General features: G+C 39.2%; 3 protein-coding genes, 1 long non-coding RNA gene and 1 pseudogene across 8 annotated transcripts; 3 read left to right on the top strand and 2 right to left on the bottom strand.

Annotated features, from left to right (window-relative positions):
- Positions 1-3381: 3381 nt before the first annotated feature.
- Positions 3382-10592, top strand: LOC135319201 (putative ankyrin repeat domain-containing protein 19). The gene is made up of 6 exons (XM_064478458.1): positions 3382-3671; positions 4347-4461; positions 4624-4797; positions 8122-8228; positions 9541-9678; positions 10194-10592. Exons 1-6 carry the CDS (start codon positions 3457-3459, stop codon positions 10273-10275), a joined length of 831 nt encoding a protein of 276 aa, XP_064334528.1. The 5' UTR covers positions 3382-3456; the 3' UTR covers positions 10276-10592.
- A 521-nt stretch (positions 10593-11113) lies between these two features.
- On the top strand, positions 11114-57011 carry LOC116150815 (putative coiled-coil domain-containing protein 144B). 5 transcript variants are annotated; one of them, XM_064478454.1, is made up of 26 exons: positions 11116-11211; positions 13296-13448; positions 14063-14114; positions 14494-14563; positions 17233-17293; positions 17378-17565; positions 18827-18956; positions 19360-19421; positions 21933-22026; positions 24451-24479; positions 24669-24741; positions 26569-26823; positions 28429-28499; positions 29729-30379; positions 32474-32625; positions 33119-33289; positions 35660-35693; positions 35978-36119; positions 38281-38491; positions 39673-39856; positions 40717-40854; positions 42307-42819; positions 44261-44413; positions 50795-51157; positions 51738-51933; positions 53525-57011. In XM_064478454.1, exons 2-24 carry the CDS (start codon positions 13418-13420, stop codon positions 50900-50902), a joined length of 3573 nt encoding a protein of 1190 aa, XP_064334524.1. In that variant the 5' UTR covers positions 11116-11211; positions 13296-13417; the 3' UTR covers positions 50903-51157; positions 51738-51933; positions 53525-57011. The 5 variants fall into 5 exon arrangements, with proteins under 5 accessions (XP_064334526.1, XP_064334524.1, XP_064334525.1 ...); XM_064478455.1 differs by having other exon boundaries at positions 28426-28499; positions 33122-33289; XM_064478453.1 differs by having other exon boundaries at positions 28426-28499.
- A 48165-nt stretch (positions 57012-105176) lies between these two features.
- Positions 105177-403196, top strand: LOC105106002 (uncharacterized). The gene is made up of 5 exons (XM_064478775.1): positions 105177-105180; positions 105560-105846; positions 400149-400275; positions 400497-400673; positions 401261-403196. The coding sequence occupies exons 1-5, from the start codon at positions 105177-105179 to the stop codon at positions 401317-401319; spliced, it is 654 nt and encodes a 217-aa protein (XP_064334845.1). The 3' UTR covers positions 401320-403196.
- Positions 403197-404150: 954 nt separating this feature from the next.
- LOC135319199 (uncharacterized) lies at positions 404151-449223 on the bottom strand. The gene is made up of 3 exons (XR_010377659.1): positions 449033-449223; positions 406135-406246; positions 404151-404930 (listed from the first exon to the last, which is right to left on the bottom strand). It is a non-coding gene; the product is annotated as an uncharacterized LOC135319199 (long non-coding RNA).
- Positions 413589-417315, bottom strand: LOC135319252 (death-inducer obliterator 1-like; annotated as a pseudogene).
- Positions 449224-467105: the final 17882 nt, after the last annotated feature.

Raw genomic sequence — 467105 nt, 5'->3', positions numbered from 1 at the left:
ACAAGACTGAATACATAAAATGTGCTGAGAAAATTCCTAAACTGGTATCAAAAAGAAAGTTTTCCACAAACACACTACTCCTGTATCTCAATCCTTCACTTTGATGACTTTACGCTCATTTAGTCATCTCTTTTTTTAACAGTCACTTTTAGTAAACATTTGCTTGTTTTTGAGAAACTGTCTTGAGGGAGCTCAGCTGTTGGATTTAGAAGAAAATCAAAGCTTCTGTTATAAATATGTTCTCAGAATACAAGTACTATAATACTAGTATATTACAAAGTACTCTATTCAAAGAAAACTGTGTTTAAGATTTAAAGGAAAGTATGATGACAGTGATTCAAAAAATTAATGATAACAGCAAGAGGTAAAAATTACATTAAGAGAAAACAAATGAAGATTTTAAAATTGAAACATTCAATAACTAAAATTAAAAACTCACTGTTGGGACTCAACAACACATTAGAGGTGGCAGAAGGAACAATTAGTAAAGTTGAAAACAGGTCAAAAGAGATTATCCAGTCTGACAGACAGCAAAAAATTAAGATAGTTTCTCGTAGAACTGTGGTACACCAGTAAGCATGGCAACACACACAAACCTGGCAGACCAGAAGAGAGAGAGAAATACAAAAAAAAAAAAATTAGAAGACATAATGCCTGAAAACTTTTTAAATTCAAAGAAAACATTAATCTGCACACCTAAGTTCAACAAACATTACAGAGAACAAACATAAGAGATTCACAACTAGACAGCACAGACAGTTGAAAGACAAGGAGAAAATCTTAAAAGCAACGAGCAAAAGAATTCATTCTGTGCAGCAAACCATGAGATTAGCAACTGACTCCTTATCAGACACGTTACAGAACTCCTTTAAGGCCTCGTATTAGTAAATAGTAAAGCAAGTGTACGTATTTTGTGGCCTTCATTTAGGATAGATAAATACCACTTTTCTGGTGTTCAGTCAACACCAAAAATGCCTTACTTTATTGGTCTTTGGAACCAAGTGTATGTAAGAAGTCTGGCTTGCCTGGATCTGGATGTGAGCCAAAGCTTGAAGAAATACAGACAAGGGTTAAGTGAGAATACCAAGGTTGGTAACCTGAAGAAAATCATACACACAATTTGGCTGAAAATGTAGCTGGTGAGCCAGAGTACCAGAGCATGGAAGAAATAGGCAGGCAGAAACCTAGTTCAGTGATCAGATGAATGCAGATCACCTGGAAAGACTTGGGAGTAGCATAAATGGCCCATGAATAGATATTTTTTTCACTAAAGCATGATGCACAGCACAGCATGTACATAAGCTGACTCGTTTCAGTTATCAGAGCTGTAGTGACAACACAAGGACCTACTCCTTTAACAGTAAATAAAGGGGAATCTACCTACAAGACTGGAGTATCAGCACAATGTACAGAAGAATAGGAGGGCAAAATACATATAATTTTCAAAAGACTGGGATGTGCTACAGTGTTATTAAATATCATGGAAAAGCTAAGAAGTGTGAACTATCTTTACAGGGTCACTATCAAGAAAGCGGTCAAAGTACTAGGAAAATAATCCATAATTTAAAGAGAAAGTTTTGAGAATGTTGAGAGTAGTGAGCAAATGTATACCAAGAGTAGGGCAGGAACATGAGAGGGCAGGCCCAGGAGAGGGCAGGTACAGGAGAAGTCCTATTAGACTTCCAAGAGATGACGTTGAGGGGCAGTGGGTATTTGAGTCTGGAATACAGGAGGGAGGTCTGGATTGGAAATGGCAGTTTGGAAGTTAGCAACTTGTAGAGAATACATAAAGCCCTAAGGCTGTTGGGGCGGCAGCAGAAAGTAGTAGATGCCAGAAGACTGAGCCTCAGGGGTGCTGTGTGCCAGCACTCAGGGGCTGGGACTGAGAAGACCGGCCAGGGCCCTGGGAGGAAACCAGAGCAGCCTGAGACCCGGGAAGCCCCGTGAGGAAAGGGCTTGAGGAAGTTGGGGAGAGCAGCGGTGGGGAGAGCAGCGGTGGGAAGTGTGGCTGCCGGGCCGTGCGAGGAGAGGACAGAGCTCCCCGTGCAGTCAGCCCCTGGTGGGTGGTGGGTGACCCTGTCGTGAGCAGTTGCAGTGAGTGGACACGCTTGCTTGGTTGGAAAATGAGAGAAATCAGAGGAAGCGAATGGGAACAGCTCCTTTGCAGGGGCAGGAGGCGTGTGTGCCTGAGAGCAGAGAGATGGGGCCGCAGCTGGAGGGTGAACGCATCATTGTTTCTGAAGATGAGGGAAATAACAGTGTATGCTAATAGAAAAGATAGGTTAAAAGGGTAAATTAGTAACACCACATTCACTTAGGTCAGGGGAGTTGCAGGTGAGGGCAGGTGTGGGCACAGAAATGCCCCTGAGAGAGTCAGCTTCAAAACACTTGCCAGGTCCAGTCCACTCAAAACCAGCTCCCAGGAGTGTCAGCCACTTAGGAACTCTACCGCCCCCTGCAGTTTTGATCCTGGCAGGGCCAGAAGCCATAATTAGCCAGCTGAGGGAGGAAGGATGGAGTTAGGCAGGAAGAGGAGGCCTGCCCTGCCTTCCACCCCTCCTGCAAGTGGTCAGCCAGCAGCATGGCCTCACTGAGTAACTGACGTGGTGTTTCCATAGTTACTTGATTAAAAAGTTCTCAAATGTTATACCATGCTCCCAAATAAACCTTGGATTGATTCAAGATTTAATTGGTGGAAATAAAAGCAAAAAATAAAATAAAGTGAAGAAAGCGTGTAAACATAAGGCTGAGCCACAGAGCAGGGTCAGCAGGCATGCGGAAACACGTTTTCATTTCGTCTGGAGAGGTGTATTGGTTTCTGAAGTTTGTACTTAATGATACATATTGCCACAGTGTCTGAAACCATGAAAACAGCTTTCTGCTGTTTGCATCTGCTAAATTCCCTGGAGACTGGCTGGGGCCCAGAGGGATGGGGAAAGGAATAAACTGAGGGATAAGGAGATTTAGAGATTTTTGGTGGGGAGCTCTCTGGGGGACTAGGCCTTCAGCATCCTGTGGTTCCACCCCACTCTAACCACAGTTGCATACAAACATGCCTTTCTCAGGGGCAAACCTCACTTCTGGAAATGTCCCAAAACACTCAGCCACCTAGCACCAACATTTGAAGGGAATCCAAAGTGGCCCACAGGCAATTGCAGAGATTTGAAATGCGTTAGGCTCCCACATGCACACTGGGCACACTGGGCACACTGGGCCTCCGGGCCTCTGTGCGCACTCACGGGGACACTGGCTCTGGAGGGACAGTTGAGGGACAGTTGAGGGTCAGTGCTGTTGCTAGGCTACGACTGTTCCGGACTAAACATTCCAAGCCGTTGAGCTTTGCAGCCAAGGTGTGGCAGCGAGACCTCTGTGGCTTTTCTGTAGCGCCAGCGCTGAGATCGGGAGGCGGCAAGAGGCCAGGAGGGAAGTGAGCGGTGTTGGAAGGCGATAAGCCAGATGAAGAAGAGACTCGCTAACTTAGTGAGCTGGGTGGGCTTCAGCACCCATCAGAGAGCACGCAGGGATCGTGAGAAGCCCGTGCCTGGGTATCATGTCGATGTGAGAGAGCTGAAGAAGTTCCACAGAGCCGCATATTTAGGTGACAGGTGTACAGTGGAGGAGCTGCTGACATATAAGAGAAATGTCGTAGACAGCAGAGACAGGAAGAACAGGTAACAGCGGTGAGGCGGGGCGGGGCGGGCCTGGGAGGAGCTGCCAACTATGGTTGTAAGACATGAATTTTAAATTGCCTTCCCATGTCAGAGATGTTGAAGTGTGAGACAATGAGCATGTTAGAATCATAGAAGTACAGTGTTCTTTCTCATCCTTGCAGCAGTAAAGTAGATATACGATCATTTTACTTAATTGAAATGTTGTCTTTGTAAAATAGTAACGGTAACAGTTATAATATTACCTAACAATTATTGAGCTATTATTTTGTGCAAGGAACTGCCAGACATTTTGTATAGCTTTTCATTTAAGCATCACAGTGGGGTCCTGTAAGATAGCTACTACTTCATGCCCATTTTGTTGATGAGGAAATTGAGGCACAGACAGGCTAAGTGAGAGCTAATAAGTGACAGTGTTAAAGTAGAAGTGAGACCCAAGTTGAGCTGAATCTCAACGGCATGCCCTTTCTATTCAAACAGGTAGTTCTTCCATTAATGTGGTGAGTAGTAAGAGCTAATAAATATTGTTCTTTCCCCATAGAAAGAACTAAGATAAGACTAAATGTTAGTTTTAAAGGGGTATGAATAGCATGCTGTTGAATGTTTACAATTACATGAGTAACTGTATCTTCGAAGTAGTACGCTCTAATTTCCTAAAAAGTCCTCTCATGTTCGCAGGACTGCCCTACACTTAGCCTGCGCCAGCGGCCAGTCACCAGTGGTGGATCTCCTTACACAGTGGTGGTGTGATCTGAATGCTCGTGACAAGGAAGGCAAGACAGCTCTCATCAAGGTGTGTAGCAGCCAACCGTGTCCATGTGAGATGGATTTGATTTAATTACTTAGAATAAAAATGAATTTATCTGTTTTAAATATAACGAATTGCTGGGACTTGAGGAATGTTAACTTGGAATGCCTAGCACTTACAGTCTGTTTCTTGGTGTGATACCAACAGGCTGTACAATGCCGGAAAGAAGTGTGTGTCACTATCCTGCTGAAACGGGGTGCTGACCCAAATCTTGCGGACGACTGTCAGAACACTGCTCTGCATTACGCCGTCTTGGCTGGAAATACATCAATTGCAGCAGAGCTGCTCCGCTATGATGCAAATATTGAGGCGATAAACAAGGTATAGCTCAACTGACTTTATTTACAAGATATTTGAAATACAGGGTCTTTTCTAGCTACAGGTGTTTTATTTATAGTAATATGTATACTGAATACAATACATCAGGCCCTGTTATCATGGAGCCAACTCCAAAGCCAAGGCCAGAGGCTAGAGGTAGTGCCCGCAGAAAGGGCAGAGCTCTGTCTCCCAGCCACACTTGTACCCCAGAAGGAACAGCTTCCCATTAGGAAGTGCCTGGGAGTGGGTGGTAGGCTCAGAGCCTACAGAAGATGAAGGCTTGCGGGGAGTGAAGTGATGGCAAGGGCGGGCTGCCTGCCTGGGGATGGGTGGGAGGAGGAAGGAACCCAGTACCCAGCAGGGGGAGCTGGGTGACTGCACCTGGGCAGGGGAGGCAGCAAGCCACAGGCCCTGAGCACCCCAGGATCCCAGGTTCTAGAACCTGGGCAAGTGAGGTCAGGTCATGTTTGACAGCCAGCAGGGGCATTCATTTGTGCTGGTGGCCACATGGCCCTCCGTGTACACCTTCACCTTGGGGTCTTCCATGCTCAGCCTGGTGTAGCTCCCCTGTGGGGCTGTGGCTGTAGGTGGGGAGCAAGTGATGGCGAGACTGGTCCTCCTGCTTTTTCTCCTGGCTCTCCCCTGAAGATTTTGATTGAATAAATGTACTCAGGTCTAGACGCAGGTATTTCAAAATACTTCCCCGAGATTCTGATACAACCCTTGGTTAAGAACTATTGAATGGATACGTGTAATGCATGTAAATTCACAGATCTCAAAAATAAGACATCTCTGGAAGAGCGGGGGTTTGATAGATGCTGCTTCTTTCAGTGCTCTCCTTTGCAGCCATGTTAGCCTGACTTTTACCCGTCTCTTCCTTTGTGACTGAGGAGTTTATTGGCAATATTACTGGCAGTATCTATTGCCTTGAAGAATAGCTCCTTTTCCTTTCTAACCACTGATCATTCAGTGGCACTCAGACAGTCTTAGAAACTTGCTTGTGGTGAGTGATTCAATAAGTAGAGTCGGATCCTTTAAAGATTTTGCACCTTTTGTTCCCATCCAGGTCATTAGGTCAGCAGGGTTTTTCTGATTGCAGTAATAGGAAATCATGAGCCTTCTTTTGGTTAAAGCTGTGTGACGGACTCTTGCAACCTATCTGTTAGATTCACTGAGCCCTAGCATAATCAAGATGACAGTTTTTTTTAAATTAAAGTCTAATTGATTTACAGTGTTGTGATAGTTGCTGGTGTACAGCAAAGTGATTCAGTTATACATATATATATATTCTTATTCAGTTATATATATATATTCTTATTCAGTTATATATATTCTTATTCAGTTATATATACATTCTTAGATAGATATGTATGTACACACACACACACACATTCTTTTCCATTATGGTTTATTACAGGATATTGAGTATAGTTCCCTGTGGTATATACAGTAGGACCTTGTTGTTGATTTATTTTATATGTAGTAATTTGTATCTGCTAGTCCAAAACTGCTAATTTATTCCTCTCCCACCCCCTTTCCCCTTTGGTAACCATCAGTTTGTTTTCTATGTCTGTGAGTCTATTTCTGTTTTGTAAATAAGTTCATTTGTATCGTATTTTAGAATCCACATATTAAGTGATATCCTATGGGATTTCTCTTTCACTTTCTGACTTACCTCACTCAGTATGATAATGTCTAGGTCCTTCCATGTTGCTGCAAATGGCATTCTTTCATTCTTTTTTATGGCTGAGTTGTATTGCATTATATATAAGTATACCGTGCAAGATGGCAGTTTTAAACATCAAGACCCATGACATTAGTAACAAATTGGAATTGTTCTAATAATTTAGTTTCAGCCATCTCATGAATTAATTATCCATTTGATTAACAATTGGGGAGAATTAGATACAGGTAGGTTGTAGTTGTAGTAGGCATTGGAAAAATTCTTGAAGCAGGTGTTATGAGCCTTTCTAAAAATGTATTTATCTTACAATATTTTTTTTAATTGAGGTATAGTTGATGTACTATATTATATGTTACAGGTATATAGCTGAGTGTTTCACAAATTTTTAAGGGCTATGCTCCACTTATGGTTATTATAAACTATTGGCTCTTCTCCCCAGGTTGTGCAATACATCCTTGTACCTTATTTTATGCCTGATTGTTTATACCTCTTAATCCTTAATCCTAATTATCCATTTGATTAACAATCAGGAAGAATTCGATACAGATAGATTGTAGTTTTAGTAGGCATTGGAAAAATTCTTGAAGTGGGTATTATGAGTCTTAATCACAATTTTTATTACATGTTAGGGCCCAGTGTTTTTGTGTGTAAGACATATGATTCTAAAGAAAGGCAAGGTTTTATATACAAATACTTGATTTATACCCAACTGTTTGGAAACACAGCAAACATAAAAACACAAGTGGGCTATAGACTAAACATGCCTGGGTATGTTCAGTTTGTCTCCACACATTGAGTCAACATTTAAAATTTAGGAGACTTGTGCAGAAATCTACACTTCAGAACTTCTCCTAAAGAATCAAATCTGGTCCCCCTTGAGCCCAGGCCTATGTGGTCTGCTGTGCAGAGGTGGTCCCTTCTCGGTGGGGCGTGTGTTCTCCAGTTTGCTGTCCTCACTTGTGACCTTCCCTTACTCAGGCCACCTGTGTTGCCTCTGTAAGCATTTGAATTTCCAATTCCTGTTGTATATTTTGATAAATATTTCAAGATTTTAAAGACAGTCTATATTAATTTATAGTCTACTTCATATTTTATAATAATCCCTTAAGAGTGGGATGGAATTTTTCTAATTAGAATTTTTAAGTTGGTTTCAGAAAAACTTTTTCTTTACATGCAAATAATCATATTCCCACTGGAATGTCTGCAAGCTTTATGAGATTAGTCATAGTTGTAATTGGATAGGTTATGCATGTTGCAGACAGTATGGTATCTTTCTCCTCAGCGTGGCTCCTTAGAAATGTAGTTGATTCAGTAGCTAAATGGTTCTCTCTGGAGCAGTGTTTAGAGTGTCGGGAGTAGTAGTTGAGCAGTAAGGTAACTAGAGAATGCCTGACACACGCTGCAATAGAAGCGAAGGTTCTTGGAACCAGCAAATGTCTGAAGTGAGTTTCAGAGAATGAAACTTTGGAAGAGGTCCAGGAGGAACCTTTTAAAGAGAAGGAGCACAGAGGGGTGAGGAGGAAGGGGCTACTTTTTATTTACTTTATAGTGTATGTTTAAGTTCAGAGACTTAAGTTTTTAAATTCAGTTTTGAAATTTATATGTAATTTTGTACATTGTCAACTGTTTTTACTATTTTACAGTATAACTTGACACCATTTTTACTCGCCGTCAGGAAGAACAAAGAAGAAATGGTCAAATTTTTGATAGCGAACGGGGCAAATGTACATGCAGTCGACAAGCTGCAAAGGTACAATAGTTTGTTCTCTCTCTCTCTCTCTTTTTCTAATCTTAATGTTGTTCTAGAGTAGTAACAGCCAATCAGAAAGGTTAACCTAATAAGAAGAGGATTAACTTAGAATCAACACATCATCAGTTAGGTAGAAAAGCAATTATTCTGCCTGGTGTGACAAAGAACAGTATGCAGCAGGATTCATCTTCCTTTATGATAGCGACTGATGTCATTTGCATCCTGATTGTTTTGGTCATACGATCTTACAATAGTTCAGGGGTTTCATTTTAGTTTTATTAGTATGGACTCTAATTTTAATTTACCTTATGAGACAGTGTTGAGTTTCTTCATTCTTTTATAATTTGTTTTAACCTCTTCTTGGTACATATTTTTTTCTTAAAAGACGCATATTAAACAAAGAGGAGTTTGTTTTGTCTTTTGGATGACTCTGCTTTAAATTACTTTCTTTGAAGGATACTGATGTTATTAGGTTATCACTGAGTGAGTATCACTACGAGAGTAACTATTACCAGATACTGTGGGCTCATCAGTTTTTATCCTTTTTCATTTCTAGTACATTTTGATGTTTTTATTTTTAATTGATGATGGTAGGAGGAAGAGAAATAGCTTTAATTATTGAATAAACATTCCCTTTAAAGAAGACAAGTCATTGGTGGATGATAAAGAGGAAAGAGCTGGGCTTTAGAGTCAGACGAGGTTGAATTCCCAGCTCTCCTGCTGGTCAGGTGTGTCATGTCCCTGGGGGACATGACTTATTACCAACCAATATGTTTCCTGACACGTAAAGGAGGGTCGTAGTACATCCTTCAAGGGTGGTTGTGCCTAAGAAAGACCATACGTAGACTATTCAGGTTAGTGCTGGGCACATGCTTCTCAGCGTGATTAACTGCAGCCATGACTCTTTTTATTGACATTTTTATTCATATTACTGTTTTCAGCCTGCAAAGAGCTTCTCCTTACCTGACCTCTAGCTGATTTTAAAGTATTGTATTTCAGACGGGGGAAGAAATGGGGAATCCTTTATTTAAATCTTTACCTACTTCAGATAATGACCTCAGCATCCTTTCTTGTCCTTCAGAGGACTTTAAATTAGCAACTTCTACTATGTGCTACCCAAGTAGGACAGGAGGCTTCTTTTTTGTCCCTCCGTTTTGGCCTTGGAGGTAATTTGCAAAGATGAGCACTCGAGCATGTACATGGTCAGTTCTCCAGGGGTGGGCAGGATATTAACTTGGTAAAATAGATCAAACTAACTGTTTAAGTTAAGCTAACTAAGTTCCTAAGAGTGAAGTTGTCTCTTTTATTTTAGATCAGCACTGATGCTTGCTGTACGTCATGACTCACCGGACGTAGTCAAGCTGCTTCTTCAGAGACGTGTTAATGCCGATCTGCTAGATGTACACGGACAGTCTGCTGAACGATATGCGTGTTCTAATGGTTTTAAACAGTAAGTGTTTACATTAAAGTACCAGTTATCTCTAAACTGAGGTTGGAAATGATCTAACTGTGACTTGTTATGTGACAGGTGAGAATTCCTAGTTGGGAGCAGGCACTTTGGGGATGGCAGTGAGACCCTCCACATCATCAGCTGGAAACCAGCAAAAAGCCAGACTAGTGAGATGGAGCAGTGGGCACAGGGTTCTTTATCTCAGAGTTTGTAAGATGTTTATCCTTAGGGTCCTGCTGTTCTCCATTTCATTCCAGTGTAGCCCCAATGCATGGGGTACAAATAATGTCACATATCTGATTTTTCTAACTAGTTGTTTGGGTCTTGAAATGTTTAGTAGAGCAGAAAATCCTGCATTTTCCTTTGGGGACTTTCTTGTATAATCTTCCTCTTGAATTTTCCAAGAACCTGAGGAATTCCCTAAGGCCACAGTGACAATCCTCTCCCACAAGGCATCGGGGCAGGGCGAGGGCATTCTAATCGTTCTCTTGTTTCCCTTGATTCTGTTGCTGCAGCGTTGGTACTAAAACTGGTTTTAACAGGATCTCCTCGGCAGCTGGGTCTGGGGTCTGGATGTTGCTCTCTAAAGACCTTTAACAAAATTTTAAAAGAAGAAAAGGAAAAAGAAACTGGTCCTGCAGTCGGGTCATGATTGACCTCTGCTCCCGGGATGCCTGTGCTGATCCAGTTTCCGCGGTCTTCGTGGCGATGGACACGTAAACTTCAGAGTGACAGCTTGTTTAGTTCTCATACATATGCTTGTATGAGGTCATATATTTATAAATAAGTTTAACTACAAGTTAGATAGTAGCTGAGGTGCCCTGAAGTATAAACCACGAAGAACAGCTAATCACCGTAATTTGTAACATTTTCTGAAAACTGCCACATTTAAATGTTACACCTATGAAAAAAACACACCTTGGGTTTTATTTGGGATTCTCCAATAGTTCCAGCATTAAAGTTCAAGAACAAATTATTCCATTCTTCCAGTATTTCTCTGAGCATCTGGGGGATACATTATCTCATTAAATCTTCATAATACTCTTATGAGTATTAATAACTAACTGCCTTACAGTAAGATCCCAGTTTTATAAAGGAAGACTTTGAGCTGAAGAGAAGCACCTTGTCCAGGAACAAATAGCTGTTGGTTATAGAGCTGGGACTTCTGAGTTCGAGATACTTTCCGTATGTCAGGCTCGCTCTAGTTAACTTGCTGAGCTGTAGTGCCCTCAGTTCATGACTACTTCACCTTACTTTTTTTTCTTTTTTAATTATACATCTTAAATTTAAAAGTGTAGATTGTACAAATTTGAATATATGGGACAATTGAAGTTTTGATACTGCCTGTGATATTGTCTGAAATAACCTAAGAATTTAATATACTTGGTAATTGTTTTTCATATTACTATTCAAGTAGTAATACTTATTTATCACATTTTTTTATACATAGCCTTTCCCAGCTGATTGTCGACTACAGAGACGGAAAGATTCCAGATACTCCCCCTCAAAATAGCGACCCAGGACAGAGTTCTGGTAATAAGTTACTCTTGTTGGGCCCACCGTAGATAAAGAAAGTAAGGTTGAGGAAGTTTTGATAATGAAAGAGCAGTGAAAAAGGCCATTGTGTAAATTTTGTGTATGTTTTCATTTTTTTAATTAATTTTTTCTTAATGGTCTAGTATTCAGAATTATGTAAGAAGTTAATTGTAGGTAATTTAAAATCTGAGACAATATTGTCTGAAAAGAAATTCATTTATTTAATCATGGCCCCTGAAGTCCCATATTATATCTTTGTGTAAGTAAGAAAAATAGGTTTTTAACTTTGTTGGACATTTCCTGTAACAGTATAACAAGTCGGCCTTGTTACAGAGCTGGCTCTTTAATTCTTACAGCAAATGGATTACATTGGGTAAATGAATGCTAGTTATTGCATAGTGATTAGTCTCACTAAAAAGTGATTGTCTTTGAAACTGGGAGCTCAGCAATACCTTCCTGGTGCTGTAAACAAATGGCCAACAATTAGAACTGCACAGCTGGGCCAGTGTGCAGCATACTAGTAAGAGGTTGTTTTTTAAAGGTACCTAGTGATAGGGCAGAAGTCAGGAAAGCAGTGCCTTGTTGAGAAGCACTGGTTACTTTTCACATCATTACACCAACAAGGGCTCTCTCTCACCAATTTCATTCCTCAGAAGTGCAAACAGAATGAGATATATTGCCTTCATGAGAGTCAGATGTTTTCTTCTTTTTGGGGGATACTTGTCATGAAACTATATTTTGTTAGAACAAGATTTTCTATTGCCATTAGTTAAAGGATTGTCATAATAAATACTCAGCACAACTCAGGACTCAACAAATTGTAAAAAAAAAAAAAAGCACAGAAGTGCTTCACTTAAAAAAAAAAAAAAAAAAAGACTGTGTTGCCTAGATGTGACCCCTAGCGTGCTGTTCAGTCTGAACTGTATGAGGGCACCTTTAACTTAGTACACCTTGATCAAGCAAAGAAATTCTGTTGTAGGAAATACAAAGATGGAAAAGACAGAGTTTTGGTCTTCAAGGTGCTCATAACACAATAGAGTTGTCCCTGGTTAATGTCTGTATATTTTTTAAACAGGATTTTCAAAGAAAACATTCCTATCTGTGAATTCATCCACTTAACAGATGACTATCAAGTGTCTTTTAGGTACTAAGCAGCACTGTGACGTTACAGAATGCAAACAGGTCAAAAGCACAGTTCCTGGCCTCCAGGAGCTTGTTGCTGTCATCCTCATTTTTATGATTGGCTTTACTTTATTCTGTGCTTACTGTGTCCCAGAGCCTACTAGGACTTTGTAACTGTCTTTATGTATGTTTTATTGGTACTTAATAGGTACCAAATACTTTTAAGTCCATGGTAAGGCAAGAAGTTTTTTAAAAATGGGTAGGATGTTAGGTAAGCCACGCAGAGCGAGTAGAAGTTTGCCAGGGAAGGAGGCAGAAGGGCAGTGTTTGGTGGGTGGAACATCTTTGAAGATTACATTTGGCAGAAAGGACAGCGGTGCAAAGGCTAAGATGTGCCAGTGAACTTTGCAGGATCTGTGAGTTTCATTTTGTTGGTGCAGAAAGGATGCTGTAGGAATGGTTGGGAACGAGGTGACTACCTAGCTCAGGCATGCTTCTGAAAGCTTTTCTAGTACTATAGAAAGGAGTAGGTCTGCTGTAGACCTTGGGAAATTTGTCAGAATGCTTTTAGCTGCCAATAATAATAGGAGCCCTAAGTAACAGTGGCTACAGCAACAGGAGTCAGGATTGTTTAGAAGGTTCGGTGATGTCATCAGGATCCCAGATGCTGTCCCTCCTTCAGCTGTGAGGCTGCTGGTGTTTGATGTTGCCCTTCCTGGTCTGCTGATTAGCAGCAGCTCCAAGCATCATCTTCTCACATGACAATATCCGCAGGCGAGGAGGGCTGCTTCTCTCTGCATGTTTTCTGTTAACTAGGAAGAAAACAGAGGCGCTTCCGGTAGACTTCCCCTAGCATCTTATGGGCTGGGCTACATCACATGCTCATTCCTAAAGCAGCCACTGGGGAAAGAAATGCAGTTACTGTGATGACCTTAAAACAATCATTTCTCTTTTTGCAGCTAAGGAGAGTTTACCTTCTTCGCATGCTGGGGCAGAAAATATCCAAGAAAAGTTGCAATTGCCCAGCAAGGACAATGAAGAAGAAGTGGCTGTCGATTTGGGAACCAGCAATGGCAGCTGCATGGATTCAGTGAAGAATGTTGAGCAGAAGAGTAAGAAGATTCGATTTGAGTCTTAGGGTTTCCTGTTATGACATAAAGCGGGGATGCACAAGCTTTTTCTATAAAGGGCCAGAGAGTCAATATTTTAGGCCATGTGATGTCTGTCACGTCCACTCATGTCTGCCATTGCAGTGTGAAAGCAGCCCCAGACCGTATGTGAGCGAATAGGGATGACCGTGCCCAGATAACACGAGGTTGACAAAGCCAAATGGCAGGGTGGGTTTGTCCCATGGGTATCATCCAGAAATACCATGCTATGTAAGCTTGACATTGTCAGTTTATGATACTGATTCTACTAATGGTTATCATTCTTTTGTGAGTCTCTTAAAGTTTGGTTGGTATTTTGGTCCTTGTAAACAGCAGTTCACTTTAAAATATCAAATTTGGATAAACACCCTTTTTTTTTTTTGATAAATATAAAGGAGGGGAAGTGGTTTTTATGCATTAATTACCTACCAGGAGTATAATCAGTATTCACTCAAGTGTGTAGTCTCCAGGTGTGGTCCCAAAGGAATGCTTTTTAACAAAACATTGGTTTTATACTTTTAATATTCTGTATTTTTCTGTTGCTCATATAAACTGTATTTTACTTTCTTCTTTAATAGAGAGTTTAGTGATTAAGGTTGCACCGAGGTTTGAAGACATCTCTGTAAGCCGGTAGGATTTTATGGATTTTTAAAAATTACATGTTGACTAAGGGAACACAGAGAAAAGAAACAAGGCTTGTTGAGTGTCCTACTCTGCGTTTGACACTGTTTTATGTACTTGGCATTTGTTACCTCATACAGTCACCACAACAGCTTTGCAGAGTAGCTGTGCTGTTATAGCTTACTTCTAGTTAATTAGGCAACTGTAATTTAAGGAGGTTGACTAGTTGACCCATGATTCCATGGTTAACAAGTAGTTGACCTGTGACTTAACCATCAGGCAGCCTGGCTCCCAAATCTGCTTTCTTATCCCTCAGCATAGACTTTTGTGACTTGTTTGTTTAAAGAAATGAACTCACTCATTTTTGATGTGTATTTTTGCTCCAAAGTATTTCACCGAAACATGATGTTGATGATTCACGGCCTCCATCAGATGATGACTTAGATCTTGCTCCCAAGGTAAAGTGTTCTCTTGTGAAATTAATTTTTCTGCTCTGAATTTAGTTTTGTGTAGTATTTACTCTTAAAACTTAGCAGTGTTCTGCCTATCATTGTTTTATGTTTGTATGAGAAAGTTGGTCAGAGTAAACCATTTTATAAAAATGTGGCAGGGTTTTTTTCTTTCTTTCTTTCTTTCTTTTTTTTTTTTTTTACTTTGGTAAATACTGAAGATGAGGCTGAAGCAAAATGGACTAGAAAATAGATCACGACCGGAAAATTGTACTGTGAAAAGGCTTCCCACAACAGAGGAAGTGTGAAGCTTGGCCAAGGATAAGGATTCTTTGACTTAAACCACACTGACGGCACTTGTATAATACTCGTGCCTCAGGGACATCTTCAGTGCACACAGCCACTTACTGTGATAATCATGGCCTCTTCCTGAGGCCTTTCAGTTCCAAAACTACGTAGCATGTATCTTTTTCCCCCCCTTGGACACTTTTTATTTTGATATCAGAGAGTTGTGTGGAAAGAGAGTTTTTTTTTTTTTTTTAACTTTATTTCTATCTCTGGTTCTGCATTAAGACTAAAATAATAGTTGACATTCTAGAAATTTAGAAATTAAAATTCTGTTCCTCAAAATCCATATTATAAAGAAATTCCTCTGTGTTTTCTAAATTATCCCATTATGAGTATATTCAAAACTCTGCATCTAACTGAAGAATACATGTTTTCCCTAAAATAACAGCCAGCTTTAAAAGTAGACTCTTAATATCAACCATATGATGGAACCTATTTCAGAATTCTTTTGTATTACAGTTTTAAAAAGTATGTCCAGTCCTCATGTCCCATTCTAAAATTTCAAGTTTCAGACATTTTGTAGTATAGTTATTTACATATTTATCTTATAGCCCCTGCATCAGTATACACCGCTAGAGATTAGGGAACGTAATTGTGCATTTCCTGGAGCACCTAGAGTAAGGTCTTAAATGTAAGAAGCATTTTAGTATTTTTTGAATGTGAATGCATGAAGAGACATGGAATTCTGCATCATGCTGCAGGTAATATAACATGCACACTCTATCATAATGAAATCTATTTGATGATACAGGTAATATAATATGCGTACTATGTCATAGTGAAATCTATTTGAATTCTAAAAATATGACAAATTTCTATTCCCTTTGTTTAGGTTGTAAAAGTTCAGTTGTTATGAGAGGAAATATGTCATAAATGCCGAGGAAATAGATAAGAAGTATATGATAATTAGGAAAAGGTTACAGTCTGTTTTTCAGTATCCATCAACTGTGAGCTTAGAATTTGAGATGAAAACTTTTTAACCTTCTTTTAGCCCCCTCTGATGTTCCATTAAAGATATCTTTTCAAGCTATATATTATCCTTAGAATCCTGATTACCAGTTCTTTGTCTAGGTGGAAAGCTGATGTGTTAGGAACTTTCTAAAATCTATTTTTCTCTCTCTCTAGTAATAATTGGCAGAGTTCAGGTAGTGAGAGATGACCATGTTCAATTGAGTGACTTACAGTGACAAGATTTAACTCTTACTTATAGTAGTATTTACAAACAAACGGTTGTAGAGTAATACAGGTCAGTGTTATTGGGGATATACTATGAACAAAGGCCTTTGTTTTATATATATGGTTTGTACATCATATATTTTGATATTTTATAAAGTTTGCTGAAGAATAATATATATACTTGCATATATAACTTACATATTTTTATATATATAATAAAAAGGTAAAACAGAGGCTTTCACTCATCGTATATCCCTAACAATACTGATACATCCCTGATCTATTATATATAAATGCTGAAATATATATATTTCTCCACATGCCTTGTTATACTTACATTTTCCTTTTTTTCTTGCCCTAAGTTTGTACTGGACTAGTCATGTCTCATTTTTTCTTTTCTTCCTCCTCCCCACTTTTTTTTTTTTTTAATGGTTTGCCCCAAACCTAATATTTCTTTGCAGAAAACACTTCTTCAGTGTCTGTTCTTTCAGTCCATCTCACTCTGCCTCTGTGAGCATATTTAGTGACAGCTTTCTGTTTACTCTGTGTGTGGCTTTCACTCATGAGTCATTGCCCCTCAGAATTACTTTTGTTTTTATTCCTCTTTCTTAGAAGTAGCTGAATTTGAACAATCATTTGTCTTCAGCTTTTTGGCGAATGGAATAGAAGTAGCTTATCCTGTTTGCTGTTCTAACTCATCCAAATAAGATACTGCTAAAAAGTAAACTCTCATATTTCCCCCATGAGAGATCATTCACACATATATAAGTCATGCAAGCACATTTCAAAATATAACAATTATTTTAAATTTCTTAATGTTAGTTTTTTCAATAGGACTCTAAACTATCAGGGATAAGTTTTTGTTCTAGATCATTTTGGTCAAGAATGTCATTTAATGGATACCATAGTGTTTGTATAATAATCAATGAGGGGTAAAGAAAGTAACATTTTGGGACCCCTGAGGTCATCTCTCATAATCCTCACCCCATGAGAAGATGTAGGTTGGTAAATGACAGGCCCAGGACTTGAATCCATATCTGAATGACTCCGAAGCCAGTGCTCTTTGTGTTAGATCATCTAGGAATGCGGAATGTTATAATTACTTTATTCAATTTTGTATTTCTTGTTCTTAAAGCTGTTATTTTCTTCTCTAGAAAGTCCGGCATCCAAGATTCGCAAAGCTAATTCAGGCCTGGGGAGAACCCGTGATAAACAGTAAGTTATTTGAAGACTGTCTTTTTGTGTTTTCACTGGTGAGAAATTATAGATAATTTCATCTACCATACCTTGTCGCTACAGCAGAGGCAAAAGATGGTGTTTTGAAACCAGGAACTAGCACCTTCTTTGAGGACAATAATTCTAATAATGAAAATGAAGATGCAGTTAGAACCTTTTCCCAACCATCAAGTGAAGTTTCAGGCTTTTCTCATCCTGCCTCCCCAGCACCGGAACCTCTCACGTCTTCAGCAGTCCTTGGTGTTACAGAGGTAAGTCGTTTTGTTTTTAACTTTTCCTTCCTGTGCTTTTTCACTTACCGTCCCCCTGATTCTCATGGGGATGAAAAGGATCCTACAGAGGAATGGAAGTGCTCAAGATCACAATAGAAATCAGTGTGATAACAAGAGAGGTACACGTGCAGGACTGAGATTTGTAAAGGTTGGTGGCATAAACAGTTCTCAAATATGCCATTAAGAAAAGAAAGAATAAGAAAGCAACTGGAAAGAACAGCTGGATGAATATGAAGATGGGCAGGGGTACAAAGGGGAAGGATTCATCTAATAAGGACAAGATGAATGAGTGTCAAAATGAGAGAGATTATTATACAAACACAGCAGAAATAGTGGGGTTAAGTGAGAGCAGGAACTCTATAGTACAAATTATGATAGAAATTACCTCAAATTCAAATTAAGAGAGGGAAAAGTCAGGTCATGGAAAAAAGTGCTCAGACTCTTCTGAAGGACATATAGCTGATTTTATGAACAACAGAAAGAAAATTTGATCCTCACCTTTTTTCTTTTTGGTTATAGAAGTTTGTTTTTTAATTCAAATATAGTTGATGTACAGTATTGTATGAGTTACAAGTGTGCAGTAAAGTGATTTGGTTAGACATATATATGCATATACCTAATTCTTTTTCTTTCTTTTCCATTGTAGTTGTTTGTGAGATATTGAATATAGTTCCCTATGGAAGTTAGTTTTAACTTGAAGTTATTTCTTTTTTTAGAAGTCCTCACATTTAAATTGATGAAGTGATGTCTTATATTTAATCTAGCAAATTTTGTCTCTCCATTCCATCCCCAGTAACTGTTCTAGTTTTCCATGTGACTTATCATGCTGTTTCACACCTCGACCTTTGGCTCAGGCTGCCCTTTTTAGAACCATCTTCACGTCTGCTCTCTGCACTGGGTCTGTCTTTTAAGACACAGTCTGGTCTTCCCAGCATTCCCTGAGCTATTGACATGCAGCAAGTCTCTTCTCTCCTTTGTGCCCTTACTGTATCTGTTCACTGCAGGTGTAGAGCTGCTGAATGATACTTGTCTGTGTTGATTCATTTTCATGTGTCTCTATCTCCCCTAGAATATAGAGCAGAATCTGTCTTTTATGTATATTGCCAGCTTCTCCCAAGATAATGCCTATGATCTGATGGATACAGTAAATATATGTTCTCTCCCTGACTGAATGACCAAGTGTAGGAATATGATGTTTTCTGAAGTTGGGTTTTTGTTACATTTTGTTTTGTTTTTATAGGAAGAAGCAACAAAGCCGAAAACTGGGGGAAAAGAGAATGGCACTCGGACTATTAACAGTGTTCTAAAGGAGCAAGCAGATCATAGCAAATTGATTCCTGTTGATGGAGCACACAAAAGGGACAGAGGTGGTAAGTCAGTGAGCATCTATGGATTTTCTTCTCTGCTTAAAAGCTAATGTGGTTGGAGGGGGGAGGGTATAGCTCAGTGGGAGAGCGCATGCCCAGCATGCACGAGGTCCTGGGTTCAATTCCCAGTACCGCCATTTAAAAAAAAAGCTAGTGTAAAAAATGTAAAGTGTGTAGATCCAAATATGATGTCCATTTCTTCTCAAGTGTTTTTCTTTTGCCGTCTTCTTTCATAAATATCCCAACTATGACCAAGTTTTCTTCCAGAAAATGCTTCAACCCTCTGAAATTCTTTTCTGCCACTTTAATTTATTGACATATTCATGAATCGAGATAGACATATATATATATTTAACTTACTAGCAGTATGTGTTCTCATTAATGTATCTGTGACTGCATTTTGTAGACGCAACTTCAGCATTGGGATTAGAAGAAAAGGAAGATGTCGAATCACCCTTGGATTCTGAGGTGCTGCCTTCTAGTATTATTTTCAAATATAAGCATTGCGTGATGTTAAAACATAAATGGAGGGATGTTTTGACTTCACTTTCTCACTTTTGCATTTTCCCAGCCAAATTTTTTCCTCATTTTAACCCACACTTAGTAAATTCATTCCATGCTACATGTCATGCCACTGCAGAGTGCACTTCTGTTAATTTTCCAGACTCACCTAATGAAACCGGTGTATGTAGTGCAAAAGCCAAGGCTTGGAAGTCACAGGGAATCGGTTTGTGTTCTGAAGTTACCTTTTCTAAAAACTAAAGAAAATAAATCTTGGTCAGCCTGTGACCAGATGTTTGTTTCTTCGTGATAAGTGAATGTGTAAAACTCTTAGTGAGATTCAGAGAGAAAGAGGTTGTACAAAAAAAAGAAAACAAAAAAAACCCCACAAAAAAACGGTGTTTTTGTTTGTTTAACCACTTTGTTCTTGAAAAGACAGTGCCTGTGAGTTGAAAGTACCATTATATTTGGATTGTCAAGTAGATCTGCAATGAACATTTCAGGATAAGCAAAAGCATGGAGAATAGTAATAAATACGTGGGGTTAAAATACCAGCAGTTTGGTTTAGTGATGTTTTAATGAGGACAGCCCATTTTGGGTAGGGAAAATAGTGTGCACTGAGTACCTTTATGGCGACTGAACGTGAAGGAAGCTAAGTGCAGGGTACTGATGACCTATTCCAAGGTGATAGCCGTGGAAGGAGGTAAGAAGAGCCTGAACTCTTGGATCTCAGCAGCTCCTGCCTAGTGGCACAGCACTGTATCTGAAGTCAGCAGACGTAGCATCCTGGTTCTGACCCACTGTGGGATCTTGGAAAAACTTGTCTGACTTATTTGAATGTCAGTGACCTCATTCAGAAACATGGTACTGATACCTACCTCTCAGGTTATGTGTCATGAACAAAAATGTGGTAACAAGTGTGAAAACACATTGTCAACTGTAAAGGGTGCTATAGAAATGTAAGACAGAATGATCACAGTGGCCACTAGTGACCTAGTGAAATGCTGAGGACACTTTTTTAAAATCTGAAGGACAGTAAAATGGGAAAGTTAGAGCAGGCATGGGGATTTCTCATTTGGGGTATGTTGAGTGTTGGTAGAGTATTATCGGACATCTCCGATAGGTATATAGTGCTTTGGTACTTGAAGGCCTCTGGGGTTTTAGATGTTTTGACCTTAAATAAATTCCTGTTCCTGAACACCAGCTATGCACCAGGCAGTTAGACACTGAATGTCGCAGTTGAGGGGTTAGGCTGTAGTGGCAGGAACAGAAGAACAAGTAAACAGGAACCCTTTATCAGGGACAGTAAGTCCTTCATATAAGGAACGTGGAGAGCGTTAGTTTAGACAACAGTGGGGGAGTTTGTAGTTAGGACGAGGGTGGAGTAAGGGTGGAACTTAGGTAGTCAGAAAAGAGCTGAGTGTGACCAGAGCTGCCAGGTGATGGACAGGAAGGAGCCAGTCACACGAAGGTCCCGGGGAGGGATGTTCTGGACAGAGAGATCAGCGGGTCACATCTGCTCATCACCATACTCCAGCATCTTGGAGTGACCAGGAAGCAGCAAGTGGGTAACCGTCCTTAGAATCACTTTTATTATTGTTGTGTGTAGAAAAGAGAATGTGCATCATAAGGGCCTGGCACATGCGGGTGGTCACTAAGCAGTGTTCTTATTCTTCCCTAAGTAAAGTAAAGCTTATGGTACTTTTTTGAAGAGCTGCATAGCTACATTTAAAATTTTTCTGCTGTTAATTTAAACAAATGTTTTTCTTTCTACTTTGGTACTTTATTCAACTATTTTCCCTATCAATAAAAGTTTTATCAAATAATAGATTCTGCTAAGCCTTTGTTTACTGAAATGTAGCAGTTTCCACAGTGTTCTGTTAATACTCAACATGACAGACTCTAAGGCTTCTTTTCATGCCATGTATGTTATTTCAATACTATTAACAGTATCTGTACTAAGAAACATTTTAAACTTATAGCACACTTACTAAAGAATATATTTAAATATGTATATTTTTAATTTTATTTTTTATTGAAGTGTAGTCAGTTTATAATGTTACTTTCAAGTGTACTGCAAAGCAATTCAGTTATACATATAAAAATACATATTTTTTTAAAACATCCTCTTCTTTTGTCGAGGAATGCAAAATGGAATTAGGTGTTTTGAAGTTAATTCTTTGTTGAAATCTGCATGTCAGTATTTTGTCTGTGAAAATATTTGCTCTAGCTTTCCATGCTCAGTTTACAGAGTCAAAAGCCAACTGAAGATAAAAGATAGACTTGATCTAAAGAGTGTGTATGAAATTTTCTATTTAAGTGTTTGGGTTTCCAGGATATGCTTATTTTGTTTTTAAGTGTAATTGCTTTTAAAGTAGGAAATTAAAATAATAATAATAAGGTAGGAAATGCAGGTATTTTCTTAGAAAGGGATCAGGAAATCTTTATGCAACTCATTATTAATATTAATTTTAACAGAGTATCTCCGAGATTGAACTACCGAACTGTGTCGATCATTTATCTGGAGCTGCAGGTCTAGGAGGAAAAAATTCATTAAATGGACAAATAGAAAGTAAGTACTGTATTTTATTAAAAAAAAAAGTCATTTTACAGAATGTTGATTTAAAACATGGATTTGGATCTATTCTCTCAGCCAAAGAAAATCACCTGTTGAACATATAGTGAGAAAAAAGAGGAGAAGAGGAAGTAAATTGTATATCTTACCAGGTGTCAGCAACAGGTTAAACTAGAATGCTGTTTAAGGAGCTCAGTTGTTAGCTTTCTTTCAAGATGCTCTGTGACCTGAGGACAGGCAGGAAACCAGGAGGAGGGAAGGAGGGAGTGAAGAATGAGAGGTAGAGAGGAGGGGAGTGAATGAAGGAAAAGGAGGGGGCGGTCCCTGGCAGGAGGTGGTAATGTAGAATAGTTCTTTAGGAGAAAGAAGACAAGAGTGTTTGAAATGAGACGGGTATGAAGTGAGCTGCTTCCAGCACCAAAGCTTGTCCGGGAGGCACAGCAGAACGTTCCACTCCCCCGTCCCCCTGACATTTAGGAAGGCAGCGAGGACTGTGGTACCTGATCACGCAGAGCCGGGTGTGGCTGCCGGTGAGCACAGGCATGTGGGGTCAGCTGTCAATGTCTGGACCTTCGTGTCATGCAGCATGTTACTGCTTTATAGGATGGTGTCTCATAGGCCAACAGAAGAGTGGGAAAGAGGAAGAGAGCAGGGTGCGTTCTGGGGAGGTCAGGGGAGCTGGAGCCTGGTAAAGAGTCCACTGAAAAGTCTGCAGCTCCTGATGCAGCTTTTGGGGAAGTGTTACAGTGAGACGTGTGCAGCTGGATTTCAGAGAGATCGGTTAAGTCCGAGTGCTATAGAAGCAGACTTGGTATAGACCGGAGCTTCTCAAATTTTAGTCACCTGGGGACCCAGTGAAAAGTGCACATTCTGAGCAGTGGGTCTGCATTTCTAACAAGCTCTCAGGTGATGCCCTCGTTGCTGGTCTTCAGATCACGCTCAAAGGGTAGACTTGTGTTTAGGGGAATCTGGAAGAAGAGCCACTGGGGAGTTAAAGACAACAGCAACAAGGAAAAGCATGATTTTGTTTTTCTTTCTGAGCACGTTCATAGCCAGAGGGAGGCAAAGAGTTGAAGTAGAAACTAGAGATGTAAGCTACTGCTGCTAAGCAGAGAGGAAAAAGAAGTGGTGGGGATCGTCTGTCAGAAGAATAGAAAAGGGGAAGATTTAAGACCACAGATGTAGAGGTACCTTTGAAGAAGAAAGTGAAAGGAAGGAAGGAGGAAAAAAAGGCAGCAGGTAGGTAATTTTGGAATTGAGGAGGAAACTTGAGAGAACTCCTTTTCGATGGCGTCACTGTATTTGCACTGAAGGTAGGTTAGATCATTGCCACTCCAGAGAATACTGGAAACAGGAGGGGGCCTAGAATTGGGGTAAACCACAGCCTCTCCTCCTATCAGGCTTCAAAGGTAAATGTTGTATTGGTATTTGTTATTCCAATGAGATTAACTTGAATATGAAGCATTGACTGTGCTTTTTGTTTGTTTAAGGATAGCTAATTTTTTGATAAGATAGTTGTTTCACAAAAATCCTTGTAAACATTAGCCTGATTTACCAAACCAAACTACTTTTGGAAACAAAAGAAATTAACAGGGTTCATTCCATAAATGCTGAAGTTGTTGTTTTCAGTGAATACTGCACAGGTTTTGAAATATAAAAGACTTTTAATATTTAATAGTCCTTTGGCAATTAAAATTTTTTTTGATCGCCAGATTTCAATATTGAAAACTCAGTATACATTCTTTCTTGCATGAGTGGATCAAGAAACTTTGATGGCTAGAGGATCCAAGAAATGTAGGCATACCAATAGCCCATGTGGGTATGGGAAAAATATTTTTATGAACTATTATTCTACAAGTGTGTATCCAAGCCGATCAATTCATAACATTTTCTCTGATGAGAAGTGAATTGCACATTCAAATGAACTGCCATCACAACTGTGGACTTCCTAAATTACAGGGCGAATTGAAGAGCATGATAAGTACTTGTAGTCTAATGGTGTCAGTCGCATTAAAGATGTGCTGTGGCATTTTACGGTCAGCTTTCACATTTGTCTTCTTGGAGCCGTGATTTGTTCCTCTGATTAGAGATCGCTTTTCTCCTCCTCAGGCAGCAAGTTCACACTGGTATACGTACACGTTTCTATTTTATAAATAAGTCACTTGAAACATAATCGTACTTTTGAAATCTTAACTGCATGTTTTGTTAAACCTATATTCCCGTTCTTTATTGAGTATCTATAATGGATTCATGTTTCTGTCTTGTTGCTGTCCTAACTGCCCCTGAAAAACAAAACACCGAAACCTAACATGTTCATTTCCAAAGCAAGCATGAGGATTGCACTCAGTACTAACTCTGCGTGAATGGGTAGTTGGCTTTCATATTTACTATAATTGATTATGTGTCCCTTTTTTCTTTTAGATTCTACTGAAAAATATCCTCACTTGAAGGTAAGAACTTTTATACTTTTATCTTGATTTTTTTTTTTAATTTAGTAAGGGTACTGGGAATTTAGCTTAGGACCTCATGCACTGCTAAGCAGGCACTCTACCACTGAGCTAGACCCTCCCCCCTTGAATGATTACTACAGATTGTATCAAATGTACATTATTAATCGGTGTATTTCAAAAACCATTCAGCCTGCAGTTGGAGTGAAAGATTCTGTTCCTAAGAAAACAGGAGAAATGAAGAATTTACAAACATTCAAATCAGGTAAATTCTGCAATACAAATTTAACTCTGAAAAGAAGTACAGTCTTCTTATTGGTAATTCCTTTTATTTCTTCAAATTTAATTGAAAGATGACATAAATAAGGCAGATGTTATTATTGGTATCCATGTTTGAAAAATATATATAAGCATAAGAAATAGATTTTTAAAATGTCAGCTTTGACTTGGATGTTTCTGTTGAGGTTGGGAGACACTAAAGTGCTCAGCTTGGAGTCCCTATACTTTTCAGGGATTCTGAGAGATTGATTATTAGGTTCTAAGATTTTTCCAGAGTTTTAAAATGCTTAATTGAATTTTGACCTTTACGTAGAGTAAAGCTTCCCTTGCTAACATGTCAGTCATATTTCACTTTAATTATTTTATTTAGTGCTATCACATTGATGATATTTATTTATTTCTGTATTTATTAATGAAGGTCCTAGGGATTGAACCCAGAACCTTGTGCATGCTAAGCATGTGCTCTACCACTGAGCTATTTCCCTAGCCCAAAGGTCTTAAGCCAACTGGATGTTTTGATTAGCGCTCTCTCTCTCTCTCTCTCTCTCTCTCTCTCTCTCTCTCTCTCTCTCTCTCTCTCTCTCTCTCTCTGTGTGTGTGTGTGTGTGTGTGTGTGTGGTGTCTTTGATTATTAAAAATGATGGAAGTAATTAGTCCTACCTTAATGTTTGGTAGATATGATATTTTAAAACAATAATCCTAAAAGCTTTTGGGTTTAGGGTATTTTTTATACTATTAAAAATTATTGAGAATTCTGAAGAACTTTTAAGTGGGTTGTATCTATTGATGTTTAGTATATTAGAAAATAAAACTGAAAGATTTAAAAAACAAGCACACACAAACATTCCGTTAGCCATTAGAGCTATGATGTTATCACATGTCATGTATCTGGAAACCTCCACTGCACACTTAACAGAGAATGAGAATGAAAATGGCATTCAGTACTATTGTGAAAATAGTTTTGACCTCCTGGACTCCCTAGATGGAGGGAACATGGGGCTTCAGGGCTTCTCAGATGACACTTGAGAAGTGCTGTTTTAAACAGGGTTCATGGATGTGAAATAATAAAGGGGCCCTTGTGATGATGTGGGCTTTAAAGTTCACTTCTACATTTCTTGCCTTTTTTTCTTTAACTTGTCTTAAAAAGTTTGAATCTGACAACTTAATTCTTTTTAAAAAAGGAAAACATTTTTGTTAGATATTTCCTGTCTCATGGCACTCTGTACTCTTTGGATCTAGCTTGTACGTAGATTTACCCTATTTTTATATGGAAAAAATTAGTCACTCAAGGCTATCCTTTCTTACATAAATTTATGATGTTTATCCAAGGCTTAAGGTAAGAATTCTGAAGATATTGGTACATTGAGGAAAGACTGTCTCATTGTAATTTATGTAGTACCATTCAGTAAAAGTTTTCTTAAAGCCCACGTCTCTAGGCCTCAATACTGTCATGCATATTTAAACATCCAGTATATGGCTCATTAGACATACATTTTGTTAATGAAAAAATTCATATGTTGAAGAATCATAATTCATAAAGCTCTTACAGAATATAGACTGTTTTATAGAGAGTGATGAGTGAATCCAAATTAGCAGTACTAGAAAATTAAAGGTAGAAAAAAGAGAGACAGTGGTTCCCTATATGAACGGCAATGACATGTAAAGTACAACCAGCTGGGAAGGAGCAGTGTGTTTGGGGGAGAGGAGGGCGTGGGGCTGCGGACGTGGGGCTGCTGCTCTGGGAAGAGAATTCATAAAAGTTAGTCATTTGTATTGTTGTTCACATTCTAATAAGTGGAAACTTTGTTTTCAGGTTCTTCAGACTGGGTTTCTACTAGTTTGAGCCTCAATAATGAGGCTGGTCAAAGAGCCGAGCATTTGAAAGTTGATAAACGTCCGTTGGTATCACGATCAGTGACCGCAAACCAGTCAGCACCCACAGAACTGAGGCAGACGGCCCTGGTAGATAAAGACCGGATGAATATTGGAGCTGTGTCTGTGTCAGAACATGCAGCGCTCCGTGGCCTGTGTGAGTCACAGCTGCCAGAGAACAGAAGCCGCAAAGAAGGTAATAAAGCAGCATAGAGAACTAGCCATAGTCTACCTGTGCGTGGCTTCACCATACTCTGACTTTGCAGAAATCATTTTGTGGCAGGATCTCCTTTGTGTTTACTCCTTTTATGCAACCTACAACCAGACAATACCTTTTGGCATGACATTTATGTTCATTCTCTGACCATAGCAACATATTAAATAGCAAAGAGAATTAGGTGAAAGTAAGTTCGTTCAGAATAGTATTTAGCATGCTCCTGAGAGCAGGTAGGAGGGTGATGTCTAGAGCTTTGTGACTAGTTGGGAAACCTAGGTGGCCATCCAAAGATTCCCTTCTCAAAGTATGGTTTCTTAGCTTTATTTTTATCTAGCTCTGAATTTATAAATATTTGTTATAGCTATATTCAGTGTAACTGAAAAAGCACCTCTGCAACTAAATATCAAAGTATTTCTAGTATATTCTCTGCCTTTTTGTATTTTAGAAGTGGCTTTCCCAGCGGTAGTGGCAGTCATTGGGAATTTGCTACACAGGACCTCCTTCTTAACTGTGTCCACACAGTATATCATCTTGTTTTATTATTTTTAATGGATTGATGGGTCGAAAAGGATATTGGATTTTAAGGAGTGCTTTGTCACTTAAAAATAATATATGGAATATCAATTCTGATTCTTCTAGGATACCCAGTCTGTTGATTAACCACATCTAATATGTATTCTACTTTATATACCAATGAATTTATTGCCTTAATCAGTGATATAATCAGAGCTGTAGTAATAAGTCATACAATATTTTTTCTGCTCCTATAGTTTTATCTTTTCTTTCCTTACCTGCAGAATTAATGTTGTATTTACAAAAGATTCTCAGTTATCTCCTATAGTAGTGACTACAAGCTCTAAACTCAAAGTTTTTCTAATAAATACTGTTTATACACAGATACTTTTAAGAGTTTGTCCTCTACAGCATGGGAGCAAAGAGGATAGACATGTAAAGAAATAGTTTACAGTTCAGCTGGTGAAGACACACTAGAAAAATCTGTGAAGTACCAAGGTAGCTCCAAGGGAAGAGATCCCTGTGTCTGCGTGGAAAGACAGCTGCAATCCAGGAGGACTTCACAGAGCAGGCTGAGTCTTCAAAGAGGAAAAGGAATCTGTCAGAACAATAGAGGGAAACATTTCAGATTAAGGAAAGATAAAGGCATAAAAAGTAACAGTAATTTTGGAAACCATGAATAACATTGCTCTTGAAGCCTGGTATGTTGTTAAAAAGGTACTGTTAGGAGGTAGAGAATAGAGTCTATCGTGACTTTGTATATTCCTACTGTATTTTTAAATTTTGTTTTATTTCTCTTTGTCTTGTTCATGTCTGGTGAATCAATTTGTGAGTGAAACTTTGAGATGTTTGTATGCCTTTAATCTGGTAACATCTAGTATTTCCCAAATAGTTTGTTGAAGTTTTAGATAATTAGAAGTATTTCTTAAAGAAGTAAATATCCAGCTAAAGATTAAGCTTAATTTCAACTGTCAATTGATGAAATGTTTTTTCTGTTTTTATAAAGATGGTGCCTTTTATCTAGCTGTTCTAAGTAGTGAATTTTAACTAAGTATATTCATTTTTCAGCAGACCTAGACTTACAAAGGGCATCTGAGGAAGAGCAAGAAAGACTTGATGCGAGTGAAAATAACCACTCACAGGTATGTAAAAATGTAAATTTAAATTTCTTGTTTAATACTGTTTTCTGTGGTTTAATAACGCAGTTCAAAAGAAATTGCCTTTCAAACTAGACTTTTAGAGTCAATAAATAATTACTTAATATTTAGTTTTTAATAGCATTTTATCTAATTACAAATGTTAAAGTATTGTTAGGATCTATAATAATTTATAGTTAAACTTTATCCTTGGAATTGAGGCAAAAAACCTTCCTGAATATGGTTTACTTCTTCCATCTTTATAACTTCCTCACATGATGAAGGTGATATCAAATATTAAATCATGTGATATAAGCAGTTGAAATTGTAAATAATATAGCAGTGATGGCCACCGAGTTAGTTTCATGTAAGGAACAGTCATTCCCAGTGGTCCAAAATTTGCAGTTTCAAATTGCAAGTCATTAATGCCAGGATGAAAGATTCTTCTGTCTTGTGATCTCTATGTAATCGATTTCAGAATCTACAATCAGGGAGAGAACAGGGGTCATAGAGTCAACCCAGCTGCCTAGTAAGAGAATCAAACCTTCCACGATTGGACCTTTGCTGTTAGGGAAGAAACAAAACCTTTCTAATTTATTTCATTTCAGGGTAGGAAATCAGTAAATATTATTAAAAATTCTTTTATTCACTCTCACTAGTGAATGTTAGAGTATAATATAACTCAGTGGATGCAGAGAATACGTATTGAGATAGATCACTATCATAGTATATCATTTGCATTAAAATTCAGGAATTTGTTCCTCTTTCTGATGTTAATTGATTTTGGCACCTAATAATTTACAGTTTGCTTATTGTCCAGTTACTAGTCCTTTAAAAAAAATCTTTACGTGCACTGCAGGGGCTCACTATTTAAGGTATGAGAGGTGAAATATTTTTTAGTGAGGAAATCTTTGTAATGTTAAAAATCTAATCTCTGATTCTTGGTAGATTTAACATGTGTGAATTGTTTAGTTCAAACAAACAGTGACAAAGTTAGGTTTCTGAGTTCCTATTTTTCTCCTGTTTCAAGGCTAAGGCAAGTTATGTTTCACTTCTCAGTTTGTGACTAGCCAAACATAGATTAAGAAGTTTGTTAAATTTTAATTGTTTTCTAATTTTTCTTTATCCGTACTTGACTACTTAAGGATAAATGTGTTTTACAAGCATGTAGTGTGAAAGAAAAGAAATCTGAAGATCAAATCACGCAGATTAATCTTTCACTTGTGCATCTGCAGAAAATGCCTAGAGAACCAGAAATGAATAAGGAACATGACAGAAAGGACATACCTGTGTCTTCAAAACGTTCTTGTGTGGAGAAGCATGAGGACATGTGGGTCAAACAAGGCAAATTCGACTGGAAAAATAATTCAGAATTTATCACAAAGAAGTCAAATCAGAAAATCAGTAAAATCCATGAAAAAGGCAAAATTACTTTTCATCGTAAGGTAGTGTCACTACATGACAACTGTGAACTACGTGGTGACTTAAAGGAACTACCTTCCAACGTGATAGATAATATATTTGATTTTGAGGAAGTAGATGCACCTGGAGCCTCTGTCTCTATAGGATTCCAGGCAGTCTCTGAACACAAAGAGCCCAGTCTTGAAAATGTTTTTCCATTTTATTCCAAGTCTGAGTCAAGAAAGTATGGTTGCCAGTCATCTTCAAAACTTTATTTAAATGAAAATAAGTTGGATGAAAATGGTAAGCCAGACACTGAACACGTTTTTAACAAAACTGAGGAGAGTTTTTGTAATGATAGAGAAAATGAAGTACGGAACCGAGTTCCATTTAAAGTGAAAGAAGACCAAGAATTTGCTACGAAAAGAAAACCGAAAAGGAACCAAAATACTCACTGGAAATCAGACATTGGACATGCACCTCAGGTAAGTGATCCAAAAAGCCTTTTTGGTTTGTGGCTTGCCCGCTCCAGTGAGAAGAAACACATGATTCAAATAAAAAGTCATGATATGCCTGCTGTTTCAATTACTTGTAAGAAAACCAAACCAATACAAGACCAGCTCCAGAAGCCATCGCTTGCAGATAACTGTGGTGCTGATAAGTCTAAAAACATGGACCCTGAATTAGGAAATGTGAGTTCTTCTCCATCAAATGGTAACAGAACATCCAAAGTATATCTAAAAGAGTTACAGCAAGGTATGCAAAGGTTTAAGAATGAGGTAGGCATGTTACAAGTAGAATTCCTGGGTTTGGAAAAAGAAAATTCAGCTTCAGAAAGAGGTAGAGGTTCCTTTGCTGCTACTCTGTTTTTTCTCTTTATCAATAATCTCCTCCATTCTGATCCATATTTGATCTTATTTTCCACTCTATGAAAATAGCCTATGTATAAAACGGGGTCATCTAAATATGTAATTGTGTAGAAACAGACTATTTCTGCCATCTAAATAACAGGAACTCAGGAAAGTATTTTCCTGGGTTTTGTTCCTTAACCAACCTAAGTCTCTGTGCCAGTCTTTCATATGAAGTGGGAAAGTAATTCAGCTGTGTGCCACGTGACCTGAGCCGGAATAAACGCAAGTGAAATGGCTTAGGAAATATAATAAGCTCAAGGTTGTGTTTTTTTTTTTTTTTGTATGTTTTTTTGTTTTAATCTGTTGGCTTAAATGTAAGTTGCACTTCCATAGAATGGGAAGGAAGCAGTGACTGAGAGAAGGGATATAAGCACAAGGTCTCACTAAACTGATCCGTGTATTGTGCGTTAGTGAGTGCGGGCTTATCTGTCTTACTGATCACTGGACACTTAGAATTCCATCATGGCCACTTTGAGATATTCTTAAGAAGAAATACATGTGCTCCCACATGTTCTTGAATCACCACTTTCGGGTGTTTCTGTTGAGTCACTTACAGTATATTATTTAATAAAATGTAGTAAGTTTTGACATGTATGATTTTATTATATAGGTAGTATGAACCCTCAGCAAAAAAAAATTCAGTATTTCTCTCCAAAAGAGAAAACTTGAGTTGTGAGATGCACTGAATGATTTTTTTTAGTTCTAGTAATAGATTTTTAAAATGTGTGTGTTCTTTTGTGTGAGGTGCAAAGAATGTTAAGGATAGAGCTCTGAAGGTGTTCTCCTGTAATAGAAAAAGGAGATGAGCCCTGCCCCCAGCTTTGCCAAAGTCACACTTTTAACTTATCTGATCAATTTGATGAATTTATTTGGTAGCTTATTAGATTCAGTGTTAGAGAATTGTATCATCTCTCTTGACACTGTAAAATGCTCAGGAATACTGCTTTAGGGAATTTGGACAAATCAGTTAACCTTTCTTGGTTGTGTTCCCATTGTCAGTAAACAGTGGGGCTAAAGTAGATCACTCATTACTCCTATGCCGTCTAGCTATAAAATGGTCATGGTTATTAAATGTGAAATTGGGAAGCATTATTCCTTTTGCAGAATTCCACACTAACTGGCAATTCATCAGTTTCACTCTGCTCCTTTCAGTAAACTTGGGTTTATATATTTTATTAAACACCACTTTTTTGATACCCCAGGATCCAAATGAAAGAAGAATTTTAAAAAGTAGTGGGGAAAGGATAGCTTTAGCACAGAAAGAAGAATGTTTCCTTTCTGTTACTGAAGCACCAAGGTGTGACATCTTCTAAATCTGGCTGGTTAATGTAAAATCTAGGTGGTAAAGACAGAAGAGGACAAATTTTATGTCTTTGTCTTTCTATTTCTCTGTCTCTGCCATTCACATGGGGAAGAGTGGATGTAAGAGCACAACATTCAGAAAGTCCTTTTTGAAATTTTAGAAATTGTTTCTTTTCCTCAAACAGAAAGAAGCAGAATTTACAAACACTTCAATGACTTGAAATGATAAAAATTAAAATAAGCACAAAAATATTTTAATCAATTGAAATCAGGGCAAAGTCTGAGTCAAATGATAAAATGAATGAAAACAAAGTGTTTCTAATGAATAAAGTAATAATTACCCTTTGTATCAAACTTTCACTAAAGGTTGAAGTAGAAGAGAACAGGAACAAAAGTGAACTGAAAGGGTCAGAAACCATGTGTGGTGGCAGTTACCATGAAGGATTAACTCGGCAGAGGAAGAGGGGAAAAAGTGATGACCGGCAGTTTCCTGCTCTGCAGAAAGGAGATTCTGATAGGTAAGCCTAGATCAGTATTCAGCAGTAGGTAATTATTATTTTCCTAGATATTGTTCAGCATTTCTTCCCAGGCTCATCTCTCCACTTGCTTCCATGTATTTTGTACTCTTCCTTCCAGGTTCCCAGGACACACCTAAATGCCTTGTGCCTAATCTTTGTGCTCACATTCTAATCTCTTAAGTAGAATAATTTCCTCCTGTCTCTTTTGCTCATGACCTCCTGTTTATTTCCCTGTTCTGTAAAGCCTTCCTTATGCTCACTTTACTTTCATATGTCAGCTCTTGCATATCACATTGTATCATAATTGTTTATCTGTCTTTGAAGCAAGAATTTGTGTTTCCTTGCATACGGTTGGCACTTGTTAACCATTTTGTGAATTAATAAATGACTGAAGATGGGTAAGAGTTGGAGTTTTACAAAAATTGGGTTTTTTTTTAAATTTATCAGTAGAACTATTTTTTAAAAATTGGCTTTTTTATGGATTGTTTTAAAGTAGCTGTCCTGGCTTGCATATGAAGGAAGTAAAGAAGAATGAAAGTGGAAAACGGACATTAAAAGCATCTGTGACTTCACATGTATTGGAGAAGACTGCCTCACTGGCTGGTGGTCTCCTACGCATGAATGAGAACAGCAGCTTAAGTGAAGGAGGTCAAGGTTGTGGCAGGTAAAATCTACAAATTCTTTATTTGTAGGTGAAGACGTATTAGCAGTGATTACCTTCTCTGGAAATAGAACAGCAGCATATAGTGCAAAGGCCAAGGCAAGAGAATTCTCAACTGTGTGGGAGGAACAGTGCCGAAAGGCTAACATGAGGACAAGTGCCTTTGACCGGAAGTAGTTTCAGTACTACGTCCCCAAGGAAGCCGGGCTGTAGTGAGTCGGTGTGAACAGCCCCTCAGAGGACATTCCCTGGGAAGGCAGGAGAGGACTGGGTGATAAGTGAAGGGGAACGTGGGGCTCGTGGGGGTTCCCTTTCTTTTTTTAATGATGAGACGGTAGATTGTAGAGCATGTCTCTTTGCTGTTGGATGCGATTCCATAGAAGACGTGTTTTTCAATTTAACTTTGCATTTCTGATATTAGAAAGTGTATTGATTGTACTATGTTATCTTTAAGATATTGTAGTAAACTATTCATGTATGGTTTTGTTGTAAGGGCTTATTCGTTAGTTTTGAAGCGTAATATTCTTACACAATTGAATATGCAGATAATGACTTTAAAGTTACACCATTGTCCATAGATTTTTTAAAAACTGTATACTCATAATGAGTATACAGACACTTAGGCCATACTGAATAGGGTTTAATCATTCCTTGATGATTCTAGATTTTATAGTGTCCTTGACAGTATCACCATGAGTGGCTATGGTTTTGTATGCTATTGTAAAATATCAGATTATATTAACTTAATATTTGTTTAGGTTCCAGGAAGAAGGGGAAGATTTTGTTTATATACAATAGAATAATAAACTATTAACAATCTATCAGAGATGATTACTTTTGGATTACTAAGTTCTAAATTTAAAAAGCCATCATGGTCCATAAGGACCTGTCAAATGCATGAACAAACAGCTGAATGGATAATGAATGCCCGCTGATTAATGTCTTTAGCGAAAGCAAATCTTTATTAAAAGTAGATTTCCAGTATTGCCTAGGTCTAAAGTCTTTGTATTTTTAAAAAATAGGTGTTAAGATTCAGAAATTATTATTATTATTATTTTCACTTTTTTTATTGAGTCATAGTCGTTTTGCAGTGTTGTGTCAAATTCCAGTGTAGAGCACAATTTTTCAGTTATACATGAACATACATATATTCATTGTCACATTTTTTTTGCTGTGAGCTTCCATAAGATCTTATATATATTTTGCTGTGCTATACAGTATAATCTTGTTTATCTATTCCACATTTTGAAATCCCAGTCTGTCCCTTCCCACCCTCCACCCCCTTGGCAACCACAAGTTTGCATTCTATGTCTATAAGTCTGTTCCTGTTTTGTATTTATGTTTTGTTTTTGTTTTTAGATTCGACATATGAGTGATCTCATATGGTTTTTTTCTTTCTCTTTCTGGCTTACTTCACTTAGAATGACATTCTCCAGGAGCATCCATGTTGCTGCAAATGGCGTTATGTTGTCGGGTTTTATGGCTGAATAGTATTATTCCATTGTATAAATATACCACCTCTTCTTTATCCAGTCATCTGTTGATGGACATTTAGGCTGTTTCCATGTCTTGGCTATTGTAAATAGTGCTGCTGTGAACATTGGGGTGCAGGTGTCATTTTGAAGTAGGGTTCCTTCTGGACATATGCCCCAGAAATTATTTATAATTATGCCTAGACATAGAATAATAATAGAGATTCATTTACTACATTAGTTAAAAATACTTAAAAATAAATATTACTTTCTTAGCATATTGTGAAATGCAAGTATTGAAGCCAGATTGCCTGGGTTGGAATTCTGGGCAGACATAGGGGCTTCGACAAATGACTTAGCCTTTCTGTGCCTCATTTTCTTCCTGGGTAAAGTACCTAATGTATTACCTACCTCCCAGGATTGTTGTGAGGATTAAAATGTCTTTAAGACATGTAAAGTGCTAATAATAATGCATAGCGGTTACATAGTAAGTCCTCAAAAAAGCTAATACCATGGTTATTAGAAAAGGGTTTCTTTCATATAAGGACTTCAGTAATACTTTCCAAACAGGTTTTATTGCCATAAAAGCCAGTTTTTATTGAAAAAGACAACAAGAAGAAAATCCTGGTGTATTTTTTCCTACCAAATAATACAAGTAATGTTATGTTTTTCCTTTTCCTCTGCTTGTCCCCTTGATTTAAATTTAATACTTTGTCAATAATATAATTGACATACTTTCTTTGTCCTTTAATGTTACTGTTTCCACTGTTTGTTTAATCCCTTTTATTGAAAATTAATTATCAAGGCAAAGATTTTATATAAAAAATAATAGATTTACATATTTCTTGTATTTTCAATATTTAGTATTTGGCTTAAATGAATTGCTTTTTTCTTTTTTCAGGTCTTCAAAGAAAATGTCTACTAAAAAGGACAAGGTATAGTAAAATACTACTTATAAAAATATTTCCCTATGGTAAAAATAATTCATAAATGATAAAAGAGTGGAAAAACAGAAAATCCTCCTTTGTTGTAGAGACATTTACTTAAAAATAATTTAGAAACACTATTGATAAAGTTAGCCTTTTGACAAAAGTCAGTTCTTTCGAGAAGTGTCTGTGTTTTTGCTCTCATAAAAAGATGGATATTTATCACCTCTGTACACTAAGCATATTTTATAACTATGTTGGAGACACTGTGAAATAGCATTATTTATTTGTAGGTCAAAGAGCAGATTAATTCTGTGGACGACCTCGATGACTTAACTCTGTCACCGGAAACAGCTTCTGAGGATCGCAAGTCGCTTTACCCTAATTGTAAGAATACCCTGAGGCTAATCGAAGAACTTGGCCCGGACAGTAAAGGTAGGACCCCTGTATGACTACACAGCCTTTTTAAGTATCTCGTGGTAAAGTGTGCACACCTAGTACTGCCCCAGGGAGCACGGCTACGTTACAGTCCGCTGCGTCTCAGAAACCTGCTTTGTGTCAAAGCAGAATCAGACGTGTTGTGCGCTGCCAGCCAGGGGCTGTGACCGTTCCCACTCCCTGTGCTTTCTGTTGACTCTGCTGCTCCTACACCTTCACCCAAGGTCAGGTTATCACTGCTTCCCTCCTAGAATGCTGAAATCACCTCAGGACTTTCTTCTATGCTGTCCGCCTCCTGGAACGTTGGTCTACACCGCAACCATGATTACTAGATAGTTTTTAAAATTCAGATCTTTGTTACCCCCTTGCTTAAAATCCAGCTACTGCTTCTCACAGCTCCATAGTTAAAGGCCACAGTCCTCTGGCTTCATCTTGTTTCATTTTATTACCCTTCTTTCCACATGAATTTTAGAATCAGCTTGTCAATGTAAAAAAAAAAAAAAAAAAAAAAAGGCTGCTAGTGTCCTGGAAATTAGACGTAGATTATGTTGAATCTGTAGATTAATTTGGGGAGAACTGACTTCTTAACCATACGGAATTTTTAACCCCGAACAAAGTTTATTTCTCCGTTTAGGTCTTCCTTGATTTTCTCAGTAATATTTTAGAGTTTTTAGTGTCTGGGTCTTTCCATCTTTTATGAGCTTACCTGTATTTCTTATTTTTCAGTGCGGTTATAAGTAGTGTATTTTTATTTATTTGTTTGTTTTAAAATAATGTATTTTAAATTTTAGTTTCTAATGAGAGAAATACTGTTGATTTCTGTATACTGACTCTGTGCCCTCCAACCTGACTGAACCCATTTATTAGTTCTAGTAGCCTTTTTATGGATTCTCTCAGATTTTCTACGTAACCAAAGATGGTCAAGCTTTTTCTTCTTTAAACTACTGTCTTACTAAAGACAGTTCACGTTTAAGACTTGCAGCCAATAAATACATTCTCTGTCACAGCTAATCAGCTCTGTCACTGTTGCAACAAGAGTAGCCATAGACAATACACAAGTTAATGGACATGGCTGTATTTCAGTAAAACTTTATTTACCAAAGCAAGCAACCCGGCCCACAGGTTGGAGTTAGCTGACTCGCACCATGTAATCATATTCCCCGCTGATTAGCACAGTCTTACCTCTTCATTTCCCATCTAGATGTCTTTTGGTTTTTCATTTTGCCTGATTGCACTGGCTTCAGTATAGTGCTGAATCGAAGGAGTAAGAGAAGCCATTCCTGTCCGGTTCCTCACCTTCTGGGAAAAGCATTCCGTTTCTCACCATTGCATATGGTGTCAGCTGTAGGGTTAGCACAGATCTTTGTCATAGTGAAGACGTTCCCTTGGTTCCTAGTTTGCTGGAAGTTTTTATCAGGAATCGATATGGAGGTTTGGCAGGTGCCTCTTTTTATCCACTGACATGATCATATGGTTTCTTTTTTAGTTTGTTAATATGATGAATAACATTGATTTTTACGTGTTAAAACAGCCCTGCATTCTTGGGATACAGCCCACTTGGTCGTGATGAATTTTCCTGTATTGTTGGATTTAATTTGCTAATGTTCTGTTTAGAATTTTTACCTCCATTTTCATGACATTGGTTTTCTTTCTTGTAATATCTTTGTCTGGTTTTGGATTCAGGGTAATGTTAGTTTTATAGAATGAGGACATATTTCTTCCTCTTCGTTTTTTGAGGAGAATTTGTGTAGAGTTGGTATTAAATTTTCCTAAAATACTTGGTAGAATTCACCAGTGTAACCATTGGGACTGGGATTTTCTTTGTCATAAGGTCTTTAAATAGGACTTCTGCTTTGGTTTTTAAGATATAGGGCTTTTTAGCTTATTTGTTCTTTCTTAATTGAGCTTTTGTAAATTCTCTCTCTGAAGGAATTTTACCCACTTCATCTGAATTGTCAGATTTACTTGCATAATGTTCATAATGTTACTTTGTCATTCTTTTAATATCTGCAGAGCTTAGAAGAATGTCTTCCATGTTATAGATGCTCAATATCCATTTGTTCAATATATGGATGAATGAATGTGAAAATGCACAGTCCCTTGTACACAAAAATTATTCATATATTTTGTTTCTATTTTTGTTTTCTTCCTAATGCAGATTCTGATAGGTTATTGAAGATTCAGGATCCAGTTCATTCATTCAGATCAATAGAACTGAAAGAATCTGACTCTGCACTACTTAGAGGAAAAATTAAAGAAATGGAAAATAAGGTGAACTGGCTACAAACAGAGCTGTTGAAAACAAGAGAAGAAACATCACAGTTAAAGCTTCAAAATGTGGAGTGGGAACGAGAGCTCTGCAGTATGAGGTACTGAATTTCTTGGTCTTAAAAAATATTTGAACTCTTTATATTTACTTTAATACTGTAGGTATGTAGGAGAAGTCTTAAAATTGCTAACTTACCTTTTGGGATTTTACAGGGGAGAAAATTTCATTAATATTGTGGAATATGAGACTCTTGGAAATAACACAGCCATACACACACACACACACACACACACATACACACACTACATTCTATATTTCTTTAAAAAAAATCTTTGATCCTTATCTCTCAATTGTCCTCCAGAAAGTTTATATTACTTTACATTCCCACTTGCAGAATTATGAAATGACCATTTTTCTCAAGGCAGAAACTGTAAAAAAAATTTATGCAGTTTGATTCTTAACATATGAATGGTTGGACTAAAAAGTAAAGTGGAGAGTTATTACTGGTTAGTTTTTTCAGCATCTCTCTCATACAGAGATAAGATTAGTTCAAAGGTCTATGCTGAAAGCACGGATTACTCTTAATTTCTTAATTACTTAATAGGGATCCTGCCTTGTACCAAAAGGGATTTAAAAATGATTTACTAAATAAATAATATTCAACAAGGTAAGTTCAAAGTGCTGCAAAAGAAGAAACATAAAGTGTAGGGCATCAGGGAGTAGACTCCCCAGCCTCGCCTTGGATTATGCTAATTACCGGGTCTGTGTTCTGGAAAAGTCGTCTGCGGATGTTACCTTCCCCTGGAGATCATGTAGGAGTCCCTGTAATATCTCATGAAGTTGAAATTTTATTTCTCATGAACTTATAAACCTGTTTCTAAATAGCAACTTCTCTTTTAATTAATAACTAAATTCTCTGTCCTAATGAAGGAGTAATTTATGACTATGTGGGAAAAAAGGGTAATTTTCAATTCAAACCTTACTGAATAATTGCAAAATTTCTTCCCTACACTATTGACCAGAGTTACTCTTGACTGAAACTCAGTAGCATTATGTGTTTTCATTGCTACTTTTCAAATATATATATATACACATAAGTCTATCATTCTGAAGAGATTGAAGTGAGGAATTTAAAATGTGAGACTTAGAAATGGAAAAAAAAAAATTGAGAACATAGAAATTCCATTAGGGTAATAAATCAGCATGTGAAGAACCAGATCATAAAACGAACTTTTTATTTTCTAACAAAATAAATTTTAAGGTAAGCATATTTCACTGCAGATTCACATTAGAACAAGAAACAAAGAAGAAGAGAAATGCTTATATATTATATGAAAAAACAAAGGATGACTTGAAAAGAAAAGAGAAACAATACAATGAGCAAGTTTACCTGAAACAACAACTTGAAATCACTGCCCGAGCACTAGAATGCAAAGTGAAGAGCATATGGAATAAAGCAAATCAGGTAAATTTGTCTTTCGTGAAAATTTCATATCTCTAACACTGTTTCATCAATATTCTTTATAATATTCTTTTGAATTAATCTGTATTTTCATTTAAAACAAGTAAGAGTTATCTCATCCTAAATATGAACTATGACATTTAGAGCTTAACTTACTAATTTCTTGGTGTTCTTGGCATCTAATAGATGCTCTGTGTCTTTTCTGAATGAAGGAGTGGAAGTCAAATTGAGCTTAATTATTAACATAAGGATTGACGGTTTTGGTCCATTCAACAAAGTAACAAGTCTAATTCAAATCCATGAGTTAATTTTGGCTTTTTGAAGTTAAAATCCAGGCTGAATTGCCTTGAGATTGTGATGGAATTGGTTAAATGCCTTATAAAGAAATTTTCTTTCACTGGGATTTCAAAATTTGTAGATACTGACAGGCATATGCAGAATAGATAAACAAGATTATACTGTATATAGCACAGGGAAATGTACACAAGATCTTGTGGTAGCTCACAACAAAAAAAGTCACAATGAATATATATATGTTCATGTACAACTGAAAAATTGTGCTCTACACTGGAATTTGACACAACATTGTAAAATGACTACAACTCAATTTAAAAAGTGTTAAAAAAAAAAAAAAACCTTTTTCTTTCATGATACTACATCCCTTGAGTTTTTGCTCTGTGATAAATTTAGCTGTCATATATATTAGAATTTGAGTTATTTATGTGCATTAAAGATCCCTGTGTTTAAAAAGGCTACTTCTTTTTAACAGTTTAAAAAAATTTTTTTTAAAGATTCCCCTCCTAAGCTTTTTTTGACTTTTTTTCATGGTATAAAACCCAAAACCTAATGAAATATGTCTCCAGGTTTTAGAAGAGCAAAATGACGCTCAGAGACAACTTTCTCGAGAGCAGAATGCCAGAGTAATACAAGATGAAATCCTGGCCCATCATCTTTCCCAACAAAAGGAGGCAGAAAAGGCTAATAAGAAAATGAATGCTGAGGTATTTCCTTTAGTCATCTTCAAACGTGTGTGTGTATGAATTTGTATACTTAGATAGTTTAAAAACCAATACTATAGGTACAGAAAGTATAGAGGGTTTTAAAAGCCTATATATGTAAATATATTTTCTGGGGGTTTCATTTCTGGTCCATTGGATAAAGCAATATTGTGAATTCAAATCCATTTGCCTGCAACAGTGACATAGTGACATTCACAATGGCCTCATTCAAGGAGAGGCTGTTCATATTTCCCGTAGGAATTGATGAACTTTCCATTATCTCAAAACTGTTGCTACTAACAGTAGGCATTCTAGTTTCTGGCAGTGATCTGACTCCTTTGATAGACAAATGGAGAGGTTACTTTATCATTTCCACTGATGGTAAGGAGGAAAAAGTATAGCCAGTTCAGAAACCGTAGTTTGGCGTAGTTTGGGTGTCATTCTCCTACGTGAGATAAAAAGTAACACTCTGCTCCATGTGGTATCTGATTTCAGTACAAGGAGCTTTTGAATATAGTGACAGACATGCCATAATCTATAGTGATAATTTATTGATCAGTATTTTATTTTTAATAAAACAGCTCACTGTATTTCCCTACTATTTCACATCCATCACTGTTATAAACACCATGAGGAAGAAATAAAAATTATTGCAGAAGCAAATAGTCTCCTGATTTTCTAAGAAGAGCTCTGTAAATTTGACCTTCTTTACCTTTAGTGTATTCACCATTAGGGACATAGAAGGTTCTCTTGTGTTTATATATTTATCCTACAGAAGTGGCTTTGGTTTGGTGTAAGAGTCAGAGAGTCAGAAGCCCTGGGGGAAACCCTGCAGCTTGCTTGTGTTTTTAACCCTTTATTCCAGAATTGTCACAGCTAACTGAGTTAACTCATGTTTGTAGACGTACTTAGTACAGTGCTTAGATTTATCACTTATCTGTAGATGTAATTCTTATAATTCGGTCTAAAAATGTTAGAAAGGGAGAATATTCATGGAATATTTTCAGGAAAAAATTTTTTAGGAAATTTAAGCTGTCCAAATATATACAGAGCTAAGGCTCTTACTTTGGGGGTAGCTGTAAAGGTTAGATGTCAGATATAATTTTTAAGTGTTTTCAGATTTATTCATTTCTTATTTTAAGCCTTTTGGGTTTGTTGTATTTCAGAGAAAGAAAGGCCTTCCCAGTTCTGAGCTTCGTAAACATCCTTTTGTGGTTTCTTTTTTACTTTCATGGATTCAGTATCTTTAATTAAATTTTTGAACTTTTGGGGATTTCTGCTTGTTTAAAGTTTGAGATTTGTATCCACCTTAAGTTCTTCCAGTTGGATACCCAGTTATTGCAAACTTTTTGTTGTATAAACTTAGAGATTAGTCTTTCACTTCAAAGGAAATTATGATATGTCAGTTTATTGAGTACAGTTCAAAGAGTAAGAGATGAGGGGTTTCACTTACAGGACACAATGGATTTTGAGCTGTCTGACCCAGAAGATAACAGCGAGGTGCTTCCTCAGCAACTTCCTGAAGCTGGAAGTCAATTCCGTGGCCAAGAAATTGAGCTCCATCCCAGGACATATGCTTTTAGACCAACGACGTTGGTATTAGAATGTGTGCATAGAGACCGAGGCCAAGCCCAGTGTTCAAAGAAGGAAACTGAATCGTTGTCTCAGAGAAAACAAGGGAAAGTCAACAAATACATTGTAAAGCAGGCATTCTTGGAGGAGAGAGTATGTGAACTAGAAAGTGAAAACATGTTGCTTCGACAGCAACTGGAAGTTGCTCAAAATAAGGCCAAAAGCAAAAAGACAATACTTAATATCCCAGAGCCGTTTCTGGATCACATGGGAAAACTTGAAGCCATGAGCAAACGAGTTCTGATGCTGGAGGAAGGAAACAGGGAATTAGTCAATGAATACAAATGTTTAAAGGACAGACTGTATCAGCATGTAACTGACAGAGCAGAAATGAAAGTAAGTACCCAGAAAGGGAAGTAATTTTCAGAGTTCCTCAAAGAAAATTCAAAGAGGTATCTGATGGAAGCTGAATGTTGAAACTAGTTGAATATAAGAAATGTGTGGGCTATAAATATATACACTGTAAAGCAGCCTGAAAGCATATCTTGTATCCAGCAAACAAAAATTAGACCTGAGAGGTGCTTTACTTTGAGTAAAGATGCCGTGTCACCTGAACTTCTAAGAGATTAAGCTGTAAGTTGTTGATAGGTACAGACAGGTCTTAGTAATTTACTCTTATAGTGCCCAAGTCATTTTAATCGTTCTGTCACCACATTTTAGTATCGTGATGAAGCAGATAAATGAAATGCTCAGACCTAAAATGAGTATTTTTGAAATTAAGATTCAATTGTGTGAACAAATAAAAAAAAGAGAGAGAAAAGATTCAATTGTGTGGATTACCTTGACAGTCAAATCCAGATTTCCCAGATGAACTGATGTGTAAATGCTGTATCTTGCAGTACTTTTCATTCAGTTGCTTTTCATATATTTTTAGTTGATATTTTATTTTTATTCATGTCAATTGGAATTAAATTTAGAGATATTTGCATCTCAAATCATGCATTGTCATGACCTCCACTCCTTAAAGGCATCTACTTTTCATTCAGTCATAATTTGGGACAAATGTAAATTTTAGCCAAACTGTGTTTGACTTAGTCTCCCCTGTTCTATTTATAATTTACTTTGAATATTTTTTCAAATAATGTGCTCACAATTCTCATTTCAAGGCTCAGTTAGTCATTTGGATCTAAGTTTGTCCAGTCCAGAGGGACTGGAGCACTCTGTGATGTACGAGTTTGGCATTGGGGTCCCCTTTTCAGACTGAGGAGGAGCAGCCAGAGTCTTGAGTGGCAGGAAGGGAATGAGTGGGAGGGGTGGGGGAGCTGTAGGACCTGCAGTCCAGGAGGCAAGGGATGCCAGGTTGTCTCAGGTCCCCAAAGGCCATTGGAATAACCTCATTTTTATTGTGAGATAGGAGTCTATTGGAAGAATTTAAACACCAGATTGAATATGTGAAGAACTCTGAACTTAAGCCTCTAATGAGAAAGAGGGAGAATGTTCCACAGTGTGGAATTTACCACCACTCATCCCACCCACACACCTGTTTCTGTTTGAGACTTCAGTGGGGGTAAAGCTTGGCCATTTCCTGGGGGGTCAGGGAATGGCTGGTGGGGCTGCATCCATTGTCTAAGTTAACTTACTGTCAATAAGGCAGGAGGGTCATGCCTTCTGTGTCTTTAATGAAATTGGGTAAACAGGAATGTGTACCTATGAGGAAAAGAAGGTGAATTGATGTCTGTGGGGATAGTTCTCAAAGTCCATATGTTGGAGTTACATATTATTAATGTAACTTAATGATAAGGTGACTTAAAAATCAGTAACAGAGTTATCTCTTTAGGCCTGTATGAGACAGCTTCAACAAGAGCTGACTGACACCCAAAAGAAAGTGTCCATGTTGGAAGCTTCCCTGGAGGTGACAGCACATCATCAGACTAATTCAGAAAATGAGAGACAGGATTCAGAGAGGAAATCACATCAAGCTGCGAGCCCAGTATGTATGAAATTCAGCACGTCGGTCGTGAATGTGCAGCGCAGAGTGTTGCAGGACGCTAGCTTTTCAGGGACAGCTTTCTTTTGTATCTTCATTATAATTACACTTTTATTATCTTTATGATGTACTTTTTTCTTAAACTTTGACTTTCATTCTGCCATTTCTTTATATGTTGTTTTCTTATAATATTTACCCTTAGAGAATTTGAGAGTTACACATCTTTCCTCACGGAAGTTAACTTTTTTTCCTATTAAACAGTATTTTTTAGTGATCTCTCACCACAATAAGGCAAGCTAGATAAAATCAGAGGATAATGTTTCATGGCATGTTCCAGAAAATTGTCATGTCGCATCTTCACTTTTGTGAATGGATATAGAATCTGTGTGTATTTATTTCATGGATTTCAGAGTAACTTGTGCAGAAAGGTCATTATACAAACCAGTTGGAGTTAGGTATCGCCTTCATTTTCTCTTCATTTTACGTATGTTGTCAAAGCATGGAGAAGTTCAGATCATGAATGTACACCCAAAATAGAGAATTAAGAAAATTGTCTAGATCCTGCTTTTAGATTTTTTTTTAACTTTATTGAGATATAATTCACATATGATAGGGGGGATTGCATAACTCAAGTGGTAGAGTGCATGCTTAGCGTACACAAGGTCCTGGGTTCGATCCCCTGTACGTCCTCTAAAAATAAATAAGGAAAACCTAATTGCTTCCCTCCACCAAAAAAAATAAATAAATAAAAATAAAATTCACGTATCGTGTAATTCACCCATTTAGGATGCATAGTTAGTATCTCCTAGTATATTCAGAGATGTGCAGCTGTCACCACAATCAATTTTAGAACATTCCCATCACCCCAAAAAGAAAGCCTGCATCCCTTGGCCATCACCCCCAGCCCCCCGTCCCCATCAGCCCCCGGCAGCCACCAGGCTGACTTGTGTCTCTATAGATGTGCCTGTTCTGGGTGTTTCACATGAGTGGAATCACATGCTGTGTGGTCCTTCATGATTAGCTTTTTTCATTTGACAAAACGTCTTCAAGGTTCATCCACGTTACAGCGTTTGTCAGTATTTCCATTTCTGTTTATTGTCGAACAGTACTCGGTTGTGGGGCTAAACCGTTTATCCATCCACCAGTTGATGGACCTTTGGGTTGCCTCTGCTTTTTGGCTCTTGTTAATGATGCTGCTGTGAACATTTCTGTGCAAGTTTTGGTGTAAACATGTTTTCATTTCTTTGGGGAACAGACTTAAGAATGGAAATGCTGTCATATGGGTCATATGGTAACTGTGTTTTACCTTTTGAGGAGCTGCCATACTGTTTTCCAGAGTGGGTGCACCATTTAACATTTTTATCCAAAGTGTGTAATTCTCCCAATTTCTATGCATTTCTGTCAGCACTGGTCATTAGCTCTCCTGGTAGGTGTGAACTGGCATCTCATTGTGGTTTTGGTTTGCATTTTTCTGATGACTGAGAATGTTGGGGATCTTTTCATGTGCTTATCCATTTGTGTATCTTCTTTGAAGACCTGTCTGTTCAGGTTTTTGCCCATTTTAGAATTGGATTGTCTTTTTATGATTGAATTGTAAGAGTTCTTTTTGTATCCTGGGTGCAAGTCTTTGATCAGATGTAGGATTTTCAGGTGTTTTCTCCTGCTCAGCAGCTTGCCTTCTTACCTTCTTGATGTTGTCTTTTGAAGAGTAGAAGCTTTTAACATTGATGAAGTTCAGTTAGTCTACTTCTGTCTTTTACTGTCCTACCTAAGAAACAAGTGCCAGGTCCAGTCATGAAGACACACACCTGTGTTCTCTTCTAAGAATTTTGTAGTTTCAGCTCTTTCATTTTGAGTTAGTTTTATATATATTGTATGAGGTAGAGGTCGAATTTTGTTCTTTTGCATGTGGATATCCAGTTGTCCCAGTACCATTTGTTGAAAAGACTATTATTGTCTCATTCAGTTATTTGACACTAGTATTGAAAATCAATTGACCGTAAATGTGAGGGTTTGTTTTAGATTCTCAGTGGTGATGCATTCATCTATGTCTGTCCTATGCCAGTACCAATTCATACGTTATGAGAACTGTTTCCGAGTCATCTTGCGTATTACCAGTTGTTTCACATAGTAATAAAAAGTCAGTGTCGTGGGATGTCTGTAACTACTTCTGTGGAGATTTGCTGCTTCCTGAAGGGGCCTGTGGCCAGCTTATGCCTTGCTGACTCTGTGACATGACAGAAAGTAGGCTTTCAAAGATGAAGTCCATTCCTCCCCCCCATTCAGACCTTTAGTTTCTCACCCAGTGCCTCCCACTTCACTCCAGTTTCCATCAAATCATGGTCACGGGATCTGCTGACTTAGCCTGCAATATACTTCATTATGTTGCACTCATTATAATTCATAGACTCGTCCATAGATTTCACTATCTAGAGGCAATAGATTAAGCGTGGAGAAGATTAATTCAACCTTCCTCTTTGGAAGCCTCTGTAATCCATCATCTCACGGTTCATGATGAAGTCCTCTTTTGGCTTGGTTCGTGTGTGTAACACTGGTGCCGATCTTGTTCTTGGTGTAGATCCTGCATTCTCAGCTCCCTGTGTCTACCTCCTTTTACTTAAAAAGAGAGATGCCTAGCTGTGTTCTATAGCTTAATGCGTAATTAATGAAATAAATATTTCATCCCATCCAAGGAAAATTTTTAAGAGTACAGCTGTTAAATACTAGATAATATTCAATCAGTTTGTCAGAAACAGATAACAGATCAGTAATTTGAATTTCAAAAGTTCAAAGCCAGTCTGTGTGATATGGAGAAGCATTGTGCTACAACATAAAGCTGAGACAGTCTTACCTTCCCTTACCAACAAGCTTTTAAGTAAGGTAAAGGAAAAATTGTATTTAATTTAAATACTGCCAAAGGACACTACATTTATGGTTCCATAATATTTTATTTTCTCTCTGAGGAAAGGAAAGTGAAGAGTGAGTGCTAGATTAATAAGTTCTCAAAGCTGCCTGTCTCTTAGAAGATCAGTTAATTGAAATGAGGTAAAAAGGCTGATTTTGGTAAACTATTTCTGGTTGTTCTTCAGTTATTAGACTTCAAATCCTATGTCTCCTTGCTTACCCGTCTTCCTTATCCTCAAAGTTGAGGGGAAATTGTGAAATACATGCCTATGTGTAAGAAGCTGTAATTGGAGGGAACTCTGAAGTACCTTCCTTCTCACTAGTTCTTAGGTCTTTCTTTCAGCTATCTGCTACTTCTCATCAGCACTTTGTCATTAATAAGTTAATCTCAACATTTGTTACTTTCCACTTTATAGGAGACCAATTTCTCCTATATTCAAGTTACATTTCTTATTATCTTTTTTCACCCACTTTTCTGTTTATCTGTTTTTGCTTAACAAACTCCCCAAAGTTCAGTGGCTTAAATAGGCATTTATTTTGTTCACAACCTGCGCTTAGGAAAAGTGTGGCCAAGACAGCCGGCCCCTGTTCCTCTCAGCTTCAGGTGGGGCAGCTGGAAGGCGGGGGCTGGAATCGCTTGAAGGTTCATCCATTGATGTCTGGTGGTTGATGTTGGTGGTGGGCTGTGGCTTTGGTGGGGCAGGCAGGCGGGCCACCTCCCCTGGAACACCTAAGCTGTCTTTGTGGCCTGAGCTTGCCCTCATGAGCCTGGGTTCCAGGGTTAAGAGCGAGGCAGAAGCTGAACTGCCTTTTCAAACCTGCCCTGCAGTTCCCTCGGTGCCCCTTTCACCGTTTGCTGTTCTTTAGGAGCAGGGCACTTAAGGTTGGCCCATAGTCTACCTTTTTTATGGAATTAATTTTGAAAATTTATGGAGACATTCAAAAACCAGCATAATTACTCATTAGCCACAATGTTTTCTTACTGCTTCCATGTGAGAAATACACTTATCCCCACTCAGTCCCCCAGCAGGTCTCGGTCGCTGTGGTGTTAGGCTCAGGCTCCAGTCCAGGGTCTGACTTTACCATCTTCACCAGATTCAGGTGGGGTGAGGTTCCTGGGCGTGGTTTCTGGAGTACAGCCTCTTGGGTACACTCCTCTCAGTGCTGAGGCTTGAGGATAAGGAGACACGGGTTATTTACCGCCACACACCCGACATTCTGCTGAACTGCTAAGGACTCCCTCACTCACAGATGGAAGATGGGAGGCACACTGGCCCGTAACAGTTCTGAAACGCAGCCTGATGCTCGCCCTTTGATTAGGACTTAGTCCCAACCCTGGGAGGGGTTCTCCTTCGCTGCCCTCTCTGAGCTCTTTGTTCTGTCCCTTTCATGAGCAGTGACCTGTGTTTGCAGCTGAGTAGTTCTCTCAAGCCAGCTTCCTCCTTGTAGACCTTCTAAGAAAAACCCAAAGGCCTCTTCCCGTTTTGCACTGTCTGTCTCTTTCAGTCCAAGCTAGCAAGCAGTGTTTTTGCTACCACAGTTCTCCTTAAAACTGAGTTTCCTGTGAATTTTACTGGGGTTCATGCCATTGGAAAAGCTACTCTCACGTCTTTTTGAGATAAAGTCTTCACCTTGGGCTTTCTGTGAAGCTGTTGTGGGACCATGCCTTTAAAATTCTTATGCTTTTAAGATCTTTAAAGGAATTTGAGGCAGCACCTTAAATCTTTCCAAGGTCTTAACAAAGTCTTGGCTTCATCTTTAGACTGTTTTCCTGGCAGCACCCTAGATTGGATCTTAGCCCGGAAGCCATTTCTCTGCTTACCCATTATGTGACAGTTGGGCACATGGAGATGCTTTAAATAGGATACAGATACTTGAACCCAGTGAGTCCTAGTTCCTTTATATTTAATAATCTTTTTGTTTGTTTTAGCTTATTTCTCTGGTCAATTTTACTTTCAGCTGTTAGGTGGCAAGAGTCCCGTTTCCTCCGGCTTCAGTGTCATTTTCTTCCCTGGCCTAGAAGCCTTCACTCTCAGCCCTTCAAGGGCCCTCAGGCTTCCACTCACAGTCTCGTGGACACTTTGGATTTTCACTCCTACTCTTCTCTACATCTGTTCAGGTTTCACCTACCTCCAGGTTCAAAGGCATCCCCACATTTTGGGTTCTTTTTTAATGGCTGTGCCCCATTTTTAATATCAATATCTGTGCCAGTTATTTATTGCTAATAATTTATATAATAAACTGCCTCAAAGCCTGGTGACTCAGAACAGCATTTGCTTGGTTCACAAACCCGTGTTTAGACAAGGCTCAGTGGAGCCAGCTCATTTCTTCTCCACTTGGCATCAAGCGGGCACTAGAATAATCTAAAGGCTTGTTCCTGCTCACACCTGGAAGTTGGAGCTGGCTTTGGTTAAGGACACTCCCTGGGGTCATCAGCTGGGACAGCTGCATGTACAAAGACTCAGTAGGTGGCCTGGGCTTCACAACGTGGTGGCTGGGTTCTAAGGGTGAGCATTCCTATGGAGTGAAAGTCGGAAGCTATTTAGCCTTAGAAATCACACAGCAGTGCCCCCACATTCTGTCCCCTAGAAACCAGTTGACTGAGGCCAGTACATACTTCAGGGGAGGGAATTTCATAGGGGAAGTGTCAAGGAATTTGTAGAGATGTTTTACAACCACCACCTCCGCCTGCCTTGTCTTAGCAAATAATCCTTCTATCTGAAGGAAAGTGGTTCTTCCCAAGTCCGTGTCACTGAAATTCCAGCAAGTTGTTTTGTTTGTTTTTGTTGAGTATGTTCCCTTGTTTTGCGGAGAGCCACAAAGGATTACAAGAATTAAGGCTTTTTTGTTTGTTTGTTTGTTTGTTTGTTTGTTTAGAAAAATGTATGGATCACCTTACTAAACCACTACAGTTGGAGATGGATTTCTCCTTAACCCTGCGAATCATTCATTGCTCCTTGGAATGCAATTCAAACTAGCATAAAATATTTGTAGTTCAGAGAAAGGCTTATGGCATTAGAACCCATATTTGTGAGATGTATTAATTGCATTTTTTTCACAGTCTTGTTTTGGGAGACATTTATTAATCCAGCCCTAAGTAACTCAATATGATCTCCCTAAAATTAAAAACCATGGAGAGTTAAGACTTGGGGGAGGAAGGGGTAAGAGACTTTCCACTAAGAGGTGCCTTATAGTCACCTTTTTATGTAGGAAAGACATGAAACAATTACAGAAAAATAAGAGTGTAAAATCAAGCACAAATGTATAACAAAGATGACAACAGTGAACAGTATATTTTCGTGACTCATGGTGGTTTGAACTTCTTTCTTGATTTTCTGGGTAATTTGAGTTTCTCCATTCCACAAGGCAGATACCATTTTATTGTAACTGAATTTATTTCAACCTTTGATGCTGGGTTAGAGTTAGGCTGTTCTTGGTCTGCTAACCTCATTACCAAACAGTGTTATCTTCTTCATGCAGAATGCTGATCCTCCAACAAAAGTGGAATCTACATCTTCAGTACTTCTCCATCTGAGTGCAGAAACTCAACTTTTTCTAAAGGAGTTATTATCTATGAAAGAATTGTAAAAGAAATGTGACACACTAGAGGAGAAGAAGAAGTTGGAAGAAGAAGTAGTAAACCTCAGACGTCACCTAGAAATGAACACAGTGGAACACAGTCCAGTAGAGCAGTACAAACGGGAGACTGAAGAGTGAGCAAGACGGGATGTAGCAGAAAAATGGAAAGAACTCAGTCAAGTCGTGCAGTACAACCGGGAGACTGAAGCGAGAGCAAGACAGGATGTACCACAAAAATTGAAAGAAATCAGCCAGTTTGTACAGGTGAAGCGTTGATCTGTAACGTGCTCTAACTCACTTTGCTGAGAATTAGATTTCAGATGTGTACATTTTGTCTTTCCTCAGCTTCCCATATAGCAGTTTGTTTTGTAGATTTCTGGAAGGAAGGCCGCATTTGTTACTCCCTTTAAATAATTCAGTTTCCATCATTACTATCATTAGATTGATCTTCCAGAACAATTGTCACTAGAGAATCATTTTAATTTACACCGATTGGTGTAAATCAAGACTACTAGGAGGAAAAGTATATATTGTGATGGAAATACTGTGCCACACTCTTGGATTACTCTTAGGTTGTATTGTTCAAGTTTTAAAATTTTAAATTGATCCTATCATTCTTTAAACTATCACATTACACGAGTACTAATATAAGAGTGATTCAACTTTAAATTCGTAATTCAGATTTAATTCACTTGACATTGATGATAAGTATTTTAAAGTTCAGCTTTTCTTCAAACTTAAAATTGCTCTCTGAATCACTGACTGAAAACTAAAAGGAACAAATATACTGTAATTACTCAGGTTATAAGTATTTTTAAAATTGTATCCTTTTAATTTGCTCTAGGCACAAGCAGCATCTCAAGAAAACTCATTAAGAGAGTATAAATGTGCTTCAGTAAGTCAAATGGAATACAAAGTTAAAGATCTGGAAACTGAACTGAAAAGTTTTACTTTTCTAATGAAAAAGAATTGGAAAAATACAGACAACTGTACCTGGAAGAGCTAGAAAATAGAATGTCATTGGCAAGTCAACTAAACTCGTAAGTGAAAACGTAGCATTATAGAAAATAATCTAGGTCATTAATTTGCCTCTTAGGCATAATTTTTATTGAGCCAAGTGCATGAGGTGAGTAGCAAGTGAGAGCTAACTAGATAGTGTAATTTTGGGAAATGGTGTTAGTAAATGAACTCTCCTTAAAATGTCAGTCCAGGGCAGTTTGCATCTCACTGCCTTTTGTTGCTTTTACATGACTTTATTTTTTGTATTTGCATATATTTAACCTGATCTAGTCTTTAAGCTAGGGGTTTTGCAAACTTTGTAATTTAGACAGCCATATTATCACAAAATTTCTAGCTGGAATTCCCAGAAATAGAAATGTTAATGAGTTTAAAATTAACTGTGTTTTGGAAGAGTACAACTTAAAGCCAAGGGGCCCCATTCTGGTGTTTGGTGAATTTACTTTCTTGATTGTGATATTTGGTGTCACCACTAGTGGGCACCGTGAGACGAAGTACTGTATCCTTCTAAGTTTGTCTCCGCTACGTAAAGGCATGCTTGGGAAAGGGGGAAATTAACATGGGGTGAAGGGCAGTACAGTGGTTCACAAAGTGGCTAAAAAGAATATGGTGGCCTGCCCGAGGGGGTGTGTGGAAGACAGAAAGGGCAGGGCCCACCTCCGGTGCCTGAATAACAGTGTTATAAGCTACAGGTCTCTCCGCTATCCAAAAGTAGAGTGTTCCTATGAAAGTTGTCGGTGTAAAGCAAAGAGGCAGTTACCTTAGGACACAACTTGCTGGTGGGTGCATAAAAGAAATATGCATAAAGCACAGGTGCTCACAGACACAGTCCAAAGCTGTGGCGGCGTGATGCCGGGATACTGAGTGTGGTTCTGGGGAAGGAGCTCGGTGGGGCCCCTCTCGCTACTCGGGGTGCTCGTTGCCCCTCTGATGGCTTGGGCTAAGACAAGCACCCAGTGCTATTCTGGCTTTTTGCTTTCTTTTCATAAAAGTGAAAATGCGCTTGAGATTTTTTTAGTTATGGAAAACAGGTGTTGATGTAGGCCTCTGGTAAAAGCAAAGTAACAAAGTGAGCTTTGGGAAATTGGGGGACACTTGAAATTGCCCCTGGCGCTGTCGTAGTTCTTTCCCACCGTGGGCTGTGCCACCTGGTGCCCCCCTAGAGGTGGTGGCTCTAAACTGTTCCTCAGTGCTACATGCTTAATTTCTCCCAGGTAATGAGTGAAATGTGTATATAAGGGGGGTGAAAGCAAATGCTTGAAAGTGGCTTTGAGGGATGGTTTATTTTTTATTTCTAAACTGGTTTACTGAGGGTGAGTATGTCTAGATGCAGCCAGTGCAGAAGGCAGCGGGGATCCTCTGTGGGGGCGTCTCCATCTCTGACTCTCCCCACTTTGAAGTACTTGTTAGTTAACGGCCCCCCCAGGCCCGAACATCCTTCTTTAGGACAGTTTTAAACTGTAATTGTTTACAGTAGGTCTGCGCTGATGTATTTTTTGGTGTCAAAACACAGTTTAATGGGACAATCTGTTTACTATTACAGCAACTTTAAAAATACACATCACTTAGGGAGAAAATGAAATGAATGAAATGTGTGTTTTGCAATCCCCGCAGGGCTAATGAGAGGCTGGCAGAGATGAACACTAAACTGCAGCTGGAGAAACAGCACAAGAGTTCTTTCCTCGGCTTTGTTCCTGCAAGGCCTGTTGACGGACCGCCTTCTGCTGAAAGTTCTACTACTAGTGTAGAGCCCAAAAGGAATGTTACTCGAAGAAGGAACTTCAGGAATTTTTCAGACCCTTCAACTAGCACGGGCGGTCACTTGTTCACGATTAGTTATATTATCTTTTTTCCCTTGGGTTTCAGATTTCTGATATAATTCTTGTTTTTAATTTGATGAAATTCTGAGTTGTTTATTTGACTTCTGCACACTAAGTAAAAGCCATAATTAATTGTGCTAATAAAGAAAGGAGACAGAAACTTTATAGTTTTTTAAAGTCCCTGGACTTGTAATTTTCAAGATACCTGTCATTAACTTTATTCAATCAATGCAACTAAACTGACAAATTTTAAATTTCTTCAAAAGCTCCATTTTAAATTCTATTTTAGAAATTAAGTATTATTGCCTAATAACTAGAGATACACTTTCCAATGTTTGGCTTAGTTTCTGATTGATTTCGGCTTGGCATTGGTTCACAGTATTTTCAAGTTTGCCTGCACCCCAGTTTTTCTGCCCCTAAGCATAAGTAAATGATTGGCATCGAGATACTTAACCACATACAGGTGTTTTTTATTTAAAGGGATCCAAGATAAATTCTTTTTATGAATTCAATAAACTTGTAACACTAAAAACATTAAGTTCTGTTTTTAAGTTTAAAATTTTTATCATTTTCTTCTGTAAGAGTACATCCTTAATTGCTATTTTACTTATAGCATTGTTATTTTAATTGTTATAAAATGTCTTACTGAGCAGTTGTAGAACATTTCTAAATATGTAGTCAAGTATAGCAAGTATTTAAAATTTTAAAATGAAGTTCGCTTATGTCTCTGCCTTGCCCTCACCTGTAGGAATACCGAGGTGGCAACAATAGGGAGTCTTTAAATTACAACCAGTTTTCATTGTGTATCGTTGTTAAAATAGCCATTTAAAGCGGTGCGCATTGGCTTATGGTTTGATGGTGTTTTCATGATCTTCTTGATGTAGAGAAAGGTAGCACAGGCCCTTGTTAAGTGAGGCCCCAACCTGTTTCTTCTCACTTGGCTTCATGTCATAATAAATCGAAGAAGAAAAAAGCTCAGGTTTCGTAGACAGTGTTGTGGGTAAATCGAGTCTAAGTGCTTCAGAGTCATGAAACCAGACTGCGTGGTGTTAAAAAAAAACGCATGGCTAACACTTCTGTCAGCGGCTAAGCATGATGCAAACTCGAAATGTTTTCATTAGTTGTCACCAAAAAATCGCCAGTGTGTCATTTACAGGATGATGGTGAGTGTGAGTGCAAAAGCAATGCGAGAGAAAGCTCCTGAGGACAGTTCCTTCCTTTAATGTTTTTGGAGGAAAGAGGTGTCTATTTTTTAGTACTTGTAAGTACACTGGAAAATAACTTATTTTAAACTCAGTGTTGTACTTCCAAGGCACACGTAGTTCTTCTGTGGGGCCGTGGGGCCAAATCACGCTAGATTTAGCAGGGAGATTAACAAGCCCCGCTCTGTCCGGGTGCAGAGACCCGGCTTCCTCAGCACTACAGGGTGCTTCACAGGAGCTATTGTACAGTTACTGTTTACAGATTTCTTAGTCAGACTTAGAGAAAGAAGGTGCCTTCTGGAATTGCTAGGGATGTAATTATTTCTGCTGGGAAAACATAAAGTAATGCTATGAGAGGTGTGAACATACTGTCATTTTAATGACAGGAAGGGATGGGTTTTGCATGGGGCTTAACAAAACAACAGACTTGCACAGCTTTTCAGCTATGGTTCTAGAAAGCAAAATGTTCAAAACGACATTGGGATTGACTTTAACATTCTCCTTTATTTGCAAGGTTTTAACATTTTGGTCTGTTCCTACTGTGAAGTTCCAGCTTGCTCCACATTTTTTTCTAGCTTGACAGAAGTGTTGTTCTAAGTCTGTGATTTCAGTCGCGCTGGTTGTCGAAGCAAGCTTTTTCCAGTTCGTAACACTTGGGTTTATTGCCTCTCTTACTGCTGCATGAAGTATAGCCTTGTCCCTTGACATCGTTGTAGTGGTAACAGATGGACCCCTTATCTGTTTTGCTAATTTTTACCCTCAGATTTCACATTCTAGTTTATTTCTGGGATGTTTTGTCCTACATGTCAGAAGCAATTTTACAGTTTTACTCAATTGTGTTACTTAACTTTATTACTATAAAATACAAAAAGTTAAAATTAGCCTGAGCAGATACATCGCTGTTAGATTTTCTTGCACATAGAATTTTTTCTGAGAACTGAAAACTTAAAAATTGATTCCAGACAATATTATAACAGGCAAAATCTCTCTGTTTTAAAGACTTTTTTATGTTCAAGAGTTTTTAAGTATTGGTGTGCCTAACATGAAGCATGGCCAAAATAGTTAATAAATGTCCTTCAAATCTATTTGAAATAGGAAGACTAAATTTTACACTGATTGATTTTGGACTTTTGGTGTATTACACTTTGAAACGTTTTCTAATGATTTATTTAAATAATTTTTAAATTTCTCAAATGTCCATTCAGTGTAGCAGCCCTTTTTCTAAATGGGATTATACCAATGCACCAGAGCTAAAACGATTAATATTCCTAAGACTTTAACTTTTTACATGACACAGCACTGCGTCTCAGCAGTATCTTGGTCACGTTTCTTTTAAAAGTAGGCTTCCAAGGCAGGGCACATCCACTCAGAATTTTAATTCTAATCAAACTATCACAGTAGTTAAGCTCACTTCTCATAAGGTGGAGACAGAGTTTAGTAACCTTGTTTCTGGTATCAGTTCTCTACTCTGAGGACTCCCTCCTGCCCTCATTTCATTTTGTCTGAATGGACAAATGAGGAAGCACGTTATCTTTTGAAAGACGATCACTCAACTTCTTCCAGTTCTTTTTCTTTCATTCACTTTTTTTTCTGGACTTAATTTTTTAGCTCCTTGATCAACAAATTCTTTCTCATTTCTTTCCTCTGCAGCAAAATACATGTATTTAATAGTTACAAACTGACAAGTGTCATTTCCTTCATACGTTAACCTATTTACAACAGGATAATGAATGAGAGTGGTTAAATGCCTTGGTTTTATTACATTTCTGGAATTGTACTTATTTTTATAACATTTAAAGTAAGAATGATACCAAGTTTGAACTTAAAAGTATCAATAATCTGAAAATATATTCACTTCGGAAATGAACGTGTGTGTATACGTGTTGGCAAGTGTGTTTTTATCAAATTGATCTCAGAAAGAGAGGGCAGCATTATCTTCCAGCCTGTGACCTCAGTTTTGACCTCAATCCTGCAGTGTCCCCAGTGGGACCTTCCATTTCTATGGGACATAGTCTGCGAACTGCCAGTTATGAGAGAATCCTCCTAATTAAAAATCATTAGAATTAAATCTTGCTGATACATTGTCTTCCTGTGTATGATTTTCTCACCTTTCTGTGTTTTTGTTAAATGGAAAAGTTTAAGTAAAACTGCAGGTGCCTTCTCCTTATTAATGTTGGACTTCAGACCACTTCCACCATCTGGACATGGGGGTCCTCACCTAGAAATAAACATAAAGGTCCCAGAAGTACCTATTTAGGAAAATAGCTTTGCAGAGGAAAAGATAGTAATCTCACATTCAACTCATGTAAAAGTGTGATCTACATTTTGCATAGTGTTTATTAATGGTTATATGAATTTATTTCAGTAAAGGCTTTTCCCTTCATCTGCTAGGCGTTTTTCACTTCACTGGCACTGTTGTCACGTTGTTGATGGCATAAGGCCTCTCTAGAATGCTCTTGTCAGACAATGTTATGGAAAACAGGCTCTGAAAATATTGGCAAACGGTAGCCAAAAATCTTGTCTTTGCACCTAACATTTACAAAGTCCTGGGCTCTCGTGTCGCTGTTATCACCACAGTGTTTATTATGTTCATGTACTATTTTAGACCCTGTTTAGTGAGCGGGTGACTTTTATAAGAAAGATTTTTAAAAGAACACTCTAGATGGGGACACTTGAAGTCTGAAGTGTCCCCACACATTTCATAATTAAATACGTAGCTAATTAAGTCAAGTTTCAAAAAGTTGGCCCTAGTTTCTAGAATGGAAACAAAGTTACAGTTAAAGAATTAGGTATTGTTTTCCTTGTTTCTAACTCTAGGAAGTTGTGAATCAGAAACCAACTTTGAAAACTGGCACTAGCCTCTCCTTTTCTTTTCTTCAAGCAGGTTTTCTGACAAATATTTTAGTCATCTACAGAGAGCAAAATACATTTAACTTGTTTGCAGTAGAATTTTCGCTTGACATTATAACAGAACCCCTTTCTTCATTTTGTGTATCTACGATTCTGTACTAAAAACATTAGCATAGAACAGACCTTAAAATCTTAGTTTTCTAAAAGTGCAGGAATGGAAAGCTCATTTTAAGGAAAAATCCATTAACGTTAAAAAAACTAAACTTTTATAAAGGGTAATTTTTCTAAGAACGACAACGTAATGCATTCAGTGTGAAACATGAATTGTTGAAACTCTTTGTGCTCATAAGATCGGGCATCGCCCTGTAAAATTATGTGTACGCGACAGGGCAGTATTTATTGTGCTTTTCATCAAGTGAATCTAAATAGCCTTACATATGTATGTTCTCTATTATCTAAAATCAAAGTAAGTAGCAATTTATTTCATTCATGTGATTATTTTTCTGTTTAAGCAATCCCCAAGTTAGGTCAAGTCTCTAAAAGTAGTATTTAAAGGCCACATCTCATAAGCTAGCTGTCATTCCTATAATAGTGTTTCTTGTTTAACTTAAACATTAAAAATAATATTTGACTCATTTCAGATGCAGAAGAAGTCGATGATTTATATAGCTACAGAATTAAAAGAAGGTATGTTGCCAACATTTCTGAATTAACGTTAGACATTGATTTCCGAACTACACTGTAAACAGTAAATGGCACCTCTTTCTATTGTTTGAATAACAGATACTATGTTAAATGTTTTTCTTACACATATCGAATGAAAAATGTGAAAGCTTAATTTCATTCATAATGATAAATATACTTATTCCTCATGATCCATAGCTTTAAAAAAAATCTCAAGAAGTCTGTTTTCTCTATTTCTGGCTGTGCCCTTCCTCTCCTGCTGTCCCCGTGGGCCTGTCACACGCTCACGGACCTGTTCTCATAAAGCATGGAGGTCATCAGCTCGAGTTTCTGGTAGTGACTGAGGCCAAAAACCGAGACTAAAGCAAACACAGTTCATGTAGCTGTCACCTGGTGGATGACAATTAAATTTCCTATCATTCTCTTTGTCACTGGTTAACCTTTTGCCCTCAGGAAAAATTCCAACTTCCTTAGCTTGGAAGAAAAACACCCACATCGATCTGGCTCTTGCCAAATCTTCAGCCGTATCTCTTTACTCCCCTGCTCTGCCCCTGTGCTCCAGAGGCTGGTCCGACTGCGTCCAGCTCCTCGGGTGCCCTTCCTGCCTCCGCTCTTTGTGTTTGCTTCTTGCCTCTCCCTCCCACACTTTCTTCTCCTCCTTCAGGTATCTGCTTACATATCACAGCCATCAAAGAGCAGACAGTATTGACACAAAGCTGGACGTCCCTTTTGAGTGTTCCAACTGTGCCCTCTTTTATACCTGACATGGCATTTATGTCTCTGTACCGAAATTGCCTGTTCATCTAGTTTTCCAGTTTATGGTACAAGATCTTTCAGGGTGGACTCTGTCATCTTCATCTTGTGAGTCCAGTGCTTGTCACAGTCCCTTAGCTCATGGTTGCTGAGTAAATGAATGAAGAATGAGAAAACCAGGCGCGCTGATCCTTAGCCACAAGAGCAGTTAATTCAACATGCAACCATGGGCAAAGTCTAGAGTAGTAATCTTGTATTTTGTGTTGTAATCGTATATAGGTATTTTTCTTTCGTCTTAAAACTTAGAAAAGTGTCAGCTTTTCTTAAAAAGTAAACTGACATTTAGTTACCTATGAAGTATTTTAAGTAAAGAATCTAATTCTTTCATTTTCTTTCCAGCTACTACTGAACTTCAACCAGTCCTACAGACTCTTCGTAGGCTCGATGGACGAGTGAAGTCTAAGTCAAGGTCTGGTTTCAAAAGCATGTCAAGAATATGTGGAGATTTTGAAGAAAGAGTGTATGATCTACAAGATAAATAGTAAACATTTACCTGCTGGGCTGTTTGCCTAACATTTTAGTTATTTCCCGTTAAGATATTGACAGTGTTTATTAAAGGAAAATCCTTCTGTATTATATGTGCATGATTAAAATTTATGCAGTATTTTAAATCACGTTTTTCTGCATCTCATTAACTTTTCAGCAAATTTTGGGAATAAAACCCAGCAGTTTGGAGTCTTACATACTCAAACCGAGCCCGGATGCCAGCTGTTTAAACAACAGCCAACCACCCAGCAAACTTATCGTTGATATTGAGCAGTGTTGATTGATAGCTTTTTTGAATTTTCCAGTGTTAATCACTGTCTATAGACCTAAAGATTTAGACAGACAGCGTTTGGATCTGCTGTGGCTGTTTCAATGTTCTGATGGATCACAACAATCGTTACAGTGCCATCAGACTTTCTGTATTTTACCTTAAACACTGATTCACAGATATTTACTCATGGAGAAACGAAATCTGCCTCAGGCTTTTCATTTTCTCTACTTACTTTTTGGAAACAGTCTTAAAATTAGAGACATGTTCCAAGCACCAGACGCAAACGGACGTTGTCACAAACCTGCCATCTCCCCCATACATTCTCCTAAGGCGTTATCTATCTTTCCTAAATGTCACTTGTTCTTCCATAAGTGCCTTTCTCTCCCCTCTCACCAAGAAGTCATTTGTTTTTCAGAAAATGCCTTTCTCCTTTTCCTGTCACTTATTAAATTGTATATAAGCCCCCAATTCTAGCCACCCCTCAAATCACACTTCTTTGTGAACTCTTGCATGTATTCATGCGTAATTTTCTTCTCACAGTAATCTGCTTTAGTCAATTTAATTTGCAGGTTCCCAATCACTGAACATAAGCCAGTGAAGGAAATATTCTCCTTCTCAACAATTTCCAGGAGCTAAAGTTTTAATAACTCCTACTTACATCCTTTATTCCCTTTTCCGTCCTTTCAGTGTGCTTACTTGGCAAAACTCCCGACTACACAACAAACTGATTCTCATTCTTCCCCCTTACGTCCCCCCAGGCATCTAAGTGCTGCTGAAGAAAGTCACGCGCTGCCCGGCGGTCCTGCTACTTTTATTTAGTTAATTTGCATCTTCTTCCTTCTCAGTGATGATTTCCAATTCCCCTCTGTAAACATCTCCCTGTTTCTTCCCTCTCACGTGAGCCAGACAGTCTTACTTCTGACGACAAACTTCCTGAAGGATCTGCCTGCTTCCCCACCAGCAGTCTGTCCCCACCCACTCTGGTGTGTCTTCCCCTTCCTCCATCCCCACGCAGCGAGTCAGTGATGACCCCCACGTCTAAAAGTGACACATTTCTGGCCCTTGTCTAACTGAACTCGTTTCTCCGGGCATTCCATGTAACCGACTTCTAACTGACCACTGCCTACAGCATCCTCTTTAGTCTTTAGCTGAAGGTGATGTTGAAGGTGAGGGCTTCAGCCTTCTTGGTGAGTTCACTCCGTTTACCCTGGCTGTCTCCCATGGGTATACACAGGAAGTATACGTGTTTTTCAATTTTTGTTTATTTTCCTCCTGTTAGTCTGCCTCATGTCAGGTTAATTCTTAGACCAGCCAGATGAGCCTAGAAAGATGGAGGAACGCTCCCCGCCCCCACCCCAGCTCAAGCCTGAGCACAGGTAGCTGCGCTCATTTACAGCTGGCGTGGGCGCTGCCTCGCCTGCAGAGAAGAGATCGATGGCAAACTGCGCTATTCCTACAGCACTAGCCAGTGAGCTGAAGCTCACCTGAATGTCCTCCAGGCTGAGGTGGGGTCACTGCTCCCGGCAGCAGAAGACTGCCTTTGTGAAAGGAAAATAAAAATGGAGTCTGCATTGCTCGAGAGGGCTCACTAAGGAGGTGTGACTTATGCACATCTCAGCCCACACAGAATCTGGCCCTGTGAGCATTTGTTGCCCTAATGAAGTCATCCGGAACACCTGCCAGAAACTTGAGATACTTACTAAGCCCCTACCCTAAAATAACCTGTGATTCCTTAAGGACACGTGTCTCCTGACTGGCTCACATCAGTGTCAGTCACAGTCTTCATCAGGCAACTTTTGACAACCTCTTGGCTTTTTGCCTTTACAAGCCCCTGACTCCCGTCCTTGAAACACTCAGTTTTACCCAAATCTGTGTCTCACAAGTTGCAATTTATTTCTTCCAGTTTTATTGAGGTATAATTGACCTACAGCACTGTATTATAAGTTGAAGGCATACAGCATAATGATTTAATTTATATATATCATGAGATGATGACTGCAATGTACTTTGCTGTAACTATTAACATAACTATACCCCTGTCACTGTTATACAGTAAGATGATTACTTAGGGTTCTCCAAGGGAGAAATGAAAATAATAGAGTACCTATATCTCTGTCTGTCTGTCTGTCTTTCTAGCTTTCTATCATGGCTGAAATCCGTAGGGTGGGCCTGCAGCCTGGAAATTCAGGTAAGAGTTAACATTGCAGTCTTGAGTCTGCATCCCAAGGGACGATAGTCTGGCGACTCAGATTGGGTTTCCATGCTTCAGCCATGAAAAGAATTCCCTCCAGTTTGGGGAACCTCAGTCTTTGCTCTGAAGGCCTTCAGCTGTTTGGATGAGGCCCGTCAACATTATGGAGGGTAATCAGCATTATTCAAAGTCACTGATTTAAATGCTAATCACACCTGAAATATACGTTCACAGAAACATCTACACTGGTGTTTGACCAAGCAACTGGGCATCATAATCTAGTCAAGAGATATTTATCAGGAGTTGGAGAGGTTTGTTCTAAAGGGATATAAAGCTTCATTCCAGAAGGAAGTAATTTGCTCAGCACAGTTCTAGGTCACCCCTGGGCTCCTGATAATCATGAAGTCATATCTGATTTCCCAGCCTGTGACTCTTTGTGTCCAGCAGGTGGCACCAAATGACCAGTCATAGCTCAGATGCACAGGCTCGTCTTTGGGAACAGGTGCAATGTATTTATGTATGGCCAGCATCTTAAACAAAGCACTCATGTTGTCTGCGACTCTTCTTCTCCCTTGTACTGAGACGTGTGGATCAAAATGAGAAGTTCACAGGCAAATGGTTGTCTCTCCTGGAATGTGGTGATATTGTGGAATAATGAAAATGTTAAGTCAAACACAGAGACAGCCCAGTAAAATGGCACCTAAACACAGGTGTGGGGAACTCGTGTGTGTGTGTGTGTGTGTGTGAACTTGTGCTTCTGAGAAAGATTAAACAGGAGTGGAAGTGATGAAAAATACTTCAAAAAATGGTAAAGAAAATAGTGTAGAAAAACCTGTAAAGGGAATAAAGTTGGAGAAGACGAAACAGAGAGAGAAAAGCCAACTCGAGTGTGCATGAGACTGGGCTATGTGGATAAAGTGTTAACACGGGAACCCCTGGAGAAAGGATCCATGCGTCCTGATTACAGAAGACCTGAGTTCCAAATGAAGATCATGTAAGTGGAGGATTAGGAAAAAAGACACCAAACCATCTGCAACCAATTCAATGGAATCCTTTATTTTAAGGGACTCTTAACTTCATGCTCACAAAGACCAGGAACTTTACACATTACACACAGCATGTGTTCCAGGAGGCAGGGTTGAAGCTGCAGGCACTGAAAAAGGAACCTCCCTACTATGGAGAAGGAGACAGAAAACCGCAAGGGTGGGGTGGAATAGTAGACCTATTGGGTTCACTTCTTTGTTAAGCTGTTAAGATCTCCCTAGTTAGAGGGAGGGCATAGCTCAAGTGGTAGAGTGCATGCTTAGCATGCGTGAGGTCCTGGGTTCAATCCCCAGTACCTGCTCTAAAAGAAATAAATAAATAAACATAATTACCACCCGCACCACCCAAAATAAAAAAAAATTCCCTAATTAAAAGCAAAAGTCTTTTTTTCTTTTAATCTGCTAATCTTCTTTTTTTCCATCTGCTAAGGTGGAGGCTGTGAGGAGGGGGTTTATTGCTTGCTGCTGCATTGAGGGACCTGTCACTCTGTATAGAAGCTGCTTCCAGAGCAGGACAATCCCCATCGTAATTGAAGGAATGGAAGGTAGCTTGAGCTTAAGTATTAACATAATGATTGATGGTTTTGGTCCATTCAACAAAGTAATAGTCTTAATTCAAATCCATGTGTTAACTTTGGCTTTTGTAGCTTAAAGTACAGGCTAAATTGCCTTGAGACTGTGATGGAACTGGTTAAATGCTTTATAACGAAGTTTTCTTTCATGAAAATACGTCCCCCTCTGTTTTTGCTCTGTGATAACTTTAGCTGTCATTTAAATTAGAATTTGAGTTATTTATGTGCGATAAAGATCCTTGTGCTTAAAAAGGCTGTGTCTTTTTTTTTTTTAACACTTTTTTGATTTTTTAAAAAAAGTTTCCCCTTCTAAGCTTTTTTTTTTTTTTGACTTTTTTTCATCATATAAAACCCAAAACCTAATGAAATATGTCTCCCGGTTTTAGAGGAGCAAAAAGATGCTCAGAGACAACTTTCTCAAGAGCAGAATGCCAGAGTAATACAAGATGAAATCCTGGCCCATCATCTTTCCCAACAAAAGGAGGCAGAAAATGCTAATAAGAAAATGAATGCTGAGGTATTTTCTTTAGTCATTTTCAATCGTGTGTGTATGAATTTGTATACTTACATAGTTTTAAAACCAATACTATAGGTACAGAAAGTATAGAGAGTTTTAAAAGCCTATATATGTAACTATATTTTCTGGGGGTTTCATTTCTGGTCCATTGGATAAAGCAATATTGTGAATTCAAATCCATTTGCCTGCAACAGTGACATAGTGACATTCACAATGGCCTCATCCAAGGAGAGGCTGTTCATATTTTCCATAGGAATTGATGAACTTTCCATTATCTCAAAACTGTTCCTAATAATGGCGAGCATTCTAGTTTCTGGCAGTGATCTGACTCCATTGATACACGAATGGACACGTTACTTTATCATTTTCACTGATGGTAAGGAGGAAAAAGTATAGCCAGTTCAGAAACCGTGGTTTGGGTGTCATTCTCCTATGTGAGATAAAAAGTAACGCTCTGCTCTATGTGCTATCTGATTTCAGTACAAGGAGCTTTAGAATATAGTGACAGGCATGCCATAATCTATACTTAGTGATAATTTATTGATCAGTATTTTACTTTTAATAAAACAGTTCACAGTATTTCCCTGCTATTCACATCCCACATCATGTCTCCAAACACACATATCCCGAAGCCGTGTCATCTTCCCAAGCCCACATCATCTAACTAGGGCCAATCATCTCCCCAAGCCCCCATCATCTCCCCAAGCCCAATCATCTCCCCAAGCTCACATCTCCGAAAACGCACATCATTTCCCCGAGCCTGCATCATTTCCCAAGCCGGCATCTTGTAGCCGAGCCCGCATCATGATCCTACGTCGGCGTACTATCTGCGAGTCTGCATCATTTACGCATGCCCGTGTCATCTCCCGGAGCCGCTTTATCTCCCCAAGCAAACATCTACCCAAACCAACATAGTCTCCCCAAGCCCAATTAGTCTCACCAAGACCACATCATCTCCCCAAGCCCGCATCATATCCCCAAGCCCGCAACGATTCCCCATGCCCACATCATGTTTCCAGGCCCACATGTCCCCAAGCCGACCTCACCACCCTAAGCCCGCATCATGTCCCAAACACAAATCATCTCCCCAAGACCGCATGATCTCCTGAAACGCAATCATCTCCATAAACCAACATCATCTCCCCAACCCCGTATCATCTCCCCAAAGCCAATAATTTCCCCAAGCCCGCATCATCTCCCCAAGACTACATCATGTCCCCAAGCCCGCATCATCTCGCCAAGGCCACATCATCTCCCCAAGCCCTCATCGACTCCCAAAGCCCGCATCATGTTTCCAGGCCCGCATGTACCTAACCTGACCTCACTACCTTAAGCCCGCATCATGTCCCAAACACAAATCACCTCCCCAAGCCCGCATGATCTCCCAAGAACTCGTCATCTCCCAAAGCCTGCATCATCTCCCTGAGCCCACAGCATATCTGCAAGACCGCTTCATCACCCCATGTCAAAGTCATCTCCCTAAGCCCACTCATCTCCCCAAGCTCAATCATCTCCCCAAGCTCGCATCATCTCCCCAAGACAAAATCTCCCAAAAGGCACATTATCTCCCCAAGCCCGCATCATTTCCCAAGCCAGCATCATCCAGCCGAGCCTGTGTCATGTCCCCAAACTGGCGTAATATCTCCAAGTCTGCATCATTTACACAGACCCACATCTTCTCCCCAAGCCAACATGATCTCCCCAAGCTCACATCATCTCCCTGAGCCCACATAGTATCCCCGAGCCCGCATCATCTCCCCAAGCCCGCATCGACTCCCCGAGCCCAATAATCTCCCCAAGCCCGCATCATCTCCCTAAGCCCAATCATCTCCCCAAGCCCAGATCATCTCCCCAAGCCCGCACCGAATCTCCGAGCCCGCATCATGTTTCCAGGCCACATGTCCCCAAGCCGACCTCACCACACTAAGGCCGCATCATGTCCCCAAGCACAAATCATCCCCACAAGCCCGCATGAGCTCCCAAGCCCACGTCTTCTCCCAAAGCCTGCATCATCTCCCTGAGCCCACAGCATATCTGCAAGACCACTTCATCACCCCAAGCCCGAGTCATCTCCCACAGTCCAATCATCTCCCCAAGCCCGCATCATCTCCCCATGTTCACATCAACTCCCTAAGCCCAGTCATCTCCCCAAACCCGCATCATCTCCCAAAGCCTGCATCATCTCCCTAAGCCCAATCAGATCCCCAAGCCCTCATCATTTCCATGAGCACACGTCATATCCCCGAGCCGGTGTCATGTCCTCGAGCCCATGTCATGTCCCAGAGCCGAACCATAACAGGGAGCCCACATATCTCCACAGCCCAGGACATATCTCTGAGCCCGCATCATCTCCTCGAGCCAACATCTCCCCAAGCCAACATAATCTCCCCAAGTCTGAATCATTTCTCCAAGCCCACATCTTTTCAAACCCACATCTTCCAAGCCCACATTAGCTCGCCAACTCCACGTCATCTCCCTGAACCTGTGTTGTGTCCCCGAACCGGTGTCATGTCCCAGAGCACGAGTCATGTCAGAGAGGCCACATCATGTCCACAAGCCCCAAAAATGTCTGCGAGCCTGTGTCATCTCCCCGACTCACTGTCATGTCCCCAAGCCTGCATCATGTCCTTAAGCTGACATATCCCCAAGACCACATTATCTCCCCAAGCCCTCGTCAAGTTTCCAGGCCCACATTTCCCCAAGCTGACCTCAACAACCTAAGCCACGTTCATCTCCCCAAGCCTGCATTATCTCCCCAAGCCCAATGATCTAACCAACCCCGCATCATCTCCCCAAGCCCACATCATCTCCCCAAGCTCACATCTCCGAAAACGCACATCATTTCCCCGAGCCTGCATCATTTCCCAAGCCGGCATCTTGTAGCTGAGCCCGCATCATGATCCTACGTCGGCGTACTATCTGCGAGTCTGCATCATTTACGCATGCCCGTGTCATCTCCCGGAGCCGCTTTATCTCCCCAAGCAAACATCTACCGAAACCAACATAGTCTCCCCAAGCCCAATTAGTCTCACCAAGACCACATCATCTCCCCAAGCCCGCATCATATCCCCAAGCCCGCAACGACTCCCCATGCCCACATCATGTTTCCAGGCCCACATGTCCCCAAGCCGACCTCACCAACCTAAGCCCGCATCATGTCCCAAACACAAATCATCTCCCCAAGCCCGCATGATCTCCCAAGCCCACGTCATCTCCCAAAGCCTGCATCATCTCCCTGAGCCCACAGCATATCTGCAAGACCGCTTCATCACCCCATGCCAGAGTCATCTCCCTAAGCCCACTCATCTCCCCAAGCCTAATCTTCCCCCCAAGCTCGCATCATCTCCCCAAGACAAAATCTCCCAAAAGGCACATTATCTCCCCAAGCCCGTATCATTTCCCAAGCCAGCATCATCCAGCCGAGCCTGTGTCATGTCCCCAAGCTGGCGTAATATCTGCAAGTCTGCATCATTTACACAGACCCACATCTTCTCCGCAAGCCAACATGATCTCCCCAAGCTCACATCATCTCCCTGAGCCCACATAGTATCCCCGAGCCCGCATCATCTCCCCAAGCCCGCACCGAATCCCCGAGCCCGCATCATGTTTCCAGGCCACATGTCCCCAAGCCGACCTCACCACACTAAGGCCGCATCATGTCCCCAAGCACAAATCATCCCCACAAGCCCGCATGAGCTCCCAAGCCCACGTCTTCTCCCAAAGCCTGCATCATCTCCCTGACCTCACAGCATATCTGCAAGACCACTTCATCACCACAAGCCCGAGTCATCTCCCACAGTTCAATCATCTCCCCAAGCCCACATCATCTCCCCAAGCCTAAATCATCTCTCCAAGCCCACATCTATCGAAACCAAAATATTCCTAAGCCCACATCAGCTCTCCAAGTCCACGTCACCTCCCTGAACCTGTGTTGTGTCCCCGAGCTGGCGTCATATTCCAGAGGCCGTATCGTGACAATGAGCCCACATCATGTCCACAAGCCCGATAATGTCTGCGAGCCCACGTCATCTCCCGAGCCTGTGTGATGTCCCCAAGACCACATATCCTCAAGCCCGCATCATCTCCCAACGCCCAATCATCTCCCTAGCCCACATCATCTCCCGAAGCGTAATCATCTCCGCAAGCCCGCATCATATCCCAAGCCTGCATCATCTCCCCAAGCCTAATCATCTCCCCAAGCCCAATCATCTCCCCAAACCCGCATCATTTCCCAAGCCTGCATCATCCAGCCGAGCCTTTGTCATGTCGCCAAGCCAGCGTAATATCTGCAAGTCCGCATCATTTACACAGACCCACATCATCTCCCCAAGCCAACATGATCTACCCGAGCTCACATCGTCTCACCGAGTCCACATAGTCTCCCCAAGCCCGCATCATCTCCCCAAGCCCGCATCGACTCCCCGAGCCCAATACTCTCCCCAAGCCCGCATCATCTCCCTAAGCCCAATCATCTCCCCAAGCCCAGATCATCTCCCCAAGCCCGCACCGAATCTCCGAGCCCGCATCATGTTTCCAGGCCCACATATACCTAACCCGACCTCACTACATTAAGCCTGCATCATGTCCCCAATAACAAATCATCTCCCCCAGTCTGCATGACGTCCCAAGTCCACATCATCTACGACAGCCTGCATCATCTCCCTGAGCCCACAGCATGTCTGGAAAACCGCTTCGTCACCCCAAGCCCGAGTCATCTCCCACAGTCCAATCATCTCCCCAAGCCCACATAATGTCTCCAACCCACATCTCCCCAAGCCAGCATCATCTCCCCAAATCCGCACCGAATCCCCTAGCCCGCATTATGTTTCCAGGCCACATGTCCCCAAGCCGACCTCACCACACTAAGGCCGCATCATGTCCCCAAGCACAAATCATCCCCACAAGCCCGCATGAGCTCCCAAGCCCACGTCTTCTCCCAAAGCCTGCATCATCTCCCTGAGCCCACAGCATATCTGCAAGACCACTTCATCACCCCAAGCCCGAGTCATCTCCCACAGTCCAATCATCTCCCCAAGCCCGCATCATCTCCCCATGTTCACATCAACTCCCTAAGCCCAGTCATCTCCCCAAACCCGCATCATCTCCCAAAGCCTGCATCATCTCCCTAAGCCCAATCAGATCCCCAAGCCCCCATCATTTCCATTAGCACACGTCATATCCCCGAGCCGGTGTCATGTCCTCTAGCACATGTCATGTCCCAGAGCCGAACCATATCAGGGAGCCCACATATCTCCACAGCCCAGGACATATCTCTGAGCCCGCATCATCTCCTCGAGCCAACATCTCCCCAAGCCAACATAATCTCCCCAAGTCTGAATCATTTCTCCAAGCCCACATCTTTCCAAACCCACATCTTCCAAGCCCACATTAGCTCGCCAACTCCACGTCATCTCCCTGAACCTGTGTTGTGTCCCCGAACCGGTGTCATGTCCCAGAGCACGAGTCATGTCAGAGAGGCCACATCATGTCCACAAGCCCCAAAAATGTCTGCGAGCCTGTGTCATCTCCCCGACTCACTGTCATGTCCCCAAGCCTGCATCATGTCCTTAAGCTGACATATCCCCAAGACCACATTATCTCCCCAAGCCCTCGTCAAGTTTCCAGGCCCACATTTCCCCAAGCTGACCTCACCAACCTAAGCCACGTTCATCTCCCCAAGCCTGCATTATCTCCCCAAGCCCAATGATCTAACCAACCCCGCATCATCTCCCCAAGCCCACATCATCTCCCCAAGCTCACATCTCCGAAAACGCACATCATTTCCCCGAGCCTGCATCATTTCCCAAGCCGGCATCTTGTAGCTGAGCCCGCATCATGATCCTACGTCGGCGTACTATCTGCGAGTCTGCATCATTTACGCATGCCCGTGTCATCTCCCGGAGCCGCTTTATCTCCCCAAGCAAACATCTACCCAAACCAACATAGTCTCCCCAAGCCCAATTAGTCTCACCAAGACCACATCATCTCCCCAAGCCCGCATCATATCCCCAAGCCCGCAACGACTCCCCATGCCCACATCATGTTTCCAGGCCCACATGTCCCCAAGCCGACCTCACCAACCTAAGCCCGCATCATGTCCCAAACACAAATCATCTCCCCAAGCCCGCATGATCTCCCAAGCCCACGTCATCTCCCAAAGCCTGCATCATCTCCCTGAGCCCACAGCATATCTGCAAGACCGCTTCATCACCCCATGCCAGAGTCATCTCCCTAAGCCCACTCATCTCCCCAAGCCCAATCTTCCCCCCAAGCTCGCATCATCTCCCCAAGACAAAATCTCCCAAAAGGCACATTATCTCCCCAAGCCCGTATCATTTCCCAAGCCAGCATCATCCAGCCGAGCCTGTGTCATGTCCCCAAGCTGGCGTAATATCTGCAAGTCTGCATCATTTACACAGACCCACATCTTCTCCGCAAGCCAACATGATCTCCCCAAGCTCACATCATCTCCCTGAGCCCACATAGTATCCCCGAGCCCGCATCATCTCCCCAAGCCCGCACCGAATCCCCGAGCCCGCATCATGTTTCCAGGCCACATGTCCCCAAGCCGACCTCACCACACTAAGGCCGCATCATGTCCCCAAGCACAAATCATCCCCACAAGCCCGCATGAGCTCCCAAGCCCACGTCTTCTCCCAAAGCCTGCATCATCTCCCTGACCTCACAGCATATCTGCAAGACCACTTCATCACCACAAGCCCGAGTCATCTCCCACAGTTCAATCATCTCCCCAAGCCCACATCATCTCCCCAAGCCTAAATCATCTCTCCAAGCCCACATCTATCGAAACCAAAATATTCCTAAGCCCACATCAGCTCTCCAAGTCCACGTCACCTCCCTGAACCTGTGTTGTGTCCCCGAGCTGGCGTCATATTCCAGAGGCCGTATCGTGACAATGAGCCCACATCATGTCCACAAGCCCGATAATGTCTGCGAGCCCACGTCATCTCCCGAGCCTGTGTGATGTCCCCAAGACCACATATCCTCAAGCCCGCATCATCTCCCAACGCCCAATCATCTCCCTAGCCCACATCATCTCCCGAAGCGTAATCATCTCCGCAAGCCCGCATCATATCCCAAGCCTGCATCATCTCCCCAAGCCTAATCATCTCCCCAAGCCCAATCATCTCCCCAAACCCGCATCATTTCCCAAGCCTGCATCATCCAGCCGAGCCTTTGTCATGTCGCCAAGCCAGCGTAATATCTGCAAGTCCGCATCATTTACACAGACCCACATCATCTCCCCAAGCCAACATGATCTACCCGAGCTCACATCGTCTCACCGAGTCCACATAGTCTCCCCAAGCCCGCATCATCTCCCCAAGCCCGCATCGACTCCCCGAGCCCAATACTCTCCCCAAGCCCGCATCATCTCCCTAAGCCCAATCATCTCCCCAAGCCCAGATCATCTCCCCAAGCCCGCACCGAATCTCCGAGCCCGCATCATGTTTCCAGGCCCACATATACCTAACCCGACCTCACTACATTAAGCCTGCATCATGTCCCCAATAACAAATCATCTCCCCCAGTCTGCATGACGTCCCAAGTCCACATCATCTACGACAGCCTGCATCATCTCCCTGAGCCCACAGCATGTCTGGAAAACCGCTTCGTCACCCCAAGCCCGAGTCATCTCCCACAGTCCAATCATCTCCCCAAGCACACATAATGTCTCCAACCCACATCTCCCCAAGCCAGCATCATCTCCCCAAATCCGCACCGAATCCCCTAGCCCGCATTATGTTTCCAGGCCACATGTCCCCAAGCCGACCTCACCACACTAAGGCCGCATCATGTCCCCAAGCACAAATCATCCCCACAAGCCCGCATGAGCTCCCAAGCCCACGTCTTCTCCCAAAGCCTGCATCATCTCCCTGAGCCCACAGCATATCTGCAAGACCACTTCATCACCCCAAGCCCGAGTCATCTCCCACAGTCCAATCATCTCCCCAAGCCCGCATCATCTCCCCATGTTCACATCAACTCCCTAAGCCCAGTCATCTCCCCAAACCCGCATCATCTCCCAAAGCCTGCATCATCTCCCTAAGCCCAATCAGATCCCCAAGCCCCCATCATTTCCATTAGCACACGTCATATCCCCGAGCCGGTGTCATGTCCTCTAGCACATGTCATGTCCCAGAGCCGAACCATATCAGGGAGCCCACATATCTCCACAGCCCAGGACATATCTCTTAGCCCGCATCATCTCCTCGAGCCAACATCTCCCCAAGCCAACATAATCTCCCCAAGTCTGAATCATTTCTCCAAGCCCACATCTTTCCAAACCCACATCTTCCAAGCCCACATTAGCTCGCCAACTCCACGTCATCTCCCTGAACCTGTGTTGTGTCCCCGAACCGGTGTCATGTCCCAGAGCACGAGTCATGTCAGAGAGGCCACATCATGTCCACAAGCCCCAAAAATGTCTGCGAGCCTGTGTCATCTCCCCGAGTCACTGTCATGTCCCCAAGCCTGCATCATGTCCTTAAGCTGACATATCCCCAAGACCACATTATCTCCCCAAGCCCTCGTCAAGTTTCCAGGCCCACATTTCCCCAAGCTGACCTCACCAACCTAAGCCACGTTCATCTCCCCAAGCCTGCATTATCTCCCCAAGCCCAATGATCTAACCAACCCCGCATCATCTCCCCAAGCCCACATCATCTCCCCAAGCTCACATCTCCGAAAACGCACATCATTTCCCCGAGCCTGCATCATTTCCCAAGCCGGCATCTTGTAGCTGAGCCCGCATCATGATCCTACGTCGGCGTACTATCTGCGAGTCTGCATCATTTACGCATGCCCGTGTCATCTCCCGGAGCCGCTTTATCTCCCCAAGCAAACATCTACCCAAACCAACATAGTCTCCCCAAGCCCAATTAGTCTCACCAAGACCACATCATCTCCCCAAGCCCGCATCATATCCCCAAGCCCGCAACGACTCCCCATGCCCACATCATGTTTCCAGGCCCACATGTCCCCAAGCCGACCTCACAAACCTAAGCCCGCATCATGTCCCAAACACAAATCATCTCCCCAAGCCCGCATGATCTCCCAAGCCCACGTCATCTCCCAAAGCCTGCATCATCTCCCTGAGCCCACAGCATATCTGCAAGACCGCTTCATCACCCCATGCCAGAGTCATCTCCCTAAGCCCACTCATCTCCCCAAGCCCAATCTTCCCCCCAAGCTCGCATCATCTCCCCAAGACAAAATCTCCCAAAAGGCACATTATCTCCCCAAGCCCGTATCATTTCCCAAGCCAGCATCATCCAGCCGAGCCTGTGTCATGTCCCCAAGCTGGCGTAATATCTGCAAGTCTGCATCATTTACACAGACCCACATCTTCTCCGCAAGCCAACATGATCTCCCCAAGCTCACATCATCTCCCTGAGCCCACATAGTATCCCCGAGCCCGCATCATCTCCCCAAGCCCGCACCGAATCCCCGAGCCCGCATCATGTTTCCAGGCCACATGTCCCCAAGCCGACCTCACCACACTAAGGCCGCATCATGTCCCCAAGCACAAATCATCCCCACAAGCCCGCATGAGCTCCCAAGCCCACGTCTTCTCCCAAAGCCTGCATCATCTCCCTGACCTCACAGCATATCTGCAAGACCACTTCATCACCACAAGCCCGAGTCATCTCCCACAGTTCAATCATCTCCCCAAGCCCACATCATCTCCCCAAGCCTAAATCATCTCTCCAAGCCCACATCTATCGAAACCAAAATATTCCTAAGCCCACATCAGCTCTCCAAGTCCACGTCACCTCCCTGAACCTGTGTTGTGTCCCCGAGCTGGCGTCATATTCCAGAGGCCGTATCGTGACAATGAGCCCACATCATGTCTACAAGCCCGATAATGTCTGCGAGCCCACGTCATCTCCCGAGCCTGTGTGATGTCCCCAAGACCACATATCATCAAGCCCGCATCATCTCCCAACGCCCAATCATCTCCCTAGCCCACATCATCTCCCGAAGCGTAATCATCTCCGCAAGCCCGCATCATATCCCAAGCCTGCATCATCTCCCCAAGCCTAATCATCTCCCCAAGCCCAATCATCTCCCCAAACCCGCATCATTTCCCAAGCCTGCATCATCCAGCCGAGCCTTTGTCATGTCGCCAAGCCAGCGTAATATCTGCAAGTCCGCATCATTTACACAGACCCACATCATCTCCCCAAGCCAACATGATCTACCCGAGCTCACATCGTCTCACCGAGTCCACATAGTCTCCCCAAGCCCGCATCATCTCCCCAAGCCCGCATCGACTCCCCGAGCCCAATACTCTCCCCAAGCCCGCATCATCTCCCTAAGCCCAATCATCTCCCCAAGCCCAGATCATCTCCCCAAGCCCGCACCGAATCTCCGAGCCCGCATCATGTTTCCAGGCCACATGTCCCCAAGCCGACCTCACCACACTAAGGCCGCATCATGTCCCCAAGCACAAATCATCCCCACAAGCCCGCATGAGCTCCCAAGCCCACGTCTTCTCCCAAAGCCTGCATCATCTCCCTGAGCCCACAGCATATCTGCAAGACCACTTCATCACCCCAAGCCCGAGTCATCTCCCACAGTCCAATCATCTCCCCAAGCCCGCATCATCTCCCCATGTTCACATCAACTCCCTAAGCCCAGTCATCTCCCCAAACCCGCATCATCTCCCAAAGCCTGCATCATCTCCCTAAGCCCAATCAGATCCCCAAGCCCCCATCATTTCCATGAGCACACGTCATATCCGCGAGCCGGTGTCATGTCCTCGAGCCCATGTCATGTCCCAGAGCCGAACCATAACAGGGAGCCCACATATCTCCACAGCCCAGGACATATCTCTGAGCCCGCATCATCTCCTCGAGCCAACATCTCCCCAAGCCAACATAATCTTCCCAAGTCTGAATCATTTCTCCAAGCCCACATCTTTCCAAACCCACATCTTCCAAGCCCACATTAGCTCGCCAACTCCACGTCATCTCCCTGAACCTGTGTTGTGTCCCCGAACCGGTGTCATGTCCCAGAGCACGAGTCATGTCAGAGAGGCCACATCATGTCCACAAGCCCCAAAAATGTCTGCGAGCCTGTGTCATCACCCCGAGTCACTGTCATGTCCCCAAGCCTGCATCATGTCCTTAAGCTGACATATCCCCAAGACCACATTATCTCCCCAAGCCCTCGTCAAGTTTCCAGGCCCACATTTCCCCAAGCTGACCTCACCAACCTAAGCCACGTTCATCTCCCCAAGCCTGCATTATCTCCCCAAGCCCAATGATCTAACCAACCCCGCATCATCTCCCCAAGCCCACATCATCTCCCCAAGCTCACATCTCCGAAAACGCACATCATTTCCCCGAGCCTGCATCATTTCCCAAGCCGGCATCTTGTAGCCGAGCCCGCATCATGATCCTACGTCGGCGTACTATCTGCGAGTCTGCATCATTTACGCATGCCCGTGTCATCTCCCGGAGCCGCTTTATCTCCCCAAGCAAACATCTACCCAAACCAACATAGTCTCCCCAAGCCCAATTAGTCTCACCAAGACCACATCATCTCCCCAAGCCCGCATCATATCCCCAAGCCCGCAACGACTCCCCATGCCCACATCATGTTTCCAGGCCCACATGTCCCCAAGCCGACCTCACCAACCTAAGCCCGCATCATGTCCCAAACACAAATCATCTCCCCAAGCCCGCATGATCTCCCAAGCCCACGTCATCTCCCAAAGCCTGCATCATCTCCCTGAGCCCACAGCATATCTGCAAGACCGCTCATCACCCCATGCCAGAGTCACCTCCCTAAGCCCACTCATCTCCCCAAGCCCAATCATCTCCCCAAGCTCGCATCATCTCCCCAAGACAAAATCTCCCAAAAGGCACATTATCTCCACAAGCCCGCATCATTTCCCAAGCCAGCATCATCCAGCCGAGCCTGTGTCATGTCCCCAAGCTGGCGTAATATCTGCAAGTCTGCATCATTTACACAGACCCACATCTTCTCCGCAAGCCAACATGATCTCCCCAAGCTCACATCATCTCCCTGAGCCCACATAGTATCCCCGAGCCTGCATCATCTCCCTGACCTCACAGCATATCTGCAAGACCACTTCATCACCACAAGCCCGAGTCATCTCCCACAGTCCAATCATCTCCCCAAGCCCACATCATCTCCCCAAGTCTGAATCAGCTCTCCAAGCCCACATCTATCGAAACCAAAATATTCCTAAACCCACATCAGCTCTCCAAGTCCAAGTCACCTCCCTGAACCTGTGTTGTGTCCCCGAGCTGGCGTCATATTCCAGAGGCCGTATCGTGACAATGAGCCCACAACATGTCCACAAGCCCGATAATGTCTGCGAGCCCACGTCATCTCCCGAGCCTGTGTGATGTCCCCAAGACCACATATCCTCAAGCCCGCATCATCTCCCAAAGCCCAATAATCTCCGCAAGCCCGCATCAGCTCCTGAAGCGCAATCATCTCCCCAAGCCCACATCATCTCCTGAAGCACAATCATCTCCATAAACCAACATCATCTCCCCAACCCCGTATCATCTCCCCAAAGCCAATAATTTCCCCAAGCCCGCATCATCTCCCCAAGACTACATCATGTCCCCAAGCCCGCATCATCTCGCCAAGCCCACATCAACTCCCCAAGCCCTCATCGAATCCCAAAGCCCGCATCATGTTTCCAGGCCCACATATACCTAACCCGACCTCACTACATTAAGCCTGCATCATGTCCCCAATAACAAATCATCTCCCCCAGTCTGCATGACATCCCAAGTCCACATCATCTACGACAGCCTGCATCATCTCCCTGAGACCACAGCATGTCTGCAAGACCGCTTCGTCACCCCAAGCCCGAGTCATCTCCCACAGTCCAATCATCTCCCCAAGCCCACATCATGTCTCCAACCTACATCTCCCCAAGCCAGCATCATCTCCCCAAGCCCGCATCGACTCCCCGAGCCCAAAACTCTCCCCAAGCCCGCATCATCTCCCTAAGACCAATCATCTCCCCAAGCCCACATCATCTCCCCAAGCCCGCACCGAATCCCCGAGCCCGCATCATGTTTCCAGGCCACATGTCCCCAAGCCGACCTCACCACACTAAGGCCGCATCATTTCCCCAAGCACAAATCATCCCCACAAGCCCGCATGAGCTCCCAAGCCCACGTCTTCTCCCAAAGCCTGCATCATCTCCCTGACCTCACAGCATATCTGCAAGACCACTTCATCACCACAAGCCCGAGTCATCTCCCACAGTTCAATCATCTCCCCAAGCCCACATTATCTCCCCAAGCCTGAATCATCTCTCCAAGCCCACATCTATCGAAACCAAAATATTCCTAAGCCCACATCAGCTCTCCAAGTCCACGTCACCTCCCTGAACCTGTGTTGTGTCCCCGAGCTGGCGTCATATTCCAGAGGCCGTATCGTGACAATGAGCCCACATCATGTCCACAAGCCCGATAATGTCTGCGAGCCCACGTCATCTCCCGAGCCTGTGTGATGTCCCCAAGACCACATATCCTCAAGCCCGCATCATCTCCCAACGCCCAATCATCTCCCTAGCCCACATCATCTCCCGAAGCGTAATCATCTCCACAAGCCCGCATCATATCCCAAGCCTGCATCATCTCCCCAAGCCTAATCATCTCCCCAAGCCCAATCATCTCCCCAAACCCGCATCATTTCCCAAGCCTGCATCATCCAGCCGAGCCTTTGTCATGTCGCCAAGCCAGCGTAATATCTGCAAGTCCGCATCATTTACACAGACCCACATCATCTCCCCAAGCCAACATGATCTACCCGAGCTCACATCGTCTCACCGAGTCCACATAGTCTCCCCAAGCCCGCTTCATCTCCCCAAGCCCGCATCGACTCCCCGAGCCCAATAATCTCCCCAAGCCCGAATCATCTCCCTAAGCCCAATCATCTCCCCAAGCCCAGATCATCTCCCCAAGCCCGCACTGAATCTCCGAGCCCGCATCATGTTTCCAGGCCACATGTCCCCAAGCCGACCTCACCACACTAAGGCCGCATCATGTCCCCAAGCACAAATCATCCCCACAAGCCCGCATGAGCTCCCAAGCCCACGTCTTCTCCCAAAGCCTGCATCATCTCCCTGAGCCCACAGCATATCTGCAAGACCACTTCATCACCCCAAGCCCGAGTCATCTCCCACAGTCCAATCATCTCCCCAAGCCCGCATCATCTCCCCATGTTCACATCAACTCCCTAAGCCCAGTCATCTCCCCAAACCCGCATCATCTCCCAAAGCCTGCATCATCTCCCTAAGCCCAATCAGATCCCCAAGCCCCCATCATTTCCATGAGCACACGTCATATCCCCGAGCCGGTGTCATGTCCTCGAGCCCATGTCATGTCCCAGAGCCGAACCATAACAGGGAGCCCACATATCTCCACAGCCCAGGACATATCTCTGAGCCCGCATCATCTCCTCGAGCCAACATCTCCCCAAGCCAACATAATCTTCCCAAGTCTGAATCATTTCTCCAAGCCCACATCTTTCCAAACCCACATCTTCCAAGCCCACATTAGCTCGCCAACTCCACGTCATCTCCCTGAACCTGTGTTGTGTCCCCGAACCGGTGTCATGTCCCAGAGCACGAGTCATGTCAGAGAGGCCACATCATGTCCACAAGCCCCAAAAATGTCTGCGAGCCTGTGTCATCACCCCGAGTCACTGTCATGTCCCCAAGCCTGCATCATGTCCTTAAGCTGACATATCCCCAAGACCACATTATCTCCCCAAGCCCTCGTCAAGTTTCCAGGCCCACATTTCCCCAAGCTGACCTCACCAACCTAAGCCACGTTCATCTCCCCAAGCCTGCATTATCTCCCCAAGCCCAATGATCTAACCAACCCCGCATCATCTCCCCAAGCCCACATCATCTCCCCAAGCTCACATCTCCGAAAACGCACATCATTTCCCCGAGCCTGCATCATTTCCCAAGCCGGCATCTTGTAGCCGAGCCCGCATCATGATCCTACGTCGGCGTACTATCTGCGAGTCTGCATCATTTACGCATGCCTGTGTCATCTCCCGGAGCCGCTTTATCTCCCCAAGCAAACATCTACCCAAACCAACATAGTCTCCCCAAGCCCAATTAGTCTCACCAAGACCACATCATCTCCCCAAGCCCGCATCATATCCCCAAGCCCGCAACGACTCCCCATGCCCACATCATGTTTCCAGGCCCACATGTCCCCAAGCCGACCTCACCAACCTAAGCCCGCATCATGTCCCAAACACAAATCATCTCCCCAAGCCCGCATGATCTCCCAAGCCCACGTCATCTCCCAAAGCCTGCATCATCTCCCTGAGCCCACAGCATATCTGCAAGACCGCTCATCACCCCATGCCAGAGTCACCTCCCTAAGCCCACTCATCTCCCCAAGCCCAATCATCTCCCCAAGCTCGCATCATCTCCCCAAGACAAAATCTCCCAAAAGGCACATTATCTCCCCAAGCCCGCATCATTTCCCAAGCCAGCATCATCCAGCCGAGCCTGTGTCATGTCCCCAAGCTGGCGTAATATCTGCAAGTCTGCATCATTTACACAGACCCACATCTTCTCCGCAAGCCAACATGATCTCCCCAAGCTCACATCATCTCCCTGAGCCCACATAGTATCCCCGAGCCTGCATCATCTCCCTGACCTCACAGCATATCTGCAAGACCACTTCATCACCACAAGCCCGAGTCATCTCCCACAGTCCAATCATCTCCCCAAGCCCACATCATCTCCCCAAGTCTGAATCAGCTCTCCAAGCCCACATCTATCGAAACCAAAATATTCCTAAACCCACATCAGCTCTCCAAGTCCAAGTCACCTCCCTGAACCTGTGTTGTGTCCCCGAGCTGGCGTCATATTCCAGAGGCCGTATCGTGACAATGAGCCCACATCATGTCCACAAGCCCGATAATGTCTGCGAGCCCACGTCATCTCCCGAGCCTGTGTGATGTCCCCAAGACCACATATCCTCAAGCCCGCATCATCTCCCAAAGCCCAATAATCTCCGCAAGCCCGCATCATCTCCCTAAGCCCAATCATCTCCCCAAGCCCACATCAGCTCCTGAAGCGCAATCATCTCCCCAAGCCCACATCATCTCCTGAAGCACAATCATCTCCATAAACCAACATCATCTCCCCAACCCCGTATCATCTCCCCAAAGCCAATAATTTCCCCAAGCCTGCATCATCTCCCCAAGACTACATCATGTCCCCAAGCCCGCATCATCTCGCCAAGCCCACATCAACTCCCCAAGCCCTCATCGACTCCCAAAGCCCGCATCATGTTTCCAGGCCCACATATACCTAACCCGACCTCACTACATTAAGCCTGCATCATGTCCTCAATAACAAATCATCTCCCCCAGTCTGCATGACGTCCCAAGTCCACATCATCTACGACAGCCTGCATCATCTCCCTGAGCCCACAGCATGTCTGGAAAACCGCTTCGTCACCCCAAGCCCGAGTCATCTCCCACAGTCCAATCATCTCCCGAAGCCCACATAATGTCTCCAACCCACATCTCCCCAAGCCAGCATCATCTCCCCAAGTCCGCACCGACTCCCCTAGCCCGCATTATGTTTCCAGGCCACATGTCCCCAAGCCGACCTCACCACACTAAGGCCGCATCATGTCCCCAAGCACAAATCATCCCCACAAGCCCGCATGAGCTCCCAAGCCCACGTCTTCTCCCAAAGCCTGCATCATCTCCCTGAGCCCACAGCATATCTGCAAGACCACTTCATCACCCCAAGCCCGAGTCATCTCCCACAGTCCAATCATCTCCCCAAGCCCGCATCATCTCCCCATGTTCACATCAACTCCCTAAGCCCAGTCATCTCCCCAAACCCGCATCATCTCCCAAAGCCTGCATCATCTCCCTAAGCCCAATCAGATCCCCAAGCCCCCATCATTTCCATTAGCACACGTCATATCCCCGAGCCGGTGTCATGTCCTCGAGCCCATGTCATGTCCCAGAGCCGAACCATAACAGGGAGCCCACATATCTCCACAGCCCAGGACATATCTCTGAGCCCGCATCATCTCCTCGAGCCAACATCTCCCCAAGCCAACATAATCTCCCCAAGTCTGAATCATTTCTCCAAGCCCACATCTTTTCAAACCCACATCTTCCAAGCCCACATTAGCTCGCCAACTCCACGTCATCTCCCTGAACCTGTGTTGTGTCCCCGAACCGGTGTCATGTCCCAGAGCACGAGTCATGTCAGAGAGGCCACATCATGTCCACAAGCCCCAAAAATGTCTGCGAGCCTGTGTCATCTCCCCGAGTCACTGTCATGTCCCCAAGCCTGCATCATGTCCTTAAGCTGACATATCCCCAAGACCACATTATCTCCCCAAGCCCTCGTCAAGTTTCCAGGCCCACATTTCCCCAAGCTGACCTCACCAACCTAAGCCACGTTCATCTCCCCAAGCCTGCATTATCTCCCCAAGCCCAATGATCTAACCAACCCCGCATCATCTCCCCAAGCCCACATCATCTCCCCAAGCTCACATCTCCGAAAACGCACATCATTTCCCCGAGCCTGCATCATTTCCCAAGCCGGCATCTTGTAGTCGAGCCCGCATCATGATCCTACGTCGGCGTACTATCTGCGAGTCTGCATCATTTACGCATGCCCGTGTCATCTCCCGGAGCCGCTTTATCTCCCCAAGCAAACATCTACCCAAACCAACATAGTCTCCCCAAGCCCAATTAGTCTCACAAAGACCACATCATCTCCCCAAGCCCACATCATATCCCCAAGCCCGCAACGACTCCCCATGCCCACATCATGTTTCCAGGCCAACATGTCCCCAAGCCGACCTCACCAACCTAAGCCCGCATCATGTCCCAAACACAAATCATCTCCCCAAGCCCGCATGATCTCCCAAGCCCACGTCATCTCCCAAAGCCTGCATCATCTCCCTGAGCCCACAGCATATCTGCAAGACCGCTTCATCACCCCATGCCAGAGTCATCTCCCTAAGCCCACTCATCTCCCCAAGCCCAATCTTCCCCCCAAGCTCGCATCATCTCCCCAAGACAAAATCTCCCAAAAGGCACATTATCTCCCCAAGCCCGTATCATTTCCCAAGCCAGCATCATCCAGCCGAGCCTGTGTCATGTCCCCAAGCTGGCGTAATATCTGCAAGTCTGCATCATTTACACAGACCCACATCTTATCCGCAAGCCAACATGATCTCCCCAAGCTCACATCATCTCCCTGAGCCCACATAGTATCCCCGAGCCCGCATCATCTCCCCAAGCCCGCACCGAATCCCTGAGCCCGCATCATGTTTCCAGGACACATGTCCTCAAGCCGACCTCACCACACTAAGGCCGCATCATGTCCCCAAGCACAAATCATCCCCACAAGCCCGCATGAGCTCCCAAGCCCACGTCTTCTCCCAAAGCCTGCATCATCTCCCTGACCTCACAGCATATCTGCAAGACCACTTCATCACCACAAGCCCGAGTCATCTCCCACAGTTCAATCATCTCCCCAAGCCCACATCATCTCCCCAAGCCTGAATCATCTCTCCAAGCCCACATCTATCGAAACCAAAATATTCCTAAGCCCACATCAGCTCTCCAAGTCCACGTCACCTCCCTGAACCTGTGTTGTGTCCCCGAGCTGGCGTCATATTCCAGAGGCCGTATCGTGACAATGAGCCCACATCATGTCCACAAGCCCGATAATGTCTGCGAGCCCACGTCATCTCCCGAGCCTGTGTGATGTCCCCAAGACCACATATCCTCAAGCCCGCATCATCTCCCAACGCCCAATCATCTCCCTAGCCCACATCATCTCCCGAAGCGTAATCATCTCCGCAAGCCCGCATCATATCCCAAGCCTGCATCATCTCCCCAAGCCTAATCATCTCCCCAAGCCCAATCATCTCCCCAAACCCGCATCATTTCCCAAGCCTGCATCATCCAGCCGAGCCTTTGTCATGTCGCCAAGCCAGCGTAATATCTGCAAGTCCGCATCATTTACACAGACCCACATCATCTCCCCAAGCCAACATGATCTACCCGAGCTCACATCGTCTCACCGAGTCCACATAGTCTCCCCAAGCCCGCATCATCTCCCCAAGCCCGCATCGACTCCCCGAGCCCAATAATCTCCCCAAGCCCGCATCATCTCCCTAAGCCCAATCATCTCCCCAAGCCCAGATCATCTCCCCAAGCCCGCACTGAATCTCCGAGCCCGCATCATGTTTCCAGGCCACATGTCCCCAAGCCGACCTCACCACACTAAGGCCGCATCATGTCCCCAAGCACAAATCATCCCCACAAGCCCGCATGAGCTCCCAAGCCCACGTCTTCTCCCAAAGCCTGCATCATCTCCCTGAGCCCACAGCATATCTGCAAGACCACTTCATCACCCCAAGCCCGAGTCATCTCCCACAGTCCAATCATCTCCCCAAGCCCGCATCATCTCCCCATGTTCACATCAACTCCCTAAGCCCAGTCATCTCCCCAAACCCGCATCATCTCCCAAAGCCTGCATCATCTCCCTAAGCCCAATCAGATCCCCAAGCCCCCATCATTTCCATGAGCACACGTCATATCCGCGAGCCGGTGTCATGTCCTCGAGCCCATGTCATGTCCCAGAGCCGAACCATAACAGGGAGCCCACATATCTCCACAGCCCAGGACATATCTCTGAGCCCGCATCATCTCCTTGAGCCAACATCTCCCCAAGCCAACATAATCTTCCCAAGTCTGAATCATTTCTCCAAGCCCACATCTTTCCAAACCCACATCTTCCAAGCCCACATTAGCTCGCCAACTCCACGTCATCTCCCTGAACCTGTGTTGTGTCCCCGAACCGGTGTCATGTCCCAGAGCACGAGTCATGTCAGAGAGGCCACATCATGTCCACAAGCCCCAAAAATGTCTGCGAGCCTGTGTCATCTCCCCGAGTCACTGTCATGTCCCCAAGCCTGCATCATGTCCTTAAGCTGACATATCCCCAAGACCACATTATCTCCCCAAGCCCTCGTCAAGTTTCCAGGCCCACATTTCCCCAAGCTGACCTCACCAACCTAAGCCACGTTCATCTCCCCAAGCCTGCATTATCTCCCCAAGCCCAATGATCTAACCAACCCCGCATCATCTCCCCAAGCCCACATCATCTCCCCAAGCTCACATCTCCGAAAACGCACATCATTTCCCCGAGCCTGCATCATTTCCCAAGCCGGCATCTTGTAGCCGAGCCCGCATCATGATCCTACGTCGGCGTACTATCTGCGAGTCTGCATCATTTACGCATGCCCGTGTCATCTCCCGGAGCCGCTTTATCTCCCCAAGCAAACATCTACCCAAACCAACATAGTCTCCCCAAGCCCAATTAGTCTCACCAAGACCACATCATCTCCCCAAGCCCGCATCATATCCCCAAGCCCGCAACGACTCCCCATGCCCACATCATGTTTCCAGGCCCACATGTCCCCAAGCCGACCTCACCAACCTAAGCCCGCATCATGTCCCAAACACAAATCATCTCCCCAAGCCCGCATGATCTCCCAAGCCCACGTCATCTCCCAAAGCCTGCATCATCTCCCTGAGCCCACAGCATATCTGCAAGACCGCTCATCACCCCATGCCAGAGTCACCTCCCTAAGCCCACTCATCTCCCCAAGCCCAATCATCTCCCCAAGCTCGCATCATCTCCCCAAGACAAAATCTCCCAAAAGGCACATTATCTCCCCAAGCCCGCATCATTTCCCAAGCCAGCATCATCCAGCCGAGCCTGTGTCATGTCCCCAAGCTGGCGTAATATCTGCAAGTCTGCATCATTTACACAGACCCACATCTTCTCCGCAAGCCAACATGATCTCCCCAAGCTCACATCATCTCCCTGAGCCCACATAGTATCCCCGAGCCTGCATCATCTCCCTGACCTCACAGCATATCTGCAAGACCACTTCATCACCACAAGCCCGAGTCATCTCCCACAGTCCAATCATCTCCCCAAGCCCACATCATCTCCCCAAGTCTGAATCAGCTCTCCAAGCCCACATCTATCGAAACCAAAATATTCCTAAACCCACATCAGCTCTCCAAGTCCAAGTCACCTCCCTGAACCTGTGTTGTGTCCCCGAGCTGGCGTCATATTCCAGAGGCCGTATCGTGACAATGAGCCCACAACATGTCCACAAGCCCGATAATGTCTGCGAGCCCACGTCATCTCCCGAGCCTGTGTGATGTCCCCAAGACCACATATCCTCAAGCCCGCATCATCTCCCAAAGCCCAATAATCTCCGCAAGCCCGCATCATCTCCCTAAGCCCAATCATCTCCCCAAGCCCACATCAGCTCCTGAAGCACAATCATCTCCATAAACCAACATCATCTCCCCAACCCCATATCATCTCCCCAAAGCCAATAATTTCCCCAAGCCCGCATCATCTCCCCAAGACTACATCATGTCCCCAAGCCCGCATCATCTCGCCAAGCCCACATCAACTCCCCAAGCCCTCATCGACTCCCAAAGCCCGCATCATGTTTCCAGGCCCACGTATACCTAACCCGACCTCACTACATTAAGCCTGCATCATGTCCCCAATAACAAATCATCTCCCCCAGTCTGCATGACGTCCCAAGTCCACATCATCTACGACAGCCTGCATCATCTCCCTGAGCCCACAGCATGTCTGGAAAACCGCTTCGTCACCCCAAGCCCGAGTCATCTCCCACAGTCCAATCATCTCCCGAAGCCCACATAATGTCTCCAACCCACATCTCCCCAAGCCAGCATCATCTCCCCAAGTCCGCACCGAATCCCCTAGCCCGCGTTATGTTTCCAGGCCACATGTCCCCAAGCCGACCTCACCACACTAAGGCCGCATCATGTCCCCAAGCACAAATCATCCCCACAAGCCCGCATGAGCTCCCAAGCCCACGTCTTCTCCCAAAGCCTGCATCATCTCCCTGAGCCCACAGCATATCTGCAAGACCACTTCATCACCCCAAGCCCGAGTCATCTCCCACAGTCCAATCATCTCCCCAAGCCCGCATCATCTCCCCATGTTCACATCAACTCCCTAAGCCCAGTCATCTCCCCAAACCCGCATCATCTCCCAAAGCCTGCATCATCTCCCTAAGCCCAATCAGATCCCCAAGCCCCCATCATTTCCATTAGCACACGTCATATCCCCGAGCCGGTGTCATGTCCTCGAGCCCATGTCATGTCCCAGAGCCGAACCATAACAGGGAGCCCACATATCTCCACAGCCCAGGACATATCTCTGAGCCCGCATCATCTCCTCGAGCCAACATCTCCCCAAGCCAACATAATCTCCCCAAGTCTGAATCATTTCTCCAAGCCCACATCTTTTCAAACCCACATCTTCCAAGCCCACATTAGCTCGCCAACTCCACGTCATCTCCCTGAACCTGTGTTGTGTCCCCGAACCGGTGTCATGTCCCAGAGCACGAGTCATGTCAGAGAGGCCACATCATGTCCACAAGCCCCAAAAATGTCTGCGAGCCTGTGTCATCTCCCCGAGTCACTGTCATGTCCCCAAGCCTGCATCATGTCCTTAAGCTGACATATCCCCAAGACCACATTATCTCCCCAAGCCCTCGTCAAGTTTCCAGGCCCACATTTCCCCAAGCTGACCTCACCAACCTAAGCCACGTTCATCTCCCCAAGCCTGCATTATCTCCCCAAGCCCAATGATCTAACCAACCCCGCATCATCTCCCCAAGCCCACATCATCTCCCCAAGCTCACATCTCCGAAAACGCACATCATTTCCCCGAGCCTGCATCATTTCCCAAGCCGGCATCTTGTAGCCGAGCCCGCATCATGATCCTACGTCGGCGTACTATCTGCGAGTCTGCATCATTTACGCATGCCCGTGTCATCTCCCGGAGCCGCTTTATCTCCCCAAGCAAACATCTACCCAAACCAACATAGTCTCCCCAAGCCCAATTAGTCTCACAAAGACCACATCATCTCCCCAAGCCCACATCATATCCCCAAGCCCGCAACGACTCCCCATGCCCACATCATGTTTCCAGGCCCACATGTCCCCAAGCCGACCTCACCAACCTAAGCCCGCATCATGTCCCAAACACAAATCATCTCCCCAAGCCCGCATGATCTCCCAAGCCCACGTCATCTCCCAAAGCCTGCATCATCTCCCTGAGCCCACAGCATATCTGCAAGACCGCTTCATCACCCCATGCCAGAGTCATCTCCCTAAGCCCACTCATCTCCCCAAGCCCAATCTTCCCCCCAAGCTCGCATCATCTCCCCAAGACAAAATCTCCCAAAAGGCACATTATCTCCCCAAGCCCGTATCATTTCCCAAGCCAGCATCATCCAGCCGAGCCTGTGTCATGTCCCCAAGCTGGCGTAATATCTGCAAGTCTGCATCATTTACACAGACCCACATCTTATCCGCAAGCCAACATGATCTCCCCAAGCTCACATCATCTCCCTGAGCCCACATAGTATCCCCGAGCCCGCATCATCTCCCCAAGCCCGCACCGAATCCCTGAGCCCGCATCATGTTTCCAGGACACATGTCCTCAAGCCGACCTCACCACACTAAGGCCGCATCATGTCCCCAAGCACAAATCATCCCCACAAGCCCGCATGAGCTCCCAAGCCCACGTCTTCTCCCAAAGCCTGCATCATCTCCCTGACCTCACAGCATATCTGCAAGACCACTTCATCACCACAAGCCCGAGTCATCTCCCACAGTTCAATCATCTCCCCAAGCCCACATCATCTCCCCAAGCCTGAATCATCTCTCCAAGCCCACATCTATCGAAACCAAAATATTCCTAAGCCCACATCAGCTCTCCAAGTCCACGTCACCTCCCTGAACCTGTGTTGTGTCCCCGAGCTGGCGTCATATTCCAGAGGCCGTATCGTGACAATGAGCCCACATCATGTCCACAAGCCCGATAATGTCTGCGAGCCCACGTCATCTCCCGAGCCTGTGTGATGTCCCCAAGACCACATATCCTCAAGCCCGCATCATCTCCCAACGCCCAATCATCTCCCTAGCCCACATCATCTCCCGAAGCGTAATCATCTCCGCAAGCCCGCATCATATCCCAAGCCTGCATCATCTCCCCAAGCCTAATCATCTCCCCAAGCCCAATCATCTCCCCAAACCCGCATCATTTCCCAAGCCTGCATCATCCAGCCGAGCCTTTGTCATGTCGCCAAGCCAGCGTAATATCTGCAAGTCCGCATCATTTACACAGACCCACATCATCTCCCCAAGCCAACATGATCTACCCGAGCTCACATCGTCTCACCGAGTCCACATAGTCTCCCCAAGCCCGCATCATCTCCCCAAGCCCGCATCGACTCCCCGAGCCCAATAATCTCCCCAAGCCCGCATCATCTCCCTAAGCCCAATCATCTCCCCAAGCCCAGATCATCTCCCCAAGCCCGCACCGAATCTCCGAGCCCGCATCATGTTTCCAGGCCACATGTCCCCAAGCCGACCTCACCACACTAAGGCCGCATCATGTCCCCAAGCACAAATCATCCCCACAAGCCCGCATGAGCTCCCAAGCCCACGTCTTCTCCCAAAGCCTGCATCATCTCCCTGAGCCCACAGCATATCTGCAAAACCAATTCATCACCCCAAGCCCGAGTCATCTCCCACAGTCCAATCATCTCCCCAAGCCCGCATCATCTCCCCATGTTCACATCAACTCCCTAAGCCCAGTCATCTCCCCAAACCCGCATCATCTCCCAAAGCCTGCATCATCTCCCTAAGCCCAATCAGATCCCCAAGCCCCCATCATTTCCATGAGCACACGTCATATCCGCGAGCCGGTGTCATGTCCTCGAGCCCATGTCATGTCCCAGAGCCGAACCATAACAGGGAGCCCACATATCTCCACAGCCCAGGACATATCTCTGAGCCCGCATCATCTCCTTGAGCCAACATCTCCCCAAGCCAACATAATCTTCCCAAGTCTGAATCATTTCTCCAAGCCCACATCTTTCCAAACCCACATCTTCCAAGCCCACATTAGCTCGCCAACTCCACGTCATCTCCCTGAACCTGTGTTGTGTCCCCGAACCGGTGTCATGTCCCAGAGCACGAGTCATGTCAGAGAGGCCACATCATGTCCACAAGCCCCAAAAATGTCTGCGAGCCTGTGTCATCTCCCCGAGTCACTGTCATGTCCCCAAGCCTGCATCATGTCCTTAAGCTGACATATCCCCAAGACCACATTATCTCCCCAAGCCCTCGTCAAGTTTCCAGGCCCACATTTCCCCAAGCTGACCTCACCAACCTAAGCCACGTTCATCTCCCCAAGCCTGCATTATCTCCCCAAGCCCAATGATCTAACCAACCCCGCATCATCTCCCCAAGCCCACATCATCTCCCCAAGCTCACATCTCCGAAAACGCACATCATTTCCCCGAGCCTGCATCATTTCCCAAGCCGGCATCTTGTAGCCGAGCCCGCATCATGATCCTACGTCGGCGTACTATCTGCGAGTCTGCATCATTTACGCATGCCCGTGTCATCTCCCGGAGCCGCTTTATCTCCCCAAGCAAACATCTACCCAAACCAACATAGTCTCCCCAAGCCCAATTAGTCTCACCAAGACCACATCATCTCCCCAAGCCCGCATCATATCCCCAAGCCCGCAACGACTCCCCATGCCCACATCATGTTTCCAGGCCCACATGTCCCCAAGCCGACCTCACCAACCTAAGCCCGCATCATGTCCCAAACACAAATCATCTCCCCAAGCCCGCATGATCTCCCAAGCCCACGTCATCTCCCAAAGCCTGCATCATCTCCCTGAGCCCACAGCATATCTGCAAGACCGCTCATCACCTCATGCCAGAGTCACCTCCCTAAGCCCACTCATCTCCCCAAGCCCAATCATCTCCCCAAGCTCGCATCATCTCCCCAAGACAAAATCTCCCAAAAGGCACATTATCTCCACAAGCCCGCATCATTTCCCAAGCCAGCATCATCCAGCCGAGCCTGTGTCATGTCCCCAAGCTGGCGTAATATCTGCAAGTCTGCATCATTTACACAGACCCACATCTTCTCCGCAAGCCAACATGATCTCCCCAAGCTCACATCATCTCCCTGAGCCCACATAGTATCCCCGAGCCTGCATCATCTCCCTGACCTCACAGCATATCTGCAAGACCACTTCATCACCACAAGCCCGAGTCATCTCCCACAGTCCAATCATCTCCCCAAGCCCACATCATCTCCCCAAGCCTCAATCAGCTCTCCAAGCCCACATCTATCGAAACCAAAATATTCCTAAACCCACATCAGCTCTCCAAGTCCAAGTCACCTCCCTGAACCTGTGTTGTGTCCCCGAGCTGGCGTCATATTCCAGAGGCCGTATCGTGACAATGAGCCCGCAACATGTCCACAAGCCCGATAATGTCTGCGAGCCCACGTCATCTCCCGAGCCTGTGTGATGTCCCCAAGACCACATATCCTCAAGCCCGCATCATCTCCCAAAGCCCAATAATCTCCGCAAGCCCGCATCATCTCCCTAAGCCCAATCATCTCCCCAAGCCCACATCAGCTCCTGAAGCACAATCATCTCCATAAACCAACATCATCTCCCCAACCCCGTATCATCTCCCCAAAGCCAATAATTTCCCCAAGCCCGCATCATCTCCCCAAGACTACATCATGTCCCCAAGCCCGCATCATCTCGCCAAGCCCACATCAACTCCCCAAGCCCTCATCGACTCCCAAAGCCCGCATCATGTTTCCAGGCCCACATATACCTAACCCGACCTCACTACATTAAGCCTGCATCATGTCCCCAATAACAAATCATCTCCCCCAGTCTGCATGACGTCCCAAGTCCACATCATCTACGACAGCCTGCATCATCTCCCTGAGCCCACAGCATGTCTGGAAAACCGCTTCGTCACCCCAAGCCCGAGTCATCTCCCACAGTCCAATCATCTCCCCAAGCCCACATAATGTCTCCAACCCACATCTCCCCAAGCCAGCATCATCTCCCCAAGCCCGCATCGACTCCCCGAGCCCAATAATCTCCCCAAGCCCGCATCATCTCCCTAAGCCCAATAATCTCCCCAAGCCCGCATCATCTCCCTAAGCCCAATCATCTCCCCAAGCCCACATCATCTCCCCAAGCCCGCACCGAATCCCCGAGCCCGCATCATGTTTCCAGGCCACATGTCCCCAAGCCGACCTCACCACACTAAGGCCGCATCATGTCCCCAAACACAAATCATCCCCACAAGCCCGCATGAGCTCCCAAGCCCACGTCTTCTCCCAAAGCCTGCATCATCTCCCTGACCTCACAGCATATCTGCAAGACCACTTCATCACCACAAGCCCGAGTCATCTCCCACAGTTCAATCATCTCCCCAAGCCCACATCATCTCCCCAAGCCTGAATCATCTCTCCAAGCCCACATCTATCGAAACCAAAATATTCCTAAGCCCACATCAGCTCTCCAAGTCCACGTCACCTCCCTGAACCTGTGTTGTGTCCCCGAGCTGGCGTCATATTCCAGAGGCCGTATCGTGACAATGAGCCCACATCATGTCCACAAGCCCGATAATGTCTGCGAGCCCACGTCATCTCCCGAGCCTGTGTGATGTCCCCAAGACCACATATCCTCAAGCCCGCATCATCTCCCAACGCCCAATCATCTCCCTAGCCCACATCATCTCCCGAAGCGTAATCATCTCCACAAGCCCGCATCATATCCCAAGCCTGCATCATCTCCCCAAGCCTAATCATCTCCCCAAGCCCAATCATCTCCCCAAACCCGCATCATTTCCCAAGCCTGCATCATCCAGCCGAGCCTTTGTCATGTCGCCAAGCCAGCGTAATATCTGCAAGTCCGCATCATTTACACAGACCCACATCATCTCCCCAAGCCAACATGATCTACCCGAGCTCACATCGTCTCACCGAGTCCACATAGTCTCCCCAAGCCCGCATCATCTCCCCAAGCCCGCATCGACTCCCCGAGCCCAATAATCTCCCCAAGCCCGCATCATCTCCCTAAGCCCAATCATCTCCCCAAGCCCAGATCATCTCCCCAAGCCCGCACCGAATCTCCGAGCCCGCATCATGTTTCCAGGCCACATGTCCCCAAGCCGACCTCACCACACTAAGGCCGCATCATGTCCCCAAGCACAAATCATCCCCACAAGCCCGCATGAGCTCCCAAGCCCACGTCTTCTCCCAAAGCCTGCATCATCTCCCTGAGCCCACAGCATATCTGCAAGACCACTTCATCACCCCAAGCCCGAGTCATCTCCCACAGTCCAATCATCTCCCCAAGCCCGCATCATCTCCCCATGTTCACATCAACTCCCTAAGCCCAGTCATCTCCCCAAACCCGCATCATCTCCCAAAGCCTGCATCATCTCCCTAAGCCCAATCAGATCCCCAAGCCCCCATCATTTCCATGAGCACACGTCATATCCGCGAGCCGGTGTCATGTCCTCGAGCCCATGTCATGTCCCAGAGCCGAACCATAACAGGGAGCCCACATATCTCCACAGCCCAGGACATATCTCTGAGCCCGCATCATCTCCTCGAGCCAACATCTCCCCAAGCCAACATAATCTCCCCAAGTCTGAATCATTTCTCCAAGCCCACATCTTTCCAAACCCACATCTTCCAAGCCCACATTAGCTCGCCAACTCCACGTCATCTCCCTGAACCTGTGTTGTGTCCCCGAACCGGTGTCATGTCCCAGAGCACGAGTCATGTCAGAGAGGCCACATCATGTCCACAAGCCCCAAAAATGTCTGCGAGCCTGTGTCATCACCCCGAGTCACTGTCATGTCCCCAAGCCTGCATCATGTCCTTAAGCTGACATATCCCCAAGACCACATTATCTCCCCAAGCCCTCGTCAAGTTTCCAGGCCCACATTTCCCCAAGCTGACCTCACCAACCTAAGCCACGTTCATCTCCCCAAGCCTGCATTATCTCCCCAAGCCCAATGATCTAACCAACCCCGCATCATCTCCCCAAGCCCACATCATCTCCCCAAGCTCACATCTCCGAAAACGCACATCATTTCCCCGAGCCTGCATCATTTCCCAAGCCGGCATCTTGTAGCCGAGCCCGCATCATGATCCTACGTCGGCGTACTATCTGCGAGTCTGCATCATTTACGCATGCCCGTGTCATCTCCCGGAGCCGCTTTATCTCCCCAAGCAAACATCTACCCAAACCAACATAGTCTCCCCAAGCCCAATTAGTCTCACCAAGACCACATCATCTCCCCAAGCCCGCATCATATCCCCAAGCCCGCAACGACTCCCCATGCCCACATCATGTTTCCAGGCCCACATGTCCCCAAGCCGACCTCACCAACCTAAGCCCGCATCATGTCCCAAACACAAATCATCTCCCCAAGCCCGCATGATCTCCCAAGCCCACGTCATCTCCCAAAGCCTGCATCATCTCCCTGAGCCCACAGCATATCTGCAAGACCGCTCATCACCCCATGCCAGAGTCACCTCCCTAAGCCCACTCATCTCCCCAAACCCAACCATCTCCCCAAGCTCGCATCATCTCCCCAAGACAAAATCTCCCAAAAGGCACATTATCTCCCCAAGCCCGCATCATTTCCCAAGCCAGCATCATCCAGCCGAGCCTGTGTCATGTCCCCAAGCTGGCGTAATAACTGCAAGTCTGCATCATTTACACAGACCCACATCTTCTCCGCAAGCCAACATGATCTCCCCAAGCTCACATCATCTCCCTGAGCACACATAGTATCCCCGAGCCTGCATCATCTCCCTGACCTCACAGCATATCTGCAAGACCACTTCATCACCACAAGCCCGAGTCATCTCCCACAGTCCAATCATCTCCCCAAGCCCACATCATCTCCCCAAGTCTGAATCAGCTCTCCAAGCCCACATCTATCGAAACCAAAATATTCCTAAGCCCACATCAGCTCTCCAAGTCCAAGTCACCTCCCTGAACCTGTGTTGTGTCCCCGAGCTGGCGTCATATTCCAGAGGCCGTATCGTGACAATGAGCCCACATCATGTCCACAAGCCCGATAATGTCTGCGAGCCCACGTCATCTCCCGAGCCTGTGTGATGTCCCCAAGACCACATATCCTCAAGCCCGCATCATCTCCCAAAGCCCAATAATCTCCGCAAGCCCGCATCATCTCCCCAAGCCCACATCATCTCCTGAAGCACAATCATCTCCATAAACCAACATCATCTCCCCAACCCCGTATCATCTCCCCAAAGCCAATAATTTCCCCAAGCCCGCATCATCTCCCCAAGACTACATCATGTCCCCAAGCCTGCATCATCTCGCCAAGCCCACATCAACTCCCCAAGCCCTCATCGACTCCCAATGCCCGCATCATGTTTCCAGGCCCAAATATACCTAATCCGACCTCACTACCTTAAGCCTGCATCATGTCCCCAATAACAAATCATCTCCCCCAGTCTGCATGACGTCCGAAGTCCACGTCATCTACGACAGCCTGCATCATCTCCCTGAGCCCACAGCATGTCTGCAAGACCGCTTCGTCACCCCAAGCCCGAGTCATCTCCCACAGTCCAATCATCTCCCCAAGCCCACATCATGTCTCCAACCCACATCTCCCCAAGCCAGCATCATCTCCCCAAGCCCAATCATCTCCCCAAGCCCACATCATGTCTCCAACCCACATCTCCCCAAGCCAGCATCATCTCCCCAAGCCCGCATCGACTCCCCGAGCCCAATAATCTCCCCAAGCCCGCATCATCTCCCTAAGCCCAATCATCTCCCCAAGCCCGCATCATCTCCCCATGTTCACATCAACTCCCTAAGCCCAGTCATCTCCCCAAACCCGCATCATATCCCAAAGCCTGCATCATCTCCCTAAGCCCAATCAGATCCCCAAGCCCCCATCATTTCCATGAGCACACGTCATATCCCCGAGCCGGTGTCATGTCCTCGAGCCCATGTCATGTCCCAGAGCCGAACCATATCAGGTAGCCCACATATCTCCACAGCCCAGGACATATCTCTGAGCCCGCATCATCTCCTCGAGCCAACATCTCCCCAAGCCAACATAATCTTCCCAAGTCTGAATCATTTCTCCAAGCCCACATCTTTCCAAACCCACATCTTCCAAGCCCACATTAGCTCGCCAACTCCACGTCATCTCCCTGAACCTGTGTTGTGTCCCCGAACCGGTGTCATGTCCCAGAGCACGAGTCATGTCAGAGAGGCCACATCATGTCCACAAGCCCCAAAAATGTCTGCGAGCCTGTGTCATCTCCCCGAGTCACTGTCATGTCCCCAAGCCTGCATCATGTCCTTAAGCTGACATATAACCAAGACCACATTATCTCCCCAAGCCCTCGTCAAGTTTCCAGGCCCACATTTCCCCAAGCTGACCTCACCAACCTAAGCCACGTTCATCTCCCCAAGCCTGCATTATCTCCCCAAGCCCAATGATCTAACCAACCCCGCATCATCTCCCCAAGCCCACATCATCTCCCCAAGCTCACATCTCCGAAAACGCACATCATTTCCCCGAGCCTGCATCATTTCCCAAGCTGGCATCTTGTAGCCGAGCCCGCATCATGATCCTACGTCGGCGTACTATCTGCGAGTCTGCATCATTTACGCATGCCCGTGTCATCTCCCGGAGCCGCTTTATCTCCCCAAGCAAACATCTACCCAAACCAACATAGTCTCCCCAAGCCCAATTAGTCTCACCAAGACCACATCATCTCCCCAAGCCCGCATCATATCCCCAAGCCCGCAACGACTCCCCATGCCCACATCATGTTTCCAGGCCCACATGTCCCCAAGCCGACCTCACCACACTAAGGCCGCATCATGTCCCCAAGCACAAATCATCCCCACAAGCCCGCATGAGCTCCCAAGCCCACGTCTTCTCCCAAAGCCTGCATCATCTCCCTGAGCCCACAGCATATCTGCAAGACCGCTTCATCACCCCATGCCAGAGTCATCTCCCTAAGCCCACTCATCTCCCCAAGCCCAATCATCCCCCCAAGCTCGCATCATCTCCCCAAGACAAAATCTCCCAAAAGGCACATTATCTCCCCAAGCTCGTATCATTTCCCAAGCCAGCATCATCCAGCCGAGCCTGTGTCATGTCCCCAAGCTGGCGTAATATCTGCAAGTCTGCATCATTTACACAGACCCACATCTTCTCCGCAAGCCAACATGATCTCCCGAAGCTCACATCATCTCCCTGAGCCCACATAGTATCCCCGAGCCCGCATCATCTCCCCAAGCCCGCACCGAATCCCCGAGCCCGCATCATGTTTCCAGGACACATGTCCCCAAGCAGACCTCACCACACTAAGGCCGCATCATGTCCCCAAGCACAAATCATCCCCCCAAGCCCGCATGAGCTCCCAAGCCCACGTCTTCTCCCAAAGCCTGCATCATCTCCCTGACCTCACAGCATATCTGCAAGACCACTTCATCACCACAAGCCCGAGTCATCTCCCACAGTCCAATCATCTCCCCAAGCCCACATCATCTCCCCAAGTCTGAATCATCTCTCCAAGCCCACATCTATCGAAACCAAAATATTCCTAAGCCCACATCAGCTCTCCAAGTCCACGTCACCTCCCTGAACCTGTGTTGTGTCCCCGAGCTGGCGTCATATTCCAGAGGCCGTATCGTGACAATGAGCCCACATCATGTCCACAAGCCCGATAATGTCTGCGAGCCCAGGTCATCTCCCGAGCCTGTGTGATGTCCCCAAGACCACATATCCTCAAGCCCGCATCATCTCCCAACGCCCAATCAAGTCCCTAGCCCACATCATCTCCCGAAGCGTAATCATCTCCGCAAGCCCGCATCATATCCCAAGCCTGCATCATCTCCCCAAGCCTAATCATCTCCCCAAGCCCAATCATCTCCCCAAACCCGCATCATTTCCCAAGCCTGCATCATCCAGCCGAGCCTTTGTCATGTCGCCAAGCCAGCGTAATATCTGCAAGTCCGCATCATTTACACAGACCCACATCATCTCCCCAAGCCAACATAATCTACCCGACCTCACATCGTCTCACCGAGTCCACATAGTCTCCCCAAGCCCGCATCATCTCCCCAAGCCCGCATCGACTCCCCGAGCCCAATAATCTCCCGAAGCCCGCATCATCTCCCTAAGCCCAATAATCTCCCCAAGCCAGCATCATCTCCCTAAGCCCAATCATCTCCCCAAGCCCACATCATCTCCCAAGCCCGCACCGAATCCCCGAGCCCGCATCATGTTTCCAGGCCACATGTCCCCAATCCGACCTCACCACACTAAGGCCGCATCATGTCCCCAAGCACAAATCATCCCCACAAGCCCGCATGAGCTCCCAAGCCCACGTCTTCTCCCAAAGCCTGCATCATCTCCCTGACCTCACAGCATATCTGCAAGACCACTTCATCACCCCAAGCCCAAGTCATCTCCCACAGTCCAATCATCTCCCCAAGCCCGCATCATCACCCCAAAGCCAATAATTTCCCCAAGCCCGCATCATCTCCCCAAGACTACATCGTGTCCCCAAGCCCGCATCATCTCGCCAAGCCCACATCATCTCCCCAAGCCCTCATCGACTCCCAAAGCCCGCATCATGTTTCCAGGCCCACATGTACCTAACCCGACCTCACTACCTTAAGCCTGCATCATGTCCCCAGTAACAAATCATCTCCCCCAGTCTGCATGATGTCCCAAGTCCACATCATCTACGACAGCCTGCATCATCTCCCTGAGCCCACAGCATGTCTGCAAGACCGCTTCGTCACCCCAAGCCCGAGTCATCTCCCACAGTCCAATCATCTCCCCAAGCCCACATCATGTCTCCAACCCACATCTCCCCAAGCCCGCATCATCTCCCCAAGCCCGCATCGACTCCCCAAGCCCAATAATCTCCCCAAGCCCTCATCATCTCCCTAAGCCCAATCATCTCCCCAAGCCCACATCATCTCCCCAAGCCCGCACCGAATCCCCGAGCCCGCATCATGTTTCCAGGCCACATGTCCCCAAGCCGACCTCACCACACTAAGGCCGCATCTTGTCCCCAAGCACAAATCATCCCCACAAGCCCGCATGAGCTCCCAAGCCCACGTCTTCTCCCAAAGCCTGCATCATCTCCCTGAGCCCACAGCATATCTGCAAGACCACTTCATCACCCCAAGCCCGAGTCATCTCCCACAGTCCAATCATCTCCCCAAGCCCGCATCATCTCCCCAAGTCCACATCAACTCCCTAAGCCCAGTCATCTCCCCAAACCCGCATCATCTCCCAAAGCCTGCATCATCTTCCTAAGCCCAATCATCTCCCTGAGCACCCATCATTTCCATGAGCACACGTCATATCCCCGAGCCAGTGTCATGTCCTCGAACCCGTGTCATGTCCCAGAGCCTACGCCATATCAGGGAGCCCACATATCTCCACGAGCCCAGGACATCTCTCTGAGCCCGCGTCATCTCCACAAGCCAAAATCTCCCCAAGCGAACATAATCTCTCCAAGTCTGAATCATCTCTCCAAGCCCACATCATTTCAAACCCACATCTTCTCAAGCCCACAGCAGCTCTCCAAGTCCACGTCATCTCCCCGAGCCTGTGTCATGTCCCCAAACCGGCATCAAGTCCCTAAGCTGACATATCCCCAAGACCACATTATCTCCGCAAGCCCTCATCGTGTTTCCAGGCCCACATTTCCCCAAGCTGACCTCATCACCCTAAGCCCGCTTCATGTCCCCAAGCCAGCATCATCTCACCAAGCCCGCATCATCTTGCCAAGCCGGCATCACCTCCCCAAGCCCACATCATCTCCCTATGCCCAATCGTCTCCCAAACCCCGCATCATCTCCCCAAGCCCACATCTCCCCGAACCCGCATCATGTCCCCAAGCCCACATCATCTCCCCAAGCCCACATCTCCCAAAAGGAACATCAATTCCTCAAGCCTGAATCATTCCCCAAGCCCGCATCTTCTAGCTGAGCCCGCATCATGATCCCAAGTCGGCGTAGTATCTGCAAGTCTGCATCATTTACAGACGCCCGTGTCATCTCCCGGAGCTGCATCATCTCCCCAAGCCCACATTATCTCCCCAAGCAAACATCTCCCCAAGCCCACATAGTCTCCCCAAGCCCACATAATCTCCCCAAGCCAACATTATCTCACCAAGCCAACATCTCCCAAAAGGCACATCATTTCCCCAAGCCTGCATCAAATCCCAAGCCCGCATCATCTCCCCATGCCCGCATCATCTCCCCAAGCCCGCATCATTTCCCTAAGGCCAATCATCTCCCAAGCCCAAATCTCCCAAAAGGCACATTATCTCCCCAAGCCTGCATCATTTCCCAAGGATGTATCATCTAGCCGAGCCTGTGTCATGTCTCCAAGCCGGCGTATTATCTGCACACCCACATCATTTACAGAGGCCTGCATCATCTCCCCAAGCCCACATCATCTCCCCAAGCCCACGTCATCTCCCTGAACCAGTGTCATGTCCTCGATCCCACGTTATGTCAGCTAGCCCAAGTCATGTCTGCGAGCCTGTAAAATGTCTGCAAGCCCGCGTCATCTCCTCGAGCCCCCATCATCTCCATGAGCCCGCGTCATGTCCCCGAGCCGATGCCATATCAGGGAGCCCACATCATCTCCACAAGCCGGGGTCATCTCCCTGAGCCCGCGTCATCTCCCCGAGCCAACATCTCCCCAAGCGAACATCATCTCCCCAAATCTGAATCATCTCTCCAAGCCCACATCTTTCCAAACCCACATCTTCCCAAGCCCACATCAGCTCTCCAAGTCCACGTCATCTCCCTGAACCTGTGTTGTGTCCCCAAACCGGTGTCATGTACCAGAGCACGTGTCATGTCAGTGAGGCCACATCATGTCCACAAGCCCCAAAAATATCGGTGAGCCCGCATCATCTCCCCGAGCCTGTGTCATGTCCCCAAACCGGCATCAAGTCCCTAAGCTGACATATCCCCAAGACCACATTATCTCCGCAAGCCCTCATCGTGTTTCCAGGCCCACATTTCCCCAAGCTGACCTCACCACCCTAAGCCCGCTTCATGTCCCCAAGCCAGCATCATCTCACCAAGCCCGCATCATCTTGCCAAGCCGGCATCACCTCCCCAAGCCCACATCATCTCCCTATGCCCAATCGTCTCCCAAACCCCGCATCATCTCCCCAAGCCCAATCATCTCCCCAAGCCCAATCATCTCCCCAAGACTGCATCATCTCCCCAAGCCCGCATCATCTCCCCCAGCCCAATCATCTCCCCAAGACCAATCATCTCCCCAAGCCCAATCATCTCCCCAAGACCGCATCATCTCCCCAAGCCCAATCATCTCCCCAAGCCCAATCATCTCCCAAAGCCCGAATCATCTCCCCAAGCCCAATCATCTCCCCAAGCCCGCATCATCTCCCCAAGCCCGCATCATCTCCCCAAGACCGCATCATCTCCCCAAGCCCACATCATCTCCCGAAGCCCGCATCATCTCCCTAAGCCCAATCATCTCCCCAAGCCCAAATTTCCCAAAAGGCACCTTATCTCCCCAATCCCGCATCATTTCCCAAGCCCGCATCATCTAGCCGAGCCTGTGTCATGTCCCCAAGCCGGCGTAATAGCTGAAAGCCCACATCATTTACACAGGCCTGCATCATCTCACCAAGCCAACATGATCTCCCGAAGCTCACATTATCTCCCCGAGCCCAGTCTCCCCAAGCTGGCATCATCTCCCCAAGCCCGCATCACCTCCCCAAGCCGGCATCATGTTTCCAGGCCCACATGTCCCCAACCTGACCTCACCACCCTAACTCCGCTTCATTTCCCCAAGCCCACATCTCCCCAAGCCCGCATCATGTCCCCAAGCCCACATCATCTCCCCAAGTCCACATCTCCCAAAAGGCACATCAATTCCCCAAGCCTGCATCATTTCCAAAACCCGCATCTTCTAGCCGAGCCCGCATCATGATCCCAAGTCAGCGTAGTGTCTGCGAGTCTGCATCATTTATGCATGCCCGTGTCATCTCCCAGAGCCGCATCATCTCCCCAAGCCCGCATTATCTCCCCAAGCAAACATCTCCCCAAGCCCACATCATGTTTGTAGGCCCACAGGTCCCCAAGCCAACCTCACCACCCCAAGCCTGCTTCATCTCAAGCCCACATCCTCTCTGCAAGCACAAATCATCTCCCAAGCCCGCTTTATGTCCCCAAGCCCCTTTCATCTCCCAAAGCCCGTGTCATCTCCCTAAGAGCACGTCATGTCTCCAACCCACATCTCCCCAGCCCACATCTCCCCAGCCCATGTCTCCACAAGCCCACGTTCTCTCTGAACCCGATAAAAACATTTATACAAAGCACATACTCCGACTGAGAGTTTCTCAAACCATGTCCCACTGTGACAAATGGCACAATTTATGAGCTCCCTTAATGATGGTTTAAACTTGTAAGTAAATAGCATAACTAAAACCAGATCAACGCAGGAGGCAAAGCCCCCATAATCCCCCCATACATCCTCACCTACTCCTTGGAGAAGTCTCCGCATCGTGTGATTTGACCTCCCCTGCAAACCTGTGGAGTAAGCTGAAGCTATGTTATTTCCACATCTCAGAAGAAGAGCAGGAACACATTATTTGAGCCGAGGGACCCACCACCAGGGCACTGCAGGCGAGTAGGACCTGGTTTGTAAGTTCCTGGCCCCGCCTACTGGGGTTTCTAAAAATTGAAGTTGAGTCGTATGGGGTTGAAGGAAGGAATCTCCCCCACTAAAATTATGAGGTCAATATGAGATGTCTTCTGGAAACACCTTTTTACTTTTAAAATAAAAAAAAATTCCTACACTGGCTTTTTTCTTGCATTCTTTATTTCTCACAAACAATTCAGGTCAATGAAGGAACATGAGTGTTAACATTTTCTACTCGGTATATGTGAAAAACATCCTTTTCAAGAGAAAAGAATTAATCCTTTGTGTTCATAGCCAGCAATCAAGTTAAGTCTAGGAATCTGAGAATCAATTACATTAAAGTAGTGCCTTTTTCTTCCCCCAAACAATGATTAGGAGGAAAATCTGTAAGCAGGGTTGTTTGAGCAGGTCAAGCAGCGGAGACTCACTGTGATGACCGCACCCACGGAAGCTTCGGAAACCCCTTCCTCGGGGAGTGTAGGAGCTGAATCATTGTGCTGGTTCCTGAGAACCCGCCAAGGCGGTGAGCTCCAAATCCAAAGGTGATCTCGCGGGGATCTGCGGCCCCTGCTGAGGGGCAGAGTCATGTCCTTGGACTCGGTGTGGGGCTCCTGTGCTCTCCTGCTGAGTGCGGCCTGTCCTCGCTGGGGCTGCCACGGGCCCCAGTTCTCACCGCTGAGTTCACCCCAACGCACAGCCCCTGAAGTGAGCCTCCTAGAGGTCCCTGCGACAAACGTGAATGTGCAGGGGAGGGGAGGGAGAAGGAAAAGTGGGCAAAAGAGGAGGGTAGAAGTATGTTGATGATAGAAAAAAAAAATACGGAGTTAAGAGTGGAACAAAATTTTCCAACACCAACATGGGAAAGTGTCAGAGCAGAGGACGTATCTCTGAAGCTGAAGCTTTTCATTCACTGGATTTAATTGCACAGCCTCTCAAAGAGATTTTAGGAAACCCGACTTCATAGAGAAACTAGCGTTCTTGTGACTTATTCCATTGTTTATAAGGAGGAAGAGTAATGAACAGCGTCGAATAGTAATACGACAGTGACGGGTGACGGTGATACTGAGCTCTTGCTACGTGCTGGGTGTGATGCCAGACACTTTCCCCGCATCCCCTGTCCCATGTAATCCCTACAGCGATCACAAACTGGGCATGATTACCCCCACTTTAGAGACAGAATAAATAGCATCCCCGGGAGTCAGGCCCTGGCTGGCCGGACCCCAAAGGGCACTGTTTGCTCTCCGCATTTACACTTCTCAAGCTGCTGTGCAGGCGGCCGGGAGCAGGTGTGCAGGGGCTGTGCTGTAACGTAGGGCACCTTCCTGAAGTGGCAGTTTTCCCTGAGGGTTTGGTGAAAAGATTTTGGATTTTTTTCTGATGAGTATTAAACATTTCATTCAAAGATTTTAAAGTTAAAAAAAGGTACACAAATACAGATTACATTATACCAAGACAGTATTCTACGTGACAAAAATCAAAATAAAAAAATTAAAAAGTAAATACACAGGTACTAAACACGCATAACACCCGATACCCACTTCAGGCTGCATACACGCAAAGTGCCCTGACCACATACACGCTCATGCGAGAGAAAGTTTTTCTTAGAACACAATTCCAACCATTCTGACTGTCAACTGTCTTAGTCCCCGGTGAGTAATTTGAGAAAACTTCTATGTAATATAAAAAGAATTTGCAACGGCACATAAAGACTACCAAAAACAATACAATTAAAAACATATTTGTAACGCAATTCTGTTTAAAACACTGACATAAATTAAAATACATAGTAAATGTTATTAGTTTAAAAAAAGATTGAAAAACAAAAGGCCACTGTGAATACTGGTTAAAACCTCATCACAGATAAATGCCCATCATTTGTAACATTATGGACAGAAAATTGATGGGTTTTTTTTTTTTTTTTTGAGAACATATCTAACTTGAAAATGTCATTCATTCAAAATTTATTTAAAATTGTAGATGAGATAGTAACTCGCTGTCTACCCCTTTGCAAAATGTCTTATCCCGAACACTCTAGTTTCTCAAAATGAGGCCCAGGTTGGTCAGGTCCCGGTGCCCCTGTAAAACCTCCAACAAAGCAAAGGTTATTTTCTATTCTGCAACTTGTTATCTTTATAGGAGTGCAGAATGTCAATATCCTTAAAGGTCAGAGCCCTGAGACTAGGCTCTCTGGTACATTTCAGGCTAAAGGCAACATTGTTTTACACAAAGTGCAGAGCTGGCAAGACTAAGCCCAGAAAACAGGGCACAGGATTAAAGGAAAAGAAACAGATCTCATGGAGTTAGATTTGTTCTTCTCTGCTACAGTGCCTTTTGGTGAGAGGTAAAGGGATGTTTCTGGGCAGGTCCTCCTCTGCCCCAGGCTGGGGTTCAGGCAGGAGCCCTGCCAGGTTCACCATGACTGTGGACCTGAGCTCCCGCAGAGAAAGTACTAATTACTGGTGATTAAAATTACCTGTCAAATCCGTTTAATTGCCTGTAAACTATACCAACGTTGGGGGGGTACGAAACGTCTCATTGGCTGGCCAATGGTCAGTCTCCCCATATGCAAAGGACCAGTGTCATGGCAGGCTCCAAGGTGGCCTGGCCAGCACAGCTGCCTGCTTTGCTCTCCAGACTTGGCTTCCTAATGTGGACACTTTCAAAGCTCCAGCCCCTCTTCCTCTGCCCTGGCGTTAATGGACAGGGTCCCCGTACCCACCTGGGCAGAGTCCAGGCCATGCGCACAGCCTACCCGCCTGCTTGTCCATACCCCAAGCTCAGCTGCACCCCCGCCACCGGTCCACAAGCCCAGCGCCTCCACCCTAGGGGTCCCGATCACCATCAGGGATATCAACAACGGATGGCCCACAGGCCAGTGGCCGGCAGCCCTGAACGACCCTGACCCGCTGGCTCAGATGAGGCACAGAGCAGAGTGCAGGAATTGGAACCGCCTCCAGCCCCACCCGCCGCACCCTGTAGCCTTGGACACTAGCTGTGTGGCCAGACACTAGACCAGGCCAGATCCCCAGCTCCTGGCAGTCGCCATGGAGACCGGAGCACAGACTTCCCCGCCCCACCCAGGGCGTGATGGGTGAGGGGGTCAGCTGGGGGTAGTGGTGCACTTGGAGTGAGGGGGGATCACGCGGTGAGGGGCCGCTCCCAGTGGAACAGACCCGGCTGAGGGGTGAGGGGGACCATTTCGGGATGTTGCGGTGGGGGTCCTGCGGTGAGGCATGAGGGGTGAGCGGTGTGAGGGCGGGAACCTCGGTGTGAGGAGGAGCCCCATTTTGGAGGTCCTGTCAGAGACTGGGCCTGGCTGGGGCTAGAGGGACAGCAACGGGGTGGGAAGGGGAGGCGAGCTGGGGGAGCGGGGCTAGAGGATGTTGCCTGGCCCAGGGCCGGCGGTGGTGCTGGTTGGGTGCCAGGACCAGTCAGTGGCGGGATGCAGACTTTGCGGTGCGTGGGGTGAGCCCGCCCCGCCCCCCACCCCGCCGCTCCGCGCCGCTCCGCCCCGCCCCGCCGCCCCGCCGCCCCGCCGCCCCGCCGGGCATCAGTCGCCGGGCCGCACACAGCAGGAGCCCCAGCCCGAGCGTCCGCGCTGCGGGCGGGAGGAGGAGAGGCGCGGACGCCGGAACCCGCCCAGAGCGTGTGGAAGCTGGGCCTGAGCCAGGTGCTCCTGGACCAGGTCCCTGAGGAGGAACGCGGCCTGGGGTCTGCGCCGCTGCTTGCCGTCGCCTCTGCTGCTGTCGCCGGGCAGGTAAGGGGGCGCTGGTGGGGCGCGCAGGTCGGGGAGCCGGCGGGTGAGGCCCGGGCCGCGCAGCTCCTTAGGGCCCTGAGGCGGGTGCCGGGCGCCGCCCTGGTTCGCGGTGCCCCTCCCCCACATTGGTAGTCCCTGAACCCCGTGTCTTCGCTGCCGGTTATACCCGGCTTTGAGAAAGCGCGTGCAGCTCCGGGAGGTGGGAGGGCGCTGGACGTCCAGGGAGCAGCTCCGACCGGCCTTCAGGCCATGGACAGCTCTTGGGAGGCAGATGCGTTGCGGTCACGGGGCCGCAGGGGGCGCCGCGGTGGGATGGGGGCTGCCCCGTGCAAGCCCCTGGATTTGTTCCCTATTCACCCGTGGCCTGGACTAGGGCGGCCTCTGCTTCCGCATATTCGCGGGGCGCACGTCTGGCGGTCAGCCTGCCCCTGGGAGGCAGACGCGGTGCTGTCAGGGTGCGGGGCCCGCGGCATCGGAGGCGGCGGTGGGGAGAGGGGTCTGCCTCTGTGATCCTGTGGGTTTGCTCCCATCTCCCCTGCGTCCTGTCCTGGGTGCGGCCTCTGCTTCCCCAGGTTCGCGGGACGCAGGTGACAGGTCAGTCTGCTCCTGGGAGGCGGGCGCGGTGCGGCCAGTGTGCGGGGGCGGGGGCGGCGACAGCGGGAAATGGGAGCAAATCCCCGCGCTCGCTCAGAGCAGCCCCAATCCCGCCAATGCTTCCGCAGCCCCCTGACGGCGCAGCGCCCGCCTTCCAGGAGCAGGATGACCTGTCACCTGAGTCCTGAGAACCTGGGTAGCACAGGACGAGCCCAGGGCAGGCTGCGGAGGAGTTAGAAGCAAATCCACAGGCTCGCATAGGCAGATCCCTAAACCCGCCGCCGCCGCCTCTGACCGCATGGCGCCCGCGTCCTGGGAGCAGGCTGACCTGGGGACGTGCCTGGGGCAGCAGAGGCCGCCCCCAGGCCCTGCCGCGGGGATGACGGGGAGAAATCGACCAGCTCACCAGGGGCAGCTCCCCTCTTCTCGCCGCTGCCCCAGGTTCGCAGGACACTTGTTTCCAGGTCAGTGGGCTCCCGGGAGGCAGGCGCGGTGTGTTCAGGGGGTGGCTGCGGGGAGGGGTGCTGCCCCAGGAGGAGCAGGTGGACTTGCTCCCGTCTTCCCCCAGGCCTATCCTGGGAGCGGCCTCCGCCTCTGCCTCGCAGGACCCACGTCTTCATGGCAGTCTGCTCCTGGGAGGAGGGTGCAGCGCGGTCAGGGGGCAGCGTCAGCGGCAGACAGGGACTTTAGGAGGACTGGGCTCTGGCCTAGGGTAACAGCTCTCCTTTCTAATCTTGCTTCCGTCAGTTGGTGGCTGTAGCCGCTTTTCCTTTAGAGGTTATGACCAGATACTGAACGTAGATTTCTATGCTATACAGAAGCCACTGTATGTAAAATCTGTTTTTACATACAGTGGCTAGCACTTGTAAATCTCAAACTCCCAAATTTATCCCTTCTCATCCCCTTTCCCTGGTAACCATAAGATTGTTTACTAAGTCTGCAAGTATGTTTCTGTTTTGTAGATGAGTTCATAGTGTCTTTTTTTTAGATTGCGCATATGAGTGATATCAAATGGTATTTTTCTTCCTGTTTCTGACTCACTTCACTTAGAATAACAATCTCTAGATCAAACCATGTTGCTGCAAATGGCATTATTTTATCCTTTTTATGGCAGAGTAGTATTCCATGGTATAAATATACCACCTCTTCTTTATCCAGTCATCTGTTGATGGACATTTAGGCTGTTTCCATGTCTTGGCTATTGTAAATAGTGCTGCTATGAACATTGGGGTGCAGGTGTCATTTTGAAGTAGGGCTTATTTTATTTTTTTAAATGTAGGACTTATTTTTAAATTAATGTATTCTAAGACATTTTTATTAATTTGATTTTTACAATTAAGTTTTCATTACAGAATTTATATTGGTGTAAAAAGAAGACATATATCTCACTTTTTGTTTTTCTCTCTGATTACTGAGTCATCACAAATTATTAAACTATCTTGAGTCCCTCTCAGATGTATAATATTACTTTCCTATTTGTGGGAAGTTGATGAACAGATTTAATTGAGCAAGACTCTGGTAAATATACCCAAAATCTTGTCAAACATTTGTCCAGGACAAAGTCATTTTGTCACAATGTATAGCTTCCAAAAAGAAAGAAAGAAAGAACAACTGCAAGTGTAGACTATTTACAAAGCAAAGGATAAAAGCTGTGCTGTTCAGAGTCCTTATCGGTAACCAATTACCCAGTTTAACTAATTTAGGCAGAAAAACCGAGCTGCAAGAGTGACTCTAAATGAGATCTCTGTTTTCTACCTTAGGAAACTACCAAAATGGGAGTATAGTGTCCAAAAACATCACAAATGTCATATTGATTAGTTAATTTGATCCTCACCATAAATCTGTGAAATAGGCACCCATCATAATACTGTCCCCACGTTACAGAAGAAGGCATGCCAGCCCAGAGAGGAGGTGTGGAATTTACATTCTATTATCTTTCAGCTTGATAGTCCGTGCTTTTCCATTTAATCCTCACTAGTCAATAAGTAAGTTAGCTATTCTGATGTTATAGGTAGGGTAATTGGGTCTTAAAAGTGGTTATGTGACTTTCTCATGGTCATAATGCTAGTAAATTACAGAATAAAGATTAAAACCTACGTTTCTTGCCTCTGTGGCCAGTATTCTTTCCAATACACTAGGTTGTCTTTGTAAAAGTACATGACCATAAACCAGATAAGTGAATTATCCCGATGCCAGCTTATACCTGAAAAGCTGTGATTAGATCACTTATTAATTTAGATGCCAGCATATGGATGTAAAAGTACTTGTCCATGTTGTATAATCAATGGGAAGTTAAATGTATGCATAGTTAATGTTATTGCTATTTATAGAATATCAAATGATGGCAATATTAAAACAGTATTGTCTTGCTTTTATAATTCTAGTATAAGGAAACCCCTCTTGATGAGTTAACAATTGGGGAATTGCTATACTGAGTTATACAGTGAACTGCCAGCTCTTTGGTGCTGTGCATCAACACATGTGAGCGCTGACTACACTGTTGTCTTATTCAGGGATTTAAAGATATAGTACACACTTAGTAGAAGTTAGTATATTTTAGTGTACGGGGGAGCTTCAAGGTTAAGGTTAGAGAAAAGCATTTCTAAACTCTATACCAGAACATTTTGATGTGCCTCCTAGTGAAGAATCACTTTTAAAGTTTTTTAAAATGCTTGCTTAGCTTACTCTGAGCAAATTCAGTTTGTAAAAAAAAAAAGTCAGTTCAGAGCCTGTCTATGAAAAGTGAATCTTCTCTCCTTCAGAAGCCTCTTTTGTCTTCTTCCTGCTCACTTTACATTAACATCTATTCAATCTAAAAAATGTGAATTTTTAAGATGATTTTTTTATGCACCTTTGAAATTATGAAATTTGATGAACGGTCTTCTGACATTTTCACAAACATTAGAATTGTTGTGGTTTCCATATTTATTCATGTTTATTCCGTTTCTTATACTGATAGATACAGCAGACTCCCACAATCTCCAAGTGCAACCCAAACTCTCATGTGTTACGTTCCAGCATGGTTCTTTGAAGTCCTCATGAAATAGTCCAGTAACCACTCTTATGCCTCTGTCACTTCTCTCCTCTTCTCCTTGGTTTTCCTCTTCTAAGAGTGTTTTTGCTAGAGCATCTCCATGGTCTTGAACTCCTCAATGCCTTAACTTTTGCGATATTCTACTATCCTATAGCCACCAAGTGATATATTGCTGCTGCTTCTGGAAACTGCTCTCAGTATCTTCTTGCTCTAATGCCATTACTGGCTCATGTGGATATCTTGGTGGAGGCTGAAACCTGTAATAATACAAACCTATTCAGCGTCTAGTGACCAAGTATGGGAATTTACTCTTTTTGATTGACCACACTGTGAAACAGGACTATTAGAACATTACCACATTGGACCTTAATTTCTCAGATACTTGCTTAGACCCTAATATCAGAGACCTTGCATTTTTCTCTGGAACACAGTATCATTGGCCTCACCTGGTCCAACATACGAACTGAATCAGAATCTACCTTTTAACAAGTTCCTCAGGTAATTCACATTCATGTTAAAATTTGAGAATCTATGTCTTAGGTTTGGTTAAAACGCACATCTTTTAATTGTTACTGTGGTTTCTCTCTCTCACCCCAATAAATCACAATGGAGCAGGTCAAGAATGCATTCATTCCTTTTTTTCAGACTCAACTCTGTGTGTTCAGAAGGAGGACTTCTCTATAAGAAGCCAACTTTGTTACAAAGTTAAGTTTGCTTGTTTCTACCCCTTTGTCCTGGAAACGGCTTAGCTCTTGATGCGGACAGATTTCTGCTAAGCTGCCCCTCCAGCTGCTCAAACACACTTAAACCTGACTGTACCTTCATGGTGGATTCTGATCCAAAATGAGAACAACTTACTCCATTTCTATCATGTGTCATTTCTTCTCAAGGGTCTTTCATGAGAGGACTGAACTGTCGCAGTGTGAGTCTGTTTTTCTATTGCATTTAATTTAGCGTTGTCTGGTACGGGAGCTTTATCAGCTCTGCAGAAAAATTTGACAAAAGCAGATAAGAGAAGTTAAAGGTTAGACAATAGTGTTTTGAAAATCTATGCCAGAGCAATCTACTGTGCCTCTTAGATTGAGAATCATTTAAGTTTACTAAATAGCTTGTTTGGCTTACTTTAGGAAACTGTGGGTCATAAACTTAAAAAAGTTCTTAGAAACAGAAAGCTTTATTAATGCCGTCTGCCGGTCTGACAGGTTAATTTGTTAACATTTCTTATTATAATACACTGTATATATACCATTCTGTTTCTGTGCCACATTTAAGGAAGATTTTCTTGGGCTCTTTATTTAAGTCTACAATTCATTTTGCATAGTTTTGTACGTTAGCAGCTAACACTAAGGGCTTGGATTTTTAAAAATTGGTAATATTTCTTTATTAAACCATTAAATGACAAGATCTAATGGTGAATCTAATATTACTGTAGTTTTTTGAAATTATTTTTAGAGACTTTAAAGTTTACAGAAAATTAAGAATTTGGAGCACTCAATAATCCTAATGCTCTATCAAATATAGTATGTGGTGATTTGTTGCATCTAGTTCCACTTATGATTTGTCGCCTCTACTTCCTCTAGAATGACACTGAACTAGTTTCCTCAATACCAGCATGATAGACTGAATAAAAGCAGTAGACATAAGCTGTCTATCTTTAACAAATATCACAGATTTGTAGGGCAGTTTAGAAAGGGGCTCAAAGATGCAATTTTAATCATTACTCTTTTCGTAATCGTAGGTACTGTGAGCTGTGGTAGTTTGGTCACTTCTAAACGTGATAGAGTATTCATAAGTCTTTTTCTTAGTTTACACCCAGAAACATTCTCTACAAGGAAGAAAATTGGCAAATACATATGGGTGTGCAACTAAAACATTGTATTAGTAGCTGGGTATTTGTGTATAGGTTGATGTGGGAGTGCCTCAGATGTGTGACCAGTGTACTTAAGAAAAATGCAGTCATAAAAGAACAGTGGAAAATGTAGTCCAACATAAACAACAACATTAAGCTAATCAGGGGACAGTATGATTGATAAAATCGCAATGAAGTCATAACAATAATTATAATAATTTAGCATTATGTGCCAGGAATTTTGCATGCATTATAACATTTTGATATCACACAGCCCTACAAGGTAGGTATTAGTATCCTCTATTTATGAATGAGGAAACCAAAGATTAGAGTTCGTGACTGAACTAAGATCACCCAGGAAGTATACTGTAGAGCCAGGATTATAAACCTAGGTCGAGGGTACTCCAGGACCTGGGTTCTCAGACACTTTTAAAAGCAATAGACTTGATAGAGGTTGTTTGGTGAGTTGTAGAAATGTGGAGTCATACAAAGGTTTAGGATACTCGCCATGATCATGTGTTTCTTTGGTTGTGTTTTCTGGTTTTGTTTATGACTGCTCTCTTTCCCCCATACACTTAGAAGATAATAAGTTCATTTAGCAAATAAGTTCATCCTACATACTTTTTAATTGGTTGTGTATGCATTTAATGTCAATGTGGACTTCTGGTTCATGGGGTATTTTCAAGAGAAATATTTTTCCTTTATTCACTGTCTGCACTAGAGTTCAGTCTATTTACAACATTTTACAACTCTGCAAAATCACCTAAATTTGAAAGTAAACAAAACTACTACCTTTGAAATAGGTCATTCATAACATTTATGTTCCCTTGTACTTCATCCCTTCGGAGTTTAAGTAGGTAAGAGGTTGGAAGTGACCAACCTTAACTAACAATGATCAGCTGTATTTTCTTAGGAAAAAATGGGTATTATGTTTACCCCTTGGAATTGCATTAAAATGATTACAATTTATTAATATTTCATTTAAGACACACATAAACCTCCAGTACAAATAATTTTTATAGTTGGATACAATATTGGAGGTTCTGAAGATTGTGGGTGGCTATCACAACTCAGAATGCAAATAGTGATTTATTTTTCTTTTTTAGGATTATCCATTTCATATGAGATCTGTATGGATAAAATATTTTCATACAGTTTATTGAAAATATTTAATCACTTTAGGATTCTAGAACATTATTTCAAGGATAGTGCTTTGAGCCTTTAATGTTGAGAACACTGTTTTATCACACTTCACTGAAGTTGGAAAAATATCGTGATGAATCTAGTTTATATTTTCATGCTTTAAATTCATAAATATTGCCAAGTTCATAATTCAGTTAAAGTCTGGAGTGTGTATTCAACAATTTTAAATGTGCTGATTTTGCCATTAGCATTAAACAGCTCTTCTCCATTTCCACTAAGAATAAGATCAGAAAGAACAAACTACACTTGCAGAATGAAGGGTATAGACTAATGTTAGCAAAATCCTCCTGTCAGCTTGGTGAGATACTAGACCATGTTATGAAGGGAGTTGTTCGTCATCTATGCTAGAGATTTGAAAGAAGTCAGTGGTGTTTCTGGGAATACATTAGGTACATTAGTTTCCAATTCAAAACAAAAAGAAGAGTATAATAATTTCTGAAGTTTCTTTCAGCCCTATAATTTTATGCACATTTTATTATAATAAACAACTTGCTTAATTGCAGTATGTCATCATCAGAAGTGGGAAATGTTGTATATCAGGACAGTAAATGCGTTAAGCTACATAGCTATTTGAATATGCCAACACTGGGTAATTAAGAAGCCACTTTGAGGAAGGAATGTTCAACTCCAGATCTATAATCCCAACTTCCTACTGGGCACTTTTACCAAAATACATGCATGTCTTACAAGCACCTCAAAACCTCAAGAAGCCTTTCAGTACCAAAATTATTTCTAATATTCTCAAATCAGTTGTTCATCCTGAGTCAATGTTTTCCCCACCAGTGCAATAAGCCTAAGAGAGTACGGTGATTCATACATGACATCATCCCATCATCTCTTCTCTTATCCTCATCCCCAATTTTTCAATTATTCTATAAACCCTACCTCAGAAATATGTCAAATCAGTCGCTTCCTCTTCATCTCCAGTGGTACTGCTTTATTTCAGCAGCACATTATATTTCCCCTGGAATATTACTGCATTAGTTTCCAAGCACCTCTTCCTGCTTCCAGTCTCACCTCTTCAAGTTAATTCTCCACATTGCTTCTAAAAAATTACTTTTCAAATATATGAATTTTGTTGTCTTTTCGGTTGCTTAAAATCTGGCAGTGGCTCCCACTTGGATGTGTAGGGTAAAGGTAAAAATTCTAATTATGAGTTAAAAAAAAAACAAACCCTCTCTTCTTGGTTTAGCCCTTGGCTGTATCTCTTGCCTCATCTCCCACCACTTCTCCGGAAAAAGTTCACTCACTCTGTGAGAACAACTCATGTTCTTTCACGTAGTCTGTTTGTATCGTATTTCTTCTGAAGGAATGTTCTTCCTTGCGAAGTCCACCTAATTTTCAAATATAATCTCTATTGTAACAAATGTTCCGCACTCCTTTTTTATGCTTACATGGACCCTTGGTAACTGCCCTTATTACAGTGCATACTGCGTCATGTTGCCCTAATTACTTGCCTGTCTTTCTCACAATCTGAACTGCATCGGGCATAGAGACAGTCAGTATATTGGTTGTTGGGTATCTTCAGTGTTTTGATAGGTCTAGCACATAGTTGAGGTTTAATATGTTTATTAATGTTATTATATATCAAGTAGAATTTGTCCAGGACTTGGAAGGGGTTAAACTTCTTGTACTCTCGGATTCATATAGTTCCTCAGCTTTCTTTTTTTCATGTGAATATTTGCCCTTGCACAAATCGTCAACTGGAAGAACAAATTGACCCAATTGTAGCAAGAATTCCAAAAGTAAAGCCATAAATCAGGTTAGTTTCTCCCATGCAGTGCTTGGCTCTGGGTTTAAACATAACTACTGAAGACTTGTCTATCTGAGCACTGCAAGCTGAGCTGTGAACTTTCCTGGGAGAACTTGTCAAAAATTTTAAGTTGAAAATATTTTAGAATGTTTGGAGACAAATAGAGAATTAAAGTCTCTTAGAATACTAAGTTGAGTAAATTCTTCAGGGCTTAATTTTTAGGTATTTTTAATTTTGCTTTAGATTTTTTCAGCTTTATTGGGGTGTATTTGATAAATAAAACTGTAATATATGTATAATATATAGTGTACAACATGATGATTTGATATACATATACTTTCATTCCCACCATTGAATTAAGAAATACATCACCTCACATAGTTACCATTTTTTTGTGATGAGAAAACTTAACTTCTACTCTTTCAGCAAATTTCAATTATACAATACAGTAATGTCAACTGTAGTCACCATGTTAGATTTTCAGACCTGTTCATCATAAAATTTAAAGTTTGTACCTGTTACCAGCCTCTCCTTATTTCTCCCAGCCCCCAGCCCCTGGCAACTCACTAAGTTTATGAGTTTGACTTTTTTTCTTTTTTGAGATTGCACATGTAAGTGATTCTATGCACTGTTTGTATTTCTTTGTCCTTTTTTTTTCACTTAGCATAATGCCCATCAGGTTCACCCATGTCTTTGCAAATGACAGGATTTCCTTCTTTTTTTTTTAAGGCTGAATAATATTCTATTGTATATATATTTCACTTTTTTTTATACATTCATCCACTGATGGGCACTTAGGATGCTTCCATATCTTAGCTATTGTAAACAATGCTGCAATGAACATGGGAGTGCAGATGTCTCTTTGAGATGATGGTTTTGTTTCTTTTGGATATATACTTAAAAGTGGGATTGCTAGATCCTATGATAGTTGTATTTTTAATTTTTTGAGGACCTCCATACTGTTTTCCATCGCAGCAGTATCCTTTTACATTATTGTACAAGGGTTCCATTTATCCACATCCTTACCAGCATTTAGCTTGTCTTTTCAATGCTAGTGGACATTAAGAGGTGTAAGGTGATATTGTGGTTTTGATTTGCATTTCCCTGATGATTAGTGATATTGAGCACCTTTTCCTGTACCTGTTGGCTAATTGTATATCTTTGGAAAAAATGTCTATTCAGGTCCTTTGTCTATTTTTAAATTGATCTTTTTTCCTTTTTCTATTCTTTTTTTTTCTCTCTTTTTCTTCTTTTTACTGTTGGGTTGTGTGAATACTTTGGATATTTTGGATATTAACTTCTTAGTAGATATGTGGTTTACAAATACTTTCTCCCATTCCATAGGTTGCCTTTTTATGTTGCTGATGGTTTCTTTTGCTATTCAAAAGCTTTTTTGTTTGATTAGTCTCATTTGTTTGCTTTTGCTTTTGTTACCTTTGTTTTTGGTGTCAAATCCAAAATATCATTGCCAGACTGAGATGAAGGAATTTACCTCCTATGTTTTCTTCTAGGAGTTTTATGGTTTCAGGTTGTATGTTCAAGTCTATAATCCATTTTGAGTTGATTTTTATGAGTAGTGTAAGACAGGGGTCCAGTTTCACCCTTTTGTATGTAGCTATCCAGTTTTCCCAACATCATTTGTTGAAGAGACCATCCTTTCCCCATTGTATATTCTTAATAATTAATACATTTCTTAATATAAATTAATGTAATTAAATTATATAGTTAACTCCTGAACTAATGGCCCATGGCCTAAAAAAAATAAACTGTCCGAAGTCAGATCTCACCAAAATAAGAACTATAAACACATTTGAAAAAAGTGATTCATGGAGTAATTGTGGAAATTAATTATGCTTATTTCCAAAAAGTGCATTTTTCACTCTGATAGTGGAAAAGGATTTTGAAATTCTGATAGGTTAATAAACCATATGAGATCATTTGGACTTTTTTGTAGCAATTCTGTAGTTGTCCTATGAATTTCCCTTATTGAAAACAACAACTAAATAAACCAAAACCAAACAAACAAAACAACTAAGTGTACTTAATTTTACTGAAGCATTGCACTTCTGATAGATTATCTTTTATTAGTGCCTGTTGGCTCACGTTCAGTGGTGAGCTGCTGGCTACGTCAGGAAGCAGTCTATTCCTCTTGACTTTCATAAAATGTTTCCTCACACTGAATTGTCATTTCTCTCAGATTCACTCTCTGCAGCTTCACAGAGTAAATAATTCCTTCTCTTCTATGGTAGTCAAATTATTCGAAAATGGAGATTACAGCATCCCCTGAGTTTCTCCACTGTAAACACTGTAGGGTTTCAAACTTTCTCACAATGTTGGTTGACTGCTTCTGGAAATACTTGTTTTTAAAAAATGGTGCTAAGAATTGCATAGACTACTGCAGGTATGACCTGACTGTCTAGTGGTGGGACTGTTTGCAACTTATGATCTGGATATTTTATATGTGACTGAAGCTTAATTTTTCAATCAATATTTGGTAATTGTGTGAAAATTTCAGAAGAAATATTTGAATTGAACTTGATTTATGTATGGAAATGTACATCAGTTTCACTCATTTAGTTCCTATTTGAAGTTCTTTCACATTCTCTTACAGAATTTGTCCTTAAATCTGAAAGTAATTACTTTCCACTGTTGCAAGTTCTGACTGTTTTAATCTGCTTCGTAAGCTCACTTTAAAACTCCATACCCTTTTTTTGATGAACCTCCCCTCCCCATTTTACCAGTGTTCAAGATATTTGTAGATAGTTTTTGAAGTTTTCCCGCTGAGTCAGCACCTTGTGAAAACTTTCCCATTATGGTATCAACAACCTGTAAAGGAGTAAATAACTAAAGAAGCTTAAGTAAAGAAGAATTTAAATGTCCAATAACAGCAAGCAAATAGCTGCGACACAAAGAAACATTATGAGAAGAGAATTTTACTTTCTTAATTGAAGAGTGAGAAGTAGCCTTGTAGGTTGAAAAAAATTGTCATGAGGCAGTTTAATTTTTAAGCAGAACCATGTACCTGATTTAATAATTAAATTTTAAAAATATAATACCTACTCTTGCATCTGTCACAGAAAATATTCTATGAGTCTTTGTACTGCCTTTGTTATTTCAATTTTGACGATAAAGTTTCTGGCAAATTTCTATCCATCAAACACCTCCTACTTGTTCAGGGATATTGTTTTATGTGAAAATCTGAACTGTCTATAAAAAAAATAGCCCAATGTTTGATGATTTGATTTACAAAACTATTTGCTATATACTTTCACTTGCTTTTTTTAAAAGTAAGAAATAAATAAAGGAAAATTCTATGCTTCTAGTTGCACATTTGTGACACAAAAGCAAGGAGTACCTACATGAAGTCTCCATTCATCAGTATTCATACTGATTATTGTTAGCTCTATTTAGACTCTGGGTCAATTTTTCTAAATTCTAAGAATATAGTGAACAGAGAAGGCAGATTTGCTGTTAATTGAAAAGTATCTTTGTAAACATTTCAGTAATGAAAATATAAAAAGAGTAACGTCTACTTTTATTGAAGTATGTTATTAAAAATGCCTTGCCCTATTTGTAACTTGCCTTGTGCCTTCTATATTATACTTTGATTTTTTTTCAAGTTCATTAACACATTAGTGGGAAATTGAATTTAAAGACCATGTTTTTCACACAGTACTTTTCATTACTTTCCTGGCAGTTCTGAAATGAAATGTCAACTTTAGTAATGCTAAAAAAAAAATCAAAACATGTTACTTTTTTCTCCCAGTACATTATTGGAGGACTTTTATCTTTATTTTTCTTTAATTGACATGTGACAAATCTGTTTATCACAGGCATTTTCTGTTACATGGGAAAATTGTTAACCTGTGGGAGTGACAGATGATTTTGAGAATGTAACTTTAATCGTCACTTCTTTTGTCACCAGGTGTGAAGACCTCATTAGATAATGGTGGTGCTTTTTGTGACATTTCAATCTTCTGTCAACTTTTCTATGATAACTTCTTATATCAAGTAATTCAAGCTTATTAACTGCATATGTTTATATAAGTAAGTAAAATCTTCTCCTAAAAGAAAGCTTTTGCAATTACATTCCAACTTTTCATTGAAACTGGGGTTTTACTGTATTGCTCTCTCTCCCAAATGTTTATAAGATTTACTTCACCTTTTCCCAGGATCAAAATCTTTTCTGGTAAATTCTTTTTGAAACAGTAAATACTGCCTTGATTTCTGTATTGTTGATTTTCACCAGCAAGTCTTACAAGTTTGTGGATACCTTGCTTACAGTTGGCCGAAGAATGGTAAATTATGACAGCATACGCAAGTCAAAAAAACAATCCTTTTGTGTGCACGGGTTGGAAATGAATTTTGGTTTTACTTTGGATTTTTAGTCAGTCCATTTTCACCACTTCTCTCAATTCCTTATCCTTTTCCAAAACACACACATTGAAGTATCCATGATTATGGTCTTTCTCAAATTGGAACTTGTTTACACTTACAGATTCTCCTCTTTCTAGGAATAAGTAGTTTTCATAGCACAGAGTGAATATACTGTTAGTAATTTTAAAATGTTTAAGTGGTCTGGTTAAACTTTTAAAGGAGACAGTTAAACGCAAATAATTTCTAGTACTAAATTTTTATGCAGTAGAGAAGTGAGCTCTGGATGGATAAAACAGTAATCCTTCTATTTAACCAGAATCAAAATAATGTAAATGTAAATTAACCTGAATTTTATGTTCTCTTTCAGAAGAAGAAATTTAGGTAAAGGGAAAAATTTTGCCGAATATTTTGGGGTCAATTAATATTCACTTCAACATTACTTAAACCTTTTACAACCCCAGAACTCTACCATCAACTGAAAATTGAGTTTTTACTTCCAAAGTGAAAGCAGAGAGCTTGATCTTGTGCTGAATGGCTGCCAAATGTTTGGGGGTACTTAATGAAATAGCTGTAGGTTGAGATTCTTTTTAAAAAATTGTTATTTTTTTTATTGAAGTATAGTTGATTTACAATGTTTTAGGTACACAGCAAAGTGATTCAGTTATATATATATATATATTTTTTTCTTTTCAGCTTCTTTTCCATTATAGGTTATTGTAAGATATTGAATATATTTCCCTGTGTTGTATAGTAGGTTCTTGTTTATTTATTTTATATATAGTAGTTTGTATCTGTTAATCCCAAATAACTGATTTATCCCTCCTCACTTCCCCTTTGGTAACCATAACTTTGTTCTCTATGTCTGTGAGTCAGTTTCTATTTTGTAAATAAGTTTGTGTCATTTTTTTTAGATTCCACATAAGTGATATCATATGATATTTGTCTTTGTCTGACTTACTTCACTTAGTATGATAATCTCTAATTCCATCCATGTTGCTGCAAATAGCATTATTTCATTCTTTTATATGGCTGAGTAGTATTCCATTACGTATATATATCACAGTTTCATCCAGTCATCTGTTGATGGACATTTAGGTTGCTTCCATGTCTTGGCTATTGTAAATAGTGCTGCTATCAACATTGGGGTGCATGTGTTTTCTAATTATATTCTCTGGATATATGCCCAGAAGTGGGATTGCTGTATCATATGGTAATTCTATTTTTAGTTTTTTAAGGAAACTCCACACAGTTCTCCACAGTGGCTGAACCAATTTACACTCCCACCAACAGTGTAGGAGGGTTCCCTTTTTTCCACACTCACTTCAGCATTTATTACTTGTAGACTTCTTGATGATGGCCATTCTGACTGGTGTGAGGTGGTACTTCATTGTGGTTTTGATTTGCATTTCTCTATTAGTGCTGTTGAGCATCTTCTCATGTGCCTGTTGGCCATCTGTATGCCTTTGGAAAAATTTCTATTTAGGGCTTCTGCCCATTTTTTGATTGGAGTGTTTGGTTTTTTAATTTTGAGTGTATGAGTTGTTTGTATATTTAGGATATTAACCCCTTGTCAGTTGCATGGATTGCAAATATCTTCTCCCATTCCATAGATTGTCTTTTTGTTTTGTTTATGGTTTCCTTTGCTGTGCAAAAGCTTTTAAGCTTGATTAGGTCCCATTTGTTTATTTTTGCTTTTGTTTCCATTACTCTAGGAGATGGATCCAAAAAATATTTCTGCAATTTATGTCAAAGGGTGTCCTGCCTATGTTTTTCACTTAAGAGTTTTATAGTATCTGGTCTTACATTTAGGTCTTTCATCCATTTGGAATTTATTTTTGTATATGGTGTTAGAGAATGTTCTAATTTCATTCTTTTACATGTAGCTGTTCAGTTTTCCCAGGACTACTTATTAAAGAGACTGTCTTTTCTCCATTGTATATTTTTGCCTCCTTTGTTGTAGATTAATTGACCATAAGGGCCAGTACCATACCATTTAGATTACTGTAGCTTTGTAGTATAGTCTGAAGTCATGGGGCATAATTCCTCCAGCTCTGTTCTTCATTCTCAGGATTGTTTTGGCTATTGGGTGTCTTTTGTGCTTCTACACAAATTTTAAAAATTTTGTTTCAGTTCTGTGAAAAATGCCATCGATAACTTGATAGAGATTGTATTGAATGTGTAGATTGGGTAGCCTGATATTATTTATGGAGATCAGGAAAGCCATAAAATGCGATCTGAAATATGGGTATTGGTTTCCAATAGGTAGAAAGGGAAGAGGAAGGCATTCCAATTGAGTGTAATGGTACAAATGGGCTGGCTGACAAAATGCAATGATAGAATTAGGATATTGGTTTGGCTAGAACAAAGGATTGCTATATTAAAGCAAAGAACAGGTGTATAGGAATATTGTATAGGCACATTCATGTTGTGCTCCAGAAACATTAATCTTGTAGCATTGTATGTGATGAACTAGAGGTTAGGAATGAAGACAGATGGATCATTCAGTTAGAACATTCTGTGTTCTGTGAACATATGACAATATCCAGGAATTGGTTGGTAAGAAGCTCTGGCAATTTAAAGGATGATATGGAACTGCTGATGACCTGAAAACTGGTTCTGAAAACCAAGGTAGACGGAAACAAAAATATTCAGCGTTCCATGTCCAAGTGATTGTGTGCTATACTTTTGAGGCAGCATGATATGGTGGTTAAGAATGTGGACTCTACATTTGAAGTGCCCAAGTTCAACCTTTTCCTGTGTCAGTATCCTCAACTGTAAACTGTAGTTTATGGAAAGAACTACCTTATAAAATCCTTGTGAAGATGAAGTGAATTAATATGTATTATGTACCTAGCAGGAAATCTTAATAAAAAGGGTGATTGGCAAAATTATTGAATCATTGACAGAAATCAGGAAGTCCTACAAAACCCTTAACCATGTATCTGCTAGGTGGAAATGTGATCCAGCATATTTCAGAAAGATTTATATCTATAAGGCCCAGAAGTTTTATTCAGTTGTCTACTAATCAGAAATTAATTCAGAGCACCCTGTTTTCTTAGCATTCCAGTAAAATTAAGGTAGCTGCCTTGATCCATAAATCATGCTTCCTGTGGCATCATAAGTGTCCCTGCACCATACTGAGAAGTAGCTGTAAATACCCACACCTAACCTTTATGAGTGAAGGACACTTATAGACAAAAACAATTCCAAGGCAATGTGCCATGTTCTGAATCAGGGTTGGCATATATGACTCTAGGAAGGCAATTTTCTTCTGTTTATGTGAGGCCTGTTAATATTATTGCAGTTTATTTGCCTGTAGAGTAAATTTACATTGCCAAAAGATAACTTTGACACTTTCATTTGTACCGACACAGCCAATGAATATACAATTTTTTGTTCTGCATCACCTAGTCTCCTTGATGCAAAGTCGCTTAGTAAAGGAGATACTTTTTTTCTCAATCAATTCTCTGTCTGCAAACAAACATCCACTAAGCCAGTGGGAGTTTTCCTGCACTCACAAGAGATATACACCCACCGGGTTTTTACAATGCGGCATGCTTTGCAAGGAAGTTGGTAAAAATTAAGAAGAAATTTAGGGGCTGCCTAAATACCCATGTCTTCCTGTCTAGATATCAGGATGACTGCTGCTGAAGATTTTTCTCCTTTCGCACATCAGTAATTCATTTCACACATAAAAGCAAAACATGCATAGAAGAACTTTTTGAGAAACTTGGGTTGAGTCCAGTTTTTCACAGTGGTGTTACAAATATAAATTTTTGCTTACTCCTCTCCTGCTTCTATAAATTAAAACAAGATTTAGGAAATATTAGAACCAAGACTAGTTTTCAAAACCAGAATCTTTCATTTAGATAATCAGAGCTACATATGAATGTAAAATATGAAAAAGGCTATAAATAAGAGAAACCAGTAGTATGGCCTGAGTTACACAATCCTGAAGACTCTAGCTATTTTCATGTAGTGTTTTGTCCTGAATACACCTAACTCTCTTATTACATGAGGGAGTCTTCCTTGGCATTTCATGATGAATAAAATGTCAATCGAAAGTCTTAGAAAACTCACACATCCATCCAGAAGCATACAGACATTACTTGTCAAGTTTGAGAATTAACTAATGACAGCCATTTTGGTGAGTTAAGTTTATTCTAAGAGACTGCTACTCTGGATAGGATATGCCTTGAGAGTCTGGACCATTGTTGGTGTTTCCATTTCAGACTACATCTATCCTCAACTTTATCTATGAAAGTAATTATGTAAGCTAGTGCATTAAGTAAAACCCATTGTCTTCTTGTGGATATAGGGATTTTGTGGTGGTTATTTGTGGTTAACATAAGGAAATATTCTATTTACAATTTTAGATGATAAAAATTTAGAGGAAAAAGTATTCAAATAATGGAAAGGGTTTAGCAATGTTGTATTGTACCTTGCTGGTTTGCTGCCGGTTTGCTTAACACTTAACAAGAATGTCTTTTAAGGCGCTCTCAGGACTTCCATTACAGCATCTGTGCTTTGGTAGAGATGGAATGTCTGACTATGGGACATAACTCTGCAATTATTTAGGTATGCACATGGAGCTTTCCATTATTAAAAATGATAATAGTTGATTCACCAAGCCATGAAGTTAGGTATGCACACCAGTCTTCCAACATCAAGTGGAAGTGAAATATGTAGTCACTTTCAAGTTGGTCCTCAAATCACAGTTTGCAGAAGTAGGTTACTTTCATTCCAGTAGCACTTAACTCTTCCTGGCTGCCACTTCTCCCTCAATCCATTTCTATGTCCTCATGAGGAGATCGCCATGATCATCTGGCCTAAGAGGGAAAAAACCCCTCACTTTCGATTTATAGAAGGTTCTGCTGTCAGACAGTATGCTATCACAAGACAGAAGTGGATTACTGTCATGTTACAGCCCCATTCAGGGGGTATCCCCAAAGGGTAATGGGAAAGGACTATTCGCCATGTAGGCAGAGCTCCAAGCTCCAGTTTTTATCTAGAGGTCAGTTTGCCTGAAGGGCAAAATGGCCTAAAGAATGGATCTACACTAATCCATGGACAATAGCTATTAGAATGACCAGATGGTCATGGGCTTAACAGGAACAAGGTTAAAGGATTGATAATAAGAGGTTTAGGAAAGAGAAATTTGGATGGACCTCTCAGAATGGTCTGAATTGTGTGTATATTTGTGACTTGAATGAATTCTTCCTAAAAGGCACTTACTGCAGAGGTGGTCTTCAATAATCAAGCAGACAAAATAGCCCATATAGTAGATGTCAGTCAACTTCTATCTCTAGCAATCGTGACGTTATTCAAAAGAACCCATGAAAAAATGGTTCTGGCGGCGGGGATGGAGATTATGCATGTGCTCAGCTATATAGACTTTCCCTCCCCAAGATATTTGTATCATCACTGTGTGTTCACAGTCAGTCTATAACAGTGATCAATCCTGAGCCCCCTCTATACCTTGGAGGATCTGTCAGCTACCTTCCATTATGGGGGGGGTTGTAGACAGAGGGGTGTCTTCATTGAAGGATATTTTGGATATGGATTTTCCTTCAGTGTTAGCCATGCTTCTGCCAGCATCACTGTCCATGAGCTTAGTGCATACCCTGGTCACTATCAGGCATGATTTTATGGTGAAAGCATCTGTGCCAATGGGCTAACATTCCCAAGATCCCCTCCTTGTATCTTATCACTCAGAATCTTATTCTCAAATCTGTCTCTAGCTCCAGTTCTAGTTTTCACACCCACTTTCCATTTTCCTGTCTTTATGTTTTGGCACCCATGTTTCCATCCGCCTTTGCTATCTTTATTCCTTATCAAATTTGCTACATCTTTTGAGACCCACCCCAATCATCACACTTGCTTCTTTGATTCCTTGTATCCAGTAGGTACTCAGTAAATATTTATTAAATTTAACTGTGCCAATAACAAAGAGCTTTGTAATAATGCATAGGTCAGTAAGAAGTGAATGAAGACAACAAAATGTTGCCTTAGTGTAAATAGTTCAACTAATATGTGTTATATGGATATATATATAAAATAATCTGGAAAAGAGATGGCCACCCTTTCTTGATTTCATTCACCAAAAATTGTAGGGAAGCATGAAGAAGTGGTAATATAAGCCTGTCTTTATTAAAATGACTAAGAAAATATGTGCAGAAGGCATTTGAGAACAGTTTTTTTCCAAGCTGCAGACAATGCCATGGAGTTGAAAGGATGCATTTTATTCCAAAATTTGAGTCAAAATATCTACTCCATGAATATTCAGAAAACATATGTCTATTCCCTTGGTCATACGAGAAGTTTAATAGACAATGTGCAGGTTCTATGTTCCAGCAAAATTAGAGTTAGAAGGATTTTTGTTTCTGTTTCCATTATCTAGGGCTGGAAATCAAGGGTGTGATATAGAATAAATGAACTTTCTTACTACTTTGGCCTTTGATTTCTGATATCTTAATCATTTCTTCTGTGAATCACCAGGGTTCACAAAAACTTAAGGATAGATGTTTTTGTTCTTGAATTGAACGTAAGTAGAAAGCTTTGAACATCAGAACTTAGTCAAAAATAAAAAATTAAGCTGTCTATAGAATAAAAACCATACGCTTATTAGTAGTACACATTACGATGACAGCTTTCTTCAAATATGTCAGAACTCACTCATACTCTCTTTGCTTTATGGAGTATCTGAAAGCAACTTGATTCAGTCACATGAAATTTGTCCAACCAGCATACAGCTTCAGCTTAGCAGAAAGTGAATCCCTTCTAAATATATAAGCATGACTATTGGATATTATTTGATGAATGGGGAAATATGAATGGTGTTTAGCTCTATCATAGATGCGTTTCAGCTGAATGGCCTATGGAAAGAATATGTCTGAAGTTAGTTTCGAGGTGCTGATGAAGCATTCATTAGACTGGGTAAATGACATCCAGTTTCCATAGAATTGTAAAAAAGAAAACCATGATCCAGAGGCGATCACCCACATTTATGATTCATATCGTTTCCTAAATGTAGGATTTTGTTTAAGCAGAAGGGCAGAAAAATAATGATGTAATATACATTTGCTACTTAGCTGCAAGGGGATGGACATTTTCAAGACAATTCAACTTTGTTGGCCTCTCAGCCAGATTAGTTAGTGATTTGCACTGTTCTTATTATCTGTAAATTGACTGGCACAAACACATATTGCATTAGCTGAGATTCCTCATTGACATCTATTGCATTAAATGGTAAATAATTGCTTCTGTATATAGGTTGGAGTAAAGGTGTTCTGGGGAAAATTTGTTGCTATTTGTGCTATCAATCAGAAAGTATAACTGAATCAGATACTCATTTGAAAGGTTTTATTGAGCAAGCTGAGATTCAAATCACTGTCTTAGAAGTTATCTCAGATTTAACATTAATTTTTTAATGGTGCTTACTTTTTTGGCCATAATGCTTCATCGTTATTATATGCCTAGGATGAACTTTTCTTATGCATACAGTACAATGAGAAATGTAATGAAGATTCAGTACCATAAAATATGCTTTAAGGAAAAGTAGGGTATGCACATTTTATTAACCATATTGTTGGTCCAGATAGCCTAAATTTAGGATAGTGGGTTGGATTTTCACATGGCCAGTTGTAAGCTTATCTGTGCCTGTTCAGTTCACTATTTAGATCATAGGACTAGTGAAATATCATGGTTTTAATTTCTACCTTTCTCTTTCCTCATTCTTTATCACCATTATTAATTTGAAACTCTGGCTAGCTCCCTTAAAAGGAGGTAACAAGGACAATTGAGCAAAAAATTTTGGTAAGATAAGTACAAATCATTTACTGCTCCTGGAAAACAGGTCCAAGGGCATACCCAGAAAGAATGGGTCACTGGCGTTTTCTTTGTGTCTTAGGTATGAGAAAGAACAGTATTAGGTGACATCATAGATGCACAACTTCTCTTTATCAGGTTTCTAGAATTTAAAAATAAATTACACTTTGCCATTTATTTTTCATTTCAATCTTTTAAAAAGTATAATCACTTCCCTTCATCTTTTTCCCCTTCACTTATTTTTATGCTTCTGGTGCTTGATAGTTTCTCTGATAAATTTGACACAAAGCTTCGTGATTTGCTCTCATGATTTTTCCTCATTCTCTTGCAATTGCTTAACACTTTAAATGCTGCTAGGCTGCTTCATTATATATTTTGTCATTTTCTGCTTCAAAATTTTCTGAATGTTTTAGGGATTAGAATCCATGTTCTCTGGGGGAGGATAAGAGACCTCAGTTTCAGAGCTTCCTGGGAAGGCAGAACCTGAGTCCCTCATCACAGGTTTTTCCATAAAGGGCCTACACCCCTACCTGTCTAAGGCTAGTCCAGTTCTCCCTAGCTGTCCTACCCCTTTCTCTACTTTGTCACTTCTCTTTGCCACATCCCCAAATTTACCTCAGTCCCTGCCTGTCCCTTCCTCTGTTCAAAATTCTGAGACATATTTGATTTTTACTAACACCTTTGTAACTGCTTTTGTGAGAATTTAATAACTTTTCATGCCCTAACTGACTGCTAGATTATTTTTCTCTCAGGATTTGCTGTCTCTCACACTCATGCTTGTGGAACAGTGAATTTCAACAAAATGTTATGATAGTAAAATCAAAAGAAGTTAAGATTCTGAAATGACTTCTCACCCCACAAATTAGTTGTTAGTGTGACACCAAACATGGCATATTTGCTCCTAATAAGAACAAATTTGCATTCTGGGTTGTTATATTTCAACAAATGTTTGTGTGTGTCAAAAAAAGGCACTGATTTAAAAACAAAACCTATTCACTGTCAACTCACTAGATGCACAGAGCCAATTAAAATGACTTTTACAAGTGCCTTAAAATGTGTACCTGTTATTCTTCCCATGTGCATAGGAGGATGAGAATATGGATTTTTAGCCAAATTAAAATAGGATATATCAGTGGCACAGTAGTGGTGGTTTGGGAATGAGTCGAAAAAGGAATTAATGTAGCACATGGTTATTGGATACTCAGAATTAAAACTTATCATTAAATACCAGTTGAATATATTTGAAGTGTTCCATCATCGTCTCAGATAAAAGGAGTGAAGAGTTCAATGGCTTATAAAAATTTTATTAGAATTTAGTAAATAATGATAAAATGCTAGTAGCAACAGCAGCAAGTATTTTGTGACCTGACATTCATACTGTGTGCTGAGACTCTTGTTCTAAACATTAGCTACAATTTTTGCCTAGGAGGCCCTTGATAACACTAATGAGGATGTAATTGTTTTAAAAGTAACTCAGCTCTATCTTTTCTCAAATCCTAAATGTAAAATAATTTCTAAATTTAATATTCTTAAATATTATAATAGCTATCTTTGCTAATTTGTCATGTACCAACTATGGAGGTATAAAGGCAATCGTGGTGAAGTGATGAATGAAAATGCAAAGATCTAAGCAAAGATAAATAAACAACAGATTTTACAGATGCTAGAGAAGAAATGCATTGTCAATCAAATAAGTCTATACATTAGAAATTATGTTTAAAATTTTAGGGCATGTAAATAGCTCTTCAGTTATTTTTAAATCATAGAGTTCAGAAAGATTTGAATGATTTTAAGAAATCCTACATGCTACTCAGCATTTTACTTTATTTCTTGTATTCATCAGTCTGTTTTACTCTTTGGTTTTTTTGTTGAAATAGATTTAGAATGTGTTAATTTCTGATATACAGCATAGTGATTCAGTTATACATATACACATACATAAATTCCTTTTCATATTCTTTTTCATTATAGGTTATTACAAGGTATTTAATATAGTTCTCTGTGCTATAAAGTAGGACCTTGTTTATCTATTTTATAGATAGTAGTGTATATCTGCAAATCTTATACTCTCAGTTTATCCACCCGCTCCCATTCTCTTTCCCCCCTGGTAACCATAAATTTGTTTCCTGTGTCTGTGAGTCCGTCTCTGTTTTGTAAGTTCATTTGCATCCTTTTTTTTATTGAGTTATAGTCAGTTTACAATGTTGTGCCAATTTCTTGTGTACAGCACAATTCTTCAGTCATACATGAATATACATATATTCATTTTCATATTCTTTTTCACTGTGATCTACTATAAGATATTGAATATATTTCCCTGTGCTATACAGTATAAACTTGTTTATCTATTTTATATATACCTGTCAGTATCTGCAAATCTCAAACTCCCAGTTTATCCCTTCCCACCCCCCTCTCCCATGGCAACCACAAGTCTGTATTCTATGTCTGTGGGTCTGTTTCTGTTTTACATTTGCATCCTTTTTTCATTCTTTGAAATAGACAGTATTCTTTGGATAGTGTTTTTATTTCTCCCTTTTAAAAAACAGCTTTGCTGAGATATAATTCACATGTCATATACTGCATCCATTTAAACAGTACAAGTCAATGTTTTTTCCAGTATATTCACAAAGTCATGCAACCATTATCATAATCAATTTTAGAATCTTTTCATCACTGTAAAAAGAAACCCCATACCCTTCAGCCATCATCCTGTCATCCCATTTATAAGTCATTCTCATATCAAAGCAATGGCTAAAGTAGTGTCTATCTACATTTACCTATTTTGGACATCTAGTCAATATATTGTTTTTTGTGACTGGCTTCTTGTACTTAGCACACTGTTTCATCAAGATTCATCTATTTTGCGGCACATATCAGAACTGCATTTCTTTTTATGGCTGGATAATATTTGATTATGTGATTATAGCATATTTTGTTTATGCATTGATCATTTGATGGACATTTAGTTTTTCACTTTTTGGCTCTTATAAATAATGTTAATATGAACGTTTGTGTACAAGTTTATGTGTGGAGGTATGTTTTCATTTCTCTTGGGTGCATACCTAGGAGTGGAATTGATGGGTTATATGATATCTCTGTTTAATCTTAAAAGAATGGCCAGACTGCTTTCCAATATGGTTGCCTCATTTTATTTCCCATCAGTCCTCCATATTCTCTTCAACGCTCATTATTTTTCTTTCTTTTTTTTTAATTACAGACATCCTCATGTCTCTGAAGTGGTATCAATATTGTGGTTTTGATTTGCCTACCCTGATGACTAATAATGTTGAGCATCTTTTCATGTAATTATTGGTCTTTTCTATATTTTCTTTGGATAAACATCTATTCATTTCTTTTATCCATTTTTAAGTTGGTTACTTGTGTTTTTATTTTTGAGTTGAAATCATTCTTTATATATTATGGACAGTAGACCCTTATCAGATATATGATTTGTTAAGACCCATTTCCTCCTAAACTGTTGAGAAGTACAAATGAAACTCCTTTCATAAACGTTAACCCCTCATTGCAGGTGGCACTAGCACCCAGCCTGGCATTTGGCTGCTTCCTGTGTAAGTCACAAGTAGACACTATTGACTTCTAAACATACACTAGGGAGTTTTCTTTATTATAGATTCTATTTCACTTCTAGTAATTAGTCTGTTCAAATTATCCATTTTTCTTGATTCAGTTTTGGTGGACTGTATGTTTCTAGAAACTTGTCCATTTCTTCTAGGTTGTCCAATTTGTTGGCATGTAATTGTTCATAGTATCTCTTATTTTTTTTTTTTTTGTATTTCTGTGTTATCAGTTGTAATTTCTCCTCTTTCATTTCTTGTTTTGTTTATTTGTGTCCCCTCTCATTTCTTCTTGGTGAGCCTGGCCAGAGGTTTGCCGATTTTTTTTTATTCTTTCAAAAAAACGAGCCCTTGATTTTATTGATTTTTCTCTATTGTTTTTTTCTCTATTTTATTTACTTCCTCCCTGATCTTTATTATTTCATTCCTTGTGCTGACTTTGTTTTGTTTGTTGTTCCTTTTCTAATTCTTTTAGGTGGTAGGTTAGGTTGTTTATTTGAGATTTTTCTTGTTTTTTGAGGAAATCCTATATTGCTATGACCGTCTCTCTTAAGACTGCTTTTACTGTATCCCATAGATTTTGTGTGGTTGTGTTTTCATTGTCATTTGTCTCAAGTTATATTTTAATTTTCTCTTTGATTTAATCGTTGACCTGTGGTTTTTTAGTAGCATGCTGTTTAGTTCACATGTTCATTTTTTTCTCATTTCCCTTTCTGTGGTTGATTTCTAGTTTTATGTCGTTGTGGTCAGAAAAGATGCTTGAAATAATTTCTATCCTGCTACTACTTGTTTTGTGTTTGAATTTGTGACTTATCCTAGAGAATGTTCCATGTGCACTTGAAAAGAATGTATATTCAGGGTTTTTTTTTTTTTGATGTAATGTCCTAAAAATATCAATTAACTCCAATTGTTCTATTGTGTCATTTAGTATCTCCATTGTCTTACTGATTTTCTATCTGAAAGATCTGTCCATTGATGTTAGTGGGGTGTTAAAAGTCTCCTACTATGATTATGGCCTTTGTTTCAAAGTCTATTTTGTCTGATATGGGTATTGCTACTCCCACTTTCTTGCTATTTCCATTTGCATGAAATATCTTAAACATATGCTAGAAAACAGAGAGTTATTCACAGTATTGCTATCACATACAAAGGATTTCTGATAATTTTAATTTTGAAACATACTGAACTTCTTTTGAACTTTTATATTCATGAATATCATGAAGTAATTGCAAATTGATGATTTTGAAAACTATGTGAAGGTTTTTGAAGGTTTCGGTAAGCTAGAACATAAGACTGACTGGAAACAATTTGGTTGGCTGCCAACTCATACTGAGTGATTATGGAGACAAAACAAAACACACATACACACAAACTTACACACAAATAGACCATAGACATCTCATCACAAACAGTGCCAACTGTATTAGCCTTACTAGTTCAAAAACTGTTTTAAACAGATGGAAGTAATGCTTGGGAAAAAAGGGGTCTCTGGTTAAAAAACCAGAGGTTTTTGTTTTTAATGTATCAAAATATTATACTTCTATTAGCTAATTTTTAGTAAGAACAGGAATTCCTAGATCCATATTGATTTTGTGGCTGTCTATATTAATTATTCATAATATAGCTAGAGATAAACAGGAAAACCTGGTGTTTTATTTCGGCTTCCATTCCACCCCACTGCCCAAAGCTCTGGCTTGAGTCCCTATGACATCTTCCTTGGGTGATTGCTTGGCCTTTTCATGTGTAGCCAGCATTATTCTGTCAGAACCAAGCTAGGCATTTCAAAAAATTAATCACAAGTTCAGAGAGAAAACCCCAGGAGATTTTGTCTCCTCAAGACATCTCTTTCACCTGAATTAGTCTCTAGTGTAATCATTGCAAATTTTTTAAAAATCCAAAATCTTCTGAGTCTAACTGATAATTTTTGCAACAAGAGAATCTACAGATTAAGTACTGGGATCTGAATTTATATGATTTCATTTTTCCAAAGGAAGTCAACATATTCCAATAAAGTCATTTTGTCTGGCTAATTAAAATGTCTCTCTCATTATTGTTTCTTTATCTGGAGTAAAACCAAAATATTTCAGAATGTGAATATGACTTTGCATACTAACAACCATATCAGGTAAAATTTTTGAGACATTCCTCTCAATATAGCATAAATGTTATGAAATAATTTCCACATTTGAATTTTGATTATCAAAATCTGTTTTAAGTTATTAATACCTTCCTCAAATATTTCTTTGCCATGATGTAGTACTGATGATTTTGAAATTATACACAGGGCACAATATAAAATAAAATAACTACAACACACTTAAAATTTAGAAACAGAACGATTTGGGTTTTCTTTGCAGTGGGAGGGGATTCAGATTATATACTATATCTAGATAAAGTAAAGCATTAGACAATAGATTTAGGAGAATATAGCTATTCTTGTTTGTTAGAGGGGAAACTGTGACCTACCATAAATGTCCACCCATTCATTCATTTATGTGAGCCAGCAAAAGTAAGCAATGCCATAGAAATCCCAAGACATTTGGACAGTATATTTTGAAAGTGTGTAGTGTAGGATACCAAAGTTCTTATAGAATGAGATTTACCTTAGTAATACAACTAAATGAAGATTAATTTTCCTATTTTGGTATATTGATATTGATATAACAATGTGTACTGTGTAATGTGAACTATCTAATTTTCTAAACTGATTTTTAAAGACCAAAAATTTTGGCTTAGTTTTCCAGTACCAAATAAAATAGCACAATGCCATATTAATCTCCCATAAATATCAAAATGATAAAATTCATTCTTATAGATTATTGGTCCATGAGTTTGATCATGGTGATGAATGTGTGTGTGTTTGTGTGCATGTGTGAGGGCAAAGGTTGTGAGAGAGAGAGACAGAGATGGGGGAAAAAACACAGAGACTGGTGCTATTCTTTAACAGTGCATTTGTAAATTCTAGCTATTTTTTGCAGACGACTTTTCCACATATATGAAAAAAAGAAAAATAAAACCTGCTCAGGTCTTGAGACCAATTATCACCAGACCTTTGATTTTTCTTTCTGACTTTTCATATGTGCTATTCTGTTGGTAACCATCTTTAAACTGGAAACAGCAATGATGTGTAAGGCCTTGCAGTTAAAAACATCTTAAGAAAGTATACCTTTGATGCAAATAATTGTTTAAAAATAATAAATTGTGACTCTGGCAGTATCCATACATTTCTGTTGCATATTCCGAAATGAGGTCCTGGGTAACTCAAATTCCTTATTCTACAAAGTATACTTCAGATCACACAACATATATAAACTTTTTGTTTTTCTGCTTTAAATTAATTTTACTTGTAGCCTGTTTTCATTTCATCTGCCAGGCTAGGAATGAATAAAGACAGAATTTGTTGTCCCACCACACAGTCTTGGACACAGTTATGTCAAAATCAATCTGATCATGTGATCTACTACATATTAGGGCTATTTTATTTGGCTTGTTAAGTGGAAGAATTAGATAAATGCCTTACTAATAATTTCCTAAAATCAATAATCTGACTTCATAGTACTATTTTACAGGAAAGCTCTCTTTGATATGAAGTTGTAGTTTACTTGGAATGAATGAACATCTCCTCATTATCTAACTGATTCTTCCAATTGCAAGGTTGCATCTATTCAATTATACTAAATCCTCTGAGAACTACTGGTCCATATAGCAGTCCCATGTACATATCAATTAGTCTTTCCTCCTTGCCCAATTAGAGTGTTCTGTCAATTAGATTATTATCAACATTATGCACAACATTGGTTGTTATGGGAACATATGTCCCCAGTAAGGAGGTCCAGAAGAAAGCTATTTCAATGTTCACTACTAGTCATAGGCTGCAATTATCAGTCCAAGGAAAATAATGTCCAATTTTAAAAGGCTGCAATTGAGAACACCATGGGAAATGCTGAATTCTCTGTACTATTTGCCTAGCGCTACATGGTACTGCTCTCTGCCAATTCATATAATTATTGGCATTACCTTTTTCTTCTGTAGCCAACAACCCTGTTAAATACATTCCATTTGAATAATTTTGGCTCTCTCACAGTTCATCAAACCTTGCTGCCTGCATTTCCTGTGAGTGGTAATTTTAATTGACTTTCTTAGCTTTCAGTTTACTCAAAATGAAATCAAGGACAGACCTGTTAACATTTCAAAACTCAGCATGGGTGGTACGTAGGCTTTCCCAGGGAAGCATTTGTGGTCTGATGAGTCAACACAAATTCACAATTCAATCTCCAAAAATGTTCAAATCAGAGACAAAATGGAGTTCAACGAATTTGCACAAGCTCTCTACCACTAAATTCTATGGATTACTTTTTAATCCTTCCTGATTAGTCATAATTCAAGTTTATCCAATTCAATGAGTATGCCTTGAGTTTTTGTGTTGAATGAGATATACATCTTTCTGAAAGAAATAATTACACTCCTAGAAAATAGTTTTCTATTCTTCCATTGCTAGGCAATATACAACTATCACTAACAGCAAGTGCTCAAGTGAATAGGCTGTATTTGAAAGCCTTTTACAACAATGCAAGGATAAAATATTTGTACATAGAATAACGGAAAAAGTAGGAAACTAGGAATCAGGCCTAATCATCAGCCACATGATTTTCACATGTAAATTAGTGTCAGTGGGCTTCAGTTTCCCCAGATGTCTAACTCAGAGAGTGATTGTTAACTAATTTTACACGTTTACTTGAAAAAAAACTCACCATGGATACAGAAGGTTACATCATAGACTACCATTTCAGAATAACTATGACTTCAGGTTTATCTATGGGGACTATGGTATTATATTACATATAGAAATATAAGTGAAAAAAGCCAAGCACTACCACCTTGCTTATTCATCAGTTGAGTGTGGTACTGCCTTGTGAACTGATCTTGTTTTTCCTCTCTTGCTTTTGTCTAATGCCTTCTTACATTTTAACTCACCTCATTGGAACCCGATGGGAATAATTCTTACCTCATGGGGATAATTCTTGTCTGGATGGCACATCAAATTTTAATAAATACATATGAGTTACTACTATAATCCATTCAGAACTAGAAAATGCATTAGCTGCATAAGGCATACAGATCTAAAAATTTTGAGAATCCTCCAAGGATGAATTATTTCCAATGGACCTGAAGTAGTTGCCTCAATCAAAACTCAACTCCAATTTCTTATTTACCATTTCGGTACAGGCTCATCTTGTTTAGGTGTTTAGAGCATTTCCAGATAATCATTTTCAACTGGGCAGGACAATGTGATATACTGTCAAGAGCTAAGGATACTAAAGATTGGAATAAATGAGCAACAAGGTCAATGAAATGCCTACTATTTCAAGCCATTATAGCCAAAATCATATGAATTCAGATTTGAGTGGAAAAGAGGGAGAAAATTCTTTAATCTTACATTCCCAGGAAATGAATTTACCAGGACTAACTGTGTTTGGGGTTTAGTGTATTAAAACCATTCTAATAAACTAGAGTTTTCAATTAAGAGTGATGGAGATTCCAAGATATAAACTCCACTTAGTGTATCCAAAAATATTTTAAGCATCTCTTGGGAAGTAATAATCCTCTTTTTGCATGTTGCAATAACAAGATGCTTTTGCAGATTATCTACTAAAATCTTGAAGGCATAAATTCAGACTCAGGTGAATTAGTTTAAAATGGCCTATGCTTAGGAAAATGATTCCTTTTTGTCACATTTTCTATGGATGTGTCTGCTCCAATTTTCTTGTTCTCTCTTGTAGGGAGAAGTTTTAGGATTGTATCTCTTCTCTCAATCCCACAAAACCAGGCTAGGTGTTGAAAGCCTCCCGTTTTTTTTTTCCCTAGGTAGTGCCCTAAAGTGTTCAAGGTTGTGTGCCTTCTTCCAATCTTGCAGAGTTGAACTGACTGCTGATATCAGTGTGCTTTCTTGGGGGGGGGTTGTGCTCCCCCTCTGCAGAGCTTGCACTCACTCTCTGTGGAGGTTTGTGCACACTGAATGCAGAGGCTATGTGCTGTCCCAGGGCACACAGAGTGCTAGGGACACATGCCAGCCAATTATGGGGGTGGTGGTGGCAGGTGAGGTGTCCCATGGGGTATAGGAGGGTCTCTTCTTGGTGGGGTCTATCAGCCAGTTAGTAAAATTTGTGGTTGATATTTGTCTTTAGTTTTTAGTAAATTTGCTATGATGTGTTTGGTGTGTTTTCCTTTGGGTGTTTCCTGTTTGAAATTTGCTCTGGATCTGAAATCTGCAGATTTATGTCTTTTGTTCAAGTTGAGAAGTTTTATGTCATTAGTCTATTTTTTTCAGTTTCTACCCTTTATCTTATCCTTATATGACATTGATGACATAATTTCAAATATCAGTAAGATTGCTGTATAATCTAAGCCTTTTTCTTTAGCCTCTATCTACCATACACTTAATTGCAAAATAATTTGAGGAAAAAATACACTGAGAATTCAGGGATCACCTCAATGTGTTTCTCTCTGGGATGTGATCTCTCAAGTTCTAGTTTTATTTTTCTCTGATGTCTTCATATAGCCAATTATGTATTTATTCCACCTTCATAGTGTTTCTTTGCAAGAGAGTTAATTTGACACTAGCTGTCCTAACACAGGAGAAAGCCAAGCACTTCAGCTATGAATTTATAAGCTCCCAGAACCTTAATTTTTTCAATCCACTTTAAAAGATGGTGAGAAAAATTGAATGAAGCAATCATTTCATTTACCATCAAAGATACACAGTATAGGGGAATATGCCTTGCTCATTTCTGTATCAGAAACTAACTATCTCATAGATTATGGTTTAATAATTATTTGTGGCATAAATCTATGAATAAATGAGAAAACTAGCAAGTGTTTCCATTTAGTAAGTAGCCTAAGGGAAGTCGGACTGAAGATTGTTAATGGAATAATATGTTTCCTGAAAATTTTGTGAGTTCTAAATTAGTTAACTGCTAAATAACGTAATAAGTTGTAGACCGGGGGCCAGAAAACTCAGTTTCTCTCTCTGTAATCTTAGGAAGATCACTTGATCTTTTTTAAAGGGAATTTTTGGACAGCCAGTTCTCAAAACTAACTTTCTATAATACTATATGTTTTATCCCATTACTAAGAAGAGAATTACCATGAATTAGATACAATGGTGACAACAGCCATATAAATTAATAGGATAGGGACTTTTTCTCTCTTCTTTTTCATTCTCAGGGAATGTCTACATACATACAGACATTGTATACATGCAATTTTAACCCAATGATCACTCTTCATATCCACAGTATGTTCTTGCATTCAGAAAAGATACAGTATCTTCAGTTTAAGGATTCACCAGTTAGCTCTAAAGCTAAAAATAAAGTAAAAATGAACGTTGTATTTTAACAATCTTTCCTCTACCTTTGGGCTTTTTGCTGTACCTGGGGACTAAAAGAAAGAGTTAAAGTTTTTCTTCGTTACTTCTAAGTTTCAGCAATAGCTTTACTTTAGTGAGGCATGTATTAGGAGATAACAGAGATAAACCTTTTTCTTCTTTTAAAAGAATAACAACAGCAGCACTAGATACACTAAAAAATCTTATTCAAGTCTCAAATTTAAATAAATAAAAGTGTCTCTAGACTGAGTGGGACACATTCTTCCAACAAGGAGGATCCTTTCTTAACACTTCTGCATTCCCAGGAATGTACTGCTTCTGAGACATACGGCATGTCTCCATGAGTTTCTCCAAAAGCATATCATCAGTTTGAAGCAAAATTGAATTTCTGTCATGCTGTTCTGTCTGTGAGAATCAGCTAGTCTAAAACATAAAAATCAATGTGCTCTAACTTAAGCTGGGAGAACGTGACACCATCAGCAGAGAGTAAGACACAAAAAGAAGATTCAGTAAATACCTGACTATCCTGGACTTCTCCCAAGAATGACTGAGCCTAAAGTTTGCCAAGTATACTTGAAGTTTTAATGTGATCACTTTTGCTGAAGTCACATTTTGCCAAGCAGATAGACTCTGCACTTGGGCTATGGTGCTGGCTGTGCACTAGAAGATTATCTCAAGCTGGTGAGAGAATTGAATTCTTGACTGCCTAAGAGATTTTGTTCAAAAAGTTAACTCAGCTAAGTCAGAGCTTTCTTCAAAATTTTACTCTTGTCCTGGGTTTGACTAATTCTTTTAAGAGACAGCATTGAAGGAAACATGAAGCATTGCATTTACCTCTTCATTTGTGGATAGTAGCAAATAATAATTATCAACATGAAACAAAATGTGTTTTAACCAATTTTTTTTCAGATAAAGAGAAGAAAATCCAGTTCTTCCTTAATGAACAAAAATAAACCAAGCTACTTAGAAAGAGTAAAGCATTTCTATGCCTTGTAAGCCTCCTTTATTCTGGGCTCCATTATTTGTAAATTTGATGTCATTACTTACCTAGGTGCTCACAAAATTGGGATCTATCTCTTTAAATTCATCACTTTTGAACTGCTTGAGTTGCCAATCCACTTCCTTAAATCAGTCCTTAGGACAAAGACATTTAACTCTACTTTTTATGTTCTTTCATATGAATGGACTCAGTCAAAACAAACAACAATCAAGTAAAAACAAAACAAACAAAAAACTTCTATCCTCACAGTGCCAAGCCTAGTCATGGAGATTATTTTTCTCTTTTTTTTTTGCTTTCTTTTTTTTTTTTTAAACCTCTGAACCTTGGTTTAATCCATTGCAAACCCAACCCTATATTAATTATCTATTTCTGTGTAACATATTATTCCAAAATTTAAAGCTTAAAACAACAAATGTTAAATACCTAAGTTTGTGTCAAGAATCTGGGTGTCACTTAGCTGGATGCCTCTGGCTCAAGGTCTCTGATGAGGCTGTAAGCAAGCTATTGGCCAGATTGTGGTTGGCTCAACTGGGGGAGGATCTACTCCCAAGTTCACATATGTGGCTGTTGGCAGGTCTCAATTACTCACTGGCTGTTGGCTGGAGGTATTAGTTCTTGCCTTGTAGACGTGAGCCTTCTCACAGCAAGAAAGATAACTTCCCACAGAACAAGTGTGGGTGTCCAAGATGGAAGACATAGTTTCATAGTAACTTAATCTTGGAAGTGTCCTGCCATCACATCTGCTGTATTATGTTCATCAGAAATGAGTCAATACATCTAGCACACACTCAACGGGAAGGTATTACAAAAGGCTGTGAATTCCAGAAGATGGGGATCATAAGGGGCCATTGTAAAGCCTGCCCATCACAATTCTCCTATCATTAGGCATCACTCATCCTTCTATGGCCTTGACAAATGCTTCAAGGCTCATCTTAGACCTCTCTTTCTCTTTGAAGCCATTCCCAGATTTATTGAATATTTTTTTTTGCCTCCTCAGAACTCCAGCAGAACTTATGGTTGGTACTTATCTGGATATCTAGCATGTATTACCCAAAATTATAGCTAGCCTTTCAGATCTGCTTGTCTCATTATCTCACTCAGAATGTAAGCTCCTGGAGAGCATATAGCATCTCCAGTTCATCTTATACCATTCTACCTCAACGTTCAGATCAATGCTTTTCACTTAGCTCTTATTTAGTAGGTGCCTGTTTTTGTGGCTAAACCTTTAAAAACTGCCACAGGGACCTGAGAGGTACACTGAACTAGAATTCAATAATTTCTAAATTGCCACTAACATAGCACTTTGAGCTCTTCCAATAAATCCATAGAGCAGTAAGCATTCATCTTATATAATACAACAATGAATACAATCTAAGTTAGAAAAGACAGTGATTTTTAAAAAGATACAGGAGCTTCTCAGAAGCTGCTTCTGTAACATCTGTCACTTTAAACTCTAAGCACTTTAACAGTTTTAAGTTCTGGCAGAATAATATAAAGGAGACATACAAAAAGTATCCTCTTTCAAAAGGAGCCCCTAACCTGAATTCAGACCATGCTGGCTGTAGCTCGTGAGTTATCAAATGCTTGGAGATAGTTAAGCTTAGATCACTCATTCTTGAAAGCCCGGATTTTCACAGAAGTCAAAAATTGAAAGCCACTATAAGGCAGTTTCTTCTGGAAGACCCTGCTCTCAAAATCTCTGTGGTTTGTAGCATCAAATGACTCAGAGGTCATGTTTGGGGCACAGAAGTGATATCCATCCTTTTTCGATACCATTGCCCTTTAGCCCCTCTTGTCCCTTTTTCTGCTAAATGTACTGCAGTTTCATCCAAATAAACCCGTTCAGAATTTTGAAGTTGTACTGTTTGAAAACCAGACTTCAGGTTCTGGAGGTAAATGGAAGAAAGGAGGTGATCAAAGAGATCATGCACACTTAAACACACACACACACACACACACACACACACACACACAGAGAGTTAAAGCTGTTAGCATTTGAGAAAATGGCATTTGTCATATTCTTCCACAAAATTCTTTGACCTAGCAACCAGAAAAAGTAAGCAATATTAACCCACTTTTAAAGAGAGTGGGATAAAAGTGTATGCGCTTTAGTATAGGCTTGTTCTTAGTCAATGTATTTGCAGAATGACAGTTCTCCGAAAGGACTCTAGAGAACAGAAGTAATGGGAAGTGAGATCTTCCTGGATTTAGGTCCAACAGAAACCAAGACAAAACACAATTAATCACGTGGAGGATGTTGTTTAAACTTCAGTTAGATGATTGCTTTCCTCTAATATTTGGGGTGACCTGCTTCACTTAAGCAAATAACCCTTTTTTGTGTGTGCTAGGGCACAAAATGACTAGGTCTCCTAGGGTGCAAACTGCTTCAGAAAATCTGTTCCACTAAGTACTGATTAACCTAAGAGGGCTATCAAATTTTAAAATAGAAACAACAGCAAATTTTATTTTTAACCATATACCCGACTAAATAACACTCTACATGACAACATAGAAAGACAACTTTTGTCATGGAAAGTGGACCATTATACTTTTCCTATACAAAGCATTTCTGGTATTCAAATTGCCTTCCCATACTTATTTTAACCATATCACTTTATTGTTGAAGGACTAAATGAAAAAAGTATTTATCTATTCAAAAATTCATATTTATTTGTATAATAATGGAGGTATGAACGTCAAGTAGAGTTTGTTTTAAATAATATAGTGTAGTATACACAAACAAAGAGAAGACTAACATGGAAGTGCCCAGAATAATTGAGTATACTCTGTTGGGAATCTCTGAGTCAGAATCCACAAAGCAAAAACTGCTGCTTCCAATGAAAAATAACAATTCTCCCTGCTTCCAATTCCTCACTGCTATAACAATTTCAGCACACAAAACAAAAATCTTCACTGCACCCATGAATCCTCATGGTTTCCTAACTCTCCTTCTCTTTTTACCCGAGCTCCCTCCTTCACTCTCTATTTTTGTCATACATAGAATCTTTCAAGACCCAGCTCAGCTACCACCTTTTTCATGAAACCCTTAATGAGCTTATTAGCTGAAAGGACTTCTTCATTTTACCCATTTCCATAGCATTTTATTTCTACTTGTCTCATGATGCTTATCCTCTTTTATTGTGCATCGGAAATTATTATAAATATATATATATAAATAGATTCCTCTATTATATTCTAGCAAGTAAGCTTCTCTAAGGGGTGGTCCTGTGTCTCATGGACCTTTTTGTTTTCTCTCTCATGTCTATCACATAGGCAAGCATACAGTAGACTTTTAATAAGTATTTTCAAGAGAAAATGTTCAACCACATGGATGATACAACAAGCAATGGTGCCTTATGACTTTTTAAAAAATGGCATATTTTCTATCTTAGAATGACCAGATGCGATACTGTCAAAACATAATATTTCCAAACTTACAGAATTTTAGGGTTTGGAGATCCAGCTCTGTTATTTTCCAAATGCAGAACCTCAGGTCCTGAAAGGAGAGGTCATTGGCTTAGGGTCAAAAAGCTAGTTAGTAAATATCCAATAGTAGACTTCTGAGATGCTGGTACTGGTGCTGTAATGTCAGCCTGCAATGCTTCTCTCAGGAGTTGTTCCTTTTCCTCCACACAAGACTATCATTTCATTATAGTCATTTTTTTTTTAACACTCTTCCTTTTTATTCAGGTCTTTGACAAAGCCACAGTTAATGCAAGAAAAAAGTGGAAAAATTTATAGTGTTGATATTCACTGTTACTAAAAGCTGAACACTGGGATATCGAGGACTGGAGAAATTAATCAGAAGGGAATGGATAATGTGCTGAAGAGATTTGCATCTTAATCCACGGATTAACATTTGTCGTGTTTATGTAGATGATTTGAAAGAAGTCTAAAAGCTACAAGATCTATTAAAAAAAAAAACTGTTTCATACTGGAGGTAAAAAGGGACGACAGGCTCTGAAGGACAATATAGTGATTGGACATTTTTCTACTTTGATAATGGAATGAATTGAATGTCACAAAATTTACTGCCCTATGTAGAAGAGGAGTTTTGACATAATTATGCAATCTTGACTGTAGTAAGTGGGTTGGTATTAGATACAAGGGCCCAGAGACATCTGGACTTACTGAAGAATAGCCTAATGTGCCCAGGTGCTGAGTACCCACTGAATGGAGATGTATCTCCTTAGACTGGAACCAGTACAAATTGTTGCTAAATATATTTTCAAACTTTTATTTTAAAAATTTGATAAATCTTTTACACCACATTACACAGTTGGGGGATGGTAGGACTGCATCCAGTAGAGATGACAAAGTGTGTTGAAAGAATATAAATAATTAGAGATATTATTAATTAACTGAGTTATCAAAACCAACTTCTTGAGAGTCCTAAAAGTATAATGTGTGCATAATCCTACATCATCCCTTGGGAGAAAGAGATAGATGTCCTTTACTCATCTTTGCTGATCTTTGTGATTACTTTTCACAAACTCAGTGTCTCTTTTTTTGTTTCTCCTGTAAGGAATCAGTTAGTTTTTTTAATTAGCAGGGTTTTTTTGGTTGTTGTTGTGTGTTTTTGTGTGTGTGTGTGTGTGTGTGTGTTTTAGCTAGCTCCCTCCAGGTTTCATCAATAACATGAATTTCTTTACTACAGTAGAGATCACTAACTATTGCTACGTCTTTTATTTGGAAATATCGAGGCCTTTTACCTCTTGTATCTTTGCTTACCCTTTTTTGGGCTTTTCTTACTTCACAGAATCTGTTTCCAAGATTTTGACTTTCTTTGGCGTCCCATTCCTAAAACTCTGGATAGGTTGGTGTTTTTCAGAATGTAAAATATTTGGAGAACTTCATTCATCATTGTAGCACAATGCAGAGAATTGCTAGAAATTAAATTCTCTATGGAAATATGACTAGAGTAACTCAACATCTTCAAAAGCTCCAATCATTTTGGAGGAATCACTAACCGTGAAAGCAGAGATCACGTTGTCTTATTCTTTAATACCCACACTAGAATTCTTGCTATCTCAAGGCAGTAGAGAAGGTTTCAAATCTTGATAAATGTTCTCACCCAAACATACAAATTTCATTAGGATAAAATTGTGAATTTCTCTATACAGGATTTGAAATATGACTCAGTTGAATTTGGCTCTGTAATGAAAATGCACCAGCAGAACATTTAAGGTCTATTCTCATAGCAAATGTCAAGTATATAATACAGTATTGTTAAAAATAATCATCATGCTGTAAATCAGATTCCAGAACTTACCCATTTTAAAACAGGGAGTTTGCACCCTTGACCAACATCTCCCCATGCAGCTTCTCATTATAATTGTAGGGCTATTTGTTGTGGAGTTTACCATGGTTCTTGGAGGAGGAGGATGGGACTACAGCAAATGAAAATCCACAAAGCACTCTCTTCTTGAATAAACACTCCCTTGATATTTCCAAGTTTTGGTTAACTTTCAGAGTTCTAGAAAATTGATTTGAAAACTTTTGCTAATATTCTAATATCTTTTACTGAGGAGAAAATGTTTTGAAAGGTTTTCCTCTGCCGTTCTTGTTGACATCATTCAAAGATTCATATTTTTCACTATGGATGTAGAATTGATATGTTTTTTTTTTTTTCATTTTCACTTAGTTCAGTGTATTTTTTTTTTTTCTACGAGACTTTCTCTTTGACTCATACATTCTTTAGAGATGTGTTGTGTAGTTTCCTAGTGTTTGGAGATTTTCCTCTTTCTGTTTTTGATATCCAGTTTGATTTCATTGTGGTTAGAGTGTACACTCTGTTTGATTTCAGCTCTTTTAAATATATTGAGGTTTGTTTTATGGCCCATTCTATCTTGTTATATGTTCTCTGGGGACCTGAAAACTTTATTTGCTCTGCCATTATTTGGTAGATTATTGGCTCATTGCTATTGGGTTTGTCACTGTTTCTTAGCCTTTACCATGGACAAAACTGGTCTACAGAATTTTTGTTTGATCCCTTTACCTTACATCTTTATTTTTCCCATGCCAAGAATCTCATTTCTCAATGATAAAGAGGATGACAGAATTAAATATCCCTCATTTGTTTTATACCATAATATCCATACTCCAGTCTCAGAAAACAATACTAACATTATTATTTACAGTATAATTACTGAATATAATTTAAGATTTGTGTTGCAGTTATATTCTTCCTTAGGTTTTATCTCATTAGGGATATTTAATCATATTACTGTTTTAATGTCACTTCATTTAATGTTTTAATGTACTTTACTGTGTTGTTAGGGCACCAATAGGGTAAAAATATAGTTTCTTTTAAAAAATGTTTCTATGGGTTTTTAAATTTGGGGGGGGGTTTATAACTATATGCAATGTTATGTGGTTCTAAAATCAAATACAGAAAACAAGATATTCTTAAGAAGACTACCTTTTATTTCTTCCCCTTTGTCTTATTTTCTCCCACCTCCTATCAGTAACCATTTAAAAGTGTATGGTATATCCTTCCATTGTATGTTTAATATGAGTATAGTATATTTTAAGTATTTAGGATTGTTTGCTTTTAATTTGTATCTTGATAGCAATATCCTTACATAATACTGTTCCATCCTATTTTGGGCTATAGAATATTAATTCCCTACTATGAACAATTTTAGAATTAGCTAATAATCTCTTCTTTCTCGTTTCTTTTCACTAGAATTTAAATTACAGTCACATCATTTTATTCATGGTCAAAACTATATGGGAACAACAAGTTTATTATAATTCTCAGTTTTTTGTAAGCTCTGTCCATTGTCTCCCTCTTTCTTTACAGTTGTACTGTATCTAAATCGTTAGACCATATAGTCACTGTATACCACATTCTATACTTTCACAATTTTATTCCGTCTTAGTTAAATGGTAAAAATAAATTTAAAGCTCACCACCAGTCTGTATGTGGATGTCTATCCATTCATAAGCTACACATGATAGTTCCGCCTAGCAGTTTGTCTGTAGGCTTCATAAATTGAAAAATCAGTTTGATTAGATATCAAATCCTTGGTTTAATTTTTTTTGAGTACATTAAGTATATTACTCCTTTCTCCCTTTTGATATTTGACACTGCTCTTGAAATGGCTGATGATAACTTGATTTGACTTAGTAATTTTGCCCAGATGGATATTTTTCTTGCTGCTTTAACATAAAATATTTTTTACTAGTAAATGTCTCAAGGTTGGCTGTTTTAACTCAGTTTTCCCAGAAACATGATGTGCCCTTTCAATACATAGTTCCAAGACTCTGTTTTTATTTTTAAAGGAAAGTTTTATTGAGTTACAATTTATAATATCTGTGATGTTCCATTCTAGTTTTTTAAAGAAGAATTTCTATTACATAAATGCTGGGTTATCTTAGTCTTCATTCTGTATCCAATGAGTCTATTATTTTATGGCACAGAGGAGTAATTATCTAACGATATCAACTAGGAGAAATCAAGCCAAAAATAAATCCATGCTCTAACACAAGTGTTTTGGATTTGCTGCTCAGAAACCTTAAAACATTTTAAGTCTTTACTTCATTTGGTAAAGTTTCCTTATTCTTCTAGCAATAATCTACTGTAGCTTTCTTTTAACATTTTAAAAGCATAGTATAATTTGTTAGAAAGGCCATCCTCCACTTACTTTGTCTGAACCTTTTGTCCTTATCCTTACTGTCTCTAACCTTGTCACTTTGCTTCTACTCTAAAAATTATTCTTAATGTTAAGTTTTGTCTTTGAGGTTGGCATTAGCTGGTTGTTTTCTAGAGTTCGTAAGATCTAGACTGTTATAGTAACTTCAGATCTCACCAAGGACCCTTTGCTTTATATGTAGATTGGAGTGTACAAAAATCCTTCCCAGTTTCCATACCTGTTCTCAAATTTGCCCATCACTCTATCCAGTGCTGGTGAGAACCTGTTAGTGATTGGAAGTTCCCCTCCTCTTGTGCCTGTCATATGCTCTGTTGCTTATCCACACTTTTATTTTACTGTATTAATACTATGTAGACCTTGTACCTATAGGTGGTCTGCCCCTAACCACTCATTTTTGGGTATTTGTTGAATAGTTTTAAGCCTAGTTTTGTGGTAGATGGTATTCATAGGTTTAAATTTTTCCTACCCTATTTATTCTGACACCATCATTATCTTCCATACTTTTCCAGGGACTAAAGTTAGTGCCTCTACCTCTGCTTGGGGAATAGCCCCAGTGGATTATCTTTTTTCTTCTGCTAATGAAGCAGTTTTCCTTGATTGACTATTGTAAAATATTATTTTATAATTCAGTAGAAAAACTATGATTCCTTGTTTAAATCTGTCTTCAAATACTCTATGTTCTAGAATAATGAATTTCAAAATGTTTTGATACACACACACACACACACACACACACAGAGAAACAAAAAGTTTTACTCTGGTCATGATATAACAAAAACATAATGGCTCAAGGGTAATTTGGAAATGAGCTTATATCTTGCTAAAACTGTTGGTGAAGAAACTGTTTTCCCTATGTGGATTAAATAATTAAACAGTAAACATCTAGTAGCAATACCTTGTTGGAAAAGAATAAACCCAGCCCTTTTGTTGAATAACAATTTTCCTAACTGGGGAGAAACTGGTCATCATATGCACTGTGAAGCCACACCTCTCTCATCACTGTATTTTGATAAGTTATATGGAGCAAAAAGTCAATTTCTACAACAGCCAAATAAACAGGAGAGTTACTTAACTTACAAGGTGAGAGTCAAGGACCAGTTAAAAGGGGAGAAAAAGTCTATAGTAGTCAAAGGACTTGTGTCAGTAGCAGAAGAAATGTTGTAATACTTTCAATATCTCAATGAGATGCAATCAGAGATGCAACTCTAACTCAGGAATAGAGCTACATCCTGGAAAAGTCAATATAAAATCAGGATGATTTCTTCAATAGTTTAGAAATAGAGCCAGTGTTACATTGAACCAGGAATTGCCAGCCATTAAAGTTACCAACTTTTACATATATGTTTGCTTTTCTTTTAAAACACTCTAAATCTTCATCTACATTTGGGCAAATTAAGAAACATGTAAGTAACCAACAGAAGAACAATTAAAATGGTTTCTTCTGGGGAGTAAGGAACTGTTACTCTTTACTATAAGCCCTTTATATGTGAGTAAACATATGAAATACTTTGAGACAACATTATAAAAATAATGTAAATCTTAATCAAAACTGTGTGATACTCCCTAACAGATAATTATTAGTGCTTAATTTATTTTTAGGTTTGACTGAATACAGCTCTAGTTCAATAGAGAAATCATGAGTCTCTGGGAAAATGTGATATAATCTCTTTGATTTAGTTACCTAAAATTTATTTGAAATTTTCTATTTAAGCCATATTATCATTGCCACCCACATGCCATCTGGTGGCACATCTCCAGATGGCACATAGGAAGTAATAAGCCTCTAAAATTTTGCCCTATAAATCCTAACCAAGAAAGTGCTTATAAAGAGCTTCATATTACTGAATGATGAGGCAGAATTTTCTGTCTTTTAGGAAGCATTTTAATTTTAGCTAATTAAACAATAGTAATAATAAAACTTGCACTTCTACTCAGTATTATTTGACTGAAATTTTGGGTCTTCTAGGAAAACAACTAGATTCCATGTGGACAAAATTCACCCTCCCAACTTCAATTCCTGTTTTTGGTCGACATCCCAAATATAAGAGTTGGTAGGATTATATTGTTATATCATACCTTGTTAGCCATGAAAGTTGCTGCAGAAAGTTGCCTCTGTTTTATGTAAACACTTAGAGCAGTGGCTCTGAGCTTGGTTGTACATTAGAATTCCCTGAGGTGCTATGAAAAATCCAGATGCCAAACCACACACCACACAGATAATACAAGACTCTGAGAGTATGAATGAGGCACCTGAATTTTTTTAAGCTTTCCAGATATTAACAATGTGCAGCCAAGTTTGAGAAACACTGTCTTGGACAATTATGTTTGTTTACCCTAAAACTATATACTCATGGGGGTAAGTACTTGAAGAATTTTAAAAATATAAAAAATACATTGGAAATAACTCAAGTAGCTCATATTTTGGGGATTGGAACAAAGAAAAAAACAAGAGACATATACTTTGGTGGTGTATTGAGATATAAAACAAGGTAAAAAACCAAACTTTTTATGTTGGTAAGAGCTAATGTTATTTTCTAAGCAGTGTTAGACATCCAGTCCTAAAAACAATATATAGCCAAAAGGATATGAATAATATAAGCTATGTAATACAAATGGGAGAAATGAACCTCTTTCATAGGAAGAATAAGTTTCATAAGGACCTAATAGTAGTTCTTAAATTGAGCGCAACAAGCCATTTTTAACATACAATTTAAAAAAAATAGGAAAAATATACTATTCATATGTTATGTTTTCCCCAAGCACTGCTATAGTGTTGATTTATTTATTTTTTCATAATGCATTGTTCATATATTTCTTCATGTGTAAACTTTGGCTTAAATTTGACATGATTTCAAATAATTCTATTTGACGTTTTTATGTATTATTATTATTTTTAATTCTTATTTACTTTTTAAAGATATCATTTGCCAGTTAGATATAGACTTTGGTATAAAAACAGCGTAGTTGTTGATTACCACAACAACTAAAAAAACACAAGATATTTTTCTTTTAAACTTACCTCGCCATGTTTTCATTACCTCTTTTTAGGACCTTACAGTCTAGGCAGAAAATAACAGCACTTATGTTTCAATTTGTGCTGCAAGTTTTGCACCTGTTATATATTTACATGATTTATATATAATTTCATTTGAAATTAAAATGTTATTCACTCAATAAAGATTAGAAGATGCTTCATATGATACCATCATCTCGGAAAGTCTTTTCTTAAGGCCAACTTTAATAACATTTAGAAAATGAAACTTAATTTCCAAATATCAAAATAAGAGTCATTTTCACGTGAAACATTTTGATGGGTTTATATATTTATATATTGATAATAGTTTGCTCTTTTAAAATCATATATATGTATATATATCCCATGCTATATAAAAAGGAAAAAGAAATTAGAAGATGGGTACATTAATTAAAAGTTTTAATTTTTTAGTCCAACATAATATTCCAATTGTACTTTTGTCACATCTTGAAAAGAACCATAAATAGTAACATCACCATTCCTGAATTTGACCTCCATTTTTCTATTTAAGTGTTTTGAAAAGATTATTTCCCTTTCACTTGATGTTCAAAAAATCACACAGACTAATTTGGAAAAATCAAAGACAGAAGAACAATCTTGATTTAAATGAAACAAAAATGTGATATATCTATATAATGGAATATTATTTGGCAATGAACAAGAATGAAGTACTAATACATGCTCCAACATGGATGAACCTTAACCATCATGCTAAGTTAAAGAAATCAGTCACAAAAGATACCATATTATATGATCCAATTTATATGAAATGTCCAGAAGGGGCAAATCTATATGTAGAGAAGGTAGATTAGTGGTTATCTAGGACTGAGGGCTTGTTGCAAGAGATGCGATGTGACTGTTTCTTTTGGGGGTGTTTAAAGTGTTCGAAAATTAGGCTGTAGTGATGGTTGCACAGCTGTGTAAATAAATTTAAGAAACAGTGAATTATACACTTTAAATGGATGAATTTTATGGTATGTAAATTAAATTGTAAAGCTTTTTTTAAAAGGGTAAATTCTGGATCATGTGAAAAGGCTGGTTTGAGGTTAATTCTTCTTATGAAATAACCTACTTACATAGACTGTCAGACAGACCCATCTTCTATCAATAGTGCTGAAGTGAATAATGTGGGAAAGCAAAATACATTACAAGCATCCTACAAAAAAATCTGACAAATTCAGACAAAATTCTGGCAGGGCTACTGTTGTGATGTGAGATAGAACAGCCAAATACATGAGATACTAGATGTAAAGCATCTTGCACAGTGCCTGGTACACTAATAGTGTGCTTAATAAATGAGTTACTTCTACCATCATCATTATACTCATCACCAGCATCACAAAATTTATAATAGGAAGCATATGGACACATAGACTTTGTTTCACATCTTGAAGTTATACTCAGTTGAGTGTAAATGTAATATTGGTGTCCTGTATCATCTGGTGTCAGCTATCACAATTACAGATAGTAGCTCTGGGAAAAGTAGTAATCTCTCCTGGGCTTACCTTTAAAATTCAATCCAAATAAATGAGGGCAAATCTCATTCTATTTGCACATGGTTGAGAAAATTTACATTTCTTTTAAAAGGTAGAAATCATATTATTGATTATGGAAATCAACATTAGTGTAGCTTTCTCTTTCACAGCCAGTATTCCAATAAAACTTCAAGAGGAATAATGACATAGAAAGAAATTTTAAATCATAGAGGTAAACTTTTTATTTTGGGAAACTGTAGTCTGGAATTTTGTGACATTATTTTAATAAATAGTCTGAATTCTATGTATTAGGTTTAGTAAGGTGAAAACACTCATTGTGTGTATGTAGAAATTATATAAAGCTAGTGCCATCCCTAGTTATCTTAGGAAATAGAAATTAATGAACCACACTATTATGGAGATGAAAATAAGTGGCAAGATTTTTTTTAAGTAAAGTAATGCAGTCATAGTTTGATTTAATTCAAAAGCTTAACATTTCCCCACCAAAAGTCAGAATTTTCAATGGTACTTTTAATGGTCTACTTGTGTACTCTGGGGTTTGGGAGCAGAAAGCTCTGTAAGGAACATTAATTATGTTACTGAAAAAAGTTAATTGAAAGGTCATTTAATTTTACCTGCCTTCTGTCAATATTGAATATTCATATGAGTACTTGATATTCTGAATTTTCTGTTAATGTTGAACACCTTGTAAGAGAACTTATTCTATGGGACAATATTTTCATACGGAGAGTTCTGTATCCTCTTTCAGCAACTTTTTCCAGGATCTATCTGCCACTAGTATCACATCAAATTCTCTTCTAAACCTGCTGCACTATTTCAGATAATTGGTCCCACCATTTTTTCAGTCACCCAGTCTTGATATTTCAGTTACTTTTAACTCTTCTCACTAGCTGTCAAATTTAGCTGAGAAAGAAAGGACATAGCTTGAAGGGGTAATAGGGAAACCAGAAGAATTATTTTCTCTTATGCTTGGCGGGATTTGCATAATCAGTGATTATTTCATTTTTTTTTTTTTTTACTTTTCAGAAACACCTTCTTGATAAAGGGAAGGGTATTAGTATCTATTTGTTTAAAACATGTTGGCTATTATTCTGTAGATGAGTAACATGCAGAAGTACACATCCATCCGTGACTCACTGGCTGGGGGAATAGTGTCCCCAGTCAAATATTGTCTGAAGATGCCATTTCTGGTATGAAAAGGAAGCAACAAGACAGGGTAAAAGAGCCCTGCTCCACGTCCATAGTAGCCAAAATCATTTCCTAGCAGCCAATGAAACACAGTTGTGTTTTTCTCAGAAAGCCAGGAAATAATAATGTTTTTCTGACAGTTAATGTAAGGTTAATTTTAGAAGTGGAGCTTCAACTATTTACTAAAAGAGACCAAACACATCAAAATGGAAGCCAGCTTCAGAAATGTTTAGATATGTGCCTGAATGGCTCATATTCTTACTTAGCTTGCATGGCTTAACATTGGGTAGCAGCCAGTAGAGAGAGGCTGCAACACTTGAGGACCTGCACAAATTGAGAGCCGTTCAAGTTTCAATGTGACTTCAAAATGAGTCATTGTTTTAACTTTCAAGTAAGACACATTTATCTTTTTCAGATACAATTCTGAAATCATGGTTAGTGAGGAAGAGAGTACATCAATATTGAACAGATTATTCTCTGTAACTCTTTGCTCCTTTCGTTATTTTTATATTCAGTCATGTCTTAGACTTGGTCACTTAATAGTCATCATGCTGTTTGTTACATCCCCAGTACCTATTTATCTTATAACTGGATGTTTGTACCTTTTGACCACCTTCATCCAATTCCCCTACACCCTGCCTCTGGTAACCACGAATTTGATCTCTTTTCCTATGAGGTTTTTATCTTTTTTAAACATTCCACATATAAGTGAGATCATACAATCTTTGTCTTTCTCTGTCTGACTTATTTCAGTTAACATACGGCCCTCAAAGTCCATCTGTGCTGTCCCAAATGGCAAAATTTCCTTCTTTTTCATGGCTGGAATAATATATGTATACATACCACATACACACACACACACACGCCCCACAGCTTCTTTATTAATCTGTCCATGGACACTTAGGTTGTTTCCATGTCTTGGCTATTGTAAATAGTGCTGCTATGCACATGAGGGTGCTAATACCTTTTGAATACAGTGATTTATTTTTCTTCCGGTATACCCAGAAGTGGGATTGCTGGATGTATGGTCGGGCCACTTAAGATGACTGTTCTCTTTCTCTTTCTACATCCGCTGCTCAACTAGTCCCTGCTTCACCTACACCCTACTTACGTGAACATGCTTGCCTCCTGCCCCAGCTAGTGATTGTTTTAGTCCTTAGGCCAAAACAGCTCCATTTGCTAGTTTACTAAAGGGAAACAACTGACCTCGTGATAGTCGTTAACCCGAAGTGCTGTGAGGCACATAGCCCAGCTGGTTTCACTGGTAAATGATGAGCCAACGTGATGTCAATTACCCCTATAAATGGTAGCCGCCTCCCCACCCCCCTTCCGCCCGAGTAGCGTAGGTTTGCTGCCGTGTCCTGTCGTGTTCTGTCGGCTGTCTGCTGTACACAGTGGGAGCGTCACTCCAGGAACTTTTGCTTCAAACATGTAAGATCCCCTCTCCGATAAACCGTTTATGTCTCTGTCGCCATCTCCGGGCTCTTTGCTGGGTTTCCAGGCTGGGCAACTACAAGGCTTGCAGGCCTGGGGGGTACAGCCCAACAGTCGGTGAGCCAGCCAAGAGGCCGGGGAAACTCCCAGAGCGCCGAGATGTTGAGAAATAAGGACGGGAAATGAAAAGTTGAAGGGGTAATCTCGAAGTGGCCACCACTAGCATGTGGCGAGGCGGCGTGGGGGGGGGGGGCTGTGGCAGCTAGCCACCGTGAGCTTTGTCTTTCTCCTTCATTATATTGCTATTCTGTTAACCGCAGAGTCTCCTTCCAGTTTAAAAGTAGCAGCCTGGCTCTAGGCGCTTTCTCTGGTCTGGAGGCTGGGTAGTTACAAGGCTCGCAGATCTTGGGGGTACAGCCCAAAGCCGGATCAAATGGTAGTTCTATTTTTAATTTTTTGAGGAAACTCTATGCTGTTTTTCATAGTGGCTGTACCAGTTGACATTCTCACCAACAGTGCACAAGGGTTCCGTTTTCTCCATCTCCTCACCGACATTTATTTGTTGTCTTTTCATGATACCTATTCTAACAGGTGTGAGGTGATGGTCCATCATAGTTTTGATTTACATTTGCCTGATTACTGATGTTAAACACCTTTTCATGTACTTGTTAACTATTTGTTGTCTTTGAAGAAATATCTATTCAAGTCCTCAGACCATGTTTTAATTGAATTACTTATTATTTTGCTATTGAATTAAGGGTGCCTTATAAATTTTAGATCTGAATCCCTTATCAGATATAAGGCTTGCAAACATTTCCCCCTTTTCATTTTGTTTCTTTTGCTGTGCAGAAGCTTTTTAGTTTGATGTTGTCTCACTGATGTTTTTGCTCTTGTTGCTTGTGCTTTTCGTGTCACATAAAAAAAAAAAAATCATTGCCAAGACCGATGTAAAGGGCCTTTTTCCTTGTTTTCTTCTAGGAGTTTATGGTTTTAGGTCTTAAGTGTAAGCCCTTAATCCATTTTGAGTTAATTTTTGAGTGGTGTAAGATAAAGGTCCAATTTTTTCTTTTGCATGTTAATACCCAGTTTTCCCAGCATCATTTATGGAAGAGATTGTCCTTTCCCCATTAAGTATTCTTCACTCACTTGTCAAATATTAACTGACCATACATGTGAGGGTTTATTTCTGGGCCCTAATTCTGTTCCATTCGTCATTGTGTCTATTTTTACGCCAGTGCATATTATTTTGATTACTATAGATTTGTACTATAGTTTGAAGTCCAGAACTGGGAGCCCTCTGGTTTTGTTCTTTGTCAAGATCACTGTGGTTATTTGGGGTCTTCTGTAGTTCCATGCAAACTTTAGGATGGTTTTTTCTATCCATGAAAAAGGCTATTGGAATGCTGATAGGAATTGCATTCAAGCTATAGATGGCTTTGGGTAGTATGGACATTTTAACAGTTAAGTCTTCTGATCCATGAATATAGGGTGTCTTTCCATTTATTTGTGTGTTCAACTTCTTTTATCAAAGTTGTATAGTTTTTAGTATATAGATCTTTTACTCTCTTGGTTATATATGAGGTTTATTGTGTTGCATATCTTAATTTTATATATTGCTACTTGCCTAATTTCTTTTATTGTTTATAATTTTCCATTGATTCTTTTGGAAAGATTTTCAGTTGTAGAATCATATCATCTGCAAATACAGATAGTTTTACCTCATCTAGATTTATACTTATAATTGCTTTCTTGTACCCAAGTTTACTGGCTAATGTATATAATGCGATGTTAGTAGTGGAGACACGAGCATGCTTTGGAAGGTAAGTCTGTGACATTTACTAATTGAGAAATATGCTGGTTTTGGGGCTGATGATTGTATGTATGAAAGTATCCATAGATTTCTATTTAATTTAATGTTTTAAAAAATTAATGGTTGCTGATTTTAGTGTAATGCATTTTAGGCATCTTATAAAGATGGTGAATTTTTCTTAGTTCTATTAATATGATAATTGTGTTCATTTGCTCTTTATTTTGAAACACCATTGCATACTCAAATAAAACCTAATTAGTTATATAATCTCAAATAACTTGTCATTTTTTAATGTGCTGCTAGATTCTGTTTGCTATTGTTTTATGTACAATTTTTGCATTCAGTATTTACAAGTGATACCAGTGATACAATATTTATAAGTGAAATGTAACTTTCATTTGGATGTCAATGTTCTACTTGCTATATAAAAATAATTTGGACATTTTCTTTTTATATGCTTTGTAATAATTTTGGAAACACTGAGGTTAAATGATAAACAGATCTTTAATGGTTTTTTTAGAATTCCCTTGGTAAGATTATATATATATAGTGCTATATATATATATATTATATATATATATATATATATAATATATATAGTGCTTTTTCACAGGTGAATTCTTTATGACTATCTCTATTATTTTTTTTCTTATGGGAAACAGCCTGTTTACCATTTTTATTCTGACTGCAGTCAAATTCTGTAAACTATACCTCCTAGGGAATGTTTCTAGATTTTAAAATTGAATTGCATACATTTGTGTGAAATAGTCTCATTTAAAACAATTGGTGGTTCTTTTCCACTTGTCATTTCTGGTTATGTGTATTTGTGGTTCCTTTCCCCCTTTTCATTAGGTTAGTAACATATCATTAAGTTTTTTTCCAATGAACCAGATTTTTTATTCATTTATGATTTCTATAGTTTTCTATTTTCTAGCTCATTAATATCTGATTTTAATTTTTCCTTAATTGTTTTTTCTTAATTTTTTAGTTGAGTAGTTCATTTATTTTGATTTTTCAATTTTGTTGATAGAGATATTTAATTCCATATCTGCTTTTGGTAACTGCTTTTGCTATATTCCATTATTTGTAAGAATTTCTCTAATTTTTGGAATTCATAACTGTTTTATGTACACTTGAAAAAAAAAGATAACATTCTTTATTATCCGGGGAACGAGAGCTATCTACCTGTACAATATTGATTACATCATTATCAATTGTCGACTTAGCATTATGAAATATTTCTTTGTCTCTGTTAGTGCTTTTCAATCTGAATTCTACCTTGTTAGATATCAAGATCTTGCCTCTTGCTCTTTATATTCACTTGTTTGGTATGAAAGTATCTTTTTATTTTTAACCTTTTGAATCTCTTTATATTAGTTTTGTCTTTGTATAAAGTATAGATTTGTATTCTGCTTCTTCAGTCTAAAAATGTTTTCCTTTTAATCTGTGAGTCATGACTGTATTATGTGTAATATATTTAGTGTCATTTCTGTTCTCTATCAAACTCTGTATCTAAAGTTTCTTTCTATGAGATCTTTCTCTTTCTCATACTAATGTTGCTGTTTGGGAAGATTTTACTTTTTGTTTGGATAATTGCTATATATTCTTACTATCCTTAATCTCTTTCTTTTAAGGTGCTTTCTATTTGTTCTTACCATAAGCGTGACTAAAAATAGCGACGAATCTTTTTTTTTTCCTTTCCTTTCCCCAGTCATCTAAATTGAAGCTATATTCCTGTACCCCCAATAAAAATATATTAACCAGCTTATTCTACTTACCATTGATTTCCCTCCTTCTCACTATCATTTTTGATAGTTGCAATATATTGTCATTAGAACCCATATCACTTACATGTATTCCCTCATCCTCATTCCTATTATTTATTCTTAGTGATATAGTTAAATATATTTAGTGCTCGCAAGCATTTCAACATTTCCTTGATAGTGTGAAGCTCATTCCTCAGTAGATTATTCAGAAAGAGCGTATATGTACTGTATTCCTGAATATTGCCAGTTTACAGTAATTTGTTTGCAGTCTGTGTTCCACATGTTCTTTGAGTTTCTTAAATGACTTTAGGAATGCCTGGCTTAAAGCATTGCAGTCAAAAACTCTGATGCTAATCTGGTGTTTAAAACTGTTTTGCTTGGTGATTTTACCTGTATTCCCAAAATGTTTTTTAATATATAAAACTTTTGCTCAAATATATCTTTACATTGGTCATCTAGCAGTGATTTTTCTTAGGTACAGTTAACTTTCAAATATTCTTTAATTTCAGAAAAGTATTCTTGACTATGTTTTTTAATATTTGTAGGGTTCCATTGTGGTTTTATTCTTCTAGCCCTCTTTTTGCATATCTACCTTATTTTCTTTGTTTTCATTATCTATCACTTTCTCTCATTTATTAAAGTTCTCTTTCTTAATATATGTTTGACTTGCCTTTGCTTTTACTTTGTTTTCTAGTTCATTTACTATATTTTAATTCTGTCTGTTCACCTTTGTGTTCTTCATAGTTTTTCTCAATTTACCATTTTTTCCTATTTATAATTCTTACCTGAGCTCTGTCAGCTCAAGTTGCCAAACCGTCTTACTTATTAAATTTTCTCATTCTCGTTTGTCTTGTTCTGCTATAACTAATATTATTTCATAATTGCAATTAGCTTGTTTTGAAATAATAGGATAAGTTAGATTTTCGTTGGCTTTGTGTGTGTGTGCATGTGTATATGCACATATTTTCTGATGTGTCATCATTTTCTGTAGTATGATTTTGGACCATTAATTTTTTTTTTCTTATTTCTTTGTATTGATTTCAAGCACCCTCCTTTTCTCTTTTTATGCTTCAGTGAGATGAAGTTCCCTGTACATTTTAAGCTTCAGGGACTTGAGGTGGGCTCTTCTAGCTTCATTGTCCTAGGACTTCTATTTTATTATAAAGTAATAAAAAAAAAATGCCCTCTCACTGCATGCACATCTTCGGTACTATACATTGCCTGTACTTTTAGTCCTTTCCCTCATTAGCATCTGAATATTCCCTCTTCTTACTCCAAGTGTTCTTACCCCAATACATCTGTATTCTGCTCTCAGCAGTTTCTTTTTAGTATATGGTTACAGTCTTCTAGAAAAGTTCTTTCACTGGACATTTCCAAACCCTGAGAGCTCAGGATACCCTAGCATCCTTTATGGTTTCCTTATATCCTTTGGCAAGTTGGAGACTGTATAGGTCCTTCCCAGTTTCATCTGTTCTCAACATTGCCTTCAGAGTGTTCCACCTTGAATGGAGAAGGCTCCTTTGGAGAGTGAGCTTTTTTTTTTCTTTCTGATTTCTGTGTTTCCCAGCGTTTGAAATTGCCAAGTGTCCTCTGTATTGTCTCCCATGCAGCTTCTCACTCCCATCCAACTGCTAGTCCTTCATGATCTTTCTGTTCTAAATGATTTAGTCTCTAACTCATATCCTGGGCTTTGATGTGCTACCTTGTTACCTGGATTTGCTGTCTGTGAGTTACTGTTATTGTCAGCATATTTCCTGTGTGTGTGTGTGTGTTGTGTATTTGTGTTTGTAAATTTAGGCAGAGTCCAAAATCATGATGCCACCACTACCTCCAGTATCTATATGTCCTGCCTGGTCATAATATACTTGATGATTTTGAATTGTGAATTTATGATCAATGTAAATTTACCTATGGAAATCCTGGAAACGCTGGTTTGAGGGTCTGTTTCTTTGTAAATGTGTACTAGATTCAGAGAGATACCTTAGTTTAGTGCCAATGAACGATCAAGTTAAATTAATTTCTCAGTTTATGTTTTCTTGGATCATGCAGCTATCATAAAATAAAACCAGAACAAGATACAGGCATAGTCAGGTCTGTTGAGAGACTGTACTCTCAGGAAGCTTTTATCTATTCAGAGCCACACCTATCTTCACTGTTGTTTTCCTTTGCCATCAGGTGGATTTTTTTCCCCCAGTCTACTCATTCATAGAGTATTGAGTTATGTCAGGTTTTTTGAGGGTGAGGAAGTTCTTTTGCAATGTTCTACACTGTATTGGCTCAAAGTTATGCCACCTATGGCTAGGTGGCTGATTCTTAAAATAGAAGCCTCTTATTTAAGGAGATTGGCAAATACTTCTAGGCCCTAGTAGGCTAAGCTTCAGAGTTCCATTTTGTTGTCCAGCTCTCTTCAGTTTTAATCCCTGGGAATTTTCCTTACTTTCCTATGAGCTCAGCTATGTATTGATTTGAAAATATATTTATTAGATTTGATCCATCATTTCTGCATTTTTGAGATTGTTAGGGCTGTATGTCAAAATATGTAGTTAATCATATTGCTGGAGATAGGTCTTGATTCATAGTTCTACCAAACTAATTTGTACCCTCATTACTCTCACCTAGACAATTATGAGATCCTGCTTTCTCCCATTTCAGTCTCCAGTCTTTTCCACACAGCATTTCAGTCCTACAAATCAATGCATGCTTTTTATAAATCACTGCAGTAATCATGTCTTCTAAAAATTTAATTAGATGCCTATTGCTTTAGTCTGATATTCAAACTTATCTACTGTCTGGTCCTAATCCACCTTTGCTCTCTAGTCTCTTTACTTTTTGTATTCTTTGCAATCCAGCCAAACTCAATTGCTTACAGTTTCTGAGGTATAACAGCTTTTATTCCAATGTTATTTAGTCCACTCTGCTTTCTCTTTATGTAAATTTCTATGTTTCTAAATCCCTTTGGAGTGCCAACGTGATATGGTCGATCAGAAGGACTGGAGTGAAACATACATGAGTTCATTTCCTAGCTCTGCTGCATCCTATCTGTGTGGTCTCAACCTCGTTTTTTAAATCTGTGGAATAGGGAAAGCATTTTTTAGTTATATGGAAGAATTGCTGGGAAGGTGAAATGAGGAAACATATGTAAACATATTCTGTAAACTGAAAGTTACTATAAAATTATAAATATTTGCTTTTGTTTGCCCTTACTCATTCTGTAAGATCAAGTTCAGCTGCCACATACTTCCTGAAACCTTCCTTGAGTCCTCTCTAATACAGTCAGCACTTTATCAGTATTTAATATGTTACTTTGTATTGTCAATTGTCCCCATCTCTTATATTCCAAGTTAGAATGTGGATTTTTCAAGGACAGAGACCATGTCTGACTCCCCTTACCCCTTCCTAAATATTGCAGGTGCTCAGTAAATATTATTTGAAATACTAAGTTCTCAAATACATTAATTTAGGGTAGGTATAAATGTGCCAACAAGGGACTTTAGATAAAGCATTTCTCGACTAAAATTATTTATAGGTATTGACTCCCTTCTTAAAAATAATCTGTTTCTCTATTTTTTTAAAACTAGTACTTGTGATAAGGTTTCTTCCAGATCCTTTGGTATAGCAGATGTGGCACTTTGATTTGTTCAGTACCTGTTTCATCTCTTGGGGTATCCTTCTAAATGGCAGATGCTGGCAAGCTAAAAGTTACAGTTCTAAAATCCCTTGTAGCTAAGGTTAGATTTCTACCAATCAGGCATTTACCCAACACTTACATTCATAACTACAGTAAATGTTAGGAGAGACGCTAATATAAGAGACATCTATTTTGCTGAAATAGATCTGGGGAGTACTGTGTAGTTAGTTCTGCATCCAACAGTAGTGTTAGTAGCTCTCTGATGTCCATATTGTATGTAGCTCAGGGGGTATGGTACTTCTATGCAGCACTTTTAACAATGGCTTCTTAATTTCCCCGATTGCTGATTGTGGTGTAAATAGCAGCCCCTGAGGAGGGACAGTTCTGTGTTGTACTGGGAGTCATTACTGGTTCCCAGTCCAAATCTTGCTCACTTAGCCCTTCTAATGATTTTGTAAGCGCACAATTTCCTGTATTAAAAATATTTCTGTTCAAAAATAGCCAGAGTGATTTGTTTCCTATATGGATACATCTTACAACCATTTCTGAAGTTCTGCATCATTAATTATGTCCCATAGGTAAAAACATCACAAGCATCCTAATTTCAGTATACTAAGAATTTAGTTTTTTCCGTATTTCAAGTTGCATTTTCCAAAAACAGTGTATCTGTTATCTAGAATGGCCTCAACTGCATAGTGTGAGAACTCCTACATATAAATCTTTTTTACTTAAGGTTTATTGCCTTGCATAATCTTGATTATTCTAATATTGTTAATGTAATAAAAGCATCCAGGGGAGGATCAGGAAAAAATAAACAGTTACAAAAATATTCAAAATAACCACTATAAAATGAAGAAGATATAGATAGGTAGACAAAAATAAAGAATTTGGTGATTATCCTCATTTGATTATGGCTAGCCTGTTGGTGACCTTCCACTTCTTTCACAAAGTGGTTCTTTTAAATGTTGAAGAGTTTGCCACAACAAGACACATACCTAAAGCTATTTGTTTACTGTTTGGGTCATTTATGTCAAAGATAAAAGGGGTCATGACCAGAATGTCAGTCTGTGCACAGAATCTTTTTTGAGCATCTGATGCTTTGCACATGAAACTTCATGCTCAATTAGTCATGCAACAGTATGTACAAAATCCTGTTGCAAATTGCACTCAACTGCTTTAATAGCTCTTTTGGAAACAATTTCCAATTATTTTCATGTAAGACTTCACCTTGCACCATGCCAAGAGGCATTCTTAGAAATTTTCTCTCAGCAAAATTGCCAGTAGTTTTGCAGGACAAGGGGAGCATGCATCAATTTTCTCTGAGGGGAGGACCAAACATGCAAGTGTGCAGGCTAGGCAGAACAGAACTTAATGAGTTAAATTCTTTTTCAAGAGAGCTTACTTTTTATGCCTTTACAAGAGCCTTAATAATCACAGGCAAATAAACTCATTCAAAATCCTTGACAAAAAGAATGCCACAATAGCTCAAAATGGATTGATGAAATGTTTGAAAGCCTTTTATTAGAATTCTGCAAATTGGGAACACTTTTGTGAGCAAACCTTCCAAAGCAAGAATGTTTCATTTGACTGCCAGAATAAGAACAACAGCGTTCACGTCATTCTGTGTACAGTCACAGAGAGATGCCTTTTGATAATCTGTAAGCCGTATAGTAAGTAGCTCTGCTTATTTTATCTTTGATTCTTGCATTTAGCCCTGATTGGGCCTTGCTCTGATCTAGTCAAACTAGCTCTTAAATAGAAAGTTATTACTACGCTGTCCAGTTTTCCTATCTCTCAGACACATCTAGTATTGTTATCTTCCATGCAACCCCCTGGTAGCTTACTACACAGGAATCTGACAAACCTGCATAAAAATCCAGCTTTTGCCACCTAACTGGATGATTTGCGGCAGGTTATGAATGTACTCTGAGCTTCAGTTTCCCTTACTATAAAGTAATAATAAAAGCACTAATTCCACTGGATTGTTTTGTAGATTAAATGAGGGTAAATTCTATAAAACACCTAGCATGCTGAATGGCATTGTAGTAAAGGCGAATGTTAGTTTTCTTTTTCTTTTCCTCTTTTCCATAGGCATGGGCTTCAGTCTATGATGTATGATTAGCTATAAGTCTTTGGGGGTGCTAGTTGGAGATATTTGTTATATGGTGTAAATTTATAAGATGAAGCAACTTTATTCATGATCAGGTGGTTGAACCCTTGAACCAAGGAAGCTAATTACCAGAAAGATGTGTCATGTACAAACCTTAGTGCATAAGGTGGAATTTTCTAAGAATGCCATTACTTTCAATACTTTCAAATGAAGACAAAGAATCTCTAAGTGTGAATCTATCAACTATTGTGGCAGCAAATAATTCTCAATCCAAAAATTCATTTAATGACGATAAAATTTTAGTAAGTGTGTGCAGAGAGCACTTTCTCTTAAATCAGTTTTTTTTTTTTTTGGTCGCTTTCTTTTCCAATATTTCTAGCTCAGGTGCTAAGAAATATTTATTAAAGATAGTCCAAAGTTTAAAATCACCTCAGTAGGTGTTACAAATTATACCTTCAACTGTAATAAAGAAGAGATTTGATCACAAATCACTTCTCTGAAACACGTTTTTATGGGTTCTAAACTAATGAAGTCAGAAAGTCTCATCATCTCCAGAAATCCACAGAGGAGGGAAAAACTTCTTCAAAGACAAAACAGTTCTTTACAAGTTTTTAAAACCTCACACTTAACCATATTAGAGTGACTTGACCAGATGAAGTAGTTAAGTGGAGAAAACCCAGAACTGGGAAATTAAAAGGATTGCATTCTATATCCAAGGTAGTAAACTCATATGCCCACAGGGGTCAGTAAAATAATGTAAATGAGTGAGCTGGGCCAAATGCATGGTCTCAATTAATGATGAAACAAGACAGTATATCTAATGGGATGGCAGTTGCTTGGCTCCAACCGGTTGTTGCAGTGTAAGAATTTGAGTCCAGCATTTCCATATGATCCAATTTTTAAGAAAACACGGACATCCAGGTGTTTATATAAATTCTCCCAATTTTTACATGTTGTCAAACAAGTCAAATCTTACAACTATCTGGAACCAAACAAAACATATCTTCTGGGTTGGGCACTGTATGACCATAGCTCTTGTCCTGTTTTATCATCAGTTGGTTGTGTGATCCTTCACAAGTCATCTAAGTACTATGTGTCGCAGTTTTCTTATTTTCCATATGTGGTAGATAAGGGACAGGCGAACGATGGCCTGTTTTGTGAATAAAGTTTTACTGGAACACAGCCACACTCATTTGTTGACTTATTGTCTGTGGCTGCTTTATGTGATAACAACAAATTTGAGTAGTTGTGACAGAGATCATGTCAGACCAGGCCAAACAAATTTAATATCTAGCCCCTTATGGAAACATTTTGCTGACCCTGGGGGTAGATTATTTGTTCTTTATGTGTTAAAAGTGTTGCTGGAAGTGAAAGTAGCAAGTTCTAAATAAGTACTCACATGTGACTATTCCTCAAAAAGAAAGATTATGAAAATTAACAGTAGATTGCATATTGTCCCCAGTCATTTGACTCTTCCTGGGTCCACACTCTTTACCATGTAACTTCGCAGTCCCTTGCCACTGCGCTCAGGCATGTGGCTTGCCTTGGCTAACTGGATATTAGCACATGAGACACGAGCAGAGGCCCACAATAGGCAGATGAGTTGGTGCCCACACCTTTCTAGTATTATCATCACTAGGAGAATTTCCAGGGCTAAATTTTAGAGGGTAGTCAAACTTTCTGGGACAGATAACCAATATTTCAGGTTTTGCAGGGACAGATAACCAATATTTCAGGTTTTGCAGGCCATACAGTTCTGTTGCTACTACTTAAAACTGCTATCATAGTGTAAAAACAACTATATCACGGTAACCCCTATATTGGAGGATAAGAGACATGAGGAGCAGAGCTGAATCACCTGTGTAACCTGGCTGAGACAGCAGACCAGTCCGCTCACCCACAGATGTATGAGCAAACCCAGAACAGATGAGCAGATTGGCCTAGTCCGATCTTGGGTACACAAACAACAAGTGCTTATTATTTGCCAGTGGGATCTTGAAGTTGCTGGCTACACAGCAAAAGCCAACTGATTCAGTGATTTATGAAACCAAGTCCCCCTAAAAACAAGTTCCCCTGCTGAATTTATGATTAACTTCTCTATCCAAAGCTTTATTCCCATTCTTGACCCATCCTTGTTCCCCTTAGAATTGAGGAATATCAAAGTAAAGGGGGGACTGAAACTGAGCAGGACCTTTTGGGGCCTTCCTGGGTACAAAAGCTCCTCTGCCACCTGTTTCTTGTTTTTTGAAAAAAAGCTTTAGTCTCCTAGGCCTTTCCTGAATCCCAAAGAGCAGACTTCAGTAGTTACTAATTAGAGAAGTGAGGGAATGCAGAAACAAAGGAAAAGCAGTCGAGTAAGAAAAGTAATGATGGCTTAAACAATAGTTCAGGGATAAAACAGAATCGCAGGACTCCTAGTTCCTCCTGAAGGATATACACAAAAATCTGACACATATCTTTGAGTTGTCTGGCAGGAACTAAGATATTCCCCACCCAGGTGGAGGACGGTGATTGACTGTGTGATGATCACAAGCCTGTAGACCCCAGACTGATTGGAACTGGTCAGTTGATGACTAAGATTCCAGAAACATCACCTTGACCACCAACCAATCAGAAGAAAGTCCACACACTGATTATGTACCCTGCAACACCCACCCCTAATGTTGCCTTTAAAAACCCTTCCTTGGAAGCCATCAGGGAGTTTAGTTCTTTTGAGCACTAGCCTCCCACTCACCTTGCTTGGTGCCCTGCAATAAATGCCGTACTTTCACTACAACCCAGTGTCAGTAGACTGGCTTTGCTGTGTGTCAGGCAAGTGTACTTGAGTTCAGTTTGGTAATAATTACATTATTAAATTGTCATCTAAAGTAGGAGAAACTCCTGTGTAAGGAGTTTGATAAAACTCAAACACACACAGTTTCAATGGAACTAAATAGTATTTACAGATTATCTTGTATTTACACTAATAAGAGTAATTAAAATTTAGATTGCTTACTACTGTGGGTGAAGCACTCTGCTAAGCTTCATATGTAATAGTAATCACTAATCCTCAAAACTGTCTTGTGACATAGATTTGTAGAATTATCTACATTTTCCACGTGAGGAGATGAAGGCTTATCAAGTAGAACCTGGCTAAGGTTGTAGATATGTGTGTATCAGAACTAAATCTACCTACAGATTTCTTAAATTCCAAATGACTGGACACACTATAGATCCCTGAAAAATCAGATAATATTTCTCAATTCAATGTTCATCATTTATAATTTCCTTCCAGTATAATGTTTTAAATTATCTTTTAAGTAGATGAAGTGTTTGTAAACATCTTGATAGGGGAAAATCCTATTAAAACACAACCAGCATTTTCTACCTTCCAGGATGAATCTCAGGCATGAGTGAAAACTGAATAGATTTTCACTAGGAGTCTAGAATCCTGTCATCAATAGAAGAGCTTTTGATGAATCTGTGCCGAAATCTGATCTGATCTTCTGTTGAAAACTAATAGGTCAGCTTCAATTCATATAGTTGAGTAAATTTTCTGTCATACAAATAGCATCATTACCATATATTTTTAAAGTATATCTAGTACTTGTATACTTGTATTCTTATCTTCCAGCCACGTATGAAAAAGTCTCAGTTATCTCCCTTAGTCTGGTCTCCTTGGCCTTAGGAGATAAAACAAAACAAAAGCACTGCTGCAATGATCAAGAACAACAAATAAATTAAGGAGTAATTAAGTCTTAAGCCCTTGATTAGAGCAAAATTTAAATAGTGAAAATAATAAAGACTAAAAATGTAGCAAATGATATTAAGTTACTGCAGCTAGCTTTACTTTTTTTTTTCTTTATCTGGCCTCTGAACCTGAACTCAGTTTCTGATGTGAGTGTGGCTAGTTTTAAATATACACGTTTTCACATGCCCAAAGAATTTTACTAAATTGTGATTTGAGTCTACAGTTCAGTTATTTGACCTTGAGCAAATCACTTAACCTCCCTGAGTCTGAATCTCTTAATCTGTAAAATTAGAGATGATTTAATAATACCTATTTTTTTTTAGATTTTTTTGCTATAAAAATTAAAATGCAGAGGGATGCAGAGTGCCAAGTAGAGTCAGTGCCTGCCACATAGAGGAAAGTTATTCATTAGTTGTTTGTTTTCAGCAACAGAATTAGATTCAACAATGATAGTGTAGTGGGGAGGGTGTAGCTCAAGTGGTAGAGTGCTTGCTTAGCATGCATGAGGTCCTGGGTTCAATCCCCAGTATTGCCTCTAAAAATAAACAAACCTAGTTACTTCCCCCTACCAAAATAAGATAATTAAATAATACAATAATAAATAAAACATAAAGCACTTTAAAAGTTTTTTAAAAAAAGATAGTGTAGCCATTTAACCTTTATTTACATAGCATTAATAAGTACTTCAAGTGAAATAATAATTAAATATATGATTTTTGTGAGTGATATATATAGATTAATTGTGCATTTGATTATATTCCCTTGTGCACAGGGTGTGAGGAGTCAAGTAGACATTATGTTTACACAGGGCATTGACTCCAATCATAAATTCATAAACTTATTTTGGTATAAATAAAAGTGTTTTTAGAAACAAATGAAACTTATGACTCATTTGATCTCTCTCCGGAACAGTAAATTATTTGCTATCTGGTTAAAATATCTAAGGAATCACTGTAGTGAAGTAATACTCTACAAAACAAACTGATACTTTAAAGATACACAAAATACTTTCAATGAAATTGACTTGATACAATTAAGACAATAAACCGGTTAATATTTGTTACCTAATGACCACATAATAGGGAGGCAGTGTATAGTGAAGTGTTCTGGAAAAAATCCAGAACATTTTGACCATCAAATATGAATCTAGTTCACCACTTACTAGCTGAGTGATCTTGGGCAAGTTTTTAAATCCATAGGTTCCTGATTTCCATGAACTGAAAATCACTTTTCATTCATTTATTTAACAAATGTTGATTGAGAAGCACTGTATGATACACAATGCAGAGAAAACGTGGATAAAGTTGACAAAGTATATGTATCTTTCTATCTATCTAATCTATCTCATACCTTCCTCAAAAAGCTTTTAGCACAGTGTCTGGTACTTACTTTGCTCAAGAAATGGTTTTATTCTTATTAAACTACCTGCTACTAGTTGGAAGTTGTTGACAACCTCAAGGGCCAGTTTTGTGTAAAGAGGTTAAAATGGTCTGTTTGCGTGAAGTACGTAACAATAAAGCATGCCCCACGCAGTGGTGGGGCACTCTGAATCACTTATTTTCAGCACATAACAGTGAAAGCTGCACTGCATATGTTCTGCTGCTACTTATTCAAAGATGGCAACACTCAAAGCATTTGAATCAGCCACATCAGTACCATGTGCTTTGTAGAGAAGCTTCAATATGAGACCATACCTGTCAACCACCCCCATCCCCAACAACCTCTCAGTTGCTGCAGAATTTTTTTATGGAATGACAAGAACATTTGATGACAAGTTCCAATAAGAGCAAAATGATATTGTTTTCTTCTAAGTATATCTTCTGCCTAGCTGTACTGTGGTATCATTCCATCAAGCTGTTTCTTTAAAAATAAGTTTTCTACTTGAGAAAATGGGATGTTACTATATCCCTGATATCTGATTAATATATCTATGCATATTAAATATAATTAATATCTGTATTATCTATCCTGATGGTATGATGGGAAGCAAAATCAAATCCAGCCTGTGGTTAATTGAGATCTGAAGAATGAGTGGGCAGCATTTGAGTTGGAGGAAGGACAGAGGCAAAAGGAGAGAACAACTTGTACAGATGTTCACCATGGCTAGAGTGGGAGGAAGGAAGACCAGCAGGACATAAGATTTTGAGAGGCAGGCAAGTGCCAAATCACACACGGCCCTATATGGGGAGCCACTGAATGGGTTTTATGTGCGGCATGACATGATGTAACTTTCATGTCCTATCTTACCTTTTCCTATCAGAATGGTTTTACTTTTAAATATGTTAAACCTTTTTGTTAAACCATTTTTTCACTGTTATCAGTATTATCTCTGTCAACCACAAAATGGGCCTTTTCCCCTTTGTCTTCTAGTGTTCCTCTGTACACTTGGTTCTAAAATCTACCTGACATAAATTACTTCTGATAAGTATCAGTAGTTACTAAATCCTGTGGTTACTGATAAACATTATTTTTCTTAGCTATAAAAACATTGATCTTTTCGTTCCTTTCCTCACTGTGTATCAGGGCATTAAAGGTTCTACCCAAGGTGCAAGAGGCTTCTTAGGAAAAGCACTCATGCAGAATTAAATGATAATTAAGAAATGAACATTTATTATACAATATTCTTTAATGCTGCCAACTTCCTTTTCATGTATTGCTTTTTAAACTAAATTGACCATTTTATGTATTTCTCTTCCTAGTTCAGCAAAAATTTTATATAGTGATTTCCAGAGTTCCTGTCTCTACTCTTCTCTTCTAGTTCTTTTTCCTTCTTGAAGCTGTGAAGCATAGTCTTGTTCTCTACCACCCAGTGATCACTTGTTTTCCAGGACTCATTTCTCTGTGTTGGTCAAGCTACATCCTTCCTCTGTACAGCTCTAGAGCCATCTCCTCTGAGCTTCCAATGGCAGAAATCCACCCCACTAGAATGAACTCACAAATATTTCTATCCATTCTTTGCTGAGGGTAAAGGCTTTCATCTGATACCTCAAGTAGAGTCAACAGGAGGCTAGATATATACACCACACTTGCTATATTTTCCTTTAAGATTTTCTTATGCATTATTTTCATCTTTAAGATGGTTTCTTTAGAAGCCTTTGATTTGCACAGTTTTAACTTGGTGGTGTTTTGTTTTCTTTATATAGTTTTTTCAACTTATAATAAATGAAAGTATGTAGTTTCTTGATGGGGAATAAAATTGGGGAAAGAGATTGGTATCAGTATACATACAGGAGGAAGGAGATATCCACTGACACTTGTATATTCAGTGTTTAAAAGTGGTAATGACAGGAACAGTACCCATCTTAATTACAAAGTAATAGAATTGGATTGTCAAAGAAAGGAATTTTTATAAGTCCCCTTTTTGTGCTGTGCTTCTGGAAACTTTCCCTTCAATAAGACTCACTCTCTTTGCCTTTACCTTATTCCCTTAAACCTCTACTGGGTTACTGAAATAGGATACTCTTGGAACTGAGGTAGTTAATATCTGATAATGTTGTAATCAATTGAACAAGTCCCTGATAATGTGTCAATATCGGGCAATTAGTTCAATGTGTTAGCTTATAAGAGATGAATAAAAGGAAAAAGTTAGGTTTACTGACAAAATAGGTAAAGTGACATTTATGGTCAAAACAGCCTTTCAGGTGCCTTATAATTTCTAGCATGTGTCATGGCATGCACAAATAGAAGGTTGGATTTTATGTACTCTTTATCCATAGGAAAAAGGAAAGGAAAAAGTTGGACTTATTTTCATAAATTAGATAAGATGGTAAAGATGAAAATTATCTCAAAGGAAGGAAGAACATATGCTTTTAAAATAAGAAGTAGAAAAGAATAGCTAGTGACCAGAGAAATAGGTACATCTTCAGCTAGCCATTGTTATCTTCTAGTGTTCAGCCAAGAGTCAGAACATTAAAGTTTAGAGTGGAAAACCATTGATTCTTTTCAGTGAAAAACTAATCTCTACTTTTTCGGTCCACACAATAGTAATTTTCCTGTGTATGTTTAAATTTTAATGAACTTTCCCAATATTTACATTAAAGGCATATTTAAAAGGTACATATTTAATGCACATTTTAATTTCATTCTATCTGGCAAATATACAAAAGCTCCCGAAAATGAAAAGTAGATCAACATCATAGAAGAGCTAGTTCTCAAAGTATGGTCTGGAAGTCTGACTTTGTAGATAGAGGAACATAGTATTTTGTACTCAAAAGTTATATTAGGCAAAATATATGAAAATGCAGAAAAGGAATTAATTCAAGGAATTCCCATTTGTCGCTCTCACTTTCCTCCAATTAATTCCCAAATTAATAGTGCAAAATTAAGGTTTTTATTACTTCTTAATAATCTGGTAAGTGAACCTCAGGATAACCTGGCAAACTTACATTGTAGATACACTGAGACTGAAACACAAAAGTGCATTTTACAACGTTCTGTTCTTTAATGAGGCACTGTTGTGTCAAATGTGATCTAGTTCTGTCTCTTCTGCTGGTCCCTGAGGGAGTGAAGCAGAACTGCTGCAGAGGAGCTAGTGTTATTGTAACTTAAAATGATGGCCAAACTTTAGGAAAGGTAAGTGAAGGTATCAAATAGAAAGCAAGATGAGGGTAGCAAGAGAAATAGAGAAGAGGAATGAGAGAATGGGAGGGAGATTATATATTTTATATATGTGTGTATATATATATATATTTTTTTTATTTATATATATGTATATGTATTCTCTGTTGTTATCAAGCAGATCTCCCAGAACTTCATCTCCTACATACGCTGGGATTCTGCCCTTTCTCCTACTGGACCAGACAGCTTCTTTACTCCTAAGTTTTTTCTGTAGCTTACCTGCCTAGACATCTGGTAGCCCCAGTTCCCACATTCACTTTATGGTAACCTGACTGTGCAGCCTTGTACCTACCCTTCTGGACCCATAATGTCCTCTATTCCTGCTACTTTAAAAGGTCTGGTATTTTATTTGACAAAGGGACTCCTTGTGAGCATTTTAGTCTTTCAAAGACAAAAAGTTTAAAAAAATTTGACAAGGCCCAGCACCTTTTAGGGTGATCAGCATATAAACTAAAATCTGTGTTCTCATTACTTGACACATTTGCCAAGCTTTCAACATTTTAAGATAAAAAAGTTAAAATTAACTTTGAAGGTGTTTGGGAATAAAAGATCTGCCCCTGAGCTAATGCTGAAAGAGAATGAAATAACTACAAGTATCTTAAAATTAATAATGAGAAAGTTTGGCAATGTTTTAAAGAACTATTAAAACAAGACTCCTACAGCGTACATCTATAGAAATATGTGACAGGATTTGAAGCAGCTTAGCAGAGACTAATATACTCATATTAAACTCTTTAAGTAGGATTTTTTTTGTTTTGCAAATCAGCTTAATTGCCATAGGAAAGAAGCAAAAAAAAAAAAAAAAAAAAAAAAAAAAAAACAAACCACAACTTGTATATCAAAGTATTTAATTCACATGGTCACACAAGGACACCATTTATGATTGCTCTGCTCTCTAAGAAACTAGAATATTTTCTCTAATTTTAACATGGATTCAACAAGGCAATGTGGCCAGTTTTTCCTGCATAGATGATCCATTTTTTGAAAAGAAGGGTAATAAAAAGGAAACTACAGTCTTTGGAAAGATTTTGTGCTGAGTAAATATCTCTCCCATTCTTATAATAAGTTCTCATTGATAGTTGATAAAATTTGTTGTGTTTGGGAAGGAGATAAGCACTACTTTTTATTACATGTAAGTATTTCAGCAAGTACAAATGAGAGTATAGTGCTTCAACTATTTATATACTTGGGGTAGGTTTAGGGTTGTTGGCTTTGTCAAATAGAAATATGAAGTACCAGTTAAATTTCGATTTCAGAAGAACAACAAACAATTTTTAGTATGTATCCCAAACACTGCATGGGATATAATTATATTAATTTTTTTTTCATTTTTTAATCTGAAAAATCCAAATCTGATTGGGCATCCTGTATTTTATCTTGCAACCCTACACAGGTTCCCCTAAAGCCTAAAATTTTGTTTGTTACCTATGTGTTTATTTCTTCAAATAAATCTAGCTGTTTTATTCATGAGTTCCTTTGCTTTTTATTTCTCTGCATGTGACTTTCTTCCTTCTGGATGGGGCTGAGTTTTCTTTACCTGAAATAAGAATCTTCTGGGCTCAATGGTAGAAATTGAGTCTGTGCTAGAATATGCATGGTTCGGTTTTATGTTTGTCAACTGAAAAAACACACAATGTGAGAGCTATGAGTTAAATTTTATTTGGGGCAAAATAAGGACTATTGCCTGGGAGACAGCCTCCCAGATAGCTCTGAGGAACTGCTCCGAAGAGGTGGGGAGGAAGGTCAATTTATATGTGATCTTAGTGAAGAAGGTTAATCCTTCACTAAAATTGTATGTGTGCAGTTAAGCACACATTTTGGGAGGCTTGCTGCTAGTCAGGAGGAACAGATGTCTCCATTAATGATTTTTGTGCTTTTCTAGATATAACAGGATGCAAGAAATTGGATTCATAAAATCTTTTCCTGAAAACGTGTGAAGCCCTGTTCTGCCAGTCATTCCCAGAGCACAGAGTGCCTTAATCCTGATCTCTACCCGCAACTCCTTTCAGGGTGTGTTGAAAGTCAGTGACTGCAGTAGCGTGTGACCTAATCCTTAAAGAGGCAGATGGCAAATGACAGTTTTTATTTGGCAGTGTCCCTTCGTGGTCATAAACTCGACCTTGTTTCGAGAGACATTTCATAACCATTTTGTCCCATGGTGCTATGAATGCTCATTCCTAGGTCAAGTAAGGATTTTGTTGATAAGCCACTCTATGTATTATTACTGGACTAGGCCTTATTAACAGTAGCTAAAAGTCTCTGGATCACCTATCTTTTCTAGTCTGTTATGGTCCAGGAAAATACTCCTTGTTGTTTCTTCCCATATCCAGAGTTACACTATTACAATCATTGACCTCATATAGAACTATACATCTGGTTAATGACTTCAAATCACCTAGTCATCATTTTATTAAAGGCTCAGTCACCCATTTGGTAATGCAAGAAGCAATCTTGTGAAGTGGGCAGAATATAAGTAATATAGCTAATAGTATTAGGTCATAAGTAAGAATTTAAGGCAAGAACTTTCATTAGGTGCAGCCCAGTATATCCCCAGGTCCTCTGACTTAGTCTGTTCCTTACCAATTATTATCTTTAAGGGAGATAGTATATTGGCACTCATACACTATTCACAAGGCACCCAGCCTGATTTTCTAGTGTCATTAAGGCTGATTATCCTTAGTATGGTTTGATTGTTCCCAACATAAGGTGGGAGAACTTTAAATTTAAGTAATTGTAGCCTGGTGTTAGCCATATAAATCCATCCCACAACCAAGGGAGGTTATATTCTTTGGCTAAAATTTTCCTTGTTGCTCTGATTGAGCTTGAGTAACTTCAAAAGGAAATTCATATTTATTGCTAGGGTCAGAGCAGGTATTAAGTGGCCAGGTGAGAGGATTCCCACCTAGTGATATCCCACCTTGTGGCCTGAACAAAACTATAGTGTCTTTTTTCTAAAATAATTTCTTAAGGGCCTTCCAATTAGAGCCTTGTAGTGGAGAACTCCACCAAGGTAACCCAGAGGTACTGGATATAGGTAGTTGACCACAAATCTAACAGTTGGATTAACTTTAACTCTGCATAAGATTGTGAAATAATTTGGTTCATAAGCAAAGGTATGAGCAATTATCAAAGTAACTGGCATCTTGGGCCAGCAGTCTATTTCAGATGTCATCTTCTCATCCTGGTCTGCTGGTTTCTTCTTTGCTTGAGCATTGTTTAAAGGTGATTTTGAGGTAAGAAATCCTCTCAATAGACCATTCCAGTGCAGGGGCCCTTTCTAATATTGGTCCAAGAGTCAACCCCCTTCAGTTTCACCGTACATGAACTAGCTAACAGTACCTGATAAGGGTCCTTCCATCTAGGTTGAGATTGTTCTTTAAATTATCTCTTTTACAGTATGCATAATCTCCTGGTTGCAGGTCATGGGGCATCTGATCTTTATCCAAAGATAGATTACTGAGATAAGTTTCAGAAACAAACTCAGAGTGTCCTTTTAATAATTCAGTTAAACTTTACAATAATATAACAACAAGGATTTGTCTAGGAAGTGAGTCTTAGGCACTAAATATAGATAGCGATTAACAAAACTAGAGTTTAATATTCACTGAAACATAATCTCTCATTTCTACTAAATATAGCCAATTTAAAGACTGATTTGTTTGCAGAGAAGTCTGGCTTCAATAAACTTGGCCTGATGATTTATGTAAGTGTAATTGATCTTACGGGCTCTTTTAAATTTGCTTTACTGGAACTTTTTAAAAGAAATCTTAGACTGAATTTTTAAAAGGCCTTTCAAAGCCTCTGAAGCCATGCCAAAGGCTTTTCATAGATTTTGCCTGTGGTATCTATAGATTTGGGTGAATTCCTCCCTTTTTGAGGTCTCCAAAATACCTTGAGATTCATGCACCTGTTAGGAGATGGTCTTCCTACTTTACCTAATAAAGCTGTTGAGAACCTTAGAGTTTCCAATCTCTGGAGGGAACAGGTAGAGAGAAAAGATAAATGGTTTAATTCTGATTACAAAGGTATCATTTACCAGATTGTTGTAAGTAATAATTAGCTTGAGGGGAAATATTTCCTCATATCTGGAAAACACAGATTACAAGTCAGTAATGTTTCAGGCAGAGCCCATAAAATTTATAACCACATTCACCAGTTCAGTTAGTCCTGTGTAATCCTTTTTGTTAAGTTTTATGAAGCCATCAGGCTTTCCATTAGAATTTTTAAAATTCTTACATACTTCAGCAGTATAATCTGAAATTTATCAGAAACCTGTACTTGTCAAAAAGTCTTTCCTAGGACTCTTCTTGAAGAGCAACTGTTTTTCCAAAAGCATCAGGAGTAAAACAGTAACTCTATGAATGATGAAAGACCTAAGCAGACATGATTAAAGAACTGGCTACAATGCAATTGACAAAGAAACTTGATTACTGCTGTAACATACAAGATTTTAAGATAATAACTAGAATTATGACTGATAACATCTTACCAGATTTTTAGGAATTTCAATATAATTTCTAGAATATCTATATTGATAACATTTACTCATACAGTATAACCTAGGAAGACTTATTACTCATTTAACAATGCTGCCTATGTAATTTAACTTACCAAGAGAACCTATTTAGTTTAATATCTCTCTCTGGGATGTTTAAGGGGCTCTTTGAAGCATACCAAAGTTAGCTAGAGGTCAAAGGAACTTCATTAGAATTTGATTTGGGAAGTTGGGCAGAAATATCAAAAAGGTTTTAAAACACTTGGTCAGATAGGAACATAGGTCACTGTGAAACAATACTTACCTAACCAAAGTGACAAAAAATTTCAAAGGTAAATACAGAACAGATAACAGATTTTGTTTCTTTACCTTTTAAGGTATTGAAAGCAGATCAACATTTTAAGAAAACTTTGCCCTCTTCACAGAGAGAAGAACCAAATTCAAGTTTTATACCAGCTTACTTTTAAAATTCACTTACCCAAGTTTATTCTAAACTTAATCAATCCTGACCATTCACAAAACTCTTCTCAGGGTTCCTTTTCCACAAACCCTCCATTAGTTTGAGTATATATAATAGTTGGTCCCTTATTTTTTTCCCATCTAGAAACAACCAGGTCTAAATAAATGCAATTCCACTTCGCATACCTTCTTTTACTCAAAACACACATCCTAATTTGCCACTGTACACTGAAATGTTTCCCTCATTATTTCTAGGAGCTTTAATTACATATTTAAATTAGAATCTTCAACTCATAAAAACCTTAATTTCTAGTGAAAACTAGGAAGTAAGCAATTATGACTTGTATTTTGCATTAGCATTCTATAGATTGAAAACATAAATACCAATAATTTCTAAAAACATGTGCTTTCATACAGAAAATATCCCAGTGTGGCATCAAACATATTTATTAATAGTCCTAAATATCTTTAGTTTTTCTGTAAAAGGAAGCAAATGTTCAGTAATTAAGATTTCAGCATCTTATTTTATTTGGGAATGACTTAGCTATTCAATAAACTTCCATCGTTTAATTTAGTACAGATCTAAAATTTTAAGCTACCAAATATCTGGAGAAATTATTTTAAAGTAGACATTCCTAAAACATAATATTCCTAAAGAGTTCACCCAAAAACTCTTACCTCATTTACATTTAATTTATTTTTAAAAATTTTATCATATCAAGTTATTTTTCTTGCTGACAAATTTGCAACAGATATAATAAGATCTTATTTGACTTCTAGTAAACCTGGGTACAATAAAAATGTTATGCTTAATATTGATGACTCTAAAGACATGTCTATATTAATTAAATCAACAAACTTTAACTAACTTTAATACCAGGTATTAATTTAATATTGAATATTTCCCAGTTCTTGCAAACCTGAAATTCATTCTGGCCAGTTTCCTTTTATATTTCTGAGAATTTATATAAGTGCTTACTTTCTTTTAAGCCAATTAAATAGAGCTCATTTACAAATTAATCTTGATAATACCATCCAAAGGTAAAGACACATGGACATACAGACAGACACAGATCTTATAGCTTCCTTTTAAAACTTAGTCATGAATCAGGTATTACAACATAAAACTCACTAGTTTATAAATAACACTTGGAATATATTAAATTTTACAAGGTCTCCCCCCTTTTTTTAGTCTCAGGAATTAGAGATGGTATAGATAGATGTTCCTGAGAATCCTGGTCTCAAGGCACAGGGAGAGAAAAGCAAGTTCTTGTAGAAGGACTTGTTCCCTTAGGGTTAGAATTCTGAAAAGATGTTTTATCAAACCAGCTTTCTCTAACAGCTGCATACACAGTGAAAGAGCCCATATTGGCCATTTTCAGGGCAAACTTTTTCTTTAATTCTCAATTAAGTAAGTACTTGTACGTATAAGTTTTATATGTACGTAAACCTGGCTGGGGTATTAGAAGGAAGCTGGCTTTCTGACACCCTTTGTTTCTTTGAGAGATTCTATTTACCATTTTAAAGTTGAATTTGTTGGGGGTAAATTTAATAATGAAATTGTGTGGTGGGCCCATGTGCTGCTTGTGAGTTTAACTCCTCTAGGCATCACCCTAGAGTTGTTTTAGTCCTCTTATGTGGCTTGGTTTCTCCCTTTGGTGGTCTAAGACCACTATGGGTGGTTGGATCATTGAATGGCCAATTCTTATACTTGACCCCTGGATGAGCAAGTCTTTTAATTAATGAGTGGGTTTCCCTACAGGAAAACTGAATGGTATGAGGAATCTGACTCCACCACTCCCATAAATTTCTCAGTTACCTGAGAAAGCTGTAACCGACTGGGAGGAGTCTTGTCCCTCTCTTGAAAGCAGAACTCTCATGTAATATCCTCACTTTTATCCCAACAAATTCTATTAAGGCAGCTGAATTGAGGAAAGGCATCGATCACCCTCTTACCTAACCACTAAGCCCAGACCACTCAATAACTTTCAACTGAGCAAACCCCAGTGTCTTTCAACCAGCCTTCTTCCCCCATTATCTTTCATCTGGATAGGTACTTTCCCAGTATCTTTCAACTGGTCCCCCCCCCCCCAGTATCTTTCAACTGGGTAGGAATTCCCTCAGTTTTTTTCAGCTAGCCCCTCCCCAGTATCTTTCAGTTGGGTGGGCACCCCCCAGTATCTTTCAACTCTGGAGCCAGGTACATGTTACACACCATCAAATAAAACTGAGGATCATCAACCAATGTGGGAGATCTGAGAACTAGAAGGGACTCACCCAAATTCATCTGGACACTGAGGAGGCAAATGGGCACAAAGGCCTCTGCTGGTTCTAATTTCCTCATAGAGTTCAGGCAAAGGAGAGAAAGTCTCCTCTTGCTCCCTTTGTTGGTTGCCAAAATTGTCCACTGGTAAAGAAATGCACTATGTGAGAGTTGTGAGTTAAGTTTTATTGGGGGGAAAATGAAGACTATAGCCCAGGAGACAGCCTCTTAGATAATTCTGAGGAACTGCTCCAGAGAGGCAAGGGAGGAGGTCAGTGTATATGTAATGTTAGTGAAGGGGGAATATGTGCAATCAAGTATACATTTTGGCAGAAGGTTGCTGCTAGTCAGGAGGAGCAAATGTCTCTGTTAATGATTTTAATGCTTTTCTAGATATAAGAATATGCAAGAAATTTTGCTCATAAAATCTGAAAATAACTATGTAAAGGTCTGTTCTGCCAGTTTTTCCCAGAGCACAGAGTGCCTCATTCCTGATCTCTGCCCTGAACTCTTTCCAGGGTGTGTGGAAGGTCAGCAAGTACAGTGGCTGGTGACTTAATCCTTGTAGCGGTGGATGGCATGTTACAATTTTTAGTTGGCACCTTCTCTACATATAGATTTTAAAGCATCCATTAAGTTGGAAATCAAAATATTTCTGACTTCTAGCTGGATCCAAATTATATTCAATTTTCTATATATGTGTGTGCATATCATTTACTGTATAGTTCATATACATATCAGGTGGTGGTTTCTACTACACTGTTTGCTTAAGAACTAAGGTGATCCAAAGTGATTCATTTGTTTTTATTACATTAGATGCTTACCTTGGCTTCTTGGACAATGGAGATTAGAGCCAGGAATACTGAAAAAAAAAAAAAAAAAAAAAAAAAAAAAAAACCACCTTTGAGGCTTAGGCACACAATACCTGCTTAAGCATGAAGCTAGACAGGGACAACAGACATCCTCCCCTGTGGACTCTACCATGAATCTAGCACCTACAACAAGCTGCAGAGGTTTGCTGATAGGGAGGGGAGAGAGTATGAAGAGTGAGCCACTCTGCACCAGGTGTGCAGACATGGTTGGACTCTTAGGATTGAGAACTCAGAGAAAAATACCAATTTGCCAAACATGCCTCCAATTCAGGCAGAGTCAGTGACACATCTGCCTATAAAAAGTTATTATCTTTGTCAAGCAAAACTTAACTTACAATCAAAAGAAAGTATTGGGCACTCTTAGCTTTTAAAAATCAGTTAGTAAATGAAAGCAGCAAGAAGATGATAATATAACCCCAATTGTTTTAAGACCATGGTTACTTTGAACTCCTGTTTGATAAAGTTAATTTGTACATTAGAACCTACAAAATGGAGGCTGCCCAGTGGCCTGGCCCACGTCACAAACGTAAACTAAGTCAGCCTACACGTATGGGAAGCCCCTGTCAAGAAAACTTAACGTACTCCAAACACAATCCTCCAACTCAGCTTAAGCTGGCTCACATTATCCAAGAAAACAGGACTCACTAGCCTTACCGGGAAATCCCTGACCACCTAGCCAATCATGCCCTGTTTCCATGTTGCTGCTTCTAATGTTCTGTAAAACTCGATCTTGCCCAAATCCCTCAGCAGGAGTGCTCCAGTACGTGTGAGGCACTGTCATCTCCCAATCCATGGATTTTTTTCCCCCTAAGTAAAGGGTATCAAGCTCATTACTAAACTGTATTATTCTGTCATTTGATATATTTGTCCCTTTCCATATTGGAATGGCTCCAGACAATTTGAGGATCCAGCTAAGGAGAAGTAATACAGAAAGTGACATACTTAGTTTGGTTTTAGTGGGATATGTTTGTGTTTGCCCATCCTTCTGGTGACAAGTTATTGCTAGTTGTCCCAGTGTAGGAAGGCCCTGATGAATTCTCCTGCTCATCCTGCCACCCAACCATCGTGACAGGAAAGTACAGGGACAGAGATTATTTCACCCAGCACCAGAAGGACATAGATAATGGAGTCCCAACAAAAGCTAGTGTGCAGAAAAGTCTCTTTCCTCTTACAACTCATATAGAAGAGAAACGATACAGCTATTCCAAATTTGACAAGAATTTACAGTGTAATATGGAATATTAAATAACAACTTTTGAAGTTTAAGGAAGATTTTCTAATTATCAATAACAAAAGTAAAATTTGAACAACTATCCTAAAGGAGAGAAAAGCCAAAAAGATGGAACAGAAATCATAGATAGATATATTTGACAAACACTAAAGGAAATTTTCTTCTTTGTTTTATTTATATTCAAAATTGAAAAGGAAATAAAGGCATTCTCAGATAAAGAAAAACAAAAAATTCATTGCTAGCTAACCTGCCTTAGAAGAAATACTGAAGGAAGTTCTTCAGGCTGAGAGCCCATGTTCCCAGACACTCATTCAAATCCACATGAAAAAACAAAAAGTGTTAAGGGAAATTATGCAATTACAAAAGACGGTATAAATGGATTGGCACATCAGCAGGATGGGAAGACAAGGAGACTCTAGGCCCTTGCTTCAGCATAGAAACACTACATAAGCAAATAAAAATGGAAAAATAACTTTCTGGTAGGTCTGGAAATCAGAGCTATAGCAAACAAGTGAAAGTCCAGTCAAGGGAAAAACTTAAACCTGGTAAGAATCTTTTTCTTTTTGGTTCTTTTATTTTCTATATATGAAGTCCCAACCAGTAGGGTTCTTAAGAAGGGATTACAAATTCAGAAAGTTTGAAATTTCTCGAGTTACTTAGCTACATAGGTTGAATACCATACACTACCAATAACAACTTGTAATGCTTTTTCTTGAAAAATTACCTTGATGTAGACAAAGTCAATCTTTGGTAAATTATGTACAGGTGGTTTATCATCAGAGCTCCCCACTTAGATTTCCTGTACAGTCCTCAGCAAAACTGGATGATTGATTTTTCTCCTTGCATTTTAGACTTTTGATATCCTCATTCTTTGTTTCATCCTCTTCTTGCTTCCCCATTAAATCCCAAAGAACTATTAAACTAAAACTTGTAGGCATCCTGGTATTATGAGAGAAATTATTTGGGGTCAAATTGATTATTTCTTAGAAATGAAGGTGTAGCATTGCAAATGAATAAGTAATGATAGAAATGAAGGGAAGGAGGGAAGGATAGAGGAAGGAAGAAAGGCAAAAGGAAAGGTAAGGAGAATGATCATGAATGTGTAGGGATTAGCCAACATGTTCTTTATATTTAATACAGTTATATATGGTAAGAAAGGGGACAGGGCTCTCACTGCTATAAACTCAGAAGAGAGGGCTGCCTTCAGCATGGGACAGAGCCAGCAATGACTGTGACTCATATTTATTCATCCATCAATTCATATAAATTTTCTCAGTATCTATTATGGATCAAACATTGCAGTAGATCCTGGGAACACATAATTGAAGATAAAATTCTTGCCTACATAAATTTCTATGTTTTTATTAGAAAATGTGAATAATAGAAGAGAAATGTAATGGACTAGAGAAGCATGTGATTGAAATGTTGGGGAAGAATTTAAGGTTACGGGCATGCTTTCTCGAAATCTGTGAGGAAAGATTAAATTTTTCTGGTGATTTTCCAGTGAAAGGTCATATTATTCAATTTTAACTAAACCTTACCAAAGTTGATTTTATGTTGAAAGAATTTCTGAACTCTGTCTTTACAGATTTACTTTTCTGTGTTCAACCCCAAGTGTCATGGAGCAATGAAAACCCACAGATTATTCTGAAATTTAAATGGGGAAAACAATTTTATTAACTTGATCTTTTTGCTCAGATTTTTGGGTACCATATTCAGCTGTTCTTTTCATTTATGTTCCTTCAAGCTGTATCTACTTCACTTACTGGGCTGAATGGATTGTGTAGACAGCCATGGGCAGAATAACAGGCTTTTGAAAATTTAGAAAGACAAATGTATTGTAAATATGAGAACTTTGTCTTCTGATATCTTTGTTCAAGCTTTGTATATGAAGAGAATTGTTAATAAACGTTGTCCAATAGTTGGAAATAAGGCAAAAGGAAAAGAGAAGGATGTTCTTTCAATATCATATGGAGGCATTTTTTTCAGCTTCACTCAAGAATTATTTAAGTTTATGTACTTTGACTCACTACTTACTTATTGGTTCAAGGACCCAGAGTTAGTGAAATTACACTTTAATGTGCAAATTTATTTTCTGATAGAGATGTAAATAATTCCCCTTTAATAGAAAATAAACCTCCACAGTTTATTTTTATTAACTTTGAACGACATTGACTACTTTTGTTTTTAACCTAACAATTGTATTCTAGGCTTCTTTTATTAACATCACAGAGGAGGAAAAAATTTTCCTTGACCCTCTCAGGGTCCTTGGCTTGTTCTGAAAATTAAACTGATGAGGACTAATTCATAGGAGAAAAGCATAGAAGGTTATTTAATGCAAGTTTTGCCTGACATGGGAGCCTTCGTAAAGAAACGATGACCCAAAGAAATAGATGTGAGTATTTTTTATGCTAGGCTTGATGAAGAGTGGGCAGTTGTGGAGGAATGTGATTGGTTAGGGAGTATGAGGTGAATGTACTAAACTGGGGGAAACTTAGCAAGGCCTGTCTGCTAGAATTCTTCTTGGTGTCCCTTTGCCTTTGGAGATGGGGATGCTCCTTCCTTTCAGGTAGAGGGAGAGCATGAGGATTGTAGGATCTGTTTCGGAGGAGATGGGCAGGACTGGGGAGGGATCTGGGGAAGGTCTTCCTGCTTCTGCTGTCTTCTCAAACTCCTTCAGCTTAAAATATCACAATATGCCGAGCTGCCGTATTTTGGGGGCTGTGTGTTCTTAACCCCATCCACTTAACTTTTATATTTAGCTCTCCAGATTCTCTTGGAATCAGTTTACCATCTTACTGGTTCCCACATCAATGAGTGCTTTGAATAAACGTTTGACATGTGTTAATTTTATACGTGTATGATTTTGTTTTTAAACTTTTGACAGTTCTACTTTGTCAGAAAATAAGGGAGAAAAAAACCACATTGTTTCAAAAAGCTGTCCCGTAAAATTATTTTGTTAAAGAACTTTACTTGCTCTAGAATGTGGCTACTGTGTCAAATCTGCATGTTCATATCTCAAGAAGGAATGAAATTTAATTTTTCTCCTGGCTTGTATGATGAGCTGCAAGTAGGTAGATGTATTACACAGAAGCGCATCAGAGGAAAACCACTCTTTGCCATGCTGATGTCAACAAAAGTGATTTACATTTGCCTCAAAGGTTAATGATGCTATACTAAACTCTTCTATTTTATAGGTGTTAGACTTGATTATTCTACTCTCTCTAAACTTAAGTTCCAATGAGTTGTATTATGAAACAGATTTATAAGAATTAAATGCTTCAATTTTAATAAAAACACAAGCAATCAAATGCAACGGTAAACACATGCTACATTATCATAAAATGAAACAATGATAAGAAAAACATGAGATGTTTTCAAATGCTGATATTTCATTAGATTTTTTTCCATAACACCAACTTTGTTCCTACTACTGAGAATGAAAAGAAAAAATGCTATTGCCTAAAATATATATAATAAATTGATCTTAAAAATTACCAGTTAACTAGCTATGTTGTAACTGCCATGTTTTCATTCAAAATAATAGGGTGATATCAAGTCTTTTATACCAGAAGCTAGCAAATTGATATTTAATATGCATCTTAAGTTACCACTTTTTGAGGTCATTTTTTAAATTGTAGAAATGGTTTAAGTGGCTGACTGAGGGATAAAAGCCTGACATCAATACAAATAACTCCTTACTGTTTAAATGTTACTTATTTGGCAAGAGAAGCAGACAATTAACGTTTATAAAACAGGAAAGAAATTCAAACTAAAGAGGAAAATCACTGCCATTTACTCAGTATTCGTGAAGTTGAGGGGAAATATGGTGTCACAGTATATAAATGTGAGGCCATGTCTTTTTTGTCCAACTATATTATGCAAAAGTACAGCCATCATAATTTGTATAATCAGAATGAAGTATGTCATCAAAGCAAGAAATCCTATAACTAACTGGTCATGATATCCACTTATGTAGCCTGCAGTGTCTGTCGGTAAATGAGACTTGATGATAATAGACTTTTTAATGTTGTAGCATTTAATTAGAACTACCAATAAAATGATCCACTGGAGACAGGAAAAGAGCAGCGTTTCCCATATAACTCAAATGGTTGTAGTCATTTTTAAAGTTTCATTTTCTCATTTAAAAATAATCTATGGTAGTTTAGGAAATAGACCCTTTGCTTTAAAAGATGACAACACTGATATTACTCCTTAAGGTGAATACCCCTAAATGATAATAACTTAAAAACATTTAGATTTTTGCCAACAGTATACATCTGTACCCGTATACTCCATGTTTATGCTAAGGCAATGTAGAGGTGGACAAAATTTCCCTTCTAGGTTTTTTGGCTGGTCTAATAATTAAATTGATAAAAATCAGGTTAACAGGAAAAATCAAACAAGTTTAATAACACTTATACCTCCTGTATACATGGGAGACCCAAGAAAACTGAGTAACTCCCTGAAATAGCTGAAGCCATCACCATAAACACCATCTTCAGCTAAAGAATAAAAGAAGTTGAGAGTAGGAAATCCGTTAGGAGAGGTGACCAGGAAAAGTACAGTAAATAAGGGTAAGGTTGTCAGGCAGATTTAAGTTGTGGCCTTCTCTGTTGATAAGAGTTTCTAAAGTTGTAGAGTCATCCTTCTCTTCCTAGTACACAGAGGGAGACATCCTGTCAAACAGAGATTTCCCTTATAAATGTTAATGTTTCTTATAAAACAGTAACCTCTACTCAGTTTTCACAGATTCTCTCATGTCTGCTGTTCTTCAGCTTAAAATAATCAGTATACCAAAGAGGAACATTTTGAGGTGGTAAAATCTGTTCCCCTTAAGGAATTTTCCTGTATTTCCTAATTGATTAAATTCTACCACTTCATTTTGAATTTATTGCTTTTTAGCCTGGTGAGAAATCTATACTAATTGAGTATCAAGATAATATTGAAATCTCTTCCCTCCTACTTACACTTATATATTTTTAGGATGACACTTTTTTTTGTTTTTTTAATTATATTTTTATTTTTTCACTTTTATTGAGATATAATTGGCATACAGCTCTGGATAAGTTTAAGATGTACTGCATGACGACTTGACATACACATATTGTGAAATGATTGCCACAGTAAATTTACGTCCCCAGTACTTACTTATTTTATAACTGAAAGTTTGTACCTTTTGACCATCTTCTTTCACTATTCGACCCCCACATCTTGGCTCTTTCTGGTAACCACAAATCTGATCGGTTTTTCTGTGAGTGTTTTGTTTTTGTTTTTTTATTCTTTTAGGTTGCAAGGTATGGTTTTAAATCAGTCCTTTTTTTTAAAAAAATGAAGTATAGTTGACATATTGTATTATGTTCCTTTCAGGTTTAAAACATAGTGATCCAACAATCAAATACATGAAATGATCACCACTACAAGTCCAGTAGCAATCTGTCACTACAAAATTATTAGTGTTATTGACTATATTTCTTATGCTCTATATTATATCCCCATGACATTTATTTTATAACTAGAAGTATGTATCTCTTAATCCCCTCTGCCTATTATACCTAACCCCTTATCCGCCTTCCCCTCTGGTAACCACCAATTTGCTCTCCATATAATAAATGTTTCCATTTTGTTTTGTTTTGTTTGTTTTGTTTTTTTAGTTTCCACATGTAGTTGAGATCATATAGTATTTGTCTTTCTATGCCTAACTTATTTCATTTAACATAATAATTCTATAGGTCCATCCATGTTGTCTCAAATGACACGATTTCATTTTTTTTGGTGTCTGAGTAATATTGCTTTGTGTCTGTGTGTACATGTGTGTATACATATATATATATAGTGTGTGTGTGTGTGTGTATACACACACCTCATCTTCTTTATTCATTTATCAATGGACATTTAGGTTGCTTCTATAACTTGGCTTTCTTAAATAATACTGCAGTGGGCAGAGAGGTACATATATCTTTTCAAATCAGTGATTTTTATTTCTTTAGGTGAATACCCAGAAGTGGAATTGCTGGATGGTATAGTAGTTCAATTTTTTTTTTTTTTGAGGAAAAAAACTTCCTATTTTTCATACTGGTGGCAACAATTTACATTTCCACCAATAGTGCATTCCCACATCCTCACCAACACTTGTTATTGTCTTTTTGTTGATAGCCATTCTGACAAGTGTGAGGTGGTATCTCATTGTGGTTTTGATTTGCATTTCTTTGATAACTGGTGATATTGAGCATCTTTTCATGTATCTAAGGGCCATCTGTATGTGTTCTTTGTAGAAATGTATATTCAGGTCCTCTTACTATTGCTTAACTGGATTTTTTTAATATTGACTTTTGTGACTTCTTTATATAATTTGGATATTAACCCTTATCAGATACATCACTTACAAATATTTTCTGCCATTCAATAAATTGCCTTTTTATTGTATTGATGGTTTCCTTTGCTGTGCAAAAGCTTTTTAGTTTGTTGTAGTCCCATTTATTTATTGTTGTTCTTGCCTGAGGAGACAGTTTCAAAAAAGTAACACTGAGACTGGTGTCAGAGTGTACTGCGTGTTTCTCCTTCTAAGAGTTTATGATTTCAGGTCTTACATTTAAGTCTTTAGTTGATTTTGAGTTTATTTTTATATATAGTGTAAGGAAATGGTCATTTAATTTTTTTGTAGGTAGCAGTCCAGTTTTCCTAACACCATTTATTAGAAGCTATCCCCCCCACCCATTGTATAATCTTGTCTCTTTTGTCAAAGACTAATTGACCATATAAGTGTGAATTTATTTCTGGGCTTTCTATTCTGTTCCATTGATCTATGTGTCTGTTTTTATGCCAGTGCCTTACTAATTTTATTAGTACAACTTTGTAGTACAGTTTAAAATCAGGGAACATGATACATCCAGGTTTGTTCTTTCTCAGGATTTCCTTGGCTATTCAGGGCCTTTTGTAGTTGCATTCAAACTTCTGATTATTTTTTCCAGTTCTGCGAAAAATGCTATTGGTACTTTGGTAAGGATTGCACTGAATCTGTAGATTACTTTGGGTAGTATGATCATTTTAACAATGTTAATTCTGGTGCATGAACATAGTATATCTTTTCATTGATTTTTATCTTCTTTAGTTTCTTTCACTGGAGTCTTATAGTTTTTAGAGTACAGGTCTTTCACCTTCTGGGTTAAATTTATTCCCATGTTTTATTCATTTTGATGCCATTCTAAGTAGGATTGTTTTCTTTATATCTCTTTCTGATAGGTCCTTTGTGTGTGTAGAAATGCTACAGATTTCTGTATATAATTTTGTATCTTGCAAATTTTCTGAATTCATTTATTCTAATAATTGGTAGCATCTATAGGGTTTTCTATATGTTAATATCAAATCATCTGCAAACAGTGACAGTTTTATTTCTCCCCTTCCAATTTTGATGCATTTTCTTTCTTTTTCTTATTTAACTTCTGATACTATGTTGAATAAAAATGGCCAAAGTGGGCATCCTTGTCTTGTTTCTGATCTTAGAGGAAGTGCTTTCAGCTATCACCACTGAGTATGATGTTAGCTGTGAGTTTGTCTTGTAGTCTTTATTATATTGAGGTATGTTCCCTCTGTGCCCATTTTGTTGAGAGTTTTTATCATAAATGGATGTTGAATTTTGTCAAAAGCTTTCTCTGTACCTATTGAAATGATCGTATAATTTTTACCCTTCATCTTGTTAATGTGGTGTATCACATTGACTTGCAGATACTGAACCTTCATTGTATCTCTGGAATAAATCCCACTTGATTATAGTGTATGATCCTTTGTATTGTTGAATTCAGTTTGCTAGTATATGGTTGATGATTGCTGCATCTATGTTCATCAGGAATATTGGTCTATACTTTCTTTTTTTTTTTTTAACATTTTTTATTGATGTATAATCATTTTACAATGTTGTGTCAAATTCCAGTGTTCAGCACAATCCCTCAGCCATTCATGGACATATACACACTCATTGTCGCACTTTTTTCTCTGTGAGCTATCATAACATTTTGTGTATATTTCCCTGTGCTATACAGTGTAGTCTATTCTACAATTTTGAAATCCCAGTCTATCCCTTCCCACCCTCCACCCCCCTGGTAACCACAAGTCTGTATTCTCTGTCTGTGAGTCTATTTCTGTCCTTTATTTACGCTTTGTTTTTGTTTGTTTGTTTGTTTTTGTTTTTGTTTTTTAGATGGTCTATACTTTCTTTTATGTGTGTAGTGTCTTTGTCTGGTTTTGCTATCAGGGTGATGCTGGCCTTTAAGAATGAATTTGGAAGTATTACTTTCTCTTCAGTTTTTTTGAAATAGTTTGAGAAAGATAGGTATTAAGTCTTCTTTAAATGTTTGGTAGAATTCACCAGTCAAGCTGTCTGGTTCTAGACTTTTGTATGTTGGGAGTTTTTGATGACTAATTCAATTTCATTACTAGTAATTGGTCTGTTCAGAATTTGTACATCTTCCTGATTCAGTCTTGGAAGATTGTATTTTGCTGGGAATTCATTCATTTCTTCTAAGCTGTACAATTTGGTGGTATATAGTTTTTCATAGCAATCTCATGGTATTTTGTATTTCTGTGGTTTGGTTATAACTTCCCTTTTATTTCTAATTATATTACTTTAGGCCCTCTCTTTTTTTCTTGATGAGTCTGGCTAAAGGTTTGTCATTTTTTTTTTTTATCGTTTCAAAGAACGAACTCTTAATTTCATCAGTCTTTCTATTGTTTTTTAGTTTCTATTTCATTTATTTCTGCTTTGATCTTTATTATTTTCTTCCTTCTACTAAGTTTGGGTTTTGCTTATTCTTTTTCTAGTTCCTTTAAATATACATTTAGATGGTTTACTTGTGATTTTTTTTCTCGTTTCTTGAGATAGGCCTGTATTGCTATAAACTTGTGTCTTAGAACTTCCTTTGCTATGCCTCATAGATTTTAGAACACTGTATTTCCATTTTCATTTGTCTCAAGGTATTTTTTGATTTCTTCAACAATCCATTGGTTGTTTAGTAGCATGTTGTATAGACTTCATTGTGTCTGTGTTTTTATCTGATTTTTTTCTTTAGTTGATTTTGTCTCATACTGTTGTGGTCAGAAAGAATGCTTGATAGGATTCCAGTCTTCTTAAGTATATTCAGATTTGCTTTGTGGCATAATATATAATCTATCCTGGAGAATGTTTCATGTGCACTTGAAAAGTGCATTTGATGTTTTGGGGTGGAATGTCCTGTATATATCTATTAAGTACATTTGCATGAAAATCCTTTTCTATCCTCTTACTTTTAGTCTGTATCTTTAGATCTGAAGTGAGTCTTTTAAGGCAGCATATATATGGGCCTTTTTTTTTTTAATCCACTCAGCCACTCTGTGTTTTTTAATTGGAGCATTTATCCCATTTACTGTTAAAGCAGTTATTGGTAGGTAAGTACTTATTGCCATTTTTTAAATTATTTTTTGGTTATTTTTGTTGTTCTTTTCTGTCCTTTCTGCTTGTCTTGCTCTCTTCCCTTGTGCTTTGATGACTTTCTAGTGTTATGTTTGTGTTCCTTTCCTGTTGTTTTTTTGATGAATCTACTATCAGTTTTTGGTTTGTTATACCATGAGGTTTTAATATAATTGTGTATATAGCAGTTTATGTTCATGGTTGCTAAAATTTGAGTGTGTTATGAAAGCATTATGTATTTAGTTGCCCATCCCCCATGTTTTATGTTTTTGATATCATCTTTTACATCTTTTATTTTGTGTATATCTTACTAATTATTGCAAGTATCTATGATTTAGTCTTTTAACCTTAATACTAGTTATAAAGTTGATCTTTAGTATATTATTGCCTTAACAGTGAGATTTTTTTCTTTCATAATATTCATATTTATAATTATGGTCTTTCCTTTTCTGTATAAAGAAGTACCTTTAACATTTCCTATGAGGTCAGTTTAGCAGTGATAAACTCCTTAGCTTCTGCTTGTCTCAGAAACTCTTTATCTCTCCTTCAATTCTGAATGATATCCTTGCCAGATAGAATATTCTTGGCTGTAAGTTTTTTCCTTTCACTGCTTGAACATGTTGTGCTAATCGCTTCCAGCCTGTAAAGTTTCTGCTGAAAAGTCAGCTGATAGTGTTATTGGGGCTCCCCTATATGTAACTAGTTGTTGTCTTGCTGCTTTTAAGATTCTCTCTTTAACTTCTGGCATTTTAATTCTAATGTGTCTTAGTGTGGGTCTCTTTGGGTTTATCTCATTTGAGATGCTCTGCACTTCTCAGACTTAGAGGTCTGTTTCACCAGCTTAGGAAAGGTTTTGGCCATTATGTCTTCAAATAGTTTCTCTCTCCCTCTCGTGCTTATGGTACCCTTATAATGCAAATGTTTGTATGCTTGATGTTGTCCAAGAGGTTCCTTAAACTATTCTTACTTTTTTGGTTTCCTTTTTCTTTTTGCTGTTCAAATTAAGGGAACCTATTAGCCTGTCTTCTAGATTGCTGATCCTTTTCCTGTGTCATCTAGTCTACTGTTCATTCTCCAGTATAATTTCTTTTCCATTATTGTATTCTTCAGCTCTGATTGGTTCTTTTTAGAAGTAGGACTGGAGGGGTAGAGGGCTGCTTTGGAGGGGCTCTGCTTCTGGCCAAGAACAGCTACTTGTTCTGGTGAAGTAGGGGGAGCCACTTTGGAGGAGGCCCAATTGTTGGGTCTGCAGGTGAACCCAGATCAGTTTGAGTGGTGCTAATTGGTAAGAAGGGGAGAGTCAGAAATGATGCCTGCCAATGCTGGGCCAGCTAGGTAGAAAGTGAGACACAAACAAAAGAACTGACACCTACCACCTCTTTACTCATAGGAATTTCCAACAGATTCTTGCCCCTTGGGCACACTCTAAATTTAGTCAATGAATCTCCTTCATATATGACTCAGGTGCTTTTCAGACTGCTGCCTCTGAGCTGGGACATGGCTGAGTGAGGTTTTGCATCTGGGCTTTAAGAGCAGAATCTTAGTTTCCTGCAGCCCTTTCAGCTCATGTGAGATGCTCCATGGGTTTTCAAAACCAGGCATTATGGGAGTTTATCTTCCTGGTGCAGTTTATCTGGGCCAGTGAGCCCAAGGTGAGGTTTGGAACCCTCAGTTCAGGGGAACTTCTGAAGCTGTGGTATCCCTTCTGCCTGTGGGTTGTAGTGCCATGAGTGTGGGGCCTCGCCAGACTGCATCTCCACCCCTCCTACCTATCTCATAGATTTTCGATTTCTTCTTTAGTTGTAAAAATCTTTCCTGCTAGTCTTCAGGTCACTCTCAGAAATAGTCTGTCTATATGTAGTTGTAACTTTGGTGTGTTCATGGGAGGAGGAGAGCCCAGGATCTTTCTTCTCTACCATCTTGTCTCACCCTTTTGAGTATGACACTTTAAATTTATCTTTAAAATTTCAAGTAAAGTTTTCACTCTTTCTCACCTCTCTATTTAAACAGTTTGATATCTCAAATTGCTTTTTATAACCATTAAGGAAAAATTCATTTTGCACACTCCAATAAAAATTGGAATTTCCCAGCAAGGCTGTCTTATTCTACAGTGTCACTTTTCATCACCGGCAAACATTGGAGTAATTCAAGTTATAATTATAATTTGTTCCTCAAGCCCCACACTGAGATATTCTGCCTGCTTGAATAAAGCTATTCCATGACCATTTACCCAGCTGTAGTTGTCATTGTAGATATGGTACCTATGAATAGAAAAACATTATTCATTCATTAAAATCACTCCTTTTACTTCATTATCATCCCATACATATGCCATCACACGATTTTTAAAGACATTCAAAATGCTAATGATAGCTTTTACTAACAAGCACTTTGAGTATGTTAAGTAGCTTGCAGTTCCCATCCCATCAAAAAAGCAAAGCAACAAAAAGTAACACATTGAAAATATTTTTTCGGTTCCACTATTAAAAATACCAGTTAGTTCTAAGGTGATACAAGTATTCTAAAAACTAGGAGGAGACAACTGATCTGGCCTAGAGAAAAATAATATTCATGATAAAACTTTTTTAACTCTCCAAAAATAAACTTTAGGAGATTTCCAAAGATATACAGTGTATTTATTCCCTTTCTTGAATTTCCCATTTCAGAATAACAAAATTTGTCCTAATGTAATTTTAAAGCATTAGAATATAGCTGATATTTCTTGATACACAAATGCATTAAATATCAACATAGCTTTTTCTACCTAGAATTAAGACCCCTACCCTGAATAAGTCTCCTGTGAGTCTATCTGTAGCCCCTCCCCACAAATGAACCATATTTAATGTAAAAAAGATGCAATACTAATTATCTTTAGGGAAAATGTTATTGTTAGAATATTTTAAGATGCAATAGAATCTGATGCCTGTGATTGTAGACTTCAAAAAACCTGTTTTTTCTTTAACTGGGGTAGTTGGGTATTTGAAAACTCAGTATTAACATTTTGTTTCTATTTCAACTCCTTAAGGGAATTATTTAAAACAACATAAAAGTATTTGGTAGAGCCTCTAATGCTACTTTTCACAGTCTCATATAATATAAAAAACTAAAATGAAGAAAAAATTTCCTTTAGTGTCATCCATGATATTTATGATTTCTGTTCCATCTTTTTGGCTTTTCTCTCTTTTAAGATAGTTGTTCAAATTTTATTTTTGTTATTGATAATTAGAAAATCTTCCTTAAACTTCAAAAGTTGTTATTTAATATTCCATATTACACTGTAAATTCTTGTCAAATTTGGAATAGCTGTATCGTTTCTCTTCTATATGAGTTGTAAGAGGAAAGAGACTTTTCTGCACACTAGCTTTTGTTGGGACTCCATTATCTATGTCCTTCTGGTGCTGGGTGAAATAATCTCTGTCCCTGTACTTTCCTGTCACGATGGTTGGGTGGCAGGATGAGCAGGAGAATTCATCAGGGCCTTCCTACACTGGGACAACTAGCAATAACTTGTCACCAGAAGGATGGGCAAACACAAACATATCCCACTAAAACCAAACTAAGTATGTCACTTTCTGTATTACTTCTCCTTAGCTGGATCCTCAAATTATCTGGAGCCATTCCAATATGGAAAGGGACAAATATATCAAATGACAGAATAATACAGTTTAGTAATGAGCTTGATACCCTTTACTTAGGGGGAAAAAAAATCCATGGATTGGGAGATGACAGTGCCTCACACATACTGGAGCACTCCTGTTGAGGGATTTTGGGCAAGATCGAGTTTTACAGAACATTAGAAGCAGCAACATGGAAACAGGGCATGATTGGGTAGGTGGTCAGGGATTTCCCGGTAAGGCTAGTGAGTCCTGTTTTCTTGGATAATGTGAGCCAGCTTAAGCTGAGTTGAAGGATTGTGATTGGAGTACGTTAAGTTTTCTTGACAGGGGCTTCCCATACGTGTAGGCTGACTTAGTTTACGTTTGTGACGTGGGCCAGGCCACTGGGCAGCCTCCATTTTGTAGGTTCTAATGTACAAATTAACTTTATCAAACAGGAGTTCAAAGTAACCATGGTCTTAAAACAATTGGGGTTATATTATCATCTTCTTGCTGCTTTCATTTACTAACTGATTTTTAAAAGCTAAGAGTGCCCAACACCTTCTTTTGATTGTAAGTTTTGCTTGTCAAAGATAAAACTTTTTATAGGCCACTGCTTCATAGTTGGATTTTCTTTGGTTGGGTGGAAGATATGTCAGAGACTGGTTTCCATTTTATGTTCTTCTGCTCATTTCCATCTTAAATTTTCAATTCTGATGGGTGATTACTAGAACAATATTTCCTACTTAGGTTTTTACTTGAGTGTTGCTGTTCAAATTATATATTTGTTACTGCATATCAAACTGTGGTACCTCATTTTGTACAAAAATTATCTTTCAACTTTAGGACAAACTGCCCATTTTGATGAGGCCTCTGAGAGCAGCCTTTTCTAGGTAAAGGGAATCAAAGTACCATCAATAGTGAAAAAATGAGCTTCAGACAATTGTATGATTGGATAAGTTAGATATCATAGGACTTAAAAACTTATAATTTAATTTAAAGTTTTATTTTGCTTTATAATTGCTTACCAAGTTATCTGGGAAAATGATTTCCAGACAATGATTTTCTGACAATGATTTTTATCAACCATAAAGTATAAAGGTTTGTTCCTGTCTCCCACATAGGTATACCATAGTTCCCAATCAAATAAAAAGCTGAGTGCAATGACAAAAATTGTCTAATTGACCAAACTCTACTCAGGCTCCTCTGAGCTTTTTTTCAACTAGACCTCAACTTTTGGAGTTCTGTGTTCATGTTTGCATTGTCAAGTTTTAGAAAGAATCCTAAGTCAGTTTAATCAGAATCCTTTATCCTCCATATTTGATCACTCTTGATACCAGTCTGGTTCCTTATCTTCTACCATCTCCTCACTGATGTCTAATCACCTTGCCCTGCCTTCAGCAAGAATCCCTTTAGGTCTGTTTAGCTGGAATCTTCCCTTATCCATGATGTTTCCTCTCAGTAATTTTTCATCCAGTGACCACACCTTTTTCCTTGGCTATAATTTCCCATTTTTTTCTTGTATTCAGAGTTGAGCCCAATCTCTCTCCTCCACTGTAAGATCCCTACACCTATCACAATAGTCCACCTTTGAATAAAGTCCTCCTTGTTGTCTTTAGCAAGTATCATGAAAAATTTTGTCTTTAACACCAGCACAATAGAAAAGAAATGAGATTTCGTGGGCATTTGGAGTAAAGACAGTAAAAAAAAAAAACCCACACATATAACAAGGGATCTAAAAAGAATTTTCCCAACCAAGGAAAATGCTGCTTATTTAAGGCTTTTTCTTCTATAATGAAGTGTTCATTCTCTATTCTCGACTTTTCTACACACACTGAGGAGATTACCAAAATTACTGTTCTAATCACTGTTCTCTTTAATGGAATTGAAGAGTAGACTTTAGCCTCTTAATTTCTGCCAGGTTTGAAATTGCTTGAATCAAACATTGATTCAGGAGGTTTAATGTAAAGATGTTGAATCAGTTTCAGAACTGAAATCTAGATTTAACATCATAAAACTAGGAGTATGTTTAAGTACATTTTTTTTCTAGCATATAAGTGCCAGGGGATATTGCAAGCTTGGGTATGTTCCTCATGACTATTAAATTTAAGAATAAATTAAGTAATTACCAGATTGCTGGGAGAAATGTTTCTCATAAAATCTCTATGACATCATTTTTGTGTATTTCAAAGACTATGTTTGTTTCAGAATGCATCATTAGGATTTCTGGGCCTGAATTTTTTTTTAAGATAATCTGATTAGGTTAGCATAAAAATAGAACAAACATTCAATGAATCATAATACTTATATAGAGTTATAGAAATGGTGCTTCAACTCTAGTAACTTCCAGTGCATTATCTTACATTTGGCTATTACATTGAAATGAAATGATACTCATTTCTGAAGTTCTAGAGAAGACATCACAGTTCAAAACATTGTAAATGATCTTTTGTCTACTTTTTCTGATTACAAAAATGATACATGCTGATTATGACAATTCAACTTAAAACAATGGAGTAATATATAAGGCAAAAAATGAAAGTGATCTGTAATTTTCACCCCAAATAAACAGTTAAAATAGTATTTCAAACTCTGGTCAATAGAGATAAGCAGACAAGCTTAGGTAGGGAATTTTTTTAAATTAAAACTTTCTTGTTGAGGCTACCTTTGAAACAACTGTAGCATGGAGAAAACACAAGCTGCTTTTTTTTTTTTTTTAATAGCCGTACTTTTTATTATTTATTTATTTATTTATTTATTTATTTAACCTTTTTTTTAAACAAGCTTCTTGAACAAATCAAAGTCAAAATTTGTTTTTTAGATAGCACATTAAAATACGTTTTGTTATTCGATGAATTTCTACCTTTGTAAATGCTTCTTGTGTTATGAATATATCAATATTGAGAAATTGTTTACCATGGATGGCATTCTCTTTAAGCATTAAAATTTTGCATAAGACAACACCTAGAATGTACTTTCATTGTCATATGATTTTTCAACATAGTGTAGTGATTTTCTAAGGGAAATTTCAGTTATAGCAAAAGTAGAATTTAGCAAAATGTCTGGATCTTGAGAATCATGGGGCTCTATTTGGAGTTGTTTTATAACTAGCTTCACCTTTCTCTGGCTCCATTTCCTCATTTTCTAGATGATAAAATTATTGTCTGCCATGGGCAGTTTATAAGAATGCTGTAAGTACAAAATGAGTAATAGATAAGAAAGTGTTTTGAAATGATTTTAAGAAAAGTGAGCAACCAAAAGTCCTTCTTTCATTTTAATTGTCATATTGATGGTTACCTTAGTTACCTGGATCAAACATTCTAATTGCTAATCTCATTATGTGAATCTAAAAAGTTACAGCAAATATCCTTTGAGTGCAAGAACTAGTACTTTTCTTCAACATGCAAACCACTATAAGATGTAGAATAAACACAAGATCTCAAGGACCAGCAGACTTTGAGTTGAGTATATGCTCTACCACTTAATAATTATATGACCTTGGACAGTTCACATTACCAACGGGGGTCTTGATTGCCTCATCTTTAAAAATGAGGATAATAACCCCCCTTCCAAACTACCTCAAAGGAGTATTAGAAGGTGTAAATGAAGTAACGTATGTAAAAGTGTATTGTGATCTTTAAAGTGCCATGGCAATAAAAGGTATTATAATCACTGTAACCTGACTAGAATGCACATCAGTACTGAAGTCAGAGAAGGGGAGAAGGGGCATTCTGAATGAAGGCAGAAAATAAATTCACTCTGGTGAGAAAATCTCACACCCTTGCTTTGGCAATTTAGTGGAAACAGCAGCAACTTGCCTGAAAGAACAGATTGCTGCTGGCAATTCCCAAACTCACCAATAGTTATTGGAGAGGCATGGACACTAATAAACTATTTGGATTTTTCCCCCCAGGTTTAAAGTGAAGAATGGATTCAGAATCCTTTTCTGGATTAATGATGTTATGGTTCCTATGTGTCTGTGTAGCAAATACGTAAATAGCAACTGCCTAGTGACATTTCTACTGGATGTTTTATAGACTTCTCAAGATTGAAGGTCTGAAATAGAACTTTTCATTTCCTTTTTTTTTTTTTTATTCAGTGTGAGTTCACCATGTGTTTTCTTTTAGCACACTGGATTTACAGTTTCACTGTAATTTGGCTTCCTTTTCTACTCTTGAGAAGTAAAAATTATATCTTCCTCCATATCTTTTATTCCCTATTGTCTTTTTGTGCTCCACATCTGAATAAGGTCTCCTGGGATATATCTTCCAGTTTACAGACTCCCTCCTCACCTGAGTCAAATCTGATATTTATCCTAAGAACCATTATTTTATATTATTACATTTAATTATAGATTCTATTTTTACTTCTACCACCTGCTTGACTAATTTTTGTAGCCTCTTACTCAATCACATTTTCAAAAATTTTAAAAATTCTTTTATCAAATATACAACATTTATATATTGAACCTGAGGATCCTAATATCTGAAGACATTGTGGTTCCAATCTGCTATCTCTTGTTTCTGCTGACTCTTGGTCATAGTGTCCTGTTCTCATTTTTACATTTCTGTGTTGTTTCATTTTGCATGTTCTGTGCAATTAGTGATTTTTCCTTGGAAATACATCCACTGTCACTTGTTGGGGCATGAGTGAACATAGATTTCTCCAGTTAATTTTTAGGGCTGCTTCTGATGGGGTTATGCTTTTGTCAGCAATACTAGTCATAGAGAACTTTAATTCTAGAAGTGAATTGGTTTTGGACCAGCCAGTTCTTGATAAAAACTCATGTATGGCTAGCTTATGGTTATTTATGTACTTCTTTATGGAATTTACCCCTCCTTGAAGATTATTGAGTAAACAGGTTTTTGTTTCCAATCTTCTTTCTCTCTCCTCTAGACTAGATTATTTTTATTAATCTATCAAATTTACTGACTCTCTCATATGTTACTTTTGACTTGCTGTTAAGCCCCTGTATTGAAGTTTTATGTTGATTACTGTATTTTTAGGTTTAATATTCTCCACTTGATTCTTTGTAATAGTTTCTATTCTTGGTTAACATTTCCTGTATCTCATATACTGTGAGCATGTTTTTTATGTGCTTGAATGCAGTTATAATAGCTGTTTTAAAATCTTTCTTTGATAATTAAAATTTCTGGTTGTCTTGGTGTTAGTATTCTTTGATTATCTTTTCTTTTGAATGAGGATCATGTTTTCCTGTTTCATCATATGTCTAGTCATTTTTTGTTGTATCCTGTACTCTATGGTTGATACATTATTGAGAATGCTGGATTTTATTTTCTTTCCTCTGAAAAGTACTGATTTTTGTTTTCTTAGGTAAATGGTTGATTTGTCTGAAATCAAAACCTAACCTCAGAAATATTAGTTGAATTCATCCAGCTTTAGGTTCACTGCTTGAACTCTGTCCTATGTATTCATGGTTAAAAAGTCAGCCAGAGATTAGCTTGACCTTGTACACAAAATTAGAGCTTCCTATATATGGTTTTCTCCATTATGGGACTTCCTCCTTCACTTTTGAGCTGCTGTGATTGTCCCAGACCTTGTTTTCTGGTTATTTAATCCAGTAAAACTGTCAGGTTTCTATCTGCATTTTAGTCTCCCAGTACTAAAATTGGGACTTTTCTTCAGGCTGAAAGCCATGCAAAATGGGATACTCACCCATTACTATTTCCTCCATCCTGCTGTCAACCCCCATCACCTTTCTTCTGTGTTCACTTGCCAATGTCTTCAAGTAGTTTTTTAAAAAATATATTTTCCAGTGCTTGTAGCTTTTAAAAAATTTTCAGGATGGTTAGTCTGATGTATACTATTTAGCCATTCTCAGAGGTACAACATAGAGCTTAAATTTTAATGTTTGGCCAGTTTATTTCTAAACCTGTCTGAATGGTTTTATTCCTTTGGGGGACAAGCTTTATTTGGGGGTCTTATATCACTCTCTGATTTGAGTGGGCCCTGAGATGTACAACCTGTCTCTTAAACTCCATGAGGTTATGAAAACTGAAGTTCAAGTTCATCATATTTGGAAGACTCCCCTCATGTATAAGCTTATTTCCATACTTCGTTCATCTTTTTTAGTTTCTTATGCTCCTTAATTTTTTGACTAATTTTTTTACTGTGTAGCCCTTACTTCCTCATCAATACATGAAGAAAAGAATTAATTCAGCATTTTTGATTTCTATGAGTTGAAAAGCCAGTCAACTTATCTAGTTCACCAGTCTATTGGAAGAGTGTGTCTGAGGTTTTAAGTAGTAAATCAAGTCATATGAACTGATCATTGAACTCTGAAAACCCTCCAATAATTTCTGATAACATTTAGAATAAAAATATTTTAATATCTTATAGAATCTTGTCAGATCTAGCTTTAGACTTCCTCTCTGATACCATCTTGCATCACCTTCCCACTCAGTTCCAGTCAGAGAATTTCTTTCAGCTCTTTGAACATGATACTGTCTCTCCCTTCTCAAGTCCTTTCTAAGTGCTATTTTCTTCTGCTTGGAGCCGTTCTCTTTTTCACCCTCCATTCTAGTCATCTTTTAGTTCTCTGCTTATTTGTAACCTTATCCAGGAATTTTTCCTTGGCCTTTTGGACCAATAAGGGACCCTGGCTTCTGTTATTTTCTCCACCACTTCTGCTTTTGTAAGACACATCACCTTATTCAGGTTATGTCTAACCTGCTGTACTCCATGGAGATAATAACCATGTCTTTCCTTCACCACCATTCTCCAGTGTCTAATACAATGCTTGATGGAGAAGAGGTGTTCAAAAATATTTGCTGAAATTACTTTGAATCAGTCACAGAAGAATTGTGTAAATCTGGGGGCATGGAGAGTTTCTAAACCTTTTGGTATAAGAGCAGGACCTTGGACATTGGTGAAATTACCAAAGTAATGTGGCCTAAAACTCCCAGCAGGCTGGCAGTTCTCCCCATTCTTGTTGATTGTGCACATTCCCTTGTCTCAAGCTTCCTAAAATTTATTTTATCATGTCACTCATTCAAGAGCCTACTGTGTTCCTATCCTTTCTTATTTAGTCTTAACTCCACATTTTGGCATTCGATTCTATCTATAATCTTAAATTTTACCTATACAAATCTGTCTGCTACTACTAATTCCCAATACATTCAAAACAATATCAATTATATCATTCTCTTGTCTTGTTTTTGCACATTATATTCTGTTCTTCAACTCATGTCATGCCTCATAGTAAGGATTCTGGATTCTGTGAAGATACTTTTCTGCCTTCTTTCAATTCTCAATCCTATCTCTTTCACGGGACCAGCATAGATGCTAAGTACAGAGATAATACGGTATAGTACTTAATAACATTTTCTCTGTAATTTGCCAGATGTGTATAACCTTGTAAAATTAGATTTCTGTGCCTCAATTTCCTTATTTGCAGAATTGAGATAATAATAGATTCTAATGTCTTTGAATTCACCTCATGAGTTAATATATAAATACATAGAATAGGGCTTGGTTTATAGTAGCACGTAAGTATGTTTAAGTTATGATTAACTCCCCTGTGAAAACTCCCAAGTCCATTCATTTATTCTGTCTCCCAGTTTGTATGGTGAGCTTTTTTTGTGCCAGACCCTTCACTAAGCATTGACTATAAAGCACTGTCTCTTACCTCAGGAAACTAAAAGAAATAAGATATAAAAAGAACCATATGGAAGTTTTATACTGAAAAAAGTAACATTTTAAGTAAAATTTTAAAAAAAATCACTAGGCAACTGAAGAGTAGGTTACGTATTACAGAATAAAAGACCAGTAACCATGAAGACATAGTGATGGAAACTAAGTGGAAGCATAGAAAAATACTGAGAAGAAAAGAAGGGCAATCTCAGTGGCCTGGGGGGCAGTATTAAGCTACTTAACCTAAATGTAATTGAAATAAAAAGGAGAGAAATGTGTACAGAAAAACAATTTTTGAAAAATTCTCACAAATTTTTCATATTTGAGGAAAACTGTAAACCTACACATCCAAGAACATCAACAAAACCAAAAAAAAAAAAAAAACCTCAAACAGGACAAAAAAAAAACCGTGCACGTTAAAATCCAATTGCTGTACACTCAGTGAGAAAGAAATCTGAAAAGAAGCCAGAATAAAGAGAGATACATAGAGAAAAAAATTAGAAAAAAGCCAGCATCTTTATCAGAAATTAAAGAGGCATAAAAATGTTACAGCACAATTAAATTACCAAAGGACAGATATTAAGGTAAAATTAAAATGCTACATCCAACAAAAATACCTTTCAAAATTGAAGTGAAATATGATTTCAGGAAAAAAACAAATGCTTAGAGAATTCATCAAAGGTAGATATTTAATTACAATAACAAGGAATTTTTTCAGGTTCTAAGAAATTGATAGAACTTTGGTTTCACTAGTTTGGTTACTGACATGTAAACAACTTAGAAGTTGTCATACCCATCCTTTCAAGAAAAAGATGAGCAAACAGAAAATTAAAATTACTTGGATTCAGCAAAGAATTGGACTTGCAAGAGCAAATCACCACTCTGAAATCTGAAGACCCAGGCAAATGGCAAATACAAAAAAATCTCAATTGAGATCAGCTTACCTGAAGCAGAAGCCTCTAGAGCCATAAACTGATAGAAACAGTAAGTGGCAATTTTGATGAGTTACAGGAGGCTGAGTATGGACTAGTATGAGAATAAGAAAATCTTGGGGACCACAGTCTTAGGGAATCTCTCTACTTTCATTGGCTTTACTTCCAAATACCCAACCAGTCTATCACAGTAAAAATCTGAGAAAGAACTTCCCACAGCTGTGGCAGGGGGAGGTAAATATTAATCATAATGAAATATTCCCAGAGCACTCACTATAAAAAGTCCTACACTCCAAGGGAAAAAAAAAACTTTATTGGAGCCTTATCCACATGGAGGGAAGAAAATTCCAGCTACCTTAGCCTTTTTAATCTTACTGTCTCACCTAATGGGGGAGAAAAAAAAGCTGTACCACTGGAGAACCACCTGTGAAGGTCATAGGCAAGAAATAGACCCATCAAAAGACTGAAATTTAATCATAATTATGTAGAATACTTCCACTCTGCCACATTTTACCACCACACCAACTGGGTCCCAGTATAAAAATAGTAGATTATAACCAAAGGATATTCTTTAAAATGTCCCTCATTTGGGATTTATCTGATGTTTTTCTAATGATTAAGCCAGGGTTGTGTGTTACAGAAAGATGACCAAAGAGGTAAAGTGCCATTTTCATTACAGTTGGCCCACCATATCCACAGGTCCTACATCTGTGGATTCAGCCACCTACAGATTGAGAATATTTGGGAAAAAAAAATTCCTGAAAGCAAAACTTGAATTTGCCCCATGACAGCAACTAGTTACTTAGCATTTATATTGTATTTACAACTATTTACATGGCATTTACATTGCGTTGGTCAATCTAGAGATGACTTAATATGCTGTAAAATATGCATAGATTATATGCAAATATGCCATTTTAGGTAAGGGACTTGAGCATCCTCAGATTTTGGAAGCTGTGGGCGGGGGTAGGCTGAGGGGGTGGTAGTCCTGGAACCAATCCCTTGCAGGTACCCAGGGATAACTGTACATCATATCAAGGGTTATCAACATGATTTATCACTGTTGATACAAACCTTGATCTCCTAGCTGAGGCTGTTTGTCAGGTCTCTCCACTGCAAAACTACTCTTTTTCCTTCCTGTCCATTCTAGACTACTTTGAAAGAAGCCACTATGCTTCTTCTACCCTACACTTATGGAGTGGTAAGTTATGCTTCACCTTCTTGAAGGCAGACTATCTGCATAAATTATTTGGTTTTCCTCTACATGGAAAATTTGTCTCTTTTCTGCCATATATTTATTTGTTCAAAAATTCACGTATACCAGTGTGGACTCGTGGATATTTATTTTATACTTTGAGCTATAATACACTAACATTATTTATTTTGTTTCTCAAGTTGTTTGAGCTGTGCACAACTTGTTTCAGTCGACTCTGTGTCCCTTTAACATATCCCCATTATTGTATATGTGTGTTTGTTATTTTTTTTCAATTTCTTTTTTCTTTTCTTTCCTTCTTAAAAAATAATTTTTAAAGAGATAAGCACAGAATCCTCTGCAGCATGGAGCAGGGGCACCAAATTCAAATCAGAAGAAGGGTCGAGAATTGAATTGTTAAGAAAAGACTTGTTACAAAGAATTGTGGAAGAAAAAAACTACACAAAGTAGTTCTTTGTGAATGTGGCCTATAGTGAGGAGAAAAGAGAGGAAAGAGATAAACTTGGAGAGATTGGAATGTACATAAATGATCATAAATGTTATCATAAACTTATCATGACTGGATCTTTGACCCATTAGTCTTACTTGTCAGTTGGAGCGTTTTGAGAGAAATTATTAGCAACTTACTGCTATCAAGTTATGATGGAAGACATGCCCTTGGCTCTGATACAGTATTCATCTTTTTCTCTTTTTCCTCAAATATTAATTAACTTCCTAATATGTGTTAAGTCACATAGTAGATGATAGATAAGCAATAAATAAGGTCTGGTCCCTGTTTTCAAGGAATTCACATTTTACTGGGGTGCACAGCCAAGCAAACAGGCAATTATAATCAAGAGTGAGAAGAACTGAGGCAGAGGCAAGTGCAAGATGCAGAGGTAGAGAACCCAGCTGTATATGTGCATTATTGTAAAGGCTGGAGAGGGCATGGTTCAGAAGCAGCTTTACAGAGGTTCCAACAATGCAGAGACCTGATAAAAGCCAGGTGAAGGGATCAGGGAGAGTAAGGGAAATCCAAGCTCTGAAAAAATACGTGTGGGCTGGCCCATCTTCATGTCTCTCTCTGCTACATACTGATCTGGTTTAATGTCTGAGCTACTCATTTGGGATTGGGTCATAATTTTTCTCATACAGCCTTATTTTGTTTAGGATGACAATGTTAATTTTGTCTTCCTAGTGAATGTACAAACCCCTTGCAATCAGAGAAAATGCCCTGCAGTTTTTCCTGTTACAATAGTGAGCAGCATTGAATAGGAAAAAAAATTATTGCATTAATTTACTGAATTAATTGGTCAATATTTCCTCTTTTGTTTAGTCAAGGATAGGTTATTTTCTAAAGCAAGTACACTTCCCCCTCTCCTTCCACCTCTCCCACTTCCTCTCTCTCCCCTTTCCTTCCCTGTCTTCCTTTCTCCTTTCTCTCTCTCCCCGCCACACATGCACACACACACACATCCCAAAAAGAGGTGGTTTAAACTTTTCAGTCTCTTAGATTTCTTTAATCTTTTTTTTGTTTGCACTCTTCTAAAACAATTGCATAACACCTACATTCTTTTCCAAATACAGAATCCTAAACAAAATGGTTACAGGGTCCATAGTAAGGATTTAGTCAATGCCAAGTATAGACAGAATATTACTTACTGGGTTTCATATACTGCTATCATTATGTTCCATCATCATATTCTTAAATTCTGTAAATGATACATTCCATACTCTTTTTATTGGTTTTTTATTGAAGTACAGTTGATGTACACCTATAACATATAATATTGTACAACATAGTGATTCATAATTTTTAAGGTTATACTCCATTTATAGTTATTACAAAATACTGACTATATTCACTGTATTGTACAATATATTCTTATAGTTTATTTATTTAATACATAATGGTTTGTACCTCTTAATTCCATTTGCTTATCTTGCCTCTCTACCTTCCCTCTCTCCCCTGATAACCACTGGTCTGTTTTCTATATCTGTGGGTATATATCTTTCATGTTATATTCATTAGTTTATTTCTTTAGATTCCATGTATATGTGATATCATACAGTGTATGTCTTTCTCTGACTTACTTCACTTAGCATAATACCCATCAAGTCCATCTGTGTTGTTCCAAATGGCAAAATTTTGTGTGTTTTTTTTTTTATGGCTGAGTAGTATTCAATTGTGTATATATACCACATCTTTATCCATTCATCTATTGGACACTTAGGTTGCTTCCATATTTTGGCAATTATAAATAATGCTGCTATAAACATGGGGAGCATATATCTTTTCAAATTAGTGTTTTTGTTTTTTCAGATATATACCAGAGTGGAATTGCTGGATCATATGGTAGTTCTATTTTTACATTTTTGAAAAACCTCCACACTGTTTTCCACAGTGGCTGCATCAATTTACATTCCCACCAACACTGTATAAGGGTTCCCTTTTCTCCATATTCTTGGCAACATTTGTTATCTGACTTCTTTCCAGTGATAGTTATTTTGACAGATCTGAGTTGATGTCTCGTTTTGATTTGCATTTCCCTGATGATTAGCCATGTTGAGCATCTTTCCATTTGCCCATTAGCTATCTGAATTTTTCTCTTCGGAAAAGTGTCCATTCCATTTTTCTGCCCCTGTATTAATTGGATTGTTAACTTTTTGGCATTGAGTTGTGTGAGCTGTTTATACATGCTGGATATTAACTGCTTATCGGTCATATTTGCAAGTATTTTCTCCCACACAGTAGGTGGTCTTTCAACTTGTAGATCATTTCCCTTGCTGTGCAAAGTTTTTAAGTTTAATTAAGTCCCATTTGTTTATTTTTACATTTATTTCCTTTGCTTCAGGAGACAGATCCAAAACAATACCACTACAACTTATGTCCAAGAGTGTTCTGCCTATGTTTTCTTTGGGAGATTTATGGTTTCTGGTGTTATCTTTAGGTCTTTAATCCATTTTGAGCTTACTTTTGTATATGGTGTTAGAGAATGTTCTAATTCTATTCTTTTACGTGTAGCTGTCCAGCTTTCCCAGAATCACTTATTGAAGAGATTTTCTTTTTCTCCACTGTATATTCTTTCTTCCTCTGTCATAGATTACTTGAGCATAGGTCCATGGCTTTATTTCTGGGCTCTCGTTGTGTTCCATTGATATGTGTGTTTCTGTGCCAGTACTGTACTGTTTTGATTACTCTAGTTTTGTAGCACAGTCTGAAGTCAGGGAGTGTGATTCCTCCTACTCTGTTCTTTCTCTATATTGTTTTGGCTACTCAGGATCTTTTGTGTTTCCATAATTTGAAATTATTTGTTCCAGTTCTGTGAAAATGACTTTGGTATTTTGATAAGGATTGCACTGAATCTGTAGATTGTCTTGGGTGATATGTTCATTTTAACAATATTGATTCTTCCAATCCAAAAACACCATATATCCTTCCATTGGTTTGTGTCATCTTCAGTTATTTTCATCAGCATCTTACAGTTTTCTGAGTATGGGTCTTTTACCTCCTTAGGTGGGTTTACTCCTAGGTATGTCGTTATTTTTGATACGATGGCAAACAGGATTATTTTATTTCTCTTTATGATAGTTCATTGTTAGTGTATAGAAATGCAACAGATTTCTGTATATTAATTTTGTATCCTGCAACTTTACCAAATTCAATGATGAGCTCTAGTATTTTTTTGGTGGCATCTTTAGGATTTTCTATGAAGAGTATCACGTCATCTGCAAACAGTGACAGTTCTATTTCTTCCTTTCCAATGTGGATTACTTTTATTTCTTTTCTGATTGTTATGGCTAAGACTCCTAATACTATGCTGAGTAAAAGTGACAAGAGTGGGCATCCTTGTCTTGTTCTTGACCTTAGAGGAAATATTTTCAGCTTTTCACCATTGAGTATGATGTTAGCTGTTGGTTTGTCATAAATGGCCTTTATTATGTTGAGGTATATTCCCTCTATGCTCACTTTCTGGAGAGTTTTTATTATTAATGCATGTTTAATTTTGTCAAAAGTTTTTCTGCATCTATTGAGGTAATCATAAAGTATTTATTCTTCAATTTGTTAATGAGCTGTATCACATTGATTGATTTTGTAGATACTGAAAATGCCTTGCATCCCTTGGATAATCCCATTTGATCATGGTGTATGATCCTTTTAATTATTGTTGGAGTCAGTTTGCTAACGTTTTGTTGAGGATTCTTGCAGCTATGTTCATGAGTGACATTGGACTGCATTTTACTTTTTTTGTGATATCTTTGTCTGGTTTTGATGTCAGGGTGATGCTGGCCTCATAGAATAAGTTCAGAAGTATTCCTTCCTCTGCAATTTTTTGGAATAATTTCAGAAGGATGGGTGTTAACTCTTCTCTAAATATTTGGTAGAATTCACCTGTGAAGCCATTTGGTCCTGTACTTTCATTTATTGGGAGTTTTAAAATTACTTATTCAATTTCAGAACTGGTAATTGGTCTCTTCATAGTTTCTATTTCTTCCTGGTTCAATCTTGGGAAATTGTACTCTTCTAAGATGTGTCCATTTCTTCTAAGTTGTCCATTTTCTTGCTGTAGAGTTGCTCATAGTAGTCTCTTATGATCCCTTGTATTTCTATGGTGTTGGTTATAACTTCTCCTTTTTTGTTTCTGATTTTATTGATTTATTCCTCTTTTTTTTTCTTAATGAGTCTGGCTAAAAGTCTACCAGTGTGCATTTATCTTTTCAAAGAACCAGCTTTTAGTTTCATTGATCTTTTCTATTTTTTGGTCTCTGTTTCATTTATTTATGTTCTGATCTTTATTATTTCTTTCTTTATAATAAACTTTGGTTGTATTTGTTCTTTTTTCACTTCCCATAGGTGTAAGGCTAAGTTGTTTATTTGAGATTTTTCTTGTTTCCTTTCTTGTTACCCTGAGGTAAGGTTGTATTGGTATAAACTTCCCCCAGAGCTGCTTTTGCTGCATCCCATAGATTTTGAATCATTGTATTTTCATTTTCATTTTATCCAGGTAGTTTTTGATTTCCTCTTTAATTTCTTCAGTGATTCATTGGTTGTTTAGTATCATATTGTTTAGCCTCCGCATTTTTGTGGTTTTTTGCAGTTTTTTTTCTTGCAGTTGATTTCTAGTCTCAGTGTTGTGGTTGGTAAAGATGCTTGATATGAGTTCACTTTTCTTAAATTTACTGAGGCTTGTTTTGTGGCCAAGCATGTGATCTATACTGGAGAATATTACATGTGCACTTGAAAAGAATGTGTATTGTTCTGCTTTTGGATGGAATGTTCTGTAAATATCTATTAAGTTCATCTAGTATAATATCTCCTTTAAGGCTACTGTTTCCTTGTTGATTTTCTGTCCGGATGATCTGTCCATTGAATGAGGTGGGGTGTTTAAGTCCCCTACTATTATTCTGTTACTGTTGATTTTTCCCTTTATGTCCCTTAATATTTGCTATATGTGTTTAGGTCCTCCTATGTTGGATGCATATATATTTACAATTGTTATAACTTCTTGGATTGATCCCTTGATCAACATAGTGACCTTCTTTGTCTTTTGTAACAGTCTTTATTTCAAAGTCTATTTTGTCTGATATAAGTACTTCTACCCTGGCTTTCTTTTGATTTCCATTTCCATGGAATATCTTTTTCCACCCTGTCACTAAGTCTTTGTGTGTCTTTAAACGAAGTGAGTCTCTTGTAGGCAGCATATATAGGGATTTTTTTTTAAGTATCCGTTCAGCCACTCTATCTTTTTGGAGCATTTAGTCCACTTACATATTTCTAAGTAATTATTGATACATATGCATATTGCCATTTTGTTTGTTTTTTGGGGGGTTATTTATGTAAGCCTTTTTCATTCCTTTCTTTCTCATTTGTTCTCTTCTCTTGTGATTTGTTAACTATCTTTAGTGTTATGTTTGGATTCCTTTGTCATCTTGTGTATATCTAGTATAGATTTTTGGTTTGTAGTTACCATAAGGTTTATACATAGGAATGTATCTATCAATCTACACATACATATGCATACAATGTGTGCATAATTAAGTTGCTGACTTCTTATTTCAAATGCATTTTAACAACCCTAGATTTATACTCTCCTCCCTTCATAATTGTTTTTTACCTTATATTTTACATAAACTTGTTTTGTATATCCCTTAACCACTTATTGTGGATATAGATGATTTTTACTACTTTTGTCTTTTAACCTTTCTTCCAGCTTTGTGTGTGAGATGATTTCTTACCCTTTGCAGTGTGTTTGCCTTTACTAATAAACTTTTATTTAATAATTTTCATGAGTCTACTTTTGGCCTTTTTTTCACTTAGAGAAGTTCTTTTAACATTTCTTGTAAAGCTGATTTGATGGTACTGAACTCTTTTATCTTTTGCCTGTCTATGAAGGCTTTGATCTCTCCATCAAATATGAATGAGAACCTTGCTAGGTAGAGTACTCTTGGTTGTAGGTTTTTCCCTATCATCACTATAAATATATCATGCCACTCCCTTCTGGCCTGCAGAGTTTCTGCTGAAAAGTCAGCTGATAGCCTTATGGGAGTTACTTTGTATTTTATTTGTTGCTTTTCCATTTTTACTTTTAATATTCTCTCTTAATCTTTATTTTTTTTTTTTATCATTTTAATTACCATGTGTCTTGATGTGTTCCTCTTTGGGTTAATCCTATATGGGATTCTCTGTGCTTCCTGAACTTGGGTGTCTTGTTTCCTTTCCCATGTTAGGGAAGTTTTCAGCTATTATGTCTTCAAATATGTTCTCTGCCCCTTTTTTTTTCTCTCTTCTACTTCTGGAACTCCCATAATGCAAGTATTAGTGCATTTGATGTTGTCCCAAAGGTCTTTTACACTGTCTTCATTTCTCTTTATTTTTTTTTTCTTTTTTCTGTTTGGTGTCAGTTATTTCCACTAGTCTGTCTTACAGCTCACTGATCTGTTTCTCTGTATCATTTAGTCTGCTGTTAATTCCTTCTAGTGTATTTTTAATTTTAATTATTATATTCACCTCTGGTTGCTTTTTTGTGTGTGTTTTCTAACTCTTTGTTAAAACTTCTACCTTCTTGCTCTGTGCATCATTTTTCTTCTGAGTTCTTTTATCATCTTTATGATAACTACCCTAAACCCTTTCTCAGTTACATTGCTTGTCTCCATTTCACTTAGTTCTTTTTCTAGGGTTTTCTCTTTTCCTTCAGCTGGAATGTGCTCCTCTGTTGCCTCATTTTGCCTAAGTTGCTATTTGTATTAAGTGTATCTGGTAGGTTAGCTAATGTTTCTCAATCTTAGAGAAGCAGCCCTCTGTAGGAGACGTATGCATCCCAGCAGTGCACTCCCCTCTCATCATCCAAACTATATGCTATAGGGGTTCCCCCTATAAGGGCTCTGTGTGTTCTTCTGTTTTGGCAGGTTGACTCTGTAGGCAGTCTGGTAGGCTTGGTTGTCCTCCAGTGAGGTTGGTTGCCTGGTCGTGTCTTGAGTGGAGGCTGCCAGCTGCCGGCTGCTGGTTGGTGGGGTCAGGTCATGAGATGGCTGACTGCAGAACCTCAGGGGGCCCAGGGGCTAGTGTTGGCTCACTGGTGGGTTGAGTCAGGGTCCAGGAGACTCTGGGGCTGTTGCCACCCACTAGTGGGTGAAGCCAGGTCCTGGGTTTGTGTTGGCCTACTGGAAGGCATAGCTGGATTCAGAGTCTGGTTACAGGGCCCAGGGTTCCCAGACTTGATGTCAGATCTCTGGTTCAGGGGGCACAATTCCTAACACAGTTGGATACAACGACCAGGGTGTCCTGAAGCTTCTGTTAGGCTGCTAATGGGCAGGGCCAGGGCCCATCTGGTCCCAGGGCATGCTCTGGCCTGCTGGTGGGCAGGTTGCAGGATTGTGGTTTTCCTGGATCTGGTATCTACCCCCTGGTGGTTCAAACTGGTACATAGGTCAGAGCTGACTTCCTGAATGGGAGGGTCAGGGCTCAGGTGATTCTGGGGCTAGTGCTTCCCCACTGGTAGGTGGAGCTGGATTCTGGGCCAGGGCAGGGCTGGGTCCTGAGGCTAATAAGCTAGAGGGAGGATTCCACGATGGTGCTTGCCAGCACTGGTGTCCATGTGGCAGAAGGAGCTCCCAAGAATAGTTGCTGCCAGTGTCTGTCCCCAGGTGAGCTGCAGTTGCTTCCTGACTTTCTGAGGGACTCTCCAGTGTCAGCAGGTAGGTCTGACACAGGCTCCTATCAACTTACTGCTTCTGCCCTAGGTCCTGGACCATGCAAAATTTTGCGTTTGCCCTCTAAGAGTGAAGTCTCTATTTCCCCCAGTCCCTTGGGACTCTTGAAAGTAAGCCCTGCTGGCCTTCCAAGATAACCATTCTGTGGACTTATGTTTCTAGTGAAGGACCCCTGTGCTGAGGAGCCTGACATAGGGCTCAGATCTCTCAGTCCTTTGGGAGTAATGTAATTATTCTCTAGTTTGTGGGTTGCCCAACTCCTGTGTATGGAACTTGGCTATATTGTGAGTCCACCTCTCCTATCCATCTCATTGTGATTCTTTCTTTATGTCTTTAATTGTAGAAGATGTTTTCTGGTAGGATCTGGTCTTTTTCACTGATGGTGGTTCTGCAAATCGTTGTGATTTTCATGTGCCCATAAGAGGAGATGAGCTCAGTGTCTTTCTACTCTGCCATCTTGGCTGATCTTCCCATACATTTCATATTCAAGTCATTTTCTTTCTAATGTTTATTTTGTCTCTTTTTAATGCTAATATGTAAAAATTCTGATTAATGCCTAGCACATAGTGTATAGTATATCATGATAGCCATTATTATTATTCTCAACATCATCTTTCTCTCAAGCCATTTTCTAATATAATTTTTACTTCTATTTAATTGTGTTTTTGTTACAGCATTTGATGACCTTAAACTTTCCTTTAACAACCTTCTTGTATTTAATGAATCAGTTTGAAATGTTACCTTGAATGTGTAAGTCATCCCAGTAATGGAACCAGAGAGCTGGAAGAGAGTTTCAACATTTACAGATAGGGAAACAAACATAGAAAAGTTTAATTTTCTTAAAGCCACACACCTTTTTAGTACTGTCAAAGAGCCTTAAGCCAAAGAAATAAAGTACTAAATATTAGTAACGTGTTTTGGAGGGCAGCAAAATCTTACCAGAATCTCTGAAACACAATAACTACCTACTCTAATGACTGGAATTAGAGAAAAATATGGGAAAGATTAAGTAATATGGAAACATTAAAATGGTGTTTGCAGCCATATAATGATTCTTTCTTCCCTTTCTGTAAGTAATATCAATTTGATATAGAGGGAAATAAAATGTACCTGATGTTATTTGTTCCTTGTGAAGCCCTATTGCTCATTATTCAGCATTTTGTGCCCCTGTAGGCATATTCAAATTGATAGCATAATGACTTTTTCCACTATTATCCCAAGTACTGAAGTTAAGCTAACAGGTCTACAATTTTCCAGGATCATCCTTTTAGTAAAATTGGGCATTGTACCCTATTTCCGACTGCTGGAACTTCTGTTGTGAGCAACTTCCTCAAAATAGCTACAAAGAGCTTTGCAATAACATGCACCATTGCCTTTAGAATCCTTCGTCGCTGATCATTAGGGCCTGCTGATTTAAATGGCATCCAGAGTTTTCAAGTTATCTCCAATTACTTCCATCCTTAACTTATTTTGTCTCAGAGCAGTGTCTCATAGGCAGTTATCTAACTACTTAAGATATAAGAGAAAGAAAAAAAAAATAAACCTAAAAGCATTTCTAAGGAACTGATTACAATTTAATTTTTGAAACCCATTGTATTTTCAGATTTCTTCATTTTCTTGTCTCAAAAAATTCATTTCTATAAGGAGTTCTTTTTTATTAACTGAAATTATTGCTCCAGAACCCAAAGAGAAAGGAATAATATATATTCTCTTAAGTGAATGGCCTTCAGATAGGTTATTAATTCCATCCTTCTTCCATTTGGCATAAGTAAATTGTTATATGACTCATCTGATACAATGAATGTAGTTCTGGGTAACAGAATATTGGTTAAAACAAAAACAAAAAAAAAACACTGCTTTCCAACTATGCAACAAGTCACTTTAGCTCCAAGGATACAAAATGTCTCTTTAGCGGTTGCAGGAAATTTCTTGATGTTATACTAACAATGGGTGAGCTTTCCTACTGCTCTTTGAATCCAATTATATCTTAAGTGATCAGTTTTAATTGTGTCTTCCAATTTTCAAAATGTTTCCATTATGATCACATAGGAAATAAAATCATTCTCTATTTTGTAATCAGATCTGACTATCTATGAAACTTCAAGGCATCTAAATAACACTTATTATCCTCACCACCAAAAGAAAAAATTTCAATTGTAACTCCAACCAGGGAATATTTGGATGAGATAATTAAATGTTATAAAGTTAGCAATGAAATTGACAATGAGCAATAAAATGGATTTTTAATTATTTCTAGCAAAAAGATATAGTAAGTACCACACCATAAGCTAGTATAAGTGCATAACTCTGCAGGATTATTTAAGATTTTTTTCTGACTATGCAAAAGCCTTGGCTATGAAAATATAAATTAAAATTAGAAATATTTGGATTATATCTTCACACAGTAATCAGTAATATGGTAGTAAAATTTTCTGTAAAAGATGGCACACCAAATTAAATTACAAAGAGTTCATAATAAACAAAAATATTCCATCTTAATATTCTGACCTGGATCATTAATTTGGTATATAACTGTAAGGGAAAGCTCTGCAAGTTCAGGTTGACAGACTGCGCAAACTCTTCCTTGGAATGGCCAATGGAAAGGAAGAAATGATTTAGCAATTTGAAGGTGGTGCAACTTAGCCTTCTAATATGGTGAGTCACAGTCCGTGTCTTAGTCAGTTCAGGCTGCTATAATAAAGTAGCACAGACTAGGTGGCTTATAAATAACAAATATATTTCTCACAATTCTGGAGGCCCTGAAGTCTGAGATCAGAGTGCCAGCATGGTTGAGTTCAGGTGAGAATACTCTTCTGGGTTGCAGACTGACTTGTACCCTCACATGGTGAAAAGAGAGCTGGCTACCTTTGTGGGATTTTCTTACAAGGGCACTAATCCCATTCATGAGGGCTTCACTCTCATTAGTTAATTACCTCCACAAAGGTCCAAATACTATCACTTTGAGATAAAGATTTCAACATATGAATTTGAGAGGTGGGAACACAATGTTCAGTGCATTGAAATCCACATTTTTAGGCTTTAATTTTATAATTACAAAGCCCATTGTAATTATTTCTCATCACTTTGACCAGGAAGATTTGCATGATGATCCAGAGCTGAAATAGTTCTTGTCTTTATGTTTATAACATGATTGTTAGTTTCTTCTACTATCTGAAATAGAATTTATTTTATTAATAATCCTTATTTGAATATGAACTACTAAAAGATAAATGGTAATTCAGTTAATTTTATTTTTAGTATAAACAGCTTCAGGGTTTAATATATGTCTTAATATTTCATTCAAAAAACTAAAATGCCATTACATGTAAAATATTTTTTAACATTTTTTATTGATTTATAATCATTTTACAATGTTGTGTCAAGTTCCAGTGTTCAGCATAATTTTTCAGTCATACATGGACATACACACACTCATTGTCACATTTTTTTCTCTGTGAGCTACCATAACATTTTGTGTATATTTCCCTGTGCTATACAATATAATCTTGTTTATCTATTCTACAATTTTGAAAATACAGGACAGAAATAGACTCATAGACAGAGAATACAGACTTGTGGTTGCCAGGGGGGTGGAGGGTGGGAAGGGATAGACTGGGATTTCATGTATAATATTTTAATTGAAATCAATACACTTTCCATTATTCATGATTTCTTGAACACTGTACCATCTCACCCACTCAACTATTAACCAATTATAAATTTGAAAATGTATTTTAATTATTATAAACTGCCTGAAAATGTAATAAAATTACTATGTTATATCACTAGAATTATGAATAATATCCTCTAGATAAACAAATGAAGGGAATTGCCTCACTTTGGTATTTTTATTAGATTTCTCTTGGGATATATAGAATGATTGTCCTATGGCTTCTAAAATAGTGAAGAAGTAAACCTCAAAATATTTCATGTGTAGCAGAAGAACAGAGTATAGTGGCATTATATATGTAATTGATGTATATTACATGGTATATAACATACATATAACTGATATATATATACATGTCAGTTATATGAATGTACAGAGAGCTATAATTCAACTAATTTGTAAAAGGGGATAATAACTCTTTTATTTGTGGTCATCTCACAAATAATGATTAATGTGAAATATCTTAAACTCCAGGTAAGTTTCCTATGGCTCAAATTTGTGTTTAGTTCCTTTTCCTAAGAACTTTTCCTTAGGAAGTATATTCCAAGAAATATCAAGGGTTACAAAATCCAAAAAAATGGAAAAGTTCTGGAAACTAGAGTCCTACATAAGCCAGTTTGGGAAAAGCTGTTATAAGGAAATGATAGACTTGATGTTAAAGTTTAATGAGACCTCTGAGACCATTAAGACTAATACATATATTTTACAGATAAGGAGATAGTCCCATGAGAGATAACATCTCTCTCCAGCACAGAGGCACATAGTGGCTACATAAATATTGTCAGACGAATGAATGGGTGAATAAACAATAAGGCAAGGGTTAGAACTCACGGTTCATGTTGCTCTGTCTATTGAACTTTTCAAAGGACTTACCTTATTTTCTCCTAAGGACAGTGTAATCTGCTCACTAGGGCCTTCTATAAAAGGAGTTATTAGCTATGTAGCCTTGGGCACATATTCTTTTTTGAGAATCAGGATAATACCTCTCTCACAGGGTTATTCATCAGTATTATTTGAGATGTCATGCATGAGGAAATGCTTACTACACAGTGCACATGAGGATTTGGTAAATGTTAGTATATCTTCATTTCCTTGGTAATAGTCTCTACAAAAATGATAGTGTGTGATAGCATCCCATTTGGTAAAAATACTTTATATATCATTAAGATTATAACATAGCATAAAGAGCATAAATTGTAAGTATACAGCTTGCTGAATTTTAACAAGCTGAACAAACCTGGGTAATCAATACCTAGGTTAATAAGCAGAACCCCAGAAGACATCCCCATGCCCCCTTCCAGTGACTACTTCTCAGAGTTATTTTATATCAATAAAATCATGTAGTAAATACTATTCTGTGTTTGACTTTTTTCCCCTCAACATTGTTTATGAGATACATCCACATTTTATGTAGTTGTAGAGCATTCTTTGTTTTCTAATGTTTGTAACAATTTATACTCCTACCAGCAGTGCGTGAAAGTTTCAACTTTATATTGAAGCTAAAATTATAGCCTTGGATTTAAAATAGAGTAACAAAATACAAAGCACATGAATTAAAGGTGGCAGCTATTAAGGAGAGAACACTGAAATGACTGGTTTCTTGGGTTCTAGCATAGGATATTCCAGCAACACTCTAGGTGATCTTGGAAAAAACTTAGAGCACAAATTTAACATCTGTGATTCAGGCATTGGATATGACTCTTCTTTTTAGAAAAATGAATAACTCATATATAACTCATATGTATATATATATATATATATAAAATTACATACATGTATATAATTTTAAGGTTGGAAGTCACAGAGCCCCTAATGCATAATGGGGGTGGTGATTGAAACTCATCATATTTTGGCTAAGAATATCTGAACTAAGGGACAAAATAGCCAAGTAGAAAGATCCTGGGCTCACCTCCTCCTATGCACATGCCAAAATTACAACTACATACAGAGAAATTAATTTTGATAATGAATGACCTGAAGACTAGCAAAAAAGATTTTTCACAACTAAAGATAAAGAAGAAAAGCCACACTGAGATGGATAGGAGGGGTAAAAACGTGGTCTGGCCAGGACATCTCTCCTGGAAAGAAGAGAGAGAAAGGGACAGAAAACCTATTTGAAGAAATACTGGCTGAAAGCTTTCTTAACCTGGTACAGGAAACAGATATCTAAATCCAGGAAGTGCAGAGAGTCCCAAACAAGATGAACCCAAAGAGACCTACACCTAGACACATTATAATTAAAATGTCAGAAGTTAAAGATAGAGAATCTTAAAAGCAGCAAGAGAAAAACAACTATTAACATACAGAGGAGCACTCGTAAGACCATCATCTGACTTTTCAGCAGAAACTTTATAGGACAGAAGCAAGTAGCATGACATGTTCAAAGTACTGAAAGGAAAAAAAAACTTATAACAAAGAGTAATTATCATTCAGAATTGAAGGAGAGATAAACAGTTCTATAGGGAAGCAAAAGCTAAAGGAGCTTATTTATCACCATTAAACTGACTTCACAAGAAATGTTAAAGGGACCTCTTTAAACAGAAAAGGTATAAGTAGAAATATTAAAAATTATGAAAGAAAAAAATCTCATCAGTAAAGTAAAAAATGTAGTATAGGTGGTGGATTATCCAACTATAGAGCTAGTATGAACATTAACAGGCAAAACTAGTAAACTTATATATAGCTACAGTAATTAGTTAAGGGATGCATGAAATAAAAAGATGTAAAAAATGACATCAAAAGCATAAAATATTGTGGGGGGAGTGAAAATGTACTGCTTTTAGAATGCTCTCAGATGTAGATAACCATATAACTTGCAACTTAAAATAGACTGCTATTTACTCAGATTGTTATGTAAGAATCTCATGGTAACCACAAAAAAAAAGCTATAATGGATACACATAACATAAAGAGATAAGGAATACAAACATAATAGTAAAGAAAGTCACCATAAGAGATTACTATGAAAAAGTATACACCATCAAATTGGACAGCTTAGACAAAATGGATAAATTTGTAGAAATATACAATCTTCCAAGACTGAATCAGGAAGAAATAGAAAATCTGATCAGGTTAATTACTGGTGATAAGATTGAATCAGTAATCAAAAAGCCCCCAACAAACAAAAGTCTAGGACCAGATGGCTTCATGAGTAAATTCTAGCAAACATTTAAAAAAGACTTAATACTTGTTCTTCTCAAACTATTCAAAAAAATTGAAGAGGAAGAAATTCTTTCAAAATCATTCTATAAGTGCAGTTTTACCTGATATCAAAACCAGACAAAGATACTACAAAAAAAAAGAGAAAATTACAGGCCAATATCTCTGATGAATATAAATGCAAAAATTCTCAACAAAATGTTAGCAAACTCAATTCAATAATACATTAAAAGGATCATACACCATGATAAAGTGGGATTTATTCCTGGGGTACAAGGATGGTTTAAAATTTGTAATATGATACACCACATAACAAACTGGAGAATGAAAACCATATGATCATCTCAATAGATGTAGAATAAGCTTTAGACAAAATTCAACATCCACTTATGATAAAAACTGTCAGCAAAGTGGGCAGAGAGGGAACATAACCTCAACACAGTGAAGGCCATGTATCACAAATCCACAGCTAACATTATGCTCAAAGCCAAAAATCTGAAAGCATTCCCCTTTAAGATCAGGATCACGACGAGGATGTCCACTCTTGCCACTTTTATTCAACATTGTTTTGGAAGTCCTAGCCACAGCAATTAGATGATAAAAAGAAATTAAAGACATCCATATTGGAAAGGAAGAAGTAAAACTCAGTATTTGCGGATGACAGGATACTATATACAGAAAACTCTATAGACTAGCAAAAAAAAAAAAAAAAAACCTATATTAAATTCAGAAAGATTGCAGGATACAAAATTAGTATAAATAAATCTGTAGCATTTTGTACACTAATAACAATTAGAAAGAGAAATTAAGAAAAAAAATGTCACATACCATGGCATCAAAAAGAATAAATACCTAGGAATAAATTTGAGGTGAAAGACCTGTACTCTGAAAATAACAAGACATTGGTGAAAGAAATTGACGATGACACAAATCAATGTAAAGATATACGAACATCACAATTAAAAAATGAGCAGAGGACCTGTATAGGTATTTCTCCAAAGAGGACATACAGATGGCCAACAGACATGAAAAGATGCTCAAAATCACTAATTATCAGGGAAAAGCAGGTAAAAACCACAGTGAATAACCACCTCACACTTGTCAGAACTGCTGTCATCAAAAAGACAACAAATAACAAATGTTGGTGAGGATTTGAAGAAAAGGGACCTCTTGTACACTGTTGGTGGGAATGTAAATTGGTGCCTTCACTATGGAAAATGTTTTGATGAACCTTCACAGTATAGAGGTTAATTTAAAAAATTAAAAATGAAAGTACTATGATCCAGCAATTCCACTTCTGGGTATTTACATGAAGAAAACAAAACAGTAATTTGAAAAGATATATATGCATCCCTATGTTCATTGCAACATGATTTACAATAGCCAAGAACAAGGAAGCAACCTATTCATTGATATTTGGATAAAGAAGATGGGTATTATGCTAAGTGAAATAAGTCAGACAGAGAAAGACAACAAAGTAAGATCTCACTTATATATGGAATCTAAAAATAAAACAAATGAAACAGACATAAAGAGAGCAAACTAGTGGTTTCCAGAGAGGAGGGGAGTGGAGGGTTGGGTGAAATAGGTGAAGGGAATTAAGAGATACAAACTTCCAGTTATAAAATAAATAAGTCATGGGATATAATATACAGCATATGGAACATAATCAATAATACTGTAGTAATTCTGTATAGTGAAAGATAGTTACTAGACTTGTCATGGTGATTATTTCGTAATATATTTAGTTGTCCTACCACTGTGTTGTACAGCTTAAACTAATATAATATTGGAAGTCAACTATACTTCAATAATAATAAAAAATGAATAAAAATACCTGAATAATATATTTGAAGTCTCTTCCAGTGGCAACAACAATAACAGGTATTTAAAGCCAATATGTCAACTATTATTTAAGGTTATATTTCAAACATATATCTGCTATAAATTATTTCCAAGGTAAATTGTAACTAATGGTGCCAACAGAGATAAGTATTCCAAATTTGCCATCATTAAAAAAGAATCTACTTAAATCATACTAAAGAGATGTTTGTGAAATCACTAAAAACCAATGGATAAAAACCTGAAACATAGATACTACTGTACTATTGTTACTGGATATCAATTTATGCTATCACGTCAGTAAGTTTTGAGGGCATGGAAATAACCAGGCTTTTAAAAACTTTTAATATTGTTTTTTTGAAGGATAAATTTGATATTGTTTCAAAAGAAGGAAATTTTAATATTCTTTAAGTGAATGTTACTGGGTATGTCTAGAGAAGTCCCTTATAATATATTCAATAGAAAAGTTTTTTCTAATTACAGTATTGTCCTTTGTTTATTATATACTTTATTATGCAAATATTACTTTTATGAAATCATCTCTAAGTTTTTCAATCTAATGTAAGTGGGATAATTTGAAAAGCAATCAGAGGTCTTATTGCACAAAATCTTCCAATACAGTCCTTATATTATTGTCAGCATTTGTCACTCTTTAAGGACTTTACTTGCACATCAAGAGGATGAAAACATTAAAGGCAATATGTTAGCTAACCATCACATGAGCCAGGATTCATTTGTCTGGTCACCTCATTATCATCCATCCTAATGTTGGCAGACAACAGATCTATAGAGGAAAGGGATGATGAATGGAAAAATACCAAAGGGGATAAAGTTTGGGATCATAAAATATGAAACTCATCTAGAAGGTTACTGTTGATATGGGTTGATTATCTACAGAGGAAACAAGTAGGGTAGGGTACAGAGAATCCTGAAAAGAGATGTGATTTCCAAATTGCTGAGTGGAATAAACTCATTTTAAACAAACACCCAAAAGGAGAACTATATCCTGCTTTTCCAGAACAGTAAGAGTATTCTGAATCATTATTTCTAGAGTTCAGAAATTGTGTATTGCAAGTATCCCCTTGCCCTGTAGTGTTTAATAATATAATAGATAACTCTAGGTAGGTGTTGTCTTACCTGGGAGCAGGTGGCTGGACTATTTGAACTCAACCAATACCCTTCCAGCAGCAGGACTCTAATATATTTTGCTCCTGGGACACAGAATAAACATTGTGCACCTGGAAATGACAGCAAAACGGCTAAGACTGCCAATACTTGCTTTCAAAATAGAAATCTGTAAAGAATAATGACTCAGACTCCCATCATCTTCAAAGAATCAACCCTGGAAGTCAGTAGGAGCCAAAAAATAGTTTTATATACGTTTATGAAAAAAAACCTCATCATTCATTTACAACCAAGGGAATTTACAAAGCATTAAATTGTCATGTTTTCTCTCATATAGCTTCTTAATAAAATATGCATTTATTTATTTTATTGAAGTATAGTCAGTTTATAATGTGTCAATTTTTGGTGTACAGCATAATTGTTCATACATATACATATATTTATTCATTTTCATATTCTTTTGTATTATATAGCTTTTGATGATGAAGACACACTGAAATTTTCAAAAGTGGATAACTTGCTATAGATTTTTAAACACTTAAAAATACAAGCTTAACTAAATAGGTAAATGGGCAAGTGGAATAAATATTAAATATAATGTAAATAAAAATCTGAGATTGAACATTTGATGTCTAAAGGATTAATAATCATTCTATTTTGGCACAATATGTAGTATATGTGTATCTGAGGATTATAAATATGATACATATATGTACTATACATATAGGAACAAAGACTTAATTTGGCCTCAAACTGAATCTCCAATCTTAAACATTACTATATCTGTTCTTACTATTCCTCTTGTTCCAGCCAAACTGGTCAATAACTATATTTTAGAACACGTACTATCTTCTGATCTATGCTTTTGTTCACATTTTGTTCTCAGTGTAAGATGCTTTCCCTCTAGGATTCCCCCATACAGATACTAAACTGTCTTATTTCCTGCTGGTTTACATATTAGTTTCTTCTAAATATTTCTTTCCATTTCAGTAAACATTTATTGAGAACCTACTTTGTATTGGGTAATTTCTAAAGTTCTAGAGATACATTGAAAAAAAAAAGTGTTTTTTTTTTTTTACCATGATGGAAACTACAGTTTAGTGAGAAAGACAGACTAGAAAAACATGAAAATAAAATTAGAAACACGTTCTAAGAAGGGAAAAAACTAGGTGCAATAGGAGAGAGCAATTTTGTGAGATACTTTAGATGACCAGGAGAAGCCCCTGAAATATGAATAGGCAGTAACCAAGTGAAATGTAAAGGGAAGACTAGGTAGATGTAGTTGTATGTGCAAACTTCCCAAAGTGGGAATGTGCTACATGAATTTGGACAAAAGCAATAGAAAGGCCACTGTGACTAGAGTATAGTGAGGAGAAAAGTGGCACAAGATGAGGTTTGACAGATGGACAACCATTGTCATAAAAAATCTTATATGTCATGGTAAGTGTTTTACTGACCAGAGTAATAATATCAAGAGATGTGTCAGATATTGTTGTAGGTGTTTTACTTGTATCATCACTTTGAATCCCCATGAAGACCTTGTGAGATAGGTACTATCAATACTCTCACTTTAAAGATAAAAAAAGTGAGGGACACTGAGTTTGACTTGCTCATAGTTACTAGTAAGTAGTAGAGACAGGATTCAAACTCAAGTGGTCTGGCCCTAGGACCAGAGCTCTTTATCTCTCAGTAAGCATGATAGCAAGCAACAGGATTTTAAACAGGAGGCTTATGTATTGAGATATACAGGGGTTTTTTTTTGTTGTTGTTGTCTTTTGTTTTTTAGCAGAGGCACTGGGAATTGAGCCCAGGACCTCGTACATGCTAAGCATGCGCTCTACCACTGAGCTATACCCATTCTCCCCACCCATCCCACTGAGATTTACAGGTTTTAAAAATAATTCTGGTGGAATTGGGAAGAACTACTTGAAAGTGAGCAAAAGGGGAAGGGGGGAAAATATTAGGAGGCTATCAATTACAACAGTCTAAGTGAGAAAGGGCAGTGCCTTAGCTCCTGGTAGAAAGAAAAATGAATAGATAAAAATATTTTTTCAATATGTAGTTAAATGGGTGGGATTTGGTAATGTACTGGATATGGGGAGGAGAGAGTGCAGTCAATGTGATGTATCTGAGATATGGTCCTTTTGCAGACATCACAATATCCTTAGTTTGCTTGCAGTTATAATTAAACTCAGTTGGTCATTCTTTACACGGTAACTGTGAAGCAGACTTTTTTTCCCCTGGACAATGGATGTTTTTAGTAATTTATTTCCCCCAATGTCTGTGGTGTAAAACCTAATGTAGCAAATTTAATTTATCAGGATTTCATTCTTTACACCAATAATATTAAATATAAAACAATACAAGAACCCTTCCTCATCTCCAATGTCATTAGTAACCTTAGATCATTAGAATCATAAGGCTTAACACCTGAAGAACATCAATTGCCTCATCCTGATCTTTAAGAGTTTCACACTGGATACTTGGTAACTGTTATGCATTGTGGAATTATCTGCTATCCTTTGACCACTACGAATGTTAAATAGGATTTTGTATTTTGTGGCAAAAAGCTCACCACATTTACCATGTAATTTCCAGAGTAAGAGTCAGTGGTCTGTATTTCCCTGTGCTATACAGTATAATCTTGTTTACCTATTCTACAATATACACAAAACGTTATGGTAGCTCACAGAGAAAAAAATGTGACAATGAGTGTGTATATGTCCATATATGACTGAAAAATTGTGCTGAACACTGGAATTTGACACAACATTGTAACGATTATAAATCAATAAAAAAATGTTAAAAAAAAGAGTCAGTGGTCAATAGATGGGGTAGAGTAAGACATTATCCTTTCCAACTTGATTCTAGATATTGAATGTAAAAAGTCACCATATACATGTGGAGATGTCACATGTTCTCTACACTCCTGGGTCTCTATAGGATCACATATTAGTGATTATCAGTTAATATGTAGGAGAGCAGTGGTCTGTCACTTGATTTCTCAGCATCCTTTTATAGAACAATATTATATGATATAATAGAATTATGCTTTTTTGTACTGTTTACAGTATCAGAGTTTGCTTTAGTTTCTCCTTTGATCCTCTGCTCATTCAAAATCTGGCTCTGTTTTTTGTTGATGGGAGAATGGGCAAAATAGGTGAAGGGAATTAAGAGATACGAACTTACAGTTATAAATAGCTGAAGGGATGTAATATATAGCATAAAAACATGGTCAATACTACTGTAATAACTTTTTATAGTAACAGATGATGATCATTTCATAATGTATTATAAAGATCATTTTGTAATGTATTTAAATGTGGGATCACTATATTGTATACCTGAAATTAACATAATATTTTGTGTTAACTATATTTCAATTAGAAAAAAATCTGACTCAGTATCGTGCCCTTGTAATCTGTGGCATTTTATGCTCCTTGGTTTTCCGAAAGCTTATATACGTATATGTATGCATATAGATGGATATGAATGCTGAGAAATGTTTTAGTTCATCTGAAAAATCACTATTGTTTTAAAATTTTAGTATAACTTTCTCTGAAGATCAGGATTTTGATCACTACAGTAAATATCTGTCACTGGCTTTGAGGGAGTTTGCGCTATATACAGTGTAAGACAGTTGGAAGCCTCTCTATTGAACTGTCACTATTTTCAGGAACTGAAATTCTCCCTGAATGTGTGCCATATTTATAAAATGTTATTGAGAGTGAATAGTACAAATGGATAAGCAATATGTGTGAAAAGTAACTTATTCATCCATCTGCCTATTGCATTCACATCTTGAGGAGGTTATTTTACCTAATAGGAAATTAATTCATTTTTACTTATATAATCAGGCCTCTCCAGTGCCTATCGGATAAAATTCAACCTCTTCAACATGATGGTCAATGTCCAGACACAAGGTGGGACTCCTACTTCTCCAGCCTTAACTTCCACTTTTCCTGTATATGAAACCTCTTCTTCAATTAAGCCAGGCTCTTGTTGACCCCTGATATTAAATATATATATACACACACATAATAAATATATACATAAATATAACTTACTATATGCCTAGAATATTTTCTTTTTGTTCATAATACTGGCCAGACTTATAAAGCCAATAAATATTTATTCAATTATTCACTCACTGAGTAACTGAAAACTACCTGCTATGTATATGATTATGAATGAGATACCCAGATAAATAAATTATAAGATTTTAAAAATAAAATTCTTGTTTATTTTTTTCTGACATGTTAGAAATAGTATTCAGGGACTCAAAAATAAATATTGTGGGTTTTTCCTCTTTTCTTAGATGATTTCACATTTAAAGAATTTTTGAAAAGATAGACTCCTAATGTGTGTACTGTGACCCCAGAGTAATTCTATTTTGGGGAAGAAACTATGATTAGCATACATCCAGAGGTGGCTGAGTTAGGAACTAGTTAAAAGACCTCAAACTGATGTTTATTTTGAGAATAGCATGGAATCCAAAAGCACAATGGTCAAGAACAGAAATTCTCAATCATTCCTATTAATTTCTGAAGTATCTGAGTAATGTCTTACCAAAAACCTGACATCTACCAGTGGCACTACCAACTGTGAACAGTGAAGCCAAATACATGAAAATAGTTATTCCATATTGAATATATCATAGATTACTCATTCTTTACTCATATTACTCATAATAACCTCTAAAGGCATGGCTTCATATTGTGTGGCCTGTTTTTTTTTTAAATAAATCTTTTATTTTGAGTTCACTGTAGATTTGTGTGAAATTGTAAAAAATAATATAGATTCCATGTACCTTTATCCAGTTTCTCCAATCATAACATCTCACAAAACTATAGGATAATAACAAAGATATTGACATTTGTATAATCCACCTATCTTATTCAGCTTTCCTCAGTTTTACTTGTACTCATTTGTGTGTATATATTTGTGTTCGGTTGTATGCAATTTTTTCACATATATTACTTCCTTAATTCACGTATAGTGATTGTGATATTTATACATGTTGTTGCAAGTTCATTATTTTTCATTGCTATACAATGTCCAGATATAAATATCTATAATTTATCTATTTTACTATTGATGAGATATCATACTTATTTGAAGTTTTATTCTATTACCAAGAATATGGTTATAGATATTTCTTATCCATTTCTTTTGGTGCACATGTGTGTTTCCATTGGGTATATACCTAGGAACCAATTTGCTACTCATAAGATACATGTTCAGCTTTAGTAGGCACTGCCAAGAGTAGTGTATAGGATTCTTATAGCTGTCTATACTATGACAGTTGGTAATGTCAGTATTGAAAATGAGAGCCATTTTGGATGCTATGTACCATTACCTCACTGTAATTTTAATTTGCATTTGCCTTAGGACTAATGAGATTAAACATCTTTGTATACATTTATTGGACATTTGGATATTCTCTTTTATGAGTATTGTCCTTCCTTTTCTTATTGGTTAGTAGGAATCCTTTATGCATGATTTTATAGAATGTTTTAAGTCTTTCTTGTCTTCAGTTTTGAGAAACTATGAAGTATCTTGTGTTTTTTTTTTCCTACTTAAAATCAACTTCCAATTACTATTATTTAGTATAATAACTTACAGTGTGAAAGTGAATGTAATGTATTCAATTACTTTTTAAAAATGAATATTAGTAGAAAACAAACTTTAAAACAAAACATGGACTCTCTGGTTTTATATGCATGTAATTGTCACCTGGGCACCTTTTTCAAAATATTCTGGAAAAGGAAATGACAAGTGAATTTTTCCTTTATATTGATCCTATTGAGTTATATTCTGTTCACTAAAAGTTTGTGATAATAAATTTAACTTAATTGGTTTATCAGTTTCACAACATGCCTGTGTATATAACATTAAATTATAAAGAAATGTCATTCTTTTTAGAATCATCCAATTACATACAGTTTTATTTAATTCAACATTCTTTATATCAATCAGGTAGTATTGTATGATCTCCTTTAGATCTTGAAAGTCATAAATCTAACTTAGAATCTGCTATATAGACATTTGTTTAAGTCAGAGGCCCAATTCTACATTTAGGTAAAATGAAGCCCTAGAACATTTCATTACCTACAGTGAATATTGTTAAACAGACCTGTGAGGAAGTATTCTGTGTCACTCTATGTATGTTACTTTTCTTACTCAGATGACCCATTTTGTTTGCACTCATCTGTGTCCATGCGCATGTATAGCTCTAGACAATTTTATCTCGTGTAGATCTGTATATCCACTACCATAGTCAAGACATAGAACAGTTCTGACATCACAAGGATCCTTTGTGTTGTCCTTTTATAACCATGCCAACCTTCCTATGGCCACCCATGCCTAATCCCTGGTAATCAATTTTCTGTCTCCGTAATTTTGATATTTCAAGACTGTTATATAAATGGAATCATGTAGTATGTAGCTTTTTGAGTTTTTTTTCACTCAGCATAATATCCTTCAAGTTGATTCAAGTTGTGTTCATCAATAGTTTATCCCTTTGATTTATAAGTAGTATTCCTTAGTAAGAATGAACCACAGTTTATCCATTCTCCTACTGAAAGATATCGAGGCTTCTTCCAGTTTGTGGCTATTGAAAATAAAACTTCAATGAACATTCACTTATATTCTTTTGTGTGAACTAAGTTTTCATTTCTTTGGGCTAAGAAACTACTGCCCAATCCAAGGTCATGATTTATTCCTATGTTTTTTCCCTCAGTGTTTTTTACTCTTACCTCTTACATTTAGGTCTATAATCTATTTTGAGTTAATATTTATATATAATATGGGGCAAATATCCAAATTCATGTCTTTGCATATAGATATACAATTGTCCTAGCACCATTTTTCAATGATTCTTTTGCCATTGAATTTTCTCGGCACCCTTGTCAAATACTATTGACCATAATATAAGGATTTACTTCTGGGCTCTAGGTTATGTACGTTTAATCTTTTGTCTGTTTCTGTGGTAGTGCTAAACTGACTTGATTATAGCTCTGTAGGAGGTTTTGAAATCAGAAATCTTAAAATTTCCAACCGTATTCTCTTTCAAGAACGTTTTGGCTGTTTTGGATCCTTTGAGTTTCCATATCAATTTTAGGATCATCTTGTCAATTTCTACAAAGAAGCCAGTTGGGATTCTAATGTGTATTCCATTGACTTTGTAGATGAATTGGGGGAGTATTGCCATCTTAACAAAATTAAATCTTGCAGTCCATAAACACTTGATATCTTTACATTTACTTAGATTCTCCTTAACTACTTCTAACATTTTTTGGTACTTTTCATTGTACAAGTCTTGTATTTCTTTTGTTAAACTTATTCCTAAGTATTTGTATTTTTGATGCTATTTGAATGAATTATTTCCTTAATTTTTGATATTTCATTGCTAGTATATAGAAATACAACTAATTTTATATATTGGTTATATATATCCTTCCAACTTGCTGAAATTGTTTTTAGATATGGCTAGAACTTCAATCCAGTGTTGAACAGAAGTGGCAAGAACAGACATCCCTGTTTTGTTCCTGATATTACTGACAAAGTTTTGAGTCTTTTATAATTAAGTATGATGCTAATTGTAGATTTTCTGTAGTTGCCCTTTTATCAGGTTTAGAATGTTCCCTTCTGTTTATAGTTTCTGAGTGTTTTTTGGAGCATGCAAGGGTTTTGAATTTCAGATAAATAATCGGTTGTTAATTTTACTGAAGATGATTTGTGATGTCACTTTGCTCTTGCTGCTTTCAGGATTCTCTTTGTCTTTGTTTTTCAACAGTTTGATTATGATGTGTCTATTTGTGTGTCACTTTGAGTTTATCTTTCTTGGAGTTTATTGAGCTTCTTGGATGTATGTATAAATGTTATTAATCAAAGTTGGGATTTTGGGGGTCTTTATTTCTTGAAATAGTCTTTTTGCCTCTTCATTTCTTCTCCTAGGAATCTACTTATATGTATGTTGGTGGGCTTGATGATTTGCCACAGGTTTCTGAGTCTCTGTTTACTTTTCAACATTATTTTTCTTTCTGTTCCACAAGCTAGATAATCTTTATTAATGTATATTCAAGTTCGTTGCTAATTTATTCTGCCAGCTCAAGTCTAAAGTTGAGTCCCTCTTGTAAATTATTTTATTTCAGTTTTTATACTTAAAATTCTACAGTTTCTACTTTTAAAGTAATTTTATTATATGTATGATAAGGTTCTAGTAAACAATATATGAAAATCTCTTACAAATTATTAATAAAAAGACAAATAATACTAAGAGAGTAAATTTTAAAAGTTCTCATCACTCCAAAAAATTGGTAACTATGTAAGGTGATGAATGCATTAACTAATCTTATTATGGTAATCATTTTGAAATAAATACATTAATCAAATTATTACATCATATACATTCAATGTACACACTTTTATATAGTAATTATATCTCAACAAAATGAAGAAAAAAAGAAAAGAACTCGTTCATTTAATTTTACAAACTCAGCAATAATAACTGTACATGTATCTTTCCCAAAAAAAACATATTATCTCTGTGCACTTGTATATGTGTATAAATAATGTTTTGCCACATAGAGTTTTTATTATATATATTTTACTTACTGGAACTACACTGATGAATGCTTAGCATGATTACATATTTTTGTACTATAAGCAGTACTATATTTCAATATCTTTGTACATTCATCTTTGCATACTTTTGAAATTGTCCTTTCAATGTAATTATCCATTTATGATCAATTTTAGAAGTAGTATTGTTCAGCCAATGAATCTATATAATTTTCATACATACTGCCAAAATGTTCTACAGCAAGATCAAATCAATTTACACTCTAACCAGCACTGAATGACATTGTCTGCTTCCTCATCCTTTCACCAATATACTGGGTGAATGGTGATAACATATTCTGCATTAATTCACATTTATTGATTAGTAATGAAATCAAACAAGTTTATAGCTTTTAAAAATCTATATATTTTAACAAATTGTCTATACATGCGCTTTGTACATTTTCCTTCTGAGTGTTTTTCTCTCTTGGATTTGTAATATCATAATAGATTTTCACATATACAATATGGAACAGCTTTGCCATATGCAAATTTCCCAGATAGTAATTTGCATTTAAATTCTGCTTATTTTCATCTTTGGGTGTACAGCATATAGCTGCTTAACATGTTCATATAATGTAAGCTATTCATCTTTTTTTTTTTTTCATTTCTACTTCCAATTTTATTAAGATATAATTGAGATACAGGACTGTATAAGTTTAAGGTGTACAGCATAATGATTTGACTTACTTAAATCATAAAGTGATCACCACAAGTTTAGTGAATATCACCATCTCATATAGATACAAAATTAAAGAAAAAGTTTTTTCCTTGTGATGGTAATTCATAGGATTTACTCTCAACTTTCACATAAAACATACACCAATGTTAGTTTTATATTAATCATATTGTACATAACATCCCTGGTACTGATTTATCTTATAATTGGAAGTTTATAATATTTGACTATTTTCATCTAGTTCCCTATTCCCCCCACCACCACCTCTGGTAACCACAAGTCTGATCTTTCTGTATGAGTCTGTTTGTTTTTGAAGTATAGTTGACGTACAACATTCTGTAAGTTTCTGGTACACAATATCAAAATTTGATACTTCTATACACTATGAAATTATCACAATAATAAGTCTAGACTATATTCCCCATGCTGTACATTTCATCCCTGTGACTCATTTATTTTGTAACTGGGAGTTTTTACCTCTTAATCTCCCTCACCTATTTCTCTCCCCACCCCTCATCCCTCTGGCAACAGTTTGTTCTCTGTACCTAGGACTTGTTTTGTTATGTTTGTATGTTTTCATTTTGTTATGTTTGTTCATTTGTTGTGTTTTTAAGACTCCACACATAAGTGAAATCATATAGTATTTGTCTTTCTCTGACTTATTTTACATAGCATAAAACCTTATAGATTCATCCATGTTGTCACATGGGCAAGATTTCATTCTCTCTCATGGCTGAGTAATATTCCATTGCGTATCTGTACCATATCTTTATCCATTCATCTACTGATGGGCATGTAGGTTGCTTCCATATCTTGGCTATTATGAAAAACACTGCAATGAACACAGGGGTGCATGTATCTTCAAATTGGTGGTTTTTGCTTTCTTCCAATAAAGACCCAAGTATAGAATTGCTGGATCATATGGTAGTTCTATTTTTAATTTCTTGAGGAATCTCCATGCTGTTTTCCATAATGGCTGTATCAATTTACACTCCCCCTCAACAGTGCACAAGTGTTTCTTTTTCTCTGCATCCTCATCAATACTTGTTACTTGTTGTCTTTTTGATAATAACCATTCTGACAGATATGAGGTCATATCTCACTGTTGTTTTGATTTGCATTTCCCTGATGATTAGTGATGTTGAACATCTTTTCATGTGCTCTTTGGCCAACTGTGTGTCTTCTTTGGAAAAATGTCTATTCAGATCCTCTGCCCATTTTTAGTCACATTGTTGGATTTTGGGAGGTTTTTGTTTGTTTGTTTGTTTGTTGATAGTTGTAGGAGTTCTTTGTATGTTTTGAATATTAACCCCTTTTCAGACATATCATTTGCAAATACCTTCTCCCATTCATTAGGTGGCATTTTTGTTTTGTTGATGGTTTTCCTTCCTGTGTAAAGGCTTATGGTTTGATATAGTCCCATTTGTTTATTTTTGCTTTTGTTGCCCATGTCTAAAGAGACATATCAAAAAACAAATACTGCTAAGATTGATGTCAAAGAGGGTACTGCCTATGTTTTCTTCTAGGGATTTTATGGTTTCATATCTTACATTTAAGTCTTTAATTCATTTTCATTATATTTTTGTATGTGGTATGAGAAAGAAATCCAGTTTGATTCTTTTGCCTGTAGCTTTCCAGTTTTCTTACCATAATTTATTGAAAAGGTTATCTTTTCCCCATTGTATATTCTGCCTCCTTTATCATAGATTAATTGACCATATAAGTGTGAGTTTATTTCTGCTCTTTTTATTCTATTCCAGTGATCTATGTGTCTTGTTTTTGTGCCAGTGCCAGACTGTTTTTATTACTGTAGTTTTGTAGTATAATCAGAACCAAGGAGCATGATATCTCCAGATTTGTTCTTTTTTCTCAAGATTACTTTGGCTTTTGGGGATCTTTTGTGTTTTCACACATATTTTAGAACTTTTTGTTCTAGTTCTGTAAAAAAAAAAATGCCATTGGTTTTTTGATAGGGATTGCATTGAATCTGTAGATTCTCTTGGGTAGTATTAATTAATTCATTCAATCCATGAGCAGGGTATATCTTTCCATTTGTTTGTGTCATCTGCAAATTCTTTCATCAGTGTCCTATAGTTTTCCAAGTACAGGTCTTTTATCTCCTTAGTTAGGTTTATTCCTAGATATTTTATTCTTTTTCAATGCAATTGTAATTGGGATTGTTTCCTTAATTTCTCTTTTTGTCAGTTTGTTGTTAGAGAATCAAAATGCAACAGATTTCTCTGTATATTAATTTTGTATTCTGTATATTTATTGAATTCATTTACTAGTTTTATGGGTTTTTGGTGGTGTCTTTAGGACTTTCTATATATATCATGTCATTTGCAAACAGTGGCAGTTTTACTTTTTCCTTTCCAACATGGATTCCTTCTATTTCTTCTTCTTGACTGATTGTGGTGGCTAGGACTTTCAATACTATGTTAAATAAAAGTGGTAAAAATGAGCATCCTTGTCTTGATCCTGATCTTAGTGGAAATGCTTTCAGTTTTTCACCACTGAGGATGATGTGAGCTATGGGCTTGTTTTTTATGCCCTTTATTATGTTGAGGTTTAGTTCTTCTATACTCACTTTGTTGAGAGTTTTTATCATAAATAGATGTTGAATTTTTGTCAAAAGCTTTTTCTGCATCTATTGAAATGATCATGTTTTAATTGTTTTTAATGTTTTTTTCCTTTTATAGTATGTTTTGAAAGTCTGTCACTAATTTTTATTATTCCTAAAAATATTTCCTGACTCTTTTGTCATTTTTAGTTTCAAATGAACATAATTATTTTAAGTGTTTATGATGTCCTTTAGTAAAATTGTTGAGTCTTGCACATTATTTAATTAATTTTATCTCTAGGTACTTTCCTTTGTGCATTTATGTTTAATGTGAAGGAAATCTCTTTTTTTTTTAATTTTATAACTATTTCTGATGTAAAGAAAAGTTTTTGATTTTTCATATTTAATTTATATAAAGTACTTAAAGAAATTAATTTAAAAATCTCTTTTATTTGACTCTTGTGTTTTATATGTAGTCATTATCTGCAACTTACGGTAACTGATAGTTATAACTCTTATATATTTATTTATTTACTTAACTGTATTGCATTGATAAGAATCTCCAATGTATATTTTCATATAATAATCAAGGTGTTATTGTAGCCCATTATCTTTTTTTTTCCTTCCCTTAAAGTGGAGAAACCATAGTATTTTTTAAACAAGATATTGTTTGTTTTATGTTTAGAATACATGTTTTTATCATGTCAGGAATTCTTCTTTTAGCTTCTAATTTGTTAAAAATTTAATTTTTTTTGACTAAGAGTGGATTTGGAATTTATCAAATAGGTTTTTAGTATCTTTTACTATTAATATGTGGCTTTTATTCTATGATCTAATGTAATTCATTATATTGAATTAGGCTTCCTAATATTTTTCCATTCTTTCAATTATTTTCTAAGGAGTCTTGAAGAGTTTTAAACGTGCCTTTCAAATTCATCATAAACTTTAAGGATTGCAAAAGGATAACCTTGACTTAAAAACATACTGTGTGGGGGAGGGTATAGCTCAAGTGATAAAGCGCATGCATGAGGTCCTGGGTTCAATCCCTAGTACCTCCATCAAAAAACTAAATAAATAAATAAATAAATAAATTACCTCCTCCCGCAAAAAAAATTTTTTTTTAAAAAAACCTAATTACCTCCCAAACAAAAAAATAAACATACTGTGGAACAGCAGATATGCAAATATGATTGCCTTTCTATTTTACAGAAATGCATAATCAGGATATTTGCTGGGTGAGGTTGATCTGTAAAAGGCAAGAGGAAAGCTGGAATATAATGCCATTTCCTTTACCTTTAAAGAAATGCTCTGTTAAAGTATTTTTACTCATTTAGATGTTGCTGTAAAAGTGGTCTTAGAAATTTGCATGCATAGTTTTATGTCTGTCTATGCCCATCTATGTGGATATTATATACACTATTATTTTTTGTCTCTTAAAACAAATTTTCTCTTATCCTCCAGCCTATCAGTGTTGCTATCCGACTGATTCCCAGTCTCACTGAAACTTTTTAAGCTTTCCTAGGTCACATGTCTCTATTTATCTTGTTGAATGGCTGTTTGTACTTCTTTTCCCTAGTATTAGAAAATAAGAGAAGCTAAAAATCAATAGAAGTGACTGTATTGAACACAATGAAGGTTTATGTGGGTATATGAGACTCTGTCACTTACCATAGACTCAATTCCTTTCAACTCTGTCCTGCTCTAGTCTGTCAATCAGATCCTCAGCCCTTAGCTCCTTTATTCTTTTGTAATAAGTTAATTGAGATAAAATAATTAAATGATTCAGTTAGCTTTCTAAGCCTTATCCAGGCACCATGATTATCTCCATTTTTAGTTTACTCAGTGAATTTCTTAAGTGTTCTTAAGAAAGTTTGCTTACAAGTTATTTTATAAGGAAACTGACTAAGCATCATGACATGTAATATATTATTAGAACATAAATTTGTTGCTTTTTTCACCCTAGATTTTTTGTAACTGTCGACTTTAATGATATTTTATGAACCCCACCTAGCAAAGTAAATGATTATTAGTGTGGCAAATCATTCAAAAGGACTAAGTTTCAATGTGATATTTATAATCATCTATGCGTTTTCTTAATTCAAAATAGTGCTTTCTGTTCATGTATTAAGAGCTCCAATTATAAATTATTAGTCACAAAATATAATTTAGAAATAGACCCAACATATGTTAATATACATCAATATCACATTTGTAAAGCAAAAAAATTGTAAAGACAACAGAAGAAAAAAATGCATTAATATATATTTTATGAGCTTTTAAATCTACCTGTATGTAATATATGCTATAATACTATAATCCAACCAAATAATTACTCAAACTTAAATTTTAGGCCTTTTTTTTTCTATTTTTCTATGTTATGCATTTAGAACTTCAAGTACAACAGAAATAATAAATCACTATGTAGATAGCAATTAATGTTCCGTTCTCATGTTTTCCAAGACTGTTAAGCAATACTAGACTAAATTGAATCGTAATATTTTTGATACCTTCTTATATTGTAATTGATTTTGTTAACAAAGCATCAATAACATAATGTTTGTTTGGTTAATGGCAATGTGCATCAGAGTTGAAAAACATTCTTGTAGGGTGACCTTGCTTAAATCTGACTTTAGTTTGAAAAAATTGAGAGCAACCTGGAAGCAGATTTATATGGTACTTTTGTCAGTAGTGGAGACAATTGTTTTGTTGCTGTTATTCTTAACATCTGCGGTGTAAAAAGAGTAATTTAAATTCAAACACACTCTTCTACATCTTATTTGTCTTGACAGAGATTAGTTCTGCATTTAATTACTTCATATCAAAGAACAATCATAGGAATTAAATCTGCAACATCAATATCAATTACTTTTTAAGAGTTAGCTAGAATACTAAATAAATGGAAGTCATTTATAATAGCATTTCCATTGGTTTTTCCAAAGAATGGACATAGAGCAATATGAATATAAATAAGCAAAGTATTTTTCACTCATTGTTCCTAATAATTCCATATTTCTTCTAGAAGTTTAGCTCTTTAGTGTTTTTCACATTGTTTTGTGATTCACTTGCATTAGAATCACTTAAGGTATCCATTAAGAGAAAGATTTCTGGGTTCTATCTCAGAGGGACTAAGTCAGAATCTCTAGGTGTGGGCCTGGGAATATGCACTTTCCATTTCCCAGAATGATTCTGAGACTCAGTAAAGTTACGAACCACTGTCTTAAGAGTAAGGATTTAGAAAATATCTTCTTGACACATCCACATCATTTATATGCTAATGGCTACAAAAGCTGTATCTGTGCTAGTCTCCTACAACATCTCTTCTGAGAACCACATCTTTATATACCCCTACTTATCTCATATAACTGAGACACAGTGTCACAAAGTGATCTCTTTATCTCTCCACCTGACTCACAACACAGAAACATACACCTCCTTCTCCCTTGACCTGTGCTCCTTCTTCTGAAGTCTAATGCCAACCAACTGTTACAGGGAAGAGTAGAATAGAAGTCACCTTGGTTTTTAGTCACCTGAAAAAAATGAATTTCTAACGGGAGACAGAGCGTGTTATGAACAGAGGGCTTTATTAGTGTAGTAAAAAGGTAGTAAAATATGGTACACCTCTGAGAATTGGAGGCAGGCCAATCAAGAGAGGAAAAATGGCACCTCTCCTTTGTTTTTCCTGTTCTTTTGTCCTGGCTTAGGGGTGTTTTCGTGATTGATTGATTTACAGCTCAGATTCTTTGAGAGCTCTGGTTACAGCTCAGATTCTTTGTGTGCTCGGGCTGACTGACAGCTCACGTTCCTTGTGTTCAGGCATGCTCACCTTCTTCTACATATGTTTTTACCCATGATGCACACAGAGAAACCTATGGGAGGGGGCTAAAACTGTAATGTTAATTACATTATAATGAGCATTGGGTCAAGTTAAGCCAGGTCCTTCTCTCTATTGCACAGCTACAGTGTTAGATTCTAGCCAGCTTCTTTGCTGGCTCTCATTTAGAGAAAGTAAAAGTTTTTGGAGCCCCTTATCTTGAGTGCAGGCATACTGTTATGTTCTGGGCTGCTCCCTCCCCGTTTCTCTCCCCCTGCCCAGTGCTCATTTCTATCTAACTGCCTAACACAACCACCACAGCATTATGTCATCCACAATGACTTAATCACCAAGTCCTGTCAATTCTATCTTTTTAATATTTTAATCCATCCACTTCTCTCTTGTTGAATAATATCAACATCTTCATTGATTTCCCTACTTCTTCTTAGTTCCTCTCCAGAATTTTCTCCAAGCAACAGCAAAAGTAATCCTTCTAAAATACAAATATAGTCATGAAACTTCCCTGCTTAAATTCCCCCCCACACACATTGGTCCCCTGTAAGCGTAAAGATAAAAGTCCACATTTATTAAATTCTCATAACTGCTCATATTCTTCATGATATGATTACTGTCTTTCTATTTGTATCACCATTCCTCCTTCTCCCCATTGGCACATTTTGTTTTAGTTTTACAGAACTAACAATTTTCATTTTTAGGAATAAGTTATACTTTCTCTTTCCTCTATGGCACGTATCAAGTCATTATGAAAATTTCCAATTATTTATTTTTTCTCCTGTAAACTCAGTTTGTACACCTCTCTACCCCCAGTGTCAAGAACAGTTCCTAGTACATAGTATAAGCTCAAAAATTCTTCTGAATGAGTAGATAAATAATGAGTAACCCAATATATATGTCAGTAATATGTAATATAATAATAGCATTTAAACACACAGGCTCTGGAAACATTCAGTTAAACTCTGGCTTTGCTACTTAAGTGCCTCCAAAAATTTACATAAATTTCTCTGTGTTAGGTCACTAATCTTTCAAGTAGTTATAATAATAGGATCTATCCCTTAAGATTTTCATGAAGATTAAATGAGAAAATACATATAAAGTTGTTAGAAAAGTGCCAAGCTCACAGAAGGTGTTCAATAAATATCAACTACAATTTTTACTTCTTTCATGCTTCAAGAATTATTCCCCACCTCTAAGATAATTCATCATTTTATCCCTTTCAATTTTTTCCCTCTGCTCTCAGCCATCATCTTGTAAGAGTCATATTTGTTTTAGTTTAACTGTAATGGGTGTCTCTCCATACCCTCTATCACTTTAGAGGTTCTTCTCTGGATCTTCCCTTGCTGACACTGTTAGGTGTGATGAGCAGAATTTTAAACAATATTCTTGCTGAGTTGATACAGTCAAAAGAAAAATATGTTTAGTTTCTATAGAGTTTCCTGATAATATGCAATACTTTTCTTGTCTTGGTAACCATATCAACACTTTGGGGTAATATCTTCAGGGAACAGTGTATCAGAACATCAAGATTGTAATAATTTCTTGGAGGCATAATTGGTAGCTCTAAACCCACATCTCAAATCCTGTGCTTGAATAATCATTTTGCTGACAACAGAAAGACTTACTTGTTACTTATTTTAAAGAAAATTAATAAATGGTTCAACCTTGGGTCAGACTTATACCAAAACAGTATTATTTCTCACTTGGTCAGTTCATAGAAATATTTGTTAGGCCACGAAGTAAGTTTTAGAAGATGAGGAAATGGAAATCTTATATAAATTTGTATACAAAATTTGTAAGATTTTGTAAGATTTGAATTCTTATTTTACTTTGGCTATTTCAGACTGTAGATTATCATTTCAGATAATTCCAAAAGAATGGTTTCCTAAGTAAATAATATACTTTTTAAAAAAAGTTTTGCAGCAATAATATGAATAAAAAGATTTAAGGAAAGTTTTTATTTTTCCAATAGAAATCAAATCATCAGCATTTTAGACATGGAAAAGATGTCAGAAGTTATCTATCCTAATTCACAGACATATGGAAACATCACCAAAAATTATATATGACTTAGCTGATATCACACAGCTGGACAAGTGTCAAGATAAAACTTACGTGTGCTGACTCTCAATTTATTGTTTTTATTAAACAACAATACTAATCAAATTAGTTTATTATAATAGGAAATATTTATAATTAGAAAACAACAATGACAGAATTGACATGGAGGGGAGAATTATATAATATAATTATCCCTCCTGGTCATTTTAACTTATAATAAAAGAATTTTATAATGAGGTAGAAAAGTTTATATCTTAAGAACTTTAGTGGACACAAAACAATACCCATATACCTTGAAAAGTTGTACTTAAACTGATCTTTTACTGAGGAGGGCAAACATTTATGTGTAGGGGCAATAAATAAAATTAAATTTGAAATTTTAGAAGGAGGTTTGTTCTTTAAATAAATCTTATAAGATGCTGTAAATAACGATTATCTTAAAAAATGAGCAACCACAGTATAAATGTGTATCTATTAAAGCTGAGCATTTTCATTAGAATCAATGAGGATTCAAAAACAAGCAGTTTCCTAGACCCCCATCTTGGACCACATCTCAGAACTGCAAAATCTGAATCTATGGGGGCAGGGCCTGGGATTGCATTTTATGGTTACCACACATGCCCCCTACCACCTTTATTCTCTTGCAGTATAAAATTTGAAGGTTACTAAATTAGTTTAAGAAACACTTACATTCATATTTAAAAATTGAGTGAAGTGATGTCAGCATCATGGTGATATAAGATGTTCCTCCTTTTTATCCCCATTTTAAAACAATGAAATAGACATCCATCCATGAAGAAAAGCACCTTTGTGGGTGTTGTAGGATCTAGCACTATATGCCAAAGACCCTAGAGGAGTCTTGTTCACCTGTGCATCCAGTAATAGGCAGACCACAGTATTGACTGCAGAACCGGCAAAGCCAGTGAACCTACCCAGACTTCTCTCATCATGGTTAGGAAAATATCAGAGAGTGCTGACCTGGGCAGATACCCATACAGGAGAAATAATTTGCAGAAGTCCTGCCTTCCCAATGAGAGATTCCAGCATGTGATTGGAACTAGTATGTATATGAATTCGGTCACAGAGGAGACAGCAGTAAGAGAAACTTTCCCAACACCTGTACCCAAGGAAACATTGCATACTGCCAGTTTATCCAGAAGCAGTGACTTCTCTCACAGGGAAAAGGATAACAGTGAGTTGTACAGGTTATGGCTGGAAAAACCCATTTATCTCCAACAGTACCCAAAATACTAAGGTGGGACCTCCATGACTAGGAGGAGGGGTGAGTTTGGAAAAAGGCAGGTAAGAATTTCAAAGGGCATTAAAGGGATTGCATTCAGCATGAAGTCCACCAAGGAGCCTCTGGGAGTACTACATCCATGAATCTCCCTACTAGGTCCACAGGCACCTATGAAGCTCTGAGCACTAAACGTACACTCCCCAACTTATTAACTGGCTCTTTGTGCATGCTCTGTGTACAGTGGTGAGAGAGTGCTCCAGTAGATAGTGAGCACATTCAGAGATCAGGTATGGTCTGATCAGGTATGGGGCAAGGGAGAAACCACAAGCTTGAGCTATAGTGAAAGCTTCTGGAAAACAAAAGGGAAGTTTCTACTAGCCAACCCAGTGAGTTATAAGAATCAGAGGAGGACATAAAAGCTTAACAATTCTGTTACAAAAGGGAACAAGAAAAGTGGAGCAGGTGTACCCATACAAAGTTGGGGAAAACTCCAGATAGTAATGACATCATTGAAAAGAATACATCACCTGCAGGCAATTAGGAAAGATTTCTGCTACTTCAAATGTGAAAGCATTTATGCAAATCTTAAAGGAACATGAAAAAAATCAAGGAAGCATACCATCACAAGAAGAAATAACTATTCTCCGATAACTGAGTTAAAAGGCATGGAATTTTGTGATTTAGGTAACTGGTAAAGAATTCAAAATAGTTGTGTTGAAGAAATTTAATGAGGTACAAGAAATAAACAATTCAAAGGAACCTCAAAAAACATGAAAAAATGAAATTTTAACAAAGAAATAGAAATCATAAAGAAAAGAACCAAACAAAAATTCTGGAGCTGAACAACTCAATGAATAAAATGGAAAATGCGATAGAGAGTGTTTGTAGTAGAGTAGAGGAAATGGAAGATGGAATAAGAGTTAGAGGATAGGAATTTTGAAATAGCCCAGTTAAAGGAGAAAATTTTTTAAATGAAAAAGAGGGGAGAAAGCCTACGTGATCTATGGAAATTTATCAAAGAACAAATATTAGAATAATTGGGATTGTAGAAGAGAGAAGAAAGGAATAGAAAATTTAAAGAAATAATGGCTGAGAACTTCTTAAACCTGTGGAGAGAATTGGACATCCAAATTCATGAGACTAATAGATCACCCCATTATCTCAATGCAAAAATAACTTCTCCATTACACAGTATAATTAAATTGTCAAAAATTAATGACAAAGAAAGAATTCTAAAAGCAGCCAGGGGAAATAAGATTGAAGCCCAAAAGAAGTACCCAATAGGCTATCAGCAGTTTTCTCAGTAGAAATTATACAGGCTAGGAGAGAGTGGAATAAATATTCAAAGTGTTGAAGGAAAAAAATTGTAGCCAAACACACTCTGTCCAGCAAAGTTATCTTTCATATATGAAGGGGAAATAAAGACTTTCTTAGACAAGCAAAAGCTGAGGGAGTTCATTACCACTAGAACTGCCTTACAAGAGATGATGAATGGAATTATTCAAGGTGAAATTAAAAGATGCTAGGCAGTGGCATGAAAACATCCAAAAGTATATAACACACTGGTAAAGGTAAATGTACAGCCAGAATTAGAAAACTCAAAGTCTGTAATAGGATAGTTTGTTAACCACTTAATCATACTATAAAGGTCAAAGGGAAAGAGTATTACAAATAAATATAGCTACTATAATATGTTAATAAATACACAATATAAAAAGTAAATAATGGCATCAAAATATAAATGAGAGGAGTAAAAGTTTGAAACCACTGTAGATGATTTTATTTAAGTTGATATCAGCTTAAAATGGACTGTTTTATCTATGAGATATCTTATGTAAGCCTCATGGTGATCATAAAGCAAAAAAAAAAAAAACAAAAAAAACTGGAGCAAATGCACAAAAGATGAAGAAAGGGAAAACAGAGCACATACCACTATGGGAAATCACCAATTTACAAAGGTAGGCAGAAACAGAACAAAAAAGAAAAAATAGAAATACAAAACAACCAAAAAACAATCAGATGGTATTAGTAAGTCCTCATATATCAATAATAATTCTAAGTGTAAAGTGGTTAAATTCACCAATCAAAAGGGATAGAGTGGCTGAGTGGATTAAAAAAAAAAAAAGACCCAACTGTATGCTGCCTGTGAGAGATGCAATTTAGTTTTAAGGACATATGTAGGCACAAAATGAAGGGATGGAAGATATTTTACATCAGTAGAAACAAATGGAAGTGAGGATAGATATGCTTCTATCAGACAAAATAGACTTTAAGCCAAAAATGGTAACAAGAGACAAAGAAGGTCATTATAGAATGATGGAAGAGTCCATTCATCAAGAAGATATAATAATCATAAATGTATATGCACTCAAAATTGGAGAGCCTAAATGTATTAAACAAATACTAACAGATCTGAAGGGAGAAATAGATGACAATACAGTAATAGCAGGGGACTTTAATACCCTACTTTGAGCAATGGTAGATCATCCAGACGGAAAATCAACAAAGAAGCAAGGAACTTGAACCATACGTTAGAACAAGTGGACCTAACAGATATTTATAGAATGCCCATCCAACAGAAGCACATGATCCTCTCAAATGCATATGGATTAACCACATAATAGGACACAGAACAAGTCTTAGCAAATTTAAGATATTGAAATAATACCAAGTATCTTTTCTGACCACGATGATATGAAGCTAGGAATCAACAAGAGGAAAGCTATAAAATCTACAAATATGTGGATATTAAACAACACACTCCTAAACAACCAGTGGGTTAAAGAAGTAAAAAGTTAGACCAAAAAATTATCAAAACAAATGAAATGAAACACAACATACCCTATGTGATACTGCAAAAGCAGTTCTAAGAGGGAAATTTATAGTGATTAATACATATGTTAAAAAATAGATCTTAAATTAACAACCAAACTTTACACCCAAGGAATTAGAAAAAGGAGAACTGAGTCCAAAGTTAGTAGAAGGAAGAAAATAACAAAGATCAGAGCAAATGAAATAGAGACCAGAGAAACAATAGAACAAATCAATGAAACTGGTTTTTCAAAGAGCTAGTTTTTCAAAAAGACAAACAAAATTGACAAACTTTAAGCTAGACTAAGAGAGAAGACTCAAATAGAATCAGATATGAGACTGATACTACAGAACTGATACTACAGAAATACATAGGATCGTAAGAGACTACTGTGACTTATTATATGCCAACAAATTGGATAACCTAGAAGAGATGCATAAATTCCTAGAAATATACAACCTACCAAGACTGAATCAGGAAGAAATAAAAAATTTGAAAGACCAAAAATGAGTAAGGAAATTGAATCAGTAATCAAAAACTTCCCAATGCAGAAAAGCCTAGGACCAGATGGCGTCACTTGTGAATTCTATCAAATATTCAAAGAACAATTAATGTCAGTCCTTCTCAAACCCTTCCAAAAATTTAAAGGGAGAGAACACTCTCAAACACAATTTATGAGGAACAAAGTTGGAACTAGAAGATAAATAATTCCGGGAAAACCACTGTACAGCATAGTGTATTAATCAACAGTACTGTACTCTAAACTTTGAAGTTGCTAAGATCTGAATTGTTTCCACCACAAAAAATGATAATTATATGATATGATAGTAGTGTTAGCTTACACGACAGTGGTAATCATAGGTATGATATATAAGTGTATCAAATCAGTGTGTTATACACCTTAAACTTATACAGTGTTCCTGTTTATGTTCACTTATATTTTGGGTGACTTTCTTAGACTAACTCTTCAAAGTCTGTATTTTTGCATGTGTGGCTAGTGAAATCTCTGTTAACTTCATGGTTATCTAATAATTGGACAGACATGTCCTTAAATGGTTTGAAACAATAACTATCTGACCATTTGCTATGTGGCTCCCTGTATGCAAGTGTTGGGGCATCTTTTAGATTCCCAGGCATGCACCTTACTCCTCTCTCTTAGCCTTCACTTAATTGCTTGTGAAGAGCTTCAACATAGCCAGAGGTGAGAGATTAGGGCCTTTTCATGTTTTCCTTGGGTTTGTGCACAGCCCAACATATGTGCATGATCTTCTAGAGTCCCAAAAATATTTTGGACTTTTTCAAAGCCCCCAGTGGTCATTTCACTACCCGTGTTTTCTTTTAATTTTTTTCACATGCTCTTATTTGACGTAGTTATTATCACCATTTAAGGCAGCTGTGATGTGAAATAATTGTCTTTGATATTTTTTAACGCATGCTCTCAGGGAAAGGGCTGTTTGCACTGAGAAAACTTTGAGTCAGGTAAGAAAAATATGACTTCTATAAAAGGGAGTCCCAGTGAGCTGACACACAGGTAATAGTGACATTGTACTCTAGGAATGGGGCCTATCTGGGAGGTCCAAACCCAGTATTCTCTTTTTAGTGGATTCTAGGTTGCTGATTTTCACATATACAATAATTTCAAGGCTGTTAGTTTTCAAAACTACTATAGAACTGGGGAAGGTGGAAAAGGGCATTTTAAAATGCCACGAAATTCACCATTTTTATCAAGATCCAGCCATTTTTCTTGTAGAAACACACCTTGGATGGATGTAAACCTGTAGTTTTCATAATTCTTGATTTTTTTTTCATTCTATATGGCTTATTTCATCTTTTTTTTCAATTAAAGTACAGTCAGTTGTAATGTGTCAATTTCTGGTGTGCAGCACAATGTCCCAGTCATGCATATACATACAAATATTTTCATATTCTTTTTAATTAAAGGTTATTACAAGATACTGGATATAGTTCCCTGTGCTATACAAAAGAAACTTTTTTTAAAACTATTTTTAAACATAGTGGTTAACATTTTATAGACTCCACATACAAGTGATATTATATGGTATTTTTCTTTCTCTTTCTGGCTTACTTAGAATGACAATCTCTAGGTCCATCCATGTTGCTGCAAATGGCATTAGTTTATTCTTTTTTTACGACAGAGTAGTATTCCATTGTATAAATATACCACTACTTCTTTATCCAGTCATCTGTCAACGGACCTTTAGGTTGTTTCCATGTCTTGGCTATTGTATAAAATGCTTTATGAACATTGGGGTGCATGTATCTTTTTGAATTAGAGTTCCCTCTGGATAGATGCCCAGGAGTGGGATTGCTGGATCATATGATAAGTCTATTTTTAGTTTTTTGAGGACTCTCCTTACTGTTTTCCATAATGGCTGCACTAAACTACATTCCCACCAACAGTGTAGGAGGGTTCCCTGTTCTCCACACCCTCTCCAACATTTATTGTTTGTGGACTTTTTAATGATGGATATTCTGAACAGTTTGAGGTGATACCTCATTGTAGTTTTGATTTGCATTTCTCTGATAATTAGCGATGTTGAGCATTTTTTCATGTGCCTATTGGTCATTTGTATGTCTTCATTGGAGAATTGCTTGTTTAGTTCTTCTGCCCATTTCTAGATTGTGTTGTTAGGGTTTTTTTGTTGTTGTTGTTGTTGTTGTTATTAAGTAGTATGAGCTGTTTATGTATTCTGGAAATAAAATCTTTATCAGTCTGCAAATATTTTCTCCCATTCTGTAAGTTGTAATTTTGTTTTGTTTATGGTTTCCTTTGCTGTGCAAAAGCTTGTAAGTTTAATTAGGTCCCATTTGTTAATTTTTGCTTTTATTTCTATCACCTAGGTAGAGTGCCCTAGTAGAACATTGCTAAGATTTATGTCAGATAATGTTTTGCCTATGTTTTCTTCTAGGAGGTTTACTGTGTCTTGTCTTACATTTAAGTCTTTAAGTCATTTTGAATTTCTTTTTGTGCATGGTGTGAGGGAGTGTTCTAACTTCATTGATTTACATACTGCTGTCCAGTTTTCCCAACACCACTTGTTGAAGAAATTGTCTTCTCCATTGTATATTGTATATTCTTGCCTCCTTTGTCAAAGATTAATTGACCATAGGTCTGTGGATTTATTTCTGGTCTCTATTCTGTTCCATTAATCCGTATGTCTGTTTTTATGCCAATACTATGCTATTTTGATTACTGTAGCTTTGTGGTATTGTCTGAAGCCTGGGAAGGTTATTCCTCCGGGTTCATTCTTTTTCTGTAATATTGCTTTGGCAATTCTGGGTCTTTTGTGATTCCACATAAATTTTAGGATTATTTGTCCTAGTTCTGTGAAAAATGTTCTGGGTAATTTGATAGGGATTACATTAAACGTGCAAATTGCCTTGGGCAGTATGGCCATTTTAAAAATGTTGATTATTCCAATCCAAGAGCATGGGGTGTCTTTCCATTTCTTTAAATCATTTTTAATTTCCTTAATCAATGTTTTGTAGTTCTCCATGTATAAATATTTCACCTCCTTGGTCAGATTTATTCCTAAGTATTTTATTGTTTTGGATGTGATTTTAAAAGGGATTGTTTCTTTACTTTCTTTTCCTGCTATTTCATTGTTACTGTAAAGAAAGGCAATTGATTTCTGTATGTTAATCTTGTATCCTGCTACCTTGCTGGATTCTTTTATCAGCTTTAGTATTTTTGTGTGTGGAACTTTTAGGGTTTTCTATATATAATATCATGTCATCCACATATAGTGACAGAATTCTTGATTTTGACAATTATTACCTGTGTCTTCATTGCTTTTATGGATGAGCAGTTTCTCAGAAGTCCCTATTTCCCCATCCTGGGGATGGGGCATGCTTGGTTATTTTTGGTGAGCCCATTTGGTGAAATTTTAATTTCTCTGATAACTTTCAGTTCTAAAAGTCATATTTTATCTTTTTAATATTTTTCTTACATTTCTCTTCTGAGACTTTCTTTCTACCCCTTTCAATACTCTTCCCTTTACTTTAAAAAGCATGGTTATAATAGGTACTATAAAGTGTTTCTTGGATAATTACAACATGTGGGTCATCTCAGGGTTAATGTCTGTTGATTGTTTTCCCTTGAGAATTTGACAGAAATTCCTGGTCTTTGTATATTGAACAACTTTTAATTGTCTCTTGGGCATTTTAATATTATAAGATTCTAGGTCTTTAAAAAATCCTATTGAGATTTTTTTAAAGTGTCGCTTGAGCCAGTTAGGTTTCGGCTACATGTTTCAACTTGCCTTATTTGGCTGTGGTTCTAATGTAAGTTCAGTTTCCAAAGCTTTAGCAGCATTATTTGGATCTGCCCACTGTGCACCACCCAGGACCAGTCTGAGACTTTTGGTATGCTCTACAGGGTCATATTTGATGCATATACAATTTAGATATGAGTCCAGAATTCATTGGCAAATTTATGGGATCCCATTTTCAAGTTCCCTTTTCTTCCTGATCTCCCTCATATTCTCCATCTCACAAAGTCCTGTTACTTATTTATCTCACTAGAAAGCCAGAGTGTTTTTCTCTCTGCTTTATCACAAACTTTTCTATCTGGCTCTGTTTCTAGGGCCACATGGCAGGAGGGTAGAGAAAGAGAGACAAAATAAGAAACAGGGTTTTCCCACACAATCTTTGGGCCATAGTTCTGATAATAGAGAAGGATTTTCCGTCCTCAGAGCTTCAGGTGCCTTCTTGCCTATTGCTGCGCCACTGTCATAGGGCTGTAGCACCAGGAATGGGGCTTGCTTGCAGGCCAGACCAGAAAAGGAAAAATATAGAAGCTATTTGCCACTCTTTCTGTCCCTTAGGCATCCTCCTTCCCCTGAGTCAGACCAGAAAGAGAGGACTTCCCTTTAACTTCCACCTGTACTTGGTCCAATTCTGGGAATAGGCTGTATTGGAGTCTAAGGACCTACAGAATTTTTAAAAAACTCACAACTCAGTGCCAGATTGCTCATTCTTCCAGTTCTGATTTCCCTAGTTCCTTCTTGCTACCACTTACTTTTCAGATGCCCCAGATGGCCGCTCCATTTAATCTGTCCAGGAATTTTAGTTGCTTTTCAGTAGGGGGAGCCAGTGTGAAGTCTGTTCACTCCATCTTAACAGGAAGTGACACTCTTATGTTTTAAACACTGGAAATCATATTATTCCCATTTCTATTATTAGATATTAATATTATGCTTTTAATTCTTTTAAGCTTATCATAGAAAAAATTGTGATGAACTTACAATGACCGTATAAATAGTCTTGATAACAAACAAATTAAGAAATAAAAATCTCCAAAACAGAAAATCCTTTCCATAAAGGAGGATTGAAAGCTTATTTTCAGGAACATTTGTATTCAGAGGTTAAAATATGGAATAAGTTCTTCTACTCTCTGTTTTATGTTATCAGTAAGCCTACCCACAATACACCTCTCCTTTGAAATTCAGAGTAATTACTAAGAACAGTGAGTTTTGTTGTGATTTGAAAAACTGGTCAAATAAGGCTTATCCTTAAATCTCCCAAGTAATCTCAGACATTCAAGACACATATGAAGAAATCCCCAGTGTAGCTTCTGGTAGCTGTAATACCAATAATGTGAGCTTTATACACAAGATCACTAGTTAAAACCTAAATTTCTCGTTTGTGTAACACTATAAATAAGCATTATAGTCTTGGGGGAAATTCTAGGAAGCTTTCACACCCCTCAGTAAAGACAAAGTAAGCCAAATGCAAATGATGCTCAAAGACACTGACTTTATGCAAGTTCACTTTGAATTACTATCTAGATCAGTTCTTATCTGTTTGAGGGTCAGGGACCTTTTTGAAAATCATAAGAAACCGAGGTCCACCTCCCCAGAAAAGTGTGTGTGTATAATATTGTACATACATTTTTTGCAGTTTCACATACTCCTAAAGCCTGGATTAAGAACCCTTGGCCTAGAAATAAGTGATGAGTAATTTTGTATTTTCAGCCCCTCTCTCTTGAGTTCCAGATTTTTATTTTCAATTATCTATGGGAAAACTCTGCCTATGTATACTGGAGTCACCTCAAACTGAACTGTCATACCAAGCTTGCCACTTTACATCACCATTTTTCTTTTCTCAATTAATGTATTCACCATCCACCTAGTCACCAAAACTAAAACCTAGGAGTCATCTCAGAACCTCCTCTCTTACATCTCACAGCCAAAGCTCACGCAGTGCATTGTACTTTCTGAGTGCAGCTTCAATCTGTTCCCTCACAGATTGCTGAGACCTCACGGAAGCCTTCATTACATTCTACCTGATCTCGTATAGAGGGCTCTTAAGTTGGCTTTCTGCCTCAATTCTTCCATAGTCATAATATCCTTCACACTATTGCCAATTATATTTCTAAAACATGAATTTGAATATTGCATTCCCCTTCTGCTGCCTAAAGCAGTGATTTCTAGAAATAAAATAAAATATAAATCAGCAGACTCCTGTTTGTTTCTCGAGTGAGATGTCTTCTGGAAGTGCAATATATCAAACAGAAAAATGGGATAAACTTTGTACAAAATATTATTTCCCAAACTTGCCACGTTATGACTCTCCCTATGTGTGGAGAGCCTGTTTAACGCTTATCAGAGATACACTTCAGTCTTACCTAGGCATAATTTCTATGGGCTGAACATAGGAATCCATATTGTTTGTAAGTACCAAGTGATTTTCATAAATAGGCAAGTTTGCAAAACACTGATTGAGTTAGGCATCAAATCTAAGTGATTTAGTGGGGAGAGTATAGCTCAAGTGGTAGAGTACATGTTTAGTATGCATGAGACCCTGGGTTCAATCCCCAGTACCCTCCATAAATAAATAAACCTAATTACCTAAGTGATTTAAAATGACACAAAATGGGACATCACAATTTGACCCCAATTTATTTTTCTAACCTTCTTTCTTTCATGCAGCATTTGCTCCAATCACATCACACTATTCACAATTCTTTGAATTTGCCACAACCCTTTTGGTCAGTGCATATCCGGTTTCCTATTTCCAGAATGTGTTTCCTCATCTTACCCACCTGTTGCCTGTCTTCCTGTCCTTGAAGAACCAAAGCAAAGGTCAGCTTCTCTGTGAAACAGTCCCTGATTCTTTCTTTATAGAACTTAGCACATTATATATCACAGCTTCTACCATCAGTTTGATGACAAGTACTATGTCTGATCTCTATTTGTGTCTTTAACACATGGCACAATATCTAATACATAATAACCACTCAGTAAACATGTTTTTAATATTGAATTCATAAGTTCATAAATCAATAAATGAATCAATTCATGAATAAGTGAACAACCTAGGATAGCAAATATCATACTTAGAAAAGGGAATATGATTATTTGCCAAAAGTAAAACATTGGATTTATATAATTTTGACCACAATTTACTTTAAAATACTTCGATATAAATCATGTAATGAAAATATGGGTGTGGATCAACATTAATGTATAAACCAGATGCAGTTAGTTAACATCTGGAGTACTCCTTTAAGGGATCCACATTCTTGTGGATAGTTTCATTCCAAGGATATGTTTCAAGTTTTTCAAGTATTTCTATGTAAATGTACAATGTAGGGTTCTTTAATTAGCATAAGAAATAAGTTTTTATTGATGATATTCGAATAGTTCAAAATTTTAGCTGGCCAGAAAGTTGTACAGGAACCTCCACCCTTGTGTACAAGGATCTGGAAGTCTCAGCCAACTAACAACTTCAAAGAAACTCACTAACCTAAGACACTGGACCACCAGCCAATCCTCTATTTCCAGCCTCCATACTTAATATGGGAATCTGTTGTCTGATGCAATTAGAAGATTTGCTGATTCTGCCATCAGAACATTGGTGCATCTATCTTTTTTTTTTTTAAATGAAGTATAGTCAGTTTACAATGTTGTGTCAACTTCTGGTGTACAGCATAATGTTCAGTCATACATATACGTACATGTATTCATTTTCATACTCTTTGTCATTATAGATTACTACAAGATAAAGTGAAACCTCCATCACTCATGCAAAAGCATTGTCTAAGTAAGGAGGTAAATGATGAAGACTTCAAATAATACAGAAGAACCAATTGTATGACTTTTTTTTTTTTTTTTTTTTTTTTTTGCCTGATAGTGTGTGGCAGAATTCAGCCTGGTACTAGCTTTCATTGTAATGTACCATCTGGTAGTGAGGGCTTCAGCAGACTACATATAACTCGTACCTATATGTTCCCTACAACTTTTATTTTGAAAAATATTGAACCTATGCAAAAGTTGCAGGAATAATACAATGAATTACCACATACCCTTCACCTAGATTTACTAATTATTAACATAAGATGATTTCACATTTGTGCACGCTCTCTTTCTCTCTCTCTTTCTGTATGTGTGTGTTCCCAAACCACCAAATGTATTTCATGCTTACTTTGAGATTATGTTGTCTGTTTTGTAACAATGCACTCCTAAATTCTTCAACATGTAACCTCTCAGAACAAGGACATGCATAAACACAGTATAATAATCACACTCAAAAACTTTAACATTAATATAATACTATTGTCTAATATACAAGCCATACCTACGTTTCCTCAGTTGTCCCTTATAGATGTTTACTTCTGGATTCAGAATCCAATCAAAGAAGTTTTGACATGCCTCTTTAGCTTTTTCAAATCTAGAATAATTCCCTAGCCATTTTCTCTTTTAATTTGTTTTTCATGAAACTGACATTTTTGAGGAGTCCAGACCAGTTGTTTTGTATATTGTTTATCAATTGGGACTAGTCTGATTGTTCCTTCATGATCAGATTTAGTATGAACATTTTTGACAGAAATACCACATAGAAGATGTTTCATCCTCCTTAGTACATCACATCAGGAAGTAATTATGTCCATTATTGGTAATGATAAGTTTGATTACTTGGTTAACATGGTGTCCAACAGATTTCTCTTATAGACGTAGTGTTCTCCTTTGTAATTATTAAGTAATCTGTCAGGTAATACTTGTAGACTGTGTGAAAGTTTTGTTCTTCAAGCCTTTGTACATTGATAACTTGATATTCTTGACTGAAACAATTATTACTGTGCTTTTTGTAAAATGTTGGTTTTCCAATTCTGTGTTTTTACATTAGAATTTTCTATAAAGAACTTCCCCCTACTCCCCTTTCATAATGCCACTATATATTCATGAGTTGTTTATTCAATGTATTTCAACCCATTGCTATTATTATTATTGTTGTTGTTGTTGTTATTATTAAAGTATAGTTGACTTATAATGTGTTAGTTTCTGGTGTACAGAATAGTGATTCAGTCACATATATATTTGTGTGTGTGTGTGTATATATATATATATATATATTCTTTTTCATTATAGTTATTACAAGGTATCGAATATAGTTCCCTGTGCTGTACCATAGGACCTTGTTGTTTATCCATTTTATGTATGGTAGTTTGTATCTGTTAATCCAAAGCTCCTAATTTATCCCTCCCCTTCTTTTCCCTTTTGGTAACCATAAGCTTCTTTTCTATGTCTATGAGTCTGTTTCTATTTTGTAAATAAGTTCATTTGTATCCTTCTTTTAGATTTCACATATTCATGTGATATTTGTTTTTCTCTGACTTACTTCACTTAGTATGATAACCTCTAGGTCCATCCATGTTGCTGCAAATGGCATTATTTTATTCATTTTTATGACTAAGTAGTATTCCATTGTATATGTACACCACAACTTCTTTATCCAGTCATCTGTTGATGGACATTTAGGCTGTTTCCATGTCTTGGCTATTGTAAATAGTGCTGCTATGAACAATGGGGTGCATGTATATTTTTGAATTAAGGTTCTCTGTGGATATATGCCTGGGAGTGGTATTGCTGGATCATATGGTAAGTCTGTTTTTTGTCTTTTGAGGAATCTCCATACTGTTTCCCACAGTGGCTGCACCAAACTGCATTCCCACCAGCAGTGTAGGAGGGTTCCCTTTTCTCCACATCCCCTCCAGCATATATGATTTGTGGACTTCTGAATGATGGCCATTCTGACTGGTGTGAGTTGATACCTCATTGTAGTTTTGATTTGCATTTTTCTTATAAATAGCGATAGTGAGCATCTTTTTGTGTGCCTATTGGTCATTTGTATGTCTTCATTGGAGAAATGTCTGTTTAGGTCTTCTGCCCATTTTTGGATTGGTTTTGTTGCTGTTATTGAGTTGTATGAGCTGTTTATATATTCTGGAAGTTAAGCCCTTGCCAGTCACGTTATTTGCAATTATTTTCTCCTGGCACATAAGTTGTATTTTGTTTATGGTTTCCTTTGCTGCACAAAAGCTTATTAGTTTAATTAGGTCCCATTTGTTTATTTTGGCTTTTATTTCTGTTGTTTTGGTAGACTGACTACAAAAACATTGCTATGATTTATGTCAGGGAATGTTTTGCCTATATTCTCTTCTAGAAGATTTATGGTGTCCTGTTTTATGTTTAAGTCTTTAAGCCATTTTGAGTGTCTTTTTGTGTATGGTGTGAGGGAGTGTTCTAACTTCATTGATTTACATGCGGCATAACTTTGTAGTATTGTCTGAAGTCTGGGAGGGTTATTCCTCCAGCTTCGTCCTTTTTCTTTAGTATTGCTTTCACAATTCTGGGTCTTTTGTGATTCCATATAAATTTTAGGATTATTTGTTCTAGTTCTGTGAAAAATGTCCTGGGTAATGTGATAGGTATCACATTAAATCTGTAGATTTCTTTGGGTAGTATGGCCTTTTAACAATATTAATTCTTCCAGTCCAAGAGCATGGGATATTGTTCCATTTCTTTAAATCATTTTTAATTTCTTTTATTAATGTTTTATAGTTCTCAGTGTGTAAGTCTTTCACCTCCTTGGTCGGGTTTATTCCTATTATTATTATTTTAATGGTAAAATTGTTTCAAAAATGATCCAGTGGATTCCTCTTCATATTGGTCCTCATTTCATTTTGATATCTCTCCTTTTGTAGTTCAAAAAGATACTACTAGCTCACCTTATACTTTCCCTCCCCAGACCTGAAATCAGTTATTTCTCCAAGGAGTCATGTTTCTTTTTAGTAACATTTTAATAACATATAGTAACATTTAGAAACCAAGATATGAGCAATAGGTGTTCTTATTGCTCCTGGGATATCATTGCTTCTAGGACCTTATATTGGGCAAGACTTTTAATTCATGAGTTCATACTCTAGTTATAATCCAATATCAGAGGGTTCTTCTACATTGCCATTCCATATTTGTATTTTTTTCCACCTTTAGAGGCCTGTTTCCACCAAAATATTAACATATTCAGTCATTTGCTCAATTTTATAGTTTGCACAAAATAGTTTTATGATTACTACTGCATACCACTGCCAACAAAAAACCTAAGTAAAGTTCTTGATGTCTTTGCAGTTTTTGATTCCTTAGAATATATTCCAGTGAGGATGTATAGTCAGAGTAATATAGTCAAATGTTACTTGGTTTAATTCTGTGTGTGGTTTTGTAATTAATTTGATTAATAATTACATCCATTTACTTATCTTTGATTTTAACTTTTTTCTACTCTTGCTAATTAAATTTCATTTTTTGAATATGTAAATTATTCACATGACTTGAAAACCAAAACTACATGTTAACAAGATACTCGAAGAAGTCTCATTCTCTTCTCTATTGCTCTTACACTGTCACTACCCATATGCTGAGGGTGCCAATTTAATTCGTTTCTGGTTTGTCTTTCCTGTGTCTCTTTTTGTGAGAAATATGACAGACACTTCATATTCTCCCTTCTTTCTTACACAAAATATAATGCACACTACACAGTCTTTTGTAACTTGTTTCTTTCACTTAATGACATATTCTGGAAAGTACTCAATTGATATTTTCTTTTTTTTTTTTTATAGCTTAGATGTAGCATATTTTATTCAATTAATCTTCCAAATGTGGGCATTTAGGTTGTTTCCAATATGTTATGATTATAAATAATGCCACAGTGAATAAAATTGTGCATATGTCTTTTCCCCCAAATCAATGGAGAAATGCCTAGAAGTGGGTTGTTGATTCAAAGGGCAAATATATAGTTACTTCTGTTAGCTATTGCTGAATTTACCATCATAGGATTTGCGCCATTTTGCATTCCCATTGGCAGTATGAGAGTGAACATTTCCCATGACCTCAACAAGCTTACTGTCAAGCTTTTGAATTTTTGCCAAACAACTAAGAGGTGCAAAATGTTATTCAGTAGAGCTTTGGTTTGCATTTTTTTTTTTATCAGTGGAGTTTACCATATTTTTGTAAGTCTAAGGCTAACTGTTACATCTTTTGAATGAACTGTCTGTTCATGCCTTTTGTCCATTTCCTCTTAATTGAGTTTTTGGTGGTTTTCTCAATTTTTATGTCGTGATATTGGCCCTTTATCTTATATCTCACCTTTCCTTTGTTGTCCAATGCAATAAAATATCAAAAGTATTATTATGAATTGCCTAATTTGCTTAGGCTGATACACAGCAAGTTAATTTACTGATTCTAGCACACTGTGACTTGAGTCTTCTGACTCAAACAAGAGGTGGAGAATTCAAGTGGACTTATGAAGATAACCATAATTTAAGTCCTCAGTTGCTTATCTCTCTTGTGGACAGATGTTTCTCACAGCATAGAAGCTTTTCAATTTTAGGAAGGTAATAGGTGCATATGATGTATATTATGTCACATCACTCATTAGATATGGGATAGCACCACATAATCAAATACATAAATATTTCTGAAATAAGACTTAGGAATATTTATACTAGATGGAATAAATAAAAAACATAAATAGACTCACATCAGCTCAGGTCAGGTTTTGTGGTCAGATTAGTTTAGGTAGATTAAGTTTTGCCACCAATGCTTTGTGAATAAAACTTGCAGTTTCCAGAGCTTTTATTGATTTTGAAATTGTGTATAACAGATTGCAGACCTATAACTAGTTGAGCCAATCATTTTTGTGTATTGTTTATTTGAGAAAGTTGTATATTATTAAATAAAGCTTTAAGAGTATCATTAAAAATTTAAGTAAAATGTCTTTTTTAAAAAATTATAAAGACAGATTATTTATACTAGGCTGACAATATTAAATAACTTCCTTAAACTTTACAATCCTACCTAATCAATATGAATGTGGAATTAGGTTCATTGCTTAGAAATCTGAAATTGCATAAAGTATTTTTTTTCTTATTCGGGCCACCTTTAATGTGAGTTTTTAAAAAGATATATAAATAACTTTCTTCCCTTTCCTCCCAAATTGTATATTTATTTGGTTATTTGCCTATTATTTTTGTCCCTTAACAGTTATTTCATTCACAACTGTATCTCCAGTAATACAAAGGGTAGTGTTACTTTACCTCTTTGCCGCAATTCAGATTTTTCTAGAAATAAACTCATGAATCTAAAGAGAGTGAATACATACTTCCCTTGCAATAAGTTAGCTTTGCTTGAACAGGTGGAAGTTATTTATCTCAAGATGTCATTACTTCATGTCCTCCACCCCCCGCTAAAACTACATCATTACAGAAAAATTAAAACACCAACTTCTCTCATATTTTGATTCTGTCTTAAATATGCTGAACTGCCTTTGCCTAATAATATACTTTTTCCCCCTTTTAAAATATTTGCTTTATTTTTCAGATTATGAAACATGTTTATGACAGATCATTCAGAAAAAATTGAAGACTATTTGGAAAGTAAGGAAAAATAGGAAGAAAAGAAAATAATCCACAGGTTCACTCCTCAACAGCAATTCATAATGTTTTAGTATATTTTCCTCTAGTCATTCTTCTAAGCATAGTATTTTTAAATATACCATATAAACATCTAAAATCTTGTTTTCTAACCATTTACACTATAAATATGTTCTGTATTATTATAAAATTTTAATGAACATAGTTTAAAATAAAGACATAATATTCCATCACATGGAAACATCAAAAATTTCTTAATTTTCCCCAATTATCAGACATTTTAGTTGTCTCTGATATTCATATATTATAATGCTGTAAGGAACAGACTATAAATATTTTTTTCTGTTCTTGGCATTGTTGGCTTAAATAGTCTCCCAGGTATGAAATTACTGGGTCAAATAGTAGGACTATACATAGGCAAGTTAGACATTCTTACGAAATCTTTCCATAAAGCTAGGGAATCTGATAGATACCTAGCCTGATGAAGTCATTTTAAATCCCAACAAGTATCTTATAAAGTGAGCCTAGAAATATATCCAAGAGGAACTCCATTACCCACTTGCAATATATGGCTTTTGTTCTGAACTACTAATTATACCTTTTGATTTTGAAATTGAGGTAGTTCTAGTGAAGCAACGGACGAATATGAACACTTGTCTTTAAGAATATACTAACAAATTGCCAAAGAGATGTCTTCATCATATTTGCATATAGTAGTTTCAACTTACTCCTTATTTAACTGATACAGTCATTGCATGGTGTCTCAAAACAGCTATATTTCACTTTTTACTGACTTAATTCTCAAATTACTTGAATTCTCTGTAGGGGTTCTGAAAATACAGCGGCATTTTGGCTTATTGTTGCACATTTGCCATCTAGTGGCTAAAATGGGAAATTGCAGACTTACACCCTCAGATGGGAGTAGAGGACAAGATGAGCCTGCTTTTCCACAAGAAATCCCAGTGAAGGCACAAACTGTCAATAATACTTACTAGGGGTGGGTACGATTGCTTTATAGGGTATACACATCTTCAGTTAGAAGAAGATCCCACTCTACAAGGAGGTAAGGCTCAGAGAATAGCATACAGAGCTTTTCCCCAGCAAATGCTATCTCAACATCTCTATCCCCAAGCACACACTCTTCTCAGTGAAATTAGGTTTCAAGGGATATTAAAGGCAGCTTTGAAGTGTAAAACAAATCATCAAGGGCACCATGGTGTTCTGTATGGAAGGAAGGAAGGGCACATCACTTGCTTTGCTTTGGCTACTGCATATTTACTCGATGACTGTTTTAAGATGAGCCCAGATCTTTTATTTACCCTCTTATAAAGCTTCCTCCTTTCTCTCTCTTTGTAGTCTATTTATGTTCATTTCTAGTCAGGTAGAATGTGTGGCTAAAAAAGAACATTTGCCCAGATTTACTCTTCCTCAGAATTACATAATGTATCTGGTGACTTTCTGCTCTTCAGCATTTTCCCAATTATCCCAACCTAACGGAATGACATACTACTGAGAACATGGGCCATGCAAATTTTATGACATTCTCTCTCTAAAGATATCCAAATGCTCAGATTTGGAGGGTAAATATAGTAATTAAAGATAAGGAGGTAGATGAAGTAAATGAAGTAAATAAAGGGATGGAGTATGTGGGTGGAGGGGCATTCTTTCAAAAATAAGTTGTGAAAAATGCTAACAGCTGAACTGATGTCCACATTTGTCAGGAATTTTCTCTCCCTTCAGGCATTCAGGATTTGGGAAAGATGAACAAAATATTAAAAGGGGGTGATGTTAGAAGTACTGAAATATTTCAATAACAGCAGATTTATTAAGCAATATTGAGCTTGAACCATTTTGGGGTAACCAGATAAGCATGCCCTTTACATAAATTTATGAACAATGAAAAAAAAAAAAACCACTAAGGTGGGCAAATGTGGAAGTCCTCACATGCCTACCTCAAAATCTTTTGATATATGTATTCCAAAATCATTCAGTCATGCATTTATTTATTCGACAAGCAACTACTAAGTGTACTTCAAAATGAAAACCAAAACATATACCTTTGACTCAGCAAACCCATTGTTTAGAAGTTACTCCTTCATTATACTCACAAAAGTATGATAAGATATGATTGTCAGTATGTTCACTGAACATTGTTTGAAATACCAAAAAAACTGTAAATGAGTCATCAAGATGGTGGTTAGACTAATTAAACAAATTAAAGATAAAATAAAATTCATCAGTACAATGGAATAGTATGCCTCCATTAAAAAGAATGGAGCAGAGTTCTGTATGCTGGTATAGAAAGCTCTTTACATGGTAAAAAGTGAAAGCAAGGCAATTAATACAATAATGTTTTATACATAAGAAGTATATACACAAATCCAAATATAACCATATGGTGTCAGGCATTCATTATGACAATTTCCCACTGCTGGAATTTACTTAAAAGTCCAAGAACTAAAACCAAAACAAAGCCCTATTGAATACGATTGTAAAATTCTTCAAGGCCATTAAAGCCTAGTATACAAAAGCCTGGTCTGTGGTGTGTTTACCCCATCTGTACCATGTTTGAAAATGGAGCAATAAAAAGAAATACCAGGTATAAATTATTACTTTTTTGAATGAAGCATATTTCAAGTTAATCATTCTGGAAGCATGGTAGCATTTCGATGTGATGAACTAGGATCTGTTTTTAGCACTCAAAATGAGGCCCAAATTCAGCTGCTGGAGTTTGCAGCCAACATCCTCTTATCAGACTCTTGAACTTCTTCACTTGAGTGCCTGATTCCATTATGTTGCTTATGCTCACTACAGTTTATATTCATTGAAGGAAATTGAGTGCATAACACTTACTGACTGCTCATTTAGTTATATGCATATGCTAAATACTTGATCTTCACAACTATCCTATGAGGTAGGTACTAGTATGATTCTCACTTTACAAATGAGAAAACATTTTGATGCCCTCCTAATGGTGACTTCTCTGAGCTTTACAACCATGACCTGGACTCACTTGCCTCTTTCTTCTATTATTTAAATGTCCCTGCCTGTCCTATGCATCATTCCTTCAGGAGCATGTAGATTTTTTCAAAGGTGATAATCTGTATAGTTATTTATGCTTGATTGGAGGCTAACATGTTACCTTCTTTGAGAATATTTACTTATTTAACAGAAGGTTTTGCAGACATAGCGTATATTCAGTTACTTATTAATTGATCAATTTACATGATAGGTACTAGAGATGTCCATTCTCCTGGAGCCTACAGTTTTGTGGAGCATATAGACATTAATCAAATAATCCACAGAAGCATATAACATTTTTATTGAAATGTGTCAGTTTCCGGCATACAGCATCATGTTCCAGTCATACATATACATACACATATTCGGTTTCATATTCTTTTTTATTATAGGCTATTACAAGATGTTGAATATAGTTCCCTGTGCTATACAGTAGGTCCTTGCTGTTTTTCTATTTTATATATAGTAGTTAGTATCTGCCAATCTCAAACTCCCAAGAAGTGTGTAACTTTAAAGTCTGATTTTATTTATAAAATAAAAGGTTGATCAGTGCCAGTCTGGCAGATTAGATAGGGCTTTTCTGAAGAAGTAAAGTTTATCTCAATATATGAAGGACAAGGAGGAGTTAACTAAGCAAATTGGGGGAGGAGATATTTCTGTCTTGAGAACAGCAAAGGAAAAGACTCAGGGGTGGCTGGGAGTCTAGTGATCCAAGAAGAAAGAAGGCCTGAATGGCTAACATGTTGATCAAGGAGACCAGAAATGTAGGCAGAGACCAAAAGCCGTATGTAACCTGGGAGAAATAAACAGAAAATCAAGCAATTAAATAGATAATTAAAAACCACGGTGTTAAGTACCATAAATGAGGTAAATAATAAGGGAATATGTAAGGGAAAACTCTAAAACATGCTTTGAGATTCAGGAGAAACTTCCCAGAAGTGGGAGCTGTGAACAATGACTAGACATTAGCTGGAAGAAGAAGTGTGGTTGGTGGTTTATAGTGTCCAGGCCAGAGGAACCACAAAGGCCTGGATGTGAGAGAGCATGGGAAGTCTAAGGAACTGAGGGTGGCCTTATTATAATGAAGATTTGGAATGTTGACTTTGGCTGACAGTGGGGGAAGATGATGGGGACAGTAGTGGATGTAGAGAAAATGCTACTGGAGTCATTCTGGCTGAAACAAGATGAACAAAGGCAGTGGGAGCAGGGGAAGCAAATAAGGGACAGATTATATAGATAAGAAACAGGAAAAATGACTGCTTGGTGAATCATTGTGGAGGAAGGGTATGAAGACAAAAAAAGCCAGGTTACTTCTTACTGGGGTCACTGGGTACCTTAAAATGCCATTCATTGTGTTATAATGAACAAGGAACAAAATAAGGAGTAAGAGTCGAAGGAATTTAATTTGGGGCATGTTAAGTGTTATGCATCTATAGAGCACTCATGAACATGTCTGCTTGAGAGATGTGTACTTGCCTCTGTAACTGAGAATAGATATGTAGGCTGAAGTTAAAGGTTAGGACATCATCAGTATATTGACGGTGTGGAAATGAAGAGTATGCAGAAAAAAGAGGGTTTAGAATGCACTTGCGAAAACAATAGCATTTAAGGGAAGGGAAGAAAATGAGGAGCCCATGAAAATGATGAAGCAACCAGAGGACGAAAAACTAGGAGAACGTGATCTCTTTAGATCATATAATCTAAAGAAGGCATTGTAAGGACAGAATGATCAACGCTGACAGATACAACAGAGAAGTCAAAAGAGGTAAATGTAGAGAAGTATCCACTAGGTACACGACAAAGAATTTCTAGGAAACCTTTGTGTAGGCAATTTTTTCATGGAATTAGCTGAAGCCAGGGTTAGTGGGATTAAGAATAAGTAGGAGGCAATTTAGTTAAGACGTTGAGAATAGATAACCCAGTCATAAAGTTAGGTTGTAAAAATTATGAGACTGTGGAGTGAGTGAAATTTCTTCCTTTCTCTCTCCCTGCCTCCCTCCCTTCCTTCTTTCCTTCTTTTTCTGCCAGTTCCTTTCTCTTTCTCTCTTCCTTCCTTTCTTTTTCTTGCTTTCTTGACCTTCTTTTCCTTTTTTTTCCCCTGAATGAGGGAATGAATTGGAGGCAGATTATAGGTGAAAAGATTATTGTTACAAAGGATACAGGATATTGCTTTGATTCTAAAAAGTGAGGAGGAGGAAGACATACTAATAATATTCTAGAACTCATGGTAATACCTTAGTGGAATATCTTTCTTATATTTTTTGTAAATTTTCTTAATCTAATCAAAGAGCGGGGAGGGGTGATGGTCATAGGTGGTGAAGCAGAGATTCCAGGATAATGGAGAATAGCCACTGTGGAGAATGGGAGAGAGAGGATGAGGGAAATAGAAGTGTTTGGTAGCATTTATGGCCCAATTTAGTTTGGAGACTGTAAACCTGTATTGGAAGCAGGTGGTATGGTTGTGTGAGTTTTATCTCATATTTAGCAATCAGAAGATACTACAGAGAATATTAAGTTAGACCTGGGTATGGAGATAGCAAATGATCATGAAGTTATTCATAGAAGTACCCTAGTGAGAAACATTCACATTGTAATCTAAGTAGCACAGCCTGTGAACAACCTACAAAGACACACATGGTGGTCCTGGCAAGACTGGCTTCTTGCCAGATGAATGCAGTGAAAGGATAAAGAGAAAGGGGGCGGAGACTATTGTAAAGATAGTAGAATGACAGTCCATGGAAACTACGCTAGACAGGGAATGAAGTAATGTCAGGAGGGGGAAAGACAAGGGCTAAAGCATACTGGCTGTGCCTGTAAGTTGAAGAACAAGTGTAATGAACATTCCCATGGCATGTCTTGTGCACCTCAGGAGAGCAATTCCAATATTCCTTCCAAAGGTCCTAACACTATCCCTGGACCTTATTCATTTTGTGGAATCACAGCAGGAAATGTATGGCATGGCATCAAGTCTCAAGAAATTCTCTAGATACCAAGTATGCTTGCAACACGATGAAAACATTAAAGGTACAGCATCTGAAGAGGAGAATCAAAAAGCAAACAAACTTAAAATGTTTCTTAGCCTCAGAGTTTTAGAATAGAACATCTACATAAATGAGACAAAGAAACCTGAACTGTCCTTCAGTTCTATTATTTCCAAATGCTGAATTCCTGTAGTTTCAGAGTTGCAATAATGTGGCAAATGCTTCATTTGTCAAACATACCTCCCAGATAAAATCTGAACTCCAAGAGGTACATGTTGAATTAAACAATTAAAATAAGTAAAAACAAAAATAAACTGCATTGATTTTTTGGGAGACAAATATAAAATTATTAATCAAAATATATGATTAAGTCATCTTTACCAGCTAAATTGGGGGCAATTATTGCTCTGCTGAGATTTATGAATTAATTAATTTTCATAATTTAAATTCTCAGTATGATGGTGAAGAGCTATAATAGATCTTGGAAACATATAATTTAACATATCATTTTTTAAAATTTGTGGTCTAAAACGTTTTGGATATGTGCCTAAGTAATTATTTTTCTGTTTCATTTCATCTGTTCTGCTGTGTGCAATTAGACCATCAACCAAGGATTTCAGTCTATTCCTTTAGGTTTAATGGTTCTGGAGTGTCTCAGATCAGATTCTGACCCTCTTATTTTTATCCAAGCCATATAAATTATATCTATGTATTCTCTTCCCTATTAATCCTAATTTAGAGCCACAGCAAAATAATAACTAAAGGGTAAGCAGTTTGGCATAAATCTTTAATTGAAGTCACACGGACCAGAAAAGTCAAGTTGTAATTTCTCTAAAAGAGAAATCGAGTTATTTTGGTGTCTATGTATTTGTGTGTGTGTCGAACAAAGACCAAAGGTAAAATTTATATTCCTACCTTCAGTCTCTCTCAGAATCTTAACAAAGTCTTGAAAAAGAAAATGGGAAGCTCTTTTGAAAGAGGTAAAATATTATCATTGGATCTGCTACTGAAGGGCCAGTAAGAAACCTCAAATAAACATTTTGTGTGTGTAAAATGTTTGCGCTCAATCCTATTTGACAACATTCCTCAATGTGCGTTAGAATAATATGAATGTGTAAACAATAGTTTCCTGGAACATAATAATTTAATCTTCCTCACCTGTGCCAAATGAATCAAGATATCTGGTTGGTGGGGATAGAAGATCATCATTTAACAACTTCAGAAGATGAGTTTTATATATGTTATTTGCCAATTTGTGTATGTATTAGTTTAGAAGGGACTGGAAAACAAATATAACCTTGAGTTTCTCATCTTGGCAGATGCCTACTTCTACAACTTTCCAACATTTTTATTGTATACAATTAACTTTTCAAGCTGTACTTTTTTCTTAAATGGGGTTTCAAAGAAGCATATAAATGTACAGGTCATTGACCGTATACTAAAATTGAAGAAAAACCATATATGACAAAGACCTTTCATCCTTCTCTGTGATGCTAGACTCTTTCCTTCTCGGATTTACATTTTTACCCACATAGAAATGTATCTATATGACTGCTTTATATACACCTATACGCACACAGACATACATACATTTCATTAACTTCAGTGTCCTCTGAGTTTAATCTTTAGTTCAGAGGATGTACAACCGCAGTTCTTCTAATTTGGAGACATAAACTAGCAGAAGGCAACTGTACTGGAAATCCTACTTGATTAAACAAATTTCTTGTTGCTCGTCTTTGTCTTGTTTACATTTTTGTCCATATGTTTGTATGGCATTGTGCCGACTCAAAGTCTGCCAGTTTTACAGATGCACTTACTGTTCAGAAAAGATGGATCCAGATGGGTTATCTGGATAATGGCATGAATATTATTACCTTGGAAGAATGCCACCTCTCTGTGATAGACTCACACTAGTAGCCTGTGTTTTCTTAATTAGACCTGTGGTGTGTCAATGGCTACATATATAATCTTTCATCATTGGAAGGAATTGGCCATGGATTTCATGATCTCTTCAACACACCTTTGTCTGGAACGCTAAAAAGTGCATGGAAAAATTGTGAAGAAAGAATTTCTATGTAAGAAAATATTACTAACTGAGGGAAAGATACATAGTAATTTGCAACAAGTCAAACAATCAACGTAGATGATTGTAATAGTAGCTAGCACATGGTCTCCATACTCATAATACATTCTTCAAGGGCTTTCCATTTGGAAGAGGAACAAGGGAGGAATGACCATAGATGGACTCTGTATTTATACAATTTGTATGAATCTGAAATGGAGTTCAGCAAGAGCAGAAAATGAAGTTAAGTCTGTTTCACGGTGAAGGTAGAAATACAGTGGTGCTGCCAACCTTGCAGGCAACACTGTTGAATCCAACATTTTCCTTAAAGACATGTATCAAACCATTGAAAGTATTGGATAGGTTGTTTTCTAATCTCTCCTAGATCTAGTAACTGTTCATGACTATACTGAGAGAGAAATGTCTTTATTTATTCTAAGGAGTTAGTTTGGTCAGTCTCTACTTTGGCAAATAAATGTATCAAATTGCTTTGAGCTTTTCTTATCAAATACAGGACTGAATTAAACCATGTTTATGCACATCCAAGTCAGCTTGAAAACTACAGCAGTAGACTTTAGTCAAGTTACTCAGTACTGAGGAACAAATGGTTAGTAACTGGTCATACACTGGTTACTTGGTTTAATTTATTTTTCTATACCTGCCCTAACCCAGCTTTTTAATATAGATGATTAAATTAGCTCTAACATGTATAATACCGTCTATGAATATCTTATTGAAATAAAATGTTATGTGTACATACTTGTATAAATTAAAGAGCTTACTTAATTCTCTATCATTTTGACTTATTAATGACTGTAAAAATTATATTTATTAATAAATATTAGAGCATTCATACCTGGACACATCCCCTATTTTGGACAGGATGGTAGCTGTTTCTCCTGTTTCTTTGAAAAATCTTTTTTTAAAATGTTCCTCATCTCCAAGCTAAAGACAAAACTGTCATACCATTGTTCATAATATAATGTGCCTGTGTATACTGTCATTTACATAAAATTTTATTAGATAATCCATATATTTAACCTCTTATTTGTGCAAAGAACTATTATGACAAAAATAACAGTTAATCATTAAGTGGTCATGAAATTATATATATATATATATATATATATATATATATATATATATAACATGCTTTATATTTATTTTCTTATTTATAATCATAGTTTCATAGAGAAAGTGAAATGTAGAGTAGAGAATTGTTAAGCATAGAAAGGGAAAAGAGAATATCATTTTGATTACACAAATATATTTGCCTTAAAATTTTAAGAAACAGTTAAATTTGTGGCTTGCTTGTTTATACATTTATTTTAAATTGATATGCAGGCCTATAACATAAATTTAATGAACTCTTGTTCTTCATATAATAATTGGGAGAACAATAAAGTGAAAATGATCCAACTGCTGGAAACAATGACTCCTTCAGTGACTTAAAAGAGTAAAATTTAGTTGCAACTATGAGATAAAAACAAAGCCATGACCAAGTGTCTCTGAACCTTTCATTTTGCTGTAGAATTATGTTTGGGGAAAAATGTTTTAAAACTCTCCTAATACAAGATTAGTGATTCTCAACTATGGCTGCATGTAAAAAGCTAATCTGGTGGACTTTTCAAACAATAAGGTACCAGGGCCCCATCAACAGATATTCTAATGCACAGCCAGAGTTGAGAACCAGTGGTCTAGATTTTATCCTAACCAAAAATATTCTATGCTTGTCAAATGACTTTAGAATTTTTAGTAAAAGTTATGTATATGTGACATTCAATAGAAGATGTTTATGGAATAGTTTCCTCAAACATGATAAAATCACTCATTTAGATCAACTAAATGGCAAAGGTAGTAACTGGTAGAGTTTCTTAGGAACATATCCTTTTCAGTTTCCTATTTTACTAATTTATGGAATACCTTTTTTGCTGCTTCCCACCTATATTTGTACAAAAGTAAAATGCAATTGTATATTCAAATTGAGAGGCAAGGGTAAATTAGTGGAGTAGGTAGCTTAGATTCTCTCTTGTGTGTTGGTATATATTGTTCAATTGATTGGTGGATAAAAATATGCATCAATTTCTATAAGATTTTTATTCTGAGAAATTGTATCCTGGAAAATTATTTTGTACAAAAACATTAGTCCTCTCTCTCTCTTTTCCCCCTGTGTAAACAACATGATTGCCTCTATAAGGCAAAATAAGCAGATAGAGTTGTCAGCAGCATCAATTCAAATATAGCCTTATTATTCACTAATGCTCAACCACCTACTTAGAGGTTAGGGTAGTGAGGCTACAAAATAAATAAATTTAGGCTTGCAATACAGCCAGATGTTTCCTAATATGCTGTACACACATTCTTGATGTAGTTCTTCTAAACAGACCACTTTAGGAGTAAAAATTTTCCCTTAGCACGTGTTAATTCTCTCGGCGCTCCTCACAATACTTACTGGAATGGAAGGAGATGCCTGACACTGGCTCAGTCCATTCTATCTCAGAGACAGTATATCTAATTGACAGTGGACTCATTGCCAAGCATTTGGATACTTTTCTGTCAAGCTGATCTACTTGACAATATTGCTAATATTCATTCAGTTTTCAATCAATGTTATTGATTGCCTTCTATGAGTAAGACATAGTTGATGTTATAAATTATGATCGAACCTTTAAACACACAGATTTTAGAATCAGGAAGGTGCAGGTTAAATTCTTAGTTCTTCTATTTACTTGCTATGTGTTCTTGACCAATTTGCTTAAATTATTTGACTTTGTTTCTTCATCTCTAACACTGAGATTAAAAATAACCACTTAACTAGGTTTCTGAAAAGATTTGGACAGAAAATGTATGTGACCACACATAGCAGAGTTTCTAACACAAAGCAGACATCCAATGAATGTCAAGTTCATTTTTCTCTTGAGAAGTTATCCAGTTTTATGTTAGACAAATTTTATTCAACAATTTGATTTGTTAAACTAAGTTAAAAAAATTTAACAGTATCCTCTACTCACCAGTAATTGCATATAAATAAGTATTGTGACCAATTCCAAATAGGACATGAAAGAATAATTTATTTAGTATAATATGAAAATACTTAAATGAGAAGAAAACACACTAGGAAAAAGTGAACATGAACAAGCAATTCAAAGAGGAAAAACATTTAGGGATAATAATCATGAAATTAAACAGCCTAACCAAGAATTAAAGATATTATTGGTAAGGATGTCAGAAAAAACCCAATGTATATATTTTGGAAGAAGTATAAACTGATGAAATTGAATTTCAGTTAAAAGGGATATTTGGCAACATCTGTCACATTGTAAAATGCCTATACCCTTTGACTCAGGAAATTCATTTCCAGAAGTATATTTTATATATTCACAATATAAAAACATATATATGCAAGGATATCCTTTGCAGAAGTGTTTGCAAGAACAAACATTAGAAGCAACTACATGTCTAACAATAGAGGGTTAATTATATAAGATAAAAAATTACTTATAAGTTAGGGATAAATCCAAATCATGTTATATCAATTTAAAAATATTACTAAACTTATCTTTTTGGAGTATAAATTTTGGCCCTTTAAGAGGTACAATCTAAAATGATCATATATTATGCAAATATTTCTATAATAAATGTAATAAAGATATTAAACATTTTAAATTAGAATTAGGCATAAGAAAATATTTTTCTCGAGAGTAAAATAATTATATTTAGTGAAAAACACTCTGCCATGATTTTAATATTGTAATTAATTTACCCCAACTTAATAACAGAATGTAGCATCCAATGCTTTTATAAAAAAAAAAAATTTTAAAAAGTCTGACATGCTAATTAACATTATTTTGGTACTTTTACAGGGTAAGCATCAAATAATTCTTACAGATCGCATCTCTATTTTTGAAATTTAGAGACATATTCATCAAAATGCTTATATTCTTATAATCTGCTTTATTTACTTAAAGCCAAGTCACATCACCAAAATTTAAATGAAATAAGATTACATTGGGGATATTAGAACACTGGAATTTCAGCTCATCCTATATCAAAGGGTTGGAAAGGTTAACACAAATGCAAGACAATTGAATATTTAGTTCCTTGTGTTTTATTTCACAGTATGTGTTCATCTCTGTTGGATTTGGATAGTAGGGTAGCAGGGAGGGTTAGTTTTGTCTTCTAAAACATGATACTGACCTAGAAGTCATTATGTAAATGTCAAAAGCTAAAAATGTGATCATACAAAATTAATTGTTTCTCACATCCACAGTCCTAAACAGAAAACAGTCCTAGGATAGCTTTCAATTTGATTTCCTATAAATGTTTTCCCACTGTACTTGGTATTTGAAACAACTCAGGTGATAGTGGAGGGAAAAAAAATGGTAGTAAGTGTAGTTTTTAGCCCAGTTCTGTTTTTTTCTTTTCTTTTCTTTTCTTTTTTTAAGTAATTGCTTTATGGCTGGGATTTTAGAAAGAGATGTTTAATGAGGTTTTCCAGGAAGTATCACTGTTTGTTTTGGGTCAAAATCGCCCCCCTCCCAAAGCTGGAGGTTGGATTTCAAACAAATTTTGCCATGTTTATCTTTAATGTTCTCAATGGTGTTCCTATGTCTTCTGTCCATCTCTACCCACATCTAGTGTCTTGCCTCCTCTGCCAGTGTCTGATCTTGTCACTCTGTCCTATCTTAGTTGTCACTGAGAAGCAGCATTTTTCTTAAAAAAAAAAAAAAAAAACCCAAAAAGTCCTTCATAATAACTAAAGTGCAGAGGACTTGATGCATTTTGCTTTCTAGCATAAAAGAGGGATACAAAGGAGAATGCAAAGTGTAACTCAAAAGTTATAACTACTGAAAGGATCATTTATAATTTCATTGACTGTGGGTAGAATATTTTTTGTGCCCACCAGTTCAACCACAGAAGTAATTAAATTCCTTTGTGCATACATGCAGTCCTTGGGCTATTACATGCAAGTTTAGTTGTATTTTCTTTTTCAAAATTTATTTTGATGTTCTTGGCTGTTTTAATTTCTATATAGAACTTAGTTTAACAATTTCTACAAAAATTCCTTCTAGAATTAGGATTTAGGATTGTGTAGAATGTATGGATGATATGGGAAGTGTTAATGTCTTACCAATATTGAGATCTTTGGTCCATGAACAAGGTATATAATTCAATTTATTATTATCTCATGTAATTCCTACTTCTATGTAATATTTTGCCATTTTCAGCATAGAAGCTTTACATACATTTTAAAATTGATTCTGAATTTTTTAATCATTTAAAATGATATTAACTGTTCACATTTAATTTCACATTGGTTTATTAAACTTATATCCTTTTTCATTGCCTCACTTCTTAGTTCTTGCCATGGTTGTAGATGTATGGGATAATCTGTTACATCAGTTGAGACAGTTTTACTTCCTCCTTTCTTCCTTCTTTCCTCTAGTGGTTTTTAATCCATTTCCTTTTGTCGCTTTTGACTAATGGCTGGTGCCTCCAGGACAAGCTAGACAGCAGTTGTGTGAGTGCCCATTCTTGCCTTGTTCCCAGTCTGCAGGGGAAAATGTTCATACTTGTACCCTTAAGTACAATATTAGGTTTTCTATAGATGTTCTTTATCAAATCAAGGGTAATTTTTGGAAAGTTTTTTTTTGGGGGGGGTGTTGGATTTTTGTCAAATGCTTTTTCTTAATCCACTGAAATTATCATATGGCTTTCCCCCTTTCATCCAGTGATATGCTGATTTGCACTGATTAATTTTCCTTATGAAACATTTCTGGATAAAACATACTCAGCTACAATGTATTTTTTTTTAATGTATTGGTATGTTTGGCTTGCTTTAATCTATACTGAAAACCTCTGCTTTACCTTTCTTTTCACTTTCTGTCTTCTTTTGCGTTAAATTGAATGTTGTTAGCCTGTAGACTGGTCAGGAAGTCGTTGAAATAATTCAGGCAAGAGGTGAAAGCGGCTAGGATCCGTTGGAACTGGAGAAAGGTATCAGACTCTAAATATACTTTTGACGTAGAATTAACAATTCTTACATATGGATTATACATATGTTCGGGAGATAATACCTGAAAAGTGCATAGCACCTGCCTGGAACATAATAGGTGCTCAAGAGATGTCAGTTTCCTCTCTTCCATATTCCTAATATACACCCTCAACTCGCGTTAGACTAGTCTCCTAAGTGTTCCCTCAAACACACTATGTTCACTCCTGTCTATTTGCCTTTGCTCATGTTCAATTTCTACCTCTTCCATTAACTTGTTTATCCTAAACAATCATTAATAAACAAATAAGTAAATTTTAAATACACACTTAAAAATAACAATGTCAACCCCATAATATTCTAAGAGGAGCTTTCCTAACAAAAAGAGTCTCAATATGTGTAAGAAGTTAGAGGCTAAGATGGAAAAAAAAGTCCATTAAATCTAAGATTGTGCATTGACTATGGTGGGAGGGGGTGGTGAGCAAAGCACACAGCACTGTTTCTAAGAGAGGAAAATAAATCTCATGTTTAAAAGACTAGATAACCTTGGACTCTGAGTATCAACCCATTAACTCCAGGGAAATCTCTCTCCTCATTCCTGAAACACAGACGATAAGGGAACAGCAGATGACACAACACCCCGTACCTTCCCTGCAAGTGTGAATTCTTCTCAGTGACCATTGTAGCTGTTCCTGTGGAAGGCAGTGATCAAAGGAGAGTCTCCCAGAGAGCTGAAACAGGGGACATGGAAAGCCTTTTAAGTTACAAGTGCAATATTGTTTGATAAATTGTTTCCATTTGTCAGAATATCCCTTTGTATTCCTATCCAGTGGGATGTGCTATATGCTATGAATCAATAATTTGTTTCCTATTCTCCCCTTTTCTGAATGGGAGTTTTTATTATCCCAGTCTTCCTCACCATTGTATACTGTGTGCATTGGGAATGGATACATGATCATTTTTAGGATATGTCACACTATGAAGTAGCTACCTCTGGGCTTGACAGCAAGAACCGTACATAATTCAGAGGTCCTGGACTTCATTTAATTTTAATAATTGGATGAGATATTGAATAGTTTCCCTTGGATGGAGGATGTGTGTTTCATGCACATTCTAAGTTAAGTTTTATAAAAAGGAGAGAATGCATTCACGTCTGATAGCCAAAAGGAGATTTCTTAGTGGATAATGTGGTTGCCTTCCAAATGCTCATTTCCTGTCCTCACTGGTTTGGCAGCTATGTAGCTTCTCTGATTGGCCTAACCCCAAAGGATAACTACCTTTTTTTGTTCCCCAAAGCTGCTCCAGTTGGAATTAATTTAAAACTTCCATTTAATGTGTTTGGGAAAGAAAGTTCTCTGTGCCCTAGATGTAAGCACACAAGCATATAGTTCTGTTCACTACTGGTAGTTACCATGTAACTCCACGCATTTGAAGATAGTTTTTATATCCTTCCTATCTTTTCTCTCAACTCAGATGATTTATCTCCTTTAACATCCAGAAAACTCTTCCTGGGACAAACTAGTTTGTGTTCTTTTTCAAGTGCACGATACTCTGTATATAGTCTTATTAGCGCAACGTGTAAAACTATCAAGGGAGAAAATGGTCTCTGATGGAAAGAGATTGGGTTAGGATCTCAAATCGCACAGTGACTGTAGACATCATGCCACACATTTTTGGAGCATTTGCAGCACAGTGTGGATACTTTTGGCAAATATACTTTATTTCTACCCATGGCTTTGTTCTGAAAGCTCTATTCAGTAATAATCTTGATCAACTTGCCTGGACTACATGTGAGCTCAAAAGTCTCCTTTTCCCCTCTAGTTAAGGACCTGGATGAGAGGCATTCTTAAAACAGCTCCTTGATCCTTCCCCCCACAGCCCTTTCTCTTGTCTTGACACAGTGTCAGAATAATGACAGCAAGACGAGTCATGGAGAAGAGTGTGAGCTCATTTTCTTAATTACTTAAACCTTTTATTTCCTCTGGAGCAAACATGCTTCCTGCTCTACCAGCAAAGACAGTGGAAGTGCTTCTCAGATAAGAGGCAGATTCAAGTCCATCTTATTCCACCAGATCCAGGAACCACGCTTTACGGGCAAACAGCATCAGGAAAGAACAGTCAAGATATAGGCAGCTTCTCTTTCATTCACTCTCTTTCTAAAATCTGCTTTCTCTGCTTTACTTGAATAATGTCATTGTTTTTTTAGCCCCCAGTTTACATACGTTACAAATTCAATGCCTGGTGCTCACAGATCTTCACTCTCTAGTTACAAATTCCAAAACAGAGACTATATTTGGGCCAGACAAGACCTGGGATAGCTCCTCCTGGCTGAGATGCCAGTTCTTATGGGACCATGTTTCCGTTATAGAGGCCACTCCTTGTGGATGAGGAAGAGTTATCAAAAGATTAAACAGTGAGTTATTGTAACTATGTAACTCTGATTATAATCAGTTGTCAGAGCAGCTTCTTTTTGCAAAAAAAAAAAAAAATAATGAAGGTAGTGAGAAGAATGAGGATCTGCACATATTAGAATATCTTACTAAAATAAAAATCACAACAATGTCATTATTAGTCTTGATTTTGATTTGTTTATCAAAGTAGCCCTGAGGGAGAATGAGTTCTCTTGAGAATGGAATGTAGATCCAGAAAATGTTGATAGGAAGTAAGGAGAAAGTAAGTATCCAGATCATATGCTATTACCAATAAAGGTTTTTGTTAGGTGGGTTCTGATCTCATCTACTCTCATGCCTTCACATCACTGACACACCTATGACTTCTAATCTACAATTTCTAACAAAGTTCTCTAACGAGATGATTTGCTTTTGTGTCTATAAACACCAATCTGCTACAGCTGTTTGACAGGAGGGACCATAAATTATTTACTTCTTTCCTGCCAGCATCTAACTCTCTGCCTGGATTATAGTAAATAATTAGTTGCTGAATGAATGAGTCAGTTGAAAGCTTGGTTAGCTTGGAAGGCAATCTGAGGACACAGTGAAAGGGAAGAAAAAAAAAAACAGAAAAAGATAAGGATAAGGGAGAGTTTTGAAGTGCTGGGAAAACAGCAATTTTGCTTAATATGTGGCCAAAGATTGACCTTGGGAGGAAGAGGAACAGAACTGGATTGAAAAGGTGTGTGGCTTTCCAGAAACTATCTTTAGGTAAATGGATCCAAAAACCAAGGTTCTGATACCATATCCTTCCGGCATATGCCATCACCTTAGATTTTCAAAGTAGCCTTTAGTGTCTTATTTTCATTCAGGCACTCTGCCTTGATTTTGGGTGTTTCCTTTCCAGCCAAAGGTGGAAATGTTGAGTTTGACTGCATATGCTCAAATGTTAGTCTATTCCAAAAAAAAACCCAAAACACACAACCTTATAAACAAAGTTCATATTTAGCCTTCTTTGATTTACATTTTATTTAATAATACTGGTTTTTTTTTAAGGGAGCATAGATTATTTAGCAACCCATTATACAAGTGACATTCACGGTAAAATAAGATTTCCATGAAACCTGTTTGCAATCACTGCTTTACCTAATTTCAGCTTTCCTTTTTTTCTTTCAAATTTTAACTTATTCTTAAATACATACATACATTTGAGTATGAACATTCAAAGATTGCAGATCAAACTGAGGTCCTCTTTGGCCACTTGGATTTGGTCACTACTGTAAAGATAACTTTGTCACCTATGCTGTGAATATTCATAGCTCTCCAGGGCTTACTCTGTCTGCTCTGGATGAGGGTCCCTCACAAACAGGCCCAGCTCTCTCAAAAATTCACAACCTTCTCCCCCTGCAATCTGCCTTCAGAAACTTGTGTAGCACAGATTTATTATACTAGTCTGATCCTGCTATGCGCGTTGCTACCTCTGCCTGTCCCATTCTTTCCCCCTGTCATTGCCTTCCTCCTCTTCTCCATCTAGTGTACTCCATGTCTTTCCTTGCTGTGATCAAAAGTCACCCCATTTCGGAAGTCCTTCCTGTGTCTGCAAATGGTTTTGTATAATGAAAACATCTTAAAGAGATTAAGCCCATAGATTTGGAGCCAGAATTCGTGGGTGTGAGTCTCAGTTTTGTCTCTTATAAGCCATTTTAGACCTTGGACCAGCTATCTAAACTCCTTGATTCTCAGTTCCCTGATTTGTAAAATAAGAACAATATTAACACCTGTTTCATAATGCTGCTAGTAGGATTAAATGAACTAATACATGTGAAACACTGAGACCATGCCTGGAAGACAGTGAGCACTTGACAAATGTTACCTATGATGAATACTGTACCATCTTTAATTAGAGTACTTTGCATATTTAATTATAACTTTGCCGTGTCTGCCCACCTTCTCTAATCCTCAAGGACTGCATTCATGTCATTGTTTACTTCCTTTTACTCCTATTTCACTCTGCCCCTACCCCAAACTCCAAATCATACGCACTAAGCACAAAGCCTGCTACTTAGTGGGCACTCCACAAAGAAGAAAGCATGGGATGATGTCAAGTTCCTTAGTAACAGAAAATTTTAATCTAGGGTATAAAACGGCATGCTTTCAGCGGATTCTTTACTTTAGTCCTCAACCTCCAGGCCCTCCTGCTTTCTCTTTCCCTTGAGGTCAGATTAAAAAGAGAGGCTTTGGCTTTTTTTTTATTACATCTGGTGAATTTATTATTTAGTAGATTATTTAAATTGAAGTATAATCAGCTTACAATGTGTCAATTTCTGGCGTACAACATAATGTTTCAGTCATATATATACATATACATATATATTCATTTTCACATTCTTTTTCATTATAGTTTAACACAAGATATTGAATATAGTTCCCTGTGCTATACAGAAGAAACTTGTTGTTCATTTTATATATAGTAGTTAATATTTGCAAATCTCATACTCCCAATTTGTCCCTTCCCACCCCCTTTTCCCCCAGTAACCGTAAATTTGTTTACTATGTCTGTGAGTCTGTTTCTGTTCTGTAGGTTAGGTCATTAGTGTCTTCTTTTTTCTTTATTTAGATTCCAAATAAGAGTGATATCATATGGTATATTTATTTCTTTTTCTGGCTGACTTCACTTAGAATGATGATCTCCAGGCCTATCCATGTTGCTTTAAATGGCATTATTTTATTATTTTTATGGCTGAGTAGTATTCCATTGTATACATATACCACAGCTTCTTTATCCAGTCATCTGTCAATGGACATTTAGGTTATTTCCATGTCTAGGCTATTGTAAATAGTGCTGCTATGAAAACTGGGGTGACTGTATCATTTTGAATTAGAGTTCTGAGAGGCTGTGGCTTTCTATTTGGCCTTGAGATGCAGCAAATGGTATTAATTGCACATCACACCTCAGGAAGAGGTTTCTTTGACTCCCTACCTCTACATGTCTTCATTCCATGTGTCTCATTTTCTGATTCCCCACAACTCCACCTTATGGATCACGTTTTATCATAGAAAGATTTCTTAGAGAAGCAGTCTTCTAGGCAATTTTGACGGAGTGCTTCAGGCCTCTGGCCCCAGTTAATCCGAATTTAAAGGTCTATGCTTTCATTCTTTCCCTTGCTAAAATTTTGAAAACAATTTGAATCAAACAAAACAGCCTTTCTGCTGGATTTCACCCTGCTTGCTTCACAGCTAACTTAAATCAAGCCTTGTAGCTTTCAACCCAAGGGAATGGCATTATAAAAATTTATCTTATTGATGCATTTCAGTTGGGTGAATTCTGCTCTCCAAGAATTTTAAAAAGTAAAAATGCACCTGGCAAATATACAATTAAGGTAAAAAGATGGATTTAATTAAATGCTACTATTAAGTGATATAAATAAACAGATTCATAACCTACATTACTTTTTGGTTCATTAGAAAAAGGAGCACATTATCCTAGCTTTGGGTGAAACGATTGGAAAAGTTCTTCTGGGAGTGTACTGGGATATTTATGGGGAATGTTCAGAGAAATGGACCTGGTTAATATTTAATGAAATGCATGTTACTATAATGTTGCTATAAAATTAGCATAGCTTATGAAAATGTTTTAGAATGAATCATCTTTTATAATGGCTAGTAATTCAAAGAGTATACTTTATTAAAAGAGCTCAGCAATGTTTTAAATTATATACCCATCCCAAATCCAGCACATTGCTATTGCTCTTTTACTTTCTACTCCAGTATTTATCTACTGTAGTATTTCTACTCATTATAAACATTTTTGAAGAGAATTTTGGAAGAATCAATAAAGCGCTTAGCAAAGTAAGAAGCAGAAGCATTATTTAGTATCAGAGCAAACCCCTGGCAGTTTTGAGTGTTACTAGCTGTTCTTAATTACATGTTTTGGGGACCACACATATTGACCTTTCTCAACTCTCCTGACTTCTAGGAGAATGAAATGTTTACCTTAGAAACTATTGAAACTATCTTAGGACTCCAGGATTTTCAAGAAAGTAACTGTGCAAAACTTTTTAGCTGATAAAAACAAAAGAGCATTGTACTGGGCTGGGAGTCAGGTCTGAATTTTAGCCACTAAATAATGAGGGTCATGTAAATGAGGATAATAAAATCTTTTATGATTCTCACAGGATTGCTTTCTCTCAAGTGAGAAGATATATGTATAAAAATAGTGAAAAATAAGGTAGTTTATGAAGTATTACTTTTATACTAATCATTTCAAGTCACATCATTACTACTCTTTTTTAAAAAAGATTATAGGGTTGGCATGTATCCAATAGTGCTATAAATGGGCTCCTATAGAAAATTTTTATAAGTAGGGATTTATTTTAAGAGCTGAGGTACATTGACCTAAGCTAATTTTGGCTCTTAGCACATGACAGGTTCTTTTTGTAAGTACTGGTGATGTCTCATACTTACAAGTAGTTTGGGCCTTTATATCTCTTCTGCAAATTTATTGGAATCACCACTCTGCTCTAGGCTCTCCAACTGCTGCCTTATGTGAAAGACTCACTTGAATGCAGACACAAAGATATTTTGACCACAGGATGTAAGAACAATGGGACTCTAGACCTTGGGCACTGCACAAATAATCCTACACTGCTTTGTTTGTTATATTTGTATACTTTGTTCATGCAAGGGCAATGGGACTTGTACAAATCTACATGATCTGTTTCCTATTTTGAATGCTGCATTTTACCACTTGAAAAATATTTATAATATCCCTTATGTTTAATAAATTCTTTCAGTTATGATATTTGAAATACCAAGTATCAAGTGCTGACTTCTAATTAGGATACCCTGAAGGTGTAGAATAGTTTTGCACATTTGAACATTACGTAGCTTATTCTAATGTATTTAATGTAAATTCAAGCACAAAACTATATGAGTATCATTTTGCCATTATATGAAATAAGGCTGTATTTCACTCTAAGTACTATTATCAAGGTCTCATACATATTTTTCTTTAAAAGTACCTTAAATAATACTTAATATCTATATGAGATGATGGATATTAACTAAACTTACTGTGGTAATCATTTCATGATATATGTAAGTCAAATCATGAAGCTGTACACCCTAAGCTTACAGAGTGCTGTATATCAGCTTTATCTCAATAAGACTGGGGAAAAAGAATACTTATGACATTTTAAGATCCAAGTATTGTTCATTTTAATAAATATTTGTTGAGTACTTACTATGTGCCAGGCACTATGCTAGGTCCTGAGGTGATAAAAACTAGGCACAATTTAAACTCTTACAGCCTAATGAAGCAGGTATTGAACAAACAAGTATTAAAACTTCAGTGTGTTATTTGCTATGAAAAATAAAATAGAATGCTATGAGATCCTTTAAAATACAATGACATTATTTAGAAAAAGCCAATTGGAAGAGGTAGAAATAATTCATCTTATCAACTAGGATTGCAAATACTAAGTTATCATAGCTAATTTCTTTCCCTTTTTAAGTTTTTACATTAAAGATGAAGAAAAAGAGCAGAAACACTTCTGAGAAAATCACTTTATGTACCATTGGATTGTTTGGTTGACTGAAACTATAAAGCAGTTTAACAACTGAATGTCATAGGAATTAAAGGCACTTCTATTGAGCCAATAATTCAACATATTACTACTGTTCCCCTGAGGAAATCAACTTGCTACACGGACAATTCAAGATGCAGTAATATTCTTCTGTAGCTACTGAGGAAAACAACCACAATGAAGAGAAAACTGTAGGGTTTTAAATTATTTTCTTCTGATTTTTTTTCACTGTAGTCTATTGTACATTTAAGGAGAAAACATCAATAGGCTTCAATTATAATATGGGGAGTAATTTTAAAGGCAATTTCTGATTGTGTGGAGTAAATCCCGATTATGCTGAAACTTGATTCATTTATCCATTTCATTTTTTAAATAATTGATTTGAATTTCCTTTTGCCATTACTCAGTGCATTATAAATTTTATGCTTTTCACTGTAGTCTTAGAACTCTGTTAATCTTATATGTATCTTTATAGGGTTTACATATTACATGCTCTATTTAAATATACAGCATTTTAATGTTTCTAGTCATTAGAATACAGTATAAGAAATATTGTTTATTAATAGGAAGTTGTTAAGGGATATCTATTTATTTTAACTTTCCATAAGATAGAACATTAAATGAATAATGCAATTCTCAATAAAATAAGCTATATTCAAGTTATTCTTAAGGTCTTTAATTAAATTACTAGAATGCCTTTTCATAACTTCATTTGACCTTCAAAAATTCTAGCAAACAATATTGAAATCAGCAAAATGCATATAAAGGAAAAGCTAGCAATTATATTTTGATTGATTCTGAACCTCTTCTTAACATTTATTTTATCAACCAGTATTTTAAAGTCTGATTAGAGCAAGAATGCATTGAAAATTGTCATAGAAATTGAAATATTTGAGATACCAACCCAGATATACATGAACACATACACATAAACAGCACACACATACATACACACACAAACTCAAGGATAAGATTGGTATCATTCCATGGGATCTAAGAAAACACTACTGCAATATTGACATCAGCAATCTCAATATGTCTGTATTTTGACAGGTGTGATCATTCAGCAATCTCAGTGGCTCAGAGAACCTGCATAATTCATTTCTCTTTTTGATTCCTTGCTTTACTTAATAATATGTGTTGAGTGTAAGATGCTGCTGCAGAGTAGGTTCTTGTCTTATCACAGAAGGGATTCAGAGAAGAGACATGGAGGTCAAAAAAATAAAGTGAGGATTTATTAAGTGACAGTACGCTCTCAAGCGGAGGGTGGGCAGGCTCAGGTGAGCAGCTATGCTGAGTTTCTTTGGCAAGTTGGTTACACTTGGTGAGAAAATGAATGGGCTGAATATTCTTTGGAGACGGAAGTTTGGGGTCATGTTCTGTGATTTTCATCCCATCTCCACCTTCCCAAAGGTAGGAGGAATTTTGTCCTTATTTAGTGTTGATTGGAAGTGTCATGGTGTTGGTGCCTGATGGGTACTTCTAATCTGCAAGGCTAATTTTATTGTAGTGAGGGCATAATGAGAAAAAGGTTACATTCAGACACTGGAGATTCCTGCCTTTTCTCACATTTCTTTGTCTGCCTCTAGTATCCTTGTCACCCCAAAATGTGATCTCTTATCAGTCTGGAGGTTCCTGGTTTTCTCTGCCCAAGGACCCCTGTTGATCACAAGATGTGTGGTTTCCTGCCATTTGGCTCATGCCCCACTTTCTCTGTTCACATCTAGCTATCTGCCTGCTCTAACACTACCATGAGCCAGACACTGTTCCAGGTGTTGGGGTTAAAAACAGAGCAGGCACAGCCTTTTCTTTCCTTGTGGTGCTTATATTCTAGTAAATTTTTTGATTCTACAGAACCAAAAATAGATACATGCATACATAGATACATAGATGAAGGATGATAGATGACAGATACCAAGATATGGACACAGATATAGTATTTTTTCCTGTAAGCACAGAATTGGTGATAAAAATCACTGAGCTGGAAACAAAAAGCTGCTAACTACCTTCATATTCTAAAGAAAATGCCTTCTTTGCTCATCAATTTGGGACCAGAATTCTTCTTGTGGGACTTTCTAAGAGGCTGTTAAGCCATTTCTAATCCCCTTCTCAATCTACATGAAAGGATTAGATGTGAAAAAAATTGGTCAGGACCTTCTGCAGGGTATTAGTGAGAGAATGAGCACCTTTTTTCTATCTTGGGCTTCTCTCCAGCAAGCAGGGGGTGGGGGATTCCAAAAAGATATTTGAAGACTGGAATGCTTTTCAAGAAAAAAAAAAAGACAACCTAAAAGAAACCAGCATCATGTTCCATGGCTTAGATGCTTGACGAGATGAGAAGAGCAGGCCCACCTGGTGTTCTCATTAGAAAGAAGCAAGAAGAGATATTTCTTGAAATTGCTTTACAGTTGTTTCTTGAAGTTTGGGAGCCCACAGAAGAGAGACACAGTGTCCATTTCTGGTTCTGAGATTTTTGAAGACAAGAGACCTGCTAAGGTAGTGTGTGCCGCAATGTGTGAAGAAACCATGGTGTAATGGAAGTGAGGACCTCAGTAGTTCCTGTAGTTCCTCACAAAAGCTTATAAAGATTAGGGGTGACCCTACTGGCTCTAAGCACAAAGCAAAGTCCAATCGAGGTAAGGAATTCGGGTCTGATGTTGCGGCTGAAGTGAAATTTGGCTGCATTTCTCTGAGGGTGGTCTTCAGATACAGACGATACAGGGAGAGCAGAAAAAGTCTGCTTGCATGGCATGATTCTTTCAGGTGCACTAAAAAGAATCACTCATCCCTTAAAAAATCCATTCTGCTTATTCATGTTTAAAGGCCCCTTTCCATTCAATCAACAGATACTTACTGAATACTTAACTATGTTCCAGGTGATATTCTAGGTGCTGGGGCTATAACAGTGAACAAAACAGATACAGGTGGAGAGAGATAAATTGAGTCCACAAATGCTGCTAACACAGGGGTTGCAGGTGGTACTGACCACAAGCTTTGGCACAAAGCAGGAGCCTGATATATGTTACAATAAATGAGTAAGTGAGGGTAAATTAGGTGACCTCGATGATCATTTTCTCTTATTGCTTCTGGTAGTGTCTTCTATTTATATATCTTTTAACTTACTAATTTTGATGTTTAAAACTTTTAATTACCAACTATATGCTGGATAATGCTAAAGTTTGTGACACTCTTGCATATGCTATCTAATTTAATCTCCATAGCAGCACTATGATGTAGACTATCTCAATATGTTTTACCCAATTAACAAGAGCTGGATTTGAAGGCCAGGTGTTTTGCTCCAAAACCCATACTGGTTTGTTTTGTTAGATCACACTGTCTTTCCAATTTTATTGGAATTATACTACAAAGTGTTAGAGCATCATCTATTTAATATTCATAGTGAAACCTTAATTTGTATATCACTTAACAGTCGTAGTTTTCAAACTCATATATATATGTAATATCAAATTCCTTGGCATAGAAATATATACGTATTCTTATGTACTCTTATTTATACTCTGTATAGGTAGGGAATAGCCTCTTTTCACTGTTTTATAGATCAAGAAACTGAAACTTATAAAAGATAAATGATATAACTAGTAAGTGGCAAGTCTTCTGATGCTTTCAATATACCATGGTGTAGTATACTCCTTTAATATACCACAATGCTTCAATGGTCCTTAGAAGATGCTTTTCCTCCCTATTTTCCTTCAAATTCCATTTTAAAATTTAACTCTTCTAGAAAGTATTTCCTCATAATACCACTTCACCTCAAACCATGTACATTCTCCAAGTACCTTCCATACTTCTGTGTTACACATAGTAACAATGGATAATATTTATTAAGAGCCTACTAACTACACAGTAGACTATTATTCAGCCATAAAAAATGAGGAAATCCTACCATTTGTCACAACATGGATGGACCATGAAGTCACTACTCTAAGTGAAATAAATAAGAGAAAGACAAATACCATACAATCTCAATTATATGTGGAATCTAAACCAAAACAAAACAAAAACAAAAAAAGAAAAGAAACCTAACTCATAGATAAAGAGATCAAATTTGTTGTGATGGGGGTGGGGGATGGGTGAAATTGGTGAAGGTGGTCAAAAGGTACAAACTTTAGTTATAAAATAAATAAGTCATGGGGATGTAATACATAGCATGGTGACTACAGTTAGTAATACTGTATTATATATTTGAAAGTTGCTAGGAGTATAGATCTTAAAATTTATCATCAATAGGAAAAAACATAATTATTGTGGTGATATTAACTAGATTTGTAATTGTTTTGCAATATATACATATATTAAATCATTATATTGTACACCTGAAACTAATACAGTGTTACGTGTCAATTAAAAAAAGAAAAAATCTAAGCACCTGAGGGCCTTGTTACAACACAGATCAGTGGGGCCCTACTCCCAGAATTTTTGATTCATTTGGTATAAGATGGGGCCCCAGAATTTGTATTTTGATCAAGTTCTTAGTTGCTGTTACTATTCTTAGATGTGGCCATTCCAGGGACCACACTTTGAGAAACACTGCTTGCTCTACAGAATTACTCCGCTCCATGAATAGTTGGAAAATCTTTCTAAAAGCATTCAATTACTTACATTTCTTTTCTTACGGGTTATTAGAAAAGAGAAAAATGCCCCCATATCATGATCATCTCCTAGCTATTTTGATTAGAGGTCTCAGGTCTCTACATCATTAGTAAATACTAATAATGATCAAATTTTAATAAACAGTATTTTTGAAGGCTTCTATTATCCATTATGCAGTAATCTCATTTTATTATATTATAGTCTATTAAATAGGTAATATTGCTATCCCTGTTTTACAGCTATGAAAACAAAATCACACAACAGGAAGAAATAGAGCCAAGATTCACACACAGGTCTGCTTGATACCAGATAATGAGGTTTTAATTTCTCCCTACCATTTCCTTTGAGATAATAAATTTGTAGAGACCAGAGATGTATTATTCAGTGTTTGATGTATTATTTTGATGTATTCAATCAAAGAGAGATAATTAATCAAATATAGGCATAACTCAGAGATACTGCAGGTTCAATTACAGGCCACCACAATAAAGCAAATATTGCAATGAAGTGAGTCACACAAATTTTTTGGCTTCTCAATGCATATAAAAGTTATGTTTATATTGTAGTATATTTAGTGTGCAATAGCCTTATATATAAAAAATGTACACACCTTAATTTAAAAATACTTTATTGTTAAAAAATGCTAAGCATCACTTGAGCCTTCAGGGAGTCATAATCCTTTTGCAATAGTAACACATCACTGATTGCAGATCACCCTAACAAATAAAATAATAATGAAAAATTTGAAATACTGCAAGAATTACCAAAATGTGACAGAGGCATGAAGAGAGAAAATGCTGTTATAAAAATGGCACTGATAGACTTGCTCAATGCAGAGTTTCCACAAACCTCCGATTTGTAAAAAAAAAAAAAAAAAAAATTGCAGTATCTGTGACGCATAATAAAGTGAAACGCACACACACAAAACAAGTATGCCTGTAATACATCTTCTGAAGATTTTTTAAAGAAGCCTACTATGTGCCAGATATTGTTCTAGGTACTCTGCATGTACTGATTCTTTTAGAGCTCACAGCAACCTCTTATGGTAAATTCCACTGCAATTCCCATCTTATAGATGAGGACACTTGAGGCACAGAGACGTTATGTGTCTTGTCCAATCTTCAAGAACTAGTAAGTAGAAAAGATGGGCTATTAATGCAGGCAGTCTGGTTTCAGAGACCCTGTGCTCCTACTCAGCTCATTCTACACTCTCTGTGAATTGTTTTACCTTGCTTTTGATTAGATATTGTTCATTAGGGGTTGTTTAATCTTTTTTTCACATCACACTCTTAATAGGCAGGCTGCAACTCAATTCTTTTGTACCACTGTATAAGTAAGGTTCAATGTAGCATCCTACATCTGAAGGGAGTTTAGAAAATAATTTGAAAGAAAATAGTAGCTCCTTGAATACAGACACACAAGTTAGCAGTCTTTCCCAGAGCAAATAAATAAGCTCCCTTCTTTCTTTTTCTTTGAACCTGTCATGGCAGGAAATATTTGACATTAATGTGAAAAAATATCATGGCTTCTTTGGATATTACATTTGTTTTTCTTGACTGGGTGTTGAACCTGTTTTCTAGGAATGAGAATGGTTTTGAGCTGATCAGCTATAAGCTTTCCACCCAGTGCCCCTGGTCTTCAAAAACATTGATTTGCAAGTTAGTTCCAGAGGGGAGGGTAATGTTCTGTGACCAGAGATAAGAAGAATACAAAGGTGTTCACACAAAAGTTAAGCCCAAGAAGAGTTAAGTCTGTACTTCTAGTCATTCTCCATGTTATGCATCCATGTTACTCCATGTTCCATATACATATACATATCTCCTAAGCAAACAGATGATTCTTCCATTCCTCTGACTTAAAACATTTGATGGGTCCCATATGCCTGTGACATTGTATTCCAAATCTGGCTTAAAAAAAAAAAACTCGAAAAAAAGTAATTTCCAAGGCCAGGGAACTTGTGTATTTAACAAGCTCCCTGATAAGATTCATTCAAAGTTGAAACTTTGAAATTCATTCCAAGTTGAAAAGCACTGGCCTATTAGAATTGAGGATAGTCTCTTCAGCTTTGTTCTATTCTGGCATTTCCAGCCTTATCTTCCGGTAAATCTATATTTCAGTCTTCTTCGTATTCCCCAAAACCCGTAGTACATGCTTTGCACAGAGCAGGGATTCAGTATGTTTATAAACTGACCTTGGTATTTGAGTGTTCTCGTCCACTAAACAAAGTAGCCAGCAAGTTGGTGTGGGAAATAATATTGGTCTGTGTCCTCTGCTTACTCTGCTACTTCTTTTTTTCCTTGGCAAACCTGGCACTGCCTGAAAAATGAAATATCAAGGTGACATTCAGTTTTTACTTGGTCATTTAACTTCAGAGAATGGTCACAGCAGAGTGGAGATACAGAAGGTGAAAAATCCCTCACATTGAGAATCTCGCCCAAGGCACAGCAAAAGTCATCATCCAGTCACCTCCTCCATCATTTCACATTAATGACTACAGTTTTAGGTTTTAAAATACTGATTCTCTGCTGTTTCAAGAAGTCTTCAATTTATCCACATTCCCAATTTCATCTTCAATTCAAAAAGAAAGATGTAGCGCCAGCTACTACTTTGTCTCCCTTCAGTCTAGACTGCCAACATTCCTAACTCACACCAAGTGGTTCCATTATTCTTATTCACTTGTCTGTCTATTGAGGTCTTATTGCCCCTTGTTCCCTTGAAAATAATGTCATCATCTATAAGATCACTTGGCTGTATGCTGCTCTCTGTGTACTGTGAAAATTCGTTCTGGTGGAAATAGGAATTTTGTCAATATGAAAAAAATAACCCAACATTTTCTTTAGCCATTTGATGAGTTAAGCTGACATTATAGGAATATTAATTAGTTGAACCAATGAATGCACTTGTGTGTGTATGTGTATGTGCATTTGTGTATTCAGTGCACTTGAGTGTTTGCATGTGCACGTGAAGAGACCGGGGGGCACTGAAAGCCAGCCTGTGCTCCACATGTACTTTGCTATAGTGGTGGATATGCCAGGTAAAAAGGGGTACCGTTTTCTCTTGCCTAAAGGTTACATCTGATCACCAAACCGTGTGCTTGAGGGACCACATTTTTTTCTGATTCAACCATTAATAGAAGGTGGCTTTTTCTAATTTTCACAGAAACCAATATAAACTAGCATACACATGCATGTTCCTGTGTATGTGGGGGGGGGGGGCAAGGGGAAGGAAGAAGGAGAGAGAGGGAGAGAGAGAAATCATAAAACCACGCATTTGTAGGCTTAGAAGGTTAGGCTTGAGATGCCTGTTGGACATCCCAGTGAAAGTGTCAGGTTGGCAGTTGCACATATGAGTGTGCATTTCAGGAGAAACGTTTGGGCTGCAGATTAAAATTTAAGAATCATCAGAAATTAAGCAGCAATTAAAGCATTAGATTAATTCTATCACCCAGAGAGTAAATGGAAATAAGTCTAAACAAGGATTGAGTCCTGGGACACTACTATACTAACGGGAAGGGAAGAAAAGAAGTAATAAAAAGTAGGAATGTGTGAAGTTTTAGAGGCCAAGCCAAATAACTGTTTTAAGAAGAGAATGATCAATTGCATCAATTGTTGAGGATGGGTAAGTAAGATGCACGTGGAGAATTGGATTTAGCAACGTGGAGATACTAGCAATCTAGACAAGAGAAGATTCAGGGCAATATTAAGTGTGAAAATCTGACTGGAATGGGTTTAAGATCATAGGAAAAGAAGAATTTGCAATACATCTTTAGAGTTTTGCTCAAAAGAGCAGGAAAAAATAAATAGTAGCTCAAGGAAATGTATAGGATCAAAGGAGGTTCACTTTAACCTGTAAAAAATAACAAACATATAGAAAACTACATAAAGCATAAATATAGTTTAATAAATAATGATACAGGGAACAGCTGGGTTGCCACAACCTAAATCAAGATCCAGAATGTTGCAATACCCTAGACGCTGTGGGTATGACCATACTGATCAAAAAGCTTTCCCTCCCCTTTAGAGCTAAGCACCATTTTGATTTTCTCAATCATTTCCTTGATGTTCTTTATACTTTTGTCCCATAACTATCTATCCCTAAACACCAATTGTTTAGTTTGGTTAGATTTTGACATTTAGATAAATGTAATTACACTCTATATATTTGTGTGTCTTCTCTCACTAATATTGTTTTTCAGATTAATTCATATTGCAGTTTTTTAGCTGTACTTGCTTTAGTTTTACTGCTGTGTATCATAATTTATGTATCCATTCTCTGTTGATAGATATTTGGGCTTTTCCAGTTGATGCCCTGCACCAAGGTCCTGTGGCCAACATCAGATTTTAGTTGCTACTGTGGTCAGCAGTGCCCCTCCCTATATGCTAGATTGGAAGCAACCCAACTCGATTAGTAGCCACAGCCATTCTGTATTTTTTCTTTTCTTTACTTCAGGTCTTTCCCCAAAGCCTCAGCTGATTGCTTGGCTAGCTAGCAGGGCAGCCCACAAGAGCATAGAAGCTGATTTTCCCAGGGTCCCTTCTCAACTAGTGAGGTACAGCTGTCTTCTGGAGGGATAAATTTGAGGTAAATTCTATGCACTTCCTCATAGCACAAACGAACCACAGTTGCTCAGAATACTACTCAGTTTAGAATGCAAACAACTGATTTTCCATTTTTCCTGCCTCATTCTTCCTGCTTCGTCAGTTGTATTTCCTGAGATCACCTCTCATATAAACTACCTGAACTCAAATCTTTGTTTCAGACTCTGTCCTAAGATAAACTAAAATAAAAATCTTTCATAAATAATGCAACTATGAACATTCTTATACATACCTCTTGGGGCACATGTGTGTAAATTGCACTAAAGGAGGACTCAGAAAACATTTTCCGTAGAGGTCTAGGAAATAAATATTTTAGGTAGCCACATGTGATCTCTGTCACATAATTCTTTTTTGTTGTTGTTTGGTTTTGTTTTCACAAGCATTTTAAATGTAAAACCATTCTTATCTCATGGGGCAGATTTGCCCTAAGGAGTATAGTCTGCCAACCACTGCTCTAGGATATATTGTTGTGAATGAAATCACTAGGTCAAAGCATATATACAGATTCAGCTTTTTAGTATACTGTCAGACATTTTCCCAAAGTGGCTGTTCAAGCTCAGCAGTAGTGTATAAGAGATGTAGTTATTCCACAAACTTGCCTACATTTTGTATTTGACAGAATATTTAATTTTGCCCATTTTCTTAGGAGTGTAATGGTATTACAATGTGGCTTTATTTTGCATTTCCTTAATAACTAATCAGGTTGAGAAATTTTTCATATGCTTAATGGCTAATTGTTTTTCTGTTCAACTAGTACCAGTTCAGGTAATTTTCTGGTTTTCTTTTGGAGTACCTGTTGTTGTTTTTTTTTTTTTTCTTGATGGTTTATAGGAGTTCTTTATATATTCTGGATATGAATTCTTTTATTCATTTGTGCAATAAATATCATCTCCCTATTACTTGCACTTTAACTTTATTAATGATTTCTTTTGATAAAAATTCCTATTTTTATTGAGGCAAGGTTTATTAATCATTTCTTTTATGGTTAGTGAATTTTGTATTCCATTTAAGAAACTGTTTATCTCAAGGTCATAAAGATACTCTTCTAGGTTAATTTCTAGAGCTTTACTTTTTTCTATCATATTAAATTCTAAAATCTAATAGGAGTCATTTATTTTTGTGTAATGTGAGATAGAGTTCCAATTTCATTTTATTTCCATTTGGGTATCAATTATCCTAGCAATATTTGTTTAAAAGATGATTCTTGCCCCACTCCTGAGCTATGGCAGCTGTGTTATAACTTGTCTCTGTGTGTGGGTTTAAATCTGTGCTCTACTCTGTTGCATTTGTCTTTTTGAAGATCCTGCACAGATATAACACTGTGTATAAAAAATGTTAAATCAATCTGTCAGTTGCCACCAACACAAAGAAAACTAGAATTCTGATGATGATTCCACTGGATCTATGAATTACTGGAGAAATGGTAAATTTATAATATTGAGCATTCTAATAGATAGATATGGTATATTTCTTTATTTAGGGCTTTTTAAATGTCTTTCAATAATTTTTATTGATTTTCCTGTAGATTTATTTCTTGATTTTGATATTCTTATTGCCATTGTGGGTCTTATCCTTTGTACTTTAATTTTGAAATGAATTTTTGAATAATATTAGGAGATGTAAAAATAAAATTGATATGTATGTATTGTCATTTTGTTCAGACTTTCCTAAATTCATATTCTTTTCTATTGTGATAAAATACACATAATATAAAATTCACCATTTTAACATTTTTTAAAGTGTACAATTTAGTGATTTTTAGTATATTAACAAAGTTGTACAATCATCAAACTATCTAGGTCCAGAACATTATCATTATCCCCAAAGGAAGTTCTGTACCTATTAGACTTCCCCATCCCACACTCCCTGAACCACTAATCTGCTTTCAGACTCTAATTTGCCACTTCTGGAAATTTATAAATGGAATCATACACAACGTAGCCTTTCATGTATGGCTTTGTTCACTTAGCATAATATTTTAAAGGCTCATCCATGTCATAGCATGAATCATTACTTCATTTCTTTTTATGGCCGAATAATATTCTGTGTGGATACACCACATTGTATTTATCCATTCATCAATTGATTGACATTAGCATGGTTTCCACTTTTTGAATATTATACATAATGCTGCTATGAACAATCATATAGAAGTTTTTCATGGATATATATTTTAATATTTTATGGGCATATACCAAAAACTTTAATTACTGGATCATATGGTAACTCTAAATTTTTGAAGAACTTCAAACTCTTTTCCAAAGTATCTGCATCATTTTAGATTTCTACCAGCAATGTATGAGGGCTCCAACTTCTCCACATCCTTGTCAATATTGGTTATTGTCCAACTTTTTGATTATAGCCATCCTGGTGTGTGTGAAGTGATAATCTAGTTATGGGTTTCCATTATATTTCTTTCATGACTAATGATATTGCGCATCTTTGCATATTCTTTGATGGTCATTTGTATATACTCTTTTTGTTCCAATTACATTTTTTATTGAAGTATAGTTGATTAAAAATGTTGTTTTAATTCCAAGTGTACAGCAAGTGATTCAGTTATACATACATATATATATATGTATATATATATGTATATATATATGTACATATATATGTTTATAAGTTCTTTTTCAGATTCTTTTCCAATATAGGTTATTACAAGATATTGAATATAGTTCCTTGTGCTATGCAGTAGGTACTTATTGTTTATCTATTTTATATACAGTAATGTGTATCTGTTAATCCCAAACACATAATTTATCCCTCCCCAACCTTCCCCTTTGGTCACTGTAAGTTTGTTTTCTATGTCTGTGAGTCTGTTTCCATATTGTAAAAAAGTTCATTGTATTATTTTTAAGATTCTACATGTAAATGATATCATATGATACTTGTCTTTGTCTGACTTATATCACTTAGCATGATTATCTCCAGTTCTATCCATGTTGCTGCCAGTGGCCTTATTTCATTACTTATGGCTGAGAAATATTCCATTTTACATGTGTGTGTGTGTATGTGTGTGTGTATATATATATATATATAATATATGTATAAAAATGTGTATATGTATACAACACGTGTATACACATACATACATACCACGTCTTCTTTATCCATTCATCCATTGACAAGCATTTAGGTTGCTTCCATGTCTTGGCTATTGTAAATAGCACTGCTATGAACACTGATGTGCATGTATCTTTTCAAATGAGAGTTCCCTCTGGATATATGCCCAGGAGGGGGATTGATGTATCATATAGTAAGTCTATTTTTAGTTTTCTAAGGAACCTCTATACTGTTCTCCATAATGGCTGCACCAGTTTACATTCCCACTAACAGTGTAGGAGGGTTTCCTTTTCTCCACACCCTTTCCATAATTTATTATTTGTATGCTTTTTGATGATGGCTGTTTTGACTGGTGTGAGGTGATAACTCATTGTGGTTTTCATTTGCACTTATCTAATAATTAGCAATGTTGAGGACCTTTTCATATGCTTGTTGGCCATAAGTATGTCTTCTTTGGAGAAATATCTATTTAGGTCTTCTGCCCCTTTTTTGATTGGGTTATTTGTTTTAATATTGAGCTGTATGAGTTGTTTGTACAGTTTGGAAATAAATGCCTTTTCAGTCACACCATTTGCAAATATTTTCTTCCAATATGTAGGTTTTCTTTTTGTTTATAGTTTCCTTTGCTGTGTGAAAGCTTTTAAGTTTATTTAGGTCCCATTTTAAAAATTTTGTTTTTATTTCCTTTACTCTAGGAGACAGATCCAAAAAAAATATTGCTACAATTTATGTCAGAGTGTCCTGCCTTTATTTTGCTCTAGGAGTTTTATAGTACCCAGTCTTACATTTAGGTCTTTATACCATTTTGAATTTATTTTTGTATATGGTGTTAGAGGTTGTTCTAATTTCATTCATTTACATACAGGTGTCCAGTTTTCCCAGCACCACTTACTGAAGAGACTATCTTTTCTGCATTGTATATTATTATTTCCTTTGTTGTAGATTAATTGACCATAAGTGTGTGGGTTAATTTCTGGAATTTCTGTCCTGTTCTATTGATCTATATGTCTGTTTTTATGCCAGTACTGTACTGTTTTGATTACTGTAGCTTTGTAGTATAGTCTGAAGTCAAGGAACCTGATTCCTCTAGCTCTGTTTTTCTTTCTCAAGATTGTTTTGGCTATTGGGGTCTTCTGTGTTTCCATAAATATTTAAAATTTTTTGTTCTAGTTCTGTGAAAAATGCCATTGGTAAATTGATAGACCTTGTATTGCATATGTAGATTTCCTTGTGTCGTATTGTCATTATAACAATATTGATCCCGCCAATTCAAGAACAGGGTATATATTTCCATTTTGTTTATGTCCCCTTCAATTTCTTTCATCAGCATCTTACAGTTTTTGGAGTACCTGCCTTTTGTCTCCTTAGGTAGATTTATTCCTAGGTATTTTATTCTTTTTGATGTGATGGTAAATGGGATTGTTTTCTTAATTTCTCTGATATTTTGTTGTTGATGTATAGAAATGCAGCATCCCTTCACTTCCAGTCTATGCATATCTCTTGATCTGAAGTGAGTCTCTTGTGGGCAGCATATATACAGGTCTTGCTTTTGTATCGATTCAGCCAGTCTCTCTCTTTTGGTTGGAGAATTTAGTCCTTTTACACTTAAGGTAACTATTGAAATGTATGTAATTAATTCATTTTATTAATTGTTTTGGATTTGATTTTGTGCCTCTTTTTTCCACTTTCTTCTTTTGTTGTTTTCTCTTGTGATCTGATGACTATCTTTTGGGTTATGTCTGGATTCCTTTTTCTTTTTTGTGTGTATATCTCTATTATAGATATTATATATGATTTGCAGTTAGTATGAGGTTTTTGTATAGCAGTTTATGTATAAATGTGATTGTTTTAAGCTGCTAACCTCTTAATTTCAAATGCATTTTAGATACCCTATATTTGTACTCTCCTCTCCTCATGATTACTGTTTTTGATAACATATTTTATATGTAGTCATTTTGTGTATCCCTTAACTGCTTATTGTGGATACATACGATTTTACTATTTTATCTTTTAACTTCCTTACAGTTTGTATGTGGATGATTTCCTGCCCTTACTGTATGCTTGCCTTTACCCATGAGCTTTCTCATTTTGTAATTTTTTTTGTTTTTAATCGTGACCTTTTCTTTTTTACTTAGAGAATTTCCTTTAACATTTGTTGTAAATTTGTTTGGTGGTGCTGAATTCTTTGAACTTTTGCTTGTCTGTAAAGCTTTTGATTTCTCCATCAAATCTGAATGAGGGCCTTGCTGGGTAGAGTATCTTTGGTTGTAGGGTTTTCCCTTTTATTACTTAAGTATATTGTGCCACTCCATTCTGGCCTGCAGAGTCTCTGTTGAGAAATCAGCTGATAGCCTTATGGGAATTCTCTTGTATGTTATTTGTTGCTTCTTCCTTGTTGCTTTTAGTATTGTCACTTTATCTTTAACTTTGTCATTTTGATTACAATCTGTTTTGATGTGATCCTCTTTGGGTTAATCCTGTATGGGTCTCTGTGCTTCCTGGACTTGGGTGCTTGTTTCCTTTCCCAGGTTAGGGAATTTTTCAGCTACCATCTCATCAAGTATTTCCTCAGGCTCACTCGCTCTCTCTTCTCCTTCTGGGATCCCTATAATGCAATTATTAGTGCATCCAATATTGTCCCACAGGTCTCTTAAACTGTCCTCATTTATTTTCATTCTTTTTTTCATTTTCTTTTTGTTCAGCAGCAGTGATTTCCAATACTCTTGGCTTCCACCTCACTGATCTTTTCTGCTTCATTTAGTCTACTATTGATTCCTTTTAGTGTATTTTTCACTTCAGTTATTGTATTCTTCAACTCTGGTTGTTCTTTTATTTTTGCTTGTTTAAAAACTTGTAACTTCTCACTCTATGTATCCATTCTCCTCCCAAGTTCTTTGATCATCTTTAAAATCATTATTCTGAAGTCTTTCTCAGGTAGATTGTCTATTTCCATTTCAGTTAATTCTTCTTCCAGGATTTTGTCTTGTCCCTTTGTCTGGAACATATTCCCTGCCACCTCATTTTGTCTTTGTTGCTGTTTGTATTTTCATGTATGTGGTAGATTAGTTACATTTCTCAGCCTTGGAGAAGTGGCCCTCTGTAGGAGACATCCTATCCACCCTAGCAGTGCACTCTCCTCTCATTACCCAAGTTATATGCTCTAAGGGTTCCCCCTAAGAGGGCTGTGTGGGTCCTTCTCTTGTGGTGGGCTGACTATGTGGGTGGTCTGGTTGTCTGCCAAGGCTGACCTGTGCAGATGTTGCGGGCTGCTTTTTAGCAGGGCCTGATCACACATTGGCTGGTTGCGGAACCCTAGGGGGCTCCACTGCTAGTGCTGGCTCACTGATGAGCAGAATTAGGGTTCTGAAGACTCTGATGCTGTTTTCCACCCACTGCCCATTGAAGCCAGATCCTGGGGTTAGTGCTGGACTACCAGGCAGAGGTGGTTTCTGGAGTCTGGCTGCAGGGCCCAGGGGATCCCAGAGCTTGTTTCAGATAGTTGGGGGAGTGGGAATAGATTTCTGACACACCTGGATATCGGGCTCTGGGGGCATGCCAAAGGTTGCAATGGCCTGCTAGTGGGGAGGACCATCGCCCAGCTTGTCCCAGGGTAGGGTCTGGCTTATGTTGTGGGATCATAGCTTTCTTGCTTCTGATGTCTGCTCCCTGGTGGGTAAGGCTGGTCTAGAGACTTGTTCAGTCTTCCTGGTGGGAGGGGTCAGTACCTGCCCACTGGTGGATGGAGCTGGGTCTTGGCCCTCAAGTGGGCAGGGGCATGTCTAGAGACTCATGTGGGCTCAGGAAGTCTTTAGGCAGCCTGTCTGCTGATGGATGGGGCTGTGTCCCTGGCCAGTTAGTTGTTTGGCCTGAGGTATCCCAGCACTGGAGCCTACAGGCTGTTGAATGGGGTCAGGTCTTGGAGCTAATGATCCAATATGTCAGCTGCCAGTGGTTTTCATGTGATTGAATGTTCCCCAATATGTCTGACATATCCCCTGGGTGAGCCACAGCTTCCCCCATCCCCCAACTCTCCAGGAGACCCTCCAAGACCAGCAGGTAGGTCTGGTCCAGGTTTCTGTGAAATTACTGCTTTTGCTCTGGGTCCCAGTGCGCATGAGATTTTGTCTGCATCCTTTAAGAGTGAAGTCTCTATTTCCCTCAGTCTGGTGGGGCTCCTGAAATAAATTCCTGCTGACCTTCAAAGTCAAATGCTGTGGGTGCTCCTCTTTCTGGTGCTGACCCCTAGGCTGGGGAACCTGATGTGGGCCTCAGAATTCTCACTCCTGTGAGAGAACATCAGCAATATAATTCTCCAGTTTGTGGGTTGCCCACTAAGGGGGTATGGAATTTGATTATATCATGAGTGTGCCTCTCCTACTTGTCTTGTGATTCCTTGTTATGTCTTTAGCTATAGAGGATATTTTCTGGTCAGTTCCAGTCTTTTTCATCAATGGTTATTATGCAGATTGTTGTGATTTTGGTATGCTCATGAGAGGAGGTGAGCCCAGGGTCTGCCTGCTGTCTTGGCCTCTCTCTGTATATATTCTTTGGAGAAATGGCTATTCAAGTCATTTGCCCATTGAAATTTTTTCTTCTTGTTTTATTGTGATATAATTGACATACACACTACGTAAGTTTAAGGTGTACAATATAATGCTTTGACTTACATACATCATGAAATGATTACCAGTGCATTTAGTGATCATCCATCATCTCACATAGATACATTAAAGAAATAGAAAAAAAATTTTCCTTGTGGTAAGAACTCTTAGGATTTATTCTCCTAACAACTTTCATATACGATGTATAGCAGTGTTAATTATCTTCATCATGTTGTACATTATTTCTGTACTTATTTGTCTCTTAACTGGAAGTTTGTGCCTTTTGACTGCTTTCATCCAATTCCCCCTCTTTCCACTCCCGGCCTCTGGTAACCACAAATATGATTTCTTTATTCTATGAGTTTATATGTTTGTTTACTTAGTTCTTGAAGTATAATTGATAAACACTATTTAGTTAATAGTCCACAACACAGTAATTTAGTATTTCTATACATTTCAAAATGATCACTATGATAATAAGTCTAATTGTCATCTCTCACCATACAAAGATATTACATAGTTATTGGCTGTATTCCCTACAGTGTACATTTCATACGTGTGACTCACTCATTTTTTAACTAAAAGTTTGAACTTCTTGATCTCTCTCCCCTTTTTCTCTCCTCTATCACTCCCATCCCCTCTGTCAAACAACTGTTTTCTGCATTGGTGACTATTTCTAGAGAAAGATAAATACTGTATGATTTCACTTATATATGGAATCTAAAAAACAAAACAAATGAACAAACATAACTAAACAGAAACACTATCACAGATACAGAGAACAAATAGTTGGTTGCCCATTTTTTCATTGGGTTGTTTGACTTTTTATTGTTGAGTTTTAAGAGTTCTTTATATATCCTGGATACTCTTATCTGATACATGATTTGCAACTATTTTCTCTCCTTTTGTGCATTCTGTTTTTGGGACTGTCTTGATATTGTTATTTGAAGCACAGAAGTTTCTTATTTAGATGAAGTCTTACTTACCTATTTGTTCTTATTGTTCCTTGTGCTTTTGGCATCAACCTAGGAAACCATTTGCTAAGTTCAAGTCATGAAAGTTTACCCCTATGATTGCTTCTAAGAGTTTTATAGTTTTGGCTCTTACACATAGGTCTTTGATTTACTTTTTGTATATTGTGTGAGGTAGGGTTCCACCTTCATTCAGTTGTATGTGGATATCCAATTGTTCCAGCAACATCTGTTGAAGAGACTATTCTTTTCCCCGTTGAATTACCTTAGCACCCTTGTCAAAACCAATTGCCATAGATGTGTGCTTCATTTCTGGACTCTCATTTTATTCTATTGAACTGTAAGTCCATTCTTATGCCAGTACTCCACAGTCTTGATTAGTGTAACTTTGTAGTAAGTTGTGAAGTTGAGGAATGTGACTTCTCCCTTTGTTTTTTTTTTGTTTGTTTGTTTTGTTTTGTTTTGTTTTCCCCAAGAGTGTTTGGGCTATTGAGGGCCTTTTGCATTTCCATATGAATTTTAGGAGCAGCTCATCAATTTCTCCTAAAAAGCTGTCTGGGATTTTTATAATGATTGCAATGAGCCTGTACATCAATTTGGGGTATAATTTGTCCTTAACAATATTAAATCTTCCAACCCCTGAACATGAAATGTCTTCCCATTTATTTAGGCTTTAAAATTTTTCTTTTCAATGGTGTTTTTTAGATTTTAGTATTTAAGTCCTCCATTTATTTTGTTAAATTTATTTCTAAGTATATATTATTCATTTTGATGCCATTGTAAATGTAATTGTTTCTTAATTTTCTTGCGTTGTATATTGCTGGTGTGTAGAAGTACAATTGAGTTTTATATATTAATAGTGTATCCTCCAAACCTGCTGAAATTTTTTATTACCTCGAGTAGTTTTCTTGTAGATTCCTGAAATATTCTATATGTAAGATATTGTTATCTATGATTATAATTTTACTTCTTTCCAATTTAGATGTTATTTCACTTTCTTGCCTAATTGCCTTTTCTAGAACATCCTGTACAGTACTGAATAGCAGAGGTAAGAGTGGACATTCTTATTCCTAAATTTTAGGGAGAAAGCATTTAGTTTTTCACTATTAACTATGGCATTAGCTGTGCATTATTCATAGGTCCCCTTTGTCAGGTTAAGAATATTCCTATTTGTTAATCTTTTTTTTTCCATAAAAGTAGATTTTCAGATGCTTTTTCTGAGTTTATTGAAATAATCATATGTATTACAATACAGTACAGCGATTGATTTTTGCATGTTGAAGTAATTTTGCATTCCTGGGATAAATATCAACTGGTCACATTGTATAATCATTTTTATATAATGCTGGATTTAGAAGAATTTTGGTGAGGACTTTTGTGTCTATATTCATGATTTATATTGGTCTGTAGTTTTACTTTCTTGTGATGTCTTTGTCAGGTCTTGTTATCAGGTAACTGGTCTCAGAATGAATTGGGATGTGTTCTATTATCTTCTATTTTTTGGAAGACTGAGAAGGATTGGTTTAAATTCTTCTTTAAGCTTTTTCAGAATTCACCAGTGAAGCTATCTAGTCTTGGATTTCTCTTTGTCAATTTTTGATTGCTAATTTAATCTCTTTACTTGTTATAAATCTATTTAGATTTTTATTTCTTAGTAAATTAGTTTCAGAAGTTTGTGTCCTTCTATGAATATATCCATTTCATCTTGGTTATCTAATTTTTTGATGTAGAGTCATTCATAGTATTCTGTAATAATCCCTTTCATTTTCATAAGGTTGGTAGTATTTTACCATCTTTCATTCTTGATGTTAGTAATTTGAGTCTTCTCTATTTTTTTTCTTGGTCAGTCTAGCTAAAAGTTGTCTATTTTGTTGATCTTTGCAAAGAAACAACTTTTAGTTTCACTGATTTTCTGTTTATTATTCCCTATTTCATTTATTTATGCCCTAATCTGTACCATTTGTTTCCTTTTACTTGCTTTTGATTTTTTTTTCTTTTCTCAGTTTATTAAGGTGCAAACTTTGGTGACTAATTTGAGATTTTTCTTCTTATTTAACATGGGCATTTACAGGTATAAATTTCCCTCCAAGTACTACTTTAACTTAGTCACATATAAGTTGTAGGATGTTGTGTTTTTGTTTTTATTCATCTCAAAGTATTTCTCATTTTCCTTGTTATTTCTTATTTGACTCATTGCTTATTTAAGTGTTCATTAATTTCCACACATTTATGAACTTCTCAAATTTCCTTCTGGAATTAATTTATAACTTTATTGCATTACTTAGACAAAATGCTTTGTATGATTTCAGTCCTTTTCATTATTTTGAGGCTTGTTTTATGGCCTAGCATACAGTCTGTCCTGGAGAATGTTCCATGTGCACTTGAGAAGAATATTTCTCCACTGTATTTGGATAGAGTGTTTCATAGATATTCTTTAGATCTAGTTGGTATATAGGCGTTGTTAAAATCTTCTGTTTCCTAGCTGACCATCAGTCTAGTTGTTCTATCCATTAAAAAAAAAATGGGATATTAAAGATTTATAGTTGTTCTGTCCATTACTGAAAGTGGGAATTGAAGACTCCAACTATAGTTTTTGAATTGTATATTTTCCCCTTTAATTCTGTACATTTTTGCTTCATGTATCTTGGGGCTCTGTTGTTAAGTGTTACATCTTCTTGATTTATTGACACTTTTATTATTACAAAATGTGTTTGTTTTTCTTTAATAACAATTTTTATCTTAAAGTCATTTTGGTTACTGGTTTTATGGCATATGTTTTTCCATCCTTTTACATTCAACCTATTGGTGTCTTTAAATCCAAAATGAGTCATACATAGACAGCATATAGTTAGATATGCAGACTGGATAAAAATAAATGATCTCTTCCTTCTAATCAGAGTTTTAGTCCACTTAAATTTAACATTATTAATGATAAGGTGGGATTTACCTCTGTGGCTTTGCTGTTTTCTATTTATCTTATATGGTTGCTTCATATATAATTTTATATGATTATATTTTATAGATATAAAATGACTATATATATACACATATTAATATAATATATAGTATATATTTTAAATATTGTGGCAACCCTGCAAATCAGATTCTCCCTCTTCCCCAGGGTTTGTTGTCATTGCTGCTGGTTGTTGTAGTTTAATGACCTTTCTGAATCAAATCTATAAATTCTGTATCCTTTTCATGTGTGGACACTGAATCTCTTTTCAGTTAGTTTAGTAGTTGGCTAATGTTCAGCAGAAATTTCCTTAATGTCTGAAGTGAATAATCCTTTCAGTTTTTGCTGATGGGCTCTGTGTGCATACTGGGACATGCCTTGAATGCTCAGGCAGGAAGTTCACTAGTTTTCTTTATCATTCACTAATGGCTTTGTAGAGCTATTTTTAATTATTGTTTGCCAACTTGGTATGTGCCCTTCACTCTGCATATTTTCCTCACAATATCTTTATAAAGTAGGTAGTATTGCCCTCACTGTATAATGATAAAATTAGGTCTCAGCTACATCTTTTGAGTGGCTGATCCATGTAAATCCACATATGACTTCAGAGTTTATCCCCTTAACCAGAATCCTGTGTTAATTTGTCTTGAATAAAAAATCAACTAAACCATCCTTCTTTCATTTTGGATCAGGTGGAGCATTTTAATTCCCTTCTCACAGTGAGATGCCATCCATCTAAATATTATTTGTATGGATCCCTGAGGGGTGGAAAATTACTTTTGCAAAGTAACAAGACACTCAATTTCCTTCAAGTGCCATAGTATTCAGTCCCTTATGCTTTCTTATATTCACAATGCCTAGTAGTAACTACTCTCTTCTCAGTGGCTATAGATCCAACTTTCCTTTATTTTATCTTGGAGTATATTTTTGTTTCCTCTAAATTCACCAATTTCTCGTCTCTTGTATTCTCTTCCCTATAGGGGCATTGACCCCTGTGGATATGTATGAATGTGTGCCTTACAGTCTCTCTCCTGAAGACTGATCTTATCTGAATCTTGACTCATTAAAATGACTCTGACCCTCCATCCCATAAGGATATCTGTGTCACAGCCAAGATTTATAGTCATTTTTATGATTTGAAGGAAACTATGTAACATTATTGTGTTAATTTAGGTCCTCTGAGAAGCACACTCCAAGACGCAATTACCTGTAAAATAAAATGATTGGATTCTGTGAAGGACAAATGAGGAGGAAGCAGGAGTAGGCAGAAAGAGGGTTTAGCCTGCCACATTTATGAGATTGGAGAGACATAGGATTTGGTAGAAAAAGTCTCAGAGAGTAAGGCACTTGTAAGATTTTGGCCAGATTTATGGGAAGTCAACACACCAAATTGCCCATTAATAGAATTCCATGTCCCACAGGAATGGGCCTGAAATGTAACTGTTGCCATGTCAGTCATTGACCATGAACAGTGCAGGAAAAGTGTGGTCCTGGCACTAACATGGTGATGAATCCAAATAAGCAGCAGCTGGGGCAATCACTCAACTATGCTCTCCACAGCAGGATTATCTATCTAGTGTGTAATGATTGTCAACAATCCTACATACTTAGATTTACATCTCATGTGGTCATTTGTCTCTGTAAAATATCAGAATTTATTAAACAGATTAAAGCAACAAGAAACTGATAACAATAATCAGGAAAGAAACCTACAATTATTAAAATATAAGTTGGGTTTATACAATTATAAAGTAAACTCTAATATAGTAAAAAAAAAAAAAAAAAAGTCACTTAACCTCCTCCATGCCTGTAAGGAAATAAAGTTACCGCTGACTTCTAATTTTGTTCTAAGGTAAAAAAAAAAAAAAAAGTTGGCATTCAAAAAAAAAGTAAATATAAATGTACAGATTCCATTATTTAGGAATTAGAGAAGAAAATACTCAGATTGTGTCCTGGGGAAAAATGGTTTCACTTTTTAGACTAACCAGACATTTCTTTGAAAGATAGCAGAAATAAAATAAAAAGACAACTCCCAGAGTGGGAGAAAATATTTGCAAATCATAGCTCTGACAAGGGACTTGTATCTAAAATATATAAAGAATTCTTACAACTCAGTAATAAAAAAAAACAACCCAATTAAAAAATGTGAAGAAATCTGAATAGACATGTTTCTATAGAGTATTAATAATCAGTAACTTTTCATATACATTTTCATATACATACATAATCAGGAAAATGCAAATCAAAACCACAAGTGAGATATCATTTCACACCCACTATAATAGCTACAATCAAAAACACTTATTATAATAAGTGTCAGTGAGATGTGGAGCAGTTGGAACACTTATACATTGCTGGTAATTGTATAAATAGGTATGATTTCTGTGGAAAATAGTCTGAAATTCAAATAATTAAATATAGAGCTAACCTATGATTCAGCAATTACACATTCCCAAGAGAAATGAAAACATGTTCACACAAAAATGTATAAAAAAATGTTTAAAGCAGCATTATTCACAATAGCCAAAAGGCCAAACAAATCAAGTTTCAGTCAACTAATGAAAAATTAAATAAAATATGGCAAAATCCATTCAGTGAAACATTATCAAGCCTTAACAAGGAATGAAATAATGATATATGTTATATGTAGATGAACCATGAAAACTATATATTAAGTGAAAGAAGCCAACCATAAAAGACCACGTATTTAAATATCCAGAATAAACAAGTTCTGTAGAGACAGAAAATAGATGAGCTATTGCCTAGGGATGTAGGGATATAGAAATGGAGAGTGATGTCTAAAGGGTATGGGGTTTTTTTGGGGGGTGATAAAAGTACTCTAAAATTGTGTTGATGGTTCTGCAACTCTATGAATATACTGAAAACCATCGAATTGCATATGTTAAATGAGTGAATTTAATGCTATGAATTTTATCCTCAGTAAAACATAATAAATGACAGTGACATTAACAAACTGATGTGATTACAGATGATCCTAAGTATAATCACTTACAAACATAATACAAAGATGTTAGTAACACACTTATTAATCTGCATAATAGGATCTGCTTTGTTTAACAGCTCTGAGGTGAGTCCAAATGATTAATGAGTGTAGTGTGTCCATATGGACATTTCAACTCTGAAATGCAATTACATGTAGAAAAGCCATTAGCAATTTTAAACAAGTTTCAGTGAGCTCAATGTTCAGTAATTATCTTAGAAAATCAATGTATGTTATCAAATTGAAAAGAATCCTTGGTTCTATGCAGAAAGTAGAACTCTTTCAATAAAATGAAACATTAAATGGCATAACGGTAATTAATGGCTCCAATATTAGAGCATCTAAAAGTGCAATGTTTGAGTGAAAACATTTTATTTCCTGATAATAACATAGATACCAAAACTAAATTTAAAATATGTTTTTCTCAAAGTCAAGGTTGTATTTTCTATTTTTTCCTTTTAATATTCTATTTTTTGTATTCAGGAGTGGAAAAGCTTTCTTTTCTATAATGTGATATTGCTTTGATTCAGTTGATATTAATGCATGGACCAAAGAGAAATTCAAATGATTTTAAATCAAAGATTTTATGGTATATGGAGATTAAAACTAAAAACTTGTCGAATCAAGGTACCTATACAAGAAATTTTCACTTTCACTCCCTTTTTCTTTCCTTTATCCCTTCTTCTTTGACTGTCTGCTCTATTCCCCTTTGCCAGGCATCTATACTCTCTATGGTCTTCCTTTACTGTTCCTTTATAATTTTGCCTTTCACATGGCTTTAGTTGGCACATTCACAGCTTTAGCCTCCCTGTTAGTTAACCACTGTATTCTTATGACTTTACATAAATATCTCACTGGTGAATCTGAATAGATAAAGTCATATTTTATTTTTGTTTTTTAACCAGATTATATGTCATAGGTTGCTAGCAAGCTTTTGGACTGGCTACATTTTGATCGGTGCCCACCATGAATCTATCCAATCTGGTGTAAGTAATAAGAAGGTCAACAATGTAAAACTATCTAAGCATTAGGTAGCTTCTTTAGAAAGGTATGTAGGTAGGACAAATAATATCTCTTGTCTGATTAGTACAATATTAAGTAAATGTTGTATTTCCTGTTTTATTGTAATAATATTTTAAGGGTGTTTCTTGATAATCTTGAAATCAGTCTCAAAATCAATCTCAATATATTTCATTATATCAGTGTATTAGTAACACAATCAAAAGGAGAAGCTCATAAAATATATATGGAGGACATGAAGTATATAAACTCTGTTGGTTAAAAGTTTGGAGATGTAATAGTCCAGGCTTAATATAATTTATTTTAGACCAAGTAAAGGTTATGAATTTTCCTATTTCCTCAAATCTGATATACCTTATTGGTATGTACTACTGTACTGCAGAAATATACCCTACAATATATACCCAAGTGGTTGAAGATATATGAACAAAAGCCTTTTAATGAAAAATATTCTATGATCTATTGTGTACAGTTAATACATAGACATTTTAGCTCTTCAAAAACTTTGAAAGATTATTTTGGTTGAATTTTTTTTCTAAATAAAAATGTCTTCTTATTGTAACAAGCTTCTCTTTATGTATAAAGACTTTTTATTTGGAGTACATCATTGGCTATTGATAAAAAAAATAAGCTTTCAACCACTAATATGCTACATGACTCTAATTTAATGTCACCAATATAATCATATAATTCAAATCAGTGATCTATACATTTGTAAACTTATATGTACTATACATTAATTTTAACTCATTTTCATATCTTAGTTACTTTTGAAAACTGAAGTATCAAGGTCCTAAATTACAGCATCATATGAGAGACTTGTAAGAATCAGCTGAAACAAAAACACTTAGTAGAAACATGGGAATAGGATTCAGGATATTATTTCTAGTCCAGGATCTAACAAGTATTATCTGTGAAAAGACAATTCTTCTTTTACAAGTCTTGGTTATTTTAGCTGTCAGGTGATGAAATTCAACTAGGTCCTTAGAGGAATTGTAGGGTATGATAGATACTAGTGATACTCACAAGATGTCTGATTCTTCTGCCTTCAGGGCCCACAAGAGCACTTCTCTACTTTCTTAAAGCTAGTCATTTGCCCTGGCCAGTGAAATGTGGGTAGAAGTGACATGTGTAAGTTCGGGTTGAAGCATTTAACCTACTTTTGAGTTGAGCATGTGGTCAGTTCTCTGTGTTTTCCCTTCCTCTGATGCAGCTACCAGTAACATTAAAATTTTAAATAGTTTAAATAGGAGTCTCCATCACCCTGGACCCTTTAGTAGAAATGACATGGAGAAAAACCCTATTTGTGTTTGTGAATACAAAATAGACAAGTAGTGGGAACGAGAAATGCACCTTGTTCTTTTTAAGCCACTGAGAGTTGGTGGCTGTTTGCTCTTCATAGCATAACCCAGAACTGCCATAGCCAAAAACAAACAAACAAAAACTCCTATGATAAACAATATTAGCTTTGAAGCCCAGTAATGTTTAGAAGAAACAACTACTACGTGAGTGAGACTGGAAAGATGAGAATGTGTCCACAAACATTTTCCAAATAGGTTTTCTGTTATATATTGGAAGGTAGTATATATGCATTTGAAGGTAATTCATATACCTAATTAACTTGAAGCTTTAGAAAAGAAGAGATTGGAAAGTAGAATGTAAGTAGCAGGAGCTAGTTGCTTTTGGCAATGCTTGACAGAAAAATGAGCTCAGAAAAAAAGAAGACAATTAGAGATGGGGACATTCCAAGGCTGTGAAAGCTAACTGCTTCCTGGAAAATAAACAAAAAGGAATAAAATTAAGAGAGACTATGAAAGACTAAATCCAAGTAAAACTGATTCTTGAAGCAGAGACTAATTAATGATAAACCTCCACACCTATTTTTAAACTCTCCAAATGGATATAGTTGCTTCAAAACAAAAGTTAAGAGTATTATGCACAGTAAATCCTTTACCTTAGAAGTAATGGCTCAGGGGAAAGAGTCTAAGAGAGTGACTCTCATTCCGAAGCTCCATAGGTTCAAGTAACTGGCCATTAATTTGAGATATAAAAATAGAAGCATTAAAGCCAACAAATAAAATATTTCTGCAAACTATGTTTTGAACAGAAATGTTAAGGTTTTCGGCACATGAGACTGACTTTAATAAAATAAGGAGACAAGTTTTGAGCTAGTTATATTTCCTATTGAAGCATGCCTTTATGACTATTAAGATTTAAAAGGAAACTTGAATTCCCAGCATGGAGAGTAAGTTGGTTGAAAAATCTGTTAAGTCTTTTAGTGCATATAACATGCTACTCAATTCATATGTGGGAAATTCTGTCATCAGTGACAATACAGAAAAATGGGTTGGAGGCCTTTCCTAGAGAGCAGGATCATCTCCGTTATGTCTTACTTTGGACAATGAAATGAGAATAATTCACTGGGGGGTAATCAAGTGGAAAATATGTAATTTTTTTCTTTTACAGATTCTTTTCCATTAATGTTATTACAAGATATTGAATATAGTTCCCTGTGCTATTTAGTAGGTCCTTGTTATTTATCTATTTTATATATAGTAGTGTGTATATGCTAATCCCAAACCCTTAATTTATCCCTCCCCCACCTCTTCTTCCCCCTTTGGTAACCATAAGTTTGTTTTCTATGTTTGTGACTCTATTTCTGTAAGTAAGTTGATTTGTATCATTTTTTTTTTAGATTCCACATATAAGTGATATCACATGATATTTGTCTTTCTCTATCTGACTAACTTCAGTTAGTATGATAATTTCTGGGTCCATCCATGTTGCCACAGATGACACTGTTTCATTTTGATGGCTGAGTAATATTTTATTGTGTGTATATATACTACACCTACGTCATCCATTCATCTGTCAATGGACATTTACGTTGCTTCCATGTCTTGGCTATTGTAAATTGCACTGCTATGAACATTGAGGTGCATGTATCTTTTAGAACTAGAAATTTGTGCAGATTTATGCCCAGAAGTGGGGGTCGCTGGATCATATGGTAACTGTATTTTTAAGGAACCTCCATATTTTTCTCCATAGTGGCTGCACAAATTTACATTCCCACTAAAAGTATTGAAGGGTTCCTTTTTCTTCACACCCTCTCCATCATTTATGAATTGTATACTTTTTGATTATGGCCATTTTGGCTAGTGTGAGGTCATAACTCATTGTGGTTTTGAGTTGCATTTCTCTAACAATTAGTGATGTTGAGCATCTTTTCATCTGCCTGTTGGCCAACTGTATATCTTCTTTGGAGAAATGTCTACTTAGGTCTTCTGCACATTTTTGATTGGGTTGTCTGTTTAATTGATATTGACCTGTATAAGCTGTTTTTATATTTTGGAAATTAATCCTTTATCTGTCACATGGTTTGCAAATATTTTCTCCCATTTTGTAGACTGTCTTTTCATCTTGTTTGTGGTTTTCTCTGCTGTGCAAAAGCTTTTAAATTTAATGAGGCTCATTGTTTATTTTTGTTTTTATTTACATTACTCTAGGAGGTCCAAAATAAAATATTGCTGCAATTTATGCCAAAGAATGTCCTGCCTGTGTTTTCCTCCAGGAGTTTTATAGTATTCAGTCTTACTTTTAGGTCTTTAATCTATTTCTAGTTTATTTTTATATATGATGTTAGAGAATGTTCTAATTTCATTCTTATACATGTAGCTGTCCAGTTTTCCCAGCACCACTTATTGAGGTCTTTTCCCTATTGTATATTCCTGCCTCCTTTGTCATATATTAATGGATCATAAATGTATGGATTTATTTCTGGGCTTTCTATCCTGTTCCATTGGTCTATGTGTCTGTTTTTGTGCCAGTACCATGCTGTTTTGATTACCATAGCATTGTAGTATAGACTGAAGATAGACAGCGTGATTTCTCCTGCTCTGTTCTTCTCTCTCAAGATTGTTATGGCTATTTGGGGTCTTTTCCATTTCCATACAAATTTAAAACATTTTTGTTCTAGTTCTATGAAAAAATGCCATTTGTAATTTGATAGGGATTGCACTGAATCTGTATATTGCCTTGAGTAGTATGGTCATTTTAACAATATTGATTCTTTCAATCCAAGAATACAGTATTTCTTTCCATCTGCATGTGTTATCTTCAGTTTCTTTCATCAGCATCTTATAGTCTTCAGGGTACAGGTCTTTGGCCTCCTTAAGTAGGTCTATTCCTTGATATTTTATTGTTTTTGATGCAATGGAAATGGGATTGTTTCCTTAATTTCTCTTTCTGATATTCTGTTGTTACTGTATAAAAATGCAAATGATTTCTGTATATTAATTTTTTATCCTGCAACTCTATCAGATTCATTCATGAGCTCTGGTAGTTTTCTGCTGGCATCTTTAGGATTTTCTATATGTAGTATCATGTCATCTGCAGAGTGACAGTTTTATTTCTTCTTTTCCAATTTGGATTCCTTTTATTTGTTTTTCTTCTCTGTTTGCTGTGGCTAGGACTTCCAAAACTATGTTGAATAAAAGTGGCAAGAGTGGGCATCCTTGTCTTGTTCCTATCTTAGAGGGAATGCATTCAGTTTTTCACCATTGATTAAAATGTTAGATGTGGGTTTGTCATATATGGCCTTTGTTATGTTGAGGTATGTTACCTCTATACCAACTTTCTGGAGAGGTTTTAATCATAAATGAATGTTCAATTTTATCAAAAGCTTTATCTGCATCTATTGAAATGATCATACAGTTTTTATTCTTTAATTTGTTAGTGTGGTATGTCACATTGATTGATTTGTGGATACTGAAAAATCCTTGCATCACTGGAATAACTCCTACTTGATCATGGCGAATGGCCCTTTTAATGTTTTGTTGGAGTAGGTTTCCTGGTATTTTGTTGAGGATTTTTGCATGTATATTTGTAAATGATATTGGCCTATAATTTTCTTTTTTGTGATATCTTTGGTTTTGGTGTCAGGTTAAGTAAGTTCAGAAGTGTTCCTTCCTCTGCAATTTTTTGGAATAGTTTCAGAGGGATAGGTGTTAATTCTTCTCTAAATGATGCTTGGTAGAATTCATCTGTGAAGTCATCTGGTCCTGGACTTGTTTGTTGGGAGTTTTTAAATTACAGACTCAATTTCAATACTAGTAATCAGTCTATTTATATTTTCAATTTCTTTCTGGTACAGTGTTGGCAAGTTGTACTTTTCTAAGAAATTGTCCATTTCTTCTAGGTTGTCCTTTTTGTTGATGTATAGTTGCTCAGAGTAGCCTCTTATGGTCCTTTGCATTTCTGTGGTGTTGATTGTAACTCTCCTTTTTCATTTCTGATTTTATTGATTTGAGCTCTCTCCCTTTTCTTGATGAAGTTGGCTAAAGGTTTATCAATTTTATTTATCGATTTAAAGAAACAGCTTTTAGTTTCATCGATCTCTTCTGTTTTTTTAGTATCTATTTCATTTATTTCTGCTCTAATGTTTGATTTCCTTCCTTCTACTAAGTTTGTATTTTATTTGTTCTTCTTTTTCCAGTTCCTTTAGGTGAATGACTAAGTTGTTTATTTCATATTTTTTCTTGTTTCCTGAGTTAAGCTTGTATCACTATAAACTTCTCTCTTAAAACTGCTTTTGCTGCATACCATAGGTTTGGGATCATGTTTTCATTTCTGCTATACAAAAATCTCATGGTAACCACAAAACAAATATCTGTAATAGATATACACAAAAGAAAAAGGAATCCACGTATAACACTAAAGATGGGCATGAAATCACAAGAGAAGAGAACAAAAGAAAAACAAAAGGGAAACAGACTTACAAATTTATGTAAGACAATTAACAAAATGGCAATAGGAATATACATATCTATAATTACCATAAACGTAAACAGCCTAACTGCCCCAACTGAAAGGTACAGAGTGGCTGAATGGATACAAAAACAGGACCCATATATATGCTTCCTGCAAGAGACTCACTTCAGATCTAGAGAAACACAGAGACTGAAAGTGAGGGGATGGAAAAAAGGTATTTCACACAAATCGAAATCAACAGAAAGTTAGATTTGCAATACTTCTATCAGACAAAAATCGACTTTAAATTAAACACTGTTACAAGAGCCAAAAAATGATCATGGGATTAACAAAGAAGATATAACAATTATAAATATATATGCACCCAGCATAGGACCACCTCAATATACGAAGCAAATGTTAACAGACAAAGGAGAATTTGACAGTAACACAGTAATAGTGGGGGACTTTAACACCTCACTTACATCAATGGACAGATCATCCAGAGAATCAATAAGGAAAACCAGGTCTTAAATGACACATTAGACCAGATAAGTCTTAATGATATTTATAGAACATTCTATCCAAAAGCAGCAGAATACATATTCTTTTCAAGTGCACACAGAACATTCTTCAGGACAGATCACATGCTGGGCCACAATGAAAGCCTTGGTAAATTTAATAAAACTGAAATTATATCAAACATCTTTTCTGATCACAATGCTAAAAGGCTAGAAATACACTAGAAGAAAAAAAAAACTGCAAGAAACACAAACCGGTGGAGACTAAACAATATGCTAGTAAATAACGAATGGATCACTAAAGATATAAAAGAGGAAATAAAAAAAAATACCTGGAGACAAATGAAAATAAAAACACGATAATCCATATTTTAAAAAATTGGATTGAAGTGATCTTGAATTGCTAGTGCCATAGGCATGCAGCAGAAGCAAATGTAAATCCTTTCTGGTGGAAGATTGTTTCTTTTAAATGAGTTCACAAAAACAATGGCCAGAGAAAAGTTAAAAACATAATTAGGCACAAAAGAAGAGAAGGTTTTGCTGAACAAAAATCAGCAGAAATACCAAATAATAGAAACAGACCAAAATGAGTTCTGGAGACAAACTAAAATCTATCTAAAAGAACTGATACTGGAGGAGGTTTCTGTTTTTGTTTTTGTTTTTTGGTATCAACAATTCATCAATTTTAATTTTTTTTTAGCCAGCTACTGAGAAATTTGGCAAATAGCTAGTAAAAGGAAACGATGCTTTCTTTATACTATTTTAATACATTGAATCATTGTCTATGTTACATCTATGCAGCTTTCTCTGTCCTATTCTTGTATTCCCAGGGGCAAGAAATGTACCCACTGCACCAAATTGAATGATGTACACTAGGAATGCTGCTCCCTCTACTACACTTATTGAAACATTGTCAAGCATCCTGTCTCTAAAAGAGATTGGCTTTTTGTAGCTTCCAATGTCTGACCAAATAGCTTAAGTTTCTGATGGGCCAATAAGATCAATCATTTATTTTTAGTAGGCAATCAAAACCAAAAATTTATATACCTCAAACAAGTACAGCTAATTGAAGTTAAGATACTAATGGAAGTTTGAACATAAATAAGACTGTCTGAAAGAAACAACACACCTGTTTGACAAGAGAAAAATAATATTGTCTAAAGTCACATAACATAAAGACTGTATTGTTATAAAGTGGTCCATACTACCTTTAAATTTATTAAAGGCAAGAGAAAAGTGAAGAGAGGTAAATACAGTGCTCAAAAGATGCTGATATTGGAAGCTTGGCATGGAGTAGTGTCTGGCATGTGTCAGCCAAAGCCTTAGCTACTCACCAAGGGAGGGAAGTCCAAGCAGGTGAGTCCAAGTTCGAGGGCATCAGTCTAAGTCAGAGTAATGCTGTCCCAGACTGAAGGAGATATTTTGCAAGCATGAGGCATATCATTGCATTTTTTTTGTATTCTATGTATTACGTCTCTCAGTTGGCACAGCAAAAGCTCTTACCTTTTAAGTTATCCTTTATTGAGCCAGAAAAATGAAAGGCCAGTCAAATTTTTGAGGAGGAATAAAGAGCAAATAACTTGCACATGTAGTTCCCTTGCTTCTCTGATAACAGGCATTCTTTCAGTCCTAGTTAACAACTTCAGAAACTTTTAAATCTGTAAAAAGTATGCAGTTACCAAGTACTGTCCCTCTTTCTCTGATACATGTTGTTTTCCTAGATCCCTTCAATATCCTTGGTATCTTGAAGACTTTACCTACTTAAAGAGGACTTGGAATATAAAAATGAGAACTAATTGTTATGTCTTCAATTCCTAAATCATCTTAAACTGGCACTGAAAGTCTTGATAATTTGGTTCTCATCTATATTTTTAAAATACATCCTGAACTGTTTTTGGATCTTCTTCTCAAAGTGTACCTTTTCTTACTCTGTCCCTAAGAAGAGATCTAAGTTCCCTAAGTATGAAGTCCCATTGACTTCAGTGGTCATCCCTTTATGTTTTAACTGATCCTTTTGCTTCATACTTGGGATGATAAGTACCATGATCATTTTGGTATCACCTTACTGAACATATCACTTAAGTGCTTTAATTTTCCAGTTTCAGTGTACCTTACGGTTAATTTTTACCCTTGCAGCTCTCCTTCTTCCTTAAAATGGAGAGAACTTTTTACTTTTAACATAGATATTACTGTCGATGTGAGAGACGATAGAGTATAGTGCTAAAGTGTTTGGATTCTAGAATGAAACTTTCTAGGTTTAAAACTCAGCACCACCATTTATGAGCTGTGTGACCTCAAGCAATTTATTTTAATCAGTTTCTGGGCAGTTGAATTGTTTCTAGATTTTTTCTTATGAAAAAAATCTACTTTGAACATTTCATAAGATTTGGTTTCCCTTTATCTTGCTTATATACCTAATAGAATTTCAGGTCATATGGTAAGGGTATGTTTAAATTTTCAGAAACTGCCAAACTGTTTTCAAAAGTGGTTGCTCCATTTTATATTCTCACTATCAAGGTTTGCAGGTTCCAGTTTCCCTACATCATCACTAACAATTGGTTTTGTTTTTTTCAATTGAAATACAGTCGATTACAATGTGTCAGTCTCTGGTGTACAGCACAATGTGCCAGTCATGCATATACATACATATATTCATTTTCATATTTTTCCATTAAAGGTTATTATAAGATATTGAACATAGTTCCCTGTACTATAGAAAAGAAACATTTTAAAATCTATTTTTATATATAGTGGCTAACATTTGTAAATCTCAAACTCCCAAATTTATCCCTTCCCACCCCCTTTCCCCAGTAACCATAAGATTGTTTACTAAGTCTTCGAGTCTGTTTCTGTTTTGTAGATGAGTTCATAGTGTTGTTTTTTTTTTTTTAGATTCCACATATGAGTGATAGTATATGGTATTTTTATTTGTCTTTCTGGCTTACTTCACTTAGAATGATGATCTCTAGGTCCATGCATGTTGCTGCAAATGGCATTATTTTATTCTTTTTATGGCAGAGTAGTATTCCATTGTATAAATATATCACAATTTCTTTGGTTTTTTTATTATAGCTATTTTAGTGGGTTTGTAGTGATATATAATTGTGGTGTTGATTTGCATTTCCCGAGTAACTAAATATAGGTATCTTTTCATGTACTTATGTAGTAATTTGTATATCTTCTTTGGTGATGTTGATATGTCTATTTAAATAATTTGCCCATTTTAATTGTTTTTCTTATTATTCAGCTGTAAGAATATTTTACATATTCTATATGTAAGACAATTATTTGTTATCAGAGCTTAGTAAAAATTTTTTCTGTAAAAGGTCAGAGAGTAAATGTTTTTTGCTTTGCGGGCCACCTGGTTAGCATTGTAACATCTCAGCTCTGCCATAGTAGCATGAAAGCAGCCACAATACATAATCATAAGGGCATGACTATGTTCTAGTAAAACTTTAGTTATATAAAAATAAGCTGGCCCTTGGGCTGTAGTTTACTGACTCCTGAGTTACAGGATTCGGAAATGCATTCTCCAAGGTCCAATGGATTATCATTACATTTTCTTAATGGTATCTATTGAAGTACAAAAGTTTTAAATCTAGATGATGTCCAATTTATCATTTTTTTCTTTTATGGATCATGCTTTTGGTGCCATATCTGAGAAATCTGTTCCTAATCAAAGGTCACAAATATTTTCTCATGTTTTCTTCTGGAAGTTTTATCATTTTAGTAATTAAATTTAAGTTTGTGATCTATTTTGAGTGATGTTTTGTGTAAACTGTGAGATAAGGTTATAAATTCATTATTATATAGATGGATATCCAATTGTTCCAGCACCAGTTGATACAAAGACTCTTCTTCACCCATTGACTTGCTTTGCAATCTCTGTTGAAAATCAACTTGTCAGAAATGTGAGGGTACATTTTCTGACCCTATTCTGTTTTACTGACATGTAAGTCCATTCTTTCACCAACGTCACACTGTTTTGACTACAGTAGCTTTACAGGATATTTTGAAACCAGGCAGTATAAAGTAATCCATCTTAAAATTCTTATTTAAAAAAAAAAAAACTGTTTCAGTTATTCTAGGTCCTGTTGATTTTCTGTTGTCTGTTCTATTGATTTCCACTTAATATTTATTATTTCCTCCCTTTTTCTCACTTTGGGTCTGATTTGTTTCCTCTTTTAGCTTCTTGTGATTGAAGCTTAGATAACTGAATATTTCTTCATTTATAATATAAATGTTTGTGCATATAACTTTCCCTCTTAATGCCTTAGGTGCATCTCACATGTTTTGCTATGTTTCATTTTTGTTTCCATTCAGTTTGAGATGTATTCTAGTTTCCCTTTTGATTTCTTTTTGACCTGATGTTTATTATAATGTACTTGTTAATTTGTAAAATTTGAGGATTTTTCTAATTTCCTCTGCTGTTGTTTCTAATTCCATTGTAGTAAGAGAATGTGCTTTGTATGATTTCAACCTTTTAAAATTTATTGAGCCTTGTTTCATAGATTAGAATATGGTCTCTCATGGAGAATATTCTATGTACAATTGAAAAAAGTGTGTATTCTGCTGTCATTAGATGGAGTGTTCCATACATGTCCCTTAAGTCAAAATGGTTAACAGTGTTGTTTAAGTATTCTATGTCTAAAATAATTTATAAGAACAAGGCAAAGATGCTCACTTTCACCACTTCTAAATAACATTCTGCTGGAAGTTCTAGACAATTAGGCAAGAAAAAAAAAAAGCATCCAAATTGGAAAGGAAGAAATAAAACTACTCTACTTGCAGATGAAATGATCTTATATATAGAAAATCCTAAAGAATCTGCAATAAAATATTGGAAGTAATAAACAAATTCAGCAAAATTCCAGGACATGAGACAAACATGCAAAAATCACTTGTGTTGTTACATAGAAGTGATAGACAATCTGAAAGGAAACTAAGAAAACAATTCCATTTATAAAACAATTCAAAATTTAAAATGTCTATATTTAAATTTAACCAAGGAATTAAAATACATGTATACTTAAAACCACAAAAAAAAAATCCTAACAATTTAAAGATCTAAATAAATGGGACGGCATCCCATGTTTATGGGTTGGAAAACTAAATGCTGTTATGAGGGAAGTACTCCTCAAAATAACTTACAGATTCAATGTAATCTCTATGAAATGCAAATGGTCTTTTTACAGAAATAGATAAGTTGATCATAACATTAATATCGAATTACAAGGGACTCTGAGTAGCTAAATTAATCTTGAAAAATAACAAAGTTGGAGGACTTAAACTGGCAATTAAACCAATGTGATAATGGTATAAGGATAGACCTATAGACCAGTGGAATAGAATGAGAATCCAAAATAGGAACATAAATCAATGGGAAATTAACTTTCAACAAGGGCACAGAGACCCTTCGATGGGAAAAGAATAGTTCCTTCGACAAATAGTGCTGGACCAAGTAGATAGCCACACTCAAAAGACTTTTGAACTCTACCTCACACTTTATACAAAAACTGAGTCAACAAGGATCAAATATTTAAATGTAAGACTTAAGACTATACAATTCGTGCTAGAAAACAGGAATAAATTTTCCTGACCTTGTATTTGACAGTGATTTCTTAGAAATGACAAAAAACCACAAGCAACAAAAGAAAAAAAATAGATGAATTGGACTTCATCAAAATTAAATCTTTTGTGCACCAAATTACACTATCAAGAGAGTAAAAGAAATACAGAATGGGAGAAAATATTTGAAAATCATATATCTTATCAGAGTCTAATATCCAGAATACATATATATATATATATATATATATATATATATATATATATATATATATACACATCTATCTATCTACAACACATTAACAAAAGAACATCCAGTTTAAAGATGGGCCAAGGACATGAATAGACATTTCTCCAAAGAAGACATACAAATGGATCAACATTATTAGTTGTTAGGGAAATGCAAATCAAAACCACAATGACATACCACTTCATGGGCACTGGGACAGATATAATAAAAAACACAGTGAAAGCAAATGTTGATGAGGATCTAGAGGAATTAGCTCTGTCCTATGTTGCTGGTAGGAATGTAAAATGGTGTAGCTACTATGAAAAAGTTTGGTGGTTTCTCAAAAACAAACAAAATTACCATGTGGCCCAGCAATTCAATTCCACTCCTAGATATGTACCCAACAGAATTGAAAGCAGATGCTTAAACTGATATTTGTACAAAAATGTTATATAGCGGCCTTATTCATAATAGCTAAAAGTTGGAAACTATCCAACTGTCCAACAATTTATGGATAAATAAAATGTAGTTTATTTATACAACAGAATATCATTTAGCCTTAAAAAGGAATGAACTTCTGATACATGCTACAACATGGATGAGTCATGAAAATATTTTCTTCTTGAGGGAAGTCAGGCAGAAAGGCTATATGTTAAATAAATCCATTTATATGAAACATCAAGTATAGGCAAATTCTTAAAAACAGAAAGCAGATTAGTAGTAGCTAGAAGCTGGGTAGAACGGGAAATGGCCAATGACTACTTAATGGGTAAGGGGTTTGCTTTTGGGGTGATGAAAATGTTCTGGAAGTAGAGAGTGATTATAGTTGCAAAACATTGTGAGTTTACTAAATGCCATTGAATTATACACCTTAAATGGTTAAATTTTATGTGTATTTTGCAACAATATTGAAACTCAAAGCATAAAAAAAGTAGATCTCAATTTGCTTGTGTTCTTTAAATATTTACTTCCAGAGCTCATAATTGTTATTAATGGTAAGGTTAGTCTTATATATAACACTTCCCTTATTGGAAATGAAATATGACCAACACCGTTGATACCTGTGTCAGTACTCTTCGTATGAGCCTAGACTTTAAGCGCTAATTCTTTCTTTTGTTGAGACATTTGTTGTCTCGGTAGATTCTTTGTTGGTTCTGGGTAGATTCCTCCATAGGGGAGCTCTTATGACAGTTTTGAGTTATGAATGATGTACTTCTTTATTGATTCCTTATGATTACTTTTCATCCAGATCCTAGTATCTGACATAATAACTATTTGGGGGATTACCAACAATGCTGGCAGTCTCCTTAAGCAAAATCCACTTCAGGACAACCCAGTTTTGCTTACTCCAAGAAGGCTCATAACCGTTCCATGATAAATGTGTACCTTTGCACCATCATTGGTGGAAGTGAAGCTTACTCTGAACACTTTCCCCATGTCTCTCCCCTGCAGCTACTGGCTTACCAAGTCAAAACGTACATGCCTTTAGTCTTGTTTCAAAAGTGAATTTTTTGCTAGCCCTTCTATAACTTGGCAATAGGTACTTTCTGCTGGCAAGCCAATTTTTAAAATATGATCATTTTACAATATCTTAACATGTTCTGGTCTACCATCTTACTTAGGCATATGAGTCTATTTAACCCCTATTTTGTTGCTCTTAACTTTTAAGTCTGCTGAAACTCTGAGTATACAGGAAAAGTCATATATAACACCATGTTTTGTTAATAAAAATCTCCCCCTTGATGGTACTTTTCTCCCCAAATTTTGTTTTCTTTTTGTTAGGCATATCAATTTAGATTTTGCTCAGCTTCTCTTATCTTTCATTTTCACAGTAATCATTCTGTTTAGCAAACTAAGGAACTTCCTTAAGATCTACACTTCTCATCAGATCACAAAGTATTGTAAATAACAACTTTCCTTTATATATACATTTTTTTTACTCTGATAATTCTCCATTTTTTAAAATTAGAAAATAGCAGCTTCTGGACAGAGTATAACTAGAGGGCTGTTCCTTTGGAAGTATGTCCATTTTCTCTGCTGATTGGTAGTTTCTATTATATAAATACCTTATCTGACAAATAAACAATTGATATACTTATTATGTGCACTATGAAATACCTGTAGCTTTTTCACAACCTGTTGCCATTATAGGAGTAAAGTTTATTTGCAATATTCTAGAGTCTTTCTCTCTTTCCTAATATCATCTTCTACCAAATCACTTAAAAAGCTCCATAAACATTGCCGTCTTCTTTTTGATTTGGAGAAAGAATCAGCGTGAAAGCTGACAATGTGATTTACTTCATGCTGCACAGAAAATTCACTAATGGAGCCAACACAGAGTGCTCTGTTATTCCCAGTAATTGCCGTTATCCAAGCTAAATTATGTTACATTACCTGTGAAGTTTGAATAAAAAACAAACATTGTCTGGGGGGGTTTTGAAAATATTTTCTAACTCTAAAGAAAGGAAGAGGTTTTCTTTAATTCAATTTTGCTTATTTCTTTTGGACCAAGTTATCACAGTCACCCTTACGATCTACTTTGGCCGTCTACTTCTTTATACCTCCTAAATAAACTCCTTAATTTAGTTAAAAAAAGAAAATTCAGCAAAATGACTAATGGAATATTGTATGATTATTTACACTATTATAATGTAATTAATGTAATAAATAGATAAATCTACATTAAAATTTCTATACAATACATTCTCACATTTAATAAAAGTGGTAAAGTTTACGGAGGGTGATAGCAAATCTGTCTTTCACGGCATAAACACTCGGGTCAAATATAAAAGAGGAAAAAAGCGGAAACAGATTCACAGGCTCAAGTGACTGAGTGCCTTAGGCATTTTGCTGATCTTTAAATACACTGTCAGTCAAGTAAACCTATAAACTGCATGACTAGAGTGTATAATAAGCTTTAGTTTTATTTGAAGATTTTCCTAGATTCCTTCTCCCACCTGTGAATTGCTGTATAGTGCACCTACAACGTGAAAGACAGAACAACACATTTCAGAGCATCATAGAGAATTGAATATTGTTTAACCTGGAGGGTTTGAGACCATCTTTTTAAATAGTTGCCATACTCCACTGCACATAAGTATTATCTGAGGACCTTTTTAGTATATACATGCTTATGCTCATCTTTGGTGTTAGAATTAATTTTGGTCAGGTTGGAGAGATGGGGTTAGGTGATAACATCACTGCTTTAGTAGAAACTTATTTTATTATTATTTTTATTGAAATATAGTTGTATTATATTAGTTTCAAGTGTACAACATAGTGATTCAATATTTTATAGATTATATACTCCATTTAAAGTTATAACAAAATAATACTGATATGTCCTTGTGCTATACAATTATCCTGTTGCTTATTTATGTTACACATAGTAGTTTGGATCTCTTGATCCCCTACTCCTATCTTGCCTCTCCTTCCTTCCCTCTCCCTACTGGTAACCACTAGTTTATGCTCTATATCTGTGAATCTGTTTTTGTTTTGTTATATATGTTCATTTGTTTTATTTTTTAGGTTCCATATATAAGTGAAATCATAGAGTGTTTGTCTTTCTATTTGACTTATATCACTAAGTATAATACCCTCTGGGTCCATCCACTTTGTTGTAAATGGCAGGATTTCATGCTTTATTATGTAGGAGTAATATTTCATTATATACATACATACATACATACATACATACATACACGTCTTCATCCATGTGTTGATGGACACCTAGGTTGTGTCTATATATTGGCCATTGTCAGTAATGCTTCTATGAACATTGGGTTATATGTATCTTTCTGAATTAGAGTTTTCATTTTCTTCAGATATGTACCCAGGAGTGGAGTTGCTGGATCATATGATAGTTCTATTTTTAATTTTTTTGAGGAAGCTCCATACTGTTTTCAATAGTGGCTTCACTAATTTACATTCCCATTACAGTGTAGGAGGCTTACCTTTTCTTCACATACTGGCCAACATTAGTTATTTGTAGACTTTTTGATGATAGCCATTATGACAAGTGTGAGATGACATCTCATTGTGGTTTTGAGTTGCATTTCTCTAATGGTTAGCAATGTTGAGCATCTTTTCTTGTGCCTGTTGTCCATCTGTATATCTTCTTTGGAAAAGTATCCATTCAGGTCTTCTGCCTTATTTTATAGTTTCAGGTCTTATATTTCAGTCTTTAATCCATTTTGAGTTTATTTTTTTATATGGTAAGAAAATGTTTCAATTTCATTCGTTTACATGAAGCTGCCCGGTTTTCCCAGCACCACTTATTGAAGAGACTGTCTTTTCCGCATTGCATATTCTTGCCTCCTTTGTCATAGATTAATTGACCATAAGTGCATGGGTTTATTTCTGGACAGTCTATCCTCCTGTTCCATTGATCTATGTGTCTGTCTTTGTGCCAGTACCATACTGTTTTGATTACTATAGCTTTGTAGTATAGTCTGAAGCCAGGCAGCATGATTCACCCAAATGTTCTTCTTTTCAAGATTGTTTTGGCTATTCGGGGTCTTGTGTGTTTCTATACAAATTGTAACATTTTTTGTTTTGGTTCTGTGAAAAAAAAGTCATTGATAATTCTATAGGGATTGCATTGAATCTATATATTGCCTTGGGTAGGATAGCCATTTTAACAATATTGATTCTTCCAACCCAAGAACATAGTATATCTTTCCATCTGTGTTATCTTCAGTTTCTTTCATCAGTGTCTTGTAGTTTTTGGAATACAGGTCATTTACCTTGTTACATAGGTTTATTCCTAGTTATTTTCTTTTTGATGTAATAGTAAATGGGATTGTTTCCTTAATTAATTTTTTCTGATATTTTGTTAGTGTATAGAAATGCAGCAGATCTCTGTATATTAATTTTGTATCCAGCAACTTACTGAATTCATTGATGAGCTCTTGTAGTTTTCCAATGGCATCTTTAGGATTTACTATGTATATTATCATTTCATCTACAAACAGTGATAGTTTTATTTCTTCTTTTCCAATTTGGATTCCTTTTATTTGTTTTTCTTCTCTGTTTGCTGTGGCTAGGACTTCCAAAACTATGTTGAATTAAAGTGGCAAGAGTGGGTATCCTTGTCTTGTTTCTGATCTTGGAGGAAATGTTTTCAGCTATTCACCATTAAGTACCATGTTAGCTGTGGGTTTGTCATATATGGCCTTTATTATGTTGAAGTGTGTTCCCTCTTTGCCCACTTTCTGTAGAGTTTTTAATCATAAATGAATGTTGAATTTTATCAAACGCTTTTTTAGCATCTATTGAGAGGATCATACAGTTTTTATTCTTCAATGTGTTAATGTGGTATATCACATTGATTGATTTGTGGATATTGAAATTTTCTTATGTCCTTGGACTAAATCCAACTTGATCATGATATATGAGCATTGTTGGAGCTGATTTGATAGTACTTTGTTGAGGATTTTTGTATCTATATTCATAAATAATATTGGCCTGTAATTTACTTTTTTGTGATATCTTTGTCAGGTTTTTTTCAGGGTGATGATGGCCTTAAAGAATGAGTTTGGAAGTGTTCCTTTGCAATTTTTTGGAATAGTTTCTGAAGGATATAGGTATTAACTCTTGTCTAAATGTTTGCTAGAATTCACCAGAGAAGCCATCTGGTCCTGGACTTTTGTTTGTTGGGAGTTTTAAAATTCTGATTCAATTTCAGTATTGGTAATTGGTCTGTTCATATTTTCTATGTCTTCCTAGTTCAGTCTGGAAGATTGTACCTTTCTAAGAATTTGTCCATTTCTTCTAGGTTGTCCATTTTATTGGTGTATAGTTGCTCATAGTAGCCTCTTATGATCCTTTTTATTTCTGTGGTGTTGACTGAAACTTCTCCTTTTACATTTCTGATTTTATTGATTTGGGCCCTCTTTTTTTTTTTTTTTCTCAATGAGTCTGGCTAATGGTTTATCAATTTTATTTACCTATTTAAAGAAACAGCTTTTAGTTTCATTAATCTCTTCTACTGTTTTTTAAGTCTCTATTTCATTTATTTCTACTCTGATGTTTATGATTTCCTTCCTTCTACTAAATTTGTGTTTTATTTGTCCTTCTTTTTCCAGTTCCTTTAGGTGTAAGACTAAGTCATTTATCTGAGATTTTTTCTTGTTTCCTGAGCTAAGCTTGTATTTCTAAGAACTTCCTTCTTAGAACTGTTTTGCTTTGTCCCAGAGGTATCAGATTGTTGTGTATTTGTTTTCATCTGTCTCTAAGTATTTTTTTTTTATTTCCTCTTTGATTTCTTCAGTGATCCATTGGTTGTTTAGTAACACATTCTTTTGCCTCCACATGTTTTTACTTTTGCAGGTTTTTTTTCTTGTAGTTTATTTCCAATCTCATACCATTGTGGTTAGAAAAGATGCTTGATATGATTTTTAATTTTCTTAAATTTACTGAAGCTTGCTTTGTGGGCCGGCACATGATATATTCTGGACAATGTTCCATGTACACTTGAGAAGAGTGTGTATTTTGCTGCTTTTGGATGGAATGCTCTATAAATATCAATTAAATCCATCTGGTCTAGTGTGTCATTTAAGACTTTTATTTTCTTACTGAATTTCTGTCTGATCTGTCCATTGATGTAACTGGGGTGTTACAGTCTCCCCACCATTACTGTGTTACTGTCAATTTGTCCTTTCATGTCTGTTAACAGTTGGCTTACATATTGAAGTGGTCCTATGTTGGGTGCATATATATTTACAATTGTTACATCTTCTTGTATTGATCCCTTGAACATTATGTAGTGTTCTTCTTTGTCTCTTATAATAGTCTTTCTTTTAAAGTCTATTTTGTCTGATAGAAGTATTGCTACTCCAGCTTTCTTTTGGTTTCCATCTGCATGGAGTACTTTTTTCCTTCCCCTCACTTGCAGCCTGTATGTGTCTCTAGCTCTGAAGTAGGTCTCTTGTAGATAGCATATATACGAGTCTTATTTTTGTATTCATTGAGACAGTGTATGTCTTTTGGTTGGAGCACTTAATCCATTTATATTTATAGTTATTATCAATACATATATTCTTATTGCCGTTTTGTTAATTGTTTTGAATGCATTTTTGTAGGTCTTTTTCCCCTTCTTTTTGTTCTCTTTTCTTATGATTTGATGACTATAGCATTATATTTGGGTTCTTCTTTCTTTTTGTGAGTATATCTATTACAGATTTTTGGTTAGCAGTTACCATGAAGTTTTGGTATAAAAGTCTATATATATATACATGATTAAGTTGCCAATCTCTGATTTTCAAATGCATTTTAGACACCCTGCATTCATACTCTCCTCCTCTCACGATTACTGGTTTTGATATCATATTTTACATCTAATTGTTCTGTGTATTCTTTTAACTCCTTATTGTGGATACAGATGATTTTACTACTTTTGTCTTTTAAGTTCCCTATTAGTTTGTGTGTGGATGATTTCCTACCTTTACTGTATGTTTGCCTTTACTGGTGAACTTTCTCATTTTTTAATTTTCTTGTTTCTGGTTGTGGTCTTTTCTTTTCTACCTAGAGAAGTTCCTTTAGCATTTGTTGTAAAGCTGGTTTGGTAGGGCTTAATTCTTTTAGCTCTTGCTTATCTGTAAAGCTTTTGATCTCTCCATCAAATCTGAATGAGAGCCTTGCTGGGTAGAGTATTCTTGGTTGTAGGTTTTTCCCTTTCATCACTTTAAATATATTGTGCCACTCCCTTCTGGCCTGCAGAATTTCTGCTGAAAATTCAGCTGATAGCCTTTTGGAGTTTCCTTGTATATTATTTGTTGCTTTTCTCTTGCTGCTTTTAATATTTTCTCCTCATCTTCAATTTGTATCAACTTGATTACTATGTGCCTTGGTGTGTTCCTCTTTAGGTTAAACCTGTTAGGGGCACTCTGTCTCTGTGCTTTCTGGGCATAGGTGACTGTCTCCTTTCCCAATTTAGGGAAGCTTTTAGCTGTTATCGCTCCAAAAATTTTCTCAGATCCTTTCTCTCTTTTTCTGGGACCCCTATAATGCAAATATTAGTGCACTTCATGTTGTCCCAGAGGTCTCTTAAACTGTTCTCATTTCTTTTCATGCTTTTTTCTGTTCTGTGGTAGTGATTTCCACTACTCTGTCTTCTAGCTCACTGATCTGTTCTTCTGCCTCATTTAGTCTATTCTTGGTTCCTTCTAGTGTATTGTTTATTTCAGTGATTGTATCCTTCAACCCTGCTTGGTTGTTCTTTATATTTTCTCTTTCCTAAAAACTTCACTCTGTGCATCTATTCTCCCCCTGAGTTCTCTCAGCATCTTCACAATAATTACTCTGAACTTCTTTTTTGGGTAGATTGCCTGGAATATATTTCTCTGCTGCCTCATTTTGTTTAAATTTCTAGTTGTATGTTTATGTAGGTTAGTTATATTTCTTAACCTTGGAGAGTGGCCCTCTGTATGAGATGTCCTATGTGTCCCAGCAGTGCACTCCTCTCTCATCACCCAAGGGCCAAGGTCCAGCTGGTCCCAGGGTAGAGTCTGGCCTGTGTTTGTGGACTCCTTCCACAGACTGTGGGATTGTTGTTTTCTTACTTCTGGTGTCTTTGCCCTGGTGAATGAGGCTGGAATAGAGGCTTGTGCAGGTTTCCTGGTGGGAGGGGTTGGTGCCTGCCCATTGCTAGATGGAGCTGGGTTATAGCCCTCTGGTGGGCAGGGCATGTCTGTAGACTGCTGTGGGCTCAGGAAGTCTGCTGATGGGTGGGGCTGTGTTCCCACCCAGTATGTTGTTTGGCCTGAGGCTTCCCAGCACTGGAGGCTACAGGCTGTTGGGTGGGGCTAGGTTTTGGTGCTAATGACCAAGCAAGATGTCAGCCTCCAGGAAACCTCATGTTGATGAGTACTCCCCAAATGTCCGCCACTGGCTTTTGTGTCCCCAGCATGAGTCACAGCCACACCTCATTTTCACAGGAGACTTTCCAAAACCAGCAGGCAGGTCTGGTCCAGGTTTCTAAGAAATCACTGCCTTTGCCCTTGGTCCCGGTGCACGTGATATTCTGTGTGCACTTCTTGAATGAAGTCTTTGTTCCCACCAGTTCTGTGGAGGTCCTGCAATTAAGCCCCACTGGTATTCAAAACTAGATGCTCTGGGGGCTCCTCCTTCTGGTGCTGGACCATGGGGCTGGGGAGCCTGATGTGGGGCTCAGAACTCTCACTCTTGTGGGTCACCCACTCAGGAAGTGGAGGAGCTGATTTTATCATGAGCATGCCCTTCCTACCATTCCGCTGTGGTTTCCACTTTATGTTTCCATTTGAAGAAGGTCTTTTTTGGTAAGTTTCAGACTTTTTTTTTTTTAATTAATAGTTGTTTAGCAGTCAGTTGTGGTTTTGTAGTGATCATAAGAGGAGGTGAGCTGGTGGTCCAACTACTCTACCATCTTGACTGGAACTCCCTAGATTTCTCTTGTTTTTTGATGTAGGCCTATATTGCTATAACCTTCCCTTTAGGACTACTTTTGCTGCAGCCCATAGATTTTGGAAAGTTGTGTTTCCATTTCCATTTTTCTCGAGATATTTTTTGATTTCCTCTTTGATTTCTTCATTGATCCACTGGTTATTTAGTAGCATGTTGTTTAGTCTCCCCATGTTTGTGCTTTCACCCAAACTCCTTATTTTAGATATGATGAAACAGACCTAAGGAGGGGGAGTCTATATACCAAAGGTTACACCGGTGAGTAGCGGTAGTAATGTTACACTCCTGATTACAGTTCTTGGGCCTCTGTTTCCCAATTATTTTATATGATGTTCTTTTTTTGAAGTATTTTACAAAGCAAAACTATCATCTAAAAATTGGTATTTCTAAATAAATTAAAAACTAAAAATGAATTAATCCATGTGAATATAATTTCTAAGGAAAAATTATTTTGATATTGAAAAATATTTATTTCCCTTGAAAATATCATACTCTGTTTAGGCTATTTTCTTGCCACAAGCTTTACTATTCTAGATGATGTGGAAGGTTACTTCAAAGATAAATCCTGGTACTACAAATTTCTCTCTTTCTCTCTCTCTCCTTCTTCTGACAAAATTATAGAGTATAACTTAATTATACTTCTCAGTTTATGATACATACTTATCACTAGCCTAGTCAAAGCTTTGTTCATCTTATTTGTTTGTACATTTTCCTATTATCATCTTGACTCATAATCCCTACTGTCATGCATAAGGAACCACTGGTTAAACTATATCTTTTAATTTTGTACATGGCGTCTAGAAATCTTTAATTTCTAATTAATCAACTTTATACTTTGTTGCCTATAGTTTATACTTTCGATGTTGTATTTAAGAAGACTTCACCTGCTCCTATGTCACAAAGATAGTCTTAAAGATATTTTCCCATTAAATACATAGTTAAATTTGATATTAAGATCTTTGTTATTAAGATCTTTAATAGATGTAACTTTATATTAGGTGTTAAGCAGAGATTTAGGGGTTTGTTTTTTTTTTCAGATTAGTGAGCCAGTTTTCCCAAAAATCATCATTTAAAAATCTATAATTTCTCCATTTATTTATAGTGTTCTCTTCATCTTTTTTTGTTTGTTTTTTTGTGTGTGTTCTCTTTATCTTAAATTGAGTTTACACACAAATCACATCACATCATTCTGCCTCTGACTGCTCAATTCATCTTCACTGTCATTTTTTAAAAAATCTTTGGTCAATGTCATACAGATTTTTTTTATGACTAAGGGTTTAAAATATATATTGATATGGGTAAAGCATGTCTTCCTTCATTAGTCTTAATTTTTAAGACTTAAATAAAAAATCTTTATTCTTCTATATAAATTTTATCACAAGTTTTTCATGTTCCTCAAAAAATTACAACTCAAATTTTGAAAGATATTTCCTTGAATTTGTAGATCAATTTGCAAATATTATGGTCATTAGAATATGAAGTCATCCCATCCAAGACCATGGAATACCTTTTTTAAAAATTTAGGTCATTTTCCATGTCCTTTCTTATTTGAAGTTTTCATCAGAGGTCTTTATATTCTTATTTAATTCCTTGCTAATTTACTCTTTTTGTTGCTATTTTAAATAATATCCTATTTAAATTATATCATTTATTTATTTATGGTATACAAATGTTATATATTTTGTAGTTTGCTCTTAAAATTGACAACCTTTTAAAAATTATCTTATTAGTTCTAACAATTCCTCATTAATTATGTGTTACTTCCTGATTTATTTCCAATGTGCAAGAACTGCTTTTCTCAAAGGAGATGGATGTGTTCATCACCCATCAAACTCTCATTCCTAGAGAATTATATTTGTAAAGATTTTATTTGCTAATTCCTCAAATATATTTGTTGAGCATTTTTATTAATTTTTTATTGAAGTATAGTTGATCTACAATGTGATGTTAGTTTCAGGTATACAGCAAAGTAATTCAGAGATTATACATATATATATATATTCTTTTCCATTATATGTTATTACACAATATTGAATATAGTTCCCTGTTCTATACAGTAGGTCTTTGTTGTTAGTACCTACTTTATATATATTTGTGTGTATCTCTTCATCCCAAACTCATTTATCTCTCCCTCTTTTGCCTTTGGTAACCGTAAGATGTTTTCTATGTCTGAGTATGTTTCTGTTTTATAAGTAAGTTCATTTGTATCATTGTTTTAGATTCCACAAATTAGTGATATCATACTTGTCTTTGTCTGCCTTTTTTAGTATGATAATCTCTAGGTCCATCCATGTTGCTGCAAATGGCATTATTTCATTCCTTTTTATGGCTGAGTAATAGTCCAGTGTATGTGTGTGTGTATCTCCTTTATTCATCCATCTATTGATGGACACTTAGGTTTTTTCCATGTCTTGGCTATTGTAAATAGTGCTGCTATGAACATTGGAGTGCAATGTATCTTTTTGAGTTACTTCTCATCTTTTCCGGATGCCCAGGAGTGGAATGGCTGGATCTTATGGTAACTCTATTTTTAGTTTTTAAAGAAACTTCCATACTGTTCTCCCTAGAGGCTGCACTCATTTAAATTCCCAGTATGCCAGTTGGGGAGTTAGAGAATCAGGCAAGCAACTACATTAAAGTCAGTTTTACAGTCATAAAGGAAGTAACAGTGCTATAAGAGCATATTGTAAGGGCAAGTAACCTGGCTTAAGTAATCTGGGAAAGATTCTTGAAGGAAGTGTTTCCCCTAATATGTGAAGGATGCATAATTATTATTCAACCGCAGATGAAGGAAGAGAGTAGTGCATGCAATATAAACTTCCTAGGGCAATATAATTTCCATGGGATTCATAGTAATGGAAACAATTTTATTATAACAGTAATGCAGGCTGTGAATATTTGCACAAGATGAAATTGATGTTAGGAAGGGGTCAGATCATAAAATGCTTAGCAAGGATTTTTATGGTGAGGACAATGGAGAGTTATTAAAGTGCTTTTGACAAAGAATTGGCATGATTAGACTTATAATTTAACATTGGAATTACTCCCATTTGGACGTAAAGTACATAATGTGGGCCTGTAGTAACTCCCCTTCCAGCACAATTTCTCAATTAAGAATGTAAGGATTATGGTGTTTTGCCTAAGTCCATATAACAGAATGATTAAACAATACAGAAATGTTACTACAGCACAAAACAAGATTAATGGATACAGAGTGTTTCCTGGGTTACTTAATTCAGTAGCATATGATTTTCATTGTTCTATATTAGCTACTCACAATTTTCTTGTTTCTAAATTTATAAGATGGGTGAAACTCACACAGTATTAGCCAAAGGCAGAGAGTTTCTCCTCAATGAATGACTATTGTATCAGGGAAGAAAATAATTTGAGAAGTTCCCTTGGAGACACTGCATTATATCTCATTGGCTACTGTTGGATCACATGCTCATTTACAGAATGACCAATCATGGAATGACTGATTATCTTAGACTAATGAAACTTCAACCACTGGGGCTAAGGAGGGAGGGAGGTCATCTTAGCACAAAAATCAGAATTCTATCAGCAATAAAGAAGTGAGTGTAGATTTGGGGTAAGTAATGAATAGTATCTGCTGTAGTGAACCATAACCAAAAAGACCCCATGTAGTCTGAACCATGCCTGTTCTTTCATCCTCAGCTTCTCTCCAAACCTATCTATACTGGTATTCACTGTGTTCTAGCTTAGAGTCATTACACTTCCTGATTCCTTTGCTTAGGATATGGAGGAAAATGGTTGTGGGTAAGTAACCAACAATGTCTTCCCAGAGCCATTTTCATATCCTTTATTTCAAACAAGTTAACTGAGTTAGGAAGGAGAAAATAAACTGGCCCCCACCTTGACTTTCCCATTTCTAAGCACCTCACTCTAATAATCTTGCTCATGATCTCTCTCATGCTCACCTACTATTTTATTTGATAGTGTTTTGTGTATTTTAATGCCTTCTTATATAGTACCTTAGTTGATTCTTATGCAAGAACCATAAGGTAGGGAGAAGAGCCCAGAGAGGTCAAGTGACCTATCCAGAGTCACCCACATGATTCTTGGGTCAAAAATTACTTCACACAACTGACTCCTTAGGCATTGTTCTATAAATTCTTTCAATTTATCATTCACTGTTAACTGTGATCATACTCTCATTTCTTTCATGTGGGAAAAAACTGCACTAATATTAACAAGGTATGATTTGGGCCAAAGGGCTGAAAGAAACTATAGAAAAAGAGAATGAATTAAACTGAGAGGGAAATATAAGCCAAAATATGTCCAATTCTCAGTATTCTGGCAGCAGGAAATCTGAGCCCACAGTCCAGTTAAGCAAGCTATTTGCATAAACCTCAGCAGGAAACTCAAGAATGGCTCTGCATCTGCTCCAAAATATTGGCAAATGGAGCTCTTTTGAAACAGGCAAACTAGGGCGCACTGGAATTAGGCTTCAGAGGATCACTCATTGCCTAACCAGTTTGCAGGGTAAGGCTGGAAGCCCAGCTGGTCTGCATACTGTATAGCCTGTATTGTACCACATGGCTGTGGACTCTGACATTCAGATATCCATTACAACATCCATTTTCATTGCAGTTTCCCCTACTAAAAAGCACAAAGCAAACAGAAACAAAGAAATTCTCCTATTAACCAAAATCAGATACTAAAATGACCATTATCTTTTATCATGAAATATGCACTTTTATCTACCTGATTATTGCTTGAGGTACCACAATATGCTTAAAGGATCAGAACTAAGAAGTCATTTTAATTCAAATACATTATCTGAAACAAACTGATCGTCTTTGTTTAAATGTGTATGCTTAAATGTTTGTGCAGGTATTGTTTATTTTATAATTTCTATGTAGAAAATGATTTTTGCTTTTTATTTTTTCATCCAAATGAAAACATGTCTAATAGGACATTTATAGGGTTATAAGTGAATCTAATCAGAAAGATGAAATCAATATTATGAATCTTATGTTCAGCTTCTTATGCACTTACCAATGTACTACTTATTGTCTCCCTCAAGCCTCACACCCAATCCTACTTCCATCTTTACATTTGTTGTCTACATTATATTTATGTCAAAACATAGCTTACTAATATCCTTTGCCATTGGATCAAATGCTTTGAATTCTTTATTTCTGTTTTAGAGAATTCCTTTTTCTTCTAGAATTAATTATTTCAATGCCAATATTTAAGGGATGAAGTATTTAAAATGAAAATATTCAATGGAACAAAATAGTCTATAAATAGAACCATGGTTGGGTTTAATATTGAGCAAGGTATTAAATTGACCTAAGTTACAGTTTACTCATCAGTAAAGTGAAGATAATAATACCTCTATAAAAGGTCTTAATGAATGAATACTTATGAAGCATAAGGGAAGACCCCAAACTCATCTTATAAGGCCAGCATTACCCTGATATGAAAACCAGACAAGGATACTACAAGAAAATTATAGGCCAATATCTCTAAAGAATTTAGATCAAAAAAATCCTCAACAAAATATTAGCAAACTGAATTCAACAATGCACTAAAAGGATGACACACCATGATCAAGTGGGATTTATTCCAAGGATGAAAGGATGGTTCAATACCTGCAAATCAGTCCATGTGATACACCACATTAACAAAGTAAAGACTAAAAATCATACGACAATCTCAACAGATGCAGAAAGAGCTTTTGATAAAATTCAACATCTATTTATGATAAAAACTGAACAAAGTGGGTGTAGGTGGAACATACTTCAACATAATAAAGGCTACATATGACAAACTCACAGCTAATATCATACACAAAAGTGAAAAGCTAAAAGGTTTTCCTCTAAGATCAGGAATAGAACAAAGATTCCACTCTCATCACTCCTGTTCAAAATAGTACTGGAATTATTAGGCAGGTCAGTTTGAGAAGAAAAAGAAATAAAAGGTATCCCAATCAGAATGGAAGAATTAAAACTATCTCTATTTGCACATGGCATATTATATATAGAAAACCGTAAGCCTCTACCAAAATGCTGTTTAAACAATTTCAGTCAAGTTGCAGGATAAAAAATTAGTATAAAAGTCAATTTCATTTTATATATTGAAAACAAATAATCAGAAAGAGAAATTAAGAAAACATTTCCATTTACAGTTGCACCAAAAAGAATAAAATACCTAGGAACAAATTTAACCAAGAAGGTGAAATATCCATAATCTAAAAATTATAAGACATTGATGAAAGAAATTGAAGATGCCACAAATAAATGGAAAGCTATTTCCTGCTCATAGATAGCTTGGAGGAATTAATATTATTAAACTGTCCATACTACCTAAAGCAAGCTACAGATTCATTGCAATCCCTATTAAAATTCCAATGGCAGATACTACCTGATATTTATAGAATAAACAACAAGGTCATGCTGTACAGTGCAGGAAACTATATTAGATATCTTGTAGTAACTTATGGTGAAAAAGATTATGAAAATGAATATATGTACATTCATGTATGACTGAAGCATTGTGCTGTACACCAGAAATTGATACAACATTGTAAACTGACTATACTTCAATAAAAAATATACATACGAAGAAAATTAAAATGAAATATAAAAAATTCCAATGGCAACTTTCACAGAAATAGATCAAACAATCCTAAAATTTGTATGGACCCACAAAAGACCCTAAATAGCCAAAGCAATCTTGAGTAAAGAATAGCAAAGCTGTAGGCATCACATGTCCTGATTTCAAACTATATTATAAAGCTGTACTCAAAGCAGTATAGTATTGGCATAAAAACAGACACAAAGATCAGTGGAATAGAATGGAGAGCTCAGAAATAAACCCATGCATATATGGTCAATTAATTTACAACAAAGATGCCAAAAATGTGCAATAGGGAAAGGATATTCTCTTCAATAATTGATGCTGAGAAAGCTGGACAGCCACATAGAAAAGAATACATTGGACTCTTGTTTTACACCATACACAAAAATCAGCTCAACGTTGATTTGACTTAAACCATAAGGCCTGAATCCATAAAATTCCTAGGAAAAAACATACTGCATAAGCTCCTCGACATAGGTGTTAGGGATGATTTCCGGGATGTGACACCAAAAGGAAAGGCAACAAAAGCAAATATAAAGAGTAGGACTACATTAAATTGAAAAACTTTTGCACAACTAAGAAATCCATCAAAAAATGAAAAGGCAAACTTTGGAATGGGATAATATATTTTCAAATCATATATTTGCTAAGGGGTTAATATCCAAAATATTTAAAGAACTCATTCCACTCAATAAACAATAAAACAGTATAATTTATACAACTTACTAATAAATAAAAGAAAAAGATGGTATCTTAGAATAAGGAGCAGAGGCTATGAAAGGTAATTCAATAAAAGAAGCTAGAAATGACCAACAAGTGACAAGGTGCTTTAGACTTTATTTAGTAATCGGGGCATCTGCTGAATCCTGAATTCTACTCACTCTACCATTGTCTTTCATGTAGCGATGACCACAAGGGAGGAAATGTGAGTTCTTTAATTATACTGAGCTAAATTGTACGCCCTCCAAAAGATATATTCATATCATAATTCCCAGAACCTTTGATTATTACCTTATTTGGGGAAAGAGTTAATTAATTTAAGGATCTTGAGAAGAGGACCTTATCCTAGATTATTGGGGCTGACCCTAAATGCAGTCAACTGTATACTTATAAGAGAGAGGTAAAGTTTTGACACATACACAGAAGAAAAGGCAATGTTAACAAGGAACCAGAGATTGGGACAATGCAACAAACAAGCCAAGAAATGCCAAGCAATGCTAGTCACCAGACGTGACAGGAGATATCTAACAGACTCTTTCCCAGAGCCCTACCAACACCATGATTTCAGATTTCTCATCTCAAGAACGGTGAGAGAATTGATTGTTGCTGCTTTAAGCCACCAAGTTTGTAGCAATTTATTATGACAGTCCCAGGAAAGTAATACATTTCATTTGGTTTATCTAATCTGGTCAAAGCAATACAAAGGATGGGCAGGTGCTATAATGTTCCTTAAATACAATACAATTTATTTCTCTTTTCCTCAATACCACCCATCCAAAAACAATTATTTCTCCCTCATTTTGGAAAAAAATTAAAGATTGATAATATCCAATATTAGCAAAATGTGAGACAAAGATCTACCTCATACATTCCTCATCAGAGTATAAATTAGTACAGAGTATAAAAATTTTAAGGTTTTGGAGAGTGAATGTCAATGCCTATTGAATTTTAGAGTATGCACAGAAACTCCACTTCTAAGTCTATTTGTAATAATATTTGCATTCTTCACAATGAAGCCCTTACAAGAATATTCATTGTAGCATTATTTGATAAAGAGGAAAACATATTTACCTAAATGTCCAGTAAAAGGAAAATAGGTAAATCAAATATGGTTTAGAATACTATGTGCTGGTTTAAAAAGAACATAGTAGATGTATATAACTGACATGAAATGATCTGTAAAATATATTTTATATTAAAAAGCAAATCAGAGCATATTAGGTATAGTCTGATAAATATATTCATAAAAGGAAATATTTTGAATCTATCTGCAATACCAGTATTCCCACCCTGGTCCAATCTACCATCTTCTCTCACCTGTACTGTTGCATTGTCTCCTATTGCTCCCTGCGTTCACTCTTGCCCCTCCTTCAGTACATGGTCTACACGTAGCTTAAAGAATGTTTGCAACATGTAAAACTACATGTCACCCCCACTTAAGACCTTTCCATGGACTCCCTTTTCTCGTGGTGAAATAAAGAAATAAACCAACTTTCTTTACCATGGCCCTAAAAACCCTGTATGATCTGGTTCTTGCCTGTCTCTGAAACCTTGTTTCATAACATACTTTCCTACAGAATAGGGTCTCCCCTCTAATCATGGGTCTTTCCTAATTCTAGGCCTTTATACTTGCTGGTCATTCTGCCTAGAATAAGCTTTCCCTAATGTCTGGCTCATTCTCATCACTAAAGTCTCAGCTCAGTTTCCCCTATTCAGAGAGGCTAATTTAGACTGTATGAGGCAGTGATGAACACACTCCTCAGATCTCCAACTTCAGTGAAATTCATCTGTTTTTCTCCATATTCCACCACTGTGACATCATCAACACATTGGCACCAAGGTCACGCTTCCCATGTGCTACTCCCACCCAATGCCTGGATGTAACAAGGATGCCAACTCAGGCTCCTTCCTAGGAATTACAGTACTCCTCTGGCAGGCAACTTTGACTTGAAGACATCCCATCAGTCAAAACATTAGTAGAATTTCAGTCCTACATCTTTCTCTCCTTCCCCCTCTTCCTCACAGAACTCAGAGCTGCATTGACATCACCATCAGGGGTCTCTGAGCCTGCTCTGACTCTACATTTTCTCTCACAGATCTTTTCCCAATAAACTTCTTACACCTCTCAACTCATGTTGGTGTCTGTTTGTCAGAGGACTAAGCCTAACACATCATATCTAAAGTGGCCTCCTCTAGTCAGTATCTCATTCCCCTGTTTATTTCCTTCAAAGTAATAATGTATCCTGTAATTCTTACTTGTGTATTCATCCATCGCTGTCCTCCCCATTCCACTGTAAACTCCATAAAGACTTTATTTTTCTTACTTATCCTGTGTCCCCAGCATAGGGTGTGGCACTAATCAGATATTCAATAGGTAACTGTTGAGTTAAATCTATTCATGAATTATTGAGTGAAAAAAGTATATAGACTAAGGCTTTAATAGTTGCTACTGTAGTGAGGAGCGTAAACAGGCTACAGTATTAAAAGAGAAATTTCAAGTTTTACTCTGTATACTTAAATTTTTAGCAAATGTGCATTTCTTATATAATTTGAAACTTTGATGAAATTAAAATAAAATAGTAAAATAGGTAAAAATGTTAATAACACATCAAAACAATTCAAACTGAATTACAAGTATAAACCAAAATAACTCATTTTTTCACTCAAATTTCTGATAGTTGAATGAAATGTAATGAAATTTTAAAACATTATAAACATCTATAAAATCCCTTTAGCTAATGACAGTAAAATAACCTGCATTCTTGCTTCACAAATCCACAATCAAAAGAGAGAAGAGGTAATGAATAGAATATGTGAGGCAAGGAAGAGAAATGTTTTCAGGGTCCCTGTGTGACAAGATACAAAATAGCACCTGGACTTCTCTAATCCTCATTTATGGTCCTATGATGACTGGAGTAAAGCTTCCCCCCAAAATTAATGATAGATCTTAAGAAAGGCAAGTCGTCAGGTGAACACAAGGACATTATTCTAAATGTGCAGCTACACAGCATTAAATGAGGTTATACAACTTCAGCAAAAGAACAGACTAGGTAGGAAAAGGGTGTCTGTCTAACCAAATCAATTCTATTGAATTCCTACTATGTGTCAAGTGTTGAGCTAGAAAATTTGGATAATGAGGAAAGAAAGCCAGAGCCCTTAAACTTACAGAACTTACTTTAATGGAGAAGTTTGGTATAAATGAAAACACATAAATATCTAATAATAAATACAGTAAGTGTCACCGGGTGTAATAAGTGCAGTAGCCGGATGCACCGAGGGCAGTGATAGTAGATAGGAAAAACGCCACTTGCATTCATTGTGGAGAGAGACTGGAGAGTAAAGTGGTGGGAGTCAAAGCTAGAGAAAGAGGCCAAGGCCGGATATGAAGGGGACTTGGATAACATTCTAAGTAATTTGGAATTTTTCTTAGGTCTCCTAATGTTTGATTGGGCTTCCTAGTCAGTTAAAAAATAATTGAACATGGACATTCAATGAATGTATATTCTCATGTACTTATGGATTTTAACAATGAATATGTTATATACATTATAAAGCGTGTTAAATAAAATTGCTAAGATGGGGTAAAATTAATATAAAAAGAAACTATGTTCCCTAAAATAGCATAAACAGTCTTGTTCACCACTTTGGATAATGGGTATTAAGAAGGAGAGTAATCAGATTTTTGTCTTAAAGATTACTGATGGCAGTGTGGATAGAAGATTGCAACTACTAATATAGGAACTTGAGGACCAACATTGATTCTATTGCACTTGTGATGATGAGTGATTAGAATAACATGATTTTTAAGGAAATAAAATATTGGGGGTAGATTTCAGAGATATTTACTAGTAGAATAGATATGAGTATTTTATTATTGATATGCTTCCATCTACTCATTTTTCTCTTGCATAAAATAATATAGTACAGTGGTTAGTGTATAAACTACTTCTATTCAAATCCTACCTTTCCTACTTAAAAATTCTTTGACCCTGAGAATTTTGCTTAACTTCTCTTTGCTTCAGTTTTCTTATCTATACAATAAATGTTAATAGCACCTGCTTGGTACGGTGTTTTGTTTTGTTTTGAAGTTCAAATTAGTACATATAAATCCCTTAGGAAGAATGTCTGGCAAATCTCAAGTGCTCAGTAAATGTTAGCCAGCTCTCTAGACCTGTTGCTATTTGCTGATCAGGACTCCTGGATCTTTCGTCTAAATCTTATCTTTTCCTTCTTTATTTCCATCTCTTTATGTTTTGTTCTACATTATATTTTCCACTTAATCTTCTAGATAATTAAATATTTCAGCAGTGATTCTTTATTAAATTTCAACAATCAAGAAAGAATAAGGGTTTTAAAAATATTTTCATAAAGTCTATTTTGTATAGTTCTAACTGTATTATCATTGAGAATCCTCCTCCACTTCCTCCTCCTCCTTCTATCTTTTGTAAATGGGATACAATTGTTCTCCATACTTAGATTGAATTTTATCCTTCATGTCACTCAGTTATTTTAACTGAGTTATTTTTTGCCATCTCCTCATGATTTTGGACTTTCATAAAGTCATACATTACAGTTCCTTGATATGCAGTAAAGCCAAGGAATGATGGAAGTGTCTGCTGATTTTCCCCCTCTACTAAAATGCACAGAGAATGCCTCTTTGCTCTCAAGTCTACCCATTTCTCTGACAACTGCAGGGACTGTAAACAGTTCAGATCACCATTGCATCAACTTTTCAGGACCACTGATGTTCAGCAGAACCTGCAAGCATTATGGGGACCTTATGAAGCAAGGCAGCAGATGTTCCTCTTTCTGATGGATTTCTGCCAAATGGGCTTCCTCAGATAGCTATGGCATCTAGTCTTTCCTTTATTCAATAAGATGTAAGCCTTTGATTCTGCTGCGGGGGTCCCTTGACTCTTGTACAATATGAAGGAAAATGAAGTGTCATTCTTGGAGAATGAAGTTCTCTTCTGCAAGAGATCTTAAAAGACTTAAAAACATTTTCTAGTCTATGTCAACATGTCTGCCCTGATTGTTATGTTACTACAGAGAAGAAATTGGGAGACTTCAAGCCACTAGGTACTTAGAATCCACCATTCAAGACAAATACACACACTTTGTACTTCATACACTTGTATATGTTAAAATTATATATTTTCAAAAGCAGTATGTATTATTAAAGAATGTAAATGATATATTTTTAAATGCGTTAAAGGCTATGTGGGAAAATGAGGACAGTTACTAGAGATTACCTTTTTAGAAATATGGCAGCCAAGAAAGGAAAGAAAATAGGTTTAAAAAGAAAAAAAAAATTAAGAGATGCTTTGCCTGCTATGTTATTTCTTTTAAAAGATGGAATAGCCTTGAGCATGTATACATATTAAGGTGCAAGGACTGTGAACAGAAAGATGTTGAACAGAAGAGAGATGATAATATAGATCTTTCTAACCTAATCAGGATGCTTGAATTATAACTATAGTCTAACAACTGGCTGTTTGACATGTTTTTGTTTCATCTTTTTTTTTTTTTTTTGGTTGAAGGTTCTCTTTAAATTCCCAAGTCTTAGAAATTAACTACAAGAAAAAAAAAATGTAAAAAACCAAACATGTGGAGGCTAAACAACCAATGGATCCCTGAGGAAATGAAAGAGGAAATCAAAAAATACCTGGAGACAAAAACAAAAACACAATGATCAAAAACCTATGGGACATAGCAAAAGTAATTCTAAGAGGCAAGTTTATAATGATACAAACGTACCTCAGGAAACAAGAAAAATCTCAAACAATCTAACTTTACACTAAAGGAACTAAAAAGGAAGAACAAACAAAACTGAAAGTTAGTAGAAGGAAAGAAATCATAATGATCAGATAGGAAATAGAGACTAAAAAAACAACAGAAAAGATCAATGAAACAAAACCTGGTTCTTTGAAAAGATAAATAAAATTGATAAACCTTTAGCCAGACTCACCAAGAAAAAAAGGGAGAGGGCCCAAATCAATAAAATCAGAAATGAAAAAGGAAAAGTTACAATCAACACCACAAAAGATCATAAGAGACTACTACAACTATATGCCAATAAAATGGACAACCTAGAAGAAATTGACAAATTCTTAGAAAGGTGTAATCTCCCAAGACTAAACCAGGAAGAAATAGAAAATATGAACGGACCAGTTACCAGTGCTGAAATTGAATCAGAACTTAAAAACTCCCAACAAACAAAAGTACAGGACCAGATGGCTTTACAGATGAATTCTACCAAACATTTAGAGAAGAGGTAACACCTATTCCTCAGAAACTATTCCAAAAAATTTCAGAGGAAGGAACACTTTGGAACTCATTCTATGAGGCCACCATCACCCTGATGCCAAAACCAGAAAAGATACCACAAAAAAAGATAATTACAGTCCAATATCATTCATGAACATAAATGTTCTAGCAAAATACTAGCAAAACAACTCCAATAATACATTAAAAGGTTTATACACAATGATCAAGTCGGATTTATCACAGGGATGCAAGAATCTTTCAATATCTGCAAATCAGTGTGATATACCATATTAATAAATTGAAGAATAAAAACCACATGATCATCTCAGTAGATGCAGAAAAAGCTTTTGATAAAATTCAACATCCATTTATAATAAAAACTCTCCAGAAAGTGGGAACATACCTCAACATATTAAAGGCCATACATGACAAATGCACAGCTAACATCATACTCAAAAGTGAAAAGCTGAAAGCATTTATTCTAAGATCAGGAACAAGACAAGGATGCCCACTCTCACTACTTTTATTCAATATAGTTTTGGAAGTCCTAGCCACAACAATCAGAGAAGAAAAAGAAATAAAATGGATCCAAATTGGAAAAGATGAAGTAAATCTGTCACTGTTTGCAGATGACATGATACTATACATAGAAAATCCTAAAGACACTACTAGAAAATGACCAGAGCTCATCACTGAATTCAGCAAAGTTGTAGGATAAAAAATTAGGATACAGAAATCTGTTTTCTATACACCATAATGAAATATCAGATAAATTAAGAAAACAATCCAATTTATCATTGCATCAAAAAGAATAAAATACCTAGGGATGAACCTACCTAAGGAGGCAAAAAACCTATACTCCAAAAAATATGATGCTGACAAAAGAAAATGGAAAGGATTAAAAACAGATGGAAAGATATACCATGTTCTTGGAGTGGAAGCATCAATATTGTTAAAATGACAATACTACCCAAGGAAATTTAGTTACAATGCAATCCCTATCAAATTACCTATGGCATTTTTCACAGAATTAGAACAAAAAATTTTAAATTTGTATGGAAACACAAAAGACACCAAATAGCCAAAACAATCTTGAGAAAGAACAGAGATGGGGGAATTATGCTGCCCGACTTCAGACCATACTACAAAGCTACAGTAATCAAAATAGTATGGTACTGGCACAAAAACAGACACATAGATCAATGGAATAGGATAGAAAGCCCAGAAATAAACCTATATATACTTCTGATCAATTAATCTACACAAAGGAGGCAGGAATATATAATGGAGAAAAGACAGTCTCTTCAATAATTGGTGCTGGGAAAACTGGACAGCTACATATAAAAGAATGAAATTAGAACATTCTCTAACACCATATAGTTAAAAAAACTCAAAATGAATTAAAGACCTAAATGTAAGGCTGGATACTATAAAACTTCTAGAGAAAAACATAGGCAGAACACTCTTCAACATAAATCGTGGCAATAATTTTTTGAATCCATCTCCTAGAGTAAAGGAAGTAAAAACAGGAATAAACAAATGGGGCCTAATTAAACTTAGAAGCTTTTGCATAGCAAAGGAAACCATAAACAAAATGAAAAGACGACTTACATATGGATTGGGAAAAATATTTGCAAATGATACTATGGACAAGGGACTGATTTCCATCATATACAAACAGCTCATACAGCTTAATATCAAAAAAACCCAATCAAAAAATGGGCAGAAGACATAAATAGACATTCTCCAAAAAAGACATACAGATGGCCAGCAGGCACATGAAAAGATGCTCAACATCACTAATTATTAGAGAAATGCAAATCAAAACTACCCTGAGGTATCACTTCACACTAGTCAGAATGGCCATCATCAAAAAGCCTATAAATAATAAATACTGGAGAAATTGTGGAAAAAAGAGAACCTGCCCTGTTACTGGGAATGTAAATTGGTGCAGCAACTATGGAGAACAGTTTGTAGGTTCCTTAAAAAACTAAAAACAGAGTTACCATATGACCCAGCAACCCTATTCCTGGGCATATATCCAGAGAAAATGCTAGCTAGAAAATACACGTGCACCCCAATGTTGAAAGCAGCATTATTTACAATAGCCAAGTCATAGAAACAATATGTGTCCATGGACAGATGAATGGATAAAGAATATGAGGTGTATGTATATATATATAGTGGAATATTACTCAGCCATAAAAAAGATTGAAATCATGCCATTTGCAGCAACATGGATGGATTTAGAGATTATCATATTAAGTGAACTAAGTCAAAGACCAATATCATATAATATCATTTATATGTGGAATCTAAAACAAGATACAAATGAACTTATTTACAAATCAGAAATAGACTCACAGACATAGAAAACAAACTTATGGTTACTAAAGGGGAAAGGGTTGAGGGAGGGATAAAACAGGAGTCTGGGATTAACATACATACACTACTATATATAAAATGGACAAACAACAAAGATCTATTGTATAGCACACGGAACTATATTTAGTATGTTGTTATAAACTATAATGGAAAAGAGTCTGAAAAAGAATGCTATATATATAACTGAATCTATTTGCTATACACCTGAGACTAACAACATTGTAAATCAACTATACTTCAATTAAAGAAAAAAACAAAAACAAAATTCCCAAATCAACCTTGATTCCGTAGTAAATGTATTCTAGTTAGAAGTTTCCAACATATCTGAATGATAATAGGTATGTGGAAAATGAGATTTGTGTTCAAATTAATATTTTGAACAAATTTTATAAGGCTTTTTTTTTTTTCAGTAGAACTTTTTGCTTTGATACATTCAATGAAAAAACTACTCTCAGTCCTTCATGAAGTTGTTTGATGGAGTTCTGTAAATCTGCCAAACTTGATCATCTTAGGAAGTTATGATCAGGTTACACACAGGGAAAACGTTCAAATCACTAAGTTCTTGTCAGTTTTTTGTATCAATCAGCTAGAAATAACAAAATCTCAGTGGTATATAATAATAAACCTTATTTCTTTCACATTTGCATATCAGCTTATCTAGGCTGGCTCAATGGTTGCAACAGGGTAGATCATTTTCCATATCTTTCTCATCTTCCTTGGGAACAAGTGACCTAATTGGAGTATAGTTTTCCCATGGCAATAACATACACTAAGGAGGGCATAACCAATTTTATGAACACTATTCAAGCACCTGTTTTGTATTCTATTCACTCACATCCCATTGGCCAAAACAAGTCATATGACCAACTCCATAGTTAAGAGGCTGAGAAGTATATGCACCTTTTTGTGGAGGAACTGCAAAGTTACATAGAAGAGGGTGAGGCTACAAGGTGTGAGGAAGAATTGAGGCTAGTAATTCAACCTACTAGCGTTCTTTAAATGACCATTTTGAATGATGCTTCATGAAAGCATCAGGACACCTCAGTTTGCTGCATTTCTAATGTAGGTTCTATTGACATTTTACATGATACAATCTTTCCTGTTATCAGGTTGTATCATTGTTGTCTTTCACCTACTTAATACCAGTAAGCATCTGGACAAACTTTTCCAAATATTCTCTAGGGCATCAATAACATCCCTAGTTGAGAAACAGATGTGGAATCTACTTTTTAGTAATTGTATGACCTTTGACACAAAATTCATCATCTCAGTTTTCTCAGTCATAAGGAAGAGGTTAGAATTAACAAACTCTTAAGTTCTGTTTCAGTGTTAACATTTGATGAGTTGAAATACTGAATGAGAAAATAAATAGAAAATAGAGGCAACTAGAATGAATGTGTCTGAAAGCCAGTATATATGGTCCAGACCATCTCTTCTAACTCCAAATCATCCTGGGAGTGTACGGTTCCCTTCTCATACTTTAGGATGACAGTAACAAGCTAAAGAATGTTAGAGGAAAGCAATTAGAATGGTTGTTGAGGCCTGACAAACATGTCACATTAAAAACTTTTGATCCAACTGGGCTGATTTAGTCAGGAAATAAAGAATGAACTTGGCTAGAAAGAGTTGGAGCATGAGGATGAGAGCTCAATAACTGTTTCATTTGTTCATTAAACATATCATTATTGAGTACCAGGTATGTGCTAGATGTGATGTTGGGCCTTTTGAAATTTATCAAGTAAAATTGACAATATGTATTCTCAAGGGGGCAGAGCTAGAGGCATTGAGTGAAATGATAGGTAAATAACTTTTGACTTAACATAAGAAAAAAGGACATAATTATTAGGTAGTCTGAAAAAGAATGGGTGAATCAGGAGTCATGAGGTTCCCATTATTGGAGGTATTCAGCTATTTGGAGATTAAGAAATTAATCTCATTCATCTTTGAATCCCTGGTAACTTAGCATATGCTGGGCACAGGGTAGGTGTTAGGAGTTTGCTGAATAAACAAATACATCAAATGGATGGCAGAAATTATTATTTCTAAACTTACCCAACTCAAAGATTTAGTGACTTTAAGAAAACATGGAATCCCATAAAGTCACAGTTTCTGTCCTTTTCTCACCTCATAAAGTTTCCCTCATAAAGTATGTTAAGAGGAAGTATATCTTCAAAATAAGTCTGAGGACAATATGGAATTAAAAACAAACTTATCCATGGGTACCCATATAAGTGTATATATGGTGATGTCTGGGTCGGGGCTGACACTATTCACATAATTCACCATTGCCCTTTGCATAGCACAATTCCCTTTTGCATAGTATTTAGGAAGCACTAAGATAAGTTTTCTAGGGAAGGAATCCTAATTCTCTATTTTCTTCATTACTTTTGAATTAATACAGCAGACTGTATCTCACCATTACCTTCCTTCAAACAAACAAAACAAAAATATCAGAAGAAAACGAGTCAATTACAGGCTACAGTTAAGATTTTAGTTAATCGATATTTTTTCTTGCTAAAAATGTAGGAAAAAGACGTTCTTATTGATTGGAAGTGAACAGTTGCCAGATATAAGCAAATGAGTAGGAACACATTTTTTAAACATTTTTTCATTGAGTTATAGTCATTTTACAATGTTGCATCAAACTCCAATGTAGAGCACAATTTTTCAGTTATACATGAACATACCAATATTCATTGTCACATTTTTTTTCACTGTGAGCTATCACAACATCTTGTATATATTTCCCTGTGCTATACCGTATAATCTTGTTTATCTATTCTGCATATGCCTGTCAGTATCTACAAATTTTGAAATCCCAGTCTGTCCCTTCCCACCCCCAGCTCCCTTGGCCACCACAAGTTTGTATTCTATGTCTATGAGTCTGTTTCTGTTTTGTATTTATGTTCATTTGAACACATTTGAATCACCCACATCTCCCCAAAGAAAATCTCAGAATGGCCCTTCTTGATACCACTTGATCATTGAAATATATCTTGTATTTCCACAACATATTGATTTTAGTGCCAAAACAAGAAATGAAGTCTAAAAATAATCTCTTGTCAAATTATCTGTTGCCATTTGAAGTTAGGGCTGAGTCAGAATTATACTGAAATTAAAAGATAAGTCCTGGGTTTTAAGTCATCTCAATTTATGCCATTTATTAAGCACTTACCACACTAGAAATGTGCACATGCTGTAGGCAATGAAAAAGTGGATGACATTTATTTCTTATTTCTAGCTATGTTAAAATAACAGAGTCTGAATTTGTTCTCCCACTGAAAATTACTAGAAAACTGGACCAAATATGTGAAATAACTATTTTCACACATTGGACAACAGGCAGCACAAGGAAAGTAAATGAGATCAGCCCTATGATCACATTGATGTTCTGCCTGAAGGTGCGTTCCACACCACAAAGCAGCAGGGGGACCCCATGCAGAACACGGTGCTTTCCCTGAATTGTAGAGTCAGAGATTAGAGAAGCTGGAACATATAGGGTAGGGTTCTGAGAAGAGAGAGCTAACCAGAAAAAGAAGTGCAGAATTTTACTTGATGAAAATATCCTTTAAACATGAAGGCAACATCAAAATACCCAAATAAATGACAAACAAGAGACTATTTCATCAGCAGGCCTACACTAAAAGAAATGCTGAAAGAATCTTTTCAGGCAGAAGACAAATGATACTTGATAGGAAATCAAGTCTAGAGGAAGGAATAATGACAGCCAAAAAAGTAATATGCAGGTAAATAGACTTTTTTTTGGCTTTTCTAAATTTATGTAAAAAAAAAAACAAACCCCTATTGACTACTTAAAGCAAATATAATAAGATATGCTGGGCTTAGACATCCACAGAAAAGATATATAACAGCAATGACAATAAACACAAGAGGACTTAAATGTATAATGTTGTAAGGTGCTTAGACTTATGTAAAGTGGCATAATATTAACTCAAGGAAGAGAGTAAGTAAAGGATATATAATGTAGTTAGTAAAGTAAGTGCTAATCTACAATGTATCAATTAAAAAAGCAGAATGAGGACATCTGAACATCAACAGTAACACTGGCAAAAATTGTCAGAATCAACATTTTCAGGACGCTGAGAATTAACTAAAGGTTTGCAGCAATCCAGGGAGCAATTATGCTAAAAAAAGAAAAAAAGCTGAAATCTCAGTAAGATCACTGAGGTCTGTGGCTTTTTAACTTGCTCAATTCCTATTCCCCTCTCCCACCTTCACTGAGGTCCACAGTAAGTTTGAAAACCAACAACCCACAATCATGGTGAAAAGCAGAAGTCAGTTAGTGGAAGGGACAGAACAGAAGCTGTCAAATCCTTATTCATACCAGAAAATTGTCATTATTTAGCTTGTCAGGTGGTTCCCTAAAAGACTCCACTTGCAAGCCTGTCTTTATTTAACCTGATCTGAAAAAAAACCCTTTCCCTGGGGTGTTTGTCAAAAACATTTAGAGGAGAGTGTTGGCCAAGATGATGGGGTAGAGAGACTCACAGCTCATCCTCTCCACAAATACACCAAGAATTACATTCATAAACCCATTGAATTGCACAGAACACATACTGAACTCTGGCAGAGTGTCTTTTGCTTCAAAATACAGGATTCTCACAAAATCTGGTAAGAGAAAAAGGAAATTGGTATAGGACTGGTCCTGCAGGGAGGGAGTGGCAAAGGAAGAAAGACACCCTCACACTGGAACACACCTGTCTCTAGCTGGGAGGTCAGTGGGGACAGAAGTTGAACTTCTGAGGCTTAGAGGAGAAAGTGGCAGCCATCTGGCAGACAGTACTAAGAGAAACTGGTATGGATTATACACCATGGTCAGGTCGGGTTCATCCCAGGGACACAAGAATGGTTCAACATATGTAAATCAATCAATGTGATACACCACATCAACAAGAGAAAGGAGAAAAATCACATGATTATCTTAATTGATGCAGAAAAAGCATTCAAAAAAATTCAACATCCATTTATGATAAAAACACTAACCAAAGTGGGTATAGAGGGAACATATCTCAACATAATAAAAGCTATTTATGACAAACCTACAGCCAGCATAATACTCAATGGTCAAAAGTTGAAATCCTTCCTGCTAAAATCTGGAAAAAGACAAGGGTGCCCACTCTCACCACTTCTATTCAATACAGTATTGGAAGTCCTAGACATAGCAGTTAGACAAGAAAAATAAATAAAAGGGATCCAAATTGGAAGAGAAGAGGTAAATTTGTCATTATATGTGGATGACATGATACTATATATAGAAAACCCTAAAGACTCCACACAAAAATTATTAGAGCTAATAAAAGAATTCAGCAAGGTAGCAGAATACAAGATAAACATATAGAAATCAGTGCCAATTCTGTACTATAACAATGAAACATCAGAGAATGAAAGTAAAGAAACAATCCCTTTTAAAATTGCATGCAAAAAAAAAAAATACTTAGGAATAAATCTGACCAAGGAAGTGGAAGACTTATCCACAGAGTACTAAAAAGATTGACTAAGGAAATCAAAGATGACTGAAAGTAATGGAAAGATATCCCATGTTATTGGATTGGAAGAATTAATATTGTTAAAATGGCCATACTTCCCAAAGCAATCTATAGATTTATTTCAATCCCTATCAAATTACCCAGGACATTTTTCACATAACTAGAACAAATACTCCTAAAATTTATGTGGAATCACAAAAGACCCAGAATTGCCAAAGCATTACTGAAGAAAAAGAATGAAGCTGGAGGAATAACCCTCCCAGACTTCAGACACTACTACAGAGCTACAGTAATCAAAACAACATGGTATTGGTACAAAAACAGACATATGGATCAATGGAACAGAATAGAGAGCCCAGAAATAAACCCACAGACTTTTGGTCAATTAAGCTTTGACAAAGGAGGCAAGAACATACAATGGAGTAAAGACAGTCTCTTAAGCAAATGGTGTTGGGAAAACTGGACAGCTGTATGTAAATCAATGAAGTTAGAATACTCCCTAACACCATACACAAAAATAAACTCAAAATGGCTTAATGACTTAAACATAAGACAAGACACTAAACCTCATAAAGAAACCATAGGCAAAACATTATCTGACATATATCTCAGCAATGTTCCCCTAGGGCAGTCTACCCAGGCAATAGAAATAAAAGCAAAAATAAACAAATGGGACCTAATTAAACTTATAAGCTTCTGCACAGCAGAGGAAATCGTAAGCAAATCAAAAAGACAAACTACAGAATGGGAGAAAATATTTGCAAAAGATGAAACTGACAAGGTCTTAATTTCCAGAATATATAAATAGCTCATACAACTTAATAATAAAACAAAACTAAGAATCCAATCAAAAATGGGCAGAGGAACAAAACAAGCAATTGTCCAATGAAGACATACAAATGGCCAATGGGCACATGAAAAAATGCTCAATATCGCTAATTATCAGGGAAATGCAAATCAAAACTACCATTATGTATCATGTCACACCAATCAAAATGGCCATCATTAAAAATCCACAAACAATAAATGCTGGAGAGGATGTGGAGAAAAGGGAACCCTCCTATGCTGTTGGTGGGAATGTAATTTGGTGAAGCTGTTATGGAAAACGGTAGAGAGATTCCTCAAAAAACTAAAAATTGACTTATCGCATGATCCAGCAATCCCAATCCTGGGCATATATCCAGAGGGAACCTGAATTCAAAAAGATACATGCACCCCAATGTTCATAGCAGCACTATTTACAATAGCCAAGACATGAAAACAACATCAACAGATGACTGGATAAAGAACTTGTGGTATATTTATTTAATGGAATACTACTCAGCCATAAAAATAATGAAATAATGCCATTTGCAGCAAGATAGATGTACCTGGAGATTGCCATTCTAAGAGAAGTAAGCCAGGAAAAGAAAGAAAAATACCATATATCACTTATATGTGGAATCTAAGGGAAAAAAAAAAGACAAACGAACTTACTTACAAAACAGAAAATAGACTCACAGACATAGAAAATGAACTTATGGTTACAGGGGTGGGGGAAAGGGGTGGGAAGGGATAAATTGGGAGTTTGAGATTTACAGATACTAATATATATAAAATAGATAAATAACAAGTTCATACTGTATAGCACAGAGAACTATATTCAATATCTTACAGTAACTTATGGTGAAAAAGAATATGAAAACAAGTATATGTATGTTCACGTATGACTGAAGCCTTATGTTGTACAGCAGAAATTGACACAGCATTGTAGACTGACTATACTTCACTTAAATATATATACACACACATACACATACACACATATACATATATATACACACTTGAAAAAACATTTTGAGGAAGTTGTTTAAAATCACAGCTGCTTAGGGTGGTGCCTATCTGTTGGGGCAAAAGAGGGCAGCCAAAAAATTGAAAGAAAAGCCTGGTAAATGAGATGTCCACAGCGTCTTTGCAAAGCTCTGATATATTACTGGGAATCTAGAATTTGATGTGAATGCATAAGATTGTATGCATGCCCAGAGCAGGACACATGCTCAAGAAAGGCCTGAGAAGACCCTAAACAATCATTACAATCCTAGCTGCAAATCTTTGCTAAAATTAGCAATCCTAGTAAGGTAATGGAGCTGTTTTGGAGCAAAGGTTTCTGTATTAATGACACTGACTTGGTACTAACTTTAGATAGATTGTTATGTTATTAATTTTAACACCCTGGACCAGCACTAACAAAATGACCCTCAAAAATATATTAAAGAAATGGCAAGAGAGTGAAAATTGTAGTCTAGAAAATATCTATTTGAAACAAAAACCATGTATTAAATGATTCCATTTATAGGAAATATCCAGAAGAGGCAAATCTATAGAGGCAAAGTAGCTAGTTGTACCTGGGGCTGAAGGGATTGGGTAGATGAAGAGTGACTGCTAATGTGTTTGGGATTTCTTTTGGAAATAATGGAAATTTCTGAAAGTAGGCAGTGGCTATATTTATGCAGCTTTGTAAATCTACTAAAAGCACTGAGTTGTATACTTTTAAAAGGTTAATTTCATGGCTTTTAAATTATATTTCAATTTTAAACTACACTATAAAAATCTACAATACTAAATAATAGCCAATAAATAGAACAAATGGACTTCTAAATACTCTACCCCCCCCCCAAAGAAAAGACAGGAAAATAGAAAAGAGGTACTAAGAACAGATGAGAGAAATAGAAAACAAATCCTAAGATGGTAGACCAGACCCAATAATGTCAGTAATTATAATAAAAGTAAATGAATAAATTCTGTTAATTAATAGGTAGAGATTGTCATAAAAGATATAAAAGATTACATATAAAGTCAAAGAGGTTGAAAGAAAAAGAATGGAAACAATACTCATTATAATGTTAGGATGAGTATATCATTATTAAGATAGACCATATACTGGGTCATAATACAAGTTATTTCTTTGACTATCAGAGGATTAAAATAACAGTGTATTTCCATCTTTTGATGCTAAAAATATGTTATTAACTTCAAACCAAAGTGAGTTAAAGGAAAGATATACTAATGATAAGAGTGGAAATCAGCAAGTAATAAATAAAACAATAGAGAAAACCGACAAAGCAAAACATTGGTTCCTTGCAATGGCTATTAAGATTTGTAAATAGCTAGCAGGAATGATCAAGAAAATAAATGAGATAAAGTGCAAATTAGCCATATTAGAAATGAAAGAGGAGTCATCATTTTAGATCCTAGAGACATTAAAAAATAATGATAGGGTATTATGAACAACTTTATGCAAATCCTTTGAGAACACTGACAAAATGGATAATTTCCTTAAAGACATAACTTATCAATCCTCCTAAGAGTAGCTAACAATCTAAATTTGTAATTAATATTTTCTCTCGAAGAAAATACCCAGAAGGATCACTCCACAGCCTTTTTAATCAGGCAACTAGAATACAGATACCAAAATCTGAGGAAGACATTACAAGGAAAGATTACAGACCAATATGACTCACGAATATAGATATTAAAAAATATTTAAAATAGTAACAAGTCAAATTCAGCAATATATAAAAGTAATAGTTCATTCTGTCCAGTTGGGTTTCATTTCATGAATGCAAGTTTGGTCCAGCATTTGAAAGCCAGTTAATACAACTGAACACATTAACAAAATAAAAGAGCAAAATCACATGATTCTCTCAATACATACAGAAAATACAGGACAAATATTAATGCCCATTAGTGATTTGAAAAAAATGAAACTTTCATCAAAGTAGAAATGGAAGGAAATTTCTTCAAAATGATAATGTGCATCTTTGGTAAACCAAAAATAACCCTAAATCTAATGCTGAAACATTTATTATTTTCCTCCTAAAACTGGGAACAATGCAAGGGTATTTAACCTCACCACTTTTAATCAACACTGTACTGAAAATTCCAGCCACATAAATAAATTAGAAAGGAAGAAGCAAATGTGTGTTTGTTTTCATGGCATAATTGACTATATAGACTATCCTAAGGAATCAGCCAAAAATTTTTTCCCATTATTATTTATAGATTAACAAATGCTTAGCATACAAGGTGAATTTTAAAAAATTTAATTGCATTTATATATATTACCAACAGACAATGTTAATATAAATGTAAAAATGAAAACTTAACAATTGCATAAAGCAAAGTAAAACATTTGACAATAATATGCAAAATAATTTTTTAAAACATCACAGAGATAAAGAACAAATTGATAGAAGCCTTTCTGTTATTTTTTTTGATAAAAATCAGGTAATCAAAAATGCCTTTAGATTTGAAGAGAGCTAATCTCTCTTAAGCAAAGCTCTTCCCTTTTATTACATCAAGATTTGAGGGTCCGGAAATTTGGGGTCCTATACACAGTGCATAAAGCCAAAATTCTGATTTCCTTTCAAATAAAGTGCTTGATTTTCAACTATCTGCATGTGTGTGATTAAGCAACATCGCTGGAAATGCTGCTGTACGAAACAAACTACTTACTGAAATGCAAACCAATTCTCTGAAATGCTGGCATTTTCCAAGGAATACTACTTCTCAGTATTTTGAGTCTCCTATTTTGAATAAATATCTGGTAACAAAACAATGTTCACATATGCCCCTGGAAATGTGGCATGTATTTGGAATGCTTATTGGCTCTCTAGCAACTTAACATTTTATCACTGAAGTGCCAGTTTTTTAAAAATTTATTGAAGTATAGTCAGTTATATTGTGTCAATTTCTGCTGCGCAGCATAATTTTTCAGTTGTACATATATTTGTTTTCATATTCTTTTTATCATAGGCTAACACAAGACATTGAATATAGCTCCCTGTGCTATACAGAAGAAATTTGTTTTTTTATCTATTTTATATTTCATAGTTAGTATTTGCACATCTCAAACTCCCAATTTATCTCTTCCTACTCCCTTACCCCCTGGTAACCATAAATTTGTTCACTATATCTATGAGTCTGTTTCTGTTTTGTAGATAAGTTCATTAGTGTCTTTTTTCTTTTCTTTTCGATTCCACACGTAACTGATAGCATATGGTATTTTTCTTTCTCTTTCTGGCTTACTTCACTTAGAATGACAATCTCCAGGTCCATCCATGTTGCTACAAATGGAATTATTTCATTATTTTTTATTGCTGATTAGTAAGTACTCCACTGTATAAGTATACCTCAGCTTCTTTATCCAGTCATCAGTTGATGGACATTTAGGTTATTTCCATGTCTTGGCTATTGTATTATAGTGCTGCTATGAACACTGGGGAGCATGTGTCTTTTTTAGTTACAGTTTTCTCTGGATATATGCCCAGGAGTGGGATTGCTGGATCGTATGGCAAGTCTATTTTTAGTTTTTTGAGAAATCTCCATACTGTTTTCCATAATGGCTGCACCAAACCACATTCCCACCAACAGTGTAGGAGGGTTCCCTTTTCTACACACCCTCTCCAGCATTTATCGTTCATGGACTTCTGAATGATAGCCATTCTGACTGGTGTGAGGTGATACCTCATTGTAGTTTTGATTTGGATTTCTCTGATAATTAGTGACATGGAGCATTTCTTCATGTGCCTATTGGTCATTTGTATGCCTTCATTGGAGAATTGCTTATTTAGGTCCTCTGCCCATGTTTGGATTGAGTTCTTTGTTTTTTTGTCATTAAGTTGTATGAGTTTACATATTCTGGAAATTAAACCTTTGTCAGCCACATCATTTGCAAATATTTTCTCCCATTCCGTAGGTTGTCATTTTGTTTTGCTTATGGTTTCCTTTGCTGTGCAAAAGCTTTTAAGTTTAATTAGGTCCCATTTGTTTATTTTTGTTTTTATTTCTATTACTTGGGTAGATTGCCCTAAGAGAACATTGCTAAGATTTATGTCAGAGAATGTTTTTAAAGTGCCAAATTATTAATGTTGTACTGTTTCATATTTAGATCATAGTAACAGGATACAAGCCTAATAAAAAGACAATTATCTCTCTACTTAGCCAGAACATATTTTCTTCCAGACGAAATTACCCTCCAAATGATTTTACATGTAGAAAGTTTGCATTTATCATTTATATTCTTCATTTAGCAGAAGGCTTTCCTGGTATTCCTGGGCCATTCAGGAATCTTATTACCACATTAAATTCTATCACTGAAAACTGCTGAAGGAAATGGTGTCTTTCAGTTTTCCGCAGACAAGAATTTGAACTGATACCTTAGTAGTCAATGTCATTTTTAAGAAATGAATTGTGAAGGGGATTTCATATTACATTACTTTTTCTTAGAGTGTGAAAAATGGATTATTACTGCAAACAAAAAGACTATCCAAAGGCTGAGAAACTGGAGCTGCCACTTTTAACTTATGCTTAAGCAAATGGATGACGCAGTCTCAGTCTGGACTTGGAGGCCTCATGTTCACTTTTTTCCCATGCTCCGAGCATCAAGGGTTATGAGGCAAACCCTTGATGTGACAGTGGAATTCTTTTATTGTGCTCATATCAAGAAATCAACAGCCCAGTTCCTGCCATCTAAGCTATTATATCCAACTTTGCCTGTATAAAATTACGTCCTGACCCTAACATATCAGCCCAAGTACTAGTGAGTCCTCCCATGAAGTGGAGTTTTTCTGTGCCTTATTAAAGTACTTACCACTGATTGTCTCACTACACAAACATTTAATTATGTCTATTTTATCTAAATACATAAACCAGTAATAGAGAAAACAAAGCATTTGATTGTTTCCTGATCAGAATCTTTTAGAACCCTTTGAGGGCAAGGAATGTATATTATGCAGCTTTGCATTCTCACTGTTTAAGATAGTGTCTGATAAATGAGTGTTTGAGAAATTTCTACTTAATAACTAAATGTATAAATGAAGTTAAACACCTCCACTCTAAGAATATTAAGTATCATCATAACATGTGTCATTGATTTTCTTCCAAGTTTCATATGCATGTATGAATGTATGTGTGATTTTATAGAAAAAATTGTAGTTTCAAACCTATTCAATATTACAGTTTTTCTGTTCAAGGTCAGTGGGGTGAAAATAGAACTAATCTTTTCTGTAAGTCTTACGTCTCTATCTCTGGGAAAGCAATAGTTGTTTCTCCTGAAATCAAGGATGCAGTGGGAGAATCATTTCCCACTCATTTCCACACATCCAAAACATAAAGTCTACTGCTATTGCTTTATAATTTCCTAAGGCCTTTTCCCTGTCACTACATCTGCAGACCCTGTTCATGCTCTGGTTACCAAACTACTTTGTTACAACATTCATTCTGACTTTATTTGCCCTTGTGCCCATTCTACAGCATAATGAAATGACCGGCACTAAAACCAGTTTCTTTTTCCTCCTCATCATACTGCTGTTCATGTTCTTATGATGGTTTCCTATTGTACTGTAGGTAATTGAGATATTTACTTTCTACACTCACTTTAAGCAAAATATACTACAAGGCATGATATGATGTGTATTGACATGTGTGTATTTGTGTAGATAGAAAAGAACGGGGTCTTCAAACGAGAAAATTATGATGTATAGGGGAAAAAATACACACACATATACATAAATGCAGTGTAAGGCACATTTATAAATCAGTCATCTAAAATTCCTTTGTATGTTCATAAAATGGAATCCAAATATATTTAGATACATATAAAAGCATATGTGCATATGAATGTATATATATATATAAATGTATGAATCAATGGAATCCAAATTGTGTGTGTGTATGTGTATATGTTATACTAACCAGAACTAGTTAGAACTTTAGAACTAACTAGAAATATTAATCAATTTTGATGATAAACTGACTTTATCATCTGTAAATGGTACTTCCCTCCTTTTCTTCTCATGTTCTTTCTTGGTGCCAATCTTAAATGCAAAATAGTCTATCATATATTAAGTTTTGAATTTGGTTTATCCTTCAGTAGATTATAAGCATCTGAAAACTTCCTGATTCCCCTTTATATCTCCCTGAAGCCTCAAATTCAGAACCTTGCTCAATAAATATTTGATTTAAAACAGATCAGCGAGTGCTAATTAATAGAGCCTACATAAGACCTATTGCTGAGGGATCACAAATAATGATCTGATCAGCATTGATTAATATCAATTATTGAAGTTGTTTGGTAGATGTAAGTTTAATCTAATTTTACTATTTTAAATTTGTGAAGTTCTTAGCCTAAGTTCTCCCTTCTTCCCAATATATATAATCTCTTACAGTCTTTTAAGTTGACACTTATCAGGAACAATTTTATTTTTATAGTTTTTTTTTTTATTTTCTCATGTCAAGCCTGGACTAATTTTCCACTGTCCATATCACTTGCTGTTTTCTTCATTTAAAGATTTTATGCTTTGCTTCATTTTCTCTAACAGAAAGAATCACCAGAAATTCCTGATTGTCCTCTTCAAAAATGTACAAAAAATAAATAAATAAATAAACCAGCCATCTGGATCGTGGTTGAAAAATGTAGTATATACAATAAAATCAAAATTATTTGTAAATCAAGTGAACACATTTGCCAAATCAATATTTGCACATATGAGATAGGAAACATTCATTTAAAGAAGAATAACAGAATAAGATTAAATTTTTATCTTGAGTATCAGGTAAATTGATATGAGGAGTGGTAGCATATAGTAATATACAAAAGCATGATTTGTAACCGTAACACCTCACCTGAATTAGTTTTGGTTCTGCTCTTTCTGGTAACATGAATTGATAAAATTATTTATTTTATCTGGTCTTCATTGTCTTCATATCAAAAATGGGACCATAATTATTTTATCCTCACAAAATTTTTCTGAGGAATAAATGAGATAATGAATGAAAAAAATTTGTAGTTGTGAAGAGTCAAACATAAGCAATGAATTATTTTTTTCTTGGAAAATTCCAATGTACAGTATTTGCATTCATGGAGAATAGCATCTTTCAAAAGTTCCTCTGGACTCCTTGGTGCTCTTCTAATGAGGTGTTTGATCAAAGGTGGCAACATGCTGCAGGAAAGGCAGCTGATAACACCTGAGTAATGTTCTGTCCCCTCTAGTTACATCTTTCTCCGTCAGTGGGCTGCAGTTTACAGCCTGTGTCTCAGAAGGCATGATTAAATAGATGCTTTGCTTTATACTGGGATTTTAGTTGGGCTTTAGTTGACAAAAGAATTAGGCTTCTAGATCTTACCTGTTTTGGGGAGAGGAACATTCCCCCATAGTCCCATTTTCCTAAACATCATTTACATTCAAGCTAACTGTGATATTTTGACAAGAAAAAAATACTATTCTGCAACTACAAGAGGATTTTAGTGCCTGAGATTTAAAAACAGAGGATGATAATATGGAAAAGTTTAATATGTTACCTCTCACTGTCCTAAATTGTTAAAGCATATAGTGTCTACCAAATAATGTAACATTTTATTATAAAGTTTGTATGATTTTCTAGTTGTTTTATAAGTTTAGGGTAGTCATGACTATCAGAAAGGGGACTCAAGTGACAAGCTGTGCTAATTGAGAAAGGCCTATTCTGTTTTCAATTTCATCATATATAGAATGTGGGAGTTGGTACAGAATAAGATGCAGACAGTATTCTATGGAGGTGTTTTCTTTGGCCAGCATAGTGTTAGATATTTTAAAATAACTTTAGGTGGAATATAACTCACCATGTCTATAAGGCTCCAGCATTCCTTATTGTCTTTTATCCATCCATTTCACACATTTATAATACCTATCTTATCCTTAGAGATGTTACACTTTTGAATTTCTAGACTAGATCATATTTTAATTTCTTTCCAGTACAAACATTCTATGAGAGTGATAAAGTAGAACCTAACCTAGATCTAGAATTGCAGATAATTTTAACAGGGACTTCTGATATTGTTAATATGGTCATCAAAGTTAATATGGAAAATATAACCTACAAATAGTTTTAAAATTCTGGATAAAATGTAATTTTAAAACTATGCAGTGGAGTTTATAAGAAGTAAGAATAAAATGACATATGCAAAGGAAAAGAAGGAGGAGAAAGAGGAGGAGAAAAAGGAGAAGGGGGAGAAGAAGAAAAGGAGGATGAAGAAGAGCAGAGGAAGGAGGGGAGAAAAAGATAGGAGGAAAAGAATGGAAAGCTAAAGATGTAAGAAATTTAGTTAACACTACTCAAGCTCTGTCCAGGAAAAGATAACAGATGGGAAAAAATAGTTGCTTATTGGGTATAGAAATTATGTAGAGAAAGGCTTCAAGGCCTTGGGAACAGGTAGTCAGGGAGTTGGAACTGACATCCCTGCATAAAGATGAGACCCTCAAAGTCCACAATTTAAGTAAAATGGGAAGCCCAATAATAAAACCCATCTACTGGCCACAAGATGCAACAAGTGATTTTTTACTGGTCTGGATTAAGGAAAGTAAAAGTTTTCCATTAGAATTTAGAAATTTTACCTACGGAGGCAAAAAACGTGTACTCTGAAAACTATAAGACACTGATTAAAGAAACTGAAGATGACATGAACAGATGGAAGACATACCATGTTCTTCAACTGGAAGAATTAATATTGTTAAAATGACAATACTACCCAAGGCAATCTACAGATACAACACAATCCCTATCAAATTTTTTTTTTTACAGAACTAGAACAAAAAAAGTTTTTAAACTTGTGGGGAAACACAAAATACCCAAAAGAATCAAAACAATCTTGAGAAAGAAGAAGGGAGCTGTAGTAATCAGTCTCCCTGACTTCAGACCATACCACAAAGCTACAATAATCAAAACAGTACGGTACTGGCACAAAAACAGACACATAGCTCAATGGAATAGGATAGAAAGCCCAGAAATAAACCTATACACTTATGATCAATTAATCTACACAAAGGAGGCAGGACTATATAATGGAGAAAAGACTGTCTCTTCAATAACTGGTGCTGGGAAAACTGGACAGCTACATGAAAAGAATGAAATTAGAACATTCTCTAACACCATACACAAAAATAAACTCAAAATGGATTACCGACCTAAATGTAAGGCCAAATACTCTAAAACTGCTAGAGGAAAACATAGGCAGACATACTCATAGAATTATAAAACTTTTCTCCTCCCCCAACACCTTACCACCGTATTACTAAAGGCTTATTTATAGCAATTCCTTTTACCCACTACATCATAGCTGGCTATCAAGAAAAAATTACAAGATATACTAAAAAGCAAAAAAAGAAAAAAGAAACACAACAATAGTTTAAAGAGAAAGCAAACATCAGAACCAGACTTAGATATAGCAGAGCTGTTGGAATTAGACTGGGAACTTAAAACAACTATGATTAAGATGCTTAGGGCTCTAAAAATAAACTATACAGTATGTGAGAACAGATGGGAAATGTAAGCAGACAGAAATTCTAAGAAATAACCAAAAAGAAATGCTAGAGATCTAAAACACTAACAGAAATAAAGAATGCTTTTGATGGGCTTATTAGTAGCCTGGACACAGCTGAGGAAAGAATCTCTGAGCTTGAGGATATCTAAGTAGAAACCAATAAAACTGAAAAGCAAAGAGATAAAAACCTGAAAAATGGACCAATAAGAACAGCATATCAAAGAACTATGGGTCAACTATAAAAGATGTAACATATGCATAATGGGAATTCTGGAACAAGAAAAAGAGAAAGGAACAGAAGAAATATTAAATAATGAATGAATTCCCCCAAAATTAGTGTTAGACACCAAACCACAGATCCAGGCAGTTCAGAGACTATCTAGCAGGATAAATGCAAAAACAAACAAACAAACCAAACCAAAACAAAACCTTTACCCAGACATAACATTTTCTAGCTCTAGAAATGAAGACTCTAGAGTGCAGTATAGTGCAATAAAGACAGGAACTCCATGAGCACTATTTAAGTGTTAAGAACACAATGAAAACATCTAATATACCTCTTATAGATCTTGAAGAAGAGAATAGAGTGACTGACGTCTAGGCAATATTCAAAGAGATGACAGAAAACTTTCCATAATGGTGAAAAATACATGCACCCTCATATTCAAGTCAGAAAAATTACATCCTTAAATGCATCATAGTGAATTTGTAGAACAGCAAAGAAAAAGAAATGTTTCTAAAATCAAGAGTTAAAAAAGAGACAAATTTTGTACAAAGGACTGAAAAGTCACCTGAAAATAGGCTCGTTCAAATGTGTATTCCAAAATGTCTATGATATTCCCAAGGTTTTGGGGGGAAATGAAGAACTACTATGATTCATGTGACTATCTAAGGTACATTAGTTTTGAAGTTCTGATTTTTTTAGTAGGAAAGAAAGCTATAGTTCTACATGATGGTTTGATAAGTGAGAATAGCCAACAGTCCTTTTTGTATATACTGTAAGTTCATTTTAAGCGACAGAATAAAGCCGTCTGTAATGAATTCTCAAACCACAAGGTAGAACTTTCATTTTCCTTCCCACTCAAAACATATCACAACGCTCATTAGTGAGAATGCCATTATCCTAGATACAATCTTGACCTGTTCTAAACTATGAAATTAAAATAAGCCATCACTGTATTAATTATATGAGCAATAGCAAATTACACATCAATATGATTTGACACCACTTTTGAAAATCATTTGCATAAAAACACATCCAGCCTTGGCAGAGACCCCTAAATAGTTCAGATACCTCTATTGAAGGCTGGGCATACAGTTGTTTTTAAAATGTGTTTATTTCATTACATGATAGGGACTGGTAGAGACTAAGAGGATAAATAGCATATTTTTGAAATTGAGAAATCTAATCTAGGTTAGAACATTTTCTTAATCGATTTATTTTTCCTTGTCCTTTACAACTAAAAAGGCTTATAGTTCTGAATTAGACAATACTGATCACTGAAGTACTTCTATTCAGCAGCTTTATTTATAGGAGTTAAATGCCAAACACTCTTCATCAATGTCCACATGAGGCTCAGCTCTCTTAAGTTACAAATGTAGTCTTAATTCTTGAGACTTTCACATTATTGATCAAAGATAAAAAGAGAGGTGTGCTTTTTGTTTGTTTGCTCCTTAAATCACACCACACATAACTCTAAATATTAAAAAAACTTTAAACATATTTAACTTTGATATCCTTTCAATGTTCTGGGCTTTCTTACATAGAAATCCAAATGATTTTAAAAGTCTAACTACAATGTACTGGCTGCATATGGATAATGAGGGGAGGTTAGAGAAAATACAAACAAAAAAGCAGTCATTTATTATACACAAAAATACATCCAGAAAGTGCATAAGTGTAGACCATGTATACAAATATGCCATGAAATAAACCTTATTGATAGCATAATTCAGATTTTCTGTGTTTTTATAATATTTAGTGTGATTTTTTTTCATTTATTGTTATTTCCAAATGTCCCTGAATTTACCTTGGTCCAGAGTTTGGGATGTCTCTAAGCTTTCTAAAGTAATTTCTTAATGTCTTCACCAGTGTTCCTTTTAACATTAGAAGTCCATGGTAGCAGAACTTCAATATGGTCTTGTACTAACATAAAGTCCCCCTCTACAGACCCCAAAAGAACAAACACAGAGATACTGACCAACTCTGCTCCTGGCACATATTACAGATACAAAGAGAAAAAGTTACCTTTAACTTTACATAACGTGGTCAGATCTGATCAAGTTAATTACTAGATTAGGATTTAACAGTCCAGAATCTGCTTCTTGGTTCTGCCACTGATTTTCTGTTAGTATTTGGAAGAATCACTTAATTTCTATATTAGAAGGTATGACAACAACAGTGGCTAAGGGGTCAAGATTATTGGAAGATTACCATTCATATTTTATATGGTGGGCTAGTTTTCATATAAAAAGATGGATGGATGGATGGATGGATGGATAGAAACTTTATATATATGTATACACACACACACATGTATATATTTTGTTGAGTACCCAGCATTGATACCTTCTCATAAAACTTTCTGGTGTTCCTGAAATTCTCACTTGCTCAGTATTTTATTTAGTTTTATGAAACACATTAGCTTTGAGACCCAGAACAAAACAGCAATGGAGCTACATCTATCAAAAATATTGAGTGCTGCATCTGACTTCAATTTTTATCAAAATGAGTGTGATTTCTTAAGCAGTAACAGAAAAGGTTTTTGTTAAATATCAGAGTATCTGTGTGGATATCTCAATTTCTCTTTGTAGTTCGATACATTTCTGTGTTACATATTTTTCATTTCTGATAAGTACATCAATATTCTAAATAGTATTTTTACACCTTTGTAGTAGACTGCTTAATGTATAATAAAAATCCTTTAGCAAATATTCTGTTTGCTATTACTTTAACTGTACCATTTTAGTTGGTTGTTTTGTCTGGCATAAATGTTTCTTTTTTTAACATTTTTTATTGATTTATAATCATTTTACAATGTTGTGTCAAATTCCAGTGTTCAGCACAATTTTTCAGTCATTCATGGACATATACACACTCATTGTGGCATAAATGTTTCTTTCTTTACATTTGGCCTTTGATTCCTTACACTTTAAGAGTTCTGATTCTGGTGTTAAGAAATAAGAGCCTAATTAACTGGTCCCCCTGCACACAACAGCTATACATTCTAAGTACATGAAAAATAACTACTTGAGTGTTTTGCAGCCTGAAAAAAATGAAGCTAGATTTTTCTGGGGAGGGGGTAGAAACATGTAGTAAGTGATCTAAATGTAATGAACACCCTAATTTTTTTGCAGCTTCATCCTGAGGGCAGCCAAAATCATTATGGTTGCTACTTTAAGGTAAAAGCCATTTGGGGGGGGGTGCAGAATAGTTAATGAAGGAACATGAGACAAAAGGACTATAAGAGAGTCAGTAACCTAAGAAAGGAGAGAAACAGAGAAAAAATAATTCTGTGTTTAAATTTAGCCTGAGTCTCTGGTTGTCATCTGACTCCTGCATGGATGGGGAAAGCTGAAATCAGCTTGTAGTCAAGGCCTAAGAAACTGAACTGAGTTCTGGGTTAATGCTGATGTGACAGTTTTCAGACTGAGTCTAACCAAAAGCTAATTTTCGCTAAAGCCAAAACATCAGTATTCTTGGAGTAATATAACAAAACCAAGAATCTCCAAAACATAATGTTCAAAATGTCAAGAGTATAAATCCAAGTTATTTGACATATGAAGCCAGGATAATGTGACTATCTCAAAGGGAGATGCAACCAACAGATGCTAATCCTGAGATTACATAGCTATTGGAGTTATCAGACTAGGACTTTAAAGCATTCCTTATACCTATTCTCAGTGTATTGAAATAAACTGTATTGTAATTAATGAAAAGATGGGAAATCACAGCAGAGATATGCCAACAATATAAAAGAAACAAATGCAAATTTTTAAACTAAAAATTGTATCAGAAATTAAAATTTTACTGGATGGGCTTAGTACTAGAATGGAGATGACAAAAGAATTAGTAAACTTTCACATAGATTAATAAAATAATCTTACGCAAAGATATGCAACTTAAAAGCCAATTGACAAATGGAATTCTAAAAATTCTTAACTAATCCAAAAAATAACAAGGGGAATATATGAATAAAAAAGAGAACAAACCAACCTAAAACAAATAATAAAATATTAGGCCTGAACCAAACTATATAAATAATTATACTGTATGTGAATGGTTTAAATACTCCATATGTTGTTCATAAAAACTCATTTTAAATATAAAGACAAATTGGTTGAGAGTAAATGGATAGAAAAATATATCATACAGACATGAAGCAGAAGAAGGTTGGAACAGCTATGATGTCAAATAAAATAAATACAAAGAATATCACTGGAGGGATATTTCAAACTGATAAAAATTCAATTTTCTAGTAATTCACAACAAACATAAATGTGTATATACTAATAACAGATTTTCAGTGCACACATATGTACATGATTGACAGAACTGAAGGGACAATTTGACATTTTCACAGTAAAAGTGAGAGATACTAACATACTTCTATCATCAACTAACAGAACTTAGACAAAAATTCAGTAAAGACTTAGAGACTATGAATTATTTCTGGTAACTACTCTGAGCTAAATAATATTGTTAGAATGCCACACCAACAACTGCAAAATACATTCTCCTTAAAATGAATATAGTATATTCATGTAGACCATTTGCAGTCTCGCTGCATGTCTCAATAAATATAAAATGATCAAAATCTTATAGAACTATTTATCTGATCATAGTAAAACTAAATTAAAAACCAATAAGATATCTAGGATAATCCATGATGTTTTCTTTCAAACTTTCTATTTTGAAATAATTATAAGTTTACAGGAAATTGCTAAGAAATTTACAAGATATTATGTACACACTTCACTTAGCCTCCCCCAATGTTCACATCTTACATAACTATGGTGTAATATCAAACCAGAAAACTGGCTTTGATGCAATCTATAGAGTTGATTTCAATTCCTCCAGGTATACATGCTCTCATTTGTGTGTGTGTGTGTGTGTGTGTGTGCGCGCGCGTGCGTGTGTGTAGTTTTAAGTCCTATGCCATTTTTTCACATGTGTAGTTTTAGGTAACTACCACAAGTCTCCATGATACTAAATTTTTAAAGCCACATACAGTCCACCCTGCCATCCTGAATCCATGGCAACTAGTATTCTCCATCTCTATAATTTTATTTCAAGAATGTAATATGAATAGAATTACATAGTATATAACATTTTGCAATCAACTTTTAAAATCAGCATATTATCTCTGAAGTTCATTCAAGTTATTGCAGGCATTAATAATTCATTCCTTTGATTTCTGAGTGGCATTCCATGGTATAGATATACCACAGTTTATTGATACATTCATAGTTGAACATCTGGGCTGTTTTCCATTTTTTGGCTAATATGAATAAAGCTGCTGTAAACATTCATGTACTAGTTTTTTTTTTTTTTTTTTGCATGAACATGTTACTATCCCTCTGGGATAAAAGCCCAAGTGTATAATTGCTATATCATATAGTAACTGCAATTTTAATTTTGAAATAAACTGCTAAACTGTTTTCAAGAGTGATTTAACATTTTGCATACATATCAGCAATGTATGAGTGATCCACAGTTTCTCTACATCCTCACCAGTCATTGGTGGAATCACTTTTTTGTTTTAGTTGTTCTTATAGGGGTGAGCGATAAGCCATTATAATTTTAATTTGCACTTCCCTAGTGCTTAATGATGTTGAACATCTTTTCAGGTGTTTAGTTACCATCTATATATCCTTTTCATTACAATTTCTGTTTATGTCTTTTTCCAAACTTCTAATTGAATAGATTTTTTTTATCACTGTTGAGTTGAGAGTTTGTTATATATTCTAGCTACTTCATCAGATGTGTGGTTTATGTATACAGTCTTTTAGTCTGTAATTTCTCTTTTCATCATCTGAACAAAATCTTTCAAAGAGAATAAGTTTTTAATTTTGATGAGGTCCAATTTATCAGTTTTTCCTTTTATGGATCATGCTTTTAGTGTCAAATAAAAAACTTATCACTTAGTTCTAGGTTCTGAAGATTTTCTTCATTTTTCTGAAAGTTTTATAGTTTTACACTTTGCATTTAAGTCTGTGCTGCATTTTAGTTAATTATGACATAGGATGGTAGGTTAATTTTTTTGTATAAACATCCATCATCTTTAGTACCATATGCCCTCCACAGAATTACAGTTTCACCTCTGTCAGAAATCAACTGGGCATATATCTATGAGCCTATTTCTAGGTTTTCTATTTTCTTCAATTGATCTATGTATCTATCTATCCTCTAGAACTATGCAGTCTTGATTACTGGCTGTAAGTTTTGACACTAGAAAAAATGATTCCTTCTGCATTATATTATTTTCAAAATTTGTTTTGGCTATTGTAAGTCTTTACCCTTCTTATATAAATTTTAGAATATGCTTATTTTTTTTTGTCTAACTGAAAAATTGTGCTCTACACTGGAATTTGACACAACATTGTAAAATGACTATAACTCAATAAAAATGTAAAAAAACTCATAAAAATGGAATTTGAATTTCATTTTGATTAAAATTTTAGCCTTACATTTTTTTAAAATTATGCTATACTGCTTTGTAATTATTGTCTGACTCATCACAGAAGTGAACAGAATATGCTACTAGAGATATAAGTGGATGGCCCAAAATGCATACAGCTATACATGTTAAAGACGGTTGCATATTCATATAAGTAACTGTTAGATATTTATGTTTGGCATGTTATTTTATATTAGAAACATATTATGTTCCATTAATTTTAGTATTATAAATAAAACATTTGAATAAAGTTTAACAAAATAATTCCAAAAATAAAAACCGCTAGGATTTTGATGAGAATTTCCTTAAATCTACAGAACAGTTTGAAGACAATTGACATCTTTACTATGCTGAGTATTCCAAACCAAGAACATGGTCTCTCCAATTATTCAGATTTTTCTTTTATTACAATATTTTGTAGGTCTCACCACAGAGATCCTGTGCATGCTTTCTTAGATATATAAGTAGGTATTTAGTTTTTTGGAGCAATTTTGAATGATGTAGTTTGGTTTCTACTTGTTCATTGTTAGCACATGGAAATATGATTGATTATTTGCATTGATCTCACAGCTCTCAATCTTGCTGAACTCACTTATTAGTTCTAAACATTTATTTTATTAATTTATTTGTATAAGCTGCGAAGGACTTTATATGTAGACCCTTATGTAGTTTTCAAATAGGGAATTTAATTATTTCTATTCCAATATTTATGCCTATTATTTCTTTTCCTTGCCTTATTGCAGTGGCTAGAACTTCCAATACTATGTTAAATAAGAGTGGTGAAAGTGGACATCCTTGCATGCAAACTCATACCCAAACTTAGAAGAAAAGCATTAAATCTTTCACAATTAAGTATGATGCTGACTATAGGTTTTTATACATTTTTAAAAAGAGTTTGAGGAAATTCCCTCTATTCCTACTTTGCTGAGAGGTTTTATTATGAATGGATGTTGGAATTGTCAATTTTCTTTATCAATTGATGTTGTCATATGATGTTGACATGCTAGATTACATTTACTTATTTTGAGCCAGGTTTGCATATCTGGAACAAATCCTACTTGGTCATCATATATTATTCTTTTAATACATTTCTGGATTTCATTTGCTAATGTTTTATTGAGGACTTTTGCATCTAAGTTCAACAATTACATTGGTCTATAGTTTTCCTTTTTTAAAAAACTGGTTTTGTGTGGTTTAGATATGATATTTCTAGCCTCTAAAAAGAGTCAAGAAATGTTTCTTTCTCTTCTATTTTCTCGAAGAGATTGTGTAAAATCAACATTAGGTTTTTTTTTTTAATGTTTAATAGAATTAATAGAATTCTCCAGTGAATTCACAAAGGTCTAGAGATTTCTTTTGGGTAAGTTTTTAACTAAAAATTCAACTTTTAATGCTTATCGGACAATTACTTTTGTCAATTTCATCTTGGTGGTGACTTAAGAGTATGGTTTTTGATGAATTGATCCATTTCTTATACTTTATTGGGTTTATAGACATAAAGTTGTTTATAGTACTCTCTTATGGTCTGAATGTGTCCCCTAAGATTCGTATGTTGAATCTTAACATAACACCCAAAGGTGATCATATTAGGAGGTGGAGCCTTTGGAAGGTGATTAAGTCATGAGGGCAAAGCTTTCATTACTAGGATTAGTGCTCTTACAAAAGAGGTTCCAGAAAGATCCCTTACCCCTTTCACAATTGAGAATACAAGAGGTCTGAGACCTGGATGAGGACTTTTACCCAACTATGCTGGCACCCTGTTCTTGGACTTCCAGACTTCAGAGCTGTGAAAAATAAAATGCTGTTAATTATAAGCTATCCAGCCTATGGCATTTTTTGTAGCAACCCAAATGGACTAAAACACCTTACTATCTTTTTAATTGTTGCAATATCTCTAATGAAATTCCCTGTTTTATTCTTGTCATTAATGATTTGTGTCTTTACTTTTTTTTATCTTTGTGTGACTTGCTAGAACTTTATCAATGGCATTAATTATTTTCAGGAACCATCCTTTGGTTTTATTGATTTTCTGTATTGATTTCCTATTTTTACTGTCATTTATTTCTGCTTTTATCTTTATTATCTCCTCTCTTCTGCTTATATTTGGTTTATTTTTCTCTTCTAGATTTTTGAACCTGGATTTTTTGATTTGAGACTTCTCTTTATTTCTAATGTAAGTACTACTGCTATAAATTTCCCTTTTGGTATTCAGATGCAACTCATATTTTACATTGATTCTCACTTGCATTTAGTTCTATATACTTACTATTTTTGAGAGTTTACTTTTGACCCATGGATTATTTTCAGATAGGTTTAATCTCTAAGAATTTGAAGATTTTATTATTGTCTTTCTGTTATTGATTTCTAGTCTAATTTCACTTTGGCCATACAACATGCTCTGTATTATTTCAATTCTCTTAAATTTACTGAGTGAGGTATATGGTCCAGGATATGATACATTTTGGTGAATATTCCATGGTTGCTTGAAAAAGTATGCAAACTGCTATCATTGGGTGGAGTGTCCTATATATGTCAATTAGAGTCTATTCATTGATAATTGAGAATATTGAGTGGTTCTATATCCTTGCTGATTTTCTGTCTAGTCTTTCTAACAATTATGGAGAAAGGGTGTCTAAGTCTCCAACTATAATTGTGGATTTGACTAGTTCTCATTTCAGTTTTGTCAGTTTTGCTTTATGTATTTTGAAACTCTGGTGTTTGGTACATACACATCAGGTATTATTATGTAGTTTGGTGGATTATGTAATATCCTTTTTTGTCCTTAGTAATTTTCTTCACTATGAGGGTCTATTATTAATGTTTCTATGATACATCTTTTTCCATGCTTTTACTTACTACCTGCCCACGTCATATTTGAAATTAGTTTCCTGTAGACAATATACTGTTGAGTCACGTTTTCTTCTCCTCTCTATCAATTATCCATAATTGGGGAATTTAGATCATCTACATTTGAAATAATTACTGATATGTTAAGATTTAATAATGCCGTTTTTACTATTTGTTTTGTGTTTGTTCCCTCTATTTCTCAGTCCTCTCTTTTATTGGCTTCTTGTGGGTTACTTGAACGCCTTGTAGAATTTTGCCTTGTTTCCATTTTGCAGTTTTGGACATTATAGTTTTCTTAATTGTTGCTCTAGGTATTGCAATATACAAGTAACAACTTATCACACTCTATCAGTATTGATACTTTACTTTGGGTGAAGAATAGAAAGCTTACCATTATGTCCTTTTACTCTCTACCTTAATTTTTTACAACTAGTTTTTACATTGTCTCCTGCAAGACTGATGCATAGATTTTCCTAAGAGGTAACACTGGTAACAGGCTCAATAAACCATGATGCATATGTAGCAAGGTGTTATTTCTTGATTTTAATCTGGGGCAAGAGACACTGCAGGCAGGCAATCTCTGATGAAATCTGCCTTGTCCCTTCTCCACCTTCAGTGACTTTGGAATGAATTTACTTTTATTTTAGTTTTCATTAAAATTATTTTCCTTCTAGGTTTATTGAGATATAATTGATATGTAGCACTGTAAATGTTTAAGGTATACAGCCTAATGATTTGAGTTACAAATGTCATGAAATGATTACCACAATAAATTTAGTGAACTTCCATCATCTCATATAGATACAAAATTAAAGAGAAAGAAAAAATATTCCTTGTGATAAGAACTCTTAGGATTTACTCTCTTAACGACTTTCATATATAACACACAACAATGTTAATTGTATTTATCCTGTTATATATTATATCCCTGTACTTATTTATTTACCTTATGTCAGGAAGTTGGTACATTTTGACTGCCTTCATCCAATTCTCTCTCCACCCACCCTCTGCCTCTGGTAGCCACAAACCTCATCTCTTTTTTTTTTTTTATGAGTTTGTTCATTTATTTGTTTTAAATATAATTGATCTACAACATTATGTCAGTGCCTGGTGCACAACATAGTGATTCTACATTTCTATACATAACATTGAATTTTTTTTTAAGTTTTTTTTTTTTTTTTTTTTTTGTCTTTAGTTTTGGGAAGTTTAACTATGAGGTGTTATGGTGAGAACTACTTTGGATTGGATCTATCCTTTTTGAGTATTAGTCTGCTTCTTAAATCTGTAGGTTTGTTTCTTTCCCCAAATTTGGTGACTTTTCAACTGTTGTTTCTTCAAATACATTTCCTGCTTCTTCAAATTTCTGATTCTTCAAATCTCCGATTCTTCAAATCTCCTTTTCTTGTCTTAATGAGACTAATCCTCGATTTTTGGTTACTGCCCCCACAAGTTCCTGAGTATATGTTCATTAATTTTTCCACACTATTTTCTCTGTGTTGTTCAGACTGAGTAAACTCTATTATTCTGTCTTTAAGTTTACTGATTGTAACTTCTGTCATCATTACTCTACCATTGAGCTCATATACTGAGTTTTTATTTTAGTGATCATATTTTTAATTCTACAATTTTTATTCAGTACTTTTTAATAATTTCCACTTCTTTGCTGAGGGTTTCTATTTTTTAAACTGAATTTCAACAGAACTCATAATTGTTGAAACTTTTTTATTATGGATGTTTTAAAATCCTTTTCTGATAATTTCAATACCTGGTTGGTTGGCTCTCTTTTCTCATTCAAGTCATGTTTGTCATGGTTCTTGGCATGACAAGTAATTTTACATTATATCTGGGCATTTTGGTTATTATGTTAAGAGACACTTGATCCTACTTACACATCTATTTCAGCATGCTGTCACCCTGTTTAGGTTTAGCACATAGGTCATGGTCTACTTTTGAAGTCTGTAGTTCCAAAGAAACTTTAGTTCTAATAGCACTTACAGTGTTACTCTGGCCTGCTTTGTTATTCTGGTACTCCCCACTCCAACTCACAGCATCCCCCTAGGCTGCTGTATGATGCTATTTAGTGGGAAAACATTTCTTTTCTTTTCTTTTTCTTCTCTGCTTATTTCTTCTGCTTTTTGGGGTTGCAGGCCTCTCCAGTCCCTACTGTTTGATAAATGAGAGCTAAAAAGAAAACTAAGGGATCTGTCTCACCATAGTGTCTCTCCACATTCTGCGAAGTCACCAGCTTATCTGACTCCTTTCCAACTTTAAGAATTCTTTTATGATTGACTACTGGATTACTTCTAGATATTTAATTGTATTTAGAAGGGAGGAGCTGAAAAGAGTGAGTCTATGTCATCTCGAGAAAAGGAGTTTGAGTGTGTCTCCTGTAAATATCATTAATTTGAATTTAAAATAAAAGTTAAATCTGTTCTGAGAATGTCTATTATTTACCAAGCCATGTTAATTTTCCTAAGAAATTTGAAAATATTCATTCCATTATATTCTTGCTTCCCTGTGTTTTACACATCCCACTGTTATTTCTGTTGAGAAATCTGTTGTCAGCTTAATTAATTTCATAGGAAATTTGTCTTCACTATGTGGATGAATTCATGACTTTCTTTTTGTCTGTAATATTTTTATATTAATCATGAGGTGATAAGATGTGAAAATGCTTCACAGTTTGGTTTCAGAGAATGTTTCCACAGAGCCATTTTTATTTGTTTTCACCAGTTACTTCAGTAGTATCACAGACTGCGGATACATTTTAATGTCAATTTCTCATCATGGGAGTCTCTGTCTCATATAAATACTATAACATTAAGCATTAAACTTACATGTAAGGTCAAATAGTCAGAAATAGTTTTCTCTTCTTTCATCTACAGCTCAGGCAAAGAAAGACAAATTTCATTTTCTCTCTGTGCTGATAGAAATATTTCTATCTGCTCTCTGACTTTACAGACAATACAGTCCTTATATGCCAACTTTATTTACAAATCTCATTTCTAACTTTCTACTTCTCTAAGGCTTCCTCTCAGGGCAGAGAGAGAGGACAATTAACTCAATCCCAAGATTACTGAAGCTGGCATTCCTTCCTCCCACACGGGGCAATTGTAACATTATTTCATTCACTTGATGCTCAAATTTTAACTGTCATGTTTTAAAAGTATTTTTTTTTTTTTGTCTTAAAAACACACAAACAAATGGGAAGATATACCACGTTCATGGATTGGCTGAATTGATGTTATTCAAATGACCATACTACTCATGACAATCTACAGATTCAAAGCAATCCCTATTAAAATATCCATGGAATTTTTCACAGAACTAGAACAAACAATCCTAAAATTTGTATTGAAACACAAAAGATCCCACGTAGCCAAAACAATTTTGAGAAAGAACAATGCCATAGCTACCATGCTCCCTGTCTTTAAACTATACTACAAACATACAGTAATCTAAAGAATTTGATACTGGCACAAAAACAGACACATAGTCAACAGTCAGAATAGAGAGAGCAGAAATAAACCAACACACCTATAGTCAATTAATCTAAGACAAATAAAGCAAGAATATACAATGGGGAAAAGACAGCCTCTTCAATAAATGGTGTTGGGAAAACTGGACAGCTCCATGCAAAAAAATCAAACTGAAGTTCTTTCTCATATCAAGCATAAAAATAACTTCAAAATGGATTGAAGACTTAAATGTAAGACCTGAAACCATAAAAATTCCAGAAGAAAGCAAAGGCAGTATACTCTTTAACACTAGTCTTAGTAATTTTTCTTTGGATATGTCTCCTGAGGCAAAGGAAACAAAAGCAAAAATAAACAAATGGGACTACATCAAACTGAAAAGCTTTTTCACAGTGAAGGAAACTATCAACAAGACAAAAAGACCACTTAATGAATGGGAGAAAATATTTTCAAATGATACATCTAATAAGGGGTTAGTATCCGAAACATACAAAGAACTCATGCAAGTCAATATCAAAAAAACCCCAAACAACCATATTATAAAATGGGCAAAGGACCTGAGTAGACATTCTTCCAAAGAAGACTTATAGATGGCCAACAGGCACATGAAAAGAGGCTCAACATCATTAATCATCAGGGAAACGCAAATGAAACCTACGGTGAGATATTACCTCACACTTATTAGAATGGCTATTATGAAAAAGACAGCAAATAACAGGTGTTGATCATGTGGAGAAAGGGGAACCCTCATGCACTGTTGGTGGGAATGCAAATTAGTGAAGCCACTATGGAAAATAGCATGGAGTTTCCTCACAAAAATTAAAAATGGAACTACCATTTGATCCAACAATTCCACTCCTGGGTATTTATCTGATGAAAATAAAAACATTAATTAGAAAAGATACATCCACCTAATATGTTCACTGCAGCATTATTTAGTGAAGATATGTAAACAACTCAAATATCCATTGATAATTAAATAGATAAAGAAGTTGTGGTATGTATCTATGCAATGGAGTATTAGCCATAAAAAAGGATAAAATCTTGTTATGTGCAACCACATGGATGGGCCTAGACAGTATTATGCTAAATGAGGTAAGTTATAGAAAGACAAATGTTATATGATTTCACTTATATGTGGAGTCTGAAAAACAAAACAAACATACATAACAAAACAGAGTCATAGATACAAAGAAGAAAACTATCGTTGCCATAGGGGAAACGGTGGGGAGAAAAGAAATAGGTGAGGGTGATTAAGAGGTAAAGACTTCCAGCTGCAAAATAAATGAGTCATAGGTGTGGGGTATAGTCAATAATTGTGTAATATCTTTGTATGGTGACAGATGGTAACTAGATTTATTGTGGTGATCATTTTCAAATATATAGAAATATTGAATCATAATGTTGTCCAACAGCAGCTAACATACTGTTTTAGGTCAATTATACTTAGAACAAATAAACCAACAAACAATCTCATAGAAAAAGAGATCAGATTTGTGGTTGCTAGATATGGGGGTGACAAGTGGGGGACGGGGAATAGATGAAGGCAGTCAAAATGTACAAACTTCCAGTTATAAGATAAGTACTAGGGATGTAATGTACAACATGATAGATGTATTAACACTGCTGTGTGTATGTGCAAGTTGATAAGAAAGTAAATCCTAAGAGTTATCATCACAAGGAAAAAAATACACTTTTTCTGTTTCTTTAATTTTGCATCTACATGATGGATGTTTATTAAACTTATTGTGATAGTCATTTTATGATGTAAGTCAAATCATTACACTATATACCCTCAAACTTATACAGTGCTGTATGTTAATTATATCTCAATAAAACTGGAAGAAAATGAAAATATATTAAAAAGAGAAAATATTAAAAGAAAGTCACTGAAAAAATCTTGTTTGATTTGAGAGAATTTTAAAGCTATCTTAGTTTTATGTATTGCCAGTACTAGAAATCCAAGGAATTTAACATCATATTTTCCATGAGATTACATATCTATTTATTGAAACTTGATCCCTCTCTCATTATGTGATTTCCTTTTTAATATAACCAAATATATTAAATATATTATCTGTAGCCAAACCCACTCAGACACACATCCTCTTACTTTGATTTAAATGGTTAAAATGTTTTTTTCTGAAGTTTGGATCATTTTAAAAGGGGGAAGAACTCTATAGATTGGGCAAAGTAGGAATAATGACATAAGTAGCCCTCTTAATTTGGTGAGACTGATTAACCAAACCTTAAAATATTCCAGCAAGATTTGAAAATGCTCTTTCAGACAGAGTAGTAATAAAGAAAAATATTACTAGAGGAATCTTAGTGTCTAATGAGTATATAAATAAGGTATGTTGGCTTTTTAAGAAACATTGTTTATAGTACTTGTTCACTTAATTATTTTTAAAAATATGACTCTTTTGGTTTCAAGATGACAATGTTTTGTCAGTATACTCCATTCTTTTCTTGGAAGTCACCCTAAAGCAACAAGGAAACATGAGAAAGATAGATGTAAATTCTGATTTTGTTTGATCTATATTCAGATAAAACCTTGAAACAAAAAATGGAATGGGTTCTAAACAATGAAATCAAGCATGGTTGTAGAAAGAAACTGAAAGGAGAAACATATGATCATAAATCTTATAAACTCAGAAAATTTCATGTCCTAATATGAGGTGGGCACTTTGAAGTGTGAAATGAGAGCTCCCCAATTTCAACAGCAAGATAATTATGCATATACCAGTAGTGTGAGTTTCTCTGGATCTGGTTTGCTTCTGCAAAATGGAAGAGGTAATAGTGGGACAAGGAAGTACACAGACAATTCATATTTCCAGGAAGCAATCTGTATTTGTGGTATTGTGATTGGTAATGTGATCTCCTTACATCTGTCTATTTCCTTTGGCTAGGGGAAAAAAGGTTAACAGAATGCTCACACAAAATCCTCAGGCACAAAAAAAAACTGCTTGTAGCTTAGAGCCTTATCCCTTTCAAGACAACAACTTCCTGCAAATAGCTTGTCTAGGAAAAAAAAAAACACCTCATTCAAAGATGTTTCTTAATCACAACAAAAACAGAAGAAATATAACAGACAGGGACAGAAAAGTTATTTGGCAAGTTAAAGACATAACAACAATATTGCAGCAAAACAAATGAAAATTGTAGCAAAACATTTTACCATGAATTAAAAAAAAATCAAAGCCATATCCTCTCAAGAAGAGCATAAAGAAAAGATGCAAGAACTATTGTAATTATAGAGGGAGATAATGGAAGAAGATATGATGTTCCACACTTCAGAAAAAAGAACACAGAAATGAATGCAAAATTAGAACTAGCACAAGGAAAAGTAGGTACTACAATCAACCCAGTGAATTATAAATAGAGCAGGAAAAAAGCAGAATTTGAAAAGTGCTATAATAAAGAGAAAATGGCACAGAAGAAAGAAAAATTCCAACATACACACAATTGGAGTCTCTGAACAAGAAAATAGAAGTAATCAACTAGAATGAATATGTTACAGTTATAAATCAAGAAATAAAGATATGGCTAGACTCCACATATTGAAAGTATAATTGTAAGCAGTTATGTATAAATAGATAACAGATGGAAGTCCTATAGTGGCTTCAGGTAATCTGATAAATCACTCTTTCAAAACTATGAGCATCTGAGATTGGTGATAGTGGCTTTCTTTGAGATTACTCAGGTTTATTTTGGCTTCCAGATAAATTCCTATTAATCATTTTCTTTAATGCTGCAGGGAACTTAGATAGATATGGGTTTTCCTTTAATCCTAGCATTTCTTGATTTTATCTAACTCCAGCAGAAGTTTCCCTGATCTTCACTTACCCAGCTCTGACAGCCTTTGTGAACCTCTTAAGTCCTTATATTAAAATCTTTCCTGCAAAATTCCTAGAGAAGCTTCTGTTTTACTGACCATTCTTGACTGATATGCTCATGGAAAACATTATTTAAAATAGAGAAATATAATGATTACATATAACATTAATTTAAAAAATGTATTTTATTACATAGTTTATAAACAAATAATATTCTTCTATATTAATATATGAAAGCAGACCTTCCAAAATATCAGAGGAAACACACACAGAATAATTCATATAATTAAGGATTTCAAGAAGGTATAAAGACAGAAAATGTAACAAAATTTCAATAAAAGTAAACAGCACAACTAGTAAGGTGGAGTTACTGGTATGTATCCTATTCTATACCATAAAATACAGTATACATTTTGTATTAAGGGGCCTCTGAAATATTCTCCCCAAAAATGACTATATATTTTGCTAAAAGAAAATCATTGTTTTTCAAAATATAAAAAAAGTCAAACAATGTGAATATCCATTAATCACAATTCAGTAACAGTAGAAGGTAATAACAAAACCAGGAAACAAAAAATGTGCTTTAGACACTTTTAAACAATGCAAAGAAGAAATGAAACCTTACGTTAGAATATATAACAAATGATGATAACAGAAATACTACATATCAGAACACATGTGGTGTTTCTAGAGCAGTGCCCAAATTAAATTCCAGTCTTAGAAAGATATACTAACAAAAAAATTTAAACTTAAAAATAAGAATCATCAAGCCAAAAAAAAAAAAGTTTAAGGAAAAAAGACAAATAGAAAGTAAACCAAAGGAGATCAGAAGAATTAAAAAGGTTAAAAAATTTTTAAACAGTTGGTTCTTTGAATAATAATAAAATTGAGAAGTGATTTGTAACCTGGTCAAAATAAAACATTGGGAGTGTTTTAAAATGAAGAATGATGAAGTAAGCATAGATGGAAACACCTTAAAGAATAATGAGACTACTCTATTCAATTCTGTGCAAATAAACTTGAAAACCACAATGAAATGGATAATACTTTATAAAAATATACCAAAACTCACTCAAGAAGACATATCAAAATCTATCCTAAAACAAGCATTAGGGCTCAATAATTTCACAGTATTTCTACTTCTTGGATTTTATCTTGCAGAAAAATTATTTATAGGAGAAATAATGTATGTACAAGGTTATTTACTAAAGAAATATTTATAATAGCAAAAACTTTGAAAAACCTATCATCTATAGAGAACTAATTAAAATGAATTATGATACAGCAATATACTGGAATAGAATCCAGCTGAAGAAACAGACAAACCATAACAAACATATGGAAGTTTTCTGTTTTATAATGGAAGAATCTCCAAGATGTACTATATAGTAGTGAAAAAATTAGGTGCATAAATGTGTGTATAATACATTAACAATACCTAAAAAAGATAACTATATTTGATTTTATGTGTATGTGTTGTTATGCATTTACACATAGAAACATGCATACATTTTCTGGAAGCATAATAAGAAACTAACAACATAGTTTGATTCTGTGCAATAGAACTGGGTGCTTAGGGCAAAGGAGTAAAAAGAGTTTTCACTTCATACCCTTTTGTACGTTTTGAATTTTTAAGCATGAGAAAGTATTACATATTTAAAATAAGTATAATTCACCTGTTAAAAATCATAAAGGCAAAGCAGCAACAACAAAAAATTCTTTATCAAGAGAGAAGCTGAAGATTAAGCGTTGATTTAAGAACCTGAGCTTTAAATCCTGGTCTTTACCTCCCGCAGTATATCCAAAACAAAACTGCAAAAGTCTGATATTTTTCTTTTATACTGAGTCACCTTGTCATTCAGTTTCAAAGTGAAATGAAAAGGTTAATATGGTGGAGAAAAAATATAATTTAAAAATTCAAGTTAAACCTTGTTAAATGATTGAAAGCTATGAGAAATAAAACCAAATTTCAAGATTTAACTCATAAAATATATATAGATTAGGGCTACAAAAAAAAAAAAAAAAAAAGCTTTGCTACGGACACACCAATCTGTAGCACATACCAAGGAGTAATTGAATCTTAATTCAGGTTTAATAACTCTTAACAGTTTGGGAACTTTCAGCTACAGTTCTTGTGTACTACAGAAATAAAAGAATTCTAATAGAACTTTCCAACTCAATTATAGTCAGCTTTCAGAAAACAGGAAAGAACTTAAACAAATCTTAACCTTCCTTGATATTTCCTTGATATTTCATTAACAGATCATTGAGAAAAGTCATTTCTTGGAATCTAATTTTTTTTTTCAGAAAGATAATGGAATTTGCACCCTAAGTTGCTCTGTTTGGTGGTATGTAATTTGGGTGTCATTGAACCATTGGAAAGATAATTCTTTTAATGTTCACTAAGTCTGGTTTTTTTTGTTGTTGTCTAATTTCCAGGATTGTAAACAGTTAGCTCTGTGACATTGGATGACTCATAATATTTTGATGTCCAAGTCTGAATCTTTCCAAATTGGGTTGATAAAATCAATGGCTTAAAGCTATCTATTTGTAATGTTTTTAACAAAATAATATTTAAGTAATGGATAGTCTTGGATTCTAAAACATTCCCTTAGGCTCCAACAATACAAGTTAAAGTTACTTAACCTGTTGCAAAGAAGGTAAAAGTGCAAGAAGAGTTCTAGTCTATCAGGAATCATCTGAGCTACATCCAAGGACAGGAGCTACTTTAACTGTATTTTATAAACGGATTGGTATGTTATGACCGTCATATCTATCACATGAACCATTAATAATTTAGTGCTAGTTGCCTAATGAGTGATTAAGGACCAATTATTTTAGATTGGTCAATGTATTTGCTATGTATTGCCTTTGTGAATCTTTTTTAATTTTTGCATTCCCTTTATCTTTATTAATTACTCTATTTAGTAAGCAAAACCCAAAATTCTTACCCAGAATAAGCACTTTCTAAAAAACTCCTTGTGGTCTTCAGTGTCTTTCATGTACACTAGAAGCTGTCTCACCTGACAGTCTTTGGGAAAACTTTTCATCTTTAATCAGCAGGCTTAAATCCCTGCCATGCTATGTTTTGTTTTGTTTTTTTGTTTTAAAAGTTTTAATGATGTATAATTGATATATAATAAGCTTTACATATGTAAAGTGTACAATTTGATAAATTTTGACATATCATATATACCCATGAACCATCACCACAATCAAGATAATGAACATATCACCCATAATTCCCAACAGTTTTCTTGTGCCCCTTTTGCCTTTTCTTGTACCCTCCTCCCCAAGCAACCACTGATTTACTTTTTGTCAATGCAGATTAATTTACATTTACTAGAACTTTATATAAGTGGAATCATAAGTATATATTACTTTTGTCTGCTTTCTTTCACTAAGCATAATCACTTGAGATACATTTATGTTGTTGGGTTATAAGTAGTTTATTCCTTTTTAGAGCTAAGTAGTATTACCTTGCATGAATACACCACAATTTCTTTATTCATTCTCCTGTAGACAGACAGTGGGTTGGTTCTAGATTTTTTGGTTATTATGTATAAAGCTGCTATGAACAGTCATGGTCAAGTCTTTGTATGGGCATAAACTTCCTTCCTCTTGTGTAACTGTCTAGGAACAGAATGCTGAATCATGTAGTAGGTGGGTATGTTTAGCTTTTATTTTTAATTGAGGTATAATTGACATGGAACATGATATTAGTTTCAGATGTACAACATAATGATACAATATTAGTATATGCTGTAAAATGATCACCCTAATAAGTCTAGTCAACATCTGCCACCATATATATTTACTAATTTTTATGAGAACTTTTAAGATCTACTCTCTTAGCAACTTTCAAATATGCAGTCAAGTATTAGTAACTGTAGTCGCCATGCTATACATTACATCCCCATCACTTATTCATTTTATAATCAGAAGTTTGTACCTTTTGAACCACTTTTCCCATTTTGCTCCCCACCACAACCTCCTGCCTGTAGCACCATCAATACGTTCTTTGTATCTATAAAGTATTTTAAACTGATTTTTATTGAAGTAAAATACACATAACATTTATCATTCTAACTATTTTAAGTATATAATTCTGTGGTATTATATACATTCACATTTTGTGGGATCATCACCACTATCCATCTTTAGAATTTTTCATCTTGCAAAACTGAACCCACTAAACACTAACTCTCCATTCCCCTCTCCTCCAGACCCTGGCAACTACCACTCTACTTTCTGTCTCTTTGAATTTGACTACTCTAGGTATCTCATGTACATGGAAGCACACACTATTTGGGCTTTTGAGACTGGCTTATCTCACTAAGCGAAGTACCTTCAAGGTTCATTCATGTTAGAGCATGTGTCAATTTCCTTTTTTTTTAAAGAAGAATAATATTCCATTGTATGTATATACCACTTTTTAAAATTCATTCATCCATTGATGGGCATTTGGGTAGCTTCCACTTTTTGGCTGTTGTGAACAATGGTGCTATGAACATGGTCATACAACTATTTGTTTGAGCCCCTGATTGCACTTCTTTTGGGTGAAATTGATTGACCATATGGTAAGTTAATGTTTAATTTTTTTAGGAATTGTCATAATATTTTTCACACTGGCTGCACCATTGTATACTCCCACTAGAAATGCACAAGTTTTCACATTTCTCCATATCCTCATGCTTTTTAAAAAAAATAATAGTCACCCTAATGGGTGTGAATGTATAACCTTAGTGACTGTTGATTAAATGAAACTTTAATGAATGAAAATTTAATTACATTATGTTCAGAATTGTTTAAGAGCTTTTAAGGTGTAGAACCCTTTGTTCAAACAAACTATTACGTAAAAGCTGACTTTGTAAAAGAGGTAACAGCATGGCCATTCTGTTTGAAGTGAGGGTGGGGGCTGCAGAACTCTGTCAATTTTCCAGGCTCCCAACCCTGTTCTCTCTGTGGCATCCTAAAGGGACACCTGAAAGCAGTCCACAGCGTCATATGGCTCAAAATATCACCACTTCATACTTGTAAGCGTTCAGACTTGTAACTTCTGCTTTGCTAACTAGTATAGCCACCATTTCATTAGTAAAGTTAGTTTCAAAAGTTAAAGCAAAGAATTAAAAACTCAGAGCTAGATTTAGAGCTGTTAAATATCCTGTGTAATCCTACAAGTGCCCTCATGGTTCCTTGGTATCTCAAAGTACTTGGCAAATCCATATTATCCCTTAATCCTTTCAAATTGACTTGAAATGCCCTGACATCACTTAAAAACTAATTTCAAGCTGATGAACCTTTTACTGTCCTTGTATTTTAAATCTGAATAGGCTGGAATCTAAATTGTGTGAACATCCAGTCATCCTTATATACATGATTTTCCAACAAATATACTCTATGGGAGCTACTACTTAGTGGGTCCCCAATACTCCATTACTCTCAGTGCAATCCAAATTCATAAATGCTTTTTTAATATGCATGCATTAAAAAGTTTCTGAGTTAATCAGATAAAGATGCCGCACAGTTGACAGCATCGACTATGGAACTGGACTGCCTGAATTAGATCCTGTTTCTACTACGTACAAAAGCTTTGCCACTTTGGGTAAATCCAGTAACTGCTCTGGGCCTTAACTTTCTGATTTGTTAAACAGGGATAATGACATTAGAACTTACTTCACAGAATTGCTATGAGGATTAACTGTACTAATATTTGTAAAGAAATTAGAACAATGCTTGGCATATGCAAATACCCTGAATGAAATTAGATGAAATCTTCCTTTTTTGACAAAGGTTATGTTACAGCTAATTGAGCAGAAAGTACAGGATGGATTTTATTTTTAATCGGTGCCATCATTTTGTTACCTTCTAGATCCTACTTCTTATTCAATTTTACATTTTTCTTTGTCCTACAACCAAATGCAGCACTAAACCAAAAAAAGGGGTCGGGGGTTCTATTTTATCTCAGATCTATACTTACCATGGTGGCCCTGCTGTCATCATCGTCATTCTGATCATCAGACTGTCTTCATTCTTAAGATATTTACTCAGAAGTCTGATGACAGTTCTAAGCTTGCTCTTCTCCGCCCCTTACTCTGTAAAAGGACAGGCCAGCCAGGCACTTTGTGTGCCCTACTGCTGCTCAAAGCAACTGCTTCACCACTCAAAGAGGCAATATTTAAAAAAGAATAACCTACCTAATTAAAAAGTTTAAAAAAGCTAGTCTCAGTGAATAGAAACTTTGTTCTTACACTATTTCAGACTTCTCAATGCACACAGGAGTCAAACAAATGTCACACCTACACCTATTTGTAACCAACTAGACAAGCAGACTCAGTAAGCAGAAGTTAAACAGCTCTACAGCTTCTTTTGAAGAAGAAACATGACTTTTTCTGATTGTCAAAAGTAGAAAACAAAGAATCCCAGGAGACACTATGAGGACAGGCCGTCCGCTGCTAGAATCATTCTAACCATCAGTGATTTCATTATTAGAAATTATTCTCTCTTCCTGTCTCAGGACATTGGATACACACGTGGCTTTAAATTATCAAGTGCACATCTAGAATGACTTGTTTTAAGTAGGCCTCCCTGAGTTGACCGGCCACTAATTAAAATAAATAATTCTGGACACAGTTTCTTGTAAGTGGAGGCTTCAGGAGCAAAGCAAAATAGTGAAAGATTCCATCTCAGGCTCACTCCAAAAGGCCAGCTGCTGCGAGGGCTGGGCGGTGAAGTTACAGCTGAGCGATGAAAACATGTTCCTAATGGACATGCTGATCAGTAGACAGAAAGTGAAGAAGGAAGATGCGCCTGAGTGTCTAGAAGTTTCCAACACTTAATTCAAATAGCCATATGGACAAATTTGAGGCAAATTTGAAGAAAATTGGAAAAGTATATTGGGTTCAGACACTCACTTTAAAGATAAAATGAAACCTTAGAATTAAGAAATAACACTAATTAAAATCTATTCTAACTACTGAGTTAATCTCTTCTGCAATATTTCTGAAATTCTCGCTTTCTCCTTGGTCACAACCCATGACAGGAAATTCACCAATTCTTACATTTTTAGGGCAATACATTCTATTTGGACCATCCTAACACTTACAAAATTCCACTCTCTATGGAACCAGTCTCCACTCATGTATCTGGACTGGCCTTGGTTGTGACTCTCATTAGTTTCATATTGTCTAACTCCAAGACATCCATGGAATATTTTAAAATGTGATCTTACCCAGCTGGCCTCTACTAGGTCTTTTCTTGTGTCCTTGGAATCCTCCTTTCAGTTGCCTCTTTGTCATATGACATCACTCTGAGGGATTTTTATAAGCCGGACATTCCTCTCTCTGCTGAACCCCCGTTCCTCAATGTTCATTTAAGTGAGTTTTCTGAAGACAGTAATATTGATGCCAAAAAGAATGGTTTCTTGTTCTCTTCAGTTTAATACTTCTCAAGCCAAAGGTAGAATTCTCTGGTTTATCAGCTTTATCCATGTACTTAATTATTTTTTCCAGTTTTATCAGGTAGAATTATTACAGTTTGACTGCACATACACATTATAGTGCATGTAGACACATATATACAAAATATTGCACATTTTTTAAGTCTGTATATGTACGGATCATTGTTTTGAAGAACAGATTAGAGCTTTAGGTTTTACACTTACATCATTACCAAAGGAATAAAGCCAGCCACAAAATAAGAATCAACAGGATGTGGTGATCCAGTCAAAAAGGACAGTCGGGTGTGGACTAGGGCGGCCTCTGCTTCCGCATATTCGCGGGGCGCACGTCTGGCGGTCAGCCTGCCCCTGGGAGGCAGACGCGGTGCTGTCAGGGTGCGGGGCCCGCAGCATCGGAGGCGGCGGTGGGGAGAGGGGTCTGCCTCTGTGATCCTGTGGGTTTGCTCCCATCTCCCCTGCGTCCTATCCTGGGTGCAGCCTCTGCTTCCCCAGGTTCGCGGGACGCAGGTGACAGGTCAGTCTGCTGGGAGGCGGGCGCGGTGCGGCCAGTGTGCGGGGACGGGGGCGGCGACAGCGGGAAATGGGAGCAAATCCCCGCGCTCGCTCAGAGCAGCCCCAATCCCGCCAATGCTTCCGCAGCCCCCTGACGGCGCAGCGCCCGCCTTCCAGGAGCAGGATGACCTGTCACCTGAGTCCTGAGAACCTGGGTAGCACAGGACGAGCCCAGGGCAGGCTGCGGAGGAGTTAGAAGCAAATCCACAGGCTCGCATAGGCAGATCCCTAAACCCGCCGCCGCCGCCTCTGACCGCATGGCGCCCGCGTCCTGGGAGCAGGCTGACCTGGGGACGTGCCTGGGGCAGCAGAGGCCGCCCCCAGGCCCTGCCGCGGGGATGACGGGGAGAAATCGACCAGCTCACCAGGGGCAGCTCCCCTCTTCTCGCCGCTGCCCCAGGTTCGCAGGACACTTGTTTCCAGGTCAGTGGGCTCCCGGGAGGCAGGCGCGGTGTGTTCAGGGGGCGGCTGCGGGGAGGGGTGCTGCCCCAGGAGGAGCAGGTGGACTTGCTCCCGTCTTCCCCCAGGCCTATCCTGGGAGCGGCCTCCGCCTCTGCCTCGCAGGACCCACGTCTTCATGGCAGTCTGCTCCTGGGAGGAGGGTGCAGCGCGGTCAGGGGGCAGCGTCAGCGGCAGACAGGGACTTTAGGCGGACTGGGCTCTGGCCTAGGGTAACAGCTCTCCTTTCTAATCTTGCTTCTGTCAGTTGGTGGCTGTAGCCGCTTTTCCTTTAGAGGTAATGACCAGATACTGAACGTAGATTTCTATGCTATACAGAAGCCACTGTATGTAAAATCTGTTTTTACATACAGTGGCTAGCACTTGTAAATCTCAAACTCCCAAATTTATCCCTTCTCATCCCCTTTCCCTGGTAACCATAAGATTGTTTACTAAGTCTGCAAGTATGTTTCTGTTTTGTAGATGAGTTCATAGTGTCTTTTTTTTAGATTGCGCATATGAGTGATATCATATGGTATTTTTCTTCCTGTTTCTGACTCACTTCACTTAGAATAACAATCTCTAGATCAAACCATGTTGCTGCAAATGGCATTATTTTATCCTTTTTATGGCAGAGTAGTATTCCATTGTATAAATATACCACCTCTTCTTTATCCAGTCATCTGTTGATGGACATTTAGGCTGTTTCCATGTCTTGGCTATTGTAAATAGTGCTGCTATGAACATTGGGATGCAGGTGTGTTTTTGAATTCGGGTTCCTTGTGGATATCTGCCCAGGAGTGGGATTAGTGAGTCATATGGTAAGTCTATTCCTAGTCTTTTGAGGAATCTCCATACTGTTTTCCACAGTGGCTGCACCAAACTGCAACCCAACCAGCAGTGTAGGAGGGTTCCCTTTTCTCCGTAGCCTCTCCAGCATTTGTCATTTGTGGACTTCTGAATGATGGCCATACTGATTGGTGTGAGGTGATACCTTTTTGTACTTTTGGTTTGCATTTCTCTGATAATTAGTGATACTGAGCATTTTTTCATGTGCCTATAGGTCATTTGTATTTCTTCCTTGGAGAATTGCTTGTGAGTCTTCTGCCCAGTTTTGGATTTGGTTGTTTATTTTTTTCTTATTAAGTCATATGAGCTGTTTATATATTCCAGAGATCAAGCCCTTGTCAGTTTCATCTTTCACAAATATTTTCTCCCATTCCATAGGTTGTCATTTTGTTTTGCTTATGGTTTCCTTTGATGTGCAAAAGCTTGTTAGTTTAATTAGGTCCCATTTGTTTATTTTTGCTTTTATTTCTATTGCTTAGATGGACTGCCCGAGGAGAAAATTGCTGAGATGTATATGAGATGGTTTTGCCTATGTTTTCTTCTAGGAGGTTAGTTGTGTCTTGCCTAATGTTTAAGTCCTGAATTCATTTTCAGTTTATTTTTGTGTATGGTATAAGGGAGTGTTCTTCTAATTCCCACTCCTTCCCTTCGAGGCTCCTCCCTCCATGCTTTGTCCCTGGTGCTTTACATCTGCAGAGTGGAAGGTCACAGAGAAGGATTGGGTCACCCTGGGGCCAGCCTTCCTCTGCGTCCACTGCCCATGTGCAGTTGACCTGCCGTGGCCCCTCTTGTGCCTCCATACCTTCCGCTGTAGATCAGGGCCAGAGGACTCTTGGGGGTCTCCTCAAAGGTGGGCTGAGGTGACATGTTAGGTGCACCTGAGACTCAGAAAGGCCCCGTCCAATGTTCATCTTTCTACTGAGCAGTGGAACCCCAAGTGAAGGGAGCCACACTCAACCCGTCCACACTTGTCAGCATCCCAGGGGAGGAAGCTCCAGGATGGGTGGCTCTGAGGTCCTTGACCTTCAGCTCTGACCCACCCCAATCCCAGCCCTGCCCTTTAACCACCAAGGGCATCCTGTAGTGCAGCCACAAGGAGCTGGAGCCGGGCATGGGCGGCAGCACAGCCAGCTCAGCCCTGCGGTCTCCTGCAGTCCTGAGATGTTCCAAGAGGGTTGTGATCAGCGCTGGGCCAGAGGGTGAACTGCGTCTCCAGGAGACCATCAGGCCAGGACATCTGGCAGGACAGCGGGGCCCCCAGGGTCCATGTGGCCTCATGCCAAGGGCTCGGTTGATGACTTTGCTTCCAGGAAACTCCTGGGCCCCAGGCTTGGGAGTCTTTGTTGGAGCTGGGAGCCCCTGTGATCCACCGTGTGAACCGCAGGCAAGCCTTGTTCTGTCACCTTCCCTACCAGTGACCCAGTTTTCATCACTCCAAACTGGGGCCCTTTACTGGCTACGTATGTGTGTCCATATGGGGACAGTTGGACAGCAGGTCCAAGATAAATTGGGGCAGTGGCTTAAAGCTCAGGGGTTGGAGTGGCATCGTTGTAAGGGGCTGTGCGTGATGACAGGTGATGGCACTGGGCCTGGAGACGACTGTGCGTGGCCAGGCCTCACGGGTGACTGGCTGTGTGATCCTGGGGAAGCTGCATGGCCTCCCTGGGCCTCAGTTTTCTCATTTGTAGAATGGAGATTCTGCCTTGAGGCACGGACGCCAGTGTGTTCTCTGAAGTGAAGGCATCTGTAGGCAGAGGTGGCCTGTGGGTATGAGGCCCACACCCCCAGAGCCGGGTCCCATGAAGACCCAGGGGGACGATCCAGAAGGACTGAGATGGGACGAGAGTGAAACTGGGAAGTGAGGAGAGCCAGCTGTGCCCTGAGAATTAAAGCCCCACGTTCACACGTTGGGGATCTGACTGGAAGACGTGCAAGTCATTCTGAAGGGACAGATGGCCCCCCGGGAGGAGGAGGTGGCTGGATCCATTTATACATGTAAGGGAGGCACAGGTCTGTTTTTTTCAACAATGTTGGACGAGCAGTGGGACCCGGTCCCTCCCATCACGCGTGCAGGTTGCTGGGGGCCCTCGTTCCGGGGGAGGGCTCTTCCTGACCCCCTCTACCCTCACTGTCACAGGCTCCTCCTGGGCGGGGGCCCTCTGGTTTGTGGGTCTGGGACACGTTGTGACAAGTACAGGCCTGGGTTGGGTTGGTGCTGCCTGCGCCATGTGTGAGGCCGTTTCTGGGTTCCGGGATAGCGAGTCCCACGCGCGTCAGGGCTTCCATCCTCCCCCGGGAGGGCCTTTCCCTGGATCCAGGGTTCTGCTGAGCTTGACTTTACACGCCTGACTCCTCTCCCCTTCGGGGGAATCTCACACTTGGACAGGATCAGGGGTACCGTTGCTCAGGCCCCTAAAGCAACCCTAATCCCTCGGCAGACTGGGGCCGGGGGGGCAGGGCGAAGGGCACTTAGTGTATTTGGGGGTGGGGGGACACAAAGGAGACAGCATCCTTCCTCCTCCCTCCGCCTGGCCACCCCAACCTGGTGGCGGGCGTGGGACCGCTGAGGCCCCGGGAGGCGGCTGAGGAGTCTTTATGCTTCGGCTTTGTAACCGGGCAGCTGTAAAAACCTATCAGCTGTGCAGCACCTTCTCCTTAAACCACGCTTGGCTGGATTTACAACCCGAGGCCCCTTCTCCAGGGCTGCTCACAGAAAAGGAACAAAGGGGCCCCCACCCCAGCTGGCCTGCCCATTCCCACCCTCTCAACAGAGGCGATATCCGTGCATTGCAGAGAACACGGAAAACCCAGGAAACGGAAGAGAAGGCACCTTCAGTGTTTGCGTTGTAGATGGAATTCGTCACAGTGTGAAGGTGGGTTTAGCTGGGGAGCATGGAGTGTTCAGGAGAGGAAACATCCCGAAGAGGGGAACTTAGGACGGGGAGACCCCGGCGGGTTTGAGAGAATGTACGTTAGATGTGCAGGCATCTTTGTGCATTGGTTCACCCAGACAGCCCGCAGTTTACTGAGGACATACTGTGTGTCACGTGCTTCTCTAGGAGTGGGGAATATGGCCCTGGGTATGACAGACAAGGTCTGTGCCCCAAGGAGTCCCCAGAACAGACAAGATGACAAGGGGTCAGTCCTGGGACGGTGAGAAGCCTAGGGGCTGGACGGGCTGCCCAGTGTGGCTGGGGTGGTGGGAAGTCCGGGAAGGCTTCCTGGAAAAAGTGACATCATTCAGCATGTTATCTGTCAGTGCCTGCTTTGTGCAGAAATTGAGATTAGTGTTGGGGATATGGGAGAGACAGGACCCTGAACAATTCTAAGATCTAAGGGAGGAGCTGGAGTTGAGGGAGATGGAAAGTGGGTTCCAAGGGTCAGCAGGGATGAGTCAACATGAAGGGTAGGCAGGGGCAGGCCCAGTTCAAGGCCTCCTAACACCCTGCCCCGTGGAATGTGGAATTGTTATCTCCAATTGACACACAAGGTAATGGAGGCGGGGGCTTCACAGCTCCTAAGTGAGCAGGCTGGGATTCAAACCCAGGCCTGCAGATGCCCGTTCAGCCCTCGCTCAGGTCTGCCTGGATCTCCTTACACCCGGGGCTCCGGGATGGGTACCGTGTCCAGGATGACAGGTGGGTTTGTTGGCCAGCTCTGCCATCAGCCTTCCGTCTTTATTGGCTGGGATGCCGAAGGGCCAGAATCCCCCAGCCTGACCCACTATGCGAATCATCTGGCATTTTCCTTCAGGCACTTGCCCAGCTTTGAGAGTGCAGCTGAACCATTGCTTGATCTTTCTCTGACCCAAATGAACTGGGTAGCCATTTGCCCAATAAAGTGAGAGATAAAGCCTTTGTTCAGATTTAAAATGGGAGTGTTGATGCAGGCATGGGAAAGCCATTGTTTCTGGAATAGAGCGGGGTACTAGTCCGAGGCACCTCCATCCTTATCTCGACAGCCTCTGCGGTTAGTGCTGGTACCACCCACTCCATCCTGTAGATAAGAAAGCTGAGGCTCAGAGAGGTCAGGCTTCTTGCCCAGGGTTGCACAGCCAGCAGGGAGGTGGAAACGGTATTCAGCCCCAGCTTTGCCTGATTCTAAAGCAAGTGCCGCATCCACCACACCCTGCATCTCCTGGAGCTGATTTTGCTGCTGCAGGAAACTCCACCCCCCAGAGCCATCTCGATGAAAGAAAATGAAGGGGGATCCTGCAGAAACTCAGCTCAGAAGCTCTGCTGGCAGCCTCTGTGTGCAGGTTGGGATCAGCCTCTTTTCATTCCTCACTGGCCCTGGGGGCCCCATTCCCGCTATCAGGACCCGCCGTTTCTCTAGAAATTGTAGCCCCCCAGCATCTGACGTCTGCTGAAGGTGGAAGAGAAGATTCTGGTCTCTCAGAACAGGCCCTGTGGGAGACATCGCCCATTTTCCAGAACTCTCGGGCAGGGGCTCAGGTGACCTGGAGCTCCAGGACTTAGAGATTCGCTTCCCTGCCGAATCTGTCGTCCTCCTGTCTGCGCTGTGCACCTCGCCCTGCCGTGCGCGGGGGCTGGATGTCCTGACGGGGGAGCCCCTCCCCGTGGAGGCCCGGGGTAGGGCAGCGGAGGGGCAGGGGGCCAGCTGGGGGCAGGGGGCCGCAGGGTCGAACGCCCCCTGTCTGTACAGCTCTGTCATCCGAGCACATTGCGGGGAGCGCTGGGCCCAGCCATGCGGCCGGCAGCCGCTGCGCGCTCGGGGCAGCAGTGGGAGGTGGGCTCTGGAGTCAGACAGAGCACGTGCATCCACACGCCACTGCTCTCACAGCTTGTGGCGTGGGGTGAGCTGCTTAATCTCTGTGTTTCCATCTCTTCTTCTGTAAAATGGAGATGATAAAACTGACTCAGGCCCGGGGGTTGTGTGAAGCTTCAATAAGTTAATTCACATAAAACACTTAGTGCTCGGGCCACAGCCAGTGGCGGCTCTGGTCATCGCCGTGGTCATGATCATAGTCACCGTATCCTCTCTGCAGCCCACCCAGGAGCTCCCATCATCTCACCGAGCCCGGGTCATCTCCCTGAGCCCAAGTCATCTCCCTGAGCCAACATCTCCCAAGCCAACATCATCTCCCCAGCCAACATCATCTCCCCAAGTCTGAATCATCTCTCCAAGCCCACATCTTTCCACACTCACATTTTTCCAAGCCCACATCAGCTCTCCAAGTCCACGTCATCTCCCTGAACCTGTGTTGTGTCCCCTAGCCGGCATCATGTCCCAGAGCCCGTGTCGTGTCAGTCAGTCCACATCATGTCCACAAGTCCGAAAAATGTCTGCGAGCCCGCGTCATCTCACCGAGCCTGTGTCACGTCGCCAAGCCCACATCTCCCAAAAGGCACATCATTTCCCCAAGCCTGCATCATATCCCAAGCCCGCATCATCTAGCCGAGCCCGCATCACGTTCCCAAGTCGGCGAAGTATCTGCGAACCTGCATCATTTACGGACACCCGTGTCATCTCCCAGAGCCGCATCATCTCCCCAAGCCCGCATTATCTCCCCAAGCAACCAACTCCGCAAGACACATAGTCTCCCCAAGCCCACATAATCTCCCCAAGCCCGCGTCATCTCCCGAACCCAATCATCTCCCCAAGCCCACATCATCTCCGCAAGACCGCATCATCTCCCCAAGCCCGCATTATCTCCCCAAGCCCATGTCTCCCAAAAGGCACATTATCTCCCCAAGCCCGCATCATTTACACAGGCCCTCATCATCTCGCCAAGCCAACATGATCTCCCCAAGCTCACATCAACTCCCCTAGAGCACATAGTCTCCACAAGCCTGCATCATGTCCCCAAGCCCACATCATCTCCCCAAGCCCGCATCATTTCCCAAGCCCGATCATCTACCTGAGCCAGTGTCATGTCCCCAAGGTGGCAGAATATCTGAGAGCCCACATCATTTACACAAGCCCGCCATCATCTCCCCAAGCCTATATGATCTCTCCAAGCTCACATCATCTCCCCAAGCCCGCATTATTGCCCCAAGCAAACATCTCCCCAAGCCCACATAGTCTCCCCAAGCCCACATCGTCTCCCCAAGCCCACAACGTTTCCGAAGCCCGCATCATCTAGCCGAGCCTGTGTCATGTCCCCAAGCCAGCGTAATATCTGAAAGCCCGCGTCATTTACACAGTCCCGCATCATCTCGCCAAGCCAACATGATCTCCCCAAGCTCACATCAACTCCCCTAGAGCACATAGTCTCCACAAGCCCGCATCATGTCCCCAAGCCCACATCATCTCCCCAAGCCCATGTCTCCCAAAAGGCACATTATCTCCCCAAGCCCGCATCATCTCCCAAGCCCACATCATCTAGCCGAGCCTGTGTCATGTCCCCAAGCTGGCGTAATATCTGCAAGCCCGCATCATTTAAACAGGTCCGCATCATCTCCCCAAGCCCATGTCATCTCCCTGAGCCGGTGTCATGTACTCGAGCCCGCAGCATGTCCCCGAGCCAACACTGTATCAGGGAGCCCACATCATCTCCACAAGTCCGGGTCATCTCCCTGAGCCTGCGTCATCTCCCCAAGCCAACATCTTCACAAGCCAACATCATCTCCCCAAGTCTGAATCATCTCTCCAAGCCCACATCTTTCCAAACCCACATCTTCCGAACCCCACATCAGATCTCCAAGTCCACGTCATCCCCCTGAACCTGTGTTGTGTCCCCGAGCCGGCATCATGTACCAGAGCCCGTGTCGTGTCAGTCAGCCCACATCATGTCCACAAGCCCAAAAAATGTCTGGGACCCCGCATCATCTTCCCGAGCCTGTGTCATGTCCCCAAGCCAACATATCCTCAAGCCCGCATCATGTTCCTAAGTCGGCAAAGCATCTGGGAACCTGCATCATTTACGCACGCCTGTGTCAACTCCCGGAGCTGCATGATCTCCCCAAGCCCTCATTCTCTCCCCAAGCAAATATCTCCCCAAGCCCACATAGTCTCCCCAAGCCCACATACTCTCCCTAAGCCCACATCATCTCCCCAAGCCCAATCATCTCCCCGAGCCCACATAGTCTCCCCAAGCCTGCATTGACTCCCCAAGCCCGCATCATGTTTCCAGGCCCACATGTCCCAAAGCCGACCTCATCACCCTAAGCCCGCATCATGGCCCCAAGCACAAATCATCTCCCCCAGCCCACATGATATCCCAAAACCACATCGTCTACCAAAGCCTGCATCATCTCGCTGAGTCCACAGCATATCTGGAAGACCGCTTCATCACCACAAGCCCGAGTCATCTCCCACAGTCCTATTATCTCCCCAAGCCCACATCATGTGTCCAACCCACATCTCCCCAAGCCCCCATCATCTACCCAAACCCACATCATCTCCCCAAGCCCAATCATCTCCCCAAGCCCACATCATCTCCCCAAGCCTGCATCGACTCGCCGAGCCCGCATCATGTTTCCAGGCCCACATGTCCCCAAGCCAACCTCACCTCCCTAAGCCCGCATCATGTCCCCAAGCATAAATCATCTCCCCAAGCCTGTACGATCTCCCAAGCCCGCATCATCTCCCCAATCCCACATCATTTCCCCAGGCCCATGTCATCTCTCCAAGCCCAATCATCTCCCAAGCCCACATCTCCCAAAAGGCACATCATCTCCCCAAGCCCGCATCATTTCCCAAGCCCGATCATCTACCTGAGCCAGTGTCATGTCCCCAAGGTGGCGGAATATCTGAGAGCCCACATCATTTACACAAGCCCGCCATCATCTCCCCAAGCCTATATGATCTCTCCAAGCTCACATCATCTCCCCAAGCCCGCATTATTGCCCCAAGCAAACATCTCCCCAAGCCCACATAGTCTCCCCAAGCCCACATCGTCTCCCCAAGCCCGCAACGTTTCTGAAGCCCACATCATCTAGCCGAGCCTGTGTCATGTCCCCAAGCCAGCGTAATATCTGAAAGCCCGCGTCATTTACACAGTCCCGCATTATCTCGCCAAGCCAACATGATCTCCCCAAGCTCACATCAACTCCCCTAGAGCACATAGTCTCCACAAGCCCGCATCATGTCCCCAAGCCCACATCATCTCCCCAAGCCCATGTCTCCCAAAAGGCACATTATCTCCCCAAGCCCGCATCATCTAGCCGAGCCCGCATCATGTTCCCAAGTCGGCGTAGTATCTGCGAGCCTGCATCATTTACGCACGCCCATGTCATCTCCCGGAGCCACATCATCTCCCCAAGCCCGCATTCTCTCCCCAAGCAAACATCTCCCCAAGCCACATAGTCTCCCCAAGCCCGCATCATCTCCCCAAGCTGGCATCATCTTCCCAAGCCACGTCATCTCCCCAAGCCAACATCATCTCCTCAAGTCTGAATCATCTCTCCAAGCCCACATCTTTCCAAACCCACATCTTTCCAAGCCCACATCAGCTCTCCAAGTCCACGTCATCTCCCTAAACCTGTGTTGTGTCCCCCGGCCGGCGTCATGTCCCAGAGCCCGTGTCGTCTCAGTCAGCCCACATCATGTCCACAAGCCCAAAAACTTTCTGCGAGCCCGCATCATCTCCCCGAGCCTGTGTCATGTCCCCAAGCCCACATCTCCCCAAGCCCGCATCATGTCCCCAAGCCCACATCATCTCCCCAAGCCCGCATGATCTCCCAAGCCCACATCATCTCCCCAAGCCCGCATCGACTCCCCAAGCCCGCATCATGTTTCCAGGCCCACATGTACCCAAGCCGACCTCATCACCCTAAGCCCGCATCATCTCCCCAAGCCCACATCATCTCCCCAAGTCCACATCATCTCCCCAAGCCCAATCATCTCCTCAAGCCCACATCATCTTCCCAAGGCAAAATCTCCCAAAAGGCACATTATCTCCCCAAGCCCGCATCATTTCCCAAGCCGACATCATCTAGCCGTGCCTGTGTCATGTCCCCAAGCCGGGTAGTATCTGCAAGCCTGCATCATTTGCACAGACCCGCATCATCACGCCAAGCCAACATGATCTCCCCAAGCTCACATCATCTCCCCAAGCCCGCATCAACTCCCCAGGCCCACATGATCTCCTAAGCCCACGTCATCTCCCAAAGCCTGCATCATCTCCCTGAGCCCACAGCATATCTGCACGACCGCTTCATCACCCCAAGCCCGAGTCATTTCCCACAGTCCAATCATCTCCCAAGCCTGCATCACTCCCCAAGCCGAAGTCATCTCCCTGAACCCGTGTCGTGAACCTGAGCCGGTGTCATGTCCTCCAGCCCACGTCATGTCAGCGAGCCCAAGTCATGTCTGCGAGTCTGAAAAATGTCTGCAAGCCAGCATCAACTCCCTAAGCACCCATCATCTCCTTGAGCCCACGTCATCTCCCCGAGCTGGTATCATGTCCTCGAGCCCGTGGCATATCCCCGAGCCGATGCCGTATCAGGGAGCCCACATCATCTCCACGAGCCGGGGTCATCTCCCCGAGCCAATATATCCCCAAGCCAACATCATCTCCCCAAGTCTGAATCATCTCTCCAAGCCCACATCTTTCCAAACCCACATCTTCCCAAGCCCACATCAGCTCTCCAAGTCCACGTCATTTCCCTGAACCTGTCTTGTGTCCCCGAGCGGCGTCATGTCCCAGAGCCCGTGTCGTGTCAGTGAGCCCACATCATGTCCACAAGCCCGAAAACTGTCTGCGAGCCCGCGTCATCTCCCCGAGCCTGTGTCATGTCCCCAAGCCCACATCTCCCCAAGCCCGCATCATGTCCCCAAGCCCGCATCATGTCCCCAAGCCCACATCTCCCAAAAGGCACATCATTTCCCCAAGACTGCATCATTTCCCAAGCCCGCATCATCTAGCCGAGCCCGCATCATGTTCCCAAGTCAGCGTAGTATCTGTGAGCCTGCACCATTTACGCACGCCCATGTCACCTCCCGGAGCCGCATAATCTCCCCAAGCCTGCATTATCTCCCCAAGCAAACATGTCCCCAAGCCCACATATCCTCCCCAAGTCCGCATCATCTTCTCAAGCCCACATCATCTCCCTAAGCCCGCATTATCTCCCTAAGCTCAATCATCTTCTCAAGCCCAAATCTCCCAAAATGTACATTATCTCCCCAAGCCTGCATCATTTCCCAAGCCCGCATCATCTCCCCAAGCCAACATGATCTCCCCAAGCTCACATCATCTCCCCAAGCCCGCATGATCTCCTTCAGCCCACAGCATATCTGCAAGACCGCTTAATCACTGCAAGCCCAAGTCATCTCCCAAAGCCCACATCATCTCCCCAAGCCCCCAAGACTAAACATTTGATTATCTTATTCTGCTCACTACCCCTTTTTAAAAAAATGAAGTATAGTTGATTTACAATGTCATATTAATTTCTGGTGGACGGCACAGTGATTCAGTTACACATACACATATGAATATACACATTCCTTTTCATATCCTTTTTCATTTTAGGCTCTTATAAGCTGTTTAATGTAGCTCCCTGTGCTGTACAGTAGGACCTTGTTGTTTTACATACAGTCGTTTATATAATATCTATTTTACATGCAGTAGTTGACATCTGCTAATCTCAAACTCCCAGTTTATGTCCCCCTCTTTCCCCTGGTAACTTTAATTTTGTTTCCTATGTCTGTGAGTCTGTTTCTGTTTTATAAATAAGCTCATTTGTGTCATTTTTTTCTACATATAAGTGATATCATAAGGGATTTGTCTTTCTCTAACTGACTTCACTTGCTATGATAATCTCTAGGTCCACCCACATTGCTGCAAATGGCATTATTTTATTACTTTTTATGGCTGAGTAGTATTCCATCATGTATATATATACCACTTCTTCTTTATCCAGTCATCTGTCAATGAGCATTTAGGTTACTTCCAGCTCTTGGCTACTGTAAATAGTGCTTCTATGGACACTGGGGTGCATGTATCTTTTCAAATTAGAGTTTCCTCCTGATATATGCACAGGCATGGAATTGCTGCATCATATGGTAAGTCTATTAGTTTTTTAAGGAACCTCCATACTATTTTCCACAGTGGCTGCACCACACTGCATTTCCACCAGCCGTGCAGGAGGGTTCCCTGTTCTCCACACCCTCTCCAGCACTTACCATGTGTCTCCCAGTGCCTTTTTAATCCAACAAATGGACAGATACCTCCTTCCCCATCTTCTGTTCAGAATGTTCACATCTTTCTAAAGTTCGGCAAGTTTCTAATTTCAGGAGGTAAACGTATTTTTGTCTACTAGACGGAGCTAGAATCTTATTTCTGCAGCTTCCTGTGCACCCTATTCCTGGGTGTCACAATTAAGAGGTACAGTGGCCTTTGTCTTATAATTCTGGGGACACTTTTCCAAAGCAGTCTTCATCTTAACATTCCCCACATAAAAAAATTTTTTTTAGTTAAAACAAACAAACAAACAAAAACATTCCCTACAGATGACCAAGTAGGTAAACGGGAAAAATGAAAGAAGAGAACTTCCAAGTTCACCTACTGATCATGTTTCAGCATAACTACCATTACAAAATAATGCCATTTTCAGCAACATGAATGGACCTGGAGAATGTCATTCTAAGTGAAGTAAGCCAGAGAAAGAAAAATACCATATGGTATCACTTGTATGTGAAACCTAAAAAAAAGACAAAGAAACTTATCTACAAAACAGGAACAGACTCACAGACACAGAAAACAAACTTCTGGTTATGGGGGTGGGGGTAGGAAGAGGGAGGGAAGGGATAAATGGGAGTTTGAGATTTGCAGATACTAACTACTATATATAAAATAGATAACAAGTTCATACTGTATAGCACAGGGAACTATATTCATTATCTTGTAGTAACTTACGGTGAAAAAGAATATGAAAATGAATATATGTATGTTCCTATATGACTGAACTATTGTGCTGGACACCAGAAACCTACACAACATTGTAAACTGAGTAGACTTCAATAAAATATATATATATACATATATATATATATAAAAACAACTACCATTATTTGAGAGGAATCTCACAGCTGTGCTCAGAGCCTGGGGTGGGGGTAGGGGTGGTTCTGGGTGCAGGCAGCTCCTTCCCTCAGTTGTCCAAGATGGTTTAGGAGACTCTGTAGCCAGAGGTCAAGAACACCTCCTTTTCTTTACCAGGTCCTAAACTGATTGATTTGTGTTTTAAAATAGCTGTGAGTCTAAGATTGAGAACTTTATTGACATGTTGTTCAAAACCATTTTTGATGAAATCCTTTTATTTGACACTCAGAATATTTGGTAATACTCAGATATTACTCATTGGTTTCACAGCCCCCTACTAGTGAGGTTTTATTTGGTAGGGGGGAGTAATTTTGTTTGCTTATTTACTTTTCTATTGTTTTGCATTCTATTTTATTGAAGTATAGTCAGTTTATAATGTGTCAGTTTCTGGTGTACAGCATGTTTCAGTCATACATATACATACATATATTTTTTCAGATTCTTTTTGATTATAGGTTATTACAAGCTACTGAATATAGTTCCCTGTGCTCTACAGTAGGACCTTGTTGTTTATCTATTTTATATATAGTAGCAGTATCTATAAATCTCGAACTCCCAGTTTATCCCTTCCCACCCCTTTTCCCCCCTAGGTAACCAAAAGTTCGTTCTCTATGTCTGTGAGTCTGTCTGTTTTGTAAATAAGTTCATTTGTATCTTTTTTTTTTCTTTTTTTTTTTTTTTTGATTCCACATACAAGTGATATCATATGGGATTTTCTTTTTCTTTCTGACTTACTTCACTTAGAATGATGATCTTCAGGTCCCTCCATGTTGCTGTAAATGGCATTATTTTATTTACTTTTTTATGGCTGAGTAGTATTCCACTATATACGTATACCACTTCTTTATCCATTTATGTGTTAATAGATATTTAAGGTTGTTTATATGTTTTGGCTATTGTAAATAGTGCTGCTGTGAACATTGGGGTGCATGTGTCTTTTCAAATTAGAGTTTTCTCTGGATATATGCCCAGGAGTGGGATTATTTATTTATTTTTAATGGCAGTACTAGGGACTGAATCCAGGACCTTGTGCATGCTAAGCAGACACTCTACCACCGAGCTATACCCTCCCCTCTTTATTGACTTGAATTGTCTAAGAATTTAGAAAGTCGCAGCCCTGTCTCTTCTTTCTAGCAGTAGATTGAGAAGAGAGGCTGGTTGATGGCCAAGCCCACGGACATAGCCTGGTTACAGATCCCTGGGGGGTGAGGAAACTGCTTCTCATCTCATTCCTGAGAAAGGGATTACATTCAAAGAACAGTTTATCTCTTGTTCAGGGCACTGATGTGCTGCTTTTCTTTACGTGCTAATAAAAACATCACAAAGTAGAAAAGTGGAGGGCATAATTCAAGTGGTAGAGCGCATGCTTAGCATGCTGAGATCCTGGGTTCAATCCCCAGTACTGCCATTAAAAAACATAATAAATAAATGAATGAATAAGTAACCTAATTACCTTCCCGTACCAAAAACCAAACCAAAACAAACAGAACATTACAAAGTGGTCAACAGGATCACGAATAGAGCAAGTGAAAGATTAAAAAGAAATTTTGGGGGCGGAGGTAATTAAGTGTACTTATTTATTTATTTAATGGAGGTACAGGGGATCGAACCCAGGACCTCATACATGTTAAGCATGTGCTCTACCGCTGAGCTATACCCTCCCCCTGAGCAAGTTAAAGATTCTGAAGGACATGTCATTTCCTCATCCCTCTGCCCTCTGCCCTATGGGATGCAAGCTGAGTGGGATGCAAGCTGAGTACATTCTCTTTTGGAAGGGAGCGCACGGCCCCACACTTAATGTCCCGCTCTTCTAGTTGTGTTTATCAAACCCTTTTTCTTGTATATACGAAGAATTGTCACCTGGGGAATGGACTCCGGCTAGTTCAAGGGCTTCCCGGTACAACAGCTGCTTAAAACCTTGGCTCCACAGAAGGGCAACAGCCACTGCGGACGGTGGTCTGCTACAAGACAAAAGCAAAGCAAAAAGAACAACATCAACTACCAACAACAACAAAAACACCTCTACCTCCCTGGTACGTTCAGCCTGGGCAGCTTTAGTCTCTGTAAATGTCCCTCTTTGGTGGACTTTTTCATTTATTAAAATATCTCCCCAGATGGGAGAAGGTACAGCTCTGTGGTAGAGCACGTGCTTAGCATGCATGAGGTTCTGGGTTCAATCCCCAGTACCTCTGTTAAAAATATTTTAAAAAATAGAAATAAATTAAATATTTCCCCGGATTTCATTATCACCTTCATGGATCACATTTTAGGAGACTGGCAGGTGGGAAGATTTACTTTCCCTTTGCATCTATAAAGGATGTATTTTATTTAAAACAAAACTTTTCCTGAAACAAGAGGTGATTTTTTTTTTAATGCAGTGGGTGTGCGTTCCACACTGTTCCCGTCATGTGCTGGGTAAACCAACCGCGCTGCTAAAACAGAAGGCGGGAGACTCACAACTCACAGGATTTATGGTCTGCCTATTACACAGAAGCCTGTTACTCTGTTTAAGGGATTAAAAAAAGATAATTTGAGATTGGAGGATTGACTAAAAATGTCATTGTCGTTTGAATAGACTTCCTTTGTCGGAAGTTATTCAATTAATGTTGCATTTTAAATATGCACATACAAATATACACAGTATGGAAGGATAACATGACAAATAATATTCCCCTTTCTAACTAATCTTCGTAACATACTCTCAGACTTCTTTTTTCCTTTCCCATATCTGGGCATATAGATTTAACTCATTCCTTTCTATTAAACTTTCTATTAAGAAAAACAGACCAAAAGGAGGTAGAGAAATAGTGTAATGAACCCAGTCTATTGTTCAGCTTCAAAATAATCAGTAATCTTGTTTGTATTATATTACCTACATTGAGATTGTTTAGAGGTAAAGTCTAGATGTACCATTTCATTTGTAAATATTTCCTGCTCACCGTTGACCCTTGAACATCACCAGGATTAGGAGAACCGACCCACTACACAGTGGAAAATCCACTGATAACTTACAGTCACCCCTCCGTATACCGGGTTCCTCCCCACCTGCCACTCAGCATTTGTGGAGTCAGCCAACTCCCAAGCCTACTTACTACTGAAAATATCCACGCACAAGGGGACCTGTGCAGTCCAAACCCGTGTTGTTCAAGGCTCAGCTGTATTTAATTTTGCTACTAGATCTTAACTTTTTACAGTAGTGTTAGATTTATAGAAAAAAGGAGCCAATAGTAGAGTTCCACACTGTATCTTTTCAGTTTTCCCTATCATTAACAGTCCTCTATAGAGTGTATTATACACACTGTTAATCATCGTTAAAATCAACAATAGTGACACATTACTATGAAACAGTCCCTACTTATTCCCATTTCCTTAATTATTATTATTATTTTTAACCAATTATCCCTTTTGTGTTGCAGGACCCCACATTGCCTGTCATCTCACCACCTCCTTAGGCTCCTCTTGGTTGTCACGTTTTCCCAGACTTGCATAGGTTTTGATCACCTTGACAGTTTTGAGGCGCACAGGCTGCCCCTCCTGGAAGTCGTGTAAGGTTTTCGCCAAGATTAGAGTGGGATTATATGTTTTGGGGAGGAAGATCAAAGAGGTCAAGGACCATTTTCATCACATGCAAATTTCCTCTCTCCAAACAAGTTGTTTCAGGTGTTGGAGCTTCCGTTTTCTGGAAAGAGGTCTTGAATGGTGGGTGCAGGCACTCAGTGAGCGCGGCTCCGCGGGCTGCAGGTTCCCCCAAGGTGGGCAGGTGTGGTTCCTACAGCTGTGGCTGCGGGAGACCTCAGCCTGGAGAGAAGGGCCTTCTAGAAGACATGGAGGCTTCGAGGACGGTGGAGTCCTCCGAGGCCGCGTGGGTTCCATTCTTCAGCCGCCCGGCTTCCTCCCCTGACCCCCTTCCCAAATTCTCTCCGCTTGGCACCCGAGGAGCCATCGGATCTGCCCCAGCGCACAAGGCTATGCAGCCGGCCAGAGACCCTCGCAAACTCAGCCTAGCGGGCCTACGGGTGTTCCAGGGCCCTCAGACGGCGGAGTCGGTGACGGACAGCAACCCTGTTCCGGAACCGCTGGTTCGGAGGGGCGGCGGGGCGGAGGGACGCGGCGGCTGCGGCGGGACGCGGCGGCTGCGGCGGGATGCGGGTCTGGGCGCGCGGAAGGGGCGGGGCCGGGGCCGGAGCCGTGAGCAGCCGCCCTCCCCAGCTCCCTCCCTCCCTCCTGCGCCCTGGCAGATGCTGCTCCCGGTGCCCCACCGGCGCCCGGGGCTTCGTCGTGCCCTAAGTCTGAGGCAGATTCCAGACGACAGTTACAACCCAGAGATCCTTTACGTGGAGCTGTGGATGCTTCCCGTGTTGTTCGGTGAGTGAGCCCGGAGCCAGCGCCCTTGGATGTCCGCGGGTGGCATCCGGTCCGATGCCGCCCACGTTACTTCTCACGGGTGGGGCTCTGTCAGTGCCCCCGAAGTTTCCTGGAATCCTGGACGCTCCGTGGGCCAGTCTGGGCGGACTCCGACCCCGAGGGCCCCTTCCCTTCGTGACCCTGGGGCCCGAGGCTCAGCACCCCTCTCCTCCCCTCCCCAGGCCCGGACGGCGAACTGATGACGGCTCTCCACCGGTGGTTCGGGGTCTTACTCGTGGTGAGCGCGGTCCCAGGATGCGGAGTCCTGATCTTCATTATTGGGCCGCCCTTCTACCAGCATCTTACGATGCTCCTCATCGTGGCGGTGTCTTTCCAGCTTCGGATCCGCGAAAACCGAGGTAGGAGTTCAAGGGGTCCCAGCAGGGAATGCTTCCTCCGCCCAGGAGCCCGGGAAGGTGGACTTGCTTGCCGCATCTTTGCGGCTCATTCCAGTTCCTTGGTCTCAGGGCCTGGGACAGTTTCGAAAACAGCCACCAAGTCTTAAAAGTCCCTGGGTGTGTGTCCCAGCTCCCGAGCCGGGAGAGCGAGAAGAGTTTGGGAAGGAGACAGGGGCAGGACCCAAAGGTGAAAATCTAGCACATCTGTGCACTCTGGGCGAGGGTCCTGGAGGGATGTCGGAGCAGCACTTTTAGGGGATGTCCTCCGCAGAGTCTCTTGTGGGCCTGCCCTACCACTTAGATAACTAGGACAGCGGATTTCCAAGCGTAGTCCCAGGACCAGCAGGATCAGCATCACCTGGGAGCTTGTTAGAACTGCAAACTCGGGTGCCCACCCTGACCCACGGAATCTGAAACTGGGGATGGGACCAAGTAATCTGTGTTTTAACACGCCCTGCAGCTTATTCTGTTACACACCAGAGTTTGAAAACCATCGCTCTAGGGTCGTCTCCTCAAAGCCTGCACCCAACCAGCTGCTTTCTTTTTAGCCAGAGCTCGGACCAGACGGCTGCTAAATTCTGCGCGGGCCTCCGGACGCTCGGTTTAAGGCTGGGACCGGTCCTGAATCCCTTATCCTTATCCAGAAGTCGGCTCATGGCGGACCTCACCACAGGGACGGCATTGCTGGGGGATAGAGGCCAGGAGGCTAAGGCGCTATGAAAGATGCAGATGACGATGGGTGTGGAGACCACCATCCTTAATTCTGTCACCTTCAAGTTACTGCAAGCTTGAGCTTTTAAGGAAAGTTTCAGTGGTTTTATAATAAATTATCTTTATTGGTTTTGTCTTTTTTGTTTCTTTTAAAGTGAAAGCAAGTTTATTTAGAGAGATACACACTCCATAGAGAGTGCAGGTGGTCTCAGAAGGCAAGAGAGAGAATGACCCATTGGTTTGTGTTGATCAGTGTTCTTTCCAGGTTATAATGGGAAAAGGCAAAAAAAAAAAAAGTTTCAAAAAGTGCTTTCAGCTCCTCAGAGTGTTAGGGAAGGGGGTGATGGAATCTCTGGAGGAGTCCCCAATACCTTGGCTCTGGAATCAAGCTCACCTTTCCTGCCTGGGTCCCCACCAGAAAGAGCAGGGAGCTTCAGGGAGCAAGATGCCTGTTACGGGGTACAGCCCAGCAGTCCAGGCAGGTGAAGGCCAACAGCTGTTCCTCGGTTGGGGTACTCCGGCTCTCTGCTAGCTTTTCAGGAACAATTCAGCTGCAGCTATGAGCTCTTTGAAGCCAGTTTGAAGGGAATTGAAGAACTTAAATGGAAACACGTGTGGAATATATCTGGTGAATGTGCTTGATAAGCAGAATTTTTGTATTTTTGTAGAGGTGGGGAACAGAAATAGCTGGTGATGGAGAGGGCATTGAGTCAACAATGCTTTTATTTCCCTCAGTAGAATAGGATGGGATGGTGGGCCAGGTGTGATGCTGGGGGAGGGAGAGGCTAACAACCTAGAGGCAGGTGGGGATGATAGCGGCCCTCAAGCCCTGTGAAAGCAGGAGGAAAGCAAACCCAGGGCCCTGGAGGAGGGAGCAGCTTCTGGAAGGGGGAGCATATGTAACAGGAGGCTCACAGGGCAGGACTGGAAGCCTTGTGGAGAGATTCCTTTTGCCTGAGGAGAAAAACTTATCTTTTTTTTAAATTGAAGTATAGTCAGTTTACAATGCTGTGTCAGTTTCTGGTGTACAGCATAATGTTTCAGTCATACGTATACATACATTCCTTTCATATTCTTTTTCATTATAGGTTACTGCAAGATATTAGAAATGGTTCCCTGTGCTATGCAGTAGGACCTTTGCTTATTTATTTTATATATAGTAGTTGGTATCTGTAAATCTTAAACTCCCAATTTATCCCTTCCCACCCCCTTTCCCCCCAGTAACCATAAGCCTGTTTCCTCTATGAGCCTTTCTGTTTTATAAATAAGTTCCGTTATGTCTTTTTTTTTTTTTTAGATTATACATATAAGTGATATCATACGGCGTTTTTCTTTCTCTGTCTGACTTCACTTAGAATGATGATCTCCAGGTCCATCCGTGTTGCTGCAAATGGCATTATTTCATTCTTTTTATGGCTGAATAGTATTCCATTGTATATATAGACCACAATTTCTTTATCCAGTCATCTGTTGATGGACATTTAGATTGCTTTAAAGTCTTGGCTATTGTAAATAGTGCTGCTATGAACATTGGGGTGCATGTATCTTTTTGAATTAGAGTTTCTTCTGGATGTATGCCCAGGAGTGGGATTGCTTGATCATATGGTAAGTCTATTATTAGTTTTTTGAGGAATCTCCATGCTGCTTTTCATAATGGCTGCACCAAACTACAAAGAATACTCGTATTTACATCTTCTTTGACCTCTGATTACTCAATCTATGGCTATTAATCAACATTTCTCTAAGAAAGAAACATTAAAAACTGTATACTACTTTCATAACTAATAAACCAAAACTTACACTTTTACAAATGTGTTTGCTCCAATTTTTAAATGAGTGTATATATTGAATGGAACTTGTAAAATTTAATGAAATCACAAATCTGATAGATTCTCTTCAATGCTAAAAGTAGCTATAACATTTTAAAAATAACATTTGCTAACATCTCAGAGCTTAAGTACCAGGTCCTGTTCAGCTTTAGATATGTGATATTATCAATATTCAAAACAGCCCCATGATATAGGTCCTCTGATTATGGCCTTGAAATTCAGACATGGAGAAACTAAGCAACTTGCTCATGGTCACACAGGCAGTTGGGACTGGAGTCCAGGGTCCCATGCCATGTGCCCCTTTATCATTATAGTGAATACAAAATAGATTGTAACCATTTCATTAAAACCAATTAGAGAAATGCTAATAGTAATCACTTCCTTGTTTTTGTTTGTAGTTTTATCATCTAAGGATCCGCTCCTAGACATTATGTGTAAGTTTTAACTTATTTCTGAAAAAGTAGAAAAATACATATTGGATGACGTTGTGTCCAGCATTATTTATTCAGCATGACTTAGGAGATTTATCCATTTGTAGCCTGTAGTTGTGTTCCATTCATCTCCTTGTTGTATAGTCTTTTTTATTTTTAATTGAAGTATAGTTGGTTCATAGTCTTGTGTCCCTTGTCGTATAGTCTTTCACTGTATTTATATTTGTATATATATTTATATCACAAATCATGTATCTGTCCTGATACAGATGGGCTTTGGGGTTGTCTCCAGTTTTGGGCTAGTGTAACGAATATGACACTAACAGTCTTGTGTATGCTTCTGTATTTATCAGCTCAGGCTACGATGACAACACCACAGACAGGGTAGTTAAACAACACATTTATTTTCTCATGGTTCTGGAGATTAGAATTTCAAGTTCAAAGGTGCCACTATGGGTGGTTTCTGGAGAGACTTCTGTCCTCGGTCTGCAGATGGCTGCCTTCTCTCTGGGTCCAAATGGCCTTGGATGAGCAGAGGAGGAGGGGTGGAGGGGCAGGAGAGGGAGAGGTTCTGGTGTCTCTTCTAATAAGGACACCAGTCCTATCAGATTAGGGCTCCACCCTGAGGACTTCACTTAACCTCCATTTGGCCCTGTCTCCAGGTACCGCCACACTGGGGATGGGGCTTCAACAAAGGAACTTTGGGGAGGGACACAGCTCAGACTGTGACAGTCTCCCAGGGCACATGCACGTAGTTTTGCCTTTTGCATTTAATATATAATTTACCGGCATATGTTGTTTTATTGTTCTTTGCTTTATTGCACTACGAAGATACTGCGTTACTTTACAAATTGAAGGTTTGTGGCAACCCTGCCTTGTCAGGTGACGGTCAGCAGTTTTTAGCAAGAAAGTATTTTTATTTATTTTTGGGTGTTTTGGGGGGGGAGGGGATTGTTACTGAGTCCAAACTCATTCTGCTCGCCGCATGACAGGCCAATAAATCGGGAGACAGGGTGTTGGGGCAAGGAATAGAGACTTTATTTGGAAAGCCGGCAGACAGAGAGAATAGAAGACTACTGTCTTGGAGAACCATCCTACTCTAGTCAAAATACAGGCTCTCTTTATACAAAAAAAAATAAGCAAAAACGGGGGGGGGGGGTGTAGTTCATTTTTGCAAACTTCTTGCTGTAGAAATTCTTTGTTCTTGTAGCCATCCATGTGGGTCAGGCCATGGTGTCCCTGAAAATCTCCAACAAAACAAAGGTTATTCTCTATTTGCAACTTGCCATCTCTACATAAGTGCAGAAGTGCATCCTTAAAGGTCAGAGTCCTGAGAACAGGCTCTCAGGCAACATTTTAGGCTCTACCTAAGTGCAGAAGAGCTAACATCCTGAAACTTCAGAGCCCCTAGAACAGACTCTCCTGTCTATTTCAGGCTAAAGGCAACATTGTTTCACAAAAGGTGCAGAGCTGGCAAGACTGAGCCTAGAAAACAGGGCACAGTGGTCAAAACTAAAGGAATGGATCCAATATAGAGTCAGATTTGTTCTCCTTTATTACACTTAGACAAATCATAAAGATTTGTTTAATGCCTTGGGGTTTTCTTCATGCATTCTCATTCCCTCCTACCATACTGAATCCTCCTAAAATTGTAGTTGACCATGCCCCCAAAAGAATAATGTGCTATCCAAGAGTGAATTATTTGTGCAGATGGTCAGCTTCTCATAAAGGTTATCTCTGATAATACGTCTTATGAAAAAGGGTAGAGAATACACACAGACGGCTGAGAAAGAAAATGTCTGCTTGTGAAGAATGAAAATACAAGTTTTTATTAAATTATTCAAGATTATCCATGGAATGTTACAGACATCATAAACACTTCACAGACTTCAGCCAACCACATTACATGTGGAGATAAATAACATTTGAAAGAAGACAATCAAACAATTGACTATGTAATCACATTATCAAAGTACAATGTGAGAAATACTGTTGTGGTATTAGCGCTGTCGTTACCACTGCTGCTACTAATGTCACTGTTCCTACAACAGCTACGAGCTAGCCCTCCTATACTGAGCCCCTAGAATGCACTGGAACTGTAATTAGCATTTCTACAAAATCTCCTTTAATACTCAGAGCATTCATGTGAAAGGAGGTGACATGGTTAATTCAGTTTTAGATACTGACACATAAAAGCATGAAATAATTTATACAATATCAAACAATAACCAATAATTTTTAGATTTAAAACCGAGACCAAGACATTTCTGATTATACTTTTATAGCTAGAAAATTACATTATGTAAGAAACTTTTTCAGTAAAAAATAAGCGGTGTAGTCACTAATTGATTTGATTATCATCCTAATACCCTGTGTCATTCTATTTTAGTAAACTTTCTTGAAATTTACTCAGGCCAATATGCTTGAAAATAAAGAATAACAGCGATTTACCTGTGTCCCAGGATCTAGGTGTCTGGGTGGGATCTCAAGCCAATATAGGAAGTCTGTCAGGCCTAAATGTTATTTCCAGCTCTTCACATGGTCGACATTACAAGAATAGTCACTGCAACAGATAATATAATTTCATATATAAAAACATCCAGAAGCTGTGATTTGTCCTGAGATGCAGGGCAGCTCACTCATCCCTAGTTAACCACTCCTGTGAGAAGCGGCCGGTATCCACAGGGCTCTGCAACGAAGACACTGCATGTGAATGTTAACCTCATGTATCCTTGGGAGCCAGTGGACCAGATTGTCTAAACTGTCTTGATGGTCAAGTTGGTAGTAAAACCATTTGTGGTGGTGTGTGATGGGGGTACGTGAAGGTGATAGATAAACTGGGAGTGCATTTGGGGGGCTTTTTCTAGGGAGCATAAATCCAAGTGGTTCTGTTCAAATTCTCCAAATGGGTCAGGAGTATTCCTATTCCATGCAGGTATGGAGAACTGCAAATGAGCCTAACAAGCCTGTTGGTGGAAGTTTCTGGGTGGCTGTGCAATCACACACATATGCATATTATATATGCTCATATACCTGTACATACATATAAATATATATATTTACATATGAATATATTTAAATATGTGTAGTTGTTCTATATGTAAATGGTGATCATCGGATACACTATCTTCTCTATTTACTTGAAATACATTAATAGACAACTTAGCTCATGTTTTCCTGTGATCTTTTCATTTTTTTCTGTTCCTCTGGTACCTCTCTCGACTATTTTTCCCTCCACCTTTCACACTAGAAGATGTCCTCACATGCCCCAGAGTCCTCCCCTGCCCATTCATATTTGTGTGCTTGGTAGGAATCAGCTGAAAATGAATGCTGTGTGCCTGGGGGATGGCTTGGATCTCTCAGAGCTCCTTCCTGAATTAAATGCGGGGGGAATGAATATGGATCTGGAAGTCTTTGCCTTGGACAGCTTCCATAAACTCACGCGTGTCCTGCAGTCTCCTGTCCAGCAACACTGAACATGGCTGCCAGGATCCTGGAAGCTGAACAAGGAAAGGAGAAGCGGGGGTTCAGCTTACAATTTACAAATAAGGCTCTTGTTTTCAGCAGGACAGTCTATCCCCCTACCTCACCTTTGCTCTCAGCATGATTTTTATCAGATTTAACCATTTGTTGTAATTCTAAAACTGTGACCCATTTTAATCCTGAATGTCCCAGTTTAAACCTTCAAATGGCTGTACCATGTTTAACCAAAGATATTTAATGTCTCCAGTTTTGAAGAAAAAAATTTTAAAGATGCTATAAACATATAGTTACACATGTTTTAGAGGCTCTATTTTTCCCCTGGGTAAAAACCTAGGGGCAGAATTGCTAGTTTACAGAAAAGGAGTGTGGTTAAATTAATTTTTTCCAAAACGTTTGTACCATTATGGCATCTCATCATCAATCTAAGAGCTCAAGTTTTCCATGTCATTCCCAATACTTGATATTTTTTGTCAGCTGTTATAATGGGCCTAGCTGTTATTGTTACTTAGCTTAACATAAAAGTCAATATGTTACTGGGGTTCTACTTTTGTTTTTCTAAAGAAAACTGTTGGCCACTGGGTCACCTACCAGGGCCAGGTAAGTCTCGATGACAGAGAAGTGCACCACATGCATGGATGGAGCAGAGACGAGTTATTTCCTGGCTCTACAAGGTGAGTCCAAAGCACCGATACCACTTGGCTGAATTTCTGTCTTAATTTCACTTTTTAACGCTAATTTACTGTTTCTGTGTTTTTGCTACATTTACAGCTGTAAGTTGGTGCTCATTAATGGCAACAGTGGTTTGAAGTTTGTTTTCTCTTTGTTCTTAAAACTATTTTTATGTAGATATAATTCACATTATATAAAATTCAATATGTTAACCATTTAAAAATGTACAATTGGGGCATCAACACAATGGTGGAACTGGGTTGTCCTGATCCTCTCCCCTTCCATGGATGTATTAAATAAACAGCCACACAAGACTCAATTCCCTGTGAGAGAAATCTAAAAACGGTGCATTCTCCTACACACTGGACGGCTGGGCAAATATCTGAACGTTAGGAAAAGCTGAGATACACCTGTGCCATAAACCCAGGGCCCAGCACTGAGCCTTACACTCAGGATGCAACCCCAACTCTCACCTTCTCTCTAAGGAGCACAGGGTCAGAACACATCATCTATGGTGCCAGCACTCAGAGTTGCCTTCTGAGGGACTGGCCCCTAAATCACTTAGCCCAGGGAGCTCGGGGGGCTCAGCATTCATGAGTACCCCAGGGAACCACAGATACGAAAGCAGGGGTTTTAAATAGGTGTGTAAGCACTTCCAAGGGCCATTTCTCCTAGCTCAGCACCAAGCAAGTGGGCAAAACACTCAGCACCAAGCAAGGAGGCATATGAAGATGTAAATACTACAGAGCTATATTTTATTTTTTACATCTTCATATGTAAAAATAAAATAAAAAACAAAACAAGTGGGGGAGGGAGTAAAACAGCAGATCTTTTAGAACTTATATGACCCTAAATGACCATCAGTTTAAAACAATTAGATATCGTTACAGAGCAACATATATGAACCACACAGTAACCAAAAATGTTTAAAAAACTATATTAAGATATGGAAAAACAAGCAAGAGAAACACAAGTATAACAATAAAGAAAATCAATTAACCGTAAGGCAAGAATCTGAAAGAAGAAAAGGACAGAGAAGAACTACAAAAGCAGTCGGCAAAGTAGCAGGATACAACATTAACGTATACAAATCAGCTGCATTTCTTTACACTAACAGTGAATTAGCAGGAAAAGAAAGTAAAGAAACAATCACTTTTAAAATCATGTCCAAAACAATAAAATACTGACCAAGGAGTAAATCTGACCAAGGAGGTGAAAAACTTACACATGGAGAACTATAAAACATTGATTAAGGAAAATAAAGATGACTTAAGGAAATGGAAAGATATCCCATGCTCTTGGACTAGAAGAATCAGTATTGTTAAAATGGCCATACTGCCCAAAGCAATCTACAGATTTAATGCAATCCCTGTCAAGTTATCCATGACATTTTTCACAGAACTAGAACAAATAATCCTAAAATTTATATGGAATCATAAAGGACCTAGAATTGCCAAAGCAATACTGGAGAAAAAGAACGAAGCTGAAGGAATAACCCTCCCAGACTTCAGACAATACTACAGAGCTATATAGTAATCAAAACTGTGTGGCACTGGCATAAAAACAGACATAAGGACCAATGGAACACAACAGAGCCCAGAAATAAACACACAGATCTACAGTAAATTAATCTCCGACAAAGAAGGCAAGACTATAAAATGGAGAAAAGACAGTCTCTTCAGCAAGTCGTGTTGGAAAAACTGGACAACAGCATGTAAATCAATGAAGTTAGAACACTCCCTCACACTACACACAAAAATAAACTCAAAATGGCTTAAAGAATTAAATGTAAGACAATACACAGTAAACCTCCTAAAAGAAAACATAGGCAAAACATTCTCTGACGTGAATCTTAGCAATGTTCTCCTAGGGCAGTCTACGAAGGCAATAGAAATAAAAGCAAAAATTAACAAATAGAACCTATAATTAGACTTAATAGCTTTTGCACAGCAAAGGAAACCATAAGTAAAGAAAAACGACAACCTGCAGAATGGAGAAAATACTTGCAAATGATGTGACAATAAAGGTTTAATCCCCAGAATATATAAACAGCTTATATAACTTAATAAGAACAACAACAAAACCAATCCAAAAATGGGCAGAAGACCTAAGCAAGCAATTCTCCAATGAGGACATACAAATGGCCAATAGGTATATGAAAAAATGCTCAATATCACTAATTATCAGAGAAATTCAAATCAAAACTACAGTGAGGTATAACCTCACACCAGTCAGAATGGGCATTATTCAAAAGCCCATGAACAATAAATGCTGGAGAGGGTATGAAGAAAAGGGAACCCTCACACACTGCTGGTAGGAATGTAGTTTGGTGCAGCCATTATGGAAAACAGTATGGAGAGTCCTCAAAAAATTAAAAATAGACTTACCATATGATCCAGCAATCCCACTCTTGGGCATATATTTGAAGGGAATTCTAATTAGAAAAGATACATGTATCCCACTGTTCATAGCAGCACTATATACAATAGCCAAGACATGGAAGCAATCTAAATGTCCATCAACAGACAACTGGATAAAGACGTTGTAGTATATTTATACAATGGAATACTACTCCGCCATAAAAAAGAACAAAATAATGCCATTTGCAACAACATATACGGACATGGAGATCATCATTCTAAGTGAAGTAAACTAGAAAAAGAAAAATACCATGATATCTCTCATATGTGGAATCTTAAACAAAAAAAAAGAGGACACTAATAAATTCACCTACAAATCAGAAACAGACTCGCAGACCTGGTATACAGTCTTACCGTTACTGGGAGAAAGGGAGTGGGAAGGGATAAATTTAGGAGTTTTACATTTGCAAATGTTAACAACTATATATAAAAATAGATTAAAAAACCAAAATTATTTGTATAGCACAGGGAACTATATTCAGTATCTTCTAATAACCTTCAATGAAAAAGAATATGTAAATGAACATATGTATGTCTATCCATGGCTGGGACGTTGTGCTGTACACCAGAAACTGACACATTGTAACTGATTATACTTCAATAAACAGTTTTTTAAAAAGAACTCAGACACAAAACAGAAAAAAAAATACCTGGGAAAACACTTCAGTGGGGGGAAAAAAAGAAATACAACAACAAACTTAAAACAAATAAATGGCATAAGTACATACCTATAATAATTATTTTTAAATTTGTTTAAATTTATTCTTATTAAAGTCTAGTTAATTTATAATGTGTTAGTTTCAGGTATACAGCAAAGTGATTCAGATGTGTTTACGTATATATAGGTATATATACATTTGCTTTTTCACATTCTTTTCTGTTATAGGTTATTACAGAATATTGAATATAGTTCTCTGTGCCATATACTAGAACCTTGTTTTTTATTGATTTAATATATAGTAGTGTGTATATGTTAATCCCAAACTCCTAATTTATCCTTCCCCCACCCTTGCTTTCCCCTTTGGTAACCGTAAGTTTGTTTTCTATGTCTATGAGTCTATTTATATTTTGTTAATAAGTTCATTAGCATTTTTCAAGATTCTACATTTAAGTGATATCATATGATATTTACCTTTCTCTGACTTAGTTCACTTAATATGATAATCTATACGTCCATCCATGTTGCTGCAAATGGCATTATTTCATTCTTCTTTATGGCTGAGTAATATTCCATGGTATAAATAGACCACATCTTCTTTATCCATTCATTTGTCAATGAACATTTCGTTTACTTCCATGTCTTGGCTATTGTAAATAGTGCTGCAATGACCATGGGGTGCACGTTATTTTTTCAAATAAGAGTTTTCTCTGGATACATGCCCAGGAGTGGGATTGCAGGCTCATATGATAACTCTAGCTTTATTTTTTTTAATTCTCCATACTGTTCTTCATAGTGGCTGCACGAATTTACATAGAACCAACAGTGAAGGAGGGTTCCATTTTCCTCATACCCTCTCTAGCATTTATTTATAGATTTTTGAATGATGGCCATTCTGACCGGTGTGAGGTGATACCTCATTGTAGTTTCAACTGGCATTTCTGTAAAAATTAGCATCACTGAGTATCTCTTCATGTACCTGTTAGCCATCTAAATGCCTTCTTTGGAGGAAGGTCTATTTAGGTCTTCTGCCCATTTTTTTGATTGGGTTGTTTGGGGTTTTTTGGTATTAAGCTGCATGAGCTGGTTGTATATTTTTCAAGATTAAGCTCTTATCAGTTGCATCATTTGCAAATATTTTTCTCCCAACCTGTGTTGTCTTTCTATTTTTTTTTTCCTTCTGTAGATGTTTATTCTACTTCAAGGAACAAAGTTCTGAAGTCCATGTTTTAATGTACAGTGATATAATACTCTGCAATATAAAATACAATTTACAGAAATTTGTCAGGTAAACCTAAAGAAACACACATGATTTTTACATTTGTCATATTTAAATTAGAAAAGTTTGTTTTATATGTTAAAAAAACCTTCACATCACGTCACATGTTGGGACCTGACACCACTTTAATGCAATTTAACCTACTGACTCTGGTCTATAACCAATCATCCCAAATGGGTAAGTTCTCTCTGTTCTCATACCGTAAAACATTTGTGTCAGAAAGTGAAAATCTGTAGTGATATACAATGGAATAGACTCTGAGGAACAAATGAAATTCTCTAATTTTACATTTGCAAAAGTAAGTTTATAAAAATATAAAAAAAAATTACCAAAGTGTCTTTGTACAGTCAAATAAATTAGGTTTTCTCTACTTCACACTTAAGTACTCGGAAAATACAGTGTACTGTATTTCACAGCGAAAAGCTTTCTAGTTTGTAGTTCTTGAGCCAATATCACTATTTTCCATTTCGTCCTTTATACAAGTATTGTTCAATTTTGATGGCAAGTTTATAACCTGATAACAGTTTGGAGCTAGTGCACTTTACCTGGGATACAGAAAGAAATGCTCAGATGGTAAAGTTCAACAAACAATACTTTCCTGATTATTCAGATCAAAGAAACCCACCTCCCCCTTTAAAGTACACTTAATTGGTTTATTTTCTCTTTAGGGTGGTAAAATTTAAACCTTTTTAAAATAAACTGTTTTTAAAATTTAACAACTTCTACTCAGATGTTGCTTTTAATCATGTTTTTGAAAAAATGTGTAAGATGATATACAAGATCTTGTGTTAGCTCACAGGGAAAAAGAATATGAAAATGAATATATGTATGTTCATGTATGACTGAAAAATTGTGCTCCACACCAGAAATTGACACAGCATTGTAAACCAACTATAACTCAATTTAAAAAAAACTGAGCTTTTGCTCGGAAACGTGTTTTGTTCCCTGGCTGAATTTGTAATTCAAATTTCTTTATGACAAGAGAAAGAATTACCTGTAAGTTCTGCGTTTCTCAACCTCCCAGATATGAGCTAACACCCAACATGGCTCTCTCACAGCCAGGCGCACACACGCAGCGACGCCCGCCGCCAGGAGACTGACAAAGCCTCCGGAAACAGAAACACGGGCAAGACGTCAGGAAAGGTATGGCTCTGGGAGTTCCCTTAAAGCTCAAGTCCTAAAAGCTCAACTTCCCTTAAAATTTACAAGTCAAGAACAGGAAAATGAATATATGTATATTCATGTATGGCTGAGGAATTCTGCTGTACACCAGAAATTGACACTCATTGTAAACTGACTATAACTCAATTAAAAAAAAATGTAAACAATTTACGAGTCAAGTTACTAGAAAAGATAACTTTAGAATCTGAGAAAGCAATATGCTTTTGTAGATAACTCATTTCAGTAATTTTTAATGGAAATGTTGAGTTCTTGGTGTGTTTTTTTTAAAGCATCAGAATTGGAAAGGTGTGAAATTTTGTGAGAAGCCATTATACACAAAATGAGTCATTTCTGGAGTCCAGAACATTCTATTCAGCCTGAGTTCAGAGCTCTTTCAAAAACCCCCTGTTGAACCCGCTTGTGAGCCCGGATCTCGAGCCCACGGCCCTAGGTCTGGGCGTCCAGGCCTCAGCCTTGAGGTCCCGGGGGACGCTGCTGGCTCCAGCGGTGGTCCCTTTGCCGCCGCGCTCCCGCTCACAGGCCTGGTCGCGGTCGCGGTCGCGGTCCATGCTGCGGGACCTCTCCCGGTCGCGCCTGCGGTCGTGGTCTCGGTTGCAGCTCCGCTCGCGACCCGAGTCCCACTCGCGGCCGGCATCCTTGTCCCGGTGTCGGTCCCAATCGCGGCCGCGGTCTCGGTTCTAGCTCCGCTCGCGACCCGAGTCCCACTCGCGGCCGGCATCCTTGTCCCGGTGTCGGTCCCAATCGCGGCCGCGGTCTCGGTTCTAGCTCCGCTCGCGACCCGAGTCCCACTCGCGGCCGGCATCCTTGTCGCGGTGTCGGTCCCACTCGCGGCCGCGGTCCCAGTCCCGCTCCTGCTCCAGGTTCCGCCCGCTCCCGCCCCCAGCATTCCCGAGCTCGCGCTCCTGCCTGCGGTCCCCGAGGGCTGGGCCCCGACGACTGTCCGGCGGCGGTGCCTCAGGCTCCTCCAAGGGCTTCTCCTTGGGCCCGGCCTCGAGCCGCTCCCTTGGCCGCCCTTCGAATGCCTGGTTCCGGTACTCGTGGGCCTTGCCCTCGCGAAAGTCGCGGGAGCCCACTGCCCCTCGGCCTCCAGAGAGGAGGGCGGGGGGGCGGCCCGGCCTCGTCCCACCTGTTCTTCCTGCGCTGGCGGGGGTGGGGCGGAGGGGGCGGGGGTGCTTGGCTGGGTGGCTCCGGCAGCCAGCAGGCTTCGGCTTCTCGCGGGGCGGGGACGGGGGGGGGGGGGGTTGGCCCTGGATGTGGAAATGACGGGGCGCCGGCTCACTCTTCTCAGGAAAAGGGGTGGACCCCGAAACTGCAGGGGGTGCCGGTGCCCTCTGTTTTGCAAATCTGAGCAGTGAATTGACTCTGCTTTTCAAACTGAGGAGGCTGCATTCCCCTGGGTACCGGCATGAAATTTGGTGCTTGGCCTCTAGACCCTTCAAACCAGTTGGGGTGGGGACCCTGGGCAGTTTCAAACTGGCTCGAATGTGGCCCTCTTGGGCCCACAAAGTGGAGGGGGATGGTCCTCCCTGGCCTCGGAACTGAGAGGGAGGAGGGCCTCCCCCGGGGTCTTTTAAACTGAGACAGCAGAGGCCTTCTTTGGAGTCCAAACTGGAAAGAGGCCATAGCCCTGTTTCCCACCACCTGGGCTTGTTTCAGGCCTTCAAACTGAGCAGGAGGGCCTGCGGCCTCGGCCTCGCTATACGGGGGTCTTGGAATTCCCTTTCCTCGCTCTGGGTGGGTGTTTGTGTTCTTCCAGTGTTGGTGGTGCTGCTCCTCTGGGCACGCAAGATGAGAGAGGGAGGGGCCCCTGGTGTCAGCTTAGGGAGGCGGCCCGTGTGACCCAGAGAACAAGGAAGGGATGGGCCCCTTTTGTGGCCTGAAGGTGGCCAGCGGTGCCCTCCTCTTGGCCCGTCCTTACTGGAAATTATATTCTCTTCCCGGAAACGGAGGGGCTGGCCCTCGTGGTCCTGGGAAGCCGGAGCCGCAGAGGCCTGCCATCCTGAAAGGGCGCGTGGTGCGGGTCCCGTTGGCCCTGGAACTGGGCCGGAGGCGGCCCTCCTGTCTGGGCGGGTGGGGGGAACGCGCCGGCCTGCTCGCCAGGCCTGGGTTGTGGCTCTCTGTCTCCCTCAGTGTCAGCTGCTGGGAGGTCACTTTTTGCAGCAAGCAGCGTTTCTTGGATCCTTGTACTGAGAGGAGCCAAGGGGCCTTTCCTGATCCCTTCCCGGCGGGGGTGGGGGGGCGGGGGAGGCTGGAGGGAGGCGCTCCGGGGAGTGCGCGGCAGCACCTCGCAGGCCGGCGGCAGGCGTCACGCTCTGGGCGGGCTGCTGGCCCGGGCTGTCTGAGCGCTCCCGCGTGGGCGGCTGGGCCTCCCCGCCAGGAGCCCACCGGGGACGGGCTGACTCTGGCTCCTCCTGGGCCAGCCCGGCCCCTCTGGGCCCTTCTCCGGCTGGCGGGGTGGCGGGGGGCTCTGGGGCGGCTTCGCTCTTGCTCTCGCTGCTCTCCGGGGCCAACCAACCGTCAGGCCTGCCGAGGGCCCTGACTGCTGCGCCCGGGCGTTGTCGGGCCGGCCCCTGGCTGGTGGAGGGGGCGCGGCCGGCCGGCCCACAGGCTGCTGCTCCTGCGGAAACAGCTGGGCCCAGGGCAGCGACGCCTTTGGGGGTGACGACATGAGGGCCTCCGACAGGGAGAAGTGGCCCTCTGCTAACTGAGAGCTGCCCCCTGCTCCTGCACTTGTCTCTTCTGCTCCTCGACCTGCTTGTTGAGTTCCCCTGTCATCTTCTCCTTCTCAGCCACGGAGGGGGCAGAAATGCTGGTGGTGAAGCCAGTGGGCTTCCCCGTGCCCGAGCCGTGCTTGTCCGCACACATTCTGTTGGGCACACCGTGGATGGTCACTTCAGCTTCTGCTAAAATCGTCTGGTCCTCTGGGTCATAGGCCACCTCCTCCCGCTCTGCCAACTCAGAGGCCTTTTCCGCGTCCTGCCTTTGCCCCCAGTCACCCAGCTGAGTGTGGAAGGCTCTCACGGGACCGTACCCTCCCTCGGGGTCATATGGTCTGTCATCTTCCTCTTCCTCTAGACCTTGTCTTTTGAGAACTGACCAAACTGCTGGACGATGGGTGGCAGCTCACTGTTGGCCTTGGCCCTGGAGTCTTGGTGGGAGGCCGGGGCGGACTCTGCATCCTCCTTGCTGGGGGTGGGGGTGGGGGTGGCCTGACAGCTTCTTCCCAGAGAGTCTGCAGGATATGTTCCAAGGGCGACGCTGTTTTTGAAGTAGAGGACGTGACAGAGGAAGTGACTGAGGTGACTCTTGCTGAGGCAGGTGATGCTGTCATGGAGTTTGTGGCTCCTGGTTTGAAGGACAACAGTGGTTTTAACACCGAAGACCTAATACTTCTGGAAGAGCGAGGAGACCCCGAGGGTGTGCTGACAGCCGTGTCCCCAGAGCACAGCTGATACTTGGGGAGTTTCTTTTCAGGCAACAGGGCCTTGGGCACCTTGGGATAAATGGGAGTGTCTGTTTCTTCTTCAGTCTGAGGTCTCCTGTCCGATTCTCCAGTATCTGAAGGACATTTGATTTTGTTGACAGATTACTAACCCAAGGATTTTGATTGGACATGGTGACTCAAGACCTGGTCCCTCAAAGGGCAAGAGTTTGGATGGAATGGAGTCAAAGGGTGCTTAGCAGGATTGGGTAGAGGTCCTTGACATGCCTGCTATTGTTAGCGACCACGTCAGCCGAAGTGGCCACGGCTGCTAAGACAGGAGGAGAGGGACAGAGGCCACCTCCTCCTCCGTCGCGGGGTGAAACCAGATCAGGCCCAGCTCCTTAGACACAGAAGATCTGAGTTTGCCAACATAATTCCAAATGGCCCTTGGGGCGATTTTCATTTTGTTCATGGTTTCCTTTACTGTGCAAAAGCCTTTCAGTTTATTAGGTTCCATGTATTTATTTTTATTTTCATTACTCTAGGAGATGGACCCAAAAGGAGGGAGACTGAAAGACCTAGTAGTAAAACTAGAAAGGTTAAAAGACCTAGTATGGAGGTTAAAAGACAAAAGTAGTAAAATCACCTCTATCCACAATAAGCAGTTAAGGAATACACAAAACAATTAGCTGTAAAATATATTTAAAATAGTAATTGTGAGGAGAGGAGAGTACAAATGCAAGGTATTTAAAATTCTTTAAATTATAAGATGGACCTAACTGCCATGTGTAGGGCATTCCATCCAAAAGCAGCAGATTACACATTCTTTTCAAATGCGCGTGGCACATTCTCCAAAATAGATCACATGCTTGACCCCCAAATCAAGCCTTGGTGAATTTTAGAAAACTGAAATCAAATCAAGCATCTACTCTGACCACAATGCTATGAGGCTAGAAATCAATTGCAAGGGGAAAAAAATGTGAAAAGCACAAACACGTGGGGTTTAATAATACACTACTAAACAACCAATGGATTACTGAATAAATCAAAGAGGAAATTTTAAAAAATACTTGAGACAAATGAGAGCAAAAAAACAAGGATCCAAAAACCTATGGAATGCAGCAAATCAGTCCTAAGTGGGAAGTTTATGGCAATGCAAGCTTACCTCAGGAATCAATAATCACTTTAAATGTCAATTAACTAAATGCTACAATCAAAAGATATAGGGTGGCTGACTGGATAAGAAAATGAGATCTATCTATATGCTTCTTATAAGAGACTCACTTCTTCGTAGTCAAGGGGCGGCAGAGAGCCCCATCCATGAGCTTCCCCTGTGGGACCATCAGCGCTTTGCGCAAGCTCCCATTTCTGAGGCCCAGGTGTCTGTGCTGGAGCCTTGGGGGTCCCGAGCACGCCCCGGGCCCGGCTGTCGCACCGACTCACTGAGGGCCGGAGGTTGGGTGCGGGGCGGCAGGGCCAGAGCAAGGCAGCAGCAGCCCCGGGTACCCTGCGTACTGGCTTGTTTTCCGGGCACCGCCGACAGTTGTTGGATGCGATTTTAAAAGCTATTGTTTCTTTCCCTTCCTTTCCTTTCCTGATACTTCATCGATGGTGTAGAGACATGTAACTGATTTCTGCATGTTAATAACGTATCCCGACGGATGCCCACTCCATTCCCGGGACCGGCAGGGGGTGGGGCTCAAACTAACTGAGCCTGAGGAGGTCGCCAGGCTCTGGGGCGTCCAGAAGAACCGGCCCGCCGCGAATTACGGCAAACTGGGCCGCTCGCTCCGACACTGCTACGAGGAATGCGTCCTGCAGAAGGGGGCTGGCCAGCGTTATGTGTACAGCTCTGTGCGCGAGCCTGGAGGCCCTCTTCTCTCTGGCCTTCCCGGACAATCAGCGTCCAGCTCTCAAGGCAGAGCTTGACTGGTTGGTCAGTGAGGGGGACACAGTCCCTTTGTCCCACTTGGACTAGAGCCCCGCCTACCTCCCAGAGCTGGCTGGCCCTGCCCCGCCCTTGGGGTGGCTACTCTTACAAGCACCTGGCAGTTGCTCCCCTGCCACTGGTGAGTGCTGCCCTGTGTACACAGAGATGAATTTGTTGTTGGGGAAATGCCCACTCTGAAACCCACAGATGTCTTTGGAGCAGGTCCCCTCTAGCCCATTGGTCACGCCGGCCCAGACTCTGAGCTTCTCCCCAGGGTGGAGGGGATGGCAAAGTGGAGACACTGTGAATACAGAGGTGGAGTCTTGGAAACTCCTCCGGGGTCCACCTCTGGCCTCTCCCTAAGTCCTGCTTAGAGGCCGAAGCCCCACTCCCCCTCCCTGTCACAGAGAACAAGAGTTTGCTCTGTTCTGGGGGTCAGAGAAGGAGCCTCCCCACTTCATCCAGCATCATTCATGATTCAAAGTTATTACTCAGAATCAGTAAGAACAGACCCGTGGGCTGGTACTTTGCCAGACACAGACAGTGGGCAGGGCCCTTCAATCCTGACTGTTGCGCTGCTTATTTTAAGGGTAAAGCTGTTCGATATAAAACAGCCCGAGACGTCAGGTTCTTCTTTGGCAAAATGAAGTCCTGAACTACATCGTCCAGAAGGTTTTTTTTTTTAATCTTAGCTTTTTTTTCTGGTTTAAGAACCAAATCGTATTTCCTATGATGTGTACAGTCATGTAGAAAAAAATAAACAAACAACAAAAAACAGCTTCAACACAGAACAGATAACTAGAACGCACCTACTACCACATTTTCCAGAAAATTTTATTGTTTTCCAAGGTTTGTGGGGCACTGTTAACAGCAAATACCATCATTTTCTACAGGAGGTGTCCACGGAAACCAAGCAGTAAATACCAGTGTGTCATGAAGCCAGGGAAAACACACAGTCATGGGAGGGGAGCAAATGGACCAATGGAGCCCCCTCACGCGCCTCTGACCAGGCTGCCCCAGGCTGGGAGAAGCTGCAAGCCCCCCAGGGGAGGCGAAGCCCCCTCCCCTCCGCCTAACTGTGCTCCTTTCACAAAGCTCTCCCAAGTGCCGACGGGTAAACGTGGAGACAGACCCATAGCTCTGCAGACAGCAGTGTGGGCCATCAGGACCAAACCCTTTCTCTCTCTCACATGCCGTGTAGCCAAGTCATTCCTTGGACAACAAAAGCACATTCTGGAACTCATTTGCCATGCATGTCACCTGCCTCTTTATTTACTTGATGGAGGTACTGGGGGTTGAACCCAGGGATCATGCCCAGGACCTTGAGCCCGCTGAGCACACGCTTTACCGCTGAGCTCCCCACCCTGACTCTTCTGCTAAGAAATATATTCTCATCCCTCATCAGATACACCAGTCGGAGGGGCTCCAGGAAGTGACAGTAGGATGGAATCAGGCATAAAGAAGATGCTTAATTAATGGAAGTTTTTATCATCTAATGAAAATTCTATCCTTTTTTTTATTTAACGAAAATTCTATCCATTTTCTAGACTTTCTAGTTTTTCACTCACCTTTGTTGTTGAACTCATAGAAATGGAATTTTACTGTGATCTTGTTTGCTTTTTCTGTCTTTTCCTCAGTGATCGCTATATAGAAACATGCATATATGTGTGTGCATATGCCCCCACACACATGTGAATACACATATATACCTGTGTGTATTTAGGGTATAAATATTTACCGTATAGGTAGGATAGTTAAAATTCTGCTTATACCACTTTCCTTTTTATGAAATGAAATAAAAGTACACATGTATTTACTTTAAGGATGTTTGGTATCAATCTACATAATTAACCTCTTGGAATACCATAAAAACACTTTTTAAAATGTAAACTCCAGAAACTCAATTACGTAAAGATGGGATAAACTTTTTTTAACTTTACTTAGCAATTTTGAAACCATCGATCTTTGAATTTTTCCAGGGTCACCACTTTTATTTCCAGTGACTAAAGATTTATGGGATCTGTGGGATGATCCCTTCTTCACAACCTGATTACAGAATGAGGCCAAAGGCAAAAAAAAAAAAAAAATAATAATAATAATAAAAAAAAAACCCAGAGAAGACTGTCATTTCTCAGGAAACTAAACAGAAATCTTCAGATTCAAGGAAACATTTCAGATTGCTGGGTGGTTGGGTCAGTCTGGTAAGTCCTGCAAAGTTGATGACTTCATATTTTGCAGCATGAAAAGGGAAAGAAATCCTGGGCTCCTCACCCATGTGGCTGCACCCACCGCCCTGGGCACCACTCCTGAGGCCGGGCGACTGAGGTCCCCCGTTTGTTGTCTTCTCCTCATCTCACTTTTAAAATGTTCCCCTTGCTCTGTATTTCTTTCCTCATCCTGGTAAAATGACCCCCTCCAGGGGCTCCAATGACCAGGATTCCTACCCAAGCCCTTAGGAGGTTCCTGGGCTCCCAGAAGACTCTGCCCTTCTCAGCAGTTTCAAATGTATCATTCACTGTGTTTCTGCATTTCTTTTTAAAAATTGTTTTAGTTTTAACTTTATTTTTTGTTAGTTTGCATGCTTTTTTAAAAGTTTTTTTTATAGATTTATTCTGTTTTTATTTTATTTATTTTTTGAAGGGGGAGGTCACTAGTTTATTTATTTACTTATTTATTTAATGGAGGTATTGGGGACTGAGCCCTGGACCTCATGCATGCTAGGCACACAGTCTACCAGTGAGTTATACCCTCCCCACCCGTTTCCTCTTTTGCTCCAATGTTTTCTCTTAGATTTCTCACCCTGTGACAGAAGGGGCAGAATAGCTTTTTTCCCCCTTAATTTCTTTGGTTTTCTTTTTTTATTGAAATATAGTTGATTTACAGGGATATATTAATTTCCAGCATACAGCATAGTGATTCATTTATACATATAAATGTATTCCTTTTCATATTCTTTTTCATTATGGGTTATTACAGATATTGAATGTAGTTCCCTGTGCTATACAGTATAAACTTGTTTACCTATTTTACTTACAGTAGTGTGTATCTGCAAATCCCAAACTCCCAATTTATCCCTCCACTCACCCCAACTTCCATGCATATATTCAGAGATTTTTATCTACCTACTTATTCCAGTAAGCCTCAGTTTCCTCTCTGAAAATGTCAAGAATCAATCATGCATTTCACTTCTTAATTGTATTCATCTTAAAGAAGAAAATCATATAAATTAGGTAAGGACCAGATCCTGTGCTAGTGTGAAAAACCTCCTATTCATATGACTTTGGAAATTTAATAGAACCAAATAGAATAGTTTCAGATAGTTCAGAAACTTATCTGAAAAGCTGTGGTAATCACCCCACATATAGGCAAAACTGATGTCTGACAAGTAGGCACTTAGAGCAATTTATGTTCCCTGGTTTCAATGACAGCTGTTGATATTTTCATTTATTTAGAATTTTAAATATAAAGAAATACGAGAATTTAAAATATAAAGAAATTACCCATGAAATGTCTTTGTAATACTGTATTAGCATAAGACACGAGCTTAGAACATAAGCTCTTGGAAGGCAGGGGCTGCATTTCTATTCTTTTTTCCTTTTTTTTTTTTTTTCAGTCTCCAAGTCCCTGGCCTCTGGTATGTGACACTAAGGCAGGAACACTGACCCATTCATTCCATTGGGTTGACATGAGAACTGAAGTCCTTCAAACTACACGAGAAAGTGAGAGTTGAAGGCAATGTGCAACCTCTCCCTGCCCCCACCCTCTGCAAACTGTAGGGATATCATGACACGGACAACTTTCCAGTCCGACTGTGGGCCTTTGGGCACCTGAGTAATTGTGGGCTACTCAGGGCTTAAGTCGTCTGTGGACCTAACCCGGGAGAGACTGCACATTTCACCAGATAGTGAATATGGTCACCTCTTTCAGAGCAGCAATCCAGCAATAATATTCCTGTCATAGGCCAAGAACGCATTTTATATCTCCAAGTTATGACTAACGGGTTCCAAGCACATGTGGTGGAACGTTTCACTGGATACACTTAAAACCTGCCTAATGACTCCTCTAAAACAATGGGTCCTGCGCTCAGTGATTTAAAAGTTGATTGATGCCGCCTCCATGTTGCCAGAAGTATTTGCTCCACCACTTCACTTGGCACAATTCCACGTATCCTGCAGATTCCAGCTGAATAGGATCTTCTCAGACTGTCTGTGAGTCCCACAGGCAAAAAGGCGCAAGCTTTTCCAGCATGTCTGCACCACACCCATTACAATTTTCAGTTATATCTTTTGCATGCCTACCCCCTTACTATTCAGTGCTTTATGGAGGCCAGGGCTCCATCTAATAATCTTTTTATTCCCACTATTTCCCATGGCATTTAGTTCATGCATAGTAAGGACTAAATGACTGTTGAGTGATGGATGGTTGAATGGGTGGGCGGGTGGATGGATGGGTGGGTGGATGGATGGATGGATGGGTAGGTGGGTGGGTGGATAACTGGGTGAGTGAGTTTACAGATACATATATGCTAACATACATATTTCTATACAAATATATGCAGAGTAAGTAACCAAATAGTCATGATTCTACATGTGGTCTTGCAATAATCCTATATAACTAATATTTATACTCTTGAAAGTTTTTTCCTCTTCTTTCTCTGATTCTGGCTATTCACATTACTACAAGCATGACTGACTTTCTCAAAAATAACTGCGAGTGGCTTTTAAAAAATGAGGACACTGGACTTTGAATTCTTCAGAGTAATAAATTAGACACTATTTTTTTAGAAATTCATTATGATGTGAATCATCCTTCATTTTCTCACATGCTAACCGTTACCACAGTGAGCACTCTGATCTGCCGTAGACACTTGGCACACTAGCTTAATACTGGTTATGCAACTCGCTGTGTTTGAATTCTGTGGTTAAGGAATCTCACTATTTCATTTTGAAATCTGTCTCCAAGTTAGGAGACATACTTATATATCTCAGCCTCAGGAGTGGTCACTGGACTGAATAAAGGACTGTAAAGCAGTATTCGCATATTCTCCAGTAAATCTCCAGCCTTATTTTTACTATCAATCATTCTCTTTGACTAAACATTTTACCTCTCTCAAGGAAGTAACGAGCAGAACTGTAGCTAAGGCTTTCTAGCTCTCCCCACCTGCTTTGTTAAACAGGAGATTAATGAGTTATGAAGTGGTCTCTGACTAGTCCTCCCTTATCACACCCAGCCTGGCCCATAAGTTGTGAGTGCAAATACTGTTGTTCATTTCCAAAGATGTCAGTCTATTTCCTCTCTTCATACTGAAACCCCATGATTTCAGGCCCTCATTAACATAACCCAGAGGATTCCAGCCGCCACCGGGACTCCACAATCTTTCTCCGCCTCCTGCGACGCCTCACTTCTCTACACGTTGTGAGACTAGCCTTCATTTATCAGCCACTTTGTGATGACGCACTGGTCCCCACATCACATACACCACATACAAAACCGCCAATTGTTATTTATTTGCCTCTTTGTCAGATCAGAACCTTGGACAATTACATTTTTCATTTAAGTTTAACACATTTCATTCTGGTTTACAGGTTGGTATTTGGAGAGTTCTGCTCACATAATACCTGTCATCCAGAAGCTGCTCACTATTCAATGTCTAATTCACACCAGAGTTGGGATCATCAGCTAAAGGCCACCTTCCAGTGGTGAGTTCGTGAAAGGAAATACCAACTTTTGGCGTCTCCTGGACTTGTGACCCTCCACCAGGCAGTTCATTTCTGTTCAGACTCCTACACTTTGCAAATCTAGCCTATTCTTCACAATTCAGCAGTTAATTTCTTATTGTCTTGTTTCTTTCAAGCGCCCCTGGGTCCAGCTACCATGGATGTTCCCTGAAGGCAGGGATGATGTCGATGCTTCTGCCCTGTCCCTGAGGCCTCCTTACGCTTAGTGGCCTTCCCTCAGCTCATACTTAATCTCCGATCCAAGGAGGGGAAACGCACATCGCCCACTGCAGCACAGTAAGCCAGAGCCCAAGTAAGTAAACTAGAACCTTGCACTGACCGTAAAGACTTGATGGCAATAAATTCCTATCGTTAGCCAAAGGTTTGGGGAGGGACGATGTGTTATAAGCCAGTTACTCCCTAGTCATCAAAATCATCAGAGAGGCAGTAAATTGGTCACGTGATCATGGCCACGCTACGAGGTGTTGTTTTTATTCAGTTTTATGATGAACAGGAAAGACAGATAATGATGTTTTTCTTGCTGAGGAAATAACGTAACAGCCAGTAGAGTCAGGGGTAACTCTGCTCTTATATCATGCTTCACCTCTGAGCCAAGGTGGGAGGACCATCTCTACCCTTTACCAGCTCTGTCTTTTTGGACAATTTTCACGTCCTCTTTCAGCCTGTGTCCTCTTTTGGTCTTCGGGAGATGATGCAGGCTTGGGGAGATGTGGGTGGGAGACATTATGTGGGCTTGGGGAGACTATGTGGGCTCGGGGAGATGATGTGAGCTTGGGGAGATCATGTTGGCTTGGGGAGATGATGCGGGCCTGTGCAAATGATGCGGGCTTGCAGATACTACGCCGGCTTGGGACCATGATACAGGCTCGGCTAGATGATGGGGGCTTGGTAAATTATGTGGGCTTGGGGAGATGATTGGCTTGGGGAAACGATGCAGGCTTGGGGAGACGATGCGGGCTTGGGGAGATGGTGTGGGCTTGGGGAAATTATTGGCCTTGGGGAGATGATGCGGTCTTGGGAAGATGATTGGGCTTAGGGAGACGATTTATGCTTGGGGAGATGATGCGGGCTTGAGGAGATGTGGGCTTGGGGACATGACACAGGCTGGGGAAGATGATGCAGGCTCGCAGACATTTTTCAGGCTTGTGGACATGATGTGGGCTGACTGACACGACAAGGGCTCTGGGACATGACGCCGGCTCGGAGATACAACAGAGGTTCAGGGAGATGACATGGACTTGGAGAGCTGATGTGGGCTTGGGAAGATGTGGGTTTGGAAAGATGTGGGCTTGGAGAGATGAGTCAGACTTGGGGAGATGATGTTGGCTTGGGGAGATGACACGGGATCAGGGAGATGACCTGGACTTGTGGAGATGATGTGGGCTCCCTGATATGGTGTCTGCTCGGGGACATGCCGCGGACTCAAGTACATGACACCGGCTCAGGGAGATGACTTGGGCTTGCAGACATTTTTCATGCTCGCAGACATGAATTGGGCTCACTGATATGACGTGGGCACGAGGACATGACACTGGGTCAGGGACACGATACGGGTTCAGGGAGATGACGTGGGCTTGGGGAGATGATGCGGACCTGTTTAAATGATGCAGGCTTGCAGATACTACGCTGGCTTGGGGACATGACACAGGCTTGGCTAGATGATGCGGGCTTGGGAAATGATCCGTGCTTGGGGAGATAATGTGCCTTTTGGGAGATTTTGTCTGGGGGAGATGATGCGAGCTTCAGGAGATGATTGGGCTTAGGGAGATGATGCAGGCTTGGGGAGATGAATGGGCTTGGGGACATGATGTGGGCTTGGGGAGATGAATGGGCTTAGGGAGATGATGCAGGCATGGGGAGATGATGTTGGCTTTGGGATATGATGTGGACTTGGGGAGATATGTGGGCTTGGGGAGATGATTGGGTTTAGGGAGATGATGTGGCTTGGGGAGATGATGCGGGCTTGGGGAGATGATTGGGCTAACGGAGGTGATGCGGGCTCGGACAGATGATGCGGGCTTGGGGAGATGATGTGGCCTTGTGGAGATGATGTGGGCTTGGGTAGATTTGCGGGCTTGGGGAGATGTCGGTTGGAGACATGATGTGGGCTTAGGGAAATGATTGGACTGTAGGAGGTGACTCCGGCTTGTGGTGATGAATCAGTCTTGCAGATATGCTGTGGGCTCAGCGAGATGATGCAGGCTTTGGTAGACGGTGTGTGCTTGGGAGATCATGCGGGCTGGGGGAGATGATTTGTGCTTGGGGAGATTATGTGGGCTTCGGGAGACTATGTGGGCTTGGGGAGAAGTTTGCGTGGGGAGATGATGCGGCTCCGGGAGATGACATGGGCGTGCGTAAATGCTGCAGGCTCGTAGATACTATGCCGACTTGGGAAGATGATGCAGGCTCGGCTAGATGATGCGGGCTTGGCAAATGATGCAGGCTTGGGAAAATGATGTGCCTTTTGGAAGATGTGGGCTTGGAGGGATGATGTGGGCTTGGGGAGATGATGAGGGCTTGGGGAGATGATTGGGCTAACGGATGATGCGGCTTGGGGAGATAATTGGAGTTGGGGAGATGATGCGGGCTTGGGGAGATGATTGGGCTTAGGGAGATGATGAGGGCTTGGGCAGATGATGCGGGCTTGGGGAGATGATGTGCCTTTTGGGAGATGTAGGCTTGGGGAGATGATGTGGGCTTGGGGACATGATGCGGGCTTGGGGAGTTGATGCGGGCTTGGGGAGATGATTTTACTGTGGGAGATGACTCGGGCTTGGGGTGATGAAGCGGTCTTGCAGATATGCTGTGGGCTCAGGGAGATGATGCAGGCTTTGGGAGATGACGTGGGCTTGGGGAGATTTTTTGTGCTTGGGGACATGATGCAGGCTCTGGGTGGTCAGGTCGGGTTGGGGACATGTGTTCCTGGTAACATGATGTAGGCTTGGGGAGTCAATGCAGGCTCAGGGAGATGATGTGAGCTTGGGAGATCATGTTGGCTTGGGGAGAAGACGCAGGCCTGTGTAAATGACGCGGGCTTGCAAATATTATGCCAGCTTGAGGATAAGATACAAGCTCGGCTAGATGATGGGGGCTTGGGAAATTCTGCGGGCTTGAGGTGACAATGTGCCTTTCGGGAGATTTGGCTTGGGGAGATGATGCGGGCTTGGGGAGATGATTGGTCTTAGGGAGATGATGCGGGTTTGGGGAGATGATTGGTCTTAGGGAGATGATGTGGGCTTGGGCAGATGCTTGGACTGTGGGAGATGACTCGGGCTTGGGGTCATGAAGTGGTCTTGCAGATATGCTGTGGACTCAGGGAGATGATGCAGGCTTTGGGTGATGACGAGGGCTTGGGAGATCATGCGGGCTTGGGGAGATGATTTGTGCTTGGGGACATGATGCGGGCTTAGGGTGTTGAGGTCGGCTTGGGGACATGTGGGGCTGGAAACACGCTGCAGGCGTGGGGAGTTGATGCGGGCTTGGGGAGATGATTGCGCTTGGGGAGATGATGCGGGCTTGGGGAGAAGATGTGGGCTTGGGGAGGTGATTGGGCTTGGGGAGATGATGTGGGCTTGGGGAGATGTTTGTTTGGGGAGATGATGCGGGCTTGGGGAGATGATTTTACTGTGGGAGATGACTCGGGCTTGGGGTGATGAAGCAGTCTTGCAGATATGCTGTGTGCTCAGGGAGATGATGCGGGCTTGGGGAGATGATGTGAGCTTGAGGAGATCATGTTGGCTTGGGGAGATGATGTGGGCCTGTGTAAATGATGCGGGCTTGCAGATATTATGCCAGCTTGGGGACATGACACAGGCTCGGCTAGATGATGCGGGCTTGGGAAATGATGCGGGCTTCAGGAGATGATTGGGCTTAGGGAGTTGATGCGGGCTTGGGGAGATGATGCGGGCTCGGGGAGATGATGCGGGCTTCGGGAGATGATTGGGCTTAGGGAGCTGATGCGGGTTTAGGGAGTTGATGCGGACTTGGGGAGATGATTATGCTTGGGGAGATGATGTGTGCTTGGGGAGATTATGTGTGCTTTGCGAGACTATGCAGGCTGGGGGAGATCATGCGGGCTTGGGGAGATGATGCGGGCTTGGGGAGATGTTGCGGGCTTGGGGTGTTGATGCTGGCTTGTGGAGATGTGGGTGGGAGACATTTTGTGGGCTTGAGGAGATGATAGGACTGTGGGAGATGACTCGGGCTTGGGGTGACGAAGCAGTCTAGCAGATATGCTGTGGGCTCAGGGAGATGATGCAGGCTGTGGTAGACGACGTGGGCTTAGGATATCGTGCAGGATGTGGGAGATGATTTGTGCTTGGGGACATGATGCGGGCTTATGGTGTTGAGGTCGGCTTGGGGACATATGGGCCTGGAAAGATGATGTGGGCTCGGGGAGTTGATGTGGGCTTGGGGAGATGATGTGGGCTTGGGCAGATGATTGGACTGTGGGAGATGACTCGGGCTTGGGGTCATGAAGCGGTATTGCAGATATGCTGTGGACTCAGGGAGATGATGCAGGCGTTGGGAGATGACGAGGGCTTGGGAGATCATGCGGCCTTGGGGAGATGATTTGTGCTTGGGGACATGATGTGGGCTTAGGGTGTTGAGGTCAGCTTGGGGACATGTGGGGCTGGAAACATGTTGCGGGCTCGGGGAGTCGATGCGGGCTTGGGGAGATGATGCGGGCTCGGGGAGACTATTTCAGCTCAGGGAGATGATGTGAGCTTGGGGAGATCATGTTGGCTTGGCGAGAAGATGCGGGCCCGTGTAAATGATGCAGGCTTGCAGATATTACGCCAGCTTGAGGATACGATACAAGCTCGGCTAGATGATGGGGGCTTGGGAAATTCTGTGGGCTTGAGGTGACATGCGCCTTTCGGGAGATTTGGCTTGGGGAGATGATTGGGCTTGGGGAGATGATGCGGGCTTGGGGAGATGATGTGGGCTTGGGAAGATGATGAGGGCTTGGGGAGATGATGTAGGCTTGGGGAGATGATGCGGGCTTGGGGAGATGATTGGGCTAACGGACATGATGTGGCTTGGGGAGATGATTGGAGTTAGGGAGATGATGCAGGCTTGGGCAGATGATGCGGGCTTGGGGATATGATGTGGGCTTGTTGAGATGATGCTTCTTTGGGGAGATGATGCGGAATTGGGGAGATGATTGGTCTTCAGGAGATGATTGGGCTTGGGGAGATGTTGCGGACTTAGGGAGATGATGCGGGCTTGGGGAGATGTGGGTGGGAGATATTATGTGGGCTTGGGGAGATGATTTTACTGTGGGAGATGACTCAGCCTTGGGGTGATGAAGCAGTCTTGCAGATATGCTGTGGGCTCAGGGAGATGATGCAGGCTTTGGGAGATGACGTGGGCTTGGGGAGATGATTTGTGCTTGGGGATATGATGCGGGCTCTGGGTGGTCAGGTCGGGTTGGGGACATGTGGGCTTGGAAACATGATGCAGGCTTGGGGAGTCATTGCAGGTTCGGGGAGATGATGTGAGCTTGGGGAGATCATGTTGGCTTTGGGAGAGGATGCGGGCCTGTGTAAATAATGAGGGATTGCAGATGTTATGCCGGCTTGGGGACATGACACAGGCTTGGCTAGATGATACGGGCTTAGGAAATGATGCGGGCTTGGGGAGATGATGCGGGCTTGGGAAGATGATGTGGGCTTGGGGAGATGATGTGGGCTTGGGGGAGATGATTGGGCTTGTGGAGATGATGCGGACTTGGGAAGATGTGTGCTTGGGGAGATGATTGGGTTTGGGGAAATGATGTGGGCTTCGGAGACTATGTGGGCTTGGGAAGATGTTTGCTTAGGGAGATAATGCAGTCTTGGGGAGATGATGCGATCTTGCGCAGATAGTGTGGGTTTGGGGAGATGATTCGGGCTTGTGGAGATGATGCGGGCTTGGGGAGATGATGCGGCTCCGGGAGATGACACGAGTGTCCGTAAATGATGCAGGTTCGCAGATACTTCGCCGACTTGGGAACGTGATGCGGGCTCGGCTAGATGATGCGGGCTTGGGATATGATGCAGGCTTGGGGAAATGATGTGCCTTTTGGGAGATGTGGGCTTGGGGACGTGACACAGGCTCGGTGAGATGACGCGGGCTCGCAGACATTTTTCGGACTTGTGGACATGATGTGGACTGACTGACACGACACGGGCTCTGGGACATGATGCCGGCTAGGGGACACAACACAGGTTCAGGGAGATGATGTGGACTTGGAGAGCTGGTGTGGGCTTGGAAAAATGTGGGTCTGGAAAGATGTGGGCTTGGAGAGATGATTCAGACTTGGGGAGATGTTGGCTCAGGGAGATGACGCGGGCTCAGGGAGATGACCCGCGCTCGTTGAGATGATGGGAGCTGCCGGATCGGCTGGAGAGAGGACACGGTGACTATGACCATCACCATGGCGATGACCAGAGCCGCCACTGGCTGTGGCCCGAGCACTAAGTGTTTTATGTGAATTAACTTATTGAAGCTTCACACAACCCCAGGGCCTGAGTCAGTTTTATCGTCTCCATTTTACAGATGAAGAAATGGAAACACAGAGAGATTAAGCAGCTCACCCCACGCCACAAGGTGTGAGAGCAGTGGCGTGTGGATGCACGTGCTCTGTCTGACTCCAGAGCCCACCTCCCACTGCTGCCCCGAGCGCGCAGCGGCTGCTGGCCGCATGGCTGGGCCCAGCGCTCCCCGCAATGTGCTCGGAGGACTTGGTCTTGAGTCTGCTCAGCTCCGAAGTCCACGCCCTGAATCCCTATGCTTGTTGGCCTTCCTGCGTGGTTACCACCATCCCTCAACCATTTCCACACACCGTGACCTCCGGTATCCTGGAGAACAAAGCCCTACAGCATCCCCAACTTTCTAAACTTCCAGGAGATATGAGGTCTCCCCCACCAGCAGCCACTTGCAGGACTAATTCTGTGTCTGCTCCTGCCTGATCAACCTTAACAGGATCAGTGCCATCTCTCAAAACTGAATTTGGCTTCTCCATCTTCTACTGATTTTATTGCAAAGGTTTTTATGGGCAAAGGTATCTCTGACATACACAGGTTGCCCTCCAGACCAAACCGTCCCTCCCCGCTGTCCAACACTGCAGTAGGAAGCAGTCCAAACTGGCATGCAAGAGCCCAGGGACACCCAGGGGCCCCGGGGTCATCAGGCACGGTGAGGGGAGCCAGCTTGCTCCTGCGTGAGTCACCCCCCGTTTGTGGATATTTCCCGCAAGTCACCCCAACGCGTAGCTGGAACAGTGACTGTGACCCTCAGCAGCCTGGTGGCAAGAACAGGAGCTAAAAGGTCAGGAAGTCCTGAGTTCAAACCCCACCCTGCCACTTCCTGGCTGCGTGACCTTCCCCAGTGACTCCGCCACTCCGGGCCTCTTGTTCCTGGTCTGTATAAACACCACGGCGACGCCCGGCTCGTAGCGCTGTAAAGAGACTCTGGAAGATGCTGGGGGCTGGGCAAGCGTATTCCCTCCCCACTCCACCCCTAGCAGTCCTTGCAGACCACCTGGCCCAAGGGCTGCAAACAGATGGCTCCTGGCTGCATCGCGCCCGGCTGCCTCGCTCGGCCCACGCAGGCTGGAAGGCAGTGTGACGAGGCCGGGGTTGCTTCAGCCCAACACGACAGCAGCGCAAGCCACCGTCCCCGGTCACGTATGTGAGCTGCCTGCAGCCCTTTGCCAATGATCGAGTTTGGGACCCAAACACCTGACCATAAAAAGACAGGGATTGTGCATTTCAGAGGTTTTACTAACTGGGGGTGGGGTGAGGGCTTCGTTTCTTCACTTCTTTGAGTGCAAGGAAGCTGCATACGGAAGGAGAATCATGGTGCAAAAAGACAGAAACGTCTCTGTGCTTCTGAGCGAGGACTAGCCGGGCAGATGTCTGCACCCAGCAGTTTCTGCTGTGACATATTCTGATGACCCTGCATAAGCCAGAGAATGTCCACTAGGCTGACAGCTAGGCTGCAAGGAGCACTCCTGCACAGTACCTTCACATCCACGGCCTGGTAGCTTCAAAAACCTCTCCTCAGGCCTCTTCAGGGTGACTCCCAGTAATCTCTCTGCAACGCCTAAGAAAATTCCAGAATATTCCAGTGTTCGTTGCCTAGATGAGATATGACACATTGGGATCATTTGCACGTCTGCACCAGCAACCATGCACTTTAATCTGACTGGAACCAATTTAGAGGGATTTAATTAAATTTGCAAAAAGACAGCATGGCAGAGGAAGTTCAGCCTGCTCACCTGTTAACCAAATATTCAAAGAACAAGTGACGTGACGGCTCATCTCCTACAAAAGCACAGCTTTGTAAGTAGACTGGTGAGATTGTAAAGTTTTAGAAAAACAAAGTTCTAAATGTACAACTGTCACCAACCCAAGCGGCTCAGCGGGCCTTTCTGAGCACGAAGGCTCCTGCTCGCTCCAGACATTCTCACCTTGACGCGATGTTCCCAGGGAAGCCCTCATGTGTCCCAGAACCTGAAGCAGGAGTAGCAGACCTGCCACCCCTGAGTGGCCACGAGGGCTCAAGCCCAGCGGGGGGGACGGCACCAGATGCTCCCCGAGGACCACACCCCGACCCCGAGAGCCAATGTTTCCTGGGCATGGGTTCTGCCACCTCTGGCTGCAGAGCTCCGGGCACATTCCCTGACCTCTCTGCACCTCAGCTTCCTCACCTGTGACAAGTCAGTGACGACGGACCTACCTTACAGGGACATGTTGAAGATTGAGGTAAACTGCTCAGAACAGTACTTGACCCAGAGGATTGCCCAGAAAACGTTGGTTACTATCCTGAGGAGTCCCTGCCCCATCTCCAAACCCAACCCCGCCCCTTCCCCGGGCCAAAAGGACAGAGTTCCCCTACCCCACCCCCACCAAGCACTTGACTTGGAAGAGCAGGGGACATTCCTTCCCCACCCCCACCCCCGAGTTGAGACTAATTTTCCCCTCAATGCGGTCTTAACCCACCCCCACTGCCAGGCCTGGCAACCAGCCCACAGGGAGGCAACTGGACCTTTGCAAAGAGCACTGGAGTTGGAGTCAGACCTGGGCTTCAATTCCAGCTCTACCTCTTCCCAGTTGTAAACAAAGATCATGCCACCTTCCTGAGCCTCAGTTTCCTCATTTGTAAAATGGAAATTAACACCACCCATCTTGTGGAACTGATGTAAGGATCAATGAAAACTTGTCCACCAGCCATGAGCCCCGTGGCCATGGAAATACTGATGACACCTGCACAGCACCCCCACCTTTTCACTGGCCCTCACCAGCCATCTGTGAGGCAGGCAAAGCAGGCGCTCATGTTCCCATTTATCAGATGAGAAAGGTGAGGCCCAGAGAGGTTATACAGTCCACGTCAGCCCTCTCTCATTGAGCAAAAGGCTCTGCAGGTGAGAAAACAAACCTGCTGGATAAAGGAGTGAGTGGACGGATGCACCAGGGCTGCAGGAGAAAACCAAGGGGTGCGTGGATTTATCCAGGCAATGGCTGATTAACGGGCTCAAAGCACCGAGGCCCTGCCAAGAGAATGCTGGAGAACTGCGCTGGCTGCAGCTCAAGACCTGCCGGAGGAAATGGAGCTGCAGGCAAGGGCTGGTTCCAGAGGTCCCCGGGAGCCAGCCTGGGTCTCATATGCAGGAGCCTTGGGGGCTTGGGTGGGCAGTGCTGTCAGGCTTACACTCGCTGGCCAAGGAGAACGTGGAGCGGGGAGCCCGTGACCCCCAGCCCGAGGCCCATGAGGTGCAAAAAAGGTCCTGGCAGAGGCCCCCCTCACCCTTCAGTGGGGGACATGCAGCCCCGGCAACTCCCACTACACAAGAGCACAGAGGAGCCGCCTACTCTCCATTTCCACGGGAATCCCCTTGAAATACCCCTCCAATGGCTGTTGTTCTTCTCTGCAGAGGAAGAGCTCAGGGTAAATGTGATGGAGGGAGGCGGGCACTCACTGACACCAGGATGCCATGGAAATTTCAAAACCCAGCCCCACATGACCCACCCCCTCTCACCAGCAGAGATGACCAGGGCCCGGGGGCAGGCTTCGCCTTCACTCCCGCCTCTGTGGGGGCACCACGACTGTTTCTGTGGCAAATGAACAACAAGGAGGAAATTGGCAATCGCACGTAAAACAGCATCCATCTCTCTTGCAGAAGACTCCCTGCTGGCCAAGAAGGCTGGGTGTGCAGGGATACAGCCTGGGGTCAAATCCTGCAGCGTGACCCGGATGAGCCCCTGACCTTAGAGCCCCCCTTTTCTCCTCTTCTCAAGTGCCTGCGGTGAGAGCAACAGGATACAGCAGCCCTGCACCTCCTACGTCACTGGCTCCCTCACCCCAAGTGCAATGGGGATGCGTTGCGTCATCACCCTAAAACAGTCCAGAAGAAGTTCTCTGGTTCCTGAAGCAAATATCCGCTGAGCCCCCCTGGGGGCAGGAGGGTGGCTGGCTCCCTGCATGCCCTCCTGGGACGTGGTGGCTGTCACACACAGATGGAGAAGGAGAGCATGCACAGCTCAGCGGGGTCTCCAAAGGCTACCAGCTCCCAAGAGGGGTCATTCCCACAAATGTTTACTGGGCACTGCGCCAGACCCATTTGCAGTCCTCTGCACCCGTTTTCCACTTAGTTCTCACAGCCACCCTCCAATTTAAGACATGTTATCCCTGCTTCGCAGATGGGAACACTGAGGCCCCAGAGGTCACCTGGAGAGAGGTGGCCAGCTAGAACCCAGGCCGTGGTCTCCCAAGGATAGCAGGTAGTCCTCATAACAGTCACCCTGGGACACCACAGCCCTGCCTGGGCCGACCCACTCTGCTGAGCTCCAAGCTTCAGAGCTGAAAGCTCAGGCTCAGGACCCACCAGGACCTCGGGGTGGGGCCCTCCAAGGCTGCTGTTCCATGTCCCTGTCCTTTTGGGTCTGATTACTCTGCCCCTCCCACAGTCCCATGGCTACTCAGCCCTCCCATCACACCACCTGGCTCCTGCTGACCCACAGGGCAGCAAGGCGGGGCCATGGAAGCCAAGTGACCCTCCCCAGGGCCTTTAGCTGGGACTCCTGGAGCAGAGCCACAGATGGAAACTGCCACTTCCAAGCCCCTTTCCTCTGTGTCTGGCTGGCCCCTCAGAGCCACATACAAGCAAAGGGACCACAAGGCAATGGTTGTGACACCAAAGGGACATGCTGCAGCAAGAGACGCCTGCATGAAGCAGGGGAAGGCCATTCACTGGTTAACCCAGAAAATCTCGGTTAGCCCGGGATAATGGGCCAGGGGGGACCCCAGCAGATGATGGAAATGTCCCCGATTATGACCCCTCCAGCAGAGAGCCCCTTGTAGCCCCCGCTGACCTCCCTGCACTTGGCCTTAGTAACCAACCAGCCAACCTCCATCCCTAAGAGTTGTCCCTGCAGAACCCTGGCCAGGCTCTAGTGACCAAGCACACCTGAGGGCGGGGACAGGACACAGCCCTCTGCACAGCGTCTTCCCACACGGGCAGCCGGGAGTGCAGAGTAGGCCCCGAGAATGCTTCCAAAGCAAAGACTCTGAGCGGGGTAGAGAGCCCTACACCCTGATGCTGGTGAGGACTGCAGAGACCCACACCACATGCTTGGCTACATTAATCGGAAAAAAAGCACACACACCCTTTGACCCTCCAATACCCACTTGTGGGAATGAATCCTCAGATACATGGCACGAGCATTCACTTGTAGGATCACGTGAAATGGAGGAAAAATAAAAACTAGACACAACCTAAAGTCTCTCTATAGGTGACTGTTTAATCAACTGTCCCCCATTCCTGCAGTGAGGTCTCTGCGGCCATGAAAGATAGCAGGGCAAGGCACCATGAGGTCCTACTGCAGAGCACAGGGAACTCTGTTCAACACCTTGTAACAGCCTGTAATGGAAAAGAATATGAAAAGGAATATATATATATATATATATACACACACATACACGTGTATGACTGAATCACTATGTTATACACCAGAAACTAACACAACACTAAACTGACTGTACTTCAATAATTAAAAAAAAGAGAGAGAAAAAAAAAACAGGGCAAGCTCCATGTGCCAATTCAGAAACAATTACACCACTGCCCTGCTCTAATATTTATTACCATAAGAATATATGACTTCGATTTTTAATAATAAATGATGTTTGATCTTGACTGTAACAGGCCACTGCTAATGAAATTTCACTAAGTGTGTACTGGAGAGGAACAAAAATACAGAGCTGTACAGACAGGGGGCGTTTGACCCTGCGGCCCCCTGCCCCCAGCTGGCCCCCTGCCCCTCCGCTGCCCTACCCCGGGCCTCCACAGGGAGGGGCTCCCCCGTCAGGACGTCCAGCCCCCGCGCACGGCAGGGCGAGGTGCACAGCGCAGACAGGAGGACGACAGATTCGGCAGGGAAGCGAAACTCTAAGTCCTGGAGCTCCAGGTCACCTGAGCCCCTGCCCGAGAGTTCTGGAAACGGGCGATGTCTCCCACAGGGCCTGTTCTGAGAGACCGGAATCTTCTCTTCCACCTTCAGCAGACATCAGATGCTGGGGGGCTACAATTTCTAGAGAAACGGCGGGTCCTGATAGCGGGAATGGGGCCCCCAGGGCCAGTGAGGAATGAAAAGAGGCTGATCCCAACCTGCACACAGAGGCTGCCAGCAGAGCTTCTGAGCTGAGTTTCTGCAGGATCCCCCTTCATTTTCTTTCATCGAGATGGCTCTGGGGAGTGAAGTTTCCTGCAGCAGCAAAATCAGCTCCAGGAGATGCAGGGTGTGGTGTACGCGGCACTTGTTTTAGAATCAGGCAAAGCTGGGGCTGAATACCGTTTCCACCTCCCTGCTGGCTGTGCAACCCTGGGCAAGAAGCCTGACCTCTCTGAGCCTCAGCTTTCTTATCTACAGGATGGAGTGGGTGGTACCAGCACTAACTGCAGAGGCTGTCGAGATAAGGATGGAGGTGCCTCGGACTAGTACCCCGCTCTATTCCAGAAACAATGGCTTTCCCATGCCTGCATCAACACTCCCATTTTAAATCTGAACAAAGGCTTTATCTCTCACTTTATTGGGCAAATGGCTACCCAGTTCATTTGGGTCAGAGAAAGATCAAGCAATGGTTCAGCTGCACTCTCAAAGCTGGGCAAGTGCCTGAAGGAAAATGCCAGATGATTCGCATAGTGGGTCAGGCTGGGGGATTCTGGCCCTTCGGCATCCCAGCCAATAAAGACGGAAGGCTGATGGCAGAGCTGGCCAACAAACCCACCTGTCATCCTGGACACGGTACCCATCCCGGAGCCCCGGGTGTAAGGAGATCCAGGCAGACCTGAGCGAGGGCTGAACGGGCATCTGCAGGCCTGGGTTTGAATCCCAGCCTGCTCACTTAGGAGCTGTGAAGCCCCCGCCTCCATTACCTTGTGTGTCAATTGGAGATAACAATTCCACATTCCACGGGGCAGGGTGTTAGGAGGCCTTGAACTGGGCCTGCCCCTGCCTACCCTTCATGTTGACTCATCCCTGCTGACCCTTGGAACCCACTTTCCATCTCCCTCAACTCCAGCTCCTCCCTTAGATCTTAGAATTGTTCAGGGTCCTGTCTCTCCCATATCCCCAACACTAATCTCAATTTCTGCACAAAGCAGGCACTGACAGATAACATGCTGAATGATGTCACTTTTTCCAGGAAGCCTTCCTGGACTTCCCACCACCCCAGCCACACTGGGCAGCCCGTCCAGCCCCTAGGCTTCTCACCGTCCCAGGACTGACCCCTTGTCATCTTGTCTGTTCTGGGGACTCCTTGGGGCACAGACCTTGTCTGTCATACCCAGGGCCATATTCCCCACTCCTAGAGAAGCACGTGACACACAGTATGTCCTCAGTAAACTGCGGGCTGTCTGGGTGAACCAATGCACAAAGATGCCTGCACATCTAACGTACATTCTCTCAAACCCGCCGGGGTCTCCCCGTCCTAAGTTCCCCTCTTCGGGATGTTTCCTCTCCTGAACACTCCATGCTCCCCAGCTAAACCCACCTTCACACTGTGACGAATTCCATCTACAACGCAAACACTGAAGGTGCCTTCTCTTCCGTTTCCTGGGTTTTCCGTGTTCTCTGCAATGCACGGATATCGCCTCTGTTGAGAGGGTGGGAATGGGCAGGCCAGCTGGGGTGGGGGCCCCTTTGTTCCTTTTCTGTGAGCAGCCCTGGAGAAGGGGCCTCGGGTTGTAAATCCAGCCAAGCGTGGTTTAAGGAGAAGGTGCTGCACAGCTGATAGGTTTTTACAGCTGCCCGGTTACAAAGCCGAAGCATAAAGACTCCTCAGCCGCCTCCCGGGGCCTCAGCGGTCCCACGCCCGCCACCAGGTTGGGGTGGCCAGGCGGAGGGAGGAGGAAGGATGCTGTCTCCTTTGTGTCCCCCCACCCCCAAATACACTAAGTGCCCTTTGCCCTGCCCCCCCGGCCCCAGTCTGCCGAGGGATTAGGGTTGCTTTAGGGGCCTGAGCAACGGTACCCCTGATCCTGTCCAAGTGTGAGATTCCCCCGAAGGGGAGAGGAGTCAGGCGTGTAAAGTCAAGCTCAGCAGAACCCTGGATCCAGGGAAAGGCCCTCCCGGGGGAGGATGGAAGCCCTGACGCGCGTGGGACTCGCTATCCCGGAACCCAGAAACGGCCTCACACATGGCGCAGGCAGCACCAACCCAACCCAGGCCTGTACTTGTCACAACGTGTCCCAGACCCACAAACCAGAGGGCCCCCGGCCCCCAGCCCCCGCCCAGGAGGAGCCTGTGACAGTGAGGGTAGAGGGGGTCAGGAAGAGCCCTCCCCCGGAACGAGGGCCCCCAGCAACCTGCACGCGTGATGGGAGGGACCGGGTCCCACTGCTCGTCCAACATTGTTGAAAAAAACAGACCTGTGCCTCCCTTACATGTATAAATGGATCCAGCCACCTCCTCCTCCCGGGGGGCCATCTGTCCCTTCAGAATGACTTGCACGTCTTCCAGTCAGATCCCCAGCGTGTGAACGTGGGGCTTTAATTCTCAGGGCACAGCTGGCTCTCCTCACTTCCCAGTTTCACTCTCGTCCCATCTCAGTCCTTCTGGATCGTCCCCCTGGGTCTTCATGGGACCCGGCTCTGGGGGTGTGGGCCTCATACCCACAGGCCACCTCTGCCTACAGATGCCTTCACTTCAGAGAACACACTGGCGTCCGTGCCTCAAGGCAGAATCTCCATTCTACAAATGAGAAAACTGAGGCCCAGGGAGGCCATGCAGCTTCCCCAGGATCACACAGCCAGTCACCCGTGAGGCCTGGCCACGCACAGTCGTCTCCAGGCCCAGTGCCATCACCTGTCATCACGCACAGCCCCTTACAACGATGCCACTCCAACCCCTGAGCTTTAAGCCACTGCCCCAATTTATCTTGGACCTGCTGTCCAACTGTCCCCATATGGACACACATACGTAGCCAGTAAAGGGCCCCAGTTTGGAGTGATGAAAACTGGGTCACTGGTAGGGAAGGTGACAGAACAAGGCTTGCCTGCGGTTCACACGGTGGATCACAGGGGCTCCCAGCTCCAACAAAGACTCCCAAGCCTGGGGCCCAGGAGTTTCCTGGAAGCAAAGTCATCAACCGAGCCCTTGGCATGAGGCCACATGGACCCTGGGGGCCCCGCTGTCCTGCCAGATGTCCTGGCCTGATGGTCTCCTGGAGACGCAGTTCACCCTCTGGCCCAGCGCTGATCACAACCCTCTTGGAACATCTCAGGACTGCAGGAGACCGCAGGGCTGAGCTGGCTGTGCTGCCGCCCATGCCCGGCTCCAGCTCCTTGTGGCTGCACTACAGGATGCCCTTGGTGGTTAAAGGGCAGGGCTGGGATTGGGGTGGGTCAGAGCTGAAGGTCAAGGACCTCAGAGCCACCCATCCTGGAGCTTCCTCCCCTGGGATGCTGACAAGTGTGGACGGGTTGAGTGTGGCTCCCTTCACTTGGGGTTCCACTGCTCAGTAGAAAGACGAACATTGGACGGGGCCTTTCTGAGTCTCAGGTGCACCTAACATGTCACCTCAGCCCACCTTTGAGGAGACCCCCAAGAGTCCTCTGGCCCTGATCTACAGCGGAAGGTATGGAGGCACAAGAGGGGCCACGGCAGGTCAACTGCACATGGGCAGTGGACGCAGAGGAAGGCTGGCCCCAGGGTGACCCAATCCTTCTCTGTGACCTTCCACTCTGCAGATGTAAAGCACCAGGGACAAAGCATGGAGGGAGGAGCCTCGAAGGGAAGGAGTGGGAATTAGAAGTCATCGGAAAGGCCCCAGTGTACCCCAGCTCTGCCTCCTCCTGGCCAGGGGAGGTGTTAACCTCTAGGACCCTCAGTTTCCTCATCTATAAAATGGAGTGAACCATCGTCACCTCTAGGGCTGTTCACAACTCAGTGAGATGAGGCACAAAAAACATTATGCCCTGATTGGCAGGAGTGGGTGGTGGATCTGCCCATGCCACGCTCCCAGGTGGGGCAGAGGAGGGCCTTTGGGAAGCCATCCAGTCAGGAGCATGCAGTGTGTGAGGAGGCGCAGGGCGGGGTTCTTCCCCACCACTCCCTCTTGCACAACAAGTCATCCTCGTTGTTTCGTCTTCTCCCCAGCGAACCTCAGGCTTTCAAAGATCTAACCTTCTCTCCAGCTGCACAACATGGATGAATCTAGAAGATATTATGCTCAGTGAAACAAGCCAGACACAAAGGACAAATAGTGTATGATTGCACTTAGACGAGGTCCCTGAATATGCACATTCACAGGGACAGGGAACAGCTTGGAGGTTTCCAGGAGCGGAGGGAGGGGTGTTACTGTTTAGTGGGGACAGAGCTTCAGTCCAAGTATAAAAGCATCTTGGAGCTGGTTAGTGGTGATGGTTTGACATTATGAATGCAATTAATGCCACTGAATTGTACACTTCAAAATGGCTAGAATGAAAAATAAATGAAATGATTAGAATGGTAAATTTCATGTTATATATATCTTACCACAATTTTAAAAAAATTGAGTAATATGCAAAAATAAAAAACCCACTGAATTGTACACTTTAAATGAGTGAATCACATGGTATATGAATTATATCTTAATAAAGCTACTTTTTTTAAAACTGAAGGTGTGAATCCTGGCTTCTGGGGCCTCTGATTGACCAGGATCTGAAGGGGCGGGTTGAGCCCATCCACAGTGGCCAAACCAAGGTGCCTGCCTGTCCTGTGACCTGCACCCTGGTGGACAGACTCTTTCCCTTAGCTTTGCAGACCTTTGCAGAGGGAAGGGGGACCCCCAAACTTACTCTGAGGCCTGGAGCCTGGGGGGAGCCTCTAATGTGGCCCAAAGCCCCCTCCCTACCGGCAGAAGAGAAGGGCCTGGAAGGGAGAGGTCGTTGCCTGGGACTCACAGCAATGATTTTAGGTGATCCTAAGGCCCACCTCTCGGTCAGAACAAGACAGGAAGAGAGCCCTCCCTTGCTGTGAAACTTGGCATGCCCCTACTCTGAGCTCCTGCCTCCCCATCTGTTGAATTGGGACAACATTCTGTCCCAGGGACAATGCCTAGACATTGCCCACCCAGCCCAAGGCAGGCACATGTGCACTCTTGCCAAAAGGCAGGGTGGCTCTCTTCCCTTCCGTCACATTCACCCAGAGAATAGTACCCGTCACCCAGTGGATAGATGACACATGGACCGTGTCTGGGACCAGGCCACCATACTGTGATGGTTTCCAGTAAAACTGCTTCCTCGAGGCTGCGCAAATAAGATGATCTGGGAGGTCGGCGTGTCCTTAGTGACAAACTGAGCAGTAAAAACCAGCCTGCTCACCTGTTGCCTTCTGCAGTCTTCCCCCCACCGCAGGGAGCTGCCAAGAAAGCAAGTCCAGTCCCACCCAAGGCCATCATCCCAGATGTGGGCATCGCACTGCCACATGCAGCGGGGGAGGGCTGGGAAGGGGTGACTGACAGACTGTACCCCCAACCCGACCACTATTTGTACTAGTAACTTCCACCTGGTGCACATACATGGAGGCAGGTCTACGGGAAATCTTGTCTGCCTCCTAAAAGAAACATTTACGCATCTCGTTTTCCGTATTTATTTTTTTCAGTTTCATCAAGATGTAATTGACACAGACCACTGGGGAAGTTGAAGGTACACAGTGTGTTGATCTGACACACTTCCACTGTTGCAAAATGATGACCACCATAGCTACCGCTTCCCTTCCATCAGATTCTTACCATTTCTTTTTTTGTGGCGCAAATTTTTAAGATCTACTTTCCTTAGTAACTATATAATCAAGTATGTAATTTTTGATAATTAAAATTATCAAAATAAAAATATGAAAATGAACATACTGTGGATATGCATGACTGGGACATTGTGCTGAACACCAGAAACTGACACATTATGACTGACTTCACTTCAATAAAATTTTTGTTTGAATTAAAATTATCAAAATAATCAGACCTATATAATTATATATATAAAACACATAATGCAGTGTTACTAACTACAGTCACCATGCTTTTGATTATGCTATACATTATAGATTATATTGTATGATGCATAGATCATACATTGTTTCCCCAGAATTTATTCATCTTATAACTGGATACTCTGACCAACATCTCTCGGTTTCCCCTACTCTCAGCCCCTGGAAACTACCATTCTAGCCCTTGTTTTTCTGAGTTTGGCTTTTTGAGATGCCACATGTAAGTGAGATCGTATGGTATTCGTCTTTCTCTGTCTGACTTCACTTAGCACAGTGCTTTCAAGTTTCATTCACACTGTCGCAAACTCTGTCTTGAAATAATGGTACAGGATGCCTTTCGTATTTCTGAAAAGAGAAATGGTCAGGAGGACAAGTCCTCTGCTTCCCCTGGCTGGTCAGGAGGACACGGGAGATGCAGCAGCTCCAAGGTCAGACACAGCCGCGGGCAGACCTTGGCTCAGCCGGCTGTCTGCAGCAGACCACGCTCCTCAGAGGGGGTCACAGCACCGTCTCCCATCCCATCTGCTCTCCACAGTGTGACCCGGCCTTTCCTGAATTCAAAGTTGGAATCTAACACCCCTCCAACCTGGGCTGGCCTGCGACTTGACTGAACACAAGTCACACAACTGGTGATGTGAGACTCTGAGGAGGTCAGCAGGTCAGGTGCCCCACCTGGTCCCTGGGGTGCTTGATTTGGAAGACAGCTGCCACCCAAGGAGTCCCCGTGCTCTGAGACTGCCATGCTGGAGAGGTCACATCGACAGTCCCTGGGGAGCCCAGCCTCCCAGTCAGCCCCACCACACACAAAACATGCAAGTAAAACCATCTTGGACCCTCCAGACCAGCTCACCCATCAGCTTAGAAAGGAGACCTAGCAGCTGCCACGAACGACAGGTTTGCCCAAATTTCTCACCCACAGAATCCAGGGGATGTAACAAAACAGCTGTTGTCTTAGGTCACTGAATTTTGAGCGGTTTGTTACGTAGAAATAGTAACCATGATACACCATGTGGTCTTGCGACCTGACCTCTCTGGGGTTCTGTGTCCTAGTCTATAAAAAGAGGTCATTCTCACCACCTCCCAGGTGTATAAAGTTCCAGTGAGATGATGAAACATACGTCTCATGACATTGTAGCAGTCAAGAAATGGAAGCCTCACTCCTCATCACCATCATCATCATTTTATCACGAAGACAAGATAGTCACACACACAGAGAAAAGTTCACAGCATGATTCTGCTTCCGCACAGCCAAAGCCCCATCACCCATCAAACGCACGTCAAGACAGTGGACACAGCTTAAGTCACCGTGTGCTGGAGCTGCAAGTGATCCTTTTTTTTTGTTTTTAAAGCGAGAGAGACAGAGACTGATGGGTTTGCTGTAATCTATAAATTACTCCAAAGCTGTGTTATACATAAGGAATTACTCTTTTAAAGATCATGCAAATGACATTTTTTGGTAAATTAGATTTTTAGTTTAGTCAACAACATGATATTTGAATCTTAATTCAAGCCTCTTAAAAACACTCCTATCCTTTCGCCAAGAAACTGCATTCCCAGATACCCAGAGACGGGAAAAACCTGAAACACACGGAAGTGGACGTTCCCAAGGGTGCGCATCACAGCTTTATATGAAACACCCGAAGTCGGGAAAACGGTGTCCAAGAGTGGGAGGTCTCCCCACCTCTACCGCCCTTTCTCACCTCCGAGCTCCTGTCCGTAACATCCCCCTGGCATGTAAGGGGGGTCTCCCCTTGTTTCCCACTTCAGTCTTCCCAGGTCCTGAAATGACTCTAATCCTTTTCTTCAGATGAGTCAGCAAGCACATCCATAAAGTGTCATGGGAACTCATTCAGAGACTGATGTAAAGTAGCCCCCACCAGCTGCTCTCTTCCTGCCCAGCCGGTACTGGGAAAGGGCTTGTCTGCCTCGTGTGTGCTTCCCTGTGCTCACGTTATTTGAATGTTCTCACCTGTAAAAGCGTCACGTGACAGAAATTGACAAGTAGAAAGAATTTTCACTGCAGCCTGGAAGAAGGTAATTTTGGATTTTAAAAATCTACCTAGGAACAACACTATACACCTGAGTGTGCTTGCAAAGTGGAGAGCTTGAGGAGTGTGTGCACCCTGTCCTCCTTGAAAGAAGAGGACAGAGGGGGAGGTGGCCGAGTTCAAAGGGCACCAAAGACACACGTTCTATAATGTGAAGCTTTGTCCAAGGCAGGCTCAGGCAGCAACTCCTCCTAACTCCCTGTGCACTCAGCCATCTAAGCCTGCTCCTCTCCCGCAACCCAGAATTCAGCGCGATTAGTGATGTGCTGCTCCGAAATATGGTATCTTGGCATACTGAGTACCTTAAGCTAAAGGAATTTGAGAAATAGCAGGTGCAAGGACTCTGCCCTCCCTCTTCCCATGAAGCAGATCCTAAGACCACCTTAGGAGAGGTGCTCCCTCTATTCCCAGAGGAGAGGGGCACCCTCATCTCCAAAGACGGAGGGACACAGAGAAGCATCCAAACACACAGGTCTTGCTAAGATTCCCCAGTTTCTCGTCCTTAGCTCATATCCTTCAGTCCTATTACACCTGCCCATGGCTTCCCCCTCTTCATCAAACCTAGCAGAAAACACTCAGGTTTAACTGCTCCTTCCAGTCTTCACTTCTTTATGAAGGCTCCCGTGTCATGTAAAAGTTGTTGGCACGCTTCCTTCTTCTTACTCTACCCAGAAGCCAGAAGGGCAGGAGGAAAAAATTGTTTCCCTCTCCTCACTAGCATTACACTTACATCGCAGGTTAAAGAGGCTTTGCAGGTTACTCTGAGGTACTGTCACTGCAGTGCTGTTTATATAAAAAGGACGGTACCGACAAGATTAATGCACAAAAATCAGTTGCATTTCTTTACACTAACGATGAATCAACAGGAAAAGAAAGTAAAAACACAATCCCTTTTAAAATAGCACCCAAAGTAATAAAATACCTAGGAATAAATCTAACCAAGGACATGAAAGGCTTACACATGGAGAACTACAAAACATTAAGAAAATTAAAGAAGACTTTAAAAAATGGAAAGATACGCATGCTCCTGGATTGGAAGAACCAGTATTGTTGAAATGGTCACGCTGCCCGAGGCAACCTACAGATGTAATGCAATCCCTATCAAGTTACCCAGCACATATTTCACAGAACTAGAACAAATCATAATAAAATTTATATGCAATCACAAAAGACCTAGAATTGCCAAAGCATTACTAAAGAAAAAGAATGAGGCTGGAGGAATAAACCTCCCAGACTTCATACAATACTACAGAGCTACAGGAATCAAGACAGCACGGCATTGGTACAAAAACAGACATATGGACCAATGGGACAGAGTAGAGAGCCCAGAAATGAACCCACAAACTTTTGGTCAACTAATCTTTGACAAAGGGGACAAGAACATACAATGCAGTAAAGACGGCCTCTTCAGCAAATGGCGTTGGGAAAACTGGACAGCAGCATGTAAATCAATGGAGCTAGAACACTCCCTTACACCATACACAAAAATAAACTCAAAATGAATTCAGGACTTAAACATAAGGCAAGACACAATTAACCTCCTAGAAGAAAACATAGGCAAAACCATGTCACATACATCTCAGCAATGTTCTCCTTGGGCAGTCCATCTAAGCAATACAAATAAAGGAAAAATAAACAAATGGGACCTAATTAAACTTACAAGCTTCTGCACATCAAAGGAAACCATAAGCAAAACAAAATGACAACCTATGGAATGGGAGAAACTATTTGTGAAAGATGAAACTGACAAGGGCTTGATCTCTGGAATATATAAACAGCTCATATGACTTAATAAGAAAAAATAAACAACCAAATCCAAAAACGGGCAGAAGACTCACAAGCAATTCTCCAAGGAAGAAATACAAATGACCAATAGGCACATGAAAAAATGCTCAGTATTACTAATTATCAGAGAAACGCAAACCAAAAGTACAAAGAGGTATCACCTCACACCAGCCAGAATGGCCATCATTCAGAAGTCCACAAATGACAAATGCTGGAGAGGCTACGGAGAAAAAGGAACCCTCCTACACTGCTGCTGGGGTTGCAGTTTGGTGCAGCCACTGTGGAAAACAGTATGGAGATTCCTCAAAAGACTAGGAATAGACTTACCATATGACTCACTAATCTCACTCCTGGGCAGATATCCACAAGGAACCCGAATTCAAAAACACACCTGCAGCCCAATGTTCATAGCAGCACTATTTACAATAGCCAAGACATGGAAAAAGCCTAAACGTCCATCAACAGATGACTGGATAAAGAAGAGGTGGTATATTTATACAATGGAATACTACTCTGCCATAAAAAGGATAAAATAATGCCATTTGCAGCAACATGGTTTGACCTAGAGATTGTTATTCTAAGTGAAGTGAGCCAGAAACAGGAAGACAAATACCATACGATATCACTCATATGTGCAATCTAAAAAAAAGACACTATGAACTCATCTACAAAACAGAAACATACTTGCAGACTTAGTAAATAATCTTATGGTTACCAGGGAAACCGGGTGAGAAGGGATAAATTTGGGAGTTTGAGATTTACAAATGCTAGCCACTGAATGTAACAACAGATTTTACATATAGTGGTTTCTGTATAGCATAGAAATCTATGTTCAGTATCTGGTCATAACCTCTAAAGGAAAAGCGGCTACAGCCACCAACTGACAGAAGCAAGATTAGAAAGGAGAGCTGTTACCCTAGGCCAGAGCCCAGTCCTCCTAAAGTCCCTGTCTGCCGCTGACGCTGCCCCCTGACCGCGCTGCGCCCTCCTCCCAGGAGCAGCCTACCATGAAGACGTGGGTCCTGCGAGGCAGAGGCGGAGGCCGCTCCCACGATAGGCCTGGGGGAAGACGGGAGCAAGTCCACCTGCTCCTCCTGGGGCAGCACCCCTCCCCGCAGCCGCCCCCTGAACACACCGCGCCTGCCTCCCGGGAGCCCACTGACCTGGAAACAAGTGTCCTGCGAACCTGGGGCAGCGGCGAGAAGAGGGGAGCTGCCCCTGGTGAGCTGGTCGATTTCTCCCCGTCATCCCCGCGGCAGGGCCTGGGGGCGGCCTCTGCTGCCCCAGGCACGTCCCCAGGTCAGCCTGCTCCCAGGTCGCGGGCGCCATGCGGCCAGAGGCGGCGGCGGCGGGTTTAGGGATCTGCCTATGCGAGCATGTGAATTTGCTTCTAACTCCTCCGCAGCCTGCCCTGGGCTCGTCCTGTGCTACCCAGGTTCTCAGGACTCAGGTGACAGGTCATCCTGCTCCTGGAAGGCGGGCGCTGCGCCGTCAGGGGGCTGCGGAAGCATTGGCGGGATTGGGGCTGCTCTGAGCGAGCGCGGGGATTTGCTCCCATTTCCCGCTGTCGCCGCCCCCGCCCCCGCACACTGGCCGCACCGCGCCCGCCTCCCAGGAGCAGACTGACCTGTCACCTGCGTCCCGCGAACCTGGGGAAGCAGAGGCCGCACCCAGGACAGGACGCAGGGGAGATGGGAGCAAACCCACAGGATCACAGAGGCAGACCCCTCTCCCCACCGCCGCCTCCGATGCCGCGGGCCCCGCACCCTGACAGCACCGCGTCTGCCTCCCAGGGGCAGGCTGACCGCCAGACGTGCGCCCCGCGAATATGCGGAAGCAGAGGCCGCCCTAGTCCAGGCCACGGGTGAATAGGGAACAAATCCAGGGGCTTGCACGGGGCAGCCCCCATCCCACCGCGGCGCCCCCTGCGGCCCCGTGACCGCAACGCATCTGCCTCCCAAGAGCTGTCCATGGCCTGAAGGCCGGTCGGAGCTGCTCCCTGGACGTCCAGCGCCCTCCCACCTCCCGGAGCTGCACGCGCTTTCTCAAAGCCGGGTATAACCGGCAGCGAAGACACGGGGTTCAGGGACTACCAATGTGGGGGAGGGGCACCGCGAACCAGGGCGGCGCCCGGCACCCGCCTCAGGGCCCTAAGGAGCTGCGCGGCCCGGGCCTCACCCGCCGGCTCCCCGACCTGCGCGCCCCACCAGCGCCCCCTTACCTGCCCGGCGACAGCAGCAGAGGCGACGGCAAGCAGCGGCGCAGACCCCAGGCCGCGTTCCTCCTCAGGGACCTGGTCCAGGAGCACCTGGCTCAGGCCCAGCTTCCACACGCTCTGGGCGGGTTCCGGCGTGCGCGCCTCTCCTCCTCCCGCCCGCAGCGCGGACGCTCGGGCTGGGGCTCCTGCTGTGTGCGGCCCGGCGACTGATGCCCGGCGGGGCGGCGGGGCGGCGGGGCGGGGCGGAGCGGCGCGGGGCTGCGGGGTGGGGGGCGGGGCGGGCTCACCCCACGCACCGCAAAGTCTGCATCCCGCCACTGACTGGTCCTGGCACCCAACCAGCACCACCGCCGGCCCTGGGCCAGGCAACATCCTCTAGCCCCGCTCCCCCAGCTCGCCTCCCCTTCCCACCCCGTTGCTGTCCCTCTAGCCCCAGCCAGGCCCAGTCTCTGACAGGACCTCCAAAATGGGGCTCCTCCTCACACCGAGGTTCCCGCCCTCACACCGCTCACCCCTCATGCCTCACCGCAGGACCCCCACCGCAACATCCCGAAATGGTCCCCCTCACCCCTCAGCCGGGTCTGTTCCACTGGGAGCGGCCCCTCACCGCGTGATCCCCCCTCACTCCAAGTGCACCACTACCCCCAGCTGACCCCCTCACCCATCACGCCCTGGGTGGGGCGGGGAAGTCTGTGCTCCGGTCTCCATGGCGACTGCCAGGAGCTGGGGATCTGGCCTGATCTAGTGTCTGGCCACACAGCTAGTGTCCAAGGCTACAGGGTGCGGCGGGTGGGGTTGGAGGCGGTTCCAATTCCTGCACTCTGCTCTGTGCCTCGTCTGAGCCAGCGGGTCAGGGTCGTTCAGGGCTGCCGGCCACTGGCCTGTGGGCCATCCGTTGTTGAATCCCTGATGGTGATCGGGACCCCTAGGGTGGAGGCGCTGGGCTTGTGGACCGGTGGCGGGGGTGCAGCTGAGCTTGGGGTATGGACAAGCAGGCGGGTAGGCTGTGCGCATGGCCTGGACTCAGCCCAGGTGGGTACGGGGTCCCTGTCCATTAACGCCAGGGCAGAGGAAGAGGGACTGGAGCTTTGAAAGTGTCCACATTAGGAAGCCAAGTCTGGAGAGCAAAGCAGGCAGCTGTGCTGGCCAGGCCACCTTGGAACCTGCCATGACACTGGTCCTTTGCATATGGGGAGACTGATCATTGACCAGCCAATGAGACGTTTTGTAACCCCCCCCCCAACGTTGGTATAGTTTACAGGCAATTAAACGGATTTGACAGGTAATTTTAATCACCAGTAATTAGTACTTTCTCTGCGGGAGCTCAGGTCCACAGTCATGGTGAACCTGGCAGGGCTCCTGCCTGAACCCCAGCCTGGGGCAGAGGAGGACCTGCCCAGAAACATCCCTTTACCTCTCACCAAAAGGCACTGTAGCAGAGAAGAACAAATCTGACTCCATGAGATCTGTTTCTTTTCCTTTAATCCTGTGCCCTGTTTTCTGGGCTTAGTCTTGCCAGCTCTGCACTTTGTGTAAAACAATGTTGCCTTTAGCCTGAAATGTACCAGAGAGCCTATTCTCAGGGCTCTGACCTTTAAGGATATTGACATTCTGCACTCCTATAAAGATAACAAGTTGCAGAATAGAAAATAACCTTTGCTTTGTTGGAGGTTTTACAGGGGCACCGGGACCTGACCAACCTGGGCCTCATTTTGAGAAACTAGAGTGTTCGGGATAAGACATTTTGCAAAGGGGTAGACAGCGAGTTACTATCTCATCTACAATTTTAAATAAATTTTGAATGAATGACATTTTCAAGTTAGATATGTTCTCAAAAAAAAAACCCATCAATTTTCTGTCCATAATGTTACAAATGATGGGCATTTTTCTGTGATGAGGTTTTAACCAGTATTCAGAGTGGCCTTTTGTTTTTTAATCTTTTTTTTAAACTAATACCATTTACTATGTATTTTAATTTATGTCAGTATTTTAAACAGAATTGCATTACAAATATGTTTTTAATTGTATTTTTTGTAGTCTTTATGTGCCGTTGCCAATTCTTTTTATATTACATAGAAGTTTTCTCAAATTACTCACCGGGGACTAAGACAGTTGACAGAATGGTTGGAATTGTGTTCTAAGAAAAACTTTCTCTCGCATGAGCGTGTATGTGGTCAGGGCATTTTGCGTGTATGCAGCCTGAAGTGGGTATCGGGTGTTATGCGTGTTTAGTACCTGTGTATTTATTTTTAGTTTTTTTATTTTGATTTTTGTCACGTAGAATACTGTCTTGGTATAATGTAATCTGTATTTGTGTACCTTTTTTTAACTTTAAAATCTTTGAATGAAATGTTTAATACTCATCAGAAAAAAATCCAAAATCTTTTCACCAAACCCTCAGGGAAAACTGCCACTTCAGGAAGGTGCCCTACGTTACAGCACAGCCCCTGCACACCTGCTCCCGGCCACCTGCACAGCAGCTTGAGAAGTGTAAATGCGGAGAGCAAACAGTGCCCTTTGGGGTCCGGCCAGCCAGGGCCTGACTCCCGGGGATGCTATTTATTCTGTCTCTAAAGTGGGGGTAATCATGCCCAGTTTGTGATCGCTGTAGGGATTACATGGGACAGGGGATGCGGGGAAAGTGTCTGGCATCACACCCAGCACGTAGCAAGAGCTCAGTATCACCGTCACCCGTCACTGTCGTATTACTATTCGACGCTGTTCATTACTCTTCCTCCTTATAAACAATGGAATAAGTCACAAGAACGCTAGTTTCTCTATGAAGTCGGGTTTCCTAAAATCTCTTTGAGAGGCTGTGCAATTAAATCCAGTGAATGAAAAGCTTCAGCTTCAGAGATACGTCCTCTGCTCTGACACTTTCCCATGTTGGTGTTGGAAAATTTTGTTCCACTCTTAACTCCGTATTTTTTTTTCTATCATCAACATACTTCTACCCTCCTCTTTTGCCCACTTTTCCTTCTCCCTCCCCTCCCCTGCACATTCACGTTTGTCGCAGGGACCTCTAGGAGGCTCACTTCAGGGGCTGTGCGTTGGGGTGAACTCAGCGGTGAGAACTGGGGCCCGTGGCAGCCCCAGCGAGGACAGGCCGCACTCAGCAGGAGAGCACAGGAGCCCCACACCGAGTCCAAGGACATGACTCTGCCCCTCAGCAGGGGCCACGGGTCCCCGTGAGATCACCTTTGGATTTGGAGCTCACCGCCTTGGCGGGTTCTCAGGAACCAGCACAATGATTCAGCTCCTACACTCCCCGAGGAAGGGGTTTCCGAAGCTTCCGTGGGTGCGGTCATCACAGTGAGTCTCCGCTGCTTGACCTGCTCAAACAACCCTGCTTACAGATTTTCCTCCTAATCATTGTTTGGGGGAAGGAAAAAGCACTACTTTAATGTAATTGATTCTCAGATTCCTAGACTTAACTTGATTGCTGGCTATGAACACAAAGGATTAATTCTTTTCTTTTGAAAAGGATGTTTTTCAATTATACCGAGTAGAAAATGTTAACACTCATGTTCCTTCATTGACCTGAATTGTTTGTGAGAAATAAAGAATGCAAGAAAAAAGCCAGTGTAGGAATTTTTTTTATTTTAAAAGTAAAAAGGTGTTTCCAGAAGACATCTCATATTGACCTCATAATTTTAGTGGGGGAGATTCCTTCCTTCAACCCCATACGACTCAACTTCAATTTTTAGAAACCCCAGTAGGCGGGGCCAGGAACTTATAAACCAGGTCCTACTCGCCTGCAGTGCCCTGGTGGTGGGTCCCTCGGCTCAAATAATGTGTTCCTGCTCTTCTTCTGAGATGTGGAAATAACATAGCTTCAGCTTACTCCACAGGTTTGCAGGGGAGGTCAAATCACACGATGCAGAGACTTCTCCAAGGAGTAGGTGAGGATGTATGGGTTGCTTATGGGGGCTTTGCCACCTGCATTGATCTGGTTTTAGTTATGCTATTTACTTACAAGTTTAAACCATCATTAAGGGAGCTCATAAATTGTGCCATTTGTCATAGTGGGACATGGTTTGAGAAACTCTCAGTCGGAGTATGTGCTTTGTATAAATGTTTTTATCGGGTTCAGAGAGAACGTGGGCTTGTGGAGACATGGGATGGGGAGATGTGGGCTGGGGAGATGTGGGTTGGAGGCATGACGTGCTCTTAGGGAGATGACGCGGGCTTTGGGAGATAAAGGGGCTTGGGGGAATAAAGCGGGCTTGGGAGATGATTTGTGCTTGCAGAGAGGATGTGGGCTTGAGATGAAGCAGGCTTGGGGTGGTGAGGTTGGCTTGGGGACCTGTGGGCTTACAAACTTGATGTGTGCTTGGGGAGATGATGTGGGCTTGGGGAGACTATGTGGGCTTAGGGAGATGGTTGCTAGGGGAGATAATGCGGGCTTGGGGAGATGATGCGGCTCTGGGAGATGACACGGGCATGCGTAAATGATGCAGACTCGCAAATACTACCCCGACTAGGGATCATGATGCGGGCTCGGCTAGAAGATACGGGCTTGGGAAATGATGCAGGCTTGGGGAATTGATGTGCCTTTTGGGAGATGTGGGCTTGGGGAGATGATGTGGGCTTGGGGACATGACACAGGCTCGGGGACACAACACAGGTTCAGGGAGATGACATGGACTTGGAGAGCTGATGTGGGCTTGGGAAGATGTGGGTTTAGAAAGATGTAGGATTGGAGAGATGATTCAGATTTGGGGAGATGATGTTGGCTTGGGGAGATGTTGGCTCGGGCAGATGGCGCGGGCTCAGGGAGATGACCCCGGCTCGTGGAGGTGATGTCTCCTCCCTGATATGGCATCGGCTCGGGGACATGACGCGGGCTCATGAAGATGATGGGGGCTCGAGGAGATGACGCGGGCTTGCAGACATTTTACAGGCTCGGAGACATGACATGGGCTCGCTGACATAACGTGGGCTCGAGGACATGACACGGGTTCAGGGAGATGATGTGGGCTTGGGGAGATGATGTGGGCTTTGGGAGATGATGCAGGCCTCTGTAAATGATGCGGGTGTGCAGATATTACGCCAGCTTGGAGACATGACACAGGCTCGGCTAGATGATGAATCCTTGAGAAATGATGCGGCATTGGGGAGATAATGTACCTTTTGGGAGATTTGGGCTTGGGGAGATTATTGGGCTTAGGGAGATGATGCGGGCTTAGGGAGATGATGTGGGCTTCACGAGATGATGCGGGCTTGGGGAAATTATTGACCTTGGGGAGATGATGCGGGATTGGGGAGATGATGTGGGCTTAGGGAGATGATTGGTCTTAGGGAGATGATGTAGGCTTGGGGAGATTATTGGGCTCGGGGAGTCGATGCAGACTTGGGGAGATGATGCAGGCTTGGGGAGATGTGGGTTGGAGACATGATGTGGGCTTGGGGAGATGATTGGACTGTGGGAGATGACTCGGGCGTAGGGTGACGAAGCGGTCTTGCAGATATGCTGTGGGCTCAGGGAGATGATGCAGGCTGTGGTAGACGATGTGGGCTTGGGACATCATGCAGGCTGGGGGAGATGATGTGTTATTGGGGACATGATGCAGGCTTAAGGTAGTGAGGTCGGGTTAGGTACATGTGGGCCTGGAAACATGATGCGGGCTTGGGGAGTCAATGAGGGCTTGGGGAGATGATTCAGACTTGGGGAGATGATGTTGGCCTGGGGAGATGTTGGCTAGGGGAGATGACGCGGGCTCAGGGAGATGACCCGGGCTCGTGGAGATGATGTGAGCTCCCTGATATGGCGTTGGCTCGGGGACATGACACGGTCTCGAGGACATGACACAGGCTTGGGGAGATGACGTGGGCTCAAGGAGACAATGGGGGCTCGGGGAGGTGACTCAGGCTTCTAGACATTTTTCAAGCTAACAGACATGACTAGGTCTCAGTGAAATAATATGGGCTCGAGGACATGACACCGGCTCAGGGTCACGACACGGGTTCAGGTAGATGACGTGCACTTGGGGAGATGATGTTGGCTTGTGGAGATGATTGGACTGTGGGAGATGATGGGCTTGGGGTGATGAAGAGGTCTTGCAGACATGCTGCGGGGTCAGGGAGATGATGCAGGCTTTGGGATATGACGTAGTCTTGGGAGATCATGCGGGCTCAGTGAGATGATTTTTTATTGGGGACATGATGCGGGCTTAAGGTAGTGAGGTCAGGTTAGGTACATGTGGGCCTGGAAACATGATGCGGGCTTGGGGAGTCGTTGCGGGCTTGGGGAGATGATGCGGGCTTGGGAAGATGATGTGGGCTCGGGGAGATGAATGGGCTTAGGGAGATGATGTTGGCTTGGGGATATGTCAGCTTAGGGAAATGATGCAGGCTTGGGGAAATGACACAGGCTCGGGGAGATGACACGGGCTCGCAGACATTTTGGGGGCTTCTGGACATAATGTGGCCTCACTGACACTACATGGGCTCTGGGACATGACGCCGCTCGGGGACACAAGACAGGTTCAGGGAGATGACGTGGGCTTGGAGAGCTGATGTAGGCTTGGGAAGATGTGGGTTTCGAACGATGTGGGCTTGGAGAGATGATTCAGAATTGGGGAGATGATGTTGGCTTGGGGAGACAATGGTTTGGGGAGATTACATGGGCTCAGGGAGATGACCCCGGCACGTGTAGATGATGTGAGCTCCCTTATATGGCATCGGCTCGGGGACATGACTCGGGCTCAGGGACATGACGCGGGCTAGAGGACATGACACCAGCTTGGGGAGATTACATGGGCTCATAGAGATGATGGGAGATCAGGGAGATGTGGGTTGGAGACACGATGTGGGCTTGGGGAGATGATTGGACTGTGGGAGATGACTCGGGCTTGGGGTGATGAAGTGGTCTTGCAGATATGCTGTGAGCTCAGGGAGATGATGCAGGCTTTGGGAGAAGACGTGGGCTTGGGAGCTCATGCGGGCTTGGCGGGATGATTTGTGCTTGGGGACATGATGCGGCCTTAGTGTGGTGAGGTCGGCTTGGGGACATGTGGCCTGGAAACATGATGCGGGCTCAGGGATTCGGTGCGGGCTTGGGGAGATGATGTGGGCTTAGGGAGATGTGGGTTGGAGACATGATGTGGGCTTGGGGAGATGATTGGACTGTGGAGATGACTCGGGCTTGGGGTGACAAAGCGGACTTGCAGACATGCTGTGGGCTCAGGGAGATGATGCAGGCTGTCGTAGATGATGTGGACTTGGGACGTCATGCAGACTGGGGGAGATGATTTGTTATTGGGGACATGATGCAGGCTTAAGGTAGTGAGGTCGGGTTAGGTACATGTGGGCCTGGAAACATGATGCAGGCTTTGGGAGTCGATGAGGGCTTGGGGAGATGATGTGGGCTTGGGAAAATTATTGGCTTTGGGGAGATGATACGGGGTTGGGGAGATGATGTTGGTTTATGGAGATGATTGCGCTTCAGAAGATGATGTGGGCTTGCGGAGATTATTGGGCTCGGGGAGTCGATGTGGGCTTCGGGAGATGATGCGGGCTTGGGAAATGATGCAGGCTCGGGGAAATGATGTACGTTTTCGGAGATGTGAGCTTGGGGAGATGATGTGGGCTTGGGGAGATGATGCGGGGTTGGTTAGATCATTGGGCTTGGGGAGATAATGCAGGCTTGGGGAGATGAAGGTGGCTTAGGTTGGTGAGGTCAGCTTGGGGAAATGTGGGCCTGGAAACTTGATGAGGGCTTGGGGAGATAATGTGGTCTTGTGGATATGTCAGCTTAAGGAAATGATGCAGGCTTGGGGACATGACAGAGACTCGGGGAGATGACACAGGCTCGCAGACATTTTTGGGGCTTGTGGACATGATGTGGCCTCTCTGACATGACTTGTGCTCTGGGACATGACACCGGTTCAGGGACACAACACAGGTTCAGGGAGATGACGTGGAGTTGGCGAGCTAATGTGGGCTTGGAAGATGTGGGTTTGGAAAGATGTGGGCTTGGAGAAATGATTCAGACTTGGGGAGATTATGTTGGCTTGGGGAGATGTAGGCTCGAGGAGATGATGCGGGCTCAGAGATATGTCCTGGGCTGTGGAGATATGTGGGCTCCCTGATATGGTTCGGCTCTGGGACATGACATGGGCTCGAGGACATGACACCAGCTCCGGGATATGACGTGTGCTCATGGAAATGATGGGGGCTTGGGGATCTGATTGCGCTTAGGGAGATGATACGGTCTTGGGGAGATGATGCGGGTTTGGGGAGATGATTGGACTGTGGGAGATGACTCGGGCTTGGGGTGATGAAGTGGTCTTGCAGATATGCTCTGGGCTCAGGGAGATGATGCAGGCTTTGGGAGAAGACGTGGGCTTGGGAGCTCATGCAGGCTTGTGGGGATGATCTGTGCTTGGGGACATGATGCGGCCTTAGTGTGGTGAGGTCGGCTTGGGGACATGTGGCCTGGAAACATGATGCGGGCTCGGGGATTCGGTGCGGGCTTGGGGAGATGATGTGGGCTTGGGGAGATGATTGGGCTTAGGGAGATGATGCGGGCTTGGGGAGATTATTGGGCTCGGGGAGTCGATGCGGGCTTGGGGAGATGATGCGGGCTTGGGGAGATGTGGGTTGGAGACATGATGTGGGCTTGGGGAGATGATTGGTCTTAGGGAGATGATGCGGGCTTGTGGAGATTATTGGGCTCGGCGAGTCGATGTGGGCTTCGGGAGATTATGCGGGCTTGGGGAGACTATGTGGGCTCGGTGAGACGATGTGAGCTCGGGTAGATCATTTTGGCTTGGGGAGATGATATGTGTCTGTGTAAATGATGCGGACTTGCAGATATTATGCCAGCTTGGGGACATGACACAGGCTCGGATGGATGATGCTGGCTTGGGAAATGATGCGGGCTTGGGGAGATAATGTGCCTTTTGGGAGATTTTGTCTTGGGGAGATGATGCGAGCTGGGGAGATGATTGGGCTTGGGGAGATGAGTGGGCTTAGGGAGGTGACTCTGGCATGGGTTGATGAAGCGGTCTTGCAGATATGCTGTGGGCTCAGGGAGATGATGCAGGCTTTGGGAGATGACGTGGGCTTGGGAGATCATGCGGGCTTGGGGAGATGATTTGTGTTTGGGACATGATGCGGGCTTAGGGTGGTGAGGTCGGCTTGGGGACATGTGGGCCTGGAAACATGATGTGGGCATGGGGAGTCGTTGCGGGCTTGGGGATATGATGCGGGCTTGGGGAGATGATGTGGTCTTGGTGAGACTAATTGGGCTTGGGGAGACTATGTTGGTTTGGGTAGATGTTTGCTTGGGGAGATAAAGCGGTTCCGGGAGAAGACACGGGCATGCGTAAATGATGCAGACTCGCAGATAGTACGCCGACGTAGGATCATGATGCGGGCTTGGCTAGAAGATGCGGGCTTGGGAAATGATGCGGGGTTGGTTAGATCATTGGGCTTGGGGAGATAATGCAGGCTTGGGGAGATGAAGTTGGCTTAGGTTGGTGAGGTCAGCTTGGGGAAATGTGGGCCTGGAAACTTGATGAGGGCTTGGGGAGATAATGTGGTCTTGGGGATATGTCAGCTTAAGGACATGATGCAGGCTTGGGGACATGACAGAGACTCGGGGAGATGACACAGGCTCGCAGACATTTTTGGGGCTTGTGGACATGATGTGGCCTCTCTGACATGACTCGTGCTCTGGGACATGACACCGGTTCAGGGACACAACACAGGTTCAGGGAGATGACGTGGAGTTGGCGAGCTAATGTGGGCTTGGAAGATGTGGGTTTGGAACGATGTGGGCTTGGAGAATTGATTCAGACTTGGGGAGATTATGTTGGCTTGGGGAGATGTTGGCTCGAGGAGATGATGCGGGCTCAGAGATATGTCCTGGGCTGTGGAGATATGTGGGCTCCCTGATATGGTTCGGCTCTGGGACATGACATGGGCTCGAGGACATGACACCGGCTTGGGATATGACGTGTGCTCATGGAAATGATGGGGGCTTGGGGATCTGATTGCGCTTAGGTAGATGATGCGGTCTTGGGGAGATGATGCGGGTTTGGGGAGATGACTGGGCTTAGGGAGTTGATGTGGACTTGGGGAGATGATGCGGGTTTGGGGAGATGATTGGACTGTGGGAGATGACTCGGGCTTGGGGTGATGAAGTGGTCTTGCAGATATGCTGTGGGCTCAGGGAGATGATGCAGGCTTTGGGAGAAGACGTGGGCTTGGGAGCTCATGCGGGCTTGTGGGGTTGATTTGTGCTTGGGGACATGATGCGGCCTTAGTGTGGTGAGGTCGGCTTGGGGACATGTGGCCTGGAAACATGATGCGGGCTCGGGGATTCGGTGCGGGCTTGGGGAGATGATGTGGGCTTGGGGAGATGATTGGGCTTAGGGAGTCAATGCGGGCTTGGGGAGATGATGCGGGCTTGGGGAGATGTGGGTTGGAGACATGATGTGGGCTTGGGGAGATGATTGGACTGTGGGAGATGACTCGGGCTTGGGGTGACGAAGCGGTCTTGCAGACATGCTGTGGGCTCAGGGAGATGATGCAGGCTGTCGTAGATGATGTGGACTTGGGACGTCATGCAGACTGGGGGAGATGATTTGTTATTGGGGACATGATGCAGGCTTAAATTAGTGAGGTCGGGTTAGGTACATATGGGCCTGGAAACATGATGCGGGCTTTGGGAGTCGATGAAGGCTTGGGGAGATGATGTGGGCTTGGCGAGATGATGCGGGCTTGGGGACATGATGTAGTCTTGGGGAGATGATGCGGGCTTGGGAAAATTATTGGCTTTGGGGAGATGATACAGGGTTGGGGAGATGATGTTGGTTTATGGAGATGATTGCGCTTCAGGAGATGATGTGAGCTTGGGGAGATGATGCGGTCTTGGGGAGATGATGCGGGTTTGGGGAGATGATTGTGCTTTGGGAGTTGATGTGGTCTTGGGGAGATGATGCGGGCTTGGGGAGATGATTGGGCCTAGTTAGATGATGTGGGCTTGGGAAGATAACACGGGCTTCGGGATATGTGTGTTTGGAGACATGATGTGCGATGTGAATAGCAGGGAAATACTGTGAACTGTTTTATTAAAAATAAAATACTGATCAATAAATTATCACTAAGTATAGATTATGGCATGCCTGTCGCTATATTCTAAAGCTCCTTGTACTGAAATCAGATACCACATAGAACAGAGCGTTACTTTTTATCTCACGTAGGAGAATGACACCCAAACCACGGTTTCTGAACTGGCTATACTTTTTCCTCCTTACCATCAGTGAAAATGATAAAGTAACGTGTCCATTCGTGTATCAATGGAGTCAGATCACTGCCAGAAACTAGAATGCCCGCCATTATTAGGAAGAGTTTTAGAGATAATGGAAAGTTCATTAATTCATATGGAAAATATGAACAGCCTCTCCTTGGATGAGGCCATTGTGAATGTCACTATGTCACTGTTGCAGGCAAATGGATTTAAATTCACAATATTGCTTTATCCAATGGACCAGAAATGAAACCCCCAGAAAATATAGTTACATATATAGGCTTTTAAAACCCTCTATACTTTCTGTACCTATAGTATTGGTTTTAAAACTATCTAAGTATACAAAATCATTCACACATGATTGAAAATGACTAAAGAAAATACCTCAGCATTCATTTTCTTATTAGCCTTTTCTGCCTCCTTTTGTTGGGAAAGATGATGGGCCAGGATTTCATCTTGTATTACTCTGGCATTCTGCTCTTGAGAAAGTTGTCTCTGAGCATCTTTTTGCTCCTCTAAAACCGGGAGACATATTTCATTAGGTTTTGGGTTTTATATGATGAAAAAAAGTCAAAAAAAAAAAAAAAAGCTTAGAAGGGGAAACTTTTTTTAAAAAATCAAAAAAGTGTTAAAAAAAAGACACAGCCTTTTTAAGCACAAGGATCTTTATCGCACATAAATAACTCAAATTGTAATTTAAATGACAGCTAAAGTTATCACAGAGCAAAAACAGAGGGGGACGTATTTTCATGAAAGAAAACTTCGTTATAAAGCATTTAACCAGTTCCATCACAGTCTCAAGGCAATTTAGCCTGTACTTTAAGCTACAAAAGCCAAAATTAACACATGGATTTGAATTAAGACTATTACTTTGTTGAATGGACCAAAACCATCAATCATTATGTTAATACTTAAGCTCAAGCTACCTTCCATTCCTTCAATTACGATGGGGATTGTCCTGCTCTGGAAGCAGCTTCTATACAGAGTGACAGGTCCCTCAATGCAGCAGCAAGCAATAAACCCCCTCCTCACAGCCTCCACCTTAGCAGATGGAAAAAAAGATGATTAGCAGATTAAAAGAAAAAAAGACTTTTGCTTTTAATTAGGGAATTTTTTTTTATTTTGGGTGGTGCGGGTGGTAATTATGTTTATTTATTTATTTCATTTAGAGCAGGTACTGGGGATTGAACCCAGGACCTCACGCATGCTAAGCATGCACTCTACCACTTGAGCTATGCCCTCCCTCTAACTAGGGAGATTTTAACAGCTTAACAAAGAAGTGAACCCAATAGGTCTACTATTCCACCCCACCCTTGCGGTTTTCTGTCTCCTTCTCCATAGTAGGGAGGTTCCTTTTTCAGTGCCTACAGCTTCAACCCTGCCTCCTGGAACACATGCTGTGTGTAATGTGTAAAGTTCCTGGTCTTTGTGAGCATGAAGTTAAGAGTCCCTTAAAATAAAGGATTCCATTGAATTGGTTGCAGATGGTTTGGTGTCTTTTTTCCTAATCCTCCACTTACATGATCTTCATTTGGAACTCAGGTCTTTTGTAATCAGGACGCATGGATCCTTTCTCCAGGGGTTCCCGTGTTAACACTTTATCCACATAGCCCAGTCTCATGCACACTCGAGTTGGCTTTTCTCTCTCTGTTTCGTCTTCTCCAACTTTATTCCCTTTACAGGTTTTTCTACACTATTTTCTTTACCATTTTTTGAAGTATTTTTCATCACTTCCACTCCTGTTTAATCTTTCTCAGAAGCACAAGTTCACACACACACACACACACACGAGTTCCCCACACCTGTGTTTAGGTGCCATTTTACTGGGCTGTCTCTGTGTTTGACTTAACATTTTCATTATTCCACAATATCACCACATTCCAGGAGAGACAACCATTTGCCTGTGAACTTCTCATTTTGATCCACACGTCTCAGTACAAGGGAGAAGAAGAGTCGCAGACAACATGAGTGCTTTGTTTAAGATGCTGGCCATACATAAATACATTGCACCTGTTCCCAAAGACGAGCCTGTGCATCTGAGCTATGACTGGTCATTTGGTGCCACCTGCTGGACACAAAGAGTCACAGGCTGGGAAATCAGATCTGATTTCATGATTATCAGGAGCCCAGGGGTGACCTAGAACTGTGCTGAGCAAATTACTTCCTTCTGGAATGAAGCTTTATATCCCTTTAGAACAAACCTCTCCAACTCCTGATAAATATCTCTTGGCTAGATTATGATGCCCAGTTGCTTGGTCAAACACCAGTTTAGATGTTTCTGTGAACGTATATTTCAGGTGTGATTAGCATTTAAATCAGTGACTTTGAATAAAGCTGATTACCCTCCATAATGTTGACGGGCCTCATCCAAACAGCTGAAGGCCTTCAGAGCAAAGACTGAGGTTCCCCAAAGTGGAGGGAATTCTTTTCATGGCTGAAGCATGGAAACCCAATCTGAGTCACCAGACTATCGTCCCTTGGGATTCAGACTCAAGACTGCAATGTTAACTCTTACCTGAATTTCCAGGCTGCAGGCCCACCCTACGGATTTCAGCCATGATAGAAAGCTAGAAAGACAGACAGACAGACAGAGATATAGGTACTCTATTATTTTCATTTCTCCCTTGGAGAACCCTAAGTAATCATCTTACTGTATCCCAGCGACAGGGGTATAGTTATGTTAATAGTTACAGCAAAGTACATTGCAGTCATCATCTCATGATATATATAAATTAAATCACTATGCTATATGCCTTCAACTTATAATACAGTGCTGTAGGTCAATTATACCTCAATAAAACTGGAAGAAATAAATTGCAACTTGGGCGACACAGATTTGGGTAAAACTGAGTGTTTCAAGGACGGGAGTCAGGGGCTTATAAAGGCAAAAAGCCAAGAGGTTGTCAAAAGTTGCCTGATGAAGACTATGACTGACACTGACGTGAGCCAGTCAGGAGACACGTGTCCTTAAGGAATCACAGGTTATTTTAGGGTAGGGGCTTAGTAAGTATCTCAAGTTTCTGGCAGGTGTTCCGGATGACTTCATTAGGGCAACAAATGCTCACAGGGCCAGATTCTGTGTGGGCTGAGATGTGCATAAGTCACACCTCCTTAGTGAGCCCTCTCGAGCAATGCAGACTCCATTTTTATTTTCCTTTCACAAAGGCAGTCTTCTGCTGCCGGGAGCAGTGACCCCACCTCAGCCTGGAGGACATTCAGGTGAGCTTCAGCTCACTGGCTAGTGCTGTAGGAATAGCGCAGTTTGCCATCGATCTCTTCCCTGCAGGCGAGGCAGCGCCCACGCCAGCTGTAATTGAGCGCAGCTACCTGTGCTCAGGCTTGAGCTGGGGTGGGGGCGGGGAGCGTTCCTCCACCTTTCTAGGCTCATGTGGCTGGTCTAAGAATTAATCTGACGTGAGGCAGACTAACAGGAGGAAAATAAACAAAAATTGAAAAACACGTATACTTCCTGTGTATACCCATGGGAGACAGCCAGGGTAAACGGAGTGAACTCACCAAGAAGGCTGAAGCCCTCACCTTCAACATCACCTTCAGCTAAAGACTAAAGAGGATGCTGTAGGCAGTGGTCAGTTAGAAGTCGGTTACATGGAATGCCCGGAGAAACGAGTTCAGTTAGACAAGGGCCAGAAATGTGTCACTTTTAGACGTGGGGGTCATCACTGACTCGCTGCGTGGGGATGGAGGAAGGGGAAGACACACCAGAGTGGGTGGGGACAGACTGCTGGTGGGGAAGCAGGCAGATCCTTCAGGAAGTTTGTCGTCAGAAGTAAGACTGTCTGGCTCACGTGAGAGGGAAGAAACAGGGAGATGTTTACAGAGGGGAATTGGAAATCATCACTGAGAAGGAAGAAGATGCAAATTAACTAAATAAAAGTAGCAGGACCGCCGGGCAGTGCGTGACTTTCTTCAGCAGCACTTAGATGCCTGGGGGGACGTAAGGGGGAAGAATGAGAATCAGTCTGTTGTGTAGTTGGGAGTTTTGCCAAGTAAGCACACTGAAAGGATGGAAAAGGGAATAAACGATGTAAGTAGGAGTTATTAAAATTTTAGCTCCTGGAAATTGTTGAGAAGGAGAATATTTCCTTCACTGGCTTATGTTCAGTGATTGGGAACCTGCAAATTAAATTGACTAAAGCAGATTACTGTGAGAAGAAAATTACGCATGAATACATGCAAGAGTTCACAAAGAAGTGTGATTTGAGGGGTGGCTAGAATTGGGGGCTTATATACAATTTAATAAGTGACAGGAAAAGGAGAAAGGCATTTTCTGAAAAACAAATGACTTCTTGGTGAGAGGGGAGAGAAAGGGCACTTATGGAAGAACAAGTGACATTTAGGAAAGATAGATAACGCCTTAGGAGAATGTATGGGGGAGATGGCAGGTTTGTGACAACGTCCGTTTGCGTCTGGTGCTTGGAACATGTCTCTAATTTTAAGACTGTTTCCAAAAAGTAAGTAAATAGAGAAAATGAAAAGCCTGAGGCAGATTTCGTTTCTCCATGAGTAAACATCTGTGAATCAGTGTTTAAGGTAACATACAGAAAGTCTGATGGCACTGTAACGATTGTTGTGATCCATCAGAACATTGAAACAGCCACAGCAGATCCAAACGCTGTCTGTCTAAATCTTTAGGTCTATAGACAGTGATTAACACTGGAAAATTCAAAAAAGCTATCAATCAACACTGCTCAATATCAACGACAAGTTTGCTGCGTGGTTGGCTGTTGTTTAAACAGCTGGCATCCGGGCTCGGTTTGAGTATGTAAGACTCCAAACTGCTGGGTTTTATTCCCAAAATTTGCTGAAAAGTTAATGAGATGCAGAAAAACGTGATTTAAAATACTGCATAAATTTTAATCATGCACATATAATACAGAAGGATTTTCCTTTAATAAACACTGTCAATATCTTAACGGGAAATAACTAAAATGTTAGGCAAACAGCCCAGCAGGTAAATGTTTACTATTTATCTTGTAGATCATACACTCTTTCTTCAAAATCTCCACATATTCTTGACATGCTTTTGAAACCAGACCTTGACTTAGACTTCACTCGTCCATCGAGCCTACGAAGAGTCTGTAGGACTGGTTGAAGTTCAGTAGTAGCTGGAAAGAAAATGAAAGAATTAGATTCTTTACTTAAAATACTTCATAGGTAACTAAATGTCAGTTTACTTTTTAAGAAAAGCTGAGACTTTTCTAAGTTTTAAGACGAAAGAAAAATACCTATGTACGATTACAACACAAAATACAAGATTACTACTCTAGACTTTGCCCATGGTTGCATGTTGAATTAACTGCTCCTGTGGCTAAGGATCAGAGCGCCTGGTTTTCTCATTCTTCATTCATTTACTCAGCAACCATGAGCTAAGGGACTGTGACAAGCACTGGACTCACAAGATGAAGATGACAGAGTCCACCCTGAAAGATCTTGTACCATAAACTGGAAAACTAGATGAACAGGCAATTTCGGTACAGAGACATAAATGCCATGTCAGGTATAAAAGAGGGCACAGTTGGAACACTCAAAAGGGACGTCCAGCTTTGTGTCAATACTGTCTGCTCTTTGATGGCTGTGATATGTAAGCAGATACCTGAAGGAGGAGAAGAAAGTGTGGGAGGGAGAGGCAAGAAGCAAACACAAAGAGCGGAGGCAGGAAGGGCACCCGAGGAGCTGGACGCAGTCGGACCAGCCGCTGGAGCACAGGGGCAGAGCAGGGGAGTAAAGAGATACGGCTGAAGATTTGGCAAGAGCCAGATCGATGTGGGTGTTTTTCTTCCAAGCTAAGGAAGTTGGAATTTTTCCTGAGGGCAAAAGGTTAACCAGTGACAAAGAGAATGATAGGAAATTTAATTGTCATCCACCAGGTGACAGCTACATGAACTGTGTTTGCTTGAGTCTGGGTTTTTGGCCTCAGTCACTACCAGAAACTCGAGCTGATGACCTCCATGCTTTCTGAGAACAGGTCCGTGCGCAGGTGACAGGCCCACGGGGACAGCAGGAGAGGAAGGGCACAGCCAGAAATAGAGAACACAGACTTCTTGAGTTTTTTTTAAAGCTATGGATCATGAGGAATACACGAGGAATAAGTATATTTATCATTATGAATGAAATTAAGCTTTCACATTTTTCACTAGATATGTGTAAGAAAAACATTTAACATAGTACCTGTTATTCAAAGAATAGAAAGAGGTGCCATTTACTGTTTACAGTGTAGTTCGGAAATCAACGTCTAACTTTAATTCAGAAATGTTGGCAACATACCTTCTTTTAATTCTGTAGCTATATAAATCATCGACTTCTTCTGCATCTGAAATGAGTCAAATATTATTTTTAATGTTTAAGTTAAACAAGAAACACTATTATAGGAATGACAGCTAGCTTATGAAATGTGGCCTTTAAATACTACTTTTAGAGACTTGACCTAACTTGGGGATTGCTTAAACAGAAAAATAATCACATGAATGAAATAAATTGCTACTTACTTTGATTTTAGATAATAGAGAACATACATATGTAAGGCTATTTAGATTCACTTGATGAAAAGCACAATAAATACTGCCCTGTCGCGTACACATAATTTTACAGGGCGATGCCCGATCTTATGAGCACAAAGAGTTTCAACAATTCATGTTTCACACTGAATGCATTACGTTGTCATTCTTAGAAAAATTACCCTTTATAAAAGTTTAGTTTTTTTTAACGTTAATGGATTTTTCCTTAAAATGAGCTTTCCATTCCTGCACTTTTAGAAAACTAAGATTTTAAGGTCTGTTCTATGCTAATGTTTTTAGT

The sequence above is a fragment of the Camelus dromedarius genome, chromosome 24 (assembly GCF_036321535.1).
Source record: "Camelus dromedarius isolate mCamDro1 chromosome 24, mCamDro1.pat, whole genome shotgun sequence".
NCBI classification, from domain to species: Eukaryota; Metazoa; Chordata; class Mammalia; order Artiodactyla; family Camelidae; genus Camelus; species Camelus dromedarius.
The sequence above is the reverse complement of the archived record's forward strand: the minus strand, read 5'-3'. Positions and strand labels throughout refer to the sequence as shown.

What these genes read in the sequence shown, in the direction of transcription:
- LOC135319201 (XM_064478458.1), top strand. Translation starts at nt 3,457, where the DNA reads ATGAAGAAGAGACTCGCTAACTTAGTGAGCTGGGTGGGCTTCAGCACC. An exon ending in AGCAGAGACAGGAAGAACAG is followed by an intron (nt 3,672 to 4,346) that starts GTAACAGCGGTG and finishes TCATGTTCGCAG; the next exon opens with GACTGCCCTACACTTAGCCT. An exon ending in GCAGTCGACAAGCTGCAAAG is followed by an intron (nt 8,229 to 9,540) that starts GTACAATAGTTT and finishes CTTTTATTTTAG; the next exon opens with ATCAGCACTGATGCTTGCTG.
- LOC116150815 (XM_064478453.1), top strand. Translation starts at nt 13,418, where the DNA reads ATGGATTCAGTGAAGAATGTTGAGCAGAAGA. An exon ending in ACTTAGATCTTGCTCCCAAG is followed by an intron (nt 14,564 to 17,232) that starts GTAAAGTGTTCT and finishes TTTCTTCTCTAG; the next exon opens with AAAGTCCGGCATCCAAGATT. An exon ending in CACATCAAGCTGCGAGCCCA is followed by an intron (nt 44,414 to 50,794) that starts GTATGTATGAAA and finishes TTCTTCATGCAG; the next exon opens with AATGCTGATCCTCCAACAAA.
- LOC105106002 (XM_064478775.1), top strand. An exon ending in CTGCTGCTGTCGCCGGGCAG is followed by an intron (nt 105,847 to 400,148) that starts GTAAGGGGGCGC and finishes GCGCCCTGGCAG; the next exon opens with ATGCTGCTCCCGGTGCCCCA. An exon ending in GATGCTTCCCGTGTTGTTCG is followed by an intron (nt 400,276 to 400,496) that starts GTGAGTGAGCCC and finishes TCCCCTCCCCAG; the next exon opens with GCCCGGACGGCGAACTGATG.